Source organism: Pseudopipra pipra, chromosome 19, assembly GCF_036250125.1.
Source record: "Pseudopipra pipra isolate bDixPip1 chromosome 19, bDixPip1.hap1, whole genome shotgun sequence".
In the NCBI taxonomy this organism is placed as follows: Eukaryota; Metazoa; Chordata; class Aves; order Passeriformes; family Pipridae; genus Pseudopipra; species Pseudopipra pipra.
Window position 1 is genome coordinate 1,195,905 of NC_087567.1, and position 569,744 is coordinate 1,765,648.

Genomic DNA, 569,744 nt, shown 5'->3' on the forward strand with positions numbered 1-569,744 from the left:
GGACTGTGGTTAAGAGGAGTTTTCTGAGCTTTTCTGTGGATCACCTCTCCTTCCCTTCCCCCTGCTGCAACTGCCTGTATTTGGAAGCAGGAGGGGACCTCTGTGCTGCTTGAATTAAGGAGTTCATTTTTGGAGGCAACTTGAAGTCACACAGCCCCCAGGCCCTGCTCAGCAAGTGATGCCAGCACATAGTAAAGACTTAAGACTTCATTTTAAGGTGATGTGAAATTAAGAAACAAACTGGAAGCAACCCCTTTTTTTTTTTTGATGAGCTGAGCTTTAATATTCTGCTTGTCTGAAGCAGAGATGGTAACTGACAGCTGGGTCCTGCAGAAAAACTGCTGGGCTTTTAGGAATAGCTCTCGGGGATTGGGGAAAGACTGAGCAAGGACCTGTTACTGGGCAGGTTTTTGTAGGAGTGGGTTGGGGTGCCCAGGAAAGGGTCTGGTTACTGCTGGGCTGAGACAAGCAGCCCTGGGCCTGCACAGGATCCCTGTGCTGCTTTCCATGGAAAGAAAGGTCTTTTATTTGGAAAATAATGAAATATTTGTCACATTGGGTATTAATAAAATGCAAATCCAGCAGTGGCAAGAGCCCACAGCACGCGGGATCCAGCTCCGGGTGGTCGATGTTTGTCCAGTGGGGTCGGGGAGCAGCACGGGGGGTGACGGACGGGACCTGTCTGTGCCCGGGCTGTGCTCTGAGCTGCCCGCGGAGCGAGCCCGGCTGGGGAACTGGGGCTGCGGCGGGGGTACGGTGAGGGAAACGGGCCGGAGGAGGAGGAGGAGGGAGGCGGCTGGGACCGCCCTCGCTTCCCGGCGGGACACGGGAGCGCTCCCGGGAGTTGCCCGGGCGACGGCGGCTCCTCCCGCAAACACTCGGCGGTGCGGGCGGGATGGAGGCGGCGGAGCCCGGCGGGGAGCGCGGGGTCGCGGGGCCGGAGCCCTTGGAACCCTCGGAGGACCCCGGTGCGGGGGGGCCGCAGCCCTTGGAGCCCCTGGAGCCCGTGTGCGAGCGGCTGTGGCGGGGCGCGGTGCGGGCGCTGGCGGTGCGGGCCGAGCGCGGCGCGGGGGCGGCGCGGGCGCTGCGCGGGTTCGTGCGGGGCGCGGCGGGGCCGGCGCTGCTCGCCTGGCGCGGCCCCGGAGGGGAGCTGGGGCTGCGCCCCGGGCCGCCCCCGCCGCCCCCCGCCGCCAGCAAGGCCGTCTTCTTCCTCCGCCCGCCCGGCGCCGGCCCCGCGGAGCTGCTCTGTGGGGACCTGCCCGCCGACCCCCTGGCGCACTTCGCCGCCCTCCTGGAGGAGGTAAGGGGGGCTGAGGCAGCGCCGGGGGCTGTAGAGCCCCCTAAAAGAAACCCCTAAATCCTGACCCGCGGCGCTTCCAGGCGGTGTCCGTGTGGGACTGACCCGCGATACAGAGTCACGGGATGGATTCCTGAGAATCCGAGAAGCTGTGGCTGCCCCATCCCTGGAAACGTTCAAGGCCAGGTTGGACGGGGCTTGGAGCAACCTGGGCTAGTGGAAGGTGTCCCTGCCCATGGCAGGGGGTGGAACGAGATGGTCTTTAAGGTCCCTTCCAACCCAAACCATTCTGTGATTCTGTGACAGTCAGTGTTGGAAGGGACATCTCAGCGCCATCTGGTCCAAGCCCCTCCTCAAGCCAGGCCACCCAGAACCAGAACCAGTTGCCCAGAACCACATCCAGGTGGTTTTCAAGTATCTCCACAGATGGAGACTTCACAGTCTCTGGGCAGCCTCTGCCAGCACCTGGTCACCCTCACCATCAGAAAGTGTTCCCTGATGTTCAAAAGAGCCTTCTGCTGTTCAGTGCACAATTACCTCAGGTGGGCTGATGTTTCTCCAAAGGGATCTTCAAGAAGTTCAGGAACTTTCTGCTTCCTGTGTTAGTAGCCTGATCCAGACAGCACTGTCTGAATTTATTCCTGATGGCCCCTGGCCTGAGGAAGTCCCAGCAGGAGGCTGTAACAGGACAGCAGAGGAACTGCTTGCTTTGCAAAGCTCAGATGATGCTGTTGGTGTATTGGCATGGTGACTGATACTGGATTCCCAAGAGCAGGCTGCCAGGCTAGCTCTCAGGGTTTTGTGGGTTAACACATTATGTACATGGGGAGCCCTTCTTCCAAGGTGTTGGATGAGCCCTGGGTTTTGGAAAGCTGGCTCAAGCAGCAGTTTCTGCTCTATGGGCGCTGCTGGGAGCCACAGTGGGCACTGCAAACACCATCTGCTACAGGGAGGTGCTGGGGTAGGAACACTCCCCAGGTCTTAGCTGCTGCTTTCTGGCTGCCCTCAGCACCTGGTTTTGCACATCCCAGCTGCATCTGCAGGCTTTGGTCCCTCCCCTGTGCAGGCAGATGTGGTATTTCCATAGGGAGCAGATTGTGCCTGGATTTGTTCTCATTTTTCATGGTTAACAGAATGATGGTGTCAGGCCAGGGGCTGAGGTGGGTCTATGTGAAAGAAGCTTTTGTCACAAGTTTTTAGGCCAGTCTTAGAAGAATTTTTCAGTGAAATAAACATTTTGTGTCAAACTCTCTGTGAGTTGTTTGAGGCATCAGGAACTGACCTGCCAAACCATGTCTGTGGGTCACAGCTGGGGCCACCTCATCTGCTTGTGACACCTACCCCTTGTGATAGCTGCAGGGGACACACGTTGGTGCTGTGGGGCTGGGGGCTCACTGGGGGCCAAGTTGTCATTTTAACAATCCAAAAGAAAATGAACAGGTTATTTGATTGGTTATGACATTACTCTCATTAGCAGTCAATGTGATTTGAGTAATAGGGTCAAATCCTGCTAGAAGTGCAGCTGAAGCCATTGAAGGGGAGCTCTCTGGGTCTACCTGTGTGCCCTGGGGTTGTGCCTCCCCTTCCCAAGGCTCCCTGGGCACTGTGGTTGCTGCTGCTGATCTTCCTCAGGCATGAGGCAAAGAATCTTCAGCACCGTGGGATGGCACCTGGTGGTGCTGGGCTGCTTTGTTCCTTTTTAATTCTATGTCCATTTGTATCTGGTTTTATATCTTTAGCCTCCCTGAAGCCTGGTCCCACAGAGGCTGTTTGTCACCAGGGACAACCTGGCTCCAGCCTCGAAGCCAGCCCAGGAGGGTGACAGGCAGTGTTGCCATCACAAACAAGCCAGAAGCAGCTCAGGTCCAGGCAAGCCCAGCCCAGCCATGTGTCTGCATGGTGCTGGGTCAGTGCAGACCCTGCAACTTCACTGATAGAGACAGAAATCATATTTAGTGGGCTGCAACCTCAGAAAATAACCTAAAGAGTGGCTGTGCTCAAGGCTGGCAGTGTGGTTGGGGTGGGGATGGAGGAACCCTCAGCAGCAGTAGATCCCAGGAGGTACCAGAAGACCTTCCATCTCTGCACACAGGGGGGTTCTGTGCAGGGACAGCCCTTGGGTTGGGGGGTCAGCACGGGGAGATGTGGGAAGAGCACAAGAACCCACAGAGCCATCTGTAGTTGCAGGTTTGAGAGGCTGGGAGAGCCTGAGGATGGGTCAGCTCACTGTGTCTGCTGGTTTCCACCCTTCTCAGCTGCCTGGATTCAGAGGAGAGGGTTCACCAGGAACAGTGTGGGCTGGAGGTCCACCTGCCCTTGTTTCTTAAAGGCAGGGAAGTGCTTGGGACAGTGATGAATATGGATCTCCAGGCTTGGCCAAGTCAGGACTGTGGGGCCTGGTGGCCTGTCTGTCTTCTGCAGCACTTTTTCTCAAAGAATCATCCAATCACAGCATGGTTTGGCTGGGAAGGGACCTTAAAAATCATCCAGTTCTGACACTCTGCCGTGGTTCTGACACCTTCCACTGTCCCAGGTTGCCCCAAGCCCTGTCCAACCTGGCCTTGGACACTTCCAGGGATGGGACAGCCACAGCTTCTCTGGGCAACCTGTGCCAGGGCCTCAACCCCCTCACAGGGAAGAATTTCTTCCTACTATCCAAACTAACCCTGCCTTCCTTCAGCTCCTCTCCATTGCTCTTCCATGACTCCTGCTGTAGGTGATTGTGCCCATCCTGACCAACCGGAAGAACCACCAGGGCTGGCCACGAGTGGTGTCACAGGACATCATCCGTCATGTCCACAACCTAAAAAAAACTGTTTTCATGGTTGTTGGCCAAGTAAAGGGCAGGACCTTGCTGCCTCTTCCAGCTGGCTCGGAGGGAATTGAGGACATTGATCCAGAAAACGAGAGATTGTGAGTATGACCCTGTGTGGTTTTATCTCCTGAGTGGGATAGAATGGGGAGTTACTGCTTCCAAGGCAGGGGGGTGACCTGACCTCTCCCACTCCGTGTCCTTTCTCTATGAATTAAGCAAGTGGGAAGGTAGAATAGATTCAGGGAGAACAGAGTGGGGAGAGAGAGACTTGCTGAGGGTGCAGCTCTGCAGGTCAGACCCTGAACCCAAAGGGATCTGGTGTGACAGTGACTGGCTGTGCAGGGGTGGCAGCTGGCTCTTTGTGGGGATTCACTTAATGACCAATGTGTTGTTGCCCACTCTGCTGTGGAGCTTCATCCATTTCCTTCAGGCTGTAATTCCTGTTTAAAACAAAGACAAGATCTTATGGGTTTGATTGTTTTGTGGTTTTGAAACATGAATCTAGGCTGTCACTGCAAAATCCAGCTGCCCAAGGGGTTGTTTGAGCTGGATCCACATGGATGAGTGGAAAGCCAAGTGATTCATGAGGTTTGTTTTGTGCAGCCTGGAGCTGATTGATAAATCCCTCATCCATGGCACCGAGTCAGCCATCATTGACTGGAGCCACCAGATCCAGAGAGCCCTGAAGAAAGAGTCCTCAGAGCCTCTCCTGCAAGGCAGCAACCCGAACCCGAAGGTGGAACTGGAATTCTGGAAGAACAGGTACCCTGTGGGCCCTGCCCAGGGCACGGTGGGCACTGTGCTGGGTTGGGTGGAGGGACCTGCTGGTGCAGACAGAGCTGCTGCTGCTGTGAGCCGAGGAGAGCAGCTGCTCGGGGTCATGCAGAGACCTGAGCTGAGGAAAACTGCTCCCACACATGAAATAATGATGATCTCAAGGTGCCTGGGAACTGCTGGGCAGCTGGCTGGGTTTAACTGGGCCCCAGCACAGCTCAGGGCTACACCATGAGGGAAGCTTTTTGGAAATGCACTTTCCGTCACTTTTTACTGGGAACCAGCCCCAGAGTGGAGCTGAGGCACACCTTCTGTGCCCTCAGCTGGCTGCTGCTGGGCTGTTGGTGCCAGAGTGGGGTTAGATGAGCCAGAGATTGGAATTTGATCCTGCCCTTTGGAAACCTTTGTGCCATGTTGGCTCAGGCTGACCCGAGACAAAGCCCTGCCTGCTGCAGAGCTGTCACTGGTGCCTGCAGAAACATCACATGGCTCCTTCCAGCAGAGCCCTGCCCCCAGCAGAGCAGCTCTCATGCTCACTCCCAGCACCCCTGGCTGTCCTGCAGGGTGGGTCCTGTTCCCTGTCACCGCTGGGACTCAGTCCATGTGTAGCTGGAGGAGATCCTGGATCAGGCCCAGGGGAAGTGGGTGGTGTGGAGGGACAGCTGGTGCTGCCCCAGCATGGGTGGTGACCTGTCTTGGCTGCTGCAGGTGTGATGAGCTGGAATGCATTTATGACCAGCTGAAATCCAGGAAGGTCAGGAACATGATGGAGGTGCTGGAGAGAGTGAAGAGCATCTATGTCCCAGCCTTCAAAACCATGCTCAGGGATGTTGAGGCAGGTGAGATGATGGGACAGCTTCACCATGATGCTGACTGCTGACCCCACAGCTCAGCAGCTCTCACCACTTCTCCCATCTCTTCCCACAGCTCTGGCCGAAGCTCAGGACATCCACCTGCACCTGACACCCCTCCAGGGCCCCTTGGAGGACATAGAGGCTGTTGAGTTCAGCAAGGTGAAGCCTTTCCTGGTCCCTCTGCTCCACATGGTGTGTTGGATCTGGGTCACTTCCAAGCACTACAGCGTGGCTGTGAGGATCATAGTTCTGCTCCAGGAAATCTGCAACCTGCTCATCCAGCAGGTGTGTGTCTGTGGCACCTGTGTTTGCCACAGGAAGTTCTTTATGAAAGTCTCTTCTTTCCTCCTTTCCTCCATCCTTCCCTGGCAGAGTGATTCTGAATTTCAGAGGCAGGGTCAGACATGTTCAGTGCAAGAAGTCACTGTTTGCTGTGCTGGCAGAAGTGACCTCTCAGGTGTGATTTTGCTCTTCCAGGCCGTGGTGTACCTGTCTCCAGAAGACCTTCTGAAAGGAGAGATGGAAGAGAGCCTGGGCAAGGTGCAAACAGTGCTTGACATCCTGAATGGCTTCAAAGAGGTGTTTGAGGAGAGGCGGGAAAATCTGCACATGTATTATGAGCCAGGCCAGGAAGTGAGGAAGTGGGACTTCCACTCCTGGATGGTGTTTGCAAGGCTGGACAGCTTCCTGGAGAGGCTGGAGGTGGTGAAGGTGAGACTCTGGTCTTGAAGAGTATTGCAAGCCATCAGGAGAACTCTGTAGCCATGAACTCATTGGCTGGTATCTTCCCTCCCTGTGGCCTCCCCTGATGGCAGGGAATGGGGCTGCTCTTTGCACTGTCCCATTTCCCATTGCATCAAGGCCAGGACCTTGTTTGACCAGGTCTTGCTCAGTGCATTTGTCAGATAAACTGCTGTGTCCTTCTGCTCAGGTTGGTCAGCACTCCCAAGAGTCCTCTTGGACTCCGTGCTCCTGTTGAGCAGGGCATGGGGACTTTGGGGCTGTAAATAAGCCAGTACAAACTCCTGGGCCTCTTGTGGCCTTCAGAGACACTCTAGGGCTGGGTCTTGTCTGACTTGGAGAGGCCACATGCTCCCCTTGAGTCCAGGCACCACTTGGTCTCTAAGGTCTCCCCAGAGCATTCTTTTCTTGAGGCTGAACAATCCCAACTCTCTGGAATTGATGGTTTCCAATAGGATTTGGTGTGTAGATAACCAAACTGTGCTGGCTTGTGCAGAGAGTAGTATCTGTGGTCACAGGGGCAGCTGTGTCCTGGACTGGGACCCCTTTGGCAGCCCCTGTCTGGGAGGTGCTGCCCAAGTGCTGTCTGCCTGGGGGTGAAGCTCCATACCTGCTCAGCTCAGCTTTTGGGGTTGTCCCCGAGCTCACAGCAAGCTGGACAGCCATCAGGACATTCCTGTGCTGGAGATCAGAGCATTTCTCCTGCTCCTCTGGGAAAGCAGACCTTGTTTAGCCTGAGCAAAAGGAATGGATGGGGTGTGGGGGGCAGAGCTGCCACAGCTGGGTCAGTGGGGCACCTCCTGAGAGCTGGCACTGTGGGACCAGGCCCTGCCCTGCTCCCCTGCCGCCTGAGGTTGGGAAGGACGGACCTGTGTCCTCCTTTCAGCAGACAAGGCCATCTAGGCAGGGGCAGTGACACCTGTGTGGGCACAGGGAGCTGTGGCTGAGCAGGAGCCTTGGGCAGTTCAAGTACCTGTAAATATCAGAGGCCCCTTCTTGGTTAATACTCCTAAAACTGGGATTCTTAGCTGTGCTGGATGATGTCTCAGGGTCTCACATGTTGCTTTGTTTCAGTCCTCTAAACACCCTTAAAAACAATTGAAGGTGTATTGCTGGTGGCAGCACATGGCCCTCTGGGGAGGGGTGTGCTGTGAGCAGGGCTTGGCCCAGGACAGGTAGGACCTGGCTCCCCATTCCCAGTTGTGTCCCTCCCCTGTGGTGTGCCTGGGGAGGTCCTTCAGCAGGGCAGCAGACACAGCACAGTGTTGTGACAACTGTTGTCATCTTCTTTGTCCCTACCTGACCCTGTGTGTGCCCCCTCTGGCTCTGCAGGGTCTCCTGACCACGGCCTTGGACCTGACAAAGCTGGAGAAGATGGAGTTCAGCGGGATTAGAGGGAGGGCCCTGGGCCAGCAGGTGCTGGACATGTATGAGGAGTTCCAGGAGGCCTACAAGGTGTTTGCAGAGCGAAGCTACGACTGCCTCAACCTGGCCAACACGGTAGGTGGGACCAGCCTGCAGAGGCACCAGCAGGACATCTATGTTCCCAGAGCAGCAGCTCCCTCTGTGATGGAGCCTTGGCTCCTGCTGGCTCCTTCCCAGCTCATTCCTTGTTATCTGATTTGTCCCTGAAGGGAACAGCGCCCTTCCTGCAGAGATTTGGGAGTTCTTGCAGCTCCATGTCTGGTATACCTTGCTGGTTCAGGACCTTAGACCAGTGCAGATGGGGAACCTGAATTCCCCTGCCTTTCCCCAGCTTTCCCTGCTGGTGTATCTGACCTGTGCCAGCATCCTCATCCCTTTGCTTTCCTGCTTTCCTGCTTTGGTGCCTGGTTTTGTGATGAGGGACAGTTCCACAGTCCCTGGGGATGTGTTGCTCCTGTCTGGATAAACGTGTGGCATCTCAGCTCTCAGAATTCAAGGACTCTGTGTTTGATTATCAGTAGTGCTTTAATTAAAGGAATATTCCCTGCCCTGTGGGTCATGGCTCCATGGCCATGGGGGTCACAGATACTTGTGTGGCACACACAGGGCAAAGCCAACGTGCCATGGACAGCCAGACTGCTCAGAGCTCCTGTCCCAGGCTGTGACACCAGCAGGAAGCTGTGCAGGAAGGGTGGGAATGGCATTTCCCAAGGGATCCGTGTCCCACAGTTGTGTGGGATCTCAGAGGATCTCTGATTTCCTCTGCTGCTTCCCCGTTTGCCCTGGGGTCAGTTTGCTGTGGCTGGTGAGCAGGACATGGTCAGGCCTGTCCCACACCTGGAGGAGGGAGGGACAGAGCTGGGGTGGTCTGAGGGCAGCTGGGTTACACTGGGGCAGCTGAGGGGGGGCTGGGCTGGGGTGGGACCTGGGGCTGGGAGTCTTTCCTTTGGTGGTGGGACCTGTCTGCTGTGGGGATGGGTGGCTCGTGCCTTGCTCCCTGTGGCTCCTGGTCCACCTCTGCAGTGGGTGCCACATCCCTGGTGCTGCCTGGGACAATCCTGCTAGAAAGCCCCTTGCTCCATGTTCCCTCTCCTTCAGGAGGGAGGGCTCTGAAGGAGGGTGACAGTGTGACAGTGGCTCTGCAGGAGCTGGTTTGGTTCCAGTGAACCTGTGGTGTGTTGTGTGACTCTGAGCTGTGCTTGTTCTCTCAGTAGTTGAGTTTTGTACCCTCTGTTACTCTCTAGAGCCTCTTTTTCAGCTCAAACGTGGCATCTGTTGGTGCTGGAGCTGAGCAGTGATACCAGCAAAAGCTGTTGCCTTATGCTCTCTCCTTCCAGAAAAAAGACACATGGCCTCATTTTTTGGTGGCTTTGACCAAGGCAGGGCAGAAAGCCTGAAGTCTCCCCATTTGTCAGGTTCACACTTTGATTTGGACTCTTTTATCTGCAGGAAAACAAACCTAGATTTTACATTTGAGCTTCAAAGGATTTATTCCAGCTGGGGCAAGAAGAGCAGTGCCAGAGGCTGATGGGAATCACAGGAACACAGAACTGCTGAGGTTGGAGAGGACCTCTGGAGATCACCTGGTCCACCTCCCTGCTCAAAACAGACACAGCTTGAGCAGGGCTGGAACCAGATCAATAACTCCAAGGCTGAAAGTGTCCAAGAGGGGGAACTCCACAGCCCCCTTGGGCAGCCCATGCCAAGTGGTTTGGAACTGCCTTTGTTGTTGTCCCACTTGGAGTCACCTGACTAACAGAACCGTGGGGATGTTTTGGCTTGAAAGTAGATGGGATTTGCAGCTCAGCAAGTGCATCTCTGGGTTTTTTGGATGATGGTGTGGTCTTCAGATCAAGTGCAGGGTAAGAGAGTGTGGAAAAAGGTCTATCTTGCATCTAGGTTGAAGTTAGTACCCATTGGACTGTGGATCCATCCTGGAGGGCCCTGGTCCAACCATGGGACAGGAGTGTCTCAACTCCCTGGGACTTGGCTGGAGGTTGGCCAGGAGCGGTTTAATTCTTGGTGAATAATAAGAAGAAATATCTCGCTGGTCTCTGTGTCTCACAGCTCACTGTCCCCCTTCCCCCAGGAGTTTGAGCAGGATGCCTTGGGTTTCCAGCAGAAAGTAGAAGACATCGACCATCGGCTGGGCACTGTGTTCACCCAGGCCTTCGATGACACCCTGGACCTGGAGCACATCTTCAAGGTTGGTGTGTCCCCTCCCTTGTCCCAGTTTGCCTTGGGGAGTGACAACTGGCCTGTCCCAGGCAGTGCTGGAGGCACATGGGGCTGGACAGGGGGACAGTGACACTTGGAGCTGCTGGGCTGGACTTGGTGAGTGATGCTCAGGCCTGTGGGTCCCTCATGAGCTGTGCAGCTGGGTGGCTGTGGAAACCTTGGGAGTGTTCCTACTCTTCCGATTAAGACACAAACAGAGCAGACCTTTACTCAGTTTGAGGAAGAGTAGTCAAAGGAATTACTCAAATCAGGCTTTGGGATGCCAGAAGTTTTACTGGTCTCTCTGTGAGCTGGAGGAAATGATGCTTTGTCCAGGATTTTCAAGGCCTGGTTCAACAGGGCTTGAAGTAACCTGATCTAGTGGAAGGTGTCCCTGCCCATGTCATTGGGGTGGAATGAGATGATCCTTAAAATCCCTTCCAACCTAAACCATTCTGTGATTCTCTGATTTCCTGGTGAGAACTGCTGTTCAACCCAGATGATCATTGTTAATATCAATTTGTTGTTTTAGTTAACATATGGATGCATTTCGACTTTGAAAACTGAGGTTTTTTTAGAAACAAGGCTGGTTTGTTTACCAATGAATCCATCCTGCAGAGAAAGTAAATGTTTTTTCTGAAAAATTTCAATATAATTGTAGAAAAGACTGTAGAAAGTGATAGAAGTGCTAGTATTTATATTTCTGAGTTTTGTTTTTTTTAATAATAAATTTTGAAGCATTTGAAGAATGACAGTGGGAATATGGTTCTCCCCCAGAGAAAGTCTGAGCATCTCTCATAAAGATATTCTCCATGGTGTGGTTTAGTGGGCACGATGGGATTCGGTCAAAGGCTGGACCTAATGGTCTTGGAGGTCTTTTCCCACCTTAATGATTCTATGAAAGGGAGGAACTACTTGGAAAAGCAGGGGAAAAAAAATTCCCTTTGCCAAAGTGCCCATCAGTGCAGACTTTTGGGCTACTGAGGAAGATGAAGCATCTGGGTCAGTGAGGAAAATCCCAATGGGTCTCTTTGCAGAGGTGTGAATATTTCCCCATTTCTTTCCCTGCTTCTCCCCCTCCTCAGTTGCTGACCATGTTCCAGAGCCTTTTGGAGCGTCCGGTGATCGCTGCAGTTGCTGCTGACAAATGGCCTCTTCTCATCAGCATGTTCAGCACTGCCCTGGACCAGACCAGGCTCATCTACTCCAGGCACACCCAGGCAGGGCTCGAGCTCGGTGGGTGCCCTGTGCTGAGGAAAACTGACTTTACAGAAAATTGGATTTCCATTAATTTTGGGGGAAAATAATTTGCTTTTGCTAAGGAAATCAGAACTTCCCAAATTGCAAAGGTTTTCAGCCTCTATAGCTCCCTGTGGAAATGGAAATGCCTGGGAATGCTCTGTTCTTGTCATTAAAGCAAATAATCTGTTGAAATATCCTTTTTTTAAGGGTGTATGTGTGAGTGGGAATGAGGGCACGTGCTGAGCTTCTCCCTTGTAATGCTGAGTATGGAAGGGGGACTTGGGAATTAAGGGTTTTGGCACAGGAGGGAATGGGGAGACTCCTGTCAGATTATGAGGATTAGTGTGTCTTTTTGAGCAACAGCCCTTTTCCTTGCCTCAGGAAGACTGTTCTGGAACCAGGCAAGTCCTGGAGAGGCAGCACTGCTGGAACCAGTGCAGGTTAACAAAGGAGAATGAGTCCAGAATTTGCTGTGGATTTGGGGAGTGTTGTTCTGTGGGGGTTAGATGGGATGGTCACAAGGAGCTCCTGGGCAGAAATCCCTCCCCTGGTGTTTGTGGGGAGCAGGGAATGCACCCCAGGCACAGGATGCCTCGATCAGCTCTGGTACTACCACACGCTGGGCTTCTCCTGTGATCCCTCATTTAGGGTCCAGGGGCACAGGGGGATTTGTCCCAGACCTACATCATGTAGCAGACATTGGATTTCAGGGAAGAAACTGGGAAACCAGGGCACTTTGTGCAGATGGATTCCTGTTGGTGTCTCTTTGGGATTACAGTGCCTGTTGGTGTATCTTTGGTGTATCTTTGGGGTTCCAGAGCCTGTTGGTTTATCTTTGGGGTTACAATGCTGTGTTCAGTGAAATGCTGTGTCTATGTTCCCCCCAGGGTCTCCCCCCCTGCACAAGAACATGCCCCCCGTGGCTGGAGCGCTGGGCTGGGCTCGGGAGCTGCGAGCGCGGATCCAGAGGCCTTTTGATCACCTCAGTCAAATCCCACACCTGTGAGTGTCTGCTCCAGATAAGTTGCTTTATGACCATCTTGAAATCTTGTCTCCAATCAATCCAATATTCTTTCTGAGTTGAACGTTACCCAGTGGTTACAGCTCGAGCAATCCTCAGTGGAAGAGGTGTGAAGTGAGTGCACTGGTGCTGTTTGCTTCCCTGCCATCTTTTTTTTTTAAAAGAAATTCATTAATTGGGTTTGTTTTGAAGTGGGTAAGAGGCACAGTGGAGTAGTAGATGGGCACTTCAGCTTTTAGACCCAGTCCTAGGTTGCAATTGAGAGAAGTATTGGAATGAGAACATGATGCTGATAACACCAAGGTCATGGGTCTGATGTATGGGCCATTCATTTTAGAGTTGGACTTGATGATCCCTGTGGGTGCCTTCCAACTCAGAATATTCTGTGATTTTGTGAGAATCTTTCTCACTGCAATCCCACTCAGCCTGGTCTCCAGGACCTCCCTGGGAGCAGCCCAACCCTTGGGTACTGACAGAAGTCAACTTTCTCAGCATTAGCCTCCCAAGATCCAGAAAATGAACCAGTGCTGGAATTCTCATCACCCAACAGTCATTCACCCAGCAGTGATCTGCCTGCAGTCTGGTGGGGTTTCTTGGGAAGGGGTAAATAGAGATTGCAGCCAGTCAGGACTAAACATAGCACTGGCTGGTCCCTTGTGTCTCCAGGAGCTTGGAGTCTGCCCAAGGAAGGAGGGTGGTACAGAAGTATGAGGAAATGATCCAGCTGCTTGACAGGTAAGTGGGGCTCAGGCCCTGTGTGAGAAAACCTTCTCCTCCTCTAAGCTACCTTCCAGCACTTCTACCAGCCCAGGCCCTGGGAATGTCTCTTTCTAAGCCAGAGGGAGTTTTCTGCTGGGAGAGGAGCAGGGATCCTGTCACTGTGCACCACAGACTTCCTGGGATGGCTTGAAAGGAGAATTCTGCATGGGAGGAACAGGGGCTGTGCAGCCCAAAGAAACTTTGGAAAAAGCTGCTGTGGGATGTAGGAGCTGCTGTGGTAGAAGGCCTGGGCTGGGCAGAATTCTTTGCCCGCTCGTGCCCACTCACTGACGGTGTTTGCAGTGGCTGTGATGTTTATATTCCGCAATTTGGAGTGGGAGACATTGCCCATGACTTGGCATCTCAATGTTTCGTGTCAAACCTGAACTGGTTGCTCTGGGCTGACCCTTCAGGGGAGCCTCTTCCCCAGGGAGGAGATCCCTGCAGGGCCTCATCCCTGTCAGCAGTGAAGGCAGCTGAGGCCCCAGGCTGCTGGGTCCTGCAGGGTGGATGGAGGGAGCCCTGTGCCCCAGTACCAGAACAAAGGCTGGATAATGGATAATTTAGCACAGCCCTTCAGAAGGGAGCAGCCCCAAAGAGAGTCTGGGTGACCCAACAGAGGTGCTGTTTTTTGGTGACATTTCCCAACCAAGGTGCTCAGATGACAACTTGATTCAGAAGGGACTTTGTTACTTGGGTGGTTGGGACTGTCCATGACATGTGAGGTACCAGGCCCCTGTTCTGCCCTCTGTGTTCCTATCCCAGTGGTGTCAAGGTCTCTCTGTACTGACTGGGAGAAGTGAGGGCAGCTGCAGCCACCCTCAGCATCCCTGTGGGTTTGTGGCACCCACCCTGCTTAAACACTTCGGAAATGCCCATCAGCTGCTGATCTGTCACTTTTTAAATGCTTTGGAAAGTCTGTCTCCAAATCTGAATCCTCTGCTAAAACTGGTACTTGAGAGAGCTTTGTCCTCCTGCCTTGATGTCGTCACTGGTCTTTGGGTGTTTGTCTTGGAAGCCATGATTTTTAGGAAGATGGCATGGATGGGTTTTTAATATTCCTTCATGGTTTTAATCCTCAGATTGGACAGGGCTTCCATTCAGTTACATACCATGGTCTGCTGTCTTGGTAACCACATGGTGATGTTTCTCTTTTCTATCAGGTATCAGGAAAAACTGTATTTAGACTGGTCCCAGACAGTCTCAGAAAAATCCCAGTACAACCTGACTCAGCCGCTCATCCGGCGAGACCCAGAAACCAAACTGATCACTGTCAACTTTGATCCCCAGGTAAGAACTGCTGCCACTCTCCTGCCTCTCATGGCATGTCCCCAGGCTGTGCCCCACTGTGCAGAGGTCTGGTGGGGTTGGTACCAGGTCTGTTCTTTGAGGTCTGTGGAACCCTTTCTGTGGTGGGTGACATGGATTTGCCATCCTCTTCATGGGCTCTGTTTCCTGGAGAAATATCAGGATCACAGTTTTAGCAGAGCAAATTCTAGTCAGAACCAGTGGCAGAAAGTCCCTGAGGAGCCAGGTGTGTAACGTGTCAGCCCATCTAGACCAGTGTCAATACTGGTGTGAGGAGGTGGGTTTACGTTATGTGTACCTGAAACCTGAGCTTCTGAGAGGGTGTAAAACACCCAGCAAAGGTTTGTTTTGTGACTCCAGTGTTTTCTTCACTGCAGAGCATGAGGCTGATGATAGATTTAAGTTCTGTTCTGGGTCCCCTGGAGCAGGAGCAGGGTCTGAGCCAGCAGTGAGCACAGATGGGCTGAGAGCTTCTGGGCCCTGGTGGGAGCCAGGGTCTGTTGGCTGTAAAAACGCCCTTTGCTGGGAAGGGGAGGAGTTGCAGTGGCCTTGGAAACGCTGGCATCCCAAGCTTCCCCTATCCCTGCGGCTTGCTACTGTCCAAGGAAAGGGTTTAGGTTTTAAATCTCATCCTTTGCCCCTCAGTCAAAGGACTTGTCCATCTCCTTGAAAGCTCCTTGCTAAGTTGGGAGCCAACTGGCCCCAGGGGATGTTTCCTACCCTTCCCACTGGTGATGGGATTTGGAGCCTGGCATGTGCTGAGTGTGCCTGTCCTCAGCTCCAGTCTGTGAGTGCTGCTGCTCTTCTCTGAGCGCACTGAGGACAGTCTGATGTCCCCCAGGGCCTGTTCAGCAACCCCTTCATTCCCTCCAAAATAGACAGGAGCACCTGGTTTTGCTTGGAAGGGAGGATGTACTTGCAACTCTTAAGCATGGAAATGCATTCCAGAGGTCACCTTCCATGGAGGAGGGGAGAGAGGGGAAGACCCCCCCAGCCCATGGTGGGGATGTCCAGACACTGCAGTGCAGAGGAGGGAGTGGAGCTCGGTTCTATCTCATTTGCCCTCTCGTTTCCTCAGCCCCTGGTTTTCCCTTTTCCTCCCACCACATCCTACTTCTTCCACCTTTCCAGACTGCCTCCTGCACTCCTCTTCACCCCTTCTTTCTTTATTTCTTTTTTTTCTTTATCTTCACTGACACACTCTGAGTGCATCACGACTGACTGCCTGATCCCCCCTGTGCCATTCCTTCAGAGGGGGTGTGCTTCCAGGGGCCTTGGCCAGTTCTGCAGGACATTGGGGTTTAGCTGACATCAGGCAGTGGTGGAGAGGTTTCAGTCACCCCTGCCTGTCACCCAGGGCAGTGACAAGGCTCCTGGCCATGCAGTTCCTGTGCTTGTGGCTTCACCTGCTTATGGTCACACCTGCAGATTCCAGTTCTCCTATGGAAAAGAGGGGCAGGGAACTGGGACCAGAGGGTGTGGGTGGGATGGGATCAGAGTTCTGCCCCATACCTTCACAGGAAGGAATAACACATTCTGCTAACCTAAGGGAAAGGTGACTTTCTGGGAGCTGCACTTCAAGCTCATCTGCAGCCAGGAGAGCTCCTCACCCCCCCATTGCCCACACAATGGACTGAGTTTCTGTCACCCTGCCAGCATAACCCCAGGAGCATTTTGCCACTCACTGGGCACTGGACTGAACAAAGGCTTTTAGTCTCAGAGGGGATGTATCACACTGGCAGACTCTGCTGCTCCCTTTGTTGCAGGGAGTTGCTTATACTTGGGTTTGTAATTTAATAATCTCCCTCAATCCTGTCCCATCACACCTCAAACATGCACTAGCACTGAGTGCTTTGGTTGGGACAGGAGAAGCCTCTGGATGTCTTTGGTGGAAGGGGGGCACAGGATGACATAAGTCACCAGGCTTGGGGCCATGGTATTACTTTTTTTTTTTAATTTTTTTATACTTTTAAGCCAGTCAGCCCAGTAAACCAAGAGAACTGGAGCATCTTCTCTTTCAATTAGATAAGGGTCAAACTCTGTTTGCAGGAACAGTGTTGCTGAGAGACTGGTGATGTGAGTCCCTCATCATCTGAGGGGTGATCCACATGGATGAGGATGACTGAGAGGACCAGAGTCTGGATGGAATTTACTGGCTGGGTAGTTAGCAGAGCTCTGTGCCTTTGCTGGGAAGAAAACCAGAGTCAAAGATCAAAGGGAGATAGGTAGTACAGATCAGGAGGCGTCCAGACCCTTTCCAGTGTGCTGCGTTGGGAATAAAGCAGCAGGAAGCCCCCAGGGTGCTCAGGGTTGGTTGGAGGGTGTCTTCCAGGACATGGGGAGGGTTGTCCCGTGCTCAGCTCTGTGCCTTGTGTCCCCAGCTGGTGTCGGTGCTCAGGGAGGTGAGTTACCTGTCAGGCAGCCGGGCAGGAGCCATCCCACCCATGGCAGCAGGAATCTACTCCTCCAGGGAGTCCTACCGGCAGCTGGTGGCCAACCTGGAGCTGATGGGGAACAGATACAACAAGGTCCTGAGAACAGTGCTGGAGGTGGAATATCCCCTGGTGCAGGGGCAGCTGCAGGATGTCGATGTGAAGCTGAAAGAGGCAGAAGAAACCCTGACCTGGAAGATGGAGGGTGAGCTGGTACTGGGGGAGGGGACAGAGCACAGAACTGTGTCTCAGCAGATTCCTCCCTGTGCCCAACCTCTGTCCTCTGGTTCCCAATGGCAGTTCCCAGTTGGACAGAGGACTCTCCAGCAGAGAAGGCACTGGAGAGATGAGGAGCAGCCCCCAGCTTTCTTGCTTCTTTCCACATTCCCTTGATCTGCTGGGGTTGTGGACAGGATCCTGCTACCCTCAGGTTCAGCCTGGGCTCTGGGCAGGAGAGGCTGCCCTGTGAGCAGTGAAATGGCAGCATTTGCGTTTGCAGGACCTGGCAAGGCTGGGGTTGAAGCATCTGCTCCCTGCCTTGCTGCCCCCCTTGCCAGCCCAAGTGATGCCACTCAGTCACCGCTTCCTAACCCAGCTGTGCAGGGAGTGGGAACCCTTTGGCCCAGCCATCTGGCACTGGGAACAACTCATCCCAGGCCACCTCATTAGCTTTTCCAGCAGGATGGAATAGTGCAGCTGGGTGTGTTTGTGCACTGGGACATAAGGGTGATTTAACCAAGTTCTTCCTTGAGCAGCTTTAGCTGCAAAGCAGAGCAGAGGGAGCCTCTTGGTGAGAGCAAACTGCTCATGGGGGGAATGTGTGTTTCTGTCCTCAGGCTTGTGGTATGAGCAGGACCAAGTAAATCCCTGGGGAACATGCAAAGCAGAAAATCCTCAGGCTCAAAAACTCTTTCTCCACTGTACAATAAAGTTGGATTTTTGCTGCAGGTGAACCCTAAGTTCCCTGCACCTGAATGCACCTGGGGCTGGCACAGCCTGGGGTTGGGGGGCCCTGCTCTGCTGGTGAGGGCAGGGACACAGCCTGCTGTTCCCACTCTCCCCACACTTTTCCCTCTGGGGTCAGTCACTAGGAGATCATCCTGGGTACAGGGGAGCAGGAGCTGTCAGGCATCCCCATGGTGGGGGTGCTCCTGGCTGGAAGGAGGCTGTGCTGGTCTGAACTGTGGCTTGTGGGGGAAGGAGGGAGGTAGAAGTGGCTGTGCTGGTCCAGGTGAGTCTCTTGCCTTAAGGATGGGTGAGAGATACATGAGACCTTGGGGAAACAGCCAGAGGCTGCTCTGAAGGGAGATGCACCAGAGCTTGGCCCAGCAGCTCTGAAAACAGGGAGTCAGTGGTCTCATTTCTCCCCAGGTGTGTGGGATCACATCTCTGGGGTCATGGAAGGTGTCCATGACCTCGAGCAGAGGCTGCAGAAAGCCAAGGACAATGTTGAGTTGATCCAGAGCATTGTGGGCTCGTGGGCATCTCCCATCCTGGAGAGGAAGGATGGTAAAAGGGACTCAGTGCTGAGCCTGGAGGACTGTCAGAATCACCTGGAAAAGCGCTACAGCCTTGTCAGAGAGGCCGGGCAGAGGATCCACTCCCTGCTGAAGGTGAGGGGGACCTTCCCTGGGGTTTGTTGGCTCCTCACAGGCTCGGTGTGTTCCTGTGCCAGTGAAAATGTCCAGAGCTGCTGCACCTTAAATGAGCTCCCTTAAGTCATTTGAAAATCTTACCCAGTGTTAATTAATGGTGGCTCTGATGGGTGAGCTGGACTGGGGGTGTAGGGCTGTGGTCTGGCATTGCTGAGCACCAGCTGGTGACAGGACTGGGAGCAGCTGCAGCCCAGGGAAGGGTCTGGCTGCAGCCCTGGCTGCTGGAGCCACTAGAGGGGAGTGGTGCATCGGGTTTGGGATCCTGCTCCAAGGAAAAATATGCTCCGAGATACTTACCTGCCAACAGAGGCAGCTGGCTGGGGCTGACCCTTCGATTTCAGACTCCTTGTCCCTCTTTGGAGCAGGAGGTGATGCTGCCAGCCCAGGGAGAAGCTGAGAGACAAGAGAAAAGCTGCTGTCCCAAACTTTGGTGCTTTCCAGCATCTTTGACAGAGCTCAGAGTCCTCTGCAGACCAGGCGAAGGCCCAAAGCTCAGCTCCTCACCTGCCTGGTGTCAGGTGTTATGCATGTCAGGGACAGCCCTTGGCCTGGAGGGAGATGGTTTTATGTCCAGCCCTCTCCCGAGGGTCACTGTCTGGCCTTGGACTCTGAAGAGAAGCAGCTGGGTCTTCATGCCTCAGGATGAGCCTTTGAGACCCGCAGTGCTCCCTTCCCCAGCGCTGCAAAGCAGTCTTGAGTCCTGTGTCCTCAGAGAAGAGGGAGGAGAACAAGTGGCAGAGCTGCCAAGGCTCTTCTGCACTCCATTTCCCCCTTGAATTGTTCCAGGTGACAAAGCAGCCCTTGACAGGAGGAAATTGTGGCCATACCACCAATAGCAACATCCATCTATCCCATCCCTCCAGGAGGCTGGTTCCCGTGGGCTCACTGGCATCAGTCCTTAACTGTGGGCAGCTCTCTTGGAGAACAGACTCAGCCCTGCTGTGTTTGAAGGCATCTTCTTTTTCTTCCAGGAAAACCAGAGCCTCTTACTTGCAGACCCAGCATCTGACTCCTGGAAGGCCTATGTGGATTATGTGGATGAGATAGTCCTGGATGGATTCTTCACTGCCACTGAATGCTCGCTCAAGTACCTCCTGGAGAACACAGGTGACACTGGTTCCTGTCCCCTGGTCATGGTGGCTGCTCAGCCTCTCCAAAGGAAGGTCTCCTGTTGTGCTCTTCCTCATGCCCACAAGTTGTTCTCTCCTTCTTGGCTTTCTACTGGGTGTCTTCCCTGTCTCTGGGGGAGCCTCCAGACAGGGAGGGTGACTCCATCACTGGATTCCTCGGGGGGAGGGATAGAGATGAATGTTCATCACTTGCAGGGATTAATGGGTAGACAAAATTGAGACATCCTCCCAAGTCTGGGCTTGGGCTTCAGCATCTCCCACCCTCCCATGCCCAAAGCATCAAGGTGACACAATCTTTCATTTGTGGGCAGTCTCAAGAGCTGTTTCTGCTCGTGAAAGTCATGAACAAAAAACCTCAGTCCCTGAGCATAAGTCCTGTGAAGAGACGAGCTGGGCTCAGCAGCCACTAGATCAGACATCCTGCCTAAGACCACCGGGGAGGTTCGCCCCCTCTGCTGAGAGCAGCTTGTGTCCAACTAAAGCACATCTCCAGGAATGCCTCCCTCCTGGCACACTGAGTTGGAGAATTGCATCCAGTTCTTCACCATCTTGTTAAAAACTTGCACATATTGTCACATTTGCATCTGGCTTCAGTTTCTGGTTGCTGGGGTTTTTTTTCATCCCTTTCTCCACTAAATTAAAGAACCTCTTGGTTCCTGTTGTTTTTCTCGTCTGCAAGTACTTACTTGCTGTAATTGTTCAGCTCTCAGACTCCCTTTGGAGTAGCTGAAGAGCCTGGTCTCTTTAAAGCTTTCCTCAGCATGTTTTCCAGTCCTTAAATCACTTGTGTCTCATTGGTTCCCCACTGTCTTCAGTGGGTACCACCACACCAGCTGCTTTGCCAGCATTTCCTCATGTTGTGCAGACACAACAGCCCTGGACTCTGTGAGTGAGTGTTTCCCTCCCACCTGCCTGCTGTCCCTGCTGCCCTGTGTGCATCTCCTGGTAGGATGTTAGTGGTGGCTCAAGATGCCTTTTCTCCCCTTGAGAAAGATCCTGGTTCCTCCCTGCCAGATCCCAAGGCAGGGCTTGCTCCCCTGTTTGAAGTGCAGCTGGATTTGGTGATCCCAGATTTGGTATTTCACCCATCCCTGGACCCTGGCACACATGATGGCTTCTCTGACATGGTGGAAAGTCTCCTGAACAGCATCTACCACATCTCCTCGTTGGTGCCCCGGCTGGCCACACACAGCGGCTTCCCCCACTACCAGGTCTGTGGCCATGGCCCTCCCTCGTGCTGTGTGGCAGTGAGAAGGTGCCCACTGCTCCCACCTCACTGTGCTCTCCTCTCCCCTCCTGTCCTCCCCCTCTCCCTTTTCCCCTCTTCCTTCTCGTCTCTCCTTTCCCCTCTCACTTCTCCCCTCTCCCCTATTTTCACTCTCCTTTTCCCCCATTTTCCCTTCTTTCCTCTCCTCTCTTTCCCTTTTCCTCCCCTCCCCTCCTCCCCCCGCTCCCCTCCTCTCCCCTGCCCTGCTCTCTCCTCTCTGCAGGCAGACCTGGAGGACATGTCTGACCTGGCTGAGCTGCGCCAGGAGCTGCTGTGCCGTGTCCAGGCCGTGGTGTCCTCGTGCTGTGAGTTCCGGGGTTCCCTGGGGCGTTATTCCCACGTGTACGGGGAGGACCGGCGGGAGCTGAGCCGGCAGTTCCTGTTCTACGGGCGCGTCCTCACGGCCGCAGAGCTCGAGGCCCAGGACATGGTCCCTGAGGCACCGCCCACGCTGCAGCAGTTCAGGGAGCACATCGACTCCTACGAGAGGCTCTACGAGGAGGTGACTCACATGGAGCCCCTCAGCACCTTCCAGGGCTGGGTGAGGGTTGATGCTCGACCTTTCAAGGCAGCCTTACTGAATGAGATTAAAAGGTGGAGCTTGGTGTTCAAGCAGCATCTCCTGGAGCACGTCACACACAGGTGAGGGCTGCTCCTGCCTCTGCTCCTGGGACCTGCCCTGGGATTCCTCTTGTCTTGACTGGGCTTTATTGTTTTACACTGATAACCAGTTGAGTCATAGAATACCCTGAGCTGGAAGAGACCCACAAGGACCATCGAGTCCAACTCCTGGCCCTACACAGGACACCCCAACAATCCCACCATGTGTCTGAGAGTGTTGTCCAAATGCTTCTTGATCTCTGGCAGCCCTGGGGCTGTGACCACTACGATAGCTAATAGAGGAGAAGGGTCCATGGTTCGTGCCAGCTCCACCACATCCCTGTGTCTTCCATCCCCTGGTCTCTGCTGGCGCGTAAACTGGGATCAGTGATGTGGACTTGGTACCACTGACATCCCTGAGGCAGTGGCCCTGGGACCTGCTATGTGGCATTAAACAGGGCATGTGTTTGCCTGCTTAACCTGAGGCAAATAATCCCATCTCTGCTGGGGCTCTGGGCCTGCTTTGTAGGATTAGACGTTGGCCATCAGTAAAGCTGCATTAGTGCCATGGGGTACTTGCTCTGTTTCTGAAGGCATCGAAATTCAGGCAGCCTGTCATGAGGAGGTAGCTCCAGGTTACAAAAAGGAGGAGTTTGGGCTGTAAGTTTAGAAAGAACACATTCCCTGCTCTGAAGAGCTGCTCAGCCGCCAGGGCTGTGTAGGATGATGCCCCAGCTGATTTACTGGTCACAACTTCAGTGAAGTTGTGAAGGGTGTCCCAGGTCTTGGCTGCTCCCAGAGAAGTGTTCACAGACATCTGTAGAGGAGGCAGCTGCGTGGGGTGGTGATTTGATCTCCTTTGTCTTTCCAGGACCATAATTCTGTTAGATAATTTCTGTGTGAAGAGGTTTTTGTGTAGCTGTGAAGGAGCATTTAGGAGTTGTTATTGAGAGTCCCTGACTCAGCAGTTTATTAGGTGAAGTATTTAAGGATGCATTTAGGCCCAACTGCATCCACAGAATTTAAGTGGGCACTTAAAAAGTAAGTGCTTTGAGAGGTGGACAGTGGATGTGCTGGGAAGGACCAGAGACACGGGAGCCCATTCTGCCTCTGCTAAAAGTACCCAGTAGCTGGTGAGGTTAAGAACAGGGTAAGCAGGTATGGAAACATCCTCCAAACACTATCCTTGTCTCTGATGATTTATGGCTCAAGGACTTTGAGAGACAGGGATCATGCCTTTGTTTTTAAAGACCTGGATGGATTTTTTTCCCTCTCACAAATGTCTAGTTGCTTTTCTGAACTGCTGTGAATTTGTATCACCTGCACCCTCTGCCTGCAGGGAGGGAGTTGCCTTGTCAGGTGAGGCAGTGTATGAAAGAGAATCCCTGTTTGTTGAAGCTTTGCAATCTGGTGGGTTCATCTGGGAAGACTGGATTCTTCTGTTGGAAGAGAAGGGGTGAAAACTGTCACAGAATCATAGAATGGTTTGGTTTGGAAGAGACCTTAGACATCATGCAGTTCCACCCTTGCCATGGGCAGGGACACCTTCCACTGTCCCACGTTGCTCCAAGCCCCGTCCAACCTGGCCTTGGACACTTACAGGGATGGGGCAGCCACAGCTTCTCTGGGCAACCTGTGCCAGGGCCACCCTCACAGCACAGACTGTCCTCTCAAAGGCACCTCTTCTGAGCCCCCCTGAGCTCACTGTCTCTGTGACACTCCTGCTCAGCTCCCCTGTCCCCAACCTGGGAAGTCCCAACCTGTCTTTGTGTTCCTTGCAGGAAGCTGTACCACATCCAGGGATCCTTTTGAGCATGAATTGCAGTTCTGCTGCCCTTAGCATGCAGTGGGCAAGGAGAGCCAGGCCGTCCCCGTCCCTGCCAGCCCAGCTGCCTGTGGAAGGCTGGATATTAATTCCACAGGAACTGCTCTGATTCTGTGCCTCCCTGCTTTGTGCTCCACAGCTTGGCTGACCTTGAGGAGTTCATCCAAACTGCTGAGAAAGGGCTGAGCAGGAAGGTCGAGAAGGGGGATTACAATGGCCTCGTGGAGGTCATGGGACACCTCCTGGCCGTGAAGGAGCGACAGGGTGCCACCGATGCCATGTTTGAGCCCCTGAGGGAAACCATTGACCTGCTGAGGGCCTACGAGCAGCAGGTGCCAGGGGAAGTCCACCAGCAACTGGAGGTGGGTGAGAACTTGTGGTGGACACACAGTTTGCCAAGGAGCAGATGGCAAAGGCAGCAGGAGCCGAAGAGCATCGCAGGAATATTTAAGGCCCTGCTCCCTGTCATTAGAGGGCCTCAGTGGATAGTATTTTGCTATTGCAGGATGTGCCTTAATAGCTCTAAATTTTGGAGTTATATGGAGATTTTTCTTTTAAAGCAGAGATTAAGCCTTTTGTTATGTATGAAAAACATAGAATTGCCTGCTCCAACTCCCAGCGATTACTCTTGAACAAAATTAATGCATTTTCAAACACATCTGTTAATTAGGTTCAATTATAATTATTTTAAAATAAGCTGGTTCTTAGCAACGATGGAGATGGGAAGGATACTGTTGGCAGAGGAGTTGCCTTCTCACAGGACTTCAGGCCTCCACTGTGTCTGAACCACCAGATCTGCTTGACCCAGAGGGCATCACTGAGAGCAGGTTATGAAAGTATTTTGGCACCTTTTCACATGTGGCTATGATGAATAAGTTTTCTTTTGGGAATTCCTTTCATTTCTGGAAAGGGGACCGTGAGATGAAGGTTAGTAATGATGGTGAAGTGCCCAACCAGCTTTGGGGACAGCACTGGCAACAGCCAAGGGGATGCAGTGGAGAAGTGTGTGGCTGCCTGCTGATGGGTGCCCTGTGGACCCCTGTGGGCAGGGGGTCTGTGCAGGGCACAGGGTTAAAGCAGGAGCTGCTGGGGAGGAGTTTCTGCCTTGCAGAGGCTCCTGTTCCCTGCTGCAGGCTCAGATGGAGCCGAAGGGGGTTTAGCAATCCCTGGGGTTTCTGCTTGCGCAGCCTGATCTGTGGGGGGTCGGTCACCAAATCTGGAAGAGTTAAGTGTCCTAAAGATACCCAGGGTCCTGCAGACCTCTGAACACCAGCAGGGCTGCATTGCATGGGTGTTCTGGCTGCTGCAGCATCTTTGGTCCAGCATGAAGCTGGAACCTGACTCTGCTAATCCCTCTGCCCAGGAGCTGCTGCTGTGGTGTCTGTTTGTGCAAGTACATTCAAACAACTGATTTATTTTCCTCATAGAAGAAATGAGGATGTGGGGCAGCCCTGCAGATGCAGGAGATAACAAAAAACACTTATCCTTTCTGGCAAGTGGCAGCAACACGTGTGTGAATGATTGATTTGCTCCTCTATAGGGTGGGAAAACCAGTAGTTCCTGTAGGTACTGCTCCTTCTGTGGCTGTGGAGATGGATGGGCGTGGAGCTGGTAGTCAGTAGGAGAAAAGGAAGCAGCTCCATGTGTGCCCTGCTGTGGTCCTGGATAGTGATTTCTATTTGGAATGAGATGTGCCAGGGAGAGACCCTTCAGGAGCCCCACTCTGGTCACCTCTGCTGCCTCAGAGCTGCCTTCAGTTATTTCCCTTCTTTTCATAGTGTTGGTGGGTCTCCATTAATCTCCCCAGATATGTGAACCGGGCTGAAAAGAAACCCAAAATCTTTCCTGTAGGCTTGGACAGTACATGGGGAAGTGGGGAGAGCACAGCACTGGGGCTTGGGGACAGCAGAGCCCGTGGTGTCAGTGCCTGGGCTGAGGGTATGGCTGGAGAGGCCCAGTGAGGAGAAATAAAATCCCTTTCTGAAGAAAATGCCAGGTCTGGAGGGGGGATTGTCAGCAGTGCTGTGCACTCACAGTTGGATGCAGAGCTGAGAAAGAACCCAGTCTCATTTGGTACTGATGTTGTATACACATCCTGGAGGGATTAGCCCTGTAGGGCTTTCTGGAGTCCCCCCAGTGTAACATCTCCTGGCAGTAAATGTCCCAGGCTCTGTTCCTTTAGCTCTGGGAAGCCAGAGGAGTTTGCATCCACATCCATTCTCCTGCCTTCAGCTGTTCCCAGCAGGTTCCAGGCCCTGATGGGCTTGATGTCAGAATCACTGTTCTCTCTTGAGCACTGAACCATCCCGTGAGCCCAGGATTGAGTCTGGGATCTTCTTCAGTGGTTATGAACATGTTTTTACAATCAGAACAGTCAGTTGTAGGGTCTTGGTCTTCATTAGTGTTCAAAATCTTGAATAAGTGGGAATATTTATCCCAAATTGTGTCTTTAGCCTTTCATAGAGTCACAGAATTGTTGAAGTTGGAAAAGATCTTTAAGATCTCACCCCAGCACCACCACCATGTTCACCACTAAACCATGTCCTCAAGTGCCACATCCACACATTTTTTGCATTCTTCCAGGGATGAGGACTCCACCACTGCCCTGGTCAGCCTGTGCCAATGCTTTACAACCCTTTCTGTGAGTTTTTTTCCTAATATCCAATCTAAACCTCCCCAGGCACAACTTGAGGCATCCCAACAAAACTTTTTTACAGTCTTAGACACGGAATCTGTTGCTTTTCCTGTTCTGTGGTTACCCGTGAACGGATCAGGCACGTCTTACACTGAACAGCAAGTCCTGCCTCCCAGCAGTTCTGTTTTGCCCACAGGAGCTGCCAGAGAAGTGGAACCATGTCAAGAAGCTGGCCCTGGCTGTGAGGCAGCACGTGGCTCCTCTCCAGGCCAACGAGATGACCGCCCTGCGCCAGAGCTGCGCCGCCTTTGACGCCCAACAGCTCCACTTCAGGGAGAGGTTTGGGAGAGAAGCTCCCTTCAGGTATGGACAGGTTATACCATCAGGGCAGCCCTGAGGGAAAAAAAAGCTCTATGTGCTCATCTCTGCGTGTCCTGAGGATGCAGAGCCCTTCCATACCTGCTCCCAGTGCTGTGTCCCTGGGAACACTGTCCAGTGTTAGTGGTTTGGATGCTGAGGGCACATCGTTGCTTTAAGGTGGCATCGGTAGTGCCATGTAGTACCATCAAGGTGTACTACAGACCTTTCATCTCTCCCATGTCTCTCAGAGGCACTGTTTAGTTTATGTTTTCTTTAGAAGTTGTTACAATATCACTTACGAATAACAAACATTTATTTCTAGGTTTGACACCGAAAAGCCTTATCAACTGCTGGATGCAAAGCACGTGGAGATTAAACAGATGGAGTCAGCCATGACCTCAATTTCTGAATCAGCTGGTCTGTTTGAAGTCATGGTGCCAGAATATAAACAACTGAAGCAGTGCAGGAAGGAGCTGTGTCTTCTCAAAGAGCTCTGGGATATGATCTCCCTGGTGAACACCAGCCTCAGTGACTGGCAGACCACCAAATGGGTGGATATTAATGTGGAAAACATGGATCTGGAGTGTAAAAAGTTTGCAAGAGAGATTCGGAATCTGGATAAAGAAATGAGGGCATGGGATGCTTTCACTGGACTGGACAGCAAGGTGAAGAACATGCTGACGGCCCTGAAGGCGGTGGCAGAACTTCAAAACCCTGCCATCAGAGAAAGGCACTGGAACCAGCTGATGCAGGTGACGGGTGTGAGGTTTGTGATGGACTCAGACACCACGCTGGCTGACCTCCTCAGGCTCAACCTGCATAAATTTGAGGGTGAGGTCCATGGAATTGTGGACAAAGCAGTGCGAGAAATGAGCATGGAGAAAGTGTTGAAGGAGCTGAGAGCGACTTGGAGCACCAGGGAGTTCCAGTACGAGCCTCACTCCCGCACCAGCATCCCCTTGCTGAAGTCAGATGAGGAGCTCATTGAAACTTTGGAAGACAACCAGGTGCAGCTGCAGAATTTGATGTCATCCAAATATATTGCTTTCTTCCTGGAGGAGGTGTCTGCCTGGCAGAGGCAACTCTCCACTGCCGACTCTGTCCTTTCCCTCTGGTTCGAGGTGCAGCGCACGTGGTGTCACCTGGAGGGCATCTTCATAGGCTCAGAGGATATCCGGGCACAGCTGCCCCAGGTGGGAAACCTCAAATCCTGCTTCCTCTTTGGAAAGCATTGAAGAAGAGCCTCTATTATTAAATAGTTATCTATAGTGCCAAGTTGCCCCAAGCATGGCTTTTCTCCCGCTGCTTCTCTCTCTGGAGGCTCCCTTAGTGCTGTGGTAGTTCCATGGGATGTTTTTGTGCCACAGGTTGTGCCTGAGCTGTGCTGAGAGGCTGATTTTCTCCCCTCCACTGCTGCATAGCAAATACAGAGTTGCTGGGGCTGGGCAGGAGGCTGCTGGTTCCTTCAGTGCTGCAGGTGTGTTCCCTCTTCCCTCGGAGGGGAGAGCACCAGGAGAATTATTCAGGCACTGCAAATCCCAGAATCACAGAATGTGCTGAGTTGGAAGGGACCCACAAGGGTCATCGAGTCCAACCCTCAGCCCTGCACAAGACCATCCCCAAGAGTCACACCATGTGCCCCAGAGGATCAGCCAAACCCTCCTGGAGCTCTGTCAGCCTTGGGGCTGTGACCACTTATCAAACCAGAGCTGGCCCAGGCAGCTCTGGCAGCATCCCCTCCCTGGCCTTCAGTGCTGGTGCAGGGGGAGGGCAGCTCTTCTCCCCCTCCTGCTTTGGGAAATGGAGCAGAGTTGTCGTTGGTGAACCTCTCAGGTTGGATTTGAGTCCAGCTTCCAGAGTTATTCCAGCCTGGCAGCCGTGCTGAGGAGGAACGTGCCTTTCACTGAGGAGTGAGCTGTAGGTGCAGTGTCCCCACTGTCCCTGTACCTGTGCAGTGTCACTGAGGGAGGACTGGCCCCCAGACAGGGTGTGCACCTGACAGTTGCCCACCCTGTCCCCATCCCTTCCCTCTGGGCTGCTTGGGCTGTTCCTCCTCTGCTCTGGTGAGCGCTGGGCACACCTGGCTTCCCAAACTGTGTGTCCAGGGGCTGGTCCCAGAGCCCCAAGGGTTGTCCTGTGTGCCAGCATAATGTGACATCCAGCAGCTCTCTGGGGGTGGGTCAGAAACCACAGCATGGTTTAACCTGCATCTCACAGGGTTCTGCACCTCAGCACCCACCCGGCAGGTGGCACGAACCAGTAGCCAGTTCCCTTCCATAGCAGAGGATGAAGCTCAGATCCTCTGGAGGCTGAACCTCCTTGGGATGCATCCAGGGCTGGGGAGTCTGTGCTGACAGGGCCAGGATGCACATCTGGAGCTGGCTGACAGGCTGGGAGAGCTGGGGGTGTTCAACCTGGAGAAGTGAAGCCTCTGGGGAGACCTTAGAGCCCCTTCCAGTGCCTAAAGGAGCTCCAGGAGAGCTGGAGAGGGACTTGGAACAAGGGATGGAGGGACAAGACAAGGGGAAATGGCTTCAAGCTGACAGAGGGCGAGTTTAGTTTTGATATTAGGGAAGAAATTCTTCCCTGTGAGGATGTTGAGGCCCTGGCACAGGTTGCCCAGAGAGGTTGTGGAATTCTCATCCCTGGAAGTGTCCAAGACCAGACTGAATGGGACTTGGAGCAACCTGGTTTAGTGAAGGCAGGGGGATCTGGATAATCTTTAAGATCCCTTCTAACCCAAACCATTCTATTATTCTGTGATTCCATGAATGACTTCAGCCACAGCCTTGCTACAGGGGCTTAACACAGGTTAGTGTGGAAGTGTTCCCAGGAAAGCTGGGAGCACTTTTATGCAGTGTCCTATCTCACTCAGGAAGCTCAGCTTGGGAAGAAAGGGGGAGCAGGGACATTTTGAACATAACTTATCTATTTTTCACTATTTAGCTTCAGAAATTCATGGTCTTTGTTGGGTGTCAGGGAGCTCTTCTGCTGGTGGTCTGGAGTTCCATGGCCCTACTCAGGGCAAGGAAGGGCTCTGCTCTTCCAGCCACCACACCCACATCAGGATGGGCGGTGTGGCGTAAGGGGACAGCAGAACACCCATGAGATTGGTGGCCTTTCCCCCATATGGGAGCATCTCCCCTGCTGTGATCAGGGAAAATGGGTAATTCATCTGGAATGAGAGATGAAGAGTCAGGAGGAGCTATTCAAAGGGGAATTCAATCCTGTGGGAATGAGTGGTCCTAGGGATTGGCTTCTGCACAGATCACTTTATCCACAGCTCCTGTGGGATACAATGACAAGGCAAAGGCCTGATTGGGAACTTGTTCCAGGCACATGGGTAGGAGAGCCCTTGGGGAGTGGAGGAGGGGTCCCCTCTGCACTGGCCAGAAGGCTCTCTGCAGAGGAGCTTTCCCCTCATCCCAAAGCCACACTCAGAGGATGGGATCCCTCAGCACACAGTTTGTGTGTCACTATGACTGTGTCCTTTGTGTCCCTTTTTAGGACTCCAAGTGCTTTGAAGGGATTGATGTGGATTTTAAAGAACTGGCCTATGAAGTTCAGAAAACCCCAAATGTAGTTGAGGCCACCAATAAACCAGGTCTGTCCCAACAGCTGGAGGACATTCAGAGGAGGTAGGTAGAAGGTCAGTCCCAGGATTTTGTCAGAGGGAATCACCTCTAAGGAGTTGGTTGATATTGTGCTCCAAGGCTGTTTCTGAGGCTGTGCATTATCTGCATTCACAAATCTCAGCCTTTCTGACCTTTCTCAAGTCTTTTTACTTGTGGCCCATCACCCTGAAACCCCTGAGTGGAGTTTGGCTTTGTGTAGGGGCAAATTCTCATCCTGACTATTGATTTGCACATGTTAAGGGCCATCCAGGTGGTTTGAACAGCTCATGGCCTCACTGCCACCCAAACACAGTGTCTGAAATAGCTGTATAAGGGTGTGAGAAGAGGATCTAGTTTGGATACTGGGAAGAAATCCTGCCTCTGAGGGTGGGGAGGCCCTGGCACAGGTTGCCCAGAGAAGCTGTGGCTGCCCCATCCCTGGAAGTGTCCAAGGCCAGGTTGGACGGGGCTTGGAGCAACCTGGGCTAGTGGGAGGTGTCCCTGCCCATGGCAGGGGGGTGGGACTGGATGGATTTTGAGGTCCCTTCCAACCCAAACCATTCCATGATTCCATGATATCTGCAGCAGAGCTGAGCCCATGTTCTTTAATTTACAAAATTATCCCTGTGTGTGACACAAGGTGTAACAGCTCCCTGGGAAAGACCTGAGTGTCCTGAGATGGAGACACTGCTCACTTAACATATGAATGCACCTGAAACACACTTCAAAGTTCCCGTGGAGCTGTTCTGGCAGTAACAGCTCTCCATTTCAAATAAAGATTGGATTTTATTTTCAATCGGATAAGGCCAATGTTCCTCACAGAGAATGTTATTTAGGAACTTTGTAAGCTCAGCAGCAGTTTAGCATGTGAACACTGCAAGATTCATTTTGCAGATCGGAGCAAACTGGTTTCCTTTCATGCTTTGCAAACACAAAAAGCTGAGTTGGTTGGAATCAGACTTTAAAATGTGGCTCATTAGAATAAAAGCCGTTCTGGAAATGTTCATCCCCGTGTGAAACCACCTGTGGCAGTTTAGAGCTTGACTAAAACAGTAGGTCAGACTGCAAATCTTTCCAACCTCTTCTTCCACCTCTGTTTCTGCTTTTTTATGAGGCTGCCCTGGCTCTCGGGTGTTTGACCCCAGAGTAGAGAGTGAGCTGTGAGTTACTTTGTGCTGTGTGGATCTGTTCAGGAATGCTGGAGGGCAGCTGCAGGCTCAGCTCGTGCCTTGGATTTCCCCATGGTGGGGAGAAGCTGCTTGATAACCCAAAGGGCAGCACGAAGCATGGAAAGATCTTTAGCCCCCTGTCCTGGGCTCTGTTCATCTGCTTTGTCTCCACAGGTTGTCTCTGTGTGAGAAGGCTTTGGCTGAATATCTGGACATGAAGAGGTTGGCCTTTCCCAGATTTTACTTCATTTCTTCCACAGATTTATTGGATATTCTTTCCAACGGCACTAACCCACACATGGTAAGCCTTGGAGTGCATCAGCTTTGCATTTTGCAGCTGTCAAGAGTGTCACAGTGGAAAATGCAGTCTTGAGACTCTGCAGTGTCCTTTCTGGAGGACTTTTTCTCCCACCCTGATGTGGATTAACAACTCTTTCACAGCTCATCTTCATCTGTCATTCTGGACAGGCAGCACGTGCCCTGAGTGTTTTCTGATCTAACTCTGGTGCTGCTTGTGGAAGGTTCTGGGAGCTCTGCACTGAGCAGAGCTGTGGTTTTGGTGCCATAAAAACTGGGGGTTTGTTTCTGCTGGGACACAGCGAGGTGGGAGGAAACCACCTTGAAGGTCTCATCCAAAACTTGAATCCCAGCCTGGGATACCACTAAACAGCATCTGCTGTTGGAAGAGCCACAGACTGGTCATTCCAATGTGGAAGTGTTGATCACTGGTGGCTTGGAAAGGTCCCTTTCTTAGGGCAGAAAAGGCATTTGCTAGTAACTGCTTCTTCCTTCCCCCTTGCGAAGGGCTTTGGGGTGTCCTGATCGTAGGGGGAGGGAAGCACAGCACCTGGAGGGGGTGAAGCACGTGCTGGTCAGACAGTGGCCGTGGCTCAGGGCCAGGCTGTGTGTCTGACCCTCTGCACCACTGACTGAGCAGGCTCCTCTGCTCCAGGCTGGGCTCCTGGGATGATGCCTGAATGCCGGGTGGGGGGAATCACTCCAAACACACCATTCCAGCTGCTGTCTCGGGAGGATTGCTGGGCCATCCTGGGGAGGAACTGGTAGGAACCTTCCTGTTGTAGGAAGTGGCTTCCTGCTGTTCCCAAGGGTCAGGCACCTCTATCCCCCATGGGCAGAGCTCAAAGGATTCAGTCCTGCGAGTGCTTTTCCATATGGAGCATGGCAGTGTTGGGGTTGGTTATTGGTGCTGCTGGAGCTGTGCCAGGAATCCTCAGCTGCTTCTCTTGGCAATGCTGTGCCCTGACTTGCCTGGTTTGGGAGGCATCATTGGTGTGTAAACCCAATCAACATGTTCACAGCAAATGGAGACTGTTGGATAAGGAATCAATTCCTTATTCCACCTTTCAGTAGTGAGTAATCTCTCCTTTTTAAGCTTTTCCTCATTTTCTGTGTTCGTATGAGCACGTGAATGGGGCAGGTTTAAAAATGCCGTTGTTGCCACTAAACTTTAACTTTGCTTGGATCTGTTTTCTGCTGCTGGGTGATTTCAGCCCACAGAGTGTCATAAATACACAGCTGATTGATACTTTAAATGGAGAGAAAGAAAACACAGGAAGCAGAGGAAAACTACTGTGCTGAAATGCTCTGTGGAGTTAGAAGAAATTCCTGGCTCTTTCTGTTATTCAAAACTATTTGCAGTAAAATCAAAGCAAATGTCAAGTGGGATCATACCTGGATACACTCTCAGCCTTTCCACTGTAGTTTTAAAGCCTGATAATTCCTAAAGGAGGATTAAATACACAATGATATTTATCCGCTTGAACTGGATATTGAGCTGGGGCAGAGTCAGGGGTATTCCAGGCTCCAGTGGCAGGAATGCTCTGAGTGCTGGAGCACAGCCAAAGCCCTGAGACTGGCCAGGGGCTAGCAGTGGACACTGGGAATTGCTGAACAGAAACTTCCAGATGTAGGAAAAGGTTTCTATGGTTTATGTGAGATTTGAAAGCAGATGTGCTTATCTGGGAGGAGGCTGAGTGCCTGTTGCTTCTTGATCCACTCTGCATCTTCCAGGATTGGGCCCTGCTTGATCACAGGTAAGAAGATTGATGAGCTGTGTCCACCTCATGAGGAAGGTTGGAATCCTCTGGGGCTCAGTGAGTGAGAATTGAACAAACAAGTCACAGAATCATAAAACAAACTGAGCTGGAAGGGACCCACAAGAATCATTGAGTCCAATTCCTGGCCCTGCACAGGGCACTCCAACAATCCCACCCTGTCCCTGAGAGTGTTGTCCAAACCCTCCTGGAACTCTGGCAGCCTTGGGGCTGTGCCCACTGCCCTGGGGAGCCTGGGCAGTGCCCAACCAGCCTCTGGGGGAAGAACCTTTGGCTGAGATCCAACCTGAGCCTGCCCTGACACAGCTCCAGCCATTCCCTGGCTGCTGTCCCTGGTCCCCCAGAGCAGAGCTCAGTCCCTGCCCCTCCTCTGCCCCTGCCCAGGCAGTTGGAACTGCAGTGAGGTCTCCCTTCAGCCTCTTCTCCAGCTGAACACACCAAGTGCCCTCAGTGCCCTCACACGCCTTCAAATCAAGGCCCTTCACCTGGCTGGGACAGCTCTGGGACCTACCCTTCCCATGGGAACACCAGTCCTGGAGAAGCCTGCCTTTGCTGCAGTGGTGTGTAACACACAGGGATTCAGGTGGATGTGATGTCCTGCTCTAGAAGAAGCACCAGTGAACTGCTCTGCTGGTGTTGGGAGCCTCAGCAGCACTTCTGGTGTCTCCCCCTTGGCTTTGCAAACTCATCCAGGTGTGAACAGGACAGGACTGAATCATTCTGTTCCTTCTGGAAAAGTGTTTTTGGTCAAGGTGGGGGTTTTGTGTGGGATGTTGAGCTGTTTATCCTATGTCTTAGGCAGAAATAGAAATCTGGTTTCTCCATGAAGGAAAATCCAGGGCTTTTCTTCAGTGCAAAATTGATTTCTAGGAGGGAAAAAGCAGAAAGATTCTTAATGAAAACTCCACAGTGTGCTGAGAACAGGTTGAGGTGGAGCAATGGATGGAGATCTCTCTGCACTACATGAAGGGAAATTGGGACTAGAGAATTATGTGATGTTTGAATGGTTTCTGAGCTTTTCTCCTGTGGGGGAAGTTTCAGGATTTGTTAAGGCATGTCTATCTAAATGAGATAGAAATAGGTGGAGGTACTGAGAGAGACAGCAAGAGGCTTGTACTGCAGCATAATGGCAATGAGTGAGGAGATGTGGTCCTGCCAAGTGCTGTTCCAAGTCCTTGCTTTGTGAACGTGGCTGTGTCTGTCACATGCAGGGTGACCTCAGTTCTGCTTGTCCTGTCTCTGTGACTTTATACAATTCTTTTTGCAGGTGCAACGTCATCTTTCCAAACTTTTTGACAGCTTGGCCAAGGTGAAATTCCAAGTGGACTCTGAGCAAAAGGTAATGAAGGTTGGCCTGGGAATGTACAGCAGAGAGGAGGAATATGTCCCCTTCAGTGAACCCTGTGACTGCAGTGGGCAGGTGAGAGTGAGGGCCTTGTGTGTTCAAACTCTCTGTGGAATCTGCTTTTCTGCCCTTGGGTGGCATCAATGGCCAAGACACTGTAGAGCTTCACTGCTCTTCCATTATGAATGAGAAAATCTGGAAGAGGTGCTGTGTAACTTTAATCCCTCCTTACACCACAGCTCTAGGCCCACTCTGGATGGATCCTCACTAAGTGGGGCAGAGGTGGCCCAGCCCACAGTGCAAAGGAGGGGTTTTCTATTCTAATTATTTTAAGATGTTTTGAGAGTTACTCTTACCCTCTCAGTTGGAAAAGGGAAGCATATTGAAAGTAGATTAAGCTATTCCATAGTGCCTCTGCATGGCTACCTTTGGAAAGAGAAGGGTTTTTTCCCATTTTCCAGATCTTTCTTCTTTCATAGGATGAGTTGAAGTGCAAAATTTAAGAATCAAACTACTGCTCAGCTTTTCTGTCCCTGTAGTTGCACTTTTCTCCATGGACTATTATAAGAAGCTAAAGTATGTAATACCAGCTCTGAGCTCCCTGGTGATGGAGCTTGGCATTTAAACTGTCCTCTCAGCGAGGGCTTTGCCTGTGAAATACTAAATTCAGCAGGAATTGTGTTCCCAGGCTCTCTCTTGCTGCTGGCAGATTGTGCTCAGTCCCACGAGTGACTCTGTCATGGCCTGGAGCTGGAACATGCTGAACTAAATTGCTCCTCAGTGGAGTTCATTTTGGTTCCTCCTAAAGCTGGAGTTCCACAAAACCTGCCGGGTTCCCTTAGTGTCTGGAAAGAGATACTGATCCTGCAGGAGCAGAACTGGCTGAGTCCTGCAGTCCAAAGGAGGACAGAGGCGTGTTGGACTGCAGAGCTGAGCTGCTGCTCCCATTCCCTGGGCCACTCATGACCCAGGAGGAGCAAACCTGTTCCTGAGGTTTCGTGTCTCCTGCAGGTCGAGGTGTGGCTCAATCACCTGCTGGACACCATGAGGGCCACGGTGAGGGACGAGATGACGGCGGCTGTCACGGCCTACGAGGAGAAGCCGAGGGAGCAATGGCTCTTTGACTACCCTGCCCAGGTACCTGCCAGTGCTCCTGGGAAAGGTGGGGTGTGGCTTCCCCTTCCATCCTGCCCTTCTCTGCTTTCAGTTGTGGCCTCTGGCTATGGCTGGGGATGTTTCTGGCCTCTGCTGTGCTGTCCAGGAAGGAGGAAGGGCGAGTTCTCCTTTCTCCTGGCAATCCCTTGATGGATTCCCAGGCTGAGCTCTGTGCTCTGATTGGAGCTCCAGGCAGGATGCAGTCCCAGGACTTGGGCAGTGGCTGCTGCATCCTGGGGGTCATGGGAAGCCTGTACACCCGGAGAGGTGAGAGGTGCCACAGAACAAAGGATGAAGCCTGATGAGAGGAAAGGGCCCCTTTGATGCCCCTCTGGCAGCCTCATGGTCTCCAGCTCAGCCTCCCATGTTGTCAGACATGGGAAAGGGACTCACTTCCTGAGGAGCAGCTGCTAAATGTGTCTGCCCCTGACAGGGTGTTAAATGGATGTCATGGGACAGGTCCCCCCTGTCCTGTGTGCTGTGACACTGTGGGACAAAATACTTAATCTTATGTCATAGATGCTTCATCCTTGATCTCCCTGTGGATCAGAGACTCAAATGTGAGGAAGCTCTGGTGTTTCCCTGATACTGAGGCAGAATGTTTTTCCAGGTGGCTCTCTCCTGCACCCAGATCTGGTGGACAACCGAGGTGGGGATTGCCTTTGCCAGGATGAAGGAAGGCTATGAGAAGGCCATGAAGGAGTACCACAAGAAGCAGGTGGCCCAGCTGAACAGCCTGGTGACCATGCTGCTGGGGCAGCTCTCCAAGGGTGACAGGCAGAAGATCATGACCATCTGCACCATCGACGTGCACGCACGGGATGTGGTGGCAAAGATGATTGCGCAGAAGGTTGGTGTTCACAGCTCAGGCTGGTCCCGTGCTGGGCATAGGAGTGGGGATTATGGAGGGGTAGAGCAGGTACAGACAGATCACTGCCTGACACAGTGGGAGGCACATGGCTCTTCTTTTTATAGCTCCCTTGCTCTGGTGTGGGGCCAGAGGTACCCCTTTGGGACTCCCTTGTTTGTCACTGCTCCCCCCCCCCACTGCTCTGTCATCACAGAATCATGAAATCATTTGGCTTGGAAAGGACCTTAAAGCTTTTCTCATTCCATCCCCTGCCATGGGCAGGGACACCTTCCACTAGCCCAGGTTGCTCCAAGCCCTGTTTAACCTTGCCTTGGACACTTCCAGGGATGGGGCAGCCACAGCTTCTCTGGGCAACCTGTGCCAGGACCTCCCCACTCTCACAGGGAAGAATTTCTTCCCGATATCCCTAACCCTGCCCTCTGTCAATGTGAAGCCATTCTTCCTTGTCCTGTCACTCTGTTCAACGTGACATGCCCTGTCCAAAATCTCTCTCCATCTCTCCTGGGAACGCCTTCGGGCACTAAAAGGCCCCAATTAGGTCACCCAGGAGCCTTCTCTTCTCCAGGCTGAACAGTCCCAATTCTCTCAACCTTTTCTCATAACAGAGGTGCTCCATCCATCTAATCCCAATGTCCCTGACACTGTTTCATGTCCCGCTCTGCAGGTGGGTGGGAAGGTGCCCTGGGTGTGCTGGGTTGTGGCTGTACCCTCCTTTGTGTCCTCCCAGAGGCAGCTTCAAGGCACAGCTGGCCTTGATGGTGCCTTGGTCCAGTTTGGGATGCAGGTGTCTGTCTGTCCACCTGCAGGGCTGCTGCTGGTCGTGCAGAGTGCTGGCCATGGCTCCTTGTCCCCTGTCCCCTAGTGCTGTCTGAGGCCCCTTCCCTGGCTAAGCAGCCTCTGTCCCCTTTGCTCACCCTGCATTGCTGAAGCCTCTTCATGCCATGCTGCTTCTTAAATCTCCTCTCCAGGACTCTTGGTGCTGCTCTGTCTCTTGGACATTCACTTTTTCCTCTCCCATGGACGTGCTTGCTAATTTGGTCCTGCCCTCTGCTGATGGGAAGTGGGGAGGTGACACTGCTCACCCCCCTGCCTTTGCAGTGACCAGTCCATCCCCAGTGACAGCTCCATTGCAGTCCCTGAGCTGTGTGTGGCCCCCCTGATGGTGGCTGTGGGCTCGTTGCAGGTGGACAATGCCCAGGCATTCATGTGGCTGTCGCAGCTCCGGCACCGCTGGTCAGACGAGGAGCAGCACTGCTTTGCCAACATCTGTGATGCCCAGTTCCTGTACTCCTATGAGTACCTTGGCAACACCCCTCGGCTCGTGATCACCCCCCTGACCGACAGGTGAGTCCCTGGGAAACACCAGCACAGCCACGTGGCTGGAGGAAGAGCTGCCAGCTAAAGAGGGGTTTATTTTGGACACCCACACCCCTCTGGTTCTTTGTCTGTGTCCCTGCAATCCTGTGGCAGAGCTCCAACTCTCACCTGTTGTTACAGAATCACAGAATCAACCAGATTCTGGAAAAGACTTCTCAGATTGAGTCCAACCCATGATCCAACCCCACCTTGTCACCCAGACCATGGCACTGATGCCACATCCAGGCTCTGCTCAAACCCCTCCAGGGATGGGGACTGCACCCCCTCCCTGGGCAGCCCATTCCAAGGGCTGATCCCTCTCTCTGGGAAGAACTTCCCAATGTCCAACCTAAACCTACCCTGGTGCAGCTCAAGGCTGTGCCCTCTTGTCCTACTGCTGGTTCCTGGGAGCAGAGCCCGACCCCCCCCGGCTGCCCCCTCCTGTCAGGGAGTTGCAGAGAGTGAGAAGGTCTCCCCTGAGCCTCCTCCTCTCCAGGCTGAGCCCCCCCAGCTCCCTCAGCCTCTCCTCACAGCACTTGTGCTCCAGACCCTTCCCCAGCCTCGTTGCCCTTCTCTGGACACCTGGTTTGGGATTTTATGGTGTTGCCCCCTGGGATGTCTGTGCCTCAGATCCCAGGGTGGGATTAGACTCCCAGATGCTCACTGTGGGTGTCTGCCTGGGCAAGGTGTCCACACCCTGCAGGATTGGTGAAGTCCAGAAGCTTTCATCTCATCCTGAGGAGGCATTTGCCACTTGGTTCACCTGTCTCAGTGGGGATACCTGGGATGATGTGACATGCTCTGAGTTGTCCTACCTGGATTTCAGCTGCCAGTCCGGATGTGTGCAAGTCTCCTGAGGATCCCTTGTCATATCTTTCCACTCTCTGTGATGTTTCAGGAGCCATAAGCATCTCAGGTGGCTCTAGACCCCACGTTAGTCAGCTAAACCAAGCCCCTGTGCACTCTCAGGTTTTGTTGGCCATGGTGACCATAGTTCTGTGGCTTGTACAGGGGGTGCAGACACCCACATGTGGGCACCTCTCTGGGGTCCATCATCAGCCCAATAGAGTAGCTTTGGGACCTGATGCAGCCTTGGGTGGAAACATTTGTAGGCCATCAGAGCAGGCATTTAACCATAGTGGGGAGTGGGATCCTTTGGGCTGAAGAGCACTGGGCAGCAAGAGAAAGGTCTTTCAGGAAAGCTGATCTTTCTTTATACTATCTGGGACATACCCAATGTCAATGAGTGGTGTGAGGCTCCAGAGAAAGCACAGCCTGGAGGTGAAGAGGTTGGGCAGACCCCAGTGGAAGATGAGTATTTCTTGGATTTAAGGAACAGTTGAGGGAACTAGGATTGTTTAGCCTGAAGGAAAGGAGACTCAGGAGGGACCTTTTCACTCTCTACAATTCCCTGAAAAAAAGTTGTAATGAGGTGGGGGTCAGGCTTTTCTCCTCGGTAACAAGGATGAAAGGAAATGGCCTCAAGCTGCGTTGTGGGAATTGTAGATTGGATTTTAGGAAAAAAATTCCTCACTAAAAGGGCTGTCAAGCATTGGAACAGGTGGAATCACCATCCCTGGAAGGGTTTCAAAAAACACATGGATGTGGCACTTGAGGACATGGTTTAGTGCTGCACAGAGTGGTGATGATGGGTTGATGGTTGCACTTGGTGACCTTAGAGGGCTTTTCCAACCTTGACCATTCCATGATTCTGTGGGGAAATCACAGCAGGGCAGAGGTGGTTGTTAATGCCTAAGAGGACTTTCAGCTTGTACATGGGCCCTGCTCATGCAGAGCTTTCCCAAGAAGGGCTCAGGGCTCTCTGGAGCTCATTGCCCAAGTGCCATGTCCCTGCAGCCCAACAGTGACCTGTGGGACCCAGTCTCAGTCTCTTTCCCTTTTCCTTCCTCCTTCACCCTGGAAGGTGTTACATCACCCTGACCCAGGCCCTGCACCTGACCATGAGCGGAGCCCCCGCGGGCCCTGCGGGCACCGGCAAGACGGAGACAACCAAGGATTTGGGCCGAGCCCTGGGCATGATGGTGTACGTGTTCAACTGCTCCGAGCAGATGGACCACCAGGTACTGCTGCCCTGGGCCACAGGGCTGTGTCACAGAGTCACAGAGTGTGCTGAGCTGGAAGGGACCCACAAGAATCATCAGTCCAATCCTCAGCCCTGCACAGGCCCATCCCCAAGAGTCACCCCCTGTGCCCCAGAGGATCAGCCAAACCCTCCTGGAGCTCTGGCAGCCTTGGGGCTGTGCCCACTGCCCTGGGGAGCCTGGGCAGTGCCCAACCAGCCTCTGGGGGAAGAACCTTTGGCTGAGATCCAACCTGAGCCTGCCCTGACACAGCTCCAGCCCTTCCTTGGCTGCTGTCCCTGGTCCCCCCAGAGCAGAGCTCAGTCCCTGCCCCTCCTCTGCCCCTGCCCAGGAAGGTGGAACTGCACTGAGGTCTCCCCTCAGGCTCCTCCAGGCTGAATATGTGGGGCTGGAGGCGCTCAGGGCTTGATGAAACCTGAAGGATGAGGGTAATCCAGCTGAGTTTGCTTAGATTGATTCTCTCCTCAGATCCCTGCTATGTTCCTTTCTGCTAAACACCTTTTTCTCCTCCTCCCTTTTCTCCTCTAAGACTTACACAAGATTCTTCAGGAGGTAGAGACTCAAGCTGAGCTCCCTTCCCTTCCTTTCTGGAGGTAGAGTCCATGTGAAATGCTTTGAAAATTTTGACCTGTTCAGTTGAGACCATCCCGGCTATTTCCTCTCAGCACACTCCAGGCTGCCATTAGGGAAGGACCTCTCCTGGTTTTCCCAGGATCCTCTCCTGGGATAGGGCCAAAGTGTGCTGAACCTTGAACTGGGTTTGTGGGGCTGAGCCCTGTGCTCTGCCACGGTGCAGTGGGTTTGTGGCTTTGAATTGTATTTTATCCAGCTCAGGTCTCTCCTGAAGGGGGGCCATCAGTAACTCAGCCCACTGACCTTTAAATGGAACTGGAACACAGAGATGTCAGAGAGGGCAATTAGAAAATCAAGAGGCAAACTGTGTAGAGCTATAAATATTGTAATTGAGTTGTGCCTGCTGCTCCCATGCACTTTCCTAAATACCCACAATAGGCTGTAAATTGCTATAAATAAACAGGCTGGGAAATAAAATCCATTTTTTGCTGAAGTTGATTCCACTTGTGATTTTACTCTTGTAATTTTATTATTTTTTTTTTCTTTTCAGTCTTGTGGGAATATTTACAAAGGCCTTGCCCAGACGGGAGCTTGGGGCTGTTTTGATGAATTTAACAGGATCTCAGTTGAGGTGCTTTCGGTGGTTGCTGTCCAGGTAAGTGAATAAATACAAATGAGGCAGAGCTGTGCTGCAGCCTTTGGTATGAGGGTAAATATGGCAAGTGCCTGTTGCCAGTGTCAGTTTGTGAGGGCAGCTGAGGGATATATCCTGAGATTAATCACATGAATGTCACAGCATGGACAAAATGCAGCAGTGATGTACTGCAAGCATTTTTGCCATTTCTTTTCTTCCTCCAGTCACAGCATTTGTGTGGAGGCAATTCTTTACAGCTTTTTCCCCAGATCAGCACCCACCATGTCTCTACCTGCTCCTCCTGAGCATGACACTCATGACATTGATGTGCTGGGGGATAATCTCAGTGTATCACTGCAGGGAGGAGATCTGCCCTGACTCATGGCTGCTGCAAATGCCACCTGGGGAACCGTTTCTGTGAAGGGGAGGATGATGTTTGGGGCAGATCCATGGGCTGCTGGACTTCTGGGGGTTACTTATTGCCTCCAGTCAGGCACAGGCTGTGGGTCATGTTCAGCAAACAGGAATACACTCAAGAGTCATTTTCTTAGTGCTTACTTGTCCCCAGGGTGTGGAACTCCCTTCTTTCCTTCCTTTCTTCCTTCCCTTCCTTCCTCCCCTTCCTCCCCTTCCTTCCCTTCCTTCCATTCCTTCCTTTCATTCCCTTCCTTCCCTTCCCCTCACTGGCCCATTGGGAAATCTGGGAATGTTTTACAGAGGGGAAAGAACTATGGGAGGAGACTCCCCTGTCCAGGAAATGAGGAGGGGTCACCAAGGAAAGCCCCATGGGTGTGAGTCGCTCCTGGCGGGAGCTGAAATCTGGGCAGCCCAGGTATGACCACGGGGCAGCAGGATGAGAGCAGGCCCTCCTGCAACTTCTGGCTCATGTTTTGAAGGAGAGCTGGATCTGGGATTTGTCCAGATCCTGAATCTCATGGGAATCTGCTGAAAATGCCAGGTAAATCAGCTGCCAGAGGAGTTGTAATGGCAACTGCACTGTCCAGACTCAGGCAGCTCCCACATGGGCAGAACTGAAGGTTTTGAGTCTTGGGGGACTTCTGGATCCGAGTTCTTCTGGACCCAAGTGTTAGCTGAGTGCAGGTTTTGGGTTATGAATTTTTCCTAGACCCCCTCTCACTGAAGAGAGAAAGATCTAGAACCCAAAAGTTTCTAAACTTCTGTGTTTTGGTCAAAGAAGTTGTTCTGAACCCCTCCATGAACTCCATACTCCTCTCATCTCTTTCTCTCATCATTGTAGCCCACATGATGTCCCAAAGAAGTCCCCGGCGGGTACATGAGTTTGTGTGCCATTCCCTCTCCATTTCCCTTCCATCAGGTTCTAGTTTAAAGTTGTCATTGAAAAACGTCTTTGAGGATCTTAAAATAAAAAGGGAAGCTGAACAAAAGAAGCCCAGATATGACTCAACTGCTAATGATGCCCTGGCTCCTGGCTGGAGCTGTGTCGGAGGCACGGCTGTCATTCCATCATTCCTCTCCTGCCTGCTCTTAGGAGGGTAACCATGGAGATGGTTAATTGGCTGTCTTAGTCATGCAGCTTAATGTCCATGTGGGGCCTTACAGAGAGACTCCATTAATTGCTTAACTGTAAGATGGCAAACAGCAGCGAGGTGAGAGCAGTGAACAGAGGGAGTCCTCCCTCGCTCAAGTGCTGTTTGCAAGGTGATCTGGCTGTGATGGACTCTCCTGCTGGAAGGTGGGGAATGAAGTGATCTGGCTGTAGTGAATTTACTCCTTTGGAAAGTGGGGAGTGAGAAGAACAAAGCTGCCATCAGGCAAATAGAGCAGACCAGCCAATATTAGTGAGCGAAGGTGTCAGGGGAGGTCTTCCAGCTTCTGCCTTGTGGGTTTGGTTTTAAATTAGGCATCTGATGTCCCAAAGCCGTTAAAAGCAATATCAAGGGATCTGTTTGCAATTGAGCCGAGGCCAAGTTTCGTGGGAAATGCAGCTCCTTTTCTGGGCCTGCTCAAGGAACAGAGCAGGCACAGGAGGGTTTGGGCTGTCATGAGGAGCAGTGTGGGGAGGGGTGAAGGTGGGTGAGGGAATCAGGGACTGTGTTGTGTGAGACTCTTGGGGTGACATTTGGAGTTGGCTGTGCTGTGGGTGCCTGCACAGCCCTGCATCCCTCCTCTGCTCTGGCCTCCTGCTACACTGGGAAGTTGGAAGAGCTGGTTTAGCCTTTGAGGGTGTTTTTGCTGTGAGATGTGCTGATGGAGATGATGGTGATGGGAGACTGATATTGCCACACAAATTTGCTCTAAACAGTGTATAAAGCTTTATTTGGTCAGTAAACAACCAAACCAGAGCAGTGATAATCCCCAGTTGTCATGGGCCAACGGGAGGGACAACAGTCTAGGGGGGTTTCGTAACTGAACAGCAGCACTAAGCACTGCCTTGGTTCCCAGGTGAAGAGTGTGCAGGATGCCATACGGGAGAAGAAGAAATCCTTCAATTTCCTTGGAGAAGACATTAACTTGGTCCCCTCAGTAGGCATTTTCATCACCATGAACCCTGGTTATGCAGGACGAACTGAACTACCTGAGAATTTGAAAGCTCTATTCAGGTGAGTCGAGATCAAGTTTGTTACCTGTGTTATGAGAGTGGCAGAAATTGTCCTTTGGAACATCCAGGTTTGGCTTTGTTTTCTTGGGACATTCACTTGCATTGGGGATTTACAGATAGTTTCAGCCTTGTGCACCAAGCCTGGCTCTGGGAACACACGGGGAGGGCAAAGGAGCTGTGATAATAAAGGGCCTGGGAAAGGCAGTGTGTGACCTGCCTCCCTGGAGAAGACCTGGAAGATAAAGCTCCAGACCCACTGCCCTTAAGATGTGTTGTCAGTACTTGCTCTGCAGTCTCTTGTTGCCTGTCTCCCCAGGCCCTGTGCCATGGTTGTGCCAGACTTTGAGCTGATCTGTGAGATTATGTTGGTGGCCGAGGGGTTCATCGAGGCCCGGGTGTTGGCCAGGAAATTCATCACTCTCTACCAGCTCTGCAAAGAGCTCCTGTCCAAGCAGGTGAGCTCACTGCTGTGCCTGGGCCTATGCGTTCCCAAAATCAGGAATGTGACACTCTGCCACACACCTCCATGACTGAAGCTTCACAGCTTCGATTTACTGACTGCATTGGTGGCAGCTGCTGGGAGAAGGGAAGGTTTGTGGTCATCAGATCTTCAAGCTGCTTTCCTGGAGGATCTGCAGGGACAAAAGCACTTGACCAACTACATTAGTGGGAGAGATTTCTCAAAGAGCCCAAATGGCACCATGGTTGGGGTGATATTCAGTGCTTTCCAGGCTCTTGGCTCCTATTGATTTTCCTGCCGCAAGGGGTTTATGGTGACTATCCCTCTCTGAGTCCAACCTAACACTTCCCTGTCATGTCAGGTGTTGATAACAGGGTCATTTGCAGTGCAAAACTCTAGTTAATCAGATTTTTCCTTGCACAGATCAAATCTGGGTCCAGTAATGAGTTGAATCAGGATTCCAGATGGAAAACCTGATCTTGGCTATTGCAGCATGAACTTGGGTGGGGTTGCCTTGTCACAGAAACTTTGTGCTGTGCCCTGGAGGCCTTGATGGGAGCCATGGCCTCCTACACAAAGCTTTCAGCTGTCAGGCTGGGCTCTGCAGGTCTTAACAGAGCAGAAATAAAAAGAGTTGCTTGTTGGCCTGAGTTCCTCTCAGGCGTCTTTGGGACTCCTTTTGAGCAGTGTCTGCTTGGTGGACTTTCCCCAGGACCAAATGTGCCTCGTAGCCTCGTGATGGGGAGGATGGAGAACCTTGGGTGTCTGGGGCCTCAGAATGGACTAACAAGCCTTTCCGCTCAGTAACTCCTGCAGATCCAGGGCTCTGGCTGGCCTTGCCTAAGCTGCACAAAGGCCAAGCAAACTGCTTTGTGATCTAGGGGGAAAAAATTGCTTAGGTCTCTGGAATGCAAATCCTACTGCTGACTTAGTGCCAGCTCTGAGCCTGAACAACTGAATTATTTGACTCTTTAATACTGTCCCTGATGGGAAGCTCACCTGCTTAAATGGAGATCAGGTAACTCAGGCTGGTGGAGGTCTCTGGCCACAACACAGATAACCCTGAGATGAGCTCAGTTGGTTAGAGCCTGGTGCAAATAATGCCAAGGTTGTGGGTTCAATCCCTGGAGGGGCAATTCACTGAAGAGTTGGACTTGAAGATCCTTGTGAGTCCCTTCCAACTCAGAATATTCTGTGACCGTGTGTTTGACTTTCAGTATTTCTGTAGCTGAGTGGTCTGGCAGCTGGGAGCTGCTGGTTCCTTACTTGCATGGTGCTCATAAACTCTTTTTAATTGATTTCTCCCTTCCCCCTGCAGGATCACTATGACTGGGGTCTCCGTGCCATCAAGTCCGTGCTGGTGGTCGCCGGGTCCCTCAAACGCGCCGACCCCGAGCGCCCCGAGGAGCAGGTTCTGATGCGCTCCCTGCGTGACTTCAACACCCCCAAGATCGTGACAGACGATGTGCCCGTGTTCATGGGACTCATTGGGGATCTGTTCCCTGCCCTGGGTGTGCCTCGGAAGCGTGACCTGGATTTCGAGGCGTTGGTGAGACAGGCTGTGCTGGAGCTGCGGCTGCAGCCTGAGGACAACTTTGTGCTCAAAGTGAGACCAAGTGATGTTCTCTGCCTACACAAGCATCAAATCAGTTGGGTTTTCTCAACACTCTTTGCTTCTACAAAGAAGGCTCTGCACAGTCACAGAATCCCAGAGTGGTTTGGGTTGGAAGGGATCTTAAAGATCATCCAGTCCCACCCTCGTGCCATGGGCAGGGACACAGGTTGCTCCAGGCCCTGTCCCACCTGGCCTTGAAGACTTCCAAGGTTAGAGCAGCCACAATATTCCCCTTGCAGATAGACCCTGATGTAGGACAGAGTCAGCTATGCTGGGTCTAATGCAGTTGCAGCTGCCCCTAAAACCAGCACTGCCTCATCCCTGACTTGGCCAAGGAACTGACTCTTGTAGGCTCATGCACATGTGGAGAGCACCCTGGAGAGCAGAGGCTCCTCAGATGATGGCTGTCAGATGGTATTTCCAGGAGGTTTGTCTGCCCACTGAGGATTTCACACATCATAGTTAGAGTGCCCAGAGCAAAACAAACTCAGTATCAAGTCCATTTATGTCTCTGGGTCACAGCTTTCTGAAGGAGAGGCCCAATGAGAGCTCATTTCATAGAATCACAGAAAGACCAAATAGTTTGGGTTGGAAGGGACCTTCAAGGATATCTCATTCCAACCCCCTGCCATGGGCAGGGACACCTTCCACTAGACCAGGTTTTGTAGATCTGAACTTCAGTTTGGCATCTTTGTCTAAGCTGTGGGAGTGTGTTTTCCCAGGTGGTGCAGCTGGAGGAGCTGCTGATGGTCCGACACTCCGTGTTCGTGGTGGGAAACGCAGGCACGGGCAAGTCCCAGGTGATGAGATCCCTGCACAGAACCCACCAGATAATGAAGAGACGTCCTGTGTGGACAGACCTCAACCCCAAGGCAGTCACCAACGATGAGCTTTTTGGCATCATTAACCCAGCAACAAGAGAGTGGAAAGATGGTAAATGTCTTTTCATGCTGAATCTGGGGATAAAAAGGATGTTTTTAATGGACCTTCTGAGTCCAGCAGGATGGCCAGTCCTCTGTACCCAGGTCTGACAGCCCAGGGGCCTGTGTGCTGCTCCAGCCATGTGAGGGGTTGCTGTTGAAAGGACATGTAGGGTGGTTTAGCTTTTTGGTTATCAAATGGGAATTTATCCTTTTGCCATAAGGATAATTATCCTGTCCATTAACACCAGCATTTCCCAGTTCCTAACTGGGGCAGGTTGGTTTTCAGGGCTGGGCTGGTGATGGAAGAGAGTTCCCTCCTACCCTATGGTGTGCACTGGGGCCCCCCAAAATGTGCCATCCCCACATTTCCACACCCGATAGCACGCTCACAGACCTTTGAGTGGTGTTTTTGCACTATCACTGTCTGACCTCTAGCACATGGCATTTGCCAGGCTGTTGATCCTGATTGCTCCTGAGGAGGACAAGTGGAGCGTTTAAAACCTGCTGAAAGATTACAGAGCTCTGGAGTGAAAACGTTGGGTTGTGACTAATCTGGAAAGGCAGCTTTGATTCCATGTGTGGCTGGTTTGGGAGGTGGCGGGGGGGGAGGTGGGAGGATGTCACCATAAATCATCCTGGGCCAGAGCTGTGCCAGGAGATGAGCTGCCACCACCTCCCCAGGCCCTGCCACAGCCCCTCCTGCCCCCTGCTTTCCTCCAGTGCCAGGGTTAATTTCTTTTTAGTTGTTACTGGGGACCCTAAATCAAACTGACAGAGGGAAGTGTGGGATACAGAGCCCTGCAGAAGGGCTGCATTGGGGAACGAGGGTCAGGGACTGTGGGTGTCACTGGAAAGCAGGAGGGACATGGGCAGGTGGGTGCCCAGTGGTCTCAAGCCTCTAATGTTTCAAGAGAACTCACAGGACTCCTCCCTGAGGGCTCAAGGCACATACTGTCTGCATTAACCATTCCTGAAAATGTTGTTTCTTGATGTCAAAGACCAGCCAGGCCATTTTCACCACAGCCTGACGAGAGGATGTGTTCCCTTATGAATCAGCCCCTCCTTTTCCTCTTCCCCGGTTCATCCTGTCACTCGTTTCATTGCCAGCAGTTGGAGAGTCTGTACATGTTAGGTGGGAAAAGGTCCCACAAGGGAATCTTAAAAGTGTTTTTTGTAGAACCAAACTCTCCTTTTAAATCCCGAGGCCACTCTGTGGTGTGGATGCACAAGGTTGGGAGAGGGGCTCTTCCCTCCCCGCTGCCATCGTGGTGTCCATGAGGGAAGCACTGATACTCTGAGACAGGAGCTGTTCTGACACTAATGGTGTTGGAGTGTTTGCCAAGTCAAGTCCAACGTGAGGAATGGAGTCAAGGCAGAGCCAGGGAAGTGTTACTTTTTGACCTGCTCTCAGAATCAGGTACCTGTGTCTGATGAGCTGTTCTGCATTTGTTATACGCAAGCTTTATCTCAGTCATGTAACACCACTGGCCATTCCTGACCTGGATCACAAGGGAATAGCTTGTCCTGGAGAAAAAAAAGAGAGGGCTTGTCACAATTCACCATCAGAGAGGCTGTTTTTAGTGTTTGCCTGCTGTTCCTTCATGCAGCCCAGCCTTTCCCCAGGTATTTCCTCCTGTGGAGGACAGGGCTGGTTTTGTGGAGCTCTCATTTGCCCTGTAGTGCTGCTGCTCTATTCCCAGCTTCTTGCTCTTCTTAACATTCATTATTTACTCCCCTTGAGACACTGTATCCTCTCTGTCTCCTTGATTTCACTGACATTTTGTTCTGTCACTCAATGTCAGTCTGTGCTTGTTCTCCCCTCAATCTCACTAAAGCCACGACCCAGCATTTAATGCATCTTGATTTCCCTGATACACTTCAAATCACAAAAAAGAAATAAATTATAAGAATTTCCAAGGCATATTCAGATGGTTTTCTCTGCATTGTGTAATTCATGCCTTCCTTTGTCTCTGAATATCTACTCTTCTTTTTTCTTATCCCTTATGATTTGCAGTGGGAATGAAGCCTGTGTAGGTCTGCAGTCATTTTCAGTGATAATAACTGGTAATGGCTTTTTTCTTCAAAGAAGATATCTTGATATAGTATTATTTATGTACAGATGTAAAGAGTTATGAAAGCTTAAGAGGAAGGCATAATTTTTAGTAACTTCTTAGAAAAACTTTTAAAGGAGGTGACAACTTCAGTGTTCATCAACATATTCTGTCACCTTCCCAGGACTGTTCTCATCAATCATGCGAGAGCTGGCCAACCTCACACATGATGGTCCCAAGTGGATGGTACTGGATGGAGATATTGATCCAATGTGGATTGAATCTCTTAATACTGTGATGGATGACAATAAGGTAATGGATACAAGGTAAAGCAGCAGGTATTCCTTGTTGGGTGTGATTCAGCCCAGGAGAAATGCAGGTGCTGAAATAACACCTCCTGGAATAATGCAATTGTGTTCCTTCAGGTAGACCGAACAATATTGCATAAAGGAAATGGTGCATGAGGGAAATAGCTCAGAGTTTGTTTTCATTGGAATTTCCCTTTTCTGGAGAGTTGCTTGTGAGTAATAATGAATGTCCTGACATGACTTCAGGCCCTTTAAGAATAGACTAGGGGCATAATTCTAGACCCCGAGGGAGTGCTGTGGATTCTGGGTTGAGGGAGAAGGGTCATTCTACTGCCTGTTAGAAATCATATCATAGACTCACAGAATGGTTTGAGTTGGAAGAAATCTTAAAGCTCATCTTGCTCCATCCCCCTGCCATGGGCAGGGACACCTTCCACCAGCCCAGGCTGCTCCAAGCCCCATCCAACCTGGCCTTGGACACTTCCAGGGATGGGGCAGCCACAGCTTCTCTGGGCAACCTGTGCCAGAGGTTGCCCAGAGAAGCTCATGACCCTCACAGGGAAGAATTCCTTCTTAATATCTAATGCAAACCTACTCTTTGAGTTTGAAGCTGTTCCCTCTTGTTCTGTCACTCCAGATCCTTGTCTGAAGTCCCTCTCCAGCTCTCTTGGAGCCCCTTCAGGTACTGAAAGGCCACAATTATGTCACCCCAGAGACTTCTCCAGGCTGAACAACCCCAATTCTCTCAGCCTTTCCCCATAGCAGAGGTGCTCCAGCCCTTGGAACATTTTGGTGCCTGCTCTGGACTCACTCCAACAGCTCCATGTCCTTCCTGTGCTGGGCCCCCAGGGCTGGAGGCAGCTCTGCAGGTGGGGTGTCATCAGAGCAGAGCAGAGGGGCAGAATCCCCTCCCTTGAAGTGCTGGTCACAGTGTTGGGATTGCAGCCCTTTGCCAAAAAGCTCCTCGGGAAGCTGGGCTGAGCAGCCAAGGGCTGAATGCTCTTCATGGCTGTTCCTGGGCGAGCTTCAGTCTGTCTGTCTGTCTGTCTGTGTGCCACATGCAGGTGCTGACCCTGGCCAGCAATGAGAGGATCCCTCTGAACCCGACGATGAGGTTGCTCTTTGAGATCAGCCACCTGCGCTCGGCCACCCCGGCCACCGTGTCCAGGGCGGGTGAGTCCCGGCGTGAGTCCCACCCTGGGATTCTGCACGGAGCAAGCAGAATCTAGTGCTGTTAGTCAGCCTTTTGTTGGCCAGCTTGGTCCCTCCTGAAAGCTCCCAGCCTGGGAGCACAGCTGCCCTTGGTGTGCAGGGTCGCTTCCTGAAGCACATGGACAAACTGAGGATCCTGACCCTGGATCCACGTGGGGAGCTGTCACCATGCTGGGAATGTACCCAGAGTGCTCTGACTGCTGATGTGTGACCATGGCTCCAGCACTGCTGAGACAGTGCTCCTGCACAGCTCTGATGGATGAGGAGAGGGCCAGTCTCTATCCCAAAATGCTCCTGATCGTTGGAGAGGTTCATGGGAGAAGGGAATGAAGGTGTCTCCTCATGTCTGGGGCCCAGAGCAATAACCAGCCTCAGACAAGATCATGCTCAAAATTTGGGGCAGAGTCATGAAAAGTGTTCTGGTTTCCTGAGTTCCATCTCTTCACTCTTAATGTTTCTACTCTGCAGTGGGGCAAGAGGAGGGAGCAGGTAATGGGGCACCAGGTGTGTCTGGCAGGGTTTTAGTTGTGTGAAAGTAGCTGAGAAATTCTGCTGGGAAATTGTGGTCTCTGCTGTGTCCTCACTGTATGTTCTCTCTTCCTCTGGGCCTGAAGGGATCCTGTACATCAACCCATCAGACCTGGGCTGGAATCCCCCGGTGAGCAGCTGGATTGACCGGCGAGAGATCGAGTCTGAGAGAGCCAACCTGACCATCCTGTTTGACAAGTACCTGCCAGTCTGCCTGGACACCCTCAGGACAAGGTACCACCTGGAGGCAGGGGCTCACTCACCACTTTCCAGACCAGCTGTGCTGGGGCTGTGCTCTGTGTAATGTGTGCCCAGTGTTCTCCTTGTCCCCAGAGCCCTGAGGGTCGTTGACTTCAGCTCAGAGGAACATCAGGGTGAGGGGGCAGCTGACACTCCTGCCCATCCTTGTCTGGGCACATCTGTTCCTCACTGGATAGTGACTTGATTCTGTGCTTGTATCAGTTCTGTATCTCTTGGAAAGTTAATCCAGGAGATCCTAAAGAGGAAGTCTTTCCAGTCTCCTGATGTGTCAACCCAGACCTGAGTTAACTCCACAAGTTATTTTTCAGCAGAGCAGATTTAGACCACTGCTGAAGGGAAGTTTTCCATGTGCAGTGTGGAAGATGGAGAGAGCAGATCCTCTTTTATCCTCTCCCCACTTCTTTTCTTGCCACATGTCTTTTCCTGCCCCTTGGGGATGAGAAGGAAGCTGGTGTTTGTAGAAGAGGATGGATTGCTCTCCAGGCAGTCTTCTCTTGAATTTGTTTCCTGATGCATTTGAACACAATCAAGTCAGTCTGTGTGAGCATCCAGCTGGGCATGTTTCCTGGCTGGACACCAGACTGATGAACATGAAGATCTTGGATATTTGAAGGGGTCCTGGTACTCCTTGGCTTGAGTTACCGTCAAAGTAGGGCCCACAGAGAAGTTGGGCAAGACCACAGTTCTTGCTTGTTATGATGGGACACAGCTCTCTGACCCACACAGTGGTGAGGACTGGCCAAAGGAGAGATCCAAAAACCTTGAGGGAGGCAGCTGGTACTTGGAGGGGGCCTGTGAGAGAGAAGAGAACAAACCTTTTGGCAGGGCCTGTTGCAATAGGACAAGGAGTGATGGTTTTAAACTGAAAGAAAGGATATTTAGATTAGGTATTAGGAAGAAATTCTTGGCTGTGAGGGTAGTGAGGCCCTGGCACAGCTGGTCCAGAGAAGCTGTGGCTCATCCCTGGAAGTGTTCAAGGCCAGGGCGGACGGGGTTTGGAGCAACCTGGGCTAGTAGAAGGTGTCCCTGCCCATAGCAGAGGGGTGGACTAGATGACCTTTAAAAGGTCCTTTCCAACCCAATCCAGTCTATGATTGTATGATTCTCCCATCTTCTGCTTGTTCCCCATAGCTGCATTTGCATTAAAAATATATATATGTAAAAAAAGAAGAAAAGTCAATGTACAACTCAGTTGTCAGCCCCAACGGGGAGGGGTCAGGAGGAGCTGCTTTAGTGCAGGCAGTGTTCCTTGGGAGTGGGAGCTGGGAATCTTGCTAGGGAGCTGCTCTCTGGGTGCCCAAGCTGCTATAGCTGTTGGCAGCAAAGTCCATCTGACACCTCCCACCCTCTTTGCTGATCATTGTGTCAGCCCATGAAATCCCAGGATTAGCTGCAGCAGCCCTGAGCAGAGCATTTTGGTAGCTTGCTTAATTCAGAAATTGTAGAACCAACCTTTCAAATAGCTGTAATTACTTTATGGAGGACTTCAGTGCTGCTACAGTATTAGTTTGGAATTCTGTAAGTGTAGCTTAAACGAATGTAAAATGGCAAGATGAAAGGTTTGATTTTATTACTCCTCTATTTGACCGCTTTTCAACTCCTCGTGTTCCCAGGAAATCATTGCCTTCAGCAACTCTTCCATTTTACTTCTTTCAAGAGGATCAAAGTTTTAAAATGCTTGAAACTTCTGATTACTGCTATTATGTGTGTGTGTGCCAGTGCCAGAGGGCCCAGGGAAGGGATGGATGTTCTCCTTAGTGCTGTTCCGGGGAATGAGACAAGGAAAAGGGAATGAGATCCACACTGCTGACAAGGAAAATACGGATGTTCTGACAAAGCATTCCTGCCTTGCCTTCTTGGGCTGAAGCAACCCTGGTGTTTCACCCAGTTGTATTCCCCATGCTCTCAATTTTCATCCCTTAGATTTAAGAAGATTATTCCCATTCCTGAGCAGAGCATGGTTCAGATGCTGTGTTACCTCCTGGAATGCCTCCTGACTGAGGAGAACACACCTTCTGACTGTCCCAAGGAGCTCTATGAGCTTTACTTTGTCTTTGCTGCTGTCTGGGCCTTTGGTGGATCCATGTTTCAGGACCAGGTAAGAAGGGAGGTGCCACATCAGCATCTTTCATACAGATCTCTTTTTTCTTTTTTTCTTTTTTTCCTACTTTCCTAGACCCAATGCTGTGTCAGTGATGGTGTTTGACCCAGAAACCTCAACTGAACAATCCCTTTTACTAAAGGCCTTGTTGTCCAGGGGGTAACACCAAAGAATGTCTAGGGGGTCATGGGATGGAGGTGGGGGGATGTTTGCTTATGAAGAAACATTTCACTGGGAAGAAACATCCGGCTAATTTATAGCGGTGTGTGGATGTGCATAATGTGATCAAATTAAGACAGACTGATCAGATGAATCCGTCAGTGGAGCCTTATCCACCCACCTCACTGTGCAGGGAAATGTGCAGGTATAGCCCAAACCTGTTTCTGACTGTTATTAGGTGGATGCTGAGAGTTGGCTGCCCTCAGTTTCTGGTAGAATTACACAAGAAAGAGGTGGTCAATGGGGCAGAGCAGAATGGGCTTTGTGCTCCCCCTGAAGTGGAACACCCTTGGCTGAGCGTGCTGGTGAGGCTGAGGTGGGTGGTTGGAGCTCTCAGGTTGACCTCCCGTCTGGGTGAGCAGCTATTGGGGGTCTCTGCAGTGAGGAGCTGGGCTTGGTTGGGGTGTTGGTGGATTATAAGGGTCCAGAAAGCTAAGATGATCCCCGATATGGGGGCAAAAACTAGAATACTTTACTGAACAAGCGAGTGCAATTTAAGGGTCTTGGGGGCTGGACATGATAATGAGGAGGACGAGTTGTGTTAATTAGGGGATGGCTTTACATTAACTAGAGGATTACACAGGTTTCTGCTACAGTTACACAATTGCTTAATATTTCCCTTAACCAGGATTACATGAGGGGGAAGAAAACAAAGGGGTTTCAACACGGTTTGGTAACTTCATCTCAAAGTCCTTCCTTATCCTGCTGCAGGAGCCAGGTTAATCCACATGGTTGTACATCAACAGGTCTTGTGAGGAAGGTCAAGTCTTCAGATTAAGTGATTTCTCTCAGCTTCTGTTGCCCCAGGTTTACCACACAGACCCTAACAGTTCTTTTTCTGCGGGTATCCGAGTTTTGGACTGCAACAGTGGATGGATGCCCATAGCCCAGGAGGGCACAATCCAGATACAAAGGAGTTCTGGAGGGCACAATCCAGAGATCAAGCTCCTCTTGGGCTGTGAGGATTAATCAGCCTGTGGTTTATTAGCGGCACCTCTGACGTTCAAAGCACTCTCTTGGCCATGGGGCAGAGGGAGACAGGGCCCTCCTGTCCTTGCTGCTTCCCATAGCACATCCATCCCATGGATTGATTGCAGCTGTCAGCCCAGAATCCATCTGTCCTCATTAGAGGAGGTGGACGTGATCTCTGCCAGGGAGGTATCCCTGGGAGGCAGCACTGGATACTGCACATTTCCAGCCCCCTCCCAGCTCCTGGTCCTTCAAACGTGGGAGAAGCACAAGCAATCCCAGCTGGGCTGAAACACAGCTGCCTTGTGGGAGCTGGAGCACGTGAACAACAGGGATCTTGGGAAAGATTTAGGCTTGCCTGGGGGAGGCAGGGTTGTTTTGCTGCCTCTGTCTCTGCCCTGATGCCTTGTAAGCAGGAGGGAAGTGGGCATCTCCTTTTGCCCATGTCCCATTCTGCCCTGTTTTCTGGCCACGTGGCCTCGACACAGCAGGGCTGTCTCTTGATTTCCAAGCAACTGGAAAAGCTGCTGCTGTTTTATAGCTCCCAGCTGTTAGCAGTGATAACAGACAAGAGGGCAGTGGGCTGTGTACTTGCCTGTGCTTGCAGGATGCCTTCCCAACCTCCCTTGGCATTGCTGTTTCCACACTGATGGCTAGGAAGGCTGGAGATTTTTCACGTGATTGGTTCAGGGCAGGCAGGAGAAACCTGAAGTGCTTGTAGAGGGATCTGAGGGCACGTGTGGTATGTGAAGACCTAGATTTGGAGTCCCAGGCTTTCAGCAGGTGGCATAGGATCAGTGGCAGTGTCTGCAAAACTGCTGCTGGAGGCACGTTTGGCATCGGCTGGAGCTGCTCACTCTGATCCTGCCTGGTCCCTGCTGGGGCCTGCTGTGTGGTCACATCTCCTGGTCAGAGGATAAAGCCTGTTGTCCTGCCTATGGGTCTGCCCAGTGGCAGGACACTGCTGTCAAGGGCTCAGAGAGCCGAACCTGGTGTCTGGTAGGCTGCGTGTTGTCTGGAATATGTGGAGGTCTCTCCATGAACCTGACACCAGAGCTGTTCCCCCTGCTGTTCTCAGGGGATGCTCAGGTGCTCACTGGGGTCCCAGTGTGTTTTGTCCATGTTCCTCAGTGCTAAACCAACAACATCTGCTGGACTCCTTTTGTTTGCTTCCAGCCAAGGAGCAGATATTTCAGGGAGGGATAAACATTGGTCAAGCTCAGCATGGTGCTCCCTTGGTGCCATCACACCTCGTGGCCATGGAATGACCTGTATGAGTCCAGCTTTCTTGGGTCTTTTGGAGGATTTAACCCTCCATTCCCTGTGTGCCAGCTGGGAAAAACTCAGCCTTAGTGTTGTCAGTGCAGGATGAGTTGAAAAGCCAACAGACCAAACCTGGAGAGCACGCCTGGTCCCTGACCAGCAGTACAAGCTCCTGTCTCCTCAGAGGGGCTTCCAGCTCCTGGGGTGAGTTCCCTGGAGCAGGGGCGGGTGGCACATGAACACAGCGTTCCCACGCCATGGCAGTCAGTCCCTGGCTGTGCTGGCTCCCACAAGGAGCAAGGCCATGGCACAGCTGGGTGGGTGGCACAGTGTGCAGGCACAGCATCCCTCAGGAGGGTGCTGGGCTGGGAGGCTGGGCTGGGCGCTGCCGCTGTGCCGCTCTGTAAATGTCAGCAAGGAGAGCGCAGCACCACGGCCCAGAGAGGGGCAGCCTCCTGAAAAATGAGCCAATATAAAAGCTGTTTATTGCTCCCCACCGAGGGGACCCTTCGTGCTGACCTTTTGCTGCTGAAATGTCAGGACAAACAGGCTGGAAGGCTTCCTGTTGCTCTGTTTGGGGGTGGGGAGAGAGGCCCTGGATAAAAACAGATGATAGATTTGCCATTTCCAGGCTCTGAAATGAACAGAAATCCATATGGGGTTTTTGTTAAGGAAGCAGTTTGAGCTTGACACTGTTCTGGCAGTAGAGCTGGGGCTGGAACTGCTCCACTTAAGGGCTCAGGGAGGCAGGCAGCCCATCCCACTGCTCTGCAGGCAGGGTAAGGGCAGCACTGAGAGAAAGCTTTTAGCAGTGCTACCCGTCCCTCTCTGCTGCTCCACTGCCAGGCCAGGGGGTTGTGACAACGGGAGAATGGAGATTACAGTCATATTGTCCCTCTGGGTAGCACAAGACTGCAAAATCCTGGATACTAATGATGTGTTTTGCAAGTCCTCTGTCTTTTGAGGGATAGTGGCTCGGGGGACTTTGCAGAGGGTACTCAGTTCAAACCCAGGATTGCTGATAGCGGCTGAGCAATCCATGTGTGCTGGCCCACGGGGTGGCTGTGGGGAGGAGAGACCCACAGATGCCCCAGGAGCAACCTGTGCTGCTAAAACTGGCTCAGTTATGCATCTGGTCATTCACAGACATTTTTTTAGCAGCACTTTTCCCCTCCCTCCTCCACTTCTCCCCAGGGCTGAAGGTTGTAGTCCCTATGGTCTGTGTGGGAAGGTGGAGTGACTGGCCCAGTGTCACAGAGGAAACTTGGGGCAGGAGAGGGGACTAAGCATAATTTGCCAGTCCTGACTCAACATCTAAAGCCAAAACTGTCACCCTAGCTCTTGGCAAGAATTCAGATGCTCCAAAATCTCTGTGCAGAAGATAGGATGGCAAAAAGCAGGAAAGCAGGTGCTTCTCAGGCACGGAAACAGCCACAGGAGCACTGTCCCTCTCCAGGGCTTTGTTACACTGGTGTCTGCAGTGCTGCTGCTCCTGCTTGAAAAGAGGCCAGAAAACAACAACCAAGTGTTTGCAGAGTGGTGTGATTTATGAGGAAGGGCTTTGGTATGCATGCTCTGACTGTCCATGGGCACGGATGGAGATGGATGTGGTGTCCTTGTCTGTTGGAAGAAGTAGGCACCGAGAATCAATCAAGTGTCTGTTTAGGCATAGGCACGTATTTCTCTTTTTCAAATTGATCCATCTATTTCATCTCAGACAGACTAGGAGTGATCAACACAGAGGATGAATTATTTAGGGGAATAAATAGGAGTGATGAGAAGAAATGAAGAAATTGAAAAATTAGGCTTAATAATAGGAAAAAGGATAAGATCATTATCTTGTGGAATATATTTTAGGGACTAATCCCACTCTGTTGGACAGGGATAGATAACATTCTCCATCACTAATGAATTTCTCCAGATTAGCATATTTTCTCCTGTCTTTGTCTTGCAGCTTGTGGACTACAGAGTGGAGTTCAGCAAGTGGTGGGTGGCAGAATTCAAGACAATCAAGTTTCCCTCTCAGGGCACAGTCTTTGACTTTTACATTGATCCAGAAACAAAGAAGTTTGAGCCTTGGTCTAAACTTATTCCCCAGTTTGAATTTGATCCAGAGGTGCCATTACAGGTAGGTGACCCCAGGTGGTTGTTTGGCTGGGAGAACGTGTTTTAGTGACTGCACGGGGGTGTTTCAATGAAGTCTGGTGAAAAGTCAGGCACTGCACACTAAGGATGGATACAGCTAAATTACCCATCCTCTGTACTGTGCTTTGACTGTCTCCCAAATCTGAGTTATGTACAGGAAGGGCAGGGACAGGCCACCCCAAGGACCCAGGAACTGGTGTGCCCCGGGTGCAGAATGGGGGAAACTGGCCTGCAGAGAGAAGGGATGTGAGACAGAGTAGGGACAAAGCCCCTGAGACAACATCTCATCATTCTGCCTGGCTGGAAATAGAGATGGGTTTATGTTTTGGCCAAAAAAAGGGTTCCTCAGGTGATGAACTATGGTTGCCAGCTGTGCTTCCCTGTCCTTCCAGAAGTGCCACAGTGAGCAGATGACTTATAAAAACTGTCACTGCTTTAGCAAAGTGTGTGTTCGTGGACAGATCCAGCTGCTGCTCGCAGCACCAGCCATCAGGGTTCCACCTGCAAAGATTGATTTTAATGGCTGGCAGCAGCGCGTCCTTCCCTTCCTGGTGCAGCCTGGAAACTGGGATTACCACACTCATTCCTGGCTCTCCCAGTTTTACTTTTCCTCAGGTCATGTTTGTACAGACTGGGAATGAGATGCTGGAGAGCAGTGCCAGGAAAGGGCCCTGGGGGTCCTGGAGGTGCCAGTTGTCCCTGAGTCAGCAGTGCCCTGGCAGCCAGGGGGGCAACCCTGTCCTGGGGCATCAGGGAGGGGATTGTCCTGCTCTGCTCTGCCCTGGGGCGGCCTCACCTCAACATAGGGGCAGTTTGGGGGGACACAATGGAAGGAAGAGATTGAGCCATTAGAGAGTGTCCAAAGGAGGGAAGGAGGATGGGGAAGGGCCTTGATTTGAAGGACACTGAGGGCACTTGTTGTGTTCAGCTGGAGAAGAGGAGACTGAGGGGAGACCTCACTGCAGTTCCACCTTCTTGGGCAGGGGCAGAGGAGGGGCAGGGACTGAGCTCTGCTCTGGGGGGACCAGGGACAGCAGCCAGGGAAGGGCTGGAGCTGTGTCAGGGCAGGCTCAGGTTGGATCTCAGGCAAAGGTTCTTCCCCCAGAGGCTGGTTGGGCACTACCCAGGCTCCCCAGGGCAGTGGGCACAGCCCCAAGGCTGCCAGAGCTCCAGGAGGGTTTGGCTGATCCTCTGGGGCACAGGGGGTGACTCTTGGGGATGGGCCTGTGCAGGGCTGAGGGTTGGACTGATGATCCTTGTGGGTCCCTTCCAGCTCAGCACATTCTGAGACTCTGTGAGTCTGTGACATGGCTGTGGGGTGGTGGCAGTGATGGGGACAATCACCTGCTCTTTCTGCCCCTCAGGCTTGCCTGGTGCCCACCCCTGAGACAGTGCGTGTGCGGTACCTCCTGGACAGGCTCCTGGAGCGCCGGCGCCCCGTGATGCTGGTGGGCAGTGCGGGCACAGGGAAGTCTGTGCTGGTGGGGGACAAACTCTCCTCTCTGGACACAGACACATATGTGGTGAAGAAGGTCCCGTTTAACTACTACACCACCTCTGCCATGCTGCAAGGTAAGGCTCTGACTGAGTCACAGCTCTCCTGGCACGTTCCCGAGTTCCCGGGGCAGCCATCGGGGTTTGGAGCGTGTGATCACTGGAGAGTTCAGGGGTCGACCTGTAGGTGGGCTGCCCGTGTGGTTTGTGGGCACTGCACTGGCACCTGCAGACCCTTAAATCCCACAATGAAACTCTCTGGTCAGCAGAGCCCTGGTTTTGTGGAAGATGTTGTTTTCCAACATGAGGATTTGAATCCTGAACCCCTCACCCTGAGGGCTGTGCCAAACACAGGCTTCATTCTGCTACAGTTTTTATGGCTTGTACTTGACTTGAAGTGTGTCTTTAATGTCCTGGAATTTAAGCCCATGCTGAATAGGATAAGTTTCTTGGCAAGGATCCAAACTGTCCTCAGGATGCAATGATGGGAATTGCATCCCAATTAAGCAGAGGATGGTGCTAATGGATAAGTGCAGGCTGTAAGCCACGGCTGGATCCTGGGGCTGTCCTCCCATCCTGCTGCAGCCTAACAGAGCAGGTCTCACATCACCCCCTCCCCAGGGGCACAGGGCTTGCTGACTGGGGGGATCCAGAGCCCCAGGGAATGTCCATAAGGATATCTCTGATGGGGATTTTGACAAATCAGTGAAATATCAAGTTTGATCCCAAGATAAGGTCACTTTTGCTGTGCAGTCTCTTCAGAGATGAAGAGAAAGGATGTAGTTCTGGAAAAGTGGCTCATTTCGAAATGGTGTCCCAAGAGAAATAAATAATTTTACATATATTTACTAACCAGTAATGAAGCAACCTGGTTTGAGTTGAACAACAGCTGTGAGTCACTGTATATCACACTGCTTCCTCTATTCAGCTTGGTTTGACTCAAAAGTCCTGAAATCCTTCTACTTCCCCAGAGAAGCTGTGGCTGCCCCATTCCTGGAAGTGTCCAAAGCCAGGTTGGACAGGGCTTGGAGCAACCTGGGACAGTGGAAGGAGTCCCTGCCCATAGCAGGGGTTGGAGTGAGATGAGCTTTAGAGTCCCTTCCAACCCAAACCATTCTGTGATTCTCTGATGACATGTGAAGCACCAGGCAGACCAAGGATTAACCTTCCCTGTTTGGTTGTTCCCAGCTGAGGGTGCCAGGTGGGGACACCTCCCAGCCAGGGTCAGAGCTGAAGGCAGGGAGTGTCCTGGGCTTCGTCCCTGCTCTGCCAGGCTCCCAACACTGCAAACATCCTGGGAAAGGTTTTGTAGAGAGGTGACAACACAGGCCCAGCCCATGCTCTGTGGGCTGGGACCATGTGACAGAACCACAGAACATTCTGAGTTGGAAGGGACCCACAAGGATCAAGTCCAGCTCTTAAGTGAATGGCCCATACAGGGATCAAACATGACCTTGGTGTTATTGGCACCATGCTCTGACCAACTGAGTGTTGTGGGGCCACAGCTGCTTCCTGGGGCAGGTTGGGAGGATTTCTGGGCTTGCTGGAGCCTCCTGCCTGAGCTCATCACCCCACAGGGCAGTGTCTGTGCCTCTGCACACAGTGAGAAGGCAAATTATTTGGCTTACTTGTCCTTCAAGACAAAAACTGGGTAAAGCCTCCCCTTTTGGCCAGTCTTGCAGCCCTGGGAGTGTGATGGTTATCACAGAATCCCAGAATATGCTGAGTTGGAAGGGACCTACAAGAATCATCCAGTCCAGCTCCTGGCCCTGCCTGAGAGGATCAGCCAAACCCTTCTGGAGCTCTGGCAGCCTTGGGGCTGTGCCCACTGCCCTGGGGAGCCTGGGCAGTGCCCAACCAGCCTCTGGGTTCCAGCCTGTCCTTTCCTCCCAGCGTGGGGTGTCTGGGAAATGCCCTTGGGTTGGTGGGTGGGCTGAGCTGCCTGGGGGTCACCTGTGCTGTGGGTGCCCCTCTGGCCAGGTGGGTGTGTGCAGGGGAGGGGGCTGATAGGGGCAGAGCTGGCTGGGTGTCCCTGTTTGCTCTGAGCTCTGGGCTGAACCCGTGACTTCCTTCCTCTGCAGAGCACAGCACATCTTCATCACGGGGATGAAGATGGGGCTGGGAGATCTGCTCTGGGAAGTGTGATTTACACAGCTTGGCCTCCTTCCCTACTGCTCATTTTTTAGAGTTAATTTTTCCCTTTTGTTGGAGTTTGTCAGTTGGCTGCTTTTTTGTCGCTTGAGCAGGTGCCTCTTTAGATTTGTAAAATGTGCATACAAAGCAGTTTGGGATTTTTTATTTTTATTTACTTTAAAAAGAGCTTGAAAGCCAGGAATTCTTAGACAAAGTGCCTGCTGGGACAGAGATTTTTAAGGTGCAGAGCTGCATCCTTCAGGGGGAGCACAGAGTTGTCATTCAAACCATAACTGCAGGCCTATGGCTTACAGAATTTCACATGCATAAAGGTTAAAAGGAGCCAGAATCTCTCTGTGCCCAAACCTGGGACCAGTTTAGGGATTTTCTTTGGTGTATTGTGACCAAATACCACGTTCTGTGGCCCCTGATCTGCTGCTTTGTGCCCTTTTGGACCTCTGCTCCTCCTCACTGCTCCATTAGCCCTACCCTGATATCATTCCACACCTTCCCACTCCAGATCTGCCTTAAGAAAATGACAATAAATATTGTTTTTTTGGGGATGAGTATTTTTTATCCCCTTGACCATCAGCCAGCAGGCAAGAGGAACGACACTGGCCAGGTCTGGTGTGCACTGAGTGTTCCATTCAGGGGCTGCTGGGGGTGTGTCAGGAGCTCAGAGGCAGCAACAGGGACCCTCCAGAATTATTGTGGGATATGGCTCTGAATTAAAATGCAACTTCCACAAACATGTCACTTCATCCCCAGTAATTGCATTTCACTATGATGAATCTCCTGCATCCTTGTTTAACCTCGAAAAGGGCTGATTTTATATGTTAATTAAGGCTTAATTAAATTTAAATTAAATGCTTATTTGAAACACTTAATTTGACTTGCTACCAGAAATTTCAAATATTGTGGTTTTATTGAAGGGGGAGAGAGACTCTGCTGAGGAAAAATCCATCATTTTTCTGAGCACAATTCATGCCTTTTTGTAGCAAGAAAACAGCTGAATTCTGAGCAGTGGGCAAACCAGACTGTCTGCAGGGAAAAAGTGGGGGGGTTAAAAGATTTGTCATCAAAAAACCAGAATATAATTTTTTTTTTAAATGTCTCTGGTAAGCAATGGCTGAAGTGAACATTTGCACAAGGAGATTTTTATTGAAATTCCTAGTCATCCCTAATTACAAAGTGTTCCTTGTCATGCTGCTTAACCCCAAACTGAGCCAATGCAACAAGTTCTGTCTCCATCCCCAGGAGAGCAGGGAGCCCGAGAGCTCCCTGATGTCCAAGAAAGCTCCTTGGCAGGAAAATCATCCCAGGATCTGGGCAGAGGAGAGTTGCTGCTATGTGCTTTGCCACTTACTGAGGCAGGAAAGGTTGTTTGGGCTGCAGTGAAAGGAATCAATAAGCTGTAAAACATTATGTGCAGCAGTGTGGGGTGATTTGCATTAAATATCAGCCCAGCATCATAAATATTCCCCATATATTATAGTCTAGAGCAACATATAACCTCAGCCTTCTGCTAAACAAAGGAAAATCTTTCAGAGCTTCGAAATGAGAAGTTTTCTCTCCATGCTGTCCTTTGCTCATGGGTGACCTGACTGAAAACTGGGTGGGAATGTGACAGCTCATTTTGCAATTGGGTCTTGTTGCATTTTCTGGAGGTTTGGGTAATGCTGGGGAGGGGATCAGAGAACTGATTGGTATTTGGGGTTGTTCAGCCTGGAGGAGAGAAGGCTCCAGGGAGACCTTCTAGCACCTTCCAGTGCCTAAAGGGACTCCAGGAGAGCTGAAGAGGGACTTGGGAGAAGAGCATGTAATGTCCCATCCCTGGAAGTGTCCCAGGCCAGGTTGGACAAGGCTTGGAGCAACCTTGGATAGTGCAATGTGTCCCTGCCCTTGGCAGGGGGTTGGAACTAGATGATCTTTAAAGTCCTTTCCAACCCAAACCATCCTGTGATTCTGTGATTATATCTGGTACATTCAAATAAATAATATTATTTTGATTGTTCTAAAGTTGTTCAGGATTTTAGCCCTGAAAACACCCATTTCCTTTGTCTAACAAGCATAAGAAGTGCATTTTCATTCACAAAATCAGCTTTGCTCCTGGGCTTGGTGCCCCAGCACCTCCTTGGTTCTATCCTAGTGCCCAATCACTTCTGCCTGGGCTCAGGGGGTGTCTGTGGTACATCTGGGGCAGGGCAGTGGAGGGGACACACTGCCTCAGTGTTGTGGATCAGAATAAACTCACAAAGCAGGATTGAGTTTAAAAAAATGGGCAGAAGGGATTCAAAAGGCTTTATCTTGCATGAAAAGCTTTGTTTGCTCTGAAGTAAACCAGGCTTGTAGCAGAGCGTTTGCTGTGTTTTGTTTGCAAGAAGGAACTGAAAACTTTGTGATTTGGGTTGAGTCAGACCAAAAATCTGCCTGAGGGTCCCTGCCAGCCACAGCCTGGGGACAGCCACCATCCTGCCAGCCCCTTGAAGGGCTCCTAGGTGCTCCATAAGCACAGCCTGGGGACAGCCACTGTGCCAAGACCAGCTCTTCCTCCCCAGAGAGCACCGAACAGCCTAGATGGATCCGAGGGGGCCACAGGCTTCCCCCTCTGCCCACCCGGACCCTGCCTGCCCTCACAGAGCTGGGCTCCTGCTGGAGCTGCTCACACTGGGCTGAGGGATCATTTCTATTTCCCTCTGCCCAACAGGTGTGCTGGAGAAGCCTCTGGACAAGAAGGCTGGCAGGACCTACGGCCCCCCGGGCACCAAGAGGCTCGTGTACTTCATCGACGACCTCAACATGCCCCAGGTGGACACGTATGGGACAGTGCAGCCCCACACCCTGCTCAGGCAGCACCTGGACTATGGACACTGGTAGGAGGCTTGGGGGCCAAGACCTTTTCATCCAGCTCTGCTGTTGGGGATGGAGTTTGAGAGGAAGTCACAGTGTGGATCCCTCTTCCCATCCCATGTTGACCACGGCATCTGGCTGGGCTGGGCTGGGCTGGAGCTTGCTGGGAGGCTCTGGGTGAACAGGCCATTGTGCACCCTCAGGGTGTCCCCTGTCCCCAGCAAACACACTCCCTGCCTGGCTGAGGGAGCTTCACTCCACTCCTGCTCAGTCTGGTGACTGATCCCAGTGCAAAGCCTGCAAGGCTCAGCCTGAGCCCTGCCGTGCTAAGAGTGGGGGAAGGACATGGATTGGCCTCAGCTGGAATGACCCACCCCTGCTGTGAGCACCTGAGGCTGTTTTCAGTTAGGCAGCAGCAAACAGGCATTTTCCAGGCACGGGTAATTTGAAGGAAAACCACTGACAGTGCTTTGGAAGGAGATTGGTGCGTTTGACACCTCAGCCAGCAGTGCTGTGTGGGACAGGGATACTCCTAGCTCTCCCACAGAGAATACAGGGCAAGGACTTGGAGCAATTCCAAGTCTCCTCAGCTGTGTGTGTGCCTGACCTTGGCCAAAAGCTTCCCAAGTACAGGGACAGTGGGGTGGAGGCAGAAATTTGGGGTTGTGGGTGTTGGGAAGGTTGGGCAGAAAGAGAGCTTAGGGGGTGTATGGGAGCACTGACAAGTGGGGGACACCCTGTGCCCCCTTGTCCTTCCCAGGCTCTCCTGAGCTCTCTAACCCCTCTTGGCAGTGCCCCTCAGGTGTTGCCCCCTCGGTGGTCCCACTCACAGCCCATCAGGGTGCAGCTCACCCAGGGTGGTGAGCAAGGAGAGGGGCACAGCTCCCTGTGCTCTTGGGCTGACCTGGCCCAGCAGTGACTCTGAGCTCTGCTCTGGGGGCTGTACCCCAGCTCTTCCAGCAGCCCCCCATCCTTCCCCATGGGCAGCGCTGGGCAGCCCTCCTACCCCATCCCAGGCTGGCCCAAACCGGAGGCACTCCTGGGATTTCCCACCATTTCCACACCAGTGATGGGTCTGACCTGAGGGCTTTGCTCAGTGGTTGTTACCAGCTGATGGAAATACCAGCTACAGGATATCCTCCAAGAGCAGAACTGAGGGAAGACCTCACTGCAGTTCCACCTTCCTGGGCAGGGGCAGAGGAAGGGCAGGGACTGAGCTCTGCTCTGGGGGGACCAGGGACAGCAGCCAGGGAATGGCTGGAGCTGTGTCAGGGCAGGCTCAGGTTGGATCTCAGGCAAAGGTTCTTCCCCCAGAGGCTGGTTGGGCACTGCCCAGGCTCCCCAGGGCAGTGGGCACAGCCCCAAGGCTGCCAGAGCTCCAGGAGGGTTTGGCTGATCCTCTGGGGCACAGGGGGTGACTCTTGGGGATGGGCCTGTGCAGGGCCAGGAGTTGGACTTGATGATCCTTGTGGATCCCTCAACTCAGCATATTCCACGATTCTGTGACTCTGTGTGCAGAAATGCAGCAGCTCTGGGCCCCACCCTGGTGAGGGACAGGATGTGACTCCCCTGAATAGGTCCCCTGAAGCCACGGGGACACTGGGAGCCCACAAGCAAGCTCCAGGGGGTGGCAGCAATGGTCACCATCCATGGCTTTTGCTTTGCCCAAAGGTATGACCGGACCAGGCTGTCCCTGAAGGAGATCACCAATGTGCAGTACGTGTCCTGCATGAACCCCACTGCAGGGAGCTTCACCATCAACCCCAGGCTCCAGGTAAAGCCCCACACGATGGCACTGCCCTGGGGTTGGCTTTGGGTGGAGTGTTCAAGATGAGGCTCAGGGAGAACCTCTGGCAGATCCTGATGTGATTTGATCAGTAGAAACATGCTGGATTTGTTGAGTGACTAACTCCTGATGGAGAGGCAGCAAACTTGCTGCCTTTTTCTCTTCTTTGTGTTTCCTCTCATTCTGCTGCTCAGTGGGAGGAAGAAGTCCCAGGTTCCTGGCCAGCCCCACCCACTCTCAGGAAGCCTTCTGATTCAGACAGGCACATTCTACCTTCATTAAGGTGATATGTACCTCTGGGCCATAATTCATTAAAGCTTTTTGGTGGTCAGGCACTGGAACTGGCTACCCAGGGGAATGGGGTCACCATCCCTGCAAGTGTCCAAAGATGAGTAGATGTGGCCCTTCACCGTATGGTTCAGTGGGGACTTGGGAGTTGGTCAAAGGTTGAACTTAATGATCTTGGAGGTCTTTTCCAACTTTAATGATTCTATAATCTCCTTGCTCTTTGTAAGTTCCAAATCAATAAAGGGTCTTCTGAGAGGTGGCACCTTCCAGGGGCTGCTCCTACCAGAGACAAGACTGGGCTTCATCAGGGGTCAGTGGGACCTTCAGACCTTTCAGCTCTTCACTGGACTGAGCTTGCAGTGTAGCCATTGTGAAATGCCATTGGAAATCCCTTGTTCAGTGAGCAAAAGGTGTCACTTGTCAACTGTCCTCTGCTGGGAAATTGGAAGGGGGAGATAGTTCTGGTGGGATCATAGAGCATCCCAGGTTGGAAGGGACCTCGAAAGATCATCTAGGCCAACCTTGTCTGGGAAGTGGAGCCTGGAGTAGTTTATCCAGCACTGTGTCCAAGCACATCAAGTCCTCACAAGGCATTTGAGCTGGGAGCTCACTGCCCATCTCTCTGACCTTTCCATGTCTCCCTTTCTCCTCCTCAGCGTCACTTCTGTGTCTTTGCTCTGTCCAACCCTGACCAGGATGCCTTGACCAGGATCTACAGCACCATTTTAGTGCAGCATCTGACCACTGGGAATTTCTCAGAGGCTGTGCAAAAATCAGCCCAGCAGCTGATTGCCCTCGCCCTGGGGCTGCACAGGAGGGTGGCTGCCACCTTCCTGCCAACAGCTGTCAAGTTCCACTACGTTTTCAATCTGAGAGACTTCTCCAACATCTTCCAAGTAAGTGCAGTCCCTGTCTGTGGCACTTGGAGCTTGTTCCAATGCCACGGGAGGCTGTGGACCTGTGTCCCTCTGGCCCTTGGTGAACAAAGCACAGTGTCCCAACCAGCAATTTCTGAGTAAAAGGGATGACCTTGGGCCATTCCCTAATTCCTGCTTGGTTTTGAGTGGGTTCCAGAGCCACCACCCATGACTTTGAGGAACATCAGTTAAAAGCTTATTTGCTTTCCAGCCTCCTCTGGTCAATGGACAGGGATGCACAGTTCCAGAAGGAGGTGTGGGTTTTAGGGGGGGTTGAAGTGTTCTCTGGCTGGAGAAGGAACCATCTGGAGGGAGCTTTGGGCTCCCAATCTCAGCCCTTCATGCAGTGGCTGTTGGTGAGTGTGATGGAGCTGGGCTTGTCTTTGTTAGTCTCAGCTCCACTCATGTGAGTGTGGGATCAATGGCACCTCTCCACCACACAGGGACATCATTTACTGTGTGGAGCAGCCAGTGCCTACTTTGTGGGCTGCTGGCCCTGAAGAGAGGAGAGCAGTGTCTGCTTCAGCTGCTCTGCCAGAGCCGGGACAGCTTGGTGGTCTGTACTGTCATGTCCTCTCAAGTGCTCAGCATTGTATGTGCAGGATGGCATTTAAAGAGCTGATAAATCACTCCAAACCAGCTTTGACTTAATCACTGAAACTGAATTACCAGCCACTGTACCAAAGGGAAGTTGTCCAGCTTTAGAAATGTTTTCTTCCATCACTAGAGAGATCCTGGTTTTGTGTTTTCCCCAGCTATCTCATGCATTGAAGCAGTAGATGTTACTGCTCAAAAAGCCTTTCAGAATTTCAGGCTGATTAACGAAATTACAGAAATTTCTCAGCAGCCAAATCAAGGGATTTGAAACACCATAACCTGTTCTAAAAACCCCCAGGTGGTAATTTGTCGCTATCCTTGTTAACATCTGTTTTACAAAGCAGGTGCTGGAAGTTCAATGCCTTGTGTCTGGTCCATCAGACAAGAGCTGAAAGAATGACAGGACATGGGAAATCCGAGAACAGGACCTTGAACAAGTTAATAACTCCACTCTGTCAGAAAGGAATCAGACCTGTCACTTGTGCTCAGCTGAACAGCAGCCCTGATGTGAGATGTGGGTCATGTTAAATCCTGGCTTCCAGTTAATCTGGGCTTTGAAAGGCACAGAGAGGGAACAGAAGCATTTCAATGGGAAGCTTTAATCTGAACTGTTGTCTGCTTGAAAGAAGCCAAGGTTATGGGGTGTTAGAAAATGTCCTGCCAGATCCTGGGGCTGGGCCAGAGAGTAGGAGCAGTGACAGGAATTGCTCCTCATTCTACTGCTTTTCATGGAGATTATGGGAAAAAACCAGGCTGAGGTCAGGTCCTGCCCTACCAGAGCCACCACAGCCTGTCTCTGGTGGCACAGGGATGGGTGACAGTGACAGGGCAAGTGGGTCCTGCTGGGATGATGAGCATATTCCCTGTTCTGTGCCAAATAGTCCTCATCTCCTGGCGTGTCTGTTCAGCCTCTGAGGAACCATCACTCAGCATTACCCTGCAGGGAATCCAGAGCTGGTGAGTCCCAGGTGAAGGCTGGTGGTTCCCAGAGCCTGGTGTGACCCCCCCACACCCCAACAGCCACAGTGGCCCTGCTGCAGAGTCCTTTGTCATCACCAGGGACAGATCCTGGTGGTGCCAGTTGTCCCTGAGTCAGCAGTGCCCTGCCAGCCAGGGGGGCAACCCTGTCCTGGGCATCAGGGAGGGGATTGTCCTGCTCTGCTCTGCCCTGGGGTGGCCTCACCTCAACATTGGGGCAGTTTGGGGGGACACAATGGAAGGAAGAGATGGAGCCATTAGAGAGTGTCCAAAGGAGGCAACGAGGATGGGGAAGGGCCTTGATTTGAAGGTGTGTGAGGACACTGAGGGCACTTGGTGTGTTCAGCTGGAGAAGAGGAGACTGAGGGGAGACCTCAGGGCAGTTCAACCTTCCTGGGCAGGGGCAGAGAAAGGGCAGGGACTGAGCTCTGCTCTGGGGGGACCAGGGAATGGCTGGAGCTGTGTCAGGGCAGGCTCAGGTTGGATCTCAGCCAAAGGTTCTTCCCCCAGAGGCTGGTTGGGCACTGCCCAGGCTCCCCAGGGCAGTGGGCACAGCCCCAAGAGCTCCAGGGGGGTTTGGCTGATCCTCTGGGGCACTGGGGGTGACTCTTGGGGATGGTCTTGTGCGGGGCCAGGAGTTGGACTGGATGATCCTTGTGAGTCCCTTCCAACTCAGCATATTCTGGGATTCTGTGATACTTGATATTATTGTCTCAAGAAGCCTCAGCACAGCAGAGAGGGCTTTGTAACCAGTTTCTGGCCTTCCTGGCGAGGAGGAGAAGCTGAGAGCTGAGAGATTTGGCTGAAATGCAACCTGAGGACTCTCCAGGCAGCAGGAGAACTGGACTGATGTGGCACAGGACAAGGGATTCTCCACCGTCTCTTTTTCTTTGTTTTCTTTTTAATGTTGGCACATCCGTCCCAGATGCAGTGGCCCATGACCATGTGTCCCTTGTGCATCCCAGACACAGATGTTATGGCTTCTCCTGGAAGCTCACCACCCAGGGAGGACCCCATTGCTCCGAGGGGATGCAGCCGGTTGTGTTGGTGGAAGAGCCTGGTCACTGTTGAGAAGTGAGGAGGGTGGGTTTGCAGAGTGAGAAAAGGGGAGATGTTCAGTGAGTAAGTGATTTCAGATTTAGGAGGTGTGGATTTTCTTGCCCCTGAAGCCTTACACGTGCTTGCATCAAAAACACAACAGCTTTTGTGGCATGGGGGGTCTTCAGACTCAGTCCCTTTAGAGGGACTGTAGAGGGACTGAGTGATTTTTAATTTTTATTTTAACCAGTTTAAGGCTCAATGGTTTTCTCCTTCCTCCCTTTTATTTGTCAGCTCTTCTCACTATTTTTTTTTTCTGAAATAAATAGAATACTTTGGCAACTGTAATGACAGATGTGAAACCCAAACAATCTGAGCCATGGACCAGTGAGCTGAGAGGGCCTGCTTTACATTGCTTTCAATGCATTTTATATTTAATGTAAAAATAATTAGATGTTAGGAATAAAAGCTGTCTGTTTAATTCATGCCATTGAAAACCCTGTGTGCTGTTAATAGGCTTAGTATAGGCAACACCTCTTTGAAATATAATTCTTCTATGCATTTTAATAGAGTTCATAGTAAACATACTGTGCTAAGCAGACAGCAACTGATATTTCCTGCAGGCAGCATGCACCTAATTAAAATTAATTGATTTAAAAAAACCACCACCACTATCATTTCCAAACTATTTTTCCTTCTTGACAAAGCACCCATGGTGTGGGGTCAGGATGAAAAAGCTGCATGTCTGGGCTGGGCCTGACCTTGGATGGTCCCTGTGCTGAGAGCAGGACCCCCAGCCCAGCCAGGAGGAGGTTGGGAGGAGGGTCAAAATGGGTGTGATGAGTATAAATATTCAAAAGAATGTGGGGAATAGGCACCCCCACAGTGTGGGCAGCAGGTGAGGAAGGTGATTCTACCCCTCTCCTCTGCTTTTGTAAGACCCCACCTGTTGCACTGTGTCCAGCTCTGGGGTCCCCAGCATGGGAAGGACCTAAAGCTGTTGCAGCCAGTCTGGAGGAGGCCACAGAGATGATCAGAGGGCTGGAACAGCTCTGCTGTGAGGAAAGGCTGAGAGAATTAGGATTGTTGAGCCTGGAGAAGAGAAGGCTCCAGGGAGACAGGGTGCAGCCTTCCAGTGCCTGAATGGAGAGGGACTTTGCACAAGGGCGTGTAGTGATAGAACAAGGAGGAATGGCCTTAAACTGAAAGACAGCAGGGTTAGATGGGATACTGAGAAGAAATTCTTCCCTGTGAGGGTGGGGAGGCCCTGGCACAGGTTGCCCAGAGAAGCTGTGGCTGCCCCATCCCTGGAAGTGTCCAAGACCAGGCTGGATGGGGCTTGGAGCAACCTGGGCTGGTGGAAGGTGTCCCTGCCCAGGGCAGGGGGTGGGACAGGATGTCCCTTCCAACACAAACCATTCTGGGATTCCATGATAATTGGCTTTGGGAGATTTTGGGTACCAAAGGGCACGTTCTCCAGAGGCTGTTCACTCGGGAGCTCAGTTGCAGGTTGCTGTGAGGGTGACTCAGCCACACTCCAGCTCGATGGGTGAGGTCCCTTGGGTCAAGCTTGGGTTTCCTGACTGTCTTTGCTCTCTACAGGGCCTCCTGTTCTCTACCCCTGGATGTCTGAAGGAACCCCAGGACCTGGTGAAGCTCTACCTGCACGAGTCCAACCGGGTGTACCGGGATAAGATGGTTGAAGCAAATGATTATGGTACCTTTGATAAAATCCAGAGGGAGATGGTGAAGAAATTCTATGATGTAAGTGTTGAGGTGTAACTCTGATGATAACATGTCATAGAACCACAGGATAGGTTTATTTGAAAGGAAGTCACTATTAGGGATTTTCCTTTCCCCCCTTTCTCTCTTGTCCCTCTTTCCCCTTTGCAGACTATAGTTGCAGGTGCAACTGTATGGACATGGAAAGGCTGGAATGCCATACTTCCCTTGGCAGGAGGCACAGAGCTGCACTGGGGTTTCTATACTTCATATACACATTTTTTTCTCTCTTTTACAGGACATGGAAGAAACTTTAGAGCAGACCAAGCACATGAATATTTTTTGCCATTTTGCTAAAGGCACTGGGGAACCTGGGTACAGGCCAATCCCAACCTGGGAGGAGCTGAACCAGATCCTCATGGAAGCCTTGGATAACTACAATGAAGTCAACGCTGCCATGAACCTGGTGCTGTTTGAGGATGCCATGTGCCATGTGTAAGGGGAATTTCTGGCTTTATGGTCTTGCCATAGCATTTGTGTGTGCAGATTGTTTTGTGGAGTTTCCCGGAGGATGGAGGGAGATGGATCGATGGGCCAAGGCCAGTGATATGGGGTTCAACAAGCCCAAGAGCCAGGTCCTCACAACAACCCCATGGAATGCTCCAGGTTTGGGGCAGAGCAGCTGGAAAGCTGCTGGTGGGAAAGGCCCTGGGGGTGCTGGTGACAGGGGCTGGACATGAGCCCAGGTGAGCCCAGGGGGCAAGAGGCCAATGGCCCCTGGGCTGTGCCAGCCATGGTGTGTCACAGCCCCAGGGCAGGGACTGTCCCTGTGCTGGCACTGCTGGGGCACCTCCAGTGCTGGGGCAGCTCTGGGCCCCTCAGACAAGAGAGACATTGAGGGGCTGGAGCGTGACCAGGGAAGGGAACGGAGCTGGGAAGGGGCTGGAGCAGCAGGAGCAGCTGAGGGAGCTGGGGGGGCTCAGCCTGGAGCAAAGGAGGCTCAGGGGGGACCTTCTGGCTCTGCAACCCCCTGACAGGAGGGGGGAGCCAGGGGAGGGTTGGGCTCTGCTCCCAGGGAACAAGGGACAGAAGGAGAGGAAATGGCCTCAAGTTGTGCCAGGAGAGGTTAAGATGGGATATCAAGGAATATTTCTTCACTGAAAGGATTGTCAAGCCCTCTCACAGGCTGCCCATGGAGTGGTAGAGTCACCATCTCTGTAAGCGTTCAAAAAACATGTGACTATGACCCTTGAGGACATGGTTTAGTGGTGAACATGTGGTGGTGCTGGGTGGACAGTTGGTCTTGATGATCTTAAAGGTGTTTTCCAACCTAATCAATTCCATGATTCTGTGATGATTACAGCTGATGGAGCTGGAGGTGTGATGAAGCTTCACCTGCCCGTGTGGTGTGATGGAATCTTTGGCCCTTGATGCTCTGATATGGCACAAACATTTATCACACATGACAACCTTCAAGGGCTTTATTGTCTTCCCTTGACACCCAGCACAGAACTGGTTGTACTGGGATTTCCCCAAGTGCTTTGCAACTGGTTTAGAGCCATGTTTACACAGGTTCTTAGTGGGATTTTCCTATGAATATAAAGTAAGATTATGTGCATTCAGGCTACTAGTTCGAAAGGGTGGAGGCATTTAAAATGCTTTGATCTTTTGGTAAACCCACTTGCATTTAGGTGCCTGGAGGTGCAGATGGATTCCTGTTGGAAATTGGACATGTGGGACTGTGTGAAAATAACAAGCCTCCTGTTGATCATTAGGAAGGTGTTTCCATAACTGGGGTATAGTGAGGTGCACCCCCAGCTTTCAAACACAGCCTGTGGGAATCCCAGCAGAGACAGAGTCATTTCTGGGTGCTGAAATGCAGAGCTGGCCTTGCATCACTTCAGAACATGGACCTACCCTGACAATCAGAGTTGTAACTGATTTTGTATGAAAACATTGGCCCAAGAGGTGCAGATTTGGGACTCTAAGCTGGAGGGAAGGCAGTGTCCTGCTGCACACCCGGGAGGGGGGGTTCAGTTCTCATTGGACCTGGCAGCCTAATGTGGCTGCTGTCATGCAAATTAAATATATATATATATATATTTATATATGTGCTACTCCTGTTAACAAACTGCTTACCCATGTCTGTTCCCAAAGCTCCCAACTTGTCCCTTTTTCCAATGGCCTGGGGCACCTTTTCCCTGGCACTCTGGGCATTCATTCACTCTTCTGCATTAATGGGTCATATGCACCCTGATGTCCCCAAGCATTTCTGCTTGCATTGCTTGCAGACAGCTCACAGGAATATTAACCCTGTGCTCCTCTTGCATTTTACATAAATTAGAATTTGTCACAAAACACTGCACTATCCCTCCAGTTAATTCTGGGGATAATCATGAAGGCAAGGGTTGAGTATCCAGCAGGATTTCACTGGAGGCAGGGAATTCCGTTAATTGCATTTGGAAGTTGCATTTGGCTGAAATACACTTCTTCCATCTCAAACTGCTTCAGAATGTCAGCTTGAATTTGCTGAAGGTTTTCAGTTGAGAGAAAAAAAAGAAGAAAAAAGGAATTTTGAGGACTTTATCTGTGTAGGGACGTGGGAGATACCTGTGAGTCATTCCAGGGACCACGGTGGCATCCTTGGGCAGAGCTGGCCTGGGGAATTGAGAGCAGGAATGCTAAAGCTCTCCTCACAGGTTGGATTGCTTTTAGGGGAATAATTTCACAGATATTATTAAATTATAATTATAAAATTATAAAAAATCATTTGGAGTCTGTGCATAGATCATAAAATACTTGAGCTGTAATAAAGCAATGCAGTGTTTCTCACAGTCTTATTTGAAAAATAATTATATTAGTATAGGGAAATAGTGAAGAGAGCTGAATAAAGACAGTGCTGAATAAAGGCAGAAATAAAAGAGGGGAACAGTCCTTGAGTTTCCGACACAGAACAGTGAGGGTTCCACAACTAAATTCCTCTGGACCCTCCTCACCTGGGGTGTATTGAAACGTGGCAGTGTCAGAATTTGTTTAAAGAGCACCAAAGGGAGGCAGACAGAGTTCATTGTGTGACACTCAGACAGGACAAGTGACCAGACCCAGAAAATAACAGCAAGTTCATTTTAAGAATAAGAAAATGTCACTCTGAAGTAGTGGTGGTTTGCCTAACTAAAGAACAAGGACTGTGTTGTCCAGCAAGGTTTTGTGCCATTCCAGGCACATGTGAATATTCTGTAATGCACAGCAGGACTCCTCACCAAACCCAAACCACAAATGCCTGGAGAAGAGAGGCCTTTCCTGGGGAGCTGTATCAGAGCTTTGACTTCTGTTCTCAGGTGTTGCATGTCAATGGATTGTCCTTTCTCCCCTTGCCCTCCCTGCAAAGATATCCAGACCTTCACTTTGACACAGTTCTGTCCAGCAGGACTTGGCAGGTGGAAAAAAACTGGGCACAGTCTGAATTGCCACCACACTGGGGTTTTTTCATCAGCAATGTCCTCTGCGGGTCTCAACAGAGCTGGGCATCGATTGCTGACATGGCTCTGAGATTGACATTTTTCATCCCACTCAGAATACAATTTCTTAGTGAATAAAATATGTATTGAAAAGCACGGGGCAGAGAAATAGAAAAATACTTCTATTAATGAGAGATTTTGTGTCCCTCAATTCAGCTGCCGCATCAACCGCATCCTGGAGGCCCCCCGAGGGAACGCGCTCCTGGTGGGTGTGGGAGGCAGTGGGAAGCAGAGCCTGACCCGGCTGGCAGCATTCCTGAGCTCCCTGGAGGTCTTCCAGATCACCCTGAGGAAGGGGTATGGCATCCCTGACCTGAAGGTAGGTGGCTTTTAAGGCTGAGCTGGAGGGGAAGGAAATAAAGAGCAGAACTTGCCCTGAAAACTTCGTCTTGTTGAATGTTGAAAAACAGCACTGTGGAGATGACACGGGGCTGGACATGAGCCCAGGTGAGCCCAGGGGGCAAGAGGCCAATGGCCCCTGGGCTGTGCCAGCCATGGTGTGTCACAGCCCCAGGGCAGGGACTGTCCCTGTGCTGGCACTGCTGGGGCACCTCCAGTGCTGGGGCAGCTCTGGGCCCTCAGACAAGAGAGACATTGAGGGGCTGGAGCGTGTGCAGGGAAGGGAACGGAGCTGGGAAGGGGCTGGAGCAGCAGGAGCAGCTGAGGGAGCTGGGGAGGCTCAGCCTGGAGCAAAGGAGGCTCAGGGGGGACCTTCTGGCTCTGCAACCCCCTGACAGGAGGGGGGAGGCAGGAGGAAGTCAGGCTTTGCTTGAAGGGAACAAGGGACAGAAGGAGAGGAAACGGCCTCAAGCTGCTGTGGGGAGGGTCAGGTTGGGTGTTGGGGAAAACTTCTTCATGGAAAGGGCTCTCCAGCCCTGGCACAGCTGCCCAGGGCAGTGGTGGAGTCCCCATCTCTGGAGGGATTTAAAAGTCGTGTGAATGTGGCACTTGGGGACGTGGGTCAGTGGTGGCCTTGAGTGTGGGAGGAACAGCTGGATATGATGAACTTAGAGGGCTTTTCCAACCTGAATGGTTCTGTGATCCTGAGGTACTGGAACACTCCAGAGTCCTGTGGGGAGGAGCAATGCTGCTCCTAATGCCTTGCTGAAGTGTTCTGCACAGGGTGCAGCCCCCTGGTGTCTTCTGCCAGTGCTCCGAGCTGGCCAGGCCTGAGAACATTCCAGACCAGCCTTGAGTGTCAGCTCTGAGCTGGGCTAATGAACCCTAGATATTTCTAGTTAAATCAGGGTGTGGTAATTAGCTCATCTGTGAGGTGCCCATTGTGGAGTGATTTGGAGGTGGAAAAGGAGCAAGCAGAAAATCCCAATCCCAAATCAGATCCATTTCCTCCTCTGGTATTTTCTGTGTAGAAGGGACTGAGTGGATTGTGGATGGTTCACTAAAGACCTGCTTATATTTATGCACAGGCCAGTGAGCTTAGGAGTTATAAATTAACATTTTGGGATGTCATTGGAAGGTTTTTAAGGTTTTATAGCTGCTGGCAAAATGATTTGCATTACAAATGTTGTGAAAACCACCACCACAGTAACTTCACTTCCTTCTGCTGGGAGATGCAAGGGCCAATGACTCCGGGTTCCTTCCCCATCAGTGGCACAGCCTGATGACCTGTGTTTGTGTCCAGGTTGTTTCCATCATGTCACACAAGCCTGTCCCACCATCCACTGGATATTTTCAGCTCTCCTATGTTTTCAGCCCAACTCCTGGGATTTTCCAGCTCCTACCTCCCATTTCCTGTGGCAGCCTGAGCCCCCAGCTGGGAATAGAGCTCAATACCAGCTTTAATCAAATTGTTTTCAAAGCATCTCTTTGCTTCTCTGCCTCTGGAGGTGGGAGATAGTTTGATGTTCCCTTCACTCTGTATTCATCTTCAAAAAATTTATGAATCCCAGACTGGTTTGGGTTGGAAGAGATCTTAAAGACCACCCAGTCCCCCCTTCTGCCCTGGGCAGGGACACCTTCCACTAGCCCAGGTTGCTCCAAGCCCCATCCAGCCTGGCCTTGGACACTTGCAGGGATGGGGCAGCCACAGCTTCTCTGGGCAACCTGTGCCAGGGCCTCCCCACCCTCACAGTCAGGAATTTCTTCCTAAGGTGAAATATAGTGTCATTTTTTTTTCCCAGCAATAGAAGAGCAAGATGATGACAGTCCCCCATCTGCCATTGGCCCTTCCCACTGTTATCATCCGTCTAATCCAAATTTCAAGTGATCAAAGTAGCAAATTGGGTTTTCTTTGGAAAAAACGTGTGTTTGCTGAATTTCTAAGAGAGTTTCTGAACCCTTGTCCAGTGCACAGTCCTTCAGGATCCCTCACATCTGGTACCCTGCTTGGAGAGGTAGGAAGGAGGTTCAACTGGATGAACATCTTCTTCCAACCCAAGCTATTCTGTGATGATTCAACTCATGAAAAATTTGGATTTCACAAAGATGGTGGATGCTGTTCCCTTTGAAATAAAACTGCTATTCCATGGGAGCAGGCAGGAAAACATGAACAATCACAATCTCCACAGCCAGGGGTTGCACTGGTGCCTTCAGCCACATCTCGTTGACCTGTCAGTGTTTCAGCCACAGGCACTGCCCTGGTCTGGCAGTGCTGGCCAGGACCTTCTTCTAAGTTCTGTGTTAAACAGACCTGGGCATGATGTCAAGCCTTACCTGTTAATGCCTGACAATGATGGGCTGCACAGGGACCTGGAAGGCTTGGACAGGAAGGTGCAGAGTGGCCCAAGTGCAGTTTCACACTAATTAATTGCAATTGCTTTGTTCTCAGTGCATGGGAAGGTTCTGAGTTATCCCACTGGTAGCTCTGATACCCTGCCTATGCTTTGCAGAGTGTAGGGACAACCCCTCTTGCTTTCCAACCTCCAGGCAGACCTGGCAAACCTGTACCTGAAGGCTGGTGTGAAGAACACGGGCACTGTGTTCCTGCTGACGGACGTGCAGGTGGCGGACGAGCAGTTCCTGGTGCTGGTCAATGACTTCTTGGCATCAGGTACATCCCTCCTGCTTTGATTTCTCCTCTCCCCCCTTCAGTGGAGCACCTGGAGTTCTAGAATCTACAGAAGGGCAAGAATGGAATAAGCTGGAAGTTACATGGCTTAAGCCCTTGAGTAAAAGCCGTGCTGGGGCCTCCCTGGGGAGCAGCTCCATCATCTGGGAGATTTCTTTACTTTCCCTCATATCTTGTACCCATTTTTCCATACATCATAGAATACTGCACATGGTTGTTATATGATGTGTCTGTTGGGATATTGCAGCTGAGGAGTTTCACCTGTGGATCCCATGCATCCACCTGATAAATTAAGGTTGTTCCTGGCTAGAAGAATTTACTGGAGTGTTGGGGGGAGCGAAAGGCTTAGACAAAATTTATTAGAAAAGCCCCTTCATTGAGCTACAAGGTGTAGAAAGGACCCCCTAGCTTTCTAAACTCATCAGAGAGGAGCCTGGGTGGCTGGATCCAATATCAGCCTCAGATTTTGTCCACAGTTTAAGGAATTACAGAGTTATGATTGAATCCCTTTGTCCCACAGGTTTTAATGATGTCAAATCAGATATATTTATGTAAAGGGAATTATTTATTATGAGAAATGAACAGACAAATGAACAGATGAAAGATCTTACTCAGAATTATTTACTACACAGTATAAAAGCTAAAAACTACTCATGATACAGTATAAGATAGGCAAGTGCACTGTATCAAAGCAGTTGCATCAAAGCTGGCAAAAGGAAACAGTCATTAAGTAGAGATTGATGTAACTCACCACACAAAGATCCTGGGCAGATCTCTCGCTTTCACTCAGCCCCTGGGGAGTGACCATGAAGAGGCGTCGCTGCTTCACAGGAGAAGCTCCACACACTCCAAGAAAGCCTGTGGAAGAATCTGCCATATGAAAGTTGGACTGGGCTTTTATAGTTCTAAAGTTATTGACTGCCAGTCACATATTCCCAGGCCAGCCAGCAGCTTTTCTGTCAAATGCTGCTTCAAAAAGCAGGGGGGGTGTTTGCAGTTAGTGAACCAGGCTGGTTTTAGCACAATTCCACACCAAAACAGCACCATGGCACCAGCGGTAGCTCAGCACGTTGTTTGGATTCTCTGACTGGATTTGAGGCCCAAGGCAGGTAAGACCTATCAAGGCAGAGTATCCTCCTCCGTGGAGTATCTGTGAGCTGGGGATGATGCAAAGCCATGATGACCATGTCTGTGTGCATCACCTGGCTGCTTAGCCCATTCCAGTCCTTCCTCTCCTGTTTTTCCAGATGCTTCTGGGTTGTTGCTCACCGAAACCATTGCAGAGCAATCAGTGTCCATGCCAGTACTCTTCTTCTCTGCAGGAGGTGGCACAGATGTGTGGTGAGCACCCACTGTGCCAGGTGTGCTGCAGCTCCCTAGGAGTGCAGGTTGTGTCACTGGTGCCTAAAACCGGCTCCAGATAAAAGCCCTAAGACTCAGTCAGTGAGTTTTACCTTCCAAAGCACGCACCCAGAGTTACAAAAGCCTCTTGCTTTTATTTAGTTACCTAATTAACAGTTCAAAGCATTACCTAATGCTGTTACACCCACCTTCGTCCCACCCCTGACACACCTCCCGAATTTGAGTCAGAGGTCTGGAAGACCCTTCTGTCTTCATCTTCCTCATCTTTTCCCTTGGTCTTTGGCACACTGTCATGCCCTCTGGAATGGTTTCCAGGGTTCTGAATAGCTTTGACTGGTTATATCAGGTGCTATGTCTCTTTCTCAGTATGTTTTTACAGAGAGAGAAATCTTCACCTTGTTAAAATCCCTTGTCTTTGAAATTCTCCACAAAGAATGTTAAACAGCATTTTTAGGAATTTTGTACAAAGGTACTAGCAAGCTATATTAAAACTTATTTAACGTAGATTTTGAGGCATCATCACTGGGACTGTGGGGGACAACCAGAGTGGGCATGTTCCCCGCACTCCCTGGGAAATCACTGCCTGCCGCTTGTGGCCTTGTTTATGAGCCAGGCTTAGGGAGGTACCAGCTGGTTCAGGTGCCCTCCAGGGATGGGGAGGGAGCAGGAGTCAGCAGCACAACTGATAGTTATTTGTGAATAACTCCAGAGGTGACATTTGTGGCTGTAAATTGGTGGCCAGATGGTTTCAGCATCAAGCAAATGCTGCCTGTGATGAATTTGTAACCAGGAGCAAGGACAAGGGTTGTTGTGCAGGGCAGGGAGTAGCTCCCACCAGCTCCTGGTGTAAATGCACAAACACCTGATGAGTGAAGGTGAAGCTCAGGTGAGAGAGCTGGGGGTGTTCACCTGGAGAAGAGAAGGTCCAGGGAGCCCCTTCCAGTGCCTAAAGGAGCTCCAAGAGAGCTGTAGAGGGACTTTGGACAAGGACCTGGAGGGACAGGACAAGGGGAATGGCTTTGCACTGCCAGACAGCAGGGTTAGGTGGGATACTGGGAAGGAATTGTTCCCTGTGAGGGGGTTGAGGCCCTGGCACAGGTTGCCCAGAGAAGCTGTGGCTGCCCCATCCCTGGAAGTGTCCAAGGCCAGGTTGGATGGGGCTTGGAGCAACCTGGGCTGGTGGAAGGTGTTCTTGCCTGTGAGAGGGGGTGGAAGGAGATGAGCTTTTAGGTCCCTCCCACCCCAAAGCGTTCTAGGATTCTGGGATTCCTTGTCCTGCAGTGAGGGGTGGACTGAGCATCCTGGCTTTGTGGTGGCCTTTGGCATCTTATGTGGCTTATGGTGGCTTTGAAAGGCATCAGGTTTTCCTGTGGTTGCTCTGGGGGCTGTGGGGACAGATCAAAGGTCCCCTTCCAGATCAAAGGTCCCCTTCCAGGGTCTGGGAGGGAACATAGAAGACTGAGACTCCCCATGAGGTGAGCGAGAGCTGCCCAGGGGGTGCTGGCTGATGCTCTGGCTGCTCCCTGCTCTGCAGCCTCTGTTTTCTTACTTGTTTCACTTCCTATCATCATCTAGAAAGCCAAAACAGAATATAGCTTTTAGTCACTCTTATAAATGAGGAGATTTCTGAATTAATGTATTTTCTTAAGTGATTAGTGCTCATATTGATAGTATCTGACTCAATAAAGGGGATTTTAATCAAATCAGAAGCCAGAAAGGAAGCGAGTAGGTGACAAATTAAAGAAGCACTAAAAAAAATATCTGGTTGGGTGCATTTTTGGCAATCAATTGCTTAACTATTAAATTTTAAAAATGTTTACTAGATTTCTAGCTTTTAAAATGTTTTGGTGATCTGGGAATTTTTTGACCATGCTGGAAATGGCCCTGAACAGCTGCAGAAATTGTACATATAATTAATGCACTTGCCGAACTAAAATGATTTTATATCTTGTACAGCATATTAGGGATTTGATTATTTTATTGTAATCTAATTAGCTCTGTAGAACTAAAAAAAATGGACTTTCTGTGCTCTGACTCTATTTTATGTCCCTCTCCCCTGTGCTTTTTAAGGAAGTTTGCTTTCTTAAGTGTTTCTTTTTTAGAAGAATGACCTTCTGTGCCCCTTTGCTGCTGCTGGGGCCTGTTGGCACCTGTTTTTACCTGAGGAAGGGACTTCCCTGGGCCCCAGGAGAGGGAGGCAGCTGCTTCCCTTTGCTCTAAGAGTGCTAAAACACCCAGCCCAGTAACCCCAAACTCTTCTCTTAGGGGAAATACCAGATCTCTTCCCTGATGAGGAAGTTGAGAACATCATCAGCAGCGTGAGGAATGAAGTCAAAGGCCAGGGGTTGGTGGGCTCCAGGGAGACCTGCTGGAGGTTTTTTACAGAGAGGGCTCGGCGGCAGCTCAAGGTGAGAGGGATGGGGGAGGCCAGATCCTTCCCATCCCCCTTGGGGCAGATGTGTGGGGTGGAGATGCCTTGGGCTGCCCCGTGGGGCTGCAGCCTGAAAGGCTTTGCTGCCAGGGCATGATATGAGCTGGGATTCTCCCAGCAAGGTGCTCCAAAGCGTGGGGGCTGCTGTCTGTTGTCATCACTTCTGGGCCTTTAGAAAGCTCAAAGGGCTCCAGGACAGAGCTTGCCGCTCCCTTGGTTTCACCTGGACTGAGCTGGGTTCCTGGAGGAGCAGAAGAGATGCTCTGTCCTGGCAAGTAGAATGGAGAGATGTGTGTCCAGTCTCTGCTGTTTGGGTGGTAACTGTGGGATCCTCCGTTGGGCTCCACAGGTTGCTCTGTGTTTTTCCCCCGTCGGCTCCAAACTGCGGCTCCGCAGCAGGAGGTTCCCGGCCCTCGTCAGCTGCACCACCATCGACTGGTTCCAGGAGTGGCCACGGGAGGCCCTGGAGTCCGTCAGCCTCTGCTTCCTGAGAGACATGGGGGCTGTGGAGGTGAGAGTCACACAATCTACTGAGCTGGAAGGGACCCACAAGGGTCACTGAGTCCAACCCTCAGCCCTGCACAGGCCCATCCCCAAGAGTCACCCCCTGTGCCCCAGAGGATCAGCCAAACCCTCCTGGAGCTCTGGCAGCCTTGGGGCTGTGCCCACTGCCCTGGGGAGCCTGGGCAGTGCCCAACCAGCCTCTGGGGGAAGAACCTTTGGCTGAGATCCAACCTGAGCCTGCCCTGACACAGCTCCAGCCCTTCCCTGGCTGCTGTCCCTGGTCCCCCCAGAGCAGAGCTCAGTCCCTGCCCCTCCTCTGCCCCTCCCCAGGCAGTTGGAACTGCACTGAGGTCTCCCCTCAGTCTCCTCCAGCTGAACACACCAAGTGCCCTCAGTGTCCTCACAGGCCTTCAAATCAAGGCCCTTCCCCATCCTCCTTCCCTCCTTTGGACACTCTCTAATGGCTCCATCTCTTCCTTCCATTGTGTCCCCCCAAACTGCCCCAATGTTGCAGGTGGGGCCTGCGACACAGAGCCAGGACACCTGGGTGTCTGTCCAGAGGGGCACTGCTGGTAACACCGAAGTGCATCAAACTCAACCAAACTATCCTTGAAACAAGGTCCAGGTTTTTCAGAGAGGGACATGGACGTTGGCAGCAGTGCCATGGGCACCATGCTCCTGGGCACTGATGGCATTGCCAGGGAAGGACTGCTCTGCCAGCACAAAGGCAGCTCCAACCCAGCACAGAAAATAACCTGATGCTCCTGATCACTGCAGGGAGCACACACTCTGCTCTCCCCACATGTGTCTGAGCCTCTGGAATTCTCAAGGGCAAAAATATATCAAGTTCTCATTGATGGCAACATGCTACTGGATTAAGGGAGATTAATTTCTGTTTATTTACTTTTTCTGGGAAGGATTTGGGAAGAATAAAGTCTACAATGTTTCTTTTTAGGAGTGTGCACTTTTCCCATTTGTACAGAAGAAAAGCCCAAATTTATACTTAAAAGGCTGTTATTTTGTAGAGCTGAGTGCTAGAAAAATTGCTTGGAATAAGATAATATGTGAGATAAAAATATATAAAAAGAGGTATAAAGTACATAAGCAGACAAAGTTACTTTAGAGATAACAGTGAAAAGGGATCAGCTTAGGTGTTACTGTGCTGCAGTAGAAAGAAAAGTTACCAAATTCCTTTATATTCAGCACAACCTTGTGTTATATATAGTTTTCTATTTAAAATAGTTTCTCCTTGTCTTCTCATCTTGCCTGTAGGATTCAGTGAAAGATTCAATAAGCAAATTCATGGCCCATGTCCACGTCAGTGTCAATGAGATGTCCCAGCTGTACCTGAGCAACGAGCGCCGCTACAACTACACCACCCCAAAGTCCTTCCTGGAGCAAATCAAACTCTACCAGAACCTGCTGCTGAAAAAGGACGAGGATTTAAAGGCAAAAACGGAGCGACTGGAGAACGGCCTGGAGAAGCTCAACAGCACCTCTGCACAGGTAACAACCCCTGAGGGCTCCAAGGGGATGGTTTTCCCGTTTCTCTGTCAGAGACATCTCTGCATCCTGGTTTGAAGGACAATTTTACAGGCTGAGACTGTACAGGGAAAAAAGATGGTGCTGGATCCTGGCTCTAGTCTGGCTTTGGGTTCCTGGAGGAGCAGAAGTGATGCTCTGTCCTGAAAAGGAGAATGGAGAGATGTGTGTCCACTCTCTGCTGTTTAGTTGGTAACTGAAAGATCACAGTAGGTAAAATGAGATTGGAATCCAGCTGGCTGTGTCACCATCCTTTAATGGTTAAATTTAATCTATGGTGACAAAATAGCTCATAAAATACAGGGACAATCAGTGATTTTTAGAGTTGCATCCAGGAAATCCACAATAACTTCAGCAAGACTCCTTCAAACTAAATAGTGCATGCTGTTAAAATAAGGCTGATGTTCATTTTCCCTTGCATTGTGTTATCCATCTTTAAGGAAAACTAATGCATGTCTCAAATATAGATTAGTCATCCCAAAATGCCCCTGCTAAAGAGCCACACTGACACTGTCCCCTGGTAATGAGTAGAAGTTTTTCTGAGTATTTCCCAAACCTCTGCAGAGACACAAACTGCCTCTCAGTGCTTTTCTCTTTACGTCTGTTGCTCACTTCCCATTTTTCTCTCCATTTCATATTCTATTATCTCTTACAAATGGTAAACATACAAACTTCTACAGTGGTAAATGCACCTCTCCTGAAGCTTCTTTGAAGGAAAGCAGGGGCTAATGTGAATAAAGTACTGACTGGTCCATTCCATTCCATATATCTGCTCTGGATAGTGCTGGGGGCATAAATCATGTCTGTCACACTCCATGAGACACAGGCCTGTCTGGAGGGTGATGGATGGGCTGTGCTGGTGCCTCTCAGTGCTGACATCTCCATCTCACTTCAAACAGTTGCTTTTCTCGTGGTGCAGGACAGGTCTGTGAGGACACAGGAGGAGGGACCATATGTCATGTCCCCTTTGCAGGTTTTAGCATCTTGCAGAGTCACATCTTGCAGAGTCACAGAATGTGCTGAGCTGGAAGGGACCCACAAGGATCATCCAGTCCAACTCCTGGCCCTGCACAGGCCCATCCCCAAGAGTCACCCCCTGTGCCCCAGAGGATCAGCCAAACCCTCCTGGAGCTCTGGCAGCCTTGGGGCTGTGCCCACTGCCCTGGGGAGCCTGGGCAGTGCCCAACCAGCCTCTGGGGGAAGAACCTTTGATTAAAACTTTCTGCCAATAATGCCAAGGTCATGGATTCAATCCCCTGTATGGGCCATTCACTTAAGAGCTGGATTCGATGATCCCCGTGTGTCCTTTCTAACTCAGAATATTCTGTGACTCTGTGTAATATCAAACCTAAATCTCCCCTGACAGAACTTCAGTTCCCAATGTTGCAGGTGCAGAATGTTGCCCCAGGGCAGAGCAGAGCGGGACAATCCCCTCCCTGATGCCCCAGGACAGGGTTGCCCCCCTGGCTGCCAGGGCACTGCTGACTCAGGGCGAACTGGCACCACCAGGACCCCCAGGGCCCCTTCCCAGCTCTGCTTTCCAGCCTCTCATTCCCAGTCTGTCTGTCCATCTGGGGTTGCCTCATCCCAGGGGCAGAATCCAGCACTTCCTCTTGTTGAACTTCCCATGGTTGGAAGCAGCTGAGGTTGAACAGGCAGGAGCAGAGAGCAGTGACAGCAGTGACACCCACCTGGGCAATGAGAACATGCCCTCACTGCACACACCTCTCACCTCCCCTCACCCGTGGAGGCCAAAGCTCTGCTGACCCGTGAGGTGCTGCTGTTGTTGATGATTCCCCAGTAGAGGACAAGATGATCTTTTTTATTGGGAGCAACTGATCTGAACCTCATCTTTGGAGAACAAGTCCCTGTAGTGTCTTTTGTGTGTTCTTCAGGCCTCTCTTCAGTGGGTGCTGTGCTGGCAGGGTTCTCACACAGCAGGTGCTGAGACAGTGGTGGAGAACTGGGAAGGATGGGAAACCACAGCACCCAGTGTGGTTTATTTTACTGTTGCAGAAAGGGTGAAAGGGCACAAAGTTTGTGTCTGGCTCGAGTGAGGCTTGGGAGGAGAGGTGCCTGATGGTGAAGTTGATTAAGATGCAGAGCAGTGAGGACAAATATGTCAAATTTGAATCTAAAATTAGCACTGGGGGCCTAAAATTAAACACCTTAATTATCAGATGTGCGCAATAGTCAAACTGCTCCTGATTTGAAACCAGAGTGTGGATATTCAGCACTACTGGAAATCATGCCAGTATGTTCCATCTTGAATATGGATTTAAAAGCCTGAACTTTACATTCACCCATCAAAATGCTCAGTCTTGGGGCTGAGGAAGTGACAAGTCTTCTCACTCAGGTGTGTCATCCGCAGGTGTGCTGGTGGTGCTTGGAGTTGATCCACTGGGAGGAGGAGGGTTTTGATACCTGGGTATGACCTGGTTGTGCCCTGGGCCTGAGCACTGGTGCTCACCAGCACCGTCCTCCAGAGTCCTGTAGCTTGGATGACATGACAATTAATGAGGAGTTTATGTGTTTTTATAGACTGTGCAGTGTGGCCTCAGCACGAGGGACTGTTGTGCCAGGAGCTGCAGATACTTTTTGACTTGGCTACTCCAGTTTCAAATTAATCTCTCTGCCTCCTTTAACTCTTCTCTCCCCCCAGTTTTTTTCTTCTGAGATTTGTACATCTTTGTATTGTTGCTTCTACAGAAACACTTTCCATCAGCTTACAGCCCTCTCTCCCTGCAGACAGCGGTGTCCTCAGCACTCAGAAAAGCAGAAGCCTCCTTCCTATTAGGACATAATGGATTGGGAAGATGTGTGGGATGAGTCATTTGTTTTTCAGAGTGCTGTTTGCCATGGAGAGGTCAGCACTGAGATCAGAGCCCACTGCTGAGTAATTCCGAGGATGCCTTTGGTTAATATTGCATCACTGCATTCCCGATTTGAATCTGGCTTGTGCTATCAATTAATCGCTGACCTTTGTGATGTATTTTGTGTTCTTGAAACCAGGCAGGGACAATCAGATAAAATGAGTCTTCTGGGAGCCTGCCCTCCAGGTTTTCTGTTCTTTAATAATTTTTCTCATGCTGTCCTGGTGGTAGGCAACTGCTTCTCCCTTCCCTCCCCTGCTGAAGTCACAGCACATTACCCTTGAATCTCTCATTTGCTTTGCTCTTTCCCTTTCCACCTCCCATTACTAATTGCTTATCTGATTGTTCTGCACTCAGGAAGCTGCTCACAGGTTTCTCATAAAATCACAGAATCACAGAACCACAGAATGGCTGTGTTTGGAAGGACCTTAAGGATCATCTCATTCCAACCACCTTCCATGGGCAGGGACACCTTCCACCAGCCCAGGTTGCTCCAAACCCCATCCAACCTGGCCTTGGACACTTCCAGGGATGGGGCAGCCACAGCTTCTCTGGGCAACCTGTGCCAGGGCCTCTCCACCCTCACAGAGAAGAATTTCTTCTCTATATTTAACCTAAATTTCCCCTCTTTCAGTTTGAAGCCATCCCATGTCCCATCACTGCAGGCCCTTGTAAATAGTCCCTCCTCAGCCTTCCTCCATTTTTAAAATGCTGACAACGTTGTAGCCAGTGATCTCCCCTTCCATCCCTGCCTGTGCTTGGTGGGGCACTCTCTGTTCCCCCCGGGCTGTGCAGGGCTCAGCTGACACCTGCTGCCTTTGTAAAGCTGTTGAGTGCCCATGGATTTTAATCCCCTGCTTGTTTTGTCCTGGTCATGTAAAACCCTGAAGCTGCTGTTTGTGTGTATATCCAGCACACAAAGGCTGGGTTTCAGGCAGCAGGTCCCAGGCTGTATCTGCCATCAGCAAAGCCCCCTTCAATTCCCTGCAATCCCCCAAGAGCCGGAGCTGAACAAGGAGCTGCCGCAGAGTTTGTCAAATGAGGGGATTAAGTGCTCCTCTAAGCCTGGATTTACAACCCTACCTTTGTCCTGGTGAAAGCAGCCCCACAGTGCCAGCAGCAGGGGATGGTGATGGATGAAGGGCATGCAGAGACTCCTGAGGAACTGCTCTCCACGTGAGGCCGATGCCAAAGTCAACAGCTGCAGTTTGGAGATTGCAACTTGTGCTCTCCCTTCTGGTGTCAAAATGGATCTCACCAAAACAAAGGTCTGGCTTCCCTTCTAGGGAATATTTCTGTGTAGGTAAAGATATGCCCCAGGAGCTCTTAGTGATCCTTTAGGAGCCTGAAGATCAGGACTGTGAAAACCTCTGTGGTCTGCCCAGAGCCTGGGTAATTTCACTGACATGGGAGATTTTAGAAAGAGATTTTCTGTGTGCAAGTGGGAGCCTGTGTGACCTCCCCACCATGCAAACACTCCTGGGAGGGAGCAGCTGCTCAGTGGAGCAGTGTGTGAGGAGCTGCTACCACGGCTGTGCCTCTTGGGGACCAGCTCAGTGGGACATCCCTTCTTAGGCTCATCTGACATCACATTCAAAGCCCCTTGAGCCTTGGAGTTGGACCTGTCAGCAGATCCCAATTGTAATCTTTCTGGGTGAAAAATTATGTTAGAAAGAAATTCTTCCCTGAGAGGGTGGTGGGGCCCTGGCACAGGTTGCCCAGAGAAGCTGTGGCTGCCCCATCCCTGCAAGTGTCCAAGGCCAGGTTGGACGGGGCTTGGAGCAACCTGGGCTGGTGGAAGGTGTCCCTGCCCATGGCAGGGGTTGGAACTGGATGATCTTTACGATCCCTTCCAACCCAAACCATTCTGTGATTCTGCGACTCTGTGGTTCCTGGTGCTCAGGTTTTGCTCCTCAGAACCACCAATCCTGCTCAGTCCTGCTGATGTCAGGTTCAGAAGTGAAACAAAAAATGGAGGGGCAGGCACTGATTTCTTTTCTCTGGTGACCAGTGACAGGACCCAAGGGAATGTCTGGAGCTGTGTCAGGGGAGGGTTAGGTTGGAGATTAGCCAAAGGTTCTTCCCCCAGAGGCTGACTGGGCACTGACCAGGCTCCCCAGGGCAGTGGGCACAGCCCCAAGGCTGCCAGAGCTCCAGGAGGGCTTGGACAGCGCTCTCAGGGACAGGGTGGGATTGCTGGGGATGGGCCTGTGGCAGGGCCAGGAGGTGGACTTTGATGATATTTGTGGGTCCCTTCCAACTCTGGAGATTCTATGGTTCTAGAATTGTGTCCCAGGTCATCTCTCCCACAAAACACTTGCCCACAGCACCTGCCAACCTCCAGACAGGGGAGATGTGACATCAGAGCTCATGTTCAAAGCTGGTGTATTTGGTTTTACAATGACAGAAGCTTCCTGCAAGTGCCTGGTCCGTGATGGGGCTCCTGGGTTGTATAAAGATCACCCCAAGAATATCTGAAATGCTTCCTCCTGCTTCCCATTGGATCCTGCCCAAAGCAGTGTCCACGTTGCCTTAGTCCCTCTGTCCAGTCTCCAAGCAGAGGCAGGGAGCAGGGGTGGGACAATTCCCGTAGCAGTGCATCCTGCTGGTTCTGGGATCTCCCCAGCTGGGTTCCTCACGGGGCTCCTCAGTGCTGCCAGGCTGCTTGGTGCAGCAAAGGAGAGCAGGAGTGTCCTTCCACAGCTGGAAATGTTGCTTCCCAGGGCTCTGCCTCACACACAAGCCCTCCCTGCCTTTGGGTCCCACTCAGGGCTGCCGGGGACTGTCCTGCTTCCACACGTGTCTTCCCTCCAGGTGGATGAGCTGAAGGCCAAGCTGGCAGCCCAGGAGGTGGAGCTGAAGCAGAAGAGTGAGGATGCTGACAAGCTGATCCAGGTGGTGGGGGTGGAGACGGAGAAGGTGAGCAGGAAAAAGGCCGTGGCGGACGAGGAGGAGAGGAAGGTGGCACTGATCACCCAGGAGGTGGAGCAGAAGCAGAAGGACTGTGAGGAGGATCTGGCCAAGGCTGAGCCTGCCCTGGCAGCTGCCCAGGCTGCTCTCAACACCCTCAACAAGGTAAGGTGAGGATTCCCAGGGGGATCCAGTATCATTCTTCAGTGTTGGGGGAATGGGGCTGTGTCATCTGATGGCCCAAGTTTCTGGGCATTGTATTGTCCCTCCTCCAGGTTCTTCCCAGCTGGTTCACACTGCATTCCTGGTGTAACTTGGAGCAGCCACGAGGCTGCACCGTGTTCCCCTTTACTCATCTCCATGGAAAGGAGCAGACAAAACCAGTCCAAAGGAAGGTGCCACTGGGGAAATGTATAACCAGGAAATAAGGACTGCTCTGATTGCAGGAGACCAACTGACTGATTTAGGAAAGACTTTTGGTACCTTGGAAGGTTGGTCCTCCAAGGCTGCTCCAGGGGTTCCCATTTGTAGCCCAACAGACACGTACCTGCAATTTCTTTTGATCTGCAGTTCATGCAGCATCCTGGAGAACCAAACTCCCACTGCACACAAGGCACAGGGAAAATCCAGGAGCTGGAAAATCCAGGGTTGTTATTGCCATGATCACATCAAGGAATGGCACAGTCCTCCCTCAGACCATGGCTCAGTCACAGCCCTGTTGGGAGGCAGGAAGGTGACTCTGAGCCATCCAGAATCGGGGTTCTGTTGGATTAGATTTTGGGAAAGATGGGATTTGCTGCAGAGACATGTGCTTTGGCTTTGGTTCCTGGAAGGCAAAGGACTGTACAAAAGGAAGGTGATTGTCTCTCATTGGTTTTGGTTTTGTGCTGGAGCTGTGGAGTATCTCATTAGACAAAGGTGGGGACATTTCTGGGATTCTCTCCAGGACCTGTAAAGCAGCAGTAGCAGAGCACTGGAAGCCATGGCCTCCTTTATCTGCTGATTGGAAATGCATCAGAGAGCCTGACCTGCTCTCTGACACGAATAATCAGCAATGTTTATGTGTATATATTTAGTTTCTCCCCAATTATCTCAGGTGTCTTACTTGGACAGCACAGTTATATGCAACATTAATAGGGCAAACAGTGAGCAAAGCTGGTGAGGAGAATCCAGTAATACAAATATAGTCAGCTCCCAGGGAGCTCAGTGAGGATGTGGATTTGTGGACAGTCCTGTGACACTGTCACCTGCCAGTGCAAAAGAAGAGCAGCCATGGCCATAGGGAGTGTGTCTTGTGCAGAGTGTGTGGAGAGGGGGGGAGAGCAGATGCCTTTGCACTAATCCAGTGGAAGGAGCACAGAATCATGGAATATGCTGAATTGGAAGGGGCCCACGAGGATCATCGAGTCCAACTCCTGGCCCTGCACAGGCCCATCCCCAAGAGTCACCCCCTGTGCCCCAGAGGATCAGCCAAACCCTCCTGGAGCTCTGGCAGCCTTGGGGCTGTGCCCACTGCCCTGGGGAGCCTGGGCAGTGCCCAAACAGCCTCTGGGGGAAGAACCTTTGCCTGAGATCCAACCTGAGCCTGCCCTGACACAGCTCCAGCCCTTCCCTCAGGCATATGTACTTCCCTGGATGTGTGTGAGTAGGTGAAGGGGTCACACCATGAGTGTTACCTGCTCACGGGCTGCAACTTGAACCCAGCTTGATTTCTGCTCCTTTGTTTGTGGTGGGAGGACTATCTTTCAGATGCTTTAAATAGTTCCCTTTAGTGCCCTCAGAATCCTCTGTACCCACACTGCTCTCAGGAGGGCTGGCCAGGCTCAGCCTATGGCAGGGTTTAGCTCTCATTCTGTTCCTTACAGTTTAAACTTTCCTTTTCCTTTTTTTCCATGTAAGCCAAGAGTGACCCTGGACTGAGTCAGCCCAGCTTTGGCTGTGCCAGGGGGACCTTCTGCAGCCCCTCTGCCCCTGCTTTACTGTTAGTGCCTTTTGCAGGGGTTGGTGGCAGTGAGAGTGACTGAGGCAAATTGAGAGGCTATACTTAGGGAGAGATAAGTATATACATAAATGAGATAATTTTTATATATTATATATATATATAAAACTATCTCATTTAAGTATATTCTGTAAGATAATTAAGGTAGTTATTCTATGGACTATGATGGGTTGTGAAAGATGCAGTGCAGAGCACCTGCAATAGAAAAAAAAAATGCACACCCAGATGTGTTAGCGAGTTTGAAAATGTGAGAATTCAGTGTTTAGAGACAAAAATGCCCTTTTAGCTCCTCCAGTGCAGTTTGGCTGCTTGCCCTGTGAGGGTGCCTGGGCTCTTTCTCAGTAGCTGCATTCCCTGGGCCCCGAGGATAGCAGGACACGGGACCCAGTGGATCTGGTGTTTTGGCATCATCATCTCAGCTTGGGGAGGAGGGAGCATGAAGGGGAGCATGAAGGGAAGCTCTGAAGGCTGTTCTAGAGGGGCTGAGGGATATTTCTAGAGGTTATTATTTGGAAACATTTCTTTCTTCCTTATCCCAGTCATCTGAGAGAGCAGGAAACATCCAGCTCCCCCAGGCAGCAGGGAGTGCGGGGAGGAGCAGTGTGCTGAGCTGGTGCCAGGTGGGATGTCAGGAGCTGGATGCAGGGAGTGGAGCAGGTGTGCTGGGAAGATGCAGAGCTGTGCTCTAAAGGCAGCACTGTGGGGTCTGAGAGGAGCCCAGTTTATCAGACTGATGGCTTGGAAGCCTGACTCCATTAGTGCAGAGTGCAAAGCAAGCCCATTCATTTTTGTCTGACAACTTTGTTTTCCTCTTTCCAGACCAACCTGACAGAGCTGAGATCCTTTGGGTCACCCCCTTCTGCCGTCAGCAACGTCACTGCGGCCGTGATGGTGCTGACGGCCCCGGGAGGGAAGATCCCCAAGGACAGGAGCTGGAAAGCAGCCAGAGTGGCCATGGCCAGGGTGGATGGCTTCCTGGACTCCCTGATCAAGTTCAACAAGGAGAACATCCACGAGAACTGCCTCAAAGCCCTCCAGCCTTATTTACAAGACCCCAAGTTCAACCCCGAGTTCGTGGCCACCAAGTCGGCGGCGGCGGCCGGGCTGTGCTCCTGGGTGGTGAACATCGTGCGCTTCCACGGCGTGTTCTGTGAGGTGCAGCCCAAGAGGCAGGCCCTGAGCAGGGCCAACACCGAGCTGGCAGCAGCCCAGGACAAGCTGGGCACCATCAAGGCCAAAATTGCTGTAAGTGCCCTGTGGTGGGACCCGTCACTGCCTGGGGAGAAATCCTCTGCTGTGGAGAAAGCTGCTTCTCTGCACTTGTGGGTTTTTTAAGGGCAGGTTGGAGATCCAAAGGTTTGGGCCATTGTAGGGTTTTCTATCCCTTGTGTTTCACTGAAGCCCAGAAATGCAGCTGTGTCCTGGGCTGCAGCACAGGAAGAGTGGGCAGCAGGGTGAGGGGGAAATTCTGCCCCTCTGCACCACTCTGGTAAGACCACACCTGCAGTGCTGCCTCCAGCTCTGGGACGACCAACATAAGAAGGATGTGAAGCTGCTGGAATGAATCCAGGGGGTCACAAAGGCTCTCTGAGGTTTGGAGCCACCCTGCCCTGGAGACAGACTGGGAGAGCTGGGGGTGTTCAGCATGAGGAGGAGAAGGCTCCAGGGAGCCACTTGGAGCCACTTCCAGTGCCTAAAGGGGCTCCAGGAGAGCTGGAAAGGGACTTTGGACAAGGGCCTGGAGGGACAGAACAAGGGGGAATAGCTTCAAACTGATAAAGAGTAGGGTTAGATTGGATATTAGAAGGAAATTCTTCCCTGTGAGGGTGGGGAGGCCCTGGCACAGGTTGCCCAGAGATGCTGTGGCTGCCCCATCCCTGGAAGTGTCCAAGGCCAGGTTGGACGGGGCTTGGAGCAACCTGGGCTGGTGGAAGGTGTCCCTGCCCATGGCAGGGGGTGGAATGAGACGGTCTTTAAGTTCCCTTTCTACCAAACCATTCTGGGATTCTCTAACTGTATGATAGGATATGGCTGCTTTCTAAATTCCATTGATTATTCTCCAACCTTGAACCTGAAGAGGAAGGTTAATTATGAATTCTTACTACTCCCACCTAATTTTTGTAATGTAATTTACTTCTTCTCATAGATCCTCAGGAAACTCCTTATCTCAAACAAGTGTGTACCCAGTGTGTGCACAGGGCAGAGGGGAGGCACTGGAGGCTGACTCAGAGCTGGGCTGTGCTCAGGCCCTGGGGATGGGCAGGATTTGCAGGATCACAACTGCTCTGGTAGGAGCCTCATTTGTCCCAGCACTGCTTCCTGGCAGCACATCTTGTACCTTACTTGGGGTTTTCCTACTTAATAAATAAATAAAAAAAAACACCTTCTCTGAATAGAAGAAATTCCAGCATGATTAAAAGTGCATTTCCACAGAGTGTGGCTTCAGGCCTTTAGAAAATCATTCCTTCAGAAAATCATCTCTATGTAAAAACATATCCTGCTTTATGCTGCTTTCCTCTGTGGTCCCTCCAGGCTGATACCTGCTAAGAACAGAGTGTGGGAACGAGCTTCTCCAGAACCTGCCTGGTTTTAGGCTGCTTTGGCTCTGGGATCCCTCTTTGGGAGTGGGATCCCCTCCATGGCTGGAACTGCAACTGGGGAGTGCCTGAGGGGCCCTACCAGGGGCAGCAGGTCCCTGCACTCATGTTTTCCACCAGCACATCTTCCTCCCAGAAAACACATCACTCTTTTGATGTTTCTGATGGCTTATTTTTCTTAAAATGCTTACTACACTTTTTACCTGGAAATACAGAAACCCAGTGCTGAGCTCTCCGGTCGCCCCTTCCTGCTGCAGATGAAAGGAGCAGGGATGGATTTAGTGGGCATTAGTGTCTAATTCTCCCACCTCAGATGTGCAATACACTGCTGGGGAACTTTTTTCATCCCTTTATACTTCTCTTTTCAAAAGCTTTTAATGCCTGGGCTTTTCTTTTTTCTTTTTTCTTCTTTTTTAAAGGAGTGGGATTTTGTTAAAGCAAATTGCAATCTTTGGGGAGATTACTGGTACCTCTCTGGCATGCACTTACAAAACTGCCTGGTTTAGGTGCATTTTCCCCTCTGCAGATGGGTAATGATGCTGCTCAGCGTGGGATGGATGTGGAGGTACATCCTTGCTTGTCGAGCTGGGATATCTTGAGCAGCTTCACTGCTGTGGGGCTGATTCATACCTGCTCACAGCTGGGCCCCAAGATGTCACATACCCATTTTTAGTAATAAATGAGACTATTCTGATTGTCTGAAACACTAAATACCTTTCCCTCTCCTTTGCCTGCCTGGGAAATAAGATCTGTGGCCCTGGGGAGGGTGGAGGTAGAAGCCAGAGGTGTGTTCACAGCTGTATTTGTGTGTTACTCTGGAGTGTGTCTGGTGGGGTCCTGCAGGTCTGGCCTGTTCTCCAGACCAGATGTATGTGTGTATTCTATAGATAATTATCAGATTGTGCTTGAATAATGGGATTTGATCTATGAGGCTTTGTAGGCACATACATCCATATGCACACAGGGACAGAAACTTTTTGTCCTATTAGTTCCAAACACAGGTCAAGGAGAGACTGCTTTGTGTTTGCCAGTATCCAGGATGGCTGAAGAGATCCCTAATATAATCCTTTTTCATTTTCAGGTTTGTTTCTACTGTGTATCTCTGTGTTAAAGTGATTTACAAGCAGTTTAGCCTTAAGCAGTCTGCACTGGGTGCAGATAAAATCAATTATTACTTCTCTTATCAGAACTGAAATGCTCCAAGTGCTCGTGGGAGCTGTTGATTTGTTTTAGATCAGAGTGTGAACAGCTCTGTCCAAGCAAAGGGTTCTTCAGCTTTTTCTCCAGGTGCTTTGGTCCCCTTCTGTCCCTTCCCAGCCCTGAAGCTCCAGCACTGATGTCCATGGGAGGTGGTCCCACCTCTCTGGGGGCTCCTGGTACAGGTTTCGGCAACTTTTAGAGCAGCACAATTTTACTGACTTCCTTGTGATATTCCCTTCTCGAAACAGGGTGAGGGTATGGCTTGGATGTGGTTCAGCTGTGCCTCCAGCTGCTCCAGGAGCCCCTTGGGGATTTAAGCACAGCTTGGGGAGGCAGCAGAGCCTCAAGGACTGCTCTGAGATCAAGGGACTGCAGCATCAGGATGTATCAGATTTGATTTCCTCAGCTGCCTGCTTGTTGCTTAGCCATAGCACTGTCCTGGGGGCTTGGCCATAAGGACCCCCGGCCTTACCCAGTTTAAATTCACACCAGGGCTGAGCCTCAAATAACTTAGTTTTGGGTGTCCTTTGCCTCTGCCTTGCACTGAGGGTGTGAGTTCCAGCAGGAGCACAGCCCAGCCCTGCTCTGTGCTGGCTCGTAATGCCAGCCAGGGTGGGTGAGCTGGGCTTGGCCAGTCCTGCCACAGGGCCAGGCAGCTCTGTTTGCCTGAGCATCACAGAATCCTGGAATGGTTTGGGTTGAAGGGACCTCACAGTTCATCTCCTTCTACCCCCTGCCACGGGCAGGGACACCTTCCACTAGCCCAGGTTGCTCCAAGCCTTGTCCAACCTGGCCTTGAGCACTTCCAGGGATGGGGCAGCCACAGCTTCTCTGGGCAACCTGTGCCAGGGCCTCCCCACCCTCACAGGCAAGAATTTCCTTCTAATATCCAATCTAAAGCTGTTCTCTTTCAATCTGAAGCCACTGCTCCTTGTTCTCTCTCAAGGCCCTTGCCCCAGGTTCCTCTCCAGCTCTCTTGGAGTGCCTTTAGGCACTGGAAGTGGCTCTAAGTTCTTCCCAGAGCCTTCTCTTCCCCAGGCTGAACACCCCCATCTCTCTGAGCCTTTCCCCATGGCAGAGGTGCTCCAGCCCTCAGTGTGTCTTCGTGGCCTCCTCTGGACTTGCTCCAAGAGCTCCACATCCTCCTCGTGTTGTTCAAGCTGTGCTGTTGCTTTCTCCTGTGTTTCCCATGCAGCGCCTTGACCAGAACCTGGGCAGGCTCAGGGCCCAGTTTGAGGAAGCCACTTCAGACAAGCTCAAGTGTCAGCAAGAGGCTGCAGCGACAGCGAGAACCATCGCCCTGGCCAACCGGCTGGTGAGTGTCACAGCTGCAGCTCGGGGGCACCACGGGGAGGGACCAGGTGCTGAGATGAACCACGTGCACACAGCACGTTCCATCCCCTCCTTTGCTGGGAATACATTCCTGCACTGCAGCAAGTTTCAGTAATGAAAATGCTTTTGCACTGGCTGTTTTCATCCATCAGGGCAGCTGAGCTCGTTAAAGGGACTGGCTCTGCTCTCTTCACAGCTCTCGCCCCCTGTTTTGTGCTTTAAATGTGTCATCAAGTACAGAGGGGCCAAAACTATATGGCTCAAAAATTGTATTATAAAAACAAAGGTGGGAACTTGCAGCTTTGCAGGTTTTGAAATGAGAAAAATTAGAGTGAAAAGCTCTCTAAAAGCAGCACCTGTCCCTGTTACCCAGACACCCAGTCTGTGGTGTCTGCAGCCCCCCATCCTCTGCAGAGCAAGACTGAAGAGATGTCAGAGGCTGGGAGGCAATGTCTGCTGCCTTCACTGCCCCATCAGCTGGAGCCCCAGCTCACACCCAGTGCTGCAAATGCCCCCAGTGCTTCATATTTTGGCCTCTGCACTGGCTGTTAACCTGGAGCCAGTTTCTTCTCCAAGCAGGGGGATGGGGCTGCAGGAGCCTGGTCTGTGCTGAGCTCTGCCCTGGGGGTGAGGGGAAAGAGCTGGTTCCAGCAGCTGGCTCTGCTGGCTCAGGCTCATCCCCAGCACAACAGAGCCCAGCCAGTCTGTTCTTTGACCTCCCTGACCCCCTGTGCCTGCAGGGAGGATGCAGGTGGTGGTTCAGACCTCTCTGAGGGCTCTGCACTCCCACACAGCTCCTGCTGCAGCTCTGGGGTGGGAAGTGCAGGTTATTGGCCAGTGATGCAGCTCTTGGAGCTGTACAGCTCATGGGGCCAGCAGGTGCAGCTGAGGCTGGAGACACCCGAGGGGTGCAGAACACCTGGAAACCTTGATAGACTCACAGAACCATAGAGTGGGCTGGGCTGGAAGGGACTTTAAACACCATCTCATTCCAATCCCCTCCCATGGGCAAGGACACCTTCCAATATACCAGACACACAAATTCGTGAAGCTTTCCAAATTTGACAGGCTGGAAGAGCTGGAGGTGTTCAGCCTGGAGAAGAGAAGGTTGTGTGGAGACCTCAGAGCACCTTCCAGGACCTGAAGGGGCTACAGAGAAGCTGGAGGGGGGCTGTTCATCCGTAACTGGAGTGACAGGACAAGGGGGAGTGGGTACAAACTGAAAGAGGGCAAATTTAGGTTCAATATATGGAAGGAATTTTTCCCTGTGAGGCCCTGGCACAGGTTGCCCAGAGAAGCTGTGGCTGCCCCATCCCTGGAAGTGTCCAAGGCCAGGTTGGACGGGATTTGGAGCAACCTGGGCTAGTGGAAGGTGTTGCTGCTCATAGGACGGGGTGGAATTAGGTGGTCTTTAAGGTCCCTTCCAACCCAAACCATTCTATGATTCTATGACACCACATCCCAGACCATGCTGGTTCCATTTCTTCCTCACCCCATGACCTGGGAACAGCTTCCAACCTTAGCGATTCCATGATTCTATACTGAATTGATGAAATTCATCATTTTGCAGAGTAGGCAGGGAACTACCTTCATCCCAACCTCCTGCTGTGCACTGCACACCATCTCCTGTGGTGTCCTGGCTTTGATCTAGGAATAGCTCCTGACAGCCCTCACTGGTGTGCAGTTCATTTGACATTCAGGATGTGTCACCTATGTGGTTGTGGGCAGAAATAAGTTCCCAGACTTTGAAATAAACACATTTGAGGTTGTCTGAAGAATAGAACTGAACAGAGAATGATGCTTTGGAATAACAAATGAACCTGGGGGCTGAAGGCAATCCCAGCCCTGACAGTGCCAGATTGGCATCTCCTGAACTTCACGTGACCTAAAAAAGATGCTCCAGGATCCAAGGGACAGGGAGCAGTGATCTGTGCACCAGAGAGGGAGGCTGGCTGGTGTTGGAGTTTGTGAGTGGGTGTTGCTAATGCAGCATATGACATTTAGTGATGACAAATGCAAAATAATGTGTGCAGGGAAAACAAACTGTAATCATGCAGTTACATGGATGGGGCCTAATTGCACTATTATCACTCACTGAAGAGCTCTTGGAGTGGTTGAAATGAGTTCTCAGGAACAGCAACGTGGCACTTGACTGGAGGAAGAAAGACAAACTTAATATTAGTAATTAGTAGAAAAAACCTCAGGAAGCAGAAGTTAAACATCATTGTATCAGGTTGCCAGTGCCTCCATCCCACATGCCTGAGCAGGGGGTTAACCCAGCTCAGGAGGCTGGAGACAACTTACAAAAGCTACAGCCAAGTATAGAACCACTTCTGTGTAAGAAGAGAGGAAACAGATTAGGACTCTTCGTTCTGGAAAAGGTGTAGAGGGGATGGATGTGAGAGAAGCCTCTAAAGTCATGACTGGTGTGCAGAAGGTGAATGGGGAGTGGGTGTTCACTATCCCTCATTATCAAAGGCTAAAGGGAATCCCATGAGTAGCTTTTAATTTGCTGCTTGCTAAATAAAAAGAACTCCAATGACTTCTAGGATCTGAGGTGGAAGACATCTGGGATGTCTTGAACGTATTAAAACTGGCGGTAGTGTGTGATTCAAGCAAGGGAGAAGAAAAGACCTGTAGGTCCAAAGTGGATAAAAAGTAACCTGAAGAAATTAATTAGAAATATGTAGCCACTCTACAAGAATTAGGAAAATCAGATCAATAAAGACTTCTTGGTCTTAGAGATGCTCTGGGAGTAGTATGGGATTTGACCCCAAGGAGGCTGGAGGGAAGAACTTGAGATGCTTCATCTGTAAAAACTACAAAGGAAAGATGGAAGAACTGGACTCTGCACTGTAACTGTAGTTGAGATTAGGGATAATTTAGGTATGATCCTTAAAATTAACCAATAGCCTAAAAGTAGTGTTTTGCTTCTTTTTCAACAAGCAGGATAAGGTAAGGACTGATATGTGGGCTGAGACTAGGGTCTGTCCAGCTTCAGGTGGACTCCAGAAAATGCCCAGAACAGAGCAGGATCAGGCAGGTATAGGCTGTGCTCCTGATCCCTGCTATTTTCCAGCCTTCATATGCTCCACTCTAAGGAATGTGGATTTACAAGGTAAGACAACCTTATAAGACTGAGAACATAAAAATGGAAATTCCCCCAGATGAAGAGAAAGCACTGCTGGAGGTAAAATAACTGGATGGTCTCAATAGGGAACCACAAGAATGGGCTAAAATTCAGTGATACAAGTTGCAGATGTAACTATGGATTTATAGCAGATTGTTCATCTCTGAGCCAGGAGCCCATTGCAGAAATCAGTGAGGACCATTGTGTTTGATCAGGCTTTGCCCTACCTGTCATGTAGCCCTAAGAAAGGCAGATGTGCTTCTAATCCTATCACAAGTAGCTTTCTAGCAAGGGTAAGGGGACAACAACACAGTCTGAGATCAGCAAAAGGCACTGGGGAACCTCTGCAGCTCTGTGAGGAGGGTGGTGGTTCATGTTCGTGACAGAGCAGCTCAGCTGGGGCAGGTTTAGGAGCAGCTCTGAGGTCAGATGGGGCACCAAAAACCTGAGGCTGCTCTTTCTGTTCCTGGGAGGAGCCAGACTGCCCAGGGGACAGTCTTCCCTGATTCAAAGAGGCAGCTTTGGCAAGGCAGAAGGGCCATCAGAGGTGTTCGTTCTTGAGTTCACCACTCTGGTTGCCCAGAGAAGCTGTGGCTGCCCCATCCCTGGAAGTGTCCAAGGCCAGGTTGGACGGGGCTTGGAGCAACCTGGGCTAGTGGAAGGTGTCCCTGCCCATGGCAGGGGGTGGGATGAGATGGTTTAAGGTCCCTTCCAACCCAAACCATTCTGAGATTCTGTGATTCTCTGAATCACAGTCAAGCGGGATGAGCTGGTGCGTGGGCGCACGGTTTCACAGTGATGATGTAGACAGTCTATAAAGAATTGTGAAAATGATCCCAAGTGATACAGATATGAAACACCAGGTAGATAAATGTAATGTAGTGTATATTGAAAAAATCAAGTTTTACTTTGCATACCCTGTAAGTGGTGCTGAGCAGGTTATTATCAGTCTGGAATGAAAGGCTGGAGGTAAGAGTTCTGTGAGTGTGTGAGCTCTGTGCTCCCAGAGGCAAAAAACCCTCACCAAACCCCAAACCAATCTGAAACTGGATGTTAGGGTTTATTAGGAAGAGAGAACAAAACAGAGAAAAATCCCCATCTCTGTATGAATACATTCTAAATAAATCTTGAATGTGCAGCATTCCCACCGCCCCCTCTGCTGCACCTCAAAGGCTGGAGGAGAATGGAAATGGTGCAGAGACAGGAACAATAAAAGAAACTGGATAATAAAGATTGCATCATTCTGTACGGATAAAGATTGCAAGGAAAATGAAAAGGCTGCTTCTGAGTGAGGAATTACTGAAGAGGCTAAAGCTCTTCAACTCCAAAGGAGACAGCAGAGGGGTACTGAGGGCTTGCAATACTGAGTGGTGCAGGGAAGCTGGTGCCAGCCGGATCATTCCACTGGTTTTCCACTGGACCAGCAGGTTTTATCAGTTGAAAAGTTCAGGCAGCACGTCAGAGATGTACTTTTTTACAGGAAGCACAGCTGAACTGTGCATCTGCTGCCCACAGGGTGCTGTAGATGCCAAAAGTTTGGTTGGTATCCACAGCAGCTTTGGCTCAGTCATGAAGGGAAAAATCATCAGTGGCTGTTGAGCACAAAGATCAGTCACAGAATGTGCTGAGATGGAAGGGACCCACAAGGATCACTGAATCCAACCCTCAGCCCTGCACAGGATCATCCCCAAGAGTCACACCATGTGCTATCATCCCTCTTAACACTTCCCTCCCTCCTGCCCCAATCTCCCAGACTATCTTGCCTAAATAGTGTCATTTTTTTTCCATTAAAATAGGTTTGCAGAAATGGCTTTTAACTGACAAGGCAGGATTAGGTTAAATATTAGGAAGGAATTCTTCCCTGTGAGGGTGGGGAGGCCCTGGCACAGGTTGCCCAGAGAAGCTGTGGCTGCCCCATCCCTGGAAGTGTCCAAGGCCAGGTTGGAGGGGGCTTGGAGCAACCTGGGATGGTGGAAGGTGTCCCTGCCAGTGGAACTGGTTGGAATGAGATGAGCCTTCACCCTTCCAACCCATTCCATGGGTCTATGAATGTTTAATTTGATTTGGGCATTTGCAGGTTGGGGGCCTGGCCTCTGAGAACGTGAGATGGGCTGAGGCTGTGAAGGCCTTCAAAGAGCAGCAGAGCACCTTGTGTGGGGATGTCCTGCTGATCACGGCCTTCGTGTCCTACCTGGGCTACTTCACCAGGAAATACCGCCAGGACCTCCTGGAGGGTGTCTGGAAACTATATCTGCACCAGCTCAAAGTAAGTCCTGATTCCTCTGAAAAGCTGCTGTTCCTGGGATTAATGGCCATGAATTCTGATGTCCACAAGGATCCCCAAGGGAGAGGATCTCTCAAATGAGGGGCAGCCCTGTGTCCCTGCTGAGTTGGGTTAGGGAGCAGGACGTAGCCACGTGTGATTTATGCCTCTGTGGGGCAGTTGTGGTGTCCTTGCTCCATGAAATTGTCTTGATTCCTCCACGTGCAGAGAAAAATTCCAAGCCTGGAGCCCAGGATGATACTCTGCGGTTCTGACCAGCCATCAGGGATGGCCTGGAAGGAAGGACTTGCATGGAGAAGGAATTGCTTGGAGCAGGCAGAGCTCACTGCCAGCTCTCTGGTAGGCTTGGAAAAGCTCCAGGTGTTTTTTTAATGCTGGACACAAGCTCTGTTCGTGCTGGCCATGCCTCTCAGCTGGTTGTATCCATGTCTTGCTGTTAGGACCAGATGGAGATCATCATGCTGCAAACTCATTTAATATTTTGCTAATTTTTAGCAGGTTCCTCTCATACATCAGGAAATAATGCCAAGAATCCTTTAAGTAAGATCACAGTGGGGCAGTGATGGCCAAATCAAAGGGCTGACAAAATCAGCCAGTTCCTTAGCCTGAGAGAGGAAAAAATTCATTCTGCGTTTTTTAATACTAATCCAGAAACTTAGTTAAGAAATGCAGTATTGTTCCAAAAATGACCCGACTCTGTGCTTAGAAATTTCAAGGATATGCCTCAAATTCTAATAGGAAATGAAAGGCCCACTCTGCTCAGACATCTGGCACAGGTAACTCTGGCTGTCACACCCAGGAATGGCCTCCCCTGTCAGAGAAGCATTTCTGGGCCTCCTAATGCTGTTTTGCAGCAGAACAGCTGCCTTATGAGGGAGTTAGTGATGTCCTTCCAGGCTGTCTCAGAGAGAGGGACAGGGAGGAGTGTGATCTGAGCCAGTGGGGCTTGGGCTGGTTTAGGGCTCTGCAGGCAAAAACCTTGGATTGCTTGTACAGTTTGTGTTGGTTTAAAACAGGATTGGGGAAAGAAAACTAGATCAAAAGGACCCTGTAGAATGGAAAACCAGTGATAAATCATGGAATCATAGAATGGTTTGTGTTGGAAGGGACCCTAAAGACATCTCATCCCATCCCCTGCCATGGGCAGGGACACCTTCCACCATCCCAGGTTGCTCCAAGCCCCGTCCAACCTGGCCTTGGACACTCCCAGGGATGGGGCAGCCACAGCTTCTCTGGGCAACCTGTACCAGGGCCTCCCCACCCTCACAGGGAAGAATTTCTTCCCAGTAACCCATCTAACCCTGCCCTCTGTCTTGAAGCCATTCCTCCTTGTTCTGTCCCTCCAGGCCCTTGACCAAAGTCTCTCTCCAGCTCTCCTGGAGCCCCTTTAGGCACTGGAAGGGGCTCTCAGGTCTCCCTGGAGCCTTCTCTTCCCCAACTGTTCCAACCTGTCTCCAGGGCAGAGGGGCTCCAGCCCTCGGAGTGTCTTCATGGCCTCCTTTGGACTCTCTCCAGCTGCTCCACATCCTTCTGATGTTGGTTCCTTCAGAGCTGAAGGCAGCTCTGCACGTGGGGTCTCATCAAAGCGGAGTAGGTGGGGAAAATGCCCTCCCTCAACCTGCTCACGCTGCTGGTGATGCTGATAAATCTGCTTTATAAGTCTTTAATTAAGCTAACTTTCTGTGAAATAACCCACTAGACGCCTCTGTCCTCTCCCCCCAGGTGCCCATCCCTGTGAGCCCGTGCCTGGACCCCCTGGCCATGCTGGCGGACGAGGCGGCCGTGGCGGGCTGGCACAACGAGGGGCTCCCGGCCGACCGCACCTCTGCCGAGAACGCCACCATCCTGAGCACCTGCGAGCGCTGGCCCCTCCTGGTGGACCCCCAGCTCCAGGGCATCCAATGGATCAAAGCAAGATATGGCTCAGGGCTCCGAGTGCTCCGGGTTGGGAACAAGGGGTAAAGCAGCCTCCTCACACAGTGACACTGGGGATGGGCTGCCTGGGGTGTTTGCTTGACTCTTTGACTGTGCTGTCAGAGCCAGTGACACTGAGGCAAATCCAACTCTGGATTTGCTCATATTATCACAGAATCACAGAAGCAACCAGGTTGGAAAAGACCTCTGAGATCATCCAGTCCAACCCATGACCCAACCCCACCTTGTCACCCAACCCCACCTTGTCACCCAGAGCATGGCACTGATGCCACATCCAGGCTCTGCTCAAACCCCTCCAGGGACGGGGACTGCACCCCCTCCCTGGGCAGCCCATTCCAAGGGCTGATCCCTCTCTCTGGGAAGAACTTCCCAATGTCCAACCTAAACCTGCCCTGGTGCAGCTCAAGGCTGTGCCCTCTTGTCCTACTGCTGGTTCCTGGGAGCAGAGCCCGACCCCCCCCGGCTCCCCCCTCCTGTCAGGGAGTTGCAGAGAGTGAGAAGGTCTCCCCTGAGCCTCCTCCTCTCCAGGCTGAGCCCCCCCAGCTCCCTCAGCTGCTCCTCACAGCACTTGTGCTCCAGACCCTTCCCCAGCCTCGTTGCCCTTCTCTGGACGTGCTCCAGCCCCTCCATGGCCTTCCTGAGCTGAGGGCCCAGAGCTGGACACAACACTAGAAAACTGTCTGCTATTCATTACCAAAATGATGGAGATTTCTCATTAAACAAGGGGTCTGTTTAGAGCTTGGCTCAGTTACCATAGAAACTCCTCTGAAAGTGAGGATGGAGTGTGCTGTGTGCTGAGGAGAGCTCTGTGTGGCACAGAATCCCAGGATAGATTGGGTTGGAAGGGACCTTAAAACTCAACTCATTCCAACCCCCTGCCATGGTCAGGGTCATCTTCCACTAGACCAGGTTACTCCAAGCCCCATCCAACCTGACCTTGAATACTTCCAGGCGTGGGGCAGCCACAGCTCCTCTGGGCAACAGGCCTGTGGTGTCCTCCATCGGGTTTATTGTAGATGTCATGTCCTGGTTTAGTCTCATCCAGGAGGGTGAGCAGGGCTTCCTACCTCTTGGAAAGAGAGAGAGGGCTTGGCATGGACAACCAAGCTGCCAGGAGGGTCACCATGCCCTGCAGACCAGCTGGGCTGATGCTGCTCCCACTTGGCACCAGCTGGACTTTCTCATTGCAGCACCCCTGCATTGATCCAGATAAATCTTTCATGAGAAGGCTTTTCCACTCCTGGCTCTTATCTCCAGTCAGCCCTCAGACTGCTCTCTTGCTGTATCAGCTTGCACCCATCTCTGCCCAGTAGTGAGGAGCCCCAGAGTCAAAACCCTGCTGAGATGTCCGAGCACTGAGGTTGGTTTTGAATACAGAGGAAAGCTCTGGCAACAGCCAAGAGTGGCCCAAGCCTGGTGCTTGAAAATTCGTGTAGATTTGGAGATGCCTTGGGGTTGCCCATGTTTCACTGGTGCCTCCTCTGTGGTTGCCCAAGTTGTTTTGCTGGTGCCTCCTCAGTTTTCCTCCTAGAAAATAATGAGTTACTGGATCTGATCTGGGATCAAAATAAGGTGAACTGCACCAATGGATTCTGGGGGAAATGAGGTATTTGCTAAAAACAACTCCAGCTTTTCTCACTGATGCCCAGACTCTTCTTGGGAAAGTCATAGTGATCACTGCTTGCTCCTGGAGCTCTGAGATCTCATTCTCTTTTTTGGACAGCCCAGACTCTGTAAGTGCCACTTTCTGCATCAGGCCTTGACCCCCTCTTACCCCTCTTCCTCTCCCCAAATGTTGCCACGTGCCTGTAGCTGTGTGGACCCCTCTCTGTCCCCACATCCTCCTCAATAACAGTGTCACACCCTGCTCTGCTGCAGGAGGTACCTACCAGTGCTGCTCCCCACAGGTACCTGGACACGCTGGAACAAGCTCTGGCTGCAGGAGAACTGGTTTTGATTGAAAACCTGGAGGAATCTGTGGATCCAGTATTGGGACCATTACTGGGGCGAGAAACAATCAAGAAAGGCAGGTGAGCTGGGGAGGAGGGGTTGGTGGCACATGTGGGTGGGGGCTGGGGGTGTTGTGCTCTCTGTTCCTCACCTCAGATCGTGGCTATTCAAATCCAGCAGCAGTGACATCCTGCCTTCAGGGGTGAAGGCTTTTTAAATCAGGCAATCACAGGTAATTCAGACACAAGATGGCTTGAAAATCAACCTGGATTTCTCATTTCATTGCACGGTGTCATTCGAACCTCACATGAAAAGAGAGACCTGTAATTGTCTCCCTGTGTAGTGACCACTGCCCTGACACTAAATTATTACCAAAATAGCTCTTGCTGTTGTGGAGTAAAAGTAGCCTTGAATTTTAGCAAACACTGCACAGAGTTCAGGAATACAGCTCCAGGTTTGAGCATTAAGGATATAAAGTGTTTCTTAATGAGGTCAAGTTCTCCGTGGCAGCTCTGGGCCCCTCCAGCCCAGAGGTCAGAGACAGGGGCAGCCCTTTGTCCTTACGTTCTTAAGGATTATTTCCTTACTTGCCTAAAATACCCCAGGATGTTGTAAACTGCTGGGCAAGGCAAACTGTCTGCAAACTGCAGGGGAAAACACCATGAGAAGGATGGCTGAGTGTGGGTTTGGCTGCAGGATGGAGGGGGAAAATCAGTCCCAGGGAAGGGATTGAAATGCTGAAGAATGTTGAGTTGGGGGTACAGCGGTGAGGGTGCCAATCCTCATCCCCCCTCCAGGGAAACACCTTTTGGGTCTGTATGTGTCTGCTCTCAGAACTCCCTGTGGGATCATGTGCTTCCTAAGAAAGGGGAAATGAATTATGAATCACATAGGAAGTCCATGGGATTTGTGTTCCCAGGCCATGAGCCCAGACCTCATGGACAGACACTGTCAGTCCCACCATCCCTGGGTGGTTTCTCTCTGCCTCTGTTTCATGGCTGTAAAAGTAACTGAGGGGCCAAGAGGACACTGAGTGAGTGGTGTTTGGCTGGGAAGAGTGTTCAAACTCCCCTGACAAGGTCACCATTCCTGCAGCAGTCCCAGTGCAGCCCTGAAAACCTTTCTAGTTTCTCTTGGTCTCTGGTTCCCATGGGCTTTGTTAATATAGAATCACAGAATGGTTTGGGTTGGAAGGGACCTTAAAGACGATCCAGTTCCACCCTCTGCCATGGGCAGGGACACTTTCCACTAGCCCAGGTTGCTCCAAGCTCTGTCCAACCTGGCCTTGGGCACTTCCAGGGATGGGGCAGCCACAGCTTCTCTGGGCAACCTGTGCCAGGGCCTCCCCACCCTCACAGGGAAGAATTTCCTCCTATTATCCATCTAACCCTGCTCTCTTTTAGTTTGAAGCCATTCCCCCTTATCCTGTCACTCCAGCTCCTGATGAACAGTCCCTCTCCACCTTCCCTGTAGCCCTTTAAGATGCTGGAAGGACACAATTAGGTCTTCACAAAACCTTCTCTCTTCCAGGCTGAAGAGCCCCAGCTCTCTCAGCCTGTCTCTGTAGGGGAGGTGTGCAGTCCTCTTATCAACTTCATGGTTTCCCCTGGACTCCAGCAGTTTCGTGTCGTTTTCCTGCTGGGGAACACTGTACCTGGTGCTTCAGGTGGGGTCTCACCAGGGCAGTAGAGGGGGAGAATCCCCTCCCTTGACCTGCTGCCCACACTGCTTTTGGTGCAGCCCAGGATTTGTTTGGCTTTCTGGGCTGGGTTAAACTTGGGTTCAGATCGTGTTGCTGTGAGCTTTAGTCTTCATGTCAGAAGTGCAAAACAGGAGGAGATTGGGTTTTCCTGGGAGATGTTACCTCCTTTGAATGGCCACCAGTTGCTCTCCAAATGTGGCTTCACTGCTCAAGCTCAGTGCAACTGCAGAGTTGGCCTGATCAGAGCCAACAGACTGGGCAATTCTAGATGTGACCAATGAAAAGTTGCCACAGATTTATCACAGAGTATTCTGGATTGGGAGGCACCCACAAGGATCATTGAGTCCAGCTCTTAAGTGAATGGCCCATATGAGTATCAAACCCGTGACCTCATTGCTGAGAGGCTTTTCCTCCCTGTAACTCCAACTTTAAGGTAGAATTCAGCCTCTCTCAATAGCCAGGAGGGTTCATGGTTGGAGTGGCCATGCTGCTGCTGGAAAATGCGAGCCTTCTCAAACAGAATCCAAGATGCAGGGGCAGCTTTCTGAGACTTTTCTCCTAGATCAGAAGTGACTCAGGTGTCACTGCCAATTTTTAATACTTTTGCTCTAATAGTGATTTGTGTGTTGAGTGCCAAGTCCTGGCAGGTGCCACTGACCGAGACCTCCATTTGTCCTCGGGTGAACCACCCTGGGGTGAACCACCTCCTGGTTCATCTTCTAATTGCAGGTACATCAAGATTGGGGACAAAGAGTGTGAGTTCAGCCCTGCTTTCCGCCTCATCCTGCACACGAAGCTGGCAAACCCTCACTTCCCACCCGAGCTGCAGGCCCAGTGCACCCTCATCAACTTCACCGTCACCAGGGACGGGCTGGAGGAGCAGCTGCTGGCAGCCGTGGTCAGCAGGGAGAGGCCTGACCTGGAGGAGCTCAAGGTCAGGAGCTGCAGTTTACACTGGAGCAAGAATAAATAATAATAATAATAATAATAATTATTCTTATTATTGTTGTTGTTGTTGTTATTGTTATCTCCTTCTGCTGCTGCTGCTGCTGCTTCTGATTCTGATTCTTCCACTTCTTCTTCTTCTTCTTCTTCTTCTTCTGCTGCTACTTCTGCTGCTGCTTCTCCTTCTCCTTATTATTATTGTTGTTATTGTTATTATAATCTTCATCATCATTGTTATTGTTATTGTAATGTAAAGAAAACATTTCACCTGGAAGGTTACTGAGATTGCTAAGCTCATCATAAAATCAGATTTCCCTCGAATTGAAGATTTTTTTCCTTCACTCTTTTGTTTTCTAGGTATTTTGGCAAAATTTGTATTGCAATTTCAAGTTTTTTCTCCCAAAATTTGGGTACGAGTCACTTTATTTTCCTTCTCCTCCTGTGACTGGAAACTGAGATTCTCATTATATCAGGTTTTTCTGGATTTCACAGATTTAATTTTGGAGGCAGGATTAATCTCAGTTTTCAGCATTTATGGTATAGGATTCTCTGTGTAAATATTGTGAGGTTGGTAACGACATTTTCCTTTCCTGGTTCTTCCTCCCACTTCTTTATAACAGGCCAAAATATTCTCTCTCTCTCTTTTAATAAGTATGGCTTCAATTCCAAGATAATTTTATAAAGAAAATCCCCTGTTGTAATGACACATATAACCATCTAACAAACATGTATAATACTAAATATTTTCTGAGAGTGGGAATAAATTTACTGCACATGTTCAGTCAGACCAGGCCGGTTTTGTAATAATCTTTCCATTTAATGAGGTTCTGAAGTGCTTTAGCTGGGTAGCCTTAATGATGCATTGAGTTTGAACCAGGCTCATGTGCTTATGAGCCAAAAGATGGCCTCAAAAACACATGATAAACAGATTTAATGTGTGAGCCATGACTGTCTCTCTGGGGACACGAAGGACACAAAGCCCTTGGTCTGAGGGCTCTGTGCTGGGCTGACACAGTTGGTGTGGGATGGCATTTTCCTTATATTTAAGAATATTTAAGATCTATTTCTCTCTATCCCCACAACAAGATAACACCAGAGTTTACCATCTCTCCTCTCCCTCATCTGCTCCCATCCTGCTCCAGCCCTGCTGCCCCAGGGAGGTCAGGATCAGGGAGGAGAAAGGCAGCCTGGTGTTCCAGATGTTCCAGATGTTCTGCTGGATGGTGAACAGTCAGTCAGACAAATCTCTTCCCTGCTGGGCTAAAGGCAGAGCTGTGTCTCCTGGACATGGGAGGGACTGGCACTGGCCCTGACCTGGGGGTGGGCTGGGCAGGGGCTCAGCACTTTCTGCCCCAGGGCTGGATCTGATCACTGGGGAGCTCCTTGGAGGCTCAGATTGGGATGTTTGGGTTCCCCAAAGGAGAGGTCACCTCTCTATGTGTGTGTTAGTCCATCCTCTCCACCCTGGGACTAAAGGGACAGAGGTTAGTGTCCTGGGAAGGTTTGAGACTCTGGCTCAAGGGCAGATGGAAGTGATTCCTACAGCACTGTACAACAGTTACTGATCTCAGAGCACACCTTGTATGTGGAGCCCAGGATTTTTTGTTAATAACCTGATCCAAATCCATCAAACAGCTGTTATTGATCCAATTCCAATAACACCAACCTTTTTAAAATGTTTCCTCAGCACAGCCTATATCCAATAATCTCTGTTTTCATTGATTCCCAGTTATCCATCTTTCTGTCCCTCCTTACTTTGAAGCTCTGCCATCTTCCCAGGGTGGCACTCCTGTGGCAGAGCCTGAGACTCTGCCCTGTGGTGGTTCTGGGGACAGATCAGTCTGTCCAGGACAACTCCATGCTCTCACTGGACATTAGAACCAGGCTGGCCCAGGGTGAGGCAACAGGACCTGACTGTGAGATGGTCACAGCTCAGAGAAGCTCAAACCTTGCCTTTAGGCCAAGGCAAGCAAAGCCAAATCCCAAGACCTTCCCTCTCAGGTCAGTCCAAACCCTCTGGCCTTTATCTGGTCATATCTGCAATTCCCTTTGGTGGGGATGACTCTGCTCCATGTGCTGGTGGCACTGCCCTGCTCCAGTTGTGTCACCAGGGCTGGTTTCAGGTGTCTCCCATCAACTCCAGACTTCACTGGTTACGGTGTGTGTGAAATCCTTGCACAGCCAGGCTGTGATGGACAGTGTTGGGATTCTTCCTCAGGTGCTCTGCAGGATTAGATATCAGGAGGGAATTCTTCCCTGTGAGGGTGGTGAGGCCCTGGCACAGGTTGCCCAGAGAAGCTGTGGCTGCCCCATCCCTGGAAGTGCCCAAGGTCAGGTTGGATGGGGCTTGGAGCAGCCTGGGCTGGTGGAAGGTGTCCCTGCCCATGGCAGGGGGTGGAACTGGGTGGTCTTTGAGGTCCCTTCCCACCCAAACCATTCTGTGATTCTATGAAAACACAGGGAATTTTTCCCCTCTGTTTTGTGATGTTAAAATAAAACAACAAAACCAACAGAAAGGAAAAGGAAAGGTGGCTGCTCTGGCTGAGCTTGAAAGGGGTTGGCAGGGGAAGGCTCTGGGAATAACCTGTTTCTCAGAAGTAGCACTGTTATATATCAGCTGTGAAATAACAGATGATGAGCTCCACTGCAGAAATGAGGAACCATGACCTTGTTGCTGCTTCAAACCATGGCAGGATAAAGCTGCAGGTGCTGGGGGGACCCAGAGCTGTCTGCACTTCTGAGGGTGCTTCCAGAATTGGGTGGGGATTACAAGCTATTGGAGCAAAAATCCACCCCCTCCTCATTAATAACTCCAGGCTCATAATCCAAGGGGTTGAATAATAGCTTGCAGATGTCATTTTTCAAGGCTTGCTATGCTTGAATGGCAGAAACACACAAAATTTGCTCTGTTCATTTTCTGGTTCAAGACTTGTAAAATATTTACCACCACAGGCCAATTCCTGGGTGGAAAGCCAGGAACAAGTCTTCAAAACAGCCTTTTCCGGCTGAAATACCAACAGCCAACACACTTCAGTGCCCACCCTGCTGAGCACCTGAATTGCCATGAACATGGAATGAGTGTGTGCACAGCAAGTACAGGAAACTTCAGCCCAAATGTTGAGAGATGAGTTATTAATGACAGTCAGTTCATCTGCTGGGCAACCTCTGCCAGCAGAGCAGGTTCCATCCTGCATGGTGGGGCTGGGAGAGGCAAAGGGTCACATTTCTCATTCCAGACCCTACAGGGGGACATGTTTTCCCAAAACTGTCTTTGGAGCCTTGATCACTTGGTTTAAGACACTGAATCTGTCACGAGCCAGTTGCTCAGAACTTGTTTCAATTCCACGTGTCCCACGTCTGCTGTACTACAGAGCTGGATGGTTGCAGGGCTATAAAACACACTTAAAGTTACTTGAATTTCTTGGTTGTGCCACTTAACCACAGTCTGAGGATTTAAACTGTCACCCAGTAGTGCTTTATGTAGCAGGGTGGTAGTGACTGACTTCATTGATGCAGAGAATAGTCACCAGGCTTAGCTCTTCAGCAGCATCCCAATCAGAGGCACAGCCTTCCCACAGGATGTTTTCTGTGGTAACTAAAAATAGGTATTCACGACAGAGCCATATCGTGGAATAACATAATATACCTGAAATCCAGGAGAGATGCAGTTTCTCTGAGCCAACACATAGAATAAGGCAATCACATTTCATGGGATAAAGCCTGTTCTGGAGGAGCAGTTCAGGAAGGAGATGGATGAGAGTCTTTGTTTCCACCATGAACAGCATTAATGATGGTGCTTCTACAGGGGAGAGGGAGATGAGACCAGAGAAATGGGAAGGATTTACTCTGTGATTCAGAAATGTGCCCCTGAGGCAGGATGGTTTTACTGGGCTGTATCTGCTTGGCCTTCTTGTGCTGAGTTTGCAAATCCTTTGGCAGGAGGACTCTGTGCATGTACAGCTTTAGCCCAGTAAGCCACTGGTCCCTGTGGGACTTCAAGGCCAGGATACAAACAGGAGCAGCAACAGATGAGGCCTCAGCTTTGCCCTCAGTCCTGAGCCTGAGGTTCATCTCATGTTCTTCTCAGGGCCTGAGGGACTTTGCTGCTGGATTTGCCACCAGGTTTTATCCCTGTGGCCCCACTGCTGGTGTGACTGCTGGGGTGTGGAGGGGCAAGTTCATCAGGAGGGGGGAGGAGCAGAGGGACTGTCCAGTCTGACTTGAATCAGGAACAAAGATACAGGAGATATGTTTGAGATGGGGATAAAGGTTCCTGGTTCATCCCCAGCATTTTCATACATTCCTAGTGAAAGGGCTCAGCTTTCCTGGTGCTTTCTGTGCTGTTCAAGGTTTCTTTGAGTTGATGGCTTGTTGGATATGGAGTGATCCTAGAGCTCCACCCACTCCCAGGAGTTGCAGAGAGCAGGAATAAGCACTACTGGACTATGTCAGCTTTCAGTGAAAAGCCTGTTCCCATGGGAAGTTGGTTAATCCTTCCTTTACCACATGTTTGGTGGCTAAAACTTTCTGAATTTCTCATTTGCAGTCAGATCTCACAAAGCAGCAGAATGGATTCAAGATCACCTTGAAAACATTAGAGGACAACTTGCTCTCTCGGCTGTCATCAGCATCTGGGAATTTCCTGGGAGACACAGCCTTGGTGGAGAACTTGGAGATCACTAAACAGACAGCTGCAGAAATCGAGGAGAAGGTACAAAGACAGTGATAGCCTGGAGAAAAGTGTGTGTGTGATGTTATCTTTGAGAATTTCTGGGGGGAATGTCACCTCTGCTCTGCCCATCTCTGCTCCTTCTGCTCAGCAAAGAGAAATGGGTATAAACTACAGTGCTCTCCACTCTGGAGAGCTTCAGGCCATTTGGTGCTTTGCAGCTTTTGTGTGTTAAATGACCTATTTAAGACCAAGTGAAAACATCAGTGTCTGATGTAAAGACAATAAAATTTACACACTGTATCAAGGCAGCTTTAAACAGTGCCAGCCTAATCCTGAGTACATCACACTGCCTCAGCTAAGCTGGATTTTAGTGCTGACCAGGGACTGGCGTCTGGTGAGTTTGTGATCTCGAGTAAATCTGCAGGAACTTGGGCATTTCATACCTTTCCATTCTTTAGAGTATAAATCAGTGTTGGTATGAGCTGTGAGTGTCAGCACTGCCCAGTTCCCCTGGCTGGCTGGCTGGGCTCAACTAGATGCACTGTGGTTTTTCCTGCCACTGAGGGAACTTGGGAATTGTGGTTCTCATGCCAGGATTGTGCCAGGACTCTGGTATGGCCATTCAGCTGCTTCCCTCTGCAGCCACAGTCACAGAATCATTTAGGCTGGAAAAGACCTCCAAGACCACTGAGTCCACCCTGTGCCTGATGCCCACCTTGTCATCCAGCCCAGAGCACTGAGTGTCACGGCCAGTTGTTCCTTAGACATGTCCAGGGGTGGGGACTCCACCACCTCCCATCTTCACAGCCCACACTTGCCCTCCCCCTGCCCACTGGCTGGGGGTGAGTCACCCATGTGATGGGGTTGGGCTGGAACTGCCTTTCACCTCCCTGTGTTGGAGCCTCAGTGACCAAGAAACTAAGAGATCCTCCCTCCACCTTAAAAATCAGAATTCTGGGAGCCATTTGTGGTGCATCAGATGTATTTTACTGTCTGAGGAGGGTTTGCTTGAACCTCCAAAGGAGATGTTGAAGAGATGTTTTGACCTGCCAGCTTGGCATCTCCCTCTTGAATTGGGTGTTCTTGAAGGGCTCCAGCTCCTAAACCAGCTGTGGTTATACAGATGGTCAGTGTGAGCTCTGTACCAACAGGGTTGAGTTTTGGAGTTTGCAGAGCCCTGTCAGAGGTTTGCTGCTCTGTTTTTGGTCTGTATACCAAAAAAAAATGTTCATGCAGCATTTTCCTTCCTATGGAAGTTCCTCTCTGATCTGTCTATGGAAAGCAATTGCCTGCCCCCCCCGGCTTTTATTTGACTGGAATTATGAATCAGCCCAGCTCTGCTCATGGGCACATGCAAAAAGGCTCAGCCCCTGGATGCTGTGGGGTGCTGAGGTGTGGGGATGTTTGCACACAGCAGATTAAGGCTCAGTCTGTGCTGCCTTGGGAAGGCTTGGTGCCCCAGCCAGATATGCTCACACCAGCTCAGGGACAGCCCAGGGGACCCCATGGCCTGTGTTTCAGGGGCTGTGTGATGCCCTGCTGAGCCCTGCTCTGCCACAGAAAGCCAACGAGAGGGACAGAGAGGGACCTTCTGCAGTGACAGGACAAGGGGGAATGGCTTTAACCTGAAAATGAGTAGGCTTAGGTTGGAGATTAGGAAGAAATCCTTCCCTGTGAGGGTGGGGAGGCCCTGGCACAGGTTGCCCAGAGTGGCTGCCCCATCCCTGGAAGTGTCCAAGGCCAGGTTGGATGGGACTTGGATCAGCCTGGGCTAGTGGAAGATGTCCCTTCCCATGGGGGATGGGCTTTAAGGTCCCTTCCAACCCAAACCATTCCATGGTTTTATGATCCCACAGCATGGTTTGCTGAGCTGGCTGGATCAGCTCTGGCTCAGCAGCTCCTGGCCATGTACAAGACATGTCTGTGCACAAACAGAGCCTGAAATAACCCCTGAGGGGCTCGAGGACATCACTTTGTGCTGCTGAAGTGGAATGAAAGAACAAACTGAGACAATGATGGGCTGGTGTTTCTGCCAAAAACGATTTCCATGTGTCCATCACAGCAGCTGCAGCCCTGAGCAGCAAGGTGGGGTGTGTTCAGTGCTGCTGAGGAAAGGCAACAAAGAGCTGGGATGAATGAGCACCTCCCAGCCCTGGGGAAGCTGCCTGAGAGGAGAACTGGGGCTGTCCAGCCCTGTGCTGTTAATGACCTTCAATTAGCAGGAGAAACTCATTGTTGAGAAAAACAGTTCCAGTTAGTGGAGAGCAGGGAATCCAGGGAGGAGTCTGGAGGGGACTCAGGAAAATGGAGGATTGGGCAACTGAATGGGAAATGCAGTTAAATGGGAAGGTTCCAGAGCGGGGGGATGCTGGAGGGGCAGCTCAAGCCTGGCTGCACCGTGTCTTGGGGGCAGGGGCTGCTCCCTGTGGTGCTCATGTGTGGGTTGCCCACTGCTGCCCTGAGGACTTTGTGACCCATGTCCACCTTCCCTGGGCTGCACTCACTGCACAGGGGTGTTCCCACATGAATCCTGTCCTGTGTTTCCCTGCAGGTGCAGGACTTCAAGGTGACGGAAGCCAAGATTAACGAGGCCAGGGAGCACTACAGACCTGCGGCCGCGAGGGCCTCCCTGCTCTACTTCACCATGAACGAGCTCCACAACATCCACCCCATGTACCAGTTCTCCCTGAAGGTGCTGTGCCCTCACAGCTGCTCTCTCTCACTGAGGTTCACAGAATCACACGCTGGTTTGGGTGGGAAGGGACCTTAAAGCTCATCCAGTCCCACCCCCTGCCATGGGCAGGGGCACCTTCCACTGGCCCAGGTTGCTCCAACCATCTAGAAAGAGTTCCAGTTTAATGCTTTAATAAATGGAAGACCTTTTTTTATCACAAGAAAGGTACTTTGGGGGCTGGAGGGTTAAATGAGTTGGAGTCCTAGCCTAGGACTTCTTCCAAACGATTTCGTACCTTGACAAGTGACCTGGAAAAAGGAATTGAGGAGAGACTACAATGTGTTGAGCCTGATCCACAAAGAAGCTTTTCTTTTTTATGTCCACGACTCATTTGTTGGAGTAATTTTATCAGAAAAATGTACAGAATATCTTTTGTGCCTTTTGAAAGATTCATTCCCTACACATCCATAATAGATACAGAGGTTCCTGAGGCTTCACCTTTAATCTGCATCTTCCAGAGTTAGTTTGTTTTATGTTTTCCAGTTAATATTAGCAGTGTGTCTAAATACATGAAAAATTATTGGGTGAAATGTTTTTATCTAATAAATTTTGATGACAGATCATAAAACATTGTGTAAAGATGCACAGAAATGATTTCAGAATACTTGCCACACAGCTGGGAACCCATTATAAATTAGAACACAAAGATTTATGTGCTGCTCTGCAGCATGTTTGAACAGAATTTAAAGAAATGTTAAGCAGGAAAATGCATTCTGCAATTATTAATAATGCATTGGGTATCAATGTTACTTTAATTTGTTGAGGCATCATTTTTCCTTTGTAGAACCCCCAAAATAATGCTGCCAACAAAGTCAGGCCTTGGCCAGTCTGTGCCATCCATGGTTATTTCCTTTAGCTGGGCCCAGCTTACAGAGCCTTTGCATTGCTAAGCAGGACTTGGGGTTTATTTTCTTTTCCATTTTCTTTTTCCAGTTGCATTTGATAATTTGCAAATGTTTTTTCTTTGGATGGCTCTGAAAGTTTTATGTCTTTTCTCATTCAAATCAGAAATGTTGTTGCAAGAATCTTTATTCTCTTATATAAGAGGGTTGTTCTCGATGCAGGTCCCCATCCCCAGGGGACTTCACTGGCTGCTCCATCCCACCAGTGCTGCTCCCTGCTCTTCTCAGCCAGTCCTTGGCTGGATCCAGACAGTAAAGTGCTCATGAGACTTCTTGAAATTGTTATTATTTAGAGCAATTGCTTTTCTCTGAGTTGAAACATTTGCACAGTGGGAGTTGTGTTCTCCTCCTCTGCTCCACTGTTGTGACATCCCACATGGAATATTGTGTCCAGCTGTGGGGTCCCCAGCACAGCAAAGATGTGGATCTGTTAGAGCAGGTCCAGAGGAGGCCACAGAGATGATCACGGGGCTGGAGCCCCTCTGCTCTGGAGCCAGGCTGGGAGAGCTGGGGGTGTTCAGCTGGAGAAGAGAAGGCTCCACAGAGACCTTAGAGCCCCTTCCAGTGCCCAAAGGGGCTCCAAGAGAGCTGGAGAGGGACTGGGGACAAGGGCCTGGAGGGACAGAACAAGGCGGAATGGCTTCCCACTGCCAGAGGGCAGATTCAGGTGGGATATTGGGAAGAAGTCCTTCCCTGTGAGGGTGGTGGGGCCCTGGCACAGGTTGCCCAGAGAAGCTGTGGCTGCCCCATCCCTGGGAGTGTCCAAGGCCAGGTTGGACGGGGCTTGGAGCAACCTGGGCTGGTGGAAGGTGTCCCTGCCCATGGCAGGGGGTGGGACTGGATAAGCTTTTAGGTCCCTTTCAACCCAAACCAGTGTGTGATTCCATGTGTCCTCTGGGATCTCCACTCTCTGCTGGCTCAACATTTGCAGAGCAAGTGTCCCATGTCCTCCCTGTGGGAGCACATTGGTAAGAGATCATTTCTTGTATTCCCAGTGTCTGAGTTCCCTCTGCCTGTCTCTGTGCTGCTCCTTTGGGCTCTGGAGAGCTCAGTGTCACAGGGGATGTCACCACTGCCAGACTCTGTGTTCCTGAAGAGCAGCTACAGGCAGATGCAGGGGCTGGTCTCTAGATGTTCCAGGTGGCCCTAGAGATTGGCATCTCTCACTGTGGCAGTTCAGGGGGTACCATGCAAAGGGGATCTCAGAGTCACATGTCCCACTGTGTCCCCCCCCCAGGCATTCCAGAAGGTGTTCCAGAGAGCCATGGAGAGGGCGGCTCCCGCCGAGGGGCTCACGGAGCGCGTGAGGAGCCTCAGCGACAGCATCACCTTCTGCGTGTGCCAGTGCACGGCCCGGGGGCTGTTCGAGGGGGACAGGCTGACCTACACTGCCCAGCTCACCTTCCAGGTAACACCACCAGGGGTGGCACTCTGTGAGCAAGGTTCAGACTCCCACAATCCCTGAGGCTGGAAAAGCCCTCCCAGCCCATGGAGTCCCCCCTGTGCCCGATGCCCACCTTGTCCCCCAGCCCAGAGCACTGAGTGCCACGGCCAGGCCTTCCTGGGACACCTCCAGGGCTGGGCACTCCAAACCTCCCTGGGCAGCCCCTGCCAAGGCCTCACCACCCTTTCCAGGAAGAAATTCCTCCTGACCCTCCCCTGGCACAGCTGGAGGCCGTTTCCTCTCCTCCTGTCCCTTGTTCCCTGGGAGCAGAGCCCGACCCCCCCCCGGCTCCCCTCTCCTGTCAGGGAGTTGCAGAGCCAGAAGGTCCCCCCTGAACCTCCTTTTCTCCAGGCTGAGCCCCCCAGCTCCCTCAGCTGCTCCTCATAGGACTGACTCTCACCAATAACAGGCACAGATGCTGAGTTGGATTTGAACTGTGATGGCAAAGGTTGTTTGAGACAGTAATACCTGCTGGCAGGACCTGGAAAACAGGGCAAAGCAAACTGGCCTGGAAGGGTTTATTGCTTTTATCCTGAAGAAATTCTTCCTACACAGCTGCTCTACCATGTCCAGTATTTTGTATAAATTTTAGTCCATGATCTGAGCAAGGAGATGTTTGTATATCTAATCAATAAATAGTGCTTGGAACGATGTTGTGAAGTTGATATGAAGTTTGTGCAGTGAATGACTGTGGAAATGCCCTGACATGTGGAATCACAGACTAAATAAGTTTGGAAAATACCTCCAAGAATGCAGATCTGAACCGAGATCAACTGCTGAAACACTGCAGGGCTGGTTAACCTTGATCCAGGGATGGTCAAGACTTCTTTTAATTCTACATAACAAAATACTTTATGTAAAAGGGAAAGTGTATATGTGAAAAAAATGGACTCTAACAGGATATTTTGTTAATAAATTGTGTGTAAAAAGTCAGGTTATATTTTGCAATGTCAGCCATAATTCTGACCCACGGGACACGTACATTTTTTAGCATATATCTCTAAATAAAGTGTTTCAGTAGCACACATGGTGCTTGTAACTACAATAAACACTGAAAATAATTAATGAGTCCCTTTATGTGTCAGGAAAAGCAGCAGCCCCAGTGTCAGTGTGTGGAGGCACTTGGGTGATGGGCACAGGTGCTCCCATAGAAAAAACCAGTTGGTTCTTTAGCTGAGTCCCTCGTGCCCTCAGTGGCAGGAGAGGTGCCAGGCACACCTTAAGTGCCACTGCCCTTTTGACATCATTGGGATACAAACCAGGATCTGTGGCAAGGAAACCACACACTCCCTGCACTAGTTTTCCCTCCTCCCAGAACTGGTGTTTGGAGGGTTTTTTTGGGAGTCTGGGATTTCAGAATTCTGGCATTGCACCTGGAGCAGTGGCCCCAGCTGGGCTTTCCAGAATGACCTAAACCATGGCTCTGGCAGTCTTACTCCATTTATTCCTGAAAGTCACCTGAAAGTACTAAAAACATTGGAATGTCCCAGGTGCTCTTCAGTGTTTGAGACCTCATGGACCTGCTTATTCTCTTGCTGCAGGAGCCATGAGGGTGGTGAGGATTTTGGTTTGGGTTTTATTGTTGTTGCTGTTTGTTTGTTGTTTATTTTTCCCAGCACTCTCAGTGTGTCTCCACTTGGTTTATAAATTGAACAAGACAGTGAGAGATGGCCAACCCCCTGGTGGCATTCCCTAAGGATGCTCTGGTTCCTCTCCAGGAATTTCTCTACTCTCCAGCTGTGGATCCCAGCCCAGGGACCCGCAGCACACCCTGGCAGGGACTGCTCCTCAGGGTGCTCCCATCCACCTGGATCATAGCACTTGCCACGTAGTTTTCCCAGCTTTGTTCCTCTTCTGTTGCCAATCTCTATCCTCATTCCTGTTCCTGTTTTGGGGAGACCCCAAGCACCTACATGGTATGTCCATCACACCTCTCCAACATGGGGCTCTGAGTACATTTTAGCCACACATTTGGCAGGTACCTGGTTTGAATAATTAATCTGCTGGATTCTATTGCTGCTCAAGGATGTCTTGTCTGTTTGGAATTACAGATACTCCTGATGAATAAAGAAATCAACCCAGCAGAGCTGGATTTCCTGCTGAGATACCCAGCACAGCCTGGAGTCATGAGCCCTGTGGAGTTCCTGTCTGACCATTCCTGGGGAGGAATCAAGGTACCTGAACCATGGGAAATCACCACCCCTTACCTCCTCTAAAAGCCTTTCTGCCCTTCAGGTGGGTTCTTGTGGCACTTGGTAAACAAAGTTCTGACCATACATGAGGAGAAAGGCCACAGACACAGAGAGTTCTGCAGGTACTGCCTGGGGGGGCTCCTCTAGAATGAGAGCACCCTCTGTGGTTTGTGGTTATGGTTTGTAAAGGACATGGAGATGCCACAGTAGTTTTTAAGGTTGATAAGACCATCTGCAGAGCTGTGCTGGGGTGGGAGAGCTCCCAGATCTGCAAGAAAACACTGCTGTGGCAGTAAGCAGGTCCAACACCTGCCATGGATTTGGAGCGAGAGGGGAGGAAGAGCATCCCAAGGAGACGTGAGTTATCCCATCTCTGCTCCTGTTTATCAGCAGGTGTGAATTGTGCTGGGTTTGGACCTGGTTCAGCAGGGTGGGATTTGTTTTCTGGAAGCAGTTAAAATATTCTCCAAGTTTTGCATGTTCATTCACACCTTGCTGGAGCTGAGGTTGTGTCTCTTGTTTGATTGTGGCTTCTGATCAGTGTTTGGCACCTGGGCTGATTTAAGGATCAGTTTTATTTACATTGTGCTGCCTTTGTGGGATATTTTCCCTGTGCTGTGAAGTAGGGAGTGAAGACATCTCAGTTTCATTGGGATAGTTCCCAAATTTTTGCATGGGACATTGTTTTTTCCCTTTCTCTCCCTCCCACCATTCTGCATAGAGGATGTATGTGGTTCCTGCAGGATGACCAAGCAGAAAATCTGCATCCAGGCCCAAGACATGTCTGAAATTCTTTGCCTGTTTATGTTGTTTCTTGAGGCTCTCCAGAGTCTTGCAGGAGCCCTGGCATAAGGTGCCACATGCCCTTCTAGGCAAACCTGTGCAGGGCTGGGCTTAACTGGGCAAACACTGTCCTTCAGGTAACACAGAGTTTGGCTGCACACTGAAGCTCAAGAGTCAAATAAAGTTGATATTTCTAACACAGGTGACCCATAGTGATTCCACATGGAACAATTCCTGGCTGCCCTGACCAGGAGTTATCATCCCTGTCTCATCACTGGCACTGGGGACACGGCCTCTGCCTCATTCTGTCTGACCTACCTCATATTAAATGTCACAGTCACATTTTCAACCATAAAATAAGCTTGGAACTTCTCACTGAACTAGCTCTGTTCAGCCTCTAAAAGGCATATTTCCATAATAATGAAGGAATTAAAAAAAATCCTACACCCTTTCCTTAATCATCTTTTGTTCAGACAGCAGCAGCTTTACTTTTGTTCCTTCTTCGAAGACAAATTAAATGGACATTTAGGGTCAATGCACATAATCAGGAAGACTCAGCCATCAAGCCCCTGAAATACAGGCTTTGCAACAGCATCTTGTGTCTTTGGGCTGTGTGGACTGAAGATGTACATCCATATTATTGCTTGAAATCATGGGTTTTCTCAACTCTACTCTGTCCCTGCCTATGTTCAGCCTGGGAATACAGGGGGTGAATGGAGCATTTCAGTTCTCTGGGCCCCTCTGGGTTGGATTTCTGCACTGCTTTGGAGGTTCTGCGCAGCAAAGCTTCTCTCTACTTCAGTCCTTGGAGTTTCCTCTGGAATGTGAACTTCCTTCCACAATGGGTTTTGAAGATTTCAGGCTCTGACTCTCATTTTGGAGATCCTTTAATGCATCTTAGGAAACAAATATGTTTTTTGGCACTGAGGACATGGTTTAGTGGTGGTGCTGAGTTGATGATGGTTGGACTTGGTGATCTTAGAGGTCTTTTCCAACCTTAATGATTCTGTGATTCTCTATTACACTTGTAGTGCCCCAGGGTGCCTTTGCCTCCTGCCCTCAGGTGGTACATTCTCCAAGCAAACACCCTCTGGGTTTACAGTGAGTATTCTTTGTGAGGTGCCCCCTCCTGTGCTGCCAGTCCTGTTCAGGGAGGGTGAAATGGCCTTTTGTGTTCCCCTTGTGCTTCACCATGATTTTTGCCACTGCCTCACTGCTGTGCTGAAGTTGGTCCAGTGCCAGCTCAGGGGCATCTACACCAGAAGGAATAGTCATTAAATAATTATTAATAGTCATATATTCCCAGTCATTCATTCCTCAGGATTTATTGTTGTATCACTCCTGCCCAGAGGGGCAGCTCCATCTCTGCTCTGTGTGACCAGTGACAGGACCTGAGGCAATGGCTGGAGCTGTGTCAGGGCAGGCTCAGGTTGGATCTCAGCCAAAGGTTCTTCCCCCAGGGGCTGGTTGGGCACTGCCCAGGCTCCCCAGGGCAGTGGGCACAGCCCCAAGGCTGCCAGAGCTGCAGGATTTGGACAATGCTTTCAAGGACAGGGTGGGATTGTTGGGGAGTCTGTGCAGGGCCAGGAGTTCGACTGGATGATCCTTGTGGGTCCCTTCCAGCTCAGAATATTCCATGATTCTGTGATACCTGACACACCCAGGAGAAGAGGCCCTCTGTGCCCAGAGTGCCTGAGCACATCCCCATTGTGGGACCAGCAGGGAGCTGTTCCTCAGAGCTCAGACTGTTATCACTGAACAAGGGCTTCATCCCTTCCATCAGCTGTTCCCCAGCCCCATCCCCACAGCAGCCTGCCCTCCATCCCCCCTGGCCATCTCAAACTGACAGTGGGGGGTATTTATCAGGTGGTCATTTCATGGAAGGCAGGAGGGCTCTGCAGAGGGACCTGGCCAGGCTGGAGAGATGGGAAGGATCCAACAGGGTGAGGTTCAACAAGGCCACAGGCCGGGTCCTGCACTTTGGCCACAACAACCCCCGGCAGCCCCACGGGCTGGGACAGAGTGGGGGGACAGAAAGGGACCTGGGGGGACTGACTGACAGCAGCTGAACAGGAGCCAGGGGGGGCCAGGGGGGCAAGAAAGACAATGGATCCTGGCCTGGCTCAGGAACAGTGTGGCAGCAGGAGCAGGGCAGGGATTCTGCCCCTGGACTGGGCACTGCTGAGGCCTCACCTCGAGTGCTGTGTCCAGCTCTGGGCCCTCAGCTCAGGAAGGACATGGAGGGGCTGGAGCAGGTCCAGAGAAGGGCAACGAGGCTGGGGAAGGGACTGGAGCACAAGTGCTGTGAGGAGCAGCTGAGGGAGCTGGGGGGGCTCAGCCTGGAGAGGAGGAGGCTCAGGGGAGACCTTCTCACTCTGCAACTCCCTGACAGGAGGGGGGAGCCAGGGGGGGTCGGGCTCTGCTCCCAGGAACCAGCAGTAGGACAAGAGGGCACAGCCTTGAGCTGCACCAGGGCAGGTTTAGGTTGGACATTGGGAAGAAGTTCTTCCCAGAGAGAGGGATCAGCCCTTGGAATGGGCTGCCCAGGGAGGGGGTGCAGTCCCCATCCCTGGAGGTGTTTGAGCAGAGCCTGGATGTGGCATCAGTGCCATGGTCTGGGTGACAAGGTGGGGTTGGGTCATGGGTTGGACTGGATGATCTCAGAGGTCTTTTCCAACCTGGTTGGTTCTGTGATTCTCTTGGGGGAGTACGTGGGGGCTTATTCCAAGGTGGGCAGGAATTGACGGGGGGCTGTCACCTCAAGTCCCTTCCCAGGTGATTTTCTTTGAGATGAGCCCTTCCCACTCAGCTTCCTCATCCCCACTGAGTCTTTGGGGTTTGTGATTGAGATGGAAACTGTGTGATGCCCAGAAATGCTTCTCTGCATTTCCCCTTCTGCTGAACTTTGACAGGACAGGATGGAAGGGTGTCTCCAGCCCCAGCCTGCCTGGCCCCATGAGCTGCACAGCTCCAAGAGCTGCGTCACTTGCCAATGATCTGCACTAATTTTATGCATTTCGAGATTTTCAGATGGTGAATTCTACATTCTCAGATACTGAATACCCTTCAGATTGTCTCTTGTGATGGTCATAGTATAGATTTTGTTACAAATAATATGGTTGGTGTCAACTTTATTAGTGTTTATGTTCTGTTATGTCTGTTGGTTTATTAGCCTTTGAGTTTTTGACAATTCTAGTTACTTGAGGCATGGGTTTAGTACAATCACATTTTGTCACAGGCTGCTACAATTAGGTTAATTAGTCATGGCTTCTACACAGCTTATTAGCAGGCTAAAATCTCCTTTTCTTTCATCAAGGAGATTAAGTGCTATAATAAATTGTTTCTTCAACAAAGCTTGAGCAAAGTACATTTCAGATTCATATTTCAAATTCAAAATGAAATTTAGCATTCTGCTAATTTTTCACAGAAACACTGAAAATGCTCCAGCCCAAAGGCCTCTCCATGCCAGGGGGTTCTGGCCAAGATAGTGCCAAAAGAAATCAATATTGATATTTGTGGCTCATTCTGAGCCTCCCATTTTGGGCACATTAACTTCAAAGGGAACCTCATTAAATGTTCAGGGCTCTGGGCATGCAAGTGGCCTTGTCTGACTTGCTTATTATTTATTGTTTTTCGTTGATTAATTATATATATAGGCCAACAGTTCTGCTGCTGTTTTCAGCTTGTGGTGCTGGAGCATCTGACACATGTTTATGATTTAGTTTTCCAGCTTTTTTTTTAAGTTTAGTCTGAAGTTTCACAGAGCATTTTTTTATGTGCAGGGAAGTTCAATATTTAGCCGTGAATGAAGAACCCCACGGATCTGTCCAGAAGGTTTGTAAGGAAAGGCAACAGCTTTGATTAGATGTGCTGATAGACTTGGGGGAAAACAGTTACATTTCAGGCTCTTTGATGCTTCTTTAAGCCTGAACAGGAATTGAATTCGAGCTGTACAGGTTGAGAGCAGCTGCTCTGGGCTTGGCTTCATTGTGTTCATCAGTCTGGGTGTTTGGAGGAAATGGTGCCTGGGGAGTCCCTGTGGAGGCAAATCAGCTGCTCTGGAGTAGGGGAGGTGTTGGCAAAGGGCACAGCCATTAACATCGTGCAGATACTGCCTCTGAGTCAGGCAGGGTCAGTTAAGAGCAGGGAGGGTCACAGTCCTGCCATTTAGTGAGAGTAGTGCCTCTGCCAGTCCCTGCCTTCAGTGCTCAATAGAGTTGGTCTTTCCACTGCTAAGGGCTGTCATTTCAGGTCCTTAGCAGTGATCTCTGGAGAAGGCAAAAGTGTTCTTTTACTCTAAATGAGGTTTTCTGTCTCTTTTCAATTTCCTTTATTACAGCCTGTTGTGCCTCCCTCCCCCTCTGTGTTCCCAGTGCCTGGCTTGAAAGCTTTTATTTCTGTTGGTACTGCTGAAAACATCTTTTGTATTCATGCAAGGTTATCCCTGTCTCCTGACTTGCCTGGTTGTTTTCTTACCAGTAAATATGTGGACACACGTTAGACCACAGAGATGTTGCTGCTGGAACTGCCCAGGCCCTCAGGCCACAGCCATGTGCAAATGGCCATTTAAATATTCTCATTTGTGACTGAATTAACACAGAATCCATGTAGATATTGGCCTCTGGAGGGTTTTTCCTTTTTTTTTTTTTTTCTCCTTTCCCTCACTGGAAGGTCTCCAGTCTCATCAGATGAAGGTGTTGATATCTAGATGGGAGCTGAGTATTCTCTGAATTGATGTCCTGTGATCTCCTCACCCCTGGGTGCAGTCCAGGCTGCCTGTTGAGCCTGTTATCCCCAGGTCTAGAACAGCTCCTGCCATTGTTCTGATCTGAGCGTGGATATAGAAATTACATCAGTGGGGTTAGAGTTGTTTGGTATTCCAGACTATGTCCAGACCAGCAAGTGAAAGGGTCAGCAGTGGTTTCCTGGCCCTGGCAGCACGTGAATCCACACAGCCCTCACCTCCCAAACCAGAGTGACCTCATCTACTGTTTCCTGTGGGCAGCCCCTGCAGTGTCCCACCCCTGGGCTGTGTCCAGATATTTCCTGACAGCAGGAGAGTTCCCCAAAGTCAAATGTGAGCCAGCAAGATACCAGCAAATTGTGCGGCTCCTGGTGAGCTCATGCCTGGACATCTTCTGTAGCCACAGACCCAGGGGCAGATCAGCAGGTGATAGAACAGTGTGTGTCCTCCTCTCCCTGTACAGGTGTGCTGGTCTGAGACTCCTTCTCCCCAGAGTCTGAGACAGCCTAACTCAGGAACAGCTTTGTGGATGCATGACCATGGTTTAGTCCTGAACTAACACCCTGTGCCCATCAGTGGGGGTTGTTGGCTCAGGCAAAGCCTCACACAAGGCACAATCACATCTGTTCAGACCAGGCTTGTGTCTCAAGGGGTTCAGCAGAGCTGAACTTTTTATGTACCTGGGAAAGACCATCTGAACACACCCAGAGAGGAAGAGGGCTCATCCTGGACTTCACCACTATGGATAAGTCCAGTGGCTGTGCCCTCGTGGTCTTAATTGGTGTGGTTGCTCTGGACAAACCCAGTCTTTTTGAGAAGTGAGGGTTTTTCTCTGGCCACACAGACTAGCTGGGGGTGGGATGAATCAAACAATCACAGAATATTCTGAGCTGGAAGGGACTCACAAGGATCGTGGAGTCCAGCTCTTCAGTGACTGGCCCATACAGGGACTGAACGTGCCACAAGTGGCTGCAGGATCACAGAATCACAGAACCAACCAGGTTGGAAAAGACCTCTGAGATCATCCGGTCCAACCCATGACCCAACCCCACCTTGTCACCCAGACCATGGCACTGATGCCACATCCAGGCTCTGCTCAAACCCCTCCAGGGACGGGGACTGCACCCCCTCCCTGGGCAGCCCATTCCAAGGGCTGATCCCTCTCTCTGGGAAGAACTTCCCAATGTCCAACCTAAACCTGCCCTGGTGCAGCTCAAGGCTGTGCCCTCTTGTCCTACTGCTGGTTCCTGGGACAAGAGCCCGACCCCCCCCGGCTCCCCCCTCCTGTCAGGGAGTTGCAGAGAGTGAGAAGGTCTCCCCTGAGCCTCCTCCTCTCCAGGCTGAGCCCCCCCAGCTCCCTCAGCTGCTCCTCACAGCACTTGTGCTCCAGTCCCTTCCCCAACCTGAGGCAAAGCTGATCCAGAATCCCTCAGTGGGATTCCCAGTGCCCCCAGTGACCCCTGCTGTCAGGTTCTCCCATGCTCCAGCTCCCTCCATGCCCTGGGGAGCTCTGTCCATGTTACCCTGTGCCTCCTGCAGCTCCCTGATCCCTGGGGGTGCCTGTGGCTGTCACTGTGCCAGGCTGTTCCCGTGGGCTGGGCACAGGCAGTGCTGGAGCTCCTTGCTTTGGATACATATTTCCAGCCTGATTTTCTTTGTGCCATTTCCTTCAGCTCCTCTTCCTTGCTGGTGCAGATGGGTCCTGTAGGATAAGTGCAGCAAGTTAATACCCAGCAAGAACACACCTGGCCAGCTCGGATTGCTCCTTCATCCCAATCACTTCCCTCATATTTTCTGAAGAGGAAGAATTTTCATTATGTAGATATGAAAACGCTGCTGAAAGGGCATTGTTTAATAAATGTGATGTGGAATAATGAGCCTTAAGCACTGAATTCAGCTCTTGAGGAGGAGAACAGCACTAGACAAAGTCGTATATTAACTCCATATTTATAATCCTGCAGAATGCAGATGATAGGATTGCGTGTGTGGCTTAGGAGATAAAACACCCAATCAGATATTTTGCTCTTAAGAAAACAGGATTTTTTGGACAAAAGAGCAGAAATCTCTCTTCTAACTTTCACTTTTTGTACTTTTTTGATGCAGGAATTTTTCATTCTTTTCCAAGATTCACTGGGACACAATGTGCTGCACACATTGTGCTCTCTGTGCACAAGCAACAGCCTTTGATCAGGCTGGTCAGACAGCAAAGGCTTCACTCACAGCTTCCCTTCCACATTCAGAATTATTAGTATGCCAGAAAATCATAGTCTTAATTAAATATCTTCCATTAACTCCCTGCTTCAGATGTACAGCCTTTTAGTGCATCTCTGATAGAAAACATTGATTGTGACACTTCAATGGACACTTATCTGCTCTCATCTAGAAGTTTCCTAAGGACATTCTTCTGTCCTCTGTATCAAGTCTCAGAGAAATATTCCCAGTGTCTCACAGAAACGCTACTTAAGAACGTTCTGCCTTTCCCCCCCCCCCCCCTTTTTAACCTTCTGGCAAACGATCTGATGCTTATCTGAAATACAGCAGAGTGGGATCACATCAAATATTTAGAGACACACTTTGGTGGTTTGATTGCAGAGTGGAAACTGAATTTTCCTGGATGCCTCTCCAGCCTCTGCCTTTCACTCTCAAGGCCCCCTGACACAAAGCCTGCTGTCAGCTGGGAATGTTGGATATAAAGGTTTTTTCATCCTCTGAATGGAAGAAAAGGGAAGGAATGGCTTCATCCTGCCCGTGGGTCACAACCACCCCCTGCAGCTCCAGGCTTGGGGCAGAGCAGCTGGAAAGCTGCTGGTGGGAAAGGCCCTGGGGGTGCTGGTGACAGTGGCTGGACATGAGCCCAGGTGAGCCCAGGGGGGCAAGAGGCCAATGGCCCCTGGGCTGTGCCAGCCATGGTGTGTCACAGCCCCAGGGCAGGGACTGTCCCTGTGCTGGCACTGCTGGGGCACCTCCAGTGCTGGGGCAGCTCTGGGCCCTCAGACAAGAGAGACATTGAGGGGCTGGAGCGTGTGCAGGGAAGGGAACGGAGCTGGGAAGGGGCTGGAGCAGCAGGAGCAGCTGAGGGAGCTGGGGGGGCTCAGCCTGGAGCAAAGGAGGCTCAGGGGAGACCTTCTGGCTCTGTAACCCCCTGACAGGAGGGGGGAGCCAGGGGGAGTTGGACTCTGCTCCCAGGGAACAAGGGACAGGATGAGAGAACATGACCTGAAGTTGCACCAGGGGAGGTTTAGATTGAATATTGGGAAAATTTCTTCCTATAAAGGATGGTCAGGCCTTGGAAGTGGCTGCCCAGGGAGGTGGTGGAGTCCCCATCCCTGGAGGGATTTAAAAGCCATGTGGATGTGGCACTCAAGGACATGGTGGTGCTGGTCATTTAGGGGTCATTTCTAACCTAAACAGTTCTCTGACTCTGTGGTAAAGGGCCTGTTGGAGCTCCTCATGGCTTTAGTGTAGCAGAGCCCAGAACTGAGTCCTTTCCCTGGCAGTGGTGGTTTCCTCAAACAGCTGTGAGGGTTGCAGACTTCAACTGGGAACCATCTCTGGAATCCTTATGGTAACACCGAGGTCTTCCTGTGTTGGGGCACATGAGTTGGCCTTTCATAGAGGCTCCCATGGTCTGTGTATCATTCCCACTGTGTGATCACAGTGCATCAGGACCACAGGACCTGAACAGGAGCCCTGGGCTTTGCCCTTCACTCTGAGCTGGCCAAGCCTCTGCTGCAGCCTGGTCTAATCTTTGAGTGCTGCATTCTAAGAAAGATGTGGGCCTTCCAGGGACAGGATAGAGGGGAGCAGTGAGAAGTGTCAGACAGCTGAAAATGTGACTGTGAGGAGAGAGTGAGAATAGAATGTCTGAGGGCGTAAAGATTGAGGGGACAGGAGAGTACCATCTTCCAACAGCATCCTGAGGAGGAGAGAAAGCAGTTTGGTTTCTCTATCAGTAAAAGGTAGAGCATAAAGTCCATCTCAAAGTACCACGGGAAAGACTCCCAGCAGACAGGTGGGAAGTCTCTGTGACACAGTGAGGGGCTGGCACAGGTTGCTGCAGCTTCCATTCCTGAGGTTGTTTGAGCAGGTCTGTGACCACGTGAGGGGAGGATGGCAGGGCTGGGGGCACCAGCTCTCAAAGAAGCAGCTCTGCACCTTATTCCCTCTCCTAATCTGGTTGACTATTCCTGAGGCCGGTTCTGCTGCAGTGCCACCATGAAACTTTGGATGAGACCATGGCCGTGAAGAGCTGTGAGGAGCCTCCTCAAGGGACAAGTCCATGTGTGATTTTATATCAGGACACAGAACCTTGAGAGCTTTCCAGCAGGTGACATGTGGAACAGATACTTGAGTTGAGTTCTTCTGGACCATGAGACATATTTTGATTTTCAGTTTTGCTGTTCGTTGGTGATGACCCAGCTGGGACTTATGACAGCCAAATCCAGGGAAGTTTTCAGGAATACACAAGTACCACCTTTCAGTGTCATTGGAGATCCATGTCCAGCTTCTGGTTCTGGTTGTGTATCCCCAGTTTGCTGAGGAGCATGGAAGAGTGAAGAGGAAAGATGGAGGCTTGGGGAGAACAGCCTGACTTTGCAAGGCCAACTCTCGAACCCACTTGAACAACCTTTGCAGGGAAAAGAAAATGTGGGGAAAATGCCAACATGAACCTGGCTGGGAATCATCTCAGGTAAAATGAGGCAAATTTGGTGAGTGGTTATAAACAACTAGAATACAAAGATTATGACTAAATCTCATTTCTGTCCCTGACCTTTCCTGTACTGGCAGGAGGGAACTGAAGCCATTGTTTTCTGATTTATGATATAGATTTTGCTGGAAATTTTCCAAGGAAAGGTAGTGAGATCCAACCCATCACTCCTGAGACTGTTTCTGGTGTCCAGCCACAGGGTGTGTGCATGTTGTGATGCTCTAGGAAGGATCCTGCAGATAAACGGGGTGTTTTTGTATACAGTGCCATGTTGTGGCACTACATACCTTTGAACCCCAGTAGAATTCAGAAGCAGCAAGGAGGAGTTCAAAGGGAGACAGGGGCATTCAGTGCCATGAGCTTGTCAGTCAACTTTTATGAGAGAAATGAGGAGGGTCAAAATAAAATTTTTACATTGAGAGGTGATTGACGTTTGACAAATCCATCAAATCTTTATTTTCACCTTTGGTGGAGATTTTTCTTATGAGTTAAATTATTCAGGTGGTGCAGCTAAACAGAAAATAACACCTTCAGTGAATGAATAATACAACCCAAAACCTAGGATGGGAGAGATGGCAAATAATCCATCACCTGCTACATTAATCCTTCTAGTTAACAGTAGTATTCAAATGGAGCAATTCATCTGCCTGTATGTCTCCTTCCTGAATGATCTAATCTATCAATGGAAGCCAGGTGCAGGTCTGGCTTCCCATTCCTCCAGGAGCTGTCACTCTCCAGCTGTGGGGATGCTGGTTTTCCTAGAGACTTTTGGTCCAGCTGCAGAAAATGAAGGAAAGAAGTTATGAATATTCACAGGAACCTTTATTAGCAGTGCAAATAGACAGTGTGAAACCTTTTACAAAGTGTTTGGGAGATCATAGAATCACAGAGTCTTTAAGGTTGGAAAAGACCTCCAAGATCATCAAGTCCAACCTGTGACCAACAGCCACATGGCCACTAAACCATATAACAAAGTGCCACATCCACTCATTTTTTGAACACCTCCGGGGATAGTGACTCCACCACCTCCCTGGGCAGGCCCTTCCAGTGCTTAACCACTCTTCCAGTAGAGAAATTTTTCTTAATATCCAACCTGAACCTCACCTGGCACAACTTGAGGCCATTTCCCCCTCTCCTATCACTGGTTGCCTGGGAGAAGACATCAACCCCACCTCCCCACAACCTCCTCTCAGATTGCTGTGCAGGAGATTGTCCCCAAGCCTCTGACATTGTTGCAGCTGCTCTGCTTTAACCCTGGGGCAAAAGTTCACCCAAGAGCTGCTTCAAACTCCTCAAGCCCATGGACTCCTCAAGCTGCAGGGCTGGGCTGTGGTGGGACCTTCCCACACGTGCCTGGGAGCTGTGTCACTCTGGTTGGGGAAGCTCTGGAACACACAGCCAAGCCATGGGGACATGGCAGAGCTCAGGTGCTTTGTGTTACTGGGGTGATTACAGAATCACAAAATCAATCAGGTTGGAAAAGACCTCTGAGATCATCCAGTCCAACCCATGACCCAACCCCACCTTGTCACCCAGACCATGGCTCTGCTCAAACCCCTCCAGGGACGGGGACTGCACCCCCTCCCTGGGCAGCCCATTCCAATGGCTGATCCTGGCTTTTCAAGAGCTGGTCTATCCCTGTCATGGGAGGGAGTGAGGGCCTTTAGACAAAGTTTATTAAAGCCCTGCTGTTTAGTCATGAGGTGCAGAAAGGATCGTCTTCTCAGAGAGGAGCCTGGGGGTGGCTGAGTCCAATCTGAGCCCCAGATTTTGTCAACCATTTAATTTTATTTAATCATTTTGTCCCACAGGCTTTAATGATGGCAAACTGAGAACATTGATATAAAATGAATCATTTATTATTACAGATGATCAGAGAAAAGATCTTAATCGGAATTATTTATTACACAATATAAAAGTTAAAACTACCAGTAGTATAGTGTAAGATAGGACAGTCCACTACACTGAAGTGACTGCAATCTCACAACAGCTACAGGATGGACAAGGGATCAGACCCAGCCAGCACGGGTTTGGGAGGGGCAGGTCCTGTCTGACCAACCTGATCTCCTTTTATGATCAGGTGGCCCGCCTGGTGGATGAGGGGAAGGCTGTGGATGTCTGTCTGGACTTCAGCAAAGCCTTGGACACTGTCTCCCGTGGCACATCCCTGGAAAAGGCTTAGACAGGGGCACTCTGTGCTGGGTTAGGGACTGGCTGGAGGGCCGGGCCCAGAGAGTGCTGGGGAATGGAGCTACATCCAGTTGGGATCTGGTCACCAGTGGTGTCCCCAGGGATCAGTGTTGGGCCCAGTCCTGTTTAATATCTTTGTTGATGATCAGGGAATTGAGTCCACCATCAGCAAATTTGCAAATGACACTAATTTGGGAGGGAGTGTCAATCAGCTGGAAGGCAGGAGGGCTCTGCAGAGGGACCTGGACAGGCTGGAGAGTTGGGCTGATTCCAAGGGGATGAGGTTCAACCAGACCAAGTGCCGGGTCCTGCACTTTGGCCACAGCAACCCCCTGCAGCCCCATGGGCTGGGGACAGAGTGGCTGGAGAGCAGCCAGGCAGGAAGGGAGCTGGGAGTGTGGATTGACAGAAGCTGAACAGGAGCCAGAGTGTGCCCAGGTGGCCAAGAGGGCCAATGGATCCTGGCCTGGACCAGGAACAGTGTGACAGCAGGGCCAGGGAAGTGATTCTTGCTGTGGACTCAGCGCTGGTGAGGCCACCCCTGGAGTGCTGTGTCCAGTCTGGGCCCTCAGTTCAGGAAGGACATGGAGGGGCTGGAGCAGGTCCAGAGAAGGGCAACGAGGCTGGGGAAGGGACTGGAGCACAAGTGCTGTGAGGAGCAGCTGAGGGAGCTGGGGGGGCTCAGCCTGCAGAAGAGGAGGCTCAGGGGAGACCTTCTCACTCTCTGCAACTCCCTGACAGGAGGGAGCAGCTGGGAGGGTTGGGCTCTTGTCCCAGGAAGCAGCAGTAGGACAAGAGGGCATGGTCTTCAGCTGTGCCAGGGGAGGTTTAGGTTGGATATTAGGAAAAAATTTTTTCCAGAGAGTGATCAGCCCTTGGAATGGGCTGCCCAGGCAGGGGGTGGAGTCACCGTCCCTGGAGGTTTTTAAGGTCAGACTGGATGTGGCATCAGTGCCATGGTCTGGTCACTGTGGCAGTGTTGGATCAAGGGTTGGACTTGATGATCTCAGAGGTCTTTTCCAACCCAGTCGATTCTATGATTCTATGATTATTGAAGCAATTATATTAAAGCTGGCAAAAAGAAATAATTATTAATTAGAGATCGATGTAACTCACCCAGACCAACTGTCTTGAGGAGATCTCTTTCTTTCTACCTCCAGGAGTGACCCTGGGGGACGTCCCCAGCCAAGGGGGGAATCTCCACTCACAGACCCCAGGAAGGGTTATGTCAGAAGAACCTGACTGGATGTAAGAGGACTGGACTTTTATAGTACAAAGTGATTGACTGCCAGTCAGAGATTTGCAGGCCAGCTCCCAGCTTATCTGTCACATCCTACTTCCGAAAGCAGGGGGTGTGTTTGTAATTTGGTGAATCAGGCTGGTTTTAGCACAGTTTAACATCAAAACCCACACCCTGGCACTGCCAGTAACTCCACACAGAGAGCTGGCATTGTTTGCATTCTCTGACTGCATTTTAGGTCTTATGGCGTAGAACATCCCGCCCCAATCCCCCACTATGTGCCCATGGCTTCTGGGGACACCCCTGCCCACAGGAACCCTCGGGGCAGGTGCCAGTGCCCTTCCAGAATAAGATCAGGGTCAGTTGATCTCAGGGTCAGTTGATTTCAGGGTCAGTTATCTCAGGATCAGTTGATCTCAGGGTCAGTTGATCTCAGGATCAGTTGATCTCAGGATCAGCTGATCTCAGGGTCAGTTGATCTCAGGGTCAGTCGCTCTCAGGGTCAGTTGCCCAGAGCACCATGAACTTCTCATTTGTGGCTACAGCTCTGCTTAAAAACTGTGTAACACAATTCATAAAACTACAGCTCCTTAATTGTGCAAATGAAATAGTGAGTAACTGTCAGGATTTAATCATCTCACAGATTATTAAAACTGTGAGAATATTAAATATAATTTTTTCCAGTGCTGTGTAATTTTTATAGGGGGACATTTGATGTTCAGCGTGTTCCATATAAACCTCATTTTTTTTCAATAGAGGGGTAATTTTTTTAAAGAAAAGCAAGATATACAAGGGACCAAGACTGAAAATACAGACCAGGTATAACCTGAAGCCTCAAAATTAAGGATAGCTTTTACAAACCCCCTCACATTCCTTTATTTCGATGTCATTATGTCTTTTAAAAAACAGTCTTATGGCTGCTGAGGAAGTAAGTTGATGTTAGGAGTGTTCTGGCAGCACTGGTTTTACTTGCTCTGGATTATTTTCCCTGCTCTTTGTGTATGTGTGCTGTTCAGGGCACAGCAATGAAGTGATTTTGTCCTGCCTTGCCCCAGAGCTGTTCTCCAGTCCTATGGCTCTGGGGCAGAGGGTTTGGACTATGGATATATTGTAAAATACAAGGCAAGTTTGTTTTTTTTAAGGAATAAATTCCTTTAGAGCCAAAGAGAAGAAAATATGGAAATAATATAATTATTTATTTGGATTTTTTAGGAAATTATGATGCAACACCTTAACTTGAGGCCAGTTTGACCAGATGGTGTCCTTAGAACAGTTCCCTTCAGTGACAAGAGCAAGCATTTTTTTCCAATAAATTTACAAAAGCTTGTTGTGCTGTGTCTGGCACAAGGAAATAACTTGTGTGGAGTAGCAACCTTGGAGTTGTTCGTTTCTCTAAAGCCTCAGCCCATGCTCTGGGTTCTGAGGGTTTCATCTCCTCCTTGTCCCCCCCAGGTGTGTCTTTCCAAAGATCCCTGTTCCCTGTGGCCCTTCCCTGACTCAGGGCTGTGTGTCAGGGACCCTCCTGTGTTGCTCTGTGATGGAAACCAGGATTCCTGTCCCGAAGCCAATGTTGTGTTCCCTCCAGCTGTGGGAGAATGAGAGAACTTTGCATGTGTGAAGGTGTGAACCCACAGAGCTGCTGCCGCCCCAGCTCCACATTAACTGGTTCTGACAGAGAGAAACTGTCAAGGAAACCTGAAGTGACAAAGCAACTTGTCTGTGATTCAATGAATGAAACCCCATTTTCTCTGAGAAAACAATGCTCCTTGCCCTGATGGTGTGAAGAACCCTGTTTTGCTGGCAAAGTCTCATTTTGAGATATAAACTCAAGCCCCTCCTGCTTCCAGCCATCAGAGATGATCTTGGAGTGGGTTGCAAAGGCAGGAGTGGAGTCCTCCAGCCCTTTGGATCATATTTCATTTTGTCCAATGTTTTTTGTCTCTCTCAATTTCCATGACAACTCTAAGTGACAAATGTACTGTTCATTATGTGGACAAAAATAGCCACATTGCACAGGTTCCCATCTGCTGCCCCGACGTGCCATTCCTGCTTGGAAACAGTGATGTGTCAGTGTTGGACTAAGTTTCCTGGAAAAATTCCCAGCAGAGGTATTGAAAAGCAATTAATATTCACAGATTGAGATAGCTTTCACTCCACTGGCTTTTAAATAGCAGCATCTCTTATTAATACCATCACTCTTAATAAATGCAATTAAAATTGTTGACTAATGACAATTTTAGTGTTAATTTCTATAATACAGACTTTTTACTTGCAATTAGAGCTTTCTTGATTTTGCAACGTGTTGTTCAGGGAGAGAGGGATACTATCATCCCTGATTACATGTCTGTCATTTGATAAGAAAAAAGCAATTTTTTGGAGTCTCCCTTGTTAACATCAACCAAGAGACTTCTCGAAGCAGCAGCAGCCAAAGTTCTGAAGAGATATTTTAAATGAATCACGTCAAAAGTCGACAGTGATGTTTTATATAAGCACTTGCACTGAGAATCCACTGAATTCAACATTTACCATTGTGTTGTGCTCTACTCTGAGAAGTGCATCAAGTACATTTATTGCTGCAAGGACCAGGGTTTGGCAGATCAGAATATTCCATCATTCCTGGAATTTCAGTTTCTCCTGTTCTGTGCTCTGGTTTCTGATTTTTCACAGAAAGCAGGGTAAGGCACTAGATTTGGAGCAAGTTCATCTGACATTTCTCCATGTTAGTGCTGATCCACACTTGGAAAAAACAGCTGTTGAATCACTGCTTTTCCCACACTCTTCCTGACTACGTTCTCCAGTTCTCTGGGAGCTTGGCATGGGAATGGGCACTGCCAGGCTGAGTCAGTCTGAGCTGTAGCACTGCAAACACTCTGTGCCTTGGTGGAGGTACTGATGGAATAGTGCCTTTGGGCAAGGCTTGATTTGTTGCAGAAGCATTTTTGGTGATACCTCCAAGTTCTTCTCTGGTCCTGGAGCACAGGAGTGAGGAAAGGTGGGGAGGTTTGTCCAACTATGAGAGGACAGAGACAAACTCTCCATGTTCTGGGCAGTGTAATAATTGTTGTAGCCAGGTGGGGGTCAGTCTCTTCTCCCAGCAAACAAGTGACAGGACAAGAGTTGCACCAGGGGAGGTTTATATTGGATATTAGGGAGGAAAAAATCAATTAGAGGGTTATCAAGCCCTGGAACAGGCTACCCAGGGGCGTGGTGGAGTCACCATCCCTGGAAGGGTTCAAAAACACGTGGATGTGGCACTTGAGGATGTGGTTTAATGGTGAAAGTGGTGTCAGCCACGGCAAACTGCAGGTTGGGAGATTCTGCTTGAACATATGAAAAGGTGAATTCTCTTCTTCACTGTAAGGACAGTGCAGGTCTAGAGCAGAGCATCCAGAGGGGCTGAGACAATGTCATCTTGGAGGGCAGCATTTTGGTAGACAAAGCCATGGCTGCCCCTCTCTCTATCACTGGCCACAGGCCCAGCCTGAGCACGAGTGTGACCTGGACCCCTCCTGAGATTTCTTCCAACCATTGCTGGTGATGTGAGTGGAGATACAGCAAATGTCCTGGGCTATGGCACCCACTGGGAACAGCTCTGCAACCTCTTTGTCTGCAGACATTCTACTTGGGAACAGGTTGCCCAGAGAAGCTGTGGCTGCCCCATCCCTGGCAGTGTTCAAGGCCAGGTTGGACAGGGTTTGGAGCAACCTGGGATAGTGGAAGGTGTCTCTGGCAGAGGATTGGAACAAGATGATCTTGAAGGTCCCTTCCAACCGAAACCATTTTGTGAATCTATGAATTCACTGCTAAAAACATGAACTCATTTGTTATCAGAAGCCCCTTTTTCTGACTTCTTCCTTCTCTCTCTAAACTCTCTGTGACTAAATTCAATCTGTTAGAAAGACCAAATTTTACAGTGCTTGTCTTCTCATTGGGAACCCTCTTCTAGAGGAAAAGCAGGGGTTTTTTAAAGCAGGGTGGCCTTCAGTGTGTTCTGCCTGATTTGCAAGAGCAGTGTATGCAAGGCCATCTCTCACACCTCTGCCAGGGCACTTGGGTGCCTTTCAGAGCCCTGTGCAAGGCTGTGGTTGTTCAGTTGATCTGAGCAAGGTGTGACACCAACATTTTTTCAGGAGCTCTCATCTGAAGCTGTATGGGCTGTGAGCTGGAGCACTGGGGGTGTGGGACACCTCTGCCCATCGAGAAGCTTTGCTTCTCTCCGACTGTGCCCTTCTGTTCCTGTAGAAAACAGCTCAGTCACTGTCTTTTGTCCTTCACTTGTCTTCTACACTTCATTTTCAACCACTCACAGCTTCAGATTATGCAAACCACTCTGAAGATGTTTGTTTCAGTGAGAATTTTACTTGAAATCCAGAAGAACCTTCTGAGCTGTGCAGTGTGTTCTGCCACCACTTCTATGAGAGAGAATTGGATTCTGTACTTCTCTGCATAACATTTATAGTTGCCACTTTCTAACTACAAAATCTGACTAACTAATTTTCATTGTAATAACTTATAATTTATTGACTGCCTTGCTCAGCTGGTTTTTGGGGCATTCTTCAGCTGCCTGTTTCTGCTGCAGACTTGTAGCACTGAGTAACTTAATCGCCGTGTGCGTTTGGCAAATATAAACCTGAGGATTTGGTTTCACTGTGTTTGTTGGGATTCCTGGCCCCGTGGTCACCAGGGCTGGGTGGGGAAGGCTCAGTGCCTTGGTGTCACAGAGTGTGTGCACCAGACTGTGCAGATAGAGAGGGATGTGCATGGGGAACAGGGAGAGAAAAACAACCAGATAGAGATGAACCCGACTCATGGCAGGGAGTTGGAGTGGGATGGTCTTTAAGGTCCCTTCCAACCCAAACCATTCTGTGATTCTATAAAGATAATTAATATTCCAACTGTGAAATCCTTTAAAAAAATGGTTTTGGTGAGCTAGGTATGTTTGAGTCTGTTTAGCTTTGGATGCTTTTGGATGCTAAACACCCTGGATACCAAAGCACATTTTCCATCAGCTCTTGTGGATTTTGCTGCACAATTCTCCTTGTTTCTGTGGAAGCAATGAGGAGATTGTGGAGGTGCAGCTCATGGGAATGTCAGCAATATGCTCTTCTGTCAGACATGGGCTCTAAATTTCCAGCTCCCATCCAAATCAGGGATTTCTGGGATAACAGTCACTCAGAAGTGCTTGTCAGCTGAGATTCTTCAGATCTGGTTTCCAAACAGAAGAGGAGATTTATTTGCTCTCTGGGAAGTGGAGGACTACATGGTGGTTGATGTCAAAATGTTTCCTCCTTTCCTGTGCCGTCCTTTCCAAGCACCCATGTCTGTGGTGCCAGGCAGGGGCCTGGATAATGTGTGTGGCTGCCCTGGCTGGGGAGGGGCACTGCAGAGATGTGGGTGAGGGCGCCAGGCAGGGCCATGTTAGGTACTGCATGACTTTACAGCTGATATTCTGAGGGCAGCCTAGAGAGAAGGCCTTCTACAAGAATGAAAAAGCCCTCAGTCCTCCTGTCCTGTGGCCTTGCAAATGGGCTGTGTTTATTCCTGGTCCTCTGATCGTGTGCTGACCACAGAGTTGGGAGAAGGAGAATGGTCAAAGTCTGGTCTCAGGCACGGACTCCTGGGGATAGTCCTGGTCAGGGCTAAGAGTTGTGCTTGAAGCTCCTTGTGGGTTCCTTCCCACTCAGCATATTCTGTGCTTCTGGGGTCCTGGTGGGTTTCTGATTGTGCTTCCCAGACTCCAGCTCTGACCCTTCTGGTGGAGGAAAACATGAGCAGTCCTTAATGTTAGAAAAACAATTTAGAGGCAAGTAGGATTGTTCTTCTTGACCTCCCTTGATTTTTTCCAGGCTCTCTCATCCATGGAGGAATTCAGAAACCTGGATCGGGATATTGAAGGGTCTGCAAAAAGGTGGAAGAAATTTATTGAATCTGAGTGTCCTGAGAGGGAGAAGTTCCCCCAGGAGTGGAAGAACAAGTCGTCGCTGCAGCGCCTGTGCATCCTGAGGGCCCTGCGGCCCGACCGCGTCACCTGCGCCCTCAGGTGGGACAGCACTGCCCGGGGCTCCTCCTGCCCGGGGAGGGGAACTCGGGATTGTTGCTTTCTGGGGAACAGGAGCAATTCAGGACTATGTTTAGGTTTGTTTATTGTAGAATGTGAGTTTTGCAATATGGTTGATTGTGCAATATGATTCCTGTCAAGGAGTCTGGTGAATGAGCATCATCTTCCTGAGGGTGGGGAGGCCCTGGCACAGGTTGCCCATCCCTGAAAGTGTTCAAGGCCAGGTTTGATGGGTCTTGGAGCAACCAGGGCTAATGGAAGGTGTCCCTGCCCTTGGCAGGAAGTGGAATAAGATGAGCTTTTAGATCCCTTCCAACCCAAACTGTTCACAGAATCCCAAAATCACAGAATATGCTGAGTTAGAAGAGAGCCACAAGGATCATCCAGTCCAACTCCTGGCCATGCACAGGCCCATTCCCTGTGCCCCAGAGGATCAGCCAAACCCTCCTGGAGCTCTGGCAGCCTTGGGGCTGTGCCCACTGCCCTGGGGAGCCTGGGCAGTGCCCAACCAGCCTCTGGGGGAAGAACCTTTGCCTGAGATCCAACCTGAGCCTGCCCTGACACAGCTCCAGCCCTTCCCTGGCTGCTGTCCCTGGTCCCCCAGAGCAGAGCTCAGTCCCTGACCCTCCTCTGCCCCTCCCGAGGCAACTGGAGCTGCAGTGAGGTCTCCCCTCAGTCTCCTCTTCTCCAGCTGAACACACCAAGTGCCCTCAGTGTCCTCCCACGGCTTCAGACCAAAGCCCTTCCCCATCTTCATTCCTTCCTTTGGACACTCAGAATTGTTCTGTGATTCCATGATCTCTGAACTCCGTAAGACAATCAACAACCATTTCATTTATTTGGAATTTCTTGTTTAGGGGATCTCACCTCCAGATCAGCAGTAGGATGGGGCAGTGTCACTGGCAGTGGGTGAGGAGCAGAGAGGCCAAGTCAGAAATGAGCATCACCTTACAGGTGTTACACATCTACTGGAGTCTTTGGGTGATCAACACATGGTCTAGAGTTCAATAACATTGATTTTAGTTCCTTTTTGGCTGTGCCTTAGACACCAGAATAAAGTGTAGAAGTAAAGGAAAGTCTTAGAGACGTTTTCTCTCTTTTTTTTTTTTTTTTCCCTGTAAAGTGCAAAATTTATGTGCTGCTGGTTCTGAATCTTGTAGCTGTAAATTATGTAGTGGAGGTAACTAGGCAAGGCTAAACTTCCCCAAGGTATGCAAAAGCAACACACTTGTTCCAGGAGAAACTAAAGGTCTTTCACTCCAGTAGGAGCTGTTTTTTCCTCCTCTGTCCTGGTAGTCAGTGTTTTGACATTTCTCGGATGTCTCTCATGCTCCTGCCTCTCAAATAGTTTATATTACTGCACCACATGGCATGGGAGTGTAGCAGGGTTATTACTCAGTGTATGAACTAGATCTCTTTGTGCTTTAGAGTTCACAGGAAAATGCAGACAAGACTGAGTGAAGTCTCCCTATGGTCAATGTTATTATGTTTTACTAGCATAAATACTATAATTTATCATAATCAGAATAATCTGAACCATCTTTTTCATTTCTTACTCTTATGACTGGATTCTCCATGTGTCTCTCAGCTGGAAATATTGGTTTTCTTGTTGTTGTTTAGCTTGGGTAAAATAAGCTCATGTTTTTCTGAAATTTTAAGTGCATATTTAATTAAGCAAGTTTAATTTATTTCCTTCTTACTCACACAGCTCGGAAATAACTGGAACATCAAATTTCAGCCCTTTCATATCTCTCTTTTATGAAAAGGGAATCCAGTTCAAAAGCTTGGATGTTTTTAGGATCTGGGCATGTCAAGCTTTTCTCTTTGCACACGAGTATTTAGATGAGTTTTATGTTTTGTTTCTTATCTAGGAGTAAGTGAGAACACAAACATGTGCAAACAGTAACAATTCACAGCACCTTCCCCAAGACTTGGGAGATGGGACTAAAATTCTTCTTGAAATATCTTTATTGATGATTTAGATGAGGGGATTGAGTCCACCATCAGCAAATTTGCAGATGACACTAATTTGGGAGGGAGTGTCGATCAGCTGGAAGGCAGGAGGGCTCTGCAGAGGGACCTGGACAGGCTGGAGAGTTGGGCTGATTCCAAGGGGATGAGGTTCAACCAGACCAAGTGCCAGGTCCTGCACTTTGGCCACAGCAACCCCCTGCAGCCCCATGGGCTGGGGACAGAGTGGCTGGAGAGCAGCCAGGCAGGAAGGGAGCTGGGAGTGTGGATTGACAGAAGCTGAACAGGAGCCAGAGTGTGCCCAGGTGGCCAAGAGGGCCAATGGATCCTGGCCTGGACCAGGAACAGTGTGACAGCAGGGCCAGGGAAGTGATTCTTGCTGTGGACTCAGCGCTGGTGAGGCCACCCCTGGAGTGCTGTGTCCAGTCTGGGCCCTCAGTTCAGGAAGGACATGGAGGGGCTGGAGCAGGTCCAGAGAAGGGTAACGAGGCTGGGGAAGGATCTGGAGCACAAGAGCTGTGAGGAGCAGCTGAGGGAGCTGCTGTTGTTGAGCCTGAAGAGGAGGAGGCTCAGGGGAGACCTCCTCACTCTCTAGAACTCCCTGACACAGGGGGGAGCCAGGTGGGGGTTGGTCTCTTTTCCCAGGCAACCATCAGCAAGACAAGAGGGCTGGGTCTGCAGCTGTGCCAGGGGAGGTTTAGGTTGGATATTAGGAAGAAATTTTTTCCAGAGAGGGTGATCAGCCGTTGGAATGGGCTGCCCAGGGAGGGGGTGGATTCTCCATCCCTGGAGGTTTTTAAGATAAGACTGGATGTGGCATCAGTGCCATGGGCTGGGAACCACGGCAGGGTTGGATCAAGGGTTGGACTTGATGATCTCAGAGGTCCCTTCCAACCCAGCTGATTCTATTATTCTATGATTCTATGATTCTATGACTCACCCTCCACATCGCTCCTGCAGCCAGTGGTGGTTAAAGACCGTGTGTGTTAATAAATTCATCGAGTTTAGAAACCTGCAATGCCATTGGATTCCAGAGGGTGTTTTGCCGTTCTCAGCTTGCAGATCTCTTCCTTCTGTTATCAATTATATCAGTCAGCATATCAATATATCAGTCTGCCAACATTCAATGCCTCACTGGTGATCAATGAACATCATGAACAGTCCAAACCTTCCTGTCTCTCCAGGGGTCTTGACAAGTACTTAAATGCATTTTAGAAGTCAAGGAGTAACTTGGTAACCTAAACACATGTGGACAGAGATATTTTAGGTGCCTTACATCATTTTCAGCTGCTGTTCATAAAGGTTTAAGACCCCCTAAGTCCCATGTAATATGTGCCAGCTCCATGGTGATAGTGTAGGAAGTTCTTTGGGATTTAAAATGATCCACCTCTGTACAGGCTTCTTACATTTCTCTGCCTAGGAAGTTGGGTGTTTCAGCCTCCCTTCACAGCAGATCCCTGGGATATTTGCAGAGTCTGTTTCCTTCCCTGAGCCTAAGGAGTCGTCAGGAGAAACTACTTTTACCCCAGCTCATTCCTTAGAGCTTTGGTGCGAGCACTGCACCAAGAACCATCATTTCCTCAAGAAGGATTTTCCACTGTAAATACCTGTTTCATCCCCCAATCTTAGTGAAGAACGTCAGCAAAAAGCCTCTTACAAGACCTTGTGCTCACCCTCTTCCACATCCATGATGGGGTCAGACCAGTCCAGCAGCCACTGGCAAGGTATGACTTGGTCATCGTGAAGTCCTTTCAAAGGCACTGGTACTTCTGCCTTAGTAGGGACAGACCTTGGAAACAGAGCAGCAGGACTGAGGGCTCTGATAGCTGGTGCCTCCAGCCGTGGTTAACACACTGACAGGTACTCCTGGGATATGGGATGGTGGGCAGCTGGGGCTTGTGTACCATGGGAGAGCTGACAGCCAGCCCTTTGTCTGGGGATATTTGCTTTTACTGCTGGCACCATTTCTCAAATCCTGTTGGTGATACAGTGACCCAGCCCTGTGCAGACATTACTTGAAAGACACCACATGTGGGGACTGCTCCAGCCCTGTCTGAGGGAAGAGATTGAGCCATTAGAGAGGGTCCAAAGGAGGGAACGAGGATGGGGAAGGGCCTTGATTTGAAGGCCTGTGAGGACACTGAGGGCACTTGGTGTGTTCAGCTGGAGGAGACTGAGGGGAGACCTCACTGCAGCTCCAGCTGCCTCGGGAGGGGCAGAGGAGGGGCAGAGACTGAGCTCTGCTCTGGGGGGACCAGGGACAGCAGCCAGGGAAGGGCTGGAGCTGTGTCAGGGCAGGCTCAGGTTGGATCTCAGCCAAAGGTTCTTCCCCCAGAGGCTGGTTGGGCACTGCCCAGGCTCCCCAGGGCAGTGGGCACAGCCCCAAGGCTGCCAGAGCTCCAGGAGGGTTTGGCTGATCCTCTGGGGCACAGGGGGTGACTCTTGGGGATGGGCCTGTGCAGGGCTGAGGGTTGGACTTGCTGATCCTTGTGGGACTCTTCCAGCTCAGCACATTCTGTGGCTCTGTGAGGGCAGCCCTCCCTCTCCTGCACATGTGGTCCCACTTCAAAGCCTCCCACTCAACTTCAGTTGTGTTTTCCAGTCCCCAAGGCACCATTTCATAGAGATGTCAAATAAGGATGTTGTGACTCTTGGGGATCCGATGGACTTTGTTAAATTTTGTGAACTGGAGCTTTCCAGCAGCAATTTAGCAAATCTTGACCCAGAACAGAAAAATCTACTTGAAAGCGGTACCAAAAAAAGTGGAAGCTTTTTCTTTTGCAATCCCTTAGGCATTTCTATTCCAGCTGCCTTTCACCAGTCCTTGAAGGAGGCTCTCAGCTCTCTTAGAAGGAATTTGGCTGCCTTCAAAAAGCCTGACTCATGTATCTACTCTCCAGCAGCATTCCTGGGGTTTGAATACAACATTCCTACCTTTGAATGAATGTTCAGTGTATCCTCTTTTGCTAAAGCAGTGATGTGGGAAGCTCACTCTGGGGGAATGTTCTCTGTACACTGTTTTCTGTTCAGGCAGCTGCTGTGGAGCTGAACCTTTTCCTGTTCACTCCATTGTGTTTTTCCTTGTGACTCTCATGCCAAGGCTGCACACACCAGGTATTCTTGGAGATCTTCTCTTTTAGCTTTCCAGATCAAAGTAATTTTGTGAATCATCTGGATTTGTTGTGAGTTGGTGCTTCCTCTGGAAGGCTGCTCGGATTGCAAAGCACTTGGCAGGTTCCTGTACCTTATTTCTTCTCTCTTGAGATACCTGAGTCAGAATCATCCAGTGCTGATATTGCACTTCTCAGTGCAGCCCTGGGCTGGCAGCTCCCACTGTTCTCCCTTCTCACCTCCCTTCTTTTGTCAGGAATTGGGGTGCCAGATGTCATTCCACCATGCCCACAGTGCCAGGCGTTGCTCCTGAGGGATAACGCTGGAAGCCCAGCCTGCAGGTCCCCTCTACAATTATTTCATGCCCATTTTCCTAATGTAGTTTCTAATTTATTTGAATCAGCAAAATCACAGCTAATTGAAGCACAAGTCTGATGAGGAGCAGCTGAGGGAGCTGGGGGGGCTCAGCCTGGAGAAAAGGAGGCTCAGGGGGGACCTTCTCACTCTCTGTAACTCCCTGACAGGAGGGGGGAGCCGGGGGGGGTCGGGCTCTGTTCCCAGTGATGAGACCAGAGAAAATGGCCTCAAATTGCCCCAGGAGAGGTTTAGGTTGGATATTGGGAATTAAAGGGTCATCAAGCCCTGGCACAGGTTGCCTAGAGAAGTGATGGAGTCACCATCCCTGGAAGTGTTCAAAAAAACAAATGGATATGACATGAGGACACTTGCTGAACACGGTGGTGGTGCTGGGGTGATGATAATCTTTGAAGCCTTTTCAAACCTTAGTGAGTCTGTGATTCTGTGATAATTAACTGATTATTTGCAGTGGAATCTGCCTTTTTCTGAACAATAGTAGATGGCAAAACTTTTTTCTCTCTGGCAGAGATTTTGTAGAAGAAAAGCTGGGCAGTAAATATGTGGCTGGGAGATCCCTGGATTTTGCAACAACCTTTGAGGAATCAGGACCTGCAACCCCAATGTTTTTTATCCTGTCCCCAGGAGTGGACCCACTGAAGGATGTGGAGAAACATGGTAAATAAATCCTGTCTCTAGGCATAGCACAGCATTGCTTTTTATCTGCTGCATAATTATCTTAGCATGACACTTCTCTTTTGTTTTGGCTTTTTTTCCTCATCTTTTTGTAGATAATGAAGTAGTCTGTTAAAAATAGACAATTGTGAGAACATAGGTTTTTGGGGGTTGTTTTGAATTTTTTTCTTAAAGTATTTTGGATTTTCATCTAAAGTTTAAATTAAACTTGTCTCCTTCCTGCATTGCCTGGATTCCCAGTGTGGTTCACGCCGCACCGATCTCCGGGCTGGGTTTGTACACAAGCCATGATTTACGTCAGAGATATCAAACACACTGTCAGAGAGCTGCTTGTTGCCAAGAAAGGTTGAACCAGAGCACCCTTGAGGTCCCTTCCACCCTGCTCTTCTACAATTTTATGAGAACTAAAAATAAGCAGCAGCTCCCTGTAACAGACTGTGCTTAGTGGCAGAGTTTTCAGTTTTTATCCCCATCCTTCCTGAGTTGGTTTCATTGTGGATGGTCAGATATGGAGCTGTCAGCTGCCTCCAAAGCCAAAAGGACTTGTGTTTTCTAGGGAAAAAAAAGTAATTCAGGAATATGTTTAGATTTGTTTATTGTAGAATGTGAGTTCTGCAGTATGGTTTCCTGTCAAGGAGTTTGGTGAATGATCATCTTCCTGAGGATGGGGAGGCCCTGGCACAGGTTGCCCAGAGAAGCTGTGGGCTGCCCCATCCCTGGAAGCGTCCAAGGCCAGGTTGGACGGGGCTTGGAGCAACCTGGAATCGTGGAAGGCGTCCCTGCCCATGCCAGAGGGTTGAATAACATGTTCTTTAGGGTGCCTTCTAACCCAAACTGTTCAGGAATCCCAGGATATGCTGAGTTGAAAGGAACCCACAAGGATCACCGACTCCAACCCTCAGCCCTGCACAGGCCCATCCCCAAGAGTCACCCCCGGTGCCCCAGAGGATCAGCCAAACCCTCCTGGAGCTCTGGCAGCCTTGGGGCTGTGCCCACTGCCCTGGGGAGCCTGGGCAGTGCCCAACCAGCCTCTGGGGGAAGAACCTTTGGCTGAGATCCAACCTGAGCCTGCCCTGACACAGCTCCAGCCATTCCCTGGCTGCTGTCCCTGGTCCCCCCCGAGCAGAGCTCAGTCCCTGCCCCTCCTCTGCCCCTGCCCAGGAAGGTGGAACTGCAGTGAGGTCTCCCCTCAGTCTCCTCTTCTCCAGCTGAACACACCAAGTGCCCTCAGTGTCCTCACAGGCCTTCAAATCAAGGCCCTTCCCCATCCTTGTTGCCTCCTTTGGACCCTCTCTAATGGCTCAATCTCTTCCTTCCATTGTGTCCCCCCAGACTGCCCCAGTATTGCAGGTGAAGCTGCCCCAGAGCAGAGCAGAGCAGGATGACTTCCTGGAGAAGGCAGTGACCCCCCCCCCCCGTGCACCTCCAGCTGCAGCCACTGCCTGTGCCTTAAAGCTCACAATGTGGAGAATTTATTCTGCATCTCAGCTCCACTGTGGCAAAAGTACAGTTTTCAGCCTGAACATCCCTCTGAAGCAGAGGGGAGAGATGCTTTTGGACACTGGGCTGCCCCACCTTGCCATTCTGCTCATCGGGTGTCTTTTCTCCTTCCCCAGCAATGTGCTCCACATATATCCAAGCCCATGACTTGGTCTCCAGCCCCGATGCTCCTGGCACTGTGTGAATCACATCCCAGCCATAGCAGAGCTGCTGGCTGCTGTTTGATGGGTTGGTCTCAGGACTAAACACCATCCACCCTGGCAGCCCTATCAGGGACCAGACCCTCCGAACTCAGCCATCACCCAGGGGATTGGTGTGGGAACGCTGACCTGTGGGTTCTTTTTCCTCTCTATGATGCACCTTCTGGGTCATCCCAAAATAATATTTGAGTCAGTCTTTACCCACATGGCCACGAGCAGCTGTCAGAGCTTTTGAAGTCTGGTGCAGCTTCAGCCACAGGCACCTCAGTTCATGGGGAGTTCCTGGGCTGTGCCTTGTGTTTCAGGCTCTTTCTGCCCCCAAACCACATGTCATTATTGGGAATTAAAGGCACCGACCCAAGGAAGCTCCTATCATGGTCCTGGCTTCCCTTCCCTTTCCCTGGTTCATGTTGGTGATCCTGTCTCTCACTGTGTTATTTTCTTGTTTGGGAAATGAAGCACTAAAATCCAACCACAAGTGGCTTAATTGGAATTGTAAAGCTGAGTATAGCTGAGCACCTGGGGTTAGTCAGCCAGAACAGCTACAGCAAGAAAAAGTGGAAAAAAATAACTGTAGTGAAATAACATCATTGCTACAGAGCAGCTGCACTGGCCCTCACTGCCCAGCTGGGGCTGGGCTGGGTTGACTCTTAATATTCCCTCTGTCCTTCATTAGGTTTTATTAAAGTGCAGCTCTGGCCAGATAATCCTTGGGAATGAAAGTTGGCTTCTTCCACATGCTGCTTCTCATAGCACCTTTCCTTGACAACATGGTGAGGGCCCTGCAGCAAACACTGGGGGCTCAAAAAGCTTCCCCCCATCCTGGGGCAGCCTGGGTGCCTGACCCCTCCTCTGCAGCCAGCACAGACCCTCTGTTATCCCTCTCAGTCCTGTTCCCATCTGGGAAGTGGAAATAACAACTGATATTTCTTATTATTAACCCCCAAGTTTGGGGGAGTGTCCTGCCTTCTGTGATTTGCCCCGTTCCCTCTCGAGTGGCTGGGTCTTGAAGGCACAGGAGGAGATCAGAGGCTTTCAAAGTTGGCAGCAATCAGAGATGGTGGGAAAGACAAGTGGAAACTCTAAAAATGGGGAGAGCTGTGTCCCAGGGGGCTGTGGGAAGGCTCAGCAGAGAGCTTGAGTTTGGATGGTTGTTTTCCATCTGTTTCCAATGTTGTAGCACGAGATGGTTCCTAAGTCTTGCAAGACAAATCTTTTCCTTGTGTTAGTATAAAGCTTGTCTGCTTTGAGCAGAAATCAGGAATAAAGGGTGCCCTGCCTGCAGGAAGGCAAACCTGCATGCAGAGATAAGTGGAGGCAATCCCAAGGGATCAGCACACGGGGACACGTGAACTGACTCCCTGGCTGAGCCAAATCCATCCTGTGATGGTGTGGGATGTTTGTGGGGATGTTCATGGGGCTGCTTCCCCCTGGCAGCACGAATTTGGACTTGTCTTCTCAGGAACACCCAGTAGAGAGAGCTGGTTCCAGGCAGTTGCTTTTCCTGTGAGATGAAGAGCAAGTGGTATCCTCCATCTCTGGGTGACAGATAGACACAGAACCAACCTGATCTTCAGCCAGGATCACTGAAAGGATCTCTGGCACTGGGATGCTACAGGGAAATCAGAGGAGTCTGAAGAATCATCACAGTCTAAAGGAAGAAACACTAAATAACTAGATCCTTCCTCCAGGGCAGGGTAGTAAATGACATGGATTTTGGGATTCCCAGCCTGCACATGCAGAGGGATGTAGGAAGGGCAGTGGGAAATGGTCTGAGTGTCTCCTGGACCTCCCCTTCCCATGGACTTTGCTGCTCTCCACTGACCCTGGGCCTTCCCACACACACCTGCCCAGGATGCTCCATGAGGAATCTGGAGGGCTGACTGTCCTCCATATCCAAGGCACCTGGGAGGCCTTTCCTGAGGCCACAGGAAGCTCACACAGATTTCATGCACCTGCCTTCTCAAAACCAAAGGTGTTCCCAGCCTCCCTGCTGCACCCAACCCACCTCACAGGGGCCTTTCCCCACTCAGCTGGGGGTGTTCAAAGCCCATTTCATCAGCAGGAAAAGATGTTCATTTCTTATCACTGTGAAAGGTGTTTTTACACGAGGTTGCAGGGGAATAATGTTCTTAAAACAAGAAGCACTTTGTAACAAGGTACCTTCGTGTTGATGCTGTGCTGTAATTAAGAGTTTGGAAGAAGCTGCTGCTGTTTGAGCACTTGGGCAAGGAGTGGGTGAGAGCCAAGGGAACGAGACAAGAGAACTGTTCTCAGGAGTGTGAGGGCTCTTCTGGGAGGGTTTTGGGGCCAGGGAGCTCTGCCCAGCCCTGCCGGGCAACAGTGCTCAACTCACTCCTTGATTTCTTTCAGGGAAGAAACTTGGCTTTACATTCAACAACAGGAACCTCCACAATGTGTCCCTTGGACAAGGCCAAGAGGTGGTTGCTGAACAAGCTTTGGATCTGGCTGCAAAGGAGGGGCACTGGGTCATCCTTCAGGTAGGGGGTTGTTGGCCAGCCCTGCCCTTCTGCCAGGGTGTCCCATGCTGATCCCTTCGTGAGGGCACATCATTCCTGGCTCAGGGAGGTGAGCCACGGTGTCTCCTGTGTGCCCAAAGCAGCCCCTTCTCCCTGTGTCCTGCTGCAATCCATTGCTTTCCCCAGGCACTGTCAGTCTGGTTTTCCTCTCCGGGGTGTGCAGTTGTGGGGAGGCCTCTGAGGGAGGTTGTGCTGCACTTCCCTCTGCCTTGATTTGGTTCATGAATACATGAAGGGCTCTGTCCTTCAGAGCTGGACTCGTTCTCTGCCTGCTGCTCAAAATCTACCCTGTATTGTAGCGAGCTGAGGACCCACTCACTGAAGGGAAGGCAGAGCCTCTCTGCAGTGGGGCTGCTTCCTTGGTGCACCCCAAACCAGAGGAATGTTTGAAGCTCTTATCACAGCTCAAAAAAATGCTTCAGAGCCTGGGAGGGTGTGGAGGGAGCTCTATCTCTGTCAAGTGCTCTCTGGAGCCACAATTATTTAGTGAGTGCCTGGGTTTGTAATGTGCAGTCAGTGATGTCAGCTCTCATCATAGGTCCTGGGAACCCCTCTGATTTCCTTGATGTGGATTATATAAACTTCTATTATCACTGAATTTTCTGCATAAAATTAGATTAAGACAAAGCTTTGAGCCCTGATCTGAGCCTGCAGGCCTGAGTTTCAATTGAAATTAAATGCCTTTGATATTTTGATCTTAATTTTTGCTTTTTTTTTCTGCAAGCTCCCTCTAAGGTAAACAATGCTGAGCTTCTTGAGAGCTTTTCATGCAGAGAGCTGCAATAGTGGCATCTGCTTTGAGGTGGTGAACAAGGAAATATGCACTTTTTGAGCCCTGTTCCATTCAGTAATGCAAAGTGAAGGGTTCTTTTCTCCAGTGACAGTGTGATGCTGTGGAGAATCCATCAGCAGTGTCAGCCTGCATGTGTTGTTTCAGTGCTAACAGATGAGCACTGAAGGACTGAAGGGTCTTTATTTCATCCATTCCCACCTTCTCTGGTGGTCAGAGCAATCAGTAAGATACTGAAGGTTAAACTGGAAGAAGTTCTTGGCTGTGAGGGTGGGGAGGCCCTGGCACAGGTTGCCCAGAGAAGCTGTGGCTGCCCCATCCCTGGAAGTGTCCAAGGCCAGGTTGGATGGGGCGTGGAGCAACCTGGGCTGGTGGAAGGTGTCCCTGCCCATGGCGAGGGGTGGAACTGGATAGGCTTTAAGGTCCTTTCAACCCAAACTATTTTATGATTCTATGATTAAACCAGAAGAACTGCAGAAATTAGATTTCTGTAAGAGAACAATGTTGAGGTTGAGCTGGCTGGTTGTCCAGCAACACCTGCCAGGTGTGACTGTCTCTGGTGACTCAGAGCAGGTTCCCCCTGAGCTGTGTCAGGAGCTCAGCTGCCAACAGGTTCTGATGGAAACTGTGTGGGACAAGCCCAGCACTCACACATGGCCATGGGGACAGGCTGCCTGGTGTCAGTGCTGGCTCTCTTCAGGGCCAGTCAGACATCTGGCATTTTCTCTGGTGTGGTCACAAAATATGCAAATATTCCAGTTCTTGCTGTGCTTGGTTTGGAATAATGGGATACAGGCAGGACTGACTCAAGACAGAGCCCAGAGCTCTTTCTGCCTTGTTTTTATAGTCACAGGCCTCCTGAGCAATCCAGACAGTGAGGGCCCCACGGGGAGCTGGGGTCATGCCTTGGTGATCTCAGGACAGCCCTGGACACACCAGCAGGTGTTTGGAGCTGGCAGCACCAGTTTCAGCATTTGGTGACTGGATCAGGCTCGTGGAGGGATGGACGGCAAAGCAATGGCACTTCATTGTCACCCAGACTGGCCAAGCTGCCCAACTCCAGAGCCTGGCTCTGTATCTCACTGTGTGTTCCCATCTCCTTCCAAGGCCTGGAGCTTCATGGAGTATGAGAAAGAGGGAGAGCAGCCTGAGGGGACAGACATGTGTCCCCTACACTGATGGACAAGACCCCTCTGGTCTACAAAACTCCTTTATGGGCAGCAGACTTCCACCTGACAGGAAAGCACCCTCTGAGCAAACTGTTTTAGAAGGTTGGACAAACCATTTTCTCAAGGGTGAGAAAATGACCTCTGGTAAAATTTGCATCCAAACTTATCACAGTGGAACTCAGTGGGAAGGGTCCCACAGAGGATTCTCCTGCCACCTCAGTCAGAGGTGAATCATAGCAAGTCTTTACCAACAGGTAGTTTATTTGGCAAAACCTTTCCTGCAAGGCCTTTGATGACAAATACCTTGCAAACAGTTTCAAGGTTGTTTGCACAAGATCTGGAAGGACACAAACAACTCAACTAACAAAAATGTCCCAGGATTTGTGGATCATTGCACTGAAAATAAAAGAGAGGACAGGGCAGATCTCAAGAGGCACTCAGGGTAATTTTACCCAGATTAATTAAACTCATTATTTGGAGGCTGTGTCCCACCCATAGGGCGGTTTTATTCAGGCTTCCCCTTTGTTTTTGAGCAGACAAAAAGCAACTGCATTCTGCTATTCTTGGACACTAGCCCAGCTCATGTGGAGCAGAGCTCCTCTTCCAGCCCCTGAACTGGCTTTGTGCTGTCACCTCACACACGTTCTCCAACGCAAACACTTGAGAGGATCATCTGGTGGCTCTTACACACACATGGCATTACTGGCCCTTGATTGGAACCAGAAATAATGAGAGTCAAGTGCAATAACGAGTTGGGGAATTAGGTTTGTGGGAATTGGTTGTTAAGGGATATTGAGGCAGTTGGGAAGTTCTTATTGGATATAGAAGCAGGATCACTGCTGTGTGTTGGGAAGGGCTACTGTCCCAGGGCCAGTTCCTTCTCAGTCAAGTTGCCTGACATGGGAGGAGGTAAAATAAAGAAAAGAGCATCCATGTCTGCCCTGAGAACTGTGAAGTTTCTCAGCTCACTCTGAAAATGAGGATGTTTATAAATGATTGATTTTATGAGAGAAAACAGCAGAAAGCCACCCAATCGTTCTTTTCCATGGGAAGAACATCAGTCACACTGGCAGAGCCTGACCAGCACCAGAGTTGTACCTGTGTGTTAGCTGGAGCTCTGCTGAGCCCGTCACAGCCTCCACACTGGGGATGATACAGATGAGGAGAAAATGAAGCCCACAGTCAAAATTATTCTCTACAAATACAGATGTTCCAACTGCAGAATAGGAGCAAAAATGCAGTTGTGTAACGGAGAACTTGTTACTCAAGGGCTGCAGAGACAAACCCAGCCCAAGCCCAGCAGCTGCTCTCCCCTAAATTGTTGGCATTGAAGAGGAGGCTGATCTTTGAGCTCCACAAAAATCCATTTGATAGCGGGTCCAGCCTCTGGGTCTCCTTAGAAACAGTTGATAGGCTTGGAGGGCTGGAAAGCAGAATTTTTTGGCCATAAAAAGGGCACAGAGTTTGGGTCTGATACTTTCACTTCAGGTGTGTGCACCATTCAACCACTCAGCATTGAGCTTCCAGTGTCACCTGTAAGAGGTAGTTTGAAGTGTTGGTCAGGACTGGTGGGAAGGGGTCACTGTGGAGGTAGGACAGCAATGAAATGACAACTTGGAAGGCTGAAGAAAGTTTTACATAGATTTTAGTATCATATTTTTCTCAAGACCCTTTTTGTTCCCAGGAGGATTTGGACCTGCCTTTAGGTAAATCCTTTTCCTGACTGTGGTGTTCACAATCTGATTGAAGATTCACAGAAGCCCAGAGTCTGCTGAGTTGAAAGGGACCCACAAGGATCATCCAGTCCAACCCTTAGCCATGCACAGGCCCATCCCCAAGAGTCACCCCCTGTGATCCCAGAGGATCAGCCAAACCCTCCTGGAGCTCTGGCAGCCTTGGGGCTGTGCCCACTGCCCTGGGGAGCCTGGGCAGTGCCCAACCAGCCTCTGGGGGAAGAACCTTTGGCTGAGATCCAACCTGAGCCTGCCCTGACACAGCTCCAGCCATTCCCTGGCTGCTGTCCCTGGTCCCCCCAGAGAGAGCTCAGTCCCTGCCCCTCCTCTGCCCCTGCCCAGGAAGGTGGAACTGCAGTGAGGTCTCCCCTCAGTCTTCTCTTCTCCAGCTGAACACAACAAGTGCCCTCAGTGTCCTCACACGGCTTCAAATCAAGGCCCTTCCCCATCCTTGTTGCCTCCTTTGGACACTCTCTAATGGCTTCAGAGCTTCCTTACATTGTGGTGACACAAATGCCTGGTGGCAGAGCAGTTCCAGAGCAGGTCAGACCAAGGCTCACCTTTGGTGCCCCTTGGCAGCAGGGTCCCAACACGTGTCCCAGCAGAGCTGATCCCAGGGTTGTGGAGCTGCAGTTCCATACCTGGTTATTGTGTTGATTCATCACTGCAAGACAGAAAGAGCAGGAAAAGTGGACCCTGAAGCTGTGAGAGGAGTTTTCAAGTCTTTATTCAAACCAGCAGCAGTCATGGATCTACCACCAGGCTGAGGGTGTGAGGGAACGTGGGGAAGGTGCTGCTGACCATCCCCACTCCTGAAAGTGTTAAAGTTCCATGAGTGGGAGTCAAGTCACAAAATATCTCCAGGAATCACAGCTCTTACATGACCAGTTTCCCTCTTCTACACCAGTCAGTGTTTCTTGTCTTTTGGTCCTTTTTCATTTTCATTTTTTACTCTTTATTTTTTCCCTCATTAACTAACAATTCTAGCAAAAAGGGTTGTTGGGTTTTTTGGGTTTTTGGGGTTTTTTTGCAGTGGGAACAGCAAAATTTTGTTTTTCGTGCTTCAAGTATCAATGAAGAGTCTTTGACTGTTCCAAAATATCTCAAAGAAAAGAAAAAAGAAACAGGAAAAAGAAAGTTTTTTCCTGGTAATCTGATCTAGCAAAAGGTGTCCCTGCCCATGGCAGGAGGTTGGGACAAGATGAGCTTTCAGGTCCCTTCCAACCCAAACCATTGTGTGATTCTAAGTTTCAGAAGCCAGTCTTTGGCTTGTGGGTCTCAGCTTTGACAAATTGACATTTTCTACCTAAGACAAAATGTACCAGAAATGTCTTGGACAGCTTTATTGTGCTCTGCATGGGCCATGACTCTGTTTGGTCTCTGATGGTGTCACACCTGAACCACTGTAACAATGGTTCAAAGTGTCCATGTTCATGAGAAAAGGATGGAGATGAAGAGCAGACCTAAAAGTTTCCTTTCTGGCAGGTTTTGTCCAGTATGCAATCTCAGTGCTTTGGCACTCTGAGAATCCACAAAGAGCTTCAGAAAAAAATGCAGATGGGAACAAATGCACGCCTTAGTAGCTCGTTCCTCCCACCTTGATGTTTCTCTCAGATTAGAAGGAAAATTTGGTCAGTTTTTATATTCTCCTTGAAAAGTTTGGGAGAACTGTGGGGTCTGTCAGGTCCCCAGCTGTGGGATTCTCTGGGAGTCATTCAGTCAGAAACCAGATTTCCTTCTCAGGAATTTTCAATTGCTCTCTATTCCTTTTGCCCTGAGCAATCAAACTTCCCTTGTTTTCCAAGATGTGAGGTGGAGTTACAGGAATGAGAAGCACTTCCCGTCCTGTGGGTTCACATGGGCACTTCTCCCAGCAGTGGGTGGGCAGAGAAAGGCTCTGGCATCTCAGCGAGGAGCATCTCCAGCTGAAGTGCAGAAACCTGAGGACATTGCACAGGAGGCACATTCTAGTGGGAAGAGACTTGGCAGCTGGGCTGAACACCTATTTAAAACCTGTTTTATCACTTGGGTTTTTCAGATGTGTGTGAGAGGTGCCCAAGAGCTGCAGAAGCACAACCTTTGATAGGAACAGGACCTGTGCAGGTCCAACCAGATCACCCTGTTTGATGCCAGCACCTCCTGGGGCTCTCCAGGGTGGATCAATCACATCTTGGGCCTTCTGTTGGTTCCTCTGTGTTGTCCAACTCCCCAGCTGTCGCTTTGGGGATGGATTGATGGAGAAGTTGTCCAAAACATGATGTTATCCTGGGACAGGATGGCAGGGCAATACAGGTGTGGCACAGACAGGGAGTTTCCTGCAGACTCCAGGCACCTCCTTCCTCTCCCAAGCCTTCCACTCACTCCAAGGGGTACCACTCAGTTTGGAAGTGCCCCGTTGTTCCTCATGGCCAGTCTGTATCCTGGGAAGCAGGAACAGTGGGATCCCACAGCTGGAGCTGCTCTGAGGGGCAGCTTGGCTCTGCCCTGTGCAGCTGGAAGTGGAGCAGACATGTCTGGGGATTGTTCAGCCTCAGGAAGAGATGACTTGAGGATTTCACCATCATCATACCCGGTGGTAGGGAATGAAGACCAGGCTCTTCTCAGTGGTGTCTGGTGACAGGACAAGGGCAATGGGGACAACTTGAAATACAGGAAATTCCATTTAAACATAAGTACAATCCTTTTTGCTGTGTGAGTGGTCCAACACTGGAAGAAGTTGCCCAGAGAGTTTGTGGAGTCTTCATCCTTGGAGACATCCAAAACCCACCTGAGCGTGTTGCTGGGCTTCCCGTGCTGCCTGACCCAGCTTTGAGCAGAGGGTGAGCACTGGGTGATCTCAGACGTGTCTCCAGCCCCAGGGATTCTGTGATCTCTGCTTTCCCACTGCCAAGTTAGTCAGCAATGTGGTTTCTCTGATGTGTGTTGTCTCCTCTGTGTAGGGAGGAAGGAGTTTTGCACACCAGAGAACACTGAGCTGTGAGTTAGAACAAGTTCTGTCTGCCCCATTTCCCTCCCTGTGACACTCCAGAGGTTTTTGCTAAGCCAGTGGCCACCACAGTCCCCAAATGGTGTTTATCAGCCTAATGGAGAGACACGATGAGATGTGTTTACACATGTACAGATGCGTGTCTGGATGCACTGATGCAGGGAGAAGTTCAGATGTTAGATATTCCCAGTTTAATTGTAGTCTTCATCCATTAGCCCAAATGTCACTTCCCTCTCTTTGTGATCAAGTTAATTTAATTCTTGAGCATCTTCCCATTTTCATAGGTTGCTGCTTCACTGAGTCAGGTTTGTGGACTAAATTGAATCACAGTGAGCTTCTGGAGCAAAACTGTGGGAGATTCAGACACTGACAGGGCCCTTCTTACTGAATCATAAATCACAGAATCCCAGAGTGGTTGGGCTTGGAAAGGACCTCTGGAGATCATCTGGTCCAACCCCTCTGCTCAAGCAGGGTCACCTGGAGCAGGTTGCACAGGATCACACCCAGGTGGGTTTGGAATATCCCCAGGGAAGGAGGCCCCACAGCCTCTCTGGGCAACTGTTCTGGGGCTCTGGCACTCTCCAAGTAAAGAAGTTTTTCCTCATGTTCAGATGGATCCTCCTGTGTGTCAGTCTGTGCCTGTTGCCCCTTGTCCTGTTGCTGGGCACCACTGAAATCAGTCTGGTCCATCCTCTTGACACCCACCCTTGAGGTATTTGTACACATTGTTCTCAGGGGTCTCTTCTCCAGGCTGAAGTACTTCAGCTCCCTCAGCCTTTCCTCAGCAGAGAGATCCTCCAGTCCCCTCATCACCTTTGTAGCCCTCACTGAACCCTCTCCAGTGGTTCCTTTTCTTTCTAGTTCCTTTTCTTTCTGGAGCCCAGAACTGGACCCAGCACTCCAGGTGCAGAGCAGAGGGGCAGGATCCCCTCCCTTCCTCCAGCCCCCCAGGATCCCACTGGCCTCTTGGCCCCCAGGGCTCACTGCTGGCTCAAGAACAGCTGGTTGTCCCCCAGGACCCCCAGATCCTTCTCCTCAGAGCTGTTCTCCAGCAGGCCCCCCCCAGCTTGGGGTTATTCTGTGCTGCTCTGGTGTCCTGTGTGAGATCCATTGTCTATTCCAAGCACACACAGGCAATTGGCACCAAGCCTCTACTTCAGTAAAACCAGACTCATTTTCCTTCCAGCCACATTTCTAGATCAGTCTAAAAGGAGAAATACACACTCTGCCTCCAGTTCTCATTCATGATTTTTGGATAAATGCTCTGATCACAGAATCACAGAATCATTAATGTCAAAAGAGACCTTCAAAATCATCCAGCCCAACCATCAACCCAGCACCATCATAGTCACCCCTAAACCATGTCCCCAAGTGCCATATCCAGACTCCCCTTGTACACTTCCAGAGACAGTGACTCTACCACCTCCCTGGGCAACTTATTCCAATGTCTGACCTTTCTTTCAATGATTCCCCCCCCCCCCCCCCCCCCAATATCTAATGTGAACCTCCCTGGCACAGTGTAAGGCCATTTCCTTCCATCTCCTCTGACTGCCCTGTCCTGTCTGACTGCCAAGTTCACTGACCTCCTGCTTCTCCTGGGTCTTACCAGCCTCTCCTTAGCTCCTCATCCTCCTCTGTTCACTCAGCCAGGCACCATTTAATCTCTTTGTACCTGAATTTTCTCTGCCATCATCCCCAGGCCGTGTCTGTACTTGGCACTCAAACATGTGGGGCTGGACCTCAGGTGTCTGTCCTGTCTCATTGTCAGCACCTGGTGTTGGATGAAGAAGTCTGGCTCTCCCTGGCAGTTCAGGAGTGAGGAAAGGCCATGTACAAATTCTGAGAGCAGTGAAATTAAATTTTACGATCATAGGACATCCTGAGTTGGAAGGGACCCACAAAAATCATTGAGTCCAACTCCTGGCCACTCCAGGACACCCCAATAAACATCTCAAATAGTGAAGAAAGTAGCCCAAGAATAGTCCTGGACACTTTTCATTTACTGTCACCAACATTAAGGTATGTCTGTGCTAAAAGAATATGCAAAATATAATTTACTTCATTCCAAAACTTGTCTTAACAATCAGGTGCTTGTTCTAATGCTGTAAGGGCTGTGAAACTCTGAGTTTTGTTTTCTGTTCCCTTTCTCCACTTGCATCTGCCTTCTGTGTGCCTTGAAAGAGTCCTGGATCAGCCTCAATTTCTGGCCCGAGAGGGCTGGGCTGTGCAGTGGGGGAGGGACAGCAGAGCTGTGGGTGTGTACAGCTCCTGGGAGCTGGGAACTTAAATCTTAGAATCAGAGAACATCCTGAGCTGGAAGGGGCCCACAAGGATCATTGAGTCCAACCCTCAGCCCTGCACAGGCCCATCCCCAAGAGTCACCCCCTGTGCCCCAGAGGATCAGCCAAACCCTCCTGGAGCTCTGGCAGCCTTGGGGCTGTGCCCACTGCCCTGGGGAGCCTGGGCAGTGCCCAACCAGCCTCTGGGGGAAGAACCTTTGGCTGAGATCCAACCTGAGCCTGCCCTGACACAGCTCCAGCCATTCCCTGGCTGCTGTCCCTGCTCACATGGAGCAGAGAGGGAGCTGCCCCTCAGGAGGAGCTGCAGACCCCAAGGAGCTCTGCCCTCAGTCTCCTCTTGGATGACCAAGACAAGCTGCTACAGCACAGCCTTACTGGGGGGCCAGTGGTGGCCCAGGAAGATCCTGAGGTCTGATAGAGATGTAAAGCCCCAGTGATGCTGTAGTGACTGCACTCAGCATTAGCAGGGCCTGTGCAGCTGTACCAGTGCTGCTGCTGGGTCCTACTGGTGAAATCACGTGGGGAGTTGTGGAGGAAACACACTGAATAGAGTCATAGTTTTTAGCACACAAAAGGCAGAGGCACTCTGCTCTTAATTAAGGCATCCTGCTTTAGTTGCTTGGTGGCTCAGGTAGTGAGCAGGGAAGTGACCCTGTTTGGAGGTGGCAGCACTAATTAGTTTGGCCCAGCACAAGTAGATGATGAGGAACTTCATGGGGCCCAGCAGCACAAGAGGAGCAGAGAGTGTGTTCAGAGGAGAAGCTGAAGGCTCAGTTAATTGTACTTGCTCTTGTGTGCTGTTCTTCCCCCTGACTGGGGAGGGACAGGGACTTTTTATACAGGCAGACAGTGACAGGACAAGGGGCCATAGTTTGGAACTGGTAAAGGACAGGGGTAGAGCAGATGGTAGGAAATGGTTTATTCAGAGGGTGGTGAGGCCCTGGCACAGGTTACCCAGAGAAGCTGTGGCTGCCCCATCCCTGGGAGTGTCCAAGGCCAGGTTGGACGGGGCTTGGAGCAACCTGGGCTGGTGGAAGGTGTCCCTGCCCATGGCAGGGGGTAGAATGAGATGATCTTTAAAGTCCCTTCCAACCCAAACCATTCTGTGATGTGGCAGTTTGAACCACATTAGAAATCCAAAATCCAATTTCCAGGCTTCCCCCCACCCCTTCTCACAATTTATCCTAACACCGGAGAGAAACTTTCAGACCAGAGGCTTCCGTAGGGGAAGGGGGAAGTATATACATTTATTTACACAGATAAATATACTGAACAAACTAAAAGCAACTATATATATATTTACATTTCTGTCAGTCCTTTTAGCCCCTTCCTTTAACTTTAGTCCAGAAAGAAGCCTTTCAAGGCTGGAAAGTAACCAGTCCCTCTTGTGGGAGTGTTCTGGGCCTGAACGCTCCCCCCTCACCAAGCTCCGGCTTCTTGTTGCAGTTTCTCTCCTCATGAAGTGCAAGACATCTTTGGGTCTTTGCTCCTCTGCTGCTGGTGATCTCTCCCTCTCGGTGTCCCACCTCGGTCCGTAGGCTGCTGCAGTGCAGCTTATCAGGCGTACGTGTCCCGGAATCTTCCTTCCTCTAAGTCAGTTTTTGGCTGCCCGCGCTCAGCTTCAGCAGGCAGCTCCCGAGCCTCTCCTGGCCCGTCTCCAATTTTGCCTGGGATTCTTCTCCCGAGCGCCGAGCTGATTTATCAGCCCGTCCACTTGGCTCTGCTCAAGTGCTGAGCCTCAAAATCAACCCCCCCACCAGCCTCAATGCAGTGGGGGGAAAAGCCCCCTAGCCTTGGCCACAGGCAGCTCGGTTCAGTTCTGCACTGTCCCAAGTGTCCCGCAGCTGCAGGGGGGGGGAAAGAAGGCCTGGCCTCCTCCCTCTTACCTCAGGTGCTGTGAAATTCTTCTTTCACAGCACACACTCCAAATGCTGCCTCTAACTCTAGCCAAAGGCTGAGCTGGGGGGTCACAGGGCTTCCCTCTCCCCCCCCCAAGGGGAAGAGAGGGAGCCCAGCCACCCCCTGGCCTTGTCCACCTACACACAGCAGACACCAACAGCAAAACAACCCAGACAGAACTGCCAACAGCTCCCGGTGCTGTGGTATGTGATTTTGAGCAGAAGCGAACAATATGAGTGGTGACTGGCTCTCCAGGGGACACTGCCCTGGCACCCAAGCACCTCTGAGCCCCCCAGCCTCTCAGGGGGGCCAATTTCAAACTATGACATGTGATCATGTGTGGAGAGGCTCACTGGGGATTGAGGGCTCCAGGGAGGGCTCAGGTAGTGCTAACTGCCAGGATCAGGTGTGTCCTTCTCTATCAGGTGTGTCTTGGGGGCCTCATGGGTGAGGTGAGAAAAAGCCTGAGGGTGCTGTTGCTGAAATCCAGGACTTCCCACGGGTGAGATGTGATCCCACCCTCCCTCCTTCCCCGGGGGCTCCTCTGGCTGCTGGAACATCTCAGTGAGGGCAAAGCTCCTGGTGCTGCCACAGCTCTGAGGTGGCCTCTCTGCACATGGGGCAGCAGCAGGTTTGCTGCTCAGAAATAGGTGGACACCAGGTGTGGTGGAGGGGTCTGTGCCTGTCCTGGGGAGCATTCACAGGATGGAGCTGTTCTGAGGATGTGTTGGACTCTCTGATCCTCATAGGTCCCTTCTAACTCGGTATATTCTGTGATTCTCATGGATGAGAGCTCACCCCACCATCAGCAGTAAGTGTGGCCAAGGAAGAGGCTCTGCAGTGCCCAGTCCTGCCCCTTTTTTCCCCCCAACACATGCAGTGGGCACTGGGAGTGCTGGGATGGCTCTGGGCTGTACCTGCCTGGCAGATGGATAGAACAGCAGTACCTGTTTCCTGAGAGATCCCACAAGAGGATGAGACTTTGAGAAAACAACCAATTCTCGTTTCTCCGGGAGGTGGTTTGTGAGCAGGAGGGGAGGAGAGGGGCACTCTCGGACATGGGCAGGGTCCCCAGTACTGCCAGCACAGGGAGGGCAGTCAGTGCTGCTTTATGGATATGTAGTACTATTTCTGATGGCTACCATGGCAACAATTGCATCCTGTGATATATGTTCTGCTTTGTGAAGTACAAACACGCAGAGGTGCTTGGAAGTGAATTTCCAAAGAAAAGCCTCTGGTGTTCCCTTGTTCCTGCACGTGTAGCCCAGCCCAGCTCTTCCCACAACCCCTCATCCTGTCCCTGCTCTCAGTCACTGGGGAAGTATCCCAGGCTGAGGTGCTGTGGGGATGTGTGCAGGGGAGGTGTTTCTGGTTGTTTTTTTGCCTTTTTTACAGCAGTATTTGTCCCCCACTCTCCATTTGTACAGCAAGGTAATGAATTTACCACTGCCTGTTCCTGTCTGCAACACCACCTGGCCTGGGAAACACCAGGGAGGCCACATCCACAGCCTTAAACATCTGGCTAAGAAAATTTGTACTAAAGCAATGCACCACCTTGGTGCGTCCTGGGTAAATATATGTGTCTTCAGGGGGTTCATGGAATGAGGAGGATGTGAGACTGCTGCAGTGTAAAGTGCCCAGGGTGGTTTAGGGAGGTAGAGGAGAGTGCAGGGTGAGCAAAAGGAGGTGGACAGGCTGGATTAACCCCTGTTTCTCCTGAGTAAGGTCTAGAGGCAGCCCATGGAATTGGTGGGAGGTGGGTTCCAAAACAAGCAGGAGAAGGTGGTTCTTTGCTCAGCTGCAATTGGTATTAACACAGTGCTGTCTGTGCTGGATAATTGACACATCACTCAATTACTGTGACAATAGTGTGTGTTGGCATTAGTCATTTTCTCTCAAGTTTTGTTATCTGACTGCTGGGAATTCATTTGCAAGGTTTCTTTCAATCCTGTGGATCCCTTCCCCAACACCTCCATCTGCTTTGGGCAGATATATTCATTTGAATCATGAATTCTTAGTAGCAGCCCTTGTTTTGCTGCACATATTCCTCTTTCTCATCCCTTCTATCACAAAAGGACAGTATATAAATGTACTCAATTATCATTGGACTGGAAATATTCCCTCAGCTGGCTGTTAGCAGGCAGTGATACCGACAAATAATGATCACTGGTGTCATGTCAACACAAGCAAAAGCAATTATTTTTGAGCCATCTAACACCAGAAAAGCAGATGTAGGAAGGAACTACCAATTAGAGATGAGAACACTTAAGGTCAGATATGCAGACTATGATTAAACTGATATTTAATGCACAGGGTTTCTTTTGGTGTTTTGTTGAGCTCTCTCCCTGTGTTACTAAATCTCCATGGTGTTTGTAGCACTTTGGTTACAGGTTTCAGTCCACTCCTACTTGATTATTGGACTTGTGTTTTTAGGGAGAGGTGGTTGGCTGGACCCTGGGGAGAACCTCATCTCCTGAAATCCTAAATGCATCAGCCCAGCAGCGGTGCAGCAGAGCTCAGATATAATTGCATTTTCTTTACTGCTCCTCACATGGTCCCCGTTTATGAGAAAACAAGACTTCCCCAGAACATGATCCCTCTGCTCAGGTATCTCCTCCTCATCTCACAGCCCAAACTCCATTTCACCCATATACTGAGAGCACATCCCTGGGTCATCTCAGGGGTGGAGACTGAATTTATGCAGTTCTAAATAACAATTATTTTTCCCAGACATTTGAATCAGATTTGGGGCAACAGAACTGGAGGGAGGAAGGTGTCCATGGCTTTCCCAGACAGAATTCTGTTGACTCACATCCCTTGGTTCATCTCTGAGTGCTGCCCATCCCTCCAGCTTTTTCAAATACTGCCAATAGTCTGTGACAGCAGCTACTGTTCCCTCCCAGCCTGTGCCTAAAGGACCTCAACTTTTCCTTTCTCCAGTGTTCCTCCTCTTCTCCAGCCGCAGCTGGGATGTCTCCATATGTAGCTCACAAGGGGCACCTGAGCCCTCCGACAGAAAAGCCAGCAGAGGGTTTCTGTGTTGCCAGGAAGAGCTCCCTTGGTGTTCTGAGGAACAGAGAATCCCTGCACTGGGCCACCCGAGGTGCTGCCAGCCCAGCTCTCTGCCTGAGATGGGCACACCCCCAACCTGGGGAAAAGGTGTAGAAACAGTAACAGTGTACAGTGATGTCAGCACAGGTGCCCAGGGCAGTGCTGGAGTCCCCATCCCTGGAACTGTGCACAATCCATGTGGATATCACACTTGAGGACGTGGTTTAGTGTGAATATGGTGATGGTGCTGGGTTGGGGGTTGAATTTGAGGATTTTAAAGGTCTTTTCCAACCTCAACAATTCTGTCATTCTCTATTTTTCTCTGGGACTTTAAGCTCAGCTCCACTCTGTGATTCTCTCAACTCACAAAACACCCTGAGGCAGTAAATTGGCAGTTTAGGTATGTGTCATATGAAAATATCCTTGCACTTGTTCTTTCAAAGCTTGCAGTCTGCTCTATCCACCCTCCACTCTGCATTTCACCCCCTCCCTCCCCCCCCGAGCTCTGCTCTCTCCAAACAGCAGGTGTATATCCATTTAGTGTCTCCTTTTGGGGGAGTTAAACCCTTTTGGGGACAGAGGAGTGAGAACTGGACGCTGTTTTCAAGATGAAGGCCCCCCATGAATTTATGGAGTGCAAAATAATGTTTGCAGTTTTATTCTCTGTTCCTTTGCAGGCATTCGGTTGGTTTTGCATTGTTTGATTGTTTTTGCATTGAACTGTTATTTGCAGGAAATAACTGTGAGGACTTAGAGGTCTCTTCCCTGGGTGATAATAGTTAATTCTGAACTCATCAGAGTTGTTGTTTTTCTGAGTGCATTACTTTGCATCTATCACCACTGGATTTCTTCTGAAATTTCACTGCCACTCACTTAGAATGATGGCACCTCTTGCAGTTCTTCACCACCAGGTTTTATTTTGAGGACTTGAAATAACTTTGTCTTATAACTAATTTTGTCAGCTCATTAATCATTCACTCTTTCAGGTGGTTTTTGAATATGGTGAGAAGTTAAAGCTCCATCAGTAGCTCCCTACCCCTGTTACCTGGCTTTTGACTGGTTGGTGGTTTATGAGACCTTCCCTCTTACCTGCACTGATAGTGGGAACTGGAAGAGAAATGGCTCATACTGATGAAAATGCAAGCTTGGAGACACATTTGCCTCATGGAGGCAACTCCTCCTCTGAGCAGGCAATACTTGACACAAATGTGTGACCTGTCTGCTGGAATTCACCTCTCCAGGACCTGCAAAAAGTGTTCCCTGGGGACAACCCTCTGTGTTTGTGATGTAACTCAGCCCCACACACCATCACTCACTGCACGAGGGTCGGGGGGCAGAGAACTGGGGGGAAAAGCGAGGAAACTTGGACTGAGATACAGCCAGTTTAAAAGGGAAAGCAAAAGTCACACAAGCAAAATGAAGAGTTCACTCCCCCCTTCCCGTGGGCTCAGCCATCCCAGGGCTGCCCTGGGCTCCCTCCCACCTGCTGGGGGCTGGGGAAGGCAAACCCCATCCATCTGAACATCCCTCTCCTCCTTCCCCCAGCTCTGTGTGCTGAGCGTGACTCCCCACGGTCTGGGCCATCCCTGGGGGCAGTTGGGCTCCCCTGTCCCACCTGTGCCCCCCCAGCTCCCTGTGCCCCCCGGGCTGGTCCTGGCAGGGCCCTGTGAGGAGCAGAGCAGCCCTTGGCTGTGTCACAGGGGCTGAGCCATCCCAGTGTGCCCAGCACTGCTCCAGCACAGCCCCAAACACAACCCAGACCCGCTGGGGGGGAACATCAGCTCTACCCCAGCCCAGCCCACAAGCTCAGAGTTTGATATCCTCAGTTCCGTCGTCTAAAATGGTTTGCAACTTTCAGATTCCTGGTCTTCTCCCACTCATCCTGTTTGTGTGTAACTCCTGCTTTATTGGTGCCTGGTGCATCCTGGGGAGTCCTGCAGACATTCCACATCTGGGATTTTCCCAAGTGGAGACTGTCAGCTCCTATAACCTGTTATTATTCACCTTATCAATTTTTCCAAAAAACTCTTCATCTGCTGCTTCTGTTTAAGAATCTTTTCCAACAACTGAGGGATTGGAGTATCTGTTACATGAGGAGAGGCTGAGAGACCTGGGATTATTTAACCTCCAAAAGCTGGGGTTTGGCTCAGAGGGGTTTAAATCCCTCATGACAGGGGAAGTGCAGAAGATGGAGTCAGACAGAGACACTGGACTCAAACTGAGATACAGATTTCCCTTAAACTTTTCTATTTTCTTTTCTTTTCTATTTTCTTTTTTCTTTTCTTTTCTTTTCTTTTCTTTTCTTTTCTTTTCTTTTCTTTTCTTTTCTTTTCTTTTCTTTTCTTTTCTTTTCTTTTCTTTTCTTTTCTTTTCTTTTCTTTTCTTTTCTTTTCTTTTCTTTTCTTTTCTTTTCTTTTCTTTTCTTTTCTTTTCTTTTCTTTTCTTTTCTTTTCTTTTCTTTTCTTTTCTTTTCTTTTCTTTTCTTTTCTTTTCTTTTCTTTTCTTTTCTTTTCTTTTCTTTTCTTTTCTTTTCTTTTTTTCTTTTCCTATATTATACTATATTATCTTTATGGTTTTTTTACTGTGAGGATTGTTGAACACTAGCCACATGTTGCCAGACAGGTTGTGGAGATTTCAGCCTTAGGATATCCAAAAACCCAACTGGGCACAGTGAGCAACCTGCTCTGGCTGGTCCCACTTGGAGCAGGAGGATGGGATGGATGATCTCCAGGGGCATCTGAGCCTCAGCATTGAGTGATTCCACTGTGTTACACAGGCTGTGAGAGCCTCCCCAGGCTCCTCAGAGACTATTCCTGCAAAGATGGGCTGTTTTGGGGTGGCCTGGCCTTTCATGGGCACTCCCTGTAGACCTTGATCATCTTGTACTTTTACAGACTCTCTGGCACATTCCTGGTCTCTGCAAAAGGCTTTATTATTAGCTTTTATGTTTTTGAAATATTGCTTCTTATAACATTTTTTGGCCTTCCTCTGACTGGATTTTGTGCTCTTTTCTGTTTTTCTCATTTGGACAAAACTTCCACTTTTGGAAGAATGTAATTTTCTCCTAATAATCTCCATTACTCTGCTATTTAACTATGAGATCTCCTTTCTGGCCCCATTTATCGGTGATATATATTTATTCTTAGCCTCTAAGATAGTTCCTTGATGTAATTTCCTTGCCACCTCCAAGCAGTTCATCTTTCTGGAGGCTGTTTTTAATTTAGGGTTATCAAGTTCCTTGTCCTTTCTTTGGATGGGATAAATCACCACAGTGAACACAGCCAGTTTGGATTACACACCCAACTAAAACAAGGGGAGTTTAGCCCACAAATCCCATCCCTAATATAACAAAAAGCTGTCTTCTTGCCTGAAAACTACTGTATATATATTCCCCCTACTCCGAGGGGAAAAAACTGAGGCTTGTCTTTATGGATTTCACCATCTCCCCACGATGCTGCTTAATTTTCTGAGAGATACATCTAATTAGTTGCATGAATAAATAAATCCTTTATGTGAAAGGTCTTTGTGGAACCACCTGCTTGACTTCTTTGCTGTTGAGGGTCCTCACTGTTATTCTGTTAAAAATGAACAAATGTTTTCATTTGAGCTCAGTGGATGTGGAACTGCTCTGCTTTGTCAGCTGGTATTGCTGTAACGACGAGAGTCTGAGCACTGAGAGCCCAACCAGCCCAGCTGTGACTTGCTGCACTGCTGGTGGTTTGTATTGATTATTTTGAATTTAAAAGTGTACTTGATGTAAGTGGATATTTGGGGAACTGCTCACAGGCACTCCTGGGGCGAGTACCCAATTCTAGAGCAGCCTTGGCTGTTCATGGGTGGGATGGATTTAGTGCTACTCAGGAAATCAAGGGTGTAAATGGGGGAATGATAAAGCCTCCCCTTTGTCCCTGCCAGAACATCCACCTGGTGGCCAAGTGGCTGAGTTCCCTGGAGAAGAAGCTGGAGCAGCACAGCGAAGGCAGCCACCAGGACTTCCGTGTCTTCATCAGCGCAGAGCCAGCACCTTCCCCCGAGAGCCACATCATTCCCCAGGGCATCCTGGAGAACTCCATCAAAATCACCAACGAGGCCCCCACTGGGATGCAGGCAAACCTGCATGGAGCCCTCGACAACTTCAGCCAGGTAGGAGCTCAGGGGCACCAGTGACAGATTGGCTTGGAGCTGCTGGAGCTGCTGGAGACCCCATGGAGCGTGATGGGGGAAGGCATTGCCCTTCCAGGCAGCAGCTGAGTGAGTCCCTTTGCATCCCATCATGAATCCCAGAGTCACAGAATGTGCTGAGTTGGAGGGACCCACAGGGATCATCCAGTCCAACCCTCAGCCCTGCACAGGCCCATCCCCAAGAGTCACCCCCTGTGCCCCAGAGGATCAGCCAAACCCTCCTGCAGCTCTGGCAGCCTTGGGGCTGTGCCCACTGCCCTGGGGAGCCTGGGCAGTGCCCAACCAGCCTCTGGGGGAAGAACCTTTGGCTGAGATCCAACCTGAGCCTGCCCTGACACAGCTCCAGCCCTTCCCTGGCTGCTGTCCCTGGTCCCCCCCGAGCAGAGCTCAGTCCCTGCCCCTCCTCTGCCCCTGCCCAGGAAGGTGGAACTGCAGTGAGGTCTCCCCTCAGTCTCCTCTTCTCCAGCTGAACACACCAAGTGCCCTCAGTGTCCTCACAGGCCTTCAAATCAAGGCCCTTCCCCATCCTTCTTGCCTCCTTTGGACACTCTCTAATGGCTCAATCCCTTCCTTCCATTGTGTCTCCCCAAACTGCCCCAATGTTGAGGTGAGGCCGCCCCAGGGCAGAGCAGAGCGGGACAATCCCCATCCTGGGGATGGTGGACCTGCTGATGGAACTGCAGCTGAGTCTCCTGTGCAGGGGACACGACACTGAATTGTGTGGAAATGATGGAAAATATTCTTGGTGCCCCAGAGGGTTAGACCAGTGTCAGAGCCGTTGGTATGTGGTGATTAAGTGAGCTCTGCTCTGTGGCCTCTCTCGACAGCTCTGGCACCACAGGCAGGAGGCTCTGGGAGCAGCAGGACACAGATCAAACAGGGCTCCCCAGGGAACAGCCCCTGGCCAGGACAGGCTGGAGCCAGTGTGTGTCACTGCTGGAGCCATCCACGCTCCTGCTGACCTCATTTACCACATAACACAAAGGCTGAGAGCTGAGCATTCACACTGCTGATGATTCCTGTCCTGGAGACACAGACACAGCCTCCTGCTGCCCTGAACACTCATTGCCCTCACTCACACACTGCCCTTGCCTTGGCACATGCAGCTCTCACAGTAGGACCCCATCTGGTGAACCTTGAGCAACCAGGAGGGTCTGAAGATGCCCTCAACCCTTGAAGTGCCTTTTTGAAACAGTAGTACTGAAGTTCTTGCAGCTGATGGCTGTGCCAGGAACACACAGGGCAGGTCTGGCAGGATGGTTTTCTCTTGTGAGAAATCTCTCTGCTCTTCTGTAACCCCACCTGCAGTGCTGAGTCCAACACAGCCGGAATGAGTCCAGAGGAGGCACTAAATTGATCACAGAGCTGGAGCACCTCTGCTAAGGAGACAAGTTGAAAGAGTTGGAGGTGTTCGGCCTGGAGGAGAGAAGGCTCCAGGGAGACCTTAGAGCCCTTCCAGTGCCTGAAGAGGCTCCTAGAGAGCTGGAGAGGGACTTGGGACAAGGACCTGGAGGGATAGGACAAGGGAGAATGGTTTTAAATTGAAGGAGGGTAGACCTAGATTGGCTATTGGGAAGAAATTGTTCCCTGTGAGGGTGGGCAGGCCCTGGCACAGGTTGCCCAGAGAAGCTGTGGCTGCCCCATCCCTGGAAGTGTCCAAGGCCAGGTTGGACGGGGCTTGGAGCAACCTGGGCTGGTGGAAGGTGTCCCTGCCCATGGCAGGGGGTGGAATGAGATGATGTGTAAGGTCCCTTCTGACTCAAACCATTCTTTGATCCTAATGATTCTCTCCATGCAGCCTCTTGTCTTTTGGAACCAGGCAAGAACACCCCAGTCTATTGTGGACCCCAGGCCCTGGTCCATGGGCAGGGAAATGGGGGCAGCTCTCAGCTGATTTTGCACTTGGAGTAGAGGGAATCTCAAGAGCAGCAACTAACTGTGCTGAGCAGGGGATGGGGAGGCACCATGCCAGGATTAATGTCCCTAGTCAGGAGAGATTATTCCATTTTTGTCTACTGTCATTCATCATCTTGAACTCCACAAAATGTCCCAGAGAACAAGGAAGGGGAGAACCTTCACCCCAAGTAACATTTTCATCCTGCCTCTGCTCATTTCAATCAGATAGTAATTAGCATTTTCTAAATTGTTGGAGTATTATAAAGCATCTCTTATCAGAAATCCTGGAGCAAGTGGGTGGGGTCCCTTTTACACCTCATTTCCCCGCTTTATACAAATGGATGTTCAAATTTAGCTTTCAGCTGAAAGCTACAAAGGAGCCTCTTTATTCTGTGTGGGGGATATTGTTCTGCTTTGTAGCTGAAGAAAAATACAAAACTAAAGAGGGGCCGAATGAGACTGAACTGGATTCTCAGTGTTCATTCAGGCAGTGCCCCTTCATGTCTGGCGATGGTTCCTAAAATGAGGAAGTGCTCTGCACATATTTGAAGCAGTTCCCGTGTTCATTTTCAGTGATTAAATGACTCAGGCTCCTGCCCCTCCACCTCCTGGGCAAGGTGCCACAGTCCCAGGCCCAGTGCTGGCCCCCTTGCCCAGTGTGATGACACAGAGCTCTTCAAGTGAGTCCAGATGAGGCCACCAAGATGCTCCAAGGGCTGGAGCAGCTTTGCTGTGAGGAAAGGCTGAGAGAATTGGGATTGCTCAGCGTGGAGCAGAGAAGGCTCCAGGGTGACTTAATTGTGGCCTTCCAGTACCTGAAGGGTCTCCAAGAGAGCTGGAGGGGGATTTTTTGCAAGGGCATGCAGTGATAGAACAAGGAGGGATGGCTCCAAACTGCCAGGGGCAGGGTTAGATGGGATATTGGGAAGAAATTCTTCCCTGTGAGGGTGGGGAGGCCAGTGTCCAAGGCCAGGTTGGATGAGGCTTGGAGCAACCTGGTCTAGTGACCAGGAAGATGTCCTGGTAGGGGACATCTCATCCCATCCCAAGTAGGGGATGGGATGAGATGAGCTTTAAAGGTCCTTTCCAACCCAAACCACTCTGGGATTCTGGGATTCTCTCTCCATCTCTCTGGTGAGGGATGTTGAGCACATGCAGGTGATGGGGCATTGAGTGGGTGCACGTGTCCTTCCCTTCTCCACTGTTAATGTGTGTTCCTGTGCAAAGCCACTCTGAGCTGGAAATAGTAAATATTAATTCCAAAAATATTCATTAGAATTTGCCAATAAATTTGCAATGCAAATCCACTGACTTCAAAAATTAACACATGTGTGTATTATGCAAATATGAACTGGAGGAAAAATTGATTGGCCTCTTCTTCCAGGTAGGAAGCTATAGGACCAGGGAAATGGCAACAAGCTGCACCAAGGGAGGTCCAGGTTGGATACTGGGAAAAATTTCCTCTCTGGAAGCGTGGTTAAACATTGGAACAAGCTGGGCAGGGAGGTGGTTCAGTCACCATCCCTGGGAATGTTCAAGTAGTGGCACTTCATGATGTGGTTTAGTGGGCATGGGGGTTTTGGTCAAAGGTTGTACTTGATCTCAGAGTTCTTTTCCAATCTTAGTGATTCTGTGATTCATCCCTGTCCAAAGCTGGATGTATTTGGAGGCCCTGAGGCTGAGAGCAGTGACTCTGCCTGTATTGCAGGACACCCTGGAGATGTGCAGCCATGAGAAGGAGTTCAGGAGCATCCTGTTTGCCCTGTGCTATTTCCATGCCGTGGTGGCCGAGCGGCGCAGGTTCGGCGCCCAGGGCTGGAACCGCCCGTACCCCTTCAGCAGCGGGGACCTGACCATCTCTGTGACTGTGCTGCACAACTACCTGCAGGCCAGCTCCAAGGTGGGTGCTTCACTGGGGCTCTGAACCACTAGGGATATGGCTTGTGCTGAAGCTCCTGGGAAATCTCCTGAAATACCATTTCCTTGGGATCTTTGGGTTTGCTGTGCCTTTGTGGGGAGATGAGAGGCCTCGGTGCCACTCGAGCCTGTAGAAGCTTAGAAATCACAGCAAACAGTGCCTGTGGTCTTTATTAATTGAAAAGAACAGTGATCTTCGGTTTAACAGAGCTTAGAGTAAATTTGCATTTCAGCGGGGAATTGCAGGAAATCTCTGCTGTGATCCAGTTCTCCTTGGGCAGAGTTTAACTACTACCTGATGTTTGTTCACTGAGAAAACTGAAGCAGTGAGGTGGAAACACTGAGTGTGCAGGTCAGTGCTGGAACCTGCAGCCCAGCACTGGCCTCTGGAGCTCTGGCTCTCTGACCTCCTGCATGTTTCCTAAAATGAGAATCTGTCTGTCCTTCCTTTCCTCCCTGTTCATCCTCAGGTGCCCTATGACGACCTGCGCTACCTTGTGGGTGAGATCATGTATGGGGGTCACATCACAGATGACTGGGACAGGAGGCTTTGCAAAACCTATTTGGAAGAATTTATTAAGCCAGAAATGCTGGAGGGAGAACTTCTCCTTGCTCCAGGATTCCCCCTCCCAGGGAACATGGACTACAATGGCTATCACCAGGTAAGCTCTTTGTTTTCTGGGATTATTTACACACCTAAATGTAATGTGTTCCATAACTGCCCTATAATCTGCCTTAGGAGGCAGGAACAGGGCTGCAGTGTTTCTGCACACCTTTGTTATCTCCCATTATGTTCTGTTTCTGTAGATGTCTCAGCATTTCCTTGGATGACCCAGTCTAATGGTAATTTGCCACTTCATCATGGGCTCATTCTGTTCATGCATGAATAGAGCAACTGTATTGGTGCTTGAGACTTGAGCAGGGCTCCTGGAAAATTACATCCACATACTGTTTGCTAAAATGGCCCCTTCAAGCTTCTTTTATCATCAGTTTTGATGAGAATCACTGATGGCTCTTGTTGATCTACTTACTGATCTCATCTGTTCTTTGTACACAAATGCAGTAGCAGAGAGAGACGTATTAGGCTGGGTTTGTTCATAAAACTTAACTACTGGAAGCTAAATTGCCATGAGAGATCTCAGGATACTGATGCTGAAGTGCACAGCAGATAATTGCTAGAGAAGGTCCAGCCTGAGATATAGAGCCAAGCCAAACTTCAGCAATTACTGAATTTTGCCAGCAGGAGTAGAAGCAGTTCTGTAAACAAACATACTCTCCTTCCTCCATCAGTTCACTGGTGTTTCAGCCCCAAGCAGAGCTGCCCAGCCTGGGCTGACCTGGGGGAGATGATTCCAGTGCTGTGAGCTCTGCAGGCAAAGTGCCCTGGGCTCTGTATCCAATCTGAACCTGAATGTCTCTGAATCTCACATGAACCTGAATGTGTCTGTATTTAACCTGGACCTGAATATTTCTGTATCTTATCTGAACTTGGTTGGCTCTGTATTTAACCTGGATCTGAATATTTCTGTATCTTATCTGAACTTGGTTGGCTCTGTATCTAACCTGGACCTGACTGTCTCTGTGTCTCACCTGACCCTAACTGGCTCTGTGTCTAACCTGGACCTGACTGTGTCTCTGCAGTACATAGATGAAGCCCTGCCTCCAGAGTCTCCCTACCTGTATGGGCTCCATCCCAATGCTGAGCTTGGCTTCCTCACTCAGAGCTCGGAGCAGCTCCTGCACACGCTGTTGGAGCTGCAGCCCCGGGACAGCAGCACTGGAGAAGGAGGAGTGGGGACCAGGGAGGAAACGGTAAGAGGGGCAGAGGATCCCATCCCTGTCCCATCCCTCAGTTCTGCACAGCTCAGGCTGTCTCACAGCTGCTCATTGGACTGTGTTCTGCCTGTGCTGGGTACAAACCCAGCCTAAAGCCTCGTTTTATGCAGGACATCACCACAGTGGGGTGTAACTGGAGTATTGGCAGTAATAGGACAGTGGCTTTTAATTACCCCTTGCACTGCGGTGCCTTCGTTATCATCCTCTGAAGGTGTGCAAATAAACCTTGTGTGGCCTCCACTGATCTCTGTGCACCCCTGTGTGTCTGGCATAACAGGCTCCGGAGTGCACAGTCTCCCACTTAAATGTGCCACCCAGAGCTCAGCCCAACTCTTACTGCTACCACCATGTCTCACCCAGCTCCCAGGCTCCCAGGGACCTTGTAATTCCTTACTTCCAGCTGAACCCCTTTGCTGTGCCTATGTACCAGGCTGGTCTTCCTTTGGAAACTCAGAGCTCATCCAAACACGGCCCAAGCATTCCCACCAGGATCGGAAATCAGCCAACACATTCTCAGGTTTTTATTTCTGAAGTCTTAAGGCCCCAGCTCTGTGTTCAAGCTTTGCAAATTGATGAGTAGCTAATGGGAAGCTTATATGAAGCCTGTGGTTTTACACATCTTTCTTTTGCCTTGGTGTGGGGCTGGGGAACTGACTGCCTTCCACTGAGGGGCTCTTAGAAGTGCCCAGTATGTTCAGTTTTTGGTTCATACTGGAATTTGAGGGGACAGTAATAATCCAGAGGTAGCAAAGCCAAAGGAGATGCTCAGAGGTAGCAGATGTGGCTGCCTGTTCTCCCATTCCATTTGCTATTGAAATGCAGTTAAACTGCTCAGCCACAGAAGCAAACTGATCAGTGAGTGCCCCAGCAGTGCTGTCACAGGGCCTGGCCACTCTGCAAACCCCTGGTGACACTCAAGAAGACCCTCACAGGAGCACAGGAGTCCTCATGGCTCTGTCTGGGAATAAAATCTGCCTGAGAGCAGCCAGAGTGTGGCCTCACTGCCCCATGTTGTATCTCAGGGATGCTCCCACTGCTCATTTTCTTCCCAGGGTGATCTCTGTCATGATCTGAGCTGTAACTGCACTGCCTGTGTCCACCTGGTCCTTGGATGAGAGGGAGTTAAGTGTTGTCTCAGCTCCTCCCCTGGAGGATATCCAGCCCCTGCTTCGGCTGAGGTGGTTTTTAGGGAGCTTCCAGGGGAATTGCGAAGCTGTCATTTTCCTGAGGCTCTGACAAGTCCAGTTACTCCCACAGGTTTCTGAGGCCACATTACAGCAAAGGAGCTGTAATTGTTGTGAAGGAATCAGAGCCAAAGGGATTTGCAGGGGAATTTCAAATTAGAGGATATTTCTGTACTGCACCCGAGCTGCAGCTGAAGAGCTTTTCCAGCAGAGCTTTGCTTCAGCTACCTGAGTGTTGGAACAACAGCCCACACATCAGCGCTGCTGACGTGAGTGGGGAGGGTTTGGGGGAGCAGCAACGGGAGGAAATTGGAGTACAGAGTCCAAAATAGGACTGGTGGTGGTCATGGCAATGAAATGCCCCTGGCTGCCTCTGCAGTTGGCACTGGCCCCCACAAACCAGATTTCTGATGTTGGATCATTGAGTTGTAACTGTGTTATGCGCTCCTGAAAAATCCCCAGGAAGCAGGAGTCTTGCTCAGGTTCCAGCACAGCAGTAAAGCAAAGAAATGTGTGAGACTTCCACAGCAAGATGTCTAATGTTCCACAGAAACCTGGGAAATACAGCTGATCCCATGGAGATGAGGGGCTTCATGCCTCCCTGTCAACCAGAAAAGGGTTTGTCTATTTTATTTAATCCTTTAGACACTGGAAACATCCTGTTACATTGGAGATTTCCCTGTTTTGTACTTAGAGTTCCAAAGGAGCTGTGATGGTGACCAGAAAATAATCTTGTTTCATTATGCTTTTCTTCCACGGCTCCATTAGTCCAGAATGCCAAAGTCAGCTTAAAATTCAATTTTCTATAATCACCTCCCTATATCAATAAACCAGAGCAAACCAGCTCATAAGCTCCATTGTCCTGAGGCTCAGCTGAGGCTACAGCCCCATTTGTCTCCTTGTGTTGAGTTCGAATTAAGGAGAAATAAGAAGAGAAGCTTGAAAGCCAAGCACAGAAGAGGCTGCTACATGTCATGGGGGTGTTTTTAAACCATCATTTTGAAAGCTGCTCATCTGACATTACCTTTTGTAAGCAACTGAATTTTAATAGGGCGGGGCAAGCTCTCACAGTCACAGAATCACAGAATGTGCTGAGTTGGAGGGACCCACAAGGATCATTGAGTCCAACCCTCAGCCCTGCACAGACCCATCCCCAAGAGTCACCCCATGTGCCCCAGAGGATCAGCCAAACCCTCCTGGAGCTCTGGCAGCCTTGGGGCTGTGCCCACTGCCCTGGGGAGCCTGGGCAGTGCCCAACCAGCCTCTGGGGGAAGAACCTTTGGCTGAGATCCAACCTGAGCCTGCCCTGACACAGCTCCAGCCATTCCCTGGCTGCTGTCCCTGGTCCCCCCAGAGCAGAGCTCAGTCCCTGCCCCTCCTCTGCCCCTGCCCAGGAAGGTGGAACTGCAATGAGGTTTCCCCTCAGTCTTCTCTTCTCCAGCTGAACACACCACGTGCCCTCAGTGTCCTCACACACCTTCAAATCAAGGCCCTTCCCCATCTTAAATACCTTCCTTTGGACACTCTCTAATGGCTTCAGATCTTCCTTATACTGTGGTGCCCAAAATTGCACCAGAAAAAAGGTGCTGTGCCCAGTGCAGGTGACCTGGGTGGTTTTGGGGACACTGCCTGGCAGGTGAAGTTCTCCTGCCACATTCAGGCTTCTGAGCTAAGGCGGTTCTGGGGTCACTCGTGCCCATCCCTCTCTCCTCCCTTTGGCACACAGGTGAAAGACCTTCTGGAAGAGATGTTGCAGAAGCTGGGCGATGAGTTTAACATGGCAGAGCTGGTGGCCAGGGTGGAGCAGAGGACGCCCTACGCCGTGGTTGCCCTGCAGGAGTGTGAGCGCATGAACGTCCTCACCGGGGAGATCAAGCGCTCGCTGCTGGAGCTGGAGCTGGGCCTGAAGGTGGGACTGTGGGACAATCCTGGGGAATGGTGCTCAGGGAATGAAAGGGGCCACAGGGAATAAAAGTGCTCACGTGCTGCTGGCTGCAAACCCATCTTTGCTCTGCGGGAAGGGCTCACAGATGGATTTCAAATGGCACGGTGCCCTCAGGCATGGGGAGGGGTTACACACACAGCACTGCCTGTGCTTTAGGAACAGAGACCAAGCACTTCTGGCCACCCCATATTGTGGCACAGCAACAGCAGGTCACTCAGAAATTGGGACGTGGCCTATTTAAATGTAAGCCAAAAATCACAACTTTTCATAAAATGTCCGGGTATGGGGGAACTTGGAACAAAGTGTCTTAGAGGCACAAACTGGGCTGAAATCAAAGATTGGTTTTGTGTGAGGACACAAAATGTTCAGAACTGTAAGAGAAAAAGCCTAAAAATGCAAGTTTTGGAAGAAGTACAACTCCCCTTGCTGGGTATGAGTCACCTGCTGATGGAGGAGGGCCAGGACAGACCTACCCTAGGAAGACACCATCCCTGATGCTCCACCACAGCTGCTTCTCCACCCTGGTAGGAAACAATACTCTGCTCCAGGAGGGTGATTCTGTGTCCCTCTGGGTGCTGCCTTTGGCCACACTAGTTGGGATGCAGGTTTCTGGGTTCAGCAGGGTGGGAGGGAGGGCTGTAATTGATACTTCATCCACTGGTAGAAATCATCTTCTGCATCCCCTCCCAGGCAGTTGGTGGGACAAAATATAACAGCTCTGGTTGCCCATTGGGGGATGAATCAGCAGGGATCAGGCTGCACTGCCAGGAAGTGACGACCTGCCTGGCTGTCCTGGTGCCCTGCAACAACATTTCCTGTTCCCCTTGTCATCCCCAAAGACTCCCCCCCAGAGTCAGGTGCTGTACATCCCTTGGGAAAGCCTAAGTGCAGCACAGGGATGCAGCCTGGAGCTGGCAGCACAAACCTGGTGGCTTCAACACTGCCCTGCTGCCTTCCCTGCACCACCACACATGGCCCTGGGGGATGGCACAGAGTCACAGAGTGTGCTGAGCTGGAAGGGACCCACAAGGATCATCAGTCCAACCCTCATCCCTGCACAGGCCCATCCCCAAGAGTCACCCCCTGTGCCCCAGAGGATCAGCCAAACCCTCCTGGAGCTCTGGCAGCCTTGGGGCTGTGCCCACTGCCCTGGGGAGCCTGGGCAGTGCCCAACCAGCCTCTGGGGGAAGAACCTTTGGCTGAGATCCAACCTGAGCCTGCCCTGACACAGCTCCAGCCATTGCCTGGTGCTGTCCCTGGTCCCCCCAGAGCAGAGATTCCATGGGATGAAGTAACAGTTAAGGGCAGCAGTTGCTGGGCATTCCCTGCTCCATCATCTCTGGAATGACAGGTTGTCATCCCATTTCACCAAAATTCTCAGCTCCCAAAACCAGTTTGCACAGTGTAGGAACCATCTGCCTGAAGGATCTGCAGCAGCTTTGACCCAACCGCTTGGCAGGAAGAGCTGCTGGGTGGGCAGGGAGGGCCTGTTCTGAGATGGAAGGACATCCCAGCCCCCTCCTGAGGGCAGCTTGGAAGAGAGATCTCCAAAGGCCCTCCCTGCAGGGGCATGGGTTGGCTCAGGGATTTGGGCAGCAGCTCTGCAGGGATGGGACTGGGCTGTTCCCAAATCCCAGCTGTGTGAGCTGTACCCTGAATCCTGCACATGTGTCTGCAATGCATTTGCTGCTGCTGCTTATTGTCTTCATTAAAGAGAGACATATCACAGTCACTTTGTGGTGGCCAGTGTGGACAGTCCAGTTTAAAATAGGTTGATATTTATGTAGTCAATTATTACAAACAGATTTCACTTATTTTCTAGCATAAGTCAGTGGAATTGAAAATTCTGTTTTCTGAGACAGGTAAACAGAAATGATTTAATGTTTCAATCCCAGAGCAGCAAACAAGATATAATTGCAACATGGACAATGTGTGGCAATTAGATTTAATGTGGGGAAGAATATGCTGTTTAATATTGATAGGGGAATGAGGGGATGCACAAGCTTAAATAAAGCACAGACAAAATAAACGCTGAGAATCAACAATAGAGGGTGCAAACTTCTCCCAAAACCCTGCCATAAATCAGGGCAGGGCAGGAGGTGGTACCTGCAGAAAAGGAACCTCTAATGACTGGAGCAGCCTCAGCACCTGAGGGGGGATTCAGGCACCCAAGGCCAGGACTGGAGGAGAACTGCAAGGGAACAGTTTGAAGCTGTGCCAGGGCAGAGTCAGGTTGGATCTCAGCCAAAGGTTCTTCCCCCAGAGGCTGGTTGGGCTCTGCCCAGGCTCCCCAGGGCAGTGGGCACAGCCCCAAGGCTGCCAGAGCTCCAGGAGGGTTTGGCTGATCCTCTGGGACACAGGGGGTGACTTTTGGGATGGGCCTGTGCAGGGCCAGGAGTTGGACTCCATGATCCTTGTGGGTCCCTTCGAGCTCAGGATTCTGTGAATCTGTGAATCTCTTCTATGGGATGAGCAGCACCATCAGTCTGAGTCAGCATTTCTTCATCTGCTGTTGGCTGAAGAGACATATTTGAAGGGCCTGATAGACCACCAATGGGCAATTCATGGAATCCTTCTGGTTGGAAAAGACCTTTAAGATCATCAAGTCCAACCGTCAACCCAGCACCAACACCATGATCACCACTAAGCCATGTCCATATGCTCGTGTTTTTTGAACACTTCCAGGGATGGTAACTCCACCACAGCGTGTTCCAGTGCTTTACAACCCATTCTGTGAAGAAATTTTTCCTAATATCCAATCTAGCCCTCCTCTGGCACAGTTCTGTGTCTGCAGGCACTCGTGGGTCCCTGAAGAGCTGAGAGATGTCATGCATGACCCACAGCACTGCCCAGCAGTGCCCATGTCCCCATGCCATGGGGCCCGTCGAGCAGCCAGGGAATGCTGATGGCTCTTTCTGCTGCCCTGACTTGACAGCTGGTCTTCACACTCAGTTTGGGGGAGAAATCCTACTTTAATTGTTCCTTCCCAAAGGTTCCTTCCCAAAGCAGCTCCTGTGAGAGCCGCTGGAGCTCGTTAATCCCTGGGGCTGGGGGTCTGCACTGACAGCCCTCAGAGGAGGAGACTTTATAAACCAGGAGCCTCAGAGCTCAGCAGAGAATAAATAAAGCCCAGAGGAAGTAAATCTTACGGGTTTTAACTGACTATCTGCCAAAAGAAGGCGATTTGGAAATGTCAGGCCTAATTTGAATTTTTTGAATAATTCATTGTGTCTTTGTAGCGGAAAGTGATTGTTTGGTCCAAAAATAGGAGACATCCCATTAAGAGGAAGAGAAATTGCAATAGACTGGTGGCCATCAAAAATAACTGGCACGTTGCTCTTCAAAGTCCTTTGTTCTGCCTGACTTGGGTGGGACCAGAGGCTGGGCTGAAACACTTGCATGTTAATGCTGTACCAGCCTCATCTTTGCAAGCAGATCTTTTATTTTGCAATTTGGGTGAAGGATAAGCCTCCAAAATGAGGATAATATATATTCTAAAATAACAAAGTTAGACCAAATTTCGATAGGCTAACGGGGTATTTCACTGTATCAAGTGAAAATAAAATAACCTGAACTGAGAAAACAATTTGTGACAATAGTGTGCTCATCTGGAGGAAATGGCTGCAGGCTGATTAGGGTTTCCTTCGAGGGTGTCTTTAATGAAAATTACTCCCAGCATTTGGGAAAAATAAAATGAAAAAAGTAACTTGAATCATTTCAGATGCACTTTAGTATTCAGCATCTGAAATGCAAATTTATGCATAATTGTGTTTGGACAACTACATGAGATTGCTGCTGTAGATGCTTTGAACCCTCACAGGAGGCTCTGACATTATGCTTGGATGCACAGGTTTTAAAAATTGCTTTTCTCAAGCCTTGCTGAGAATTACATTTGCTAATTCATTTGTTTCCTGAAAGTAAAACTAGACATGATATATGATCAGGGGGTTATGTCTTTAAATCAATTTGACTGCTTGCACACATTTTGCAAGATTTTTTCCCATGTTAAAACCCTTCCAGGAGTGCAAAATTCTCCTGTCTCAGTGTCCTGCTTTGGCCAGTGCAGGACTTTGCTCCTCAGACTATTTTTAGTTCCTCTATGGTCTTATCATGGCTTTAGACCATTGATACTTCCTTTCCATGTCCAATTTCTCCTAAGATGGGAGATGGTGACCACAGGGTATGAACAAAGAAGGAATTGCAATGGTGCTTCAGGGTTTGTGGCCAGTGTTCAGTAACAAAGTCATGACAACTGCCCTGATGGGGTCAGACCATCCTGACAGGCTGGAGAAGGTCCCTGCCAGCCCCTCTGATCTTCTGGAGGCTGAGCTTTGATGTTGGATCAGGAAATTGTCTCCGAGTGTGTTATGGAGAAAGTGAAACACAGGTGCCCCTGGGGCTTGCACTGCCTTGTGTGTCTGTCACTTCATGGCAAGTGCCAACACGAGCCATCTCTCATTTGTGTTGGACCCTCGTGCTTGGGGTAACCCAGGACTTCAAAGCCCTTTGACCACATGATCCATCATTTTGAGATTCCCCACAGTTGTAAAATCATTGATTAGAAATCATGAGGAGGCAGAGACTCCCCTGGGATGGCACAGGTGAGGTGTGTTTTGAAAGGTGGTTGCAGTTGTTCCTCATGTTTTAATACTAACTGCAAATATTCCTACTTCACCTTTTCATTTAACCTCATTTGTTTCTTTTGGCTTCAAAGACCTTAAACTCTTTGTACTCATGATTTTCTCTATCCACCATAATCTGTTCTCCTTGGGGAAACCCAGCAGGTTCAGATGGTGTGGCAGAGGTTTAATCATGCCTTGTACCAGTCCCTCCTGATGAGACAGGAACATTTCCCAGGGAAATCCACAGACCTTGGGAGGGAGGAGGAATCTGATTACAGATCCCAGGGCTGCAGCATCTTCCAGGCGTGGGGCAGTGCAAAAGTCCTCTGAGCTCCCATTGGAATTGGTGGGTGCTGGGGACTTCCCCTTGAAGTCCTGCCCTTGCTTATTGCCAGACAAGATGGATTTTATTGTGGATGTTTAGAATGCTTCACAGGAACAGAAAAAGAGAAAAAAATAATAATGAGAAAAATATGAAGAAGAAGACGATGATGAAGACGAAGGAGAAGAATAAAAAGATGGAGAAGAAGAAAAGGAGGAGAAGAAAAGAAGGAGAAGAAGAAAAAGATGAAGAAGAAAAGAATCAGCATAAGAAGAAGAAGAAAAATATGAAGAAGGAGAAGAAGAAAAGAAGAAGAAGAAGAAGGAGGAGAAGATGAAGAAGAAAAAGAAGAAGAAAAAGGAGGAGAAGAAGAAGAAGAAAAGAAAAAGAAAAAGGGGGGGAAAAGGAGAAAAAAATAGGGTTGTAAGTCAAGTTCTAAAAAGCCAGAAGTGCTTGAATGGACATTTCCAAGGCCTGAATTCAGCTGACAGCCCTCTTTGCTCCCACACAACAGTGTATGGGGCAGGTGTGTGTCCAAAGCCCTTGTTGAAGTTGTCACCCAGCAGCTCCCAGGGCTGTGGTTGGTTCAGGGCATTCCTGTCCTGGACACTTGTCTGCCAAGGTGGAGGCTCTGGGCTCTTTGTAGAAGGACTTGCTGACCCCAGAGCAAGCCTGGTTTGCCCTAAAGAGGCTGGGGAGAGGTGGGAATCAGGTTCTTCTCCCAGCAAACAAGGGACAGGACAAGAGGAAACAGCCTCAAGCTGCAGCAGGGAAGGTTTAGATTGAATATTAGGGAAAATTTCTTCATGGAAAGGGTTGTAAATCCCTGGCACAGCTGCCCAAGGCAGTGGTGGAGTCACCATCCCTGGGAGTGTTCAAAAAACATGTGGATGTGGCACTTGAGATGTAGTTTAGTGGTGAACATGGTGGTGGTGGGTTGATGGTTGGACTTGGTGGTCTTAAAGGTCTTTTCCAGCTTTAACCATTCCATGATTCTGTGGTTCTAAGCCTCGGTCACTCCATGCAGAGCTTCCACTTGTTGGTGTTGGATGCACCACGTTCCATCGCCCAGGGCACCCTCCTGTGTCCCAAGCTCTGGTGGGTGTCCAGCTGTGACCTTGTCCCTCTGGAGCCTGGCAGTGGTGCCTGCAGGTCAGAGCCCTGCAGGGCATGGTCAGACCAGGAACAAACTGCAAAGATTTGGAACTGCTGGGTCTGCCAAGAATTGCTAAATGTGTGTGGGGGTGAGGTGCTTTGAGCAGATTTCAACTTTTGCTAAAGCTTTCTGGATTTTTGTGGCCCCAGTACAGGGCACCTCTGCTGACCTCATGGCTGGAGGCACTGACATCCTGGGAAAGAACAGTTGGAATTTTTTAATGTGAATAGACTGACCCAATTCCCTCACCCTTGTTCTCAGCAATGGCTCAACTGATTTCAGTTGATCTTTCCAAAAACACTCAGCCTGAGGCAAAGAGAAACTGTAAGTCACATAAATTCTGGTGAAATGATAAGAGGATAAAAGGAAGTTTTTATAATGGAAACCAGTGATCATTCCTGATCATTATCTGATCATTCCATACAGGGGAAGCTGAGCCTGTGTTTGCAGGTTTTTTATTTGCAGCCTTGCTTGGTTTGAGTGGGGCAGAATCACAGATTAGTTGTTCAGGATATTGTCTAGTCCAACCCCATCCCCAAAACAGGGACAGGTTATCTGGGACCCACTCCAGTTGGGTTTGGAAATTTCCAAGGATGGAGACTCAGAGCCTCTCTGGATAACCTGTTCCAGTGTTCAGCCACCCTGACACTGTATTTTGATGAAATGTCCTGTATTTCAAATGGTTCCCATTGCCTCATGTCCTGTCACTGGACACCCCTGAGAAGAGTCTGGCTCCATGTTCTTTGCTTCCTGCCATCAGATGTTCATAGGCATTGAGAACCCCCCTGAGCCACCTCTCCCTGGGGTTGAGCAATCCTCAGCACTGGTCCCAGCACAGCAGACGTGGCCTCACCAGTGCCATGACATGGTCTCCAACCTATCCCAGGCTCAGAGAGGCTCCAGGCACTGCCTGCAGTCCCAGGCACAGCCCCTGTCAGCAGCTTGGCCTGAGCTGAGCCTCTGCTGTGCCAGTCAGCTGCCCCAGGTGGGGACAATGACTCGTGGAGTGTCACCACCCCACCTGTACCCTGGTGAGCTCCATCTGTGTGTCCCCTGGTGCAACCTGCTGCACAACCTGCTGCAGCTCTGAACAGCCTCTCCCAGCTGTCCTTTAGCCTTGGTAACATCCAGGCATCTCTCATCTAGATTTCATAAGATTTCAGCTGAATACAGCAAGAATTTTCTTAATTTTAGTCTCTCAGGCCATGGGAACCCTCTGCAGAGCACCACGAGTTCAAGAGGGATGTGTGGTTGATGTGCAGAACCCCTCTTTGGCCAGGCAATGATGTTCCAGCTCTTCTGCCTGAACAAAAGTGATCCAGGTTTCTAAATGCTTTAAAGCTAATTACTTGCTGCATAAAGGATAAGTCAAACCTTTCTCTTTATCTCACTTGGCTGAATCATATCTTACTTTGTTGTGTGTTTCCCTGCTGTGGAAGGAACTGTGATTACATTTGCAGACAACACGTGAAGTTAAAAAGAAAATCTTGCACTGCCAAAGCAATAGATGAGGAGAGGAGGGAGAGGAAGTGGAGGAGAGGAGGGGAGAGGACTTGACTTAACAAACATTTGGACAATTTTGGAGTAGATCATCAGAGACTCCAGTGTCCTGCCCTGGCAGTGAATGAGAACACCTTTGAACCTTTGAAAACTGGCTCTAACAAATCTTCAGTCCACAAGTCCAAACAGAAGAAAAAAGGGGCCAACTGAGGGACACCCCCTTTCACTGTCCCACAGCTTCTCCTCCCAGTAGTGTGTTTACAGCAGGGAAGATGAGGATGCAGGAATGTGCAACAGCAGGTGTTCAAGAAAGCCCCAAACTCCTGAAGCCCTTCACAGTCCATGACCACCAGTGACTGTGTGGGGTGAGCTGCTGTTCCTCACGTCCCAGCCCAGCTTCTGCTTGAACAGCCTTTGCTGAACAGTTATCAGTGCTGATTGTGCCCTTTCTCACACAGGGAGAGCTGACCATGACCAGTGACATGGAGAGCCTGCAGAATGCCCTCTTCTTGGACATGGTGCCCGAGTCCTGGGGAAGGAAGTCCTACCCTTCCACAGCCAGCCTGGGCACGTGGTTCACTGACCTCCTCGCTCGCATCAACGAGCTGGACACCTGGACTGGAGACTTCTCCCTGCCCTGCACGGTGTGGCTTGGTGGGTTCTTCAACCCCCAGTCCATCCTGACAGCCATCATGCAGACCACGGCCAGGAAGAACAAGTGGCCTTTGGACAGGATGGCCCTGCAGTGTGATGTGACAAAGAAGAGCAGAGAGGATTTTGCCAGCCCCCCTCGGGAAGGGGCCTATATCCATGGCCTGTTCATGGAAGGAGCACGCTGGGATGCACAGGTGAGCTCACCAAGGCTCTTGGGTTGGGAGGGAAGCCATGGATGTCATGTCCTTATTCCTTGGTGCTGCACTCAGGAAACTTCTCAGCCTGGACAGGCTCTCATCTGAAATAGTCATCTGAGCTGCCTCTTCAGGAAGGACAGATGGGAGATCTGGGCCTCTCCTGGGCGGCCCAGAGCGGGAGTCTAAGGTGGTCAGAGGAATCACCCTTTGGAGCTCAGCTCCATGGCTGTGAAGGAAGTCCAGGGTGCTCAGCTTGGACTGACACATCCAGTGTGTCCCAGGTGAATCTCACTGACTGAACCGTGCTCAGTACTTGAGGTCCTGCTACAGACAGACAGCCCTGGCAGGGCTGCACTGTCCCCACACCTCCACATGGTGTGATTTCACTGCTGCCTCCAAAAGTGACAGATTTTTTGGGGTCACTGCTCTGTTGCCTGTTTGGCAACAGTGGAGAGAGAGGAGCGGACTCTGCTTTCCTACGTTCTCACATCCTCAGGGCTGGATGGATGGGATGTGCCACACCCAGAGCACTGTGCTTCCATTGTCAGGTGCTGCAGGATGTGACCAAAAATTAATCATATTCTTTATCCATTCCCTTAAATAAAGCTTGATGAAGGTCTAACCTGGATAGTCCACGTGGACTCAGGCTGTTGACTCAGGATGGGGGGTGGGCTGACTCTGGACAAGCAGAACACAGTGAGTGTCCCTTGCTCTTCTTTCCCCCTCTGGGTGAGAGGGACACCTTTCAGCTGGAGCACAACCTCAGGCAGCCAAGATGAGGACCATACCCACCTCTTGGGCACTTGCTGTTCCTGCCTGTGGAGCCCTGGCATCCTCTTGGAGCAGCATCCCAAGGAGCACAGCTCTCCCTGTGAGTCCTTCTGACAGTTGTCAGCTGCAGGAGCACAGCCTGCAGAGCCAGAGCCCTCAGACTGACAATTCCCACTGGGTCTGGTTCTGTGATTTGCCTGGCCTGTGGGGCTGTGATTCCCAGTTTGTTCTGTGCGTGGGAATTCAAGGACAGTGGTTCCTGCAGCTCTTCCTGTGCTCTGCTGCTGCTGCCAGGGATCTGTGAGAGACAGAACACTGACCAAAGTGGGTCACCCAAAACCTTCTGATCTGTGTCGAGTTTACCCTTTCACAAGAAGAGGCCTTTATGTCAGACACAGCTCTTTACCCAGAGCCAGCTCTTAAGACTCCAAGTCTTAACCTCGAAGATCCCTCTTTATCTGCTGTGGGACCTGGTGGGCGGCTGCTGAGGAGCCTGTTAGATCCTGAATCCCAGCCTGACCTTGCAATTCATGTCCAACACTCACTACTTATTTGTCATCTCCCTCTCTGCAATGGTTTGCCTTGAAGGACAGGAAATTAAGCAAAGCTTTGACCTCACTGAGTGATGCCATCCAGTGCATTTGATCACAAATCCTTGGGAAGGTCAAACTTCCAGGCCCTTTTTCACTCTGGAAATGGGTTGACATGTACAGACATGGGTCTGGAAAGCCACAGGCAGTCAGGAACATGGGCAAAGGCTCTGTCAGGGGATTGCAGTGAAGGTCTCGTGTGGGTGTCATGTCAGATCCCCTCCATGGTTTTGCTCTGCTCCCAGCAGAGCTCCCAGCAGCAGAACAGGGACCAACCAGCCCAGTCTGATTCCCAGCCCTGGTCCCACAGTTCCCTGACTATTCCGTTCTCTAAGTCTGTGGTGTGGCTGCCACACACAGCCCCTTGGAATCACAGCCCTCACCACAGGGAGCACTGCATTTCAGCTGCCCTCAAACCCTGACATCTGACAGGTACAAACCAACTGGACACAACACAACAGAGAAAGTTTAGAAAAATTCCTGGTCGTGCATATCAAATAATCCTTTTAAAAAAATTCCACTGACTGGTGTTACATTTTCCTTTACCATCCTTGCCACCATTACTAGAACTGAGTTCTGCCCAGGTTTTGCCCAGGTTTTACCCAGCGCCAGTCAGGGCTGGAAGGGAAGAGTGAGAAGTTTTGGTGGTGCAAAGCCAGAAATCTTTTGGGAAACATGTGGCTTCTCCCCTCAGCCTCCCCCTAATAACTCATCCAGGTGATTGCATTCAGCAATGAGCTTTGTCTGCAGGGACCATCCCAGCCCCAGGAACTGTGTTTTTCTGATTACATTTTCCTTGTGATTGAAAGATACTGAGCAAATACCTTTATGGAACCATTCATAATCTCTGGTATCATGCTTCAATTTATTTCAGAAAGGAAAAGGATATTTTCATGGGTTGCTGCTCACACTGAAATATCATTTCCACTGAGTGGAACTATTCATTTCACCTATAATCCAGTGAGCACCAGTATATTAATGGATGCAGGACTTTTAAAACAGGTGCACAGCTCTTTTGGGTTGTATACTCCTTCCAAATTAATCCTCTGATAAAAATGGCAGGCCCTATTTAGAAGCATCCTCTGGGGAACACCTCCACTCTTAAAAGAATATTTCACATTTAGGTTGTGCCTCCAAAAAAAGGAAAAAGTCCCTCTATGTTCTGCTACACACATTTTTCTATTTATTTAAACATTTATGTTTGCCCTTGGGTGTCTTAAATTTATAAAACATTCATTACAAACCAGCAGGCAGCTATTAAATGAAATGAAACTAAGCAGATTATTTTGGGTGCAAATGATGTGTTGCTGCAGCCCTGTTCAAGTCAGTGGCACTCAGTGAGAGATGTTTCCACTGGGGACACTCTGAGACATTTTATCTCAAGCCAGGGGAGCCTTGCTGACTGATTCCTGGCTTTTCTGCTCCCAGCAATGGCCAGTTTGATGCCAAGAATGTGCCCTGCAACTCCCCAAGGGGAGAGGTGGCTTTTACACCACGTGTGGCAAGTGAAGCCTTGCCAGGTGCAGACAGCACAGCCCCTTGTCATGGAACCATGGAGTCATGGAATGGGTTGGGTTGGAAGGGACCTTAAAGCTCATCTAATGGGCAGGGACACCTTCCATTATCCCAGGTTGCTCCAAGCCCTGTCCAACCTGGCCTTGGACACTTCCAGGGATGGGGCAGCCACAGCTTCTCTGGGCAACCTGTGCCAGGGCCTCCCCACCCTCACAGGGAACAATTTCTTTTCATTCCCCTGGTCCAGTTGAAGCCACAAACCCCATCACTCTCTGGACCCCCTTGGGGTGATGTTTCTTCTGCTCCTCTGCTGGTCACCAACCCCTCCTCCCTGCAAACAGGTTCCAGTGTCCCAAAGGCAGCCGAGCCGTGCTGGGGTCCTCGGGCCAACTGACCCCAATGGGCTGTGCTGGGAGGGCCCCTGTGCTGGTGAACCTCAGTGTGCACAGAGTGTGAGGGGTGTTGGGTGTTGTCTCACTGTGTCTGGAGTTGGGCCCATCATTCCCCACCTCTGCCTCGTGACAGCTGGTTTGTGTCTTCAGACCCATCAACATGTTCCCTCCCTCATGGCCTGTGGGGAAGCCAGGACAAGCAGAAAGGGCTTTGTGAGGATCTGAGGCCCGAGCTCCCCGAGCTTTGCACCAGGAAAAGCTGTGCCAGTAGTCAGGAAAAATTGCTTTCAGAGTAGAATTAATTTCTTATCATAAGAGCGATAAAAAATGCAAATGCAAATCAGCCCAGACATAACAAAATGATGTGTTACATGGAGGTACCTCAGGAAGTTTTCAACTCTTGGTAACCCAGAAACAGGTAGAATATCTCTTGGAAATTTGATTTGAAGCAGTCCCAGCAGTTAAAAAAAAAAAAGAGAACTGATCAAAATCCGGTCTCAGAACTGAAAGATGTAGATTTCAAAAGAGTGCATAACAATGTTTAATAAATAGCTACTTTGCAAGGTTTTATAAGAATTATTTAATGTTTGTTCAGCACGTTGAAAATATAAAATCCTAAATGAGAGCTGGATTTATCACAGTTCAGTATAACAGATGGCATTAGTACAATTAAACTGAGGTGTGTGGCAAGAGGGATTATTTTTCTTCACTCATTTGCAGAACTAAATAAACTACTGGAGAGGCTGAACCTCATTCCACAGCCCTGATGTAAGAGCACTGGAAATAATAATGATATGTGAGGGTGAGCTGCAGAGAGAGGCTGTTTCTCTAGAACTGAAAAGCTTTGTTTCTGTTTCTCTATTTGTTTTCATTTGGTCTCTCTAACCTCCATTAACAATTTTGCAGCTCCCTGGCAATGGATTGATGTGTAGGGCATTTTACTGTCAGAAAGGGAGATAGAAGATCCCAGAGAAACCCAAATGAGAGAAACAAGCTGTTGATTTCTTGCCCTGGCAGAGCACTGTCTTTGTCCTGTGTTGGGCAGCCTGGGCAGGGCATTGCTCTGAAGGGGATATTTAGTGACAATATTCCCTCAGGAACAGACCTGTTGAATCCTCCTTGTTGGTGTGAGCACCTGTGAGAGGGGAAAGCAGCCTGTGGTGCCTTTTGGGGCCACACAAACCACTGTGTGCATTTCATTTCCCAGCCAAGTGCTCGGATTTTGGTGGTGGGATGGAACCTCACTTGGTGACTTTTAGTGAGTGTTGTTCTCCATCCCCAGCCCCGTTCAGGTGCCCACCATTGCTCCTGCCACAAGCAACACTTCCCACGAGGGGAGTCTGGTCTGGCAAAACCTTGAGAAAGAGCTGCATGAGAATAATCCCAGAATCCCAAAATCCCTGAGGTTGGAAAAGCCCTCCCAGCCCATGGAGTCCCCCCTGTGCCCAATGCCCACCTTGTCCCCCAGCCCAGAGCACTGAGTGCCACGGCCAGGCCTTCCTGGGACACCTCCAGGGCTGGGCACTCCAAACCTCCCTGGGCAGCCCCTGCCAAGGCCTCACCACCCTTTGCAGGAAGAAATTCCTTCTGATATCCAGCCTGACCCTTCCCTGGCACAGCTGAGGCTGAGTCCTCTCATCCTGTCCCTTGTTGCCTGGCAATAGGACAAGAGGAAATGGCCTCAAGCTGCACCACATTAGAAGCCAGAACAAGAGAAGTGAAGACTTTGCCCATAATGTGGCTGGACAGAGCCAAGAACGTTGTTCCCCCACAAAGTCCTGCTCAGATGTGTGTGGGTCTGAGCACCTGATGGGAGGCAGGCTCTGTACCCTTGAGATAACCAGCACTGAGAGAGGCTCGTGGTGAGACAGGGCAGGTGTTGGATCCAGACCCTCCTTCCCTCAGACTCATCCAGCCCCTTGAGCTCAGGAAAGCTGTTTGCACTTCCTCAGTAAGACCAACCTGTATAAAAATCACAGAAGATGATGCTGTGATGGAGCAGCTGATGGACACCTTGGAACTCTAACTGAGCTTTGTCTCCTTTCCTTTGCAGGCCGGGCTGATCACCGATGCCAGGCTCAAGGAGCTCACCCCAGCCATGCCTGTCCTGTTCATCAGGGCCATCCCTGCTGACAAACAGGACACCAGGGCCATGTACCCATGTCCTCTGTACAAAACACGCCAGAGAGGCCCAACTTACGTGTGGACTTTCAACCTTAAAACCAAGGACAACCCTGCCAAGTGGGTGCTGGCTGGTGTGGCCCTGCTGCTGCAGGTCTAGGGGCACCCCCACACCTCCCATTTGCAAATCCCAACATTGCCTTCCTCAGGCAATTTAAACAATTAAATGCTGAGGTTTAGCCCAAGCTCCATCTCTCCAATGGACTCAGTCCCCAGGACTCTCTCTCAGCACTGGAGACATGGCCATAACAGAGCCTGTGAGAGGTGACAGAGGTGCAGAGGGACACATGGACCAGGCTCATGGCTGCTGTAAACCCAGATCCTGTAATTCCTACCCTGCTGCACTGGAGCACCGGAGGATCCCAGCCTGCAGCCTGAAAATCCACACTCAGAGGCGTGAAATATCTTAATCTAAATCTAGTTTTTATTTCTATTTTATATTCCAAATTTTAAAATCAGTGGACTTTTCCAAAACACTCAGATAGTCCAGTGACTTGTGAAATTCTCCAGACCTTGTTTTTTTCTCTGTGTTTCTTTCCCATGTGTGTGATGTTGAAAGCTGGGAGGTGAGCAGATGTTGTGGTTATAAACTGTTTCTTGCTAACTTTCTAAATTTTAGAAACACTGAAAATAGTGGTAATATCCAATGTGCTTAATGGAATCAACTGTAAAAGTAGAGCACAGGCGTTATTTAAGAGAATTTTTCATGGTCATAGAGACTTACTAGGTCTGGCTGAGCTGGAGCTCATTTCCCCACAGCAGCCTTCCCAGTGCTGTGCTGTGCACTGGTAGCCAGAAGGGGGTTGGTAACACACCAGTGTTTTGGCTGCTGCTGAGCACAGCACCAGCACTGTAACATTCCCTCCTCAATGAAAGGAAGATCTTGGGAAGGGACACAGCCGGGCCAGCTGATCCAGACTGAGCAAAGGGATATTCCAGACCATATGATGTCAGCTCAGATATAAAAGCTGAGGCAAGGAGCAGGAAGGGGGGCATTCATTGTGTCCAATGGCTGAGGAATCATCATGTGTACCCAAGCCCTGCTTCTGGGGAGAGGCTGCCCATCTCTGCTCATGGGAAGTAGAGAATAAACCCTGTTATCTTTCGCTTTTACACGCGCAAGCTTCTGCTTTACTTTTGGCTTTAAATAAACTGCCTTATCCCAACCCATGAGTTGGTTTTTTTTCCACCTTACTCTCTCCCCTGTCCCGCTGGGAAGGGGAGTGATAGAGTAGCTGGGTGGGCTCCAGGTGTTCAGCCAAGGTGAACCCTCCACAGTCCTTTCTGGTGCCCAACGTGGGATGAGATAAAGGCAGTTTTATATATATATATGTACATATATATATGTATATATACATATATATATATATTGCATGCTGTAGTGATAGCAGCTGTTGAATAGCAAGCTCCTGTGCGGGACATGGAGTTTGCTGGCTGCACTGCTTATCACTTTATTTTGCTAAGTTTTGGGAACATATTAATCTAAACAGTGTCTCCATGCTTTGCTTTTACACCAATGGCCTTGTTATTCTCGGGGAGTTGTCTTCTGGGGAGCTGTCTGAGGACGATGGAGGAACACACCCTTTCCCCCTTCCCTGGCATTGATATAAATGGCTTTATAATGAAGTCTCCCATGCTCCTTGCTAATCCTTATGTGAACTGTTTAGTAATGTTACTGTTGCTAACTAATACTGTCAGCACATTAGGGAGTTCTTGGATTCTGGTGTTATCCTGGTGTAGGAGAAAACAAACTTTAGGTGATGATATATTGGGATGCACCCCGAGGTGCCCAGTTCCTGGGTGGCAGGGAGTGTGGAAGGATCTGGGCAGGTTCCCAGGGCATTTGACACCTCCCATTACCTGGGCCTTCACACCTGAACAGGCAAACACCCTGGCAAACTGACCCGTCAGCTGAGGGAAGGGGCCTCGCCTACCCCGATCAAAACCAGCAGCTTCTTGCCCTGTCCTGGGGCCTGGCCTGTGCTTATCGAGCCACAGTTCAATACTCTCAGAAGACTGTAGTGGAGGCAGGGACCCAAATTGCAATAGAGGACACTCTGGCTGAGACAGGGACTCAAAGCACAGCAACTGCAGTCATTGCCCCAGTAGTGAAAAGGAAGAAATGGATAAGGCAAGCTACAGGGCCATAGCAGGGTTTAGCAAGGGAAGAGGAGGAGGACGAAGAAGAAGGAGTAGAAGGAGGAGACGGGGCAGATAAGAAAGCTGGTTCTTCAACAAAGGAAGTCAGACAGTAAACTGAGGTTACCTGGTCCCTGACCTCATCAGAACTCTGGGACTTATGGAAAGATTCCAGCTGCCAGCCTGGTGAACGGATTCCTGCCTCGATGCTGGGACAACAGGGCTGATAGTCAACAACTGGAAGGTCATGAAGCCCAGCTGGGATCCCTTGCCAGAGATCACCAAATTGAAAGAGGAATTGGAAAGGAGAGAACAATTTGCAGTGTTTGGAGATGGCTCCTCTCAAGTGTGAGGGAAAGGTATCCATTCCAGGAAGATCTAATGAGCTCCCTGAGAAAGTGGGGCCACTGGAGATGAAAGTATCCAGTACTGGAGAGAATTAGCAGTGCTGGAAATCATTTGTAGTAACCTAAGAAGGGATGACACCCCCAAAGACCCAGAGGATGTTCATTGCACGATGGCCATGTGGAGGAAGGTGGTCCAAAGCACCCTTGAGTCATATTCTAACAGTCAGGTAACATTATATTACCCACACACAGATTCACCAACTGTAGAGGATGCTCACGGGAAGCAGAGAATAAACCCTGTTGTCTTTTGCTTTGCTTTAGTGCGTGCAAGCTTCTGCTTTACTTTTGGCTTTAAATAAACTACCTGATCCTGACCCACGAGTGGTTTTTCCACATTACTCTCTCCCCTGTCTGGCTGGAAAGGGGAGTGATAGAGTGGCTGGGTGGGCTCCAGGCGTCCAGCCAAGGTCAACCCACCATGCTAATGAAACTCATTATTCCCAGACTAATCTCTAGAAGTTGCCTGTAGGCCTGTGCCATGTGTTTAATCACAGCACAGAGAGCAAACAGGAGGTCAGGTGGGAGGAACAAACCTGCCTGGGTATTTAATCCTGACTGGGTGGCTGAGAACTGATGTGTTCCCAGAGCAGAGCTGGGTGTGCAGATGGCAGTGAGCCAGACACACAGAGCATCGCTCTGGACTGCAGGGGCTGAGCCCTGGGAGTTGGGAATCACAGAATCCCAGAATATGCTGGGTTGGAAGGACCCACAAGGATCATCGAACCCAACCCTCAGCCCTGCACAGACCCATCCCCAAGAGTCACCCCCTGTGCCCCAGAGGATCAGCCAAACCCTCCTGGAGCTCTGGCAGCCTTGGGGCTGTGCCCACTGCCCTGGGGAGCCTGGGCAGTGCCCAACCAGCCTCTGGGGGAAGAACCTTTGCCTGAGATCCAACCTGAGCCTGCCCTGACACAGCTCCAGCCATTCCCTGGCTGCTGTCCCTGGTCCCCCCCGAGCAGAGATCAGTCCCTGCCCCTCCTCTGCCCCTCCTGAGGAATTTGTCCCCTCTGAGCTCTGCTGTGCTCCATCTCTTGCAGCACCTGGAAGTTCCATCCACTTTATGGCTTTACCTGTTAAACAGCCTTTACCTCAACCCACAAGTTTCTTTATCTCAACCCACCAGTTTTCATACTTTTGCCCTTTTACCTCACTCCATCCCTGTGGGAGGGAGGGAGCCAGGGAGTGTGTGGGGCTTGGCTGCTACTGGGGTTGAACCAGGACAGTGTGTCTGTGGGCAGGGTTTGGTCTCTCAGAGCTTCATATCAAACTGAGCAGCTTCATGGATGGCCTCAGCACACACTGGAGAAGACATGGTCAACTCTCTGCCAGTCCAGGGTATCAACTTCCCTCCCACTGAGAGTCCTGCAGGAGGGTAAAGTCCTCAGGCCTTGCAGGAGGTCCACAGGAACTCTCTTGCTCTGAGCAGCACAGCAGCTCTTCCTGCAGGAATGAGAAGATACAAAATCCTTGGGTTTGCAGTCCTGGAGAATGGCAAAGTTCTGGCTGAAGGGAAGGTGGGAAAACTCTCTGGTAAGAACTCTGTTTAATTGCCAGGCAGTGTCTCCAAGGTACAGCCCCAAAAATTAATGATGAAGAAGTTAGTTGTGGCTTAGCAAAAGCCATCTGCAAATATCTAAAGCAACGGAGAGAGCTGCTTTAAGCTGCCTATTTTAAAATGCCTCTAACCCGTAAATGAGAGTCTGTGGACTATCCCACTTAATGAGTACCTGGCTAGAAGAGGTCTGTTAGCTGGGGAAAGCTATCCTATTAAATTAAATCCCTCACAGTTTGAATTAAAACCTGTCAATTAGATGTGTAATGTACACTGGTCACTTCCCAGGGCTTTGCAAAGTTGGAAACATTAAATTCTCCGTGGATTTCACCATTCAGGAAGTTCAGTTGCATAAACAGAGCACGGTTGAATTAAATACAGAAAAGCAGAACCAGAATGTAGAGTAAGTGCATCGTGCTCCAGATAATCCATCCTGCTGGATTAGTCCTTCTTAGGTATTTCTTGAATATTTCTTTACCATGGGGGACCTTCTCACTCTCTACAACCACCTGACAGGAGGGGGGAGCCGGGGTGGGTTGGGCTCTGCTTCCCAGGAACAAGGGACAGGATGAGAGGAAATGGACTTAAATTGCACCAGGGGATGGTCAGGTTGGACATCAGGAGGAATTTCTCCCTAGAAAGGGTGGTCAGGCACTGGCAGGGGCTGCCTGTCCAAGGAAGGCCTGGCCGTGGCACTCAGTGCTCTGGGCTGGGGGACAAGGTGGGCATCGGGCACAGGGTGGACTTGATGGGCTGGGAGGGCTTTTCCAACCTCAGGGATCCTCTGTGTGACTCTGTGATCCTCAATGCTCTGTTTGTGGGATTTCCTGCCGTTCTGGAGAGTGTTACTATCATAAATTTCAGGCTGCCTCTCTTTCAAAACCTTTCCTCCTTTTTCCAGCACACCAGGGCCTCTCTCTGCTCACTGTTGCCCCTCAGACCTACAGGAAAGGAGAAGCTCAGTAACTCCCCAGGCACTCCCTGCTCTTTACAGAGCCACAGCCTGGGCTGTTCTCTTGCCAGCTGAACAAGAATGGGCTGTTGACAACAAAATTAATCGGATTGTTTTATTTATTATATACATCTCCCTGCATAATTCACCAGTTGGGCAGGCAGGGGAGTGGGGAGATATTTATAGATACTAGAAATGTCATCAGGGTGTTCATTCCTCATCCTTTGAAAATCGTCACAGGAGACTTGGCTGTAAAATGCTACAAGAGGATGGTGAATAATTTGGTGCTTTAGGGGGTGAAAAAAACATCTGACAGGTGTGAGATATTCCAGCCATATCTGCCCAAAGCAGGCCATTAAATCCAGCTGCCCAGGCTGGTCAGTGGGAGCAGTGCATTGGCAAAGGTCACCATTGTCTGTCCCTGAGCTCTTGGAAGCAGCTGCCCACTTGGCATTGCCAGTGTGCACCTTCCTGCCCACCCTGCCCTGCCTGGAGTGGAGAGACTGGCCAGGGCCCCATCCCAGGAGCTGGCACAGCTGGTGCTGAGGGCTGAGCACTTTGGGTAACCTTGGGGCATGTCTGAGGTTGGGCTGCAGCAGGGCAGGGGTTTGGGCAGTGCTGGGAGCTGTGCCAGCAGGGTGGGCAATAGGGCAGGGGGTCAGGTGGGACCCCACCTGTGCTACCTCCAACTCTGGGGTCCCCAGCACAGGAAACATGGATCTCTTGGAGCGAGGCCAGAGGATGGAGCAGCTCTGCTGGGAGGAAAGGCTGAGAGTGTGGGGATTGTTCAACCTGGAGGAGAAAAGCTCTGGGGTGACCTAATTAAGGCCAGTGCCCAACCACCCTCTGGGGGAAGAATCATTTCCTACAAAAATCCAGCCTAGCCTTCCCCTGCTGGAGAGCAGAGATTGGAGCTGCCCAGGGGATTCCAGACTGGCTCAGCCTTTCTGGATCTCCACGGGGTTGCTTTGGGCCTGACTCCTCAAAAGGTCTGTGGGCAACTGGTTAACTCCAGATTGGTGACATTTTCCAAAGAGATGAAAGTGAAAGAAGGAAAATTGTGCTCTTGGACACTTAATGTCAGGGAAAATTGACTGAACTCTCCTGGGATAGAAAAGTGTCTTTTCCACAGCCTGGGAGTGTTTTACCTGCTGCAAATTATAACTGACAGAAGAGCACAGTTCAAAGTAGAGTCTTCACAAATGCTTTGGAATGGTGTCCCATATTTGGGGGTTAAGCAGCTCCATTCTGCTGCAGCTGTTGCTCACAGAGCAAAGGAAAATGAGGAGTAGACATATAAAAGCAGAGCCTGGTTCATGGGCAGTAGATTGGGCCCACTGAAGCAAAGTAATTGCAGCTGTAATTGGGCACTAGTGATGCCCAGGGATGCAAATTCTGCCTGTGTCACTGCTCAAGTATTTACAGCACAAAACTTGCTGCAATGTATCAGCTGGATGCGGTCACTTTATAAAGCAGCATTAATATATTTAATTAGCAATGGCTTATTAGACTCATGTCTGTTATTATGCATTGTTTTTTGAATGACTGTAATTGCCCAAACCAATCTACAAATGTATTTACCTTGTTAATGGCTGTGAACCTCATTTGAAAAGGTTTTGGACTGTGGAAGTTGTTCATGGAGTCATAAGCAGCCCTTGTAATTGGAGTGCTGGGGCGGCTGTTAGTGCAGAAGGGTGGTTTGGGGCTGTAAACACACTGTCTGAAGGGCTTGAAAACCACTTACCTGTGTGCAAACTTTAGGATTCACTTCAAGTTCACTTTTACAACATTCATTTTGATTAAAAGCTGTGAGGCAAAACCCTGAGCCTCAATCCAGTGTCTTGGTTTAATGTTTCCGAGGGTCTGTCAGGAGCTGGGATGGGGGGAGATGTCAGCTGGGATAGTCCAGGGCCTGTAGCTCTTCCAGCTCCTGGGAAGGGCTCTTTCAGGTTCTCCAGGCTCACTGTTGAAAACGCTGCCTTGGAAAAATCAGAATATTTGTGGGATTGAGCTTTGATGAAAGCTACACAGGAAAAGCAGCTCATGTCCATGATGGGAGTTTTGTCCAGGTCAGCAGCCCTGGAGACCTTGGAATTCAGGGCATTTGTATGATAATCACAGCATCATTTAGGTTGGAAAAGCCCTCCCAGCCCATGAATCCCCCCTGTGCCCCAGCCCCACCCTGTCCCCAGCCCAGAGCACTGAGTGCCACGGCCAGGCCTTCCTGGGACACCTCCAGGGCTGGGGACTCCAAACCTCCCTGGGCAGCCCCTGCCGATGTTTAACAACCCTTTCAGTAAAGAAATGGTATCACAGTCCTCTCTTAGGTGCAACAGGACACTGTGGAAACTGAGGCCCACAGGGGTGACGGCAGAAGGTCAGCAGAAGGCAGGTGAGATACAGAGGGGGGGATTTGCTGTGAGGGAGGAGCTGAGTGTGCCTGGTTACATGTTCACTGTCCCCACGGCTCTGAGGCTCAAAGGCAAAGGTGTGAGCTGCCAAAATATCAGTGGGGACTCAGACCCAGGGACTCAGGGCTGCCTGGACATGTGTCCCCACTGGGGACAGTGCCTGACAGGTTAACCCTAATCTTGGCCAGCAGCCCTGGGAGCCGATGGAGCAGCAGTGCTTTGCACTGGCAGAAGTGCAGCCAGAAGCAGAGGGGGGATTTCCCCCAAACCTCTTCTCAGCTGGGGTTAACCCACCTGAGGAAGTTCTCATGGGCTCAAGAGTGCAGGGACCTGCCCCAGCCATGTACCCCTCTCTGCTCCCCCCCAGATCCTGGAGAAACCAGGGCTGCCCTGGGGCAGTAGCTTGGGAGGTGCCAGAGGGAAGGATGGGCAGGAGATGCCTGGCCCATGGACCTTAAAGGAATGACTGGAGCTGCTGATGGAGCAACATCAATGCCCTGAGCTGCTCATTATTATAATTTCTGTCCCAGGGAATGGCTGGAGCTGTGTCAGGGCAGGCTCAGGTTGGATCTCAGGCAAAGGTTCTTCCCCCAGAGGCTGGTTGGGCACTGCCCAGGCTCCCCAGGGCAGTGGGCACAGCCCCAAGGCTGCCAGAGCTCCAGGAGGGTTTGGCTGATCCTCTGGGGCACAGGGGGTGACTCTTGGGGATGGGCCTGTGCAGGGCCAGGAGTTGAACACAATGACCCTTGTAGGTCCCTTCCAGCTCAGCACATTCTGTGGTTCTGTGACTGCCCAGCACAGGCTGTGGCAGCAACACCAACGTGCCAAAACCCCTCCTGTCCCATCCCAGGTGAAGCTGTTTGGGGCTGAGCTGCCCAGGCTCTCTGAATGCATCACAGCCTTTCACTCTTCAGTCCTCCCCTGTGCCACCACCATCCCACTTGGAACACACCTGGCACCAGGTGTCTGAGCCACCCTCCCTGAGTGCCCCTGACTGGGGGCCAGCTCTGCAAGGGGCAGGGGGAGGCCCTAAAGAGGGAGATGTTTGCCATGCACAGCTCAGCCTGACTTTTGTGGGAGCTGGGGACTCCTGATGCTCAGGGCATTGATGTTGCCACGCACATTTTTTGGGAAAAACCAAGGGCATTGTCTCTGTGCCTCCTTTAACATCTCTGTGACCCTTCAATGTCACCCTTCTGTGACATTGCACAGGTTCATGATCAACAATGTGTGGTTGCTTTGAATCCATTCAAAGGTTTAGCTCATAGAATCATAGAATTATGCAGATTAAGCAGAATTTACATTTTTGAGTTAAAGAGCTGCTTGAAATTGTTGATAGAAAATGGCATTGGATTTTTTTACTGTTTCTGTTTCTTTGTTTTAAACTGCAATTTCTTGAAAGTACAATCATCTTCCTTTAGCTGAAAAGTTGCAGGGCTACAAAAAAGTGAATATTTGTGGGGGAAAAGACTCAAAATGGTCAGTATTTGAAGCAGCCTGCAAAACTGGATAAAGAGTAGCAGTGAACTCCTCCATAGGGAGGTCAGAACACAGCTGGATTCAGGCACTGGATGTGCTCATATCAAAACAGGGCCCCAGAAAGAAGGAGAGGTGTGGTGGAAGGGACCATAGAAACAAATGAGAATTTTTATTATTTTTAGAATTACTGAGGTGAAAAAAGACCTCCAAGATCATCAAGTCCAACCTTAGTCTGGTCCATGCTGGGACCATGCTGAGAGCTTGAGATCTATCAATGATTCACCACTAAACGAGTTTATTGCTGGCAGTTTCCTTCCATTTGTTACCAAAATGGGAGAGTCCAGCACCCCTTTGCCACTGCTGCCCCCTAACCTCACACCCCTGGGAGATCCTCCCATCCAGGGAGCATTTCCCACTGCGGGATGCACAAAGCACAGGGAGAAGAGAGGAGAGGAGCTGCCAGGAGATATGCTGGGGGCCACAAGCAGAGAGCTGAAAGCCTCCTGAGATCCAGTTCTCACTTCCCAGCACAGAAGACAGCACACAGGGAAGGAGGGAATGTGGATGTGGGGCTGATTGCAGTGGAGAAAGATGCCAGACCTGGAAATTAATTATCTGTTTTCAAAGGGACTAAGTTCTCCAAACTAATGAGAATTATGAATAGAAAATTGTGGAAGGGGAAACAAAAAATTCTTTAAAGAAAGATATTGGGAAGTAAAAAAGCCACAAGCAGAGAGGCAGCTCTGCCTAAAAGCATGGAGGGTGGATGGAGTTGGCAACTGCAGATAATGCTGAACACAGGAGAACTGCAAAGGAGAAAAGAGAGTTCTCCACAAAGCAGAACTGGAAGATGTGGGAAATTGCTCAGGAAAGCTGAAAACAGTGGAAGAAAGGCTGTACCAGGCAAAATTACAATCAGTCATGGGATTCCTTCCCAGTGGGTCGGGTCCCACGTCCAAGAGTGGGGAAAACTCTTGGTGGGAATGCAGAAGGGCAGCAGTGAGTGAGGCAGATGGAGTCTGTTGGGCTTTAATGGACTTCTGGACCTTAATGGTTCTGCTCAGCTGTGACATGGGCTTGGCCCCTGGACTGGGTGGACACAAGTCCTCCAGGGGTGACTTGTCCCCAGGCTTTATCCAAACTGTGGCACTGGGTGTAATTTCTGGGATCAGATGTGGAAAAACATCCTGGCCCTGTGTCAAGGGATGACCAAGACAGATCCAAAGTACCTCCCTCTACCCACTCCTGTTTGTTTTGGAGGAAACCCCCAGGGAGTCCTGACATGTCCTCAAATCCCTGCTTTGGACAGGTGGGCACCAGAGTCTGGTGGTCCTGATGCAAATTTTGCATGTTGGGAAACATTTTTCTGTGTTCCCTAAAGCAGGGAGTGAATCCCACCATCAGATGGAGGTGTGAATGTCTCCTGGGCTCAGTGACATGTCCTTGGCTCCTCAAGGCAGCACAGCCCATTGCTCATCCAGTGCTGTTCACACCTGAATATATGGGAATTTCCAAAGCTCCTCCATGAAAAGGCCACATGGGACAAGCAAATGAGATGAGGTGCTTAGGAGAGAACAGGAATGAAAGGCCACATAGAATCCCTCTAAGGCTGCATTAAATGCCAGGCTTTGGGCCTTTAGAGGATGTGGGTCTTGTCAAGCAAACAAATGATGCAATTACAGGTTGGGCTGACAAAGGTAACTGCATAAACTGCAGAGACATAATGGGCTTAGACCACAGGAGACATTTCAGTTAATAATGCATAATATGCCAACGAAATGTTCATTTGGGGAATGCAGTGAGTGGGTAGGGGTGGCTGCTCCCCAGGGATCGGGAGGAAGCACTCAGCCAGGGACCATGGTCCTGCTGTGCTCTCGCAGGGGAAGGGGATCTGACCAGTGCTGGCAACACATCTGCCTGGTGGAGCTGGAAAAAGGTGTTCAGAGCACAGCAGTGACCTGGGAACAGCTCTTTTCCTGTTGGGGATTCCTGAGTGCTGGGCCCTGCTCCCAGGGCTGCCCCAGAGTCCATGGAGTTCAGTCAACAGCCCAACTGCAGAACTGAGAGCTGCTCATCCCTCAGCCACGGGGAGAGTGGAGCCATTGCCTTTGCTTCTGCTCCTCATCTTTGGAGATAAGTCATCTCAGGGCAATTTCCAGGGACAGCTCCGTCCCCCTCTGGGCTGGGTGTGCTTCACTCACTGTCCTCTGCTGTAGCCCAAGGGATGAACTAACTCCTCAGGGAAGGTGTTTCCAAGGGTAACTGTAGAACCAGTCCTGGCTCTGCTCTGAGGTCACAGAGGACACAGCAGGGCCTGGTGTTCAGCCAGCCCAGGGGTTTGCTTTGCCTGCCCACAGGTCTTTGATCCTCCCTTTGTTTGTGCCATCCAGGCCACCTCCCTCCCCTGTGGCTCTCAGAAGTCATTTGTCCCCAGCTGGTTTGGTTCAGGGACATCTGGGCTGGGTCAGTGACAGCATCTGGTGCTGACCCAGGCCAGGTTGGTGGGACAGGATAAGCAGGGACCTGGGCATGTGTCTGAGGACTCCTGGAGCCAAGTGTCGGGCTCCTTCACAGAGAGTGGGGACAGGAACGAGCAGCAAATTAATGAGATATTTGGTTGCCAGCTGGGATAGACTCGACTCCAGATGACCTCTGCATCTGGGAGCAGTGCCAGGCAGAAGAATGGGACAACTGGGATGAACTGATGCAGATAACAATAAAAAACCTCTGTTAACACTGACAAAGGAGGAGAGTGAAGAAGTGCTTTGTCAGGAGCCACCTCTTCCCCTCAGCCTCCATGTGCACAGTGAATTGTCTGGTTTGATGTTAAGTCTGTGCCTAAAGAATAGGCTGAGATTGATGTGAGACACACCTCCTCACCCAGGCCAACACTCCTCACCCACCTTTGCTTATGATGAGCTGATCACAGTACGACAAGTAGGGAGGGTTCCTCCAAACACTCCTTGAGGCCCCATCTCAAATCTGTGCTAAACCCTTGCAGCTCTCCATGGTGTTATACACAAGATGCATGCATAATAAATATTTATAATTATTTTAATAATGTATGGCTTCTAAGACATCATGGCAGCCAAAAGGGTTGTACTGGGAAATCAAGATGCATCCAGTTCTTTGCTGGTAGCAGAGAACAGCCCAAGACAGTGCATTGCCCACACCCATCTTCAGACAAGCCAGCCAGAAATGCTTTTAGTCTTGCAAGAAAGTTGCTTTATTGGTTAAACCCGTAGAGAAGAATGTGGATTTCAGAGAGGTGGATCAGCAAGACGTGAAGAAAAGGGCAGTCCACAGAGAGACCTTGCACAGACTGATCTGTACTGGAAGGAAGCAGAGTGTGTGTTGGCTGACAGACCCAGAGGAAGGTCCTGCTCAGCAAGAGAGCCTCTGGGGGTGCAGAGCTGCCAGGAAGGGGGTGAAGACCATGTGCAAAGCCCTAAGGAGGATTTTTGGTGCTTCCCCAGGTCATCGCCACACAAACACTTGGTTATCCAATTCTTTTAGATTCCACAGAAGATTAACTCAACTTTTTACCTCCACTTGCAAAGAGTGGCCAGGACAATGTGTGTTTGCATGAACAGACTCTTGGCACAGGTGGGGGGTCAGCTGGAGGTGAAACACAAACGTGTCTCTCTGCAAAGCCCGTGTGGGAGCTGAGGCTGCTGGTTCAAAATCATCCTGAGGTCTGGGTGGTGTCACAGACTGGAGTTTGGGCTGCTCCAGAGAGAATGTGGTGGGTGGAATCACACCAGACCAAGGACACATCTTATCCAAAAGTAATCCTTTAAATAATTGAGAGGGAAAGTTCATTAGTTCAGTGAGTGCTTATTCCTCTGTCATCTTTCTTGGTAAAGATCTGCACATTTTCCCCACACTGAACATGCCTGGCTCCAGCTCCCAGACACTGACCCCGTTACCTCTCCCAGTCTATTGAGGAGCCTTTCAGAACTTGGTGTTTTTCCACATTAAGCTGCTCTGTGTTGTGAGCACATTGTCTTTCAAGTGTCTCCTCAATTAGCTAAACAGGTTGAGGTTTTAAATCCTTCACTTCAAAGTGTCCTCTCCTACCCTCAAATCATTTTTATGGCTCTTTTTTGCACTCTCTCACTTTTTATCATCCATCTAATGCATGTGCTGGTCTCAGCCAGTCATCCCCAGGGGCTGGAGTCACCTCCCTGCCCTGGGCCCTCTCTGCTCTTGGAACATCTCAGAGCAGTGTTGGCTTTGCTGCTGCTGAGTCACATTGAGTTCCTGTGTTCCTCTGACCCCTAAATCCAGGGCAATGTTGGCACTTTTGGGATCAGCTCTGGGCATGGCTGCGTCAGCTGCAAAGCCAGACCTCTGCCAGAGCACCAGGGAGCAGAACTGAGACAGAAAAATATGTATGAGATGGAGATTGATCTTTCCTGTGCTCATCACCTTAAAAACAGTTGCTCTGGGTTTGCTCCAGGGTGCTGTTACCCCTCTGTTTGGCAGAGCAGAGTGTCCAACAGCTCCCTCGAGGCTGGCACTGCCAGTCCTGAGCATGGGGCAGAGCACTCGCCATGCCCACACCTCCCTCCAGTGTCCTGCCTTCTGCAGGAGGACACAGACCCCAACAGCCCCAGCACAGTCACAGCCCTGCAGTGCCCAGTCACCCCCTGCTCCCAGCAGGGCTCTGCTCACCCCGAGTGGAGCTGTGCTGCAGGGGCAGGAGCCAGAGAGAGGACACAAGACAGGGGGAACAATCCTGCCCTCGCCTATTTTTTCCAGATTCTTTCCCCCATCCTCTGGGGGAAGAACCTTTGGCTGAGATCCAACCTGAGCCTGCCCTGACACAGCTCCAGCCATTCCCTGGCTGCTGACCCTGGTCCCCCCAGAGCAGAGCTCAGTCCCTGCCCCTCCTCTGCCCCTGCCCAGGAAGGTGGAACTGCAGTGAGGTCTGCCCTCAGTCTCCTCTGCTCCAGCTGAACACACCAAGGAGAGCAGAGTGGGAGGGTTACAGGTTGGGAGAAGGAAAGAACGTGCCTTTTCCATGGTTTTACCCCACCTTGGTTATCACTGTGCCCTTCAGCAGTCCCAGCTGATCCTGCAGCACATCTGCCCTGCTGCTTCCCTACAGGATTTGTGCACACACACATGGACATGCCACTGACTCTTCCTAAACCTGCTCAGCAGGGCTCTTAGTAGGTTTGCTTGGCAGGAATCAAGGAAGACCAAATGCTCTAAAGACACATTCAACTAAAGTGAAGGCACTGGATCTACACTCTCTCTGTACTGCCAGGTGAGGGGATGTGCTGGAAAGTCATGTCCTCAAACAACTCCCCCAAACACGTGGGTGCTGAGCTCCCATGATCACAGACCTGGAGAGCTTTCAGTTCCTTTGGGGGAACAGCCCAGCTCCCTGTGTGCTGCCCTGAGGTGGGAGTTATCAGTCTGCTCAGCTGTGGTGCTGTTGTAGAGCCTGTCAGCTGCACTCTGTGTGCCCTTGAGGTGACACCACATCTCCTGGGCCATCCTCAGCACTGGGTCCCACCTCCCCTCACACACCAACTCGGAGGAGTTTGTGTTCTGCAACCTGTCAGTGATGTCCCTCCAGGGCTTTCCACACAGAATCCCAGAATTATTAAGATTGGAAAAACCTTCCCAGCCCATGGAGCCTGATCCCCACCTTGTCCCCCAGCCCAGAGCACTGAGTGCCATGGCCAGGCCTTCCTTGGACACCTCCAGGGCTGGGCACTCCAAACCTCCCTGGGCAGCCCCTGCCAAGGCCTGACCGCCCTTTGCAGGAAGAAATTCTTCCTGATGTCCCACCTGAACCTCCCCTGAGGTTCCTCTTAGAATAGAATCATAGAATCATAGAATCGATTGGGTTGGAAAAGACCTCTGAGATCAACGAGTCCAACCCTTGGTCCAAATCCAGTCCATTTACTAGATCATGGCACTCAGTGCCACGTCCAATCTGCGTTTGAAAATCTCCAGGGATGGTGAATCCACCACCTCTCTGGGCAGCCCATTCCAATGCCTGATCACTCTCTCTGTAAAGAATTTTCTCCTGATATCCAACTTAAATTTCCCCTGGCGGAGCTTAAGCCCGTGCCCCCTTGTCCTATTGCTGAGTGCCTGAGAGAAGAGACCGACCCCCACCTGGCTAGAACTTCCCTTCAGGGAGTTATAGATGGTGATGAGGTCACCTCTGAGCCTCCTCTTCTCCAGGCTAAACAACCCCAGTTCCCTCAGCCTCTCCCCATAGGACTTATGCTCCAGTCCCTTCTTGTTTCCTCTTGTCCTGTCACCGGTTGCCCAGGATGAGAAACTTTGTTTTCTGGAGAGCTTCAGAACAGCTGGGCTTTGGAGTGCTCCTGGAAATCTGAGTCACAGCCCGGGACAAATCAACCAAGATAAAAAACCTGTCTCCTCCACTGCAGTTGGGGAAAACCTGCTGTACCTGATCCAGCTGTGCCCAGGTGGTCTGGGCTTAGGAAGATGTTCATCACAGCCTGAGCTTCCACATGGTGTTAGGACCATACCCACAACCATCACCATTCTGTGCCAAAACCCTTCATCCTTTGTTTAGGGCTACTCTGTTCAACACAGCCCTTCTGTGAGAGCAGTGCCTACCTGGATATCCAATTATCTGGACCACATGTGTGGCTGATGGGAAGATGTGTCCATCATGTCCTGGAGAGCAGGGCAGGTAGGTCAGGCTGGGGACACATGTGTGTTGTGGCCATGTAGTGTTTTGTTCACTACAACCCAAGAAGGTGGTTTTGGCTTTTGGGACAATGAGGAATTGTCTGGTGTTACACTGAGAACCTTTGAATTCCAACCCAGAAAGCCTCTGAATTGCAGTGCTCCAGAGCCCAGACAGTGACTAATGGGCTCTTCAACAGGTGCTAATTTGAATTTACCTTGGGAAAAATATGTGAAGTGGAAGGCAATTAATCAGATAATCCAACGTTTGACTAAATCCCTTCCTTGAACTCTTTGATCCGTCCAATTACCAGCTACCAGGCTGCCTTGGAAAAATACCTTCAAACCTAACAGGGATGGGTGAAAATCAGGAATTAGCACCCCCAGTGCTCACAGCTGGGCCAATAAGGGGGGCAGCAGGTCTGTCACACCCTGACCTGGCTGGGGGAGGAGGAGGAATTGCTGCTCCTGAAGGCCACTCAGCAGTGCCATGTCCCAGCCAGCTCCAGGGGACACCCAAATCTCCACAAAAATGGTCCTTCAGTGTGAGGATTCCCTACATACACATGCAATGAGTAAATCTGAGTGTACTATATTGTGAGTGAATTTATTAGAATCATGGAATCATGGGTTGGTTTAGGTTGAAATGGACCTTAAAGTTCATCTTGTTCCACCTCAGAACAGCAACCTGGCCTTGGACAATTCCTGACAAAGTGACAGAGGGGCCCAGGAGCAGGGACATGGGTGAAGGCCACTCCCAGCTTATGCTGTCCCAGTAGGAAGCAAAAAGGAGCCATTTACATGGCTTTACAAAGCTGTGCCTTACAAAGTGAGGGCATCCCTGAGCGCTTACAAATGGTTGGAGTGAATGAGCAGAGGCCCTGCAGTCAGAGCTCTTTGGGGACAGAGCCAGGCCATATGTGGCCAGCACCCTGCAGGGCTCCTGGACAAGCTGTCCAGCCAAAGAGCTCTGTCTCTAGAGCCAAATTTGCAGCCTGTGCCCCTCTGCCAGCAGACACCTGAAACATTTGGCCCCCTTTCTCTGGCTCAGTCTGCATTGCATCATCACTGACAGGCAAATCATAGAACCAGAGAGTGGTTTGGGTTGGAAGGGACCTTAAAGCTCATCCTGTTCCATCCCCTGCCATGGGCAGGGACACCTTCCACTGTCCTGGGTTTCTCCAAGCCCCGTCCAACCTGGTCTAGAAATATCTCCAATTGTCTTCCTTGGGTTAGAAGTTGTTCCCTGCTGGTGTGAGAGAAGAGAAGGTGCAGGAGAGGGCTGCTCCAGGGGGCTGGCCTTGAATACCAAGCAGCAAAATCATTTAGCTATCAAAGATAATCCTGGAGTCTCTAGGTAGGGGGGCTGGGATGGGACTCACTGCACAGACTGCAGGGACAGGACAATGTGAGAGGCAGGGCTGGGTTTTCAGTAAATCAACACTCCCCCCAAACTGTAGGGGAGGTTCAGGTTGGATCTCAGCCAAAGGTTCTTCCCCCAGAGGCTGGTTGGGCACTGCCCAGGCTCCCCAGGGCAGTGGGCACAGCCCCAAGGCTGCCAGAGCTCCAGGAGGGTTTGGCTGATCCTCTGGGGCACAGGGGGTGACTCTTGGGGATGGGCCTGTGCAGGGCTGAGGGTTGGACTTGCTGATCCTTGTGGGTCCCTTCCAGCTCAGCACGTCCTGGGATTCTGGGATTCTGTGTCCAGCCTCTGCTTTGCAATGGCTGCAGCACCACCGTGCCCTGGGAGCAGAGATTGGAAACTGCCAGTCCCACAAGCAGTTGAACTCAACTAGATCCTAAGATATTTTGGTTCCTCTCCCTTGCTATAGGTAAATAAACCAGATTGAAATATAGCAGCAAAATTTATTGTAAGATTTATATAAAGTGCAAATAAGGCAAACAGCGCTGGGCGGCCTGGGGAGACCCTTGCTCCACCAACGGCCTGCAAGCGCAAGGGGTATAAACAGTAGCCTTTATACTCTTATCAATTCCCCTCCCATAGTCACTTGTTAGCTCTTCATTGGGCTTGAGTTCGCAGACTTGGTTCTGCTTGGTCTTTTTGCAGGTCCATTTCAGCTGCCAGGTACTTTCCATTGATAGCTTTAATTAGTTCTGAGTCCTTGAGGCCTGGTGTGTGGGACTGCTCTCCAGATGTCCCTTCTGGCCCTTCTTTATCATCCTTGTTCTTGACCTCCTGATCCTTGTTCTCTTCTTCTTCATCTAATGAGTACACTTAGACAATATGCTTTTAGAAAAACAGGATATAGCATACATGTTCAACAAAGCATAATACTTTATCTTTACCAGCTAGAGAACTACCAGCTGCAGAACAGCCAACTTATAATAGTGACATGGGAGGTAACTATTCTGCAACCTACAGCTCCCCAGCCTTAGCGAAGCATTAACTACAATATCATATAATAAGCACATAGGATTTGATGAGCAAATAATTTTACTATTGCTTATTTATTACACCCTCTTCATCCAAAGCACAAATGTGCTCTTTTCCTACCAACAAACTCGCACATAAAGGTGGCACCAAGTGTTTTGTGCTCTGTGGAAACCAGTCCAGCCTGGAGGGACAGAGGGAGCTTAGTGGGTGACCTCTCTGCAGTAAACTGATGTAAACAGCCTGAGGGGCCTGAGTTAGTGGAGGAGATTAAACCAAAACCCAAGCCAGATTCCCCTGGTGGTAAAGCTTTTCCAGCATGGTTGGCTGATTCTCTATATTTTTAAAGCCAGCTCTGCATGTCCCCAGGCCAAGCTGTCTAAAACAAGGGCAGATCAGAGCGACCACCTCATCCTCATCCCCATCCACCATTCCCAGGCAGTCCGCGTTTACCACTCACTCCTTGGAAACTCCAGTAAAAGCAGCTCTTGAAGCCCATAGAGGGGATGTTTCTGTGCAAACACAGCCACTGAGAAAGGCTGGCAAATGCCTCTTTATTTCCCTCTCAGCAGGCAGCTCAATTTGTCTCTAATGAGCAAGAACACACTCTCCTACCATCACTCACTGCAATTACTCTGGACTCACTGGCTGCACACAGAGAGCTGGGATATCCAGGGAACAGCTGGGATATCCAGGGAACAGCCTGTGCCACAGCAGACCCTCAGTGGCAGCTCCTGATGGACACTTGACCAGGCCACGCTGCATAAAGAGGTCAGTCAATGGCTGAATGGGACACAGCAACCAGGACATGGTGTGGGGACATTGAATATTGGGGCAGTTTGGGGCACCACAGTATAAGGAGGATCTGAAGCCATTAGAGAGTGTCCAAAGGAGGCAACGAGGATGGGGAAGGGCCTTGATTTGAAGGTGTGTGAGGACACTGAGGGCACTTGGTGTGTTCAGCTGGAGAAGAGGAGACTGAGGGGAGACCTCACTGCAGTTCCACCTTCCTGGGCAGGGGCAGAGGAGGGGCAGGGACTGAGCTCTGCTCTGGGGGGACCAGGGACAGCAGCCAGGGAAGGGCTGGAGCTGTGTCAGGGCAGGCTCAGGTTGGATCTCAGGCAAAGGTTCTTCCCCCAGAGGCTGGTTGGGCACTGCCCAGGCTCCCCAGGGCAGTGGGCACAGCCCCAAGGCTGCCAGAGCTCCAGGAGGGTTTGGCTGATCCTCTGGGGCACAGGGGGTGACTCTTGGGGATGGGCCTGTGCAGGGCTGAGGGTTGGACTCGATGATCCCTATGGGTCCCTTCCAGCTCAGCACATTCTGGGATTCTCTGATTCTGTGACTTCAAGTTTCTCTCCTCAGGGTAATGAGTTCCCCTTCAGCTTGAAGCACCAGTGGCAGGATTTGGCTGCTGCAGCTGCACTGATGGGTGAGCACAGGTTGCCACAGGGTGGAGACACAAGCTGGGGCCCTGAACTGGCAGCTCTTTCCTTCATGGAGCCTACACAGATGGGCAGTAGGTTTTGGGGTGCAGCTCAGCCCCATGTTTTCTGTGGCAGAAAAAATCACTGGCCCTGGATGCTGGTGGACAGGCATCTGTCCCTCTTTGCTTAAGATTTCCATCAGCTTTCGGACAATCCCTGCAGGGACACGGCCTAGAGGTTCCTGGAGAATTGATAATGAGTGTTTGAGGAGCTTTTGCTGGGCATTCTGCAAATCCAGGACAGCATCCAATCATTGACCCCACGGACACAGCCTTGGGATGAGTGTGGGCTGAGCTGAGCAGGCTTTTGGCCACTCACACAATCAGAGAAATGCTCAGAAACAACACTTGGTGCAGTTCAGAGGTGTTCACATTGGGATCTTCAGATGGTCTTAAAGTCAGTTCCACTCAAGTAAAAATAATATTTGTTGGTCTAAAACCTTCTCAAAGTATAAAAATCAACACTTGTAAATAAGAAAACAGCTGGAGTTCTCACTCAGCCTGCTCTAATCCCATCTCACAAATAAGGGATATAAAGTTTCATGCATCCTTTTCACAGGCCAGGCAAGGGGCTACACTGACAATCCCTGTTCTCTGTCATCCTGCTGCTTGAACTATTTTCTCTGCCTCTCTCTACACACCAAAAAAGGCACAGTTATACCTTGGTGATAACTGCATTTCTCTTTTCCTGAAGTGCTTGGTTTTACTGAATAGATGAATGAACTGCAGGAGTGAATTTGCCTCCAGCCCTGACCTGAGCATGACACAACAGGCTAACCCAGCCTCATGCCTGAGATCCTGCCTGTTAGAGAACTGCATCAGGGATCCAAAGAATCTTAAGTTAATATTTATGATGGGCTTCAAAGGAGGTGGAGTAGAGCAGCCCCATATCAAAGGTGGCTTGTTTTACTAGAAGGCTCCTTGCAGAAGATCCTATAATTGAGGCCACAGTAATTGGAACAGAGTAATAATTTCTTGGTAGGATGGTGACTGAGTGAGCAGTGTGGGGCTTTTGGTACTAATTAGATTCTGGTCTACAGAGTGATATCCCAGAATTTCAAGGTCCCTCAGTTTGTCTGTGTGCTTGTTTTGCCTGTGTTGTGCTCTGGTGTTGCCATGGTAGGCAGGATTTGGGTGATGTGTGACAGCATGTCCTACATGGAGAGACTCTTTCCACATGGTTATACCCAAACCTTACTTAGGGTGACATTTTTCAGGAAAGATTCTGCATCAAACTGAAAAACAGGGAGGTGACATGAGAAAAATAGAGGAGGATTGGGAGTAAGGATGGGATTGCATTTAAGGAGGATTTATTAAAAAGAATGAACTGGTGTGATTCCCTGTGATTACACAGAGCTCCAAGACATTTAGGGAATACCAAAAAGAATCACAGAATTGCACAAGATGCTGAGCTGGAAGGGACCCACAAGGATCATCCAGTCCACTCCTGGCCCTGCACACAAGAGTCACCCCCTGTGCCCCAGAGGATCAGCCAAACCCTCCTGGAGCTCTGGCAGCCTTGGGGCTGTGCCCACTGCCCTGGGGAGCCTGTTGCAGCAGTCTGAGGATCCATTCCATGAGTTCAGATCCCATTTGCTGTGGCCCCATCTCCTCACTGCACAAACAGACCTTCCCTGGGCTGGAGGGACACTGTTGGCTGTAGAGCCCTGCCTCAAATCCAGGAGCAGTTTTGAGTGTGGAAAAGGGAAGAGCTGCTGGCTGGTGTTGGATCATGGGCACGATGCTGCCTGGGAGCTCAGCTCTGTGCTCAGATTTGCTGATCCTGGACCTCATTTCCTGGATAAGGTGGCACCTGATTTGCAGGAATAATCCAAATCCAGATCTGCAGCTGAGGCTTTTCCTTTAAGCCCAAAGGTGCTGTATGATAGTAAATCATCTAAGAATCTGTTCCTTTTGTAAACTCAGCCCTCACTCTTGCCTTCCAAGGCCACAGTTCTATGTCTGAACAATGAGGATGACACCAGCCCTTCATCTGGGTGTCTGGAGATAAACTTGGCTCCCCACAGCCTCATCTGTACTGGTGATGAATGCCATGGGGAAGGCTTCTGGAAGTGAGTCATCCCTGAAATGTGGACAGTTGAAAAGGCATCCTCTCTCAGGGCCAGGGCTGGGAATTTGTCTCTCATCTGCTGTGAATGCCAGGCTGGTCAGTAAGAAGGACAATAATGGATGGTGTTGCTCCATCAGAGAGCAATGAACCTGTTCAGGACAGACAGTGACACTGGACCTGCAGAAGATAGAGGGGAACAAGGGGTTTATTTCCCAGGACTTCAGAGGCAGAAAATTAGCCCAGAGACCTCTACCCAGAAGGCACAAGCTTCCACTATTTTAGATAAAGATGGTCACCATCATCATTATTAGGTTACAAGATGTGCCTCTGCCCATGGACACAACAGGGCACCCAGAGGGTGAGAGGAACAGTCCAGGCACCAGGATCACAAGGGATTGTAGCCAAGAGTGGTGCTGGTGACAGGGGCTGGACATGAGCCCAGGTGAGCCCAGGGGGCAAGAGGCCAATGGCCCCTGGGCTGTGCCAGCCATGGTGTGTCACAGCCCCAGGGCAGGGACTGTCCCTGTGCTGGCACTGCTGGGGCACCTCCAGTGCTGGGGCAGCTCTGGGCCCTCAGACAAGAGAGACATTGAGGGGCTGGAGCGTGTGCAGGGAAGGGAACGGAGCTGGGAAGGGGCTGGAGCAGCAGGAGCAGCTGAGGGAGCTGGGGGGGCTCAGCCTGGAGCAAAGGAGGCTCAGGGGGGACCTTCTGGCTCTGCAACTCCCTGACAGGAGGGGGGAGCTGGGGGAGGTCAAGCTCTGCTTGAAGGGAACAAGAGACAGGATGAAAGGAAATGGCCTCAATTTGCGTTAGCCAAGGTTTAGGTTGGATATTAGGAAAAAATTCTTTATGTAAAGGCTGATCAAGCCCTGGCACAGCTGCCCAGTGCAGGGGTAGAGTCCCCATCCTTGGAGGGAGTTAAAAGCAGTGTGGATGTGGCACCTGGGGACATGAGTCAGTGGTGGCCTTGGCAGCGCTGAGGGAACTTGATGATCTCAGGGGCTTTTTCCAACCTGAACAATTCTATAATTCTGTGACTGTGTCTTGTATGGGAGACACTCAGCTTCCCTGGTGGAAGGTTTGTCAGTGCCCAGCTGCCAGCCTTGTGTGCTGTGAGAGTGTCTGAGTCCCACAGTGACACCCCTCCTGCTGCCCCAGAAAGCTTTGTGCACCAGAGTAGCCCCCTTCTTGTTAAAGGCCAGTCATGAGGCAGAAAAAACTGAATGCTGGATTTAATTAGTTCAAGAAGACCACATGACTGAGCCTGTGATCCAGGTATGCTCAGTGCACAGGACCAGGGGCCAGCACAGAAGCAGCAGGTTGGTTGGTAGGGTCAAAGATACTTTAAAGTGTTTTTAGGTGCTTGTGTGGTGAGACACAACCCTCAGTGTCCTGAAAACATGCCCCAGTTCTTCTTCTGCCATTTCCCACTGTGCCTTGGAATAGAAACCTGTGTGTGATGTTTGGGTGTCCTTGGAGGACTCTCCAAATGAAGCAGTGCTGGGTGTCACCTCCTGGCAGAGCAGCCTGTACACCCCCTCCTGCCTGCCCAGCAGGGCCAGGGCTGCCAATCCCAGAGGTCTGACTGAACCAAGGGCTCCCCTGGGCTCCATCACTGCTTGTGGTGGCAGGAGCAGTGGTGACCAAAGGGGGCCACACGACTGTTCTCACAACTCATATCCCAGCTCACAGCAGGGGGGTGAAGTCATGGATGAGAGGCAACCCAAGGCCCAGCGTGTCCAGGGCAGCTGGAGTAGGAGAATACTCCTTGCTGGGGAAACCTCTGGGATCTGGGTGACTGGGTGATCCATCCATCCAGCTGGAGAGAAAGTGCAGGCCTGGGAGACTGCTGGGGGAAGCTTGAACAGTGCAGTGTCATTCACCTTTTAAATATGTCAGAATTAGGTACCTCAACTGAGAAAAAATATCCCTCTCTGGGTCTCCCCAGAGGACAATTGGTCTTGGACACCTGGCACAGCTGCAGCAAGATATTGGACTGTCAGCTCTGGAAGCAGGGACAGAGGAATCCCAGCCCAGAAGGGCTCAGGCAGCTCCTGAGCTTTACTACAGCCAAGCAGAATTTTGATCACTGCAGGCATTGCCATATAACCCTCCAGAATCACTGGACAGGGCCAGCTCCCAAGGAGCTCTTAGGCAGCAGTGGGACACTGAATTATCTGAACGACACTAAGGCAGCCCTGAGTTGACTTCTGACCTGATGTAGTTTTGTGTCGAGCAAGAAGAGGCAACAAGATGAGCAGCAAAACCTTTCTGACTGGTTTTGGGTGGTGAAATGGGCACATGCTGCAGGTGACCTGTGAGATCTGTCCTCTCCCCTGCCCCGGATGCCCCTGTGCCACAGCACCCTGGGAGTTCCTGCAAAGCTGGAGTTCACTGTGCTCTTGGCAGAGGCTGAGCTTTGTGGGCAGCCCAAAGTTCAAACTAGAATAAATAAAAAGTGCTTCCCAAACCTAGAGGCAGAAAAGAAGAGCTGTTACCTGGCATTTCAACAAGGAGGGAAATAGGAAACTGCATCTTATTCCCAGTCTGCTCCTGACTCACTCTGTGAGTAGGGTGAGTCACTTCCAAAAGTCTCTCCTTCCAAAGTCCTCCCTGCTCTGCAGGGAATGGTGATGCTCCTGGAAGCTCTTCCAAGCTCCATTCATTATCAAATGCCTTTAAGTGTGTTACAGCCTGGGAGAAAATGCCTTGTGGACACAGATCTCTGCTCTGTGGGCAGAAAACACTCCCAGGTTTGAAGGGAACTTCGACCCACAGAAGGACTCACTGAGCTGTAGGTTTTGACTGTGAAAATAGCTGAGAGAAAGGTGGGTTCCAATTTAGAGAATTACTGTGGCAATAAGACTTAATATTGGCAGCCATCCAGCATTTATTGCAGTGGGAAATAACCCCCATTTCGTGTCTCCTTGATATTTGTTCTGGGGACACTCACCTGGCTTCATCTCTCAGCAGTTGCTCCTTCTGAGCCTGGATTAAAGAGTTTTTTAACACCCCACACTTTTCACCCCCTAAAAGTGCTTATACCTGGTGACCACGTCACCTCGGAGCCTCTCACTTCGAGCTGAAATGCTGAGCTCTGTAAAAATGTCACTGAAAAACATTTCCCCAACTCGGTTTGGAGTTGGGCAGCTTCTCCACCAGGACATCCACAGCCACCCCAGCAGCCCTGCTCCAGGTCCTGCAGGTCTGGCAGAACTTGTGGCATTAGGGCACCTTCTGTTCAAAGGCCCCAGCCCACCCTTGACTCAGAATTTCCCTTTTTTATTGCTTTTTACATCCCAAACCCTCTGTGTTCTGAAACTTTTAGCAGTGACAATTTCATCCTTATTTCTGGATCACTGAGCTCAGTGTTCTAAAGTGCGTGGCCTTGTCCTAAGTTCTGCCAAATATCACTTGCAGTGGCTCTTGAGAGGGTAAAACCCACCCTGAGCCCTGCCAGTTCCCCTCTGCTGCAGCCCTTCAACACCAGCTCTCTCAAGGACATGGAGTGACACAAATCCCCCTCAGATTATCCAGCAGCACATGATCTAGTGCTGTAGAAAAGGCGAAACACATACCCATCATCCTGCAGTCCAAATTGTAAGAACGTTAGAGAATTGATTTGGGGTTGTTTGACAACATCTGCTTTTTTTAAACCCCTGCTGAAAGGTGTTAATTATCCTGTAGTCCTCTTATTCTTCACCATTTTCCAATGTCTTTCCAAGGCAGCTGGGAGCAGTGCTAATCCTTGGGTTTAGGAAACATACCTATGTGTTTTGCTGAAGCCCAGGAAGAGTGGGAGAGCTGCTGGGAAGATGTGATTGATGGAGTTTTGACTTCTGTCATTGACTTCGTCAGCATCCTTGGGGCCTCTCAGCAGTTTTACTGGATTTGGCCTTTCCAGGAGTGAACACAATCCTCTCTGTTTTCACATGTGAGGATCCTGAGCCTTCCCGGCAGGGGGAATTGCTGCTTTTCTAATGGAATGTTTTGGCCCTGTGCAGCTCTGGCTCTGTGCCAGCACTGGTGTGACCAGGTGACAGGAGGACCCTGCTGTGGGAGGTGGCACCAGGACTCTGCTCTGGGACCTGTGGCCGAGCTGTGTCCACCAAGGAGAAGTGGCTGACAAAATCCAGCCTCAGTGTTCCTCAGGTGACCCCACACCCACACCACCATTCCCATCCTTCAGTCCTTCCACAGGAAGGTCTTTCCTCTGCAGAGCCCCTGCCCAGAGCTGGCCTTGCCCTTTCTGTGCTCTGTTCCCCCAGTCAGGGGATCCACTGGGACCTGCTCTGGTCCCCCCAGGGGTGAGGTGGGATCTTCCCCAGGCAGTGTGGGGATGAGCTGGGCCTGGCTCCAGCTCAACCTGGGAAATCCCAGCTGCACCAGCCAGGGACAGGCACTGGGGGTGACACACTGTGCTGGGGTGGGCCAGGGGCTCGTCCTCTTCTGTGACATCCACCAAAGTGTCCCTCCAGTCATGCAAGGGAGTCATACCCTGCCTGGAGGGAGCTGCTCAGGGGGTGCCCAGGCCACCTGAGCCGCCACCTGAGCCACCTTGGGCCACCAGCAGAGAAGCTGCAGAGCTCACTTAGTGGGGCCAGTGGGGATGGCTTGAATGAAGGCTGGTCACCAAAGTGTGAGCTTTGCACTTAAGTACTGAAATCAATTATTACAGGGATTGGAAACAGTGGGATTCACTGTCTTTTGAGGTAAGAATTGGTCCCAGCCTCATCTCAGTCATCACTGACTCTCTACACCACAAATTCTGCTGTTCTCCTCAGTGCCTTTTATGGGAAGTGGAGAAATCAGCTAATTCCCCATTGCTCCATCCTGATTTATTAGTGCCACAAAGAATTGGGTAATTATGAATAGAACTGTCAGGCAAAATGAAACTTCTCCCTTAAAAATGCATTTTAATTAACTCTGCTGGGTTCATGTGTTTCTCAGGCAGTGCTGGTTGTGTCTCACTGATTGAGCTCTGCTCACACAGACACAGGAGACCACAAGCTTGGCCAAAGGGCTAGAGAAGGGCCCTGTCTTCCCACTGGACCTCCTCTGGAAGATGATTGTGGGGTATTCCTCCTCAAAGCTTCTTTAGCCCACTAAAGCTGAGCAGCAAAGCAACAGAAAGAGAATAACAGAGTGGGTTGGGTTGGAAGGGACCTTAAAGCTCATCCAGTCCCACCCCCTGCCATGGGCAGGGACACCTTCCACCAGCCCAGGTTGCTCCAAGCCCTGTCCAACCTGGCCTTGGACACTTCCAGGGATGGGGCAGCCACAGTTTCTCTGGGCAACATGTGCCAGGGCCTCTCCACCCTCACAGGGGAGAATTTCTTCCCAATATCCCATCTAACCCTGCCCTCTGTGAGTTTGAAGCCATTCCTCTTGTCCTGTCCCTCCAGGCCCTTGTAAATAGTCTCTCCCATCTTTCTTGTCATCTCCCTTCAGGTATTGGATATCAGGTCATCCTGGAGTCTTTTCTTTTCCAGTCTAAACAATCCCATTATCCCTGAGCAAAGAGCAGAGCTTGGGGCTTGGTAGGTGAGTGGTGGAGAAGTGAGGACCTCTGCACCACACCAAGGCAGCAGCAGAAAGGACCTGTGGTGTGTCAGCCCTGGGATGACACGGCAGCAGAATTCCTCTGAACCTCAGTGCCAGAGCTGCCAGCTGTCAGAGAAGGGACAGGGGCAGAGATGTGGCACAGCTGGGTGAGAAGAGCTTCTCCCAAAGCCCTGCAGTGCAAGGATGGGCTGTGAGGGAAGCAGTGCCCTCCCTGCACCCCAGGGCTGTGCTGGGAAAGGGCACTGATGTCTCAACAGTTTTATTTCCAGCAATCCTTCCCAATTCCCAACTCTCCCATTTTTCCATGTAAGCAAATCCTCACGATGCTGAAGGCAAATGAATGTGAAAAGGGAAATATGAAATTTTACTCTTCCTTCACAAAAGGCAAGAGAAAATCCCCACCACGTTTCCCAGCCAGCCAGAACAGGAAGGAATCCCAAATTCAGAGCTGGGAGAAATGAAAATACAGTTTGACCCTCTGGTAGCACGGGGGGCTGTTCAGTCAGACACACAAATGTCTCCTCAGCACGTTTCACATCTCGGAAGAAAGATGGGGAAACTCCTGTGTGTTCAAAAGCAAAGCAAAGCCCATGTCAAAGCCTCCAGACATTCCAGAAGTCCCAACTTTGCAATTCAAGGCAAAGATGGAGAGAATATCACAGCTTATGGATGCAAACTTAGAGAAGGGCAACTTTAAAATAAAATCTTTAAGGCTTGCAAGACAGAATTTTACAGCAAATGGTAATGTCTTGTTTCTTCCCTGCTTCTTTTTCTGGTTTGATGATTAAATGCAGTAAATAAATACATAAAAATAATGACTCCTGCAGACCTTGCAGCATTCATTTTAATAGATGCTATTTAACTACACACAGAATCACAGATATCTACCTTTCAAACGCTGGTTACAAATATTGGGAAGGCTGCCAAGAAAATGGCTTTTATTTCCCCCCAGTAGATATCAAAAAGAAACAACTTCTATGTTGAAATTGCCTTTATTTTTTAATCCATAAATATTTGTTACTGACAAAAGTGGAAAAATCCTTAAGACTCTAAATTTTACTAAACTGATAATATTTTTGTTTACAGTACATACAGAATGTGCTTTTACAGGTAAGTATTACAACAAGAATAATACAGAGAAAAACAGTCAAATACTGCTCATCTTGAAGCTTGTTTAATGGTTAACCAAGAGTCTGTGCAAATTACAGATACAAATGTACTTCCTCTTCAGTACTACTGTATAATAAACATGGAATCCATAAACTGGGCTAAAGCACAAAAATATCCACTTAACCCCTCTTAGGAAATATTGTCCCCCGAAACTAAAAATATTACAGTAAGAAGTGTCTTTCTCAGAGCCAAGAAATTCTTGCTACAAAAATGTCTGAGGGGTTGGCAGGGGGGCACAGGGGGCAGAGAGTCAGGGGGGCAGTGGGATGGAGACCTCCCGGGCATCGTGTGGCCGTGGAGACAGGGGGTGCTGAGGGCACAGAACTCATTCACATCGACACCACCACGCCCCAAAGGGACCCTGCAGCTCTCCCCTCACCCCTGGGCTGCCACAGGGGCTTTCCCAGCTGGGTTTTGGTGAGGGCACCCCAAGATCCGACTCTGGGAACTGGGAGCAGTCCCTTCTCCCGTCTGCTGACAGACAGCACAAAGTGGCTGCTCTTTGAGGAGCAGCCCCAGCACAGCCTTATTGCTACAACACTTGGTATGAAAATATTTCAGCCCCTTTCTCACATATTCCCTTTGCTTTTCACTCATTGGAAATATACCCCGACACGAGACCTGTACGTGTGAGATATATTTCAGCAGAGTCCCTCCTTCCACATGAACACTAAATCTGAAACAAAACCAACACAAGCTGTTTCTCCATCACATGAACTGAAGATGACAAATTGATCACAAAGTAGAACACATATTTCAAACACAATTAAAGTTACCCTGTTTCATGATGAGTTTGGTTGCAGTGGTGGAAGAAGGTAAAGACATGTCCCAGCTCCCAGGAACTGTCCATCTCTTACAAAAAACATGCCAGGCTCTTGCAGATTCCTGGTGGGAATGCCTCTGATGGATACAGGAACAGAAAGATGCATGCAAGAAGCCCAGGTTCATGGGACCAGCTTTGTAGCCAGTCAGGTTCCAGAACAGCAGACAGAAATGAAATCTAGGCCAGGAAAGGAGAGCTTGCTACCAGAAAACTGTCCCTGTTTCTTCCCACCCACTCCCATATCCAAATAACAGATCATCATTTATAAAAGGAACGTTAAAACATTGAAAAATATTTCATTTTTCCTTAAAACATGAGTCACTGGCATTAGAAGACTTTTTATGTCAAAATTCTGTTCCATGTGGTGCTCTGTGTCGTTCATCAAAAGTAGATTGCCATATTTCAAAGAGTAATTTGATGTAGTTTGAAGCTTAGATTGATACAGGGTCAGTCAGAATTACTGATTGCATTTTACAGTGTGTATGTGTATATATATTTGTGTCCATATACATACACACACATGAGATTGGTGTATAAATCCCAGTGCAGAGCACTGGGTTTTGTTGCTGCTCAGGGAATGCAAATAATGATCAGTTTTTAGGAAATAATATAAACTTTTCTATACCCCGTCTCCTGGTCCCTGCACATGCACTCAGGGAACTGGACACTCCACAAGGGTGTTTCCACCTGTGGGTTGAAGAAAAAGCTCAATTCTTCAGAGTATATTGGATTAATCAAGGCAGATTCTATTTCACTGTACAGAGGAATGTGGCTGCTTCCTGCCTTTCTCCTGAGTGCAGGATGTCGTGGTGACTCAGACATAAGGAGGAGAAAGCAGAGAGGTCCCAGTGCAGGTGGCAGCACCCCTTGGAGCTGTGCCTCCCAGGGACCCTGGCCAGAAAGAGAGCAATGGGAAATCTGGGATGCGGCATCTGCCCACCCCAGCACTCCCTTTCTGGGCAGACAGGATTGTAACACATCACACACGATGTGTCAGGACAATGACAAACAATAGTCATAAAAACACTTTGCTGCTCTACAGTTTCTGCTGTGAGAGGGTCTCAAAGCCCTTCACACCATGGTCTGAAACCTCTGTGGAATTGGAAGGTGTTCCCATTATCATCACAGGGAACTGAAGTGCTGGGATCAGGCTGTGGGACACGACACCCGGTCCCAGAGCAAGTATTTGTTCAGTGACAAACTCCCAGAGTGAGGAATAAGGAAAAAAAATAACCAAAGAACACCTGTGTGTGCTGGAACATCACTGCCCCATCTCCCAACCCAGCCCAGCACACAAAGCAAGCCATGGGAGCACAGCGTGCCCCACTGGTATCAAGGGCATTGTTCCTTCCCAAGAAAATTTGCTGAAAACTTTCTGTGGTGGTGGCAGAGTCCCCGAAGAGATTTGGCCCAAAAAGGGTGGGACACATCTGCTTAAAACAGTTGAGTGGGTGGAAAAGACAAGGAAATGGGGCTTAATTTTCTTTGGAGGGTTGTTGCCCAGATAGGACAATTGGCAGAGGGCTTGGTGATATTTGCCAGGCAGAATAAGAGAAGACACCGAGGTCAAATGACACGGGCACAGCTCAGCATCTGCATGGGCTGCTTGAGGGAAAAATTCCCAAATCTACATCTGGTCCAGCAACTTCTTAGTTCATAAATGGAACATTTAGACAAGGACTAGAGCTTGAGACAGACAGCTATGGGAATGGAAAGAGAGGAGTTCTCACCTACCCATGGCCTCACACTGCCACCTCTGCTCCTCTGGCTCTGCCACCACAGCTCCTGCAGACTCTGGGGTGGCCTCTCCTCTCCCACAGTGTTCATGTCTCCCTGCCTGAAAAGGGGAAATCCTGGCCTTTCTTGGGCCAAGAGTGAAAGGAAGAGCCCCAGAACCTCATCAGGGACTGACTCCCCATCAGCCCTCTTAGTGTCTCTTGTCCTCACAAGAGTCGCAAACTGGTCTGTGGGAAGGTCAGCACAGGGCAATATTGTCCCAGGGATTGTCTTCTGGGAGGAAATATCCAGTGACTGAGCTGAGGAGCTTGGAGGTAGTCAGGGGAGAGTGGTGTCCCTCAGGGGAAGGGTCAGGAGAGGAGGTGTGAGCCTTTTCTCTCTCATCCCTCCCATGCCATGAACTGCCACTCTGATCCACAGACAGTTATGGTTGTTGCCCAGAATGATTTTGCCAAATCTGAACCATGGAGACTGTTATTTATTCCTTCCCAGCTCAGTTTCCGTCAAACAAAGCCCCAGCACCTCTCACTGATGGATCCTTCTCAGCGTGGTCTCCATCTGATGGGGCAGAATAAAGCTCTGGAACTCACACCAACAGACCCATGTGGCCACCCCACCAAGGCCTGCCTCTAAATCCCACTGGGATAAGGACATGTGCTCCTCCTGCCTACCCTGACAAACCTGGTGCTGCATCAGAAACCTCCACAGGAGACTCATAAACCTCCAGAGGAGACTCAAACTCCCAATCATTGTTTGCTACAGGACTTGGCATGTGGAGCTGGGAGCATCATTAAGGCCGGGAGGTGGGAGGTATTTGAGGGGAGGGACCAGGGCAGAGCTGAGTTCAGTGAGGTTTAATGTAGGAAAAGATTTAATTGGAAATGTAGGACATGAGGAGAAGTGTCCAGGAATGTTCTTACAGCCTGAATCAGTCGTGTCACCCAGAGGAGGGAGCGTGGCTGCCGGTGGGACGGGCAGCGTGGACAGCATGTGGTGGGACCCCCAGGACACACCATGGACAGGGTCCAGCACCAGGAGTTACAGCACTGGGTCTGGCTGGCCTTCCAAACCTCTGAGACCCTTTCCCGGTCACAGAAGTGTGTTCTGATGTGAGTTAGTTCTACAGAATTTGATAGGAACACAAATAAAAGGAAAAAAAATAATAAAGCAAACCCAAACCCAAATCCAACAACAACAACAACAAACCAAAACCAAAACAAAACAAAGAAAAAACCAAAGCAAAGCCCAATCTGGTTGGAAAGCCAAGGATAAAACCCTCACAAATTCTGGACCCACGAGTCTCTGTTTTAAAGATTTTACAAATGTACAGTATCTAATTAGCATTATATCAGATATACAACATGCCCATTAATTATAATTATGCTGGATATATAATTTATATGCATGAAATGTAACTGTCTTCATGGTTAGGATTGGTACTCAGTGGAATTGGAATTTGGAAGGTTTTCTTGGGAGGCCATCACATGGAGAGAAAATCATGGAAAGTTACCGACCTGCTTTTGGGCAGAGACACCCCCAGTCTTGTGCTTCTGCTGAGGGCTGGGGAAAGATTTGCTACATAAGGAGTTCTGGGTTGTAACTGAGAGGAGAAAATGTGTTCAGAAACAGGGGACCTGGGCCAGTGGAAAATGCTGTCAGGAAAAGATTCTGAGGAGAGATCCAGGCTCGGGGGCAGGGGTGGAAGCCTGGCCTTGCAGGGCTCTTGGTGCAGGTGGGACCTCCCCAGCACGGCTCAGCAGGGCGAAGCTGAACGAATTCTGGTGCTTTAGGTTCAGCAGTGGCAAGAAGCTGGAGGAAGAGAAACCCTATTCCTCCTTCCTATTTACATGTTGGAGACACCAAGATATTAGAGTGATGAGTGGAGGAAAGGGAAACAAGCATTTCAGCGTATTTGTGCTTATTGAACACATCAACCCCACTACTTCCTACACTGAGAGAGCAGGCGATTTGTAGGCACTAGTATGTTTGTATCTTATGAGTATATTTAATATATACTAAAAGTTTATTTCTCAGCCAGGCTATTCTTGTCCCTAGATCTGCCAGTCCCCAAGGAAAGTCTACCCTTGAACTTGCTCCAAGGGTGACAAGGAACAGATGTGTGGGTGCTGACTGGTGTCGAGCAGCCTGGGGGTGACCCCCCAGCAGCCAGAACTTCCCTCCTTGCTACAGAAAGACCAAACCTGAGGACAAGCCCCTTCCTGACAGGATGGGGTGCTGTGTTTCCTCCTCTCTGCCTCGGGCTGCATGGGACTGCTTCTACCTGGAGCAACGGAAAAGTCCTAAATTCATGGGAACAATGAGATGATGCAGGTGAGCCCTTGGAAGGAGCCATCGATTACTATGGCTTTCTTTGACAGAAACTGATGCACATCAGGAAAATTTCCTCTATTATCCCTCACTATTGTCTGTTGGCTTGCTTGGGTTCTTCTCATGTCACCGATGGAGGGGTGGCTTTAAAAACAACGTGGATGGGACTGTCAGAGAAGTCTTTGCAGACACTGAGTTAGTAGAGGTTACCTTGGCCTATAAGGCCACTGCAGTGTGGGGTGCTGTAGCCACCCCCAGTCCTTACAGAGTATGTACAAGGCCCGAGGTCCTATCACACAGTCACCTCAGTCTTGCTGGCCGTGCGATAGTGGTGGTGGTGGCCGGGGATGTAATGCAGTTGCTCCACGGTGTTGTGGCGGCGCGAGGCGAAGGCCTGGCGCTTGGCCGAGGTGGGGGTCATCCCCAGAGTGTTGTACAAGTTATTTGAGGCACTGGGATGGGAGTGCATTTTTGACATCCTGTAGCGATCCAAGACGGGTGTGGACACAAAGACATCCGTGTGGGACAGTGCCCGGGACATGGACTGCTCGGGGTACCCCGAGCGCTCCGGGGACAGCAGCGGGTCCTGGGAGTGCAGGCGCTCGGCCGACAGCAGCTGCTCGTCTGAGAGGATCCGTTCGTAGGACATGCTGAACTCCTCGGGCATGATCCTCTCAGGGGACAGCACCCTGTCCTGGGACATGGCCCGGATGGGGCGGCGGGGCCTGTCCCGGTGGTTGGTCTGTTGGGACATCTTGATGACGTTGATGGGGAGCGTCCCCCGCGCCGCCAGGTCAGGCAGGTGCCTCCTCCTCATGTAGTACTCGTCAGCCTCCTTGTCAGCTGTGGGGAGGGAAAGGGAGTGGTTTAGGAATGTCACAGTGCTGTTCCACGGGGGAAAGGGAACTGTGCACAGCACACAGCCCTGGAGCGGCCTCCTGGGGACACCTCAGGGACCATCAACCACCCACGTCAGGAGCTGCCCGTCAGAGAGACCCCAGCCCCGTGTGGGTCGTGTCACCACGGGCCTGTGGCAGAGGAAGGAGTTTGAATTGCATGGGGATGGGGGGAGTCCCTGTGCAAACACCCACCTTCCTGCACCATGAAACAACAGATCCCACATGCCATCCAGTCCAGACTTGGTATGACGTGATTTACACGAAAGGCAAGTTATGGAGAAAGTAGCAAATGTTACCTTCTCAATACACTTCTAAAGCAAGGACAGGGCAGGTGAGCTGAGAAGGACAGTCCCCCATTTGAGGGAATGCACAGCTCATCTCTGGCCTCAGACATGGATGTTGCCTGGAGTCCATGAGTGACATCAGCACATTTTTAATTACCATTTTTGAATAGTTGTAAATGTGATCACAAAACAGGTTTGGTAGTCACTGGATGTTCTCACTGAGACACTGAAATACCTGCCTAAGGTTTCAGTTTCCATTTTCTCAGACACCTTCCTTTGATAGAATTTATCCCATGGAATGTTTCGTGCTCAATTTGCTGTTTCTGCATCTTAAATGATCTCTTTTGCTCAGAAACTCATCACCCCCCTCCACACACTCACCCTCCTCTCTTTGGCTTTCAGAGAAACACTAGAGACTCAGTGTTGGCTCCTGTACCATGTTAGACCTGACTCAGTGTTGGCAGCTGTACCATGTTAGATCACTTAAATCCTACAGCTGGAATGACCTGATTCAACCAACATTTAATTAAAAGAAGCAATTCCACAACTGTTTCAGACTTTTCTTTTTTAAACAACAGAAACACAAAAACTTCCTGGTTAACCCCTTTGATGTTCATATGCTGTAAACTGGGATTACTTACCTGGAAGGAGGCTTAGCAGTTCTTGGGCTTCAAGCCCAGTGCAGCCTGTAAGGAAATGTCATTAAGGTCAGGAGGTGAGAGGTACTTGAGGGGAGGGAGAACTTCCCTCTGTGCCTGTGGCTGCAGAGATGAAAGCACAGGACATCAGTCCCTCACCAGAATGGTCTCTGTCACAAGGAGAAGAGCACAACATTGGCCTCTGTCAGGGGATGGAGAATGTTTAATGTTCAACACTGATCACCTCTACGAGCCTCCTTCCTCATTTCTTTGTCTGAGATGTTTCCTTGGTGTGTCCAGAAGCACCTCCATCCTTTCTGGCTCCAGAAGACCTTGAGTGAGTCCCACCCCAGACACCTGGCAGGCAGCCCTCCTCTCCTTGGAGAAGACAACACAACCCTCACTGATGTGTAGGAAGGGGTACCACATGGACAGGTACAGCAAGTTTCTCCACCTTCCAGAGGAAACAATCTTCTTGAGAAGTAACCTCATAGGAGCATCTTGGGATGGAGATCACAGAGCTGGGAACACACACCCACACGACCCAGTGTGCCCTTTCCCTACCAACTTGAGCTAAGTGTTGATTGGCAAAGACATCCTGTCCTACATGTCCTTGGCCAGCTCCTGGGACCTGACATGAAATTCCTTTGGAAAGTCTTTTGCTTATAAGACAAGTATGAAAAAGATATATGATAATGATAATAAAGAGGGACACCATTGATTTTCTCAGCTCAATATTTCATTCTGTAGTAGGTGATGTGAGATGGGAAAGTATCAGATGGTAGAAGAGGAGAATTTCACGTGCATGGAGATTCTGAACGTTGTTTGAGTGACAAAAAGAGCAAAGCTCTGCTGCAGGACAGTCTGGGCAATCCAGAATTGGGTAAGGGAGGTGGTCCCACTTTCTGTAGGCATCCAACAGGCCTAGAAGTGAAATATGGGTGGAAATTTCCTCTCTCCTCTGAAATAGCCATAAATCTGTTGGTTTGATGCACCACGTTGGCTGAGAGTTGAAGACAGTTGGCTGGTGTCCCATGAGGCAGAGCTCAGGTGGCACAGGGGGTGCTGACACCATCCCAGAGTTTGCTCACAAAAATCACAGAATCTGCTGAGTGAAGGAACCCACAAGGATCATGGAGTCCAACTCCTGGCCCTGCACAGGCCCATCCTCAAGAGTCACCCCATGTGCCCCAGAGGATCAGCCAAACCCTCCTGGAGCTCTGGCAGCCTTGGGGCTGTGCCCACTGCCCTGGGGAGCCTGGGCAGTGCCCAACCAGCCTCTGGGGGAAGAACCTTTGGCTGAGATCCAACCTGAGCCTGCCCTGACACAACTTCAGAGTACTCCCTCAGGTCGTGTCACTGGTCCCCACAGAGAAGACCACAGTTACCCAATGGTGCCTGAATGTCTTCTCCAGCCCTGGAGAGCTGTCAGCACCCTGTGCTGGATGATGTCACTTATGTGTGACACTCATCTCCTCTCCCAGACGTTCTCTTCACTGTTCCCTGGACCCTGCTCCTCATGGGCCCTTGCACAGTCCAGAAGATCTGTGAGCAGGGTGGTTGGTTCCCATCTCAGCACACAAATTTACAAGCTGAGAACACGTGCAAGGGCCTGTTGGCACCATCACTGCTGCCAACCTCTTCTCTGCAGCCCACACACCGCCAAGGCTGAGGTCACCCACAGCCCTCCTGCTCTGGCACACTTCCTGCTGCTGGGATTTGCTCTCCAGAGCACATGTTGGAGGAATGAGTCTTTGTTTTTTGCAATCAAAAACTTCTTGGAAGAATATCTCATGGAAATATCAGACAGCAGCTCCCCTGGTCTCAAACACTTGTGTCTTTAAAATCACCCTTAAGAAACCTGAGAAGGACTGGGGAAATTCCATATGGCCACAGTAAGTGTAGGCATTTTTATTCCATAGTTTATTTCTATAGAAATGCCCCACTTTGTGTGCACAGGCTTGGTACTGGTGCTTGGGGCTGGCTGCAGAATAGAAATGAAGCAATTACAACTCTGGCACTTGGCCTCTGCTCTGGATGAGAGGAGTTCCACTGGATTTGCCCAAGTGGCTCTAAATAGATGTAATTAAAGCAGAGAACATCCCAAATGGAGATGTGCTTGGATGCCCATACCTGGCTGTGGTAATTGCCAGCAGGAGCTAAACCAGCTTATGTGAGGTTTGCAGTGTCTGAGGCTGCTTTAGTGAGGTGAATCAGCTGATGAAAAGTGGTTTGAAGTTGTTCCTTGCTAATTTAGATTAAACCCCCAGCATTTCTACACCTTAAAATTTTTTTTCCCATTAGTAGCATTAAAAATATCCTTTTTTCCCCTCTCCCATCCCATGTACAACTCCGTACAGCCATTTGCTGGCCATGGTTAAACCTTTTAGGGAGCTGATTTCATTTCAAAGGTTATTCTAAGCTCACACAGGCTGTGCCCCCCACGATGCTGGGGGACACGTGTGGATGTTGGCACAGCTACTCTGGGAAGGTTTCCTGGTGTAGACACGCTTCACATCTCCACCTCAAAGGAATCAAAGCTGAAACAGCAGTTTCTCATGAACAACAAGCTGGTTTAGGCAGGCACCAGACAGACTTTTACCAGGCTGTTGCCTCTGAAAGGTGATGTCAGTGTGAGCCAGTGGTGGAGAACAGAGCCTGACAGGAGGCCAAGGTTCTGCAGCACACACGTGCCAAGAGACAAGAGACAAGCTCAGCACAGCTCTGTAACCACAGTGTTTGTGCACCCAGGGACAGCCAGGAACCAAACACAGCCCCAGGCTCTGGAGACTGGAGGCTCCAGTGGATTGGGGCGGGAACTGGGGACGTTTGGTTTCATAGTTGGCTAAAACCAAATTCTCCCCGGGAACAGAAATCACAGAATCACAGAATGGTTTGGATTGGAAGGGACCTTAAAGATCAGCTCATTCCACCCCCTACCACGGGCAGGGCCACCTTCCAGCCTGATCCATCTCATCCTCATTATACTGGGACACTGAGGCTCTCATACCACTGCTCCTTATCTTGTCATTGGTACGAGAACAGACAGCTGTAGTTTCAGACAAAATAAAACTAACAGTATGTTTCTCCATCAAGGAGATGGAGACTCTGCACAATCCCATATGTTTCTCCATCAAGGATGTGCTTAAAAATTAAAAAAAGTGGATTCCAAAAGGCCAGAAATTGTGAGCAGACAAAAAGAAATCACTGGTGTATTGATTGACAAAAATTTCTCTTTTTTTTTAAGTCAATCCCATTGTTCTGGGTCATCACTTGTGTTTTTCAAACATTTGGAACTGGAAATCATGTTTTCTGCACACTTTCTGGGCTTTTTTCATTGGTTTTAGTTGGGTTTTTTCCTGCCCTTTCTATCCTCCTTTGGCAGTTTCAGGAACATTGACCAGGGCTGATCTCACCAAATTTCAGGAATATTTGAGTGCTTCAACTGCCTTGATTTTAGGATAAACTGATTTTCCCTTAGACTGCTTTTTGGTTTTTTTTTCCTCCCATTTGTGGGGAAATCCCCAAATAAGTGCTCTCTAAGTGCTCTTACTCACAGATTACGCTTCAACATGTCTAAGGCAGAGCACAGCTCCTCTGACACTGGAATTAGAGAAACAAGGAACATTTTTGGTGATCTGGGAAGAGAATAAGGAAAAGCCAAGGGGATTTTTGCTTCCTGTGGTTGTAGTTAACGTGGTGAAAGTAGGTGCACGTGTGTATGTGTGTGTGTGAGGCCATTAGAGTAATTCCTTTACTTTTCTTAAAGGTAGTTCCTCTGTTTTTCTTTCTCTGCAGCTCCAACATATTCTCTCTTCTGGCTTGTACCTCCTGTTCTAATTGGCCTTAACATTTTGAAGCTGCCTAGTCACTTGTGAAGATTCTTTAGCCAAAACCAAGTGGTTTAATATGCCTGAAAATATCACCTTCCTTCCTGACTGACCTTTCTCACTTAGCTGGAAAGAGCAATTCCCTGGAGCTCTGGGCAGGATGGAATTAATAGGGCAGCTCTTGCTCAGCCAGGGGTTCCCACACCCACCCACCACTGCTTTTCCCACCTTGCAGGGCTGCCAGGGCAGGGCTGGAGAAGGTCTTCCCATGGAGGGGGCACCCAGCCCCTCAGAGACCTTCCTCCCTCTGGGAGCAAACACCGGGTGGGGTTTCCTGTTGTCTGTGCCCTGAAGGAAGAGCTGGGGAAGTAAAGAGCCCTGGAAGCAGAAAGCTCCCATGGGACTTGGTTCTGAGTGGCTTCCATGCAGTCAGCAACCTGTTCCTACTGCTCCTAAAAGGTCTGGGGCACCTTCAAGCCTTTGCTTTGGAAGGAGGAGAAGCCACGGTGCTGCTTTCTCAGTGCAGTGGCAGGAGAGGTGAGTGCCCAGAGGTGGAAGCTCCCTCCTCAGTGCAGTGCCACTGCCCAGGGACACAGCAGGGAGCCCAGAGTCCAGAATGTGCTGGGCCCACAAGGATCATCGAGTCCAACCCTCAGCCCTGCACAGGCCCATCCCCAAGAGTCACCCCCTGTGCCCCAGAGGATCAGCCAAACCCTCCTGGAGCTCTGGCAGCCTTGGGGCTGTGCCCACTGCCCTGGGGAGCCTGGGCAGTGCCCAACCAGCCTCTGGGGGAAGAACCTTTGCCTGAGATCCAACCTGAGCCTGCCCTGACACAGCTCCAGCCCTTCCCTGGCTGCTGTCCCTGGTCCCCCCAGAGCAGAGCTCAGTCCCTGCCCCTCCTCTGCCCCTGCCCAGGAAGGTGGAACTGCACTGAGGTCTCCCCTCAGTCTCCTCTGCTCCAGCTGAACACAACAAGTGCCCTCAGTGTCCTTCAAATCAAGACCCTTCCCCATCCTCCTTCCCTCCTTTGGACACTCTCTAATGGCTCAATCTCTCCCTTCCATTGTGTCCCCCCAAACTGCCCCAATGTTGAGGTGAGGCCGCCCCAGGGCAGAGCAGAGCAGGACAATCCCCTCCCTGATGCCCCAGGACAGGGTTGGCCCCCCTGGGCATCGTAAACTGGGGTTATTATCCAGCAAAGAGCTGGGCAGCCCCTGAGAGCAGCTCTGGTGTCAGAGACACTGGGACCCTTCGAGGGGTCACAGGGGACTGTCCTTCCCTGATCCCAGCACTGAACAGACACAGGATCCCTGATGGCTCTGTGGCCAAGGTGGCTGAGGTGGAACTGACTGTGCCATTGCTGAGCTCTGTCCTTATCTCTGGCAAAGAGATACTAAATTTTTTTTTTCTTAATTGATTATTCAATATTCTTGGGCAGAAATTGTCTTTCACTACCTGTCTCTGCTAACTGGAGGAAAATAAGTAACATTTACCTGCCTGGCAAACCCAAAGAAATGCAGACCAACAGCTGAAACATAGATTTAAAAAGTATCTAATGCCTTTTATTTTACTTAAACAGAAATATTTTATTTGTTAAGGAGCTCTTCATTAACTTTTTTTTTATTATTTTTTTAACCCTAACAGGGAGTTCATTGGAAAGAAGTAATTTTAAATATGAACAATGAACTCCTAATAAATAATTTTCAAACTCCAGCATTTAAATATTACATTCTTTGTGTTACCTTTAGCTCCTTCACATGGAATAAGAAAATTATATTGCTGGTATTTTCCAAGGGAAGTTCTGGGAGCTCTGTGCCTGTTTTCCTTTGGCTCTGGAGTAGAGCAGCTGTAAGAAAGTGATTCAGTGATTCTGGAGGTGCTGAATGTATTCAATCCCAGTGGGAGCTGGGAGTGCTTGGCACTTTCAGAGTCCAAACTGCCTATTTAGTTACTCAAAAACACAGTGCCAAGCACTTGGTTTGGCATTTACCAGGTGCTCTGCAAGAGGATGCGTTGGTGCCTTGCAAAGATCCCTGAGCTCTGTCCACACCTGCCCTGGAGGGGGAATAGTTGGCGTTTCCACTTCTAGGGTTGATGGTGCTGAATATTTAAGGGGTTCACTGAACCCCACTCAAGGCAATGGCCAAAGACAAACTCTGAAGTTCTTGGATTCATGTTGACTCTCAGGGATCCAGTGAACAGTAACAGGGACAGGAATGGCCCAGAGAGTCAGGAAAAGCTCAGGAGAGGAGCACTGACTGCTCAGTACACTGTTGAGAACATTCAATCTTGGCAGCTTAACACAACTTTTGTCATTTTAGACAAATGTTTGTGAAACCATAGAATGATATTGTAAAATTCCAGAATGGTTTGGGTTACAAGGGACCTTAAAGCTCATCCAGTTCCACCCCCTGCCATGGGCAGAGACACTTTCTACTAGCCCAGGTTGCTCCAAGCCCTGTCCAGCCTGGCCTTGGACACTTCCAGGGATGGGGCAGCCACAACTTCTCTGGGCAACCAGTTCCTGTGTCTCCAGGGGATATATTTCGTGTGTTGGGAAATTTTTATTTCAGCTGAGAAATGAAAATAAATTCTCACCTCAAAATGGGGATATTTTGAAGCAGTAATATTACAGTGCCACAATTTCAAGGGGTTTCCAATATCAGATATTACACCCATGAACATGGACTGTTCATCAGTGGGATACAGTGGGGGGGAAATTCTTTTGGTTGAGAGTGTGAGATCCAAATGTTTCCAGGGAAACATGGCACATGGCAAACTGAATGATGGAGGTGGCAGGTTCCAATCTCCAAATACCTGAGCTCTGTTCTCCAACACAGTTAAGCACATGTTTACTTTTAAGCACATCAAATGCGTTTGACTTAATATTAAACAGGTATCTAGTCCCATGTTGAAGTGTCAAAGAGTGGACTGAGGGTTTTTTGTGCTACATTTCCTTTGTCTCTTCTGAAAAATATTCCACAGATATATCTTATGGAAAATCCAAGGGCTTCCCTGCCACTTAATTGTGTGTGTCTCACTTAACTGGCTAAATTGGGAATGCAAGTTTTATTCAGACTAAGGAAGTTAGATCTGCTCCTCATCCTCACCTTCTCTCAGTGAAGGTATTGCAAGTATAAACACCTAAGTTATTTCTCTAAATTAGGCACTGGAAATACATGGCTGCATCCAGAAACTGCTCATGGAAACATCCAACTGCAGACCCAGGGTGAGTCTGGACAGAGCATTTGCCTGCACAAAAATCCCTTGTTTTATAATCCCACTGAAGCTGAAGTTTGTCATCACTGAGGTGATGAACTGCAGCATTACAGGACTGTTGGCAGAACAGGGCATGAAAGAGCAAGACAGGAGAGATCCTGACCTGTGTGAATAGAGAAATGTGCTGGAATTCCAAACCACTGGATCAGTGCAGGGCACAGGCCATGACCAGCTCCGGGCACACACCCCATGGAACACAGGGATCACAGCACTGCCCAGGGATGTCACCTGCTGACACAGATGCTCCCAAAAATCTCAGCAGCTTTCTATTGTTATCTGGTTCCAGCTACTCCTGTGGATGGAGAGACCTGCCCTGGGGTGCCAAGGTGAGCTCTGAGTCCCCTCAGCTCTCCTGGATTCCAGCAGAGAACAAAAGGATTCTCAGCGGACTCCATCAGGAGCAGACTGAGGTGGAGGAGTGGGAGGCAGCACAGCAAGGAGGTCAGTAAGCAAATAACCACATGTACTCTCTCAGTAATGAAATGACTCTTTGCCTCTCCTCATCCTTGATGGGAAGTGACAGCCAAAGGAATCATTACTGGAGATGCCAACCCGGGAGAGCAGAGCAGAGGGAGGAGGTTATTGGCTGAACACTGAGCCCAGTGAGGCTCAAAACAAAGAGATACAAAGGAAATGAAATGAGCTGACACCTACTTAGTCTCTTCAGAGAAGAATATTTACTCGGGTTCGTCTTGACAGCAGATTCATAGGATGGTGGGAGGTGAGAGAGGTTCTGGAAGGACCTGGAGAAGGAGAGGTCGTAGGGTTCGGTGGCAGAAGTGAGGATGTTGTTCATTCGTGGCTTGTCTGCAAAAAAACAACAGAGAAAGGCAGGTCTATGGTGTGCACCAAACTGAGAGGAGAGAAGCAAGTCATTCCCAGACTCCAGCAGGCAGGGAAGCTGTACCAGAGCCAGCCCCAGTGACAGGATCCTGGACACAATTCAACCTGGCACCGGCAGAGCAGAGAAATGGATCCTGTGGAGATATTTCCTTGTCCACAGTGATTATGGAGAGAAGCAAACTGCTGCCTCCAGAGCACCTGGAGCTCGGGGGGAGGGGGGTCTGGGCTGTCAGTCACCCACTCACCAAGGGGGGCTGTGGACTGACCCCAGTGCAGCCTGAACCAGCTCAGGCAGCATCACCCACCTTCACCCCCACAAACTGTGCTCTGCCCACCCCCAGAGACACAGAAACAAGCCTATGGGGTCACTTTAACTGGGGCTGATAATCTAATTGCTTTCTCATGGTGCCAGACCTCTGGTTAATGCCGTAAGCCTGGAGGCTCCTGGGAAACACTGGTCCATGGCCCCAGAGGTTCTGGTGGGATCTGGGATGTTCTTGCTTCCCCTGCACTCAGGGAGTGTGAAGTGGGACTAAGGGAGCACATCTGAGTGCAGTCAGATGGCCAGGCAAGGTGTTTGAGAGGTCCCTGAGGCAGGAAAGTGCTGCCTCTGAGGGTTGGAGGGTGCGTGAGAGTGCCCCACACCTGAGGAGTGGAAGGTGCCCCTCTACTGATGTTCATTTTGTTGGTCACTGAGGGAGTCCCCAGCCAGTGTCTCAGTGCCCTCTGTCAGGATCTAAAGCTGAGGGCACTGGCAATAAAGATTAGCACTGAGCCTGGATGCTAAAATTCAAGTCCAGACTATCTGCAAGGTTTTGAGCCCTTGTTCCTTTGCTGCAGGCTGGAAAATGAGCTTTCATCAGCTCAGCCAAGGGACAGGGACCTGTTGAACTGCATTTATAACTCCCAGGTGTTCAGATAGTAAAATAGGCAGATGTGAAAGTGTTTAACAAAGCAAGAACTTCAATTATTGGAAGCAAAGCTAGAACAGACTGCAGTGGGCTCTGTGGGAGCTCATACCAGTGATGGGGTTGCATTAGCTGTGTCAAAAGGCCAAACCAGTGGCCACTTCAAATATGGCCTGACAATGAAATCAGAAGGCTAAACCCTCTGCAGCAGCTGGGGAGCAGCAGGATGTCCAAGCCTTGGGTTTACAAGTTCCTGCCTTACAGCCCTAAAATGTGCCCATGAAGAGCAATGCAATGTGTGCTCAACATGCCCTTACCAGCCTCCAGGCCCCTCTGGGCTCCTCTGAAGCGTGGGCTGGTTGAGACCAAAGCACAGATTCTGACCAAAATAACAGAGGAGCAGGGGAATTTCACCTCAGCAAATGTGTTGGCTTTGTGCAGTGTCCATTCATTTGCCAACTTCTCCCATCTCCCAGAAAAATTCAAGACAAAATCCACCCAAATACAGTGCAGGTATTTCACAGATATTTTTCTAGATCTGGGTTAGAGGTTAAATTGTTTACTTCAAAAAATACTTGCAGGAGTCAGGCCACCCCCTCCCCTGCTGCCTTCCTCCTGTGTGGAGCCCTCTTTGTTGGACAGCAGAACATTTTCCTCCTCTCTGATGTTCTCATTTCACTGTGTCCTTGGTGCTCTCTGCTGCCTAGCAATGAGCCCAGCAGCTCCCTGTGTGTCTGTCTGTGGGGATCCAGTGCTGCCTTCACAACTTTTCTCCCACTGTGACTTCCCCAGGATGTTTTAAACCTCCTGTCACCCACCCTTCACGTTGCACACAAGGCTGATTCAGTCTTGTCTTCCAGCACAACCCTGACCATGATCTCCCAAAGGCAGCGTGGGCAGAGCCCTCCTCTCACAGAGCTCTCACAGAGTTACATACCCAGTGCTCAATTCAGAGCCACCTGAACCATTTGGGTCATTCCAGGGCATCTCAGACACCCACAAAGGGCTGAAAGGAGTGAGGTAGGACCTACCAGAGGTCTGATGTCACAGAGACACAGGATCTCAGAACGTGCTGAGCTGGAAGGGACCCACAAGGATCATCGAGTCCAACCCTCAGCCCTGCACAGGCCCATCCCCAAGAGTCACCCCCTGTGCCCCAGAGGATCAGCCAAACCCTCCTGGAGCTCTGGCAGCCTTGGGGCTGTGCCCACTGCCCTGGGGAGCCTGGGCAGTGCCCAACCAGCCTCTGGGGGAAGAACCTTTGCCTGAGATCCAACCTGAGCCTGCCCTGACACAGCTCCAGCCCTTCCCTGGCTGCTGTCCCTGGTCCCCCCAGAGCAGAGCTCAGTCCCTGCCCCTCCTCTGCCCCTGCCCAGGAAGGTGGAACTGTTAAAGACTGTTGTAGACTATTAAATTGTCTTCATCTCAACCCAGGAGTTTTCTCACATTTAACCTTCTGATATTCTCCCCCAGCCCACAGGTGGGGCAGTGAAGTGGCTACGTGGGGTTTATTTGCCAGCTGAGGTTAAACCACAGTGATTGACTAATCCAAGGTGATCCCTTTCCTTTTGGTAAAGGCGACAACAGCAGGAGCAAGGAAACTGCAACAGAAGCAGGAACACTTGCTCTGCTTTCTACAGACAAGGGAAATACTGATTTTGAGGTCCTTTCACTCATCACAGACCACAGCCTGTATTGATTTCAGCTCTTAGCAAGGCAATAACAAGAATGCCGTGAGATTGGCTCACTAGAAATGGCTTAATTTGTTGATAGTCTTCATAAAGGAGAGACAGCCCCATGTCCTGTGCTGTTCGTTACATCTGGGGGCTGCTTGCCAAATGAGTGCTTTGGCTTGTGTTTGTGTCACCCGTGTATTGACTCTGGAATTACAACCACCATGGCACCAAACACAACTCTTGCTCTTTCCTGTCCCTGGCACACTGATTCCCTAGACTCTGCTGCTCCATGAGCTTCCTCCCAATAGAGCTTCCTGCAGAACAAATCCCAGCAGTGATTTCTTTCCCAGCTATGCCCAAGGTGTGACTGTGAGGGGAGGAAGAGCTTCCTCTGCTCTCCAGCACCAGTCTGGCACCAGCATGGGATCCCCCATCCTGTGGAATCTTCCATCTTGTGGGATCCTCTATCCTGTGGTTTTCCCAATGCTACCAGCACAACATGGTGAGGAAGAAAGCTGCTCTGTCAAGAACAGGGACTTCACATGTTTCTGGAAGCCACTGCATGTTGCCCTCTGTGCTCAGTCAAAGGAAGAGCCCAGTTCTCTGCCACAGCATCATTTTTTCCCAGTTCTAAGAAATTTCAAGGCACTTTCTTACAGAATTTAGCAATAGAGAAAATTTCCTCCTGGCAATGCAATAACCATCTTAATAAACTCTTGTGTTCCTGTTGCTTATGTACATCTCTGCACTCCTAGAACAGGGTGATTGTCTGGCAAAAAGAACATAGCCCCAAGTGAGCACAGAGCTGGAGTGTCATCGCTCTGGGAATATTATTTCCCTGCTGAAGACTTCAATCCATGTCTAATAGACTGACTGCAGGATTAGGGAGTGCATCATATTCATCAGGGGGCTGGAAACAATTGATTAGATATTATCCAGTAAACAGAGACTGTATCAGCATCAAAACTATGTCCCTACTCCTCTTTGTGCTTGTGTGGCAAGGACCCTGGGGTAACATCTCTTTGCAGATTTCTCAGGCAGAACCTGTATCTGATCTCCATTTTCATGGAGGTTTGGACATGCTGCAATAAGCCCAGTCCTATGTATGGAATTTGTGCTCAGTGCCAGAGCAGGAGCATTAATTGACTGCTTGCATGAGGTGTGTGAAATTAAGTGCCACACATTTATCTGATGGGCTGGTGAAGAATCAGTTCATCTTCTCTCTGCCTGTTCTATCCAGTCAGTCAGGAACAGGCTGTAATGATTCTGGCACATGAGAAGTCACCTTGAAATCCACTGCCCATCATTCAGCAACACAAGTGATAAACTGAAATGACCAAAGCTAATTTCAGATGTCTTTTGCATAATGTAGTTTGAGGGGGAGATCAGAGAACTGAGGGACTCCACTAAGGAGAAATATCTTGTGCAATTTATATTCTGGGACCAGTTCAGCCCAAGTTTCTTAGCAGTTTTAACTCCTGCAATATATTTGAGCCATGCTTTTCTCTGCTCTCTCTCCTCTTTGTTTGTGCTGTTTGTTGGCTCCTATGGAGGATGCAGGACATAATCAATTATCAGGGAGTAAATAAAAAGGTCTCCCATTCCCTGCCAGGCAGCTGAGGTTGTGCACTGCTGTGTTCCCAGCATTCCCACTTGTTCCAGTCCAGATCTGTGTTCTTGGCAACTGGAGATGACCCCTGGAAAATGAACTGTGGCTTCTGGGATTACCCCATCCTGCCCCTCTGATCCCCCATCCAATGTGGGCACTGTTTGCAGAGGTGTTTGTAGGGGAACACAGAGGAGCTACATCTCCCCTTGCACATGCAACAGGGATGGGAACATCACCCAGCAGTGCCATTTCTCTTGGGTTCTAAATTCTCTTTGCTGGAAAGAACCACACCTTTTTACAGTCAGTGCAACATCTTAAAATTCTGCTGATGTCTCTGATTAATTCAGTAGGAGAGGGCTGAGCTCTGCAGCACTTCCTCATCTCCTGAGCAGCAGTGGTGGCACAGCTCTCTGGCAGGGCTGGTACTGGCACAGCCCAGCCCAGAATCCACCAGGCTGAGCAATGTTGGCACTGTGAGCTCAGGAAGGGAGCAGGGAACTATGGGGAGCTGTAAGCTCTGTTCTTGCACACCTACCAAGGACTGTGCATTTCACAGGATCACAGAATCCCAGGATATGCTGAATTGGAAGGAACTCACAAGGATCATTGAGTCCAACCCTCAGCCCTGCACAGGCCCATCCCCAAGAGTCACCCCCTGTGCCCCAGAGGATCAGCTAAACCCTCCTGCAGCTCTGGCAGCCTTGGGGCTGTGCCCACTGCCCTGGGGAGCCTGGGCAGAGCCCAAACAGCCTCTGGGGGAAGAACCTTTGCCTGAGATCCAACCTGAGCCTGCCCTGACACAGCTCCAGCCATTCCCTGGCTGCTGTCCCTGGTCCCCCCAGAGCAGAGCTCAGTCCCTGCCCCTCCTCTGCCCCTGCCCAGGAAGGTGGAACTGCACTGAGGTCTCCCTACAGTCTCCTCTCTTCTTCTTCAGGAGCAGAGTTCTCAGGCCACTCCAAACCCTGTCGTATTTCTGTGGGAACCAGAGGGCTCCTGGGCCAGGCTCAGAGAGGCTCCTGCTCTGCTCACAGCAGGCTCTTGCAAAAGGCTGGAGAAGGTGCCATCCTGGAGCTCTGCACCTGAGGAGCCAGAGCTCTGCCCATATGGTGGGACTGATGTGCTTCCTGCTCCATCCTGGATCCAAAGCGGATCTGGGGCCTGTGGTTGGAGTGTCACCCCCATGGGTGTTGGGGGCCTGTAGTCCCTCTGTGCCTGGGGATTGCAAGGACAGCTGGGCTCTGAGGGGACACGTGAATTCACTCCTCTGATTTGTAACCTGTGGGGGAAAGAAAAGCCCTCTGAGCTGAGGGGAAGCCTCGTTTCACTGCCAGTGCTTTGCAAACTCTGTAAGCTCAGGGCTCAGAAGTCTCAGGATTTCTAGAGACTTGTGGAGATTAGACCTGAAGTTTTGTGGTACCTTGCTCTGCCCCTATTCCTGGAAGACAGTTTCCAAGTGTGTTTACATGAGCAGAAAACCTTTCATGTTTAAGGACAGGAGAAGATGATACCCAAGCTCCAAAAAAAAAGTGAATTGATGGCAAAGTTTTAAACTAAGCTCAAGTGGTAAAAGGGATGTGCTGCAGATTTACATTTGAGTCTGCACATATGTTGTGCGAATTCTGCAAGACATTTCAACAGATGCCTTTTCAAACATTCACCCAGAGAAAGCAAACAATTTCACCTCGGAGGAGCTGATACCACCCAGCCTTCTGCTGCTCAGCTTCAGCTCAGCACAGCTCAGCCCTCCATCAAAGCACACCCTGCTCCCCAGCACTGCTCCTGCTCAGCCGGAAAACCTCACACGGAAAATCTTCCCGGATTCTGACGAAAGTTCTTACAAAGTCCTCATTCCTTGGGAAAATCTGGGAGCACTGATGACGTTCTGCAGCCTTTGAACCACAACTCAGACCTCCCAGGCCATCCTGAAGTGCCACACTGTTGTAGGAGGCAAAGAACTGATGTTCACAGACTCAAATTAAAATTTATAGCATATATCTTCAGTGTTTGTGTTGTCACACTTGTTTTTTCTGTGTTACAAACACTGTTATTAATAGTCCTTCACATCTCTCATGACGAAGCTCAAAGAGGTTCCTACATTTCCAGGTCAGATCCTCTGTGGTGTAAATCTGCAGCTCTCTGGTGAGTAGCTGCCCTCATTTGGAAGAGCTGGAGATGTAGGATTTTAAATTCAGTCAGGGATAAAAAACCTCTGCCTGTCAGGATGGTGCTGGGATTGGGGTTTCAGGGCTCATGGCTGAGAACTGAGCAGCAACTGAAGGAGTAAATGGAAAGAGGAACAACAACATCCTGCAGGGTGTGCCCTTGAATATGACAATATATGACTCGCAGGATAATATCCTGGAATTGGATCATCCAGGGGGCATTAACAGGAGCACAAGAAGTGCTTAACTGACCCTTGCATAGTCACACACCACAACACGGGGTGGGAGGAATCATGTTGCCAATTAAAATCAAAGGAAAAACTACAGAATGGAATTACACTTGGCAATCAGAGCAACGGGCAGATCCATTCTCCTGAGTTTGCTGCCTTTCCGTGGGGTTGCAGAAAACAGCCTCTGCAAGTGCCTTGTGGTCAGAACTTGTCACTGCAGGGAGGGGGAGCTGGTTCAGCAAGGAAAGGCACAGAACTGGGGAATGGTCTGGGTTGGAAGGGACCACAAAGACCACTCAGTTCCAACAGGGCCACCTTCCACTAGCCCAGGTTGCTCCAAGCCCCATCCAACCTGGACTTGGACACTTCCAGTGATGGAACAGCCACAACTTCTGGTCCAGTTGGAACTATATGGTCTTTAAAGTCCCTTCCAACCCACAGCACTCTGCTTTCTAAGATTCTGTGACTGAAGGAAGGTCAGCACACACCATCAAAGATCGCATCACTTCAGTGAAGCCATGGCCCCAACAAACCAACACATCCCAGCACAGATTTTGGCTCTGCACTGTGGGACATTCTCAGCAAATTCTCAGGGCAAGACAGGACAGTGCTGACCCTGATTCACTGAAGCCTTTTCTCCAACCTGCTCCAATTCCATAACTGGATCTGTGTTGCAACCCAACAATCTGTGTCCTTTGCTTTGCAAAGCTGGAGAGCAAAGCAACGAATCATCACTGGACAGCCCCAGCCCAAATGGCAGCTTAGAGGCACCACAAAGCTCCTGTCCTGGGGTCCAGTCCTGCCAGACCCCCTGGTTGCTGCTCCCCCTGTCACTGCAGCCCTGCTGCCTTGGGGAGCATCAGCCCAGCCTGTGGCTGTTTGTTCTGGAGGTTATTGCTCCAGATCTGATTATCCTCTCATTTTCTCACACGTATTTCTACCGGGGATAAATCTAATTTAAACAGTCCTTAATTGTTATGATTTTGTAAACAGTGTCTTAAACACAATAGACACAAAACTCTTGACAAATTGTTGGAGGAGATGTGACAGAATAACGAATCATCTCAGATCTTCTGGGATTGGCCCAAATTGAAGCTTCTGGTCTGATGTTAGAAAATTGATGCAAGGATTTTTTTCAGCAATTTATCCTCCAAAGCCCTATGTGGGAAGGGAGATGCCCTGGATTTTTTGAAGTGAAGAAGAGAGAAAGAAGGAAAGAAAAGAAGGGAAGGAAAGAAAGAGAAGAAAGAAAGAAAGAGAAAGAAAGAAAGGAAGAAAGAAAGAAGGAATATAAAAGACACACACACACATCCATATATTTATAGGAATCTGATAAAAGTTCACACAAGTACAGCTATAAAATGAAATTTGGCTCCATCAGAACAATCCCAGGCACCATCTCTGGAAAAACACTTGGCCAAATTAATGACTTGAATTAATTTGCTGCTAATTGTGGTTTACCAAGTATTTTTTGAGCTGATTGTCAAATGCAATTAACTGACATAAAAATTCTGATATGGACTTCCTATTAACTATGTTATTTGGAAATGTGCTTGGTATTTATGTAGATGTAAAAAAACTATGTTTCTTAGATCGTCTTTAGGGTAGGATAATTATATATGCACTAAATATAATGAGATTAAACTTCTGCAGCAGTAAAAAATAAAGTAATAAGCTTTACAGAAACTAAGCCCAGGCAGTCAACATATATTTCTGTTACAACTGATGCTACACTGCCTCAGTTCTCTTTTGTGCCCCCAGCTTGGTTTTTTCTTCATATTTTAATGTTTTTATAGGAAAATCATTTTATGTGCTTATTTTGTATGAAGACTGAATATCTAAGCAAGATAAATTAATGTATCAAAAGACTTCACTGCATTTCATATGTAAAATGAAATGTGCTCAGAGCCTGGGACTCGCTCCCTCCCACTCACCTTTTACATACAAATCACCACATTTCCCAAACTGCTGCAGAGTTTTTCATTTGCAGCTCGAATCTGCAGCTGATGTAGAAATAAAGTCTGGAGTTCAGGAAACCCACATCAAAATTCTGATTTCAGTGGGACTGGGGTCTGAAGTCTGTCACTGAAAATTTAGAATTTAGGGTGAGGTTTCTAAAGGACTGGAGATACCTCTGGAATGGGACATTTGGTGTCCTGGAAGGGAATCAGGGGCAGGAATGGTCTGAGAGCAGAAAAAAATCAAGGATTTCTTTGAGATGTGGGGTGGCCAAAGTCAGGGTGGGTCATTCAGAGCCCTCAACAGCGGAATTTAAATGCTGGTATTGCAAAGCATGGCTTGGCAGAGTCATGGAATCACAGAATTCCAGACTGGTTTGGGTGGGAAGGGACTTAAAGCCCATTTCATTCCACCCCCTGCAGGGACACCTTCCAGCAGTCCAGGTTGCTCCAAGCCCCGTCCAACCTGGCCTTGGGCACTTCCTCTGACTCACTTCCCTGTGGTCACTCTGCTTGATCTCCACTGGGAATTGTCCTCCCCAACACAGCACATTTTCCAGACACATTATCCCCCTCATTGCCAGCCAGGCAGGGAGGGAAGGGAGCCTTTCTCCTCCCTCTGTGCTGCAGAGAACACTGTGCTAATGAGGTGACAGCAGCTGACAGAGCAGATTACACACAACCCCACCAGTAATTAGCAGTTATTCCTCCCTGCACCAAAGGGTTCAGAGGAGTCACAGCACTGCCATGGGCAGACCCTTTGAAAAGTGAAGTTGTGCCCCAGGAGTGGCACCTCCCATGCAAGGTCAGACCAGAGACCCTTGGGGGTTTAACCCTGGGAACCTGCAGTCAAAGCAGAACAGCTCCAACGGCTGAGGGCAAATCTGCTTTTTGTATTTTTTCCTGATTCCTTGTGAGCAGAGGTTGTTCTTATCCTTGTGAGCAGAGGTTGTTCCTCTGTGGCATCTACAGGGAGAAGAACAGAAACATCAGGGCATCAGCCCATGGAAATAGATGTTGACCATCCTCTGCCTTTCTCAGCTCAACAGTGTTCCTCCTACAGTGGGTTTTTCCCAGAATGTTGTTTGGTGGAACAGCTGCCCCACTGCACATCTGGATCATTCCCTCAAACAAGATTCCTGCTGTGATTCCCAAGACCTTCGGGGAAACAAATGGGCATTTTGCTCTGCTTTTGGACAGGCCTAACCAGGAGAAGGGGAAAGGGGACTTGGCTTTCCTCCCTCCTCCTGCAGAGCCCTGGGCTCCACATCTGCCACAGCTGGGAGTTGGAATTCTGCCACATCCCCCATTCTGTGGGAATCCTCTGCTGCTCAGTCCCAGGGTGGAATGAGTTTGGAGATGCAGCATAATTATACATTCTAGAATTATAGGTGAAGGTAAGAGACCTGTGAAATTCCTGTGGTGGTGGGGAAAGGGAGAGACAGAAGCTGAGCTCTCATCCTGACAGGAATTCCAGGTTCCAATAGCTCACCCTTCACACATCCAGGTCAGAGCAGCATGGGACAGTCCCTGTGGGAGCTCCTCCAGGAGAAGGAAAGATAGAAAGATAGAGAGAGAGAAAGATAGAGAGAAAGATGAAAGAAAAAAGCAAGAGAGGAAGAGAGAGAGGGAGAAAAAAAGAAAGAAAGGAAGAAAGAAGGAAAGAAGAGAAAGAGAGAAAGAAGGATTGTTTGTTTGGTGGCAGGTCACCCACAGCCACTGCCTTGCTTGCTCTGTGCTGGCAGAGAAGGACATTTATTGAGTTAAAAGTGAACTGACCCCAGACCATGTGCAAGAAAGGCATGTCTTGACCCTCACACCAACTTCTTTCCCTCCGTCTCTGTTCAGTGTCACTACAGGCTGAGGGACAGAGCTCATGAACAAGATGCTCAGAAAGGCAGCTCATGTCCCCTAAAAATTTGCACAATCCCCCAGAAAATTCCCTGTCCTACCCAGGAAAGGATTAAATTAAACCTGAGGCCTTGCTGGGCTCACTCAGAATTCCAGCAGTAACTCTGAACACTGCAAACTCTTTGGATGCCTTATTTGAAAGGTCCAAATATCTCTTCAGACTCACCAAGCAATGGCTTCCCAGCAATAACACATGTGAATATAAGGAACAAAAGAGCCCATGGCCATGTGGATAACTCAGGAATAAAATGGAACTCTGAATCACACAGTTATCTGTAGTCAGCTCATCCAAGTCACTTTGTTCAGCCAAATTATTAAGACTCAGGAAACGCAAGAAATCCAAGATCATGAGTTTATCTGCCTTGATTTTTGTCTCTTAAGTACATAAAAAAGCAAAGCAGCTGCCAGGGCCAGAGGGAAGTTGAGTTGTTTGAGCACATGTTGTTCCCTTGAGTTATTGAATGAAGATGAAGCTGCACTGAGACTCCTGGGCAGGAAAACAGGACTCACCTGGCTCTGCTGGGGCAGCTCAGAACCAGCAAGTGGCAGATTTTAAGAACAAGTAGTAAAACAAAAGAGAACAAAACAAAATTTCAACCCTATTTCTCTATCTTTTCCTTCTTTTTTTTTCCTCAAGAAGGTAAAAAGGTAAACAGAGTGAGGAACAGTTGAGGCTGTTGATTCAGGTTTGATAAAAATTCCTGTGGCACAACCAGGTTTAAAGCTGACACTGTTTCTCCTGTGGTTTTTGAAAGATAGAAAAAGAAATCCCAGTAATGCTGTCTTACAAGTGAAAGGAACTTGTGGGCTGAGGAGATCCTGACCCACCCTCTAGGAGGCAGAAACACCAAAGATTTTAGGTGGCCTTTCCAAGGGTTCTCCCACCTTTTTTAGCAACATGGAAATTTCCATACATGGACATGACTCACAGTAAATCAACTCCAGAATAGTTAACAGGATGAAGTTTCAGAATTAAATACCAGGACAAAACCAGTAACAAATACAGACTCAGAGCTGCAAGAAGTGCATGTTGAGATGAGATTTACCAATCTCTTCCTGGTTCCTCGGCAGCAGGAAGATTCCAGAGGCAAGCTGGAGGAATAGATCACATTCCAAGGGTAAAGGTGCAGGGAAGAACATGGACAAGATCAGGACAAGGAAACAGCAGAAGAGGGAAGAAAGCAGAGAGGACCTGAGGGGTCATTCAGAGGGGGGTCTGATTGCCCAGCAATGGAGGAACCACTGGTTTGGGGGGTGGTGACTGGTCTGGGTTTGGATGGAGCCAGGGAGCTGTGGGTGATTGATTTGTGATGGAGGGGGGTCACTGCCCACACTCAACTGCTGATCTGGGGCCAAGGAAACCTAAAGGAGGAGGGAAGGAGGGCAGGGGAGGCACAAGGGCTGGGGGGACAGGGCTGAGCAGGGAGTGATAAGGTTTCTGGGCATGGAAGAAGAGAAGAAATCTCTCCGGGCTGGGATGAGCTGAAGGAAACAAAATGGAAAACAAGGGAGTGTCCTTGAAGAGTGTCTGAACTCCTGACACTGCCTCCAGGATGACATGGGGCATCCCTTGTTGGGTCAAGAGGGCTGGCTAGAGAGGTGCCAAAAAGTGCTGCTGAAACATGTTTCATGAGACATGAAACTCGTGTTTTCTGAGCTCAGCAAGAGCACTGGCAGGAGCTTCACACATGTGGAGCTGTTTGGGTACAAAGACCAAAGCTGGGAAGCTCTGGAAAAATTATGGAGGGACTGCTCTCCCCTTTAGAGGGATGAGCAGACAGGTTTGTGATGAGAGGTTGCCCCAGACATCTCCTGAGGGGGCAGCTTTGAGGTTCTGGGGACAGGCAGTGCTGGGCAGTCTGTGGTGGGTGCAGGGACATGAAAGGTGCTCTGGGTTCCATAAGTCCCTGAGTCAGAGAAGCATCATGTTTGCACAATAAAATAGGGGGTTGGAAGGGTGTGAGAGCGACCACTGTAAGTGGTTTAGGAAGAGGAGGTTCTGTCCATAGCACTGGGCAGGGACAGCCCTGACTCCCTCATGGTCTCTCTGTCCTGAACAGGAGAAACTGGAATGATGTTGTGCAGTGAGTCAGGGCCTTCAGCAGGTTATTCCAACCAGCCCCATGCAAGCAGGGGTTGAACAGGCTGGGTTTAGCCATGAACCCCAACTCTGGCCACACATTGTTGTGCCAAAACCACATCAGTTTAGGAAGCTTTGTCCCATGTTCCCTGTCCTTCAAACTGCCCTTGCACAGGTGCCCAAGCAGCACTAGAAGTCATGGCTTGGCTGACAAAATAAACTTTGCTTTGATTATCATTTTTCCTGGTTTGTCTGGTTAAATCTGACACCACTTTGCTGATGTGGAAGAGCAAAAGGAGCAATCAGACACGGGGGAACACGAGGTTGGTCGGCGCAATTCTAAAAGGCTGGGCCATATTTCATTGTGCACACTATTGAAAAATATGGTCCTATATTTAATGTTAATGGAAAGCATCAGTCATGCAGCATTGCCATAGGAACATTTCTATTAACATTAAACATACTTTGACACCAGTAAACGTTACTGGCTGGTAGAGGAAAGTTACACCGTGTGTAATTTTGCTCTTTGTTATCTCTTACCATGTGTAGGTGTCTGGGTGGCACTGTCTAGTATCAGGTGATTATAATTTTGTTCTTGGTCATCTGAAATTCATAGAAAAAAAAATACCTTTAAGAACTAGCTTAGCAAACCCAGTGATCTGCAGATGATAATTACAGCTCACAGCACTCACAGGAAGTCTCAGCGTGATTCAAAAAAGGAGAGGAAAATGCTTAAGAAAGCAGAAGATTCTGTTCCGTAGTTCACTTAAAATTCCAGATGCAAGAAGAATATGATAATAGGAATCTGTTCCCCTTCTGCTGAGCCTGCAAATTAAGGTTATCTGCAAAGGTGAGAAACGTGCAGGCAGGAGCAAACTGTGGCTGCTGGACCCATGTGGGCTCCCAGGAGCTGCTGGAACCTCAGAGCCCCTGCCCCCTGCTCCACCTCCACCCACCAGGGAGACCTGGACACTTGGAGGTTTGGAGATTTGGAAATTTGGAGGTTTTCACGACGTTATCCCCAACCACCCAAAAACCACTGTCCCACTGTGAGCACAACCAGAGCAACAATATCCTGTCTGAGTGCAGAGAGAAATCAAATAAGTGGCCTCTTTAATCAATGAAGTTGAGTTAAATGTCTGCGTGTGGATGTAGATCTCCCTCCCCAAGAAGGGAGAATCCTGTAAAACTGATGTATTCAGTATTAAATTCTTCAAAGTAGGGGGAAAAATCCATGGCAGAGTGACTGCCAGAACCAGGCTTGGGAACTGCCCTGTGGGGTGGAAAACAGCTCTGCCTCTTTCTCACCGTAATAAAACCATTAGATAAGTGAGTCCTGATAAACTTCCATGACCTTTAGATTCCACACAGGCCTTCAGTAAGGAAGGAATGCTTTGTCCAGATCTTTACAACAGGAATGGAACTGTAGCAATGGAGGGTGAGAGGAGATTTCTAGGAACCTTTCTTGCCGTGCTCTCCCTGTACAGGGTGGGTACTCTGATGTCTCCTCTGCTGTTCTTGTAACCCTGTCACTGATACTTCACTTTCCCCCAAGAAGAGCTGTTTCCCTGGGTCATTCTCACTGCTGTTCTGACCAATTGTTTCTTTTCTGTTCCAGGGACATGGAGAAAACCCCCCTTGTTTCTGCCACAGCTCTTTATGACAACACTGTTCCTGTGTGTTCCCTTAACTTTACTCAAGTTAATGCCATTTCTTTTATGTTTCTCTATAAAACTTGCTTTGCCTTTGATTATTGTCATTTTAGCACCCCGTGCTCTCTCTGAGTGACCTGGATCCTTCTCAGGCCTGGGACATGTTTCTGAGAGAGACCTGACCAGCACAGAGTGGATTCCCTGGATTCTTCCAAGTCAACTTCTCTTGTTCACACAAACTCGTGATATTTTACTTTTCCTGGTTCACGTGAAGTTTGTGAACCTTTGTGATTCCTTATTGCTTTTCTGAGAAACTTTCCAATTGTTCTCCAACACATTTCAACATTCTTGTTTTAGTCCAATGCATCTCATTTTTCTCCATTTAATCAATTTATTTTCAGGCTATTTCTCCAATTTGTCAAGAACATTTTAAATTCTAATCCCATTCTCTAATAGACTTATGGTCACCCAAGCTTCATATCACCTGCAAATTTAATAAGCAAATACCTTTTCCACCAGTAACAAGGAGACTAAATTCAGAACCACATCAGTTCATCTTTGGTTCCCCTTTCTGGTTACACATCTACCCCAGAGAGGTTCATTAACAACATGCTTCTCAAATTAAACTCACATTACTTTCCTAGAAACTGCTGGAAATCTTGCTGAGGTCATGAGCCTTAACAGAAATTATTCCTCCCTGGCCACAAAACACAGCAAAAAAAATAAAAATAATATTAACTTCACACGATTTGTTTCTGAGAAGTTGTGCTTTATCTCCCTGAAACTCCTCTCCCTGCACAGCACGTGGAATGTCTATTTACAGGCAGGATTAAATCAGAGCTTATTTACTCAGGGGACAACACTCTGGACATCTCTGCTGGGGCACTGCTCCATCTGGGAACCAGGCACTCCTTAAACACAAAGGCAGCTGGAAACACCCAAAGGGTTTGAGAGGAGCCCAGGTTCACATGGACCCCTTGAATAAGTGGCCCACAGGGCCCTCAGTTAGAATTTTCCTCTAGATCCTCCCCTCTTGTTTTTAGCAAGGGAAAGTCCTGCAGGAACAAGTTTTGTGACTTTGCTTTAGTTTCTCTTCCTCCATATGGTCAAATTTCACTTAATTGTGAAAACTGGACCAGAGAAGGGGTGGGACAAATAAGAAAGTATTTCTGGAATCCCTGGAACTATCCAGGGGGATTTTCCCAGAATCATAAACACAGAATATGCTGAGTGTGAAGGGACCCACAGGGACCATTGAGCCCAACTCCTGGCCCTGCACAGGACCCTTTTGGGGGCAGGTGGGTTAATTTTTATCTAGTTTCCAGCAAACATGATGCACATTCATGCTCACTAATCCTGCATTAGGTTTTAACTGTCCCTAAGTTCAAACAGACTTTTTCAGTAATACAATTTTAAAACACTGTCTGTGGTGGTCAGTCTGGCACATCTGTAGAAATAACTGCAGTAATTTCAGTCTTTGTTACCAAAAACCACAATATACTTTAGGTCTTAACTGACTCATCTGGCTTCAGCTTCTATTAGATCTTTTATATTTCTTGGTGGGACTAAAAACCCAATTTATTACTAGAAAATGCTTTCCCATAGAGGTATTTCTAGGTCATGAACCTTGACAATCATAACTTTACCATTCTCTTAGATAATCTCAATATTCTGTGCCTCTGGAAAGCTGTGGGGATGAGGTCTGGGCTGGGATTCACTTCAGCAGATTTGATCCATGGCATTGTCAAGCAGAAGTGTGTTTGAAATATTACTGGCAGAATGGTGTTTAGCATTTTGGCTGCCAATGGGGCTGCTGGAGCTGCCAGACCCAGCTCTGGGGAGCCTCCTTTGTGCAGAATTTGTAGGATTTTGGTTGCAGAGGCAGCTGGTTTGTACAGTTCAGGTCAGGGCTCTCAGTGCCCTGAGTACAACTGTCCCTCTTGCAGCTGCTTATCTGCTGTCAGGTTCATAAAATCACAAAATCACTGAGGCTGGAGGCACCTCTGGAGACCTTCCAGTCCAACCCCTGCCCAAAGCAGGGTCAGCTTGTGTGGTCCAGGATCATTTTTGTCATGGTTTGGAACATCTCCAAAGCTTTCCTGAAGAAAAGGAGGCTCAGGGGAGACCTTTTCAGTATTTCCAAATCCCTGACAGGAGGGGGGAGCCAGGTGGGGGTCGGGCTCTGCTCCCAGGGAAAAAGGAACAGGACAAGAGGAAAGGGCCTCAAGTTGTACCAGAAGAGGTTTAGATTGGATATTAGGAAAAAATTCTTCATGGAAAGGGTTGTAAAGCATTGGCACAGCTGCCCAGGGCAGTGGTGGAGTCACCAGCCCTGGAAGTGTCAAAAAAACACGTGGATGTGGCACTCGAGGACGTGGTTTAGTGGTGAACATGGTGGTGGGGTGATGGTTGGACTTGATGATCTTAAAGGACTTCTCCAACCTTAAGGATTCTGTGATTCTGTGACTCAAAGAATGGAAACTCCATAACCTCTCTCTGAGTCCTTTTCCAGTATTCAACCACCAGTGAGAAAGCTTTTTCTTATGTTTAAGTGGAATTTTCTGTATTACAACTTGTGCTCTTTGCCTCTTCACAGAATCCCAGAATCTGTTGAGTTGGAAGGGTCCCACAAGGATCATGGAGTCCAACTCCTGGCCCTGCACAGGCCCATCCCCAAGAGTCACCCCCTGTGCCCCAGAGGATCAGCCAAACCCTCCTGGAGCTCTGGCAGCCTTGGGGCTGTGCCCACTGCCCTGGGGAGCCTGGGCAGTGCCCAACCAGCCTCTGGGGGAAGAACCTTTGCCTGAGATCCAACCTGAGCCTGCCCTGACACAGCTCCAGCCCTTCCCTGGCTGCTGTCCCTGGTTCCCCCAGAGCAGAGCTCAGTCCCTGCCCCTCCTCTGCCCCTGCCCAGGAAGGTGGAACTGCACTGAGGTCTCCCCTCAGTCTCCTCCAGCTGAACACACCAAGTGCCCTCAGCTGCTCCAAAGCTGATGTTTCTGCCGTGGCAATGGGCACCACTGGGAAGGGACTGGCTCCATCTTCTTTACTCACCTATCAGTTAATTACCTGCACTAATGAGATTCTCCTGAGCCTTTCCCTCTCCAGGCTGAGAAGACCCAGCTCTCAGCCTCCCCCACACCCCAATCCCTTTCCTGGCCCTTTGCTGGCCCTGCTTCAGTTTGCCCGTGGCTCTGCTGTACTCGGGAGCCCATCACTACTCCCAGCAGTGCAGATATTTCCCCCAGTGCTGGCAGACTGGAGGGATCACCTCCCTGACCCTCTGGCAGCATTCCTGGGATGCTCTCCAGGGTGCTGGTGGCCTCCTTTGCCACAAGGGCGCATTGATCCCTCACCTTGCACTGGGTGCTCGACATCGGTCATTTTACCCACCATTTATTACCTTATTTCTAAGTTATTAGATCTATTTTTGAGGTTGCAAAGCAGGTAGTGAGTAACGAGCCTGTTGTATTTTTGATGACCTCTCCCTGACATTTGCAGTGATAAGTTCATTGAGCATGACTAAACTGCTCCACAGACACTTCCCTCCTCAAAGCCTTGGCAAGTGATGGATTTCCCCGGGAGGTTTCCATCCTTCCACATGCTTTTAGAGCATCGTGTGGTTCCACACAGACGTGGGGCCGCAGTCACGTCAAGGAGAGCAAGGACATCAAACCTGGCTGCAGCAAAGCTGATTTACAAATCAATCTGCAACTCAAACACCCAAGTTCTTTGTGCTCTTCCCAACTGGTGTTGCTCACACACACCAGGAGCTGACAGGTGAGAGGTGACACAGAGATGGAGACACTTGTGGTGTGAAATGCAACCATGTAGAACAGGAACAGACAGAACTGGAGCACATCAGTTGTTCCAGAAGGGAAACAATAGAGGTTTCTCCCTCCTGCAAACAGAGTGCTCAGTGAGTCACTTATCGCCACAACCTCACTCCGAGGTGAAACTGTGTCCTCACTGAGGACAATAACTCACAGGGATGGGAACCACCATCTTCTGATTTTGATCAACTTTTAATTTCACCACAAGTCCCTTCCCTTCCCTTCCCTTCCCTTCCCTTCCCTTCCCTTCCCTTCCCTTCCCTTCCCTTCCCTTCCCTTCCCTTCCCTTCCCTTCCCTTCCCTTCCCTTCCCTTCCCTTCCCTTCCCTTCCCTTCCCTTCCCTTCCCTTCCCTTCCCTTCCCTTCCCTTCCCTTCCCTTCCCTTCCCTTCCCTTCCCTTCCCTTCCCTTCCCTTCCCTTCCCTTCCCTCTCTAAAAACCTCCTATGTTTTGAGGCTACTGCTTAAGAAATGCCATCCAAACCAGTCAGAACCCGAATTATTGGCATTTTGATGTGGCTGAGCTAATCAAGCATCTGAATGCAGCACTGGGCTTCATTTACCACTTCTGTAGCCCTTTGTAAACACTTTCTAAGCAATAAAATACTTTAAAATGATGGGTGAGCCTTCCTACAGCTCTTCAGGTTTAACAGGATAATACTGTTAATTGTGAAGTGCCAGTTAGGCAGAAGCTTATCTATTTTTGAGACAAGGATCTGAGTTCAAAGCTATTTACTAGGAAACTCCATTAGGGAAAGAAAGAATTCACAGGGCTCTGAATTGCCAGACCACAATAGGAAATTTCTGAGGCAGCTGGAGGAGAGATCAGATAAAATAACCAGCAAAAAGAATGAGGTATTTTACTGGGAGAAAGGAAACCAGTGCTCCCAGCTCCTCTGCAAACAGGGGGAGACACGTGGACAGGAAGGGGTTTTAAGGACTTCATTTTTTTTTTTCCCAAAGGAAATGGAGTCACATGGAAAGGACAGGACAAAGTGCTGCATCCCACAGAAATATATCTGTGATTATGTCTGAGTTCAGTAACCACTGCTCAGTGAGGTACCACGTGGGGAAGGAGGGTCTGTGTGGGGCACTGTGAAGGGAGAAGGGAAGATGCTGTTGGAGGGAGAAGGAAGATTCTCTAGGAACTGGGAAATGCCAGGGGACAAGGCTCTGCCTGGATGGCCTTGCTGCCCTGCTGGGATGTCCCTTCTGCTGCAGCTCCAAACCTGTCTGAGCTCTCCAGAGCCCTCCAGCTTCAGCATGGAGGGAAGCAGAGGAGCCTCTGCCCCACCACTGACTCTGTGTCTCTTCTCCCTGTTGCTGCCTCACACTTCTCCATGGAGGTGACACTCAGATGTCTGGAGGTGACACTGATGTCCCAGCAGCCCAGCATGGTAAGAGCTGCAGGTGATGTCCTGCAGGTAGAGGTGTTTTCTGTGCCTGCAATTAGGGCTCAGGCAGCTCCATGAGAGAGGTTCAGGTGATCTCCTAAACTTCCCCAAGGGCCTCTCTCCTCAGTGTGCCCAGCCTGTGTTTCAAGATGGAGGGGAGGGGTCCTTCTATTAATTCCTTGAAGTTTTATGAGAAGGTACATGCAGTTTTGAAAAGAATATTCTGGGCTGGAAGTCACCCACAGGGATCATCGAGTCCAGCCCCTGGCCCTGCACAGGCTCATCCCCAAGAGTCACCCCCTGTGCCCCAGAGAATCAGTCAAACCCTCCTGGAGCTCTGGCAGCCTTGGGGCTGTGAGGATTTGCCTGTGGAGGATGGTCCAAGAGCACACACATTTCTCAAAGACAGGCTGATTCAGTCTTGTCTTCCAGCACAACCCTGACCATGATCTCCCAAAGGCAGCGTGGGCAGAGCCCTCCTCTCACAGAGCTCTCACAGAGTTACATACCCAGTGCTCAATTCAGAGCCACCTGAACCATTTGGGTCATTCCAGGGCATCTCAGACACCCACAAAGGGCTGAAAGGAGTGAGGTAGGACCTACCAGAGGTCTGATGTCACAGAGACACAGGATCCCAGAACGTGCTGAGCTGGAAGGGACCCACAGGGATCATTGAGTCCAACTCCTGGCCCTGCACAGGCCCATCCCCAAGAGTCACCCCCTGTGCCCCAGAGGATCAGCCAAACCCTCCCTGATCTCTGCCAGCCCGTGCCCTGGGGTGGCTCTGTCAGCCACAGCTCTGTGACCACTGCCCTGGGCAGAGCTGATGTTCCCCCCCAGCGGGTCTGGGTTGTGTTTGGGGCTGTGCTGGAGCAGTGCTGGGCACACTGGGATGGCTCAGTCCCTGTGACACAGCCAAGGGCTGCTCTGCTCCTCACAGGGCCCTGCCAGGACCAGCCCGGGGGGCACAGGGAGCTGGGGGGGCACAGGTGGGACAGGGGAGCCCAACTGCCCCCAGGGATGGCCCAGACCGTGGGGAGTCACGCTCAGCACACAGAGCTGGGGGAAGGAGGAGAGGGATGTTCAGATGGATGGGGTTTGCCTTCCCCAGCCCCCAGCAGGTGGGAGGGAGCCCAGGGCAGCCCTGGGATGGCTGAGCCCACGGGAAGGGGGGAGTGAACTCTTCGTTTTGCTTGTGTGACTTTTGCTTTCCCTTTTAAACTGGCTGTATCTCAATGCAGCATTTTCCTCACTTTTATCCCCCAATTCTGTCCCCCTTGGTGTGAGGGAGTGAGGGGCACGTGGGGCTGAGTTCCCTCTGGGGTTAAACCACCACAGTCACAACCTGCATTGTCTGCACAGGGGGAAAAACTCTGGGAAACTTTAAATAACCCCCAAAGAGTTCCCATTGCACCTCTTGCCCAGGAGATCCTCTTAAGACACAACCTTTTCACACAGATTTAACCTTTCCTTTGGTACTTACTTTTAGTCTTCTCCAGAGCCAATTTTTTAACTCTCAATGATTTCCTATGTGAATATTGTTAAAAAAAAAAATCTAGATTTATTGTGTTCTATAATAGAAAAAAAATATAAAGTGTCAGAATACAGAAAAAAACATGACAAAAGAAGTGGCCCAAAGAGGAACAATCAGCCTCTGAAGCCCAGGGCAGGGGTGGAGTCCCCACCCCTGGAGGGGTTTAAAAGACATGAGGATGTGCCACTTGGGGACATGGGTTAGTGGTTGAACTGGATGATCTTAGAGGCCTTTTCCAACCTAAAGAATTCCATGAAAAACAATTCCTTGCCATCTTCTCCTCTGGCCTTTCCAACAACCTCAGCATTTTTCTCCCTTCAACCTTCTTCCTCAGCTGAGATTTTCAGAGGAGGATGTAACAAGTGTTTTTTTTCTCTGATGACAAGCTCCCTCTTTGGCATCTGCACTAAGGAAGAGAAAATCCCTGTCTAAGGCTGCTCTTCCAGAGCACTTCTGGCTTTGGGAACTGAAAGCAATGCAGCCCTGAAGGGAGGAGGAAAGCAGAGCAAAAGCTGCTGATGAGAATAGAAATACTTTCAGCACAAAGCTCCTCATTTATCACTCTCCTGCCCCCTCTGGCATCTTCTGTTCACAGTTTGCAGTGCAGAGGGAAACCCTTGAGCAAATGTCCTTGGGCTGTTCCAGGATGCTCAGGCAGAGCTGAGCAGGTGCCTGGGGCAGGGGCAGGAACCAACCCTGTGCTCAGCAAAGCCTTTTCCCAGGAGTTTAGACAGAGGGGCAAAGGCAGCCCAGGGAGTGGGGGAGGTGAAGCCCATGGTCCCATCCTGAGTCAGCTCTGCCCAGCCAGGACTCAGAGGTGATGAGCACATGAGTATTTAGCCTAATAGATCATTAAATCCCAGCTGTATTTCATGTACACCAGCCAATAACTAATTACTTTGTACTTCTGTGCTGCGAATATCCTGCTTGCAGAGGGTTTGTGCACCTGGCTCACAGTGCCCAGGCACACTGACCCTGAAAAATGGGCTGGAGCAAGGGGCAAGCCAGACAAAGCCAGGAGTTAAGCCACTAGTAGAGTCAGCATGTCAGTCATTCAAGGGGCTGGAAATGCCAGATTAAAGGCTGTCCCCAACCCCTTCATTTGATATTCATTATGTCAGGGTTTTGTTCTCCCATTCCAACATATTTTTCAACTGTAATCCTGTGACTCATTCATTGAACAGGATGCTCAGGGAATAAGGCAGCTATTCAGGAGTTATTTTAATCCTCATTAAGTGGTGAATGGCCTGTTCTTTAGTATCCCACGCCATCGAAACCCTGCACTGATTAGGGAACTGTTATTTTCCATGAAGTCTTTCCTCCAACACCCATCTAAGCCTCACAAACAGCCTCCAGACTCCCAGCCCAGGTAAGGTGAGGACTGCCAGCCCCAGGTTTAACCTGAGCCCCAGAGCAGGTTTAACTGAGCTCCAGAGCAGATGCACCTGAACCTGCAAGGTTCTATTCCTTTTGAGGAACAGCCCTGGAACACTCAGGGAAGATTTTTCATATCACACAGGGGATTTTTAATAGGATTTTGCAAGCATAAATCAGCTGCTAATTAATCACCCCCCTTCTGTGGGGGAGGTAAAGCAGGTGTGACTGCTCCTGCTTTACATGTGGGGAAAATAATGAAGACAGGTGGAATCACCTCCCGGGGGCTGCACAGGGACAGGAGGACTGGGAATGCTCCCCCAGCCCAGCTCAGCCCCAGGATTGTTACTGTCCATCACCAGCCAGGGCAGTGAGAGCACAGCCTGCCTGCTCAGGGAAGGGGCTGGAGCAGCAGGAGCAGCTGAGGGAGCTGGGGGGGCTCATCCTGGAGAGGAGGAGGCTCAGAGGGGACCTTCTCACTCTCTGCAACTCCCTGACAGGAGGAGGGAGCCGGGGGGGTCGGGCTCTGCTCCCAGGGAACAAGGGACAGGATGACAGAAAGAGCCTCAGGTAGCACCAGGGGAGGTTTAGATCAGATATTAGGAAAAATTTCTTCACAGAAAGGGTGGCCATGCACTGTCACAGCTGCCCAGGGCACAGGAGGAGTCCCCATCCATGGAGGTGTTCAAAAAACATGTGGATGTGGCACCTGAGGACCTGGTTTAGTGGCGACCGTGGTGGTGGAGCTGAGGTGATACTTGACTTGGTGATCTTAGAGTTGTTTTCCAGCCTTAATGACTCTGTGATTTTATGGCTGTGGCAGCTCCTTGGAGTTCAACACTTTGAACATCCTCCTGCAGGTGTTTCAAATGTGGGGAGCAGGAAACTAAAGTGACTTTGAAAAGCTCTGGTTAACTGAGCTTCCCACAGGCCTGTCCCTGAGGCACCATCCACAGCAGGAGAGCCTTCCAGGGGTGCCCCAGTGCCCTCCCCTCCTGCCTGCCCCCTCGGGGCACCCACTGCTGTCTGGGTGCTGGCACAACAAGGTCAGGCTGCTGTTCCTCACAGCTGGACTCTCATCAGCAGGATTGGCACTGAGGGTTTGGCTGCAGGAACTCCCTGGCAGAGCCAAGAGAGGAATCATGTTCACCTGGACACCAGTCAAGTGCTTCCCCTGCCACCTCCTGGAGCTGTCACTCGGTGCCTCGTGCTTCTCACATCTTAGAAATGCTCTAACCCCCTTAACTGCTCTGCACAGGCTCAAGGCACAGCATTTATTTGGAACTAAAGGCTGTGTGAGTCAACACTTCACAGGGAACTTTGCTACTTTTTGACCTTCTGTTTCTCCAGTTTGTGTTGTGTTTATTCCTTATTTTAAGGTTATGGAAGAGAAAGGGCTGAAATTAATTCTAAGAAATCAAGAAGGAGATGAATCATAGAATCACAAAATATGTTGAGCTGGAAGGGACCCACAAGGATCATCCAGTCCAACTCCTGGCCCTGCACAGGCCCATCCCCAAGAGTCACCCCCTGTGCCCCAGAGGATCAGCCAAACCCTCCTGGAGCTCTGGCAGCCTTGGGGCTGTGCCCACTGCCCTGGGGAGCCTGTGCAGTGCCCAACCAGCCTCTGGGGGAAGAACCTTCGGCTGAGATCCAACCTGACACAGATCCATTATGTCCAACTGCAGGTGGAAAATACTGAGATGGAAAGAGCACTGATGTTCTGGAGGTAATACCTGACCCCTTCAGGAAATCAGGATGGCCCACTGATGCCAAAAAATTGATGGAAAATAGTCCTTCTCTTTCAAATATCTGAGTGAAAGCATGTGGAGTGAGGATGTTCTCTGTAGAACAGGGCTGCAAGTTCCCTCACAAAAATATGTCTCCTGTGTTGAGAGCCTGAACAAACTCACACACTCATTCACACTGGAATCTCCTCCTCCCACACACACCTTATATCCCTGATGGAACACGGAAACCAAGCCCACTCACGAACTCCCTACACACCAACATATGTCTCCTTCCCAGCACATTCCTGGAGCTCCTCACTGACTCTTCTCAAGTGCCAAACTGCCAAAGCAAACTGCAGGGAAGAGCTTGCCATGAGGGAAATACAGCTTCTGTTTTCAAGCAGCTACACCTAAAAAGAGCACTTACAGAAAAACAAAGCCACGAAAAAATATTTCCCAGTCTTGGCTAAAATGGTGTTTTTAGAAACAGCAACACCCCATGAGGGTAAAGGTAACCCAGAGCTCCAGATATCTATCTCCAAGGACACTGATGGTTGTGGAGCATCTTTGGAAAGGCTGTTTGATGGACAACACAGTATCAAAAGGGCAGATTTTCCCACTGTTCCCAGGGCCTCTTCCAGTAGAAGAGTCTGGAAAAGAGACACATCCTGGGGATTCCCCTCAGAAATGCATCTGCTGTAGAGAGCAGTAACCAGAGAGACCCTCGCTGCCCCAAAGGGGAATGTTTGGACTCACTTTTGAGCTGGAGTTTTATATCTCCCCATAGCATTTCTTATTTTATTTGCTCTTATTTTCTTTGATTTTAATTAATATATTGCTGCCCTTTCTCACATGTTCCAGCATAAATCCGGTGAACAAAATGACAAAAGGACTAAAAGAAATCCAGAGGAAGATAAAGAACAAGGACTTTCTTTCTGGGAGAGATAATTCTGCAGTGCTGGTGGCAAATCCCAGGGGACAAACAGAGCTGGTGTTGACAGTCAGTGCCTGGGATCCCTCCTGTGTTTGAGGACTTCCCACTGACTTTGGAAACACAAAGTAATTGGATAAATATGGACTGGTTTTGTCAGAAATCAAACAGCTGAGCAGGCTGCATGACTAACGTCAGCCAGCAAAGCACAAACAGCAGCTGGGGGAGCAGCCCTGGATTCCAACCTTTGGGAACATGTTTAAAATGCACCGATCACAGTGAAAACATATGGTCAGAAGGGAACAAAATGTGTCCTTTAAAGGGCACTTCTGAAGATGAAGTTGATTTAAGAAGGTATAAATAGTCTGGGGTTCTAAAGCAGGATTAGCTAAATGCAATCTTTTGTGGAACACAGCCAGCTCCTCCACATTTCACGGGGAGAGATAATTATGCAAATACCTTTGGAAGTAATACATGGTCCTTTTTAACCCCGTGGTATTGGCAGGAAGGAGAAGGGAAGGGAATTTGAAGTCTTCTCCGTGTTTTTCCCTCTTCCATGAAGTATAAAGAGAAACAAAAACTGAGGATGAAATCCCTGGCAGGAGGGCTCTCCCCTGACTCCCATGGGGCTGGGGAGCAGAAATCCAAGCCCCTGCTCATTCTGTCCCTCAGGGAACACCAGGACCTGGCTCTCCCAACTTTTTATACTGAAAAGACACAGAAATAAGCAGAAAGCCTAAACCCTTGTTACACTCAAAGCATAATTCACAGGAAAAACAACCTAATTTGGATTCCCATGGAACAGGATGGTTTGGAATGGCCTGTCCTGTCACCCAGGGATCTACAGGAGGTGCCCAGAGCAGAGCACAGCATGGCTGGGCCAGCCCCTGTTCTGGCTCAGGAGTGATGGACAGGACACATCATAAGGAATGTGATGATCATGACAAGCAGACTTAACTCCTTAACTGACTGTGAGTCCCTGAGATCAGCTCAGCTGCTCAGAACAGGGTGCCAGTAACACCAGGATTGGGGATCTGATCCCTGGGGGCCATTCACTGAGGAGTTGGATCAGTGATCCTTCTAAGTTCCTTCTCACTCAGAATATTTTGTGAAATATTCTGTAAATCACTCTAAAGTCAGAGAAACTCCCTTACTCTTTGTCAGCAACACATGGCCACCCCTGAGGTGTCTGGGCAGAGAGGACAAGATTTGATATGACTCAGGAACAAGCCTGTGTGAGGGGCCAGGAATGGGAACTCTGCCTGGTGGGACTGGTGGAAATTTATTCCACCCTTTTGCTGATTCCTGGCATTTTCTTGTTCCCAGGCTTGTTTGCTTGCCCATCAACTGCTAAAAACTGCTTTGGGCCAGGGCTTTAAAGAGAGTTAAGATCCAGATCCAATGTAGCAGTGATCATATTCTTGCCTTTAAGCGTATGAGGAAGTCAGAGGCACTAATCAAACACTTAAAATGAACCACGGGCTCTATAAAGGCAAAAAGAAAGGGGGAAGAACTACGAGATCTATTTAAATCCAGTCCTAATCCTATCAGCAATTAAGCAGATGGTTAACTTTAAGCATCTGTTTGAGTCTAACTGAAGTCACATCACACAGTAGCTTTCAAAATAGCAATTCTCTAGAAAGATCTGGGTGTGACAGTGTCAAAATCGTGCTTTTTACTATGAATTACCTTTTCTGTTCTTGCAGTGTTTCTGTGCCATCAAAAGGGGAAAAGTGACATAACCTTTGAAGGAGCTGAGAACAGATTTACTAACCCTGACTACCAAAGTCAGGACTATATTCCTTTCATGAAACACAGATTCTTGGATATGTTACACATCCTTATTATTTTAATTAAAAAAATTATTTAATTAAAAAGCCCTTTTCCATGTGTTGTAATTAGAAATGTTCAGCTTGGTTGACTCAAAACCAGCTGAAATTGAAAAGCTTCTTTTTTTTTTTTTTTTTTTTTTTTTTTGGGTAATTTTATTTTTTGGTATTTGGAAGCCTCAGAGCAGAGCAACTCACATGTGGAAAACTGGATTCCTGTTAAAGGGGAAAAAAGACTTCCAGCTAGTCCAGGAAACCTGCCTGGATTCCAGTGACCAAGTTGCTTGGCACAGTCAGCACTTCCAAACAATGTGTCTGTCTGCAGTGACAATAAGTTAAGTATTTATCATATATTTAGGTTATATTATATATTACTGTATATATTAGGCTCATACAGGTCTTATTTGGGGAAATTCTGTAATAACTACCAAAGTAAGATCTTTAAAATGATCACTTTTTGTTGTGCCATGCTGGTACCCTTTTCCATGGAAAATGAGCACCCCCTTAAAGAGTTGTTTTTCCATCCAGTTGTCTCAGTTTTAGCAGAATTGGAGCATTTTTTCATCAATCTTTCAAGGCCCAGGTTCCTGAATCATTTGAGTAGGGGGGGATTTATTTATCTTCCCATTAAAGGGAATTCCGTGCCTATTTTTTTTTAAAGAAGAGGCACAAACAGCCCTTTGCAGCTTGAAGGCCCCCAAGGCAAAAGGCAAACAAAAGAATCAACTTTTTTTTTTTTTTTTTTTCTGAACCTGTGGGTTTTAATTCAGCCTCAGGTTTGGTTTCAGATCTCAGCTGTGGTTTCTCTAGCACATGTGGTTGGTGAGACTGCAACTCCCTGATAACTCCTGTGATATTTACTGCCCTTCTCTGCAAAAACCTGGCTATATGGCAGAGAACAGCATTTACAGCAGTGTAGGGAAAGCACTCACTCTCTGCCTTCCATGGGAAGAGTTACATAGCTAAATTTAATCCTCAGCTATATTTGCTGGAAAAGAGCTATTTAATTTAATTTAATTTAATTTAATTTAATTTAATTTAATTTAATTTAATTTAATTTTATTTTATTTTATTTTATTTTATTTTATTGTATTTTATTTTTGCACTCAGCTCACCAAGGCCAAGCAAACCAGACCTGTGGTCATGTTTAACTGGGGTCACTGGGTGATGGTGCTGAAGGAGCTGCTCTTGCTCCCTCCCCAGCCCTCAGTTCCATGACTCTCCTCCCTCTCTCGTGCCTGTGTTGGTGTTTAGATGATCTTGCAAAAGATTCTGTGCTTTTTCTATCAGTTTTTTTTTCTCATGGAGCTTTTGGCTAGAGCAGGTCCCTGAGCTCACTTTTGGTGCAAAGGAGGAGGAGGAAGGTGGGGACGAGGATCTGCCCCTTGCAGGGATGAGGGATGTTCACCTCGGTGGGTGATGGCTCAGGGCCTGGTTCACGTCAGGAATTCTGGTCCTAATATGAAGGTGTCACAGGAACAAAACTTCCCTGAGCTCCTGGGCTGTGCCTTCAGAGTGAAGTCACAGACACAACTCCAGCACAGAAATGCTGTTTGTCTGAGCTGGGCAGATTCTGCCCCACCCTGGGCAGGCCCCTCCGTCCAGCATTGCCCCAAAATGAGCAGGAAGCTCAAGGTTAAACTGAAGCAAAAGCACCTTTGTGTGGAGCAGCCTCCTGGGCAGACACCTGGCATGCTGTTTACACCAGAAATGCCCCCTCTGAGCTGCTCTGGACTCCTGGCAAGGTCCACACAGACACCGGGAGCCCACAGTGCTTCTCCCCTGAGATCCAAAGGGATCACCAAGGCAGGCTGTGGGTGTGTGGATATCCTTCTTCCCCCTTGATGACTCCAAAAGGCCTCCAGAGCTTGGGAAAAATCCCTTAAGTGTTTTTCAGTGTGAGGAACTGGGAGAAGGAAGAGGACAAGTTCCCTGAACAGCAAAGTTCAGGATACAATAACTGTGCAGGAAATTTTGCAATGCAGAGAAGGGATTTTTCTTCTCCTTTTTCCCTGTTCTCTCCATCTGCTCCCCCCCTTCAGTGCAGTGGGAAGTTGCTGTCCAGATGGTGCTGACACACTGCAGTGCCTTCAGTCCAGATGCAAAGCCTGTCCCTTGAGGAAGGTGACTCCCTCTGCACCAAGAGACACAAAACTTCCTGGGGAAGCACTTCTGCAAGAGGGGACTCGGCTCCTGGGCAGCTGGGGAGGAGCAGCTGAGCAGGAGGTGATGGTAGCTGAAATTCCTGTACAGGATGTACAAACATTTGGAAAAACTCAGAAAACTTCCAGCCAAACAGTTGATTGTAACTGCAGGAAATCACAGCTCATGAAACCATGGGGCTGTGAAGATGCTCCTGAGCATGAGGGGCTTGGTGAGAGCAGTGAGAGGAGGGGATATCTCCTTGTCTCTGCTCACACTGAGTGTGTACAACACTCCTGGATGTCCCCCAGCACAGCCAGGATGAGACTGTTCTCTCTTAGCCCTGCTCTCCAGACCACGGCAAAACCTCCTTCTTGAGGCAGATCTGCCCCATGTACTGACACTCACCTGGTGACAGAACCACAGCTCCTCCAGACCCACTGCCCAGTCCCTCTGAGACCTTGTCCCACCACTGTGGCAGGAGACCCTGCCCCAACCAGGCCTAATATCCCTCAGAGAATGCACACAGTGCAACCCATCATGCAAACCATTGTGAAAGTTCAGCTGCAGGGGCTGCCTGGGTGTCAAATTGGGCTAAAACCAGCCTGGTTCACAAACCCCAAACACACCCCCTGCTTTTGAAGCAGAGTTTGGCAGACAGGTGGGGAGTTGGCCTGGAAACCTCTCACTGACAGTCAAACACTTTATACTATGAAAGTCCAGTCCCCTTTCATCCAGTCAGGACCTTCTGACATAACCTTCTTGGGGTCTGGGTGTGGAGATTCCTCCCTTGGCTGGGGGCAACCTCCAAGGTCATTCCTGGAGGCTGAGAGCAGAGATCTCACAAGCCTCAGTCTGGGTGAGTTATATCAAAGCTCTGCTTAATAATTATTTCTTTTTGCCAGCTTTAATATAATTGCTTCAATAATTGCTTTATTGTGGTGCACTAGCCTATCTTACACTACACTACTATTAGCTTTAACATTATTATGTAGTAAATAATTCTGATTAAGATCTTTTGTTTGATCATTTGTAATAATAAATGATTCATTCTATATAAATATTCTCATTTTACCAATAATTAAAACCTGTGGGACAAAAGTGGTTCAATCACAGCTCTGTAATTCCTTAAATTTAAATCACTGGCATAATCTGAGGCTGAAATTGGATCCAGCCACCCCCAAGCTCCTCTCTGAGTAGTTTAGAAAGCCAGGGAGTCCTTTCTGCACCTCATGAAAATGGCAGGGCTTTTTAATAAATTTTGTCTAAGCCTTGCACTCCCACCCCTGACAACTCCTTTTTCTCTTGATCCACCACTATCCCAGAGCTTGGAAAGGTCATGCTGTCTGAGCCAGTAGCTCCAGCTGCTTTCCTTGTGCAAAACCTTTGGAAATCAGAGTGCTGGCAGCCACTGTCCCTTAACCTGCATATCCAGAGGTTCCTGACTGCCTCAAACCTTATGTTTCATGACACCAATGTGTTGCTGTCACACAGTGCCTGCCAGCCCAGCCCTCTGCAAGGAAAAGCTACACTGGACACAACTTTCTTCCTGCAGTTCCCTTCCCCAGGATATTTCTGGAGCATTTCCTTTTGGAGACAGAGATACATTTCTCCAAAATCAGGCTTGGGATGTTCTACCAAATACAAGGTCTCATTTCACGTGCTTATTTTGCAGTTCCACACATGAGCTCCCCTCCATTGAAGTATTTTTGTTTAGCACCAAATGTATTTATTCTGCTTTCTTTACCCAGACCATGTCCAGCTGCAGCTATAAAGGGAATTCCATTGGAGAAATGGAGATCCTTGGAGAAATGCACATAAAGAGCTGAGGTTCTGTGGTAAATGTTGCCATTAATTGTGAAATGTGGTAAATTATGTGACAAATGATCTCTGCCATCTATCTCGTGACAGCCAGTGACACACAGCAGGGTGGTGGTGGGGCCACGGGGCTTCTCCTGCCTGGAGGGACTGAGCTCCTGTTGTGGAGCACTTCTGGCTCCTTTTCCTTCTCCAGACCCATCTCCCTGCTCCCTCATGCTGACCAGAGTGGGGAGCTGAACTAGCCTGGGGCACTGAGCAACCAAAGCATTTCGCACAGCTGGATCATTCCCACAGTTTGGTGCCCACAGGAATTTTGCTTTGTGCAAAGGGGGTGGGAGGCAGGGCTGGAGCTGCACGTGTTGCATGAGGCACTGAGAACACACCAGCTGAGAGAAGTGAGGCTGCACTGAGGGCTGGGGGCTGAATTCAGCTCACCAAGAGCTCAACAACAGATCCCTCCGATGTCATTTGCTGTCACAAAAGCCATATTTCATCTCTGCTCACGTCTTGTGGCTCCTGGGCCAGGCTCTCCACACCTCTGGTGGCTTTTCAGGGTCAGTCCCGCTGTAGGTGCAGAGCAGAGCAGTGTCCAGCTCCCCTGTGCCCTGGGACACAGCCAGGTCTGTGCCCTCCTCTTGGCTCCTGGCATAGGGAAAGCAGGCTTGGCACTACAAGGTGTGGCATGGACAGAAAAGTTCTTCCAAGGATTACACAGTGGGAGACATCTGGATAGAAATGCAAAGTCATCATCCTTGGAGGGAAGGGGCTGCCCTAATCTGAGCCAACAACTGTGACAGGGACAGGCTCTGGCTCCAGAAGCTGCTCCCCATCTGCTCATGGTTTCTGTTCTCAGATCTGGTGCAGGTTTTAGTTGAGCTTGGTGGCTCAGAGCAGCTCCTGTGCAAGCCCTGCAGGCTGAGCTGCCCTGGGCACTGCCAGGTCACCACTGCCACCACTGCCAGGGGTCCTGCAGCCCCTCTCAGATGTGACATGTCTTAAACTGGTCACCTGACATCCACAGCCAGGCACTGACCACACTCAGACCATCCCATGGCCAGACCTGTCCTGGGCTGTCCCTTTCCTGGGACAGTCAAACAGTCCTGTCCTGCTCTGCTGTTCTCATCCATAAACTCTGAGCCCTTGGCAAAGCAAACCAGGGATTGCTCCCCCAGCTCAGCCATGGGTCACAGTCCTGCCGGGCCCCAGCTCTGCAGAGCACCAAACACAGACAATTCTTGGTTCCTCTCTAGACAGAGCAGTCCCACATTTTTGGCTTCTCTGCCACCAAGAGGGTGCTCTGGCAGCTGCGCAGAGGTTCTGAGAAGGAGGCAGAGGTTCTGAGGCAGGAGTCCCTGAGAACAGCCTTCTCCTCACCACCTTCTCCCCAGGGAAAAGTCCCAGGCACTGCTGCCCTCTGAGCCTGGTAGAGAAAGCCGTGCCCTGGTGAGAGGGATCTCAACTCCAAAGGGCCAAAGTGATTGCTTTGCCTTTTCCATCAGGGAAAGTTCACTGAAAGTCTGACCTCCTCACTCCCTCCTCCCAAATATTTCCCAGGACGTTGGGCAGATATTTGACAATCAGGGAAGAGTCGCCCAGTGCAGGCAGGTTCCTCCAAAACACTCAGGCTGTGCCAAAGCCCCACATTTGCTGTCCTTCCCAAGGACCTTCCCAAAGGGTGCCCAGGGCCTGAGCTGAGCCTCCAGTTCTGCAGGACAGCAGTGCCAGAGCAGAGATTTTCCTGGAGCTGGGGGCCAGAGGGAAGGAGCTGCACTGTGGATCAGGGGTTCTGGGACACAGGTCTGGTACAGAGTTCTAGGATACAATTCTGGGACACACAGTTCTCCTGTGGAACAGTTGTTCCTGTTCCCACAGTTGTTCCCAGAGTTGTTCCTGTTCTAGAGCCCCCTGCCTTGTTCTGTCACCCCACAAAGGGCTGCACTGCTGCTTGTGTCCCTCAGGCTGGAAGCAGATGATTGCCTAAGAGTACCTGGGATCACCCCCCACCCTGCACCCACAGAATTTGAAGCCTCTGGCTCTTGTTTAAAATGTCACTGAGTTTTCCTGCACTTCAATATTTTGATCAGGATGATTTGTTCTGAAAGGCTCTGGCAGTGACTCACTGGGATTTGGGAATCTCTCTTGCCAGTCCCCACCTGCAAACACACAGCTAAGAAGTTTCCCTGTTTTCATCATATCTTGCTCTTCCTGCTGTTCCCAGCTTTGCCAGCAGCATCACATGTGGCAGTGCATCCCTTTGGAGCTCCTGCCCCCCGAGTGCCCATGGCAGGAGGGAGAACAGGAGGATGAGGGTCCATCCCTTTGCAAACTTCCCTTGGCAAGGCAACTCACACTCTCAGGAAGTCAAGTCTCATTCTCCAGCAGCCCCTCTGAGCATGAAACCCATGAGTGTCAGGGAAGGACTTGCAGGGAGAAAGCTGGAATATCAGTCCCAGGCACCTGGAGATGTGGGAGAAGGGCACTGGGAACAAGGAGGTCCCTCATGTCCCCAGTCCTGCCCACAGTCAGCACCAGCTTCCCATAACCAGAGGAAAGGGGCTTCTCCTCCCACATCCAGTCATGCCTGGGTTTAGGGACCTGGGACTAACTGCTGAGTTTTACACTTCAGATTTTGTCAGGTTTCCCAACTTTGGTGGCAATTATGAAATACTAATTTAATAAGTTGTTATTTATTAATCTCGGTAGATCCTGATTCTTTTCATTAGTGTAATTTTTTATTTTTTTTTTAAATCTCCCAACGTTTGGCTTCCCAACTTCTGGATTTTACATGGTTTTGAGTAAGAAGAACTAAGAATTGACGCTTTTCCCTTTTAGTTCTAATGAATATCTCTTGTTTGGTTAAGGAGCAGTGCGGGGTGAGCAGACACGTGATCAAACAGGTCTGATCTGATCACAAACATGTTTGGGGTGGAAATAAGGAGAAGGTCCTGAAGAAGTCACTCAGGAAGGTTCTGAAACCTCCCAGCTCAGGGGAAAGTAATGCCTTTAAACTGGGAGGTGGCAGGAAGGTAAGAAACAGTTTGTATCTTACCTTGTCCTCAGTGACACCTCAGCTGCACTGAGCATGGGCACAGGGATGCACTGCTTCCCTGGAACATCACACTGCTTCCAGGAACACCACACTGCTTCCAGGAACACCAAACTGCTTCCCTGAAACATCACACTGCTTCCCTGGAACATCACACTGCTTCCCTGGAACATCACACTGCTTCCAGGAACACCACATTGCTTCCAGGAACACCAAACTGCTTCCCTGAAACATCACACTGCTTCCCTGGAACATCACACTGCTTCCCTGGAACATCACACTGCTTCCAGGAACACCACATTGCTTCCCTGAAACATCACACTGCTTCCCTGGAACATCACCCTTCTTCCAGGAACACCACATTCCTTCCCTGGAACACCACACTGCTTCCCTGGAACATCACACTGCTTCCCTGGAACATCACACTGCTTCCCTGGAACATCACCCTTCTTCCAGGAACACCACACTCCTTCCCTGAAGCACCACACTGCTTCCCTGGAGCATCATACTGCTTCTTTTGAACACTGCACTGCTTCCCTGGAATATCACACTTCTTCAGGAACACCACACTGCTTCCCTGGAGCACTGCACTGCTTCCAGGAACACCACACTTCTTCCCAAGTTTCCAGGACCAGCAATTTGGACACATCACACAGTGGGTGTTGACAGACAGTGACTGAACATGGCACCTTACAAAGAATTTTAACACACTTGAAAACACAGTGCTTCAAATTTTTATCAGCCCCCAGCAAAGGCAGCTGCTCTGGAGTGGAAAAATTCCTGACAGTGTTGGAATGGCTGAGTGAGGCTTTGGGAACTGGGAGCACGATTTGCTCCAGGACACAAGTCCTGAGATGTCTGTGCACACATCAACTCCCCAGACTCTGGGACAGAGGAGCATGACATGGGCTGAGAGCAGCACTTGCAAGTCACACCCTGACTGATGCCTGAGACAAGAGTTTCTCATGCAGGAATATAAGCTGGGTTTGTAAGAAGTTTAAGAGATCTCATCTAGGCTTTCTCTCTTCTGTCTCCCCTCTCCCAGCTTTCATCCCTCCTCCAGTTTTCACAACATCTCCTTTCTCCAGTATAACAGGGACTGTGGGCAGGAGGGAGCAGAGCAGGGAAGGAAGGCTGCAGGGTGGCAAGTACCACGTGGGCTGAGATGTGCTCAGACTGTGGCAGCAGCTGCCAGGATCTGTCATCTCCTCTCCATCTTCTCCCCCCCCCATGCCATGGGAAGCAGAGAGAGCAGGACTAGGGCACAGAGATGCAGGGGAAAATCCTGCTTCCCTGGAGAGGCCAGGCTTGCTGGTTTGGGCAGGGCTGGCTGAGAGCAGGGTGGAGGGGACAGGGGTGGTGTACCCAGGGTGGGTCACACAGTTCATCCCTGGATCACCAGCAGATGTTGGAAGGACTCAGACTGGGGCTTCAGGCAGGGGCTCCTTGGTGAAAGTGGAGTGCAGAAGCAACCACCACCACAGCAAAGGGGGGGTGATAACTGAGGGTGATAACTGCTCTCAAGAGGGAACTGAGCAGAGAAGGTTAATATTCCCTGGGGAAGGGGGATGTGGATTGACTCAGCAGGCTGGGCAGGGAGGAGCAGGTCCTTCTCCTTGGAGGAGGCTCTGTATGCTCAGCCCAGCAGAGCCGGCCAGTCTCCAGTGCCTGGAAAGCTCTGCAGCACCAAAACCCGCCTCTGAGGCTGCTCCCAGTGGCACAAGTGTCACCTGCTGCCCTGTGAACACACAGGGCAGTAATAAAGTCTGAACTGCCACTTGGTACCCTCAGTGATCACTGTGCCAGAAGGGAAGCCAGGGGAAATGGAGGTAGAGACAGAAAGCTTTGGGTTTTGCTCCCCCTCACCTTGCACTGCCTTGGTGAGCTGCCTGAGAGCTCAAAGCCAACAAATGGAATTGTTCATAGTCACAGATACCCCTGAGGTGGGTAGAGAAAAACCATTCTTTGAAATGTTTGAAGTTTTTTAAATAGGCTTTGGTTCCCTCATAGGGAAATAAAGTTTCCTACTGACAGTAGGAAACTCTCAAAGCAGTGCAGTGATTGAACAAGAACAGGATGTTCTTGGCAGTGAGAGAGCCCCAGATCACAATCCTGCCTAGAAAACATTCCCATTGCAGCAGGAAATCACCTGGAATATTGTGAATATTGAATATTCACCTGGAATATTGTGGCAGTTTGGGGCACTGCAATATAAGGAAGATCTGAAGCCATCAGAGAGTGTCCAAAGGAGGCAACAAGGATGAGGAAGGGCCTTGATTTGAAGGTGTGTGAGGACACTGAGGGCACTTGGTGTGTTCAGCTGGAGAAGAGGAGACCGAGGGGAGACCTCACTGCAGTTCCACCTTCCTGGGCAGGGGCAGAGGAGGGGCAGGGACTGAGCTCTGCTCTGGGGGGACCAGGGACAGCAGCCAGGGAATGGCTGGAGCTGTGTCAGGGCAGGCTCAGGTTGGATCTCAGCCAAAGGTTCTTCCCCCAGAGGCTGGTTGGGCACTGCCCAGGCTCCCCAGGGCAGTGGGCACAGCCCCAAGGCTGCCAGAGCTCCAGGAGGGTTTGGCTGATCCTCTGGGGCACAGGGGGTGACTCTTGGGGATGGGCCTGTGCAGGGCCAGGAGTTGGACTCGATGATCCTTGTGGGTCCCTTCCAGCTCAGCACATTCTGGGATTCTGTGACCCTGTGCAATGGACTCTGGCTTTGCTTTGCCTCCCCCTTCTCTCAGCCTGGCAGCAAAGGCTACAACCTGCTGCCTCCCTGCCAGTCCTGCTGTGTGTGCAGGGACCTTCAGCTGCACATCCAGCCATGCAGAACCATGGGCAGCTGAGGTCTCTCATCCCACAGCAGCACCACAGAACAGATCTCGTTGTGCCAGAGCTCCCTAATCACTGGCTGTGGATCAAAAGGGAGCTGCAGAGAGCAGCTTCTGATCTATGCCCTGATAATGGAATGATTACCCAGGCCTGACTCCCATTTCCACTCTGATCTCAGTCTAAGGATTTCATTCCCCACAGTTGGATGTGGAAATACCTGAGTTACTTGTGCAGTGATTTGAAGTCCCTGAGAGCACTGGGCTTCTCTTCTGTATCCCTGCACTGACCATCCCAGTTTCCCACTGAGGCTGGGAAGTCTTTCAGAGGGAATGGCTGCAGCAGGGAGAAGCTTTGCACTACAAAATCCATTTCTACTTGATGCCTCTGGGGCACAGGGTGTGACTCTTGGAGATGGGCCTGTGCAGGGCCAAAGGTTGGACTCAAGAAACCTTGTGGGTCCCTTCCAAATCAGCATTTTCTGGGATTCTATGATTCTGGGAAAGCCTGGCTTTTCTGGATCCCAAAGGCCTCCCAGCTCGTGGCAATGCCAATGTGACCCTCCTCAGGGGTCTTTTTGCCCAGAGCCTTGGTTCTTCTCCATCTGGCCCCTCTGCACTGTGTGCTCTTTTCAGTGCAGCACCAGCACAGGTAAACACACTCAGGTGGAAAAGTCCTGCAGCAGCCTCAGCAGTGGAGGGGAAATAACCCTGTGAGAGTGCAGTGCTCTCCCTGCAAGCCCACAGGTGCCCTTCCCTACACTGTTCCCAGTCCAGCTGTCCCAGGCTCCTGGCACTCCTGGCACAGCTGGTGCTCCGCTCCAGATGTGGAGTTGGATGTTGTCAAAATGTGTCTTCCTGCCCCAGCTCTGCTGGAGATGGATGAACCTTTGGGATCAGACACTCCTGTGTGCACCATGTCGGCTCCCTGGGTATGGTCCCACCCAGGGCTCTGTGCTGGAGACAGAGCATTGCCTGCCCTTGGGTGAGGGATAAGGTGACCCTGCTGCTGTGCCAGGGTGTTCTCCAGGGAGTTGTTGCTCTCTCTGTGCTGATGGACCAGAGCAGTCTGCAGCTGCCATGTCCCATCTGCCATGGCAGAGATGCCAACAGGGGGGAAAAGGGATTCTGAGGGGTAGAAAGGCTCTGGCAGCAGCTACAGTGAGGGTAGAGGTGACAATTTGGAGCAGACGAGTCTTTGGGGAGTCTTGAAGAAAGGCCAGTCCTGGAAGGTCTCTGGGGGTGTGTGAGTGGAAGGGCAGACCCAGCCCAGGGGGTTCTGCCCCAGGCTCAGTGTTCCAGGGTCCAAGCTGTGACATGTTCCTGTGCAGTGTCCCAACAGGACTGCAGGGGCTGCACCTCTGCAGCACCAGCACTGCTGGGAGAGCAGAGAGCAGGAGGGGGAAGCCTCCAGCAAGGTCCACCAGCAGCACTCCCTCAACATAAATCAGGTACAGGGAGAGTTTTTTATTGTTCGAAGGGGTGCAAACATCCTTCTGGCTATACCTGTTCCCTCCCCACCCTCCTGAATGATTCCCCACTCTCCTGTGCTGAGCATGGGGCAGTGCCCAGGGAGCTGAGCCACTTTGCTGGGCATTTGGCACATGGCTGTGCACAGGGGACTTCATTCCAAATGTCACCTCTGGGGATGCCCTGGGAGTGTGGAGGGGGAGCACTGATGGGGCAGGGCCTTAGGTCTCTTTTCTGGAGAATAGTAGCAACCTCCAGGGAAAACTGCTATGGAAAAGCTGTCTCAAGTGAGTGCCAGAAGCTTCCAAAAGGAAAAAAAATACAAGCAGAACCCCAAAATCTCAGTCCTGAACACCCCCCTGTCTCAATTTTTCCTACAGTCTCCATGCACAGGAGGGTGGCTGGTGGTTTTTCCTCACAGTCCTCATCATAGACACTGATTTCCAAGGGCCTCAGTCAATGTGGTAAAATCCAGCAAGGTCTTACTCTTCTGTATAAAACTGAGCTGCTGCTCAGCCCTGAGCACATTTCTCTCATTTCCTCATTGCCTTCTTGTTTCTTTGGACTTCTTGAATTGTACTTTCAAAGAAGAGATCCATTAGTCCCTGCTAAACTTCCCTGCAGGCTCCACACCGCCCTGGTGGGAAGAGCAGGGCGGATACCAGAGGGCAATTCCAGCACTCCCACCAGCCCAGCTGGGTTTCTCACCAGCAGCAGATATCAGCACCTCTTTCCCTGAGGGCAACAAGCCTCAGAGACATAATTTCATGCTCTTGCTGTCAGCTGCCTTGCACAATTTATCTTCTCATTACCTCTTTAACAGCACTGCTTGATAGAGGGAAATAACTCCAGCGATGGAGGTGTTGGCTGTGGAACTAAAGCAGTGATATTGTGTGCAGTAATATATATGCTAAGTTTCTGTACAAGTGCCCAGGAGATATTGGGAAGGTGGAGAAAAGTGGTTCCCAGTGTCCAGGGAGCTGCTGGCACCCAAAGGTGTTTCTCCAAGGAACAAGTGAGAAGAAATACCCCTGAAAGATGAGAAAAATATTGGATACTGATGGCCTGGCAGAAGAAGTGAGCTTGGAGCTGTCCCAGGTGGGGCAGCTTTCCCCACATTCATCTACAGCCAAAATCTCCTCTGCAAACCTGCAGAGATGGGGAGAGCTTCCTGTGTTGCTGTGTCAGTTGATTTTTCCAAAATCACATTCCGTACTCAGTGTCACAGTTTCCCACCTCACACATCCCCAGCTTTCCTGGAGCACCAGGAGGCTCCTCTGACCAGTGTTGCAGCAGTTACAGCACCTGTGGCTCTGATTGTTTGTCTGGTGTCCTGAGGATAGTCAGGTTGCACTCCTGTGCTTTGCTGCTCTCTCCCTCTCACTGAGCAGGAGAGCACATCCCAGGAGTCCATGGCTGAGGGATTTGGCAAGGAATCAGGAACTTGGCACTCTCTTCCCAGTAGAAACCTCAGCACTTCCCCTGGGCCACGTCAGCCCCTTCTCATGGTAAATTTGACTGTGAATTCAGCTTCCAATGAGAACAGTTTTAAGATTCATTTGAACAGCTCAGTGCACACTCAATCCACTGGATCTGGAAAAGCATATGGAAACACATGTTTCCCAGTGTGGGGAGTAGATCACCAGTTCAGTGAGTTGCTCACTTCCCTCCAAGGGCACAACCTCTCTCAGCAGAATTAATCCAAGCAGAGAACAATAAAAAAACCCAGCCTACATCATATTTATGAATTTCCAACTCAATTATCATTATTTTGTTTAGGATTTTAATGCTGAAATTCAATTTCTTCACCTTTGTTTACTGTCCTGGAGGATGTGTCAGAAACCAGCTGATGTATCTGAGAAATACATCAGACCTCACGACATGAGTTGTCACCTCCTGATCTGTTGACAATCCATGGTGCAAAATGGAATGCAACCAGCAATTCCCTGGGACAAGGGTGAGGAACAAGCCCTCCCAGGGGCTTACAGCCCAGAGGCAGCTGGGAGTTGGTCTCTGGAACTCTACTTAGTGCCAATGATGCTTCCCACCAGCAGCTCTGCCACTGAGAAGATCAATGTCTAGAAGGCAGACATTTCTTTTTCAGGAGAGTGGTGGTCTGTGGGATGTGCCACAGTGCCCACTCTGGGCAGTGGGACAGGGATTAGCACAAAAAGCCACCAGATTTGCCAGGGCTCAGTGTGCCAAGGCCTGGGCAACAACAACCTTCCATTCTAGGCTGGAGAGATGATGGGGAGTTAATCATGAGCATGTGAGCAGCTCACAAATGTTCATAGTCCAGACTCCAGCAGATGTTTTGCTGGGTCACCATCCAGGCCACAGCAGGAGCAGCACTTGCCAGGAGGGATGAGCTCAGAGATTCTATTGCCATGTCTCTCAAAAGGGCATTGTCTCATTCCCTCCAGCTCCCTTCTTTTAGGAGAAAAAAGCATATTGCATAAATTACAGACACATCAGCAGAGATGCTGCTGACACAGGATTTCCCTGAGCTCTGCCTGGTCCCATCTCTCCCAGCCCATTTGCTGGATTTGTTACCACACTCCCTGCACACAATGGTGTGTGTCAGTCCCCGAGGTAGGACAGGAGCTGTCACAACATTTCCCTTTCTCTGCCCTCCTCCCAGGGCACTGCTTGGCACTGGGTTGCATTTTACCCAGGCAGCCCCTTTGGATTCCCTCCCCTGTGCTGCTGCAGAGCTCCTGGGGGCTCAGGGGGTGCTGGGAGGTGTTCACTGGAGTGGAAAAGGCTGGTGGAGTGAAAAATTTGCCTCCCCATTCCCTAGATGGCTGTGACAGGACACAGTCACAGACACAGTCACTGTGCCCATTGGTTTCACACTCCTGTCTTGTCTCTACAAGCCTGAAAGAAAAGAGGGCTTTGCCACCTTGGGCTCAGGCTCTGGAGGGATTGAACGTGGTCTGGGCAAAGCCTCCTCCATCCCAGCTGTGAGCATTCATCTTGAGCTAAATTCATCCCCAAGTTTCACCCCACCTGAGGGGGGGCTTTGCCCCTTGTCCTGCTCACCTCAGGGCATGGACAGACCCTCCATATCTGGCTCAGGAGCAGTTTCTGACCCAAGGGGGACACTCATGGCCACTGTCCCTGAGCCAAACCACTGTTCCCTGAGGTGGAACCATTGTCACTCTGCTCTGAGCCTCAGTGATTCTGGGAAACAAAAGCCTGAAGAGCTCAGCTGTAGGTTGCTCCGGAGAGTCTGGGGTGCCCTCCCAAGCCTGGTGACCCAGTTCAGCAGGGTGCCAAAGCACTGGTGCAGACACTGGGGCTGAACCCTTGGCCAGCAACCCCAGCATGATCTTGCCCATTAACGCTGCATAAACAAACAATCACTTAGAATGTCAGGGAAAATAATCTTCCCCATAATCACTGATTAGAAATGTTTGCTTGTGGCTGGATATTTATAGCCTTCAAGAGGAAAATGTCACCCTCCCTGCCTGCCTTGCATGGCAGATAGTGTTTAATGAGCGATCTCAGCCTCTGGGCTGCTGCTCTTTGGGAAGGGAGATGATGCTGTTCTTGATTTACACTTCCTTCTGCTTTCAGTGTTCTGCTTCAGGAGTGGGATCTCGTTCAGGAGTGGGATTTGTCTGCAGTCACCCTCAAACTCATGGAACAGGGCACTGAGCTCCCCTCCCCCAGGGCCTGTGTCTCACACACAGCAGCCACAGCCATCCCTCCCTCTCTGGCTCTCACTGAAGCTGCATTTCATGACCACTGTGCTGAAGCCCTCGAGTTCCTCAGCCACAACACTCCAGCACTGTTGTCCTTCTGAAAGAAGAGGGTGGAAGAGATAAAAGAATGGTATGTTCAAACTGATGGAAATGCCTCAAGATTACCAAATTTCAGGTAGAATTAAAGGTAGGTCATTCCTTAAGAAATTCCAGCCTAAGCATCTGAGACTAGTGGTCAGACCAGACCACAGAGGAGAATGAGCTGGAGCAACTCTTGCTTGAAGGAAACCAGTTGTGAGCTGGGCTCTGCAACCCCATGTAAATGGAGGAGTGAGGGGACTGAGGAGGCTGGAGATAAAGATTAGAGCTCCTCACACATCTAGGGTTTGACAGGACCTACAGAAGTGGATGTGAAGGGCCACAGAAATCTCAGGATAACCTCAGCTTGCTCACAGGTCAGGGAGGTGCCTGCACTTGGCACTTCAGACTCGGGTGGAATCAGGAGTGAACAGGATATGCTTATGAGCCTTTTTTCCAGCATCCCAGATTTGCTGTCTTTGATGTTTTTTCAAGACACTCAGAGCTCCTCAAATCCCACAGCAGGCTGTGATTATCTCATCTCTACAGACAGAGAGTTTGTACATGCTTTGACAAACCAAGCACTAGAGCAGCATCTGGCAGAGGAGTCTGCTTCACTCTCTCTGCTCACACTGGGCCCATGGCAGGGCTGGCTTTCTTGCCTCTCTTGGTGCTGCTGGGGGACCGTGTTGTAGAAAAGCAAAAAGCCATTCAAAAGCTCCCAATCCCCCCCTGCTATTCCTCTTTTTGTCTAGAGCAGCCAAACATGTCTCCCCATGCTCCTCCTGCCAAGACTGGGAACCAGTGACAGAAGTGTCCTCAGAATCCCCATCCCTGGGGCAACATCCCTCTCACCCCAGCTGCACCCAGGAATGCCCCAACAGGAGACAAGGACTGCTGGGAAGTTCATGGCACTCTGTCAGGCACCAAGACAGCAGTGATCTGAGCTTCTGTCAGGCACCAAGACAGCAGTGATCTGAGCTCAGCACTCAGGAGAAAACCCCAGGGGAGGCAGGATCACTGAGCTGGTTCACAGAAGGTGCACCAGGACCTGCTGCTTGTGGACAGGTTGGCAAGGCAAGAGCACAAAGCAGCTGATCCACCAACAGTGGCCAGCTTTGGGCTAACCTGGGATTGCCATGGAGGAGAGGCACTGCTCTGTCACAGCCTCTCAAGGGACAGGGCCCTTTTCAACCTGGGCAGCACCCTCAGAGTTTTCTCTGGAGAAGCTTTCAGCTCTCTTCCATCTGTCCAGGTGATGGACAGGCAGTGTGCTCCTGATCCTGACACTGCTTCTGTGGAACACCACAGGCTGCACAAGTGGGACATGTAGACCTTACATTTAGGTTCTGAGCTGCAAGTGTAGCCCCTCTGGTTGTGAATTATCCTCCAGGAAGAGCCTTTCTCGTCTCTGACCAGTGCTCATTCCTTCCTAGGCAGCTGTTTGCAGTGAAACTTTAGTCTCTGCCTCATTTCCTATGCATTCCCAGACTGTCTGCCCGGGAGAAATATCTTTGGAATCATTTACATTGGACAGACAGTTTACTAGGCAATTTGATGAGGCTGTAAATCCTCCCTCCACCCCCTCAGCCAATACACACTCTCCTGTCACACAGCAGACTTTCTTCTTCTCAGCTCAGGTACTCACAGGGCTACTCAAAAAACAATCTGACCCCAACTGACTGCAGCCACCCAGACCAAGCCTCTATGGACAAGGGCTGTTTCCTCCCATGGTTTCATCCCCAGAGCCACTGTCAGAGCTGCAATGCCTGGAGATCTCTGTGCTGTGGAAGGCCCAGGCCCTCTGGGTCAGGCAGAATCCTCCTGCATCCTATCTGCTGTTGATTCTGCTAGGAATGGCCTGGAAAGGATTTATGTCATAGACAGTTGGCATTTAAGAATGTGCTGGGCAAAATTGTGCAGGGAAGAACTGAATTTGCACTTTCCTGTTTGGAACTCTGGATATTTTCTAGGTGCAGGATTCACCTGCTAAACCTGCAGCCACCTGGAAGTCAGGAGAGTTGCCTGAGCTCTGAGTGCTCAGAGGAAAGGGCTGTTGGTGTTTCTGATGCCTTTGGGAGAGCCAGGATGAGAAGGGGTTGGGATAAGGGAGCAAGTGGTGGCTTTGCCAATCCTCACCCATTGCTCCACCCTCTCAGCCTCTGCAGACTGGCATGTGTTTTCCGCCACAGAGCTGCTCCTTTACCCACCTACACAGACAGTAATTCTGCTCCTCTGTGCAGAAAAGGTCTGCTACAATCTGGCATTTATAAACCAACAGGATCTTAGGTCAGGCCTTTGCTGTGCTGACCCTGGGCAGAGATTATTCATTGTTTGTGAGCCACACTGGCTGCCCAATTCCTGCACAAACGCCCCACGTCCCAGATCAAGTGAAAGGTCTCACAGCAAAATTCCAGGTGATGTATTACTATTTAGCACTGCCAGGTTCCAAGAAGCACAGACAGCAATCCCAGGGAGCCCTGGGCTGTGGGGGAAGCTGAGTTGGCTGGGTCAGTGTATGAACTGGTCTCCAGTGACATTGGACCCTGAGGAAAATGGTGCAGACACGGGAACAGAGAAGCAAAAACATCCCTGCACTCTGAGGGGACAGGACTGGGAGTCTGGGAACAAGAGATCCCATGGGATTATCATCATCATCATCATCAACATCATCATGGCTGGGTTTCGCGAACGAAGATTTGGGGATGGGATTACAGAGAGGGGGTTTTGGGCTCGGAATGAGAAGGTTGAGGGTTGCAGTCTATTTAGGGTGGGTTTAGCTGCTGAAAATTAACCAAACCATGCTGCTGGTGTTGGGGTCCAGCTGGACTCAGGCACAGAGGTTTCTTGGCTTAGGAAGGTTGGGGCAGAGGGGAGCTATGGTGGGAGAGGCATGACCAAAACATCCATGGATACAGCAAACTGAGGCCTGGAGAGGCAGGGACTGAGCAGAGCTTGAGCACACAGGAGTTCCTGGGGGGACAGAAGGCTCAGCTCTGCTGGTGGAGGCACAGGGGACTTGTTGTGTCGGGGGTTTATAAAACAGGGCTCAGACAAGAGGGACCTGACATTAGAGAAACAAGGGAAAACCCAAAGTTTTGGAGGGGATTGATATTTGACACTGTCCTGGTCAGGATGGGAAGCAGCCATGAAAAAATTCTTCCCCCCAGAGGCTGGTTGGGCACTGCCCAGGCTCCCCAGGGCAGTGGGCACAGCCCCAAGGCTGCCAGAGCTCCAGGAGGGTTTGGTTGATCCTCTGGGGCACAGGGGGTGACTCTTGGGGATGGGCCTGTGCAGGGCCAGGAGTTGGACTGGATGATCCTTGTGGGTCCCTTCCATCTTAGCAGATTCCGAGATTATTTTGTGGGATGGGGCAGAGTAGGAGCAGTTCCCAGGTGTCAAGGGAGCCATAGAGGGAACTGCAGCTCTGTGGCCCCAGTAGGTGAGGAAGCTCCCAACCAACACTGCAAAAGAATCAGGTCTGTGCCATATTACCCACGTCACTGAGACAGGGAGGAGGGGCTGGAATGTGTTGGAAGGGAACCAGTGCATTTTTTCATCCCAGGCACAGTGTGAGAGACTGAAAACCATGGACTGGTGAGTGACTGAGGGAAAGAGCAGCAAGTGGAGCTCAGGGCACTCAGAAAATGTGTGTACCTGTGCTGAGAAGGTGCTAGTGCCTGGAGAGAACTGGTCCTCTGGGGTGGGGCTGACTGAGCTGGCAAGGGGGAAGCTGAGCAGAAGACTCCTCATGGTCAAGTATGGATGGAGAAGGTGGGGATCTGTGTGCACCATCCGTCCTGGATGTGCTTTGTTCTCCCCTTTCCTTGGCCTCAGCTGAGAGCTGTGGACTCGCTGGGCCTTTGCACTGAGCTCGTGTGGGCCTGTGCCAGCACTCCATGGGCTCCCTGCTCGTGTTTGCCATCTGAGAAGGGAGTAGCCAGCACAGACATGAGCTGAGCCACCCATTCACCAGGCCTGGGGAAGGGACAGGGTTCAGGCAGCTCACAAAGCACAACAGCAAAGCGAAACACAGATGTCTCTAATCTTCTGCAGTGGGTTCAGGGCTCTGCTCACCCTGCCAGGATGTCCACTGGGGAACTCCTCCTGGATTTTGTGATACAGACAATTAATTGCAACATGTCAGAGCAATACAGATCAGGACACCTGCATCCTGCACATGTCAGACGTGCTGGAGACAGGACAGAGAGCTGAGGGGATTGGGTTAACTGGCAGCTCCAGGTCCAGATGTGTTTTCAGTAGGGTGAGAAGCAGCACAGCTGTGCCAGAGATGCCCTGTGAGGTGAAGCACCACAGAGGCTGGAGCTAAAAGCCACAGGGAGCTCTGGATTGCTGTAGCCCTGAGCACCAGGATTCACTTCCTCTGTTTACTGATGCATTTGTGTGTCTCCTGGGAGACTACAGTTGCCTTGTGTCTTTTAAACATGCTCTATTAACTGCCATCACATTTTATCACTCCTCTGGCAATATCCAACAACACCTCTATAATTTATTTTCATTAGTTTTATTCACAGCCACCACAGAGGTCACAGCAGGGGGGGAGAAAAGCACTTCATCCCTTGCACTGCTAAACCTGCTGCAATAACAGCTTTTCAAACAGCTGATGCTAAAGAGATATGAAAAGATAATGAATAATGAAAAATAAAGGATCTGACCTTTCCCAAAAAAAGGCTCTTTCAGTATCATGGCACTTCAGCATAAGCTGGGGGTGGCCTGCTTGGGAGCAGCTCTGGGGAGAAGGACCTGAAGTCCAGGGGGACAACAAACTGTCCATGAGCCAGCAGTGAGCCAGGGGCCAAGAGGGCAGTTTAATCTGGGGGCATCAGGAAGAGCTTTGCCAGCAGGGCAGGGAGGGGATCCTGCCCCTCTGCCCAGCTCTGGGAGGCACATCTGAGCTGGGCCCAGCTCAGGCTCCTCAGCACAGCAGGGCCAGGGAGCTCCTGGAAGGTGACTCTCCTACAGAGATGCCCAAGGGATGGAGCAGCTCTGGGAGCAGCAAAGGCTGAGGGAGCTGGGGCTGTTCAGCCTCCAGAGCAGAGCCTGAGAGGGGCCCTCCCCAGGGTGTGTCAGGGGCTGCAGGAGGGGGCAGAGGATGGAGCAGGCTCTGCTGGGGGGGCCCAGCAATGGCACAGGAGGAACGGGCAGGAACTGATGCCCAGGAAGCTCCAGCTGGACAGGAGGAAGAACTTCTTTGCTGGGCAGTGACCCAGCCCTGAACAGGTTGCACAGGGAGGGTCACACTGGGGATATTCCAGAACTGTCTGGCCACAGTCCTGTGCCACGTGCTCTGGGATGGCCCTGCTGAGCAGGGAGTGGGACCAGTGACCCACTGTGGTCCCTTCCAGCCTGATCCATTTGGGATTCTGTGGAATGGGCTCTGCAGGCTCTCCAAGTTGTTTTCCTTCTCCAGCTGACTCAATACAACCTGCAAAGAGGCCCTGTAAACTCACTCTCTGACACGGGGGATGGAGAGGTCACTACAAACGTCTTCCAGAGCAGAGACTGAGACTTTTGGCACGGAAAACAGAGCACAAAAGGGGCCACACATGTGTCCAAATGGCACCTTGATATGTAGTCAGGACACAACTGTCCAGGACCCACTGCTGGAATGATTGATTCCCACTCAGAATGAAAATTCTAAACATGCTACACGTAAGAAAAAAAAAGGAATTTCCACCACACACAATGTTCCAGAGACTGATTTTTTTTTCTCTTGTATAAATGCCTGTAAAAGGGAGGAAGATACAGGACACCAAATCATTAACTTGATGATAAATTTGAAAATATCTACAGGGAGCTAATTAAGGGAAAATAATATCTCATGAATGGTGGAGTTCACAAAGCTTAACCCCAAGTTGAAAAACAGTGAGAATTACAGCAACCAAACTAAATGTCACAGTGGAAAACTCCAAAGAAGTTACACCCAAGGAAGGACCCAGACACAGAGAGACTCCTGGGTCACCAGGGCACCTCTACAACCAGATTCTGCTCCAAGTTCTTTTGCAAGAATATTTCTCTCGACTTTGATTTCTCTAGTCCTCAGTATTGTCTGATATTTGCCCCAATGCCCAGGTTTGGGCTGTATTTTCATACAGTGCTCCCTAAACATTAGTTTTTTGCCCATCACATACTTCTATTGAGATTTTCCATAAAAATATTGAATAAAACTGCCCTTAGGCACAGCCCTTCAGGAGCTCTGGCAAACTCCCTCCATCCTGGCTCTTTCCTTCGACACAAGATCTTTTCTGTCTTGTCTTTGTGCAGTTCCTCCTTCCCCTTCTAATTCTCCCGTAATCCTCGTTTTGCTCAGCATCACTAATGAGTTCCCCATGTGACACCGTATCAAATGCTCTCTCACAGCCCTCAGAGATGGGATCTCCCATGTTCCCTTTGTCTAAAAACTCCATTAGTTTATCAGGAGAAGATATCGGATTAGCTGCCACAATCTCCTTTAGATAAAGTCATGCTTCATTCTGGCCTATTTCCCACTTATTTCCAGGCCTTTAGTTACTTCTCCCTTCAGAATCTATTTCGAAGCTTGAATGAAGCTGAGTTCAACTTTCAGGCTCCACATCCCACTGTTTGCCCTTCCCTGCCAGGACCCTCTGACTGTGGTGGGTGTTTTGTTCCAGGGAGGGTTCATCTCAATGGGGTTCTGCTTCCTCCTCTGCTGTGGGAAGTGGGATCAGGAGGGGAGATCAAACCTCCCAGAGGTTAAAAAACTCCTCTCAGGATTTTCTGGCAAGTTGGGCAGCAGTGATTGCTCCCAGAGAGGGCTCAGCTGTGGCACCAGGACAGGAGCCTGGGAGGGTCCCTCTCAGGGACTGTGGGAAGGTGTCACCTCTCTGGGGTCTGGCTGAATGGACCCACCTGGCCCAGCTGTTGCTCAAACCAAACCCAGTTCAGCTGGTTTCAAAGCTGCTTGGCTGAGGATATCCAGCTCAGAGCTGTGGGTGTGCAGGGGACCCCACAATAAATGGACATTCTCAAAGCCTGGAGCAATTGCCCTGATGTGGGAGATTCAGCAGCAGCCCCCCAGTGCTGCTGCTCATCCCAGGACCTGTGCTGGAGTATCTGGTGCCTCTTGGGCTTGTGTGTCAGCTCCTGGGGTGTCACCTCACCTTGTTTACACATGCTCTGCTTCTGTCCTTGTGTTTCTGATATCCTGGTGAACATCCACATCATTAAAAATGGAACACAGCTCCTCCTTTTCCTTTGGCATTGGACTGAGCCTGGTTTTAATTTACCATCCCACTCATTTCACAGTAGTCTCACTCTTTTCCTCCTCATTTCATTTACATAAAAAGGAGCTTTTTCTCTCTGGTTTAACATGTACCTCACTGTGACACCTGACAATTCTTTCTTAATCACTACATTCCTTGACCTCTAGGATGTTGTCTTTTGCTGATCAGTCTCTTTTAATTTCGTTTCCCCAGGCAAAAAAACCTCCACGTTTTCATTCCCCTCTCCCTTCTTCTCCTGCAAGAACTTCTAAACCCAGTGGCCAATTTCCACCCCACCTGACAGGATGGTGGAAGCACCTGTGATAATCAAGATTCTACAAGTATTTTGAAAAATTGGCAGCTGACTAAATGAGAGAAATTCAAATTAGTGGCTCCACTGAGGGAAAAGCAGCATCTCTGAGCCATAATCCATTCCTTTTGGCAGCTGCCTCCTTGTCAGTCAGCACATGCCTCCAGGTCTGCCTGCAAGAGCCTGTGCTGCCTCCAGGCTCCCCACAGCCTGTGTGGGATGATATAAGTGCTGTGTGAGAGTTTATGTTTTGAGGTTGGGGTCTCTGATACTGTTTTGTGGTTTTTTGGAGGGTAAAAGTTTTGCTGGAATCACAACACATCCATGAGCAATCACAAAATCCCTGGCTGCACTGCTTAAGGAACAAGTTGCTCTCCTTCCTTCCAGACTCTGCTAGTTCTTTGTATTTCTAATTGAGCTAATTATGATTTCCCCTTCCTTGAAAATCTTGGATACGGACTCCTAACAGTTTTACACCTGGAATTTGAAAGCTGTTTCTGAACTGAAGTCCTAGAGGTCCTCAGGCCTTGCTAAACCCTTCCCTAAGCTGATAAGAGCTTTTCTTTTTGGACTGAAGAACTTCACCTACAGATCCTTCCTTTGTTGTAGTATTTCATCTTAGTTGAAGCATTTTATGGTCGTTGCACCCAAGGTCATTGAGTCCCACAGCAGTTTGGAATGACTCAGCTCCTCAGTGTAACTTCTGCCTCTTGCTTATGGGCTGTTGGATAAAGAAACTCAAATGGTACCAGGTGCAAGACACAGATTTACCACCATGAGTTTTTCTTGTTCTGTAAGACATTATCTAGAAAATTAAAATCCCCCCCGTGACAAAATTCCTGCACTAACACTAATTTTGGTGAATTTACCCATTTCCAGGTCTGATTCTCAAATCTTCAGGTCATTATAAACATTTCTCTATCAGAAGCTCTCCCATCATTCTGTCCCAGGTTGGGGATGGCCATGACACTCCTTCATTGCTTTTCTCATCGTTTCCACCCCACTTTTCCAGTTCTCAAAGCCTGCACACCCAAGAACCACCCCCAATTCCTGATCCTCCATGCTCATGTATTCCATCAGCTCCTGTTTCACATCTTTACAATCTTTTAGTTGCTGCTGTTCACACAGTAAGTCTCCAACCCTTTTACCCTGACCCATTTAGGTGCTCTGACAGGTTTTTGCTACTATTCAGACTGACTTACACTTGTCCTTTCCTTTCCTCACTGAGAAGTTCTTAATAAGGACTCTCCAACCACACAGACCTTTCTATTGTTCTTGGTGTGTTTCCAGTCTTCCCCCTTTGTCTTGTGCCTGAGAACACTCTCCTTACTGCTTTCCTATTTCATTTCTCACATGCTCTGCCCTCTGTTTTGCTTGGACACCAACTCTTCTCACTTTTAGTGTCACATTTGATTGTTAAGGATCAGGTACTCCTCCCTGCTCCACTGTCACCTCATCTGCATCTCTGCCAACTTCTTTTTCATGTTCCCTGCTGCAGCAAATCTATTCCTTGGATCTGTTTCTTTACCAGCATCTGGCCTCTTCCTCTCTCATGTGGTCTCCAAACTCTCCTGATCACCTAATTTCTGTAAATTTTGGCTTTCTTGGACAGTCACTTCTACTCTGTGATTTCCATGGTAAATTTATCATCTGTTTGTTTTCATCCCTCACCAGCTCAGTGGTATTTGACTTTGGAAAGTTACCCTCAAGTGACCAGTGTCTTCTTTCCAGTGCTACAATTTTTCTGGCTGTAATCCATCACAACTACCTTGCCTCTTCTGCTTTAGTCCATGGAACTTCCTGAAGTTCTCTGAATTTCCAAGTCTTTTTGCCAGTGCCAGTCTTAACTCACCATTTTGGCTGGTACATCACTCAGTGTTCAGTTCTACATAGAATAACTCACCCACAGCAATGACACGTCCTGCAAACTCACAAGAGTGGCCTTTTCTCTCTAGGAATAATTTCAGCTTAAATATCTGGGTTTGGGTCATGGCACAGCCTTTTCCATTGGATTCTGTGTGGAACAAGGTCTCTACATTGCAGGAAAACATAACAACAAAAATCTGTACCAATACACTCTAAGCTAAAGGAAAAATACCAAAAAAACCAGCTTCTAGTAAAAGGCATTATCACATTCCATGGCAATCCTGGATTCTTAGGACTTCTAATAGGATTTATCTCATTTTGGGGAAGTCATGGGACTTGACTCTGGCAATTAAACTTAAATCCACTTCTACACCATGTGGTTATTCAGTCATCAGCTGAAGTTCTCAGATTTCTGGAGGACATGTATCTCCAAATAGTGCTTCCACAAAACAATATCTGAGAGTCTGGACATAGAAGGGCGGAACTTGTGCATCAAGTAGAAATGGATATTGTAGTGCAAAGCTTCTCCCTGCTGCAGCCATTCCCTCTGAAAGACTTCCCAGCCTCAGTGGGAAACTGGGATGGTCAGTGCAGGGATACAGAAGAGAAGCCCAGTGCTCTCAGGGACTTCAAATCACTGCACAAGTAACTCAGGTATTTCCACATCCAACTGTGGGGAATGAAATCCTTAGACTGAGATCAGAGTGGAAATGGGAGTCAGGCCTGGGTAATCATTCCATTATCAGGGCATAGATCAGAAGCTGCTCTCTGCAGCTCCCTTTTGATCCACAGCCAGTGATTAGGGAGCTCTGGCACAACGAGATCTGTTCTGTGGTGCTGCTGTGGGATGAGAGACCTCAGCTGCCCATGGTTCTGCATGGCTGGATGTGCAGCTGAAGGTCCCTGCACACACAGCAGGACTGGCAGGGAGGCAGCAGGTTGTAGCCTTTGCTGCCAGGCTGAGAGAAGGGGGAGGCAAAGCAAAGCCAGAGTCCATTGCACAGGGTCACAGAATCCCAGAATGTGCTGAGCTGGAAGGGACCCACAAGGATCATCAGTCCAACCCTCAGCCCTGCACAGGCCCATCCCCAAGAGTCACCCCCTGTGCCCCAGAGGATCAGCCAAACCCTCCTGGAGCTCTGGCAGCCTTGGGGCTGTGCCCACTGCCCTGGGGAGCCTGGGCAGTGCCCAACCAGCCTCTGGGGGAAGAACCTTTGGCTGAGATCCAACCTGAGCCTGCCCTGACACAGCTCCAGCCCTTCCCTGGCTGCTGTCCCTGGTCCCCCCAGAGCAGAGCTCAGTCCCTGCCCCTCCTCTGCCCCTGCCCAGGAAGGTGGAACTGCAGTGAGGTCTCCCCTCGGTCTCCTCTTCTCCAGCTGAACACACCAAGTGCCCTCAGTGTCCTCACACGCCTTCAAATCAAGGCCCTTCCCCATCCTCCTTCCCTCCTTTGGACACTCTCTAATGGCTCCATCCCTTCCTTCCATTGTGTCCCCCCAAACTGCCCCAATGTTGAGGTGAGGCCGCCCCAGGGCAGAGCAGAGCAGGACAATCCCCTCCCTGATGCCCCCAGGACAGGGTTGCCCCCCTGGCTGCCAGGGCACTGCTGACTCAGGGACAACTGGCACCACCAGGACCCCCAGGGCCCTTTCCTGGCACTGCTCTCCAGCCTCTCATTCCCATTCTCTCCCTCCATCCGGGGTTGCCCCATCCCAGGGGCAGGATCCAGCACTTCCCCTTGTTGAACTCCATGTGGTTGGTGATTCCCAGCCCTCGGATCCATCGAGATCCCAAGCTGAGGTTTCACAGGGCCATATGTGCTACATTGCTCTTTTGTGCAGAGGGTTTGCTGCTGTGATCAGTGTTGTGGAACTCGAGCCCTGGAGGATCCTGTTACAAGTAACTGGTTTTTTTTTCTTCTCTTCACTTTTTTAAATAGGTATCAAAATTCCCCAAATCAGGAAAGAGAAGTTGGGTTGTGCCTTCCTGTCTTCTCCTACAGCTTGAAATCCTTTCTTATGAGGTAAGGGACATCAAATGCTCCTGAAATGCCTCTGGCTGATGGAGGATGAGCCCTCAGAGAATGGATATCACTATTTATCACATCACTATTTATGAATATCACTATAATTTTCTACAAATCCTTTCCTGATATTTGGTGCATTTCAGCAACTCAAGAAAGCTGGGAGATGTGTCAGCAGCTACAGCAGTTTGGGAAGAACTGGGAAGTTGTGTAGCTTCAGGAGGGAAGCTGAGACCCTTGTGATGGAGACTTGTGGGCTGCAATTATTTCCCAATTGGTAATTGGGATGTGCTGCCTTGGAAAGCAGCAGATGGTAATTACACTCCATGAGATGTTTGTGTTTCCTGTGGAGCTGTTTCAGTGCTTTCATCGTGGGGTGGAACTGGGGCCTGTCTGAGTGGGCTGGGCTTTGTGGGAACCCCAGCACAGATTCCAACAAGCATCACAGGCAGGGACTGGGACTCAGGGTCCTGTTCAGGACTCAGTCCTTTGGAGGAAAAGTAGAAAGTTGCAGTGCAGCCTGAGCAGGTTGGAGTATGAGGCTCCTCCATCTGGAAACACAATGTTGAAACCCTCTCTGGAGTGTTTGTTCCTCCTGGCTCCCACATTAACATGCCTTTCCCATTCTCCATGCACTACAGAACTTGCATTTCCACCATCCTGACTACACATATGTAATCCTCTTCTATTTCTCTTTCCATGGCATGGACATAGAGACTCCTGGCAGTTCTCTTGGCACTTCCAAGCAGAGCTCAGTCCTTCCCTGTGCTCTGCAGTGGTCAGTGTGGCTGCAGGGGCACATTTCTATGAATGTGCCTGCCCCTCCTCTGCCCCTGCCCAGGAAGGTGGAACTGCACTGAGGTCTCCCCTCAGTCTCCTCCAGCTGAACACACCAAGTGCCCTCAGTGTCCTCACACGCCTTCAAATCAAGGCCCTTCCCCATCCTCCTTTCCTCCTTTGGACACTCTCCAATGGCTCCATCTCTCCCTTCCATTGTGTCCCCCCAAACTGCCCCAATGTTGAGGTGAGGCCGCCCCAGGGCAGAGCAGAGCAGGACAATCCCCTCCCTCGTGGGCTCCTTGTGACAGTCCCTGTACAGGAGAGGGAAGATCTTCAACCTGTGGTTCAAACTGGACTGAATTGTCTCCTTATCTCCAACACTGCAGCTGAGAACCAGCCCTGGTGGTGACCAGGTGTGTTGTGCATTTGTCTGGCCCCAGCTTGAATGCCCCAAGGATGGAGAATTCTTTGAGAAATACGTCTATAAATATAATCTTAGGATGACTCACAGTGATCCGTGTTCTCCAAAAACCTCCTAGAACAGCAAGAAAAGTTCTTTTTCTAGGGAGACCTTTTGAGAGGCAAAATGTCCTGAGGTTCATTATGTGTGAGCAGTGCTGTGCAATGCAGCCTGTGTCTTTGGCCTTTCCAGGATGTACTCCAGACTGGGGAGGATTGGAATGCCCTTGGGGATCCTTTAAGAATAAGCTTTTTTTCCAAGTGTAAAATATTTTTCCCATCCATGCTAATTATTAGAATAATAAAGATCTCATTACAGCCCCAGCATGACTATTCTCAGGTATTGCACTGAGCCCTCCCTGGCAACTGCAGCAGTGTAGGATATGCTGATGTTGCCTTCTGCAGACACATTTGAACAACTTTTGCTCATTAACATTAATAAATATGTGCTAAAAGTGTAACTACAAACCAGGCTACAGCTCACAGTTTTGGCTACTGATTGAAAATTGTATCACCAGGTAATGCTTTCTGTTCACTTTTATTCTAAATCTCCAAGGGACTTTTATTATTTATGTCTGCAATCAACAAAGTATTTGGTTTCTGATCTGAGCTGTGTCTCCCCAACCCGTGCAGTCCTTTTTGTCCATCAGAGCAGCCCCAAATCCCTCACAGCCTGTTGAGTGTTTAACCATAAAACAGCTCCACAGTCTGGCTCCTGATGGACACAAAGGCCTAAATTCACCTGTCTGTTTAATGTTCCTTCCTCACTGCTCACACTCTGCTGATCCTGAGCATTGCCTGATTTCCACCTCTGCTGTCCCACTGGCACACCAAGGGAGCCACCACCTTGTGCCAATGCCACCAAACCTGTGAGAACTCTCAGCATCTCCATGTTCCCATGGCTTATGTTCCTGGATCAAAGAACAAACCTGACTTGGTGCTCATTTCTAAACAGATATGGATGAGAAATTTGTACCCTTTGTGATCCCTCCCCCTCTGCTTCAGCCCAGCTGCCTGCTGGGTTTGTAGGATCATCTCCACAATGTTAATGGGACACATCTCCTGGGCTAGGGGTGCTGTCAGACCAGCAATATTCAAACCTGGGTTCCCACAGGTCTTCACACATAAATGCTGGAACAACTGCTTTCCCAGGACCAAAGCAGGCGTGTTCTCCTTTAGAAAGTTACACAGAAGGTAACAACAGGGAAAAGGCATTTCCCACTGGGGGGAAAGGAATTGCACTGGTAAGTCTATAAATCCAAGAAAAGAAAGAGTTAATTCCAGGGACTGGATACATCTGAGAGCACTGGTTGTCATAAAAACACCAGTTCTCCCCCACAGGGTGATGATCCCCCTTAAGACCAACTCTTGTAACAGGCTGAGTGTGAAGGTCACCTTCATCCCAGACTGTGCTGCTTCCAGGAGTCAGGAGCAGCCAGCACTGCCTGGCCTGTGTCAGCTGCACAGCCCAGCTGCTCAGCTCTCCTGGTGCTCCCAAACTGCTCCGTGCTGGGCACACACAGAGCTCCTTTACAGCATTATCACAAAGACCATGGTTCACACTCAAGCCAGAGAACCCCATTAGGCTCTGGGGCAGTCTCAGCTCCTCGAGGAAGCAGCAGGATTACTCCACACAGCATTTTGCAAAATTACCTTGGGAAGTGGGATGTCAATAATTAGAAAACCAACCCAGATACCCCTCCCTGTAGCCTTGTAAATTAAAATATCTTCCTTTTTCCCCCATCTGCTCCACCTGTGTCCATGGTTTGGTGAAACTGGTGTTGAGCAAACACTCTTTTCCCACACACCTCCAGATTCCAGTTGAATTCCCCCAGCTCTGCTGCTCTGGGATGCACAGCCCACATTGTGTCCTGAGCAGTGGGATGAGCATGGACATCATCTCTCCCTTCTGTCCTCAGGGGTGGAATGAGCCTGAAGATTCTCTAATGTCATAAACCTCATCCCCTACAGTGCCACTGTCACCTCCATGTGCTGACTGAGCACAGGGACAGGTGCTGGGGGCAGATCCTGGCACAGGCTGCCCAGAGAACCCAAGGCCGGGTTGGACGGGCTTGGAGCCACCTGGGGTAGTGGAAGGTGTCCCTGCCCATGGCAGAGAGTTGGATTGGATGGGCTTTAAGGTCCATTCCAACCCAAACCACTCTGTCATTCTGTCATTCTGGGATTCTGTGTGTGCCAAGAGAGACAGTCCAGCCCTGAGTCCTGGACTGGCACCTGGATCTCTCCTCAGGAGTAGGGAGTTCTTGGACACTCAGTTGTGTGAAAAGAGATTTCTGGTTTTGAGTTGCCCGTCAGTGGTGACCCTGACAGACCAAACTCTGGGGGGCCCTTTGTACTCTCAGTTTTCACCTGGGCTGAGGCTGATGGCCATGTGCAGAAGGAATTCACTGTTCTCCTGGAAGTGCCAGTTTCTGTTCCCTGGCTCAAGTGCACCTTCCACACAATGTGCTCTCAAGGGGAAACATTCAAGTAAAACCTTCAAATTGGTCTTGAGGATCCTGTGCTGCCCTGCGTGATGTGTTGGATAAAGACCCAAGAGGTGGAACAGTGGAGGAAAGTGCATCCTGGGGGCAGGGAAGGATCAGTGGGGAGGGGCTGAGCACCAGCCCTGCAGGAGAACACCCAGCCAGGAGAAGATTTGGCTGAGAGCCTCCAGCACAGCCCTTTGGAAGGGTCATCCAGGCCATGCCCAGCACTCTTCTCTGACAGACCCCCTGTTACAGACCCAGGTGGGACAGAGCAGTGGGGAGGGAATATTCAAACTGTCACAGCCCCTGATGAGGTTTTGAGGCGACTTAGAAGGAAGTAGGTTTGACCAATCCTCCCACCATCAGAGCCCACCCAGGGCAGCTCCTGCAGTGGTGGAAACCTGGTGTCACAGTGTCTGCAGCTCAGCAAACACGCTAGGGAGTGCTCAGAATTGCCCTAGTTCATAAAGAACACACCAAAAAAGTCTCACTCCTGTTAGAATAAAATCCATCTTTGACATTAATGCTTGTTGACACTGATATTAAATGATAAACACACCTGATAACAAACACAACAATATTTTTCTCTGGAAATATCTTTGCTTAAGAAAAGAGAGGCACCTGTGTTTGGGGAACAGCTGGTCCCCTTCCTGACTCAGTATCTCACTAGGAAAGCTGCTTTGAAGCACTTCAGTATCAAACACAGAGAAAGGAAGACAGAAACCTCACTGTGGAACTTATGATGAACCAATTTATCCAAGTTAGAGTAAAGGAGTGAAAACAATTCTAAGCAGTTTAATTACAAAATGTTCTAATCCAGTGCTGGTGTTGGAGTTTCATTTGTGGCATCTCTTATTAGAGAAACTGAACCCATGGGAATATGGATGTGAATAAAACATTTCATATTTTGGCCACAGAAACAGAAAAAAAAACCCTTTGAGAGGTTTATAAGCTCTTTTATCATTATACAAATGTTCTGCAGAGCTTTAGAAATCCTCTAGATTTAGAATAACTTTTGAATCCTGTATCATATGTAAGAAGGTCTCTTTGGGAATGCCAATGGGGGGTGTCAGGGTTTTGTGCAGAGACTCTCATCCCACTCCCAGTGCCCCAGGAAACAGCCCCAGACAGCAGGCAGGAAGCTGCACCCATGAGAGTCCTGCAAACTGAACATATGGAAAAAATGTGCTGCAAACTCAGAGACACCCCAGAGTCCCACATCACCTGACCAAGGGTGGCTCCTTCAGCCCAAGGGCCTTCTGAGCTGGCACAGCACAGGCAGAGGGCAGGCATGGAATCCCACAATCCCAGGATCACTGAGGATGGAAAAGCCTCTCAGCCCATCAAGTCCCCCCTGTGCCCAATCCCCACGTTGTCCCCCAGCCCAGAGCACTGAGTTACACATCCAGTCATTCCTTGGACACCTCCAGGGTAGGCACTCCAAACCTCCCTGGGCAGCCCCTGCCAAGGCCTCACCACCCTTTCCAGGAGGAAATTCCTCCTGCTGTCCAACCTGAGCCTCCCCTGGCACAGCTGGAGGCCGTTCCCTCTCCTCCTGTCCCTTGTTCCCTGGGAGCAGAGCCCGACCCCCCCGGCTCCCCCCTCCTGTCAGGGGGTTGCAGAGCCAGAAGGTCCCCCCTGAGCCTCCTTTGCTCCAGGCTGAGCCCCCCCAGCTCCCTCAGCTGCTCCTGCTGCTCCAGCCCCTTCCCAGCTCCGTTCCCTTCCCTGGACACCCTCCAGCCCCTCATTTCCAGCCTCCTTGGGCTCTGCTTTGGGAACTGCAGTGCATCATCTCAGGGAACAAGGAAGCCCATTGGCACATTCATCATCTAGAACTGGCACAGGGTTTTGAACCCAGAGGATATCACAAGGGAAGCAGATATGGCTACAAGTCAGTTGTCTTCCTGAGGGGAAAAAAAAGTGAACAGAAATGAGGAGTCAACATTCCTCAGAACCTCATAAACATCAAAGGACAGTGATTGAAGGGAAGTTTAAGGATGTTTCATCCTCAGTATGAGACACCAAGAATTCACAACACACTGAAGCCCAGATGCCCTCCTGGAGGAGACAGACAGGGAGGGGAAGGCAGCTCTTCCCATCCTCTTTGAAGCTTCATTTGCATTCAGCAGCAACAAGGAAGCCATGAATTTTCCTGGACAGGAAAGATCCCAACTTTCGGAGTTGGCTTTGGCTCCTTCAACTCTGATCTGACTGCAGAAACCACAGAGAAAGGAGGAGGCTCTAGGATTGCAATTTTTTTCTCCTCTTACAACTGTACTTCCAATTTTGTAACCAGGAACTTAATCTCCTTCTAGTACAGATAAACTCATGCAAGATTTCACTTGCTATTTTGAGCAAATGCAGCTGGAGGGACGATGTTTGCCTTGAAGCCATTAACCCCTCTCTGCAGGTGAATTCCTGGGCAGCTGGACTCCAGAATGAATTAGGAAACTTCAGTACACTGCCGTGTTTCTTGCCAAGCTGCAAGGAACATCTGGCAGAACTGCTTATCACCAGCTGCAGGGCGTGGGGTGGCTTCTGGGAGCAAACTGCTGACAAGTCAATGTTGGAGGGACAATTCACAGAATCCCAGAGTCACAGAATGTGCTGAGTTGGAAAGGACCCAAAAAGATCATCGTGTCCAACTCCTGATCCTGCACAGGCCCATCCCCAAGAGTCACCCCCTGTGCCCCAGAGGATCAGCCAAACCCTCCTGGAGCTCTGGCAGCCTTGGGGCTGTGCCCACTGCCCTGGGGAGCCTGGGCAGTGCCCAACCAGCCTCTGGGGGAAGAACCTTTTACTAATCTCCAACCTAACCCTACCTTGCCATTCCTGGGGCCCTGTCCCTGGCTGTGGCCCTCAGTGTCACTGCATCCTCACAGAAGGACAGGTGGGGAGGAGCACAGAGGGAGGAAGGACAGGGGCTGTGTTATCTCTGTAAATACCTGTGGAGGATGCTCAGAGCTCTCTCACACCCTGACCTCAGTGATTTCAGCTGACAAGTCTGGTCCCTGAGTGTCAGGCAGAGAGCACTGCTGAGCCAGGATTTATTTTTACCCCATTTCCTTTGTTTCCAGAACAGTGACTGAGCTTCCATGTTGTAAAATGAACTTATTAACCAGGGATGATTTAACCTACCACGTGTTTTCTTCTACACCACATTACATGATCTCTTAGGGAGGATTCAGAAGATAATGCTATCCAAACACTGCTCCCACTTCAACACCACTATGTGCTGCCATTTCCCACTCAGTGGGAAAAGACTGACATCTCTCTGGGCCTGTACTAAGGACTAAGAGCAAACCAGTGATGATGTCCTGCTCAGCACAGCCCAGCCTGAGGCAGCAAGTCTTTGATCCCAGAGGAAAAGCCCTGGGGATGAACCACCCTCGTGCAGCTGGAGATGCCAAATGTAGAGCATGCAGTGTCACCCCTGGGCAGGTTTTACTCTCCTGCCTGAAGCAAAGTCGGATCTGGGACAGATCAGGAGGGTGTTTCACGTGGTGTGGCCCTGCCATGTAAGTGCCACGTTGCTGTGACCAGAACAGTTTGGTTAGCTCAGGGTGCAGGCTCTGTTCAGTGAGGGGACAATCCTGCTGTCTCCTCCTGTGACTTCTCCAGGGATGTGCTGGAAGGTTCCCACCTTCTGCTGGGTGTCCCAGAGCACCACCTTTGAGGTGTTTCCTCCTGCAGGTTGTCTTTCCTCTCTTCCTATTTTTACTGCCCTGATACAAAATGAAGGTGAAGGACTGAGTTAATTCTCTAACAATCCCAATCTCCTACTCCCTGAAACTATTTCAGACCAAGGGCAATAACTCTGATGAACCCTGTGCAGATTCTGCACACCCTTGATGCTCTGGTGGTCCCAGAGGGTCACTCTCCATTTCACCTCTTGTGGCTGGGAGCTCCTCATATGACTGAGAGCAGAATGCATCTTAGAAACACCTGCTTTCACATCAGGCACAAACTCCATCCTGTTTTCTGTGAACTTGGAGATCCAGGTCAGCTTAGGTCAGACAGTGCCCATGGCTGAAAGGCAGGAGGGTAGCAAGCCCTCTTCCCTCTGGAGATGGGCATCAGTCTCATGTGAGTGAGCTCCCTCCTTCCCCAGGCACTTGTACTGGGCATACTGGAACACCTTGTTCCCTTCAGACAAAGCCCTTGTGAGCAAGATCCAGATTTCAGAAAGGCTCTCGTGTCTATTCCTACACTGAAAAAGTCAAACAAATCGTTGTTTCCTTCAGAGATGAGACAGAGAAGCCTCAGCTCTCATTTCTGAGGAAAAAGATAATGTTTTATTTTGTCACAGGCCAACAGATGCACAGATGAGACTGAAAGCAAAACATGAAGCCAATGGCCAGAAATTCTTAATCACAACAAAAATGTGCAGAAATCCAGTCTACAAAACCTCGGGAAGAGCAGCCACAAAGGCACGATTTGCACATTGAAGGAAGGGTTGTTTTTTACATTTGGGTTCTTACTGAACCACTGTCTTGCAACCTAGAAATTCAGAGACCGTTTCACTTTGGCAGCAATGACCTGTGGTGTTAACAAAGCAGTGGCTGTGCCTGGTGGAGCTCAGTGTGATTGATACAAGAGCAGACAGGAATGTCTAATTCCCCCTTGATTCCCTTCTCAGCATCTCCAGTGTAGCTGATTATCCTGGAGACAGGGGCTGGAGATTGTCCTACAGACTCCCTGCTCTGGGGCTTGGGACACCACATACCCTGAAATAAATGAAACCTTCCCCCACTGCACTGGTTTCCTTGGGGGTCCACTCAGAGCATCTCTCCTGAGAGGAGAAGGATTCTCTGAGTTCTTGCTGCCAAATACTCTCTTTTTTTTTCTTTTCTTTTAAACCCAGGAGCTGCAGACTAACCCTGTGCCAGACAGGCAGAATTCCTGGAACCACTGGCTTTCTGGAATAGTTTGTCAGCTCTGAAATATCAGATGAAATATAGGTGGATCAGTTAATTATTTGATTTCTTCCACAAAGCTTCATTTTACTGGGACATTTACAAGAGGAACTGAGATACCCAGGTCCAATTCAGATTAGCCAGCTGGGCTGCTCCTTATTTTCCCTGATATCCTTTGATGACTCACAGGAATATTTTTTATCATTACCTTTTTATTCCATTTTTTTGTGTTTAAAAGTAGAGATCAGAGGTGAGAACCAGGAGCTCACCACTGTTTTACTATTCCTGCTGTTACATCTGTCTCCAGTCTCTCCTTTACTCCCTTCTCTTCAAGCTTTGATCTCTGTGCACTCAAGCTGGCACCAAATAGGAGGTGTTAGACCCAGCTCAACCCAATTATAATCTTCTGACTTTTGGTCAAGATGAATCACTGAATCACAGAATCATTAAGGTTGGAATATACCTCCAAGATCATCAAGTCCAACTTTCAACCAAAAGGAATTATGTATAATACAGTGCTCCAGTGGGAATCTGTTCCTTCCCATTATCCCTAACATTTGGCATAACTGGAGCCCAGATTGATGGCTCTGGAACTGGGCCTCAAGGCTCTCAGTTTCTCACAGGTTTATGGATATTTTCTCATTTTTCTTTTAAATTCTTCTTAAGACTAATCCAAAGGAATAGTCTCTTCTTCAGCAGAATGAGAACGTTGTTGGCCAGGTCAGAGCAGGGCAGTCAGAGATTCCTGTTCCTGGTGTTTCCCACCTACAGCCCAGAATTTCCCACGACCACAATGGATGGTGCAGAGAGTCCCAGGGTGACACAATCTTTGACTCCACGTGATGTAGCACAAAATCCACAGTGACAGCCCCAGGACACGAAGAAATTACTTGGACACAGGACTGGAAGGGACATGGAGGATGTTTGCAGAGGACCCAAAACTGGGAGGAGCTGTTGACTCCCTCAAGGGCAGTGAGGCCCTGCAGGGGGTCCTGCACCTGCACAGATCCAAGGGCTGGGAATCACCAGCCATGGGAGGTTCAACAAGGGGAAGTGCTGGATCCTGCCCCTGGGATGGGGCAACCCCGGATGGAGGGAGAGAATGGGAATGAGAGGCTGGAAAGCAGAGCTGGGAAAGGGCCCTGGGGGTGCTGGTGGTACCAGTTGTCCCTGAGTCAGCAGTGCCCTGGCAGCCAGGGGGGCAACCCTGTCCTGGGGCATCAGGGAGGGGATTGTCCTGCTCTGCTCTGCCCTGGGGCGGCCTCACCTCAACATTGGGGCAGTTTGGGGGGACACAATGGAAGGAAGGGATGGAGCCATTAGAGAGGGTCCAAAGGAGGGAAGGAGGATGGGGAAGGGCCTTGATTTGAAGGTGTGTGAGGACACTGAGGGCACTTGGTGTGTTCAGCTGGAGAAGAGGAGACTGAGGGGAGACCTCACTGCAGTTCCACCTTCCTGGGCAGGGGCAGAGGAGGGGCAGGGACTGAGCTCTGCTCTGGGGGGACCAGGGACAGCAGCCAGGGAAGGGCTGGAGCTGTGTCAGGGCAGGCTCAGGTTGGATCTCAGCCAAAGGTTCTTCCCCCAGAGGCTGGTTGGGCACTGCCCAGGCTCCCCAGGGCAGTGGGCACAGCCCCAAGGCTGCCAGAGCTCCAGGAGGGTTTGGCTGATCCTCTGGGGCACAGGGGGTGACTCTTGGGGATGGGCCTGTGCAGGATCAGGAGTTGGACACGATGATCTTTTTGGGTCCTTTCCAACTCAGCACATTCTGGGATTTTGGGTTTCTGTGACTTGCTCCCCTTTTAGGGCTGATGGTGTGAATTTAGGAACAGACACGAGGGTGTCCCTGAGGAGCAGAAGGCAACTTAAGTTGCACACACAAGATTGAAGCAGCTTTTGCAATACTTTCTCCTGCATGCTCCTCATTTGGTCACAAGCTGGACCCAATGATCTTGGAGGTCTTTTCCCACCTCAATAATTCTATAATTCTATGGTTTCAAAAGTAGGTGAGATGGAACCCTCAGCAGAACTAAACCTTTAGCTGTACCAGGCAGGGGAGGTCAGAGGAATGGGCAGGGATGGCACAGGGGGAACGAGGGGGAGACACACCTGAGATGGAGGGTACCCCACCCCCAGCAACAAGTGATGATCAGCTGCTGCTGCTGTGAAATTGGGAGCCCTTCATTAGTGACCAAGGGCAGGAGCACAGGGATCCACAGCCAGTGGCCTTTTCCTCCCATTTGTTTCCCTTTCCCTCAGTATTTGGAATCTGTTGTGTCTGACTGAAGGGAATAACTGGCCCTCCAGAGCTCTTTTCCTGCAGAAATGTCATTTGAAATTGTTATTGCTTAGGTCAGGTTGTCTGGTAATCCTTATTCAGGGAATGGCTGAAGGAATTGGTGTCCTGGGACTCTGTCTGGGGCAATCACCTGATTTCAGGGAGATAACTCAGCTGTTAATTAGTGCTCAGTGCTAAATCCTCCTTAATATCCTTATCCTGACTGTCAGGACACATCCTATGTGACACCACCATTCCTGTTGTGTATCACAGTGAAAGCAGGTGAATGAGAAGATGTTTGAGAGAGGGCAAACATGTTGGGATGATCAATATTATTGATCCTGGTTTTTGTGCCCTTTGTCCAATGGTTGTACTCAAAAGCAAGGGCCTGGCATCTCACCCAGTTATTTCCACTATTGGGATCTACCTGGAAAACTGATGACAGTGTTCTAATTACTGTTTGCAAGGTATGAATTTATTTCATAAATTTTCAGGCTGCACTGGAAAAACAGCTGATTTTTGTGCAAGATCTCCACAGTTCTTCTCCCCTCAGGAAATGTGGAGATCTTGGGAGTTCTTAGGACAGGTCACTGCTGATGGGAGCAGGTGACCCAGCAGTGCTGGATGGCACAGAGATCACTGGTAACACATATGATTTTTCTGGACATGTTTGCCTGTATTTCCAGGACATTTCCCACAGGAAATGGAAAGAGAAGCAGCTACTTCCTCCTGGATTTGATCCTGCTTCCCTTGAGCCATCTAAATTCACCCTATACATTGCCATATTTATGCACCCAGTGATTCTTTCCCTTCCCAGCCCACACAACTAATTACACATATATTTATTCCTCATTTCACCCTGTTTTGTTGAAATTGCCTCCTGTGACATTGTCATTCTCCCACAGTCTAAAATCCTGCATTTTTTCCAGCAGCTCTATTTATTCCAAGATAGTTTTCTGTCAATCTCTATTTACAATGCTCAGGGATTTTTCATAATATTTTATTAAGTTTTCAGTAAAGTTTGAAATGTTGGAGAGAATCAAAAGAGGCCAATATAATTTTCAGCAACACATAGAGAGCCCTCATCTGTTATTGTCATTATTACTCTTTGCATGGCTGCTTCTCATAAGAACCACCAAAATCCTGTATTTATTTTGACATGAAGTTACAGTAGAAATGGTTAAGAAAACAGAAATAAATTTGATAGACTTGGTGAGGAGAGCTGGAGAAATTGAGGGGAAGAGGCATTAAAACCCCTCATCTCAGATACATCTTTTAGGAATGTGAATAGTAAATCAGCATGCAGGGTGGTTGATTTTATATATAGAGAGAGATAAAATTTATATATATATATATAAAGTATATATATAGTACATATAAATCCATAAATATAAAAGCATTATATGTATATAATTATCTATAATTTGGATATTGTATAATAATTTTATAAAAAATATACTTAAATATAATTTATTTATATATTCAACAAAGAGGCAATAATCTGTGGCTAACACAGAGGTCACCTTTGCTCTCAGTAATTTTATATAAAAATATTCCTATTAAGACAATAATAAAACACTGTTCGTAATTAGGCTTAGATCTAGATATATCCAAAGCTGTGTAGTCATTCACAGAAATGAATTAGAGCATGGCATGGCAGTGAACACACTGGCCTGAAATTCTAGATATGTAGGAATTTTAGACTTTAGGATTTTCAGACTTTTAGAATTTTTTTTGTCCAGTTCTTAAAAATCCTTATTTTTCGAAGATTTAGGCACTGGAAGTAGAACAACATGTCTGTGTTCAGATTTGCCCTCCTGAAAGTCACTATTCACGATTGCACAGAACTCTCACAGCACAGGGTTTATAGTTTTCAGGTTCCTTGGAAAGCTGGTCCCCTCCTGTGCCCAAGAGGAACATCCTGTGACCAGTTTTGTGCCCAAAATTGCTCAGAACGAAAGCTGGACCAACCCTAAGCCTGAGACCTTAAACAATTCCAGGAAACAGAAATTACAGATCAAGGGACTGGTCCCCCCCTTCCCACTTGGTGCTCTGAATCAACCCAAACCATCAGATACCAGACAATATAGACCAGGTGCAACCTCCAAACCTTCTGCTGAAGCTGCTACGTGGAAGAAGAGAAAAGCCAAGTTGTGACTTTCCATTCTGTTAAATCTTTGTATTTGTTTTATCCTCCAGCAAAGTTAAAGCCCAAAACTTCCCAAGGAGTCCGTATGGAATCCAAGGTCCAACTAGAAAAAGTCATTCAGCTTCTTCCAGTCACCCAGGTAAACAAGAAGAAAATCCCTGCCAAAATATATTTGGTGGAAAGACCCAGCTGCAGGATGAGGTCTGGTCCTTGCAGACCAACCTTTCCATCCTACACCTGACACAGAGACTTTTGGTCCCTGTAGCAAATCCACCAGTCAAAGGTGATTTCCCAGGTCTGCAATTGCTTCAGCACTAATTCAAATGAGGCTCATTATCGAGGAGTGTGACAGCAGGGATGGAGCTTTGCCATGTCCCATGACTGTGGATGCAATCACAGTCTCATCAGCTGCAACTGCTTTGCCCCAGTCGTGCAGGAAATACCAGGGGAGGAGTTTACAGTCTGTGTGTCCCTGAGTAAAAAGCACTGTTTGCCCCTGTTCCTCCAGGAAACTGCACCAGCAGCAGCTCTAAATCAGCCAAACTGCCCCGTGGGTCAGAGTGTCACCAGGGACAGATGCAGGAGCTGAGGAGGGACAGTGCCAGCAGAGCCACGGGGCTGAGGGATGTGAGATTCCACACTGACCCTTTTCTTAGCAAAGTGTGAGGAGCTTCAGAAAGACCATGAGAGCTTCTAGCACTGCTGAGCTGCCTTGTGCAGATCTGAATTAACCTGCCTGAGAGTGGCCAGTGCCCCTGGGACAGTGAGTGCACCTCGTGGGCAAAGCAGCCTGAGTGAAGGTGGAGCTTACAGCAAAGTTTAGGGGATCCAAGAAGTGAAGTGACTCTGGGGTCTCTCCTTGTGGAGCTGGACAACATGGTTAAAAAGGGCTTTGCTTTCTTCATCACTGGAGTCTCCATGCCAAGATCAGCATCACTAGTCTGACAGGAGTCCAGGGAAGAGCAACCTCATGGTTGCTGTCCAGGAACCACAGAATCCCAGAATCTGCTGAGCTGGAAGGGGCCCACAAGGATCATCCAGTCCAACTCCTGGCCCTGCACAGGCCCATCCCCAAGAGTCACCCCCTGTGCCTCAGAGGATCAGCCAAACCCTCCTGGAGCTCTGGCAGCCTTGGGGCTGTGAGGATTTGTGTGTGGAGGATGGTCCAAGATCTTGGGCCAACTGCAGCAAAACGTGAGAGCACAGGGTGGCTCAGGAAAAGTGTTCAGCTAGAATTGAAGAAGAACAAAGAATTCTGCGTGGAATGGTCACAACATCACCTTCATGACCTGGGTTGGTTCCAGCAGACAGATTTGTCCTCTGAACTAAAAGATCACTGAGCCTGGGGAGAGTGGGGAGGAGCCTGTAGAGGGGTTGTCACAGAGGAATAGAATCATGGAATTATGGAAAGGTTTGGGTTAGAAGGGAGAGTAAAGATCATCCAGTTCTACCCCCTGCCATGGGCAGGGACACCTGCCACTAAACCCCATTGCTCCAAGCCCCATCCAACCTGGCCTTGGACACTTCCAGGGATGGGGCAGCCACAGCATCTCTGGGCAACCTGTGCCAGGGCCTCCTGACTCTCCTAATATCTGATCTAAATCTGCCCTCCTTCAGCTTAAAGCCATTCCCCCTTGTCCATGCCCTTTGAAAAAAGTCCCTCTCCAACTCCATTGGAGCCTCTTTAACTTCTGGAAGGTGCCATAATCCAGAGCCTTCTCTTCTCTGGATGGAATCATCAGCACTGAACTGAGGTGATGAGTTTGGGACTGATGGGTGGCCCGAGGCAGCTCCTCTGTTGTATCATGCAACACAGAGATATTTGATGTACAGAGAATGATCTCCAGAGAGCCAAAACACAGCAAACCACGGACAACATGGGCATGTTAATATCTGCCATGCACACACTGCAGAGACATTGACCATCCAGACCTCTCTATTAATAGATTTCCTCTGTTCAGTGCTAATGGCATCTCCAAGCACCTGCTGTTACACAAATTGAAAGCACTGGAAGGCAACTTATCCATCAGAGGCTGTTTGGACATGAGCAGATGAACAGCAGCACTCACGTCCAGTGACAGCCATCCCAACAAACCCCTCCTCAGCTGAGCTTAGTTACCAAACTGGGTAAAATATATTAGAGCTCCTCAATGCTAAAAACCAGAAAGTAATCCTCTTCAACTAACAATTAAGGATTTTTCCCTAATTCTTGGTAACTCCTAAATAATTTCCAACCATTTTTGCCTTGATTTCAATTCACGGTGTATGAAAAAAAAATCAATTGCAGCTTAAGTCTTATTAAAGTATTATTGTATCTGAAGATATGATTAAAATGAAGTGCACAAGACTGGATTTAATGGCCTTGCTCTAGTAATGCCAGTGGTTAATTAGAACCCCATGGGATATCGTGGTCCCTTCAGTCCCACCAGGAAATACCTGCACAGCAGGCTCTGATAAACAGTCTGAACATCAGGGATGTTCCTCACCCTTCAAACTGCCACCTGACTCTACTCATTCATGCACAGTGTCCCAGAAATCTTGGTTTCTTCCAAAAGATTTATTTCAGACTTCCCAGCGTTATAGTTGTCACTTAAAAGTGACTTAAAAGTTCCCCTTTTTCTGAAGGGGAAGAGAACACTGAAAAAGGTGTTGTCAACAGGAAACATGTTCTCTAGAAACCCTGAGCTCTTTGTGAGGCAAATAGGAGGCAGATTGTGGCCTCTGGGTACAAGCAGCAGAAGGCAGAGCCTGCACAGCCACTGATCACCCTGCAGGTTGAGCAGGAGTGGGCAGAGCTCTGCAGGGTGTTCTCCAGCTCATCTGCTCAGGGCTTTCAGAGTTCCAGAAGAGTTTGGACAATCCCCTCAGGCACAGGGTGTGACTCTTGAGGATGGGCCTGTGCAGGGCCAGGAGTTGGACTCGATGATCCTTGTGGGTCCCTCTAACTCAAATATTGTGTGATTCTCTGAAAACAGAAATCAGTGCACAGGGCAGGGGCTTCCCCAGGGTGGTCAGTAAGAAAGGCTGAAGAGGAAGTTTAGTCCTTCCTTCTCCTTTGTAGTCAAAGGCTGAGGGCTCTCATGCTACAGATAAAACATTCTGTGAGCTGAAACACTGGGTTGAAAATCAGGTTCCCTCTAGGGTTCTACCTGAGTTCAGACAGAGACTGCTCTCCAAAATCAGCATTTAAACAGGGACCTGCCTCTGCTGCTCTGGTTTTAGTAGAATTACACATCATGCAGTCAAAGGGATGAAGATGTGAATCAGTCCTATCATTTGGGACCAAAATAAGGTTGTACTCAAGTCCTCCTCCTGCTGCTCAACACTGGAGTCAAGTTCACCTCAACTTTCTGTGGGTTTCACATACGAAGTGTTAAGCTGGTTAAACTTTGATAAAATCTACATCTAAATAACAGCCTACTCTGAAGTAAGAAAACTAATGCTGATGCATGGGACTGAAAGGAGATTGACATTTGGAGGACATAAAATCTTTTGGGAAGACCTAAAATATCCCCTAAGTAGGTGAGCTCAGTGACCTGGATCTGTACTTTTAATATAGGAGTAGCCTATATTTGCTCCAAGTGTTTGCTGAAGAGGGGATGTTTTTTGGTGTGTGGGTTTATTTTTAGTAGTTAAATGTGACCTTGGGAGAAGATCCTATAATAAGAACAACGATGAAACTGGTCTGGGGTGAGTCACACCACAGGCTTTGATGCAGAGATGATGAACACAAATCATTCATCCCTGGTCATTTCTGGAAGGAACGGTCTCACATTCAATTTTCAGTTTGGGAGTCAAGTTGATACTTTCAAATAGGAGGAATTTCTTGATGGCAAAAAAATACTCCTTGTCCTGCAGGGTAATTAATCATCATTTCCACCACTGGGAAACAGATTCTTCAGGAATCCAAAATAGAAGAAAAGACCAGGGCAAGGCCAGGGGTTCCCAAGTGCAGCTCAGATTGCATCTGCCACCACCTTGGAGTTTTTCAAATCAATCCCATAATAAGCTCCCTTATTTCTCCACTTTCCCCTTTCTAAAACAGTCCAGATAAATATGTAAAGAAAGGTCTGAGCTTCCTCCCTCCTTTGGGGTGTTTCTTTCCCTTAACAAACTCCACTGTGTCAGCACAACCCAGCTATGGGAGAAAGTGCAGCCTCAGTTGGAAAGACAAAAGGCTTATTTCTGTCTTACCGCAACAATAATTCCCAGCCTTCCTTGGGAATAAATCTGAGTTACCACATGCATCACCCTGGCCATCTAAATCCATGTGGGGTTATGGAAAATGAATATTTGAATATTCTTCAGGCAAGAGATGAATTTAGTCACAAGATATTAAGTAAAATGATAACGTGCAATGATAAATGGGATGGTTTCCCAAAGGACATGGGGGAGGCTTTAATAAAATTCTCACTGGCTGGTACTAAATTTTCAGCTCATTTGGCAGAGGCCAGGAAGCTGCACAGATCACTGGGTCCTGGAGCACCAGAGGCCTGGCCTGGTCCTCCTGGAGGTCAGCCTGGGTCTGCACACTGAGCCAGGCCACAGAACTCCTCTGGTACACACAGGGCTCTGAGGAGCACCTTCACCATCACTCACAGAGTATGGAATGGGTGGGGTTGGAAAGGACCTCAAAGCTCATCTCATTCACCCCCTGCCACAGGCAGGGACAACTCCACCAACCCAGGTTGCTCAGGGCCACATCCAACCTTCAGAGAGAGCCTTCACTGACACCATCCAACCACTCATTGCAAATGGCCTGGAAGATCCAGCTATCACCTTTCTTCTTTCCAGAGAAGCAATCTGAGAGTGGTTATCCCTTTTCTAAGATACAACCAAACATGCTGAAATGAGATTAGACCCACCAGAACTAGTTATTTCTTTTGGTGACATGTAGTGCTCTGCCACCAGGGCTGGTAAGTTTGGGACAGGTCACACTGCACCACATCTCTGGGCAGCCTTAGCAGCTCTGTTTTCAGTGCTGTCCAGGGATCTTGCCATTCTCCCCTGTTTTTCCCACATTTTTGCTAGATCCAAGAATTTGCCCCTCTTTTCCTGTCTTTTCTTCAATAGCTCTTTGGTGGCTGCTGGAGGGAGGATGTGTTTTAGGTAAAAAGAACAAAAATAACAACTCCTTCAATGTGTTCCTTCAGTACAAGCTGGAAACATGACTAAAACATCTCTCTGGTGATCAGAGACAGGACCCCAGGGAATGGCTGGAGCTGTGTCAGGGCAGGCTCAGGTTGGATCTCAGCCAAAGGTTCTTCCCCCAGAGGCTGGTTGGGCACTGCCCAGGCTCCCCAGGGCAGTGGGCACAGCCCCAAGGCTGCCAGAGCTCCAGGAGGGTTTGGACAACGCTCTGAGGGACAGGGTGGGATTGTTGGGGTGTCTGTGGAGGGCCAGGGGTTGGACTCGATGATCCTTGTGGGTCCCTTCCAACTCAGGATATTCTGGGATTCTGTAATCCCATGCTCAGAGGTTTGGGTGCCACACAGAGAGTGAAAGTCAGCACTGCTCCAAGAGTTCCCTGGGATGTGAACAGAGAGGGGGCTGTGTGTCCATGAAGCTGAGCTGCTTGTTGGGACACCACAATGTCACTGGGAGGTGTGAGGTGTCTGTGTCAGCCTCTTGTTCCCTCACTCTGGTTGGTCACACTGATGAAATGGTTGGGCAAGGACATAAAGCCCTGGAGTCTTCCCACATCAGCTTCCAGCTCCCCAGAGAAGCTGCAGCTGCCTCATCCCTGGAAGTGTCCAAGGCCAGGTTGGACGAGGCTTGGAGCAACCTGGGACAGTGGAAGGTGTCCCTGCCCGTGGGAGGGGGTGGAATGAGATGAGCTTTAAGGTCCCTTCCAACCCAAACCATTCCACAGTTCTATGATTATGACATCAGACACTTCCATGGGCAGCCCAGAGTGGGAATCCTGGTGCCCTGTGAATGAGATTTGTCTCCACAAGGCAATTCAGGTTTTGGGTGTGATGAGTCTCACCCAAGTGACAGTAGACAAGGGTTTGGTAAATCTTCAGAAAGGGTGCAGAATACTTTTGGCCTTACACTGTTCCACCATGACTCCACTTCAAAATTGCCTTTAAATTGTTCACCAACTATCTGGAAAATTTCACCCTTCCAAGTTTTGACCTGGAGGAAAAATGCTGATGTTTTGATGTTTGTTACTAGAATACATTAGAAAAGTAAATCACTCCCTTAAACGGATATTAAAGGGGAGAGTGGTTTCCCCCACATATTGAATGAACAGAAATTCTAAGTATCTTTAAATGTCAATAATATTATGCAATCATCTGTGTAGCTGACTTAAAAAAAATGAATTTATTTGTGCATTTGGTATAAATCCATCTCAAGATAATACAGCCAAGACATGTGCTGACATCTTGGTTCACTTTTGGGTTTATCTATGGAACGACTGACAAAACAGGACCTGAAAGGGATGATAAGTGTTTCTTCTTTCCCCTCCTCGCCAGCCTTTTTTAGGTTTGCCCTCAGACTGCTTTTATCTTCAAAGTGTCCCAGAAATGCAGTGCAATGTCAGAACACAGGTAAACAAATCCAGCCAGGAGCCTGACTCACTTATTTATGGCTGGAATGTGCAGGTTTTGTATTGATGTTGGCAAGTCCTAACTGGAGCAGTCTTGCTGATTCCAATGGCACTCAGGGAATCTCAGAATGAACTGTACAACTGGAACTTTAATGCCAGTGTGGGAGAGCAGGGACATCATTCTGTCCTGGATCCCACATGTCTGGGATGCCCTCATGGTTTAGTTGTATCTATGCCTGAATAGGAAATCATTTGCTCCAACAAACATCTTTTCCTAAGGCAGGCTGTGAGTCCAGGTGGACTGGGAGGCACATCTGAGCTGGGCCCAGCTCGGGCTCCTCAGCACAGCAGGGCCAGGGAGCTCCTGGAAGGTGACTTTCCTACAGAGATGCCCAAGGGATGGAGCAGCTCTGGGAGCAGCAAAGGCTGAGGGAGCTGGGGCTGTTCAGCCTCCAGAGCAGAGCCTGAGAGGGGCCCTCCCCAGGGTGTGTCAGGGGCTGCAGGAGGGGGCAGAGGATGGAGCAGGCTCTGCTGGGGGGGCCCAGCAATGGCACAGCAGGAACGGGCAGGAACTGATGCCCAGGAAGCTCCAGCTGGACAGGAGGAAGAACTTCTTTGCTGGGCAGTGACTCAGCCCTGAACAGGCTGCACAGGGAGGGGGTGGAGTCTCCTCACTGGGGATATTCCAGACCCCTCTGGCCACAATCCTGTACCACGTGCTCTGGGATGACAGGAAGGTTGGACCAGATGACCCACTGTGGTTCCTTCCAACCTGAACCATCCTGGGATTCTGTGATTCTGATCTGAAGATTCATCTGAAGATATAACTTAATTTCAGGTCTTTCCTTAATAAGCAAATGTTATCCTTTATACTTCCATGCCTTTATGTTTGAGAAAACACAGAATAACTCTGTAGCTTTGGTGAGGCAAAATCTGCCACATCAGAAACTGCCCCTCCCAGTGTGGCTCTTATTCTTGGGTCCTTCTATAACCAGCCCTTTAGTGAGGACTGTGTGGGGTTCCTTCTATTGTCTCTAGTCATCTGAAATGGAGGTGTCTTAAGCCAGTTTTCTGTGTTCCTCTCACCATACAAGGAAAAAGAAGTGTCTCCAGAAGACAGCATGGAAAGCCTTAGGATGTGATCTATCACCTTGTGGAGGTGCCCAGCTCCTGGTCACAGCAGGAGTCAGGAGGTGGCTCCAGTCTTGGATCCTGCTTATTGCAAAGACACCTTAAGCCTTGAGCTTAAGCCAGCATTTCCTTTCCTATGAAACAGGAATCAGAATAATCTCATTTCTTAGCTCACTTCTTAATGAAATTCTGTGACCTCTGGGCAGGTGACATGGAGTCAGTGCAGGCATTTATTCCATATGGTGGAAGGGCCATAAAGGAGTGGTGACAGCTGCTGAAGATCTAAATGCAGGGGATCATTGTGTTTCTGGGACTCATAAAACAAATCTCTGCATGGAAATTAAGAGACAAATTATGTCTCTCTGCTGAATCTCCAGGAGGAACAGATTTTGTGCACTGATTGCACTTTGATTTTGCTTGATTTCAAGAGTTTCAGGTAAATGGGATCTATTTATTTAAGTACATTATAAATTTTTGGGAATGAGCTCAGTTTAGAGGGGGATCTAAATTTATCTGCAGTTGTAAGTACCTCTAAAATGCCCCAACAGAAACAATTTTCTTCTATATTTCCCAAACTCAGAGTTAAAAGCCTCAGAAGCTGTTTGGATGGACAATTTCCCCTGGAGTTAACATCACATAACTGTGTTGAGAGCTATCACAATTACTTATTAACCTGAAAGTGGGGAACAATTCTGGAAGCAAATAGCAAATCTCCCACAATAATCTGCTGACTATTCTCCTGCTGCAGTGGTTGGGAAAGTCCCCTTGAAAGCTAACACTGAATTCCAAACTCTGTGGCAAATGTGACTTTCAGCTTGTTGGACTCAGCCTCTGAAGCTCCTGATAGGAAGGAAACATAATTAATGGGGAGTTAAAAGGGAATGATAACAGCTCAAGTGGGATTAGTGGTGTGAGCTTTCACCCTCAGTTCTCCATGGTCATCCTAGAAAATAATCCATTATTGGAGCAAAAGACATGATACAGGGGATCCAAATATTTCACTGGAATGATAAGATTTGGAGGCTGCTATGAAGAAACATCTAAAGGAATATCTGCCAAAATTGCTGTGGGAATGGCTGTCCAGTGATGATGAGCATCCCAAGAGCTCTGAGTCTTCAGGACTTTCTCAGCTTCCAAAGGACAAGGTGTTTTCTCCCACATAGGTGACTGGGAATCTTCTAATTAAAAAGAGGAGGAATAAGAATGTTATGGAGTCATAAACCTTGCAACTACAGATCTGAGAGCTGGGATACCAAGGGGAGAGACACCAGGGACAGCTTAAACTCCTGTGTGCTCAGAAGATTCACCCAAGATGAACAGATTGATCACTTTATTAGATACTTCCATAACTTTATTAACCAGTTCTGCCTTTACAGAAGACCTTAGAAACCCACCAGCCTCTCAAACTCAAAGTCCTGCCGAGGCCACTTGCCAGAACAAGGTCTTGCTTTGCCCACGTGGGTGACAGGAGGGAAATGACCCGAAATGTCACACTCAGAGCTTTTCCCAAAGCCCCAGTGCTTGTGCTCACCAGGAGAAGGAAGGACAGGAAGGTTGGAATTAAGCCTATTCACTGTTTCTTGCCCAAGTTTTGTTGGGAGAAGCCAGGAGGGAAGGAGGGAGGAGAGGGATGGTGATCCAGCTGCTTTTAAAGGCCTTCACATGTCTTTGGAGTACACAAAGGAAAACACAAGATTATTCTGGATAAATCTAAATGAATTAACAACAAGCAGCACATGATGACCCCAGGCTGTGTGAGGAGGTGGATTAACAAGAGTTGGTGGAAATAGTTTCCATCTTTGCTCTTTCCTCTTGACAAATGTCTGCCAGCAGGAGCCAGGTCCTGCCTGTGCCTCCAGGGGAGGGGATGAAAAGAGGATTTCCTGTTGCAAAACCTTCTGTCAGGGAATGAAAGGACCTTCCATCCCATTTTCCTGAGCAGGCTGTGGTCTCTTCTATAGGATCTGAGGGATGAAGGTGCCCTCTGTCCTGGCCTTGCCCTGCTGGGAAGTTGAGCATTTGGGTTGTTTGCAGGTAACACCATGAGATGCCTCCAAACCTGAGCATCCACTGCTGAGGTTTATTGGAAATATCCACCCAACTGCACCCACTGACACTGGAACATCCTTCCCTGCCCACTTGTCCTGAATTTTGGAAAAGCCAAGCTCAGGGGGCTCTTCAGGCTCCTCCAGAGACTGCAAGGTGCTGCCTCCCCCAGAGAGCCTGTTGGGACCCCGTGTTGTGACACCTTACCCACAGCTCCTATCACCTGCACAAATGCCCTTCCAATTTATCCTGAATGCAGTTGTTTTTTGTTCTTTTGAACTCCACTGCCAGCTGGAGTTCAAAAGCAGATGCCTTCCAAAAGCACAGGAGGGGTGTGCTGGGTAACCAAAGCCCCCCCATTTCTCAGTCCCCGCTGTCACAATTTAATCCCAGTGGTAGCTCTGCCCCACACAGCCACCCACTCACTGCACCCAAGGGCTGGGGAAGAGATTTGGAAGGGTAAGAGCAAGAAAACTGGTGGCTAAAAACAGTTCAATAAAAGAAATAAAATAAAGAACTAAATTGTAATGAAAAGGAAAATAATGAAGAGAGAGAATTAAAACCCAAAAGAAGACAATTGCTCACCAGCACCCAACAGATGCCCAGCCAGTCCTTGAGCAGGACCCTCAAATCAACCTCCTCCTCAGTTTTATTGCTGAACAGGCCCTCATAATAAATATCAAGAGCTGGAACAGGGACTCACCATACCTGGAAATGTTCAAAAAGCACATGGATGTGGCACTTGAGGACATGGTTTCATGGCAGTGCTGGAAGATGATTGGACTTGATGATCTTAGAGGTCTTTTCCAGCATTAAGGATTCTGTTATCCCCCGTGGTCTGGGCCATCCCTGGGGGCAGTTGGGCTCCCCTGTCCCACCTGTGCCCCCCCAGCTCCCTGTGCCCCCCCGGGCTGGTCCTGGCAGGGCCGTGTGAGGAGCAGAGCAGCCCTTGGCTGTGTCACAGGGACTGAGCCATCCCAGTGTGCCCAGCACTGCTCCAGCACAGCCCCAAACACAGCCCAGACCCGCTGGGGGGGAACATCAGCTCTGCCCCAGCCCACACACCCACCTCCCCCAGGAACACTCTGACACTGCCCAGGAGCTCCCCCCACGTGCCTTTGGAGCAAAGGTTTCAGATCTGGGCTCTGAGACACAGCCCAGAGGATCCACCTGGGCCCTCTTTCAGTGCAGCATCAGTACATGAAATTGTGGGGACAAGGAGCAGTTAATTGGCTGAGATAGGGTTGTTTCAAATCCTTCTTTCAGAGTGTGTGTGTTAAGAGTTCCTGCCTCTCACCCAGCGTGAGCCACCTTTGCCTGATGCTTGTGAAGAATCTCTTTCTTCCAGACACAACCTGACAGCCTCTCCTGTCCAGCAGTGGTTGCTGGTGGGATGGATTTTTCTTTTCAAAATAGTCCAAGTCTCATGAAATGTAATGAGAAAAAAAAATTGAAATTACTACAGAATTATCTGTAGCAATATCCAATTGCTAGAAATCAAATCCTTGCCCAATAGGATGGTGTAGTGTCTGATTGACTACAGGCACAGTCAGTATAGCAGGGCATAAACCTACAGCACTATATAATAATAATAATAAAAATAACAACAATATTTTGCATTATTCTGTCTGTTATTACATATACTAATGAGGATTTGCAGTTACACAAATGGAACATGTTCTCTACTAAGTATATTACTCCTAGATTCTCTAATAAATCAATGTTTTATGCAAGCAAAAACCTAAAGTTAATGTTAGAAAAAGTGCATTATCATCCCCAGCAGCTCCCAAACCCCTGCAATGCAGCTTTTATTATTTCTGTAAAAGAGAAAAAGGAAATCAATAGACATCCCTTGGGCGTAATCCTCAGCAAGATTAGCACTCTGTCACCCTCTGCTATAATCTCCTGGAAAGCAAAAAGGAGAAGGGGGAGGGGAAGGGAGAAAAGGAAAGAAGTCACAGGGAAGCCAAGAAATGGGAATTTGTTGAGGGTGTTCACTGTCCTTCTAAAGCAGAATATTTCAGAGGTGACTCTGGTCTTCTCACCTCGAGGCTGAGAAACGCTGGAGATGTTTTGCACAGCTGTTGAAATCTTTAGGTTTGAATTAGAGGAGAAACCTTCCAAATTTGCCTGGAGTAAAGTTCCCTGATTTAAGAGGTGGTTTTAGGAGTTAAATCCAGAACTCAGCCCAGGCCCAGCAATGCTGAGTGTCGTAGAGCCTGAGTTTGGGAGTCTTGGCCCTTGGACCAACGGCCTGGAGCTGTGTCAGGGCAGGCTCAGGTTGGATCTCAGCCAAAGGTTCTTCCCCCAGAGGCTGGTTGGGCACTGCCCAGGCTCCCCAGGGCAGTGGGCACAGCCCCAAGGCTGCCAGAGCTCCAGGAGGGTTTGGCTGATGCTCTGGGGCACAGGGGGTGACTCTTGGGGATGGGCCTGTGCAGGGTCCCTCCCAGCTCAGCACATTCTGGGATTCTGTGGAGCCCTGGAAGCAGGGTGGGAGCCAGTGGAGAGCCAGTGGGGAGCTCCTGGAGATACAGGGAGGGCATTTCAGGTGACATCTCAGAAATGCCTCTGGAAAATTCAGGAGCAATATTGCAAGTTCTGAATAATGGACTGAGAACAAACAAAAGTGTGTGTGCAGGGGAGAACATGCTCTGTCACATCAGTCTGTTATTTCCTGCCCCTCTGCAGTCACACATTAGTTAAATTCACAGATGAGCTGCATGGAGGGGCAACCCAAACAGGAGAAATAATAGAAAAGGCTCAAGAGAGGCCAGAAACATGGGCAGAAAACGAGCAAAGAAGTTTGGAATCACAAAAAATAATTCATTGGGAGTAATCATACAGAATCCCATAATGTGCTGAGCTGGAAGGGACCCACAGGGATCATTGAGTCCAACTGCTGGCCCTGGACAGGACCAACCCCTAGAGTCAATGTCAGTTCAGGTGAAAATTCAAGTCTCCTGAGAGATCATGGTAAGGCAGAGGGGTGGGGGCAGAGCACCATGGACAGAGCTGGAATCACTGAGGGACAGAGCACGTGGAGGGCAGACCATGGCACCATTTGCACCTTGTCCAGCACATCATTCCCAGCTTCTCACATTTAGGTGCCCACAAAGCCAAGTTTTGTTGCTGGGGAAGTTCCCTTTTCCAAACTGTGGTTCCTAGAAAGCAGAGGAAGTCCAGGAGCAGAGCACCAAGCTGGAGTTTAAACAAACAGTTCAGCAGCTGCTTTCTCCTGAGCCAGTTGAGATCCTGCAGAAGTGCTGTGCCATTTAGCCCTGTGTGCCTAATGAAACCATCCTTGGCTGGCACTGAGCTCCACCTGATAGCAGAGAGCCAGGAGTTTTAACACAATTCCTGATTTCAATGCATAATTTATGGAGAAAAATGGAAATGAACCTCCAATTTTTCCTTGCAGTCCCTCTCCCGTGAGCTTTCCTTCGCTTACTGCTCTGGAAGTGGCCTCACAATAAACCCAGGGAATCTGTGCTGTGAATAAACTCTGTACTGCAGGGAACTTTCAGATCTCTGAAGCTGCTTTTCCTGAAGTTCCCATTTCACTTGACAAAGGAAAATCAGGCAGAGAAAACTGAGGATACTTCATGAGGAATTTGCATTCTTGAGACCTTCACAGTCACACTCAGCACATAACTTGTACTTTCAGGTAATCATTAATCCAAGCCTAAAACTTCCTTCCACTGGTAGAATAAAGTTAGTCCAGGGCTTACAGCTGATTAATAGCATTTAATAAGTATGACTCTTATTGTTATATGGAACTCATTTGCTCCATATAATAATGGTTTAATGGAAAATTTGTTTTTGCTTCCAATGCCTCCGTGCTAAAGATGGAGTTCAAGGCTTAACACACTCTAAGATTTGCTGATGCAACAGAAAATAGGTTCCATTTGAGATCTGAATTGCTAAAGAGAAGCTTCTTTCTCTTCAATGACTGTACAGAAGAATAAGCTCCTGACTATTAGACAGCCTAATGTAGGAGTAAAACCTCTTGTAATTTTTGCTCCAGATCTGTGGAATTCCCCAGACCAAGAAACCCTATTTATTAAGCTCCTGACACTGGGATTCTGGCCTCCTTACATAAAACTAGCAGTAAAGTCTTCCAAAATCTCATTAAAAGATTAGCCTCCTATCACAGGCAGCTGGGACATTGCAGAGGAGTGTGCTGAGCTCCCAGTAGGAGAAGGTGGAGTAAAACCTGGGCAAAACTCTGCTCTCAGCACATTCCTTCAATAAATCCTGCACAGCCAGGAAGGATGAGGCTCAGAAGGGACAAACATCACCAAATATTAGCTATCTAAAAACCAGGAGCTGATGTTCTCCCTCCAGCCTCCTCCAAGTACCAATTCTGATTTAGATAAGTGGCCCATTTTTATCTCCTGACTGAAGAAGGCACCTTGGAACATCTGGGAACTTGGGCACATCAGGCAGATTCCTAAAGTTCAGTGGTGATCAGCCAGATCCTGGTCCCTGTCCTTCCCTGCACAGCTGTAGCTACCTCAGGGGCATTTTGTCTTAGTTTTTGTCTGGAAAAGCCTCCAGGGATGGAGGAACTCTGGATCTTATTGGTCATGGAAGGTTTATTTAGACCTTATTTAGGTCCTTTCAGTACCTAAAGGGGCTGGAAGGGGCTTTTCACAAGGGCATAGATTGACAGGCCAAGGGGGAAAGGCCTTGAGCTGAAGGGGCCAGGGTTAGATGGGATATTGGGAAGAAGTTCTTCCCTGGGAGGGTGGGGAGGCCCTGGCACAGGTTGCCCAGAGAAGCTGTGGCTGCCCCATCCCTGGAAGTGTCCAAGGCCAGGTTGGAGCAACCTGGGATAGTGGAAGTTGGAATTGGATGAGCTTTAAAGTCCCTTCCAACCTAAACCATCCTGGGATTTTAAGTTGCTTCCCTGAGCTGTTTTCCTCTGTCTGCCTGGGCTCAGCTATTAAAGAAACTATTTATTAGATCTGTCAGCTCAGCTCAGCTCACCTGATATGTGTGCTCCCTTTCTGTTCAGTGTATTCAGTGGTGTCTGAATTCCTGATTTCTTTGTGGAATGAAAGCAAATTTTCTCGAATCCAGAAATTATTCAACTCTCATATTCCCAGCTTGCTCTTCCTTCAGAGCTGAGTGGTTTAAATGCAGAGGCAGAGCTGTGCTGTCTCATTGTGGCTGTTTGCACACAGCTGCTGCTTCAGAACTGCACAGGAACAAGTGGTTTTGGAACTGAACTGTGGTACCTCGAGTTCAGCAATGAATTTTTATGCCTGTTCAAACACTAGATGTGTTTGAAACTCGTGTAGTTTCCTGTGCCAATACTCAAACCCAAATTCTTAAAAGTAAAAGGCAGGTGACAAGAACACCTGGAAAACTAAGGAAAAATGAGTGCAGCCAAAGAATTTTAATTTAACAGTTGAAATAAATACCTGCAGGCTCTTTCTTGTTGGCTGTCATTGCTCCCTGAGCCAAGTGCCAGCATGGCTTTCATCTGCTTGGTCTGAAAAGGACTGGAATTTCTCTTGGGACATGTGGTCACATTTCCAAACATACAAAGTTTTCCATGAATTTAAAGTTGGTTTGGGCAGCTTTTGAAGCTTATATAAGACAATAAACCTATTGTATTTTCTTTATTCTTAGCTATTGCAGTGCCTAAACTTTATTAACCACATAATTCCAGCAGCATCCATATTATTTCTTCTTCTTGGTAGGATGAACCACTGTTTTGTTAAGAAACCTCAAACTCTTCAGATAATTCCCAGAGCTTTCATATATAACAAGATTCATACAGAAATGAGCTTTACTCAGTGCAGCATGTCCTGGTTTTTTATCAGATCATGACAAAGTTGCTCTGAGTTCCCTCAGTGACCACTGGGACACAGCAGACAGGGTGAGTAGTTGGAGGATTTTATTAAGAAGAGACATGAAAAGGGACATTCATGTGCCAGGTAGCTTGTTCCAGTGGAGGGGACACCAAAAGACTTCAGATAAATCTTATAAGACAAGCTTATCTCAAAATAATCTTAAGGGGATACCCTCAAACTGCTTCTCCTTTATGAACCAGTGGCAAGTTACTCAAGTTTAACTTGTTCTTGCTCCTGGTAATTCTCTGCCATACCAAAAAAGGACAACACAAGGAAATCACCAAGTAAATGTCAGTCTCAGAAGGTTTAGCTAAAATCTTTCCAAATTCTTATTCTGCACTCCTGATGGAGCAAGACTGGGAGGGTTCTTAAAATCCCTGGTGGGGAGGTAGTTGGGTAATTGCTGCCTGATGTGGGACCAATCCTGGCAAAATTGCCTTGTTTCTCCCTTCTATTGGAGCTGATATTGGCCAAGCAAATGCTGCACTGGCACTTCTAGTCAAGAAGTACTATTTTTTATCCTGAGCTTCATAACCTGCCTGTGAATCAAATCTCATCCTACTAAAGAGCTCAGACAAAAACAGTTCATAGCATAGAAGCTTCAGCCCTTCTGGCCCACATCACCAATTTTACTTGCATTCACATTTGGCCTGGACCTGGAAGGGTCGAAGAAAACAGCTGTTCATGTGACTGAACATCTGGCTCAGGTCCCTTGTGCTGGATGAACGTCCTCAGCCCGCTCAGAGCTGTGAAAGGGCATCTCTTCCCCTGTGGGATCCTCCTCACACCTCCAGGACCACCAAGACCAAGGGCAAAATTTTGCCCTCCTGGAGGTGGCTGTGGCTCCAGGACTCATGATTCATGTCTGAACATTTCCATTCCTTCTGGTTAAAACATTTGCAGACAAACTTTGCGTCTCCAACTCTTCCCCCAAGGGATGGGGCTCCTCTTACTTTTGCTCTGCCACACCCCTGTCCCTTCAAATTAATGAGTTATAGGCAGAGAAAACTACCTTCATTCCTACATCCTCAGTAGGGCTGATCCTACCCAAAGATTCTTGGGGTTCTGCAGCCTGGCTGATGGAAAATATCTGGGGAGATAAAGGACCTGCCAGTCTCTGGGAAATGACAGCTATGGGGTCATTCTCTGGGTTAGAGACATGAAGATGAGAGAGCAAAAATACAGAAGTGTGTGAAACCAGGGAGGGGAGGAGAGAATTTGAATTATTTTCTTGTCCTTATTCTTATTCTTTGCAGTCTGCATAACTTCACCCTCCATTTTTTCCCTCTGTGTAAAACTCTCCATCAGTCAAGTGCCTTCATAACCCCAAGTCACAGACCTATAAAACCACAGTGGTTTGGTTTGGGTTGGGAAGGACCTTAAAGCCCACCCAGTTCCACCCCCTTCCATGGACAGGGACACCTTCCACCAGCCCAGGTTGCTCCAAACCCTGTCCAACTTGGCCTTGGGCACTTCCAGGGATGGGGCAGCCACAGCTTCTCTGGGCAACCTGTGCCAGGGCCTCCCCACCCTCACAGAGGAGAATTTTTTCCATATTTGTCACCTAAATTTCCCTTCTTTCAGTCTGAATCCACTCCCCCTTGTCCTGTCACTCCAGTTCCTGATGACCAGCCCCCCTGTCACCTGCTGTGGTCAGAAACCCCCCTGTAGCCTCTTCAGATCCTGGAAGGTGCTCGGAGGTCTCCACACAACCTTCTCTTCTCCAGGCTGAACAGCCCCAACTCAGCCTGTCTGTTGAGTTTTTCATCAACAGAGTCATGTGTTGCCCTATCAATGAGTCTTTGTACACAGATAATCAGCAGTGAGGTCATGGAAGACAAATTAACTGGCAGCCTTGATCCCCCAAGGACACCCAGCCCTGTGTCTCTGCAGGCTCTGCCAAGGGAGCACCTTCCTTGTGGCACCTTGCAGAGGTGCAAAGCTCCTGCTGGCCACAGATGGGTGCAGGGCCTGTGCTGGAGGCAGAGGGAGGGGAAGGGAAGGGAAGGGCTGGGGCTGGCCCAGCACGGGGGAGGAAATGTCCCCCAGATGGTGCAGGATCCCAGCAGGGAAGGGAGACTCCCCAGGAACAGCTTTTCCTCCAGAAATATAGATGTCTTCAAACTAAGGAATGTACCAGTGTCAACACGCTCTTAACTGGGAAACGTGGCTTGGCACCTCCATGGAATTCCTAGTCAGGAGTCAGAGGGAAGCAGAACTGAGGCTGGAGGAGGGAATGTTCCCTGAGCCTCAAGGTGAGGGAGTTCTCCTGCTGTGCAGACACAGAGGTGAGTCCTGCAGGTCCAAGCACAGCTGCTCCATCCCAGCAGGAAAGCTGCTGCTCAAGCTGCCTGGCTGGAAGCCTTTGAGATACTTGAAGATGTTTTTGCTCTCCAGCTGCTTGTTGGGTTGTGGTCACCCCTCCCAGATATAAGAGGAGCCCCAGCTGGCACCAACCACCCCTCCACCATGTCCTCCATCCTCAAACTCTTGGTTTTAACCCTGCCCCAGGAGCATTTCTGGGCCAGTTAAGGGAAGGACAGAGTCTGGTCTGACTGGCTCTCACGGAAATGAGCAGAGAAAGCTTGGTTCTGCAGGGAATAAGGGCTAAACTTCCTTTATACATCTGATTAGACAAACTGGTTGCAGAGGGAGCAGTTTATTACAGAAATCCTCGCTCCGTGGTTTCAGCTCATACCTGCACACCAGTGTCTGCGTGCTCAGGGTAATTCTTTTGATCATTTTATGGACAGATTTAATATAAAGCAGCCTCATTTTTTAAGCACAACACTGATTTTTCCAAAATTTGTTGTTTGGGGACTTTTTTCATTATTATGTACAAGTAAATCACTTGGCTTTGCCTGGTGCAGTTTCAGCTTCCAAGAAGTGTTTAAAATATTAGTATGAAGTGATATGTCAGGTAAATGATTGGTGTTACTTCTGGGATTAATTATCCAGGGTTCCTTTGCTTGCCATCTCCTGCTCAGCTCCATGACTTCTCTATTATCTGCTGGAAATACCAACCTAAGAGAGCTCTGGACTTAATTATTTGCTTTCAAGTCTTGCAGAAATGACACTCTTGTCATCTGCTGTGGTCAGAAGTGGCTGCAGAACACAATTAGACCATGCTGGTGAATTCACACCCTTTCCAAAGCCTCCCGTAGCCCAGCACTGAGGATTTAAAGGGAAGCTGTTTTCCATTGCTCCAGGGCACTTGACCCAGCATGGCTTCAGTTTTATCCTACTGGCAGCACTAAGCTTTATCTAAGACAAGAACCTTTGATGTTCCTTTGTCCCACAAAACAGTAACATAAATATTCAATCACAGAATTGCTGAGGCACCTCTGGAGACCTTCCAGTTCCAACTCCTTTCTCAGAGCAGGATCAGCTGGAGCAGGTTGTCCAGGACCATGGGCAGATGGGTTTTCAATATCCACAAGGATGGAGACTCCACAACCTGTCTGACCCACTGCAGTGTTCGGACACACTCACAGTAAAGGAAGCTTTTTCTAGTTTTTAAAATGGAATTCCTTGTATTGCAGTTTGTGCCCATTTCCTTTGTCCTTTCACTGGGTAACAGAGAGAATTCCAGAATCCCAGAACATGCTGAGCTGGAAGGGACTCACAAGGATCATCGAGCCCAACTCCTGGCCCTGCACAGGCCCATCCCCAAGAGTCACCCCCTGTGCCCCAGAGGATCAGCCAAACCCTCTTGGAGCTCTGGCAGCCTTGGGGCTGTGCCCACTGCCCTGGGGAGCCTGGGCAGTGCCCAACCAGCCTCTGGGGGAAGGCTCTGGCTGTGTCTTTACCCCCTCCCATCAGGCAGGTGCACATTGATAAGATGCCCCCCAGGCTCCTCCAGGCTGAACACTCCCAGATTTGTCCCAGCAAGCAGTAATCCCACCCAGCCTCAGCACTGCACCCCTCTGTGTCAGAAGGGAGAGCAATCCTTGCCAGCCTCTTTGGAGGCTGAGGACGAGGAGCTCGAAATGGGTCCATTTGGGAAAATTGTTCAACCTTCTCAATTTACATTTCCCTGCATTTGCAATGCCAGGTTTGTTTTACTCCAGCTTAGTATTCCAGAAATATTACCATTTATGCAACCAAATTTCTTTGATCTCAACCAGCTCACAAAAGCTTTCAAGACTCTTTGCCTTGGCTGCTGCAACTCCCACTCACAGGCTGCAAAGTCTGGACATGCTGGACATGCAGCTTTTCCCAGGGTGTGACTGCAGTTCCCTCCCTGCTGGTCCTTCACCTGCCCCTCTGAGGGAAAACACCAACGCAGGGCTTTCTGTCCCTGAAAATGTGTGTTCCTGGAGGCACCACAGCCTGGTTAAACAGCTACAACTTCTGAGTGTTGCTCACCACAGGAATTGCAATTTTTCAGGGAGGAGCTGTGTGTGTTTAATGAAACCCCCCGAAGAGATCTAGGGTCATTGCACAGAATGAGTGAGTTCAAACCTGAGAATAAAAGGATTAATTCACCGAGGAGGAAGTCAGAACCTCTCACTGGGAGACAGGGACCTGCATTACCCCTAGAGTGCTAATTACACTGGTATAATGAGCTTGTCAAAGCACTGGGGGGAGACAGATTTTCAAAGCCCAGGGTGGGCCAAGGTCAAACATCCTGAGCCAGGTACTTTGCCCAGGAGTTATAATGAAAATACAGTTATATAAATATAGTTATAGAGACCTGAACCAGGGGCTTGCACAGAAGCTACAGTTCAACAGGAATTGGCCCTGATTGTACTGATGGTGTCACGTGGCTGCACTGGAATTAACTGTGTCTGATGGATGGAAATGGAAATTCAGCACCTGGTCACTGCATTAATGCCATGTTTGAGATCTACTTGGTGGCACGTAGGAAAAAGAAAAATATGCAAGGAGATTCATCTGACCATTTAATTCTTTCATTCTAAGTCGTATCCTCCTGTCCCCAGTGGCTGTCAGCTGGCACCAAGGTGGGATCACAGCCCCAGCAGGTCAAGGTTAAGGTTGTGTAGGAAGGAAGCTGAGATCTGACATCTGCTGCCTTCGAGGGGGGTCCAGTTCAACAGGAGCTCTAATGCACAACCTGTGTCTCACTTGGGCTGCATTTGGGAGCTGGGAGTGCACTGGCCATGTTTTACCATCTCAAATTTATGAGACAAGTCCCCACAGAACCATCTCACGGTGTTTTGATTAAATCCTCTCAGTTCAAGCACATCTCCTGTTGGGTCATTGCAGGGAATTTAAAGCTCTGGGTCATGGCAGCTGCTGGGCAAATATGAGCATCCAAAAAATATTAAAGCAACAGCAAGGAAACTCTGAATGTTTTATTACTTTCTATGAGCTGAACAACTGAAATGGAAAAGTGACCTCAGACTTCTGGGTTGACCAAAGGACAAAGAAACATCTGTATGCAGACACACCAGTGTAAGTAGGGCATGATCTGCTGAGACACACAATTCCTGTTTTCTAAACATTTATTAATACTGGCAATGAAGAAATTTCAGCAGAAGAGGTGTGACCTGTCCTTCTTCCAGGACCTGTCCTAGACATGATGTCATCAGATTTCAAATCAGAACTTAACAAGTCTGGGGAATAACAAGAACAGTTCATGTGGGAAGGTATAAAAATGTAAATAAATAAAGTACTGATGTTAATGGACCAGCAATACCAACAGCAGTGTCCAGCAGAGGCCGTGGGGCTGAGATTGCCAGCGAGTCCCACACGTGCTGAGCTCAGAACTGGTGCTTTGAACACTGTAGCTCAAGTCCCTTTGACTTAATGCTTGTGAAGGTTTGATTTCTACCTTTTAGGGTCCTTTCTCAGCCTGATACTTAAGCAGATGCTTAAACACAACCCAGCACTTTTCTGAGTAAACCCTACTTTTAAGAGAGAGCCTTTCTGCTGTCACTTCACCTCTCCAGATGATGCCCAATTAATTGTGTGAAAAGCCCAGGCGTTTGCAAATTAGTGTCTGACACCTCAACAGGAAAATAGGAATATGGACAATGAGCAAAACAAGATGGAAAACATTCTGCAAACTAATCATCAGGTAATTCTGGGGTCTATTTTACTGCAACAAAGCACTTTATCTGCCAAGATATGCTTTAGCAATAATGAGACTGTATGAGCCCCATAATATATTTCCAGTTCAGACTTCTCCCCTGGACAGCAGGGAGCCAGAATATCACCCAGCTCAGTGAGACTGGAGGTGCTGAATATTCATTCAGTTCCATCTACTACTGCTGACTCTGATCTCTGTTCAAATGCTTCAAGTCTAATTTTAATTAATAAGAATTGTTACTTAATATTCAGCCTGAAATGTCGCTGTGTTTCTCTCTTTTTGGAGATAGCTGGATATTCACTGCCCTCCCTGAATTTGCATTAATCCATGAGAAGTTTTTCTCATGAGGTGAGGGTGGATGTGTGTAAAGAGTGTCAGGAAGGTGGTGGAGCTGCCTCAGGAAGGCATGGAAGTGTCCTCTATTTTCTCTCTTCAGCAGCCCAAGAGCTCCCAGGGCATCTCCTGGAATATCTGCACAGGATTTCTGCCACCTGTGGCAAACAGAGAGTAACAATCTCTGATAGAAGGTGAAGGAAGAAGGCTGGAAGGGTTTCCACAGTGACTGGGCCATCACCAGAGCCCGTGGGTGGACATGAGATATGTGACATTGTGAAGATCTTCCACCACTGTGAATCTCAGGTGGTTGTGCCTCTGTTTAGGCAGGACCAGTACAGGGGACAGTGGAAACTGCTGGGCAAAATAAAGGCTCTTGTTTGCTGCATCTCCTCACACTTGAGTTCAGCTCCACTGTGCAGAAAGGAAAGGTTGGCAGGGAAAAAGAATCTCTCAGAGGAGTAATTTGGTGTTTAGGAAATTCACCTGAGTGGGTTGGGGGTGAGGAGGGGTTAGGACATGGCCTAAGCCAGTCCCCGTCCTGGAGGAGGAAAAGTCTGGGTCAGGACTGACTGGAAAGGGTCATGGCAAGCAAGAACATCTTTTTACTGTCTCCTGTAAAGGCTTCAGGAGAGGTAATCCTGGAGGAGCTCCAGTATCTGAAATCACCAGACCTGACTCCAACAGGACTTGGCTTCCTGTCCAAACAGGGGCAAGGAACAGCTGAGGAGCCCCGTGGTGGATAATTATCAAACCAAGTGCCTGGGGCAAATGTTCTCTTTGAGCTGTCTCAGTTCCTGGGAGTTGGCTTGGGAAGGTCCCAGGGTGTGACCCAGAAATGTGTCCCATGTGCGGCCCAGGCACAGGGGCAGGTGGAGCTTACATAACCTTCCCAAAGTAGGGTGGAAATAGGATATGAATGGAAATAGGATATGAATGGACACACAACATAGACAGAAAGCACAAGAATGCCATGGAATGTGTGCTACTGGACTAAGGGGTGGCTCTCAGGATTCCCTAATTCCCATTTTGGTCCCAGTGTGCAGGAGTTGGAATGGGAATGACCTTTCCTTCCTCAGCCCTGAGTCTGTTCTGCTCTCTGTTACCCTGCATTAGGTGCTTTGCATGGAAATTGTCCATAGAATCATTTCCTGGGAAGCTTTGTCTTGGCTATCCTAATAAAAATGCACCATCTGCAAGGGTTGTGATGAGTCAGTGAGGGGGAATGGGCTCAGCTGGGGCCAGAGCAGCTCCACCTGGGAATGTGCTATCCCAGGAGTGAGAATGAGCTCTCTCTGCATGAAATCCCAGCCCTTCCAGCTGGGGGAAGTGATAACAGTGTCTATTGACAGCCTGTCTCATGAAACATGATTTGTTATTCCTTCTAGTTCTGTAAACCTGGATAACAGCTACACCATGGTCAATAAAGCCTGATGTTTACCTCAATGACTGTCAATATTTATGCCATTATAGGATGATTCAGGGGTCAATAATCCTGGGTTCTTGGGAAGCAGAAAGCTTTAGGTCTGAAATCAAGCAAGACCTTCACAACAGCTCTGTGAGCACCAAACCCTGCAGGAGGCTCTGTAATGTAATATAGATAACAGAGACTGTGCTCTGCAAATTCCCTTTTTCACAGAATCATGGGATCATTAAGGTGAGGAAACACTTCCAAGATCATCAAGTCCAACCCTTTAATCAATACCCCCACTAGACCATATCTAGTGACATGTCTACTTGGTTCTTAAACACCTCCAGGGCTGGGCACTCCAAACCTCCCTGGGCAGCCCCTGCCAAGGCCTGACCACCCTTTCCAGGAGGAAATTCCTCCTGATGTCCAACCTGAGCCTCCCCTGGCACAGCCTGAGGCCGTTCCCTCTCCTCCTGTCCCTTGTTCCCTGGGAGCAGAGCCCGACCCCCCCCAGATCCCCCCTCCTGTCAGGGGGTTGCAGAGCCAGAAGGTCCCCCCTGAGCCTCCTTTGCTCCAGACTTTTGTATTGGCTGTACAACTTTAGTGCTTTTTTCTTGCCTTTAATTCTAAGTTCACATCTCGTCTGAGCTTGGAGTTTGGATTCTTTCAGGGAGAGGCAAACACACCATTTTCAAGCATTCCCCCAAACCCAAGAAATCAGCTTTAATTGCTTGAAAAATCCTTGAGGGAAACTGCATATGCACAGTCAGACAGGAGAGATGGAACAGCAGGACCTCCCTCCCCATGGACTGGGAGTCTGGAGGGAACCAAAGTCCTGCATTCCCTGCCAGCATCTCTTGTCCTTCTTTTGGTCCATGAAACACAGAGGGAACTGAACTCAGCAGTGAATCAAATGATCCAATGAAGCTGGATATCTTGAGTTGATATCAAGATCCAATGGGGAGCCTTCCTTTCCTTCTCTCTCCTTTTCCCCAAACCTCAATGAGTAAAGTTGCTTTTCTTAAAATGCTCTTACTGACTGGTACCGAGTGGGATGGCTCAGGAAGTGTTGGGGGGTGTGTGACTCCTTAATTTCTATAACCCTCAATTTCTATAACCCTTTGCCTGTTATTGGAAACTGATATTAGAACAACCACCCAACAGCATTTCCATCTGGTTTGTCTCATCCTTCCAGGTTTAATTTAAAACTTAATCCAGTTTTAACGAAGAAAGTAATTTACATTTGCCTGGTGCTGTTTAATTTAAAACTTAATCCAGTTTTAAAACATTGATACCAGTGATCCTGATCTGATCATCTCAATCAGGTGATGGGGTTAAATGTGAATGTCAATGGTCCAAATCATCACATATTGGTTGGTTGTGGTGACTGGAGAGTCTCTGATCCCAGACTGATCTCAGCATCCCACAGGAGAGCACATCCTGCTGGGAATCACTCCTTTGGCCCTGGGAAAACAGGCTGTAAGCAATAAGCAAGGCAGGACCCTGAATAAGGAGGACACATTATCCTCTTTAAAATGTTTTCACAGCATCCCAGAATATGCTGAGCTGGAAGGGACCCCCAAGGATCATCAAGTCCCACCCCGGGGCCTGCACAGGCCCATCCCCAAGAGACACAACTTTTCTCATTTCCAGTTTAATTTTTTTCTGACAAAATGGATATTTAAAATGGCTTTCAAACTGAAGTTTCTCATTTTCAGCTCTTCAACAGGAATCCACATTTCCTGTCAGTGGCCCCTCTTGCTCCTCCTGTTTCTGAGCAGTCCAAGGCTCAGCAGAGCAGCCCCAGTGAGCTGGGACCTGCACACAGCAGACAAACCTGCCACCAGCGTGGACCAGGAGAGGTCCAGAGGTTGGACTTGATGATCTCAGAGGTTTTTTCCAACCTAATTAATCCCGTGATTCTGAGTTCTGCATTTTTCCTGGCTCCACTCACAGAGCTCCTGGATGATGCACAACGTCCTGTGTGGGGCTGGGAAGGATCCTGGACACAGAGTCACAGAGTATGCTGAGTTGGAAGGGACCCATCAGGATCAGCCAGTCACACTCCTGGCCCTGCACAGACACCCCAGCAATCCCACCCTGGCCCTCAGAGCATTGTCCAAACCCTTCTGGAGCTCTGGCAGCCTTGGGGCTGTGCCCACTGCCCTGGGGAGCCTGGTCAGTGCCCTCTGGGGAAGCTGCTTTTGCACAGATTTCTCATGGGAATCAGTTCATTTCTCTTGTAATCAAAATCTTCTGATCACAGGACATATTAACAGCATTAGTAAAGACTAGGAAAAGCACAAGCAAAATAAAAATACATATTTATTATATGGCAAATACACCAGTTTTGGGAGGTTTTGTTTCAAATTTGCTGTGTTGATTTGTGCAATTAATCAGCCATTGGAAGAAGCCATATATGGGAGACTGTGATTGTTTCTTTTGATCTCTTCATCTGCCTCTCCTCATTCAGTATCTCACCACCTCTAGTCTTGTTAAGTATTCAACACTAAATACCAAAGATAATCTGATTCTTTAATACATGAAATGCTTCTTTTCTGTTTTCTAATAACAGGCTACCGTGACTTAGAAGGAGGATCTGCAGTTTTAGGCAAACTTGAATCTGTTGGAACTTACATGGATTTTTTGCCTTCTTTGAATAGTCTGATCAGCATCACTGAGCATATGGAAATAACTTCAGAATGATCAGCAAAACAAAACTGAGAGATTTCTTTTAGGCAGAAATCTTAGCAGCAAATTCCTCAGTAGGGAAAAGGCAGCCAGGTTCAAGGGACAATTCGTCCTGTGGAGACCATCAGTTCTGCAGGTCCCTCCTCCTGATCCAAGGCTCACTGAAGTCAACAGGAGTCTTACACTTCCACATATTCTTTTTTGGTTTTGTTCTTATTTTTATTTTTATTTTTATTTTGCATGTCTCACCTCTAACTTGCCCTTCCAGGTGTGCAGCTATTTCTGCCTTTGAAGGAGAACAATAAGTCTGACAATGCCTTGGAAGTTCCCCACAGCTCCAACTGCTGCCTCCTCCTCATCCTCAGAGGTGGGACACCTTCAAGACGTCTCTTTTTCCTTCTCTTTGGAATAGATTGACTTTCCCAGGAAACCAGGAGGGTGAAGGGAGGTTTTGCCCTCAGGAGGTAACCCAGATGTCCTGCTGTCTGTTCCTTTCTGATGGACCTTTGCAGCTTTCCTGGTGTTCCACTGCATTGTTTTTCTCTATTTTCATCTGCCTTCTTTCACCCCTGCCTGTTAAGCCCCACGTTCCCCGCAGCAGGTGAGGTCATTCTCCCAAGATTTGCAGGGATCTTTAAGCCAACACACAGGATGCTGTTGGAGCTCAGTTTTCTAGGACACTGCAGAGCTGATAAGGTCACCTGGCATCAGCCTGGGCTGTGGGTAGCCAAGCATGGAACTGCAGGATTCGGGGACATAACCTGCTCATTTCCCATCTCTTATTATTCCCCCTTTATTCTCCATCTGTTTTGACCCCTCAGAGGAAAAAAACTTTAACTAAACTTCAAACCAAAATGTTTAATTCACTCTTCAGTGTGGTCGTCTGGGGGTTTCTTTTTCAGATCTTGGGTTGGGGGGAAGGAGAAAAAAAAGAAAGAATAATTTCATTTTGAATGGACCCATAAAACCCATTTTCCAGTCAGCAAATCAGATCATCAATTATTCAGAGTGTTTCACATCAGTGTGAGAAAACCAGTGCTGTGCTGGGTCTGGGAGGGATGTGGGAGGCCAGCGAGGTCACTGGGGTGAGAAGATGACACTGGGAGGTGTGAAAGTGCTCCACACTGAAGCCACATGGTCTCACAGAGCTTTTTGGGACTATTTTAACTGCTCCTCTCCTAATCTGTGCCAGGTGAAAGGGCTGAGGGGGTGTGAGGTTCCCAGGGCTGCTGTTTGCAGTGTAACATTGGTTCCCTGCTCAAGGAGAAACTAATCCTGCAGCTGGGATGGACTCTGGGCCAGGCTCAAGTGCCACCTGCCCACTGAGTGGGGTCACACACATGGGGACACTTCATGTGCCTGGGGGAGTGTTGGGTCTCTGACTCTTTGTTCAAGAGCAAGTAACTCAGGAAGGGGTCACTGGCAGGTCCTGTAGGGCAGAACACAGAGTCACAGAACCACTGAGGGTGGAGAAGATCTCCAAGATCACCAAGTCCAACCTGTGACCAACACCCTCGTGCCACTGAACATACTGTGAAGTGTCACAGTCATTTTTTCAACACTTCCAGGGATGTCACTCCACCACCTCCCAGGGAATCCTGTTCCAGGCCTTGACCAACTCTTTTAGTGAAGACATTTTTCCTGATATCGAACCTGAACCTCTCCTGGAGCAGCCTGGGGCTGTTTCCTCTTGTCCTGCCCCTTGTTGCCTGGGAGGAGCAGTGGGCCCATGGTGAGCACTGAGGCTCTGAGGGTGCCCTGCTCTCATCTCTGCTGTGCTTGGAGGCTGCCCTGGCTCCAGCACATCCTTCCCAAGGAGAATTCCTCAGAGCAGTGTCTGGGCAGCCTGTAACCACCAAAGCAAGAGTTGCTAGTGAAATCCCTTCCTGCACACCCTTTTCTTCATACCATGTGGCTGCTGAGGGGGTTTTGCCACCTGAGACTGATTATAAAGAACCATGAGCCGAACACCTCCTGCCCTTCTGGCATGTCATAGAAATATGGAATGGTTTGGGCGGGAAGAAACCTTAAAGCTCAGCTCATTCCAGCCCCTGCCATGGACAGGGACACCTTCCACCAGCCCAGGTTGCTCCAAGCCCTGTCCAACGTGGCCTTGGACAATTCCAGGGATGGGGCAGCCACAGCTTCTCTGGGCAACCTGTTCCCTGGAGCTCTTGGAGCTGGGAAGCACCCAAGTTATCAACCATTTCTGGGGATCAGGAATCAACAGATTCCTCTCCTTGGAGCTGACTCGAGCTCCCCATTTCATTCTGTGCAGACATATCTTAGACACCATTTCCACCATCAGCATTTCATCCTGACAAGCCTGAAAACCTAAAATGGCTCCCTCAGCCCTGACACCCCTGTGGAGCATGATTCCAGACTCCTGGAGGTGCTGCCAAGAGGCCAGGAAGTTGCCCATGAGGTCACTTGCACTGAAGTTGGGTTTGTCTGTAATTCCAACCACTGCCCAGAGAGAGCCAGGGAAGGGCAGTCTCTGCCACACTTTCTCTGTGGATGATTTTTGAGACTTTCCTGGTTCTCAGTGACCTTGAAGATGGGAAATGTTTTGGATGTCACTGTAGTGACCATTTCTGTCTCCTGAGCCCCTGTGAGACCCCTGCCCCAAAATACCTCACATGGGACTGGTACAGGCCTGGTAAGATCCAGAACTCATGGCCCAGGAGGCACCAACACAGAAGGTCTCTGGACTCCTGCTGGGGACTGGGATCACACAAATCCAGGGCTGTTATGGTCCCTACTTCCAAATGTTTGCTCTTTGCTCCTTCTGGTTCTGCCATAACACCTAGCAAGGGCTGAAATTCCTTTGGGAAATTGTAGAACAGGAAGAGATTTTGACTCTGTTCAGTACAGCCCCCAGAATTCAGAGACAATCATGGAATCTCCTGAGCTGGAAAGAACCCACAAGGATCATCGAGTCCAACCCTCAGCCCTGCACAGGCCCAGCCCCAAGAGTCACCCCCTGTGCCCCAGAGGATCAGCCAAACCCTCCTGGAGCTCTGGCAGCCTTGGGGCTGTGCCCACTGCCCTGGGGAGCCTGGGCAGTGCCCAACCAGCCTCTGGGGGAAGAACCTTTGGCTGAGATCCAACCTGAGCCTGCCCTGACACAGCTCCAGCCATTCTCTTGTTATGCACAGAGAGCATCAGCCAATCCAGGAGGTCTATGGGCAGATTATTGCTCCCAAATCCCGGGTCATGGATTGATGCACCCAGAGAGAACGAGGTGAGCAGCTCCCTCTCTGCTGGAGGTTCAGGAGCCTGGTCCTGCACATCAAACCCTGCACTTTGCCAGCCCTAAATGAGAGCAGCCCAAGGCTGTTAATAATATGTTTGTTGGAACAGCTTTGAATCTCCTCCACACAGAAGTTTCCTTTATTCCTGTGCCAGACAACTGTAAAAAGAAAACAACTGTGATTATTGGAGCTCTGGCCATGAGATGGATGAAGTGTCACACCCCAACAGGGCACAGAGCAGGACCCACTCCCCCTTGCCTTTTGGATACATCCAAATACCAAAACCTCCCCCAATGAATGGAACTGTCTTTTTTTTCAGTCTAGGATAGCTAAATTATTCACAATAATCACATTTCTTTTCCTCCAGAACACTTGAAACCATCTGATAAAACACATGACTCACTCTGGCTTTTGAGCCTGGATCCCTAAAGCACCACTGGCTGGAGTGAGAGGGTTCAATGTTGTGCTCAGAGCTCTGATTAAATTTCCAGATTGCAAAGCCGAGATGTAAATGATAGATGGTGACATGGAAAGGTGGCCTAAAGGCAGATGCTCCTGCATTTCTCCAAACAGTTTTATGTGGAGGGGAAATTGAATTTTTGACCAGCCAGAAATTTCAGAAATTGAAAAAAAAGGTATTATTGAAAATTATTTGGATTCCAATTTTTTCCTGAAGGAAAACTCGGCTTCTCCAAGGAAAAAACAGTGTCTTTGAATCTGCTCTCCCTGTAATAGTGAACTCTGGCTTGGATATCTTGGCCAATCTGACACAGATAATTCTGTCAACTTAAAAATGGACATAAAATTTGCCTCCCAACTTCATATTTTCAAGAAAGTGTTCATTTGCTGGAACACAAAAAGACTGAGAAGTTCAATTCCTAAAAACATCTCCAAAGGCATGAAAACAAAGAGAGTTTGAGTTGAACACCCTGAAGGATGAGGAACTTCAGTATCTGAACATCTGCACTCGACGAGGCACTTCTTAAAAAGCAGGGGAGGCCCTGGTACAGGTTGCCCAGAGAAGCTGTGGCTGCTCCACCCCTGGAAGTGTCCAAGGCCAGGTTGGACGGGGCTTGGAGCCACCTGGGCTGGTGGAAGGTGTCCCTGTCCATGGCAGGGGGTGGGATGGGATGGTCTTTAAGATCCCTTCCAACCCACTCTGGGATTCTGTAACTCCAACTACCAGATTTTGCCAAGGTTTTGGAAAAATGTGGATTTGCCCTCCTCTTTTCCTCCATCTTTCTTGTTCTCCTGGTAAAGAACATGTAATAAAATAACACCCATCCCAGAAAGCACCCACCCTTTCACACTTTGCATTCTCTTAATGGCACTTACAAGGAATGAGCCAGGACTCCCTTCCCTAGAGCTGGAAAAGGGACCATGACAGAGCCAAGATTCCCAGATCTCCTGGGTCTGGGCATTATTGTCCTGCAGCACAGAGTTCACAGCATCTCCTCCTCTGGGAGGGCAGAACCACAGGATGACCCAGCCTCCCACCCTCCTGTGCAGGAACTGTCCATCCCAGCACAGGGAGCACAACTGTTGTTTTCAGATCTCTTGTCCAGGGCAGTTTTCCTCTGCTATCACCACTAATCCTGTTAATAGAAATTGCATCAATAAACCAGCTCCTTTTGATGTCTTCCTCCCTAATCTTCACGCTGGATTACTGCAGTAGGTCACCTTGTATCCTCCCTTATCCCTGTCAGAGCATCCTCCTTTGAAATCTGTAATTATCTCTGGGAGATAATTGCCAAAATCATTTGCAGTCCTGGAGAGATCTTCAGAACCTACTTGTTTATGAAAGCAAATAATTCAGGTTAATCAAATATTGTGAGGTTTCCACTCTGCCTGTCTTAGGTATTTGTACATTGAAAATTGTGCCTTGGCTGTTACACAACCAGCCTGGAAATGCACCTTCCTTGCAGGAGGGACATAGACAGGGGGGCAACTCTGCTCCTCAGTGCCCACCTTGGTTTTAGGGAAAAGCCCTTCCTTCTGATGGATGTGAAAATCAAAACGTTCAGCACCTGTATTTTCCAAGTTGAATATATAGAGACCTGGGTATGATAATGTGCATGGACAGGAAGAAAAGACTGGTTACCAAACAGTGGGGAGTGAGGAGAAGACCATCATCTTAAACAAATCCTTCAGTTTTGCCCCTAGTTAGACTTTCCACCATTTATGTTTATCCACATTGAACCTACAAGCTCTTCAAAAACAGTTTTCAATCTTTACTGAGCCACCAAAAAATATATGTGTATATGTATATGTATATGTATATGTATATGTATATGTATATGTATATGTATATGTATATGTATATGTATATGTATATGTATATGTATATGTATATGTATATGTATATGTATATGTATATGTATGTATCACTAATTCCTCATAGATATATACATGCAAGCACACAGAAGAGGGATTGACACAGGTTGGGGAAGGAGTGCTAAGCCCTCCCCGTGCCCCCAGCAGTCTCTCCACACTGCCCAGCATTCCCAGTGCCCACAGAAGCCATTCCATGCAGGAGCAGCTCCGTGTTCTCTGTTTCCAGCATCCCTCACCGCTGACAGACTGACGGAGTCTGTTGGCACACGGGTCTGTCTGGAGTGACAGGGGAAGCAGTTGGCACAAGGAAAGGCATTCCAGGCAGTCCAGGCTGCTCCCCTGCAGGGAAGAGCTCCCAGCAGGGGGAAATCCCTGCCATGGCCTCGGAGCAGCTGAGCCTCAGGTGTGCCAGGGGAAGATCCACTCCAGAAAGGGCTGGAAGCTCTGAGAGATCCCTGCACAGCACAGCTAAAGTGGGCAAAGGGATTTAAAGGTGTCTTTGGGCAGTGAATGGTCCCAGTGCTGCCCTGTCAGTGATCCCAGCAGTGCTGCTGGGCCTGGCCTGGCCCTGGACTTTGTGTGGACCATTCTGTTCCTTGACCCTGCTCCCTGTGTGGCCCAAGTGGACCATCCTGCCTGAGAATTCCCAGGATGGTCTTCAGGGAAACCTCTGCCAGAGCCAAGGGGCAGGGACTGAGCTCTGCTCTGGGGGGACCAGGGACAGCAGCCAGGGAAGGGCTGGAGCTGTGTCAGGGCAGGCTCAGGTTGGATCTCAGCCAAAGGTTCTTCCCCCAGAGGCTGGTTGGGCACTGCCCAGGCTCCCCAGGGCAGTGGGCACAGCCCCAAGGCTGCCAGAGCTCCAGGAGGGTTTGGCTGATCCTCTGGGGCACAGGGGGTGACTCTTGGGGCTGGGCCTGTGCAGGGCTGAGGGTTGGACTCGATGATCCTTTTGGGTTCTTTCCAGCTCAGCACATTCTGTGACTCTGTGACTTGCTCCAGCACCCTCTGCCCTCTGGGCATGTGACCCAACTTTCAACATCAGGGTAAGTGAAGAAGTTGGACTGAGACCCCACCAGCAAAGGTTTCCTTGCACAGAGAACCCAAATTTCATGACAAAATGGGCCGAACTGAATAAACCTGACCACTGTCCACCTCCAGATTCTGAAGCAGACTTGACATTTCTGGTGTTATATGAGGAAACATTGGCACTCTCTTCACCACCAGATCATCACTGCAGTCTCATCTTTGATCCATCCTGGATCACAGCAGCACTGGGATGCATTTCAAACATTGGCAGGGGCTGCCCAGGGAGGTTTGGAGTCCCCAGCCCTGGAGGTGTCCCAGGAAGGCCTGGCTGTGCCACTCAGTGCTCTGGGCTGGGGGACAAGGTGGGCATCGGGCACAGGGGGATCCATGGGCTGGGAGGGCTTTTCCAGACCAAGTGATTCTATGCCTCTATGATTCCATGCCCATCCGCTTGTGTGTCTCATAGGAAACAAAATTCCAGCCTGACTCCTGCAAGCCGGGAGCAGCAGGTGGGAATTGCTCTGCAGGTGCCTGAGAGAATCCACTGATGTTCCTGGAAATCACCTGTTTGAGAGCTCTCTCCCAGTTTCTGCCTCTCCACACACTCAGTGAATAACCCTAGCTTGTGCCTGTAGTTAAAATATTTATTCTGGACAAACATTCCAACTGCCTGGAGTCCCCAGGTTGGGCAAATGAAAGTCTCAGCTCTTTGAGGCACCTAATAAAAGGTGTAAAGCAAGAACTAGAAGTACTAATTTTTTTCAAGGCAGTGTTAATTTAATTTTAATTAAATAATAAAGTGTAGCAGAGTTTTGCAACGATCTATAAAGTTTGTATTCAAATTACAGAACAAAACGTTACATATACACCTGTTAATTTTGAGCACTTTTGATGATGATGTTCAGTGATCTCCAAATTCCCCTCTCATAATTTTCCAGAGGTGGCAAATGACAATGTCTTGAAGCAATAACTATTTATGACAAGCAACCTGAGCTAGTAGAAGTTGTCCCTGGTTGGAACAGGATGATCTTTAAGGTCCCTTCCAACCAAACCACTCTGTGATGATTCTATGACAAACTGGACAAACCCAGATCACACATTTAACTTATAAATAATCACAAATTCTTCAAATGTCTCTCCAAATTTTAAAAAAAGGTCTGTGATCAGTCTTTTTTAGTTGGGTTTTTATTCATTTTGAATGACATTTGTTTAAAAACTTGACTTCCACTTGTGCTGCAAGAGAAATAAATATCATCAAAGATCGAAAGCAAAATGGAAATGTTGCAAGATCTGTCTCATATTTCTGTTATCACTTAGAGTGAATATTTTTAAATATCTTTTTTCTTCTCTTTTCAGAAAGGAAAAAAAACCATCAAAATATCAGCATTTCTCATCTAAACTTCCCTCCCAACTTCACTTTCTGGGCTCATCTTCTCTTACAGTAACCAAACTTAAAGAAAGGAACTGTGAGAGGGAGTCTGGAGCTGGAACACCAGGAAGGGCAGCAATTCCAGCCTGGAACAGCAACAGGACCCAACAATTTACATAAGTGCAGCAGCAGTGGGAGCTCTGCTCTAATTAAGATGCCATAATACAAACTCTGGTTTTATATGGCCCATAAAATCCACCCTGGGAGTGGACTTGGCATCACCCTGGGACCAATCTGCTGCTGTTTGTTTATGTTTTTATTGATTTATCCAAAAAGTCATAGACATCATGTTCTTACACTGCAATACTGGGGCTTTATAATTCAAGGAGGCACTTCTGGTCTAAGGCCCTATTTGCAAGCAATTATATGTTGCTTTAAAGGAGATGTCTCGTGGAATTGATTTTCCGTGTCTCTCGTGAGCGATGAAATATAAGTTTCAATAAAAAGCAGAATGGCCAATTCTGTGACTTCCCAGTTAAAATGTTTTCTGTGCTTTAAGTAATAGCAGGGTGGCATTGCCAGGTACAGGCAGTGTGGCACTGCCTATTGCAGCAAGAGCTCAGGATCTCAACACCTAAAATTAATGGGATTGAATCCATTGATTCTTCCCAGGGAAATGCAGCTTGATTTCCTGCTGCTTTTCAATACTTCATTTTCTAGACTCTCTCTGCTCCCTGAGCTTTATTAACAAATGAAAGTTTCCAGTCCTGATGGCTAGAGAGAGGAGACAAGATGCACAAATTCAGCAGATTTACACAATAAACCCCAAATGCTTTAAAATTTCATGAGTTTTGGAGAACAACTTTTTGATGTTCCAACGCTGGGATAAACGATAGCAGGAAGATGCAATAATTTCATTTTGCTCCTTTATTTCTCCTACTCTGCCTTTGTCCCTGCACCAGCCCTACAGCCTGGGCTCCCTAAACCGGAAGGTTTTGGTATAAAGTCTTGTACGAAGCTTAAGAACAAGTGGCTTTTCCTGTCCCACTCAGGACACCTCATTAGTCAACTGAACCTTTGCCCACCCAGGGTTATGTAAGAGAATCCCAAACTGGTTTGGGTTGGGAGGTTCCTTAAAAAACATCCTGTCAGAGCCAGGGACACCTTCCACTGGCCCAGGTTGCTCCAAGCCCCGTCCAACCTGGCCTTGGACACTTCCAGGGATGGGGCAGCCACAACTTCTCTGGGCAACCTGTGCCAGGGCCTCCCCACCCTCCCAGGGAAGGATTCTTTCCTAGTATCTGATGTCCAGCCAATGCAATTCCCTTTCTATTTGAGCAAACCATTCCATTGGGGCCACTCCTCCCAACCACAGGAGGACAGGTTGTAATTACAAGTTTTTCCTGCCCAAAGTGACGTGGATGGAATGTGAGAGAGTGAACATACACTGGGCACAACATGGGGTGAGAAACATCCTTTTCTTCCACAGCCTTTGGGATGTTCACTCTCCTCTTTCTGAGCTCTTTGGGGACGGTGTGTCTGGAGTTGGATCCTCAGCCTCCTCTCAAAGGCTGAATCTATGAGCAGACATGGTTTGTACCTGTGGTACAACAGCTCTGTCTAATCCACACACATTACTGTCTATCCAGCTGCTGCCTTTCTTGGCATAGAAACTGCTCCCAGGAAGGTCCCTTTGCCCAGAAGTTCCTGCCACTTCTATCTCAGGGCCCCGTTGCATCTCCGAGGCACCAGCACCTTGTGCTATAAAGGCACTATATAATGTGAGAATCTGCCTCCTGACACTCAGTGGGACCATCCAGCTTCAGAGTGTCCAATGTGGGACAAACACACCGAGCAGCACATGGTCTGTGGTCTCAGACTGAGTGCTGAGTGCCAGTCCTGGGAGGAAACTCATGTCCCAGTGCTGCTCAGCACAGGGAATGGGATTTTCTTGACAGAAATCTCTGCTCTATCATCCCTGAGCTCTGGGACTCGCTCCTGTCTCCAGGAGGCTCTGGCTTTGTTTCATGGTGCACACTCAGACCTTCCTGGAATCCATCCATGGCTCAGGCACAGCCCTCCCTCAGCAGGGGCTCTCTGGGACTGTTTGCCTTCAGGAGGAGCTCAGGTCCCTTTGATTTCCTTTCTCCCTGTCCTGTTTGCTCCCCTGGCAGGGACACACCCTGATATTTCTCCAAAAGGCCCGGGGTCAGACATTGGGTTTTCCATGCACTCCCCTCCCTGGACAGCCACTGTCCCCTCTGTCCCCTCCCCAGCTGACCCAGGCAGGGCATTTTTGTGCCATTTTTGCCAGGCTGGTGGGTTTGAGTCTCAATTAATGCCCACTTTCAGAGGCCAAGAGGCACAGACCCATCTCATCCTCAAAGGGAACTTTCTTCCAGGCACTCTTTTAGCTCTTAACTCTTTCTGCATTTTTAGTGAAATCTCTGCAGTTTTACCTGACACTACAGAGTTTATTTCTCCCTTACTTCACATTGAGCCAAAGGATTATTTCAATGCCAATTAACAGTTTTTCCCTTCTCCTCTCTACAATGCCCTTTACCTTGGAGTTTTCCTGCCCTGTCCCAGTGCTCCCAGCACCACAGATGCTTCTTGCTGCCAGAGGAGAGCAAATTAGAGCTTGTCCTGTCTCATATGTCAGTGATAAGTGTCAGGGGAACCCTTGTTCCCAGGCCATATGTTTGGCTCCCAGACAGAACAGCAGCAAAATGCTGCTGAGAGAAGCAACGTTTGACTGAATGTTTGAAATCCCTCCAGTTTTGTGCCTGGGCACCCCAAAATAATCCTCTGTGCTTGGGCTGGGTGTGCTCACAGTCACTTCAGCCTTAAAGAACTGGCAGGTCAAGGAGGGCAGAGGGACTGAAGATCCAGAGAGGAGCAAATTTTGTGGTAAACACAATGTGGGGCTGCAGGGGCATGACTTGGGGTCTGGATGACCAAGGTGAGGAGGCTCTTCATAGGATAGAAACAGAATCCTTGAGGTTGGAAAAGCCCTCCCAGCCCATGGAGTCCCCCCTGTGCCCGATGCCCACCTTGTCCCCCAGCCCAGAGCACTGAGTGCCACGGCCAGGCCTTCCTGGGACACCTCCAGGGTGGGGACTCCAAACCTCCCTAGGACATGTCCTCCTAAGGGTCCAGTTGGGCAGAAATCCATGGAGTGGGTGGCAGGTGCTGGAGCTGCAGCAGTCCAGAGCAGGACCATCCTGTGCCTCCAACTGCTGTGCCATGACAAGGCCCTTTGGCTTCTTTCTGCCCTCTGGGAAGCAGATGTTCCCTGCAGGACACAGGTTCACCTGCATGTGGGGGGTCTGGAGGGCAGCAAAAATAAATGGCACCTCTGGCTTTCCCACACACGGGTGACAGAGGTACACCCAGCAGTCAACAGGGAGCAAGACACAACCCTCAGGGAATGGCAGCAACCTCCGGGTCTGGAACATTCCCAGGTGAACAGGACCTGTCCTGTCCTGAGGCAGGTTGGTGCCACTTCCCACAGAACAGCTGCTTCCAGCCAGGGAGTGGAGCCTGATGGAGCTGGATGGCCCAGGCCAGACCTGGAAACTCTGCCAGTGTGGAAAGGAAGTTTGGATTCCTGAACACAAATGATTCCCCTAAAACTCTTTATTTCTGGATATTGTGCTGCAAAACTTCTCACAGTTTATGAGAGCACATGAAACAAAGATTCCCAAAGCCCAAAAGTCCCAAAGCCTGTGTTTAGGACAAAGAACATGGGATCCACACAGCAGAAATGACACAGATCTGAGTTCAGCACAGGGTTGGGATCAGGACTCTCCAGGGCTGCTGACACAGGGACTGGAGGCAGAGTGAGCAGCAGCAGAGGAGCTCTGAGCACAGAGCTGGTCCATGAGCAGAGCTCTGTGTTTGCAGGTGCACAGTGCAAAACCAAGGTGTTTTCACTCTGAGCCTTCAGTGATAATGTGGGCCTTGGAATGGCTCAGAAAGCAGAAGAGCAAGGTGGATCTCATCCTTCTGTGTCGTGTTACACCCCTCAATGAAGTGAGATCCATGACAAGGCTTGTCATTAAGGCACTGAGAGGATCAGAGGGATGGAGCAGCTCTGCTGGGAGGAAAGGCTGAGAGAATTGGGATTGTTCAGCCTGGAGAAGTTTTGGGGTCACCTAACTGTGGCCTTGCAGTGCCTGAAGGGAGTTGAGAGAAAAGATGGAGAGAGACTTTGGACAAGGGCTTGGAGTGACAGGACAAGGGGAATGGCTTCAAACTGACAGAGGGCAGGGTTGGATGGGATATTGGGAAGAAATTGTTCCCTGTGAGGGTGGGGAGGCCCTGGCACAGGTTGCCCAGAGAAGCTGTGGCTGCCCCATCCCTGGAAGTGTCCAAGGCCAGGTTGGACAGGGCTTGGAGCAACCTGGGCTGGTGGAAGGTGTCCCTGCCCATGGCAGGGGGTGGGACTGGGTGAGCTTTAGGGTTCCTTCCAACCCAAACCAGTCTCAGTGGATTAACTGCTGTAATTTTCTCTCTCTGCAAACTCAGCTCAGACACTGAAATCTGTTTTCCAGAAAATTTCCAGAAAAATCATTCAAAGACTCCAATGAGACCACAGTGCTCTCAACCCACACACAACCCCCTTCTCCTGAGTCATGTCCTCTGACAGAAACCCTTCCTGTTCCACACTGTGCCTTCCCAAGACAAAACTTTAACTCACTCTGCATTAAAAAGAGCTGGAAGGCCGTGAAATCCTTGGTGATGCCCCTGTCACTGTGATCCCTCATTAGCACTCAGATCCACATCCCATGGGATTGACAGGGTGGCTTCCCAAGTTCAACAGACCCTGGACCAACCTCTCACTGAACTAATGAAGCAAATACTTCTCCAAAACACACTCTAAAACTGACTGCCTTCCTAATGCTGAATTGTGAAGCTCAGGCCACTGTTTATGGCTGGGATTCCTGCTCTGCACAACCCTATTTGTTGTTTTCTAATGAAATGCCTGATCCAGTTAAATGAACATGAATGGAAACACCAGTGCTGGTGACAAGAAAGCAGGAGGGATATATAATTAATGTGATCATTGCAAAAAAGCTGTGTGATATCATTCCATCAATTATCAGCCTCTAATAATTCTGTCAGCAAGTAAATGAAAGCATTTTATCAATTAGTGCCAATGGTTTCCCCACAAAGAGCAGTGAGTGCTGCTGAAACCCAAATCACAACTGCAGCAATGGGAAGAGAGAAGGAGGGAAGCACAGAATGAGTCTGGACATGGGACCCCCTTTTGCTGTGACAGTCACTGAGAGGTTCCATCCAAGGGCTGCATTGGGAAGAGCTCCATGCCAGCAGGTCAGGGAAGGGATCCTGCCCTTCTGCCCAGCCCTGGGAGGCACATTTGGGCTGGGCCCAGCTCGGGCTCCTCAGCACAGCAGGGCCAGGGAGCTCCTGGAAGGTGACTCTCCTACAGAGATGCCCAAGGGATGGAGCAGCTCTGGGAGCAGCAAAGGTTGAGGGAGCTGGGGCTGTTCAGCCTCCAGAGCAGAGCCTGAGAGGGGCCCTCCCCAGGGTGTGTCAGGGGCTGCAGGAGGGGGCAGAGGATGGAGCAGGCTCTGCTGGGGGGGCCCAGCAGTGGCACAGGAGGAACGGGCAGGAACTGATGCCCAGGAAGCTCCAGCTGGACAGGAGGAAGAACTTCTTTGCTGGGCAGTGACCCAGCCCTGAACAGGCTGCACAGGGAGGGGGTGGAGTCTCCTCACTGGGGATATTCCAGGACTGTCTGGCCACAATCCTGTGCCATGTGCTCTGGGATGGCCCTGCTGAGCAGGGAGTGGGACCAGTGACCCACTGTGGTCCCCCCCAGCCTGACCCATTCTGAGATTCTGTGAAGGCAGTGAAAAGTTTTGCAGCACAATATCCAGAAATAAAGAGGCTTAGGGGAATAATCCAATTATTTGGGTTTAGGAGTCCAAACTTCCTTCCCACACTGCCAGAGTCTCCAGGGCTGGCCTGGACCATCCAGCTCCATCAGGCTCCACTCCCTGGTTGGAAGCTCCTGTTCCGTGGGAAGTGGCACTAACCTGTCTCAGGTTATGTCTGGGATTCCAGGGGCCTCTTTGAAATCAGCCACATAAAGAGCATTTCAGGTGTGTGAAAAGCTGCAGTTTGTAGTGACAGTGAGAGAAAGATTCTTCTCTCTCAGTGATGAGGGCACAGATATCTGACCTTCCCATTTAGGCTTCTCCTGAGGAGGTGGAAACAAAAACATCCCTGGAGAGGCTTACCTGCCCTAGAAGTGATGTTTTTTTGCACTCTGAGTTTTCTGTCAGTGTCTTGATAAAATACCAGAACAGCTAAGTCTCCTTTTGAGCCCATCATGGAGAAATTCGCCCCCACAGGGAAAAGCCTTCAGGACCTTTTGCTCCAACTGCTCCTCAGGATCACAGAGCAGGGGCTCTGCACTCCCCGGGGGAAGAGGAATGTGCAGGGACAGAGACACTGACTGGGAGCAGCATTTGGGAATCCATAATTTCATATCCAGTGGAGTTTCCCAGCTGCAGCTGCTCTTCTCCAGCACAGCCTGAAGTCCAGGAGTGCTGTTTGAAGCTGCTGCTGCCCCTGCAGGGGCTGTAAACCCTCCGTGGAGATGTTTGTGAGCACTCAGCAAGAATCTGCCTCTTCACAGGGATTTTCTCTCCTCCTCTCTTGATGGGAGGCTGGTATTTGACTACATTAGCTCCTGACTTAAAGTTCAGGCCATCTGGCATCCCAGTGTGCAAACAATCTTGTAAATTAAAGGGGAAAATATGCTCCTGATTCCCTTATGGCTGCAGACACACAAGCTATTAAATAGTTGGAGATGTGCAGAGTGCACTTGGAGAGAAACAAAGTTGGTTCCCAACGTCCCCCCAGCAGGTGAGGCAGCACTTCAGGAACAAAGGTAACCTGAAATTCCACTGAACTTCATCCTTTCTGGTATGTTCTCTTTCACTGACTCATTCATGGAGTGCTGACTCTCCTCAAGCTGGACACAGGGCTGGTGGCTCAGTCAGGCTTTTGTAGACCCAGCCTCAGGGTGTTAAGCCAGACTTTTGATAGAATCTCGAGCAGGTTCACTCTTCACTTCAGCCCAGGAGCTAATTTTGCTCTGTGCTGAACCCACAAAACTTTTTCCAATTCATTTTCTTTAACTAATCTGGAAAACTTTCTTCCTAAACACTTTCAAAGCACCGCCCTCTTCACTCCTTTCTTCGAAAGCCTCCCTGGTATATTTGGTTCCACGCTGCATTTTTCACAAGGCTCCTATTTTATTTAAGACCATTAGCAGTCTCCAAAGTTATATAAGGATGAAAAATCCTCCCATGTTTTAATGAACCTCAGAATGAGCTTTAGAACAATTTGATTAGAAAGCTCTCAAAACGTCAAGCGCTCCCTGGGGACTGAGCCATAATGAAGGTAATAATTAGCAAGATCAAATTTTAAAATTACCTATTCCATAAATATATGTTTTACCTCTGGCACCTGGAGGCAGAGCCAAGTAGGTAAAGGTCTGGAGAAGTGGAACAAGGCTAAGAACATGCAAAGACATGAAAGTACAGAGGTCGTGCCCCCCACAGGAAAAATAAAGTGGTAAAAGAGAAGAGAAGAGCTCAGTGCCTGTAATGAAACCAAGGATGGGACTGGGAGTGGAGCATCCAACTCTGACCAGTGCCAGGGATTCAAACAGAGGCTGTGACTTGGTATCTCCATGACAGACTTGGTGAACATGAGGTTCAACAGCTGGTGCTGCACCTGGGTTGGGGCAAACCCCAGGATCAGTCCAGGCTGGGGATGAGCAGATGGAGCAGCCCTGGGAGAAGGACCTGGGGGGGCTGGTGGGGGGCAGGCTGGACATGACCCAGCCCAGAAACCCTCCATGCCCTGGGCTGATCCCACAGCGTGGGCAGAGGGGAGGGGGGGATTGTGCCCCTCTGCCCCTCAGGTGAGACCCCCCTGCAGAGCTGCTCCAGCCCTGGGAACAGCACAGGGAGGACATGGAGCTGCTGGAGAGAGTCCAGAGGAGGCACCGAGAGGATCAGAGGGATGGAGCAGCTCTGCTGGGAGGAAAGGCTGGGAGAGCTGGGATTGTTCAGCCTGGAGAAGAGAAGCTTTGGGGTGACCTGATTGTGGCTTTCCAGGGCCTGAAGAAGCCAACAGGAAAGATGGAGAGAGGGCCTGGAGAGACAGGACAAGAGGAATGGCTTCAAATGCCAGAGAGCAGGGTTAGATGGGATATTGGGAAAAAATTTTTGGCTGGGAGGGTGGTGAGGCCCTGGCACAGGTTTCCCAGAGAAGCTGTGGCTGCCCCATCCCTGGAAGTGTCCAAGGCCAGGTTGGACAGGGCTTGGAGCAACCTGGGCTGGTGGAAGGTGTCCCTGTCCATGGCAGGGGTGGGGTGGAATGAGATGAGCTTTAAGGTCCATCCCAACCTAAACCATGATTCTTAATGACTTCAGAGGAGCAGGGGGTTACTCTGCTTTCTTTCTCTGCTCTGGCTCACCAGGATGAGCAGACACAGCACTTCCAGCAGTGCAATATCACATGGGGTTGTGCCTTCCCATGAGCAGCTTCTCACTCCCATTGCTGTGCTCGGTCTCACCAGGGGATCACTGAGATGACACAAGTATTTCTGGTGAGATTCCCCTGGAATTCAGCATTTCCTGCCCACACAGACTGTTCTGCTGCTGCAGAGCACATGGTGAGGCCCTCACAGCAAGGCTCCTCTCAGAGCAGACCCAGGACAGTGTCTGTCACTGTCCCTTGCACAGTCCCTGGAGCCATCCTGGATCCCTGCAGCTCCACCTGGCAGTCCAGTGTCCTTTGTCACCTGGCTGGGACCAGTGACAGACCACAGGGATAAAAAGCTCAGCAGAACACTTGGTAAGGAGGGGCTGGGCTGTGCAGGCAGAGATCCCTTCCTTAGCTCCTGGAGGGCCTCAGATCCCCTGTCCTGCCATCCCTGCTCTGTGCTCAGAGTGCTGATGCAGGACATCCCTCTAAAGATTTACTCTAACAGGAGCTTTGCTCCCAGCTCCTCTCCTCTCCCTCAGCCAGGGTGACAGGTATCAAGAGCTGGGATGTGCTCTGGCACCATCACCAACAGGTGGCCTTGAGCTGGGGCAGCTCTGCAGGACAAGCTCCAGTGTGACCCCCTGGACCACCCAAGAAACCTCCAGAACATGCTTTGCACTCCAGTGAATGTTCCCCTGTTTGCCCCAGGGATGATCTCAGAGCTCTGTGCTGAGCCTGGCCTTGCTCACCTGTTTGAGCCTGGCCTTGTTCACCTCTTCAAGCCTGGCTTTGTTCACCTGTTTGAGCCTGGCTTTGTTCACCTGTTTGAGCCTGTGCTTGTTTACCTGTTTCACCTCCTGTTCATGTGCCCAGCCTCCAGACAAGGTGGACATCCCTGTCCTGTCCTGCTCAGGATGACCCCAACACTGGACGGCAGGAGGACCCCGACAGTGGACTTTGGGAGGCCCCTGACACTGCCCAGCTCAAGGACTCTGGGCCCTTGTAGGCAGCAGGGATTCAGGCTAAGCTCAGACTTTCTCCACTGGTGAGGCCTCCAATAGAAGAACATCCATCCCATGCAGCAGAAGGAAAGCAACTTGAGAAGAGCCCATGGAAGCACTGGTTGCTCAGCTGGAGCAGAGGGAGGAACAGGCTGCACCCGGGAATTCCACTTGCTGTCCATGATTCTCACTCTTCCTTTAAGCATTGATATGTCTCTTTGTACCGAGCTGTTGAGTCTCACTGACAGCAGGTACCAGGATTCCAACAAAGGGCTGCAGTTTTCCCTTTGCTTCTCACTGAGACCTCTGGTGCTTCAGGAGTTCAGACTTCCAGCCCTCATGGGATGGAGCAGTGGCTCTGGCACTGCCTGAGCAGCACAAAACCATGGAAGGGCTCCATCCCTTGGGCCTGAGGCTGGGGGCAGTTTGGGGCACCACAATATAAGAAAGATCTAAAGCTGTGAGAAAGTGTCCAAAGAAGAGACATGAGGATGGGGAAGGATCTGGAGGAGCCATAGGAGGAGTCACTTGGATTGTTCAGCTGGAAAAAAGGGTACTGAGGGCAAAGCTCAGAGGAGGCTGCAGCTCCTCCCAAGGGGCAGCTCCGACCTCTGCTCTGTATAAGCAGGGACAGCACCCAGGGAATGGCTGGAGCTGTGTCAGGGCAGGCTCAGGTTGGATCTCAGCCAAAGGTTCTTCCCCCAGAGGCTGGTTGGGCACTGCCCAGGCTCCCCAGGGCAGTGGGCACAGCCCCAAGGCTGCCAGAGCTCCAGGAGGGTTTGGCTGATCCTCTGGGGCACAGGGGTGACTCTTGGGGATGGGCCTGTGCAGGGCCAGGGGTTGGACTGGATGATCCTTGGGGGTCCCTTCCAGCTCAGCACATTCTGTGATCTCTGATCTCCATTGCTGGTGTGCAGGATCACCCACCATCCCTCAGGAATTCCACATGGATTGCTGCCCTGTCTGCACACAAACACCTTCCTGAGAAGCAGCAGCCAGAGCTGACCCTGCTGCAGGTCACTGGGGAGATAAAGCTCTCCAGACTGTGTGTCTGTCTCAGTTTCCTGATGCTCTGATAGACATTAATCAATCACTGCAGCTCTCACTCACTCTGTAATTTAACCACTTGCAGTGTTTGGTGTTCCTGCTGTTCTCTCCTGCCTAAACGATCTTCTGCATCCAGGGCACCTGTAGCTTAATGCACTGCCTGAGGTTTGGGCCATCAATTATTAATATTTTAACCCAGTTTTTCCAAGGTTTGCTGCCTTGCTGGCAGGCTGATGGTGCTGGAACCCCTGTTGATGGCTCACATCTGGAATGACCAGCCTGTGTTTCCAGCTCTTTAGCAACTCCTGGGAACTCCAGGCTGGGGTTATGTCCTGTGGTCAGCAAACCCAGCAGTTTGTGGGTGTTGGGAGTCCCCAGCAGGTTGTCCAGGGATCACTGTCAGCCTGGCTCCAAGAGCAGCTCTGTCCTCAACGGGAGCTGTTCCCAGACCTTCTCCTCTGTGGAGCTCCAACTCATGTGGCAATTCCCAGTTGGATGTATCTTTTATGCAGCCCCTGAAGTCAGGTGAGCTGATCATTCTGGAAGGGTCCTGACCACAGTTTTCAAGGGAAGGGGTTGCCTTTGCAGGCAAATACAAAATTGTCACCCCATAGTCTCATTTCTACTTTTCTACATTTCTCTGTCTGTCTTATCCCTCTTTCTTGGCACATCCCACCCTTGCTGCTGCCAGGAGCCAGTGGGGCACCTCTCTGGCCCTGTGTGCCCTGATATTGAGCACAATGGACAGAAATCTGCCCATTAATAATTTCCTCTGTCACACAGAAAGTCAGGATGAATGGTCTTTAGGGAGACAGAAATTGTTCCCTCCCTGTGAGAACTGACCTTTGAGGCTCTGCAAAACCACCTGGAGAGGAGAGCAGGGGTAGGGCAAAGGGCAGCCAGGGAGAGACACAGGGCTCAGACTGCACAGCTGAGCCCCAGAGACTGGCAAAAAAGGGAATTGCCTGGGAATTAAAGTGAACCTTGGGCAGCCTTGGAACTAACTGAAAATATAGGTGTGGTTATTGCTGTTCCAGCACATCACAAATGACCTTCTCAGAGCCTTTCCAGCTCTTGGCATCTGCCTCTTGGTGAAGTGACTGACTCCAAGAAAGAAAGAACAACTCTGGGGCCAAAGGGAATTTCTTCTTGGTAGCACCGACCTGCCTCAGCACTGAATTCTCAGTTTCTTTCCCCATTCTCTCCCCTGGCACCTGCACACCCATCACACAGATTTGTGAGAAGATGTAACAGAGAACAGTTCAGCTCCACTGCTCCCTCCCTTGGACAGCCTCGTGGAGACAAAAACGGGGCATCCTTTCAAAAATAGGCTGATCTGGGTTTGACATAAAAAGGCCCCCCAACTCCATCTCGGGCTGTGCATAAAATTATCCTGCCTTTTCTCACTCCCCCTCCCCCTCATCAGGAAAAGTCTCACCCCAGGCTATTTTGAAGCCCAAACGTGTTTCTTTCCATTCATATTTTCCAGGGTACTACAGAAACATTTGCACTTCTGAAATCTCGTGTCTGTGATGTGTGAACTGCTTTACATGAAAGGGAAGCCTGGATTCCTGAGGATCACTTCCATTCGTCCTGGTTTGAGGTGAAGGAGGAGGGAGGATTCCCCAAGCAGAGGGAAGAGCTCAGAGATAAGTGTGCAGGAATGTGGCAGTCACGGAATCATTAAGGCTGGAAAAGACCTCCAAGACCATCCAATCCAGGTTAGCATCAAGGCTTCTGAGGACTCACATCTTAAACAGGGAAAGACAAGGAGAAATATGGAAAAACATCCTGCTCTTGAACCACCAGAGCACTGAGGGCTGAGGGGGAGCCAGAAATAAAACTGAGGAAGGAAATCCGGGAAAGAAGCTTTGAAAAGGAGACAAAAATGAGAGGGAGGAAGGAGCTGCCATGCAGAAAAGCTGTGAGATGCCAAGATCAAAAATCCCAGTGACCAGAGTTTTATGTGTGCCCCTGGAGAGCTTGGACAGCTCTCACCAGCTCTCAGTGTGTTGTTCCTCACCAGATCTGTGTTTGGAGTGTGTCCTGCAGGACAGGGATGTCTTTGTGCTGGCCATGGTCAGTGCCCAGCACAGTCCCACACAGGACCCCCCAGTCCTACAGTCACTGCAATAATTCCCTCCCTCACACACCTTTCCTCTTCCAATTGAGCACATTTGGAGGGGACCCACATGGGATTTTATTTGATTCATGCTGTTTTAATTCCAGTTTCACAGTAGTTTTTCTTTTTCCAAGGCCCCAACAATCTGAGGAGGAACACAACCCCACATGGGAGTTTGTCTGACCTGTGCTGTTGCATTCCAGCCATCCCAGATTCATAGTGGTTTTTCTTTTTCCAAGGCCACAACAATGTAAGGAGGAACACAAGGCCTTTGTTGGCAGGGGCTGGAATTGCATCCTCTGCTCTCCAGCTCTCAGATTCTTCCAGAGGACATTTCCACATATCCTGCAAGAACCCAGGTGTGTGCTGGGCCCTGGAACAAACTCCTTTCCTCAAACAGCTCCATTCTCTACCTAATCCACTAAATCCTTTTCTAAGTGATACAAAAGAAATGCTCTAAAATACAGGACTATTTATGCTACAGTACCCATGGTCTAGAATGAGCAGAACTGCAAAGAGATTGCACAGGGTCTGTATTCATCTTTAACCTTTCCCACCTGTTAAATTTCCTTTCATTCATGTATCTCAATTACTTTTATGTAAATATATACTTTTCTTGCCTTCTTTTCAGGCTTATTTGTTTTTTGTTTAAAAGCAAAAACCAGCAATTAAAGAATGATAAAGCCACTAAGTAGATCCCATGATGGTTTTCCTTTACAAAGGGAAGTGGGATCACTTTGTGATTCAGGGAACTTCAGCCACAATAAGTCAGAGCCTGAATTAAATGCTTTGTAACTACTCGTATTAAATTTCCTAAATCCCTTGTTAAGTCCCCAACAGTTCAGCCTGAGGAAAGGGAGGAGTGTGAGGATTGTACAAGAGAAGAGAAAGCAAGTACAGCCCAGGGCTGTGTGTTGGGAGAGTCCCTGGGGTGCCAGAGCAGCCAGGGTGAAGGCAGGGAGTTCCAATGAGAAATGAAGAATTTGGGGACCTTCCTGATTCCCAGTAGCTGCCCTCAAGGGATGATTTAAAAACTGGTTTGACTTGGGAAGGGAAAACCCAGAGAAGGGAATCCCGGAGAAAAGCAGTCCCTCTGCTCAGGAGATGGAAGAGAGTGAGGCCAAAACCTGTGGGCATGGCCAGAGATCAGCACTGGGGGGATCCTGTGTCCATCCCAGCACTTGGCAACAGTGCAAATTGGAGGGACAAGGAGCTGGGATCCCTCCTCCCCTCCCCTGGGGCACATCAAGTCTGAAGTCTGATGGTGCAGTTTGGTACAAGCTCCAAAATCTATTTCCTGAGCTTTCTCCCCCTGAAAGGGCTCCAGGAGCTGCTGCCTCGGCTGTGACTTCCCCTGGGTGCCACAGCCAGAGCCTGCAGTGGGTTTGCTGGGCAAGTTCAGCTGGGGCTGAGTCTTCTCCACTGGGGGCTGAAAACTGCCTGAGTCAGCCCAGCTCTCCTCTCCCAACATTGGTGACCTGCAGATGAGCAAGAAAATCCTGCCCATGACACTGCATTCGAAGAGGAACCATTTCCCAGCATGATACAAAAGTCCCCTTTTAGATTTGAGGACTCAGAACTGGGCAAGTGAATGCAGACACTTCCTTGCCTTTCCCTCTCTCTGTCCCCAGAGTTTTGGGCAGCTGTGACCCTGCAGGTGAACCTGGGCTGTCTTTCAGGGCTGTGCTGAGAGAGCTCACTGGCCATGTCACCTGGGGCTCTGTGCCCTTGTACCCCCAGTGCCATGTGCACACTGACAGCTGGCTCTGATTCTGTGCCCTGTGCCCTTCATCTTTTCCCCACCCACATCCTCAGCACCTTTTGTGCTCATTGAATCCCTGAAAGACCCCAACAGTGACCAGAGATGCCCAACCCTCTCCTCTGCTTTCTTTGCTCAGCCCACTGAGGGAGGAAGATTCCCATCCAAAAACGACTTTATGTTAAGGCACATACACAGTGTTTCCTCCTCCCTGTGGCACAAACATTTTCCTCTGTCTGAGCTTTTGGGAAATTTGACAATGTATCTTTTATGAATGAAGAGCTTAGTGGGATCTGTTGGGATGCAGCTCCGCCCAGGAATCTGCTGAGGTACCCCCATAGTAGGAACAGAGGAAGGAAAAATGAGATTTTCCTTAAATTGGCCACAAATGTGGCGTTTGCAAATGGGCAAAGCCTGGCTGAACAATGAGCAGTTGGCACTGTAATTGTTCACCTGAGTTCTTCCAGCAGTGTGATTACTGATGCAATGGAAAGGCTCCCGAGCATGAGACAGAGGAACAAACAGAAGCTTTACCTGTTCCTCAAACCTTGGAACACTCCTCAGTGTCCAGGCTGCTCATTAGCCCAGGATGAGCCTGAAGAGCCCTGTGCTGGCCACCCTTGGGATGCACTGGGGACAGGGAATGGTGGTGACAGAAATTTCAGGAGTCTCTCAGGAAGTATCCTGTGGTGTGAGGGGTCAAACCCCACCTGTCCAACACCTGCAATCTTCCTTCCAGCCTCTCCACAGCTGGGACTGAGCCAGAACTCTCCCTTCCTTTCATCTGGAATTATCACCTTAGCCAAGGCTGCCACTTTCAGCAGCAGGGCCAGGTCCTGGGGGCTACAGCTTCCCTTATCCCTTACCCACATCCATGGCAGAAGGGTCATCAGTGTGGGCAGGGCAGAACTAGTTAGACCCTGTTCAAAGCCCCTGTTCATCACTGATGGCCACCCAGAGCCTTCTCTGGGCACATCCCGTGACCTTCCATCCTCAGGATGGTCCTGGCACTCATTCCCTGCAGGCATCAGAAAGGGTTTGGTGGATGTGACCCCTCTCAGTGCTGATCAGACCCCAGGGCAGCAGGACCAGTCCTGGGTGAGGGGATTGTCCTGCTCTGTTCTGCCCTGGGGCGGCCTCACCTCAACATTGGGGCAGTTTGGGGGGACACAATGGAAGGGAGAGATTGAGCCATTAGAGAGTGTCCAAAGGAGGGAAGGAGGATGGGGAAGGGTCTTGATTTGAAGGTGTGTGAGGACACTGAGGGCACTTGGTGTGTTCAGCTGGAGAAGAGGACACTGAGGGGAGACCTCACTGCAGTTCCAACTGCCTGGGCAGGGGCAGAGGAGGGGCAGGGACTGAGCTCTGCTCTGGGGGGACCAGGGACAGCAGCCAGGGAAGGGCTGGAGCTGTGTCAGGGCAGGCTCAGGTTGGATCTCAACCAAAGGTTCTTCCCCCAGAGGCTGGTTGGGCACTGCCCAGGCTCCCCAGGGCAGTGGGCACAGCCCCAAGGCTGCCAGAGCTCCAGGAGGGTTTGGCTGATCCTCTGGGGCACAGGGGGTGACTCTTGGGGATGGGCCTGTGCAGGGCTGAGGGTTGGACTGGATGATCCTTGTGGGTCCCTTCCAGCTCAGCATATTCTATTCTATGCTATTCTATTCTATTCTAAAGGAGGGTTTGCCTTAAATCACTGACCACACTCCAAGGGGAAGCTGATCAGTCCAGCTGGTTCCATTACCAGGATATATTGACATCCAACATAGAGATGTCCACAGACTCAGAGCTGAAGCTACTAACCCTTGGCACTTGTCTGGCTGCTGTCCAGCCTTTCAGCCATGTCTCAGACCCCATTATTTCAAGGCACAGCTCCTGTCCTTGTCTAGTCCACACAGCTCTATTTCCTGACTCACTGTTGGCACTAACAGATAACAGATGATGTTCTGCACTCCAGAGTTCTGTCAATGCTGATTTATGGCTTTGATTGGAAGCCACGTCACAAGAGGTTCTGTGCATGAAGCAGGAGTGCAGGGTCTCCAAACTGGGGAGTGGTAGAGGAGGGAGTGCAGACACATTGTTCACACTCTGTCAAAGGCAGGCGAGAGGGGCCGTGCAGGGAAGGGATCATTGCAGGGAGTTTAAGGAACAGAAGGAAGCATTTTCTCATGCAGTGCCTGATTAAAGTGTGAAACACTGCATGGGAAGGGAAAAGGGGGGGGAAATGCAAAAAAAGCACAGAGAATTCCAAAGCAGATCAGACAGGAAACAATGACATGAGAGTGCAGGTACAATGCTGGAGCAGGAATCTCTAAATTCCCTGTTACTGTGTGTGGGAGAAGGAGACAGGGACAGAGAATTCCGTGCTTTCACAAGTCATACACTTATTCCTAAGCCTTTCTTGTCCAAGAGGAGCTGTGGGGCTGGATGGAACTGGGTGGGTCCACAGTAGTTTCCTGACCAAGCAGAACACTCCTTTGCTGGTGGGAAGTGGGACACACAGGAGTCACAGCAAGGGAAACGCTGCCTGTGATAGCTCAGGAAAACCAGGTCCCTGGGTGGGTGGTTTGTGCTGACAGCAACAGATCTAAATTTGATGGTAATTCCTATAAAGAAATCACAGACCTAAAATTACCTTATGTTCACATTCTGGCATATTTGTGATCCACATTGCAGGCAGAAGACAGTCACCTAGAGCAAGCTTGGAAATGGTGATGTGACAATTGTGTCTTGACATCCACTTATGTGTTGAAGTAGAGACTTTTAGAGCTAAAAATCTCTGCTGAGAGACAGGAGCTCTACAATACCAGTCCCCTCCTCCCCAGTCCTCATCTGGTCCCAGCAGGGGTGGTGGCACAGGCAGGGGACAAAGGGCCATTAGACATTGCTATCTGCCCCGTGTAAATCATCTCATCCAGACACTACTGTAGCAATAGAGTCCTTCTGAGTGCCCTGACTGGGACTGGGAAAGCCAAAATCCACTCAGCTTTAATGTGGGCACTCCTGGTGTCATTTCAGAAATGCTATTGTGGAAATGGTTGGTGAGGCCACTGAACAGTGGGGATGGTTGTCAGGAAAGGCACTTCCTCCAGCTTTGGCTTACAAGGGTGTCCCACCTCCTCCTGAACCCCTGATGTTTGCCAATCAACCCTCCAGCCCCACAAGATCCCCATGTCCACTTCAACCCCACAAGCTCCTCACATCCTTTCCAGCCCCACGAGCTCCCCACGGCCCCTACACTTGACTTTCACACCCTCCGGAGGAGTAAAATTTGAGGGATAACTCTGCTTTCCCACACCAGAGTAGCTGTGTGATGTTTGATAACATATTTGCAATAAACAACTTTTGCTCCTCTTCAATAGCTGAGCCAAACCCACCCAATCAATACCTGTGGCTGGGAATTGCTTAAAGAGCTCCTCGAGCCATGGATCATTATTGCTGTCCTGCGTGGGCAGTGTCATTTCTATAACAATAATCATGGAATATGTGTGACTGTCAGTGAAGGACCCCATTAATGAACCTCTGCAGGATGGAAAGTAAAGCCCAGAGCAGAGAGACAGACAAGTGGATGTTTAAAATAATCCCCAGAGAACTCAAGGCTCTCTGAGCACTGAAGCAGCCCCTGAATGGGTGGGTATGGAAATGAGCAGCAGGTAATTATGGCCTGTCATGATGGGCTGGAGAAACACCAGCAGGCTCAGACCCGGGCTTTCCCACCTTTGAGACACACAGACTGGTGGATTTTGCTCGTGGTGGCACAGATTCCCTTGCTGGGGGTGAGCTGGGGGTGGGACCCAGGCCCACACCAGACAGTGGCCTGGGTGGTTGCTGAGGCTGCTCTTCACTCACCCAAACCCCAACTTGTGCCACAGCTCACACTCTGAAAGAGCTGCTTGGTGTCCCACCTGCCATTGTCCACCTGTGCTTCTCGTGGTTGGGCTTGGGAGGACAGGGAATGGCTCGGAGCCAAACACTGAAGGACAGAGCTGAAATCTCTCCGGATTAGAGGAAGCTGGGACAGGGTTTCCCTGGCCAAAGAGAGGGAGAGAGAAAATCCCCGTAGCTGTAGAAACTCAGCAGTGATGGAAGTGGGGAAAGGAGATGGAACCAGATTCTCCTCATACTTTCAGGCTCATGGTGTGACTCTTGGGGATGGGCCTGTGCAGGACCAGGAATTGGACTCGACAATCCTTGTGGGTCCCTTTCAACTCAGCAGATTCTGGGATTCTGGGATTCTAGGATTCTGGGATTGGTGCTCAATGAAAAGATAAAAAAAAATAATATAAAACCAAAATTCAATTTAAATTCCATTTAAACAGAGAAATGCTTTTCTTCTTGTCATATCCCAAACTCATCTGGACACAGTCCTGGGCACTCAGTGCTGGAGGAACCTGCACTGAGCTGGGTGGTCTCTAGAGGTGCCTCTGGTCCCATTCTGTAGAATAGAATCACAGAACCATTAAGGTTGGAAAAGACCTCCAAGATCAAGCCCAACCTTTGACAAAACACCACCTTGTCAATTAAACCAGAGCAGTGAGTGCCACGTCAAGTCATTAAATCTTGAGTTTCTGCCAGAGAAACCATGTTCTCTGTCCCACTACAGGTAACAGAGACATTGCATTGGTTACTGGGGCTGCACTGGGATCAGACCCTTCTCTCTCACCTCCCAGTTTTTTAGGATCAGTTATCATGTGACAACTGGGATTCAGGATCTCTCAGAGAAGTGGTGTCTGGTAACAGAGCTGTGGAATTTTCCTAGCACTCCAAGCCCTATTTGGCAGCCCTTGGGGAGGTGATCCAGACAAACTGGATCAGCCTGGGTCACTCTGTGCCCGAGTTCTGCACTGGCTAGATGGAAAAAAATGGAAAAAAAAATGAAAGAAAGGGGGGCCAAAGCCCCAAAGGAGGTGGAGGTGGGGCTGTGGAAAGCCTCACATGCTTCCCAAGCTCAGCTCTTGCTGAGATGCAGAGCCTTTAACCTAAATTAATAGATCCTCTGGGGTGTGCAAAACTGGGCTAATATTTTGCAAGAATAGCTCTCCCCTGCCTCTTGCCCTCCAGTATGATGAAGACAAAATGCCTTCATTATTGCAGCATTTAACAGTGTGCAGTGTTTATGAAGAGGCTGGAGGATGTGAAGGAATCCAAACCAATTACATTAATCTCCCAGCAAATAAAGCTGCAAATATTTACCTTCACTCTACTGCTTTATCTTATTGGACAAGCTCTTGAATTAATCTAAATCCAGTCCTTTAACCTTTCTGGATGGATTGTTCTCTCTGACATCAGGAGGTCACCCAGACTTTACAGTTGGGCTGCACAGGCAGACACAGCTCATCTATAAATTGCATTTTGGGCACACGGGCCCTGTTTAAATTTCCTTCATCCATTGTAGTGCTTGGAAGAGCAGCTTTCCCTACCTCCCTCCAGTTCTGAGTGTTCCAGCACAACTCTGCAGTGCAAGAGCAGTGCAGAAAACCCCATCCCATGGTGAACAAACAGTAGGGCAATGTCAGATTTAATGCAGAACTGTTCCTGGAGTGGTGTCAGTTCATCACCACAAAAACTTTCCTCACAGGAGTCCACTGATCCAGCCCCAAATCTCCTTATGCCTCAGGCAAGGCCCTGGTCTCCCACACATAAATCTGGTCTGCAAAGCTCCACCTTGATTCTTTTTGCCATTTATTTTTTTTCCTTTTTTAACACGTGACACCAAATTCAGTGCTTGGCTGTGTGGCTTCAGCAGCAACACCAAAGGTGTGAGTAGAAAATGAACTCTTGGTGCCTACAGGACTGTAGCACCCAGGACATGCCAGGGATGGACAGAATTGCTCTGTTGTGTGAAATACCCCATTTTTTTACTATTTTGCCTACACATCTAAGTTTTCTGTGACAATCCATTCCCAAATTGCAGCTCCTTCACCCTACCAACAACCCCTGAGCTTGTTCTCTGAGCTTGTTCCACCTGACTCTCTGAAAATGCAGTGCTGGGGGTGTTGAGCCCCAGAAGGGCCTGGTGGAACAGGCCCTGTTAGACAAAGCTCTGTGGAAATCCAGCTGCACAGCTTTGGGGCCACCTACCAGTGATGGTAAAGTTCTCCTGGGTGGTGGAGTGATTTCTATCAGTCTTTTTGAACTGGAAGGCCATTCGTGCACCACTCATGGTGGCCTGTCCATCCCCTCCCCATCCCGTGGTGTTGCTGCTGCACAGCCCGAGCCAAGGCTGGAGGTGTGCAGGGACCTGGAGACACTCACCCCACTGAAAGAGCTGCTCCAAAATCCTGTTCCAGCACCCTGTTCATCCCCAGAGGTGAAGGGACTTCATCAGGAAGGCAGATCAGTGGAAGAAGCAGGACATAAACTATTCCTGGTGTGCTGGATTTGACCATCACCAGCAAAAGCCTCCAGTTCTTTTGATTTCACAGCAAGGACACTCAGGACTGGTCTGGATTCATCACAGAATCATTTAGGTTGGAAAAGAACCTCCAAGATCATCAAGTCCCACCATTAACCCAGTACTGTCAAGGCCACCACTGAACCATGTCCCCAAGTGCCACATCTACACATGTATTAAATCCTTCCAGGGATTGTGACACCACCACTGTCCTGGGCATCCCATTCCAAAGCCTGACCAGGTTTTCCATGGTCTCCAAGTCCCTGTGGAACAGTCGAGGTATGATCCAAACCAAGAGAGGAAGAAGCCAAACTGCTTTCTGCTTCAGCCAGGGAGTTTTTCTTCACACTCTGCCCATGAGGACCTGCCAGAAAGCCTTTGCCTCTCATGTGGTTGCCTGACCAGTTGTCCCTGTGTTACACCATTCCACGGAGAAGCTGGTAGGGCCACAGGCAGGAGCCTGGGCTGTGCTTACACCAACTGAGCAGGGTTTGGAAAACAGCTGGACATCACACAATGGAAATCATTAAGAATCATTAAGATTGGAAAAGACCTCCAAGATTGTTAAGTCCAACCTCTGACCAATCCCACTGCACCATCCTATGGAGTTCCACATCCACGTATTTTTTGAGCATTTCCAGGGATGGGGACTCCACCCTGGGCAGTGCTGTGTGAGATGTGACAAAATTTACAGCCAGTCCTGGGAAGGATGGTTGGATTTCATGGATGTTTTAGGTGGAATGATATAAGAAATGGCCAGACTTCCCAGGTAAGTCTTGGGGAACTTTTGGGGAGCACAGTTGTGCAGGACCAGCAATATATGCATAACCATATTTGCAACATTATATAATGCCCAAGATCATCTCTACACCTCTCTCAGAAACACCAGATTTTGGTGCATATGTAGCAAAATTGGCACAAATGGGGAAATAGCAACTGGTGGTTACTGGGGTGGAGGTGCAGAGGTACAAGGGGGACAAAACAGAGAATCAGGAAAAGGGAAAAAAAATAATAATTTGTGCAAGGGGTGTAATGGATTGTGCCCAAGGGTTCCTGCTGGGAAACCCTGCACTGGATCACCACAGCAGGGGCACAGCAACAGGGTTGGACAGGGCTTGGAGCAAGCTGGGAGAGTGGAAGGTGTCCCTGCTCATGGCAGGGGGTGGAATGAGAAGGTTCCTTCCAACCCAAACCAAAACTTGGATTCTGTGATTTGGGGGGCAGAATGTGGACCTAAATGGAGGGGGATGGTTTCTGAGTGATTGAGGTGGAAAAAAAGGGCAGGAGGAGGAAGAGAAGGAGGTGGAGGGAGCACTCAAGAGTTCAAACAATCCTGAGATGGAAAGTACCATCCAGATGACACCTCGAGGAGTCAAAGGCTGCTGTGACACACTGAGGGCTCTGCCCAAGGAGAGCTGATGAAAACTCATGGAATGGAAGGCAAGGAGCCAAGGGAAGCGATGCCCCATCCCTGGAAGTGTCCAAGGCCAGGTTGGACGGGGCTTGGAGCAACCTGGGCTGGTGGAAGGTGTCCCTGCCCATGGCAGGGGGTGGGATAAGATGAGCCTTAAGGTCCCTTCCAACCCAAACAATCCTGGGATTCTGTGACTCAGACAACTCCCCATGGGGTTGTGCCATGGCCCTCAGGCTGGTTTATAGGGTCAGGAGGAGCAGGATGGGGAACTTCACTTGGCTGTCAGGCAAATCCCTGGCCATGCTAGCAGTGTGGTGTTGGTGCCTGTGCCCAGCCTGATGGCACTGGCAGCTCTGGCAGCTCCTACAGCTTCAAAACGTGGCTGAGATGAGGCAGTGAAGGAGCAGAACTCCCTTAACATACTTGATTCCTCACTGTCATTTTAAAACTGTTCTTGCTCTGAATTTCCTCCTCCTTGCAGATGATCAAACATTTAAAAAAAAAAAAAAAAAAAAAAAACCAAGAAACAGCTCTTCAAAAATCTCTCCCTGGATTTGTTTCCAAGGATTTAAGGATTGGACAAGTGTAAAATCATCATTGCTAAGGAGAAATTCCTGATTTATACTATTATGAGGATGATCCTCTTCCCTCTGCCAGAGAAATGTAAAGTCACCCAGGGGAACCACAGATCAGCCTCTCACATCTGTTCCATCTCATCAGCTCTGCTGAGTGACCAGGTGGGTACAGCTCCACATGGAATGGCATAGGAATGTCTTGTATGGCATTCCCACTTCTCCCTCCACCACAGCAGATGGGAAAGCTCAAAGCTCAACCCTGCAAATCTTATGAGTCACCAAGAAGGAGCTCTGAGAGGTGACAAAGGAACGGGAATTATGGGGTTGAGGAGCAGGAAGTAGGAAACATTTTTGGGATTCAAAAATCCCTAAGAGGTGTCCTTATTAAGGGCTGGCAGGCCCCTGGATATTTGCAGCATTTTGCAAGTCCCTCGATTTTTTATTTAAAAAATGGTAGAATCAAAACCATTTTATTAATGCATCTTAGTTTTGCTATCTGTTTAAGGGAAAGAAAAGCAAATAAGTGATTCCCTCCACTCCGGATGAAGTGCTTCATATTGATGTCCTTCAGGGGAAATAATTTGTATTTTCATTCAGAGCTAACTCATTATGAAACATCTTTCAATTGTCATTTCAAGAAAAACATGGAATTTGCAATGAAACACATTGTTAAACACAAAACAAAAGCCTCCCAGGCGAAAGGGAGGAGCTGATTGAAGGCAGGAACCCAAGCCCAGCGCAGCTCTGCCCCTACATCCCAAGAAATTCCAGTCCAGAGGCAGCACCTGAGTTCTGGCAGCCCCAGAAAGAACCAAATGCATACCATGGTAACAAATAAAGGCTTGAAGGGCACAGCAGCATCCAAAGAGTGGGAACATTCAACAGGGAAATTACACAACAAAACCAAAGGTGGGACACTGCAATAATCCAGGCTCTGGGTCGTTAATTCCCTGTTAAATGATTTCATTCCATGCTCTGCACACATCCTGCTGCCTTTTATTTTACTGAGCCCAAATGTTTCCCTGAGGTTCCTGTTTGCTTTGCCTTGAAGGCATTTTGGTGCCATATCCCCAGTGAGCTCCTGATTTTACAAGGGTCTGGAGTGACAGGAAAATGGGGAACGGCTTCACACTGACAGGGGCAGGGTTAGATGGGATATTGGGAAGGAATTCTTCCCTGTGAGGGTGGGGAGGCCCTGGCACAGGGTGCCCAGAGAAGCTGTGGCTGCCCCATCCCTGGAAGTGTCCAAGGCCAGGTTGGACAGGGCTTGGAGCAACCTGGGCTGGTGGAAGGTGTCCCTGCCCGTGGCAGGGGGTTGGAACTGGATGAGCTTTAAGGTCCCTTCCAACCCAAACCAGTGTGTGATTCTAAGGTTCCTGTGCCCTTTTTCCTCTGTGTCCCTTTGCAAAACTGAGCAAAGTTTTTGGCCACATCCCATTTGCGGTGTGAGTGCAGCCACTGCCAGGCTGGGCTGGGAACTCACCCAGGTGTGAGCTCTGCCCAGGGAATACCTGAGCTCATCAGTGAGCCCTGACTGAGGAATCCCAGAGTCACAGAATGTGCTGAGCTGGAAGGGACCCACAAGGATCATCCAGTCCAACCCTCAGCCCTGCACAGGCCCAGCCCCAAGAGTCACCCCCTGTGCCCCAGAGGATCAGCCAAACCCTCCTGGAGCTCTGGCAGCCTTGGGGCTGTTCCCACTGCCCTGGGGAGCCTGGGCAGTGCCCAACCAGCCTCTGGGGGAAGAACCTTTGGCTGAGATCCAACCTGAGCCTGCCCTGACACAGCTCCAGCCCTTCCCTGGCTGCTGTCCCTGGTCCCCCCAGAGCAGAGCTCAGTCCCTGCCCCTCCTCTGCCCCTGCCCAGGAAGGTGGAACTGCACTGAGGTCTCCCCTCAGTCTCCTCTTCTCCAGCTGAACACACCAAGTGCCCTCAGTGTCCTCACACACCTTCAAATCAAGGCCCTTCCCCATCCTCCTTCCCTCCTTTGGACACTCTCCAATGGCTCAATCTCTCCCTTCCATTGTGTCCCCCCAAACTGCCCCAATGTTGAGGTGAGGCCGCCCCAGGGCAGAGCAGAGCAGGACAATCCCCTCCCTGATGCCCAGGACAGGGTTGCCCCCCTGGCTGCCAGGGCACTGCTGACTCAGGGACAACTGGCACCTCCAGGACCCCCAGGGCCCTTTCCTGGCACTAGGAAGGAGAAATTCCATTGCAATGTTTCTGCCACCAAAATTCACCAGAAGCTCAGGTGTGTCTGATAACTCTGAACCTGAGAACCCCCTACTCCCCCCCCACCCCAGAGCAGACAAGATGCAGTTTCTTTAATTTAATTCTTTAAATCTTTAATCAAAAGCTGATTGAAATTCCACCTCCTTCTCTCTGGATACATCTGCCCATTTCTGACTTGCCCTTTGCTGCACAGTTTGAAACTCCTAATTCACACACTTAAAAAAAATTAAAAAATCCCATTCTTTTGAAAATGACCTTTACTTTAAAATTGCTCAATATCTCTATTTTATGTACCAAAATGCAATTCATTCAATCATAATAAATATCCAGAGGAGTCCTGGGAGACCCCAGACATTTGGATCTGGCCAGACCAGGCAATGAATTTCAGCTTAATATTGCAGGCTTATTTGTTTTGCTATTAATTCTAGCAAGGACAATTGATCAATTGTTTCAATTTTAAATCAGAGAGGGAATATCTGACTTTGGCTTCCCTCATGGTCGTTCAGTTGCTGCCTCTAAGCTCCAAAGATCACTTTTGATTATTCTTTTCTGTGGGAAATTCAGCTGCCCCACGTGAGGAATATCAGCTGTCCTTTCCCCAGTAGATTGGAGATGAGGCTTTTTTCTTAGTTTTAATTATGTTCATTTCAAAATAGCCTAAAGACACAGCAAAAGTACTATGGGCACTGCAAAGGCAGAGCTTTGGCAGAATCCTGCAAGGTCTGGGAGCTCGTGGGCTGTGCAGAGACTCAGTTTGGCTCTGCACAGTTTCCCACTGTTCCCTCAGTTTCCCACTTTGGAAGGTTTGGAGGGTGTCAGACCTTCTCATCCTGCCCTGTTACCACAGTGTTTCTGCAGGCACTGACCACACCTGCATGGCCTGTAAAATAAAGATTTCTTGACACCCTTACTCTGTTTTCTGGCACCATCTGCTACTTTCCCTCTCTGTATTATTTCCCCACCTTCCTCGGATTTCTCTTGCTGTCTGTGCTGCAGCTTAGCACTTTCCATCTCAGGATTGTTTGATCTCTTGAGTGCTCCCTCCACCTCCTTCTCTTCCTCCTCCTGTTCTTTTTTTTCCATCTCAATCACTCAGAATCCATCCCCCTCCATTTAGGTCCACATTTTGCCCCCAAATCATAGAATCTGAGTTTGGGTTGGGTTGGAAGGGAGCTTCTCATCCCACCCCCTGCCATGGGCAGGGACACCTTCCACCAGCCCAGGTTGCTCCAAGCCCCGTCCAACCTGACCTTGGACACTCCCAGGGATGGGGTAGCCACAGCTTCTCTGGGCAACCTGTGCCAGGGCCTCCCCATCCCCACAGCCAAGAATCTCATGTGCTTTTTGGTAGCTCCTCTGCACATATAAAATCAGGTTCTCAGCTGAGGGTCCATCAGACACCTCCCCCCCCCCCCCTTTTTTCGCTTTGTTTCATGAATTTCCAAATGGTGGTTTTTTGGAAGTAAGAATGTTCTGCAGAAATAGATTTGTTGAGCTTTGTTTGCTGTGTTCCTCTTTCAGAATCAATTATTCTTGCAGTTCTCATTTGTTAGCAGATCCATTGCTTTGATTCCTTGCTGAATACTGATCCCCCCAATCCTGGGCTCCCCGGGTTCCTGCAATAGTGGCAAATTGCCTTTGTGGGTCAGGGGCTCTATCTGATCCTCCTGGCAGCTCAGGAAAGAGGTGAGTTGTGATTTCATTTTACATTCTGCAAATAAGCCCTGGTCCAGCTTGTCCCTTGACACTTTTGGTCTGGTCTAATTCCAATCCCCACAGCTTTGCTCTGTTCCACTGAAAAGCTTGATTTCTGAGCTTAATTTGAGTTGATGCTGTATAGATCACTCTGCAGCCAGAGCACACTGTGCTCTGGGATCCTGCTGATCCTCACCAGGCAAACCAAGCCAGGCTGGCCAGGGCAGGGAGGACCATCTGCTGTCATTGGTGATATTCCCTCAGTGCTCTCAGCTGCCACAGATTGGGCCACTGGTGATGACCATGACCAAAGGAGTGGCTTCCTGAGATCATCTCTGCTCTCTGTGAGCAGTGATGGGACCCAGGGAATGGCTGGAGTTGTGTCAGGGCAGGCTCAGGTTGGATCTCAGGCAAAGGTTCTTCCCCCAGAGGCTGGTTGGGCACTGCCCAGGCTCCCCAGGGCAGTGGGCACAGCCCCAAGGCTGCCAGAGCTCCAGGAGGGTTTGGCTGATCCTCTGGGGCACAGGGGGTGACTCTTGGGGCTGGGCCTGTGCAGGGCTGAGGGTTGGACTGGATGATCCTTGTGGGTCCCTTCCAGCTCAGCATGTCCTGGGATCCTGTATTAAGCTGCTCTCTCCCAGTCTGGGAGCTGCAGAGCACAGCCCAGTCTAATAAGGCTGGGAAGACATATCTGGCCTTATAAAAACTTAAATGAAGACTCTGGCACATCAGGAAAATCTATGTCTAACTCTCATGCCACTTCTGATTCCAGCTCCTGCCAAGCACTATCACAACACTTGGAAAGCTGTGGTAGGATCTGAAATCTAAAGGAGGGGATGTGGGACATAAAAATCCAGTTCTGAAATGGTTTGCATAATAAAGCCAAGCTAATCACATCCATCCTGCTCCTAGAAAATCCCCTGAATGAATACCTGGTGCAGGTACAAGGTGATCCTGCAAAGGTGCAGGAGCTGAACACAATAGAGATGCTGCTGGTGACAGTTCCTTTCCTCTGGCCTCAGCACTGACAGCTCTTTCCAGAAGTGTGTATTTATTGGAACCCCAGTGAGACACCGAGGAACAGGAAAGGGGCCTCAGGCAGGAGATGGAGTTTTTGGTTTGCTCTGCACTGCTCTGTCCTGCAGGCAGATGGAAGGTGGGAGAGATGAGATAGAGAGGAGATGTATTGTCTTCTGGGCTCACTCCTTCCATGCTATTAATCAGCTTCTCTTCTCAGATAATTTGTATAAAGTATAACTTAAAGCAAAACAAAGCCTGTGGAGTGATTTCTGCTCTTATGAATTCTTAATTCAAGCAGGACAGCAGATAATGTATCTCAAAATGTTGGTACTGCACTTTCCAGCAGCAGTCAATTAATTACTGCAGGATTGGGGATTCAGGGCCATCTCATCTCTTCAATAAATCTCCTGTGTCCAGTGACAGAAAGAGTTCCTATTCCACAGGCACAACACTGAGGGACTTGGAAAAATGGCTTTGTCTAGGAGAGGTATCCTGATGGCAGGAATGGCCTGGCCAGACTCTGAGAACACTTTCTGTTGGCTGTAGCACTGTCAGCCTTGTTCAGTGTCCCTCCTCCATGTGCTCAGGAGAAGAGAATGGATTTTGGTCCTTGGCACCACCTGAAATATTCCCTTTTCGTCCTCCTGGCTGGACCCTGTGTTGGTATCTAAACACAGGTTCCCAGTGGACCAAACAAAGCACATTTGCTGGTAGTCCTAAAGTTTAGTTCCAAGTGAGGCATCAAAATACTGAGTCTTTTTCTCAGTGTCCTACAAAAGGTTTGGCTGCAGCTATTGCTGTGCAACAGTAACTCCATCACCACCACCCTTGGTCAATAAACTTTGACATTATCTCACCAGAAATTGAAATCTTTGGTTACTTTTCCAGCTGTTTGCTTAATGCCAATACTTTAAAAATGTGCTGCCCTTGGCAATCAATGAAACAAAGTCTGCCCTGGGGTTTGGGCTCATTCCTAACCTTTGAAGCTAAGTCAGGTATAGAAATCTGGCAGCAGTTTCCTCTGTAACAGTTTGTTCCAGGGAAACTGTTATGCTCTGATTTGAATGCAGAATTCTCTCTAAATCTATTGTAGAGCAAAAAAAAACCCTTATAGCTGAAAGAACTGCTCAGCTTGGAGATTTTACAGGTTTTTCTTAGGGATACAAACAGGGATTGATGAATAACCTCCCTCTGCCCCCTGTGGCACCCAGGGCCAACCCCACGGGGTGACTTGGAAAATATTCTAAAGAGCTGAGACCAAGTGCAGTCAGTAGGAGCTGCCCCCCTAAACACCACGGATTTGGGATGGGAGCAGCAAGAAGAAAGATGCCCATGAATAACAAACCACAGGAGCCAGCTGAGGAACTCGGGGCCCTCAGCTCAGCTCTGGCTCTGGGTGCCCTGGGCTGGGTTGTGTAAGGCTGGGGGAACTCTGAAGTGCTGCTTCTCTGCACCCACTTTGCAGGGCAGCAAATTGCACAGCCCAGAGGTCAAGGCTATGAGTGTTCTCCAGAGCAGAGCAGGGATTGCTGGGAGGCCCAGGGAGAGAACCCAGGGGTCCTGACTCACTTCCAACTGAGAACAGCCAAATAATGAATGGGGGGGAAACAAGATCATCATAAATCTTGCTCTGAAGTCTTTAATAATGAGGCTTTATTGTAAATCCATCACAAAGGAACGCTAATATGAAGCCACCAAATAGGTCAGGTTAATTCCATCATCAGGAAATGCTGGGATACCTCCAGCCTTCACAAGAAAAAGTAATCAAATCCCTCAGGAATGGGAGAGATGATTTATTTTTTTTTAATTAGTGGAGCATTTAAACCTCTGTGCTGACACCTCCCTGTGCTCCTCTGGCTTCACTGAGATGATACAATTTTCCTCCTGTTTGACAAAATATGACATTTAAAGGTAAGTAGTAATTAGGGCTGCTTAGCTGGGGCCAATTTGCATCCTACACCAGCCTGGTGTCGTGGAAAACATCTTCACTGGCTGTAGAAGAAGACATTTAAGGGACTCAGTGAGCACCTTCCCTCACTTTGTGTGTGCAGCCTGTGAGCCCTGGCCCACGTTCCATACCCAGGCAGAAAACCTGCACAGTGTAACTGTAAATACAAGCCAGTCCTGCCTGGATTCAAGGGCAGGAGAGAGCTGGGATGTGCTCTGAGTCTCCTTTGAGTCCCTGGGTGACTCCAGGGAAGGTGTTGAACAGTCCTTTACCTCATTCCCTTGCCACAGTGCTGGCACTTCCCGTGTTTCTGGCTCCCAGACTCTCCCCAACCCTGCATTTCCAGTAAAATCCCAAAGCTTGCAAGACCCGTGAGCTTCCCAGCTCCAAGAGATCACAGAGCCACAGAATCATAGAGTCATGGAATCACAGAATCAGGGAGTCATAGAGGATGCTGAGTTGGAAGGGACCCAGTAGGATCATCAAGTCCAATTCCTGGACTCCACAAAATAACTTAGTGGAAGTTTTCTGTTGGGTTTTCAGGTGGGTTTCAGCTCAGGCTGTGCTGTTGAAGCAACCTGTGAGATCAGAAAATAGTTTTCAAAGTCTCCTTAGAAATTAGAGGAGCTTTTGCCCAGGGTCTCTGCTGGAGGAATCCCACCTGCAGGCCCAGCTCAGGTGAGACCCTGAGAGGAGGGTCAAATCCACCACCTCTGGACTAGTTTATGTCCTGCTTCTCCCACTGCTTCCTGAGGAAGCCCCTTCACCTCTAGGGGTGAATAAGGTGCTGGAACAGGATTTTGGACCTGCCCACCTGCAGCCAACACCCCACCTGGGGCGGGGAGGAGATGGACAGGCCAGCAGGACCTGGTCCCTGTCCCAGCAGTGCCAAGCCCAGAGCACAGGGAGCACAGCCAGGGATGCACCAGAGCTGGAGCTCCTTCTGGGACCCAACTGACAGCAGGAACCCCCCATGGGAATAACCCCCCAGCCTGCTCTGAACAGAAACACTCCCACAGACTGTGTCGTGCTCAGGACCAGCCCCAATTCCCTTTTCTGAGCCTCCTTTGGGGTTTTTTTCAGCCAAAACCAGGGGTGGCCAAAACTGTTTTTTTAAGGGACACGTGTTTTCAAAAGGAACAAATATTTCCCTTGAACCACTGAATTCCTTTTGAAATCTCATCCTGCTACATTTCGTGTTTTGAAAACTTGAAACATTTTTCAATTCTCAAAACACGGTTTTTTTCTCACTTCTCATCCAAAAATACACTTTTCCCAGGAACTATTATTATATTATTCCAACGTATTTTCCATCCTTGTCTGTAAAATATCAGTGAGGATATGTGTTACTGTGGTTTATTAATATATCTATTTATACTTTTCTCACTTCAAGCCATGGTATTTTTTCCAAGCAGACTTGTACTCGCTGGCAAGATGTTAATTGTGTCACTGAGGCTCCTGCACCCAGCAAAGGTTTGTTTAAAGCTTCAGTAATTGTTTTGAGCTCCACAGACTAATAATTGCCAGGCAGGAGAGCTGTGAGTCACCAAAGCACTGTAATCCTGTGACCTGCACAAGTACCTGGAGGAGGCAAAGGTTATTTAAGAAGCAACATTTCCCCTCTCTGGTTAAATCCAATTTCTTTGTGTTGCTCTGCCAGTCACTGTGTAGTTGCTGAAGGAGTGCAGAGTGTGACATATAAAAGTGGTGGGTGTTATTACTGAGCATATTAAACTGACAAGAAAAACACAGGGCTCAGAGGCAGCTCGGAGGCACTTCTGAGGCTCACCAAGAAAAACAAGCTGGTGACACGATCCTTGTGCCCCAGGCTTGGACAAATGATGCTCAGGAGTCCAAGAAGGGGTGAGGTCCACAGCTCTAAAAGGTGGCTAGAGAGGAAGGTGGGACAACTGCCCAAAAGTCAAGCTTTGATACAGTGAGAGAGAACTTAAAAGGTTCTGTGGAAAAAAAAATAGGAAAAAAAAAAAAGAAGAAAAGAAAAAAAAATATTGCTTTCTATAAATAAATGTGGGCAGGGAAAGTGCTGGGGAGGGAGAAGATCTAACAGGCAAACTTGGCACAAGAACAAAAAGTATTCACTGGCCATGAATAAATTCTGAGTGGAAAACTGAAGGAAGTTTCCATCCAACAAAGGAACAAAACCCTGGCCCAGGGAGCAGCAGGAGGAAGGGAAGTGACTGGAACCAAGTGGAAGGGCAAGAGAAAGGCACAGAGAGGAAGGAGCTGCCCAGGTCACCCCAGCAGTGTGACCCGGGTCCTGAGGGGCTGAAAACTTGTGGGGAAGCAACAGCACCACCCTAATCCCAGGGGAGCTGGGTTTTGGGGAGCTGGATGTAGCCATGGAGTGCTGTGCCCACCAGATCCTCCAGCCCTGGGGAATCCCCTCCCTCAGAGCCCCACTGGCACTTCAGTGCTGGGACTGCTGGGGCAGGGACACTCTGCCAAGGTCACACCACTCTGGTGGCTGCCTTTTTAAGCTCAGTTTAATGCCATCAGTGTGAAGCAGGGCTGGATCTGACAGCTGAGCTCAGCCTTCCACAGCAAGAGATTTATCACAGAGAGGTTTCTCCGAGAAATCCCTGTGCCTGGTTTATAACCTGAGCTTTACCTGCAGCCTCTTTCTATTCTCATTTGTCCCATGGCCTGGGGCTCCTCTCCTCACCAAGATAATGGGACAAGTGGAGAGGGATTTTTGAACTGTGAGTGTTTTTTATCACTTAAAAAAGCTCAGGAAAAAAAAGCACTAAGGTCATTTTGCAAGGATCTGAAAATGTTTGTTTCATTTGTTGTTTTTTTTTTTTTTTTTTCTGTTTGTTTAGCTTTTTGTTTGGTTTGTTTTGGCTTTTTTTGGTTTGGTTTTATTAATCAAGAACAAACCAAAACCCCCTACAAAAATCTCTGGGCTCAACTGAAACATTGATGGATTTCTCTGCTTTAAAAATTAAAATTAAGTTGAGATTGAAATACTTCAATTGGAAACACGTTTCCAGTAGAAAAAACTGAAAAACTAAAAACTGGAATTCAAATCTGGCAAATGAAACATTTGCACCTGTTCTTCACAACACTTCCCTCCCTCCTGTCCCAACCTACCAGACAATTTTGCCTGACAAGTGTCACTTTTTCCCATTAAAGTAGGTTTGCAGAAATGGTTTTGAACATCCAGAGGGCAGGATTGGGTTAAATATCAGGAAGAAATCCTTCTCTGTGAGGGTGGGGAGGCCCTGGCACAGGTTGCCCAGAGAAGCTGTGGCTGCCCCATCCCTGGAAGTGTCCAAGGCCAGGTTGGATGGGGCTTGGAGCAACCTGGGCTGGTGGAAGGTGTCCCTGCCCATGGCAGGGGGTAGAGTGGGATGAGCTTTAAGTTCCCTTCCAACCCAAACCAGTCTGTGATTCCATGATTCCATGACTGTAAGAAAGCAGTTTTCTCAGCTCTTCAAAATAATTTCAGATAACTTCAAAACAGGTCCTCCCTTCTCCAGGAGAATCATGAGCCTTTATCCTTTTCCACAAGGTGTAGATATCCACTCCACACACCTGGGGAGAGCTCCCAGGAGTGAACACCCTCCCTCCAACATCTGCCCAAGCCCACAGAAGTGGCTGCTTGGGGAGCACATCAGAAGGGCCAGGAGCCAACATCCAAAGCTGTTCTGCCTGGGGACATGTTTGGGGGGCAGGTGGGGGTGGAGCTCTGTGGTCTGCAGAATATTGGGGCAGTTTTGGATGTCACAATATAAGGAAGAGATTGAGCCATTAGAGAGTGTCCAGAGAATGGAATGAGGATGGGGAAGGGCCTTGATTTGAAGGTGTGTGAGGACTCTGAGGGCACTTGGTGTGTTCAGCTGGACAAGAGGAGACTGAGGGGAGACCTCAGTGCAGTTCCACCTTCCTGGGCAGGGGCAGAGGAGGGGCAGGGACTGAGCTCTGCTCTGGGGGGACCAGGGACAGCAGCCAGGGAATGGCTGGAGCTGTGTCAGGGCAGGCTCAGGTTGGATCTCAGGCAAAGGTTCTTCCCCCAGAGGCTGGTTGGGCACTGCCCAGGCTCCCCAGGGCAGTGGGCACAGCCCCAAGGCTGCCAGAGCTCCAGGAGGGTTTGGCTGATCCTCTGGGGCACAGGGGGTGACTCTTGGGGATGGGCCTGTGCAGGGCTGAGGGTTGGACTCGATGATCCTTGTGGGTCCCTCCCAACTCAACATGTTCTGTGACTGGTTTCCTGACTCCCTGTATAATCCAGGTGACTCTCTGGCTGTTCTGCTCTCACAATTTAAATCACTAATGAAACGATGATTACTGGTATTGTTTCTTTTCTTTTGTTTTCGGACAGCTGATTTATCTGATGTTTGCAGCAACAATAAGGGTGGAAGTCTGGGAGACAAAAGATGTGTATCAGAGCCTCTCAAGGAGGGAGTTTTTTTGAAAGCTTTTTTTCCGGGGGCTGTTCAGGATTCACCTGGTAACACCAGGTGTTACCAAACCCATTCAGAGCTTAGATGGACATGGAACATCACTGGGTCAGTTCTGCAGCTAAAGATCAGGTTTCTGGGGACTTGTAGATTTTGGATGCTGTGGAATGGCCTCTTAGATATACAAACAACAGAGCAAACCCACCCCCAAACCTGAACAAAATGTTCACAGATCAGAAAGGAAAATAAGTGCACTACCAATGGAGTCTGGAGGTGGCTGATTTGTTGGGTTTTAAGTGATATGGAATTCATGCCTGGCACCTGAAGGCTCTGTGATTTCAAGCAGGTTTTGCTTTGAGACTGAAACCAAAATTGAAAGTAAAATATTTGGATCAAGAAGTGAAATATTTCAAAAAAGACTAAAGGAAATGTCTGTGTAACACTCAGCAAGAGACCCCCACCTGGCTTTTTGCTCAGCCCCCCTGCTCAGCCTCATGTAGAGCCCAAAATTAAAGACTGGGTTAAATAACACCCTGAAATAATGCTACAAGTTCACCATGGGACTGGTAAAATGTGCTGCTGTTCTGCATAATAAAAGACTTGTCTTTAATGCAAAGGCAGATTTCAGCTCCATTCCCTGATATAAATAGGGCAGCTCAGAGTCAGAGTGAATACAGAAATTGTTTTCTTATATGCAAATGAGAGATCACATTATTTCATAGGAGGAACTGTAATAGTTGGGAAATGTTTCCAGATCCTTGTTAAAGGGGAAAAAATAAAAGACTCATCTAATGTTCCTGGATAAAAATGACATTAATTGAAAGTTTGATTCTATTCCCTAATGAGTTTTCCTGTTGCATTGTAATTAATAATTTCTTAGATCCAGGAGAACTGAGTATCCCTTCAAATTAGGGCATTACTTATAAATATGGTGATGTTTTAAGAGCAGTTCTTAAGAATGTCATGGATTGCCCTCAGAATGGCTGTGAGGGTGAGGGACAGGAACAAACCCCCAGTGGGGTGCAGATCTTGGTGTGAGCCACCACAGAGCCTGAATCCCTCCTCTGCCAGGAGCCTCCAACCAAAGACCTTGGGGAATATCTTCATGGTGGCTCAAATACACCAGGTCCTACAGTAAACACTGGAGGGGGATGTTTAATAACCACCCTGAGATCTGGGATTTGATACCTGCCATGTTTTGTCATTCCAAGGCCAGGCAGGACGGATGGACCTGTCCCTCTGGGATTTGCCTCTGAGTCACCTCCCTGTCATTGCAGAGGTCACAGAATCATAAAGTCATGGAATGGGCTGGGCTGGAAGGGACTTTAAAGCCCAGCCAATTCCAGGTTGCTCCAAGCCCTGTCCAATCTGGCTTTGTCCTGGCAGTGTCAGTGCCAGAGGCTTCCAGTCCTAGAAAAGGGCTGGAGTCAGTCCTTGGTGAAACTGGTTTTAAGCTAATGAGTGGTTTTTTTCTTTTTATTGTTCCTTAATTTGGAATTGCATTCTAGTTTAAAACAGCATTTCCCCTCCTGTGTCAGGTACAAAAGGGTTACAGAATTTTAATTTATTTTTTTTTATTTGCCCGCTCCCTTGACCCAGGGAATGAAGGTCTTTGCCAAAACACCTTTTGCTGTGAGCTCTGGTTTACATCTAGAACTGGTCCTGTCTCTCAGTACATCTGGATTAACCTTTCTCTCCTTCCACCATCCAGAAACCCCCACAAATTTCCCTGCTCAGAAGTGACGTCAGCTTTGCTTCCCAGGAGAGCTCAGAATCACAGAAAAGCGTCTTTTTTACAGTGGAGCATGGACTGAAATCCCTTATTCCCCTCCACCACACACCCCCTCACGCTGCTGTATTTACACATCACAAATTTCCTGAACAGGCACGAGCTCCACACGTCCCAGTCCCAGCACAGCAGGGCCAGGATGCTGCTGGGCCAGGATGCTGCTGGGACCAGTCAGAGTGCTGGGAGCAGGGCAGAGCTGCATCCCGCTGCCCAGGCTGCAGAGCCTGGGAAGTTCTGTATAAAAAGCTGGCTCTGGATGTGTGCCAAGAGGTAGTAAACAAACTGGGAGCTCTGTTTTTCCTCTGGCTCTCCCTCCAGAGCCTGGTCTGTGTGTGCAGTGAGTGCCGGGCGGATCGCTCACATTCTAAAAGTGGCGATTTTGGGGGAGCACCGAGGAGGGGCTGGAATTACCCCTGCCTTCCAGAGTGCCAGGGGAGCAGCAGGAGGCTGCCTGCACTCTGGATTCAGGCCAAAGAGGTTAAATGACACGAGACCAAAGTTCAGAGCTGCCTTCAAAGCCCATTCCGGTGCCGGAAGCGTGAAAGCAGATCCCTGCGATGGATGAACATGAAAAGCCAAACATATCGATCACTGTGTGCAGCGCTGGCAGCCCAGCTGTGGTGGCAGCAGCCTTGCAGGCTGTGCTGCAGTCGCACAATCACACACAAGGTGAGGAGGAGGAGGCAGAGGAGCCGGGACCGGGTGGGTTTTATTCCCGGTGCTGTCCCCGTGGCTGTTCCCGGTGCCTGTGTCCGCCCCAGGGTGGACCTGCCCAGCAGCCTGTCTGGGTGTCTGCTGGGTGTCTGCAACCTGCTGCACCTCTGCCAGGCTGGGAGCAGTGTCCCTGCTGCAGGAATCATCAGGACCACGGAGCTGCCCTGCCCGAGGGGCCCAAACGCCTGTGGCCTCTGCTCCACGACCCCCAGAGCACGTGGTGTGCAAGGTAAGGCAGCATTTCCCATTAATTCTTGTCTGGGTGATTAGGCAGCAGGAGGAGGCAGTGCTGGAGGAAGCAGAGGCCTCTGCACACCCAGGAAAAGATGCTGCAGGTGGGGAGGGCATTGGAATGGGCTGCCCAGGGAGGGGGTGCAGTCCCCGTCCCTGGAGGTGTTTGAGCAGAGCCTGGATGTGGCATCAGTGCCATGGTCTGGGTGACAAGGTGGGGTTGGCTCATGGGTTGGACTGGATGATCTCAGAGGTCTTTTCTAACCTTGTTGATTCTGTGATCTGTGATTCTGTGAGGGAGCAGTGCTGGGCTGGCTGTGCTGCTGTGGGCAGGGATGCAGGGATGCTTTGGGAGGATGGGGGGAGGCCAGCCAATTTACCCTCCACTGTTTGGTAGTGTTTTGTGGGCCTCCTCATGCTCTCCCCTGTCTCAGCCTAAACTCCCTGGGGTTTTCACGTTGTATGCTCCCTCTCAGCCCCCATCCATCCAGCTCCCTGCTCTGATGCCCTCAAGGACACTCTCAAACCTCTGCCCCATCTGTCTGCTCAAAGGAGTGACCCAATTCCCCTGGCAGATGGAGACAATGGGCCTCAAATTGCCCCTGCCCACTATCCCCTGGAGCCCACCCAGGAGTCCCAGCAGTGATCAGGGGATGGCACAGCAGGACGTGGCCACTGTGAGACCCAGTTGTATGGAGACCCTTCACCAAACCTCCCTCACCCTGTGCTTCAGCCCCACAGACAGAGGGAATGTGGGCAGAGCTCCTGGAAGATGCCCACTAGCTTTTCCCCTTCCCAAAGCCCTCTTTTGCTTATTCATTTGGGAAACTGCACAGAGAAATGAAGGACAAAGCAGATGATGATTCCTGTGACAGCAGGGGTGTTCAAACCTCCCTTTAGAAGCACTAAAGTAGAGATAAAAATCAAACAAGGCAGTGCAGAGAAGCTGTTTGTCCCTGCCCGAGGTGGGGCTGAGCCCTTGCCCCTACTCTGTCCTCACAGCTGCTTTCTTAGGGCTTCACAGCCTCCTCCAGCTACTGCCTTGACCTACCACCTGCAGATGTAGAAATCTCCTTCAGGGCCCATCCTTGTCCCTCTGATCTGGTTCCCTACCTGCCAGGATGCCTTGGAGCTTATTGTCCACGTCCCGCTGGGCTCCAGAGCCTCGGAGCTTCCCTCCCTCCATTGCCCAGGGAAGGGTTAAACATCTTCCTGCCTCTGAATCAGCCCCCTCCTGTTCTCTCCCGTGGTTCCACATAATTTCTTCTGGGGGACAATGTGTGACCTGCATCTCCAGTCCTGAGGACTCAGCACAGCTGCTGCAGGAAGCCAGTTTTAATTCCACAGGCACACAATGCTCTGTAAAACAGAACATTGCTCTGCGTGCTCCCGGTGCTCGGGGTCACTGTGGCCAGGAGATGTCTCTTCCTTTCATGGGGGAAGTTTGAAGGAGGATAATAACAGATGCAGAGACTGAAGGGAGAGAATGATGGGTTTGTGTTCAAGGAGCTGCTCTGAGGGCCTGGAGCCTGCGTCTGTGCCAGTTCCTACGTGATGTGGGATGAATCCTCACCCCGTCACCACAGGATCACTTGTTTTCCTTCTTTTCAGCTTTTGCCATCTACAGAATAATTTGCAGAGTCCACAGCTCTGCCCCTATTGTGGGAGGTTTTGTTTTCCCTCAAACTATTCCAGAGCCAGGATGGGATGAGTGTTTTCTTTGGAGGTGATAATTTTTCCCCATTATCCATGGGGATCCATTATCCCCAAGTCAAAGAACTCCCTGAGGCATCAGGATGGATTGTACCTGCTCTGTCACTTGAGGGATGGGGATTTTTTACTCTCTATGCTCTGCAACCTTATTGTCCTTTCCTGTCACTGAATGATTATCCCTTCAGTGCCAGGGTTTTCCATCTCACAGAGTACAGTTCATTGAACATCACAGAGCTCAAAAAAAACCTACAGGCCAAGCCAACAAATAAATGACATCAGCAAAACCAAAACAGGAACAAAGAGACAAAGAAGGCTGGGCAGTATTTGGATCCCAGAGCTGGGAGATTTCAAAGGCAACAGAACCCCAGGGAATTATTGTAAGAGAATATGGAAACATCAGAGAACAATGGTTTGGGCTGGAAGGGACCTTAAAGATCATCTCATTCCACCCCCTGCCATGGGCAGGGACACCTTCCACCAGCCCAGGTTGCTCCAAGCCCTGTCCAACCTGGCCTTGGACACTTCCAGGGATGGGGCAGCCACAGCTTCTCTGGGCAACCTGTGCCAGGGCCTGCTCACCCTCCCAGGGAAGGATCTCTTCCCAATATCTCGTGTAACCCTGCCCTCTGGCAGTCTGAAGCCATTCTCCTTGTCCTGTCACTCCAGGTCCTTGGAAATAGTCTCTCTCCATCTCTCCTGTGGGCTCCTTCAGGTCCCAGAAGGCCACCATTAGGTAGAACCCCCTTATTTTGGTTTCCTTTGGTATATGAGTTTCATCTATAGAAATGATTATTAGTATTGATTAATTTGCCACCACATTTCACCTTTTTAAATCTGCAGAAATATGCTTTTCATCTCTAGATGTGCAGAAAGAAGAGCACCCAGAGCCAGAAAGGGAAGAAGTGAAATGAATACAGGGAAAAATGCCTCATAGAGTTTTGAAAATCATGCTTTAAAAATAAGAGACAGAATTAAGATTGAGGCAGTGCCTTGACTCTACCCCCTGATGCCTCAAAGGATGGTGGTTCATTATTTTGATCCATTTGTGTGTCGATTTAACGTGCTGTAGAACAGAGCTCCCACCATTAATTCCAGCTAATGTACAGTAAATTACAGCACCCTAGGTTGGATTTGCTTGGACTTCCACTACTAAAGAAGCCCAAGAGAACAGGTCACGCTGGAAGAAATTCAATTCTTATAGACTTCCCAAAGCCTCTAATGAGAGGGATTGTGAATCAAGAGCTATTTTTGCTGTAGAGGAGCCCCATGCAGCTCATTTCCTTCGGTAGGTTCAGGCACCTACAGAAGTGTGGAAGTAACAGATGCTGGATCTCTCTAAGATCTCAGCTCTCTGTAACCTCCCAGAGCCTCATTTCATCATCAGGACTCAGGATTATGGCAATAATCTCAAAATACGAAATGCAGAATTGTGCATATTACAATAGAAAGATGATTTACACCATTAAAGGCAAACTTTGCCTCTAGTTCACTAACAGGTTTGGAAATATCTGGCTAGAAAGCTTTGAGTCCTTCATTCTGAGTGATCTGGACTTCCTTCTTGAGAACTCTGAGGTGAGGGGATGACTTTGAACACCTGATTGTGCTACACCAGGAAAAACCCCTCTGGCACAGGACTGTGGCTTCATCAGAGAAAAGCAGGAAGGAGGGAGAGAAGATCAAAGGCTCAGGATGGAGCATCCCAGTGGTCTCCCTTCAATCTCAGAAGTGTGAGACTCTTCACAGACCTAAATGGCTGAAAGGATTTTTGTGTGAGTTGCAAAGAATAAACAGGAGGATCCCAAAGGTGTGAGATGCTTTATCCCGTGATTATGCACCTCATCCCTGTGAGCTGGGCAGACATGGAACATGTGGGGAGGGAAGAGAATAAGCCATAAACTTAATTCCCTCTCATGCTTGTCCCTAGTAGGAAATGCTCAGAAAACAGGAAACAGGGCATTTCCTCTCTCTAGAGAAATCTGTGTGAGAGAAACAGTTAAAAAAATAATTATGCCATGTGAGCTGATAGAATGTGCCTTTCCAGAGCAGGACAAATGGGAACCTCTTTGGCTTTTCAAACTCAAAGGGACTTTGCTTAAGTTCCCTTCCAAAGGAAACTGCTTCAGCTCATTATTTGCAGACAGCATCTGTCACTTCTGTGTGCCAGTGGCTGCTGACGGCCCTCCCAGAACACTGTCCCAACGTGCACACTGCTGGGTGGGGAGAAAGGGCTGCTATTAGAGCAATTTTCCACTTGAAAGCAGCAATAACAGCAAATAGAGCCTGAGCCACATGACTCTGCTGGATCTGGGGCACTCTCCCCAAGACAACCACCCTCCGTGGAAGGCGAGAGCCTGGAGGGGAGCTGTGGGCAGACACAGCTGTCACTGACTGCACAAACCTGTGCTGGTGGGCAGAGCAGGGACAAGGAGAGCTCAGCTGTGGCCTCTTGTGGACCTGCTCAAGGAGCTGCTTCTTCTTGCAGGGCTTGAGATCCAGGTGACATCTGTCTACTCTGTCCTGGAGCAAAACCCAGCAAAATCTCCACATGCAGCTTCTGTGGGAATATGGGGTGTGATGGACACAGCCTTGGCCAACAGAGCATTTGAGGTGCCCTCTCCTGTGGAATCAGCAGGAGCTCAATTTGGACACCACAATATAAGGAAGAGATTGAGCCATTAGAGAGTGTCCAAAGCAGGGAAGGAGGATGGGGAAGGGCCTTGATTTGAAGGTGTGTGAGGACACTGAGGGCACTTGGTGTGTTCAGCTGGAGGAGACTGAGGGGAGACCTCAGTGCAGTTCCACCTTCCTGGGCAGGGGCAGAGGAGGGGCAGGGACTGAGCTCTGCTCTGGGGGGACCAGGGACAGCAGCCAGGGAAGGGCTGGAGCTGTGTCAGGGCAGGCTCAGGTTGGATCTCAGGCAAAGGTTCTTCCCCCAGAGGCTGGTTGGGCACTGCCCAGGCTCCCCAGAAGCCTGTTCTTATTTGGAGGATCTCCTCAGTTTGAAGGGACCCAAAAGGATCATTGAGTTGAACCCTCATCCCTGCACAGGCCCATCCCCAAGAGTCACCCCCTGTGCCCCAGAGGATCAGCCAAACCCTCCTGGAGCTCTGGCAGCCTTGGGGCTGTGCCCACTGCCCAGGGGAGCCTGGGCAGTGCCCAACCAGCCTCTGGGGGAAGAACCTTTGCCTGAGATCCAACCTGAGCCTGCCCTGACACAGCTCCAGCCATTCCCTGGCTGCTGTCCCTGGTCCCCCCAGAGCAGAGCTCAGTGTCTCAGTAACTTGGTACATCACACCTGCCTGTGTGTGACCCCAGGACAATTCTCAGACTGCAGTAAGACTCAGGCTTTGAGAAGCTGTAAAACAGGCAGCCACCATCATCATCATCATCATCTTCTTCACTGCTCCCTCTTGCCAGGCCCTGGTGAGGAGGCACTGGCCACTCTGGGCAAGGCTGAACACCCCTGAGCTCCCCAGTGTCCTCCTTGGGCTGGTTCCCAAGGATCTGTTTGCACCCAGGTAAGGCAGACAATGGCAGCAGACCTGCATCTGAAGGAAGGACAAAATTAAATAACCTGCTTTTCTGAGGGATCTTCAGCAGGGAAAGTCAAAGAAATTCCAGGTGAATTCTGACCCAGTGACCTGCAGCCCTTGCCTGGCATGTTTGAACAACCCCCAGGTTCCCCAGAGCAGGTTCAGAGCTCTCAGCACCACCTCTGCAGCTCAGACATGTGTTTTCCATATAAAAGAAAAATTGGGGCTTTCACATGGCAATTTCACATTTCAATTTTCATCAGTTGAAAATTAGATTGTTGAAATAATGGTCCTGCAGCAGGAGGAATGAACCTTCCTCCTCTGACTGCCCAGTAAAAACAAGTGTCAGTCTGCCTCCTGCCTTCAGATCAAGATCCCCAACCTGCTTTTTTCTTGGAATATGGAAAAATTAGATTGCATGAAGTGCCTTCTTAGCAAGAAGCAGCTTAGAAATGAGCAAGATGTAATATCTAAAAAAAGCCAGATGAAGGATATTCACTGTTACCTCAGCAACTGCTGAGAGGGGAAATGACCTCCCCCAGCACAGGGAGAGCCAGGAGCTTAGAAAGGAATGTCTCTTGGAAGCTGATGTGTGGCTACACCTGTCCAGGAGCAGCTAATCCCCATCCTGCTTGGAAAAGGAAAAGAAGAAAGGGAGCTACAGGCCAGCAGGATTTGTCATATTTGGATTTTGAAGGAGCTTGTTTCAGACCCAGTGAATGAGACTTTAAAAACATTTGTAGAATACTTTGAACAGGCTGCTTGCCTTCAAATTGAAAATGTGCATTTCAGTGTTCAGGTACCAGATTCACAAAAATGTGTCAAGTTCATTTAAAGAGCCTTAAATATCTGGGTGTTTTTTAAAACTTCAAAATCTCTGTTTCAGCTCTGTCACAGCCAATATTTTCCATTCATTATGTTTTGCTTAACCTTTTGGATAAAACTGTCGTCATTCTCCCAGGGCTTCTGCAGCACCCTAATGGGAAGTGGCAGATTTTGAAAATGTATCTGGATTTAAGGGAACAACAATTCCATCCATGTTGTATTAGACTGCAAAGGGACACTCCATATGCTTGGATCTCCTCCAGAGGGATCCAGATTGAGAAGTAGATGGTAAGGTTAAGAATTTAGCTTAATTCTGCTCTTACTAAAACCAGTAGTAACTTTATTGTTGACTTCAGCAGGAGGAGATGATCTTCAAGGTCCCTCCCAACCCAACCCATTCTGTAATTCCAATATCAACATTACCAGAATCTGTTGTCCCCAAAGCTGAGCTGGGACATCACCCCTGACACTCCCCTCCCACAGCTCCCATCAGGACCTGGCACTGCAGGGCCTGCACTCACATGTGATGCTTTTGGAGGTAATTCCAGTCTCTCCCAGCTGCTGTTTGAGCAGTGTTAACGTGTCAGAATTTAATACTGACATGAAACAAACCCTTTCTGGAGGTTTGCTTCTCTGAGCCCACTTCAGAGAGCAGCAGCCTGAGCAGTCCCTGCTCTCCCCAGCTTACTGGAGCAAGGTTTGGAATAACTTTTATGACAACCTCCTAATGAAACTGGAGCTGTTTGGAGGAGCCTTATTTTTATATTACCAATGTCCACAGTTTTCCAGCCACAGAGAAAAGCTTCAGAGGAGGCAGAAATGAGCACTGAGCTCTTGGCTCATAGATCATTTTAAACATTCACCTTTTGGAAAAGACGGGAAACAGAAAAATCAATGGAGGCTCAAATTCTGGGGGTTTAAGCAAATTGGAGTTATTAAATGGACATGCAGAGAAATCCAACAGAGAAACCAGGCTGGGGCTGGGCTGGAGAGCCAATTGCAGAGAAATGTTAAAGCTCCTGGGGATGGGAAAGGCTGTGCTGGGAAGGGGAAGGAGGAGTGGCTGGAGGTAGGATATGGCCAGCAGTGCTGCTGCTCCTGTGCCTGAGTTTGTATCCCAGTGCATGGATCCCTGGAGCAGGAGGGATGGGTGGATGGTTCTTGTGCTGGTGTTGTCCCAGTTCTGTGACACCCAACCACTTCCCAGAAACTGGAATGCCAGGAACAGCCTTTCCTTTTCAGCAGCAGTTTGGAATCATGGAATCACAGCATCATGAAGGTTAGAAAAGACCTTTAAGGTCATCAAGTCCAACCATCAGCACCATCACCATGGTCACCACTAACCCATGTCCTCAAGTGTCACATCCATGTTTTTTGAACACTTCCAGGGATGGCGACTCCACCACTTCCATGGATTTCCGTGGCCTGTTCTAGTTCTTGACAAGTCCTTCCCTGCAAAACTTTTCCCTGATGTCCAACCTGACCCTCCCCTGGCACAACTTGAGGCCATTCCCTCTCCTCCTGTCCCTTGTTCCCTGGGAGCAAAGCCCGACCCCCCCCGGCTCCCCCCTCCTGTCAGGGGGTTGCAGAGCCAGAAGGTCCCCCCTGAGCCTCCTTTGCTCCAGGCTGAGCCCCCCCAGCTCCCTCAGCTGCTCCTGCTGCTCCAGCCCCTTCCCAGCTCCGTTCCCTTCCCTGCACACGCTCCAGCCCCTCAATGTCTCCTCTTCTCAATGTTTTTCTTCTTAAGCCTTTTTTTTTACAGCCTGGGTTTTTTAAAACCTGTTTGTATGTGAAAGGACACGTCTCAGGAAGATGATGTGTGGGATGTACAGGAAGAAGTGAGTCAGGGTAAATAAATACCTGCCTAGGTCCCTGTGTGTGGTTCAGAAGGTGACACTGAAATAAGGTTGTTTCTAGAGCTGGTGGCACTAAGAATATTGGGACTTCCACCAATTCTTCAGGAAGTCTGGCAAAGTGACCTTGAATATCCCGAACAGGGAGGGTTTGCTCCTGAAGCTCTGGTAGATGAAGATGACGCTGGTGTGTCTGCTCTAATTAGGTTTTTAAGTGCTTCAGGGTGAGGGCTGGCTTTTCACAGGGGCTGTGACAGCATCCAGCACAAGGGAGCTCTGGAGCAAGGCAGAGCATCTGGCTTTGTTATCTGAATAATGGTCAAAACAGAAATAGCATAATAATAAGACAAAAATGATATGCTGGAACAAGAAGTAACCCTGGTAATGTGATAACAGCCATGATTACAGCCCTGGTGTTGGCTGTAATTATCTGAGGGGGTTCAGCAGACCTGGGCAGAGGGAAACACGCCCTGATCAGGTCACATTCTCCAGGTGAGAGGAGCCCTGGGGAGGAGGTGGTGGCTGTGGAGGCTCCCCCTTGGTGCAGTGTGGCTACAAAAGTCTCAGCAGGTTTGGTGTTAGGACAGGAACTGAGGGGGTCACACGATGGTGTCTTGGGTGGAAGAGTCTGGGGGCAGCTTCTCTGCCCAAGTCACCTCTCTGACCATGAGGAGTCCCATATAAACCAACAATTTCAGATTTTTTGGTTGTAGTGAAGGGAAATGGGCACTTTAAAGGCCAATTCATGCCATCCTGGATGGTGTGCCTGAACTTAAACTACATGAATGACTTGGTGGCCATATAAACTCTCCTGTTTAAATTGGCTGTAATAACACTTTCTTTGTCATCTCCATGGAAATTCTCAGCACTTTGGGAAGCAACTTATTTTTCCTGAAGCCATGAAACACAAACACAAGAAACCCCTGATCTTAATTGTGTTCAGTAAATCCCACTAAAGTTCATGTGCCAACAATAATAACAATTACAAATGAATCATGGAATCACAGAGTGGTTTGGGCTGGAAGGGACCTTAAAGCTCATCCAGTCCCACCCTCTGTCACAGGCAGGGACACCTCCCACTAGCTCAGGCTGCTCCAAGCCCTGTCCAACCTGGCCTTGGACACTTCCAGAGATGGAGAATTCTTCCTTAGACAAGCACTGAGCAATCCCAATCCCTAGTTTCTGTTGGATAATGTCTCCCGGGCTGTAGGATAGAGGCAGATAACATCCTCTGCTGCCAGTGTGAGCCCTCAGCTGCACCTTGTATCTATTATAGATCAGAAGTCAGCTGTCACTGAGCCCCACTGCTGGTACAGCACCAAACCTGGCCCAGCTGGGCAGTTTGGAACCGAGAGTGGCTTTGTGACACACCTCCTGTGCCACCCACAGTGATGGCACCAGGACAGGCCACAGGGATGGGAGGTCTCCTGAGATATCACCCCTTCTGAAGAGGCTCTGAGCTGCTGAACTGTGCTTAGCTGCTGGAAACAGAGGAGTGCCAGGTTGGAATGTCCTCCTGAACAAGTCAGAGCAGCCACAGCTTTGCTCCTGTTGGTGTAGGTTAGGGTGTTTAACTGAACAGGGATTCTCCTGTACAACTGGAGATCACCAAAGTGATCCAGAAGACTCTGCCTGGTGACCCACAGCACTCTGGAGCTGCCTTGGGACTCCTCACCCTCCCTGAAAGAGAAATCAGTGGGGTGGGTGCAGGAACTGTGTGAGGGTGGACACAGGGCATCCACTTCTTCAGACCCTCCAAATTCCTGCTTCAGCACTTGCACCTTTGTGGACAAAATGGGAGTGGCTGGAGGTGGAATAATCTGCCCAAAAGCCCAAAGGTGCTTCTCTGCCAAGTGCCACTGTCCCTGGAGGGATGTGACTGTTGGAACATCATCAAAGATGTTACATTTGGATCATGACCTGCAGATTTCTTTGAAAGAGTTACCTTTGGGGCCAAATTTTAAATTGTTTTTATCCACAGAGCAACAGAAACCCAGACTGGGTCAGGTTGGAAGGGACCACAGTGGGTCACTGGTCCCACTCCCTGCTCAGCAGGGCCATCCCAGAGCACGTGGCACAGGATTGTGTCCAGATGGGTCTGGAATATCCCTGGTGAGGGGGACTCCACCCCCTCCCTGTGCAGCCTGTTCAGTGCTGGGTCACTGCACAGGGAAGAAGTTCTACCTTATGGGAAGGTCAGATATCTGTGCCATCACCCCTGAGGGAGGAGAGAAGAATTTTTCTCTCACTGTCACTACAAACCGAAGCTTTTCACACACCTGCAATTCCCTTTATGTGGCTGATTTCAAAGAGGCCCCTGGAATCCCAGACATAACCTGGCTGTCCTGAGGCAGGTTAGTGCCACTTCCTACAGAATAGGAGCTTCCAACCAGGGATGGTCCAGGCCAGCCCTGGAGACTGCCAGTGTGGGAAGGAAGTTTGGGCTCCTGAACCCAAATAACTGGATTGTTCTCCTAAAACTCTTTATTTCTGGTTATTGTGCTGCAAAACTTTTCACTGCCTTCACAGAATCCCAAATGGGTCAGGCTGGGGGGGACCACAGTGGGTCACTGGTCCCACTCCCTGCTCAGCAGGGCCATCCCAGAGCACATGGCACAGGATTGTGGCCAGACAGTCCTGGAATATCCCCAGTGAGGAGACTCCACCCCCTCCCTGTGCAGCCTGTTCAGGGCTGGGTCACTGCCCAGCAAAGAAGTTCTTCCTCCTGTCCAGCTGGAGCTTCCTGGGCATCAGTTCCTGCCCGTTCCTCCTGTGCCACTGCTGGGCCCCCCCAGCAGAGCCTGCTCCATCCTCTGCCCCCTCCTGCAGCCCCTGACACACCCTGGGGAGGGCCCCTCTCAGGCTCTGCTCTGGAGGCTGAACAGCCCCAGCTCCCTCAGCCTTTGCTGCTCCCAGAGCTGCTCCATCCCTTGGGCATCTCTGTAGGAAAGTCACCTTCCAGGAGCTCCCTGTCCCTGCTGTGCTGAGGAGCCCGAGCTGGGCCCAGCCCTGCAGATGTGCCTCCCATCTGTGTGGGCAGATTGGAACCTCCACGGGGTCAGTGATGGGTCACTGAGCAGGGAGTGGGACAGAAATCAGTTGGGCTGTCACTCTTGATGCCAACAAGACACTGGTTGTCCACAGAGCAGGCAGGAGTTTAATTTGGGCCTGGGTCCCTCATTAAGTCACCCATCACCCATCACTCCCCACCCAGTCCCTGCACTGAGGGTGCACAGCAGGGATCAGCCTCAGCCTGTTCCCCTCGCCTGCTTTTGCCTCAAGTGAACTCTTCTGACTTCAGCTCAAAGCATCAAAGCCCCTCAGCATTTCTTTGAAGACCATCAACAGTTAAATTGGCTGGAATTATGCTGGTTTATTCTTCCATGGAATCAGGGAAGAGCTTCTGATGGGGCTCTGTAAGATGGGCTGCTCTGGCAGCCTGGGAAATCAACTCATTTCTGATCCAGGGAATACTGTGGATTGGCAATTTTTCCTCTAAGAGAAAACTGAGACTTAGATGAAAGCCACACATTTTTAATGCAAATTATATTTTCAGTGAAAAAGTGGAAATTTTTTATGCTGAACTTATTCCTTTTTCAGTGGTTTTATTCCCCAAGTTCTGGCTTTGTGTTTTCCTTCAGAACACTGTTTTTTGTATGTGTATGTGTGTGTACACACGTGTACAAGTGAATAATAGATGTTTGCTAAGTGGGATTGTTAATTACTTCAACCTGCTTTGCAATCCTATAATTTTGACATAAATATATTTTCCCTCATTGCTGAATTGGTCTCACCCCAAATTAATATGGACCAAGAGTAACTGTGAATCTAAATTGAAGGATGTCTCTGGAACTGGAGAATGTGTTAGTTATGTTAGGGGACAGATTCCCTGACAGGAGCTTAAACTAAGCACTTAAGAACCCTCTTCAGCATCTTATTGTCTCTGATGAGATCATGATTCAGGCTACTTGAGTAGGAGCTCAAGAATGCAAACCCTCAGGGAGTGGAACTTGCTCCAAGGACAGGAATCCAGGTTTAATGAGCTTGTCTCTGCCAACCTAAAGAAAATTGTCAAATAAGACATCAAATGGGGATGAAGGCACCCAGACCAAGGAAAATCGGGAAGGGCCTTGATTTGAAGGCGTGTGAGGACACTGAGGGCACTTGGTGTGTTCAGCTGGAGGAGACTGAGGGGAGACCTCAGTGCAGTTCCACCTTCCTGGGCAGGGGCAGAGGAGGGGCAGGGACTGAGCTCTGCTCTGGGGGGACCAGGGACAGCAGCCAGGGAAGGGCTGGAGCTGTGTCAGGGCAGGCTCAGGTTGGATCTCAGGCAAAGGTTCTTCCCCCAGAGGCTGGTTGGGCACTGCCCAGGCTCCCCAGGGCAGTGGGCACAGCCCCAAGGCTGCCAGAGCTGCAGGAGGGTTTGGCTGATCCTCTGGGGCACAGGGGGTGACTCTTGGGGATGGGCCTGTGCAGGGCTGAGGGTTGGACTGGATGATCCTTGTGGGTCCCTTCCAGCTCAGCATATTCTGGGATTCTGTGATACTCAGGTGATCAACCCCAGCCACAGACAACAGCCAGGGCCAAAACCAAATCCTGCTGTCAGAAAGAATCACAGATTGGTTTGGGCTGGAAGGGAAATTAAAGCCCATCTCATTCCACCCCTGCCACAGGTTGCTCCAACCCACCCTTGGACACTTCCAGGGATGGGGCAGCCACAGCTTCTCTGGGCAACCTGTGCCAGGGCCTCCCCACCCTCACAGGGAAGGATTTCTCCCCAATATCCCATCTAACCCTGCCCTCTGGCAGTTTGAAGCCATTCCCCCTTGTAATGTCCCCCCAGCCCTTCCAAATAGTCCCTCTCCATCTTTCCTGTGGGCTTCCTTCAGGTACTGAAAGGCAAAAATCCATTCAACTAGTAAGTATTTACATCTATATCTGCTACATCTGGAAAAATGCAGAATTCCAGTGCCATTTGCAGCAATCAGAGCAATCAGAGCACTGCTGCAGTGCAGGACTCAACCCAGGGCTCAAAATACCTGTGAGAAAACATTTCCTGCTGCCTTATGCTTCCCCTTGTGCTGGGGGGGGATTCTTGGAGAGGAGATTCCAGTAATCATTAAGGCCAGTTTAAATGACAAACCCCAAATATCAGTTTGTCTGGCAGCTACTCTGGTGAAAACCTGCTTCTAGGTGATAATGACTTTAAAAACTGAATTAATCAGCCTGAACTCTTCCCTGCTGGATGTGTCTGTCAAGGTAGATTTTTTTTCTTTTTCTTTTCTAATTTTCAGGAAAAAAAAAATTCTCCTTTTCCAAGAAAGAAATAGCAAGGAAAAGATTTCCCTGGATTTCATTAACTTTATGTAGTTGTTTTGAAGCAGGGTTTGAGGCCTGGAGGGGCACTCAGGGGGACAAGATGTCTCATTTTGTTCCACATGTAATCTTCCCAAACTGCAAAAATTCTGAACATCCATGAGTTGCTCAATAAAATTTCTTAAAGTTTTTCAGCAGATTCCCTGAGTTCTAACCTGTCCTAGGGATGCTCTGTGTCCCTCAAGCTCCTCCACAACCAGGCTGTTCTGGGGATGTGGACACAGAGAAGGGTGTTGGCTCCAGGTTTGTGGCACCAGGTCTGAGAGCAGCTGCTCTTACTGTCCTGGGCTCCCCTGGACACAAAAATTGAAACTGGGCACCAAAAAAATAGAGATAAGGAACCTAGGAGGGGTCAGACTTGAATTAAAGGACAAAAGTAAGAGCAAAAGTGAGGAAGGGGGGGAAAGGAAGGGCTGATAAGTTGGATAATAATGGCACAAGAGACAGGGCAGGAAAAAGAGAGCTCAGGCAGAGACAAGAAAGAAAATGAAGATAAGAAGGTAAATAGGATCAAACTCAGTGGGATGGTGGAACATTCCCATCCATTGGGAGGGACTGTGAGAAGGACATGGGAACCAAAAGGAAAAAACACCAGCTCTGGGCTGGCAAGAGAACAAGGGCTGGGGAAGGGCAGGAGGTCAAGGAGAGGAGCTGTGGGACACAACTGGGACACACCAGAAGGAAACCAGAGTTCAACATAAACAGGTAAAGGTTCAGATCTCCCCAGAACAACACAGAAACCCAGAACTGAACCTCAGAGTGTGAACCTTTCACAGAGCTGCCTGCTGCATGAGGAGCTGCCTGCTGGCACTGCCAGGTCCCTCCAGGGGGTACCGAGCACTCTAAGCCCAATTCCTGGGAGATCTGCTGGGAATCTGAGGGCCCCATAACTGCTGATTGCCACAGCAGAACAAACAACAATCCTACAGGAACCAATGTGTATTTCCCCTTCAGTTTATTGTCTTCAAATTGCACCATGAATCCAAACCCTCAGTAAAGTTGCAATCAAGTTGCCAGGCCAAGATGCCAAAAGGTCTCTGCAAAACTAAGTTGCTCCTCTTCTGCATTTCCTCCCTGCCATTATTTTCTCTTGCAAGCATCAAGCAAATTTTGAGAAGCATCCTCTGTCTTATCTAGTGAAGAGGGGAAATGCACAGAACCATCCAAGCAGATCTGAAATTCCAGGAGCAGAGCTACAAAAAGCTTCTGCTGGAGGAAATGAGGATGAAATCTGAACACAAGAAGTGCCATAAAAGGTACAAGCAGAATTTTGTGCATGAACTGGGATATCTGACAGTATAAAGGACTTGGTGTAGGGAATTTAGGTGATAAAAGAGACATGAGCACATTAACAATGAAAGTGCAACTTGGTGTTAGTAAATTGGTTGTACTGACAATTTTGGCTTAAATCTGAGCACAGCTACCTGGTTGTAATAGAAATGACACTTCTCCTCAAAATGGTGTGAAAGAAAGTAAAAAATATTATGAGAGAACTAATAATGGCCCCAAGGAAATTGATATTTCTGCATTCAGTGCAGACCTGGGACAGGACACAGCAAAGTGAGAGATCTTAATGAAATTCTGAGCAAGTCCCCAAGCCCAGGATGGGACCAGAGCTGTGGGTTCAATCATGTAAAACCTAAATCAGGATATGTACATTTGAATTAGTCCAATGCAGAGTTATCTCAGTTCTGTCACCCTCACTTGGAAACATCACCTTGATAATCTTTCAATGCAGCTATTTTGGGGTGACAAAAATGACCTGCTCAAGGCACTGTGCACCTGTGCCTGCTTTCACAGCATGGACCATGTGTGTGGAGTGGAGCTGATTTTAAAAGCTGAGAATCATAGAAATGTAGAATCATTTAGGTATGGAAAGACTCTTAAAATGATCAAATCTGGTCTTAATCCAGCACTGCCAAGGCCACCACTAAAACATGCCCCCAGTCACTACATCCACATGGCTTTTAAATCCCTCCAGGGATGGGGACTCCACCACCTCCCTGGGCAGCCCCTGCCAAGGCCTGACCACCCGTTCCAGGAGGAAATTCCTCCTGATGTCCAACCTGACCCTCCCCTGGCACAGCCTGAGGCCGTTCCCTCTCCTCCTGTCCCTGTTCCCTGGGAGCAGAGCCCGACTCCCCCCGGCTCCCCCCTCCTGTCAGGGGGTTGCAGAGCCAGAAGGTCCCCCCTGAGCCTCCTTTGCTCCAGGCTGAGCCCCCCCAGCTCCCTCAGCTGCTCCTGCTGCTCCAGCCCCTTCCCAGCTCCGTTCCCTTCCCTGCACACGCTCCAGCCCCTCAAGGTCTCTCTTGTCTGAGGGGCCCAAAACAAGACACATCCTGAAGATACACCCAGACCACAAGGAGCTGCTGACAAGAAGCACGTCTGGGCCACTTTATGGAAATTGCAGTTTCAGATTTTGTTTTTAGCAATGAGTTATATCTGAGTTCCCAAACCGAGCAGTGCCAGCCCACCCTTCCCCAGCCCTGTTAAAGCTTGCTGAGATCTCTTCTTTACATTTAGAACTTACAGGAACTGATTCCAAGCCTCACTTATTCCTTTCATTGGCCCTTCTCATGCCCAGCCATCCCAAAAGCAGGTGTTGCTGGTCTCCTGCAGCAGTGTCTCCCACTTTGGATATTGGGGGAGCAGGAAGAAGACCTCAAACAGGATTGCTTTTGCTTCTGGGGGGCAGTGTCTTCTTGCACAAGAAAATTGATGTGAAGGATTCCCCCTCTTCAGAGGATGAAAAGGAAGCATGGAAATAAACCGGGTCCTGTCCTTGTGTGAGACCAGTCATGGAAGTAAAATCCACCAGGAAAATCCTCAGCAGACAGGCCTCCTCTGTTCCCGTGCTACAGACTTCTCCAGGACTGTTTTGTCAGGAATTGCATTTGCCAGGAGCAAGATTTAAACTGGGTAATACTTCCCCTTTTGAGAAAACTTCCAAACAATTCTGAGTGTCCATGCTGGGAGCATCATGGAAGGACAGGAGGATAAAACCACCACCAAGATCACTGAGGCCCCTTTCCCTCACTGCCTTTCACCAAACTCTTAGTGAGGATGGTCTGGCTTTCAGACCAGCCTGGCTCCTTTTGAATGATAATATTAGCAGAAGAAGTGTTGATTTAGACATCAAATGCAATTAAAGTCAAACTTTGACAGCTCCTGAGTAACTACAAAGCACCCAGTGGAGTTTTCAGCTGTGCTCTGAAAATGCAGCCACATGCAGAGTCTCACCAAACGTCCTAAAAATTGGAGTGCTTTAAGCCAGCTGTACTTACTGCTTTTAAGACCAGGTATTTGATATTCCTGAAGCTGAGATAAGGGAGAAGACTCTCCTACAGCACAGGGACATGCTGATTGCTTTCACAGTGCCTGAATCTCGGGGTGTGTTGCACCTCTCTGTCCAAAAATCAAGGCCACCTCTATAGAGAGTTTCATGCAGAGGTGGACTGCATGAAAAGACAAGGTGGACTTTGACAGCCACATCTCCCAGAACCTCAGGTGAGTGAACTGGGCTCGGCTGCTGGACACAACTGGCTCAGACACGGGGGTAAATGCTGATGGGCATGTGGGGGAGGGGAAAGGGCTGCTTTGTTCTTTCAGTGATTGATCCAGGGGGTGTGGGAGCAGCTGTTGGCTTGTGGCACTGCTGGAAGAAAGGGGTAAGAAACAAAGAGGACATGGAGGAATGGCATTAAACTGAAGGAGAGTAGATTAGATTGGATATTAGGCTGAAATTCTCCCCTGTGAGGGTGGGGAGGCCCTGGCACAGGTTGTCCAGAGAAGCTGTGGCTGCCCCATCCCTGCAAGTGTCCAAAGCCAGGCTGGATGGGGCTTGGAGCAACCTGGGCTGGTGGAAGGTGTGGAGGGGATGGAATAAGATTATCTTTAAGGTCCCTTCCAACCCAAACCATTCTGTGTTTTATGATTCTGTGATTCTGTGATTCTCAGACCTTTGTCTCCCAAAGGACACAGCTGCCCCCTCTGTACCACTGCCCAGCCACAAGGTCCTGCTTCCACTGTGTTTGCTCCCAAATCTCCCTGAATACAGTGCTGCTGCCAGGCCCTGCCTGTCCTGCTCCAGCCCAGAGCAGAGCATTGCAGCCCCTGCATGGCTCAGCTTGGATTTCCATCCCTACAGCTTTGGAGACATCACGTGGCTGCATGACATTGAGCTGGGAAACCTCTAGAGTGGAACATCTCTGTGATCCATCTCCTGGAAGTGTTAATGTCATCCTCAGCTCTCCTTTGTGCCAATTAGCCAAAGCCCTGTGGAGGAGGAGGAGATCCATAATTCCAGCTGGAGCTGCTGTGTCATGTGTGTTCTGCTGCAGCTCCTCATTGCTCCTCCAGCCCCCCACAGAGGGGTCCTGGCAGTCCCCCCAGACAGGGCTGATTTAGACCCTTTGCTCTGCTGGAACTGGTGATAAATCAACTCCCTAATGAGCTGAAGCTGCTGTTGGGACACGACAACTCCATGACCACTCCAAGAGGCTTTATTAGCTGGAAGAGCTGCTCCACCACTGGTAATTTCGTGGGAGTCTTTCTGACTTGGCTGTTTAATATCTGACCTCACATGATTTATAGGGACAGCAGGTTTGTTGATCTGATATTGTTGATAAGATATTGGGGTAACAGTAGCACCCAAGATGGATCATCTTTGCTCTCCTGGGACAAGTGATACTTTGTAAAAGGGATTTTGCACTCAATATTTATTCTTGAGAGCAAATCCCAAAGTTACAACATCAGTGCTGCACAGTTCCTCTCCCCCCCAGTAAAACAGGGCAGCCCCAGTAATGTGGCTGTATCAATTTAGCTTAAACATCAGTAATTCCAGTGGTGTCTGGGGGATTTAAACACCCTGAATGCCGATGGCATCCCAGGATCCAAACAACGGGAATCTTTCCAAATGCTTCCCTTCTGCTTTGCCTCCAGCAACCACCAGCAATCCTTGATTTTCCTGTTTTCCAACCCAAATATTTCTTGCCTAATTTAATGTGTTTCCTGGTTGCATTTGCCTGTATCATCCTATATGTTATGTAAATATGACATTTGGTGTTCAATAAGCCCAGCACACATGTAGTCATCACTCAGCCACACTAATGAGAGAGTAACTCCAGTTTGGAAGCTGCTGCTGGGCTTTGAGCTCTGTAATGATACCAGTGATGTCCAACCTCACCCTGTGAGCCACAGGGACTAATCTGTGGTCATTAAAGAGCTGGATGCCCTCTCCAAACACTGGGATACTCCTGAACAGGGATCAAAGCAATGGAAGACAGACAGCCTGAGTCCTACTGGTATTCCTTTGCCCTTCAAGGGCACTGATTGATTCTCCAGGAGTTCTGGAAGCTGTGTTTTTTCCATGAGCTTTTCAGAGAGCCACTGAAGCTCTTGAGATCTCTTGGAAAAATCTGTAAGATGCAGAAGGGTCTCAGATTTCTGTCAGCACTGAACCAGTGATTTATCTGCACTGAACCAGTGCTGACAGAAGTGGTTTTCTACCACCCTCTTTGGGCAGGATAACATGGGATGTTTTCTCATGTGACTCTCTCCTGGTCTCCATGTCTCCACACTGACACTGAGAATATCCTGGATTGTCTCCCTTGGGATCAGAAGAAGGCTTTGCAGACTTGTCTTGAGTGAAATTTCCACTGAATTTCCCCCTGTAGCACAGGAGTGAGTGTGGTGGCACCTGCAGGACTCCTGCTGACAGAGAGCAGCCATTCCAACCTGCTTTCCCAGCTCCTGCCCACACCACAAGCTCATTCCCTGCCACAAAAACTAGAAGTTTCCTGAAGTCTGCTGGGCTCCTGGGTAGTGCTGCACACTGAGGTGAAGACACCTGGCAGTGTCAGGGGTGGCCTTCTCTGTACCAGCACAACTAAGTCCACACGTGACTGGTGTCACCAGTGGCATCCAGTTGACCAGTTCCTGCCTCACTAAAGGCCATGGTGGAGTCACCATTGGTGGAAATATTCAAGAGGAGCTTGGGGATGGGGTTCAGGGTGATTGTGGTGCCGTTGGTTGATGGCTGGACTTGATCTCAAAGGTCTCTTCCAGCCATGGTGATTCTGTGAAGGCCGTGAAGGCAGAGATGGTTCAGCAGCTTCAACACCTGAAATGTTTGAGGCACCCTCAGAGCCCTGCACTTGTGAGGACAGTGCTCCAAGGCTCAGCTCTGCTCTGTGGCAGGACCTGCCTCTCTCCATCCTGGCCAAGGACCTTATCCAGCCACTCCAGAGAGCTCCTCAAGGAAAGAGAAATCAAGATTTGACAGGAGCCTCCGAAGTGTGACAAGAAACAAGACCCGCTGAGTCTTTGCCCCAGGAATGAGACCAAATTTTTGCACCCAGCTTTTGGTGTGGATGCAATGAACTCATGGCCTGCACTCCTGGGATGGTTATTGGGAGAGTGAGAAGAGAGGGGAGTGAACACTGGCCTTTTCTAACACTTTTTTCCAGCCCCTTCTGTTCCCTGAGCTCCTGCAGTGTGTCATTATCTGGGATTGCAGGCTTTGCCCAGTTTCTGCTCCTGCCCAGTCAGCTCTCGTCTCCAGGACAATCTGAATTAGTTGGTTTTAGGATTTCACAGGGCTGGAATATTGAGACACTTTCAGCTGAAATCAAGAAGGAGGAGTCTGATCCTGATCCCACACATGTGGCTGGTGGGGGTTTATGGTGGAGGGAAAGGCCCCAATCTACACATCTTTGTGCCACAGGTCCAGCATTTTACCAGCAGAACATGTCTCTAGTGGGTGCAACTTTGAAGATCTTTCTTTGTCCTCTAAGGCTGTTTTGTACCTTCTTTAAAAACATGAAATTTCCACCATTTTCACTGTAAATTCTGGCTTCATGCCCACTGCTGTTTGTAATTCCTGCTCTAACAATGAAGTGAGGATTAAATCAGCCTTTCCAGGCCACCACTGCCAGGACAACTGTTCATCCCTCTCTCAAATTATTTCCTGCACCTTGCTGTTCTCCAGGGCTGTTCCCCAGAGCTGGAGGAGGGGTGGAATCCTCATTAACCAGCTCTGTGGACACATGAGGTGGCTGATCTCCAGCTCTGCTGACTAGATACAAGCAGGACTGTTGTTTCTTTCCCCAAGGAACAGTCTTATCAAACAAATGCCACTTTCTCAATTAACATCTCACCACCTGCCCTTACCAAAGGGACAGGCTCCTTGTCCTGTTGGTAATATGATGATAATGTTGATAATGATGATAAACACAATGACAATAACAACAGCAACAATAAAAACAATTGGGATCTTTCTTTGAGTATAATCTTAGGGCTCCTAAGTAAAAAAGGATGCTGGAGTTCTCGTTTTGGCAAACTGAATGATGAGCTTAAAGGTGAGGATAATAAAATAAAATAAAATAAATAAATAAAATACCATCCACTGGTATTTTCCTCTGCTCCACAATATCTCTGTTGTTTGGGTTCACCCAGTACCAGCACATGAAAGTCAAGGTGGATCCCAGTCCCACTGAGCTCCACAGCTGTGTGTAAAAAGCTCTATTTCTCCATGGCTGGTTCCCTGCCTATAACAGGGGCAATCAAACCACCCAGAAGAAAGTTCCAGCCACCAAGGTGCAGGAGAATTTTGATGCCAGGTTTGTATGTAAATTGTCAGCAGCATCCACTTTCTTCCTCCTCTTTTCCTCCTCCTACCTCAGCTGTGCAGCACCAAACTGTCCTCAAGGTTCACACACTTGAGAAAAAGGAAATAAATCTCACTTTTCCCTGAGTGTGAGCACAGATCAGGGGCTGCAGTTACATCTTTAGCATGAATAGGCAGTAACTGAAGACTGAAGTAATTCATATCCATCATTTAAAAGCACTACCAGACTAAAACTCGAGTTTGAAAGAGCAGATCAGAGCAAAAATCCAACTAAAGCTGGTTAGCAATGACCAGGTTCAAGTTTTTGGTTTTAATTAAAACCAATTTCCTTGACTAACATGAATTTTTAATGCACAGTAAGTTTGCATTTTATTTTTTTTAAGGAGTAAAATAAAACTTTTCTAAATATTCTTCTGCCCAGAACTTCCCCTTCAGCCACCATGTGCACAGCCCAGCGGGGTCTGTTTGCTGGGAGTTTAAAACCATCCCACCCAGTCACCCTTTGGGGGTTAAAGTTTCATTCCAGGTGTGAGCCCTGGGACAGCTTCCTCTGCAGCCCCTTTTTGAGCCCCCCGTGAGCAGGTTCAGAGGAAGCACCACTGCAGGGGGGGATTTCTGCTGCAGGGGGGGATTTCTGCTGCAGGGGGGATTTCTGCTGCAGGGGGGATTTCTGCAGTCACTCAGGGGTGTTTGTGGCTCCGGTCCCACCGCAGGGCTGGTGGAGCCCTTCAGGGCAGCACAGGAGGAAAAGCAAAGCCTTTGCACCCCTCACCCCACGTGAGGAACCAACTCCCTCCCATTCCCCTGGCACATCCCCAGAGAACAACGCTTTTGTTTTCACTAATCTTTCATTTTCAGGGCTGATTAGATGCTTTAACTAAGTGAATCCTATTATTTAAAGCCTTCCTGGCTGCTTCTCAGGGTGCATTCTGACTCATGCACCTATTTGCAGGTGGAGATTAGAGAGAGAAGGTGATTTTTTGCCTTTCAAAAATAGCAGCGAGCAGGTTTTTGGACTGAGACTTATCTGTGTGTGTGTGGCCAGTCCTTGGTGCCCACCTTGGTGAAAAGAAGGGATGCTAAAACCTCCTGGCTGAGGCTTCCTGGTGGTGTTTGACTCCTGCTTTAGAAGGTGCAATGGAAATAGTATCAGAATCATGGAATGACAGCACGGTTTGGGTTGGAAGGGACCTTACAAAACATCCAGTCTCACCCCCTGCCATGGGCAGGGACACCTTCCACCAGCCCAGGTTGCTCCAAGCCCCGTCCAACCTGGCCTTGGGCACTTCCAGGGATGGGGCAGCCACAGCTTCTCTGGGCAACCTGTGCCAGGGCCTCCCCACCCTCACAGGGAAGGATTTCTTCCTCATATCTAATTTAACCCTGCCCTTCTTCAACTTAAGACCTTTATGGATCCTAACTAGGATATTTTCAGGCCTTTTAATATTAGAAGATGTATATTAAACCACAAAGATAAAGCCAAAATACAGCAGTGCATTCCCACCCCCCCCCCCCAGCTGGAGCTCCGGGATTCCTCAGGACACCAGCACAGGGAGGCAGCTCTGGAGCTGGGGCAGGGGGGATGAGGTGCCAGGGTAGGGACCCCTGGGGACAGCAGGTCACACCTGCAGGAGCAGAGCCAGAGGGGGGAAGAAACTTCTGAAATTTCTGAAACTTCTTCCTTCAGTTCTTCAGAAACACGGGCTGGTTTCTGACTGACGAGAGCACGGCCAGGGTGAGGCTCAGCCAAGGTCAAACCAGGACTAGTGAGCCCCATTTTTAATGTAAACACCACTGATGGTGTGCACAGGCTGCATTTCTTTGAGCTCCCCGTGTACCACCCACAGGCTCCACCTCTGCCTCACCCTCCCAGCCCAGCCCGTGCTCCTCTTTAACTCGCTGCTCCCTGGCCAAGGTAATTTGGAGATTTCTTATTCCCCCAAACAAGTTAATGATCTCCTGGAGTGTGATCCAGTGCCTCTCTGACACATCTTTCTGCAACCCAAAACGCCTGAGACACAGCTGCAAAAATAGCCACAGGAACCTGGAGTCAACATCCAAAAAGATCAATTAAAGCAGGAGCCAGATACAAAGAGAATGAGAAGGAACAGGAGCCAGTAATTTGCATTCCCCAATTAAGGAGATTTATCTGCATTTCTAGTTAATAAAAGACATTAATTGATTCACGTATTTTATGGCTGCACACTGAGCTATTTCTGTCTGGAAGGAGACACTCTTAAATGGAATGAGTCAGAGCAGACCTGTTATGCCACCCTGGGACCCTGAAAGACTTGTTAATAGCTCTGAAGAAATCAAGTTGCTTCACAGGGCTATTTTCTCTTCAGACATCAAAAGCAGAGGGAAAGTATAGTAGTTCTGAAGGCTGAAAATGTTTTTTTTACACGGTCCTTTGCATTTGACAAATAGCAACAGGATAATCAAAGAGACACATCCAGAGACATCTCAGCAGGATTTATGGGCCCAGCTCAACATGATCTCCAGAGACATGGCTCTAAACTGAGGGAAGTCCTGGCAGGTCAGAGCTCCTCAATTGCCTTCCTTCTAGATTAACTTTGCAATTCAAAAGAGAAGGAAAGTCTCTATTTTTCCCCTCAAAAATATTTAGAAAAACACAGACATAAACTCTTCCCTGTGAGGATGGGGAGGCCCTGGCACAGGTTGCCCAGAGAAGCTGTGGCTGCCCCTGGATCCCTGGAAGTGTCCAAGGCCAGGTCGGATGAAGCTTGGAGCAACCTGGGCTGGTGGGAGGTGTCCCTGCCCATGGCAGGGGGTGGAACAAGATGAGCTTTAAATTCCCTTCCAACCCAAACCATTCCATGATCCCATGATTCCATCATAAGACACTGATCCAAAGTGACCAGGTACATCTGAGGAACCCCAGCTGTGCCTTCAGCCCTCTGACAGCATTTCCACACTCACTTTGGAAAGGCAATCAGACAGCTTGGAACTGAAAAACATATATTCTTTGTTTTTTACCATAAGAACAAAATGTGGACAAATTGAAAGCATTTGTCATTTCTGCTTCTGTTTCCCTGGTGACAAAAAAAATATAAAATAAAATAGAGTAACCAGTATTTCCAACTAAGACAAATCCTGCAGCTCAAAGGCTTGGCCAGTTTGTCCTGATTTTTGCTTTGCTCTCACCCCGTGGCTCTAGGCAGCATGAGGGTGGAAATAGCCTGGGAAATGTGTTCTCTTCTGCAAAGCTGGAGCCTGTTTGCCAAAAACAGCTGGAGTCTATTTGCCTACCCCCAGGTAGTAAAATACTACCTGGCTGGAGCTGTTCATCATAAAATAAATGTCTGTATTGGCCTCATCCTATTTAGAAAGTGAGAGTTATGCTTTGTTTTCCTGTCAACCTTTGCCAGGAAGAAATCATCCCTCCCAGTGCTGATGATGGAGTTTTCTGTTGTTTTCTCCAGCCTTTATTTGGTGCTGATGCCTTGAACATTCACAGCTCCTGGGCATCAGAGGAGCCCATCAAAGGGCTCAGCTCTGTCTTACACACATGCGAAGTAGAAGCCTGGGTTTCTTCTGAACTTGCCTCCCTGGGTGGGAGTGTTTTAGCACCATTTGGGTTGTAACCCTGCACAAAGCCCTGGCAGGGCATGAGGAGCTGACTCGAGGTGTGGGGGGCACAGAAGTCCAGGCATGTTAAAATCCTTACAGACAAATCTGCCTCCAGCCACATCCACACCGTCATCTTTGGTAAGGAAAGGGCCTGAGAGAGAAAACATGTGCTCCCTGGGCACCCCTCCCCAGCCCCTGGTGCCACAGAGCCTGTTGGGAGCAGGGCTGGGTGAGCCCTGGGTGAGCCCTGCCCGTGGGACACCCGGCTGGGCTGCAGTGCCTGGGCCACAGGGCAGAGCCACAGCGTGGGCTGGGTTGGAAGGGACATTAAAAAACGTACAGTGCCACCCCCTGCCATGGGCAGGGACACCTTCCACAAGCCCAGGTTGCTCCAAGCCCTGTCCAACCTGGCCTTGGACACTTGCAGGGATGGGGCAGCCACAGCTTCTCTGGGCAACCTGTGCCAGGGCCTCCCCACCCTCACAGGGAACAATTTCTTCCCAATATCCCATCTAACCCTGCCTTCTGGCAGTGGAAACCATTCCCCCTTGTCCTGTCCCTCCATCCCTTGTCCCAAGTCCCTCTCCAGCTCTCCTGGAGCCCCTTTATGCCCTGGAAGGGGCTCTAAGTTCTCCCTGGAGCCTCCTCCAGGTGAACACCCCCAGCTCTCCCAGCCTGGCTCCAGAGCAGAGGGGCTCCCTGTTTGTACCAAAAAGAGTGAGGGTGTATTTTGGGAGTCCTCCCTTCTCTGAGAGTGTCTCCTGTTCACATCTGCCTACACAGAAACCTCAGCTTTGTGTTCTGCCCTTGTCACCTTCCCGAGCCCCACTCTCTGGGTTGCTGCAGCTTTCTGGCTGCCAACACAAATTCTCCTTCTTGCACACAGCAACCAGTGATCCTGCTGTCATTTTTTCTCTTTCAGTGAAGACCTACATTAGAACACCCAAGAATCCTCAAAGACAAGGAATTCCTGTGGCAGAGCAGGTTTTAATACAGGCAAGATGAATGCAGGCTGTGCTGGCTGGAGCTCTGGTGCTTTGGGACACAAATCTCAGGATGTGACACCAATTACAGATCTGGGGTAGTGGTTCTGTGCTGTCATTGAAACTGGGATGCCCCATGTTGTGCCTGCAGGGTGGGTGGGATTGAACTCAGGCTGGAGTTCACACTGGTTTTAGGGAGCAATGCTGCTCAAAGAGTCACATCACCCCTCCTCTGCCTTTGCAGCTCCCCACTGTGCCTGTCCCCAAGCCAGCACAGAATCCCAGAATCCCAGAATCCCTGAGGTTGGAAAAGCCCTCCCAGCCCATGGAGTCCCCCCTGTGCCCCATCCCCACCTTGTCCCCCAGCCCAGAGCACTGAGTGCCACGGCCAGTCCTTCCTGGGACACCTCCAGGGGTGGGGACTCCAAACCTCCCTGGGCAGCCCCTGCCAAGGCCTGACCACCCTTTCCAGGAGGAAATTCCTCCTGCTGTCCCACCTGAGCCTCCCCTGGCACAGCCTGAGGCCGTTCCCTCTCCTCCTGTCCCTTGTTCCCTGGGAGCAGAGCCCGACCCCCCCCAGCTCCCCCCTCCTGTCAGGGGGTTACAGAGCCAGAAGGTCCCCCCTGAGCCTCCTTTGCTCCAGGCTGAGCCCCCCCAGCTCCCTCAGCTGCTCCTGCTGCTCCAGCCCCTTCCCAGCTCCGTTCCCTTCCCTGGTCACGCTCCAGCCCCTCAATGTCTCTCTTGTCTGAGGGGCCCAGAGCTGCCCCAGCACTGGAGGTGCCCCAGCAGTGCCAGCACAGGGACAGTCCCTGCCCTGGGGCTGTGACACACCATGGCTGGCACAGCCCAGGGGCCATTGGCCTCTTGCCCCCCTGACCATCTTGGCCACCACAGCATCCGTGAGGAGAACTGCCAAAGGGATTTGGGTTCCCAGGCTTTGGATTCAGCTGGAATTGTCTATTCTGGCTCATTGTGTGGGCACAGCAGTGCCTGTGCTGGCACCAGGGAAGATGCACTGAGAGGAAGGAGGGAACAGGGCAAATTGCCTCTCCCAGCTGTTTTGGGGATGTCATTTTAAACTCTACCCAAACCCCTGGTTTTAGCTGCAAACCTTGTACACCAATTCTAATTGGTCATCCAGGATTTTATGAACCCAAACTGACCTGATTTAGGATGAGCTGAACCACTACAAAGATACTCATTCACCCTTGCCCTGGAGAGCCACATGACCAATTAGACTAAAAGCCCCATTTTTAGCTGCTAGAGGTGAGATGAGAAGAATTCCATCTATATGACCAACGTGTGACACTCCAAAGGTGTTGTGAGCCTGGTAAGTCATGGGGTCACCTGAGAAACCAGGGTGGGCTGAAGGGCTGCCCTCCCCATGTGCACTGGACTGAAATTCCCCCCCTCTTTGGAGAGGTCTGGAGGGTTGAAATTTGAGGCATGGGATGTACCTTTGCAGGGAAACCAGTGGGAATACAGGAGAGGAATGTAATGGCCTGATCTGCTTTATTTCTGAGGCAAAGAATTCCTACAGATCAGCGATGTGAACAGCCACAGCTGTGAGGAAAGAATTCCTGCAGAACAGGGATGTGAACAGCCACAACTGTGAGGAAAAAATTCCTGCAGCACAGGGATGTGAACAGCCACAACTGTGAGGAAAGAATTCCTGCAGAACAGGGATGTGAACAGCCACAACTGTGAGGAAAGAATTCCTGCAGCACAGGGATGTGAACAGCCACAACTGTGGCAAAGGCTGAGCAGCTGGGAGCTGATGGACTCAGAGCACAGCAGCTCCTTCTTGAGGGATATTACTTGTGCTTTCAGAACAGAGTTATAAAGACACAAATAATCCACCTCCTCTAGGAAATTGTCCTTTATTTATTCTGCTCCCCATCAGGAACTCTGGGCTGCTGGGACAGGTTTATTACAGGAACACTGGCCCTGCTGGGCTCCAAACCTCAGTGTTGCCAAGTGAGGAAAAGGGAACCATCTTCCCAGCCTTGTCCCAGCACTGGGACAGTTTTCCTTTGGGAAATGCCCAATCCTTCTGGTACAGAGGTCCTGTGCCTGTCCCAGGGTGCACAAACTGGGTGATTCTTGGGGAAACTCCTGCACTAAATCTCTCCATGACACAACTTCATGTCTTTGTGCCGGTGTTGTCCTTTACTTTACACATGATTTTCCCCTCTGGGGTGCAGGATGATCCCATGGCTCCCAGTCTTCCTTTTCTGGGCTAAACAAGCTAAACTTTAGTCTCATCTTGCCTAGCAGGACAAATCCTCCCCAGAAAACCCTTTGCAGCACAGTTCTGTGCCTGCTCCAGTGTGAATTAACCTTTTCTTGACTGGAGTGGGAAAAGAGAAACTTCTCAGTGGCTCCTGCCCCTCCTGTGGGTGATTCCTTGTCTAGGGAGTGCTGAAGAACAGCTCAAAGGCACCAGTTTTTGTGCCTCCTCTCTGTTCCCCACTGGATGGTTCATATCCCTCCTGAGGGCTGGAGGCTTCTGTCCCAGGGGATCTGATAAACACAGGGATGTGAATTTGTCAGCAGGTGGGGATCCTCCAGCTGGATGTGCCAGAGAGGTCCAGCTCTCTTGGAGTCAATCCTTGTGATGGTGGTGCAGAAATCAGCTGTGGTTAAGATGAAGCTCCTCTGGACTTTCCTGGAGTGTGATGTGGGATGTGCTCCTGCTCCCAAGGCAGCACCAAAGGAGACTGAGCAGCAAAGTCAGCTGAGGTACCAGAGTGACTCTGTCTGGTCTGTGCTGCCTGTTTTGGAAAGAAGGAAGGAATATTTCCTGTGTGCTGGAACTCCCCTGTGCCTGGGAAAGCTGGGTGAGCAAACCCCATCAGGGTGGGCTTCTCTCCTGGGCAGCAACACAGCCTGGCAGGGGCTCCCATTCCCACTGCAACTGAGGGACCAAAAGGGATCACAAGTCCCAGCTCCACCAGCAGGATCCTGTTCCCTGCACACCACGGAGAAGGGATGGACACTGCTGGATTTCTGCTGGCCAATCTGTCTGACCTGGCACTTGTGCAGACACAGGGCTGCTGCTGGGGATTGTCTCTCAAGTTCTGGCCTGTCCATGTGCTGCAGGATGAGAAAAGGGAACCCCGGGAGCTCGGGTTAACCCTCATTATGTTCTCTCTCTTCCTCTCAAATGCTGCTCAATATTTACTGTACAATTCATGGAAAGAAAGGTCACTATTGCCAAGTCTCAGCTTCATCAATGCTGTTCCCAGATTCCAGAGGCCTGGAATGGAAGGCTCTCTGGGTGAGACTGTCCTAAAGTCTGACCAACCCCTCAGCACAGGTACCTCGGCATCCTCCTGAAGGAGGGATTTTACTCCTTCCTGCATGAGCAACCAAGGGAGAGCCCAGACACCATCAAGCCATGAGGATAATCCAGAGTTTGTTTTGTGCAAGGACAGACTGAGCAGGTCCCATTTCTGACTCTCCTCCACAGTGCCTGGGTCATCCTGAGGATGCCACAGATCTGAGCTCCCTTTCTGTGTGCTCTGAGTCACCTCAGCTGTGCACAGTGCTCACAGCTCAGCCCACAGCCCAGGGCAGAGCTTGGCACTGGGTCTCCTTCTCCCACTCCATGTCCAGTACATTTCCATCAAACTTCTTTGTCAGTCTATTTGATCCATGTTCCAGTCCTGTTTACCTCTCTCCTTCCCCAAGGTCAAAATTTACATAGTCATTCCATGGCTTTCTTTGGAAATATTGGTCCAGAAAAAAGGCTTTGAAAATGGTAAAAATTCCCTGTGCTGGGACTGCCAATCCCAGTCCAGCATCTCTGGTGCAGTTCTGCCTAAATATTCCAGGGTACTTCCATTTTATCTGCCAATGAAGAAGCAGCCAGAGGCTGCTCCCAGAGAGGCTTGTTTAGAAAATCCAACAGCAGCTCTTGGGTTTGTTTCCACTTGTTGTGTAGAAACCCTCACTCACACCTGAGAGGGGAACACTGTCACCAGCATGACCACGGCAGTGCCCTTGGAAGAGCTCCCTGGCAGAGGAGGGAGGGGTGTGACGAGGAGGTGGATGTGCTCCAGTGGCTCCAACACGTGCTCTCTGTGGCTGTGCCAACCCCTCATGTGCTGCCAGGCTCCAGGTCTCTGCTGGCACGTGGAGAGTGTCAAAGGGCTCTCAAGGGATCTGGAGAAACAGGCCTTGAAGTTCAAGATGTGCCAGAAGGTTTGTTTGTAGCTGCAGGAATGGCAGGGAAATAGAGAAGTATTTCCACACGTCTGTCACCATCACATCTGCACTGTGGGAGAGGGGCAGGGGAGCACAGAGACCTCAGCACAGGCAGGAAAAGCCACTGGAACATGGGCCCCTGTCATTTTGCTCAACATTTCCTACCACTCTGCCCCACAAGCCAGGGGGGATATTCCAGCAGCAGGGAGATTTGGAATCCCATGGCAGAGTCTGTGTCAGGATGTCCCACGAGACACAAAAGGGGGCTGGAAACTGCCAAAGTGCTGCCAGGACCTGCCTCACTCCCTGCTTTGCTTTCAGAGGGCAGGGATCAGAGAATTGCAGAATCATGGGATCATGGAATGATCCCACTGAGAGGGACCTTAAAGGTCATCCAGTGCCACCCCCCCCCATGGGCAGGGACACCTCCCACCAGCCCAGGTTGCTCCAAGCCCCGTCCAACCTGGCCTTGGGGCAGGTCCATCCAGGGGCAGCCACAGCTTCTCTGGGCAACCTGTGCCAGGGCCTCCCCACCCTCACAGGGAAAGATTTCTTCCCAATATCCCATCTAACCCTGGCTTCCTTCAGCTTAAAGCCATTCCCCTTGTCCTGGCACTCCAGGCCCTCGTCCAAAGGGGCAGGGATGGGGAGGGAGCACCTGGCCCACTGTGAGTGCCATTCCCAAGTGAGATATTTCATGTGCACTGGGCAGGGATCAGAGCCTACACAGGGATTAAACCCCTGAGGGACAGATAAGCAGGGTGGGTGATGGCAGAGGAAGTGCTGGGGTTTGTGGGTTCAGATGTAGGGGGGGTCACACATTTACCTTCTCCTGCTCATCTTCCTTCTGCACTGCTCAGACTGTGCCTGGTGCCAGCCCACACCTGACCCCAGCTGCAGCTGGTGAAGCCACTCTGGGGGATTTGGAGCCTGCTGGAGGCAAAACATCTTCCTGCAGGTCACTGGGGCTGCCAAGGACCACCCAGAGCTCAGCCAGGGGCTCGTTGTGCTCAGTCTCCACAGAGCAGCTGGGAACAGTCAGGAGGCCAAAGCTCTGGGGAACAGGACACAGCTGGACCCCCCCAGGCTGGGTGAGCCTTGGCCCCTCATCCAGGACCCTGAGCTTCAGGCAGGTCAGGAAACCCCGAGAAGGAAAGGGAGAGGGGTCACCAAGCTCAGCATCCAAGCTGTGCCCTCTCTCTGGACCCACAGAGAAGGGATGAAGTTCCCCAACTCTTCCCATGCAGCCTTTGAGCATTTTTTGCTCCCCTCAGTCAGAATGCCCTATTTTTCCCTCAGGCCTATAGTGGAACAGATAGAGGATATTTCTGGTGCCCTTGGGGTGCACAGCATTAACTGTTCCCAGGAGGAACCCCTGCCCTGGAAGGTGGGACAGCACAAACTCAGAGAGGTTCCTCCAGTGCCAGCAGTCTGAAGCACTTCATCCCCAGCCTGAACATTCCCATTACTGCCCTCACTCCTCTTTTAACACCATAGTACCTTTGCCTGTCTCACTCACCACAAAAGCCTCATGACCTGTGTTCTGTGTTCTCTGGGCCTCCCCAGCACCTTGGGACACTGAGACCCCCAGGGAATGCTCATTCCTGAGGCAGAAAGCCTTGCTTGTTCTCCCTTCTCAATTCAGCATTTTTAAATCCCTGCCTTCCACTGACACACCCATCAAACTGCCTCTCTGTCCCAAATCTACTTTACAAACTCTTATCTACAGCTCCCTCCAAGCACAGACACTTTGCCAGGCACTTTTAAAGTCTTAATTCCTATTATACCTCCTAACTCAAACCTCAGGTTGTTCTCAGCACCTATATTTGAAGTGACTCTATTTCTGGTTTCCTGGTTTCAGATGAATATGAGGACATGCCTTTTATAGACTGCACACTCTTGGTATCTGAGCATATCTGAAATTAATAAGTTACACATACTTTGGAATAAAATGTGTTATATTTTAAACAATAGAGGCAGTGAGATGCCAGGAAAAAAAGAGATAAGAGTAGAGTACCTTAATAAAACTGTGTTTCCAAAGAGCAGTCAGGGAGTTGTGAGTGCAGATATGGGCACACACAAAGCACAGACCTGCTCTGAAATACAGCTCTGAAGGATGAAGGGTTTTATTCAGCAGATCTGCATCTCTCTGGCTCCTCCAGCATTCCTCTTGTAGCTGGAAGGTCCCCAGGCTCAGTCTGTGTCTGATCACAGCACTGGAATAAACCCCCACGAGTCAGGGATCACCCTGAGCAGGGAATTCCTTTTTGGCCACATTATAAGTCCATTTCTTCAAGGTACATCAGCTACATTAGGAAGAAAGGAAGGGAAGGTTTGGGAAGGTTTGGGAAGGTTTGGAAAGGGAAGGTTTGGGAAGGGAAGGTTTGGGAAGGGAAGGGGAAGGGGAAGGGGAAGGGGAAGGTTAGATTAGGTTAGGTTAGGTTAGGTTAGGTTAGGTTAGGTTAGGTTAGGTTAGGTTAGGTTAGGTTAGGTTAGGGAAGGGAAGGTTTGGGAAGGGAAGGTTTGGGAAGGTTTGGGAAGGGAAGGTTTGGGAAGGGAAGGTTTGGGAAGGGAAGGTTTGGGAAGGGAAGGGAAGGGAAGGTTTGGGAAGGGAAGGGAAGGTTTGGGAAGGGAAGGTTTGGGAAGGTTTGGGAAGGTTTGGGAACGTTTGGGAAGGGAAGGGAAGGGAAGGGAAGGGAAGGGAAGGGAAGGGAAGGGAAGGGAAGGGAAGGGAAGGGAAGGTTTGGGAAGGGAAGGGAAGGGAAGGGAAGGGAAGGGAAGGGAAGGGAAGGGAAGGGAAGGGAAGGGAAGGGAAGGGAAGGGAAGGGAAGGGAAGGGAAGGGAAGGGAAGGGAAGGGAAGGGAAGGGAAGGGAAGGGAAGGGAAGGGAAGGGAAGGGAAGGGAAGGGAAGGGAAGGGAAGGGAAGGGAAGGGCTGCTCTGCATGCTCACAGAAGTTCATTCTCTGCAGCAGATCCAAGGCAGTGCCATTGAAATCAATTAAAATCTCTCCGTTATTGGCACAAAGTGGGCTGGGAACCAGCTCTTTGGAGGAGGAACTGGGCTGTCATCCAGAACCTGTGTGTCAGCCCTAGGAATTCCTGGCAGCCTCCCAGGTTCTCTGTTCATTCACTTGATGTTTGGACTATCCAAGAGTCAGAAAAACTGCCATGGAGAGATCTGTCCCTGGCCAATCCCTGCTCCACAGATCCTCTGGCTGTGGCATCACCTCAACATTTGTCTCAGGCTGAAATGCAGCCACTGGCTGGGAAGCAGAGGCAGTGAAGAAGAGCTGCTTCTTTCTTTTCAACTGACAGACAGGTTCAATCCAACCCTCAACCTCCAAAACTGCCCCAGACCTGGGGTTTGGCAGCTTTATTTACTCCATGAGACCACCAGAGTAGCCTCATGGCACTGCATGGGAATGGTGCTGTCACCAGGAAAGGCTTTTGAGACACCACAGAATGGCAGAATCTCTTGAGCTGGAAGGGTCCCACAGGGATCATGGAATCCAACCCTCAGCCCTGCCCAGCCCCAGCCCCAGGAGTCACCCCTGTGCCTGACAATAATGACCATGTCTGTCTTTCCATAGAGAAAGATGCTGGGATAAGGGATTGGGGATGGATTTTTCCAGGAGTGTGGTGGCCTTTGCGTGAGGGATCTCAGGACCCTGGACAGTTTTAAGCCATCACCTGAAGAGTGTGGATGATGGAATGGGTTTATCCAGTTCTGAGGAGGAATGAAGGTGCTCTCAGGAAGGAAACATCTGTCCCAGCAACAGTCAGGAGCTGAGCAGTGGGAAGGTTGAGCCCTGTCCAAGGGTGGTCTCTGGCACAGCTGCTGGGGGTCTCAGTGCAACCCTCACTCTCCCATCCAATGCCTGGGAGCAGCACCAGGAGTGGATTATTCCCAGCAAATTATAACTTTTTAGTTGTCAAAAAGTTGTAATTTTTATTATTTTGTAGTAGTATTGTTATTATGTTATATTATTTCATAATTTTATTGTTTTATTATTTCAATATTACTCTGCAGGAGCAGAGTGCAGGGATTACTTTGGGAAGTCCAAGGAGAGTCCAAGGAGAACATGTTCCACTCATCCTTCAAACCAAAGAAGCTCCTAAGACCAAATCATTCCCCTCTCAGTGAGTCCCAGATCTGGAAAGTAAATCTGGAAAGCAAACTTGGGTCCTGTGTCTCCAAAGACATCTCTCTGATGATGCCCCAAGTTTCTCCCAAGGAACTTTAGGGGATAAACTGTATATAACACACTGGCTTTGCTATAGAATTTTGGGTGTGCCCAACCTCTTCATCTGACCATGGGACTCAGTTGTTCTGTTAGACCACAGATGCTTCAGAACTACAGATCCCTCTGTAAACCCCTCTGTCTGCACACAGGAGCCTCAATTATTTTCAGAATGTTTGAATTTCCTATTTACAACTGGCAAACAGGAATAAGGTTGAATGCTAAATACACAGCTCTAAGGTGGTCCTTCATTTAGATGTAAACCCCTCTTTGGGGAGATAACCAGCCTGAGACACTCAGTGACACCATTGCAGGAAATCATAAGGCTTTTTTATACAACAGTTTTTGATAATAAATATAGAAATAAATATAGAAAAACACATTCTTCAAAGAGCAGCTCGTGGTGTGCAGCTGAAGCTCCAGTTTCATAGACAGCTGGGCTGTACCTGCCAGCTTTTCACCAGCCTTCAGCTCAGTTCTCAAAGCTATCTGCCAAAACATCACAGAGAGTTGACAGACTCTCTGTGAAAGGGCATCCAATAATAGGCAGGGCTTCTTTCTTCTCCTCTCAGCTATTGTCATTTATTTTGTTATCCTGTTAACACACAGCAGAGAGAAGAGGAATCCATTCCAGAGCACCAGATTATTGAAAACCATCCCTGGGCATTCAGCAGGGTGCTGGATGCCATGGAGTTTGTGGGAAAAGGATGGGCAACATCACTGCCCACAGATGGAGAATTAGTTGAGTGATAACTTCTGGGATTTATCTTGATGTGGAAACATCAGATCCTCAGCAGTGGCAGTGGGGAAGGTGGGGTGCTGCAGGAAGGAGTTTCCATTCCGTAGCTGGCTCTGGAGCAACTGTGGACTCCTTGCCACAGGAAACTGGATCTCACTGGGTCTGTTCAGCTGGAGAAGAGGAGACTGAGGGGAGAGGTCATGGCACTTACAACTGCCTGGGCAGGGGCAGAGGAGGGGCAGGGACTGAGCTCTGCTCTGGGGGGACCAGGGACAGCAGCCAGGGAAGGGCTGGAGCTGTGTCAGGGCAGGCTCAGGTTGGATCTCAGGCAAAGGTTCTTCCCCCAGAGGCTGGTTGGGCACTGCCCAGGCTCCCCAGGGCAGTGGGCACAGCCCCAAGGCTGCCAGAGCTCCAGGAGGGTTTGGCTGATCCTCTGGGGCACAGGGGGTGACTCTTGGGGATGGGCCTGTGCAGGGCCAGGGGTTGGACTGGATGATCCCTGTAGGTCCCTTCCAACTCGGCAGATTCTGTGCTAACGTGTGATATTCTGTGATATTCCATCCCACAGCTGGCTCTGGAGCAACCCTGGGCTCCTTCCCCAGGAAGCTGGATGTCCCTGGGTGTGCCAGCTGAGCTCTCCTGGCTCAGCAGTGCCCCGCGTGCCCCTGCCCTGCTTGGGGCCGTCGTGCTGCTGTTCCCTGCCCAAGCCTGAGGAAGGCTCTCAGCTGAGCCACCAATCCTCCCTGTGCTCATTGCTAACAGTCTGGGAAGGCTTGGAAAGCCACATCCCGTGTTCTCCCCGTGGCCATGAGCAGTGTGAAGACAGAAGGGGCCCTTCCCCTTTGTTGTTTCACTTGCAGGAGGTTATGCTGGGGTTTGATGTGGTTCTGCTCGTGTTCCCCCACCCCTCACCCCTAGCATCAGTTGCACCATTGGTATGGTTTCCACAGCCTCCCCCTCTCCTCCCACCAGGCTCTTCAGAGGGCTATAAAAGCCAGAGCTGTCCAGACTCTGCTGAGAAATGGCCGGTCGTGTCTGAAGTCGATTAAATAATTCAGGGTGGCTGAGATGCCCTATTGCGTAATGGAATCTTTCTGCAGAGCTCTGGAGCCTTTCCCACCTCCCAGGGGGCCCATTTTCAAGTCAATACAATTAAGTGCCAGAATATGCAATGGCTGAAATTAATCTGGAATAAGAATGCAAGTGATCTTTAGCACACACACTGCAAGACACCATCAAAATCATTAGATACCAGCCAGGAGGAACAGCAAATGATTCATTGGCATGCAGCGGGCTGGGCTCAACACCTCTCCATTGACAGGATGTCTAACAAGTGTTTAATGAGAAAAAGGACTCAACATACCTAACCTAGCCCTTAATTTTTGCATATCTATTCATGGCAAGCTACAGATGCAGGTATGAAAAAAATGACCCTTTAAAGTTCTCTCTTTCCCTGTATTAATGAGTCTCCTGCAAGCTTGGATTACTAATGATGGGGGCAGGCAGCAAATTCCAGCTTGGAGCTGATTCATTGTGTGTTTTGGAGCCGTGTTGGGCTGAGCTGGTTGTGACAGATGTAATATAAGACCCCAAAATAACAAATTAAGGGTATGAACCAGCACTTTGGGAAAGAAACTGGAACACAAGGCTGCAAGCCAAGCAGTGGAACCAGCCCTGACAGCAGGGAGGAATCGGAATTTTCAAACTGCTAATGATGATTAAATTAATAAATCTCTTTCCTCCCATTCATCTCTGAATCATATTTACATGGACCAGCAAAACTGCTGGTTCCTGAGGTGATGCTCGGAAAAGGGGCTTATTTTGGGGGCTCCAGAAGGAGCAGTGGGCTGTGTAACAGGGGATGGTGGGTGTCCGAGGGGAGGAAATGGTGTCAGCCACAATACCTGACCCTGTTCCACCATGGTTCAGTCCACGTGCACAGTCTGCAGCTCTGAATATTAGAGATCCACCGAGGTGCCTGCACGAGACCAGTTTGCAGATATATCATTTATAAAACAGAGCCTGTCACAGACACAGCAAATCCAGGTGAGGGTGTGCCAATGAGAGAACACAATGGGTGGGGAGAGCAGAAATGACCTGCTCCTGTGCTGACACAGGATGTCCCACAGCCCTGTCTCACTGACAGGCTCTTCAGAGACTCACACAAACACCAGATCACTCGGGCAAACACAGCCCCAGCCACTCTGTGCTCCTCTCCCATCACCCTTCAGTGGGAGCAGCTGAGCTGTGGTGCTGGGAAAACTCTGCAGCTGCCAGGGAAGAAAGAGCTGAGAAGGTGGAGCTGTCACCCACAGCTGGACACACTGGGGCACCTCAGGAGGACCTTGGTTGCTAAGTATGATCTAGAGCTGCCTTTGCCCTCTCTCATGTCTGTCCCTGTAGATTTTCTTACACACAAACACAAACATTAAACTGATAAAGCTGTTGCTTTACTCTTGTCTTTGCAGCAGCCCTGAGGGACCCTGGTGACACCAGAACCCCATTCCCCAGTACTGGCCCATGGGATCTGGCTCTCCAGGAGGTGAAGGTTGGCCAAGGTGCCAGGTCAGTGCTGGGGTGGTGGAGCAGGATTTGCCCTTGGATTGTGGTCAAACAACTCAAACAATGCCCTATTTTGCAAGCTGTGGAGAGGGCCAGGTGATGCTAAAACCAGTCTGGCACATCAACCCCAAATTAACATCCTCACAGTGAGGCAAATATCTGGCAGATAAACTGCTAAGCTGACCTGGAGACATATGACTGGCAGTCCATCACTTTATACTATAGAAGTCCAGTCCACTTTCTTAGGATCAGGTTCTTCTGACACACCCTTTGGGGTGTGTGGTGTGTGGAGGTTCCTCTCTTGAGAGGGGAGGCCCTTTCAAGGATAGTCCTTGAGGCTAAGAGAAAGAGCTCTGCCCACAGCATTGGTCTGGTGAGTTACATCAATCTCTGTTTAATAACTATTTATTTTTCTAGCTCTAATATAATTATTTCACAGAATTGCTTTGATATAGTGCACTACCCTATCCTATACTATACTAGTAGTTTTAGCTTCTATACTGTGTAATAAATAATTCTGAATAAGATATTTTGTCTCATCATTTGCCAAAATAATTAATTTTATATAAATATACCCAGTTTGCCACTTTTAACCCTTCAGGACAAAGTTGTACTTAAACTGCTGACAAAGCCCGAGGCTGAGATTGGATCCAGCCCCCCCCACGCTCCTCTCTGAGCAGGGGGTCCTTTCTGTACCTTGTGAGCCAACGGGAGGGTTTCTCTGATTAGCTTGGTCTAAAGCCCCACTCCCACCCTAACAGAGGGCCCCCTCAGCCTCTCAGAGCCCGCTGAACACACGGAGGGAGACTCAGCTGCTGCCCCACCCCTCAGCTCCCTCCCTTCCTGACACTGCCTCTGCCCTCTCCCAAATGCTGCAGCTTCCGAGCCTCAAACCCACGAGGTCACACCTCCCCCTGCTCTGGCACCAGGAATTACAGGCTCTGTGTGCCCTCTTGCACAGGGGCTGGCAGAGGAGGGTGAGCATTTTCCAAGGCAGGATCAGATCAGGAACAATTTCCTCCTTTAAATATGCACAAACCCAGGGAGTTGGATATTTATCAGGTGCCAAAGTATCTGAGAGATATCTGTAAGGCCCTGCTAAAGGACATACACCATGTTCCACACCCCAGGCACAGCTGGACCTCCCAGGCAGGGCTGTGCCACCCCCAGTGCCCCGAGCCCTGTGCCCGTGGGAGGTGCAACCAATCTGCAGGAGGGAGAGAATGGAGGCCCAGCAGGCAAATCTCACATTCAGCTGTAAATCTGCCACATCTGCACAGATAAAATGTGCTGTGGGGAGCTCCTGGGGCTCAGTCACCAGGGCTCCCCTGCCCAGCACTGTTCTCACCCTGCCCACACTGCAGAGCTGAGCACTGGCCCGGGCTCCAGCCTTGGAGTTCTGGCTCAGTTCCTAATTTTTCCTGCCTATGGCACTGCAGGAGAACATCCTCAGAGCACATTTCAGTGGGATACTCAAAGAAGAGCCTCCTGCAACGCCCTGACTCAGAGCACATCTCAAAATGACTCCAGGAACAGCCCAGATCCAAAAGTCAGAGGTCACATTTCTGGAAGTGTTACTGGGCAGGCTGAGGGCAGGAAGGGGACTGAGGGCACTGAGGGGACTGAGGGGACTGAGGACACTGAGGGGACTGAGGGGACTGAGGGGACTGAGGAGACTGAGGGCACTGAGGGCACTGAGGAGACTGAGGGCACTGAGGGGACTGAGGGCACTGAGGAGACTGAGGGCACTGAGGACACTGAGGACACTGAGGGGACTGAGGGGACTGAGGGCACTGAGGGCACTGAGGGCACTGAGGGCACTGAGGGGACTGAGGGGACTGAGGACACTGAGGACACTGAGGGCACTGAGGGCACTGAGGGCACTGAGGGGACTGAGGGCACTGAGGGGACTGAGGACACTTGACTCTCCTTGTTTTCAACACCTGCTTTTCAAGTTCCAACCTCCTCAAGGACCTGGCACAAACTTACGAGGAATTAGCAGGTTGTAGGGAAAGCTCCCTACGAGATGATCCCGCAGCAGGAGGGTCTGACCCCCCAAACCTCTCCTGCCTCACTGTTCCCTGGCCCCTTGCACTGGGTTCAGATGGGAAATTATGCTTTTCCCACCAAATAACCCCACTATTTTTATCACTGTTGCAGAGTTACCAGGAAAACAAAGAAGCTGTTCAGTGATGAACCAACATTATCATCTGCTCCACAGAATGTCTGCTGCTGTCCCAGACTGGTGGAACACAAGGAGCCCAATCCCACTTGGAAACTATTTTCAAGGTCTGAGACTGATAGTGAAAAAAAAAAAATAAATCAAAATCACATTTTTACCTGAAAACTCAGCACTCATGGTGTGAAATAATCTGTCTGGAGTGAATTTACTGCTCCTCAAGCTTTGTTCCTTCCCTGTGGTTGGGGGTACCTGTGGGTGCCTGCTCCCTGTTGTAGCAGCTGTGTAACCTCCTCCAGCCTGGGGAACTGGGCAGAGCTCTGAGGAGCCCTGGCACCTCTGTGGGCACAGTCCAGCTTGGGTCAGTCCCAGCCTGGGACACCTGAGAGTATCAAGGTGCTCGGAACAGGTTGAAGAAGCTGGTTTTAAATCAGAGGGATGTGATAACTCCTGTCTGCTGTGCTCCTGTTTGTGCCACTGGAGCGCTGAACTCTCAGCAACTCCCACAGCACCTGGAGCAGCTGGAGCTGCTCCTACACAAATAGGGCAAGTGGTATCCATCCTCTGAGGGCTAAAAGACCCCCACAGCTCCCTCTTGCTAGAGGGGGGAAGAGATGCCTTGTGCCATTCAGTGAATGCTCCTTTAGAGGTGCTTTTGTCTCCCAGGTGTGGTAGAACCACATGGAACTGAAGGTTCTACCTCAGAATAAAACATCCAGCCTCTACCTGATGTGATATGAGATTAACCCTGCCATGTGCCTCACCATGGGCACCTTTATGGCCCGAAGAGTTTGGATTCATCCCTAGATCACCACGACACACTGACAGCCAAGTCTTTCCCCACGGTGTGAAGAACACCCCCTGTAATGACTTTACAGCCTTTAAATGCCAGGCAGTGATGCATTGCCCACTGACATGTCAGAGAGGAACCATAAATCACAATCTTGCAGGAGCCTGTGGCTGTCAGACATGTGGATGTGCTGATTTGGTCTCCATGGTAGTTTGGCATGTCTCACATCTTTGTCTTCTGCCCAAAATAGATTAGCTCTTAAATATTACTCAGCACTTGGAGTTCTGCCACAGCACAGAAGACAGTTGAGAAAACACCAAAAATGTGTCTCCCAGTGCAAAGAAATATTGAGATAAACTTCACTGGCTTTGTTCAGTCTAAAAGTAGAACCCTTTGGTGTAACAAGAAGGCAGGGTGGGGTTATTTGGCTCATGGCAGCTGAAGTGGAGATTTTAACACATGTACTGGAACGGAAATAAGACAAAACCTGAGCATGAAGCTGCTCAGCTAAAGCTCAGGACTAACCCTTGCTGTAGCACTCATCTCTCCTGTCCAGGTACTGGGCTGTCAGTTCAAACTGAACACAGGAAATCTTTCAATATTTCCAGAAATAATCAAATTATATCAGGCACAATCATAACAACAGAGCACCTCGGTTACTTGCTCCCCCCAAAGTCCTGCTTTCACAGCACAAACACACAAATCATGTCACAGACAAAGACAAACCTACACATTTGCACAAGCAAACCAGGCAGTTTGCCTGCAGTACGTGTGGAGATGTTCAGCACTTGCACCACTCATGAGTGGGAGTGTGAATCTGCCATTAAAAAAATTAGAAATTAACATTATAATACTGTTTAAATAAAATGTGGTTTTATAGGTAGCTGAAAAGTAAATTCTAAGGCCATTCCTTTCTGGTTTGTCCATAAACAGCCAAGGTAGAATTTGATTTCTTCAGAAAACAGACTTTGGAAAGCCTCCCCCCTTAACCCCCCTGGCTGGGGGCTGTTGTGGTGGATGGACAGCCTGGACTCCCCCTGCCCACTCTTCCACCTTCCCAGGGATGGGAAATGTGCTCTGTGGGGCTTCCAGGTGTGAAAACCATGAGCCCATCCACAGGAGAGCAGAGCCCCCGAGAGCTTTCAGTCCAGAGGGAAAGCAGGTTTTGTTCTGATGTGGGAAGGAACCAGGGGAACCACATTGCCCAGAAAACTGCTGGGAGATAATCCCGATGGCTGGGACAAAGAGGCAGGAACGTGACCCTGCTGGGGGTTATCCTTGTGCTTGGGAAAGGTTATCAGGACACTCCACCCTGTGGCCCATCTCTCCTGGGGTTCTCTTGCTGTCTCACCCTAAATACCCTCCTGATGTGACATGACATGACTGTAAAACTCCTCTTGGGTGGGCTGGAGAAAGGGAGACCTTGTGTAAATGTCCTTCCTCGAACCATTGCAGTTCCCAGCCCAGCTGGGGTTTGGAGGTGGTTCCTCTGCTCCCCTTCCCCCGGAGCAGAGCCAGGCTGGAATTGCAGGGTATTGGATTACAAGTCCCACGGGTTCTGCCTCAGCCTCAGTAAACTTTATTTAAGCACACACAGACATACACAGACAATATACATAGATTTGTTTCTTCTCTGACAGTGCTACAGGACCAACACTACTGCGGATGACACTCGTGGAGAGCTGGAAAAAGTGCAGGAAATGTAAAAACCAAGGTCTTTTAATAATTTGTGAGTCATGTCATCCACAGGAACAACACAGGAGCGTTCAACCAGGTGAGCACGAGGACACATCTCCACATACAGTACATTGGTCTATAGAGGAATCTCCACATACATTGTGTCTACAGGGAGGTACAACAGTCTCGAGGTCAGGAGGACACAAAACCAGACAGGGACTGGCACATGCACCCCCAGTGGCACAGCCCAGTGGCACTGCCAGGGTGGCTGGGGCAGGGGAGGGGGGACAGAAAGATGCTCCAAACACAGTCTCACTGTACACTCCAAAAACTCACCAAAATAGGCAACAAGGTCATCAAATGAACATTCATTGGGGGTTCTGGTGCCCAGCTGGGTCAGAGCTCACAGCTTTGGTGTCACCAGGACTCCTGGGATAGGTGGTTACTTGTCTTATAGAGCTCCAGCTGGCTCTCAACATGTATTTTATATACAGTACATATACACAGAACATACACAGAGCAGTATATGTATACTTTTGTGTTTTCCTGTTTGTACATTATATCACAGGCTATAGGAACACATAAAATATATGTTTCAGGAGCTAAAAAGGAAAGAATTTTATAAAATATTCATCATACATCCCTCACCCCCCCAGAAAAAAAAATAAAATAAAAGCCCAGAAGTCAAACAAAAGAACTCCAGAGAGACACTCTGGAAGTGGTCACTGCCTGCCCTGGGCCAGCTGTACATCCCTTCCCTTCCTCTGGGAGGACAGGAACGAGGGGGGTTTGCAACCATGCACCCAGGAAAACACAAAGCTGTATAAACAGTCCAACTGCACAGGCAGAGTCCAGAATCTGGAATCTGGAATCTGGAATTTGTCTGACTCTACACTCCCCCACCACCTCCCCTGCAAGGATTTCAAAGGTTCTGCCCGAGCACAGTATTTTACCTGCAGCAATATTTCCTGGACTAAACCCACTGCCTGCAGTCCAACACTGTTCTCTCAGGGCACTTAGAACCCACTGCTGAGTTAGAGCTTTTTATTTAAAACAATCTTTTGATTTAGCAAAAAATGGTTTCCACTGTACCCTTCGTGTGTCCTCTTCCTAATGTGACAAACCCGGAGGAGATGAAATTATGGAGATCTGGGCCTCCACTTCGGTAAATATCTTTTCCATAGTGACCTGTCAAGGAAAAGAAAACAAAATCACCTTTATTCAGTGTGCCTGTGTGGATATAGATATCTGTATTTGTGCTATACAGCCCTGCTGTCACCCTCATAGATGAGCACCAAGACCCCACCACGTGTTACACTATTCATCCCAACCTGAGGGTCTCACAGAACACAACAGCTACAGCAGCATTGCTTTACTGGCAAAGATTTATGGAGAACAACTGCACATTTGGATAATTGCCAAGGCAAGAACAGAATCTGAGAGGGGAACCACTGATGTGCCAAAGCAAACCCCCCAGCCTTGGGGGAATTGGCTCATCACAGGCTCAGCTTGAGGTTTGGGACTGGTCTCACTCAGACCTTCAGGACTAAGGAGCTAAAGGAATTCAGAAGAGATTTTTGACTTTGAACCTTTCCCATTCCAGCCACACTCCTGACAGGATTCCTGCTGGCAGAGCTTTTGTCTCAGCACAAAAGCAGAGGTGCCAATGTCCCCCTGCCCAGGCTGCACCCACATCCCCAGGAACAGCAGGACAGCAAACTTTGTCCTTTAGCTTTGGTTTGCTCTGATCCACGAGGGGCATCCCTGGACAGTTCCTCAACTGCAACAGCCTTCTCAAAAAACTTCTTTGGAGCTTTCTCATCTCCTGACAACAGAGTAGGTTCAAGAGACACCCAGCCTTTTAATATTTTAATACATTAATAAAGAAAAAGCCTCCTGCCTCCTTGTTACCATGCAAAGCTCTGAAATGAGGACAGAGATAATTTTTCAGATACTCTTTATCATCTCCTCCCTTTTTCATGTTGTTAATTTTTCTATTCCTTTTATTTCAGAGAGAGGCAGAGATAAGATAGGTGCAGGGGGAGGGAAGGAAGGTGGCCTCAGGGGCCAGGAATGCAGCTCAATCCCGGGTAAATCTCCACTTCTCCATGACTTTCTGCCCAAGCTGTGATGTATCACTGCTCAGAGCCAGGGGGCCTGGAGGGGCTGATGGCCCAGAGCCTGGTGCTGGAGCAGGAGAGCTGTGGGCAGGGACAAGTGGGCATCAGGGATCCAGCTGGGAATATCCTGGGGCCACGTACAGATGTTACAGCCCTATTTTTCAAAGATTGAGACCACGTGCTGTTTGTTCTCATCCATCTTCAGACTCTCTGGCAGCACTAACAGGACAGAGATTTTGGAACCTACTCGGTCTGAAAAGTTTGCCTCTTTTCCTCTTAGCCAGTCACTCTCAGCCCAGTACCCAGCAGTTAGTGCTGGTTTTGCAGGTCGTTCCTCCTGTCAGCAGAGTCCACCTTGCATATGAACAATCTGAGGGTGAGCACCCCAACCACTCCCCAAGGTCCCCACATGTCACAGAACCATGGAATGGTTTGGGTTGGAAGGACCTTAAAGCTCATCCAGTCCCACCTCCTGCCATGGGCAGGGACACCTTCCACCAGCCCAGGTTGCTCCAAGCCCCATCCAACCTGGCCTTGGACACTTCCAGGGATGGGGCAGCCACAGCTTCTCTGGGCAACCTGTGCCAGGGCCTCCCCACCCTCACAGCCAAGAATTTCTTCCATATATCCCATCTAACCCTGCCCTCTGGCAGTTTGAGGCCCTTCCTCTTGTCCTGTCACTCAGGAATGTGCTGAAGAGCCCCAGAGGAGCTCACACATGGCAGGCAGGAGCTGCTGAGACTCCTGACAATGTTATTCCTGTCTAACAGAAAAAGCTTCCCACTCCCTTCCCATGTGGATTTTTTCTGGTCAAGGTCAGCCAAGTGCTCCCTGTAAACTCCTCAAAACACATAGAAAGTGTTTCCCTAGGTTTGGGAGGGTTAACAGAGGACAGATTTATTCTTACAGTTGCAAGGTGGTAGCAAAACCCTTCACATTTGGAGGCATCCACTCAGCAATTGGCTGGGAAGAAAAAAAGGAAACAAAGATTTTCTAATTCCATGGGAAAGATCAGAGGCTCTTTCTCTCTTCTTGCTCCCTTGCTCTTGCAAGCTCTGGCTGTTGCATTCCTGGAAAAGGGTGGCAGACCTTTGCCTCTGAGTCCCTGGAATTTATTTGTGCTCCATGAGATGGTTTTCCTGCTCCTGGGAAGCAGAGATGGTTTGTGGCTGCAATGCCCAATTTGATTTCATTTTCTCTATCATTTTCTAAAATGTGCTGCATTTTTTCTTTCCAGTAAGCCAATTTTTGCTCATATACCAACAATTTCTGTGCTCTCAGGACCAGACACTCTGGCAACTGGCACTCCAGAAGTGCCATAAATTCCCTATTTTAAACAAGGATCAAAGAACCACACAAATAAGTGCTTTTACCTCCAGCTGAAATCAGCTGTCTTTTATATGTCCCTTTGGAGAAGCTGTTTAAAACAGAGATCAAGAAGGGGAAGTATATTAAAAAAAGTAAACATTTACTGGCAGATTGAAGATTGTTCATCAGCCATTTGCTCTCTGAACCTTGCTCTTCCCGTGCTTATAGAACATTGTAGTTAAATTAAAACAACCCTGTGATAACAAGCCATTAGCATTTGAACAGGAGGGAGGTTTTCCCAGGAGAAACTTGAATTTGCAGACTTCAAGGAGCAGGACTTTTCTTGTTTTATGGAGAAATTACAGGATGCTACTTTTGCTTTCTGTGGTTTTTTCTTCCTGCTCACTTGTGCTCCTTTCTCTGGCCTTCACAAAATGCTGCATTTCAGAGGTGCCTCGGGGGCTGTGGGTGGGTCAAACCCGGGTGTTGTTCAAAAAGGCTTTGCCACAATCCCTTCTTGCCTGGGGGGTTTCCCATTGGAAGTGAAGGTCTCCTGGACCTTCCCCAGATTCCCATGTCCAGCAGCCCCAGCAGAGCTGCAGAAGCTCAGGCAGAGCAGTGGGAGCACAGACTGACCAAAACCATCCCCAGTTTGTTCTCTGGGCTGTTTTCCTCCTTTCTGTCCCCACCCCTGTGCCCTCACCAAGCTGCTGGGAGTCCTTCTGGAGCTGGAGGGAGGGATGGGCTCTGCCAAAACCAGGGTTCAGCCACAAGCTGAGCTGAGCTGAGGGAGGTGTCTGGCTCATGGGATGGGAAGGAGCCCCTGGAACTTATCCAAGATGTTCCCTCTTATAAGCTGAAGCTCAGTGCCACCCTCTGCCCTACGGTGAGAGAGTTAAAAACTGCCCAGTTCCTTGAAAAACATGTACATGGAGTGATATTCATTTTATTTCAGACTTCAGGGATTTTTCATGGAATCACAGAATGGTTTGGGTTGGAAAGGACCTTAAAGACCACCCAGTCCCACCCCCCACCAGGGGCAGGGACACCTTCCACCAGCCCAGGTTGCTCCAAGCCCTGTCCAACCTGGCCTTGGACACTTGCAGGGATGGGGCAGCCACAGCTTCTCTGGGCAACCTGTGCCAGGGCCTCCCCACCCTCACAGGGAGGAATTTCTCCCCAGTATCCCACCTAACCCTGCCCTCTGGCAGAGGGAAGCCATTCCCCCTTGTCCTGTCACTCCAAGCCCTTGGAAACAGTCTCTCTCCATTTTTCCTGTAGGTATCACTGAAAGGCCACAACCAGGTCTCCCCAGAGCCTTCTCTCCTCCAGGCTGAACAATCCCAGCTCTCCCAGCCTTTCCTCCCAGCAGAGCTGCTCCATCCCTCTGATCCTCTTGGTGCCTCCTCTGGACTCTCTCCAGCAGCTCCATGTCCTCCCTGTGCTGTTCCCCAGGGCTGGAGCAGCTCTGCAGGGGGGTCTCACCTGAGGGGCAGAGGGGCACAATCCCCCCCTGCCCTCTGCCCACACTGTGGGATCAGCCCAGGGCACGGGGGGTTCTGGGCTGGGCCATGTCCAGCCTGTCCCCCACCAGCCCCCCCAGGTCCTTCTCCCAGGGCTGCTCCATCTGCTCATCCCCAACCAGTGTCACCCCCCTGCAGGTCAGTGCAGCAGCTCTGTCCCCTCCATGTCCCTTTTGCCAAGGGGTCACTGCCTGCAGGGTTTGGGGCTCTGGGAATGGCACACCCTGCTCCGAGCCCAAGCTGGTGCTGCTGGAGCCTCCCAACATTCCCTGCTCCCAAAGCCAACCCTCCCCACAGCTGCCTGAGCTCATGGAACCACGTGTGCTGTGTGTTAGCACGGGATTTCTGGAGAGCTTCTGCACCTCTAAGGTCTGTTCCTCATGGCTGGGATCAGATTTAAAGCACTGCTTCAGAGCACCACGAGAGCCTCGCTGGAAGAGGCTTTTCCTGCACTTTTGCTCCCTGTTCTGGCTCACTCTGGGATCCATGTGCTGTAATTCCTGTAAGCCCTTGGACTCAGCAACACTGCCAGGCTGTGCCTTTCAAAGGAAGGAGCAGGACTCGAGCAAAGCTTTGTGTTCCTGAAGCAAAGCAAGATGGGCACGTACACAACTTAAAACTTCCAGCAGAAAGAGGAACATGTTGAAATTTGCCTCCTTTCCCCCCTCTCCCTTGGTTGTGAGGGCACAGCAAAGGCAGAGAGCTCAGGAGAGGCCTGCCCACAACAAAGGCAAATTCTTGAGGGCATCCAGAGGGAACATTTCATCACAATAACATCCTGCATAACACACATATGGAACAACCTCAGCCACAAACAGCAATTACAAGCCCAGCTCTGATTTAACAGAATTATTAGAGCTGAACTAAAATGCTGTTATCCACCTCTTGGAAATGTTATTGCTGAGCACAGATTACATCACCCCAGAAGGGCAGACAGGGACTGGCCTGGACAGGCTTTTGCAAGACACACAGTGATCTGACCTCATCCTTGTCACAAATCTCCTTGGGAGAACAAAACTGCACCCAGGGAGGAGTCCCCACATCCAAACTCCTCAGCACAAACATTACTGTCAGACAGATCTCTGTGGGAAAAGAAAAAATCCCCTTATTTTGTGGGGTGAGGGGAGGATCCACAGGCTCCCTGTGCCTGATGCTGCTCATTTCTGCTGGAGTGATTCTTCTGGAGCTGTTTGACACAGAGCTGGGGTGATTCTTCTGGAGCTGTTTGACACGTAACAGAGCTGGAGTGATTTTCTTGGGGCTCTTTTACACATAACAGGGCTGGAGGGATTCTTTTGGAGCTGTTTGACACATAACAAGGCTGGAGTGACTCCCTTGGAGCTGTTTTACACATAACAGAGCTGGAGTGGATCTTCTGGAGCCGTTTCACACATACCAACAGACCAAGGCAAAGGGCATGAGCTGCCTAAAGGGCTGTGAGGTGTTTGCTGAGCCCATGGCAGACTCTGCATCACTCTGTCTGTCCTGCCAGTCAAATATAGGGATCTCTGAAAGCAAGGGGAGGCACCAGACCCCAAATGATGAATTCTTGGGCTTGGAGCTGCCCAGGGATCACCCCAACCGTCTCAGTTTGAGGAAAGTCTAATTCAGGAATTGGTGGGAGTTAGACATGGCTGTGGGTTACACAACTGAAGGAAGTGTTTGTAGCCAGGTCAGGCATCTTGGGGTCTTATCTTGGGGTGAAGATAACAGAGATTACAATGATAAGGGGCACCCAAGGGATGCCATTGAAACATCCCCATTTCCCTTCTCAAAACAACCCAAAATTCAGATGCCAGCTGGCACCTCTCACACACACAGTAAAGGCACAGGAAGGGCAGCACCACTGGGAGTTTTGGTTAAATACCAAGTTTCTGGCATTCCTGTCTATCCTGAACATGCAAATGGACAAGAAAAAAAGCAGCTGGGAAGAGTTCAGTGGTACTTGGGCTGAGCTGCCAGCATTGCCCAGTCAGACATGAACAAGATGTAGCCCAAGTCAGTGCAGGGAATATCAGCTTTTTCCATGTCCTACAGATGGAGTTTAAATCACACTGGTGGGCTGAGCAGAGCCAAGTTCCCAAGGAATCCCAGAATCACAGAAATATAGAGGTTGGAAAAGATCTCCAAGATCACCAAGTTCAACTGCCCACTCAGCACCACCTCTGTGTTCACCACTAAACCATGTCCTCAAGTGCCACATTCACATGTTTTTGAACGCCCTGGGCAGCCTGTTCAGTGCTTTACAACCCCTTCCAAGGAGAATTTTTCCCTAATATCTAATCTAAACCTCCCCTGGTGCAGCTTGAGGCCATTTCCTCTTCTCCTGTCCCCCGTTCCCTGGGAGCAGAGCCCGACCCCCACCTGGCTCCACCCCCCTATCAGGGAGTTGGAGAGAGGGATAAACGTCACAACACATCCAGAGTTTCTCCCTCTTTCCAATTAACTGCCTTATCTTTTTTTATGTCCCTCTTCCCCATGTCTTTGTCACATCCTTCCCTGCTTCATCCACCTTGTCCTCCACCCCACGTGACTGCTGACCACAGAGACCCTGCTCAAAGCAGCCCCATGGGGACATCTTAGCCTGTGCTAAACAGATGGCAGGGGTGGCCTTGGCCCTCCCCTCCCTGGCTCTCTGGCCATGGCAGAGCTCAACTAGGTCGTCTACACTGCCCAGAGAAGCTGTGCCTGGCCCATCCCTAGAAGGGTCCAAGGTTGGAGCAACCTGGGACAGTGGAAGGTGTCCCTGCCCATGGCAGGGGGTGGGATTGGGTGGCTCTTTAAGGTCCCTTCCAACCTAAACCAGTCTGGGATTCTGTGAAGGGCAGGATCCATGGAGTCCCTTCCTCCTGCTGTGCTGCACAGGACAGGAGTGGCTTTGGGTGGCTTTGAGGGTTTAATGTTTGTTCTTTGGGGACCATCAGAGGACCCCTCAGGACACGTGTCCCTCAGGGTGGCTGTTGATGAGCAGCAGCCCGTGGGAGCAGAGCTGGTTCAGGCCCTTCAGCAGGAAGGACTTGGCAGGGGTGGGACTGGATGAGCTTTAAGGTCCCTTCCCTCCAGAGTGTTGTGGTGGCTCTGGAGGAGGGCAGGTGCCCACCTGAGCAGACAGAGCTGAGTCTTGCCCACCATGAGCAACCCTGTGTCACCAGGGCTGCCTTGGCCTCCAACCAGCACGTGGCTCCTGCACAACTGACTGCCCAGAGAACATGGAAAAACTCAGGCTGGGATCACTCCCGAGCCAAGAGGGAATTTGGGTTCAAAACAGAATGAGAGGATCATTCCAGCTGGAAAACTGGGAGATCCTTACTTTTCCTTTGGATTTATTTCAGTGTGACTTCTGCATTAGCAGCTTTCAGAGGGCATTTGCATCCCACTTTCCACCCTTCCTCGCAACCAGGACAGGTAAAAACTCACTACTCACAACTGAATACTGGAACTTCCGAGGAAAATCATTGGGCAGGAACTGGACTTTGTGGAAAATGACTCAGACTGGAAGACTTCCCATAACATCACCAGAATGGGGAACAGTTTCCTGGCACGGGCTTTGGATCACTCCAAACCAACAACCCTGCCAAAAATATGCCCAATTACTGCCCAGCAGACCAAGCCAAACCCAGAGCACTGAGCTGCAGGAGGCCAGGTCAGACTCATGGATCTCTCTGGCACTGGAAAAGCTGGAAAGTGAAGATAAAAGCTGTGCTGGTTCCCCTCTCCAGTGACCCAGGGAACATCTCCTGTGGTTAATTGTTTACTCCCTTAACTACAGCACTTGGCCTTGACTGTGAACCCCCTGCAAGCTGGAACAGCCTGTGAGAGGCTTCAGGAAACTGCACTTTTAGGTTCTTTTAACTTAAAAAATGACTATGTGAAAGCAAAATCCAGGACTGTAGGGCTAGAGAGTCTCACCAGCCACGTGCATCTGGGATGACAGAAACACAGTGAGCAGATCAAATTCTGCTCAGATGTTGGAATAAAAGCACTTTCACAGAGAGAGAGGATTCAGTGGACAGGAAAATAAAACCCAGCACCTCTCCAGGTCTCCAAAAGCATGTTCTGGGGAACAGAAAACCTACTGAAGGGCCTGAACCAGCTCTGCTCCCACGGGCTGCTGCTCATCAACAGCCACCCTGAGGGACACGTGTCCTGAAGGATCCTCTGATGGTCCCCAAAGAGCAAACATTAAACCCTCAAAGCCACCCAAAGCCACTCCTGTCCTGTGCAGCACAGCAGGAGGAAGGGACTCCATGGATCCAGCCCTTCACAGAATCCCAGACTGGTTGGAAGGGATCTTAAAGGCCACTCAGTTCCAACACCCCTGCCATGGGCAGGGACACCTTCCACCGGCCCCGGTTGCTCCAAGCCCCGTCCAACCTGGCCTTGGACACTTCCAGGGATCCAGGGGCAGCCACAGCTTCTCTGGGCAACCTGTGCCAGGGCCTCCCCACCCTCCCAGGGAAGGATTTTTCCCAACCATCTAATCCAACCCTGCTCTGTCAGACTTTGTAGGACTGCCAGAGGCATCCAAAAACTCGAGCTGCTTCTGTGTCACAGCTGTGCAGTCACAGGGGGTGCTCAGAGAAGACAGATGAAGGTGTGATTTGCCATCAGTTTTGGACAGCCTGAGCTGCAAGGATACATGGATAAGGCTGCCACAGAACACCCCTTTGGGAGCTGGTTGTGCCTCCTGCTCTGCTCAGGTCTAGTCTAGGATTAGTCCCGTGTGAGGTGGGAGCTGGAACATCACTGCTGCAGAGCACAGCCCCCCAGTGCCCACGGGAACCACTGACTGCTGTCACTGGGATTTTGGGTCTCTGAGAGGCCTCTGAACAGGAGTCCCAAGCCTGTTTGGGGTTCCTCAAGGTTTAGCAGTGGCTTTTTCCACTCACTGAGCACAGATTGCTACTGGGTGAGCCTGGACAACGCTCTCGGGGACAGGGTGGGATTGCTGGGGGGTCTGTGCAGGGCCAGGGGTTGGACTTTGATGATCCTTGTGGGTCCCTTCCAGCTCAGGCTGTTCTCTGATTCTGTGACTCTGTAGATATAATCCAGCCTTGATTTGTTTGTGCTTTCTCTACATTTTATGTGATGGCAACTGGCACAGGTTGCCCAGAGAAGCTGTGGCTGCTCCACCCCTGGAAGTGTCCAAGGCCAGGTTGGATGGGGCTTGGAGCAACCTGGGACAGTGGAAGGTGTCCCTGCCCATGGCAGGGGGTGGGATGGGATGGGCTTTAAGGTCCCTTCCCACCCAAACCATTATGGGATTCTGTGACTCAAGAGAAGGAGAAAAATGTTCCTCCTGATTTCTGTCCCAGGCCATGAATCAGTTCTCTCATTCCCAGCACTCACACATTTGTACTCAGCACAAAACACCCTCTCAGGGAAACTGGATAATTGAGGCTGAGCACTGTTTCATCATCCTGCTGAATTCTGGAGCAAGGAAAAAATTACTGCAGGTTGATTTAAAGTATTTTATACAGAGAAGATCAGTCAGCACTAAATGCTGCAGGTTTTCACAGCCGTGTTCCTGCAGCTTTACCAGCTCAGTGTTCTCCTGCTCCCACAGTGCTCAGAACAATCAGCTTTAACTTCTCTCTGCCAGCTCAAGGCCAGGCCTCTTCCCTCCTGGAAAACACCAGGCTGGGGCTTTTCTAATCCCTGCCAAGAGGGGCTGATGGTCCATCTTTATCCCCGTGGCACCAATCAGTGAGTGGTGACATGCAGGGAGTGCCCTTGTGCCCACACCCCGTGGGGGTGGCAGGGCTGTGACCAGGGGAGTTTGGTGACATCCAAAAATATCCTTTTGGACTTAAAGCCAGTCCCAGCTGAGGAAGGACTGGAGATGTCTCAGGCTTCAGGGCATGAATCTCTGCTGCTCTGCTGGGACATGGGCAGGATTTGGCAACCCTTCTGCTTCCTGAACAGCAGGGAGGAAAAGGAACAGAAAAAAAGGGAGAAAAAAGGAAGAAAAAAAAAAAGAAAAGAAAAAAAAAGGAAAAATAAAAGAGAAAGGGGAAGGGGAAGGGGAAGGGGAAGGGGAAGGGGAAGGGGAAGGGGAAGGGGAAGGGGAAGGGGAAGGGGAAGGGGAAGGGGAAGGGGAAGGGGAAGGGGAAGGGGAAGGGGAAGGGGAAGGGGAAGGGGAAGGGGAAGGGGAAGGGGAAGGGGAAGGGGAAGGGAGGGTCTTTGGGTTGGGCTGAGCTTGTCTAGCCCTGACTGCTCTGGGCTGGGCTGGGCTGTGCCAGCAGCACAGTGTGTGCCACCCACCCTGGGCTGGCTCTCTTGGGGACGGTGGTGGCACCAGCCTGACAGGCCAGGCTGTCTCTGGGGACAAACTGTGACTCCAGGGAGCCACAGGAACCAAGACCCAGGGTGAGGAAATAAGTTCTATAGGTCTGTTTTAAGGGCAGAATAAATGAGCCTTTCTGTATTAATTTGAGCCATGAGCACAGGCACTGCTGTAACTGCTTCTTGTGTTTAGATTAGAACAGTAAAACCTTAAATAACACACTCCCAGCTCCACACACGAGGTGAGTACCCCTTGGCTATGGAGGAGATGTAGAGCTGTATCTATGAAGTGTGGTCATAAATCTGCTTCCCTTCTCCCAGCACTAATTCCCAGATCAGTAAGGAAGAAATTAAAAAGTTTCCAGGCAGAGAAAATGCCAGCTTAGATGCACATAAAGCCTTTTGGTTGACACATTTAGAGAAACCTCATTAATTATCTCACGACTATCTCGGCTGCTTTTCCTGCCAGCAGGGTTGGATTTCCTGGCACGTGAGTTCTCCCCAGCAGGACAGAGCAGGGGAAGGTTCTGCTGCTCCTCTTGCTCCCACTTGGCTGTTTGCTGCCCCTGCCCCTTGCTGCTGAGGGCACAGAGGTGACACAGCCCAGGGCACACAGGGGACAGAGCACAGGGCACAGAGGGGACAGAGCACAGGGCACAGAGGGGACAGAGCACAGGGCACACTGTGCTCACTTTCTTACACACAAAGAGCATTCCCTGCTGTCAGAGCTAAAATTTTCACTTGCTGTGACAAGTTCAATCCTCTTCCTCCTCCTCCTCCTCTCGGTAGGGGACTGGGTGTCTCTTGCTTATTCCTGATCAAAGCAATCCCAGAATCCCAGAATCATTCAGGTTGGAAAAGACCTCCAACATCATCAAATCCCCCCTGTGCCCAATCCCCTCCTTGTCCCCCAGCCCAGAGCACTGAGTGCCACGGCCAGTCCTTCCTTGGACATCCCCAGGGGTGGGGACTCCAAACCTTCCTTCCAATGTTTAAAACCCTAGAGCTCAAACCCAATATATGATGGGTCAGATTTTGACTGGGACAGTGATTTTACATCACTGGGCACCTCCAGCCACAGCTCTGCAGTCCAGGCCTCTCCTGTTCACTGTATTTCCTTCAGCCCCTCCTGCCTGAATTACACTTTTCCCATGGGAACAGCAGCAATTACCTCCATGGAAAAGTAACCAGGGGGAAGTGTTGAGTGCTTTCCCAAGGCTCTGTAATCAGATTTAGCAGGTGGAAGCAGCAGGAAGGAGTTACTGCTCTGCTACAGAAAATTATGTCAAGAACCTTCACACTGGAGAAAGCCACTTCTGAGAAGGAGATGAAGATGTTGTTATTAAATTCCACCGGAAAGGGAAAGTCTCCAGAGGGTAGGAGGGATGTCATGATCTTGGAATCAAACTGCAGGACCGGTCTTGTGTTGGGATTTTGTGTCGCACAAAATCGGCAACTTCAGCCCTTAATTTCCAAGTAATACCATCTCTTGAGATGACTCAGGGAAGCTGGTTGATGCCTGCAACTTCACTGCCTTTAAAACACAGTTTTTATCCCATATGAAGAGATTAATTTCAGAAATGTTTAGAATTTCTGCACTCACAATAACCCTCTTGAATAAAGAAGCTCCAAAACTTCAGATCCATTCCCCAAATGCATTTGGCTTATGAAGTTACTCCTCAACAAACAGAATTTTTAGAAATACATGGTCCACATGCTCATTAACACGTGCAAGGGCTTTCAGGGGGAAAGGATGATGATGACTGATTTTTCCTTCTGGGTAAGAGAGTAAAAGGGAATGTACCTGCTGCTGCCTCAATTAACTCTGAAGATCTGAGTTCTTAAAGCACATGAGCTCAGGAAATCTCTTGAAGACCAGGGATAGAAGGAGAGGAAATAATTGTGTGTATGTCTTAGATTTAATCACCTTCTGAAGGGACTGATGCTGTCACTCAGAACAGGAAGGGCAGAGGCCATAAAAACACAGCTTTGTCAATAAAGGAGATTTGATTATTCATGTTTGGGGTTGTTTTTCTGGTTAAGGTGGGGGATGTTTCATTGAAAAGATGCAGCAGAATATAATTTGTTAGGGAGCCTTATTGGGAAGGGGACCGAGGAGAATTGATGAGGGCAGGCAGGGGGGCTGAGCAGTGGGACAGTGAAGCACTGCACTGTTCCCAGGGGCAGGGGAAGGAAAGTGGCTCCAGGTGCTCTTTGTTCATGGCCAGGCTGTGACCACCCCTTCTCCCCAGTGCCGGGGTCAGCTCTGCCTCGAGTGGGAACAGGCATGAAAACCCCACTGGAAGATGCCCAGCTCTCTAAGCCCCATCCCATCTTCTCTCTCCTCAGAGGGGATTTTTTCCCTGGTATCAAACAGCCCTCCCTGTGTCAGAACGAGCCCCAGCCTGCTCCTGTCCCCTCAGGGTGTGGCCATGGACACATCAGCTCTTCACCTGTCCTGGACATTTTCTAATTCCAACCACACTTTTAAAGCTGTAGAGAAAAACAACCTGGGTAAGAGAAGAGTGGCAAACGTTGGGTTACACCCAACAACGTCCCAGGGCAGTGGGCACAGCCCCAAGGCTGCCAGAGCTCCAGGAGGGTTTGGCTGATCCTCTGGGGCACAGGGGGTGACTCTTGGGGATGGGCCTGTGCAGGGCTGAGGGTTGGACTGATGATCCTTGGGGGTCCCTTCCAACTCAGCACATTCTGCCATTCTGTGACATGGACACTGCCTTGCCTGGCTCCTGGAAACACTCCTGCTCTCCTCCTGCTCCCACCAGCATCACAAGGGAAATCTCTGACAGCTTCATCTTCTCACCAACCCAAACCACTTCCACAGCCACAAAGCTCAGGATAGGAATAAGTTTGCATTTTTCCCATAATCTGTCACCTTTGCCCAGTTCTGTTATTGATGCATCTTTCCCACCTGAGAGCTCTAAGATGTCCTTTTCCCATGCCCTGTTGTCTTCAGGAACTGCCCAGGACAGTCTGGAACCTGCTTTCAGTGGATAGAGGTGCTCCTGTAAAGGAGTTTTAGTTAAATTAATACAATCATATCTAATGTTCAACCAGGGCTAAGGGTTGGACTCGATGATCCTTGTGGGTCCCTTCCAACTCAGCATGTTCTGGGATTCTGTGAACAAGGCCAGTGAGTTCCTACAGACTCCTGCTCTAACCTGCTTCTGCCATGAAACTCTTCTGTTGCTGCTTTTTTCCCTTTACAACAGAAGGTGAGTGGGCCAGAGGGTTCAGTCCAGGAATCATTAGTGGTTGGCCATTAATCTCCCCAGTGCTGGCTCTCACCCTCCCTGCTGTGCCCCCCTCAGCAGCAATGCTGCCCTGGCACTATGGGGCCACCTAGACACGGCTCTGGACACATGGACATGGCTCTGGACACCTGGACATGGCTCTGGACACATGGACATGGCTCTGGACACCTGGACACGGCTCTAGACATGGCTCTGGACACCTGGACATGGCTCTGGACACATGGACATGGCTCTGGACATGGCTCTGGACACCTGGACATGGCTCTGGACACATGGACATGGCTCTGGACACCTGGACATGGCTCTGGACACATGGACATGGCTCTGGACACCTGGACATGGCTCCAGCACTGGGCAGCACCCCCAGGGCCTCCCAGGTCAGACAGTGTGGAAAGCTCATCAACTCAGGAGGTGCCTCCCAGCTCCTGGAATGGGGAGGGGGGGGTTGGTAGAGGTGTGGGTGCATTAACAACCAGACATTTCTGACATGGGTCCTTCCAGTGCCTAAAGAGGCTCCAAGAGAGCTGGAGAGGGACTTGGGACAAGGGATGGAATGGCAGGACAAAGGGGAATGGCTCTAAGCTGAAAGAGGTCAGGGTTAGAGGGGATATTGGGAAGAAATTCTTCCCTGGGAGGCCCTGGCACAGGTTGCCCAGAGAAGCTGTGGCTGCCCCTGGATCCCTGGAAGTGTCCAAGGCCAGGTTGGACAGGGCTTGGAGCAACCTGGGCCAGTGGAAGGTGTCCCTGCCCATGGCAGGGGGTGGAACTGGATAGGCTTTAAGGTCCAACCCAAACCATCCTGTGATTCTGTGAGTGAGGGTAGGATACATGAGACTGGGTTTGTTTTTCAAGCCTCTTCTTTGTGCCAAATTAAGAAGAATTGTTCCAGCAGTTTGTCCCCATCCCAACATTCCCCCTCCAAGCTCCTCATTACCTCTGCTGGGTTGCAGTTTGGAATACTTGGTCCTGCCCCACAGGGAGCAAACAGAGGGAGATCTGTCAGTGTTGGTGCTCCCAGTGCTGGATGAGGAGCCTGGGATACCCACAGTTATGGGCATGGAGTGCCCTTCCATAGCTCCTGGCACAACCTGCTCATCCCATGGAGTAACAGGAGTCTGTGCTGGCAATTCTCAACCCTGCAGGTTCCCAGAGGGAGCTGGGAGCTGCCCTGGGCTTTGAATGCTTATAGGGAGTGACTTCTGGGTTTAAATGATGATCCCAGTGTTTACTCCTAAAGGTCTCCACAGCCTGGGGGAAAGTTGTAAATAGGACTCTACACTCAAGTTATTGGGGTTGGATATGCAGGAATATGACAGGGAGCCATTCCCAAAGTACAGGGAAGGAATTTAATGGCATGAGTCCTGCTGGTGTTAATGAGAGACACAAAGCCACCAATTCCCCATGTCCTGCTTTGAAATGACACCTTGGAGGGCCTTCAGCAAGGGCTGCTCCTAATCCCCTTCCCAGGGATGCTGTGCCTCTGAACACTGTGTACAACCCTGCTCAGGCTGGGAGGAGCATCACAGCTTCTCCTGCTGGAGATTTGCTGATCCAATTTAGAGAGGTCCTAATATTCCCCTTCTAATTAATTTGTTCTGTTCGCCTGCCACTGAACTGGCTTTTGTTCTTTGGGAGCTCCTCAAAAATTAGCTGCAATACCTGATGGAATTTAATTATATAGGCTAGGAGAAAGTGATTAAGGGCAAAGAGAGGGCTCATCACAGCCCACAAGCTTCAAGGGTATGAGCAGAAGGGAGGGCAGAGCCTGCTCTGCTCAGGTGGAGGGAGAATACTGAGGAGTGATTGTCTCCAGCAGGGACTTTAAGGTTAGAGATAAACATTCCTTGATATGTGAATGCCTTTGCCAGGGTCAGATGTGTGTTACCAGCGCTGTCCAGATCTGTCTCAGATACATTCTCAGTGAAATTAGGTCTGCACATCACCCTTGGCCTTGTGCAGCAGATCTGGGTTCTGATGCTCTTTAATCTCCTTGGGATCTGTGCTTCCAGAACAGAGAGAACAGGCTGCAAGGGAAGGAGCTGAACTCAAAGGCTCCTGCTCCCTGCCAGGGACAGCCTGAACCAGAGCCTGGGAGGCTCTAGATCCCATATCCCAGTTGTCAGTGCCAGAGCTGAGCAAAAGATGCTAAACATGAAGGGGATTCAGGCCAAACTTCAATAGGAATTCTGCAAAACTGCACAATTCCCCCAGTGTCTGGTCAGCACAGCCATGCAAATCTCTACTCCAGGGCAGAAGAATAACTGTTCTTCAGAGAAAAACAGTGGCATTGCATAAAAGGGTGGCTAAGGAAAGAGAGAGAAAAATGGGGAAGAGAGAGCAGAGGAAGAACTGGGACAAATAAAACTGGCTGATCACAGGAAAACATTCAGTTTGACTCTGGAAACTGCTCACAGTCACACAACTGAAGGTACCCAAGGAGAGTGTGAGTGCCCAGGCTATGGAAGACACACAGGACACACCTTTCCAGGCATATCCTGCATTTTGAGGGGCTGGAACAGCACTGATGTTCAGGTATCAGTGTCAGCACACCCTATATGGTGCTGGGCTCTGAAATGGTGGGTGAGAGGTGCTCTGGGACCCTCTGCAAAGCCAGAGCACCCACAGGGGTGATTCCCCATCAGCAGAGGACTCTTCCGTGTGCCTGCAGCCTCCTGGGGCACTGCCTGACCCAGGGACAGGCTGAGTGAGGGGCTGGGAAGGACAGTCAGGGGGCAGGAACAGAGAAAGTGTCTCTGCTCCCAGACTGGCAGGATCCTCTTGGGAAGGCACATCAGGGATGTGGGTTGCATGGGCAGGGATCTCTGGAGGGGGTTGTCTGGGATGCACATCCTCACCGTAACATCACCACCCAGATAAGCCCTAAAATAACTGGAAATGGAAAATATTTCTATGTGATTTTTGCCCCAGTCAAGCTGTTTAAGCCCCAGCACTGAGCAGCCTCTCACACACCAGGGAAGAGCTTTTCAGACCCAACACACACACCTCGTTCTACTTAGGAAACAACACATCCTCCCTTGGGAATTGGGCAGGAGGGGTGAGGGGAAGCAGTGCAGGAGCTGGCTGTGTTCCCAGCTCTGCTGCCACAGGAGACACCAGGGACTGTGGCAAGGGAGCTCAGGAGACCACGCTTAACCCTTTGCTGCCCTGGTGGAGCCTCCCGTCCCCGTCCTGAGCAAGGATCATTAGCAGGAGCCGGCTGAGAAGGTCCCAGTGCTAACGAGCCCCTCGGGGCAGTGGCACAGACAAAGGGCTTCCTGCTGAGCCAGGACCCCGAGCAGAACATCCACAGCTGCAGCAAACCCGTCCCTGCGGAGTCATTTGTGTCTCCGGCTGTCAGTGCCCACGTTTGTCTGCTGGAGGAGCCGATGGGGGCACTCAGAGCCCATCCTGCATAAAACACAGGCCTGTCTGCCAAACCCACCTTGGAGCGAGGAATAACCCATCTCTCTGGGCTCCCACAAGCCCTCAGGAGCTCTTTGAAGCTGCAGACACTTTGTGCTCTTCTCCCAAAGGTGGGACACAGTGACAGAGCTGCCACTCTGCTTCTGAGCTGACAGGCAGATAGTGGGGTCTGTGTCTGCCCACTGTGCCCACACAACTATCATCCTGCAGCCAACAGAGAGGCCAAAGCAACCATGTGTTAATTATGCTAATTAAGCAGAGCCACGTGGGCCAGGAGAGCCAGCAGTGAATGCTCCCAGAGTTGGGGGAGAGATGATTAGAAGCTGCTACAAAGCCAACCCCCAACTGAGGGGTTTCCCAGCTCACCCACCATCCCTGTCTGCAGGAGCTGGTGCTCCCAGACAGCCTGCAGGGGTGGGTGTGCCCAGGATTCTCCTGCTTCCTGAGGCACCAGGGCTCTGGATCTGCTCAAAGACACCCAGCATGTTGGACTGGGAATCCTGGCTGCTGCACAGCCCGGCTGGGCCAGGCTGGAGCATCACCTGGCCAGGCTGGAGAGGTGGCCCAGGAGAACCTCTTGAAGTTCAACAAGGCCAAGAGCAATGTCCTGCACATGGGTAGGGTTAATCTGAAGCACAAACACAGGCTGAGCAGAGAATGGATTGAGCCCAGCCCTGGGAGAAGGACCTGGGGGGGGGGCTGGTGGGGGACAGGCTGGACATGGCCCAGCCCAGAACCCCCTGTGCCCTGGGCTGATCCCACAGTGTGGGCAGAGGGCAGGGGGGGATTGTGCCCCTCTGCCCCTCAGGTGAGACCCCCCTGCAGAGCTGCTCCAGCCCTGGGAACAGCACAGGGAGGACATGGAGCTGCTGGAGAGAGTCCAGAGGAGCCCATGGGGATGCTCCAAGGGCTGGAGCTCTTTTGCTCTGGAGCCAGGCTGGGAGAGCTGGGGGTGTTCATCTGGAGAAGAGAAGGCTCTGGAGAGACCTTCCAGTGCCTAAAGGGGCTCCAGGAGAGCTGGAGAGGGACTTGGGTCAAGGAATGGCTTCAAACTGAATGTTGGATTTAGATTAGATATATGGAAGACATTCTTCCCTGTGAGGGTGGTGGGGCCCTGGCACAGGTTGCCCAGAGAAGCTGTGGCTGCCCCATTCCTGGAAGTGTCCAAGGCCAGGTTGGATGGGGCTTGGAGCAACCTGGGCTAGTGGAAGGTGTCCCTGCCCATGGCAGGGGGTGGGACTGGATGAGCTTTAGTGTCCCTTCCAACCCAAATCATTCCGTGACTCTACGATGGCACAACTGAGTCCTTCCCAAGCTTAAGAGCAAAATGAGATGCTCTCTAAAAGCACCTCATTCACGTGGTCCCACATGAATATCACAACAAGAAACCAGAAACAAAATAAGACCCAACCTTGTAAAGCCTTTTGCTGTGTCTGGGTCTCAGTCCCAGTATGGCAGCACTGGGCACCAGTTTCCTGCCAGCAAAATGCATCCTGTGCTGTTCCTCTCTCTGCAGACACAGTCTAATTCATTGGCTTTTCCTTGCTGTGGAAATGGGCTCTGATCTCACCCCACAGTGTGGACCAGTTTGATCTCTTCCAGCGTTTGAGAGGATTTGAGCTGTGTGAAGGAGAGTTTAGTGGAATGAACTCTCTATCCAAGGAGGGAGGTGTGAAATGGGGACCAGGTGGCAAATTGGGAAGCCTGAGAAGGAAGAACACTGAGTGGATTCCGAAATGAAGGAGATCACACACTAATTAAGCCAGCCAGATTTGGTAATGACTGCTAATGGCACATTAAGCTGTCTAGTCTGAGATATAGGTTTGTTTTGCTGCTTCCCAGTTCGAGTTTGCTGTTTGTTTGTTTATTTTGCTGGTTTTACAGTTTTATGGCTGTTGACCTCCTGAACATGACAGTCCTGTCCCAGCTCTGACAGGGGTGATGTTAATGACCCACAACGAGTTCCTGTGCCCCAGGAGCCCAGCAACGTGCTCTGCCCAGCCCCTTCTGCTGGATATCTCTGAAAAAGGTGAATGAAATGGAGTATTCAGAGAAACAGAGGGACTGGCTATGGAAGGGAAAGCAATTTAGACTCCAGCGTGGTTTGGGGATTTTTTTTTTTTTTTTAGTGTTCTGGCAGAGATTTCTTGAGTGGTTTATGGTAATGTGTTCTGTCATTCGTCCTAATGGCTTTTTTTTTCTCCCCAGTGCAGTCCTGTGGCTCTTCTGTGCTCACACAGCCCCCACCCCAATGCAATTCCTCCCATTGTATAGCTGTTTGCAGGGGGGTTGGGCTCCCAAAGCAGAAGGGGAGGTGGTTTGCAGTGAGACAGCCTGGCTGCCAGGACAGCATTCCCCCAAAACCAGGCCCAGGGACAAGGATAAACCCGAGGGTAGGAACTGTGAGACCACACTGTGCCACCCCAGACCAACGTCCCCTCTGTGCCCTAAGAACTTGCAGGGGGAGCAAAATAAAACCCCAGGTACTTTGAGACTGAGGTTCTGGTTCTATTCTGGGTTTCAGTGACATTCAGCTCTGAGTGTGTGGGATTTACCTCTCTGTGCCCAACCCACAAGGAAAAAGGAGCAGGCAGCAAGAAGACCTTGCTCTTTAATTCCAGCTTTGGGGATCTCATGCAAAGCTGAGAAATTGGGGTTGACATGGCACAGAAGTGAAGGGGACAAGGCTCTCAGGGACAGGGTGGGGTTGTTGGGGTGTCCTGTGCAGGGCCAGGAGTTGGACTGGATGATCCTTGTGGGTCCCTTCCAACCCAGGATATTCTGTGATTCTATGAATTGCCCGATGATTATAAAGAAAATAATCTCCCAGACCAATCAAAACACTTCCCCTCACTACTATTTTTAGGTGAGAACTTGTTGAAGCCACAACTTGTTTTGAGCAGCAACTGTGTCTTTTTCTTTTGGAGAAATTCAACATTAAATACATTGGGGTGTTGAAAAGAAAACTCCAGAAAGAATACCCAGTGAGGGGTAGAACAAACCTGTCTGCTGCTCTTAGGCAGTTTGTTTGTTATCTCATAGTCCAACCCTAAGGCAGGAGACAGTGTAGGCATGTCCTGGTGCTCCACAGCTGGGATTTGGAGAGTGTCCCACACTGAAATGGTGAGAAAAACTGACCTTGGCATCCCAGAGGATCCTGATAACATTGGATGCTTGCCAGAGATTTTAGAAGTATAGAAGAAGTTATGTTTTATAAACTTTAACTATGGGACAGGAGGATGATCTTCCTAAGGGGGCAGATCATCACCTTGGCCTTAAACCTTCCTGTGAAGGGGAAGCTGGTCCTTGCCAGGGTCAAACCTGGGAGCAGAGAGCAGAGCTGAGCAGGGTGGAGGTCCCAGTGGTCCTGGAGGGTTGGGGGATGCAGGGAAATCTCATTGGGTCTGTAGCTCTCTCCCAGACTCTTCCCAAGGACTTTGTGACTGTCCAGGTGGCTCAGGAGGCAGTTCAGCAGATCAGCCCAGACCTCAGCTGGGTTGTGCTGTCACTGCTGGACCAGTGGTGGCAATCCTGTGCTGAACTGAGCTCCTGGGAAGGATTCCTGCTCATATCCATGGCATGGAGGTGTGGGGGATGGCTTCCAAAAGGCTCTAAATCCAAGGCAACAGCTAATGGGGGTCACAAGCTGCAGGAGATCCTCCACAGCCAACACCTCCTGGTGGGAGATTTTGTGTTGCTGAACTGTTTGAATTCATGTCTCTTGATTTCTGTTTGTTAATTGAAGGAGAGGAAAGACATGGCCAAAAATTGACCAGTGACAGAACTCAAAGGTACAACTGGAGCTGTGTCAGGGCAGGCTCAGGTTGGATCTCAGCCAAAGGTTCTTCCCCCAGAGGCTGGTTGGGCACTGCCCAGGCTCCCCAGGGCAGTGGGCACAGCCCCAAGGCTGCCAGAGCTCCAGGAGGGTTTGGACAATGCTCTGAGGGACAGGGTGGGATTGTTGGAGTGTGTGTTCAGGGCCAGGAGTTGGACTGGATATCCTGGTGGGTCCCTTCCAGCTCAGGATGTTCCACGATTCTGTGGTTGTGTGGTGGAGCCTGGCTCACACATATCCCAAAACTTTACCATGTCACAACCTGCACTATTGATATGCAGGTGATGCAAGCCATTGATTAACCCCCAAAGCATGAATTAATTAGAGCTGTAGATATGGCATCAGCATCATCATGAATTAATTAGAGCTGTAGATATGACATCAGCATGATCATCACAATTGTCTTAAAAGCAAAGAAAGCTGAGAGCTGTGGCAGGTTCCTGTAGAGCTGCAGCCACTGCCCCACCCTGAGCACTGATTCCTCCACCCTGAGCAGGGATTCCTCCCCCCTGAGCACTGATTCCTCCACCCTGGCTGCTCCCACCAGCTGCAGGAGGGAGGGAGGGAGGGAAGGAGGCCCTGAGGAGCCTCAGCCCTTTAATGAACCCCAGCCAGAAACAAAGTGTGCTCTCAGAAATGCTAATGGGAAAATGTTCCCTTCCCAGGGACAAAGCTGCTCAATTCCTACTTCCAGGAACCAGGTCCCTTCCAGGCAGGAGTGGACCCTGAGCAGCACAGACCCAGCCAGGACAGCTGTGTGTGCTGGTGGGGTCCCTCCAATGTCACTGTCCCCAGGGTCCCAGTCCCCTGGGGTGGCACTGCTGTGCCCTCTGAGACTTGGTGCTCCTGTTCTATTCTCTCCTAACTCCTCTTTCCCCTTTTCCTCAGTTTCAGACCCAGGTCATAAAACATTTCAAGGAGATTCACTGATTTATCAGGCTTGACCTCAGCAGATCACAGAGCAGATCTGATGGTTCCCTCCTCCCTTTCCAACACAGAGCCAGGGAGGAGCAGGAAAGGCAGGAGAGGAGAAAGGGGGAGAGATGAAGGCAAAAAAGTGAAGGAAATGGAAGTGTGGGCAGCAGGGGAGGGGGGGATTGTGCCCCTCTGTCCCTCAGGTGAGACCCCCCTGCAGAGCTGCTCCAGCCCTGGGAACAGCACAGGGAGGACATGGAGCTGCTGGAGAGAGTCCAGAGGAGGCACCAAGAGGATCAGAGGGATGGAGCAGCTCTGCTGGGAGGAAAGGCTGGGAGAGCTGGGATTGTTCAGCCTGGAGAAGAGAAGTTTTGGGGTGACCTGATTGTGACCTTCCAGGACCTGAAGGAGCTACAAGAAAGACGGAGAGACATGATTTCCAAGGGCCTGGAGTGACAGGACAAGGGGGAATGGCTTCAAACTGCCCGAGGGGGTATAGATTGGATATTAGATATGATTGTATTAATTTGGCTCAATACTTGTGATAGCTGCTTGCTCTAGAACAGATGTGTTGGTCACATAATCTGACCAGTGGATGTTTAGGATTGTGCGGAGGCAGCGTTGATGGAAGCGTTCTAAGAGACGCAGGTGGTGGCTGTAGATGACCCATGATTCAGACCCATACAAGAGAGTCGACAACACTATGGCTTTGTAAACACTGATCTTGGTGCTTTTCTTCAGGTGTTTATTACGCCAGACTCTTTTGTGGAGTTTTCCAAAAGCACTGTATGCCTTTGCTAACCTGTTGTCTGTCTCTCCGTCAATCTCACCATCCGAGGAGATGAGGCTACCGAGGTAATTAAACTGTTGGACTGATTTGAGCTCTGATTGGCCAATGGTGATGTGGGGATGATGGGAGACTTCCTGAGGTGCAGGTTGATGGAGGACCTCTGTCTTCTTTAAGCTGACTTCCAGTCCAAAGAGCTCAGCAGCCTCAGCAAAGCAGGATGTCAAACGCTGCAGAGCTGCTTCTGTGTGAGCGACGAGGGCGGCGTCATCAGCATAAAGCAGCTCCTGGACGAGATGGTTTAAGGTCTTGGTGTGGGCCTTCAGCTGCCTTAGGTTGAAAAGGCTTCCATCAGTACGGTACCGAATGTAGATACCGTCCTGATCATCGAGGTCTGCTGTGGCCCTTTGGAGCATCATGCTAAAGAAGACCATGTTGCTGAGAACACAGCTGTGCTGGGCAGGGCACGTCTCCAGGATGAAGGACCACCCCCTCCCTAAGATCTTGCTTTATGGTGAACTTGCCACTGGCTGCCGCATGAGAGGAGCCCCGAAGAAAAGATACAAGGACTCCCTGAAACAACATCTCAGCCTTGGCCATATTGATCAACATAACTGGTCCACCCTGGCCTCAAATTGAGAGGCCTGGAGACACACCATCTATAACGCAGCTGTCTCCTTTGAGAACGCACGCAGGATCACTCTTGAGGAGAAAAGGCAACGCAGAAAGAACCGTGCCCTGCAGAATACACCATCTAAGGAGTCTTTCTGCTGTGCCTTTTGCAATCGGACATGTCTGTCACGTATTGGCCTCATAAGCCACCAGCGTGCCTGTAACAAATGTGGATAGAGCCTTCCCAAATCTTCATTCGTGAAGCCTAGCCATGATGATTAATTTAGCTAAAACTCCTTCACAGGAGCACCTCTATCCACTGAAAGCAGGTTCCAGACTGTCCTGGGCAGTTCCTGAAGACAACAGGGCATGGGAAAAGGACATCTTAGAGCTCTCAGGTGGGAAAGGTGCATCAATAACAGAACTGGGCAAAGGTGACAAATTATGGGAAAAATGCAAACTTATTCCTATCCTGAGCTTTGTGGCTGTGGAAGTGGTTTGGGTTGTTGAGAAGATGAAGCTGTCAGAGATTTCCCTTGTGATGCTGGTGGGAGCAGGAGGAGAGCAGGAGTGTTTCCAGGAGCCAGGCAAGGCAGTGTCCATGTCACAGAATGGCAGAATTCCAGAATGTGCTGAGCTGGAAGGGACCCACAAGGATCATCCAGTCCAACTCCTGGCCCTGCACAGGCCCATCCCCAAGAGTCACCCCCTGTGCCCCAGAGGATCAGCCAAACCCTCCTGGAGCTCTGGCAGCCTTGGGGCTGTGCCCACTGCCCTGGGGAGCCTGGGCAGTGCCCAACCAGCCTCTGGGGGAAGAACCTTCGGCTGAGATCCAACCTGAGCCTGCCCTGACACAGCTCCAGCCCTTCCCTGGTCCCCCCAGAGCAGAGCTCAGTCCCTGCCCCTCCTCTGCCCCTGCCCAGGAAGGTGGAACTGCAATGAGGTCTCCCCTCAGTCTCCTCTTCTCCAGCTGAACACACCAAGTGCCCTCAGTGTCCTCACACACCTTCAAATCAAGGCCCTTCCCCATCCTCCTTCCCTCCTTTGGACACTCTCTAATGGCTCCATCCCTTCCTTCCATTGTGTCCCCCCAAACTGCCCCAATGTTGAGGTGAGGCCGCCCCAGGGCAGAGCAGAGCAGGGCAATCCCTTGTCTGACACATTGAGCTTTTTCAAACCTGCACCACTTTTTTGGAACAGGTGTTTGGACCAAAACTTTTCCGTCTCAGACACTGATAATTTTTCCTTCTGTTTTTAGGAAACAACAGACTTTTTTAGACGATGCTGGCAGTTTCTTCCAGCCATCCGTCCTGGCACTGCCTTTCTGGCTGTTCCAGAAGCAGGATCAGCCCTGTTTGCAGTCATTTCTCTCAGCCCTAAATGAGGCTGGAATGCTCAACCCCACAGGTGCCTCCCCCCTGGGCCATGGGAACACCCACTGAGTCACATCATCTGCCTTGGGACCTTCTGTGCCACCTTCCAAACTGCTCCAAGTTCAACAGAGCTCTCTTTGGAAGCTCAGACAGACACCTGCCAGTTTCCAAAGGATCCCAAATGTCCTCAGGAAGGCAGAGGCACAGTTTCCCTTCATTCCTGGTGTGGTGTCCACACTGTACCCCGGGCATTAGGAAAGAGCAAACTGTTAACACCTTGCCAAGGTCTTGCCTTTGCAGTTTGGTGTCACCTGCTGTGCCACCTGACGTAACCCAGCTCTGAGGGGACTCCAGTGAGGCAAGGAGGCTCTGACCAGCTGAAGGTCCAGCCCTCAGGGACAGCAGGAACAATTTATCCTGTGGATATCCAAAAGAACACCATACCCTGACGGATGTGAATGCTCATGGAAAATGAATCTGGGGAAGAACAAAGGTTATCGGGAATAGTCAGCACGGCTTCAGCAAGGGCCAATCCTGCAGGGTCCTGAAGCTGGGGAAGAACAAGGCCAGGCAGCAGCACAGGGGAGAGCAGCTCTGTGAGAAGGACCTGGGGGCCAGCAAGGGGCCCCGAGCCAGCAGCCTGGCCTGGTGGCCAAGGTGGGCAGTTGTGTCCTGGGCTGCAGGAGGAACAGTGTGCCCAGCAGAGCAAGGAGGGCATCCTGCCCCTCTCCTGCCCTGGGGAGGCACATCTGGAGAGCTGTGCCCAGCTCTGGGCTCCCCAGTTTGAGAGAGACAGGGAACCACTGGAGAAGGTCCAGTGAGGTCTGTGAGGATGATGAGGGGACTGGAGGATCTCTCTGCTGAGGAAAGGCTGAGGGAGCTGGGGAGGCATCTGAGGGGTGACCTCATCCATGTCTGTAAGGATCTGAAGGGTGGGTGTCAAGAGGATGGACCAGACTGATTTCAGTGGTGCCCAGCAACAGGACAAGGGGCAACAGGCACAGACTGACACACAGGAGGATCCATCTGAACATGAGGAAAAACTTCTTTACTTGGAGAGTGCCAGAGCCCCGGAACAGTTGCCCAGAGAGGCTGTGGGGCCTCCTTCCCTGGGGATATTCCAAACCCACCTGGGTGTGATCCTGTGCAACCTGCTCCAGGTGACCCTGCTTGAACAGAGGGGTTGGACCAGATGATCTCCAGAGGTCATTCCAACCCCAGCCACTCTGAGTCTGATGTCAGCCTGCTTGGTTTTGTTGGCCAAGTCATGTCTCTGCCTGTGCTTCAGTTTGAGAACTGATAAATGGTGATAATACTTATTTTCTCAGCTGGGCTTTGGGAGCCTCCTTATAAATATTTATGAAGAGCTCTGTTTATAATTATAAGTAAATAAATGGGTGTATGGAATTCACAGTCTAAGGATGCAAGTTGTTCTGTTTCACACACTCAAACACAGTCATTTATGGTTTCTGCTTTCATTTGGAAGCAGAGAAGTTGGGAATAGCAACTTCAAAACCACACCTCAAACTGAGCCCCAATTAGGAAAGAAAAGCCAGTACTTAAGGGGCAAATCCTGCTGACATCAGGAAAGACAGGGAGAAGCTCTTGTAGGTACTTCATGTGCTTAAAGATGTAGATGGTGCCTGTTGAAGTTTATAAAGTGCTGAAGTGTCTAAATCCTTTCTCAAGTCAGTCTGAGAAGGGACATCATGCTCAAATACTCAGAGTCATTTGGGATCTTATAATCTACCCATTCTCCTGTGACACCTTTGGGGACCTTCTGGGAATCCTCCCAGTTGTCTTTTTGCATCTTCCCACCCCCTTTGTCCTGATCAGCTTTGGCCTTGTTTCCAGCTCAGCAGAGTTGCACATTCCTAATTAACCCCTTTGGAGCTCCCTGAGCACCAGGAGCCTCCTGCCATCACCACCCAAACCCCGAGTCCAGCAACAGCCCTTCCCTCACTCCTTCCTCTACTGAGGCTGGTGAAGGTTCACAGGGGCCAGAAGACAAACTTCTGTTTGCAGGGAGTTGCCCTGAGCTTTGTTTTCAGCTCTGCAATAATCCATATGTAACACAACCCCCCATCCAAGCCCAAATGCCAGCCTGAACAATGTCTCCCAGGACACAGAGATCCACTCCAAGGCTCAAAAGACCCATCTTCTGTTTCTGGATTAAGCCCCTGATGGCTGTTTGACCTCAGGGAATGCTCCACACCTCCCCCTGACTCAGTTTCCCCATAAATTGTGGATGTTGGTTCTCTCCATCATTAAACACTTTGAGGAAAAAAATTAAGATATTAAAAGCCAGGGAGGGTTTTTCTGGAGGGAAAGTCAATCCTACTTTATAAATGGCTTTGGGATAACAGGCATGATTATCAGGGATTCTTTCAGTGATTATATTTTCATGGTTTCATGAATTCCTGCACTTGGAGTGCTCTGCAGCTGCCCCTGGAAAACGGCCCCATCCTTCCCTGGGAGCAGAGCTGATGTTTGCAGAGCCCTGAGGACACACCATCAGACTGCTGCAGTGATCCTGCCAGGATCCCAAAGCACAGATCCCTAAGGAATCCCCCACTCCACAAGTTTGGGAGGTGGTTTGCACAAACTTGCTGCCAGGCCTGTGCTGAGTTTTAATTGCTGATGGGAATGTGGAATGTGGATCCCAGTGGAGAGCTGGGAACACGCTGGAGATCTCCAGTTGTCCATGAGAAATGCATTTAATGCTTGACATCATTAGTTGTTCCAATGAGGTTTAGAGGTGTCAGCAGGGGGGTCCAGGTTGGGCTGGAAATGGCTGAGCAGAAACAAAGGCATCAAAGATCTACAGCCAAGCCTAAAAGATTGTCCCTTAGTGATACTATAATTCAAATTTTAGTGAATAAGAAGGAGGAAAACAAGTGTAAGTTAAAAAGCTGCTCAGAAGCAGGACTGGGAGAGCTTCCTGGAGGTGTTTTAATATATTCTGGTGCTGAGTGAAGAGGCTGGAGAGAACTGACAGGTCAGTGGCTTCTCCTCAAGTACCAGAATAGAGTAAATCTGTGTGTGCAGACATCTGCAGGGCTGGCACTTCAGGGGTGTTTAAAGCTGTTTAAAGCTATTTAAAGCCTGGGAGGGCCCTGCCAGGCTGGGAAGGGCCAAGGGTCTGATCCTTCTTCTACTGCCAAGGTGCCCCTGTGATACCAAACTGTGAGTGTTCAACCAACCCCCCAGTGCTGTGAGAACTGAACCTCCTGCAGGATTGGCTGTGACTGACCTCAGAGGGGGGGATTCTGCCCCTCTGCTCGGGTGAGACCCCCCCTGCAGCTCTGGGGCCCCAATCCAAGAAGGACATGGAGCTGCTGGAGGAGCCCAGAGGAGGCCACAAAGAGGATCAAAGGGCTGGAGCCCCTCTGCTCTGGAGCCAGGCTGGGAGAGCTGGGGGGGCTCACCTGGAGAAGAGAAGACTCCAGGGAGACCTTGGACCTCTTCCAGCACCTAAAGGGGCTCCATGAGAGCTGGACAGGGACTTGGGACAAGAGATGGAGGGACAGGATGAGTGGGAGTGGCCTTAAGATGAAGGAAGGTAGGTTTAGATTGGATATTAGGAAGAAATTCTTCCCTGTGAAAGGACTCCTCACAAGGGGGAATGGATTTACACTGACAGAGAGTAGGTTTAGATGAGATATTAGGAAAAAATCCTTCCCTGTGAGGGTGGTTCATCCTGGAGAGGACAAGGTTGAGTGGAGACCTCAGAGCACCTTCCAGGCTCTGAAGAGGCTACAGGGAAGTTGGAGAGGGGCTGTTCATCAGGAACTGGAGTGACAGGACAAGGAGGAAAGAATTCAGACTGAAAGAAGGGAAATTTAGGTGAAACATATGGAAAAAATTCTCCCCTGTGAGGGTGGGGAGGCCCTGGCACAGGTTGCCCAGAGAAGCTGTGGCTGCCCCATCCCTGGAAGTGTCCAAGGCCAGGTTGGACAGGGCTTGGAGCAACCTGGGCTGGTGGAAGGTGTCCCTGCCCCTGGTGGGGGTGGGACTGAGTGATCTTTAAGTTCCCTTCCAACCCAAACCAGTCTGTGATTCCATGTCCCTTTTCCAGCCCCCTGTGCCCAGGTCCCAGTCCTGAACGGTGCCAGTCACTGTTGGCACCTCTGCTCACACAGGACCAGCCCAGTGACTGCCCCAGGTAAGTTGTGTCTTCCAGCTGGCCCTGCTGTCCCACCACCCTTTTCTGCAGCTGGAAAAAAAACTGCCCCAGGACGTGCCTGTGTGACATGAGCACGGGATGCTTTAGTGCCCAGGCTGGCACTAAAGGAGGTGGCATGGAGCTGAATTGCACAAGACAGCCACTGATGGATTATGGCACCCAAAATTAACTGGAGGGATATTTATATTTTCAGTGCCCAAGCCTTGGAGTGAGGCCCTGGGAGTTTGGCAGCTGTCCCCCAGGGCTGCATTAGGAAGCTGCTGAGGGCTGAGGCAGATGCAGCAGAAGGTGCTGGCTTTGTTTTCCAGGTAGTCCTCTCAGAAACAGCAATTCAGACAGTTGCTTTGATCTTAAAGGTGACACCATTATTTTTGGGACTTTCTTGAGGGAAAGTGAGCTCAACCTTTGCCCCTTTTGTGAGCACTTTTCCTGGGGGATGATTTTCTTTGGCTGAGTCATAGAATCATGGAATCATGCAATGGTTTGGATTGGAAGGGACCTTAAAGACAATCTCCTTCCACCCCCTGCCGTGGGCAGGGACACCTTCCACTAGCCCAGTTTGCTCCAAGCCCCATCCAGCCTGGCCTTGGACACTTCCAGGGATGGGGCAGCCACAGCTTCTCTGGGCAACCTGTGCCAGGGCCTCCCCACCCTCACAGGGAAGGATTTTCTCCTGAGATCTCATCTATACCCATTCTGAGTCAATCTGAGCCTGTCTTTCTTTGAGTCCTGGGGCAGATCTTCACATGATTTTGGTTGTGTCCTGACAGGAAAAGGTCTATCAGAGTTCCTTGGCAGCAAACTCTTCCCAAGGACTGACGTGGTGGCTCAGTAAAGCCCTTGCAATCCCACACGTGGAAGGAAGGTGAGCTCAGCTGCTGCAGTGGGGCTGTTTTAGGAGCTCTGAGCCAGCTCTGTGCCCTGGGCAGGGGGTTTTGGCAGGGATGTGACACCTGTGACTCTCCCCAGTCCACGAGGCTGGAATGTGGGACTGCCAGCACAGAACCAGCCCCTGGGATATCTTTCTCTCCTGCTTCTCAAAACAAGAGCTTAGCAGGGTTTTTAATTTGAACCAGGAGCTGGAAGTGAGAGTGGTTTTAACCCCTGAATCTGCAGCTGCTGTGAGAACCTCTCCCTAAATCCAGGGCAGTTCCATGATGAGCAGCAGAAACCACACACAGAGCTGGGACATGGCCAGGAGGACCTTGTGCCCCATGGGCAGGACAAAGCTGTGCCCACCTGCCCCATGGGGCTGGAATTCTGGGGACAAAGCTGTGTCCATCTGCCCTCCAGTGCTGGAATTCTGTGGATAAAGCTGTGTCCATCTGCCCTCCAGTGCTGGAATTCTGTGGATAAAGCTGTGTCCATCTGCCCTCCAGTGCTAGAATTCTCTGGACAAAGCTGTGTCCATCTGCCCCATGGGGCTGGAATTCTCTGGATAAAGCTGTGTCCATGTGCCCCCAGTGCTGGAATTCTGTGGATAAAGCTGTGTCCATGTGCCCTGTGGTGCTGGATTTGCTGTCCCTCCCTGGCAGCAGCAGCAGTCCCCCCTCAGGGCACACACCCTCCCACCTTGCCTTTTGGACTATTTTCTCTTTGGCTGAATTGCTAATTCCATAGTAATTACTTAGGAAAATTCCTTAATCAAAATCACATTGGAGGAGGTAATGAGCAAATAGGTCAAGGAGAGCAACGTGTCTCCCAGGCAGGAGCTGCCTCCCCGAGCATCTGCAGACCTGGCTGCCCTGGAGGCCCAGCAGGAGGCCCAGGGGGGACAGGGCTGTGCTCCAAGGCAGCACAAAGCACCCCAAGGCTGCCCTTTTGGCTGCTGGGTGCTCTGGGGAGGCTCCAGCTCCTGTCTCCCAGGAGGGCTCTGCCCTGGCTCGTGCAGCATCCCCTGTTGCTCAGTGTTCCAGGAGCACACTGCTCTACAGAGAGGCCCTTGGGCTCTGAATGGCTCTGAGCATCAGCCTCACTACCCAGAGGTTTGAGAGGACACCTGGTTGATAGAAGCTGTCCTGGATTCTTGGAAGGGTCAGAGACTCAGACAGTCTGAGTTACAAGCACAGAAAAGATTTGCTCCAAGATGTCATATTTTAAACAACTAAATGCAAAGATATATAAATAGATATAAGTACTGAGACCTAAAACCCCAGCTGGAAGTTCAGGATCCCCAACCAGCTCTCTGTCCAAGGCACAGCTTGCTGGCCTCCCTCTCAATGACACTGGAAAGCTTTTCACTCCATTATTATCTTCACACAGTTAAATCTCTGCTGTCAGCCCCAGATTTGAGAGTTCAGAATAATTGCACATCACATCCAACCTTTTGGCACCTCTCTGGACATCTTTTCAAGCTCATTCAAACCCTCACTGAGCAGCACATGTCCCAAAGCAGCTCCTCCAGGGCTCCAATCATTCATCCACTGCAAACCCCAACTGTTTGTTCTCATCCCTTGCTTTCTGTCACTTAATCTGTTATTAATTCTTGAGAAGACCTTTCCTCTCATTCCATGCTGTTCTCAAGCACTATTGATGAAAGACCTGGCTGACAATTTCCAGAGAGAACTGGCTGCAGTGCCTGGACAGCATCAGTGCCCTGCCCAGGTCACCGCTCCCTCCCGGGGCACTGGCACACCCACAGTGTGTGCCCTCCTCTCCCAAAGCCATCCTGCCTCTCCTCCTTCATATCCTGACTCTCCTCCTTCATTTTACTGCCATCTCTCACAGTGCACCTGCTCTGCCAGCTCATCTCCCACCTCCCCAGCACCAGCTCCAGGCCTTTCTCAAGGTGAATATTGACACCTTCCACTCACCTGAGGGACAGCTTGGACTGAGCCTGGGGGACCTCAGCAGCCCCCCTTTCAAAGCCCTTCACTGAACGTTTAGTCCAGATTGATGTTTATCATTTCACTGATAAGATTTCATACAAGAGTTCCCTGATTCTTCAGTTTTAGGGAGATCACCAGAAACAGCCCCTCCCCTGCCCGTGGGACCCTCCTGTCCCCCCCTGCTATGGACATTGACAGTGCAAAGATTGAGGTATCAGGGGGGTTGTCTTCCCTGAGCGCCCTCACATTCTGAAAACACACATTGCCATCATTTCCAGCCTCTCTGCCCAAAAAAATTTCCCTCCTTTAGATCAAGACATCATATTACACAAGAAAAACAGAACATTGTTCTATTGCAAAATCTCCCTTCATCTAAAGAGGGTTCTCTAGATGAATCTCAACAGAGGAGGTTCCTGAAGTGCAAGTAACCATTTTCTGGGACACAGAGCTCCTTCAAACTCAGCTTTGTCCAAAAAACTGAGGGCAATTCCAGATTGGAGACTCTGCAGCTCTGACAGTGGAGGAATTTGGTTGGTTGCTTGGTTTAAAATCTATTTCTTTAGCTCTGATAAAGGAATTGACAAAACTCACCAACAGAAAACCAAAAGCAAAAGTCAAAAAATAAACCCCAAACCTATCAAAGGCAGACATTCCACGGGACACCTTTGCTCCTGGGAGAAGAGAAAAATAGATTTAAGCCCAGGCTGAGGTTGGTTGTGGTGTTTAATGCATTGCTGGGAAGCACGTGAATACCTTGAGAGGAAGTCCCTTCCCACGTCAGCCTTGTCCTGGGGAAGATTCACCTCCTCCAAAGGCATGGCAGTGTCTGGGCTTTGCCCTTCTTTAAAAAAACCCACTTTTAGTCCCTCTCTTGGCTCCCTGAGCTGAGCCAGCACCCCTCAGTTGGGGACTTTATGCCAATGCTGAAGATAAAAGTGCCACTATGAGCTTTCAGTCACCCCTGGAGTGCTGCTGCTGTCTCCAAAGTGAGGGCAGAGTCCAAAAGGTGTGAGCTTGGCCAGTGCCACCACACTCTGAGCCCCTGTCCCACAGCAGGGTGTCATTGGAGACCCAGTTCATGCTGAGGGGAGTGGGATGGGGGAAATCTGGGAGGGCTCATGGAGGGTTAGTGCTGTGCCAGCCTCCATCTCCTGGTTCCTTGCCCTGGTGCCCTTCTGAGCAGGGCACAGGAGTTTTTCCTAATTTCAAGTGCCCCAGCAAAGCCCAAACCTCTGATTTATGAGGGGCAGTGCAGTTAACCCCATAAACAATTCAGGGATGGAAATCAGGAGAGGACTGGCAGCAGCCAGTGAAACATTAATGATCTTCCAACTGTTCAAAGGTAAATATTTCATCAGCCCCACCACGTATCACTGTGACAATTGTGTTAAACTGGTGCTCAGGGGTGTTACCTACAACTTAACACCAGGCTGGGGCCAGGTCTGTGCCAGGAGGACTAAACTGGAGTGACTGGGCAGTCAGGAAGGGATGCACCACTGGACACACACGGAATCTCAGAATCAACAAGGCTGGAAAAGACCTCTGAGATCATCCAGTCCAACCCATGAGCCAACCCCACCTTGTCACCCAGACCATGGCACTGATGCCACATCCAGGCTCTGCTCAAACACCTCCAGGGATGGGGACTGCACCCCCTCCCTGGGCAGCCCATTCCAAGGGCTGATCCCTCTCTCTGGGAAGAACTTCTTCCCAATGTCCAACCTAAACCTGCCCTGGTGCAGCTCAAGGCTGTGCCCTCTTGTCCTACTGCTGGTTCCTGGGAGCAGAGCCCGACCCCCCCCGGCTCCCCCCTCCTGTCAGGGAGTTGCAGAGAGTGAGAAGGTCTCCCCTGAGCCTCCTCCTCTCCAGGCTGAGCCCCCCCAGCTCCCTCAGCTGCTCCTCACAGCACTTGTGCTCCAGACCCTTCCCCAGCCCCATTGCCCTTCTCTGGACCTGCTCCAGCCCCTCCATGTCCTTCCTGAGCTGAGGGCCCAGAGCTGGACACAGCACTCGAGGTGAGGCCTCAGCAGTGCCCAGTCCAGGGGCAGAATCCCTGCCCTGCTCCTGCTGCCACACTGTTCCTGAGCCAGGCCAGGATCCATTGGACTCTTGCCCCCCTGGACACCCCTGGCTCACGTTCAGCTCCCTGTGCTCAGAATCCCAGCAGAGAGATGAGAACAGGAGCTCAAAGAGCACCATTTGTACCTCTGACAAGAAATCAAACCTCTCCAAGCTGCCACTGAGCACAAAGGGCAGGAAAGCAGCTCTTTGGTGGAAGGCTGGACTTGATGATCTTGGAGGTCTTTTCCAACCTTAATGATTCACATTGAACTCATGAACACTAAAGAAGCCCAGACTTGGAAGGACCAAATGCCCCAGGATCATTGGGTTCTCCTGCAGAGGAGGAACCAGATCTACCATGCAGAAGCCTTGATCTTCTGGTTCCTTTGGAAGCAGGAGGGCCCTGCTGGTTTTCTCAGTTCCCACCCCTCCAGCCCAGCCACACTGGTGCCCATCCCTTGCCCTGCCTCAGGAATTTCCGTTTCATGCCCTCCAGTCACATTGTCCCTGAGCCTGAGGGTGCTCAGCCTGGTGCTCACCCCCACGAGATCCCAGCTGGGGATTCTGGGCATCCTGCACAAAAATTTCACTTTTTGCAGTTTATCCATCCCAAATATATTTAGAGAAACAGAGACAGACACAGGAGGTGACACAACAGAACATGAGGAAGCAGCAGTGAAATGAAGGCACCAAGGAGGATGAAGGGGTGTGTAGGAGAAATTTGGTCAGATAAACACTATTAGACAGAATCACAGAATCCCAGAATGTGCTGAGCTGGAAGGGACCCACAAGGATCATCGAGTCCAGCCCTCAGCCCTGCACAGGCCCAGCCCCAAGAGTCACCCCCTGTGCCCCAGAGGATCAGCCAAACCCTCCTGGAGCTCTGGCAGCCTTGGGGCTGTGCCCACTGCCCTGGGGAGCCTGGGCAGTGCCCAACCAGCCTCTGGGGGAAGAACCTTTGCCTGAGATCCAACCTGAGCCTGCCCTGACACAGCTCCAGCCATTCCCTGGGTCCTCAGGGCTGAAAAGTCATGGGGTATAGTCAGGAGGGACTGAAAGAAATGGTTTTGCCAGGACATTTTGGCTCAAAGAAGGTAGAAATTGAATTCTGGTGGGGGATGTACAACTGGACACTGCAGGGACACCAGGGAACCTGCAGCAGGAACTCTCTGGGAAACAAAAACCTGTGTGTTCTGCAGGAGAGGCAGAAGGGAAGGTGCAAGGGGCCCTGAGTGCCAAGCGGGGAGGGGAAATTCAGCTTGGCAGCTTGGGTAGAACAAGATCAAACCAATAAAAAATGTATCCCATGTTTAAAAATCAAATAAATAAATAAGTAAATAAATCTGCTAAAAATCCATGGATGAAATGGTTCTGGAGAAGGTGTTAGAATGAGGTTACCATGGGAGCTGACAAACCTGCCCAGTGGGACACAGGTTTCAGTAGAAACCTTGGCAATGTTCTCAGCCATCCACCACGGAGAACGTGGCTCACTGGGGGACAGTTCGACTCCCACCTCCAGCCCAAAGAAATAATACTCTAAATGACAGGAAAGCCCAGTTATTTCTGAGGGCACCAGCTGAGGAATTCCTGCAGCAGTCAGGAATTCCTGCAGCAGTCAGGGACACACCAGAGGTGACACTGCCTGGGACTGGAGAATGCACAGCTTCTAAAGAGATGGAGCTCAGACAGGGATGTAATGACTTCAGAGGGCAAAAAGAAAGTAGGGAGACAGTCTTGGACACCAAGGGACTAAAGGCCTCAGAATTTGAACTCTGGGGAACTTAGAACCTCTGCAAATCTTGAGGCTAAAGTTACCCAACCAAACTGAGGGTCTTGGCTGTGTCAAATATCCCATAATGCTCCCCAGATTCGGGGGATGTGTGGATGTTTTGGATGTGTGACTCTTCTCCTCATAAAAAACCATGCAGGATTCTTGGAGAAGCAGCTGTGCCTTGGTTGGAAAGTTGCAACTACATTTGTAGAAGACCTTTTGAGGGAAGCTTTGCTGCTGCCTTCCCTGTCCCTGCAGGGAGCAGCGGGGCCATTCCCAGGCTGGCTCTGCACAGCCCAGCCCCACCAGCTGGGCTGCAGAGCTGCAGGACTCAGGCTGGGGGCACCTCCCTGCCCTCTGCAGCCAGGGGAAAAGGACACTGGTTTGTTCTTTGTCAGTCAAGGACTTACTGCCCTGCTGAGATGGGAATGACCCAGGTCCAGCCCTGCCAAGCCCCCTGGGCAGAGCCCCGGGGACTCTCTGTGCCCAGGACAGGGGTGCTGGTGCTGCCTCTTCCCTCTCCTGGGTTACAAACAGCCTCCTGAAGGACAGGGTGACCTTCCACGTGACCTCATAGATGTCAGGTGGCAGCCATGGTGCTACGCAACTGTTATTGTTCAACCAGAATGTGTCACAACAACTCCTGAGAACTTGTCTGACCCCTCAGTCCAGCTCTGGCTCCACCACCTACGGGGGCAGTGAGCACTGGTCAGAACCCACACTGACCCACCTGAATCCTTCCGTGGATAAGCCCACCCAGAAACACGTCAGGAGATAGTGGAGATGTCACTCCACCTCCTTTGCTGCCCTTTGCCACAGCAGAGGGACTGAAGACAACAAAGAAAGGACAGCAATGTAGGGATGAAGGGAAAGCTCATCTCCCACCTCAGCTCCTCCAGCTACCTCACACCTGAACTCCTCTGGGGTCATTCCTGTTCCTCTTGGATGCTCCCCAAGGAGCCTCAGGGGAGACAGGACCCTGCTAACTCTGTGCTCTGTGAGTCAGCCAGTCCCAGCCATGGAAGTGATGGGATGAAGGCAGGAAAAACCCTGGAAACTTGGCATGAGAAGCTCTGAGATGCACAGCCAGCTCCAAAGCAGCAGTGGGACACTTCAGACACGGAGGCAGTTGGAGCTCTCTGACTGTAGCCTGCACATCAGCAGCCCTTTCAGCTTCCCCCCCTGCTTCCTGATCCTGAATAGATTAATATATATTTAAGCAGGTTTAACAGAAACACTTGTTCTGCTGAGCTCTGCACCCTGGATGCCACACTGAGCACCTGTGACCTCGAGCCTGCAGCACTGGCCTTGTGCTCTAAACCTACAGCCTGGAAACATCTCCACACCTTCCTTCCATCCTGCAGCCCTCCCAAAGGCTGATTCCTTCCAGGGTTCCACGAGGACCCTTCTTGTAAGGCACTGCTTGCTGGAAGGAAGATGGGATGACTTTTGAGTTCAGGCTGAGTGTGTGACCAGTAAAGACCCGGGAACAACTGGGATTTGGGGTCCCTCTGGCAAGCAGGATGTGGACAGCAGAGAATGATGGAATCATAGAACAGCAGAACTTCCCCCAGCCCGTGGAGCTCTCTGGGAAATGGTTTTTTGGTAGGAAAAGCTGTGGATTCAGGGAGGGGAGATGTGAAATGAAAGGAAGCACCACAGAGGATGAAGGACAAAGGAGGGGATTGTCCAACTCTGCTCTGGGCTGGGACAGCCTCACCTCACCCTGGGGACAGTTTTGGGTGCCACAATATAAAGAGGGTCTAAAGCTGTTAGACAGTGACCAAAGGAGGGAATGAGGATGGGGAAGGGCCTTGATTTGGAGCCGTGTGAGGACACTGAGGGCACTTGGTGTGTTCAGCTGGAGGAGATCGAGGGGAGACCTCACTGCAGTTCCACCTTCCTGGGCAGGGGCAGAGGAGGGGCAGGGACTGAGCTCTGCTCTGGGGGGACCAGGGACAGCAGCCAGGGAATGGCTGGAGCTGTGTCAGGGCAGGCTCAGGTTGGATCTCAGCCAAAGGTTCTTCCCCCAGAGGCTGGTTGGGCACTGCCCAGGCTCCCCAGGGCAGTGGGCACAGCCCCAAGGCTGCCAGAGCTCCAGGAGGGTTTGGCTGATCCTCTGGGGCACAGGGTGACTCTTGGGGCTGGGCCTGTGCAGGGCTGAGGGCTGGACTGGATGATCCTTGTGGGTCCCTTCCAGCTCAGCACATTCTGGGATTTTATCCATTCCTGCACCGGCAGACATGGGGTAGAAAGCCACAGGTTGGAGATTTAATATTTCTCTCAGTGCCTTTCCAGAGGGGCCATTTGAGCCCTGGGGCAGCACTCTGGGACCAGCAGTGATGGAACATCCTGTGTGGAGGTTCTTTAGAGAGATGCTGTTTTCCTCAGCAGTGATTTAACACCAGAGACAGAGGTGTTGGCACAGCCAACAAAGCAGGGACAGATCTGGGGAGAGACAGCCTTGCAAAAGGCCATCCACATATATTAGAATTATTTTCCTGAGGAGGATTTGATGAGATGTGAACTTCATTATTTGCTAATGTTGCAGCACAGAGCTTTGTCCAAAACCCAGGAGAGGCAGAAGAAATCTTTCCATTAACTTCCCTGATTGTGAGATTGTGACAGATGTACTCCCTTCCCTTCCTCCTCAAACATTTTAAATCGAACAGAAAGAGCAGTTAGATGTGTCCTTTCATGGGGGAGGACATCATTCCCTCTGAGGTATGCTCATATAAATCCCCACATGGGAGTGTTTTCAGGTGCCCATAACAATAAGATAGTCTGATGGTAATAAAGCTTCAGAGAAGGGGAAGTGAGGTAAGATCCTCTGAATTCCCAAGCTGCCCACCCATGTCTGCAGTGCAGGAGGAGCAGGGCCTGCACCAGTGACAAAAGCTCTTTGCAGCCACAACAGAAGTTGTTTTCAGGTCTTCAACATGAGCCAAACTTTCCTGCTGGCTGTCAATCTAGAAAGAAACCTTTTTATGAAAGCCACCAGAAAACATCCCAGAAGGAGGGAATACCCTGGAGATGTGGACTGTGGAGAAGCCAAGCTGCCCCAGGTAGGGCAGCCCTGCAGACTCTGCCTCAGCTCGTTGCTCTGGCCAAGCACAGCTTGAGACAGACAGTGAGAGCTCCTGGCTAAGCCTTTGAGGATTTAGATGCTAAACCAGAACACTCATCAATTAGGTTTTCAGAGCTGGTCAATGATCTCCTGCTGGGAAATGTTCCCACATCCCCAAGCCAGACTTTCAGAGTCTGTGAGAGCTCCACACCCGGACACCAGGGAGCTGCTCATTCCACACCCAGGGACTGAGCCACGAGGAGATCACCAGAAATTCTCCAGTGTCACCTTCACTCTCACACACCTTCGAGCTGAGCAGGTTTTCCATGACAAGGCTGCAGGAGTCACTTGTACCTTTGCAGAGCCTGTGGCCACTGCTCCTCATGGGGGCTGTGGGTGGTGCTGGGCTGTGGAACTCACTGCTCTGGGGGACAATGCCAAGGAAGAAGTAGTGAACCTTTGTTCCAGTACATTTTTGTGTAGATTTAAAGTCAGGAAAGACAACTGGGAAAGAAAGGAGGCTGATAGTGATGGAAGCAGAGCATGGATTGAGTTGCAATATCTGGGCAGGGGTCCAAGAAGAGGGGAAGGAAAGTTTACTGATTCTGGCACGCTCTTAATGGAGTATTGCTTCCAGCTCCTCACCTCTGTTTACACTCCTCTGCAGTGTGATAGGATCAGCAATCACGGAACAGGAGAGGCTTAACATGGAAAATGTCCTTATAAAGATTTCATTCTTCACAGTGTCAAAAGCAACTTTCTGGAGGCCAATTTAATTGTTGTCAATACTGGTTGCAAATTGGCCTTAACATTTTAAATTGATGTTTTCTGTAAACTGCTGTGATTAATGGAAGAAAAACATTGTGTTTCTGCCTTTCTTCTGAAGATCTAATGGATGTTACAAACAATAATTGATCCAGCAAAACACACAGAGGCAAACAGGGAGAGGCAAAGCTGCTACAGAAATGATTTTCCCCTTCCCCAGCTCCCAGTAGAGCTGCAGGATGAAACAGGGCACAACAGCTGCTTAGACAGTGGGCTTGGTTGGTTTTTTTTCCCTGAGGAAACTCCTGAGCAACTTTAGCTAAAATCTTTGAACTGCAGGCAAGATTGTTCTGACTGTAAATTGCCACCACGGTGTCAAATCTGAGTCCTCCAAGATCCCAGCCCTGCTGTCTGAGCCTCAGCCCACACATCAAAGTGCCTGGAGCCTTGAAGATGCTGGGAGTCAATCCCAGTTGGACACCAAGTTCCCAGATCACCCCAGCAAAGGCTCCCCTGTGTCCTTGCTCACAGGCAACTTCTAAAACCCTGCTCAGGGCTGAGACTACACGGGACACAGCTCAGTGTTACCAAGCAGCTCCCTCTGCCCAAGGGGATCCCTCTCAGCCCCTCTCCTGACTGACCTCCTGCATCCACTGCAGAGCTGCTCCAGCCCTGGGAACAGCACAGGGAGGACATGGAGCTGCTGGAGAGAGTCCAGAGGAGGCACCAAGAGGATCAGAGGGATGGAGCAGCTCTGCTGGGAGGAAAGGATGGGAGAGCTGGGATTGTTCAGCCTGGAGAAGAGAAGCTTTGGGGTGACTTAATTGTCAGGACCTGAAGGGAACCTGCAAGAAAGATGGAGAGACATGATTTCCAAGGTCCTGGAGTGACAGGACAAGGGGGAATGGCTTCCAGCTGACAGAGAGAAGGTTTAGATGGGATATTGGGAAGAAAGTTTTGGCTGTGAGTGGGTGAGGCCCTGGCACAGGATGCCCAGAGAAGCTGTGGCTGCCCCATCCCTGGAAGTGTCCAAGGCCAGGCTGGATGGGGCTTGGAGCAAACTGGGCTAGTGGAAGGTGTCCCTGCCCATGGCAGGGGGTGGAAGGAGATAATCTTTAAGGTCTTTTCAAACCCAAAACACTCTATGGTTCTATGAATTCATCATTTCACCTCTTCCTAAGCTGATTTTGCTGGGTGAATGAACTAAAAAAGAAAGATGTGAGAGCTCCAGAGCCATGGCAGAGGATGTGGGAAGAAGAGGATGGAGTCCTCTCCTTCAACAGCAGAAGGGACATTAGTCTGACTCAACTGCCTGGGAAACTGGAGTTTGAGAGGAAGAAGGGGCAAACTTGCAGATCCAAATCAAGACACAGGTCAGGGCTTGAATCAAAACCTCCTGAGGAGCAGGACTCCCCTCACCTGCTGCCTCCTGGAGCCCTGGGACCTGCTGCCCTGCATTGCTTTGTGCAGGACCCCCATCCTTCCCTCCCTGTTTCCCAGGGACCTGGGTCAGGGCAGCTGGTGAGGGCTGAGGTGACAAACCTGCAGCTCAGACACCCAGTGCTTCCCAGGGAGAGGAGCCTCTCCCAGTCCTGCCCTTTCTCCCCACACTCCACATTCTCCACAATACCTGTGCCATTACTTCCTCTAATGCCCTCTGTTCCCAATCCTTTCCCACATCTGGAGGGGGAGGACAGAGCACAGGGTGAGGGGAACCACATGATTTAAACATCCTTCCTTCCTGTCCCCAACACAGAGTGGAGTGTTATAGGACAGGACAAGGGTATGAGCTGACCTGCCCCTTTGGGTGTTATGCTCCAAAACTGTTTCCAATTCTATTTTGTATGTTTTCAGAACAGTATTTCTTTGCCCTTCCCAATCCAGCTGTACAGATTGAGGAACTGGGAAGGCATCCAAATGTATCAGGTTGGACCTCCTACACACACAGAGTCTCCATCCTCCGTAATTCCATCTCACTGCTCCCTGTCAGCTGAGCTGTGACTCTCCTGCCTCCATCAGTCCCACATCCCAGGACCCCACCAGCCCAGCAGCCCCAGGATTTGCTCTTAAACACAGCAACTGCTGCAAATATCAGGCAGAGAGTAGTGGAATGGTTTTAAAATAAAAGAGATTTAGATTAGATGTTAGGAGGAAATTCTCCCCTGTGAGGGCTGTGAGGCCCTGGCACAGGTTGCCCAGAGAAGCTGTGGCTGCCCCATCCCTGGAAGTGTCCAAGGCCAGGTTGGATGGGGCTTGGAGCAACCTGGGCTGGTGGAAGGTGTCCCTGCCCATGGCAGGGGCTGCAATGAGCTGAGCTTTAAGGTCCCTTCCCACCCAAGCCATTCTGTGACTCTGTGATGTCACAGCCTGGCTGTGGCAGCCCCTGTGCCCCCACTTCTGCTCTGGCAGCACGGGGGGCATGGGGGGCACAGGAAGCTGCTGCTGCCTCATGAGGCAATTTGGGGCATCACTCAGTGTGTTCCCACAGCCCCACAGCCCCTCAAATGTGTTGGTTACATGCCTGCACCACACTCCTGGACTTTTTCCACATCACTGCCTCTTCTCCACCGGAGCACGGTGCCAGAAAATGCTGCTTCACTACATTCCCACATTATCCATGTGTTTTGGTGGGTAGTTCTCAGCAGGCTGAGTTTCACTGGGAGGCTTTGTTTCAAAGTAAATCTATATGTTTAATCCTGGCTCCTGCTCACAACTTGCACTAGTCTGTCTTTAAAAAAAAAAAAGAAAAAAAAAAGCTGTTGCCATAGTAACCCCCAGTTTCTGGTATCACTGTGGCTGATCAGCACTGCTTGCCCAGCCTGGTGGCTCTGGGACTGTCCAAGGAATGCTAAATTCCACCAAAACACTTTTACAGACACCTGGTATTTATTCCACAGCTCTGGGTGTTGCTGCTCTGCTGTGGCTCTGTGGTTCATGTGAGCATCACCCCCTCAGACATGTGGACACACACACAGTGTCCACCTACTCAGTTAATTCCCCACAGCAGCAAGACTTGCTTATTTTTTTTCCAAATTTTTGTCAAATTTGTCACTTGTTAACTGGTATAACACATAAACCCCTGCCATCAGTCATGGGAGATATTTGGGCATGAGACACAAGAAAATATTGCAAGTACTGTTGCTTTGGAGTCTCCAGCAAGCTCGCTTGTAAATATATTTGCACTGGGGGTGTTTCGTTGTCTCCTGTGTCTTATTAGTGGGGCACAGTTTTCCCAAAGGCTCTTTTTTCACAGATTACCCTAAAACTTCACAGCTCAGTAAGAGGCTCAGGAGACCAGAATAAATCAATAGCTGCAGGCAGCAGGAGGTGCAGCCCCAGCATGGCCGAGGGAGTGAGGAGTCTGTGGGAATCAGGGAGCAGCACTGGTTAAACCTCTCACAACTGAATATCCCACAACCTCCGGCAGCATCACAAGAGGGAAGTTGGATGTCCAAAACAGTGAGATTAAGCAAGGATAAGCAAAGAAATATTTAGCAGTTAAAAAGATCCATTCGGAATCACACAATAGGCTGAGTTGGAAGGGACCTACAAGGATCATCCAGTCCAACCCTCAGCCCTGCACAGGCCCATCCCCAAGAGTCACCCCTGTGCCCCAGAGGATCAGCCAAACCCTCCTGGAGCTCTGGCAGCCTTGGGGCTGTGCCCACTGCCCTGGGGAGCCTGGGCAGTGCCCAGCCAGCCTCTGGGGGAAGAACCTTTGCCTGAGATCCAACCTGAGCCTGCCCTGACACAGCTCCAGCCATTCCCTGGCTGCTGTCCCTGGTCCCCCCAGAGCAGAGCTCAGTCCCTGCCCCTCCTCTGCCCCTGCCCAGGAAGGTGGAACTGCAGTGAGGTCTCCCCTCAGGCTCCTCTTCTCCAGCTGAACACACCAAGTGCCCTCAGTGTCCTCACACGCCTTCAAATCAAGGCCCTTCCCCCTCCTGGTTGCCCTCAGGCCAATTAAACTCTTTGCATTCCAGCTCATTCTGGCTTTCCAACCCACCCCTTGTCCTGTGTTTCTTGGTTCAAAAGCTCTTTGGGATGAAGTCCAATGCAGGTGTAAAAGCTCTCACTTGCTGTTTGGCCACAGGACTGGGGGAGCCAGGTCTGTGCCATGTGGGGATGCAGGAGGAGCATGTGAGGCAGGCCCATGGCAGGGGGTGGAATGGCATGAGCTCCCAACAGAACCCACTGTGTGACTGTGATATCACAGCCTGGCTCTGGCAGCCCCTGTGCCCCCACTCCTGTGTGTGCAGCAGGGGTTGGACCCAGAGCATCCCAATGGAAGGTGTCCCTGCTCATGGCAGGGCTGATCTTTAAGGGCTCTTCCAACCCAAACCATTCTGGGTTTCTGTGGCTCCCTGACCAAAGCACACACACAGCACACGGCCCCTCTGAGAGAGGGGAGGGCCCAGGGCAAACTACTCCCTCACTGCCTGCCAAAGGGCAGGACCTACCCAGGGACAGGGCTTTACAGGCCTTTAGACATTGATTTTTGAAGTCCAGACCTCTTAAAATAAGGCCCTTGCTTCTCTGTCCTCCATTTCCCTGCAAAAGGGAGCTGGGATTGCCCCAGGGAGTGGGAATCAAAGGGTATCAGCTGTCCTGGTACTGGGGGTGAGTGAATCCTGCCAACATCTAACCCTGTGCAGGGTAACTTAGGGCTTACACAGGTGAGGATCCCAGATCCCCCACACCTCAGTGAGCAGCTGGTGTCCTGTCTCATCCCCCTGCACCAACCCTAGCACATCCACCTCTCCCCCCTCTGCTGGACTCATCCTCCCTCTTGGCAGTGGGATTTCAGTGGCAGGACACAGAGTAACTCTTACCCTCCAAACCTTCTGAGACACAAACTCTGACATTTTCCCGTGGCTCAGAAAATGCATTAACCCATTTGGGATTTTCCTGGGAGGGAAAGCACTGGGGCTTACCATAACATGGGATGTGCTGGGAGGAAAAAGCAGATGGAGTGGCACTGAATTGCCTTATCTCCTATAAATCCTCAAGGTTTCAAAGCTGGCCCTGTTTCTTTCTTTTCAAATGTCAGTGAATGGCACCAGGACTATGGAGAAAAATAAAAAAACCCTGTTCCTGGAACTCTCTGCCTGTTTTCCAAGTGGTTTCCCTAATTCTTCACCCACCTGCACCTTAACTAGTGTCTCACAACAGAGCCCAGGGGCTGGAAAACGCTGCCGGGGGCCCGGGGAATCGTTTCACACCTGTTTTGTGTTCCCCTGAACAGCTGTAAATGACAACTCAAGCGGGGGTTGGAACACCTTCCACAGCCATTCCCACAGCCAGCCCCGGAAAATGAATTCAAAGACCTGCTAAAGGATTTTGGGGAGAAACTCGCTAATTCAATGAATGAAGGAAGGGAGTAATTTGGAGCAGAGCCTGGCTGATTCGGAGGAAAGGAGAGAGGGGAAAGGCAGAATGATGGATGAGGGGAAGGCAGGGATAACCTGCAGGGAATCTGGCTCATCCCGGGCTTAGAAAAGGGACAAAGCCCATCCTGAGCCCGTGGCCAGGGGGAGCAGGGCCAAGAGCAGAGATCCCTCCCCTGTGTGATGTTTGGGGTGGAAACACTCCCCTGTGTTTGGCTGGGGATGTTTGCCACGATTTCCACAAAGATTAAAGGCCTCTCCTTCATTTGTTCACATTCGGAACAAGCTCAGAATATGCCTCTGGGTGGAAGGCACTGCTGAAAACACCACTTTGAATACATACATCTCTGGAACATCCTGACTCAAATGGCTTATTAAAAACCTTCCCCAGATATATCAGGCTAATCAGAGTGCTAGGCTGGGCTGTTTGCTGCATTCCAAGTGCTAATCCTGTCAGTGGGCTGTTCTTCACACCTGCAGGTCCCCCCAGATGAAGAGCAGAAGATTTTTAACACTGGAAAATTATCTCCATTTCCCCCTGTGGTCACCTCTTCCCTGGCACGTCTGGAGCTGCTTTCAGACCAGTGAATTCTCTTGGTGAGGCATATTCTGAGAATTAAAAGGGCAACAGAATATAAAATATAAAACTAGGCCAGAGTCTTCTCTCCAAGTATAAAAAAAAGAGTCTTGTCCTTGATCTCCAGCCTCCTGATCCGGGGGGTGGTGAGAAGGAGCAGAATTCCAGGCACAGATTTTACACACCAGGTAGGTGAGACCTGGGGACCCTTCACTGCTGTGAACAGTGGCAACAAGGACATCCTTGTCCTGAACATATTTGAGAAGTTCTCCTCCCACAAAACCTCCCACATCAATCCAACGGTCCTGAGTGTCCCTTCTCTCCCAGGTTGGCAATAAGGGGATTTGTGTGAAAAGCAGCCAGAGTGGGAGAGCCAGAACGAAACCAAGAAAACAAAGGATCAGTTCAGTCCATGTGCTGTCCTGGAGCATCAGAGATTTGTCCCAGCTGTGGGTCAGGACATAAATCTCCCTGAGCCATCAGGATTTACCTAAACCAAGCCCACTGTGATAGAACAACAGTCAAAGGTTTCAAATCCTTACTTGGAGCCTTGGTTTGGAGAACAGCAATAGAAAGACCCTGTGTGTGACTGTCACCCTGAGCTGGCCCCCCCTCAAGGCCCTCAGAAAACTCCCATCTGACAATTTCTGTGAATCTTCCAGGTGCTTTGCTTTACCACATTTTGGGAAAAGCAAAGCAACCCTTTGCATCTGAGTTCCAAAAGGCTTTCAAATCTCCTTTAAAGGCCAGAAATATTTCAAATATTTCCAGAAGGCCTTCAAAAACATCAGCAGGCTGAGAGAACTGGGGCTTTTCAGGCTGGAGAAGAGAAGGCTCTGGGGACCCTAAAGGGGCTCCAGGAGCTGGAGAGGGATTTTTCAGAAGGACCTGGAGTGACAAAGGGGAATGACCTTAAGCTGAAGGAGGGTAGATTTAGATTAGATTTATAAGGAAGAAATTGTTCCCTGTGAGGGTGGGGAGGCCCTGGCACAGGTTGCCCAGAGAAGCTGTGGCTGCCCCATCCCTGGAAGTGTCCAAGGCCAGGTTGGACGGGGCTTGGAGCAACCTGGGCTGGTGGAAGGTGTCCCTGCCCATGGCAGGGGGTGGAATTGGATGATCGTTAGTGTCCCTTCAGCATCACTGTGACGGGACCTGCCCTCACCCTTTCTGACGCACCAGTTCACTGTGGATGTTGCAGGAGTTGCCCCTGGCTCAAACTCTGTCCCTTGTGCCCAGTGTAGCCCCTTCCCCTGTGGAGCACATGGAGCTGCCTCTGGGGGACATTTCCCACCCCTGCAGGAACTACTGACCTTTCTCCCATCTCTCCTCCTTCCTGTCCGTGTTTCTGTCCATCCACTGAACACATGAGTGGCACTGACCTTCACAAGAGGTGTCAGCACAGCCCCTACACCTTATGGCACCTCCTAAACCTGCACCCCCACACCCCTGAGACCCCAAACCACCCTATAACCCCCTTAAATCTACCCCTATGCCCCCATGAGCCCCCTAGACCCACTTCCCACACCCCTGAGACCCCCCAGAATCCTCCTATAGCCCCCATAAATATGCCCCTACGCCCTTGTGACCCCTCTAGATCCACTCCCTGACCTTTGAGACCCCCTAAACCTGCCCCTACACATGTGGCCAAGGAGAAGATAGAGGGAAATATTGCTGGAGTTTTCCTCCCAAACCCCCTAAAAGCCCTGCTGTGATGGAGATATTGAAAGTGCCAGCAGAGATGAGATGGATATTGTGGAATCTCAGATTCCTCACATTTTACCTGTTGCTCACAAGAACAAACTGAACCAACAGGAGGTCTGGGGGCTGGAGGAGCATTCCTGGCTCCTACTGATCAGCTGGAGTGATGTGCTCTGACCTGAGTGCTCTGTGGGCACAGCTTCCAGGTTTTCTTTACCTGGAAAGACCCAACCACCACCAAAACACAGGCACTGCATAAAAACAGTGACCAAAAGTGTCCACAGAAGTGAGAGGGGGTGGAAGGGGCAGTGGGCTGTCCCCAGCTGCCTTCTCTAAGGGAAGCAAAAGTGGCAATAAACTCTGGAGAGATGCTCTTCAGACACTTGGGGAGCTCAGGTTCGGCAGATCCCAGTGTGGGAAATGCATTCTGCCTCCCAGAACCAGCTGCTCCCATCCTGCCTGGGGAAGGGGGTCATGGCACAGGAGCAGGATGAAGCCCTCTCAAAACCAGCTGCCTTGTCTGAAGAGCAATTGTCTCCATGTCTAGGACAGAGACACTTTCCTTTTTCCCTTAGACAAGCCTTATCTAGGTCTGGGCTGAGAAGTAAAGGCTGCACCCAACACCAGCCCAGCTGCAGAGCTCAGGGACTTCTGAAAGCACCTGCTATGAACTGCCTGGGAAAGTCACTGAGGGCTTTGCCTCAGCCTTCAACTGCCCTTCAGGCATCAGCAAGTGCTGGGGACAGAAGCAGCTCATCTTCCTTCCAGCAAGCAGTGCCTTACAGGAAGGGTCCTCGTGGAACCCTGGAAGGAATCAGCCTTTGGGAGGGCTGCAGGATGGAAGGAAGGTGTGGAGATGTTTCCAGGCTGTAGGTTTAGAGCACAAGGCCAGTGCTGCAGGCTCGAGGTCACAGGTGCTCAGTGTGGCATCCAGGGTGCAGAGCTCAGCAGAACAAGTGTTTCTGTTAAACCTGCTTAAATATATATTAATCTATTCAGGATCAGGAAGCAGGGGGGGGAAGCTGAAAGGGCTGCTGATGTGCAGGCTACAGTGAGAGAGCTCCAACTGCCTTCGTGTCTGAAGTGTCCCACTGCTGCTTTGGAGCTGGCTGTGCATCTCAGAGCTTCTCATGCCAAGTTTCCAGGGTTTTTCCTGCCTTCATCCCATCACTTCCATGGCTGGGACTGGCTGACCCACAGAGCACAGAGTTAGCAGGGTCCTGTCTCCCCTGAGGCTCCTCCTTGGGGAGCATCCAAGAGGAACAGGAATGACACCAGAGGAGTTCAGGTGTGAGGTGGCATGTGGGAGACGAACTCCTCTCCATCTCCTCTCCTCCCCTCTCTCCATCCTTCCCTCAGGAACTCCAGGCACCTCCCAGCAGTGCCCCAGCCCTGCCCTCAGCAGCACCTGCAGGAGCTGCTTTGCTTGGGCTCCACTGCCTGAGCTGAGCCCACCTCCATTTGTCACTGTCACCTCCACTCTCTGCTCACTGACATCAAACCAGCCTGATGGAAAAATGAAGCCATGGTTTATTTAGCAGGACTTCAGGGCACCCTTCCAATTATAAGTTTGGAAACAGAAGTTCCAAGTAAAACAAATCCCAAACTCAATCAGCACGTGTGTAATGAGGACAGTCCTTTCTGGTTGCTCAACCTCTCCTACTCTGCAGTGCTGAGAAAACCCACAGCTGGTGCTTTTCAGATCCCACCACAAAACTCTACAGCTGTGGTCTTCTCCAGCCAACTTGCAGCACCAGTGAGCAGTGCTTTGCCTGGATCTTACTGCACATTTCTGCCTCTATGTTTTTCCCCAAGCTGTCCCCTATTTCCTTCCTTTTTTTTAAAATTTTCTTTCCCTTTTCAATAAAATAAGTATTAGTGACCCTTCTACCTCCACACCAGGGCTTACCAACTTTATTCTAGTTCAACATACTTGTTTTCCAACTTTTACTTCCTTCCTCCCCAGGTTTTAGCATTCACTTATACAATTCCCTGATTCCCACAAAGATCTGCAGCTCAGCTGAGTAACAGAGCACAGATCCAGCATCGCCCTGTTCTGCCAAGGAAACCTTACAGGAAAACATTCCCTGTATGGCTGTTTTATGAGCTCAGGATCCTTTGTAAGTGATTAGCTTCCTGTCTCCTATGATCTATGGGGACATGTTAACAGCAGGCACAGCCAGGAACAAGTTCTTTTGGGCAGTTTACAAGAGCAAGTTTTCCCTTCCCAGCTTTGGCAAGGCCTGGCTGTGATATTCAGTCCAACTGACAGCACTGATCCATCACCCTACAGCTGCCAAGGGCTGTGGGAGGCTCTGCTGGGACTGGAGTCCCTTCTCCTTCGGGGCTGGGTTTGGGAGTATCTCCTGTAGTGGCTCCTGCTGCCTGTGGGTGCCTTTTGGAGCCCTGGCTGGGCTGTCCTGGCTTTTGTCCCTCACACAGTCTGGGCAAACTCACAGACAAAGTGCCTTCCCCTTCTGAGGCATCTTGCCTTGCTCATCTCATGTCCCAACCCTCAGCCAGCACCAAGTGGACTCCTCACTGACTGCTGTGCTTTGTAATGGGGTCATGTTCAGCTGGAGAAGACAACTCAAGTGCTGTTCTCCAGACCAACATTTTACTGCACAGGTAACTCTCTGGTGTAGAGAATTACAGGGGTCCCTGGTTCTGAGGGAAATGGGAGAGCAAAGGAATCCTTCTTAGTTCTCAAGAAAATTACTTTGTTCTCAGCAAAAGGCTTCCAGAGAACATCATCACCTGGGCCTGTCTGCACAGGGTGATGAACACTGCACCAAAACCCTTCAAACTGCCCCAACCAAACAGTCCCAACCAAACAGTCCCAACCAAACAGTCCCAACCACACAGTCCCAACCACACAGTCCCAACCAAACACTCCCAACCACACAGTCCCAACCAAACAGTCCCAACCAAACAGTCCCAACCACACAGTCCCAACCAAACACTCCCAACCACACAGTCCCTGCCTCAGCCACACGCCCTTCCCACTCAGAGCAGAGCCCTGCAGGTCGTGGAGCAGCCTGAGCTCCCACTGCCTTCCTTCAAAAGCTTCCCCAGCAGGGACCATGAACAAAACCTCCTCTGCTCACCAAGTGACACAGGTCAGGAAGTGCCACCAGAACCTTCCACGTGAGGCTGAACAGGTTGTGAGTGAATGAGGGCCCAGCTCTGAGCACACACCCAGAGCAAATGGGAGGTGGTAACTGCTGGAAGATCTGCCACATCCCCCCCAACAAAGGTGTGCAGCACCCACTGAGACACTGCTCAGGCAACTATCAACCTCTGAAGCATTAAATAACCCAGAACAATGTCTTTATTCCCCAGCCCTGTGCCACTGGGGGAATCAATGCAAAAAGAAGGCAAAGGATTTCACCAAATTGACCCAGACAGTAGAAGCCGAAAAAAAACCCCAAGGTGTGTCCCCAATTCCAGGCCAATGCTCCTAGAGGACCTTTGGAGCTCTTCTAGGTCACCTCCCACACCATCCTCTCAGCACATGGCCACAGTTCCCCTGGATGAGCAGGGAGGCCCCAGTTCCACGGATTTCTCTCTTCCCAGCTGCTCATGCAGGGAGCCCCACAAAGCCTCTCAGCATACGTGTTTTGCTGGAAATACACTCTGTTCTACACTCAATACAAGCTCCTGGTACAGCCTGAATTTATACCTCGCTGGCTCTGAATTTTTAAAATGCCTGGAGAGAGAGAGAACAGCCACTCTGCTCCCAGAAACCTGAGAGAATCATCACCACTGAGCCCTGCACTGCTCCGCTCCGCCTGGGCACCTTTTAAAGCCATTTATTATCCTAATTTCAGGTTTACAAAGTCTGCTGGTGTAAAGTGGGATGTTCTGCTGCCTTCTAACACGGCCCCTGGTTGCTCTGGAGAGAGAGAGGAGAGCAGCACTTACCTGGGTTGCTCTTGGAGGTGCGCACTGGGGTGTAATGGTTTTTGGAAGAGGTCCTGACTGGGGTGTTCTCTTTGGGAGAGGTATCTATGGCTGAGATAGTCTCTCTTTCACAGTGTCCTATTGGGATTGGTCCCTGCTGCCTTAAGATGTCAGCCAGAGCCCTGGGGAGAGAGAAAGAGGGAAAAAAACATATTTTCACTTGTCAGCTAGAATTCAGTATTTTCAGTTCCACAAATCCAGCAGCAGTTGGATTTCTACCAGAAACAGAAACAAACAAACAAAAACCCCAACAATCTTCATAATAAAACAAAAAATACAGCTTAAAAGCTCAGTTTCTTTCTGTGTGGCTGCTGCAAGTAGTTCCTGGCTATTGTTCAGTTTTTCATATGCTTCCCCTCATTCACTTCACCCCAGGGTTGTGTCATCCCTCCATCATTTTCCTTGCAGTGCAGATAAACTGCTCGTTGTAGCAGAAAGCTCCACCCAGAGTCACTCTGAACACATCACAGCCCTGGGACCTGCCCAAGGGGGCACCAGAACTGCCCTCTCCAAGCCACACTTCTTTAAGATTGACCAAAATCAGGAGTCTGGTCCCCACACTCCAGAAATCCCTAATTTTTCTGCACCACAGCAGTGGGGGGAGGGAGTTTTTGAGAGGAGAACCAGCAGCCCAGAAGAAAAGGATTAAACAACGTTCCTGGGTGAATGTCAACACAGCTATTAGCCTACCTTGAGCTTTCTGCCCATTAGGGATTTCTTTAATGGTCCTGAGGTTTCTCAGCTATTCCCCAAGAATAAGCAATGCCACACAGTGCAGCTGCAGCCAATGTTTTCCCCTTGGATGGCTGGATACTCCAAGATTTTTTTTCCCTCTGTGAATATCATGGACACAGTGGAATAATCACAGCGTGAAATGCTCTGATTTTCTTAGGGCAGCCACAAGCTCTCACTGGAGCCACAGGGAAAGGAGGAAGGGGGTGACTTGTGTGGATTTAAGGGACAGTGGCCTTTGAAGGATGATGGAGTTTGAAAGGCTCTTTTCTCTTGGCAGAGGGAACATGTCTGATGTCACCTTGGGTACCAAGAAAGATGTAAGGAGGAGAAATTCCTTCATTGCATATTGATGAGGAGGATGCTGGTGTTGCTCATATCTCCTGGCATTCCTTAAATGCCATATTTCTAGTCTTTCATATGAGAAATAGTTTAGGACTCGAGTCCCTTCCATTTTCCAAATGATTTCCTCTCCAGACTGCTGTCCCTGTGCATAATGGATTGCAACACTAATGTGCTCTACAAAAGAAACCCTGGGAAGATCTCAGAGGCTCCCAAAGAGGATTATGTTAGTTCACAACCATCCTGTGCAGAATATTTTTAACCACTTTTGATTATTTATTGGCTGTAGAGAGAGCAGAGATAGGGGCTGTAACCAACCATAGGGTATCTGTGTGTGCACACACACTGAGACAGGGAGAGTAAAGGGGTTGTTGTTTGCAGGGACATGAAAGCACAGATTTTATTTAGTGCTAAGACAGGCTCAGAGAGCAGTAAGAGGTAGATACTGAGCCTTATCCCAAGTCAGGACTCCTTTTGTTTGCTCCTAAATCCTCACTGAGACAAAAAGAGCTGGCATTTGGTGTTCTCCAAAAGCTGCTGAATTCCCACAGGCTGGCACAGATCTGTGAGTGCTCCCCATGGACAGTCATGCTCCAGGTATCTCAGGCTGGCCACCAGCTCACAGGACATGTTGGAAATTTTGGCTCTGTGTCCAAGGTTGTAGAGAACATGAGTGGTAGAACGAGGACCTGAAGCTGAGGCCTGAGGTTCCTGCCCTGTGTGACACTGCACAGTCCCCTCCTGAGGAGAGGATCCATTCACCCAGTAATCCTGATGCATTCTATCCTACAGGATTCCAGCCCATTGCATTCCAGACCCTGCTGACTGGAGAATATTTGGGAAGCTAAAGAGCTCTGTCCGTTTGGCATCACCATCCTGTTGGAGACAACACATTTTTGAAGGCAGCACGTTGGCAGAACTGAGCCCTTGGTACATATCTCCAAGATATATTAAGCATCAGATGACCATTTAATGGCATCTGCTGTACAGAAACACAAAGAGTCATTTTTCAATCACACAGATTGTATTAGGACCATTATTTACTGGCCCACAGTGGTTTGGGCTCATTTTGAACACTTGTCCAAGACACTCTTTGTGTCAAGAGTGCAATCACTCAGAGAGCAGAGGGAGGTGACAGATGAAGATGACTCTAAAACACTGTATAAAACTCTAGATTCCACTCAGCTTAATCCATGGAGCCACCTGGGCAGGACCAGCCAGGGCAGGGATCAGAGGGGTGGGTGGGGTGGGGAACACACAGAGCCAGCCCTGCAAACACAAAGGTGGGATGTGGAGCTGCAGGTACTGGTGGGGTGGAAATGGGAGAGGACAAACCAGTTCTGCCTGAAGCTGAGTGTGTTTAACCTGACCAAGGGAGGCCCCACATCCCACCAGTGAGGAGCTGAAAAAGGGGCAGAGCAGGGCTGTTTGTGGATCTGTAAATCAAAGGAGACAAGAGGCACTTGGTTTAACAGAAAAAATCCACAGTGGGACAGCAAAACACTGGAACAGGGATCCAGCGAGGCTGAGGGATCTCCATCCTTGGAGATCTTCAAATTCAGCTTGAAAAGACCCTGAACAACCTCCTTTGCCAGTGAAGATGGCCTTGCTTTAAGCAGATGGCAGAAGGAGGGACCTCCAGAGGTCCCTTCCAACCCGATTTCTGCTGTGATTCCGAGTCTGGGACACCTTCCACTGCAGCTCAGCTCGTTTCTCCTCATACTTCTGCCCTTTGTCCTGCTAGTATTACTCTCTGAATGGGGTTTGATACAGCCCTAAGCTTCCCTGACTCCTGGATGGACAGTTTACCTCCATTCACTAAAAATAATTGAGGCAATTGGAGTGAATCTACCCTGGAACAACTGAAGGTGAGAGGAAGTGCCTCATCCTCAGCCAATACCCACCTGAGAGCTAAACCCTCAGCCTGCTGCCCTCTCTGAGGACAAACCCACGCGTCCAGGAAAACATTTCAGCTTGTGATCTTTATCACAAACAAAAATACAGCTCAGGGACCTGATGAGCACAAATGTAACCCCTTTTTTGTTTTCCATCCTGAAGGGATTGTAATAATGAGAGCTACTCTCTGAGTTGGTTGTTGGTCCCAACACAATAAGGAAATGATTTCGGGTGCCAGCCCCCCTGGGAGGGAGGAGATTGTTGCTCTCAGACACTGAAGAAATCCCTGGTGATGCTCAGGAAAGTGATGTCTGTCCTGTCAGACTATACATGAGATAAACTGAGCACAGGTGTCCAAAGCAGCCCTGGCTGGTAGACCTGGGACTAAACCAGTGTGAGCTCAGCAGCACTGAAGGTGTGATCTCCTTATTCCCTAAATACACCAGATTGTGTGTCCTGAGTACTCCTTTCTCTCTTCATGGCTACAGAGAGAAAAAAGACTTTTCAGCACCAGCAGAACAAAACTTTATAGGTGGAGGAGAAAGTCCAACTTGGATCACACTGGTTATTTCCTTGCCAATTCAATCACACTGCTGTGTGTGATCCAGGTTATTTCCATAAGGCCCCGAGGGTGGAAGGTCAGACCCACTTAAGAGAGGAAGGATTTGGTTGGTATAAGTCTCTTGGGTACAGCTGTTTAATTGCAAAGCTTCAGTAGGGCAGAGCAAGAGAGTCACTGAAATATTTGGGTCTTGTGTGCGCAGCCATTTGGGTACAATTAGTGCTGATAATAGCACTGATGTCAACAGCCTCCTAATCACCTGCCCAGGGATATGAGACACTTCAGGAATCTTTCTGTGACGACACATCTCTTATCTCAGGAACACAAACCTCCCTGGCTGGAACGTGGCAGCGGCTGGAGCTGCACAACGGCACAGTCCCCTGGGAGATAACCACTGATGGCACCTCCTCACCTCGGAGATAACCACTGCTGACACCTCCTCACCCACGTCACTGCTGGGAGAGCACTAAAGCTCCTTCCCCCTGAACCCCAAATAGCCACAGTGACATCAGGGACGCTGTTCCACACCAGTGCTGGGCCAGCAGCGTGTGAGGGAAACCAGGACATCCCAGGCCAAGTTCTGCTCTCAGGTGTGTTGTCAGGGAAGGTTCCTGTGGGACTCTGGACACTTTGGGAATCACAGAATCACCAAATGTGCTGAGCTGGAAGGGACCCACAAGGATCATCGAGTCCAACCCTCAGCCCTGCACAGGCCCATCCCCAAGAGTCACCCCCGGTGCCCCAGAGGATCAGCCAAACCCTCCTGGAGCTCTGGCAGCCTTGGGGCTGTGCCCACTGCCCTGGGGAGCCTGGGCAGTGCCCAACCAGCCTCTGGGGGAAGAACCTTTGCCTGAGATCCAACCTGAGCCTGCCCTGACACAGCTCCAGCCATTCCCTGGCTGCTGTCCCTGGTCCCCCCAGAGCAGAGCTCAGTCCCTGCCCCTCCTCTGCCCCTGCCCAGGAAGCTGTAGAAGAAACACAGTAGGATGAACACAGGCCCTCATGCAAAGAAGCAGCTGTGGCTGTTCTCAGGAGGCAAAATAAAAGGTCTGGTTGTAAAAACAAAGGGCCAAAAGTGATGGGTGGAAGCAGCAGAGCAGCAAGGTCGAGCATCAGCTGGGGCCTGATGCTAAAGGTGAAATCAATAGACTTTGATACCAAAGTAGGACTTTGTAACCAGAGAGAAGGTGAAGCTGCAGAGGCTGTGAGGGCCCAGCTCCCTGTCCCCTCAGTAACTCAGCCCAGGACCTGCTCTCTGAACTCCCAACGAGAGTCCTCCCCCACAGCCTTTTCTCACAGTACTGGCCTGTTTTCCCAATCTCCACAGATTTTCCACACTGATTGATAGTGTGAGTGTGGGCACAGGTCTGCTGAAGACAAGGGGACCTTTGGTGGCAGCGCCAACAGGTTGAGATGTGGCCTGTGGGCAATAAGATGGGAGTAGAGGGGTCTGTGGGTGCTGGATGGGAAAGGCAAGGGGAAGAGCTGCCTATTTCCAGCAGTGCAGGTTGTACTCATGCAAAACCTCACTCTGCTGAAAATCCCCTCTCTTGGAGACCTCAAGCACAGCGTGTTAGAAAACAGAATTGCTTGTTCTAAGTCCCTCTGAATTTGGGGAAGAATGGAAAAGGAATGACCAAATGGATCTGGCAGAGCCCAGGGAAAAGAGCAGTGCCTGGCTGAGCTGAGAGCCTGCTAAAAGCAGAGCTGTGATGGAGCCTGTGGCAGGACTCCAACCCACTTCAGCATGGCCAGGATTTCACTACAAGTCCTTAAAAAAAGCGAGGTTAAAGACTCCCCTCTGCTCTGCTACCGACCTGGAAACACAGAGGCAGCTGGTCCAAGAGAGGGGATTTATCCTGAGTGGATCCAGTTCACCTGGAAGGGCCAACTCTCCAGGGGACAGGATTTCGGTCACTGGCCAGTCACACACAGGGTGCTGTGAATTATTGATGGCTTGGCTTGGCTCCTGTCCCCAGACCTGCTGCGTGCCTTGGGAAGGTCCAAACACTGACCACACAGAGCTGGGTCTGACTGGTCCTGGGAGGGCTCCTACACTTCAGATCCTGGGGGGTTCCCACCCTGCAGGTCCTGCCAGCCCAGCCCTGCTTGTCCATGGCATCTCCCTGTGCTGCTGTCAGACAGCACCTGGGCAGGCAAAGGCACTGCCTGGCATCAGCAACCTCCCCTCTGCTGCCTCCTGGGCATCACCTCCAGGGCACCCACACTCTGAGGGTGCCCAGGTCTTACTGCCAGAAGGATGGGATGTTAATTGATTGCACCAACACACTGAAAACCGATACAGGCAGGGAAACACGGGGCGGTGCTGCCAGCAAACCTGTGGGAGGCTTCTTTGGGAGCAACTGCCAAAGCAAGGCTCCTTTCTCCCAGTGCAGGGCCTCAGCATTGTCCTGGAGGTGCACCAGTCCCACAGCAAAAGACTAGTCACCACAGCTGCCCCAAACTGCAGCAGCTGCTGCTTTAGAGCTGGAATTCCAGGGGGGAACGGCGGGAATGGGTTTTGTGGTGATGCCTGGCAGAGCTCAAGGAGGGGTTGGACAACATTATGAGGCACAGGGTGGGATTTTTGGGGTGTCCTTTGCAGGGCCAGGAGTTGGACTGGATGATCTTTGTGGGTCCTTTCCAACTCAGGATATTCCATGATTCTGTGATTGTATTCTATGATTCTATGCCTGTGTGTGTGTGTGTGTGTGTGTGTGCAAGAATAGGTGAGTTCACCCATGGAATTAAGAAAGGAAAAAGAGAAAGCATTGGGACATCCTTCCAAGAGCGTTTGCACTCAGTGTAAGTGAGGAAAAACTCTTCCTTAAAAATAAACACCACAGGGAAAAGTCAGGTGTCTTCAAAAAAATCTTAATGTCAAACACAAGAGTTATTTGGGAAGCTCCTAGGATTTAGTCTGGCTTTAATGACAAGTTTCAATGAAAGCTGAATTCCAGATGTACTGAGGAGCAGAGCATTGCCCAGACTGTGCCAGCAGGAGGGGGTTGGCACCTTTCCTGCCTCATCCATCTTGGGGAACACAAGCCCAAAACACAGGTGACAGTTACACTATAGATGCACCCCGGTGGATGAATGCAGGTGTGTGGAAAAGGCACTGCAGCTGAAGCAGAAGAAAATAGGTGTTGTACTGATAAATCCCAAGCAAACACTTGGCTGTGAGCTCATCATCTCTCCTCTCTTTATAACATGAGGGGGAATCAGCAGCTGAACACTAAAGCTCTTGCCTTGGGTGACTTCAGCTATGACCAAGAGTAGTAAATCTTAGACTGCTTGATGGCACATCTTACACAACTCTTTACACATCTCACACTAATATACAAATAAGTGTCCTGCTATTCTGTGATGTGGGCAAGGGATTCATTGCAGTGACTAAACTCACAGCAGGTAATACCAGTTCCTGTGAATACAGCAAGTCCAAAGGGAAAGAAAAAACAAAAAGATTTTGTAATTAAAAGGTTAAAATGAAGCTTTCCAATGGATGTTTCTCCTCAGAGGGTTGTTACACCGAGCAGGAGGTGGCCAGAGCAGCAAGGGCCAAGCCCTGCATCTAAACCATGCCCAGGGCTTTGGGGACAGTGAGTGGCACAAAGGATTTGGTGCCTCCAGGAGGGCTGTCCCCAGCACTGCTGAGAGTGCAGGCAGGGAACAGGCACCTGCTGCACTGCTGGAACAGCTCCTGGATCCCCTGTGCTCCTCCACCCCAGCACCCTCCTGGCACCCACCCGGCTCAGCCCCTTCACAGAGAGAATGGGGGGCCTTGGAAAGAGATACCAGAACCCCACAATGTGCTGAGCTGGAAGGGACCCACAGGGATCAGCGAGTCCAACCCTTAGCCCTGCACAGGCCCATCCCCAAGAGTCACACCGTGGGCCTGAGAGTGTTGTCCAAATGATGGACCCAGGAAACACAGCACTGGGGAGAAAGGGAAGCAGTGTTATTGTGCAGAAAATGAACAGAGCACCATCCTGATCGAGGAGAGAAGAGCAAATTAAACTAGCAGATCTTGTTAGGTATTTCAGAGGCATGAAAGGCTGCAGGAATTGCCCTGAGAGGTCAGCTGGTCCAGTTCTTTAGCCCGTTGGTGCTTGTGTATCATGGAGAGGAGGAGACTGAGGGGAAACCTCACTGCAGTTCCACCTTCCTGGGCAGGGGCAGAGGAGGGGCAGGGACTGAGCTCTGCTCTGGGGGGAGCAGGGACAGCACCCAAGGAATGGCTGGAGCTGTGTCAGGGCAGGCTCAGGTTGGATCTCAGGCAAAGGTTCTTCCCCCAGAGGCTGGTTGGGCACTGCCCAGGCTCCCCAGGGCAGTGGGCACAGCCCCAAGGCTGCCAGAGCTCCAGGAGGGTTTGGCTGATCCTCTGGGGCACAGGGGGTGACTCTTGGGGATGGGCCTGTGCAGGGCCAGGAGCTGGACTGGATGATCCTTGTGGGTCCCTTCCAGCTCAGGATATCCACAGGCACAAAGGCAGCAGCACTTGGTGGACATGCAGTGCTTTGAGAAGCACACGAGTGCACACAGAAGTTTCATGCACATGGTACCTATTTCTGCACCAAGTCCTATGTTATGAGCACAGTTAAGAGCCTTTAAACTCACTGAAGAAAGCTGTACTCTCCCTGAAGAGCTCTAACTCTGAAGAGCCCTTGCAACAAAGGAGATTGGGTGAGAGTCAAACTGCAGCACAATATTTATTGTGGAAGAATCCCACGCTTATCTGCCTGGGGAATGAGACATGTAAGCCCTCCATGCAATGCAGTGCACAGAGATCTAAGGAAACACAGCTTGCCCATGTGAGCAGGGACAAAGACAAGCAAAAAGCACCGTGATCTCATTTTCCTGATAAAATTTAGATCTTACGTGAAACAGAAGTTTTAAAAAGCATCTGATCTCCAAAGGCACAGAGATCAACTGGTTAAGGATATAAGGGATTACAAAACTGAAAGAAATAGTTCAGAGCTAGACTGGGTTCCCTTGACACCTTAGGATAGAGGTTGACTAATAGAAAAAGTTAATTAGAAAACAGCAAAATACCAAATAAATGGGAATTAGAGGCACTGAAACGATTTGGTGAGGGCAGAGTGGTTTCTGAGAGTGGCCTCTCATAATGGGGGAAGTTCAAAGAGAAAGGAGAAGATTCAAGAGCATCCAGAGGAATTCTGTGGCCAGGCAGCTTCTGTGCTCTTACGAAGTCAGGCTCTTTATAAAATAGACTCAGAGAGGAAAACACGGCAAAAAACCCCAGTTACCAAACTGCAAACTATCAGCAGAGCTTCAGACTGAAGCTTCTCCATGACATGTAGGTGAAACAAAAAGCAAATACTTTGTCCAGGTACCTGCACAGAAATACACCTCCTGCCTTGATTTGGCCAGCTGGGGTTGGGAAATTCATCCTGCAAACAGGACAGGATCCAGGTCTTCTCCTTGCTTGGGAATTACCCCAAATAAAACAAGGTGTGGCGTTGGTTTGAAACAGAACTAGTCAAGAGTAATTTCTCTGAGGCCACAAGTCTCTAGTGGAAGGTATCCAGGGTACAGGATTGGAATGAGATGATCTTTAAGGTCCCTTCCAACCCAAACCATTCTGTGATTCTGTCTGTGCCTTCTCCCTTTTCCCTCAGTCAAGTCTAACATGTTCTGTGCCTGTGAGAGGAACAGGGCACTTTAGAGAAGAGACTCAGAAACCATCAGGAGCAAACAGCACAAAGCAGGGCAAGGAGCAGCAGAAAGTGGGTCTGAGGGGAGTAAAAACGTCAGAGCATGAAAAAAACCACATCAGTGGAAAGAGACTGAAAGCAGCAACAGCGTCCAAGGAAAAGCCTTCAGTGCAGTCCCCCGGGCAGGTGTGTTTGAGCACTCTCTCCCTGCCCTGGGGAGGGGTGAAGGTTGATCGCTGGGCTGCAGGGACACAGGCAGCAGAGCACAGCACTGTGATCCCGTCTGACTCAGCCTGGCCGGACAGAGGCACTTGGCAGGAGCCTCCCAAGCTGAAAGCAGCTGCCCTCCACGAGCCCTCAGCAAGCACCGGGCCCGGAGCTGTGGGGAGAGGCAGGAACAGAAAGCCTCCTGTCCTCAGAGTTACGCCTCACCCAGAGCAGTGCACCGGCCTGCAGGAACAGAAACCCTCCTGTACTTTGTCAGCCTCGCCTAAACCAGTGCCCAGCCTGCCCGGGTCTGTGGGCAAACAGATTCCCGGGGAAATTCAGAGCTGCCAGCTAAAAATGGCACCGTGGGCTCTACGTGGGAAAAGGGTGGTCATTTATAAACCCAGTCAGTGTTATTATTCCCAGGGCAGGAGGAGCAAAGGCAGAGGCCAAGGAGAAGAGCAGCACAGGGATCTTTCCCTCTGCAGCGACACAGCTGATGTAGGAGCAGGGAAAGGGAAGCTCTGGGCAGAAGGTGCCTGTTTGTGCCCTTTGCACCATCACACTCCAGGTAAGCCCAGATAAGGAAGACAACCTTAGAGCAGGATACAGAGCTGGTTTACTGGGGAAAATCTCCTACAGGAGAACTGCCACTGTCTCCCTCTGCCTTGGGCTGACCATGTGGGAAGGACTTGGAATATTTCAATCCCTCTCAGTAGACTGTAACCAGTCCTAATTTGTGCATTTCTAGCTCAGCAGAGAGCACAGTGGCTGCTGCTGAGGGCTAAACAGGGGTCAGGGAGCGATACTACTATCTGTGAATTATTTATGCACTGGAGCCTGGGGATTTGGGGTCATGGCCATGGTAAGAGAATATTCTGGGTCACCCCTCCTTGCTAGAGAAAAACAGCTTTGCAACCAAACAACTGATACTCCTTGTTCAAAGATTCCTTAGCTCATCCCCATCCTGAAAGTAAAGCAAACACTCTGCCCACTTAAGAAATGCTTGAGAAAAAATAAAGACCTGACAAACTGATGAAAACAAACCATCCTCACAAATGCAGACAGAGAGCATCAACATAATATCGCTGGCTACAACTCTCAGAAATCAGCCCCAGCTTCTAGCTGGAGCTCAGCAATAGTTCTGGCTGTGGAACTCCAAAGCAAACCCAGCCAAGAGGTAATTCTGTATGATCAGGCTGAAAGATCCTAAAACCATTAAAAATCAGTTCAGTTCAAAGCATTACAAGCGCTTGTGCAAAATATGAATATTTCAGCTGCTGTTTTTCAAAGCTCTTCCACTTACTGCTCTCAGAGACAACCGTCTCAGTCACTGCCACTGCTGAGCCCAGAATCCCAGCAGTGCCTCTGCTTTAAAGGGATGTTGTAGTGCCTGGAAACAAGAGCTGATTCCAGCTCTGAGCTGCACATGCACATCTCTGTGCACAGCCAGCCTTTCATTTCACAGGAGAGTGACAGTTCTCCGGTGAATTTGTAAACCCTCCTTCTATCAAAAGACATTAAATGATCCCTGCCTCCCTCCAAATGATCTTTCTGACTGAGTTAATAAGGATTTTCTGTAAAAGCTGGATGAGAAATGAGCAGAGAAATAACATCTACACACAGCACCTCTATCTGACCATTCACGAGGAAATAAAATTTACAGTGTGATCTTGCTCGTGGTGAAGTGCAGGCAAGTCTTGATTAATCTTCCCTGAATGTGGGGTACTGGTCCTAAGGGGCTGTTTCCAGCCCTCTGTAGCAGTTTCTGTTTGTTCTGCTGCTCTCCTCCTCATCCCAGAGGTTTTGCTGGGATGCACACGGAGATTTAATGTACTCGCCACCACTACGCTGAATTATTCTGGAACTTACACTTCACTCCAATAGACACAGCCTCAAACAAATAGAAATATCTGAGCACATCCTGATTCCCTCCTTCCCTGTTAGTCCTCAGCAGCTGACAGAGACAAAGACAAACCATTGCACTCCTCGTATTTATGTTCTGCTTAGACCACTGAGAGCGTTTTTCCTCAGCCTGATGCAGCCTCTGGCACTTCATAATATTTAAACCATCGTGCAGTGTTGATCAAGTTCAGGTAACACAGCTCTGAAAGGTATAATCTGTTACCAGCTATCATATTATAGAAGTCAATCAACTCCTGAAAATGCTCTGGAAGTCAAGCTTCCCAAGCACTCAATCTGCCATTCATAACTCTGCACACAGGTGAATCATTTCAGCAGAACTTCTCTAAATAAAGCAAAGCAAGCATCAAAGACATGAAAACATCAGGAATAATCCAGACGAGTCTGGCAAGGCTGTCTCTGATTTCCAAGGGTGAAGGATTCAGCCCTGTAGCACGCTGGAGCTGGAGCAGAAGTAACATATGGGCATCCAACCCAGATTTCCAAATTTAGTGTGAAGATAAGGCCCAGGCAAAGTTGCCTCGAAGCCAGAAGAGCTGGGCAGCTGGGGAACCAGCCCTCAGTTAACAGAACACTTAAAGGAGCCTCTTTTCTGGCTGAGCCACTCTCAGGACCCCTCACCACATGCAGTTGGGTCTGGTTGTTAGCACCATAGAGGTATTTCCTTGTGAGACCAGGGGCAGGTGGGGTTTGGGATGGAATATGTGGGTCAGACCCTCAGCAAGTGTAAACCAGCCTGGCCTCACTGCAGGCACATCCACTCTCAGGGAGGAGTCTAAATAAAACACATCTCCCCAAATACATAAAAACTGCGTCACTCATCTCTTTTTCTTTGTAAAAACCTCCACTTTCTTTCTCCAGTCTCTCTTAACTGCAACTGGAGTTCAGCCTTAAAAATATGGTCAATGATTTTAATAGTTTTGACTAACAATTCCAAATTAAAATAATTTTTTTGAAGCATTATCTGCCAGAGATTGTCTTTCCCCACTTACAGTGTTCTTATAAAGGAGCCTCTCACCGATTTTTACGTTCAGACACAGGAAGCTCTTGGATTCTCGGCACGCAAGGAGCACTCATCATTTGGAGGGACTTTTTCATCATAAAATAAATATGAACTGAGAGAGTAGATGCATTCGTCCAAAATGAGAATTGCTACAGCAGCCTGAGCTTTTGCTTTGAAACAGAATTTTCTCTGACACGTCGAGTGTTCTCAGACATGTGTAACAGCACTGCTGAGAGGACCCCAAACTACTCTTACACCAGCAAGGACAGAGTTAGCAGGGTTTAGAGGGGATAAAATAAGAAATAAAAAAGGACAGATGCAGAACTCTCCCCACCACCAGCGCTTTCCCACACAGCCCTTGGCACCACGAGGCAAAGGTACCATCCAGGGGGGGCAGAGCCGTCCCCTCCACACTTCCTAAACTTCTGGCTGGGCCAGGCAGGGCAGGATCCACAGGGGCCAAGGGGCTCTGCTGCCCCCAGGGGCGGGGGGGGGGGGGTGCAGGGAGCCGGGGGAGATGTAGGGGAGTTTTGGGGGGCAGGAGGGGCATGGCAGGGGGAAGGAGGGAAGTGCCGGGGGGCAGAAGGACAGGAGGGGGGGGTTGGGGGGGGGCAGGAAGGGCGTGCCGGGAGGTCCGGGGTGCAGGAGAGGTGCCAGAGTGCCCGAGTGCAGGAGGAGGTGCCCGGGGGCAGGAGGGAGGGTGAGCGGTGCTGGGGAGCAGGACGGGAGTGCCGGGGGGGCAATAGGGAGGTGTTGGAGGGCAGCAGGAGTGGGTACCAGGGGCAGGAGGGGGTGCCGGGGGGTAGAAAGGCGGTACCGCGGTGCCGAGGGGGAGGAGGGGAATGTCGGGGGACGGGAGGGCGGTGCCGGGGGATTGGAGGGGGGTCGTGCCCGGGTGCAGAGGGGTGTGCTGGAGGACCAGAGATCAGAGGGGGATGCCGGGGTACCAGCGTGCAGAGGGGGGTGCCGGGGGTGCCGGGATGCAGAGGGAGGTGCCGGGAGGAAGGAGAGGGGTGTCGGGGTGCCGGGATGTAGGGTGGGGGTGCCGGAATGCCGGAGGGGGCGGCTCCGCGGGGAGGGCCGGGCCGGGCGCTCGGCAGCGCGGAGCCGCCCATGGAACTGTCCATGGAACTGTCCATGGAACTGTCCATGGAACTGTCCATGGAACTGTCCGCGGTACCGTGCACGGAACTGCCCGCGTTACTGTCCGTGGAACTGTCCGCGGTCCTGCCCGTGGAACCGAGCACGGAACTGTCCGCGGAGCCGGCGCTGAAGCCACGGGACGGCGACCCACGAATGGGGCCGTGGGGCAGCAGGACAGGCACCGAGGTGGGACGGGAGGGAGGCACCGAGAGGTGGGGGTGTCCCTGATAAGAACGTGCAAAGGAGGAACTCCTGGATAGAGGATGGAAAAGGAAAATCCTTTGACGTGTGGTGCAAAGAGAGAACTCTTGGACAGCCAGGGGAAAACCCTTGGGTGAGTGACTCAAGGGGGGACCCCTCGAAGAGACAGCACGATGGAAGATGGTTTGGACAGGTGGCACAAAAGGGGAGCCCTTAGACAGCCATGGCACTGGGGAAATCTGTGGAAGGTGGAGCAGGGGGAAACTCACGGTCGGCCAGTGCAAAGCACAAGGACTTGAATGGGTAGTTCAAAGGGACTCCTTGCACAGGTGGTGTAAAAACAGAACCCTCGGACAGCCAGTTCAAAGGTGGAATTCTTGGAAGGCTCATGCAATGGGGAAACTCTTGGACAGGCTGCACAAGTGGGAAACCCGTGGATGGGGAGTGCAACGAGGAACCCCTTGAGCAGACTTTGCAAAGGGGGAACACTCAGAGAGGGAGGGGGCTGTCCCTGGCCAGGAGGGCGCTGGGGGCAGGGGAGGGGGCGCACCTGTGTATGTTCATCTCCCGGGGCGGGCGCCGTGCCTTGTCGTAGGCCACCTTGGCAAAGACGCCGGCGATGAGCACGAAGGCGATGGCCCCGCACGAGATGTAGACGGTGGCGTTGGTGCTGTCCTTGTCCGGGTCGTACTTGTTGGCGTCCCCGTCGCCGCCGTCGCCGCCGTCGGCGGGCAGGGCTCCGCTGGCCGTGGTGGGGTGGGCCCACTCGGGGCTCTTGTAGTTGCGGCACAAGCTCTGGTTGAGCTTCTCGGCGCGCTTGTTGCAGCAGAAGCGGTAGAAGCAGGTGCCGCAGCAGTAGCGGAAGCCCGTGAGGCTGTTGTTGCACTCGAACTCCTTGTCCCACTGCCCGCTCACGTCGTAGTACCCCCAGCACGTCTCGTGGGCCGGGGCCGAGCCCCCTCCGCCGCCCCCGCCCCCGGGGGGGCTCTTGCCGCCCCCCGCGCCTTTGCCGCGCCCGGGCAGCGCCGTGGGGGCGGCGACCCCGGGCCCCGCCAGCGTCTGGTTCAGGAGCTCCTTGCCCGGCTTGGGGGTCCGCCGCGCCGCCGCCGCCCCCTGGGTCCGGTTGCCCTTGGCGCGGGGGGGCCCGGCCGCCTGCGCGGGCAGCAGCAGCAGGGCCAGGAGCTGCAGGCAGAGCAGGAGGAGCGGCAGCAGCAGGTGCCGCGGCCCCATGGCGGGGGGCGAGCGGGGGGCGCGGGGCGCGGCGCGGGGGGCGGCGGGCGGGCGGCGCGGGGGGGGCTCAGCGGCCGCGGCGCTGCCCCATGGAGCGGGGTGGGGACGGGGCGGGCGGGGGTGGGACGCGGGCACGGGGGGGTCCCGCTGCTGCCGCGCGGCTCCTCAGCGGCGGCTGCCCGGCGCCGGGCGCTTCATGCCGGCGGGCGGCGAGCGGCGGAGCCCGGCGGAGCGGGGCTGGAGGCGGCGGGGTCCCGGCGCTGCTCCGGAGAGGGGCTGCGAGAGACGGGGAGAGGGTGAGAGCCCGCCGCGCCCCGGGCAGCCCGGCCCGCCCCCGCCCGCACGCCCCCCGCCCACGGCCTTACCATGCCGGAGCGGGACTGCAGCGGGGCCGCGGGGCTGCCCGCGCTCCCAGCGCGGCCGGGGGCGGAGCCGGAGCCGGGCCGGGCGCGGAGCAGGGGCCGGGCAGAGCCGGGGAAGGACCGCCCACCGCTGCCGGGCCGCTCCTGACATCACCGGCAGCACCGGCACCGCGCCCGCACCGCGGGGAACCCGCGCTCAGCCCCGGACCGCGCGGGGCGGGAGCTCCGCACGCTCGCACCCGCACCCGCACCCGCACCGACCCGCCGGCCCCGGGGTGGCTCCGGCGGGGCGCGGGGGAACGCACCCGGAGCGGTGGCACTGGCGTGGTCACTGTAGATGCGGCCGCTGTACCTGTCCCTGGGGATGTGGTCCCTGCGGGGATGGACAAGGATGCGGTCCCTGTAAGTGTGTCTGGCCCCTGTACCTGTCCCTGGGGATGTGGTCCCTGCGGGGATGGGCAAGGATGTCCCTGTAAGTGTGTCTGGCCCCTGTACCTGTCCATGGGGATGTGGTCCCTGCGGGGATGGGCAAGGATGTCCCTGTAAGTGTGTCTGGCCCCTGTACCTGTCCATGGGGATGTGGTCCCTCTAGGGATGCGGTTACTAAAGGTGTGTATGGCCACTGTCCCTGTCCCTACAGACTTGGTCCCCGCAGTGATGTGTTCCCTATAGGTGTGTGACCTCTGTCCCTGTCCCTGGGGGTGTGGTCCCAGCAGGAATGAGCAGGAATGTGGTCGTTAATGGTGTGTGTGGCCCCTCTACCTGTCCCTGTGGACGTGGTCCCTGCAGGGATGGGGTCCCTGTGTGTGGTCACTACACGTGTCCCTGGGGATGGAGTCCCTGCAGGGATAGGCAGGGATTTGCTCCCTATGGGTGTGTGTGGTGAGTGGCCCCTGTCCCTGGGGACAGGGGTGGACAGGGATGTGTTCCCACTGGCTCAGCTGTGGGTACAGTCCCTCTGGAGGTGTAGGGACAGCAGCCCCCTCGTGGGCACAGAGGGGCCATGGTGGCTGTAGGTTTGCAGTCTGTATGGCCCCTCAGTGTGTGCACTGGGGATTGTTCCTGTAAGAGTTTATGGATCAGTCTGCGTGGGGAATGTGGTCCCTGTGGGTGTCTGAGGGCTCCATAGACCCTGTAGGTGTGTGGAGTGTCAGGGATGCCCTGGACATGTGATATGTTCCCTGTCAGTGTGTGGGGGAGGCACAATCTTCATGGATACGCATGAGCAGGACCTATAAATGTGCACAAATTGTTTGGGTTGGGGGCCCCAGAGACACGTGCAGCCTCCCAGGGTTGGTGGAGTCCAGGGGTCTGTCCCACTCAGCTCAGGGGCAGAGCTCCCTCACCTCTCCAGAACCACAGAACACTCTGAGCTGGAAGGGACCCACAAGGACCATCAAAGCCCAGCTCCTGGCTCTGCACAGGACACCCCAAGAATCTCACCATGTGCCTCCAGGAGGTCCCTGTCCCAGGGCAGCACAACCTGGTGCTGGGCAGACATTGCCCCCAGGGCTGTCAGGCCCCACCAGGGCCGTGCTGTCTCCCCTGCCCTGTGAACCCCTGCACAGGGACAGGCTCCCAGGCTCCACAGGGATTGCTACTCCAGCCTGGGGCCCTTGGCACCTCACTGAGCCCAGCTGAGTCTCAATTCTCTGCTGTAAAGGCTCAGGGTGGAGAAAGTGGCATCCCCCACCCCAAACTGTCTGAGACACTCCCCACTTCCAACTGGGTCCCCTCCAGGGCAGCTCTGGGTGCTGCAGGGATGGGCTGGCAATGCCCTGGACTGGCCATGCCCAGTGACCCAGGCACAGCCACTACAGGTTTGGTTAAGGCAGTTTTGAGCAAAGTTCCTTCAGGCACAGAGAGTTCAGTGCTGTGAGCCAGGGCCACCAAGCCAGAATTTCCTCAAAGTCCTGGTGCCTCCCCTGTGTCCCATTGCAAACTAAACTAAAGCCTTCACAAACATTTTCTGAAGACATCCAAGGTGCTACCAGCTGGAAGGACACACAGAGGACAGAGAGGAATCACAGCAGTGGGAGCACAAGAAGATGGGAACTGAAGTGATGCCCTGTAGCTGCAGGCAAGTAGTTTTCAGGAGAGTGGGGAATGGGATGTAGGGGGAAGAAAGCAGTGGAAAGGGAGAACCATCCCTTAAAAATCCCCTGCCTACACTCTGTAAATCATTTCTTCAAGTTACCAAAGGTTTGAATGCCCACAACTCATTTTATAACTCTCTTAGGAGAGCCCATGGACTGACAGGTTGGCAAAGAAAGCTTTGGCTCTGCCATCTAAAGCTGCTCTGATGCTGGGGGACACCTGGGGAAATCAGGTAATCACTTCACTCTTCAAGAAGCCCCACCCTTGCACAGCCCAAGGAGTACTGGGTGTGAGGGAGGTGCCCAGGTCTCCCTGTTAAATCCAGGCCAGGGTGTCCCCAGGCCTCAGCAGGGCCTGACCCCAAACCCCAAGCTGAGGTGTAGGACCAGTGTGGCCATGTGAGCACCCAGGTGGAAGGTTGAGCTGGTTTAGTGCATGCACCCTTCTGAACCCCGAATCCCATGAGCCCAGCTCACCTGTCCTCCCCTGGGAAATAATGCTCCTGTTATGGGGCACCTCCAAAACCTGACATCCAAGGTCACAGAGCAGACTTGACTGATGCTAGGAGGCCATCTCCAAACCCTGTGGGCCTTCCAGCATGTCCTCATCAAATGCACCACAGAAAGCACCTTCAGCCCTGAGTTGCCTTGAAACTCTGTCCCTGCTTCTCCAAGGCTTTGTGAAGTGTGGGAGGTATCAGGATGGAGCAACCTGTGTCCTTCCCTCCCCTGGGCGGTCCCTGCACACCAATACAGGACCTGAGGTCTCTGCAGCAGCTGTGCCCAGAGGAGGGGAGAAAACCCAGCACCCTCTCCCTGGTGGGCAAGGACCTGCTGAGGTCAATCCTCAGGGGACAAGAGCCAGAGTTTTTGGGACATAAACCATTGACACTCCTCTGCCCTTTTGCCAAATGTTACAAGGGCACAGGAAAAGCCTGGTGGAACTATCTCCCTGGAGAACAGCACTAAATGTTAAATGTTTTGCCCCACAGAATATTTGGGGTCTGAGATGTGCCTTGTTTTAGTGTGTCTGCACAGCCTCCAGAACCAGCTCCAAGTGCTCCTCTGATCCCACCGTGGCTTTATCACCCCGAGGTAATGATGAAACACTCTGATACCTCTGCCTCCTCCTGTTCAATTTATCAACACCAACGAGCTAAAGAAGGACAGAGTCTCCCTGGATATCCCATATAATCCCGTGGCCCGCAGCCAAAATACGGGATAGAAAGAGCTAAAGTAAATGTGAAAAGAAGGAAACAGTCCCCGAGGAGCAATGTTGGGTTTCTGGGACTTTCCTGGGATTTGAAGCCGCGTTGCTGGCTGTGGAAGGGAAGGAAAGGACGAGATGCTTGCAGAGGAAATGCCTCTGCTGCACATCCAACCCTGCCCAGGGGAGCTCACTCTGGTGCCAGCTCCGCTCCCTAATTCCAGCCCCACCTGGAAGTCACTCCAAAATCTCCAGCACTTTCTCTTTTATCTCCCGTCCCATCCTCCCCGGGTTGTTTTGGCAGCGTGACTGTTTCAGAGCTGTTTGTTTGTTTATCTCCTGTGCCGGGTGCTTTCATCTCTCTCCCGGAGCTGCTGCGGCTGCAGGCGGGGAAGGGAAGTGCAGGTTCAGAAAGTCCTGCTCGCTCCGATCCCTACACGGAATCGCTCCCTTTTAGCTCGTTTTCCTGCCACCCCCGTCAGACACTGATGACTTTGTGAGGAGTTTGCAATGAGTCTGATGTGCTCAAAAGCTGATTCTTCCTCGTCAAGGGATTCAGTTGTGACTGTGAATCTTCATTAAAATGAGCCCAGCACTTTGGACCTAATTTTCCTTCTAAAATTAATGTAGCTACAAAAAGCTAATAATAGGAGTTTGGGAGATTATTTCTATGGAGCTGCATTCTTTCTTGCTTTAATAGGTATGGATGGGTCCCGAGTTTGTTACAAGAAGGATATTTACTCCCAGGTACAGCAGGCAGGGAACCATGAGGGAAACAAGCCCAGAGAGAGCAGGCACAGAGGCAGCAGGGCCTCACACACACCAGGGTGGGCAGTGCCAGATGTGATCAGCTTCTTATGCAGCTTCCTGAGCAGCTGCCTTAAAATAGAGGACAAAAGTCTACCCCAAACCAGGGACATTTCATCAGCTTGTAGTGGTTGGTTGATTCTCTGGTGCCTGAGAGAATTCTGTGGTTTATACATTTTTTTGTGTAATTTGAGGAGCTGTGATTATTTTTCCCCATGGGAACATCTTGTTTCTGTTTCATTCCTCTCATCCTCTCACCACTGTGGCAGTGCCTGTCCCCAGCTCGTGCTGTCCTGCAGCTCTGACGTGTCTCTGTCTTGGGTCATTCTCTGCTCCCAAGCTTCTATTTTCTGTCTGGGAGAAAGGGATGAAGGGAGGAGGTGCCAGGCCATGAACAGATGTGTGTGCAGCTTTCCAGACAACTGTACAACCTGGGGATGAACGTGCCACCAGCCCTGACAGCCAGCATTCCCAGGAGAGGGGCAGTGTGTCAGGAACAGTGTGGCAGCAGGAGCAGGGCAGGGATTCTGCCCCTGGACTGGGCACTGCTGAGGCCTCACCTCGAGTGCTGTGTCCAGCTCTGGGCCCTCAGCTCAGGAAGGACATGGAGGGGCTGGAGCAGGTCCAGAGAAGGGCAACAAGGCTGGGGAAGGGTCTGGAGCACAAGTGCTGTGAGGAGCAGCTGAGGGAGCTGGGGGGGCTCAGCCTGGAGAGGAGGAGGCTCAGGGGAGACCTTCTCACTCTCTGCAACTCCCTGACAGGAGGAGGGAGCCAGGGGGGGTCGGGCTTTGCTCCCAGGAACCAGCAGTAGGACAAGAGGGCACAGCCTTGAGCTGCACCAGGGCAGGTTTAGGTTGGACATTGGGAAGAAGTTCTTCCCAGAGAGAGGGATCAGCCCTTGGAATGGGCTGCCCAGGGAGGGGGTGCAGTCCCCATCCCTGGAGGTGTTTGAGCAGAGCCTGGATGTGGCATCAGTGCCATGGTCTGGGTGACAAGGTGGGGTTGGGTCATGGGTTGGACTGGATGATCTCAGAGGTCTTTTCCAACCTCGTTGATTCTGTGATTCTGTGACTTCACTGACGTGTCACCAGGCAGAGCCTTGGTCAGGCACTTCATCACTGCCCTCCCCTGACATGGCCACGTGGGCCTTCTGTAAACAGAGCACAAAGAAACTTCCACAGCAAACGATTAATTCCTCATTATTTACCCAGCTCTGCTTACAAAGGAGTCTTCAGGAAGTACTTTTACTGCTGCACCTCTGCAAATCCTGAGGTCCTGTTGTCAGGGGGAGGGACACAGGCTCAGCGTCTTCTCCTGGCACAAAACCGACCTTTTCCTCCTGGTTTGAACTCCTCTAAAATACATTTCCAAAGCAAAGAGTGGTGTGGAGGTAGCAGAGGCATTTTGCTCCCTCCTCCATGTGTGGAAGAAGATCTGCAGAATGACAGCTCCAAGGTCAACTCTTGTGTCCCCTTCTGAGCTGCCTCACCCAAAAAGATCTCACCTGGGAGTGTCTCTACACTTTGTGGACACTTATGCTGCCATATCTTAGAATCATGGAATGGTTTGGGTTGGAAGGGACCTCAAAATCCATCCAGTCCCACCCCCCTGCCATGGGCAGGGACACCTTCCACTAGCCCAGGTTGCTCCAAGCCCCATTCAACCTGCCCTTGGACACTTCCAGGGATGGGGCAGCCACAGCTTCTCTGGGCAACCTGTGCCAGGGCCTGCCCACCCTCACAGGGAAGAATTTTTTCGTAACATCCCATCTAAACCATTCTCTGTCACTTCGAAGCCACTCCCCCTTGCCCTGTCACTCCAGGCCCCTACAAATAGTCTGTCTCCATTTTTATTGTGGGCTCCTTCTTGACCTTAACAGAAAATCCAGCACAAGGGAAACCCTCCAACTCTCCACTGCAGTGTGGGGCATCCCCTGGGGATCCAGGCAGAAGGAAGGGAATGCAGAGACCTCAGCATGGGGTTCTCCTCCTTCACTGGTATCTCCTGTGCAAGGTTCCCCCAGCCCTGCCCCCAGTTTGGGAAAGACATTTTGAAGGCACAGCGTGGCCGTGCTCCAGGCTGGGTGTCCCCGAGCCCCTGAAGGACAATGTGCCAGCTGGGAGTGACTCCTGCCTGTGCAGGGACCTGCCCCACGCTGGTACTGGGGGTTGGTTTCCTTTATCTTGTGGTTGTGCACAGAAGGGAAACCTGGGAGAGCTTTCCTTTTCCATGTCATTACCATCCCTGTCGTTATCTCCATCACCTCCATGGCCCAACCTGTCTCACAGACACAGGGCAGACTCCCCTTCCCAGCACCCACCCAGGCACCGCTCCAGCAGCGTCCCACAGCCTTTTCCATGGGCTCTGGCAGCCACTCTTCCATTCAGGTTGTCCTGCAGCTCAAGGCACTTCATCACCAGCCAGTCTGAGCCTGGAGAGACCGTCCAGCTCAGCAGAGGAGCAGGTGGAAGGAGCAGGTTGGACGTACCCACACCCTGCAGTCATTACCCAACCATGGGCTGGGTGCAGGTGACACCACCAGAGAGGGATGAGACCAATTAGCAGTCATGTTAATGATCCCAGGCTGAGTCCAAGCTCAGAAATATGATGGGAGCTCCCTCCACTGAGGCAGTTCTGGTTCTGGACCCCCCAGCACCGTGTCCATGCCCACCTCACCCAGGCCACCACGGACAGCTGAGGCACAGACAGCCTCGAGGTGATGTGAACAGGCATTTTTCTTGTCTCCAGACATCACATCCAAGTGGTTCTTTGCCTGTGACACTTTTATCTGGATGCATTAATTTAGCAATAGAAAGCAGGCATTGAAATGCCACAGCAGAGCATATTTGCAGCCTGCCATAGCTGGGACACTGTGTGACCCCAGACCTCATCTTCTCACAGATCACCCAGGGCTGTAACAGCTCATCCCTTCCTGTCCCACACGTCTGTCTCACCCTTGCTGGAGGGCTTTACACCTTATCTTAAGCCTGAGAAGAACCCAGACATCTCTTGGACAGCACCTCAGCAAGGCTTTGGTTATGGCACTCCCAGCCACAGTCACAGAAAACAAACCCTCCTTTCCTTGCAAACCAGCAGCTTCTTGGGCTCCCTCCAGGCCAGTCCATGTTCCTGCAACCATAGAGCAGGGAGTCATCCCCTGGAGTACTGGGGTCACAGTGCTCACCCTCAGGACTAAGCAACATTTTCAACATCCTTGGATTCCTGCTCTCTGTTGGAAGAGGATGGAAGCCAGAGCATGAGAGTCACCCGGGATCAGCTGGGATGTGTGAGCTGAGCACAGTCAATCACCTTTGGGATCATGCTGCACACCAAGGGCACTTCTCCCTCGGCCTGCTCTGCTGGCACTGGCACTTCCAAAACCTCTGTGCTGTTCCCAATCATTCCCACAGCTGTGGGTGGCCACCGTGGAACTGAACATCAGTCCTGGAGAGAACCACCTGCCTGCTCGACTGACATCACCACCCTGCTCTGGAGGGCCTGTTAGAGGTCACCTTTCAGCATTTCTCTGCATCCCTGCACTTCAGTAGAGACCTTGGAAACACCTCATCTCCCAAAGGGCAGAATCAGGCCATTAACCACTACATCTTAACCACTACCTGAACTCTGGGCAGATAAACCCAGGCTGTGGGTATTGTGGGAGCACAAGGGGGTTAAAATGGAGTCTGCAGCTTGTCCAAGCCCTTGGATTCCTGCATTTTCTGCCCAGTCTCTCAAGCTTGCTCTGCAGACAGTACCCAGCCTGTGCTGTGGGGATCTGCAAGAGCTCTTTAAGGAGAAACTGAAGTCCTGGGAAAAAACAAAGACTGAGACAGTTCCAGTGGGTGTCATGTGGATGGCAACTGCTGGGGCTGTTCCCATCCTGCTGAGCCCTAAGGTTGAGTCAGAGCCCACAGGAAGAGAAGGGGCAGGAATATTGACCCAGGCCCCATCAATTGTGTGTCTGCAGCACTGGGATTCGGGCTGCAGGATTTACTGACTCTGTTTTCCTGTGCAGAATGGAGGATTGACTCTCTCTTTCCCAGAGCTGGAAGCAGAGGCAAGTCCTGCTGTCCAGCTCCCAGGTGAAGAGCTTGTTTGGTGTCATGGAGAAGCAGCCCCCAAGCCACTGGAGCCTCCCTGGAGCCTGATTCTAGAGGACACATGCACTAGGGAGGCTGGAGCAACTTGAATCTGCTCCAGGGATATGCCTGGACCATCCTCTTTCCTGCTGGGCAGCAGCCCAGGCTCTGCTTGGCCCCTCACCATTAATGAATGCTCTGCCCTGGGGGCTTTCCCTGGGCTCCCACACTGCTGTGGTGGGATGAGAGCCCATTTTCCTGGGAGCAGGAACATTGTACCTCCCCTGGTGCCTCATCATCGCTGCCTCTGAGGGGGTGTGTAGTGAGACCCTGGGAGGAGCAGAGGCTGAGATGCCTCCAAATGGTGGAATCACCACCCCTGGAAGTGGATGTGGCACTTGAGCACACTGTTTACTGGTGAACAGGGTAGTGGTGCTGGTTGATGGTTGAACTTGGTGATCTTGCAGGTCTTCTCCAGCCTTAATAATTCTGTGACCCTGTGATTCTGTGAAATCTAAGGACCTACAGAGGCTTGTCCTGATTGAACAGTAACTATGACCTTTGTAGAGGGTTTTACATTCCCATGGTCTTCTTTCCATGATCCTCATGTTTCCATGATTTTCAGTCTCCAATCCAGATGGGAATCACAGAGTCATTGAGGCTGGAAAAGACTTCCAAGATCATCCTCCAACCTTTGACCAATCACCACCATGTCCACTAGATCAGAGCTCTGAGTGACCCCTGGTCCCCTTCCTGCCCAGCTGAGAGATATAAACCTTCCTCTTCCTCGCAGTGGATGAAGCAGCTCAGGTGAGGAAGTATTGGGGGGCACAGCCAAAAGTGTCAGGAACAGACAGGATGGGAAGAGAGAGTTGAAACAGTTTTGCATGAGATTGAGCAACACAAGAGCAAATGGTGAGCTGTGAAGGGCCTGGAGGGGCCACAAGAGGAGCAGCTGAGGGCACTTGATCTGTTCAGCTGGAGAAGGGGAGACCCAGGGCAGAGCTCAGCAGGGTCTGCAGCTTCCTCATGAGGAGCAGCTCCATTTCTGTTCTGGGTGAGCAGGGACAGCAGCCAGGGAAGGGCTGGAGCTGTGTCAGGGCAGGCTCAGGTTGGATCTCAGCCAAAGGTTCTTCCCCCAGAGGCTGGTTGGGCACTGCCCAGGCTCCCCAGGGCAGTGGGCACAGCCCCAAGGCTGCCAGAGCTCCAGGAGGGTTTGTACAACACTCTCAGGGACAGGGTGAGATTGTTGGGGTGTCTGTGCAGGGCCAGGGGTTGGACTGGATGGTCCCTGTGCATCCCTTACAACCCAGGAGATCCTACGATTTTGTGATTCTAAGTTCAAGGCTCACACCACGACCTGATAAAAGACAACCAGGCTGGTCAGGAGAACACTCTGCCCGGGGTCCAACCCCCTGTGCAGCCCCTGTGCCACTGGAAAGGTTTCTGAATAAAGCAAATGAGTTACTCAGATGTGACAGAGCTTTCAGAGAACGTCATATCCTGCCCCCCATCTCTGCAAGTCCCTCTGTTTCTCTTTCTGGGTGATTTTTAGACCTTTTCTAAAATCCCCAGGGATGAGCCAGTTCTTCCCAGTCATTCATGGGCCAGATGAATGACTGGAAAATGGGAGGATTCAAAAGTCCTTTGAATAGAGTTCAGAGCTGTCTGAAATTAGGATATTTTTCAAGGCTTAGAGGGAGAGAGCAAAGAAAGCTCACCCCAGGCTTGCAGAATTCAGCAAAGAGTGTGGGATGGGAGCCCTGTGAGCAAGGCAGGGCCTGGGCAATCCCTGCCATGCACAGGAACAATTGCAAAACCCCAAGCAGGGCAGGGGGAGGAGCAGCTCTGCTGTGCTGAAGGCAGGAGCTGCTGCTCAGGCAAGGTACCCCTGGGCTTAATGGGAATTCTTTGCCTTAAATCTTTGTGCTGCTGCCACTTCACTCATTTAAGCAGCAAAAAAAACCACTTTAGGAGTCCCACTGTTGCTACCTGCAGCCAGCACAGCAGCCCAGGAAGGGCAGAAGGCAGCATTCCCTGCTGGGCAGAGGAGCAGGGGAAGGAGCACACTCTGCTGGGACTTCTGGTCCTGTGGACACCCAAATGCTTCAGAAAACTGGGTTAATTATAGCAGAAATTATCATAGAATCACAGAATGATTTGGGTTGGAAGGGACATTAAAGATAATCTTTTTCCACCCCCTGCCATGGGCAGGGACACCTTCCACCAGCCCAGGTTGCTCCAAGCCCCGTCCAACCTGGCCTTGGACACTTCCAGGGATCCAGGGGCAGCCACAGCTGCTCTGGGCAACCTGTGCCAGGGCCTTATGACCCTCACAGCCAAGAATTTCTTCCATATATCCCATCTAACCCTGCCCTCTGGCAGTGGGAAGCCATTCCCCCTTGTCCTGTCCCTCCATGTCCTTGTGAAAAGTCCCTCTCCAGCCTTCTCGTAGGCCCCCTTTAGGTACTGGAATGATGTCTGGGAAGCACTAGGAATGAAAATAAAGCTGCATTTGGGGGTTTGCTCTGGTGGGAATGTGCAGTGCAGCTTCCCAGTTTTGTGTTTGAAATTCCTTTTCACTCCCTGAACATTCTACAGGATGTGTGGCCTGGAGAAATGGGGACAAACCCGAGCCATGGAGCACCAGAGAGTGTGGTGGGGTTTGCAGGGAATGCTCCCATGGTTCAAGGGCATTTTTGACAATCTGTATTTCATTTGAAAGTGGGTCTGCAGCTGTGACAACTCACTCATATGCTGAACAAATCTGGAGCTGACACTTGGACCACATGTTGTGCTCTGATCACACTGAGGATTGAAAGCGGGCTGAGAGAGAAACCTGACTGCAAGAAACTGGACTCTGTAGTACTTGAAAACCCAAATGGAAAGGTGAAGGATTCATGGACAATATGACCAACAGCATAGAGGAGTTTACAAGAGGTAATCTGGGATCTCTTGGAAACAAGAGCAGTCCTACCTTTAGTATCAGGCTAGTGACTGGTGGAACTGGTTAAACTGGTGCTGATAGCTCAGGGACACTCAGAATGTTTGATAAATCTGCTCTGTTTGGTACTCTGCAGTCATGGCTTGACCCTGCAGATAAGAGGATCACCCTGGTGAACAACCAGTCACTGGTCCTGCCCTGACCCTGATGCTCCCCCAGGACAGAAATACCCCCTGACCCCTCACCTTGCCACCTATTTGGCATTTGGAACTGGGTTTTCTGTTGAAGACTCTCCCCTACCTTAACCCCCCAGGTGCAGTGACCTCACCTGGCCTGCAGTGACCTCCACTGATTTCTCCTGGCTTGGTTTACCAAAGCCATGCAAGTCCAGGAGCCCTTTGGCTCAGGGACATCTGTGGGATGATGAATCCACAGGTACATCTCCTTTGCATCACAACAAGCAGATCATAACATGCAGAGGGTGAGGGTAGGTGGGACACCAAGTGAGATCCTCATAGGCTGAGCTGGAGGGGCAAGAACCCCCACTTTGGAGAGGTTTTATTTTGAGAGCTGTCTGTAGCTGTAACCACCACAAAATACCAAGCACTGATCCCCCCAGCAGCTCTCCTGTTCCCAGCACAAAGCCCCTCCACTCTGCAGCTCCCTGTTTCCCTGTGGAAGCAGAGGAGGAGATGCTCTGCTCCCAGCCCTGTGGATTCCCAGTGCACAGGGTTTGGGGCAGTGCAGGGATCACTGGCATTTGGGAGGTGCTGACTCCTCTTTCTTACCTTGGCAAGAGCCAGAGCAGCACCACTGACCACGCCCTGCATGTCATCCTGCTCCGTGTGCTCCGTGTTCTTCCCAAGGAACACAGTTCTTCCCTCCAGCTGCTGGGACTCCAGACTTGCCTCTGGGAAAGTGTCCCTGGGTTTGCTTTTGTCCTCTTCCCTGACCTCTGAAGGCAGTTCCTCACCCAAGGCCACGGGAGTGGTGGCCCTGAGTCCCCCCCTGCCACTGTGACATGGGACTGTGGGGCACAAAGATCCACGTGGAGTCCGTGAGGAGCTCACTGTCCACCTTTACACTCCCAGAGAATCCACAGGGGATGGATTCTTTTTAAGAACTTTTAAACTGTGTAAAAAAAAAAATAAAAATAAAGAAACCCAACAGGGCAGGAACCTAAATTGTGATGCCCAATGTAAAAGTGAGATTTGGTGGTTCTCAGAGTGACACTGAGGGGTTTTGTGGGGAAGGGTGGTCAGAGATGGGTTCTCTTGTTAGCATTTGTTGGCCTGTGTGTGGATGGATCAGAGGCCACGCTACAAATTCTTCTGAGCTTCACATCTGGGATAAACCAAAGCTCTTTCCTGGAAAAAAAAACGCTCCCAGGACCTTTGCTGCTCTCCCTGTGCCTGGGAAACATTTAGCAAACATGCTTGGATTTGAAACTTCCCCATTCCGTTTTTATTAATTCTCCCTTTGCAATAATCCTCAATATGCTTTGCTTCCACTCAACGAGCAAGAGGGGAGCAGTGCCTCAGTTAATTTAACTCCTACAAATTCCCATCTCTGCTGGGGAGAGATTGTGCTTCCTCGCAGATAAAGCAACTTCTTCATATTTCAAAAGGTTACAGATTAGATCTGCTTACTGCTGTACTTTTATTAAAATTTCTATTTACATTTCTTTTCCCGTTGATACAATTACAGAAAAGGCAGAAGGAAAACGTTCCATTCGGAGAGATCCCTGAACACTGAAATATCCTGTGGAGTACACGGATGTGGCCGGAGAGCCTTGTTTCCTGCACCTGCAGATGGGCAGGAGGAGCTGCCTGTCCTCCTCCTCCTCCTCCTCCTCCTCCTGCACCACGTACTGAGCACTCAGAAGTAGCACAGAGTGTGACCGAGTTTCTCCTGGAGCAAAACAGGAGTTGCCTCTGAACAAGAAGGCTCCAGGGTCACCTTATTGAGGCCTTCCAGTGCCTAAAGAGGCTCCAGGGGAGCTGGAGAGGGACTTGGGACGAGAGCCTGGAGGGACAGGGCAAGGGGGAATGGCCTTAGGCTGAAGGAGCATGGATTTAGATGAAATACTGGGAAGAAATTGTTCCCTGTGAGGGTGGGGAGGCCCTGGCACAGGTTGCCCAGAGAAGCTGTGGCTGCCCCATCCCTGGAAGTGTCCAAGGCCAGGTTGGACGGGGCTTGGAAGGTATCCCTGCCCATGGCAGGGGGTGGGACTGGATGAGCTTTGGGGTCTCTTCCAACCCAAACCATTTTGTGATTCATTGAAAAGGTCCCTGGAGCACTTTTTTCTTGTCTGTTTTATCCCAGATGTGAAGCTCAGGAGAATTTGCAGCTTGGCCTCTGAAACTCTGTGGTTTTCATGGGGGTGTAAAGGTGGACAATGAGTCCCTGGTGTTCTCTCTCATTTGAGAAGAGAGCCCACAGCCCTTCCCATTCCCTGTTTGTTTGTGCCTTGGGAGTGGAGATGCTGCTTCCAAGTTGTGCTGTGACATAGGGGGGAGTGGGGGTGGGCTGACAGAAGCCACCTGGCAGCTGGTGACTCACCTGGCTCTTCATGGCTGTTTGTTCCAAGAGGGGGTCAGCAACCTCAGGGTGACAGAGACCAAGACTGCAGGGAAAGTATTTGGGAGAAGAGGTTTCTTCTCCCCACAGGCCTCCCCTGGGGTGTTACACAGAGCTCTGCTTGTCCCCTTGACCTCTTCAGGCAGGACCCAGACAGTGGGACGGGAATTTTGGTGCTGTTTGTCCATCCCATGGGTCCTCACAGAAACACTCAGCTGGAATGTTTTGAGCTGCATGGAAGTCATAAAATCATAGAATATCCTGAGCTGGATGGACCCCACAAGGATCCAGGGAGGTGGGGCTGGATTTTATCCCTGTGAACATGAGGGTGGGCTGCAGCTCCACAGCCTTCACCCTATAATTATCCTTGGCACCTCTGGAACAGCTTCCTGTGGGAATCGATCAGTGGAGATCATTTTGTGTCTCATCAAATGTGCTCTGGGAAGGAGAGCAACGTGTGACGAAGAGCAGACTGTGCTTGGGACACTGTCACTGCACTGAGGACAGGAACAAAAAAGAACAACATGTTAAATTGACTCTAGGGGAGATATTTAGGTTGTTAGAACTGTAATTACCTGTGCTGGAGTCCGGCCAAGACTCCAAGTTTAACACCCCTGCTCAGATGAACCTTGTGGAACTGGAGTATGGAATCACAGAAGAACCCCTTGTTCTCCTTTGTAGGGTTTCAGAGGCATTTGCTGCAATTTGGTTGCTCAGAAAAGGGGTCAAGATGTCTTCCCAGTGCTCCTGGTTTTTATCAGAAGCAAAGAAGCCCTTTTCTGTCTGGAAGGGAAAGATCTGAGTTCTTAGGAGCAGCAGAAACTTTCCAAGGCATTTTGATGTTTCCTAAACAAAGTGGGAGGAGGTGGATTTGTGGAAGCTTTGCCTGTCCCACCTGGTACTGCAGATTTCTCCCAGAGACACTTGTCTGTGAGTGGAAATGGGAAAAACTGAGCTGGAAAATGCAGCTGTGTGGAAGCTGGAGTAAACCAGGAATGCTATGTGGAAGTTAGAGGGGCTTTGTTGAGTCTTTACAGCTGCATATGAGGTTTGATGAGAGTTAAAAATCATGGAATTTTAGATTTGGAAAAGGTTTGGATTAGATGTTAGGAAGAAATTCTTCCCTGTGAGGGTGGTGAAGGGCTGGAATGGATTTTCCAGAGAAGCTGTGGCTGCCCCATCCCTGGAAGTGTCCAAGGCCAGGTTGAACAGGGCTTGGAGAAACGTGGGCTGGTGGAAGGTGTCCCTGCCCATGGCAGGGGGTGGAATTGGGCCTGTTGAGTCTCCAGCTGATGTTCTGGAAAGAACCTGCTGTCAGTGAAGAGCGAGATCCCACTCCTGACCCTCCAAGAGCAGCGCAGCCCTTCTTCCCTCCTTCACCCCGTGGGGATCCAGCCAGCCAGGACCAATCCTATCCATTAGGAGAAAAGTGGGTGCTTTGCACAGAAATTTTCCAAGGTATCCGGACTTTGCTCTGTAATGCAAAGCCATCAGGAAAACAAAATTGCCTGAGCATGGCAGGCTCCAAAGAGGAGCAGATATTGAACACTGCGTTGGTGGGGAACTGTTGCCACAAGAAATACAGACAGGTTTAAAAGGCTGTCAGACAAATCCACTCAGAATAACACCCCCAGGGCTATTAGGCACTAATGCAGCTCCTGTCTGAGGAGATCTCTGAAGCTCAGCCTGCCTGATGCCTGGAGGCACATGAGGAGCTGTGTATTCCTGCTTTCCTTCTTCTCTTTCCCTAAGAACTGCAGCTGGATTATCCAGGCACATCCCAGGCTAGTTTGCTGAGCCCATGGCCCTTCAATGTGCCCATCCTCCTCTCTGCCAGGGGATTTTGTGCTCAAGAGGCAGCTGAGCACATTCAGAGGCTTTGCAGGCTTTCTGTGGAGTGTCTTTTCCTCCTGTGCCATGAAGGCATATTCGGGTTTTGACAAGAGTGGGAACCACCTGAGAACCGTGTTGGGACCTCTTCCCCCTGAGAGCTGGAGATCCTCCCCCTGGAATCGCTCAGGTGCCCCCCAGCCCTTTCCACCTGGCTCTGGTGCCAGCTCAGTTCCTCTGGGCAGCCTCTGTGCCCTGCTGGCCCTGCCCTCCCCTCTCCCAGCAGCTGTTCACTGAAAGCCAGACCTGCAGAGAGCAAATGATCCCTGGGTGCTCCCGGCCCCAACCACCTTAATTAAGCCCTTTGGAGAGAATTTCCTCAGGCTGTTGGTTCTCCTTAATGAGAGCTGACAAGGGGCTGGGGAGAACAGGCCATTACACAGGATGTTCCCCCCAAACCCTGGCTGTGGCCCAGCTGGGGGAACCTTTGCACCTCAGGTGACAGTGCCAGACAAAGCCAGGCCTGACAGAGCCCCTGTCACAGGACACATCAGCTCAAAGGCTTGTTCATCTCAAGGCTTCACCATTGGTTTCCACTCTGTTTGCTGCCGTAATAAAAGCTTTGACCTCTGCTGACAAACCTTTTTTTTTTCTGGAAACAACAGCAAAACTACTCAGGCCAAAGTGGGATGAGGCCCTTGCTGGGCCCTGCCCACTCCTTGTGTTTGTAACAAGCAGAGACTGTTGGTAAATGTTATAAAACACAAAAGTCATCGGAGTAAATCTGCACTGGGATGGAGTGATCAGCTGTGGGACGAGTTCCAGGGACAAAATGCCATCAGCACAGGCAATGTGTTTCTCCTCTTCTCGGAAGAGCAAGCACAGAGCTCCCTCCCCACCCCCTGAAAATAACCAGCCAGATTTGTCCTGATGCAAAACCAATAGGTCTTTTCTAGCTTTACCAACCCCAAGATAATGATGGGCTCTGGATCCTCATTTTTCTCCCGCAAAACAAAAAAATATACATGTTTAAAGTTCTGCTTTAAACTCCCAAGATACTCTTTTTCCTCCACACTTTCCCCCTCAGCCCCAGCCTCACACTGTGTCATCCTCTGTCCACCTGCAGTTATTTCTCTATTTATGTTTTAAGGAGATGCATTGTATTTTCAGGGATTCTCCAGGGCCCAGGAGAGGTGGTAATTTGATTTATGAAATTCATTTGCTGGATGTTGCGTGCCAGCAGCTCGGGCCCCGCTCTGTGTCACAGCTGCTGTCCCTGTGGGCTGGAGCAGGGCTGAGGGACACGTGGAGAGGGGCAGGGGTGTGCCAGCACACCCACACGTGCTGGGCCCAGTTCCCCCATTGCACTTCCCAGCAGAGATACTGGTTTAAGCTCTGCTTCAACAGAGGCAGGTTTGGGTGGAGGGAAAGAGCTCAGAGTGGGCAAGAAGAGTCTCCCCACCCCAGAGGAGACAACACTGAGGGACAAACCCCTCTTTCCTCATTGAGAGATGTCTCTGCCCTCCTTAGGGCACAACTGCAGCAGCCAAGCTCTTGCTGGGGGAGCCTCCACAGGAACAGTGTCCACACATTGCTGCTGGTGCTGGCCAGGGCTGAGGTCGTGATGATCCACCTCTGAGGAGCTGCATTAGATTATGACTGGGCAAAGTTTAGTCGAGGAAACACCAGATGTGCCACTGAGGACCCTCCAGCCCATGCCCAGGTACCTGGGACTCCTGTAAACGTCTCCTGGAAGTGGCAAGCCAAGAGCTCCAGCTCCTGCCATCAGCAGCTGTGCTCCCTCCTCCCAGAAGAGAGGAGTGTCCTGGGACAGGCTGAGAAACAGCAACACACTCAGGTACCACAAGAATGTTGCTGGAGCAACCTGTGCAAGGACAGGACGGGCTGAGCAGCTGGGAAACACCTGGATCCTGGAGCAGGGAGCTGGAGACATGGTTTAGTATCTCCAGCTCTGGTTGAACACAGCACAAAACACCTCGATCTTGCATCCAGCATTTTGCATCCAGCCATTGCATCTTGAGGGGCTGGGAAAGTTGGGGCTCTCCAGCCTGGAGAACAGAAGGCTGTGTGGAGACCTCAAAGCACCTTTCAGGATCTGAAGTGGCCTACAAGGAAGTCAGAGAGGGACTCTGCATCAGACAGGACAAGAGGGAATGGGTACAAACTGAAAGAGGGGAAATTTAGGTTAGATATACAGAAGAAATTGTTCCCTGTGAAGGTGGTGAGGCCCTGGCACAGGTTGCCCAGAGAAGCTATGGCTGCCCCATCCCTGGAAGTGTCCAAGGCCAGGTTGGACGGGGCTTGGAGCAACCTGGGCTGGTGGAAGGTGTCCCTGCCCATGGCAGGGGGTGGAACTGGATGAGCTTTAAGGTCCCTTCCAACCCAAACCTTTCTGTGATTCCATGATTCCCCCCTCGTCCAGAGGAGGGTCTGCCTTGTGAGGATGAGCCCCTGAGTGTCTCTGACCAGACAGTGCTGAGCAAGGGAGAACCTGAGCAGGAAGGGCTGTGGGAGGGATGGGTGATTCCTCTCAGTGTCTTCTGGTCTTCTAAGATGCAGAGCCAAAGCTCAGGTGGTAACTCGTGGGTACCTGCCCAATGGCATTTACTCCTCACTGAGCTCCCTCCCTTAGAAACATCCTGACATGTCCCAGCTCCCAGCCAGGCCAGCTTTGAGCTCCTCCATGGCACCAGACAGTCACACACTCCTTCCTCGTGGGCACCTGGAATGTTTCAGTCAGTGCCACCCATCAGAGGCTGGGTAACCCTTTGGGTTCACTGCTTTGTAGGATGGTGTCTTGGTTTTGGTGAAACCACACCAGAGGGTCACAGGGAAGCTCCCCTTGTGCCTGGGGACAAAGTGGCTTTGGGACAGTGAGGGACAAGGCTGCTGAGCTGGCTGGAGCTGTCCCTGCCTGTCCAGCCCGTGGTGGCCTTAGGGCTCTGTCCCCAGGAGCTCCCCACACCTTCCCTGCCCTCAGTACAAACCCTGTGCAGCTTGGAGGCCTCGATATTTATGCATTAATTAGTCCTTGCCGTTATTATTTGCTTATCAGCTCTTTATTAGACACACACAGATCGGGCCCCTCGACACCTGCTTTGTTCTTTCGTGAGATTAGATCACCGTGTTTGTTCCCTTGTTTACAGACTGTTGTAATCCCGATTGCTTCACTTAAGTGTTTAATGAAGGTATTTGCTCTAAATTGTTTGCTGGGATTTTCTTCTACAGTTGAGGGATAAGAAGAGTCTGGAGCATGTTATTTCATTGCAATGATTTATATTAATTGATATTTTACATCAAATGGAGGAGACTTAACTGGCCTAAATAGTTGTTACCTCTGAGTCAGTGGCTTTTCTTGCAGGAATGAAGCTGATGGATTTTGTTTCAGACACTGCTGGGGAAGCTTTGTGCTCAAGTAGCAAATCCTCAGTGCAGCCACAACAGGCACAACAGAGATGGAAATGAGCCTTTACCCACCTCCCACGGCCTGCACGGGGCAGGGTAAATGCCCAAGAGCTCTTTGACACAATCCATCCACGGTGTCATTCACAGCACTCGGAAAAGCTGATGCCACCCTGTGCAGAGGTGTTTGGCAGCTGGAAGGGCACTGATTTCACCCGTGTGCAGTGATGGGCCAGCTCTGCCCTCGGTGTCCCCGAGCCAATGGCCCGTGTGACATGGAGCTCGAGGCAGCTGCACAAACAGCCAGTGCTTTGCCCTCAGCACGACCTGCACCCTCCTCACGCTGCAAACCAGGGTCCCCACCCGTGGGGGACACCCCGGGCCCCCGGCAGGAGGGGAGAGGAGAAGGCTGTGTGTCTGTCTGGCCCCAGCTCCACAGCAGAGCAGTGCCCTGCCAGCTCTGGTCTGGCACTCACACAGTGCCCGAGCTGTGGGAGACCCCTCAGAGAACCACCAGCCTGGTGGGGACAGCAGCTCCCTCCTGGCTGCCAGCAGCTGTGACAAGGTCACTGTCCCCAGTGATGATGTACCACAGTTCAGGAGTCCTCAGTAAAAAGTAAGAGAAGGTAAACTATACACAGGAGAAAAAGGATCACCCCCCTGGTCCTTTGGGCTCCAGAACAAAGCCAAAGCAGTCCTTCAGAGCGCAGCATCCAGGGAAATGGGGCTGTCACCTCCTCCTGAGCCAGGAGAGATGCACTCCCCCTTCCTCACCCTGCCTGGGCACCGCCGGACACCCCCAGACAAGTGTCACCACAGGTTTTTGGATAACTCATGGATTCAGCCAAATGACAAACCCTCGAGGCCACCCACGAGCCAAGACAGGATTCCATTTGTTGATGAGTAAATGCTTGTGCTAAGAATAGCTCCTTCCAGCCCTGCTGCTCACCTACCTTATCCTGCTCCAATTACCTGCCTTAATTTACTCCAGCTGTTCCTACAGAGCTCCATGATCTATTTTCTACACCCTTCTGGTTTCTCTTTGATTTTACTGTATATTTTAACATCTGAGATTTATTTCTCTTTGGAAGTGCCTCTCCTTACAGGAAGGCTGTATCCAGTATTCACATTCCTTCCCTTTCCCATCCCCTCTCAGCAGGCTCTGCAGCACATCCAGATGCTGCCATCACACTCCATACATGCAGAATATATTCAGCCCAGGAAGCACTTGTTCCTGAATGAAACTCATTGTCCTGATCCATTCCTATCTCTTCCAGCAGACAGGTTTGAGGAGGAAAAGTAGAGCCTGAATTCCTGATGCCCCATTGAAAATCAAGCTCAGCCATTATTTCCCAAATAGGGGAAATTTCTCCTCTTTCAATCCTGTCTGGGTGGAAATGCCTGTTCCCAGAGCAGGTCCGTGGCACTGTGGCTCCTGCTGGCACTTGGAGTGGCAGGGCCAGTCCAACGGTGCTTTTGCCTAATTCCATATTTTGAGAGAAAAACCATGACGACACAGACAAATGTCAGTACAGCTGGAGCTGGAAAGCAGCTCTGCTCCATGTGGGACTCCCTGCATGGATCTGCCTTCCCTCTGCACAATCTGTGAGGCCCAGGAGCAGAAGGAAGTAAAACAATCCAGATTCCAGATGGGAGAGGCTGAGTGGGGTGGGAGCCAGGTGGGAGCAGGATGAGATCCTGTGGGATTGTGGTGGAAGCAGGTGGGAGTGGGTGGGATAGGGTGGGAGTGGGATGGAATTTGGTGAGATTGGGGTGGGAGAGGGTGGGGAGAGAGCTGCTGGGAATGAGTTGGAGCAGGATGGGATCTGAGGGAGATCAGCTGGGACAGGGATGAGATAGAGATGGGATTGGGTGGGAGTCCGTTGGGGTTGGGTGGGATAAGGTTTTGCGGGATGGGATCGGGTGACATCGTGTGTGATCGGGATGGGATCAGCTGAGATTGGGTGGTACGGGACGTGACCAGGAGGGATCGGGAGGGATCGGGATGTGCCCGTGTGGGATCAGGGACGATCCCCGGTGCCGGGAGCGGCCCGCGGCCAGCACCGCTAGGGGGCAGTAACGCACCGCCCGGCACCGGGAACGGAGCGGGATGAGGCGGGATGGGGCGGGATAGAGCGGGATAGAGCGGGATGGGGCGGGATGAGGCGGGATAGAGCGGGATAGAGCGGGATGGGGCGGGATAGAGCGGGATAGAGCGGGATGGGGCGGGATAGAGCGGGATAGAGCGGGATGGGGCGGGATAGAGCGGGATAGAGCGGGATGGGGCGGGATAGAGCGGGATAGAGCGGGATGGGGCGGGATGGGGCGGGATAGAGCGGGATGGGGCGGGATGGGGCGGGATAGAGCGGGATAGAGCGGGATGGGGCGGGATAGAGCGGGATGAGGCGGGATGGAGCGGGAATGGACCGGGATAGAGCGGGAACGGAGCAGGAACGGAGAGGGATAGAGCGGGAATGGACCGGGATAGAGCAGGAACGGAGCGGGAACGGAGAGGGATAGACCAGGAGAGAGCGGGAATGGAGCGGGATAGAGCGGGAACGGAGCGGGATAGACCGGGATGGAGCGGGATGGGGCGGGAATGGAGCGGGATAGACCGGGAATGGAGTGGGATGGAGCGGGATAGACCAGGAACGGAGCGGGATGGTGCGGAACGGAGCGGGATAGACCGGGAACGGAGCGGGATGGAGCGGGAAAGGAGCGGGATAGAGCGGGATAGAGGGGATAGACCGAGAACGAAGCGGGAACGGAGTGGGATGGAGCGGGATGGAGCGGGAGCGGAGCAGGATACAGCGGGATGGAGTGGGATGGAGCGTCATGGGCCGGGACGGACTGGGATAGACAGACTGGGACTGACCGGGATAGACCAACACTGACAGACACTGACCAGGACAGACCGACCGGCACAGACCAGCACTGACCGGTATTGGGGGCACAGACCAGCACAGACCAGCACGGACCGGCACAGACCAGCACGGACCGGCACAGACCGGTACAGACCGGTACAGACCGGCACAGACCGGCACAGACCGGTACAGACCAGCACAGACCAGCACGGACCGGCACAGACCGGTACAGACCGGCACAGACCGGCACAGACCGGCACAGACCGGTACAGACCGGCACAGACCGGTACAGACCGGCACAGACTGGCACTGACCGGCACTGACCGGCACTGACCGGCACAGACCGGTACAGACCGGTACAGACCAGCACAGACCGGCACTGACCGGCACAGACCGGTACAGACCGGTACAGACCAGCACAGACCGGCACTGACGGCCCCGCCCCCGCCTCTCCCCCGCCGTTCGGGGCATCCCCGAGCGCAGGGCCCGCGGGGCTCCGCGTTCCGCCGGGCCGGGCCGGTGACCCCGGGCAGCAGCCGCCCCTCACCCTGTCCCTGTGCCCGGGGGGGACCCCGATGGGCTCCTCGGCCACAGCCCCCCCGCTGCCTCCTAAACACCGCGGGGAGGGGGCTGAGCCCCCTCTGCTGAGCCTTAGAACCTCTGCAATGGGGCTGCTGGTTCCCAGTGCTCCCCGAATGCAGGGAGCAGGGATCCTGTGGGGAGCAGGGATCCCCTTCCTCAGGGATGTCCCACTGCAGGACTTCTCCTGCTGTGTTGGGGCACTTGGAGTGACAAACTCCCCTGGTGTCTCCTCTGAGCTGCCCGTGAGGGTGGTCCTGAGCAGGAAACACTGTCCCTGATGTCAGTAGCTGTGATGTGTCAAGGCCTTTATTCCCTGCTCTGTAGTGGTTTTGCTAACAAGTCCCACTGGTATCCAAAGCTGGCAGAGATCTACTCCCCAAAATGGGATGTTTTAGCCAGTTTGAGGGTGTTCAACCCCAATTTCACCATCTTCCTGCATCCTAGAGCACACTCCATCCCAGGGTACTTGAGTAAGGCTCCATGGCCCTCACTGCAGATCCATAAATTTTTGGTCTTTTAAAGGATCTGCTCCACCCCACAGCTCAGCTCCCTGGGCAATGCTCCTGCAGGACACAGCCTGTCCTCCCCAAGGAGTGTCTGTGTTCATCTTCTTGACAAAAGGCAGAGAAATGGGATTTTTCTGATGGAAACCTGGTTATTTGGGACAATCCTATCCAGCTCTGCAGGCTGCAAACATTGTTTGCTGCAAAATTGGCAGGTCCCTGTCAAGCAGCCAAGGGATTACTGCTTCCCTTCGTGCTAGAGCTCTCTGGTGTTTGTTCCCTCTCCATCCCTCCTATCTAGTGCTTCACACACTCTCTGCCTTTCCTCTCCCGGTGCCAGGGTGATCCAGGTGCCTTGGACCCCCTCCAGGCTCAGCAGGACAGCAGGAGGATGCTGGGCATTGGTCCCACCTTCAGCAGGGGTTTCCTGTCCCACTGCGCCCATGCAGGCAAATACATCCCCTGCCTGCAAAGGAACTGTTCTCCTTAGAAATCCCCCTTTTCCCTCGCTGAACATCTGGATAATGTGCCTTTCATAGTGTTCTTTAGCCTGTGGCTGATGCTGTGGGAGATGCCCACGAGGACACACAGACACAGCAGCAGGTGGAGGAAGCTTTGCCTTGCATGTTGTAGGAAAGTACTTCCAAAACCTTGCTCTCAAGGAGCTGAAAATGGAGCAAAAGCTTCTTTGGTGCATGAGGACACCAAGCCAACGTGGTGAGATGATCTCCTGGAGGCCATGCCTGCAGCCTGGTGCTCAGGGACACGCTCCCTGAGCCATCTGAAGAGGCCAAAGCTTAAAGCTCATTAGAAATCCTGAGCCAGAAGTGCCTCTGAACTATGGCAGCAGTTTCCAGAGCAGCGAGCCCTGACCCTGACCTTCTTCTCTGGGACTCACATCCCACCCCTCTGCTTCCAGAGCCTGCTTCCCCAGCAGGAAGGCAGAGCTGGGCAGAGCTGGTGTGTCACAGCCCCTTCACACTGGGAAGAGATGAGGAGGGTTAGGTGACTCCTCAGCACCCTGAACTCCTCATCTGAAATCAGGGCATGAAACCAGAAGCAGGGATTTTATCAAACAAGGGAACTTCAATCCAAAGGGGAAAACGTGAGCAGCAGGTCAGGGGGGGATTGTGCCCCTCTGCCCCTCAGGTGAGACCCCCCTGCAGAGCTGCTCCAGCCCTGGGAACAGCACAGGGAGGACATGGAGCTGCTGGAGAGAGTCCAGAGGAGGCACCAAGAGGATCAGAGGGATGGAGCAGCTCTGTTGGGAGGAAAGGCTGGGAGAGCTGGGATTGTTCAGCCTGGAGAAGGGAAGCTTTGGGGTGACTTAATTGTGACTTTCCAGGACCTGAAGGGAGCCTGAAGGAAAGATGGAGAGAGACTTTTTACAAGGTCCTGGAGTGACAGGACAAGGGGGAATGGCTTCAGGCTGACTGAAGGCAAGGTTAGATGGGATATTAGGAAGAAATTCTTGGCTGTGAGGGTGGGGAGGCCCTGGCACAGGTTGCCCAGAGAAGCTGTGGCTGCCCCATCCCTGGAAGTGTCCAAGGCCAGGTTGGACAGGGCTTGGAGCAACCTGGGCTAGTGGAAGGTGTCCCTGCCCATGGCAGGGGGTGGGAATGAGATGAGCTTTGAGGTCCTTTCCAACACAAACCATTCTATGGTTCTATGAAAACACCACCCCAACAGCACAGGGTGCCCTGCACCTGAAGCCCAGGGGGCTGAGGGCTCCCTGCTGATGCCCTTTGTTTGGGATGTGCTCTGTGTGTGACATTATAACAACAAAGAGAATCTACACAGCTTTTGGGAACAAAGAATCCCAAGGAATCCCAGCCCTGCTGGTAATGCAGCCTCTGGTCAATATTGGATTTCTGCTCACCAGATATTTTAAAACCTCACACTCACTCACTTTCCAAACCTTAAAGACATTAAAATGACATTAAAATAAACTAGCACTTACCTGGGAAAAAGAAACAGGAGAAAGGTCACTTTTGTTTAAAAGGAACTAGGCATTGTTTTGTTTAACTCTTAAAGGATCATTTAAAAATAAACAGGAGAAATCTGGATTTGAAAGAGCTTCTTTGGTTTTGCTGTGAATTCCTCCAGCTGCCCAGGCTTTAACCTGTTCCTGGCTGGGTTGTGGTTGCCAAGGCTTCACCAAAGGCTCCACCCAGAGATTCACCCATTTTTCCCAGTTTTCCCAGGCACTGAGCATGATGGTGGATAGGACTTTTCTGTGCTGGAGGACAGAGAAGCACAGAGATTTTGTTTCTGGAGCGACACCAGGAGCTTGGCTCGTGTCACACTGGAATGAAAAAGTGTCTATTTAAAAACAATCCCCAAAGAAAACTCCCTGCTTTTTAAACTCCAGCTTTCCTGGATTTTTTTTTTCTTCTTTGGGTTCAGTGTCACTCTTCTAAAGCTTGTGTCACATTTTAACCTAACAGGGATGACTCCTGTCATTTGAGGCCCTGTGGGCACTCAGTGAAAGCAGAGTCACCACTGCAGGAGGGCCCTGACCTTCCTGCATCGATGCTGCATCGGCTTGTCCTGGGCACATGTGTCACACAGCCCTGGGCACCATCACACGTGGGTGACTGACTCCCTCCCCACACAGCCAGGCAGAGCATTTCCACATCACCAGATGCATTTCCAGCAAACTGAGACCGATTTCACGCCTTGCCTCAGTTCTGGCCAGTCACGGACACAACGGACGTTTTCCGACCTCTGCTCGTGGTGAAGAGCATGGGAAGGAAACTGCCTGGAGCAAAGGACACTTTCCTTCCCACAGGCCCAACTTCCCAGCCTGCACTTCCAGCACAGCCTGTATTTGCATCCCTGAGGACTCAGGGGTAGAGGCTCATCCCATCAGGAGGAAGTCTCATGATCCAGCAAGGCTCATGTCCCACAGCAAGGCTCATGATCCAGCATCATCTTCTCTCCCTTGTCCAGGCTCCTACATAGGGAATACATCTTCCCAAAGAGCTGCTTAGGAGATCTTTCCAAGGACTTGCAATTTTTCCAGCAGAGGAGACATCCTGGGTGTTTTAGAGGATGCAGTTCCAGCGACACTTCTCAAGGTTCTGCTGTGCCAGGAGGGAGATGTGGCACCATCTCTGCACCAGCAACATCCTGGCACAGATGTACCAAAGGCACCTTCTCCTCTAGGTCAGGTATTGCCAGCACAGCCAGAGTGGTCCCAAATGGCATTATTCCTCACCCAAACACCACACACCCCTTGAGATATGGAGAGAGACTCTTTACAAGGGTCTGTAGTGACAGGACACAGGGAATGGCTTCAAACTGACAGAGAGGAGGTTTAGATGGGATATTGGGAAGAAATTGTTCCCTGTGAGGGTGGGGAGGCCCTGGCACAGGTTGCCCAGAGAAGCTGTGGCTGCCCCTGGATCCCTGGAAGTGTCCAAGGCCAGGTTGGATGAAGCTTGGAGCAACCTGGGCTGGTGGAAGGTGTCCCTGCCCATGGCAGGGGGTGGAACTGGATGATCTTTAAGATCCCTTCCAACCCAAACCATTCCATTCTTCTATGATAAGCCCACTAAGCACAGCTAAAATATTTCCCAGCAAAGAGGATCCAGACATGGGGAAAAAACCCTCAGCTTTTGTGCCTTCAGGTGTGAAGAACTGACTGCTTTGAAAAGTCGAAATGTGGATTGTGGCCCTTCCCTGGTACCCTGAGACAACTGTGTGTCACCCAAACCTGCCATCACCCTCAGGATGGTCACGTGCCTCAGTGTCACCTGCCTGTCACTCAGAGGTTTGTCAAGCACTGCTCCAACACCTTCAATACAGAGTCACAGAATCACAGAATCAACGAGGTTGGAAAAGACCTCTGAGATCATCCAGTCCAACCCATGACCCAACCCCACCTTGTCACCCAGACCATGGCACTGATGCCACATCCAGGCTCTGCTCAAACCCCTCCAGGGACGGGGACTGCACCCCCTCCCTGGGCAGCCCATTCCAAGGGCTGATCCCTCTCTCTGGGAAGAACTTCTTCCCAATGTCCAACCTAAACCTGCCCTGGTGCAGCTCCAGGCTGTGCCCTCTTGTCCTACTGCTGGTTCCTGGGAGCAGAGCCCGACCCCCCCCGGCTCCCCCCTCCTGTCAGGGAGTTGCAGAGAGTGAGAAGGTCTCCCCTGAGCCTCCTCCTCTCCAGGCTGAGCCCCCCCAGCTCCCTCAGCTGCTCCTCACAGCACTTGTGCTCCAGACCCTTCCCCAGCCTTGTTGCCCTTCACCTCCACCTGTCTGAGAGCACGTGCCACGAATCCCTGATGTGTTTGGAGTTAAGCACCAGGACTCTTCCCACCAGCCTCAGTTTACTGTCCAGACAGGACACAACTCTCTCCTGCTCACGCTGTGGGCATCAGCATCTCTAAAGACAGCTGAGGGAATTCAACAGCTCCTTGGGAAGAACAAACACCTGGATGCCCCTGCTCCTGAATCAGAGCAGCCTGAGGGAAAGCTGAGACACACACAGATCCCTGTGTCCAAATCTCATCCTCAGCAAGGAAGGAAGCACCAGGGATGGAAGTTTAGTGCAAACACTGGCTCTAAGCCAGAGGCTGTGTAATCACTCTGACAGAGAGATGGATGGAGCAGAGAGAAACTTCTGGGAACTCAACTGTGCTAGGAGAAAATATAAGCACAACTGGCTTTTATCTCTGTAAATCAGGGCCTGAACTGAATCCCTTCCCTCCCACAGGAGGTGTGTTTTCTCTTCATCCTTTATCCTAAAATCTGTCTGCTGCAAGTGCTGGAAATGATGTAACTTTTCTATTTTTTAATAGCTTTAGTTAACCTTTTGATTAGTTGTTTTAGTTAATCATAACTGCTCTGTTAGGTCTTAAATCACTTTTAGCCAGTATTTAGCAAAAAAGTTGTCATAAGATACTTCTGTTGGAACACAGCTTGGGCAAAGTACTAAAACTGTAAGTTTTGTTGAAAGTTAACCCTGATATGCTTCAATGAACAGAGATGAGAGAGAGAAAGGTGTGTTGTTGAAGCTGCACATCTGGAACCCAGGATTTATGAATTGCAAGGACCTTTTTCAGAAATCAACAGATAAGAAGGCCAAGAAAGACTCAACAGATGGGATGGAAAGTCCCTGCCCCATTAAGACTAATATGAACTAATTATCATGAAAAGTGAGAAATTAATAACCAACAGAAAGTAGAATGTTAACTAATGCAAGAGAATTGTGTAATTAAGAACCAATGAACATTAATTTCTTTATTTGGTAAAAATTTATAAATAGGAAGAAAAATCATGTCTGGGGGTCTCTGTGGGGATTGGACTCTGTCAGTCTTACACAAAACTCTCTGGCCAGAGAAAAAGGAATGCCATTCTAACACTAAAAACACTGAGTTTTATTTATACTGACAATTTTGGAGCATTTGGTAACACCAGGGGTGATTTCCAGGCACAAAAAGAGTTTCAGCAGCACAGACCCAGTGATCCTCAGCCTTGCCTGGACTCCAGGAACAGGTTTTCTCCTCTGGGAAGAAACATGGGATGCCTTTACACCTGGCAGTTGTGGGCTGGTATCTTCTGCCCATGGCAGTGTTGGGGAGAGGCTCTGAGGGAGGGGGAGAGCTGGGAACATGCTCAGGATCAGCAGGAAGAACAAGCTGACACCAAGGGCTGGATTCAGTCACCCAAACACATCTGGCAGTGCTGGAGAGCCCCTGGGTGTCCATGGATCTGTGCACAGGGCTGCTGGATCCAGAATGGGAATTGTAGGGGGATCCATAGTCCCCTGGCCTAGCAGCAGATGACACTGCACAGGATCTCAGACTGCTCTGTTTCAGTATTTTCATCCTGTTTATGGTCTTATATTTTGGGGGACCAGGGACAGCAGCCAGGGAAGGGCTGGAGCTGTGTCAGGGCAGGCTCAGGTTGGATCTCAGCCAAAGGTTCTTCCCCCAGAGGCTGGTTGGGCACTGCCCAGGCTCCCCAGGGCAGTGGGCACAGCCCCAAGGCTGCCAGAGCTCCAGGAGGGTTTGGCTGATCCTCTGGGGCACAGGGGGTGACTCTTGGGGATGGGCCTGTGCAGGGCCAGGAATTGAATTGGATGATCCCTATGGGTCCCTTCCAGCTCAGCATATTCTGGGATTCTTGACCCCCCTCTCAATACTCCACCAGGAGTCTGAGCTCTTTTATGATTATGAGGAAAGTCTGTCAGAAGCAGCAATGAGCTTCCCAGGAGTATTAGAAAGGGGCTGGGCTAGGCCAGGCAATTACTAGTGGGATTCTGGGTTATAAATGGGAGCTCTGTCCACCCTTTAGCAATGCACAATGGATGAAGAAATATAATTTCCCTTCCACTTTCCATTTCAGATTCAGAATTTCCTCTCTATTAGCAAGCAGGACCTGGCCCTTCAGCAGGGCTGGCTGACAAATGACCCATGCAGTGGTCCTGGAAGTGTGAGCAGTCCTCCTCCTGCCCCTCAGCACTGCCTCTCACTGCAGAGCAAAGCCCAAGATGGGTGGCATGCTGCAGGCTGGATGCTCTGGGAAAGTGGGTGTTCTTTCCCAGAGACCAGCCCTTCCTGCCACAGCACAGAGATTCCAGTCATAGAATCCCAGAATATGCTGAGCTGGAATGGACCCACAAGGATCATCCAGTCCAACCCCTGGCCCTGCACAGGCCCATCCCCAAGAGTCACCCCCTGTGCCCCAGAGGATCAGCCAAACCCTCCTGCAGCTCTGGCAGCCTTGGGGCTGTGCCCACTGCCCTGGGGAGCCTGGGCAGTGCCCAACCAGCCTCTGGGGGAAGAACCTTTGGCTGAGATCCAACCTGAGCCTGCCCTGACACAGCTCCAGCCATTCCCTGGTTTCTGTCCCTGGTCCCCCTAGAGCAGAGCTCAGTCCCTGCCCCTCCTCTGCCCCTGCCCAGGCAGTTGGAACTGCACTGAGGTCTCCCCTCAGTCTCCTCCAGCTGAACACACCAAGTGCCCTCAGTGTCCTCACACGCCTTCAAATCAAGGCCCTTCCCCATCCTCCTTCCCTCCTTTGGACACTCTCTAATGGCTTCAGATCTTCCCTATATTGTGCTGTCCCAAACTGTCTCGGGATGCTGAGGGTGGTACAAGCACAGCAGTGCCCTGGGGTGCCCTGTGGGTTGTTTCCTTGGGGATATTTTCTCCTTGCTGACACTGGTGCTGTAGCTGGTTTGACCTCCTGAGATAAGGGACACCAGTGCCAAGGGAATGATGCCCCTGGCCCAGTCCTCTGCCAGGCTCTGTGGGGGCTATTAAAGCCTTCCCAGGAATTTTGCACTCTCCCCTGTGGGATGTCAACCCAGAGCCCCACTTGCCCTGCCCTGCCAGCCACGAGCCTCAGTTTCTTGGTGCTCCACTGAGGCTGGTTTTCATTTCTCTGACTGAAGCTTGACTTTGCCCTCCATCCACGGCAAAACCACACTCAGGGCTGGCCCCCACCCAGCAAAGCACTCCAGGGTGCACTGAACTGGAAACATGGCAATATTACAAGAGAGACCATTAAGACTGGAAATTTAGGGGCTGCCAGTGCTTCTAATTCCACAGCCCTGCCTTCAGCTCCTTCTCCTCTGCCAGGCTTGAAGCCTTGGCGCTGACATTTTCCATGCTGGGGTTTTGGCACAGGCTGGATCATCCTTCTGTGTTTCAGCCACACAACTTTGCTATTTGTGAGACTGAGCTGAAGACAAAAGGCCTCGTTTTGATAAGACAAGAAACACTGGAGACTTATTCTTTGAATAATTGCAGCTCTTCAGTGCTTTGGAGCAGGGGCTGGAAATTTCACAGAAAGCAGAAATACTTTTCTTTCATTTGTTTCTGTGAGAGAAGAGCATTGACTTGAGTGTTCTCCAAAGAGCTGGTGTTTTGTAGCTGGACCTTCTCTGCCTGAAGGCAAACAGACACACCTCTAGTAGTGCCTAGAATATTCCCATTCTCCCATTCTGCTCCTCTCTACATTCCTAAAGCACAATATCCTGCCATGGACACAATTTGAAGCACGCCTGCAGCCACCAGGACCTTCTATTCTGCTGAGGACCTTTCCACGTGCTGGCTCAGGGACATTTTGGAGGTGCATGTTCCTCTCCTTCCAACTTTAGTCTGCAAAGGGCTGCCCAGGCTCCCCAGGGCAGTGGGCACAGTCCCAAGGCTGACAGAGCTCCAGGAGGGTTTGGACAATGCTCTCAGGGACAGGGTGGGATTGTTGGGATGTCTGTGCAGGGCCAGGAGTTGGATTGTATGACCCTCATGGGTCCCTCTAACTCAGGACATTCTGTGACTCTTTCCTGTTCACTGGATTGTGTCCCTGTTGCTCAGGTGCCTGAGGAAGAAGCAAGCTCTGCTCATGTAACCCCGTGAGGAGGAGACCAGATGCTTGGGTTTTAGCCAAAACAAATAATCAAGGGACTTTGGACAGTGGGAGGCAGGAGAGGTTCTGACACCTGAGCTCCTTCACCCTGCTCTGGTGCATGAGGAAAAGTGAGATCAGGGGCAGCTCCAGGAGGAGTTGACTGGGAGAATCAGGAGGAGCCCATGGTTTGGAATTCTCATCTTAGGAGAAGACCTCAGCCTTGGGACCAGACTGAGCCAGAGGGATGGAGGAGGAGGGAGGTGGGAAATCAGGTGGGCCCAGCAGTGCTGTGCTGGCCTGGATTTACAGGACACTGCCCAAGCACAGACACACAGGGGTTGCAGCCCAGCCTCCCCCATGGGTGAGGATTGGGCAAGGCTCCAAAATGCCTCCACTAAGTTTGTCCTTCAGCCCAGACCACTGCTTTTTAATTCCTCTGGGATTCCCTCAGCTTCTTGATCCCACACCTTCCCTGTCACATCTGCTGTGGGATGTCCACAGGGTCACATTCAGGAGGAGCTTCACCCTTCAATGTCCTTGTGAGCTGCAGCACCTTCCCCTCTCAGCTTGGTGGCTTGGTCTGGTGAGGTCCTTCCAAACAGGTGTGGTATTGAAGCTGAACATCTGGAACCCAGGATTTATGAATTGCAAGGACCTTTTGCAGAAATCCACAGGTAAGAAGGCCAAGAAAGACTCGATATATGTGATGGGAAGTCCCTTCCAAGGAAAAACCATATTAAGACTAAAGATATGAACTAATTACCATAAAAACCCAAGAAATTAATAACCAACAGAAAGCAGAATCCTCACTAATGAAAGAGAATTGTATAATTCAGAACCAATGAACATTAATTTCTTTGTGAGTCCTTCATCCTCTTGATTCCGCACCTTCCCTGTCCCATCTGCCATGGGATGTCCCAAAGGATACAGGCTCCAGATCTACCTCTTCCCCAGGAGCTGGGGAGCACAGGTTGGAGAGTGCTGTGGGGCTGCTGTGGGGCTGGGGGACAGGTCTGGGATGTGTCCAGACAGATGCCCACACCAAGGCTGTGTAGGACCATCTCTGAAGGGACAATAAGGACAAACCAGCTTTGCACGAACAGCTCTGGGGACTGCAAAGCCGGTGCCTGTGCAAGGGTGGAGAAGGGGGCTGGTTCTGGAGCTGGCCAGAGACTGGTGATGTCTAATGTCTGTTAAATGCACAGGAACAACAGAAGATTCCTTCTTGGATATCCAGCAGGAAGCTGCTCACACATCCCCTGGATCTCATACCCTGGTCCCGGGGTAGAGCTGTGTGGTCCTTCCTCAAGGGCCTGGGGGGCCCTTGGTCTCTGCAGAGGGTGCAGGAGGTGGCTGCCACCCCAAAGAGAGGAGATGCAGCAGTATCACGTGTTCCAGCACATCCTGGATCTCAAATGCTGCACCTCAGACTCTCTCAGCCCTCGGAAAAATGTTCCTGGTCCCAGCAGAGCTCTGTGGCTCACACCACAGGGCTGAGATCTGCCTCAAACCAGCTCCTTGCCACAAACATCAATTTCCTATCCCCATGCTGGACTTTCATACCCCATGTCCTGTTGTTGCTCCTCAGGGCTGGCCTGTCAAATGATTAAACAGCCTTTTACTTCCCCATTTCTATGAGGAGACTTTCTTTCTGTCTCCCTGCAGGACAGATCTTTAGCTAAAGGTTGCTGGAAATGCCTGTTTATTTTCATTAGTGGTGCCAGACCCACTGCCCACAATCCCTGGAGAGTTGCTTTTATTGCCTCATGATGAGGGCTGTCAACATTTTTCGAACAAGAAAAGAAAAATTGGATTTTCAGATGCATTTTTTTAACAGATACTGTCAGGATTCTGAGGGGAAAAAAATGCAAAGAAATCTCAAAGACCCTTTCTTTTCACAGAGAAATACAAAAATACATCTGAGCAGTATAAAAATATAAGGCTGGATTCCAGCTAAACTGTCAAATCTAAAGTTCTGTCATTTCCACTGGGGTGAGGATTAAAAAATCAACATGTCCAAAGGCTGAGGCTTTGCCCTGAGCAGCTCATCCCACATCTCTCTGATGAGCAAATCCTACCTACGGGGAAGTATTTTGGAGGAAAAGGGCAGAAATCATAAAGAGTGTTCCTAGAAAAAGTAGGTGTCAGTGTTTCTGGAGAGGACAAAGGAGAAGGAGAGCAGTGAGAGGAGAAGGGAGGGTGTGTAGGGTGGGAAATTTGGGTGGGGAACAGTAATCCCAAGAGCAGAGAAGGCAGCCAGGGCCCCTCACCCTGCCCAGGTACAGGCAGGTCTGGCAGCAGGGCTGGGGCAGGAGGGGCCACAGTGAGACCTCTGCCCCCACACAGGAGAGTGTCCCTTGTCCCCAGGAATGGGCAGGGATTAGTTGTCAGTGTTGTTCTTGCCTTTTCCTTCTCCTCATGCAGAGATTTGCAGGAACAGTCCCAAACCTGCTTTGCTGTCCTCAGGAAAGGGAGGCAACCACCACGCCAGGACCCGGGAACAGCCACCCTTCTCCAGGCTGAACAACCCCAACTCTCAGCTCTGTGCCAGCTCTCTCTCTGTGCCACTTGGTCCTCAGTGATGCCCAAGCCTGAGCAGCAAAGTCGAGCCCTTGTGCTCTGCCAGGGGCCTGGCACGTGCTGCCATCTCTGCCACGGGTGGTCGGGCAGACACCTGCACAGGGCATGGGGAGCACTCGGCTTGTTCTGACCAGAAAAACCTCAGGCTCCCACATTCCTGCCCCAAACCCAAGTTTATTTCCATTTTCCTGGAAACAACGTGCCCTGGGTTCATGGAACAGCAGCAGTAACACATTCCAGGACACCCAGGGGACCTCCTGCAGCTCCTCTCTCCAGGGACAGTAGTTCTGTCCCAGGGGCCTTTGGAAGGGCCTCACCTGACAGCAAAACAGACACGGCAGGAGGTGTTTGACTGGCAGAGATGGCAGCACGTGCCAGGCCCCTGGCAGAGCACAAGGGCTCAGCTTTGCTGCTCAGGCTTGGGCATCACTGAGGACCAAGTGGCACTGACTGAGACAGCTGGCACAGAGCTGAGAGTTGGGGTTGTTCAGCCTGGAGAAGAGAAGGGTTTGGGGAGACCTCAGAGCCTGCCCTGACACAGCTCCAGCCATTCCCTGGCTGCTGTCCCTGGTCCCCCCAGAGCAGAGCTCAGTCCCTGCCCCTCCTCTGCCCCTGCCCAGGAAGGTGGAACTGCACTGAGGTCTCCCCTCAGTCTTCTCTTCTCCAGCTGAACACACCAAGTGCCCTCAGTGTCCTCACACACCTTCAAATCAAGGCCCTTCCTCATCCTCCTTCCCTCTCTGGACACTCTCTAATGGCTTCAGATCTTCCTTATATCACCAACCCTCTCCCAGGGCCGTTCTGCTCAAGCTGAGTTTAGGAGCAGCTGTCACTCAGCCCAGCAAGGAACTCGTTACCATTTCCTTGCTGGCAGAGATGGGAGCTTTTGTTTATTGAAAATAAAAACACACTCTGCTTCAAACACTCTGCAAAGGTGGCACAAGGGGAGGGCTGGGGACAAGCAGCTTCTCCTCTCCTTGATAAATCACCTTTCACTGGGCTCCCAGCACCTCTCTCTTGCAACAGCCACTTAATAACATGCTGGTGCTACAGTCCTCTCATTACTGGGGAGAACAAGAGGCATTTCAAAGCACCACAAAGCTTTCAGCTCGCGGGGCTTCACTTCCTGGGCTCCTCTGACACAAATTATTAAAAACATTTTTCAGCGAAGCTGTGGCTTGGGTGACCTTCAGAGCCCTCCCTGCAAACAAAACCTGACCACACTTGGCAAAAGAAGGAAAAAGGAGAGGGAGGGTGGAAGGGAAATTAGAAACGTGGAAATGTAATAACTTTCCATTATGCAAATTTGATTTAATCAGAGATGAAGTTGAAGTGCAATAAAAACATACTTTCATTAAGTTTATGACTTTCAGACTCTATAATACCCCAGAAATGTCAATTATAATGTTGCCATAGTGATACATGGTTACAACATCCAAGGGATCTGTTTTCCCACCAGTGAGTTCTCACTGAAGATGGACCAGGATCTGTTTCTTGGGCTCCTTAAACTGGTAAGGACTGTGACTCAAATGGAAAATGTTTTTGTCAGTGTGGGTGAGTCTTAAATGTGGGCCTTGAATCATCTGAGGGACTCATGAGATCACCCTTTGACCATGGTGGGATGTCCAGGGCACAGACTTCATTGTCTAGAGCTCAAGGTCATTGTAGTTGTGCAATTCCTGAAAGGAACAACCTGGGAGGGACATTTGCCCAGGCAGGGACAGACTGGGGGGTGTTTGAGCTGCATTGTGCTCCTTGGCTACCAGTGTCTGAAAGGGACCTACAGGAACTGTGGGACAGGACAAGGGGGAAGGGCTTCAAGCTGAAGGAGAGGAAATTGAGTTTAGATATAGGGAAGAAATTCTTGGCTGTGAGGGTGGGGAGGCCCTGGCACAGGTTGCCCAGAGAAGCTGTGGCTGCCCCATCCCTGGCAGTGTCCAAGGCCAGGTTGGACAGGGCTTGGAGCAACCTGGGCTGGTGGAAGGTGTCCCTGCCCATGGCAGGGGGTGGGACTGGATGAGCTTTAAGATCCCTTCCAACCCAAATGATTCTATGGCTTGTGGGATGAGGGCTGTGGGCTGAAAGCACATGATGGTCCCCCTCAGCCTGAGTGTGGGGCACTGGGAGGTCCCCCCAGGTGTGTGACACAGCCCCCAGGCTGGTGCCAGGCCCCCACAGAGGCGTTTGCTCTTGTCACACAGAGAGTTCACAGCTGGAGTTGACCCCAGTGCAGATGGGGGGTTTATTGTGCTGCTGTGTAACACAGCCCAGGGAAGAGCTCTGCCAAAAGACTTCCCAGGAATCCTACTGGGGAGGAGAAAATATCAGCTTTGCATCAAGTCCTGTCTCTTCCTTGTCTTCCTGCCACTGCTCAGTGCCAGTGCTGCCCAGCAGACCAGCCCAGGTCTCTGGGTGTCTCAGCACCTCTGGGTGAATCCTATGGCTCCTGGTGACTGCCCAGCTCAGCCTGTGTGCTGGCTGGGGTTGGAAGGCCCTCCTTGGCCGGGAGCAGCAGGACAGGCTGTTCCACAGGGGAAGGAGAGGCAGGAGCTGAGCAAATCTCACAGGAGCAGCGGGTTCACCAACACAGGGGTCTTTCTCATAACACTGAGCAAAAGGTGACCAAAGCAGGTCCATGATCATGGCCAGGCTCAGCCACGAGTCTGGAATTCCAGAAAAGACCATGGGGGTGAGCAGCGTGTGAGGCAAGCCAGGAAGCTGAGTCAAAAAGTTGGGAACAGGATCAGGATGGGGTTTGATCAGCCAGGATCAGTGTGATACTGAGCAGTCACACTCCAGTGCTCACCAGGCAAGTCTGAGGTGACAAGGACAGTCTGAGGTCAAACTGGGAACCAAGTTGGAGTCATGGGAGCCTCAGCTTAAGAGCAGCTCCCACAAGGAGAGAGAGACCATGCTGAGGCTTTGGAGCCAATCTGTTCTGAGCTTCTTCTCCAAGGGTTCCAAGCTTCTCAGACAGGTCCCACTGAGCTGCCCCAGGCACAGGCAGCTGAACCAAACCCTGGGGCTGCATCCAGGGCCCCAACACCACCCTCCAGTGTGTTCCACACCCTACACCCAGTGCCAAGGGAGCTGGACATGCTCTGTTCTTAAAGCTCAGATTCCCTTGGCTGCTTTTCCAACCAGGCACTACTGAAAGGATAAACAGAACCAGCTCCTGAAGCCACTGGGGATTCAGAGTCCTGTGGTGGCAGTGCTGCCAGTTCTGTCAGTCCTTTAGAGAGCCTGGATTTGTTTAAACCTGGAGTGCAGACCACAGCCAGGGACAATGGGAAAACATCCACGTGGGGAGTCTGGAAGGATGATGTTCCTTCAAACTCCTGCAAAACACGTCTGACAAGCTCACACTGCTCCTGTGTTGGCTCCAGGGAGATGACAGGTCCCCACAGAGTCCCTGTTTTTAAAGCAGCAGCTTCTGTTTTCCTGGAGGAAATTCCATAATGAGATGGCTGCAGATGTGATGAGAAGAATTCAGCTACTGCAGCTGCTCTGGAGTGAAACCTGGATCATCACAACCACTTTAAAAATCTCCTATTTTCTTCACACAGTCGGGTCTGTGAGGTGTGTGCTGTGTCCCTTCTGTCCTGGTTCACACCACTGCTCAGTGCCTGGAGTTGTTGTGCATCAAACTGAAGATTAAAAAGTGGTGTGTTTGCAAAAACACTCACCTGGGGAGCAAATGAAGTGTTACCTTGATATGAAACACATGATATGGCTCCTGATGGTGGTCTATGGATAAATGCACCAGACAAAGTGGAACACCAGCCTTAATTCCAAAGGAAGTCATTTTATCATCTTTTTAAAGATGCTAATTTGAAAGTTTCCAGCAACTTCACACCACTTACTTGCAATTCATAATTGTCTCTGAGCAAATACTCCTGTTCAAAACGCCAGCACAGGGAAATTCAGAGGGAGCTGCTTTTCCCTCTCATAGCCCCTAATAAGGCCTGGATCTGCTTTGTGCTAATTAGAGAAATCTCTTTTGCCTAATCTTATTCTGAAGCAAGTCCCCAGCGAGAAGCCAAAGCATTTTTAGAGACCGTGACCCCTTAGCTGCTAAATTCGAAGAAATAAATGCATTGTGTGTAGATGAGCAGTGAGGGGCTGGGGGTCAGGGACATGTTATCAGCTGCTCTGCCTGATCTGGGGGCAGTGGGGGGACTGTACCTGCTCATGGGCACTGCCCTGGCATTGCCCTTAGTGGGACTGAGCAGGCTTTGCTAAGTCCTGCTTACCTGGACCACTTCCCACCTGGGCTCAGCTCAGGCTCAACCTTTCAGGCAGGTTCCAGAGCAGGAACTGGCCCAGGAGCTTCAGAACTGTCATGCTGGACACAACATCATCCCATGGGAAGCTTTCCAGAATTCCATAATTCCTCTGCTGTCAGTGATGCTGCTGAAACAGGGATTCAAAGTGCCTGGGCTGTTCGAGCTGCTCAGGGCTGTATTTAATTTTGGGTGATGGTGCTGGGGCTGTCTGGAGCTCTTTAGCTTATGCTGGAAGTCTTCCCACAGCCTTGTTAGAGCTTCCAGAGCAGCTGGAACCACTGAGCAGAACAGCTCAACAGAGTGGATTGACAGTGTTTTGCTGGACCTTGGTGTGGCTGATGTGTAAAAAGGGGTGTTACAGCAGTTTGGGCTCCTGCAGTGCAAACTTCTCATTTGTAGCCAAGTTGTTCCACATGGGGAGAGGGACTGAGCCTTTGCCCTTTGTTTGGAACAATGAAAAACCATTTCAGCTACATGGGAAGGAAATTCAAAGCCAAGAAACGAGTGGTGTGTTTGTAACAGTGTCATTCACCTCGAGACACAGGGCATGGTACTGCATCAATCATGAGGCAATCACACCTTCCCCAGGGGATTGTAGGACCAACTGGCCAGTGTTCCTCTGGTTTTGGTGTGGGGGTTTGTGGTTGGTTTGGGGTTTTGTTTTGGTTTCTTTGTTTGTTTTTGCTTTTGTTTTTGTTTTTTTTTGGTTTTGCACAGACAGCAGGACCTTCAAGAACAAAAACTGGTTGGTGCACTGGCATGGGCTGAAGTTTGAAGTCTTGACTTGCTCTGTACCTACTTTGATGGGATCATTGGTGGGTTGGTCAAACTACACCAGCATTTGCTGCTACAGAATGTTGCATTTTAAAGATAACTAGGGCAAAGCTCTGCTTTTCATTTGGTGGAAACCTCCCTCACTGCATGAAAGTGTCACCTCCCAAGTTATGATGTGATCAAGGATCCAGCTGAAGACCTGGTTGGTGAGTGAGGTCTCTCAGGTTCCTGCCACTGGAGCAGTAATGGATCTGATGTCTCACAACCAGAGGCTGTGGTTCTCCAGCAGAGAGGGTCAGGAGAACAGCCCTGGATCCTCATCCCATGTTTTCTAAGCAGCAGGGACCTGCCATCCCTGACTGAGAGCCAAATCTTGTGTGCCCACCTTGCAGAGCAGATTTCTGTGCTGTCCAGGGGGGTTGGAAAAGAACATCAGCTCAGAGCAACCACCTGGCACCAAGGACTGTGGATCTGCTCCTGCCTGGACTCTTCCCCAGGAATCCCTGCAGCACTAAGGGAGCTGAGCCATTGTGTTCCCTCCTGTTTCCCTCAACACAGAAAAACTCTCCCGATTATTCTCACCCCCCTGCTCAAGCATTGCTGGAGGGTTGATTTGTCCACATCACCACCTTCCATCCTGCAACACCTGGTAATACCATGGGCTTCAACAAGACCAAGTGCTGGTGCTGCACCTGGGTCAGGACAACCCCCAGGATCAGTCCAGGCTGGGGATGAGCAGATGGAGCAGCCCTGGGAGAAGGACCTGGGGGGGCTGGTGGGGGACAGGCTGGACATGGCCCAGCCCAGAACCCCCGTGCCCTGGGCTGATCCCACAGCGTGGGCAGAGGGCAGGGGGAGATTGTGCCCCTCTGCCCCTCAGGTGAGACCCCCCTGCAGAGCTGCTCCAGCCCTGGGAACAGCACAGGGAGGACATGGAGCTGCTGGAGAGAGTCCAGAGGAGGCACCAAGAGGATCAGAGGGATGGAGCAGCTCTGCTGAGAGGAAAGGCTGGGAGAGCTGGGATTGTTCAGCCTGGAGAAGAGAAGCTTTGGGGTGACCTAAGTGTGGCCTTCCAGGGCCACAAGGGAGCTGACAAGAAAGATGGAGAGTGTTTCCAAGGGCCTGGAGTGACAGGACAAGGGGGAATGGCTTCCCACTGCCAGTGGGCAGGGTTAGATGGGATATATGGAGGAAATTCTTGGCTGTGAGGGTGGGGAGGCCCTGGCACAGGTTGCCCAGAAAAGCTGCCCCTCGATCCCTGGAAGTGTCCAAGGCCAGGTTGGACGGGGCTTGGAGCAACCTGGGCCAGTGGAAAATGTCCCTGTCCATGGCAGGGGGTGGAACTGGCTGATCTTTAAGGTTCTTTCCAACCCAAACCATTCTGGGATCCTGTGATATGATGCCCCTTTGACAGGAACTTGCTCACAAATCCTTGCAGGGCCCCTGAGGTTCAGTGAACGCTGCATTTCCCCAGCGCTTCCAAAGGCTGTGATTTTGCAGACACACACAGGGAGCAGGGCATTGTCTGCTGGATTAGGGCCTTGATATTTCTAATCATACCCTGCCTCATCCTCTTTGAGTGCTGAGAACCCAATTCACTGGCATTCAGTGGTTTCTCTGGGCGCTATTTCAGATGCAGAATAATTAGCAACGTGCAGGAAAAGCAACAAAGCCATGAATGGTATTTAGTGACAATTATTCCACCGAAAACCATTCCTTACTATTATAAATGGAGCTTATTAGCACAAAATTGTTTCCATAGGAAGCAGCATCAGCAATAAAAAGAATGGCTGCAGGCTGGCTCTGCAGCAGGAGCAGCACAAAGTCCCTGCCCAGCTCCTCCTCGCTGCAGGGCGTGGGGAGGGAGAGACCCACAGGACACAGGGAATGGCTTCCCACTGACAGAGGGCAGGGTTAGATGGGATATATGGAAGTAATTCCTCCCTGTGAGGGTGGGGAGGCCCTGGCACAGGTTGCCCAGAGAAGCTGTGGCTGCTCCTGGATCCCTGGAAGTGTCCAAGGCCAGGTTGGATGGGGTTTGGAGCAACCTGGGCTGGTGGAAGGTGTCCCTGCCCATGGCAGGGGGTGGAATGGGATTGTCTTTAAGGTCCCTTCCAGCCCAAACCGTTCCATTGTTCCATGATTTCATAATCAAGCTCATAAAATCATTCGTCCATCTGCACCTAATTCACAGGGAACTCCAAGTGTCAAGTAGAGAAATGGGGCATTTAGACATGTGATATTCAGATCTGAATGACTAAATCCTTTCTGTACCCTAAATCCTCATTTGTGTAATGGCTTTGCCCCCAGTCCTGCAGAAGGAGGTGATCTCTGTGCACAGGAGGGTGTCTGTGGGCAAGGTGGGTGCCTGGCTTGGCCTCACCAGGGCTCCTCCAGCCTCTGCTGCTCTTCCAGGAATGCTCCCTCCCCTGTTAGCAGGTCTCTAAGCTGGTTGCACAAGCCACACTCATAGGTTTCTGATGCCTGGGAGGTGTTTCAGGCTCAGACATGCACAGAGCCCTCAGCCCTGGTCAGCAGGAGAGAAGAAACTATGGCTCCTCTACCCAGAACCTTCCTCCATACAAGGGACTCAATTTAGGAAGGCCATGGAGGGGCTGGAGCAGGTCCAGAGAAGGGCAACGAGGCTGGGGAAGGGACTGGAGCACAAGAGCTGTGAGGAGCAGCTGAGGGAGCTGGGGGGGCTCAGCCTGGAGAGGAGGAGGCTCAGGGGAGACCTTCTCACTCTCTGCAACTCCCTGACAGGAGGGGGGAGCTTGGGGGGTCGGGCTCTGCTCCCAGGAACCAGCAGTAGGACAAGAGGGCACAGCCTGGAGCTGCACCAGGGCAGGTTTAGGTTGGACATGGGGAAGAAGTTCTTCCCAGAGAGAGGGATCAGCCCTTGGAATGGGCTGCCCAGGGAGGGGGTGCAGTCCCCATCCCTGGAGGGGTTTGAGCAGAGCCTGGATGTGGCATCAGTGCCATGGTCTGGGTGACAAGGTGGGGTTGGGTCATGGGTTGGACTGGATGATCTCAGAGTCTTTTCCAAACTCACTGATTCTGTGACTTTGTGACTCCTCCCCAGCTGTTGAGCTCTGCAGGCACAGGGCAGCTGGAATGCAGGAATTCTTAGAGAGGCAGTGGAGATTTAAAGATTGAGCCCACAGAAACAAAGTCACTTGGGCAAACACCTGAGTGTTCAGTGCAGTGGAGTGTGACAGCCCTGTGGATCTGTGACAGTGTTTGCTGCAACTTCCCTCCTTTCCCCACATGGTTTAGTGGGTACTTCCACTTAAAATTTTTAAGAGATTCCCTCTCCCTCCCCATGAAATACCATCTGTAAAATGTAAATCCCACACCTGTGACACAGCCCAAGTGTGCCTGGCAGAGGCCACAGCCAGTGAGATAAGTACTGATGGTGTTGATGTGGGAGCTCAGGAGCCACCAGAGAACATTCATTTCCCTTCACTGGAAATTCGATTTCCCTGCTCTTTATCTTCAGGACATGATAACAGCCCCAAATGCTGCAGTGGGCTCTGAAGGCTCTGGATGAATCATTCCATTTGACTTCTGAGGGCCTGGGATTCTGGGCCCTGTGCTCCCAGGGATTTTCCCTTCCAGCCCCTCAGTTCTCCTGAGTTGTGTAGCAGCAAAGTGGTCATGACTGCTTTGCTCTGTGTTCAGCAATTAGAGGTATTCATGAGGGACAATTTTTTAGGCAGTTCTCTGGCAGATCAGGATTTGGAAGCAATTCTCCTGTGCTTGGTGGCCACCGCCCGACTGAGCTGCTCATGGCTGAGCAGCATCCTGGGGGAAACTCCCATTGCTCCCTCAATTTTCTGTTAACATTTGTCATCATTTCAATCTTTGCAGATGTAGAAACATCTTTGGAAGGGGCAGAGGGAGTCAGGGCAATCACTGGTGCCTCAGCGAGTGGCAGGACAGGGGATGGCTCAGCTCTATGGGTGGGGAAGGCTCCCCCAGCAATGGAGCACGGGAATTAATTAGAGCTAAAAATCAGCAGCCAAAGACACTCGAGGAGTAAATGTCACTTCCAAAGTAGGGCAGGGAGGTAACTTTGGCCTAATTAACCACATCTTCAGTGCAGGAAAAGGCCATGAGTGCAGCTGCAGCCTCCTGTGGGCACGCTGGGCAGAGGCCACTGAAGGTCAACATGGACTGAAACAAATGTGAATCGTTCCCTCTCCTGCAGGAACAGCTCACAGCTCCAAAGCAGGTTTGGTGTTGACAAAGCACAGCAGAAAGCACTGCACATCTGTCACACTTGCTGTCTGCTTGTGGCTGTGCAGGCCTTCCATAAATAATGGCCATAAATACTGTAACCAAGTTAATGTTTGCCTCACCCTCCTGCTATTTGTTATGAGGCACAGAGCAAGTTATGTTAAACGAGTCAAAGCTACTGCAAAGGTCCCTCTCAGAGAGCAGCCAGAGCAGAGCTGGGCAGGCTGTGCTGGGGGGGTGCAGCCTGGCAGGGGCTCCACGTGTGAGGCACCAGGTAATTGCTGAGTTGGAACCATCTTGGGGGGTGTGTGCAGGGGGAAGGGATGGGTCGAACCTCACAGAGGTGAGATGGTGTCATATCCCTCATGGCAGCCCCTGGAGTAGCTGCCAGCCACAAACAGCCTGGGAAAACTTCACCACCCACAGCTCCTGGAGCTGCTGACCCAGCTCAGATTGGCAGGGACAGTGAGGACACTGCCCTGTAACACCCCACAGCTCCTGCAGCCCCTCACCCAGCTTGGACAGTGAGGACACTGCCCTATAACCCCACAGCTCCTGCAGCCCCTCACCCAGCTCAGACTGGGACAGTGAGGACACTGCCCTGTAACCCCACAGCTCCTGCAGCCCCTCACCCAGCTCAGACTGGGACAGTGAGGACACTGCCCTGTAACCCCACAGCTCCTGCAGCCCCTCACCCACCTCAGGCTGGGACAGTGAGAACTCTGCCCCTCTCCCTGCCCTGGAGCCCCGGAATGGCCAGTGGGTCAGAGCAGGGGTGGCCACAAGGACCAGAGCAGATAAAACTTATTGCCTAATATTGAAGAAAAAATTCTCTGGACAATTTTAATACAGAAAGGTAGAGAGCAATTCCTTTCATTAAGACCTTAAGGTGCATAAAATACATAAGCACACGGGGCAGCATAGCTTTTACAATTTGATAACACTAGCTAATTATCATATCTAACCATGACATAATGGGATACACCTAGTCCAAATATTGCCTGTCCCCCAGGACCTCCCTCAGCCCTGCCCCCCGAATTGGGTGGGTGGTCTTTTACAACCTCCCTCCACCTTCTTCTTCATCAACACCTTCTGTCTTGCTTGGAGCCATTTCAAGGCTTCTGGGCCTTCTGAATAGTTTTGGCTGAGTCATATCAAACAATGTGACTATTATGTTCTTCTGGGTACACTTTATACAAACTAGATGTTCTTGCTAAAATCTTTATCCATTGAAATCCTTGACGAGGAACATTAAACAATATTTCTGGACTTTAGTTTAAAAGGTATTTAGCTAAAAGTTCTATCCTATAAGTGCTAAAAAGCTACATTAAAAATCTAAATACTATAGTTTTTAAGGCATCAGACCAAAGGCATGAACTCTCTACGCAGTCACAGTCCTGCCATCTGCACATGTGAGAGCTGGTCTGCCACAGGGATCCAATAGTAGCTGTATAATAATCTGCCTCTTTCTCCTTCTTCTCTCTTCTTTCTTCTTCTCTTTCTTTGCTCCTTTCTTGATGTTTTGGGTAGCTTAAGGCTGGTGGGATTGGATCTTGCTCAGCTGTGAGGGTTGTCATGTTCTGGGTCAGCATTTTGGTGGGATGATTTGTTTTGACTGTGTGCTCCTCTTTTGAAATTTTTGCCAAGTTCTCCTATTTCCTCCCCTAAATTATCAGTAAAGGTACCTCTTGGGAAGAAGTGTGTGGTGTATTCTCTTGAAGCCATCTCAGGGTATTAAAGAACCCTGCACATTTTTAAAAGTAAAACTCTGGGCTGGGGGTGCAGCTCCGAGGGGGAGGGGGTGTCACACTGTGGCATTTGGGATCACTGCTGGGCCCATTTCTCCCGTGTCACTCCAGGACCTGCCTCTCTGGGCACGTGGGAGCCTTTCCCACAGGAAATCTGTGCAGTCACTGCTTCCAAATTGCTTGGCAAGGACAGCTCAGCAAACAGTCCATCTGCAGAGAACACCCACTGTGGGGGTTGAGAGGTTCCCCCCAGGCACACAGGAGGAGGCCCAGCCTCCTTCCAGCTGCTTGAACTGGGGGAACTGGGAATCTGGGGCAAAGCTGTGGAGAAGCTGCATCATCCCCTCCTCCTGCCCTGCCAGCTGGGAGCAAGCAGAGAGCCTCCTCTTCCTCCCCTCTACCATCTGTGAGCAGAGGGCACTGTCAGGACAGAGGCAGCCTCTCCTCAGGGCAAGGGGTGAGAGCAGAGCAGGGCCTGTCACAGTCACAGTCACAGAGTCTACTGAGCTGCAAGGGACCCACAAAGACCATCGACTCCAGCCCTTATCCCTGCACAGGCCCATCCCCAAGAGTCACCCCCTGTGCCCCAGAGGATCAGCCAAACCCTCCTGGAGCTCTGGCAGCCTTGGGGCTGTGCCCACTGCCCTGGGGAGCCTGGGCAGTGCCCAACCAGCCTCTGGGGGAAGAACCTTTGGCTGAGATCCAACCTGAGCCTGCCCTGACACAGCTCCAGCCCTTCCCTGGCTGCTGTCCCTGGTCCCCCCAGAGCAGAGCTCAGTCCCTGCCCCTCCTCTGCCCCTGCCCAGGAAGGTGGAACTGCACTGAGGTCTCCCCTCAGTCCTCACCACAGAGGATGCCACCCCACAGTGCCAAAACCAGGCAAGGGAGCAGACCCTGTGACATCAACAAGGATCAGCCAAGAGCCCAGGGATTGCCACAAAAGTCCCTGGTGGTAAAGCAGGTCTGGGGTAAAGCTGAAAAGCAGGTGAGCAGTTGGGGTACCAGTGGAGTCCCAGAAACACAGCCCTCACCTGGGGCCTCACCTCAGTGGGGAGCAGCCTATGGAGCTGCTCGTGGAGGTTTTTCCCCCAGCTGTTTTCCCAGCAGCTGGTTCCACTTCCTGCAGCTGCACCAATGGTGGTCAGATCCCTGAGAGGGAATTGGAGGATTCATCCAGAGACTTGACTGGCACACCTCTTACAGTGCCAACCTTCCAGCTCCCCAGACCTTGGGCAAAGCTCTGGCATTTAACTCTCCTGACAGGAATACACACAGGAGATGGCACATGTGGTGTTTGGAGATGGTTTGTCTTTGTGAAGGTCCTGCACCAACATGATGCAGTTCTTGGCTTCTCAGTTCACTCCTTCTCCCTGTCTGTCAAAAGACACCTGAAATCCTTGGCAAACATCTGTGCTCAGCCCAGACCTGCTGGTACTGCTGCTTCCAGAAAGGATGAAGAGGATTTTTTTAGTGTCCCAGAGAGATCCGAAGGGGCAGAAGCTGCTGCAAGTGGGTTGCAACGAATCCCTTTGGTTACAAACAGCAAGGAAGAAGGATCCAAACATCTGGGGATTTCTTGGTATGGAACTGAAAGATTCACTCATGCTTTTAAAGTTCCAAATTGCATTTTTTGAGGGCATGTTGCCATTTCATGCCCGACAGCTTATGAGAGTGTGTGTGCCTGTGTCTGCTGAGCATGCAGCACTGATTTCATTATGCAGAACGTGCCCTGAACTGGCAGGGGAATCATTAATGCACATGGTCTTGCTGCAGGAGGCAGGGATGGCTTCCCATCCCTAGCAAGCAGAGGGACGAGTGCTCCTCACTCTTCTGCTTGGTTAAACAAAGAGGAAAAAAATCAAACACAGTGTGTGTGGAGCTGGGAGAGAACAGCAAGGAGCTGAGGGGTGAGGGCTTAGTGCCACCTTTGCAGGGAAGAGGGAGTAGCAAAGTGTTGTGCTAGAGGAGGTGGGCTGGTGCACAAGGTGGCAGAGCTGAAGAGTCCTGGTTTGGCCAAATCTGAGCCCTGCTCTGTGTGAGCAGGGACAGGACCCAGGGAAGGGCTGGACCTGTGCAAGGGGAGTTTTAGGTTGGATCTTAGAAAAAGGTTCTTCCCCCAGAGGCTGGTTGGGCACTGCCCAGGCTCCCCAGGGCAGTGGGCACAGCCCCAAGGCTGCCAGAGCTCCAGGAGGGTTTGGACAATGTTCTCAGGGACAGGGTGGGATTGTTGGGGTGTCTGTGCAGGGCCAGGAGTTGGACTGGATGATCCTTTTGCTCAATTCCACCTCAGGATATTCCATGATCCTCCAATCCTTTCCTGCCTCAGGGCTGGTTCTGCTGTGCACTTTGGGCCCAGGTGCTCAGCCCTGTGACTGACTGTGGGAGCTCTGCATTTGCACAGTGACAAAACAGTGCTTCCTATTTCTCTCCCCCTTCCTTTCTGGATAATTCCTCGCATTCAATGGGCTTTCTTGGCCCACTGTAGAGCCCTGAGCTGTTCCACTGTGACCCCCAGCTGTCTGTCTTTGGTGCTGGGAGGTAATTCAGGACAGTGAATCCTCCCTTTTCCCCCAGCACAAGGCTTTCCATGCAGTTATTTGAATCCCACATGCTGCTTTACTGCACAGTCATTCAGGACAATTAGGTCCTTCTACAACTGCCTTCAGTAAATATTCTTTCCTAGTCCCATGAATAATAAAGTATCCACAGAGCACAGCCCTTGTTACTCAGACCCTTCTCCAGATCCCTTCTGGAGGGATATTCTGAATATGCTGAGGAGTCCAAGTCACTTCCCACAGCCCTGGGACCTCCTTTCATTTATTCCAGCCCGTTGCTTTCTCTTCTAATGACTTTTTAGGCCATGCAAGGGATTTCCCTCTCATCCCACTGCTTCAGTGAAGCAGCTTGTTAAAAGCTTTTGAAAATTCCAGTCCTGCTTTGATTATCCATGGGTTCCTCTGGAATCCTCCAGTGGGTTTCCTTGCACCGAAGCTCTTCACCACTGTATCATGTGTATCAATTCTCTGCTAATTCTGTTCTCCATCATCATCCCTTCTGCCTGCAGTGGACATCCAGTGCCCTGCCCAGCAGTTTCTCATGTCATACAATTTTAAAAGGAATTATGTACTTCTTATTCCTGGCTTTTTCCTCAGTTTCACCTGCACGTCCCTGAGTACTTTCATTTACATTTAATGCTGAGTCCTTCCCTTCTCAGCTGCTTTTAACCCTTGGCCAGCTCTTGGTGCTACATTTTCTGGCTGTTGTTCAGTTCTTTATGAATTAAAAAGGATTTATTAGTGGCTTATGATGCCTTTAGCAAGCTGTTCCTCAAAGTCTTATTTTGGCTCTAACATTTCCTGGTCTTTGAACACCTATTTTGCTGGTTTTGGTCCCTCTGTTAAGTGAAAGATGTTTCCTCTGAGCCTTCCTCACACTGTCTTTAAAGAATTTTCATGCCATAGATATTTCTCACCCTTGAGCTGTTCCCTGGAGTTTCCTCTAAACAAATTTCCCTGGTTTTATGTCGCTCCCCCTTGAAAAACAGTGGGTGCACTGCAAGAGGTTTTGCTGGTTTCTCTCCTGAATTGGAGTAAACAACAGCTACAGAACCACCTTTAAGAGAAGCATTTCAAATCTGAAATTCAATTACAGCTTAAATATGGTGTTCAAGGCCAGGCTGGATGGAGCCCTGAGCAACCTGGGCTAGTGGAAGGGGGTGGAATGAGGTGGCAGGGGGTGGAATGAGATGAGCTTTGAGGTCCCTCCCAGCTCAAACCAGTCTGGGATTCTGTGATTAGAGAATAACTTTCTACCCAGAAAGGAAGCTGTGGGAAGCTCTGGTTCTAAAGGCATCCTGCCTTAGTTTATTTTCTGGATAAATCTACAGATCTTCAGGTGGAGTCTGAAGAAGCCAAACCACAAATCTGCAGCAAGCAAAGCTAAAACCTCTGGGAAACACTGGAGAGGTGATTCACTGATCTTCACCTGCCTGGCCAGACTGCCCTCAGCAGCAAGGGCAGAGTGTGTTGGATGGTTCTGGGGTCTGGCTGTGTGCACAGGGAGCTGTCATGGAATGCTGGGCTGGTCCAGAGGTTCAGGTGGCACCAGAGCAGGTGTGTGACAAGGCAGTCACATGCAGGAAGGGTGTCAACAGTTCCAGCAGTGTTTGAGCACTGCAGTGAATTCATGGAGTGCATTTACACTCACCCAACACCCTGCAGATGTTTAATCCTGTGCCCTGCAGCACAGCTTCAAAGAGCTGCTGAAACCATCCCACCCACTGTGACCACTCCAGAGCCTCCAGGCTGGAGGGTCAACTGGAGCAGTGAGTGACCACTTGGGAATATTGTCCATGAGGAAGGAGCAGGATTGGTGAGAAGGCTCCAGGGAGACCTCAGAGCCCCTTCCAGTGCCTAAAGGGGCTCCAAGAGACCAGGAGAGGGACTTGGGACAAGGGCCTGGAGTGACAGGACACAGGGAATGTCTTCCCCCTGCCAGAGGGCAGGGTTAGATGGGATACTGAGAGGAAATTCTCCCCTGCGAGGGTGGGGAGGCCCTGGCACAGGTTGCCCAGAGCAGCTGTGGCTGCCCCTGGATCCCTGGAAGTGTCCAAGGCCAGGTTGGACAGGGTTTGGAGCAACCTGGAATAGTGGAAGGTGTCCCTGCCCATGGCAGGGGGTGGGACTGGGTGGTCTTTGAAGTCCCTTCCAAAACAGTCTATGATTTCACTGAGAAAACCAGCCAAATTGCTTTATTTCAGTAGCAGAGAAATTAAACCCAGCCAGTGGGTAACAACACTCTGGTAATGTTCTGGGTTTCAAAATTTTTGTTTTCATCATAGTGAAAGAGAAAAAAAAATCTCCAAACCTTTGGATATTTTTTTGCTGATCTAAATTGCTTGAATTTTCATTTGCAAAGTGAAAAAGGGGGGTTCAATATGATTTTCTTCACTAAGGGAACCTTGAAATTTAGAAATCCTTTGCCAAAACTGTGTTAAATCCAGTACATACCCACAGAATATTCAGGTTCTTAACGAAGAAGTGTGTTTTCATGGAAATGTGTTTTGTCAAATGTTCCCACCAGTTCTAATTGAAACTTGTTCCTTCATTAAGATGCAAACATTTTCTTTTGACAGCGTTCAGATACAAGGTCTGGGGATACAAACCTGTATTTAAGCAGAATGCTTAAAAAAAAAATACAAAAGGAATGTTTCATCAGTATTTAAATGAGACCAGAAAGTCATTTCTTCCTTTTCCTCTCCAATGTGGATGGAGATGTTACCACAAATATTTTCACTTTGACAAAACGGTGAGTCTGTGATAAAACTCCCACTCCCAAATGGTTGTGACTGGCTCTGCTCCTGCCAGCAGAGCAGGACCAGAGGAACCTGTCCAAGTCCTGCAGGTCCCTCTGAGCCCTCCCACACTTCAACCAGCCCTGGCTGACGTTGGACTTCTGTCATACAACATCAGTGTGGAGCTGGCACCCAAATCCCAGCCCCAAAGGCAGGGGGGAGTCACCCAGGAGTGAGGATGGACAGTGATTACAGCCTGGCTTCACAGCATCCCAGAATCTGCTGGGTTGGAAGGACCCACAAGGATCATGGAGTCCAACCCTCAACCCTGCACAGGCCCATCCCCAAGATGTGCCTCCACTACAACAAATAGGGCCTGTGTGAGAATTACCTCCCTCAGAGCTCTGCCCTTCCTCACAAGATCCTCCAGGAGGGCTGAGCTGATTGTTTCTTTAGCATTGCAATAAATCTGGGAGTGCTGGATAATCACCTGTCACAGCCTCCCAGCTTCCATAACTCCTCAGGCTTCAGAGGACCTAAAGATGATTTAGCAAAGGTGATTTATGGAGTAAATTTATTGATAAATGGTAACAATGAACTGTAATTACACTGGATATTAGATAAAAACAGTCTCTGCTCATTAAATGAAGGCTGGGGGAGCAGGGGAAGGTGCAGGTGTTTTATGGTGGCTGCAGGAGCTCTCTCACTGCTTGTGTTGATCACACAGGATTCCAAAGGGCAGGAACAGCTCAGGGCAGGCACTGCAGGTTGGGTTCAGTCATATCTGCCTGGTCATTGTTGAGATCCTGATGCTGCTCCTTCACGGTTCACCTTAGGGAAAGTCAGAGCAAACCCTCAGGTGCTGCACTTGGAGTGAGCTGAGGGCAGAGGGGCTGAACTGCTGCTCAGCAGGGTTTGAAGACTCCCAGGGCCACTGAGGTTGGAAAAGCCCTCTAGGATCATCAGGTGTGACTGGAGCATCATCCACCCTGTGCCCGATGCCCACACACATAGGTGTGGCTGTTCATGTTTGTAGAAGCCTAAATTCCAGCAGTTGGTGTCCACTGCTGAAGTCACCAAGTGATGATTCTAAATGATGATCCTAAAATCATCTTCATATTTTAGGAAGAACTAAATTACTTTAGGACAAGACACTGCCTGTCTTCAGGGATCACAGAATCCCAGGATCACTGAGGTTGGAAAAGCCCTCCCAGCCCATGGAGTCCCCCCTGTGCCCAATCCCCACCTTGTCCCCCAGCCCAGAGCACTGAGTGCCACAGCCAGGCCTTCCTGGGACACCTCCAGGGCTGGGGACTCCAAACCTCCCTGGGCAGACCTTCCAAGGCCTGACCACCCTTTCCAGGAGGAAATTCCTCCTCCTGTCCAACCTGACCCTCCCCTGGCACAGCTGGAGGCTGTTCCCTCTCCTCCTGTCCCTTGTTCCCTGGGAGCAGAGCCCGACCCCCCCCCCGGCTCCCCCCTCCTGTCAGGGAGTTGCAGAGCCAGAAGGTCCCCCCTGAGCCTCCTTTGCTCCAGGCTGAGCCCCCCCAGCTCCCTCAGCTGCTCCTGCTGCTCCAGCCCCTTCCCAGCTCCGTTCCCTTCCCTGGTCACGCTCCAGCCCCTCAATGTCTCTCTTGTCTGAGGGCCCAGAGCTGCCCCAGCACTGGAGGTGCCCCAGCAGTGCCAGCACAGGGACAGTCCCTGCCCTGGGGCTGTGACACACCATGGCTGGCACAGCCCAGGGGCCATTGGCCTCTTGCCCCCTGGGCTCACCTGGGCTCATGTCCAGCCACTGTCACCAGCACCCCCAGGGCCTTTCCCACCAGCAGCTTTCCAGCTGCTCTGCCCCAAGCCTGGAGCTGCAAGGGGTGGTTGTTTGATTCAAACTATATCATTTAGAGCAACATTTTCACTACTATGGGTGCTCTTTTTCTCTTTAATTCTTTTGTTTCTTTTTTTTTTCATATTTTTTGTGCATTTTTAATTACAAGGGTTATTAAATTTTATGAATATTATATCTTTGCTCCTTGAGTTCATGTTAATTCACTTGAAAACCTGTTAGTGATGGAAGAATCTCTAAAGGTTTTCTCATTCCAGTAAACACTTGGAAGAAATCCAAATAAAAATTGTAGCCTCAAGTTCATTAAATGGGTGTAAAATGCAAACCCAGGTTCCCATCAAACCTGGGCTCTCAGTCTTCTGCTGATCCCAAACTCATTCTTCCCAAATTTCATAGAAGAGCCAGTTTACTGGGATATGTCTTTGGGCATCTCCACTTTGGTCGTGAAAGAGGAACTTAGAGAAGTGTCTTTATCACCCTATGGTTTGAAATAAGGAGCAGGAGGCTCCCAAGCCTTGAGCTGCCCTTGGCATGGGTGGGTCTGGCTGAGTTGGCTTTCTAAGAGACCTGGAAAGTCCTGGTAGAGGGAAGAATTGGAAGAAACCAGCCTTGGAATGGTATCAGACCTCGTATCAAGGTTTTGAAGAAAAGACTCCTCACAAGAGGAGAGGCTTCCCAGGAGGAGGAGAGGCCAGAGGGCAGAGGTTAGGTGGGATACTGGGAGGAAATCCTTCCCTGGGAGGGTGGGGAGGCCCTGGCACAGGTTGCCCAGAGAAGCTGTGGCTGCTCCTGGATCCGTGGAAGTGTCCAAGGCTGGGTTGGACGGGGCTTGGAGCAACCTGGAATAGTGGAAGGTGTCCCTGCCCATGGCAGGGGGTGGGACTAAATGGTCTTTAAAGCACCTTCCCACCCCAAACATTCTGTGATTCTGTGATTCCATGGTTCCATAACGTAGGTAACCCCCACATCCAAACAGGTCCATCCAGCTCTACCTGGGCTATGAAATCCTGCTCATTGTCTTGCCTGGGTGTTCCCTCCCATCCTTTTCTCCATGTTCTTTGTGGGCTGGGGGTGCAGACATGCAGTCACAAGGTTTCACATCCTGACAGAACCCCTGGCTTTGCTGCAGTCCCTGTCACTTGTACCTTTATTCCCACCCAGCACAGAGAACCTGCTGGTGCTACAGAGGGGCTGAAACCACCAAGGGCTCAGGGAGAAGCAGATCCAGCTCTTAAGGAGTTGCACAAACCTGCTGTTATTGTGCCCATTGCAGCTTTTTGGGTGGCCTGGTGGGGTTCAGAGCACTGGTGTCTGTGCACATGTTGGCATTGCTGCAACATTTGTCTGGAGCACCAAGACAAGATGCTTATTCCCAATAAAGCCAGCAAAGTGTCACATGGAGAGGGGTCTGGAGCAGAGAAATGAGGAGGAGGTCATGGGGTAACTGCTAATTTTCCTCTTGAGTTCCTTCATTTGCCAGTGTGCCGTGTCCAGGAGAGCTGGCAGTGGCTCTGCTGCCCAGCCACACAGGCTGACTGGACAAGGGAAAAGTCATCTCCTGTGGAATGACACCACAGGGAACAGGGAGAACAGTGTGGAATCACTGACAGTCACGCTCCAGCTGACAGCCAAAGTGAAGAAATGGCAATCCAGAGCCAACTGGGGATGGTCTCCAATCACAGTAGGAGCAGACATTCGTGCCAAGGAAATGCACATGGAAAAGCAAGGGCATGGAAATCTTTCCTCCTTAAGTCTCTATTTCCTTTAAGGCAACTAAAGATATTTGCTAAATGTCACAGAATCACAGACTGGTTTGGGTTGGAAGGGACCTTAAAGATCATCCAATTCCACCCCCTGCCATGGGCAGGGACACCTTCCACCAGCCCAGGTTGCTCCAAGTTTCATTCAGCCTGGCCTTGGACACTTCCAGGGCTGGGGCAGCCACAGCTTCTCTGGGCAACCTGTGCCAGGGCCTCCCCACCCTCACAGGGAGGAATTTCTTCCCAATATCCCCTCTAAACCTACTCTCTGTCAGTTTGAAGCCATTCCCCCTTGTCCTGTCCTTCCAGGCCCTTATCCAAGGTTCTTCTCCACCTCTCTTTGAGCCCCTTCAGGTGCTGGAAGGCCTCAAACAGGTCGCCCTGAAGTCTTTTCCCTACCAAACAATCCCAGTATCCTCCCTAGAGACAACAAGCAGAGTCCCAGCTCCTGTTCTGGACCCGCAGGAAGCTGCACCAGGGTCCAGTTCCTCTCTTTGCCCCCCCCATTCCAAAGGTCCCTCCTGCCTGTGCTGAGGAACCCCCAGGTACTTTGGAGAGGCTTTTTACTTTCTGCCTAGATAACAGGACACTTCCAAAGCTGCAGAGCAAAGGAAGCATCTTCTCCCATGCTTCTGCAGTGTTCTCATTCCTTAGAGTCATAGAATTGCTAAGGCTGGAAAAGACCTTTAAGATCATCAGGTCCAACCATCAGCCCAACACCCTGGAGGGGTATTTCCTGAGGGAGAAAGACAGTACTGGTTGGAATTCTTTCAGATTGGATCTGTTGGGGAAACAAACCCAGGGCAGGGACTGGGGTCTGTCAGAGGAGGATACAGGAGAGATGGGTTTTTTCCAGGTCTGGACACAGAGGAGTTGGTGCTTCTGCTCAGTGAGATCCCTGAGGGCAGAGCCTGGAGCTGTGCCCGTGGGATGGACCACACAGGTCTGAACCCCACTGTAGTGGCCAGAAAAGCTGACTGTGCACTCTTCTCACTGCCCCACTGTGCCAGACACAGCCCAGCAATAAACACTGCCTGTATTCCTAACCCAGGAAACCCAGGAGAATGTTCCCAGAGCCCTCCAGCTGTCAGTGTCCCTGTGCTGGGGGCTCTGTGACAGTGAAGACAGGAGAAGCCTCCCACTCCTGTGCTTTGTCGAGGGTGGGATGTGCTGCTGCAGCAGCTCCTGATTTTCCCAGTCCTCCCCAGGGATTCACGTGGGGAATGAGGATGAAGGGAAGTTGCTGCTCATTGTCAGGCACCATCTGGGGCCTTCCATGGGGAGAAGGCTTGGAAGGAGATGAGACTTGCATTTGGGGTCTGGCTTGAGCTAATCCAGCCTGCAGAACAGGCTGAGGTTCAAGACTTTAAAAAGGAAACCTAAATGCAGTTTAATTCCAGAAGAGACAAAAATATTGGCTGATCCACAGAGATTTCCCTTCCCTTCCCAAACCTTCCCTTCCCAAACCTTCCCAAACCTTCCCAAACCTTCCCAAACCTTCCCAAACCTTCCCTTCCCAAACCTTCCCTTCCCAAACCTTCCCTTCCCTTCCCTTTCCCTTCCCTTCCCTTCCCTTCCCTTCCCTTCCCTTCCCTTCCCTTCCCTTCCCTTCCCTTCCCTTCCCTTCCCTTCCCTTCCCAAACCTTCCCAAACCTTCCCAAACCTTCCCAAACCTTCCCAAACCTTCCCAAACCTTCCCAAACCTTCCCAAACCTTCCCTTTCCCTTCCCTTCCCTTCCCTTCCCTTTCCCTTCCCTTCCCTTCCCTTCCCTTCCCTTCCCTTCCCTTCCCTTCCCTTCCCTTCCCTTCCCTTCCCTTCCCTTCCCTTCCCTTCCCTTCCCTTCCCTTCCCTTCCCTTCCCTTCCCTTCCCTTCCCTTCCCAAACCTTCCCTTCCCTTCCCTTCCCAAACCTTCCCTTCCCAAACCTTCCCTTCCCTTCCCAAACCTTCCCAAACCTTCCCAAACCTTCCCTTTCCAAACCTTCCCAAACCTTCCCAAACCTTCCCAAACCTTCCCAAACCTTCCCTTCCCAAACCTTCCCAAACCTTCCCAAACCTTCCCAAACCTTCCCTTCCCAAACCTTCCCAAACCTTCCCAAACCTTCCCAAACTTTCCCTTCCCAAACCTTCCCTTCCCAAACCTTCCCAAACCTTCCTCTCTTTTCTTCTTTCCTTCTTTCTTTTCTCTTCTCTTTTGCTCTCTTTTATTTATCTCTTAGCCAAGAAAAAATTGTCTGGATTTGTCTTGGTCCATCTGGACTGGGAATAATCATTTTATTCCTGTGATTTGTTTTGGTTTGATCAATGAGGTGCAAAAGGAATTCCTTGCACAGCCCAGGTTATCCCTTTTTTACCTCCTGGCCAGGCCACAGCTCCAGCTCCATGCTGGAGCAGGGAGGTGTGTGAGGTCAGGGCTCCTGGGGGCATTAATTCTCTTTTCAAAAGGCTGTCTGTGAACAGCAGAAATCAGCCCAGGAGCAGTGTCACTAAATCTGCACTAATGGCACTTTTTGGTGGTGAATTATGACAACGTTTTGAAGCCTTTCTGATGGTCCTACCTAGAGCTATCACAAGGCAGTAAAGGAGCCATAAATGTGATAACAAAGAATTCCTTCCCAACATGCAGCCAGGCTGATTTTACACACAATTCATGTGAAGTGTGCATTCATTCAATTATTCAGAGATGATAATGTCTCCTCTTCATAATCCTTAATCACCCTGCCAATACGATTCTGCTCACTCTGGCTAAAGAGGAGCTGAGGGAGAAATGTGTTTTGGCAGGGCAAGGATCCCTAACACTTCCCAGTAATGGTGGATTAATTAGTGACAGATGATGATGGAGTGTGTGGAGCAGAGTAAACACAGCTTCCTCCTCAGCATGGGAATGACAAACACCCCAGTGCTGGGGAGTTTAGAGAGAAAATAATATAAAATAACATAATATCTGTCATGTAGAATAGATAATATAGAAGATATTATAGAATATATTATATATAATAATAAATATAATATAATTTGGACAGAAAAGCATTTAATTTCTGTGTGACCGATGTCCATCAGTGCCTTGCTGCATCTGGGCTGCCCCAGGAAGGAAAGGGGGGTGACTGGTGGGTGGCAGTGATCAAACCCCCCTTTTCTATGTGGCATCAGGACAAACCTTTTTCTCCAGCACATGAGTGTGACCAGAACCAGGAGCTCAGTGCCAGTCAAGCAAATCTGGGCCAGAAATGAGGTGCAGACATCAATGTGTCCCCTGGAGGAACCTTCCAATGCCCTTCCCTTGCTGAACCTGCTGGACCATCCTTTCCCTTTGAGACTGAGCTGGAAGGGACCCACAAGGATCATCGAGTCCAACCCTCAGCCCTGCACAGGCCCATCCCCAAGAGTCACCCCCTGTGCCCCAGAGGATCAGCCAAACCCTCCTGGAGCTCTGGCAGCCTTGGGGCTGTGCCCACTGCCCTGGGGAGCCTGGGCAGTGCCCAACCAGCCTCTGGGGGAAGAACCTTTGGCTGAGATCCAACCTGAGCCTGCCCTGACACAGCTCCAGCCATTCCCTGGTCTCTGTGCTTCAATACCAGCAGCTCTGTCAGAGCATGGCACGGGAACCTCTCTTAAATGGAAAACATTGAGCTTCAGCTTCAAAAAAAAACCCCAAAATGCCTTGAAGGAAATGTCTTCCTTGAGGGCTCATTACTCTCCTTGCTGGTGGCCTGCAGGACCATCCCTCACCTTGTGATGGTGAGGGATCCTCACATTGTAATGAACCCCAAAGGGAGGGGGATGTTCTGCTCAGGAGTGGTTTCTCCTTGGCCTCACCAGAGAGTTGCAAAGTGTGTTCTCCTGTGGAGAAACAACTTAATTATGAAGCTCATGTGGAGCAAAAGCCCTCCTTTTCCCACCCTCTTTAGCACCCCTTTAAATGCTTTATCCCCCATCCCATGTTTTCCCAGTGAGAGCATGAACTCCACGGGATTCCTTTGTGCAAGACCCATGTCCAGCAGCAGACGTTGGCAACCCTTCAGCAGGAATGGCTGGACAGTAAAATAAAGCAGTAAAAAGCAGTAAAAGCAGTAAAACACTTGTCAATATGGGACAGTAAAAGCAGTAAAACACTCATCAATATGGGACAGTGCTGTGAACAAGTGTGAGCCCAAATGATCCTGCTCTCCCTGTGACATTTCCTTGGCCACAATCCACAAAGCAGGACCTGCTCAAGACCTTCTGTCAAACACTTTTCCACTGGGAGATGTGATTCCAATACCTGCTTTCATTTCTCTGAAAAGACATTCGGTTTTCCCTTGGGTTTGGGGTAAGATATTTGACCTATATGACAGTATTTGATTTCTTTATTCAGACTGAGATGCTTTGTACCAAATTAATTCAGAATCCTGTCAAACAGAATTTCTCTGCTGCTGGGGTCTGACAGGAGCTGCTCTGGACCAAATGCCCAGCTCCTCCTCTGAGGACACTGATGGGTTTTCAGCTGGGCAGGGGAAAGAGAAACAGGTTTTCAGCCCCTGTGAAATGTTGTTATATGAATTTACTTCATCATTTCCATAGACAAGGGTGACATTTTCCAGCCTCAGGGGTGGCAAATTTGCCAGCTGTGATTCCATGACTTAAAGCAGTGGCAAAGGATGCTCTGGCCTTGTCAGGGTCCTGCTGTGGTGCTAATTAACAGACAAAGAGAAAAAGCAGGGGGTTCTGCTGGGCTGGGTCCTGGAATCTACTGGGATAAATGAGCTGAAACTCAGGTTGGGTCCTGCACCCCCCTTTGCAAACTGGTCCTTGGGAGAAGCTGAAGGTCCAAATGAAATCTCAGGATGTCAGAGCCCCCCACGAGGGGTTTTCAGCATTGATTTACTGGCTTTGATTTCCACATGGAGGAAGCAGCATCCAGGTGTTTTTTTGTGTTTGATTTAATGTCACTCTGTCAGTAACTGATCTCAGCTGAATTATAATCAAACACAAACCAGGGTGTCTAGACAGAGTTTTGCATAGTTTAACAACGTTCCTCTGCTTAATTTGGGGCTGGTTTATGCACAGCCCCACAAGGAAGGACAGGCACAAACAGTCCTTCCCATCAGGAGTGACATTGGACTGAACATCTTCAGGCAGCAAAAATCCTGGAGAGTGAGAACCTCACCAAAACAGAACCTCTGGCACCTGGAAAGGTGAATGGAGAGACAAGGATCTGGACAGGGGACACTGAGCTGTCACTTCAGTCTCCCACATTAAACAGGGGGATTTCTGGGCCAAACAGGGGCCTCTCACAAGAGACATTTGTGGCCATGGCCACCTTCCCTCCCCAACAGTGACTCCTCTCCAAGGAGGACACACATCCCTGCTTTATTCTTCCCTCAGCCTCAGATGGGGAGGGAGGAGACAGGGGGAGAAATAAATAACACACTCATTTAATGGAGTAAAATCAACCTCATCTGCCAGCAGAGCATGCTAATTAGCTTAACGAGATTCCTTGGAATGAGAAAATATTACTTATTTCATTAACTGCATGACAATTGAGCTTCTAAATGAATCAAGAAATGGATCTGAGAATTAAGATGTAAAAAAATAAGATGTTAATAAAATAGCCACTGCCAGAAGAGTGTTTTAACCCAGGCAAGAAGGTTGGATTTATACCCAGTCATGTTGGATGAAAGAAATGATGGTTTGCTTTTAAGACAATCTGGGAGAACTTCTCCCCAGTGTCCCCCAGGGTCCCTACACTAAAGGATTTCTTCTGTAGCAGTTGGACCACAAACTGAGCCTGAGTCCCCCCAAAAATATGGGACATCTGATGGAACCTGGAGCAGCAGAACTCCAGGGTTGTGTCCCACAGCAGAGCTGAGGACATGGCTTGGGGCAGGGTCTCCTGAAGTGCCAGTGGGGTGGTCAGTGGTACAAACACCTCCTCTCCTTGACCACAGGTGGTTTTGTGGAGATGGAATCATTTACTTGGACACTGGAGAGCACCAAGAGCTGCGAGGTTTGGAATTCAGCTGATAGGGCAAGAGAATTTGGTGAATAATGGGAAAAATGCTCTGTGAATAACAGGCATATTGGATGAATAATCTCTTGGCAAATAATATTTGATCTGCTAGAGCTGTCAGCAAGGGCCATGTGCTGCCTGTGTGTGCTGTGGGAAGGCACTGGGTATCTGCAGTTTCAAATTTCAGCTTGTTAAACAAAGCCAAACAAACTCCATATGGTTTATGAATAAGAAAGGTTTTCATCCTGTTGAACAAATGCAAACGTGGAATTGATGGCTGTGCTGAGCTGTGGGGTGAGAAAGAGGGTTAAAATGAAACCCAACAATCCCATTTCACTCTGCAATGGGACTAAAAGGGAAAACGCAAACGAACAGGATAAACCAAAAGGTGCAGAACATCAGCCCCCTCAGCAGAGCTCAGAGCCTCCCTCCACCTCCAAAAACAGGGGATCAGAGATAGAAGTCCCAAGAGCATTTCATAGAATCACAGACTGGTTTGAGTTGGAAGGGATCATCTCATACCACCCCCTGCCATGGGCAGGGACACCTTCCACCAGCCCAGGTGGCTCCAAGCCCCGTCCAACCTGGCCTTGGACACTTCCAGGGATCCAGGGGCAGCCACAGCTTCTCTGGGCAACCTGTGCCAGGGCCTCCCCACCCTCACAAGGAAGGATTTCCTCCCAGTATTCCATCTAACCCTGCCCTCTGGCAGTTTGAAGCCATTCCCTGTGTCCTGTCACTCCAGGCCCTTGTAAACAGTCTCTCTCCATCTTTCCTGCAGGATCCCTTCAGATCCTGGGAGGCCACAACCAAGTCACCCCAAAGCTTCTCTTCTCCAGGTGAACAATCCCAACTCCCTCCTTTCCTCCCAGCAGAGCTGCTGTTTGTGCCTGTCCCAGGGTCATGGAAAGGCCTGAGGAAAGGCACAGTCCCCAGGGCTCCACCACACACTGGTTCCACCAGGGGAGGGCTGAGAACCCCCCAAACCTGCTCCCAAAGTGTCTGACAGCAAACGGGGAGTGACACAGGGAGAGCCCAGAGCCGTGGGGAACACAATTCCTGCTGAAACCCAGTGTTTCTTGGGCCTGGGGAGTGGATCCTATGGGATGCACCGAGCACATCTGCACTGTGGGATCACACACTGACCCACTGAACCTCTGCCCCTCTCACTGCAGCCCAACAGACAACAGCAAAGGACTCTCCTCTGGCATTGCCCTCATGGCCTGAGGCTCCCCATCCTCCCTCTCCCTGCTGGATTCCTGCAGGGGCTGTGCCAATCCCCCCCTCTGGCTGGTGTTTAGGCCTTGCCCACAGACCCCTCAGAGGGGACAGTCCCCTGGGCTGCACCAGACCAGGGTGAGCTGCTTGGGACAGAAAGAAAGGAAGCAGGATCTTTGCTGATCATGTGCTATTGAAGTGGATCCGTGTTTGGGGATGGCTCCAACTGGTTTCCAGGCCAGCCAGAATCAAAGCCAAATTCTGTCTTTTCCCTCACAGAGTCCAGAGAGTGGAGAAAGCCCTCCCTGGTGTCCCAGCACAGAGCTGAGAGCTCAGTCTGGGTCACAGTGTGTGGTGACACCTGAGGACATGAGGTCAGACCATGGCACCACAGCACAGGCAGCTCTCCCCAGCTCCTCCACCAACAGAGCCCCAGTAGCTTCCACCAAATTCATTCCCATTCCAAATCTTCCTTTCTGGATGTGTCTCTGTGCAGGCACTGAGCTCCTCAGCCATAGCTCTGCCAGATCCCACAGTTTCCCACAGCTGGAAATCAAACACCTGAGTCAGAGGACAATTCCAGATATCCCTGGACTTCAGTGCCCCCAGTTCTGCTGAGCCCCGTTTGCACTGGTGGCTCCAATTTCTCTGCTGCACATTGTGCTCCTGAAATGAGAGGGAGGAGTTTCCCCCCCCCCCCGTGCTGCATTTTCCACGAGCTGCTCTGGGTAATGTACACTTTGAAAATGATCCCCAGCAGCTGCAGGGTTTCTTTGGTCCCCTGAGTTCCCTGCTTGTTTAATAAACTTGTATTTTTCTGAGCAGCACAGCCAATTGTGAAGGTAAACTTAAAGGGGAAAAAATGCCTGTGAACAGAACTGATTAAATAGCAGGAAATACAAAGCACCCTGAGACCCAAATGGCAGAGCCACCTGATGGAAAATCCACACAGTGATTTTAATGAGAATTTATTACAACTGGCAAAAAAAAAAAAATCTAAAAAGTCAAGATTAAATCCTTCAATTAATACAGAACTTCACACAAATGAAAGAATCTTCTTTCTTTCCAACATCAGCCCAATCCCTTCTCTGAAAGCCCCTGGAAACACACAGGCAAAGAAAAAAAAGAGCTGATGCAGCCGATTTAAGAGGTGTAAGCAAATGCCCTGACCCCAGCAGAGTGTCCTCATATCTGTGACCTCTCAGCAAAGCATTTTCAGTTCTCAAAACATCCATGACCTGGATCCCTTTCCTCTGATGTTCACCTGCCACCAGAATTCGGAGCACAGAAAGTATCTGCTCCACCTGCATCCCAGGTGTTGTGGTACCTTCACTGAGGGCTTCACCTCTGCCAAATATTCCCCTTGTTTTTATCTCGTAGGAGGGGAATTGGATTTGCTGTACGTGGAGTCTAAATGTCTGCAGTCATGTGACAGAAGAGGTGTCCCAAGATCACCATCCTGCTGATGACAGTGTCCACAAGAGGTCCTGCTGTGTCACCTGTGTCACGACCCAGCTCTGAGGCAGGTTCTGGGTGGCACAGCTCTGCCAGGCTGTGCCACTGTGCCCCCCAGGCACTGCTGTCCTGGGCACTGGGGGCTCAGGGCACCCACCAAGGGCTCTCCAGCCCTAAATTGCAGCTCCCTGGCCCTGGAGGTCCTGCAGGGTCCAGGAAGGTTTGGGGGCTGTTCAGCCTCTCTCAGTAAGTGCCAGCTCACAGAACAGCTTTGGGGGCTCCAGTGGGGCTGTGGCTGCTCCCACACTCTGCTGGTCCTACTGCCATCCTCTGGCTTTTCCAAGGTACACTCAGCCTTTAGACACACCAGGCCAGGCTTCAGAGGAGCAAGGAGGGCCCTGTTCTCTCTCCAACACACCAGTTTCATCTTTCCCATCTTCCTTCCCTAGCAGAGCATCAGAGCTCAACAACTTGTCCCTGGCAGGCCAGGCCGAAGGGACATCTGGGGCAGAATTCCCACCAGGTCTCTCTGCTCCAGGACGGGGACCTGTCCCTGTCCATCCTGGGGGTGGGACAGACCCCTCTGACACTGCCATCCAGGTGCAGTTCCAACAGAGAGCCCTTGAAAAGTGCAGAGGGGCTGAGTGTGGCAGTGCAGCCAAGAGCCCCCTGCCCAGACCCCTCTGGGACAAGGTGCCACTTTGGTGCCGTGGAGGGGTTTACTTTGCATTTTTAAGTAAACAGCAAAGACTGGATTGCCAGTGTCTGAGAAAATGGGATGATATCAGCTACAGGCAGTTCCTCTGATTCCATCTCTCCATCACGTGGTAGGTCAGTTAATTCATCCACCCACACTGGGGTAAATCCAGGGTGACCCTGCTCAGAGTCCCCCTGCTCTGAGGGTGGGAGCAGGGCAGGCTCAAGCACAGCATTTTCCTTGACTGAAAAATTCTTCCCAATTTTTATCTGCAGTTTCTCCTTCTCCCAGGCTGTGTAAAGCCTTCCTTTACCTTCTTGATCCAGTGCTCCAAAAGTACCCCTTAAATCTGAGAGGTGTTTGATGGAGATCAGGTGTTTAATGGAATCACATGTTAATAACTATTGCTCCAAAAACCTGGGAGCTCAACACCTTTCCTGGGTCTGGTAGAGGTCTGGAGGTGCCTTACTGAATTTTGGGGGCTTCAGAGCTGGGGAAACGTGACATACTGTCACTGTTGATGCTCTTGTCACTGGGAAAGGGAGGGAGGAGCTGGTTCCCTGCAGCTCTGCCCTGCCCCCAGCCCAAATCTCTGAGCCATCCTGGCAGCGCAGCAGAGAAGGCTCCTGACAAGCACCTAATCCAATTAGCTCCCGCTTTCACATCAGCTCAGTCTATCTCCCCAAATTGCTTGTCATTTATCCATCACTCCCAGAGACTCCACAATCCAATTGCCTTTCTCCAAGCCAAAAATGAGGCACTAACAACAGGCCCCCTTGGAGATGTCGTTCAGGGCTTCCACTGCTGCTCTCCCGGGTAATGGATGAAGCTCTGTAGCAAATTGCAGCTTTGGGAGAGTTCAGGGCAGTTTATTCCTCTGCTTTGGAGCCTGTGCAGGGTGACCCAAGTCACACAGGCAGACCATAAAGAGAATTGTGTTGATATAGACCAGCACAGCTCCAAAAAATACACCCACCTGGAGCAATCCTGACTTTTCACACTAAAATTTTTTTTAAATATCATTTATATAAATATATGAAATATATATATAATTATATAATTATATACAAAAGTATAAATATATAACCATATAAAGATATATAATAATATTGTATAAAAATATATAAAATATATAAAATTTGAGCCATCCTCAAAGCCCTCTGTCACCAAGCCTGTAGCAAGTGTCTCAGGTGAGAGCAGAACTCCAGAAGCCCCAGAAATGGAACTGGGATTTAGGGCCACATCCAGTTAGACCCCACTGACTGCCTGCTGTCACAGCAGGGGACAAACAGGGCTGGGAGGAGACAAATATTTCCTCATCATTGAGGTTTATGTACCTGAGGACACCCCTAAAGCACAGAGGCTGCCCCTCAGGTCCAAGTGCTCTTATTCCTCAGGACAGTCCCTGGGATTTGCAGATGTGCAGCCCTGTCTCCTTCCCTGTGCACACCACGGGGGGTCACAGGGTGGCCTGGATGTTCATGGCACCCAGAGCTTCCTCTTCAGAGTGGGAACAGCCAGAATGAGGCCCCAGGTCCAAAAGTGATTTAGAGAAGTTACAAACCCACCTTCTGCCCCTGACTGAGTGGTGCCAGAACCAGGCAGGTTTTGGTGCTGTAGCTGTCACTGCTTCACCACTGAGGCTGAGGAATGGGTTTAATCAAGATTTGTTTCAGATAAAGGACTGTGGTCCTCCCTCCTCTGGTTGGTTTTGAGTTTCCTTAGGGAAAGCTCTCTGGTGACTTAAGGAAATCCTTGTCTCATTCCCACCCATGGAGCAGCACTCAGGGAGATATCCTGTGTGTGTTTATGATATTCATGGAATCATGGAATCACAGAATGGTTTGTGTTGGGAAGGACCTTAAAGCTCACCCAGTCCCACCCCTGAAATGGGCAGGGACACCTTCCACTAGCCCAGGTTGCTCCAAGCCCCGTCCAACCTTGGACACTTCCAGGGCTGGAGCAGCCACAGCTTCTCTGAGGGCCTCCCCACCCTCAGAGCCAAGAATTCCTTCCCAATATCCCGTCTAAACCTTCCATTTGGAGCCCTTCCTGCACTCCTGTTCAGTTGTGGCAATAGCACACCTTATGGCTGTGAAGAAGCTGTGGCTGCCCCACCCTGGCTTTTTTGGGTGTTACATTGCCATGAAGCAGGGGGTGTCTTTCCCCAAATCAATATGTAAACCTTCAAACTCCCCTCCACACACACACACCCACACACACATCCCATTTATTCCTGACACCCCTTGCATTTCCAGCCCTTTTGCAGGACAGACCAACCTGCCCAGCTCCACCAAGCAAGTCCATTTGAGGAATTGCACAAAGAAGATGCTCAGAGTCATCCAGGGGATCCACAGCAAAGCAAATCCTGGTCACCTTCTCCTGACTGACACCTTAAGGGCCTGATAAAGCCAAGGTGAGCTGATCCCATGAGAGCTGTGCCAGGCTGGGAACACTTAATCCTCTGCCCTTAACCAGCTCCTGCCACTGGAAATTGCCACTCACTCCCTGCCTTTCATCTTTGGGCTCCTTGACCTTGTTAACACTTTGTCCACTTCACCAGCAGCAAACTGGGAGCAATCCCTGGCCAGAACTGCCCAGCTCAGCAGATTGAGCCTGGAATGTGTCCTGACTTCAAAGGGCCTCCTGGCAGGATCCCTTCACCTTCTGCAGGAGGGATTTGAAATCACAGTACTGCAGCCAAAGGTTATTGTGAGCAAAAGGAAACACATCTTACACACAGGGGAAAGAATTTATTAGTCACTTAAATAATAATGGTTTAGTAGTCTAATAGCCCAAGATATCTAATACAGAGAAACCTCCTAAATAAGATGGGTGAATATATGCCTGTATTCTGGGGTTATGTTCACACTGGGACCCTCAGGGTCCCCAGGGGAGCCCAGAGGAGGTTGTGGCAATTTGCCATCACCCAGAATCCTCCAGCAAGAGGAAAACAATGCTCATGGTGAGGATTTCTTCCTCCTTGCTCTTAGGTCTGCTTGAGTCTGGTTTTACACATTTTCAGCTCGTAGTTTGCCCCCTTTCCACTGAGTCTCAGTTAAAGCCTCAGGAGCTCTCCCCTGTCCCCTAAACAAAAAAGGCTGTTGTTTGTTGTGCAATCAAAGGATGGTTTGTGGTGGCTCTGCCAGAGAGGAGTTAACCCAGGACAGATGATGATCACAGGTAAAATAACCTGAAATGGTTCAGACCAGGACAAGTCCCTGAGACCCTTCACTGCAACAGTTGGGAAAAAGTCTCTGCACTCAAGTGGCAGTTTTTGGAGTGAAGATGCCAGGAGGGACTCAAGGTTGTCTTTCCTCACCCAAATATCCACAAATCCTCCTGCTTTAGCAAGGAGAACTGCCAGGGAGAGGCAGTGAAGGAGGGACAGCTTTGGGCTCACAGATACATAAACGTATCAGGGAAGTTCATCTTGAGGAGCTTCAGCAGGTTAAAGTTTGTGGTTTTATAGGACCAAACAGTCAGACAGTGCTCAGCAACTCTTTTAAACATTTCTCTGAGGACTGTCACAACTCTGGAAGCAGCTCAGAGCAAATGCTGCTTCTTCAAGAATAGAAGATGGGGCTGGAAGCAGACAGGGATCACAAAGGACCCCTGACGGTGCTCAGGGGTGCCTGGACCCCATTCCACTGGAGCTGTGGGTACACTCTTGAGAGCTGGGCCATGGCCAGGGCAGTGCCCAGCAGCTCTTCATGCCCAGAGTGGACTCACTGTGCAAACCCTTTCAGTCCAGGCCTCTTCTGCTGAACCATCTCGTGCCAGCACAGGGATCAGCCCCATCAGAGGGCACTGCCCAGGTCAGGCTGCAGGGCAGTGCTGGTTCTCCTGAGTCCCTGTGAAATATCACCTCCCACTTGCCTTTTGCCCTTAGTCTCACATGCTCAGAGAAGGCCAAACAGCCTTTCTTTGCTCCTGCTCCTCAGTGTCACAGAAACATGGGCATCTACACAGTCCCTGAATTCCAGCTCCCAAACCCAGCAGGGACAGGCAGCAGGTGTTGGCTGCTCCTTCCAAAACAGGGGATTCTTCCACGTTTTCCCTCTTTCTTGTGGATGCTGCCTGAGCTGCTCATATCTGAGGAGATGAAACAAAGCTCTGGAAGGCACAGGGAGAGGGGGGATTTACTCAGAGCTTTTCCCCACATGGAGCTCCTGCTCTGCTCACACATCGCTCGTGGGCACATTGTTATTTTCTCACATTTCTGAAGTCACTCAGTGTGGAGGTTCTGGAAACGATTTCCCACTGCAGTTGCTGAGCAGTCTGTGAGAGGAGAACATTCCTTGTTGAAAATCCAAATTCTCTGACTGGGTGCTGGCACATGGAATGCTTTTATGTCATAGAATCATGGAATCACAGACTGGTTTAGGTTGGAAGGGACATTAAAGATCATCCCATTCCACCCCCTGCCATGGGCAGGGACACCTTCATCCTGTTGAAAAATGCAAAGGTGTAATCAATGGTTGTGTTGAGCTGTGGGGTCAGAAAGAGGGTTAAAATGAAACCCAACAATCCCATTTCACTCTGCAATGGGACTAAAAGGGAAAGTGAAAATGGAAGGATCAGGGCCTGCACTGGGATAAACCAGAAGGTGCAGAACACCAACCACCTCAGCAGAGCTCCAAAAACAGAGTACCAGCAATGGAAGAGAACAGAGAATTTCATAGAATCCCAGAATGGTTTGGGTTTGAAGGGATCTTAAAGTTCATCTCCTTCCACCCCCTGCCATGGGCAGGGACACCTTCCACCAGCCCAGGTTGCTCCAACCTGGCCTTGGACACTTCCAGGGATGGGGCAGCCACAGCTTCTCTGAGCTGTTCCCCCCTCACAGGGAGGAATTTCTTCCCAATATCCCATCTAACCCTGCTCTCTGGCAGTTTGAAGCCATTCCCCCCTGTCCTGTCCCTCCAGGCCCTTGTAAAAGTCCCTCTCCCTCTTTCCTGTAGGTTCTGATGCAAAGCTCTGCAGCACACGAGGGGGGACGTGTTTCAGAGGGACACCAGAGTCCAGCCCAAGGAGGGACAGTCTGGGTGACAACTCTGGTTGAACCCAGAGGCAGCTTCAGCCCAGACAGCATTTCAGGTCCCCCAACACCCCTGTCTGCTGCCCCAAACACACAGCAGAGCTGGTCAGCAGCCAGCAAAACACTGTTCTGGCAACAAATTCTTTCCAGGTTTGGAATGAGCCAAAATAGAGGAGGAAAAAGAGAGATGAAGATAGTGGGAAACATATTTCTGAAGTCATTTTCTTATTAATCAGGCAGAATCACCCAAGGTCATTTCATGCCTGGACATGGACACAGGTGGATTTTAAACCACCCCATCTCTTCGCTCTGGTTCACCTGCACACTTGTGTGCTGGGCTGAGGGATTTGTGCTGTTCACCCCAACTCAGGGGTGGCTTGACCAGGTCACTCCCAGCCCTCCCTCTGCTGAGCTGCCCCTGGAGGTCTGGTGGTATTTGGTGTCTGCCAGAAGAACTGGGTTGTGTTTGAGTTGGCTCAGTGCAGGCAGGGCTTTCTCTGTGACATTTGAGAGGGTGATACCAATCTGTGCCCTACAGAAAGGCTTGTCTGAAATATTTTCTAAGCCCTTTATTTTGCTGTGAAGCAGTGAAATGTATTTTCAAGAGCAGCCAGAAATCCCTGCTTTCACTCTGTGATTCTTTGTTGGTAACATGCATTTAATTCAAGAGCAGTGTATTCTCAGAGTGGCTGGAAGGTGAATGAGAAACTTTTGCTATTCAGAAAGAAAATAAAATGGCTTTTCACAGTCACTGCCTGTTCTTGTGATTGTTACTACTCCAAACAGAAGTTTGTCTGCAATGTAAAATAAATGTCCTCATTTATAATCCTTGGGAATCACAAAAGAAGCAGATGAAGCCTTGCTTGGAAAGAGAGATAGGAGGGAGAGGAACAGCAAATAATTACAGATAGCAGGGGCTGTTTGAGATGCTTTGGGCTGAGGCAGCTTCTGCTGGGAAAGTGGAAATGATCCTAACTGGAACATCCCAGGAAGGGCAGTGCCCTGGAGATCCTCTTCTGACCCAGCCCAAAGGATGCACACAGGGATGGAGGGAGGGCAGAGGGCTGAAGGACCACATTTGGGCCTATTGTTTCAAAGGGAAAGTATCAGCATTAAAGATTTGGATGAAAAGCTGGGCTTTGCCCTTGTTCAAAGTCACACTTCAAACAGGAGCAGGCAGCTGATCTTTCCCACCCTGTGAAGGGCAGGGCTGGAATGGTCCCACTCAGATGGTCCCATCCTCCCACTGCTTCCCAGGCAAACAAACAAGGGGCCAGAGGTGGCAAAGTCTTCTCTTCCCAAGCTAAAGTGAGGATCCTGTGTCTTGGAAAGAAGTTATCTGCCCAAAAAAGAAATTAGAGGTGAGTGAAATTAATGTTGGTGTTTTCTGGCCCATGAGAAAGGCAAAGAGACTGTCCCAGGCAGGATGGGAGCTTTGGACAAGCTTTAGCAGGGACACCCTCCTGTTCAGTCCTGAAGTGCAGGAAGGACCCCCTGCCTTCCTAAACTCCTTCTCAGAGAGGGGTCTGTGTGCAGCTGGATCCAATCCCAGTCCCAGATTTGGTCATTGATTTTTCTCTGAAGGATTATATGGATGTAACTGAGCCTTTATACAACTTTGCCCTGTAGGATTAAGGATAACAACTCAATATATGACTAAAATAAATGATTTATTTAAATTGATGAAAATGATAATTGTGAGTCTGAAAGACCTTAATCAGAATTATTTCCTGCACAATATGTGTAGATATAACTACTAGTAGAGAGCATTAATTATTGAAGAAAAGTGACACAATGATATTAAAGCTTGGATAATAATTATTAAGTAGAGGTTGATGATACTCACCTAAACAAATGGGCAAATCTCTCAACCTTGAGGAGTGACCTTGAGGGGATCCCCACTCCAGGGAGGAATCTCCACACACTCTGGGAAGGGGGTGTTAGAAGACCCTCTGATTAAAATAGGGGAGTGGGCTTTTACAGGATAAAAGATGGAGCAGCTTTAGACCAATTGCCAGCACTGTCACTTGTTGGTTCCTCTGTCAGGAGCTTTGCCCACTCCCTCCCTGGGGCCAGTTTCTCCCAAGAGACATTGTCCTTCCTCAGGGTGGAGCATTTCAGGACTGATGGGTCAGGCTGGTCCCAGCTTTCTTCAACACCCAAAGCAGTGTGACCCCCCCCTTCTCCATCCACCGCCAATAATTTTTTGCAAACAGAGTGTTGTTCAAGCTGGTTTGCCCCCACTTAGGCAAAACATCTGCTACAGACACCACAAGACCAGGTTTAAATCTGATGTTTTACATCTACTTGGCTTGTGAGCCCCAACATCCCAAAATGGGACAACAGCGAGGGGTTCCTGACAAGTTGGCACCATCACCACAGCCTGGATGTTTTCCTGCCCACATCCCTCTCAGGAAAATGTGCCCCAGTGCTTGTATGAGGGTGGAGTGGCCTAAGGAAATTGTGTTTTATTTGGGTTTTGCCTTTGGCAGAAGATCCTGACATCAATTCATTAACATTTGCAAAATACTTTGAATTTCTCTGACAAGAAGCTCTGGAATAGTGCCTTGAATGATTCAATTATTTATTGCTGCTCTCAATAATTCAAACATTCAATTATTAATTGTTATTATTACTGTTACTTAGACCAGCCACTAACATGCACAGAGCTGTCTAAGAGCAGTGGATCTCCAGTTCCTGCCTCCAAAACTGCTTATCCTTTAGGAAACAGCTTCCATGTGCTGCTGGCACAGTCCTGGCTCCTCTCTTATGGTCCCACCCTGCCCTTGGCTCATCCTCACCCCCCAGCTGTGGGTGGCAGAGCTGAGCTCTGAGCCCCTTTTACCTGCTGGTTCTAAAAACCAAACCTGAGGTTTTGTAGATGAAAGTCTGGAGTTTGATTCCCATGATTTTACAAATCAAGGAGCAGCTGGATAACATCCAGGGACACATGTGGACATCTCTGGTTTATGGATCACCTCTGAAAGGAGTGTTTTGTAGGTTCCCTCTGTCACAGACTTCTTTTTGCAGTGTTGTGGCTCAAGAAGAGCTTGTTTTCGTTACACTTCTGTTTGAGGCTGAGCTAAAGGTCACCCAGCCTGGGGGCAGATCTGTTCACAGACACCTCAGCAAGCACAGCTCACACCTTGTCATCATCCAGGGCTGACCAGACAGGCTGCAAATTTCCCCCCTTTTCAAACAACAGCAAAGAACCTGCCCCATAAACCTGCAGCAGAAAGCAAATCAGTCCAAGAATTCATCTTTTTGCAAACAAAAGCAAAATTCAGTATCAAAATTGTTTAAGTGGCCTTCAAATCAGCAGAGAGACACCCCCAGATGTGATTCCCTAGGGCAGAGGAACTGCTCCTCAGGGCTGTGTCTGTGCTGCCTGCAGAGGACCAGGGCTGGGCTGGAGGTGTCTCCTCTCCCCACCCTGAGGTTACAACTCCCTTTTGGGGGCACAGGGAAGGGCTTCTCTGGGCTGAAGGACAGATAACACTGCTGGGAATAGTTCCTTCCTGGAAAGGAAACTGGAGTGTGACCAGGGAAGGGAACGGAGCTGGGAAGGAAGGGAAGCTGGGAAGGGAACAGAGCAGGAGCAGCTGAGGGAGCTGGGGGGGCTCAGCCTGGAGCAAAGGAGGCTCAGGGGGGACCTTCTGGCTCTGTAACCCCCTGACAGGAGGGGGGAGCCGGGGGGGGTCGGGCTCTGCTCCCAGGGAACAAGGGACAGGAGGAGAGGGAACGGCCTCAGGCTGTGCCAGGGGAGGCTCAGGTTGGACAGCAGGAGGAATTTCCTCCTGGAAAGGGTGGTCAGGCCTTGGCAGGGGCTGCCCAGGGAGGTTTGGAGTGCCCAGCCCTGGAGGTGTCCCAGGAAGGCCTGGCCATGGCACTCAGTGCTCTGGGCTGGGGGACAAGGTGGGGATGGGGCACAGGGGGGACTCCATGGGCTGGGAGGGCTTTTCCAACCTCCAGGATCCTGTGATTTTATGATTCCTAAAGGTAGGAGGCATCTTGTCCTGAAGTAATTTAGTTCTTCTCTAGTCAAGGGAAAGGACCTTCATCGTGGTTTAGACGTCACAGCTTGAGATGAACCATTTCTAGAGGTGTTTGCTGAAGCAGAAAGAGAATCTCTAAAAAGTCCAGCACTGGAGGGGAGCACAAAGGGCAAATCCAGCTCCAGCTCTCCCAACACTCCTGGTCCTTCAACTCACACTTGGGCACCAGTGTGGCCCGAAAAGCGAAGTTAAAGCCCCTGACTAAGGAGCCAGCAGGAGGGAGAGAGAATTTCCTCTGCTTCCCACCTTGGATTAGGGGGTGGTGACCAAGGGACATGGTGTTGGTGGGTGACAGACCCAGGCCTGCTGAGACATCTGGGCTCCTCTCTGGGCTGGGACAGGCTCAGCAGGGCTGGGCTGGACTGGGCTGAGATGGGATGGGATGGGATAGGATGGGATGGGATGGGATGGGATGGGATGGGATGGGAAGGTGATGACTGCCAACATGTACAGGGCCCAACAAATCTGCCTGGAGCTCCTGCCTCTTGCTCCACAGTGCTGCAAGTGTTCTTTGCTTCTCAAAGGGTCCCTGGCTGTCAAATTCCCACAGACCTGGTTTACAGCAAGTTTCCATCTGGGCCTCGAGCTGCAATCCAGTGACTCAGGCACTTTCCCTTGGCATTTTGATTTCCTCTTCAGGCCCTGTCTAATTAAAGTGCACAGGCTGCAGCAAACAGCTGATGGCAGGAGGCTGTGTTGTCTGTAGCCTAATGAGGGCCTGATTTTAGTTGGGTAAATATAAACTTGTAATAAGGTCTCCTCCACACAGACACAGCTCACACTCCTGCCATAACCCACTCATGTACTGACAAGGATTCAGCCTCCCTGTAAGAAATAAAACCTGCTCTGTGTGCTGTGGTTGTGTGGGGAGAGGGGGAAAATCTGTCCCTTTTGTATGATCCTAAAATCAAGACGATTTTAGGAACAAGGGACAGGAGGAGAGGGAACGGCCTCCAGCTGTGCCAGGGGAGGGTCAGGTTGGGCATCAGGAGGAATTTCTTCCTGGAAAGGGTGGTCAGGCCTTGGAGGGGCTGCCCAGGGAGGTTTGGAGTCCCCAGCCCTGGAGGTGTCCCAGGAAGGCCTGGCCGTGGCACTCAGTGCTCTGGGCTGGGGGACAAGGTGGGGATCAGACACAGGGGGGATCCATGGGCTGGGAGGGCTTTGCCAACCTCAGTGATCCTGGGATTCTGGGATCCCTGAAGACAGGCAGTGTCTTATCCTAATGTAATTTAGTTCTTCCTAAAATAAAGATGATTTTAGGATCATCATTTAAAATCATCACTTGGTGACTTCAGCAGTGGACACCAACTGCTGGAATTTAGGCTTCTACAAACATGAATAGCCACACCTATGTGAGTATGGAGTAATCTAGTGAATATTTCTGTCTCAAAAACCCTCTTTGTTTTCATAAAATCTGAATCAGACACATTGTGTGGAAGGTAATTACTCTAAGAGGGACTCAGTACCACAAAATGCAATCTCACACTGTCTGCAGGGACATGTCATTAACTACCATATCTGGATACTTGTAAAAGTTACAGAGGGAAGTTCCAAGGTCTTTAAAACAACTCAGAAGGATCCTGCTCCCAAGGATGAGCTCTCTGGGAACATTGGGAAGCCTTTTACCTACAGCATTTCTCTCCCAAGCACAGATTGGCAGAGTCTCCTCTGCCCAGAGCCCAGATGTCAGAGCTGGTTTCAAATATTAATGAGCTCCACAAACCTCCCCCACACTCCACTTGCATTATTTTTTTTAAATTAGCATATTAGCTCACTGGATCAGTTCAGGGCTGGTGAACACCCAACCCCACCCCCCGTGTGATATTTGTGCTGCTGAGCAGAACCAACAGCTCAGGGCATTCAGGGTTATCTGAGGGAATGGCCTGGAGCTGTGTCAGGGCAGGCTCAGGTTGGATCTCAGCCAAAGGTTCTTCCCCCAGAGGCTGGTTGGGCACTGCCCAGGCTCCCCAGGGCAGTGGGCACAGCCCCAAGGCTGCCAGAGCTCCAGGAGGGTTTGGCTGATCCTCTGGGGCACAGGGGGTGACTCTTGGGGATGGGCCTGTGCAGGTGGCAGTGCTGCCCCTGGAGCTGCTCTCTCCAGCTTTCTCAGGTGAGTTCAGAGTCCTTGCAAAACCCTCTAAAGCCTGAGATGTGGCTCTTCAGGACCCCTCTCCTCCTGGGGCACTGCCAGCAATGGAATCAGAGCAGCTGCTGCTCCTGGGCCCTGGGAAGGGTGTGAGGAGAAGGTCTGGCAGGAAAGCTCCTTCCCTGCCCCCCCATCCACCACCCAGCTTCCATGTGCCTCTGCCTCTCTGTACTGGAATCACAGAGTCATAGAATCATGGAATGGTTTGGGTGGGAAGGGACCTTAAAGTTCATCCAGTTCCACCCCCTGCCACCAGCCCAGGTTGCTCCAAGCCCCACCTAACTTTGGACACTTCCAGGGAAGGGGCAACCACAGCTTCTCTGGGCAACCTTATATGTGCTGGGACACAGGAGACAATCTGGAAATGTCCCTGTGGCTGCTTTTTAGGGAGAGCAGATGCAGGTGGAGGGAGGATTTGTGTGCAGGGATGTCACGGACCTGGGAAACGAGTAGCACTGAGGTAACCAAAGTTACCCCCAAACTCATCCAGTTTTACTAAATAGCAGATACTCCCTGTGTTTATCCAGAGACAAAAGAAAATGAAGGAGAAAGCAGGAGTGGGATCAGGGAGGAGAGAACTGTCAGTCACATGCAGTGGGTGGGATTGGCTCTGATGTGATGCATCAGAGGAGGGAATCTCCTTTAATGGGAAGATAATGAAGAATGAGCAACAAGAACTCTGTTTCCGAGGATTAAAAAACTCCATGGAGCCAGAGTTATTTGCATAAGCACCTCTCCTGAAATGAAAACATATAAATCATTTCCTGGCCTCCCAAGTAGCTGTGGCTGAACCCACGGGACAGATAAACTCACAGCAGTGGCTTCCTCTTGTCTCTGCTCCTGGGGTTCAGTTGGTGGCTTCAGGGCCTTGTCTGTCTGTCCCCACAGGGCAGGAGGGAGAGTCAAACCTGATGTCTTTGCTTCAGTAAGAGAGAAAGACCCTTGGGATCTAACTTGGAACTCCAGGATTGTCTTGTAGTCTCATATTTTAAAATGCTGGCAATGGCATTTCTAAACAAACCTTGCTTTTCATCTTTTTCTATTTTTTCTTTCTTTCTTTCTTTCTTTGTTTCTTTCTCTTTCTTTCTCTTTCTTTCTTTTTCTTCCTTTCTTTCTTTCTTTTTCTTATTTTCTTTCTTTTTCTTTCTTTTTCTTTCTTTTCTTTCTTTCTTTCTTTCTTTTTCTTCCTTCCTTCCTCCCTCCCTTCCCTGAGTTTCAGAGTCTTGGTTTATTTTCACACACAAACACAGGACCTGTGGCCGTTCCCCAGGAACATCCAACCTCTGTATGTTTTGGAGCAGCTGAATTGCCTTTGTGGTGGCCCTTTCCCATGTCCTGCTGATTACAGAGTTAATTAATACCAAAAGAAAGACTGTAATGAAGGACTTAGACATGAAAGAGAGGAAGCTGACTTGTGTCTGAGCATCACTGCTCCTGTTCTGATGGGTGAGTGCTCCTCTAGTCAGGTGTTTCTGGAGCTGCCTCCTCCTTGAGACCATGTCTTTGGACCATCAGGATCTTCATTTTCTGCTTTATCCCTTCATCTCCTGCTGCACCACCTCCAGTTTCACAGGGTTTGTGTGGTCACACAAACCTGCCACTCCCGGAGCAGAAGTGACAGACTGGAACCTCTCCCGGGAGGGTGGGACTGTCACAAATCTGGGGTGTCAGGAATACACACGATTTTCTGTGGTCAGAGTGATGCTCTTCAAGTAATTTTACACAGGATTTCAGCACAGCATCAGTTCCTATGAGGAAAGGCTGAGGGAACTGGGATTGTTCAGCCTGGAGGAGAGAAGCTTTGGGGTGACCTAAGTGTGGCCTTTCAGGACCTGAAGGAGTGACAGAAAAGGTGGAGAGAGACTATTTCCAAAGGCCTGGAGTGACAGGACAAGGGGAATGGCTTCAAACTGACAGAGAGTAGGGTTAGATGGGATATTGGGAACAAATTACTCCTTGTGAGGGTGAGATTGGCACAGGTTGCCCAGAGAAGCTGTGGCTGCCCCATCCCTGGAAGTGCCCAAGGCCAGGTTGGACAGGGTTTGGGAGGTGGGACAGTGGAAGGTGTCCCTGCCCAGTGCAGGGGGTTGGAACTGGATGGGCTTTAAGGTCCAACCCAAACCAGTCTGTGATTCCATGATAAGGCCACTGAAGGCAGCACTGCTCAGCACAGAGGCAGTTTGGGATGATCCCAATGCAAAGTGCTGTGTCAGCATTTCCCTGCCTTTCCCAGGATGCCTGCAGTGTCCCCAGGGATCAGGGATGCCCCGGGGTCCCTGCAGTGGGGCTGGAATTGCAGGAAGACTTGTGGAAATTCCTGCAGAAACTTTCTCCATCCTCTCTCCTGAATGGAAGCTTTTTAATTAACATACAATTTCCAAGGCTGCAGAACTTCATAAGTCAATGCAAATGCTGTGTTTGGACAGGAGGAGGAGAGGCAGATTACAGAGAAATGAATCTCCCTCTCATGGCCTGAGTTCAGAGCACAGATGTCTGCTCAGTAATGGATTTCTGGCAATCAAATATTTTCTTTAATGCTGTAAGGCAGCTTTGCAGTGTTTGATCATGATTACTCTGAGCATCCCATGGTGTTTTGGGGTGTAATTAGATGGGAGCAATTTATTCCAGAGAGCAATTGTCCCACAAAGTACTTCTGTGTATGAAGTGACAGCTCGGCCAGATTTCACTTCACAAGCGTTTGTGTTTCAGTTGGTGGAATTTGGGTCTTCTCCCTTGAATGCCTCATCCTAGTCCTGCTTCATCTGTCTCTGGGGGTCACTGTGAGCTCCAGAAGCACCTGAAATCAGCAGAGGAAGAGCATTTTCTCTGCTGACATGCAAAGAGAGATCCAGTGCAGCACCAGTGATGAGTGTTCATTGACTACAGGCCTAAGATAGAGGTAAAGCCTCTCATTTGGATTGGCCTTTCCTTTCCTTTCCTTTCCTTTCCTTTCCTTTCCTTTCCTTTCCTTTCCTTCCTTTCCTTTCCTTTCCTTTCCTTTCCTTTCCTTTCCTTTCCTTTCCTTTCCTTTCCTTTCCTTTCCTTTCCTTTCCTTTCCTTTCCTTTCCTTTCCTTTCCTTTCCTTTCCTTTCCTTTCCTTTCCTTTCCTTTCCTTTCCTTTCCTTTCCTTTCCTTTCCTTTCCTTTCCTTTCCTTTCCTTTCCTTTCCTTTCCTTTCCTTTCCTTTCCTTTCCTTTCCTTTCCCTTCCCAAACCTTCCCAGACCTTCCCAAACCTTCCCAGACCTTCCCAAACCTTCCCAAACCTTCCCTTCCCAAACCTTCCCAGACCTTCCCAAACCTTCCCTTCCCAAACCTTCCCTTCCCAAACCTTCCCTTTCTTTCCTTTCCCTCTCCTTTCTCCTTTCTCCTTCTACAAAGGAAGCTGAGAGAGAACATCTCAGACCCAACCACTGCAGCTTGAGCTTTATGTCACAGGGATCTCCCAGTGAAGATCTGAAAGCTGATCCCAAAAGAACAACCTGCAGCCAGCTCTGGGCTCTGGTCACTCCCCCCAAACGTGCTGAGGTTCTTCTGCTGTTTATCAGACGTGAAATCCAAGCCCCAGCTCTGCAGGCCATTCCCTTCACCCCTGGGAACACGGAGACAGGGCCTGGGAGACAGGAGAACAAACCTCCTGCTGAAATCATGGAATCATGGAATTGTTAAGGTTGGAAAAGAACGGTAAGATCAAGTCCAACCCCCACCCCAGCACCCCCCCCCATGTTCACCACCAAACCATGTCCTCAAGTGCCACATCCACATGTTTTTTGAACTCTCCCAGGGATGGTGACTGCCCTGGCCAGCCTGTGCCAATGCCTGACCACCCTTTACATGCAGAAATTTGTCCCAATATCCAACCTAAACCTCCCCTGGTTGTTTCCTGTCATCCTGTCATGTGGGAGAGGAGACTGACACCCACTTTTTCTGAGAGAATCATAGAAGTGCTCATGGAAAAGGCACATGGTGGGATTTTTGGGGTGTCTTGTAGGGCCAGGAGTTGGACTGGATGATCCTTCCAGCTCAGGAGATCCCATGAGTCTATGACAAGGATCTCTGGGTGTCCCTAGTCCATTCTTCCTCCCAGAGCAGGACAATCTTCACCAGCAGATCAGCTCAGCTGTGGCTCTGTTTAGTGGATCCCAAGAACTTCCAAGGGTTGCCAGCACACCTTCCCTGGGTGAGCTGCTTCAGGGCTGTGCTGCAGGGAAGCTTTTCCTTATTAAAAAGAGAGGAGACAGAGAAATATTGGGGTGAAAAGGCTTTCCAAAGCCTGGTCAAACCAGTGGATGAAATCCACTCCAGCCAGATCCTGCTGTTGCTGATCTGTTCCTCATGTTGTGAAAAGAAAAGCTCATCTGCTGGTTTTCCATCATGCCCTAATCAGACTTTGCCCAAACTTCAGGAGTATTAAGAATGAGCTGGTGTTTGGTGCTGCACAAAACCAGCACAGCATCATTTTTCTCATCCCCAGTTTTCCCTTAGAGGGAAATTTCAGCAAGTGATGGTTTTCTCATTAGAGTCTCAGATAAAGGAACATATTCTACACCAAAATCCCAGATTTAATGATCCTGCTTGTCTGTACCTTTTTGAGTCCATCACAATATCGCCATTTATATTTATGAGATTATAGAGAGATCTAAAATGTTATAAACTTCCCAAATCCTCAGAGTAAAAATAAATAAATAATTAAAGGAAGAAGTATTTACTTTGAATTTATGAACAAAACAAACAAAGCCAAATCCTGTGGGCAAGAGAAGTGAGTCCTGTTGGGCAGAGAAAAGTGGAAAAGCAAAAGTCCATCTTGGCTGGAACTTGGGAGTGTTTCAGTTCTCCTCACTCACCTGCACTATGGGGGAAACCTGGAGAGCTCCTGGTTCCTCAGAGTTTATCAGCAAACTGCTGGAATTAAACCCAGCTATGGAGGAATTTCCCTTGGACAAAACACGTGGAAAACCCCAGGTTGTGGCTCCCAATTTAAATATATCAAGGTTTTACATTCCTCCTAACTGTACAATGTATGGATTCCATCCCCTGCCTGATGTACCATCAGGAACCTCTGCCCTGCTTCTTTACCAGGGATGTCTGCAGAGGAACCTTCCCAGGCCTGTCATGTGCTGCCTTGCTTCTTCCTACTAACTTTTTGCTCTTTCCCCAGGTTTTTTGGTCAGAAACATCAGAAAAGCTTAACAGATAATGGGATGGATACTGCAGAGCCAGGTTTTTGCAAAGGACAGGAGTATTGAAGGTCCCAGGCTTGATTTCCTCATCCTCTATATTCTACAAAACCATCCTCTGTGGCTTTGACCAAAAATGTCTCCTGAAATCCCAAATCTTGGAGGTCAAAAGTCTTGAGTGAAATGCCTGTGAGTCTGTCCTGTCCCCCTTCCCTGGGCTGTGTCAGGTCCAGCAGCCACACCTGGGAGGTGTGAGCAGATGAAGGTCTCTCTGTGCCTTCTGACACGTCCTCCTGCCCCAGGACACGGCAGGGGAAGGTGCTGAAGGGCTGGCAGCTGCAGAGGAGGAGGAGTTTCTCCAGAGATGGATTCTGGAGCTGCTTGAAATCTCACCATTCCCCAAAGCTGTGTCCTGCCAGGCCTTGGCCTTGTTCAGCCTTTGCCTTGTGCTGGACACAGGAGCCCAAATCCCTCCTCCAGCCCTGCAGTTTGACACCTGAGCTCAGCTCACTCCTCAGCCTGCACTGAGTCAGTCCCTTCATGACCATGGCAATGTTTGGACATCTCCATCCATGCTCCTTCTGGGCTGTCTCCTGCAATCCCTGACCATGGCATATTTGGACCAGTCTGTAAAAGTAATGGCTCAGTTTCTGGGTCAAAACCTGTGGAAATCAGCACACACAGTAGCTGTGGCTTTGAAATCTTGCCTCCAGCTGGGAAGGAAGTGACCCTTCCAGAGCAGGGAGACAATTTCTAAAGCTGATGGTGTTTTTTTGTCTGCATTGCTGAGCCCTCTCACCAAGGTGTCTGTGCTGCCTTTTCTCCTTAACCTACTTTAATTATTTTCCTTACATTGAAATGACAGCAGGACTTGGGACAGAAAACCAAAAAAAGGCTTTTCTAGGGGAGGTATGAAAGGAAGGCCAGAGAAGTGATGCAGAGGAGTCCATGCCTGTGTGACCAGACCCACAGTCCTCCTGAGCTTCTTCAGCCCCAGAAGGACTCAGAACTCAAAGGTTCTTCAGCCTCATGGCCCAGCCCTTCCTGGAGGAACATATAAGGGGCACAAGTGCTGTGAGGAGCAGCTGAGGGAGCTGGGGGGGCTCAGCCTGGAGAGGAGGAGGCTCAGGGGAGACCTCCTCACTCTCTGCAACTCCCTGACAGGAGGGGGCAGCCGGGGGGGGTCGGGCTCTGCTCCCAGGAACCAGCAGTAGGACAAGAGGGCACAGCCTTGAGCTGCACCAGGGCAGGTTTAGGTTGGACATTGGGAAGAAGTTCTTCCCAGAGAGAGGGATCAGCCCTTGGAATGGGCTGCCCAGGGAGGGGGTGCAGTCCCCGTCCCTGGAGGGGTTTGAGCAGAGCCTGGATGTGGCATCAGTGCCATGGTCTGGGTGACAAGGTGGGGTTGGCTCATGGGTTGGACTGGATGATCTCAGAGGTCTTTTCCAGCCTTGTTGATTCTGTGAGTCCGTGATGAACCTCGATGTGACCTGGGAACATTTCCTCTCTCTGTCTCCACCTGCACATGGACAATCCTGTCCACACCTGCAGCACTTCCACACCACACGTGACTGTGCCCAACTCACAGCTCTGTTTTTCTCCCACTCTGAGATGATTTAGAGCCAAAAAACAAATGTTAAGATGCAAAAGCAAGAAAAGTGTGTCAGTGGTGTTTGGCTGGAGTCCAGGCCCGGGAGCGCAGCAGGCGTGGGAGCTCCTGGGAGGTTGTTGCTTGACGAACTCCCACTTGAAACGGCTGATGAATTTCAATATTTGGACAGATGGCTGGAGTCCCAAACCCGAATTTAAAATACATAGTGAAGCTCTTCAGAAATTGCAGTATCTTCCTTTGCAGGGAGTTATTTCTTGGAAGAAGGTGTTCTTCCTTTTTTGTTGTTGTAATGACCATAATTGCTCTTCCCACCATGGGCTGTGCTGGATTTGGGATCATTTCCTTGCTTGCTGTCCCTCCCCACGATATTTGTACCAGACTAATTTTTTTCCTGCAATCAAGAAGAGCTCTGGTATTACCAGGTAACAGACTTTAATAGGTCTATTTTCACATAAATTATAACCAAACTCTCCACTTGGCTGCATTTGCAAAGCAAGGAAGGAAATCATATAATCACATGGTAGTTGTAGTGATAAAAAAGAAGGTAGAAAAGCAAAATTATAGTATAAGAAGCTTAACCACAATCATTTAACCTTTCTCCAAATCAGTTCCACTCCACTGGAAACACTCTCTTGAACCTGCCTTGGACACTTCCAGGGATCCAGGGGCAGCCACAGCTTCTCTGGGCAACCTGTGCCAGGGCCTCCCCACCCTCACAGGGGAAAATTCCTTCCCAGTATATCCCATCTAACCCTGCCCTCTGGTAGTGGGAAGCCATTTCCCCCTTGTCCTGTCACTCCAAGCCCTTGGAAACAGTCTCTCTCCATGTTACTTGTAGCCCCTTCAGGTGCCAAAAGGCCACAATCAGGTCACCCCAAAGCTTCTCTCCTCCAGGCTGAACAATCCCAGCTCTCCCATCCTTTCCTCCCAGCAGAGCTGCTCCATCCCTCTGATCCTCTTGGTGCCTCCTCTGGACTCTCTCCAGCAGCTCCATGTCCTCCCTGTGCTGTTCCCAGGGCTGGAGCAGCTCTGCAGGGGGGTCTCACCTGAGGGGCAGAGGGGCACAATCCCCCCCTGCCCTCTGCCCACGCTGTGGGATCAGCCCAGGGCACGGGGGGTTCTGGGCTGGGCCATGTCCAGCCTGTCCCCCACCAGCCCCCCCAGGTCCTTCTCCCAGGGCTGCTCCATCTGCTCATCCCCAGCCTGGACTGATCCTGGGGGTTGTCCTGACCCACCTGCAGCCCCTCAATGGGGCCATTGGCAGGATCAAATCCCAAGCATGTGCCCACAGAACCTATGGAGAAGAAGGACCTCCAGAGCCAGCCCTTCCCTCCCAGACAGAGTGGAACACTCACAAACCATACTCTGCAGACTGAATCTCACTGAGGATGAAGGTTTTTGCTCTGTTAGCATGAAAAACATGTACACCAATCTTGTTGGAGTGTAAACTGCCTGGAAGCTTTTTTTCCTCAAGGAAGATATTTATTCAACTCCTCCTTTGATCATCCAGGGGCTAACAGACTCAGCTATGCCTGTGCAAATAAGACTAGTAACTATTATGTTACAGCCACCAGAACAGGTTGGTTTAGTGACACTGATTTATGAAGAGCTCTCTTTTTTGAGGCTATAATGTTAATTAAGTGCTTCTGGAGAGTTTGGATAAAAAGCATATTTACTCTTGCCATAGTGAAACACTCAATATTTTGTGCATTTCATAAATATTTCTAGTATCTGTCCGCAGAACAACGGCCCAGCAAAGCAGGCAGCTGCAGGAGGAGCAGCCCAGACACACTGCTGAAATAGTCAATTATTTAGATTAATTAATGAGTAATGGCTGTGCCTGCATTTTGCATGTCATTTGAATATTCCAAAGCCAGAACTTTCAGCTGTTCCTGTGTTACTGGCAGAGCCACACTCCCTGCAGCAATCACAGGGAATGCTGCTCTACAGAAACTTCCAGGTTTTTGGGGGTTGAGAAACCCAACAGCAACTCTGTGGACTGGCAGAGACTTGTGTTTAAACAGCTTTACAGTAGGTGGGCATCCATTGGGATTTATTCTGTAAATGCCTGGGAACCTACAGCCACATTCTGCTCTGTATTCAGGCACCTTCCTCCCACAAAATTACCAGGGATTACGTGCTCTTAAAAATCCTACTGGGTGCTAATTTGCATTTTTATGTGCCTGGCTGCACTGAAAAAAAAAAACAACCATGCCTGGCAGCCAAGTCTGAAAGAATCCAAGGAGAATCCCCTGGTCTCTTCTCACTCTGGGATTTGGGACAGACTCCCATGTTCAGTGACACTCTGCTGCTCATCAGGTGCCTGTACAGCCCTTCAGGGGTCAGTGGCCAGAGAATCAGTCCCAGGGTGGTTTGGTTGGAAGGGCTCAAAGCTCATCCAGTCCCACCCCTGCCACTGGCAGGGACACCTTCCACCAGCCCAGGTGGCTCCAAGCCCCGTCCAACCTGGCCTTGGACACTTCCAGGGATGGGGCAGCCACAGCTTCTCTGGGCAACCTGTGCCAGGGCCTCCCCACCCTCACCCACCGAGTTCCACAGAAAGAAGTTTTGAATCCAGAAAGCTCAGTGGGGATGGTCTTTGGTTCATGCCAACCCCAGAGCCATCCCTGGGGATGGGCCTGGAGTTGCACTGGGTGATCTTTGTGGGTCCCTTCCAGCCCAGCAGATCCTGTGACTGCCTGGGACAGACCCGGCCAGCACAGCTCCCAACTGTGCCCCGAGGTGTGGTAATGCTCACACAGGCAATTGCCAGGCAGTGGCATAAAACTGAGCTTTTTCCTGACATCACTGAACTTCCCAGGACGGATTCAGGCTCAAGTTCTCCAAAATGGACTGTTGCTCCTGGGTTTTTCCCCATCAAAGCCTGCAGAGCAACCAAGAGATCCACGACACACAGAGAGAGAGGGACCCCCCGGCTCCCTCCTTAGAACCACAGAGTTGTTAAGGTTGGAAAAGACTTCTAATTCTTCATTAAGCCCAACTGTCAGCCTAACATTTCCAACCAAGCAATTCCTTCCCTCTGCCTCACCAAGAAGGAGGAAAACATGCCAGAGAGCTGTGGGAAGACTCCTTATGCCAAGGCCCCCTCAGCTTTGCTATTTGTACAAAGTATCCTCCTTCACAAGGGGACAGAAAAGAAAAATAAGATAATACTGCTTAAAAATATTCAAGAAATAAAATAGTGCCTGCAGGAACTCCAGGTCAGAAAGCTCTGAAACAGGTGAGGGAGCAGTGAGAGCAGAGCAAAGCTGTTTCTCTGTTTCTGGAAGCACAAATGCTTTGACATTGGAATGTCCTTGGAGCAAAACACAAAGCTGGATATTGAGGTGTCTCAGCTGGGGAGGGAGGGTTGGATAACCTCCCAGACCCTCAGTCACAGCCCCTGGCAGGCAGGGAGGAGCTTTATAAATTATGCAGGTGCCAAAGACACCAGATACTCTCAGAGGAATGAAGCCACTTGGAAAAGCATCCTGAAAGTGTCTTCCTGGGCATTAACCCCTCCGAGGCTTGAGCCAGGGGTGAGAAGCACAAATACAGGACAGTGGAATGCCAACTTATTTGACTATTGCCCTGGGGCTACACAACCCCTCAAAGAAGCCCTTTGTCCCCTCTCCCTCTGCAAAGAGCTTGGAACCTGCCATGAAGTGTCAGAGGACAAAGTGGTCCATTGCTGTTCCCAGCCTGGGGGGGGTTCAGCCCTGAACGTGGTATGACATTCTCTGAACCCTTGCTCTCAGCCTCCAAAGCATACAGATACATCCAATTTATCCCAAATTCAGCATCCCTTGCTTGTCCAGCTAGAGCAGGTTTACTCAGACTTAAAGGTTTTCTAGAAGGCTTTTCTCTCAGAGCTGTTTTCAGGATCCAAAGGATCTGCCAAGCACACTGTGCACAGCCCCCTCTCCACACCCACACGTGGACTGGCATTTCATCTCAAGCTATGCTAATCCACAGCTCTTCCTGCACTCATGCAGAGTTCAGTGATATTTTATTTATCATAGGATTTGACTTCAAAATTTAACCTTTTTGCAGCTTGAAAGGAGGTGTCTTCTTGAGAGGGTGAGGCTTCTTTATTGCCACATGGCTGATTTTGGGCTCTACAGAAATGTTCTTCCAAATGTTTTCCACTTCTATCAGCTTCCATTTATTGGTATTTTATGTGTCAGCTCATCAGGTTAGACCTGGTGGATTCTTTTTGTTTCAATTAATTGCAGTCTGCTGAGGATGTTTCTTAGATTTTCATGCTGGCTTTGGATGGAGTTTTATGTCTCTGTTTGGATCCAAGGAGACACAAACCCAAAACTAATCTGGGTAAGACTATTAAATTATTTCTGTAAGTTTTCTCTCAATTAGATTAGACTCTTCCCATAGACAGGCTCTTCTGAGAACACCTCAGCTTAGAAGACCTTGATGGTTCCAGCCTTCTAGAAAACCTTTAAGTCTGAGTAAACCTGCTCTAGCTGGACAAGCAAGGGATGCTGAATTTGGGATAAATTGGATGTATCTGTATGCTTTGGAGGCTGAGAGCAAGATTTACCCTGGCTACCTCTGGACCTAGAGGCACATTCCTGTGGGATGAAATGTCAGCCTGGCAACCCCCTGTCCCAGGGGTGGAACGAGAGGCTGGAAAGCAGAGCTGGGAAAGGGCCCTGGGGGTCCTGGTGGTGCCAGTTGTCCCTGAGTCAGCAGTGCCCTGGCAGCCAGGGGGGCAACCCTGTCCTGGGGCATCAGGGAGGGGATTGTCCTGCTCTGCTCTGCCCTGGGGCGGCCTCACCTCAACATTGGGGCAGTTTGGGGGGACACAATGGAAGGAAGGGATTGAGCCATTGGAGAGTGTCCAAAGGAGGGAAGGAGGATGGGGAAGGACCTTGATTTGAAGGTGTGTGAGGACACTGAGGGCACTTGGTGTGTTCAGCTGGAGAAGAGGAGACTGAGGGGAGACCTCAGTACAGTTCCACCTTCCTGGGCAGGGGCAGAGGAGGGGCAGGGACTGAGCTCTGCTCTGGGGGGACCAGGGACAGCAGCCAGGGAAGGGCTGGAGCTGTGTCAGGGCAGGCTCAGGTTGGATCTCAGCCAAAGGTTCTTCCCCCAGAGGCTGGTTGGGCACTGCCCAGGCTCCCCAGGGCAGTGGGCACAGCCCCAAGGCTGCCAGAGCTCCAGGAGGGTTTGGCTGATCCTCTGGGGCACAGGGGGTGACTCTTGGGGATGGGCCTGTGCAGGGCTGAGGGTTGGACTGGATGATCCCTGTGGGTCCCTTCTAACTGAGCACATTCTGTGCCTCTGTGATCCCATTCCTTTCCTGCAGGTCCCTGTGTCACTCAGACATGTGCCCTTCACCTCCCCCCAGACCAGGGTAACACACAGGACCTGGTTGGTGCTTCACAGTCACACCTTCAGCCCCATCCTCTGCCAGGTGCCCATCAGTGCCCTTGAGCAGGGAGCAGTGCAGCAGGTGAATAACACAGAGTGGCTGAAGAGGTTTGGAACCACTGCAGCAGCTCGGGGGGCAACACAGAGAGGGAACAGGCAATCCCTGTGGAGACACAGCAGTCCAGGCTGAGGGAGACCATTCCACTCCATTGGAGACAATGGAGAGTCTTGCCTCAGGAACAGCAAGAAGAAAAATCCCCCCTTTCTGCTCATCCTGCAGTGCCCAGTGGGATCTCCTGTTGCTTCCCACAGCACAGGGAGAAGCAGTTGCCAAGTGGACTTGCTGGCACTGCTGTCCCTGCAGTTTCCCAGGGGAGCTGAAAACAGCAGCTGCCTGGGAGCCAGGAAACTTTCAGGCTTTTTCTTTTTTTTTTTTTTTTTTTTTTTGATCTCCTTGAAGGTTTGGAGCTTTGAGGGAGCCAAGGAATGCAGGTGCTCCAGCAATTAGGAGTCCACGTCCTTCCATGGAGCCATTGAACATCCCAATTATGCTGCTCTGACAAAGGCTGCATTCACCACCACATCTGTTATCTCCATTTACAGGAGCTCTTTTGTAAACCTACACATGTATTGCTCTTGGCTGGTTCCTCTGGGAAATCTGCCTGTCTCACTTCCAGCTTTATGATGGTCCAATTACTTCCATTCCTGCCTTTGCCCTGTCCCATCCTGTCGATTTATACCCTGTGCAGGGGGGATTTACCCCCTCCCTCGGTGTGGAGCAGGCTGTCGTGGCAGCAGCAAGTTAGCAAAGGGTCTGGAAGCAGGAGAAGGTGATCTCTGAGAGGGCAGAGAGAGCTTGCATCAATCCTGCAGGAAAAGAGGCTGGAGCAGGGATAAAATCCCAGGTTGGAGAGCACTGTCAGGGAGTGTTCCATGAAACAGAGCACCTTCATGCATGGGATTCCCAGGACAGACAGATGGGATCTCAGGACATATTTGGGATCCAGGGCAGACAGGCTGGATCCCAGGACAGACAATCAGGGTCCCAGGACACACAGGTTGCCCAGAGAAGCTGTGGCTGCCCCATCCCTGGAAGTGCCCAAGGCCAGGTTGGACGGGGCTTGGAGCAACCTGGGCTGGTGGAAGGTGTCCCTGCCCATGGGAGGGATGGAACTGGATGATCTTTAAGGTCCCTTCCAACCAAAACCATTCTGTAATTCTGTGATTCAATGTTGGCCTCACAGTCCTCTCCTGCCCTTGCTGTCCAAGTCCTCTCCCCTCAGCCTGTGGGGTCTGAGCCTGGACCTGCAGGGAGACACTGAAGTCTTGTTTTGGGGAGCTGGGTGGGGAAGAATATCAAGAATGTGTATTTTTCTGCTTCAGAGCCTGTGATCCTGTGTCCTCCAAACCAGAAACAAGCTGCCACTCCTGGCTGCCCCCATAATAAATTGTGCCAAGCAGGTTTTACCCTGAGAGTCCCACCCAGCCCAGCAGTCACTGTCCCCTGCCCAGAACTGCTCTCACTGGAGTTGCTGCCTGGCTCTGGGGACCTGCCCACCAGGCTCTTTGAAATGGCTCAGGAAAAACAGACCTGAACACTCTTTTCCTTGGGGTTTCATTCTGCTTTTTCATAAATTTCACATCCCAGAATTTCATTCCAGTTGCACTTGCTTCTACACTTACTGTTGCCTCCTGGTCACAGAGGTATCTGCAGTTTATAAAAATGCCAGTTCAATGCATTTCTGCAGAATATGATGGGACTGGAATTGAATCTCCTGCTTGTTTGGGTTTTCATTTCCTTATCAAGGCAAAACTAACCACATATATTTTATATATTCAGTGTCACCATGGCTCCATTTCCCTTGTCCTTCCCAACGGAGCAGACACTCCTATTTGGTTACTTCCCTGGTGGACTCAGCCTTTTCTGGGAATGTTCTCCTGAAATTCAGCTGGGTCCTGGGTCAGGAATTCAACCTCTTCAGCCTCTCTCAGAGGGAAGGAGGGGGGATGCAGTGGGCAGGGCTGAGGTGGGCACTGCCAGTGTTATTGCAGGATGGGGTGTCACTGCCATGGAAGGACAGGGACTGGGCTTTACCCCCAGCACATTATCTCTGGTCACCTTGGAGACAATAAATGGGGCAGGACAGAGAGG

At 50.4% G+C, this 569,744-nt stretch overlaps 2 protein-coding genes and 6 long non-coding RNA genes across 19 annotated transcripts; 6 read left to right on the plus strand and 2 right to left on the minus strand.

The window, feature by feature from the left end:
* Positions 1–853: 853 nt before the first annotated feature.
* On the plus strand, positions 854–193,119 carry DNAH9 (dynein axonemal heavy chain 9). 8 transcript variants are annotated; one of them, XM_064675616.1, is made up of 69 exons: positions 856–1,300; positions 4,014–4,210; positions 4,716–4,874; positions 5,595–5,725; positions 5,814–6,025; positions 6,218–6,451; positions 7,814–7,981; positions 9,996–10,112; positions 11,209–11,359; positions 12,253–12,367; positions 13,053–13,121; positions 14,309–14,435; positions 16,835–17,090; positions 18,257–18,498; positions 19,512–19,647; positions 20,685–20,881; positions 21,161–21,579; positions 23,502–23,724; positions 26,194–26,360; positions 26,680–27,550; positions 29,865–29,995; positions 31,315–31,441; positions 34,483–34,635; positions 35,572–35,697; positions 36,326–36,565; positions 37,770–37,930; positions 39,867–40,023; positions 41,168–41,272; positions 43,676–43,833; positions 44,149–44,287; positions 45,611–45,898; positions 46,630–46,840; positions 49,066–49,193; positions 50,254–50,362; positions 51,016–51,163; positions 53,114–53,288; positions 57,697–57,870; positions 59,252–59,459; positions 64,222–64,387; positions 66,036–66,138; positions 67,095–67,334; positions 71,571–71,732; positions 71,989–72,185; positions 75,365–75,527; positions 78,095–78,218; positions 81,864–82,006; positions 82,379–82,540; positions 83,806–84,039; positions 89,763–90,023; positions 92,677–93,102; positions 96,850–96,969; positions 102,194–102,382; positions 104,123–104,358; positions 106,243–106,365; positions 108,717–108,921; positions 113,479–113,643; positions 116,156–116,296; positions 118,478–118,648; positions 120,736–120,858; positions 140,388–140,581; positions 146,565–146,713; positions 150,805–150,932; positions 168,815–169,042; positions 172,686–172,877; positions 173,365–173,556; positions 174,536–174,706; positions 177,641–177,823; positions 185,918–186,307; positions 191,632–193,119. In XM_064675616.1, exons 1-69 carry the CDS (start codon positions 896–898, stop codon positions 191,857–191,859), a joined length of 13,443 nt encoding a protein of 4,480 aa, XP_064531686.1. In that variant the 5' UTR covers positions 856–895; the 3' UTR covers positions 191,860–193,119. The 8 variants fall into 8 exon arrangements, with proteins under 8 accessions (XP_064531690.1, XP_064531689.1, XP_064531686.1 ...); XM_064675618.1 differs by lacking the exon at positions 102,194–102,382; XM_064675617.1 differs by lacking the exon at positions 96,850–96,969.
* Positions 193,120–201,830: 8,711 nt separating this feature from the next.
* LOC135424416 (uncharacterized) lies at positions 201,831–203,443 on the plus strand. Its single transcript, XR_010435207.1, has 2 exons — positions 201,831–203,196; positions 203,324–203,443. It is a non-coding gene; the product is annotated as an uncharacterized LOC135424416 (long non-coding RNA).
* A 16,278-nt stretch (positions 203,444–219,721) lies between these two features.
* On the minus strand, positions 219,722–480,843 carry SHISA6 (shisa family member 6). 2 transcript variants are annotated; one of them, XM_064675625.1, is made up of 6 exons: positions 479,972–480,843; positions 465,699–465,859; positions 415,077–415,172; positions 247,801–247,863; positions 234,538–234,690; positions 219,722–225,796 (listed from the first exon to the last, which is right to left on the minus strand). In XM_064675625.1, the coding sequence occupies exons 1-6, from the start codon at positions 480,649–480,651 to the stop codon at positions 225,246–225,248; spliced, it is 1,704 nt and encodes a 567-aa protein (XP_064531695.1). In that variant the 5' UTR covers positions 480,652–480,843; the 3' UTR covers positions 219,722–225,245. The 2 variants fall into 2 exon arrangements, with proteins under 2 accessions (XP_064531695.1, XP_064531696.1); XM_064675626.1 differs by lacking the exon at positions 247,801–247,863 and having other exon boundaries at positions 479,972–480,841.
* Positions 353,937–356,340, minus strand: LOC135424420 (uncharacterized). Its single transcript, XR_010435208.1, has 2 exons — positions 355,909–356,340; positions 353,937–354,088 (listed from the first exon to the last, which is right to left on the minus strand). It is a non-coding gene; the product is annotated as an uncharacterized LOC135424420 (long non-coding RNA).
* On the plus strand, positions 365,373–370,258 carry LOC135424423 (uncharacterized). Its single transcript, XR_010435214.1, has 3 exons — positions 365,373–365,474; positions 366,347–366,408; positions 369,274–370,258. It is a non-coding gene; the product is annotated as an uncharacterized LOC135424423 (long non-coding RNA).
* Positions 371,305–411,777, plus strand: LOC135424422 (uncharacterized). Of its 2 annotated transcripts, XR_010435213.1 has the most exons (4): positions 371,305–371,810; positions 371,970–372,084; positions 409,008–409,341; positions 411,499–411,771. It is a non-coding gene; the product is annotated as an uncharacterized LOC135424422 (long non-coding RNA). The 2 variants fall into 2 exon arrangements; XR_010435212.1 differs by having other exon boundaries at positions 371,305–372,084; positions 411,499–411,777.
* Positions 428,270–440,851, plus strand: LOC135424421 (uncharacterized). 3 transcript variants are annotated; one of them, XR_010435209.1, is made up of 3 exons: positions 428,270–428,453; positions 428,550–433,944; positions 439,323–440,851. It is a non-coding gene; the product is annotated as an uncharacterized LOC135424421 (long non-coding RNA). The 3 variants fall into 3 exon arrangements; XR_010435210.1 differs by lacking the exon at positions 439,323–440,851 and adding an exon at positions 434,782–436,256; XR_010435211.1 differs by lacking the exon at positions 439,323–440,851 and adding an exon at positions 434,124–434,773.
* Positions 450,891–451,518, plus strand: LOC135424424 (uncharacterized). The gene is made up of 2 exons (XR_010435215.1): positions 450,891–451,138; positions 451,290–451,518. It is a non-coding gene; the product is annotated as an uncharacterized LOC135424424 (long non-coding RNA).
* Positions 480,844–569,744: the final 88,901 nt, after the last annotated feature.

Bases quoted from the DNA above. Each gene is read 5' to 3' on its own strand.
- DNAH9 (XM_064675616.1), top strand. From the start codon at position 896: ATGGAGGCGGCGGAGCCCGGCGGGGAGCGCGGGGTCGCGGGGCCGGAG. The intron at 4,211-4,715 runs GTGAGTATGACC...TGTTTTGTGCAG, and splicing joins GATCCAGAAAACGAGAGATT to CCTGGAGCTGATTGATAAAT. The intron at 37,931-39,866 runs GTGAGTCCCTGG...TCACCCTGGAAG, and splicing joins ATCACCCCCCTGACCGACAG to GTGTTACATCACCCTGACCC.
- SHISA6 (XM_064675625.1), bottom strand. From the start codon at position 480,651: ATGGGGCCGCGGCACCTGCTGCTGCCGCTCCTCCTGCTCTGCCTGCAG. The intron at 247,864-415,076 runs GTACAGTGGAAA...TATGAATTTCAG, and splicing joins AGGAAGAGGACACACGAAGG to ATGACCAAGAACAAAATTAT. The intron at 234,691-247,800 runs GTAAGAGATAAC...GTTTTTTTGCAG, and splicing joins CACCCAGACACCTACACATG to ACAAGCCACGAATGAACAAC.